The following is a 533,651-nucleotide window of genomic DNA, read 5'->3' on the forward strand; positions in this document are numbered from 1 at the left end:
TCACGCCCAGTCTCAAATTCCGGCCCGAATCCCTCTTATTTATTTTACTTTACAGGATTATAGAGACAATCTCAGTGATCAGAGAAGGGCTCATTCAGCCCATCAGGCAATTGTTTAAGCATGTATGGGTTAGAAAACTGGTATTTTTAACATGAAAAGTTGCTTAATGCACCTTTAAAGGCACACTGTGGAGAAATTGTGTTTTTGTCAAACAGCGACCCCTAGAGTCGCTGTGGAATACTTGCACTGTCGTAACCCTCCACCCCCCCCCAACCTCTACGTTAGACTTATTTATGTCTTGATATTTATGTGTGATATTGAAAACTGTTCTCATGATAATTGCAAGAATCAACGTCAACAGTGTTGTCTGATATCCCTCAGGACTACGTGATAAATACACCTCACAACACCTGAGTTCAGCTTGCAAACTAGTTCGTGAGGCAAGCTAGGCAATAAAACAACGCAAAAAACACGTAAGAGAAACGAGTGTTTGTTAGCAAGTCTGATAACAGCTCTGATAATCGAAAGCTAGCTACACATTAGGGCTGGGCGATATATCGCACGATATTGTTAGGCGCATCTCATCAGTAAAGCCGGTTCCTTGATTAGTAGTAAATCGCCATCACCTGCTTTCAGATGGAGCGGTGTTAAATTAACACTTCTGGAAGTGTATATGAGTCCACACTCAAGAGTGTAAAGTGTTAAAAAATTATTGTTAAATTAACACTCAAAGTTAATGAGATAATTAAGTGATTAATTTAGTGATGATTGAGCATTATTGAAGACACCTGATATTAACAAGCAGAATCACTGAAGGAGAAAATCACAAATTGTAAGCCACCGTTATGGCGATCATTGTTTGCTTTAGTTGGACTCTTGACCCATATATGTATACTTTAAATTTTGTTTGTCTGCTGTTATTGATTTATAGCAATTAAATGAACAAAGAAAAGTGTGATCTGATAGTGTTGGTTATGTTTTGACATAATCATGCTTGAACTGAAAAATGAAACTTATTGAGATAGTTTGGTTTAACTTGTTAGCAGCAGCTTTGTGATTTTACAGCATATGATTGTCAGTATGTTTCTTCAAAATATTGAATTAACATTGTTCTGATAAAAAAAAAAATCTTTCAAATGAATTTATTTAGAAACACATACATCAATAATCAGCCTGTGAATCTCAACAATGGTGACAATAATAAAGCATGTTGCAGTGGCTGCCACCAATCACAACTCATTAATGGCTCCCATCATGCATGCATTGCGGTATGAATAAATTATCATCTGAATTGTCTTATTGAATATTCTGCTCGTCACCATTGTTGAGATGCATAGACTGAATATTGACATCTGTGAGTGCCTAAAAATTTTTTTTTGTTTTTTTTCAAAACAACTTTTAAGAAATAATTTGTATTAAAGTAAAAATTATGGATATTGATGCAGAATCACAGTCATGCTGAGCCTGTAACCAACAACATAAATCTAAGTCAGAAATAAGGATCTCAATAAGTTCAGTGATCAAGTTCAAATGATGAATGTCATAATATAACCAACACCATCAGATCACTTTTTCTCTTTGTTCAACTGGCAGTTATACAACAGCCAAACAAAATCTAAAGTAAATATATAAGGGTCAAGAGCCCAAATAAAGCAAACACTGATCGCCATTACGGTGGCTTACAATTTGAGATTTTCTCCTTCAGTGATTCTGCTTGTTAACATCAGGTGTCTTCAATAATAGTCAATCATCACTCAATTAATCACATATTTTAACACTTTACACTCTTGAGTGTGGACTCATATACACTCCCAGGAGAGTTCAATTAACACTGGAGTTTTTGCTGTGTACAAAGAGCCGTAGTTAACTGACAAGCTGAGCCATATCGCATTAATTATCGCAGGCGATACGTCCGCGATATTAATGCGATATGGCTCAGCTTGTCAGTTAACTACGGCTCTTTATAGTAAATGCTGCTCCATCTGAAAGCAGGTGATGGCGATTTACTACTAATCAAGGAACCGGCTTTACTGACGAGATGCGCCTAACTATATCGTGCGATATATCGCCCAGCCCTACTAGACATATGTGGAAATTATTGGACTGTGATAAGCGTCTGCGACTTACTTTCACTTTGATTTGCGATAGTTTGCACGTTGGCTTGATGAATCGATGCTCAGCTGCGGTAATGCGTGTTCCAGTAGCGTCGTCATATCTGGCAATAACATATAGACTATAACACGCTCTCACACGTTTTTTTATTTTTATTTTTTTAAACATTTTTGGGAGGAGTACAATTTACATATGTGGTTTCAACAACCAGATGCACACTTGTCCAGTTTCGTCTGGAATGCGTCTCAGACCTCCTCCTGAAGTGGTTTGAGCGGTCGGATTCAAATCCGTCTTGAATGCATTTCGGAGGACATTTACACCTGGTCTTTTCACAATCAGATAGCTATCCAATCTGAGAAAACGCATGAAGTGGCCAGGTGTAAACAGCCCCCATGACTAAAACATACGCACGAAAGCCGAAAACAAACGCTGGTTGGCCTCTCACGTCCATAGACAGTATATAAACGCTCACGTCCAAATTTGAGGAAGTGGTGGGGGAAGTGACGTATGCCGTAAAGCAGTCAAATTTTGTAGTTTTTTTTGTGCCGGGTTACTACCCGAACCCCGAAGTAACGTAGTGCCAGTAAAAGCGATACAGAGCCCGCCAGGCTATGGCAGACGTGTCATTCAACCTATTGTAAGTCGATGTACCATCACAAGAGTCTTGGAAATATATTATGAAGGTTGAAAAGCTACTTAGTGTTCCTTTAAGGCACACACAGACATCAAGATTCAGTGTATGAATCTCAACAATGGTGACAAAAAGAATATTCAATTAGGAAAAGGAAATTACTAAGACAATTCAGATCATAATTTATTCATACCGCAATGCATGATGGGAGCCATGAATGAGTTTTGAATGGTTGCACCCAGAATGCACTGCAACATGCTTTATTATTGTCACCATTGTTGAGAATCACAGGCTGATTCTTGATGTCTGTGTGTCCAAATAAAATACTTTTCCACAGTCTTTTGATCAGAGCAACTTTTAAGAAATCTTTTTGATTATATTGAAAATGCTGAAAATAGTACACTGTAGAATCACAGGCTGCTGTAATCAACAAGGTAAACCTAATTCTCTAAATGAGTTCAGGGATTCAGGTCAAATGATGATTATGTCAAAACATAACCAACACCACCTGATCAACTTTTCTCTTTGTTCATCTGAGAGTTTTAACTCAGATACAACAGCCAAACAAAATCTAAGGCCCTGTTTACACGAGAACGCTCGCGGGTGAAAACGTAAAAATATTTTATCAGATGTGCCTTTTGTTTAGACGGTGACAGCGTTTTTGGGGCTTAAAAACGCAAAAAAGTGAAACCACCCTCCAGAGTGGAAATCTTAAAAACGCTCCACCGTCGCGTTCCCGTCTAAAGGGTAAAAACGCAAAAGTCTGCTAGACAGTGAAGGCACCGATCTGCTCACGATCTGCTTCACATTGCCACCTAGCCGCCTGGAGTGCATACTACATCGAATTTCACACACTTTTGCGTCACCATATGCACACAGATTTTTTTTTTTTTTTCAGCTGTTACTAACATCATCAGCACCGATACAACAGTCACACCAGAGACGACCTCAGCTGGTAATGTAGTCTGATGTTTCCTCTGTTGGATTGTGTTTAATCCTTGTCTGGAGTCTACTATTCCGTAACACTGTTGTAATCATGAGGGGGTCATTGGGGATCCTTCTGACTTTATGACACACAACTGCGACTTTATATCATGCAATTCTGACTTTATAACTCCCAATTTTGAGTTTATATATTTAAATTCTAATTTTATAACACACAATTGCGACTTTAGATCATGCAATTCTGAGAAATAAAGTGTGAGAAGTAAACTTGCAAATTTTGAGAAACAATTCACAATTATCTTTTAAAATGTTTTATTCTGTGATGGAAACAAGCTTCCATAGGTAGCCAATGATCCTGCTGCTCAACATTCTAATTCTTGCCTATTGTTTGCTGAAGCAGTTTTTGAGCACGCTTTCATTTACATTGGTTGAAAGAGTATCGTCACTTGAGCATGCTACAAGGGGAACATAAGAAGCGCCATTTTTTAATATACAGTTGAAATATAATACTACTGTTATTGTGTCACGAAATGTAGTTTTAAGAGTTTTTCAGGTGAGAATGTAGTTGTTTAAAGCTAAAATCTGTGGTTTATTTATAAAGATTTATGAACATTTGATCCAGGTTGTGAGATCCAGGCAATCACCGGGCGCTCGGCGCTCATGTACCCCGCCTGAAACAGCCTTTCCTCGGCTAGTCGTTCTGACATTTGCCGCTGACTCTGATGTCTCAGTAGTGGTTAAACATGAGATATAATTTGTCTTGTGTATATCTAACGGGCGATATTTGGTCTCGTGAATCTGTAATTTGTTCTCTGGCCAATCGTTTTGGCTGAGGGCTAAGTGAAGTTTCATAACCTTATATATTTCAGCTACTTAACTTTACCATTGTAAGGTTAGACTAGAGTACTTTGTATGTTTGACTGAATTGTTTGCTTTATTTCTTATTGTATAGCTTCTTGTACCTTTTACTTATTCTTTTATAATGGCTAATATTGAAAAAACTGAAATTTAACAATAAGAGACTGGGTTGAGTTTTGTCATTTTTTTATTTTATTACAGTGAAGATGATCACTGTAATGTTGTTTACTGCAACATCTGTTGTTTAGTACAAATGCACATATTGCCTGGACCATATTAAAATGTTTGATATTTTTATATTATATTTAAACGAAAAGAGGCAGGGATGAGTTTTATATTTCGTTTTGTTATAAATAGGCTAATGTTATGCATGCAGTGAATATAATACGTGTTGCCTGAACCACATTTGTGTGGCTATAATGTTTAAGATTTCTTTAAATGAAAATGAAAAGAGGCAGAGTGGTGTTTTATAACATAGTTCGTTTTATTGTTGCCTAAAATGTACATACAGAGATAACCGGAGTAGCAGAGCAAGTTGAGTGACGCTTTCAAAAACGCGCTGTTCCATTTGCAGAATTACCAGACTCGCATCCTCGGGAGTCATTCGTCTGAGTCGGACTTGGCAAGTCCGAACTTTGCGTACTTGGTATTGAGAAATGCCTAATGTAGGTGCTGGTCTTCTTGTGACAAACAGCCACATGTCGAGAAGCAAGAACAAGATCTGTTGTATGTCATCCATTGTTGTTTACTATGTTGCTTTCTACTTCGTGCGAAAATGCCTATCAAGTAAGGGTACTGTTGGCAGTGGAAAAGCAAGCCGGATCAGGGTTTACTGTCCCGAACCGAACAGTACTTTACCGTACCATACCGCTCAGTGGAAACGAGCCATTAGCGTTGCAAGCCCCAACGCTCTACTGTTTGAGCTACAGGAAAGCTCTCAGAAACCCTTCACCTTCCCCAGCTCCACCTGTATAGATCTGCTATGGGGGTGATTGTGTTTGTACAGCAGCATGTCTCGCTTGCTCATAGCAATATGTTGTTCTGTTGTATTGCAGTGACAAGTCCAGTACTTGCTCTGCAGCAGCAGCAATAAAAAGGAGCAGCAGCTGTGTAGCAGATCTATCTAGACCAAACACATTAACATTGTCACACTCTCAGAGAGTGGTCATAGAATTACATTTACATGAGCCCTTTTTATTGTGTGTTTGTTGATTCATTGGTATTCATCCATCATTATTTTTTCAGCTGTTACTAACATCAGCAGCACCGATACAACAGTCACACCAGAGACGACCTCAGCTGGTAATGTACTCTGATGTTTCCTCTGTTGGATTGTGTTTTGGCTGAATGTTTGTGGATCTGAATTGAACAGGTGTGTGAGTGTGTGTCTAGATAAAGATAAAGAACATAAAAGTGTATGAAATGTGCATTTGCAGATAATTGCAGGCATTTTACATGATGAATGTTTGTGCATAAGCTGTGTTAAATAGAAATGTGCTCATTACTGTTCATCCAAACTTTCTGACATTGCCACATTAAGACCAGCTCTACAGCTGTCAAACCAGAGACCATCTCAATTGGTAATGTAACACACTGTATCCTCCAAATCAGGGGTTCTCAATGTGGGGTCTGCAAAATAAAATTAAGTCCCTATGATTTAACAGCCGAGCATAACAGGTTATCGAAAACAAAAGTTTAGGGCTGGGACTTGGTTTTATGCATCTGTTGTTGATTCCATGTTGAGGAATGGATGTGGCTCTCAAAAACAGAGGCAGATGAATGTGAGCTTGTAGGAACTGAGATGATCTGGCCCACATGCAGTGTGGAATGACGGCACTTGGGCGGGCCGCTCCTGTTTGCCAGATCTGGGCCACAAGCAGGCCATAGCAATGCCACATGTTAGCCAAGAGTAAATGAATAAACCAGAACTGGACCTTATCTGAGCCACAAAACCTGTGTATATTAAATATGGAGTCATCTCAGCCTTAATAAGCCTGTTAACAAGCAGAATCACTGAAGGAAAGAAGAGAACAGAAAAAGAGACGAGAAGAAACACAAGAACTGCAACTGACTTCAGCCACAGTCTTAGATTAAATCAACTGAAGAGAATAGAAGACATTAAATCTCTGAAGATTTCAGCAGAGGAGGATTAAACAACTCCACAAACAGCATTACCAGCTTCACTTATTACTAACCAGACTGACTTTATTTCTGTTAGACGTCTAAAGTTCTTATTGGCCTGCTTGTGGCCCAGATCTGGCAAACAGGAGTGAGCCTCCCAAGGGCCGTCATTCCACGCTGCATGTGGGCCGAAACAATGTTGCTATCTGGGTGTGAAGTATAATTAATTTTACATATCCCAGACGCGTGTGTTGCTCAGTTCAGCTGGGGCACTTATGCACCACTGTGGATACGTGATGGACACCCAACAGTAACAGATGGAGTCGTCACTCGAGTTGTCTGCGGTCACTGGAACAGTTACTGCTGCTACTACAAGTCTTTTTCCATTAAAGTCAAAGCCTGTCCATGCAATTATTATGTCTATGAACCGGTTAAACCAACTGCCAGCAATCTTGCATTCTGTGCAGGTAATTATGTGTTCATGAGCTCTTTTTATTGTGTGTTTGTTGATTCATTGGTATTAATCATTATTTTTTCAACTGTTACTAACATCACCAGCAACGATACAACAGTCACACCAGAGACGACCTCTGTTGGATTGTGTTTTGTCTGAATGTTTGTGGATCTGTAGAATTGAACAGATGTGTGAGTGTGTTTGTGTTTCAAGGTATAAACTAGGGGGAAAAGACTGTGAAATGTGCAGTTACATCATTACAGATATGTTCATGAACAACTTGTGCTCAAGCTGTTATTAATCATGTTTGACAGTTTCCATATGGCTTTAAGGATACAGCTGTGATCCGCACTCAAAATTCGAAATCCTTTTAGTCATTTTATTCTTTTAGTCACTTTACACAGACGTTTATGATTAGTTTATAGACGCATATGGTTGAAAGTGAAATGCATGATGATTGAATGATTATTTGTACATTTTGAACAGACTGAAAGAAGGTAGAGTGACAGTCACCTTTAGATTTTAGTTTCATGTTTTTCCACATTCCTTAAACAATTGACCTATCGGTAAGCTCCTCCCCTCGAACGCAGTTGAGCCAATGGCAGTTGAGTATCAGTTGCACGGGGAACTCAGACATTTTTAGGTTTCAGCGCCATAGAGAAACATTGGAAGATCCGAAGCTCTCATCGATTTGATGGTGTTTATGCCACAAAAATGGTAAAATGATGTGCCTGGGGCAACACTACTTGTAACACTGATTCCAGGTATCCTGAGAGGATGGGCATCCATCCATCCATCCATCCATCTTCTTCCGCTTATCCGGGGCCGGGTCGCGGGGGCAGCAGTCTAAGCAGGGATGCCCAGACTTCCCTCTCCCTAGACACTTCCTCCAGCTCTTCCGGGGGGACACCGAGGCGTTCCCAGGCCAGCCGGGAGACATAGTCCCTCCAGCGTGTCCTAGGTCATCCCCGGGGTCTCCTCCTGGTGGGACATGCCCGGAACACCTTCCCGGGAAGGCGTCCAGGAGGAACCCGGAAAAGATGCCCGAGCCACCTCAGCTGGCCCCTCTCGATGTGGAGGAGCAGCGGCTCTACTCTGAGCTCCTCCCGAGTGACCGAGCTTCTCACCCTATCTCTAAGGGATCGCCCAGCCACCCTGCGGAGAAAGCTCATTTTGGCCGCCTATATCCGGGATCTTGTCCTTTCGGTCATGACCCACAGCTCATGACCATAGGTGAGAGTAGGAACGTAGATTGACCGGTAAATCGAGAGCTTCACCTTGCGGCTCAGCTCCTTCTTCACCACAACAGACCGGTACAGCGACCGCATTACTGCAGAAGCTGCACCGATCCGTCTGTCAATCTCCCGTTCCATCCTTCCCTCACTCGTGAACAAGACCCCAAGATACTTGAACTCCTCCACTTGAGGCAGGAACTCTCCACCAACCTGATGCGGGCAAACCACCCTTTTCCGACTAAGAACCATGGCCTCGGATTTGGAGGTGGTGATTCTCATACCAGCCGCTTCACACTTGGCTGCAAACCGTCCCAGTGCATGCTGAAGGTCCTGGTCTGATAGGGCCAGTACGACAACATCATCCGCAAAGAGCAGAGATGAAATCGTGTGGTCCCCAAACCTGACACCCTCCAGCCCCTGGCTGCGCCTAGAAATTCTGTCCATAAAAATTATGAACAGAACCGGTGACAAAGGGCAGCCCTGCCGGAGTCCAACATGCACCGGGAACAAGTCTGACTTACTGCCGGCAATGCGAACCAAGCTCCTGCTCCAGTCGTACAGGGACCGGATAGCCCTTAGCAAAGGGCCCCGAACCCCATACTCCCAGAGCACCCTCCACAAGATGCCGCGAGGGACACAGTCGAATGCCTTCTCCAAATCCACAAAGCACATGTGGATTGGTTGGGCAAACTCCCATGAACCCTCCAGCACCCTGGAGAGGGTATAGAGCTGGTCCAGTGTTCCACGACCGGGACGAAAACCAGAACTAAAAACCGCACTGTTCCTGCTGAATCCGAGGTTCTACTATAGTACACTGGCATAGACTTTCCAGGGGAGACTGAGAAGTGTTATCCCCCTATAGTTGGAGCACACCCTCCGGTCCCCCTTCTTAAAAAGAGGGACCACCACCCCGGTCTGCCAGTCCAAAGGTACTGTCCCTGACCGCCACGTGATGCTGCAGAGGCGTGTCAGCCAAGACAGCCCCACAACACCCAGAGACTTGAGGTACTCTGGGCGGATCTCATCCACCCCCGGTGCCTTGCCACCGAGGAGTTTCTTGACTACCTCGGTGACTTCAGCCCGGGTGATGGACGAGTCCACCTCCGAGCCCTCAGCCTCTGCTTCCTCAATGGAAGACGTGACGGCGGGATTGAGGAGATCCTTGAAGGATTCCTTCCACCTTCCGATGACATCCCCAGTCGAGGTCAACAGCCGCCCACCTCCACTGTAAACAGCGTTGGTAGGGCACTGCTTCCCCCTCCTGAGGTGCCGGACGGTTTGCCAGAATCTCTTCGAGGCCGACCGGTAGTCCTTCTCCATAGCCTCACCAAACTCCTCCCAAGCCCGATTTTTTTTGCCTCCACAACCACCCGGGCTGCAGTCCGCTTGGCCTGTCGGTACCCGTCAGCTGCCTCAGGAGTCCCACAAGCCAGCCAGGCCTGAAAGGACTCCTTCTTCAGCTTTACGGCATCCCTTACTTCCGGTGTCCACCACCGGGTTTGGGGATTGCCGCCTCGACAGGCACCGGAGACCTTACGGCCACAGCTCCGAATGGCCGCGTTGACAATGGAGGTGGAGAACATGGTCCACTCGGACTCAATATCTCCAGATTCCCTCGGGATCTGGTCGAAGCTCTGCCGGAGGTGGAAGTTGAAGATCTCTCTGACAGGGGATTCGGCCAAACGTTCCCAACAGACCCTCACAGTACGTTTGGGTCTGCCGAGTCTGTCCAGCTTCCTCCCCCGCCATCGGATTCAACTCACCACCAGGTGGTGATCAGTTGACAGCTCCGCCCCCTCTTCACCCGAGTGTCCAAGACATACGGCCGGAGGTCAGATGAAACAACCACAAAGTCGATCATCGACCTCCGGCCTAGGCTGTCCTGGTGCCATGTGCACTGATGGACAGCCTTATGCTTGAACATGGTGTTCGTTATGGACAAGCTTTAACTAGCACAGAAGTCCAATAACAGAACACCACTCGGGTTCAGATCAGGGGGGCTGTTCCTCCCAATCACGCCCCTCCAGGTGTCACTGTCGCTGCCCACGTGGGAGTCCCCAGTCGGAGCACTTCCAGCACCCCTCCCAGAGTCTCCAAGAAGGCCGGGTACTCTACACTGCCGTTTGGCCCATAGGTGCACACGACAGTGAGAGACCTTTCCCCGACCCGAATCGCGCAGGGAAGCGACCCTCTCGTTCACCGGGGTGAACTCCAACACATGGCGGCTGAGCTGGGGGGCTATAAGCAAACCCACACCAGCCCGCCGCCTCTCACCATGGGCAACTCCAGAGTGGTGAAGAGTCCATCCTCTCTCAAGGAGTGTGGTTCCAGAGCCCAAGCCGTGGAGGTGATCCCAACTATCTCTAGTCGGAATCTCTGAACCTCACGCACAATCTCAGGCTCCTTCCCCACCAGAGAGGTGATGTTCCATGTCCCTAGAGCTAGATTCCGCGTCCAGGGATTGGGTTGTCGAGGCCCCCGCCTTTAACTGCCGCCCGATACACTAAGCACCGGCCCCTTACGGTCCCTCCTGCAGGTGGTGGGTCCACGGGAGGGCGGCCCCACATCGCTCCTTCGGGCTGAGCCCAGCCGGACCCCATGGGACCCCAACCCCGGGCCTGGCTCCAGGATGGGGCCCCGGCTGCGCCATGCCAGGCGACGTCACGGTCCTCAAATTTATAGGCATCATAAAGGGTTTTTGAACCGCTCTTAGTCTGACCCGTCACCTAGGACCTGTTTTCCTTAGGAGACCCTACCAGGGGCATATAGCCCCAGACAACATAGCTCCTAGGGTCGTTCAGGTACTCAAATCCCTCCACCATGGTAAGGTGGCAGTTCAAGGAGGGGAGAGGAACTCGGGGAATGGAATTTATTTTATTCCATTTCCTAAACCCAAACAAGACCGAGCAAAATGCCTGCATGGTTTATTAATCCAATGATGTGGGTGCAGTTACCAGGTTCCCTGAGGATTCAACCCCAATCCCAATGAAGACGAAAACGTTCATTTTCTGGTTGTCATACTCTCATTAAGTTACAATTAAAGTTAGTGAGTCCATGCAAAGGTACAAACCTAAATAGCTAACTGTTCTCACGTCATGTTCAGAAACACATAAATTAAGGTCTACATTTCAGCCAGAGGTGGAAAGTCCAGGGGTCAGAAAGTAAAAGTCCAGCCATATGTTTATTCCACCCATGAACTCACACAGCAAAAACTCCAGTGTTAAATGAACTCTCCTGGGAGTTTATTTGGCTCCAGACTCAAGAGAGTTAAAGTTAATGAGATAATTTAGTGATTGATTGAGTGATGATTGAGCATTATTGAAGACACCTGATGTTAACAAGCAGAATCACTGAATGGAGAAAATCTCTTTTTTTAAGTTGCCATTATGGTGATCAGTGTTGGCTTTAGTTGGGCTCTTGACCCTTAAACTAATAATGTTAGATTTTGTTTGGCTGTTGTATCTGAGTTAAAACTCTCAGATGAACAAAGACAAAAGTTGATCAGGTGGTGTTGGTTATGTTTTGACATAATCATCATTTGACCTGAATCCCTGAACTCATTTAGAGAGTTAGGTTTACCTTATTGATTACAGCAGCCTGTGATTCTACAGTATACTATTTTCAGCATTTTCAGTATAATCAAAACGATTTCTCAAAAGCTGCTCTGATCAAAAGACTTTGAAAAAGTATTTTATTTGGACACACAGACATCAAGAATCCGCCTGTGATTCTCAACAATGGTGACAATAATAAAGCATGTTGCAGTGCATTCTGGGTGCCACCAATCAAAACTCATTCATGGCTCCCATCATGCATTGCGGTATGCATAAATTATGATCTAAATTGTCTTAGTAATTTCCTTTTCCTTATTGAATATTCTTTTTGTCACCGTTGTTGAGATTCATACACTGAATCTTTATGTCTGTGTGTGCCTTAAAGAAAGGTTTTTTTTTAATATATATATATATATATATATATATATATATATCAGAACAACTTTTAAGAAATAATTTAAATTATATTGAAAAATCTGGATCTTATTCTGTAGAATCACTGTGATGCTGTAATGACCAATATACAGTACATTTAAGTCAGAGATTCAGCTCTAAATGAGTTCAGTGATTCAGGTCAAATGATGATTATGTTAAAATATAACCAAAACCACCTGTTCACCTTTTCTCTTTGTTCATCTGGCTGTCATAACTCAGATACACCAGCCAAACAAAATCTAAAGTTAAACATTTAAAGGTCAACTGCCCAACTAAATCGAACACTAATCTCCATAACGGTGTCTAAAATTGTGATTTTTCTCCTTCAGTGATTCTGCTTGTTAACATCAGGTGTCTTCAATAATGGTCAATCATCACTCAATCAATCACTTAATTAGCTCGTTAACTTTAACACTCTTGAGTCTGGAGCCAAATAAACTCCCAGGAGAGTTCATTTAACACTAGAGTTTTTGCTGTGTGAGTTCATGGGTGGAATAAATATATGGCAGGACTTTTACTTTCTGACCCCTGGAATCTCCACCTCTGCTCAAGGGCAACTCAGTCTGACTCTCTAACCCAGTGGTTCACGTACAAAATGCTGAGTCTTGGCATTCATGTAATTCTACCCTACCCTTAAAATAATATCAAAACCGAGCATGTATTTCTAATTGGCAAAATACCGTAAATACATAACATCCCATCAAATTACCTCATATTTGCAGTGAAAACTGACTGCATCCACACAGCAGCGAGCCTATGACAGATTGCGTGTATTGCGAGTATTGCTGCACTACATTACTGCCGTTCTCGACAACGCACCAAAAGTGGGGATTTAGTACGTACTCACATGAAGAACAAATATAAACACAGAGTGAGAGATTTAAAACTCAAACATTCTTTGATACAAAAACACCTTGTGCGAGTTCTTGTATTTAATGTTGATAACGAGCAAGAATGCAATTGTTCCCAAATATCCACACGATGGCAACGAAATAATAGTTCACAGCAGAACTACAGCACACATCAGTGTTTTGTAAACAATTCTGCAGCTTTGAAAAGAATTGTGAGTCAGTCATTCAATGATTCATGTATAAATACAGCTAGTTGCTTTGTTACTGAATGTAAGCTCATTGAGAAGACAGTGACTAACCGGTTTTAGTTTAATATTTCAAAGCATCACTTCGTTTTTACCGTCAACTGCATATTACTCTATTGAACATTTTTCATTAACATTTTATTTTATTTTATAAAGTTATTCATAAAGGTAAAATAAAATATAAAAAAAATACTGGGAAATAAATTTAGGGGGCAAATATTGTCTCTTAATGGAAAAGGTATGACTGAAGTCTAAGTGGAAGAGAGGGGGTACGCAGAAGGAGGTACACCACTCTAAAAAGTTGGAACCACTGCTCTCACCATTAGTCCACAACTGCTGAAATCTTGCTGAATCCACAATCTTGCTGAAATAGCTGCTTAATAAAATTGTTATTTTTCAAAGTTTTGCAGTTTATTATATTATTGTCTTCATGCTGATTTCTGTCATTGCAGGTATAAATATAACGCCGCTGGAAGGATGCAATGTAAGTTGAGTTTCTGAAATTGAAGTTGTAGAGACTCACAGCTCCTATCAATAATGGTCCAAACTGAAGCAGTGCAATAACATGTGCATTTTAGATATGTGTGTAATCTGAAATATGAATGTGCTTTTCTAATAATTGCTGATGTTTTATAGGGGTATGCAGTCCATATAAGCTGTGAATACTCTGCATACAAAAGCCAATTGAAAGAATGAGTTTGTGGACTCACTTATTAATTACAACTATAAATTACTACAAATTCCCTTGTTATTTGAGGAGTAACATAAAGATTTCATAATAAAATGTTGAAAATACGTAACTGTCCGTCATTCATTTATTTGCCAAACCACTGTAATTTACGGAGGGTTTTGGATAAGCGGGTCCACAATAGCTTTGAAGCCTATACGCTCTGTCATCATCATTGTTCTGCATTCTCATTGGTGTGCAATATGGGGAGAATATTTAATGCGCAGAGAAAGCTGTCCACGAAACTGTCCATTTCAACCACATATTCTCATTACTTATTTTACAAACATAAACTTTTATTACAGTACTTCTGTGACAAAAGTTTGTTAGTTTGGATACAAACACTGTCCACGGTAGCGAGCAAAATACAGAAAAGCACCTTTGGAAAAGTATTTTCATTTACACCAGTAGGTGGCAACAAATGTTTAAAAAATGTATGTCATTGAATCATTTGTTAAAGAAATTCGTTCAAAAACACTGTCTGTCTCAGTTCAGAGGCACTCAGCATACCTGGTTAAAGACATAGCTCACACATCCTCAAATTATGTCTTCTCAATTTTGATTTCAGAGTCAGATTGAAAAGCTTCAAAATCTTCTAGAGCAGATCGAGAACATTACAGATCAAGAGCTTCCTTTGACTGTAAGTCTTCAAGAGATTTTTTTTTTTTTTTTATGAAATAATCAAATCAAATATAATTGTCAGTTACATGATTGACATCACAGGTCTGATTAATTGGCTTTCTTAATATTTACATTTACAGTATATATATATATATATATATATATATATATATATATATATATATATATATATATATTTTTTTTTTTTTTTTTTTTTTTCTGATCAATAAATTAGACTGTGACCGATATTTTGAATATGGTCCTCAACACTTCAGGAAAGATTTTAGAATCTTCATCATCAGTCAGCCCAGCTGTACTAGCCTCCTATGGAAACCGTGTGTTAAAAGCCAACGAGAAACTCATCTCTACATTGGTGAAGCCGACAGACACAAATGACAGTGTCAGTTTTACTCTTGCTGCTGTTGGTGAGTGGAGAAACTATTATTATTGATGATGAAACTGAGATTATGTATGATATCAGGGAGTTTATATAGTCTAGAGCAGGGGTTCTCAACTCTGGACCACGAGATCCACTTTCCTGGAGTTTAGCTCCAACCCTAATCAAACAAGCTAATCAATGTCTTCATGATTACTACAATGTTACAGGCACACAGCAAAATCCCCAGTGTTAAATCAACACTGCTCAGAGTACATATTGTCCCAATCTAAAGAGTGTTAAAAGTGTTGAAGTAAATGAGATAATTGAGTGATTAATTAAGAGATGATTGAGCATTAGTGATGAACACCCGCTTCAGCCACAGCCTTAGGGTCTGTTTACACGACACCGTTTTCAACTAAAAACTTTTTATGAGTTTTGGCCATTACACGACAACAGCGTTTTGGGTGCCTGAAAGCTGAAAGGAAACACTTCTCAGTTTTAAGCATATCGTTGTCGTGTAAACGTACCCTAAGATGAATCAACTGAAGATAAAAGAAGACATTACATCTGTCAAGATCTCATCAGAGGAGGATTAAACAACTCAAACAGCATTACCAGCTTGACTTAATTTAACTCTGGGGATTTTGCTGTGTACAAAGTAAACTGATTAGTTCAAACTAGTAATTAGATAAAATAGTTACTTTATTTTAGTCTTTTTATTGTTTAGTTTTTTTGCACATTTGTGCAGATTGAATCAACTTGAATAAAAACAAAAAACAAAACATAACTGCTTATTTTTCTAAATCAGAGGTTGAAGTCTTCATGGTTGGACCCAATGTCACCTTAGATAAAATCCCTCGACTTGACACGACAAATTCATCTGTGGACATTGATCTCATTGGGATCGCCAAGAACAACAATGAAACAAGTGAGATGTGTTTTAATACAACATTTTTAATAAAACATTTTTAGAAGATATATCACTAAACCACATTTACCAAAGGTTTTTATTGTGTTGAATACAAGTTTCTTCTGTTTCTGTCACACAGGATCAGCTGCTGTGGCTTTCATGAGTTATAACACAATGGAGAATCTACTGAAGCCAGACTTCTTCAACACATCAAATGACACGATTAAAACCATGATGTCCACTGTGATCTCAGCTACTCTTCCCAAAACCACCAACACTAAACTCACCAAACCAGTCAACTTCACCCTCAAACACATCAGAGTGAGAGACTGAAATGTGTTTTTGTCCAACCTGAGAACTGATGAACATCTGAAAACATCTAAAATTCAGTGTTGTTATATTTTCTGTATGTTCTTTCTTCTTTTTGCAGGAGTTTGACCCCAACGGTTCTCTGTCCTGTGTGTACTGGAATATCAGCGAGTGGATTGTAGATGGTTGTTCTGTTTTAAAGACCAACAGCAGCTACACTGTGTGTTCCTGTGTTCATCTGTCCACATTCGCTCTCATCATGCAAACCAGCCGCCCATCAGAGGTACGAGAACATTTATAGTGAGAATTGAAGAACAGCACAGATTTGGCACTCATGTACTCTGACATGTTTTCTCAGAGCGACTCACTGCTGGAGCTGTTGAATTTGGTGTGTGTGATCGTGGGGCTGGTGTTCTTCAGTTTGGCCCTGTTGACATTTGCCCTTTGTCAGTGGAGTCCTGGAGTGAATAATGTGGCTCGAATCAACCTCTGCCTGAGTCTGCTGTTGGCTCACCTTCTGTTCCTGCTCACACAACAGTTCCTGAGCCTCATACGCCCTCATCAGGTGAGAATGATGAAGGAGCCCTACAGCTCAGCACAGTCTCACTGAGAATCACCATAACCGTCTCTCATGATCTCCAGGTGTTGTGTGCCGTGATATCAGGTGTGCTGCACTTCCTCTTTCTCTCCGGCTTTGTGTGGATGTTCATTGAAGCTGTGCTGCTCTTCATCTGTGTGAAGAACCTATCACAGATCAGCTCCAAAAAGAGGGAGGTGCTTAGCAGTGGATACCTGTGTGTGATTGGATATACGGTTGCTCTGGTTGTGGTGGCCGTGTCTGCTGTGGTGAATCCTAAAGGCTACGGAAGTGAACAGTGAGTTTAGTTTGAGCGACTTAGAGATCAACACCTTCAAGTTTGTTCATTTATTTTATTTTTTTCCTCCAAACAGGTGCTGGATTAAAATGGATAAAGGCTTTATCTGGAGTTTTCTCGGACCTGTTTGCGTCATACTAGCAGTAAGCACATTTCTCATCATGACTTTGTATTAAAAGGAAAACAGTGATTAAAGATGAATTACTGTTGTTTCTCTTACTGTGCAGTTAAACATGATTCTCTTCATCTGCATCATCATCAATCTGATCTTGACCTTGAAAAATCGGAACGCTGAAGTTTCACAGATGAAACGAACCAAGTAACAAACAATATGATTTGAACACTCCATGAAATGTTATATGCTGCATATTTCTAGACACCTTTAACCTTATTTTGATTATTCTCAGGTTAGGTAAAGTAAGTCAAATGTGTCCTGAATCATAAGCATCAGAATTTTCATACTCACAATCCATAGGTCAGAAGACTTCTCCGTGGTCTCTTCAGCTCACTTTATTAGAAATCAAAGACTTTTGGCAGGCGAGAGTAGCAAAAGAGTTTCTTATTTAAATTAAATATAGTGTTATTATCTACAGGTTAATTAGTTTACATATAAAGTACTAATATAAAAAACAAGACAAAACAACATCAAGAGGTTCTCAACCAGACTGGCACAGGATTTGGTCAAATATAAATAACACATCTCGAAATTTAAGTCATCAATTGATCAACTTTAAAGTAATTCATAGATCGTATGCCACTCCTTACAAACGTTATAGAATGGGTTTATTATCAACTCCCAATTGTACTTTATGTCCGAGTTCTTCTGTTGGGACAGTTTTGCATATGTTTTGGGAATGTGCGAAAGTGAACACGTTATGGACTCATGTATGTGACATTATGGGTAAAATACTCTGGACTACCATAGTTCCAGATCCTTGTTTATGTTTGTTAAATGATGACACCATTTTGAATTTTAAAGTAACATATAGGAGAATGCTTTTTTGTGGCTTTACAGCAGCGAAAAAAACAATTCTAGAATATTGGTTTAATTCAGAGATAAATTTACTGAAACACTGGTTGTTGAATGTGCAATCAATGGCTAATTTAGAATACTCAACAGCCAGATTTAACCGGGCAAAGCCCCAAACTGTGTCGGACTGGGGATATTTGGTTGTTGAACTGAATATGCTCCTTAAAGGACTATAACATGTGTTTATTTGTTGTCTTTTTAATTTTATGGGCCCATCTTCTCTTTTGTCTTTTATGTTACTGGTATTAAGTGTGTACATATGTTTCCCTTGGTTTTGACTTGTTTCTTTTTTTTTTTCTTTTTTTTTTTTCTTTTTTTTTTACTGTGGTGACGGTCAGTGTTTGAGTGCTGTTTTGTCTATGTTTATGTTAACTTTCAATAAAAAGTTAATCACAAAAAAACAACAACATCAAGAGTAAATCGTTTACAAGCGTTGTAACACCGGAGAGGCCATTAAGAATCAGTGTCTGCCTTCATCTTCTCCTTTCAGCCTTTTATAGACCATCTGATTTCTTGAGGTCATCTTTGGAAATCCCCTCATAAATTATCAGTCTCTTACAGACAATTTATCCAATCCTAAGTCTTGAGGTGTCTTGAGTTCTGGGAATTCCTTTCGGACCTGTCTTTATAAAGCCTTTCGCCTCTTAGTCTTCCTTCTTCAGACTTTTCTTCTTTGTTGCATTCTGTGTTTCGTCCGCAACACATCCGACAGTAATGCTTGTATTTATCTTCTTTCTTTAGCAAATCTCTTTCTAATACATGTTTTGTTCCTCTCTTTGCTTTTTAATTAATGCTTGAAACAAGTGTGGTATGTTTTTCTTTATAAACCACTTTCTCAAAAAAAAAAAAAATTTACAATAACAATTGCAGAGTTTTTCTTCATAAACCACTTTCTTAATAAACAAGTTTCAAGTGTGGTTGATTACAATACAGAAGTGTATAGTTACAATACAGACAAAAAGGCATACTTACAACAGGACAATTGCAGATTTTCCACAACAATATTATCAATAAATATGTATATATATTAACTCTTCATCTTTCTGGGCAGGATTATGACATTTAAAACACTGGCTCAGTTTGTGGTTCTTGGTTGCTCCTGGATTCTGGGTTTCTTCAGTAATGACAGTAAGGAGCTGGAGATCCTCTTCCTGATCTTGAACTCCCAGCAGGGAACCTTCATCTTCCTGGTCTATTGTGTCCTCAATAATGAGGTCAGACATCAGTACAGACAGTCTACCAGAAAATCATCTCTCACCTACTTTATATTAAAGGGTTAGTTCACCCAAAAATGAAAATTAGCCCATTATTTACTCGCCCTCAAGTCATCCTAGGTGTATATTACATTCTTCTTTCAGACGAATACAATCAGAGTTATATTAAAAAAATGTCTTCCAAGCTTTATAATGGCAGTGAATGGCCGTTTCTGTTTTGAAGTCCATCAAAGTGCATCTATTCATGATTAAAGTGCTCCACATGGCTCTGGGGGGTTAATAAAGGCCTTCTGAAGTGAAGCGATGTGTTTGTGTGAGAAAAATATATCGACTAAAACAACTAGCTTCCGGCAGACGGCCGTACGCAAGTCGACTTGCGCCAAAAGAGTAACCAGTGACGCATGTATGACATAGATCAGAGGTCTTCAATCCTGCTCCTGGAGGGCCACTGTCCTGCAAAGTTTAGTTCCAACCCTAATCAAACACACCTCAAACACAGCTCATCAAGCACTTCAGAATCGCTTGAGTATTCAAAGGCAGGTGTGCTGAAGCAGGTTGGAACTAAACTCTGCAGTGGCCCTCCAGGAGCAGGATTGAAGACCTCTGACATAGATGTAGGAGTGGCGTAAGCTTTGATGCCTCTCACGGTTCAAACAAACAGGGCTGGGCAACAAACTCAAGCTCCTCCCACATTTCCCTCAAAATATTTTCTTTTTAGACCTAATTTGTCTAAAATATTTAATTTAATTTAATTTGTGACTACTGTTTTGTTTTGCTCTATCCTCTGCGCTTCCACGTTTGTCATTACGTTGTACGTCGGGTCAGGGGTCACTCGTAAATCGATACGTTCGGCCGTCTGCCGGAAGCTAGTTATTTTAGTCAATAAAGTTTTAAATATGGATATTTTTCTTACACAAATGCATTGCTTCACTTCAGAAGGCCTTTATTAACCCCCCAGAGCAGTGTGGAGCACTTTAATCATGGATGGATGCACTTTGATGGACTAAAACAGAAACAGCCATTCACTGCCATTATTAAGCTTGGAAGAGCCAGGACATTTTTTTTTATTTAACTCTGATTGTATTCGTCTGAAAGAAGAATGTCATATACACCTAGGATGACTTGAGGGCGAGTAAATCATGGGCTAATTTTCATTTCTGGGTGAACTAACCCTTTAAGTTAATTTTTCATTTCTCATCTTCTAAAATTAAATTCTTGAAAAATAAGGGTTTAACCAGATAAAACAATCTCTCTTCTCATTCTTGTCCAGGTCAGGCAGCAGTACAGGAAGTTCTTCAGATGTCTTTGCTGTGGACTCAAATCAAACACCATCAAGAAACACTGAAGACTAAAGCATCCATATTCAGCAAAGGAAGTGCCATTATTATGAAAGTGATTCTGTCATGATTTAGATATTATATGACCGTCTCAGCTACACATTTCACTAGTTAACATGCTATATATTTACAGCGGTCAATACACTTATGTGAATCTGTATATTTCTTTAAGTGCAACATTTCTTTGGTAGAGGAACTAACATGATTTTTAGAGGCTTGTATACTGGGTTACACTTTTAATACGCTAAAAAAATAAGAAGATAAAGCAATTGTTTTTTCAGTTTAAAGTGTTTTAATAAAGCAGTGTGATATCTGTAAAATTTCAAATCTTATTTTCTTTTAAACAATCTATTCAAAACTCAAAACATATTCATAACTCATAATCTCACAATCCAAAAAGATCCCACAGAAGTATCCCACAGAATTTGTGAATAAACAAATTTAGTTTCACAATTAAAAACAATAACATAAATTACCTGTAATAAAACAGAAAAAGGTTCCATATGACCCTCCCCGGTGACACGCCGTTTCATCCCGGGACGGACAATGTCTTGAGTTGTTAAGTTAACCGTGCGATTATCCAGTGTTGGAACGTTAACTGTGCAACCACAAAGTGCCTGAGAAAGTAGAGAAGAACGGGGTTGGAAAAATACAGACAGGGAAGAAAAGAGTTTATAAGCAAAAGTGTAATTTTTGCAGAATAAATAATGTCTGATCCGTCTCTTCTGTACACTGGATGTGGCTTATCCTTCACCACAAACACCATATCTGCGGGAATATTTGATGGCGTCTCATCCCCTTCCAAGTAATCTTGGTTCCTTCCTTCCAGCCTTTCTTCACTTCCACTGTAAGGATCTTGTCCTCAGAGCGCGTCGTTCTTCCGTCGGGATTCAGGCGTTTGCGGGAGATCTTCATCTTCTTGGTGCAGCCAGTGAACACTTCTTCTAGACTGACCCTCAGGTCGTGGGTCACTGGAGGATCCTGTTTTTTGGCCAGTGCCCCGCCGGGACCTCGCGTATTAAAGGAGCGTGGGAAGCCACCCATGCCAAAACTAGCAAATGGGTCATCAGTATCCATTCCCTCGTCCATGCCACCGTTACGGCCAAACATGTGTTCGAAAGGGCTTCGCCCTCCGAAAAACTCTGCAAACATTGCATGAGGATCACCTTGAAATGTGTAGGAGAAATTACCTCCACCTCCTCCGCCGCCAGGGACGCCGCCCTTCAGTCCTGCACATGGTAAACAAAGAGGGCACATATTACAGAACTGTGTGGTGTTGTATAAAACTTATAGACATCTCATAAAAAAATGTGTTAAAACATTATGATCAAATTTAATTAAGATGTATTGAGAACTTTTACTGGCCAGGAATATTTATTATTTTATATGAAACTGTTCATTACCTTGATCCACTGTTTTATTAAAACAGACATGTTGATCTGTTTTATCAATGCAGAAATGTTCTCCATAAACAGCTGCAACTAATGATAAAGCACCAACTTAATGAAAGTCAAGGGTCAAGAGCCCAACTAAAGCAAACACTGATCTCCATGATGGTGACCTCAAACTAAACATTTTCAATAAGAGATCAACATCTAAACCTCTGTTAATTCTCAATAAGATCTTCTGTAGACGTGTGACAGAAATAAAGTCAGTCTGGTTAGTAATAAGTGAAGCTGGTAATGCTGTTTGTGGAGTTGTTTAATCAGATCTTAAGAGAGTTAATGTCTTTTATCTTCAGTTCATCTAAGGCTGTTTCTGAATAAAGTTGTAGTTTGTGTTCTTACTCTTTCGAAAGATGATTGAAATAATGTTTCAGGAACATCACACTAACCTTTAAATAACATTCTAGTAACATTAAGGAAACTGGACATTTTTATGTTCTTGGAATGTTAGAAATCAACATTCCTATAAAGTTTAATTTTAAATCAAAATTAAGTTGAAAGAACGTCTGAGGAACATACCTTTTAAAACACGTTCCTCTAACGTCAAGAAAACTGGAAATTTTTCACGTTCCCAGAACCAACACTGAATATTTGGAGAACATTCTTATAACAAAAGTCTGTTAGCTGCAATTTTGTGAGGAGAGTGACGTGTGCTCTCTTCGGATCGTTAAAATCCACTCTAGCTCAGCGTTCTGGATCAGTTGCAGAGGTTTGACAGAGCAAGCTGGAAGACCAGCCAGGAGAGCATTACAGTCCAGTCTGGATAGAACAAGCGCTTGGACAAGGACTTGTGTAGCATGCTCTGATAGGAAGGGCCTGATCCTCCTAAGGCAAATCTGCAGGACCGGGCAGTTCTAGCAATGTGGTCTGTGATGAACTAAGGATTTGTGCATACTATTCGTTTGCCCACTGATTTTTGCCTACTATATAGGGAAGTATGCAGTATGAACTATGAAGAATGCAGTTTCGAAGTTAGCCAATCTTGTGTTTGTCTTTCCTTCAGTTATATTTGCTTGTTATGGTGTTCATCACTAATGATCAATCATCACTTAATTAATCACTTAATTGTCTCATTAACTTTAACACTGCTTCAGTGTTACTTATAACACTCTGTAGAGTGGGACATATTCTGAGAAGTGTTGATTTTGCTGTGTAGCATTGTGTGGATACAATTTGTATTTGTTTTTGAATTTGAATTTGAGGAAGGAAAACAGTGGACTTGGTTTCATATTTCCTCATTAGAATGATGGACAGATAACTTCACTATATCATCTCAACACACACACATTTTTTCTTCAGTCAGTCGTGTCAGGTGATCATCATATCAGATTCTATCAGGTAAGATCTTCTTTCTGCTCATAATGATCCTCATCACTCTCTTTATGTCAGAGATATATATTATTGTGTGTGTGTGTTACAGTTGTGTAGTAATAATTGATTTGTGTGTAGTTATAGTTGAGTAATTTGGGCTTTGACCAAGTCAGGACTCTTACTAACATTATTAATGATGAAACTATATTAATAACTCCAAATCACTTTTAGATATACACCAATTTTCAGGTCTGATGTTTCTGGGAAACAGCTTGTGATTCTAAGATGATTCGTATAATTTCTAGAAAAACATAAGAGCAACAATTCATCCTTTATTGTGCTTTGACAATAACTGTTTAGAAATCTACATTTTAATTGTAACTGTAATGCAAACTCATAAATGCCTTGGAATGTTTTTCATGTGTGTTTGATACAAAGAGAAACAAAACATTTTTTTTACAGCCATGCACCAATGCTATGGCTAATTTGTTTATTCTCTAACTGTACACAGCAAAAACTCCAGTGTTAAATGAACTGGGAGTTTATTTGGCTCCAGACTCAAGAGTGTTAAAGTGTTAAAATATGAGTGTTAAATTAACACTCAAGAGTGTTAAAGTTAATGAGCTAATTAAGTGATTCATTGAGTGATGATTGACCATTATTGATGACACTTGATGTTAACAAGCAGAATCACCAAATGAGAAAATCTATTTTTTTAAAGGGTTAGTTCACCCAAAAATGAAAATTCTGTCAGTAATTACTCACCCTCATGTTGTTCCAATCATGTAAGACTTTCGTTCATCTTCGGATCACAAATTAAGATATTTTTGATTAAATCTGAGAGCTATCTCACTCCTCCATAGGCTTCCAGAGGGACCGAAACTCGCCGGCCCAGAAAGTCAGTGAAGAAAATGTTGAAATAGTCCAAGTGACTACAGTGGCTCTACATTAAGTTTATCATGCGACGACAATACTTTTTGTGCGAAAAAACAACAAAAATAACGACTTTATTCAACTATTAGTGTTCTTCAATGTGGGCCTCTGACGAGAGTTCATGGGAGCGCCACGACGTATGCGCGAGAACTGAGATTACGGCGTTCTTCTTCTACTACTACTTGTTACTGGCTGCTCACTCCTTAGGAGTATTATCGCCATCTACTGTACAAGATGACGTCCCGACATTGCCGGGAGCGCAAAACGGTCTGTTTACAAGTAGCTGAAGACGCGCGCTGTATGTAAAACTGTATTCGTAAATATGTCCGCAGATTTCGATGTAGATGAAGATTAGATTTTTTTTTTTTTACCAACCATACTTATTCGAACCAGAATACACAGACATTGAACTACAAGAGATGGAAGATGCTGCAACACAACCGCAGTCTGCTTCTGAAAGACAGAGAGCATTGGACAGCTGATGGTGTAAATGTAATCAGTGCCAAGCGATGCCTACTGAGGCCATCCTTAAAAATATTTTGGTTTGCCGTAACAGCCAAAAAAAAAAAAAAAGGGGTCGGTTGGTCGGTCTTGTAGAAAGCCTTTCTTTAAAGTGAATTTCGTTTTGTATTAATTGTAGCATGCAGGCAATATAATCCGGACATGGAGGCGCTCGCGCGCTCGTCTCTTAAATGAACCAAAACTCTATATTGAATCTTTAAAAAAAAAGAAGAAAGAATAGACCGACCAACCGACCCCTTTTTTTTTTCTTTTTTTCTTTTTTTTTTGGCTGTTACGGCAAACCAAAATATTTTTAAGGATGGCCTCAGTAGGCATCGCTTGGCACTGATTACATTTACACCATCAGCTGTCCAATGCTCTCTGTCTTTCAGAAGCAGACTGCGGTTGTGTTGCAGCATCTTCCATCTCTTGTAGTTCAATGTCTGTGTATTCTGGTTCAAATAAGTATGGTTGGTTAAAAAAAAAATCAAATCTTCATCTACATCGAAATCTGCGGACATATTTACGAATACAGTTTTACATACAGCGCGCGTCTTCAGCTGCTTGTAAACAGACCGTTTTGCGCTCCCGGCAATGTCGGGACGTCATCTTGTACAGTAGATGGCGATAATACTCCTAAGGAGTGAGCAGCCAGTAACAAGTAGTAGTAGAAGAAGAACGCCGTAATCTCAGTTCTCGCGCATGCGTCGTGGCGCTCCCGTGAACTCTCGTCAGAGGCCCACATTGAAGAACACTAATAGTTGAATAAAGTCGTTATTTTTGTTGTTTTTTCGCACAAAAAGTATTGTCGTCGCATGATAAACTTAATGTAGAGCCACTGTAGTCACTTGGACTATTTCAACATTTTCTTCACTGACTTTCTGGGCCGGCGAGTTTCGGTCCCTCTGGAAGCCTATGGAGGAGTGAGATAGCTCTCAGATTTAATCAAAAATATCTTAATTTGTGATCCGAAGATGAACGAAAGTCTTACATGATTGGAACAACATGAGGGTGAGTAATTACTGACAGAATTTTCATTTTTGGGTGAACTAACCCTTTAAGACACTGTTATGGTGATCAGTGTTTGCTTTAGTTGCTCTAGGACAGGAGAGTTTATCAGGGTTGGAGCTAAACTCTGCAGGACAGTGGCCCTCCAGGACTAAGTTTGCCCATTCCTGATCTAGATGCTGAAAAATAAGGAAAATTTTTTTGCTTTGTTGTGTATTTGTTGCTTTTTTGACCCTGTTGAATCAACTTAGCTGAACAAATAAATGGTTAAATAATAATAGTAATAAAAATACTTTTGTATTAGTTTAAAGGGTAACTAAACCTTAAACCAACTTTTTTTAGTTAATGATCTGTAAGAATGGGGCTTTATTAGTGCTGTTCATTGATTCGAGTAACTTTTTTGACATTTGGGTATAAAGTGTTTTAATTCTATGGTGTAAAAACGTCTGAGTGCTGCCCTATTCAGGTTGAACGGTGGCTACTGCAGTTGAATATTCCTATTGGATATTTGCGGTGGTAAGTGACGTAAGCGGTGGAACATGACGTAAGCAGGTTCCAGCTCACCACGCCCTTGGTATGAGCTACCACGCCCTTGGCAGTATAAAAACCATCTTGTTTCGTCAAAACCACTGTAGTGAGTCAGGAGTTGGAATTGCGAGTATTGAAAACGATCAGGATAGAGTAGTTTAGCATCTATATATAGTTATTTAGATTATTTTGTATAGCCTAGGTAGTTAATTAGCATAGTTGTTAGTGTAGTATTGTTAGAAGCATTGTTAGTTAGTTAGTAGCATAGTATTGCATCAGTTAGGATAGCTTCAAGTTAGCATAGATGTATCTGTATTTAGTACAGTGGTCAGGATGGTAACACAATAGAGGTGGAAATGGGCTTCTCCACACAGCTCGCACTGAAAAGCGGCGCAGTGCCAAACGCTGCTCCTCCTGCATGGACTCCACCACCGCAGCGGCGTCTTGATGTGAGTGATCATATATATTTTAATCACAATTTATGGTTAGGCTAAAGTTAATATTCTGGGGTCGACAAACGCGCCGGCGCATTTTTGCTGAATTTTTTCACATAGCGGCAAAATATGAATATGCCTACAGAGTGCGCACGCTGTTGACATCAACTCGATATAACTCATCAGATGCATATACTTTACGTCGGATGCTGATCGCGATGCGGGAGTTAAGACCGCAGTTTGAGCCAGCGGCTCGAATTGATATGGCTCTGGCCCTGTGTCCACAAACAATTCACCCTCCTCCACTTCAGGTGAAGGTGGGCGAGAAAAGTCCTTGACTTCAAATGACCGCTCTGTTGCGTCACTCCAGTCACTCTCCATTTTAGAGTCTGACAGCAGCTGTCAATTAATCAGTCACTGCGGGTCTCAGGTGCACGCCCCCCTGCTCAGCCCTGCCCTCGGTTCGTCCCCTCTATCTCCGCTGGGGTCTGCCCACTTTTCCAGCATTTTTCTAATATTTCCAGTGGGTGGAGTCAGGCTCTGACTGAACTCTGACATTAACTTTGACTTAAATAACTAAACTCATGGGGTTTAGTTACCCTTTAACATTAGGGTTAACTTGGGTTGACTTTTACTCCGCGGTGCATATGTGATACAGATACAGATACAACATGTAAAGTAGTGAGATGAAACACTGATTATTTCTCTAATCCAAGTTTCCTGCTTTCAAAAAATAAAATTGGCATAATTTACTCAGCCTTTTGTCATTCCAAACCTGTATGATTTTCTAAATTTGCCTTCAAGTGGTTCATGTAAAAAATCTGATCATTGACAAAAAGAACTTTACGTTGTACTAGTTTGTTTGGGAAACCTGGTTTAAAATGTGTTCAGAATTTGAGAGATTGATTTGTTTATAAAGAAATGCGTTATAGAACTACTCATGCATTCCATATTTGCATAAACCGACTCTGTGGACTTATTCAAACTATGACAGAATTTTGCAATGTAGAAACAATGGATTCATCTATTCACACCAGTCATGAAAATTAGACATGCTGAAGTGTGTAATGAAGAGCAGTTTGATGATGGTTTTCGTCACTTTGGTCAAACTTGGGCTTTAAACATTGAAGATGAATGTGAAGCTGTGGTCGTCTTTGCAAACCCACTTTTTGAGCACAACTTCAAAAATATGCATTATGGCAAATATGAAGGTCTAAGATGATATAAAGGTCTAAGGATAGAGAAAAAACACAATTTTATAGTAAATAGTATTTTTTTTTTTTATCTCCTTTAAAGTAAATGTTTTTAGAAATGTGATCGTTGTATTCATTGTATTCATTAATTTGTCTTAATTTGAATGTTAATTTGAATTTTAGCAGGACGGGTTGACAAAGTGTGTTTGTTTTTTTCGCATTGGATGAACAGAGAATGGTCATATAATCTTTTGACACACATATTTATGTGTAGTCAGTCTAGTTGGGTGAAGAAACTCATATCAGGTGAGTCTCTCTTTACTTAAATGAGAATTAAATGCTTTAGTGTTTCTATCAATCTTCAAGTTTTTGCAGTTTTGCCAGTAATAGCTGTTTGTGATACTGTAGACTACATGTTTCACAGTATTTATGGGAGAAATTTAGTGAAAGCGTGTTATATTATTAATGCATTTTACAGCAATCAATGATTTCAGTGATGAGGGAAGAAAAAAAAAGCATTATCAGCAGTTCAGATCAACAGTTTCCCAAAATCATCATATTTTCTCTTGGCTTTATATATTTAATATATGTATATAACATAGACTGACTCTAATTTGAGAAGAATATCCTAGTTTGTGAAATACATTTTTTAATTAAGCCATCTTCTGCAACATATCTATTTAATATGTAACATACAAAAGTCTTAACTGTAGATATCTGTGAAAAAATCAGAGAATCTGATCACAACGTCTATGTACAATTTATATTTATGATATTTATGAGTCAATAATCTGAGTTTGAGGGACGGACGAGACTGTTGGGAATGTTGGGATTATCCATGCCGGGTCGCGTCGATCTGAGAAAAATGGGGAGAAGGGGGAACTGAGGAAATTACACATATTGTGTGGAAAGTTTGTTTTGATTTGTGTTTAGTTATAGTTGAGTAATTTGGGCTTTGACCAGGTCAGGACTCTTTAAGGATGAAACTTCATGAATAACTCCAGAGCACTTGTGAATCTTAATTTCTTGGAAAACAACAGAGCATTATTTAATTCGACGACTGATTTGTCTAAACGCCAGTGAGGGGTAGGTTTAGGGGCGGAGTCAGGGGTAGGTTTAGGGGCGGGGTCAGGGGTAGGTTTAGGGGCAGGGGTGGGTTTAGGGGCGGAGTCAGGTGTAGGTTTAGGGGCGGGGTCAGGGGTAGGCCATTCGTACGAATTAGCCGATAGCCACCTCATAAAATATGAGGAATTGATCAAGTTGTTTCTTCCTTTATTGCATTGTACTTGACAATAACGGTTTTAAAAGTCTCAATTTGAACTCTGATCCAAAATCAAATGCTGTGAAGTGTTTTACATGTGTGTTTGAAACAAAGAGAAAACAGCTTTTTTTAAAGTCATGCGTCAATGCAATGGCTAATTTGTTTATTCTCTAACTGTAAAGGAAACTCGTCCTCTGAACTGGTTTGTGGATAAACAGAAATAAACTGACAATGGCTTCCTTTCATAAAGGTGAGTATTCTTCTTGTGTTTAAAGGTTGCCTCTCATCGCCCCAAAAACCTTATGAACTGTGAATGTGACAGATGGAAATAATGTGTTTTACCAGTAAGTCATAGCAAGCATTTGAGTAAGCAGTAGAGTAACAATTAATGGGTTCATATTAAAGGCACACTGTGGAGAAATTGTGTTTTTGTCAAACAGCGACCCCTAGAGTCGCTGTGGAATACTTGCACTGTCGTAAATACCCCTCCACCCCCCCAACCTCTACGTATTTATGTCTTGATATTTATGTGAGATATTGAAAACTGTTCTCATGATAATCGCAAGAATCAACGTCAACAGCGTCGTCTGATATCCCTCAGGACTACGTGATAAATACACCTCACAACACCTGAGTTCAGCTTGCAAACTAGGCAATAAAACATAACGCAAAAAACACGTAAGAGAAACGAGTGTTTGTTAGCAAGTCTGTTAACAGCTCTGATAATCGAAAGCTAGCTAGACATATGTGGAAATTATTGGACTGGTCTAATTATCACCAATGGATGAATGAACAGCATCGTAAAAAAATGACATACTACAAGCAAGCGCAACAACATAGAATGCAAACAAGTTTACAAATAAGAGATTTATTTACTGGCCACTTCATGCATTTTCTCAGATCGGATTTCTGATTTATCGAAACGATTCCATTTACACCTGGTCACATAAATGTGTTTTTGCGAAACGGATTTAAATCCGATCTTCAATTCTCGCGCTATACGCAGATTTAATGGAGTGCACGTCACCGAAAGCAACAGATATGAGCTGCATTTTATTGATCATCAGCTAAAATTTCAAAATCAAAGACCGCAATAAGAGAGAGCAGTAACAGCCCTGGTAAGATCATTTCGTTTCTTTACTTTTAATGATGATGATTGTGTGATAAGTGTCTGAGACTTACTTTCACTTTGATTTGCGATAGTTTGCACGTTGGCTTGATGAATCGATGCTCAGCTGCGGTAATGCGTGTTCCAGTAGCGTCGTCATATCTGGCAATAACATATAGACTATAACACGCTCTCACACGTTTATTTATTTATTTTAAAAATTTTTGAGAGGAGTACAATTTACATATGTGGTTTCAACAACCAGATGCACACTTGTCCAGTTTCGTCTGGAATGCGTCTCACACCTCCTCCTGAAGTGGTTTGAGCGATCGGATTCAAATCCGTCTTGAATGCGTTTCGGAGGACATTTACACCTGGTCTTTTCACGATCAGAGAGCTATCCGATCTGAGAAAACGCATGAAGTGGCCAGGTGTAAACAGCCCCCATGACAAAAACATACGCACGAAAGCCGAAAACAAACGCTGGTTGGCCTCTCGACAGTGTATAAACGCTCACGTCCAAATTTGAGGAAGTGGTGGGGGAAGTGACGTATGCCGTAAAGCAGTCGAATTTTGTAGTTCTTTTTGTGCTTGGGTTACTACACCCCGAAGTTACGTAGTGCCAGTAAAAGCAATAAAGACCCCGTCAGGCTATGGCAGACGTGTCATTCAACCTATTGTAAGTCGATGTACCGTCACAAGAGTCTTTGACATTTTGCATGTAGATTTTCAACCTTCATAATATATTCCTTCTAACAACAGCAGCAGTTGGGTCATTCCACGAAATTGGTGCCTTTTGTGTCCCTGAGAAATAATCAGACGTAGAATTACTATAACACCAAATAAATTTGTGATTTAAAAACATAATAGTACTATGTATTATTTCCTCAATATTACATTAAATTAAAGTCATTTATATATTATTTTAAATAATTAAAATTGCATTTATGCTGATAAGGGTAAGGTTTTTGGCCTGTCCCTCCCTGTGATTGTTCTTTTTCTGCAGGACTTTTAATTTGCAAATTGAAGGCAAAATTATACAAAAATCACATTTTCATATTGTTCTAAGTATAGTGTCACTGTTAAACAATGTTTTGGCATTTTTAATAAAATATAAACCATTTTATCGGTGTCCCCTGATTTCATGTCATGCCTGTTACCCTCACCAAAAAACCTTTGTAAAATAATGGTACATTCCTGTGACATCACTTCCAGGAAGTTACATCATCTCTCAATCATTATTCCAACAGTTAAAACACAAGCAAGTTTCTCTCTCTCTTCTATAATGCTCTATTTTGATGATTTATTAGGTATAACTGAGGTGGGGACATCATGCAATGTCAAAACTGTTACTGATTTTTAAAGTATAAATTTAAACAATTATTTATTTAACTTAATGTAATCAATATCTACAAGTAATATCCTTTCAAAGTGTACAACATGTGCTTTTGTGGCCTTGCCCTAATAGCTAGCAATTAGCAAATTAGCTTGAATTTGTCAAACCTGTTACTGTCAGGCCTGTTACTTTTGTATAGTAACAGGTTTTTACGTGGGGTAACAGGGATGACATAGATTAGGTGTCACCTTAGCCACACTGTTTTTAAAGTTTATCTGTGTAAATTGCTAAAAGTTTTAAAGGTCATCCTGGGTGTTTTATTGAGCTAATGCCTATATCTTTCAGAGTTGGTATTGCTGGTGCATCTGGCAATTAAAGTATTAACCCTCTGATGGTCTTCGGGGTCTTTTTGACCCGCAAATGACTTTTGCTGAATTAAAAAAAAAAATTATCTTTGTCTAAATGGCATGAAACTTTGTACGGCTCTCAACCCTTTCTAGATGTACAATAAAAAAAAAAAAATTGTAATGATATCTGTTTTTATGTTAGCGTGAAAAAAATAGTGACTTTCGTGGTCTTCTGGGTCTCCTGAGACCCCAGACAATAACAGAATCATATTTTTTTTTTAACAAATGTAATTTACTCTGTTTATTAATGTTTTTACTCCACATTTGTGCAGTTTTGGGAGGATTTATGATATATTTTAAATTTATATAAATAAATTAAAAATGTTTTTTTTTTTTATAGGTTTTTATACAAAACAGTTTACAGTTTTTTTTAAATGTAAAATTCACTTTATAAATGTCTAAATTTCATTCATGGGGATAACATGGATAATTTGACATGGTTTTGTGCAAAATGTTTGCCCATATTTTGGAAAATGTAGTTTTAAAAGTAAAAATTTTTCATTTTAGCCACTATAGAGCCCCATTATTTGCTATTTGACTAACAGAAATATATCTTTTCACAAGTTTTTTTCCAGTTGGATTCATATCTAAATACAGTATTATGAAATCACAATTCTAACAATAAAAATGACTTTTTTTGTGCGATTACAAACAATAGCAGTAAGGTGACTGCAGACCCTCGCCCCAATCTTGTAATGTTCAAGAAAGTGAAACCAAATGTTAGCATCTGTTTTCAGATCACCATAGAAAGACCAAGATCTGATTATCTTCCTTGCCTAATAATTGAACCAGATCAGTATATTTTAAGTTCTGTGAGGGGACATACTCACACAGACAAACAGATGGACGCATGGGTCTAATTACTCTAATTACAATACCCTTAAATCTTTAGATCTCTTAGAAATGTAATGTGCTTCACTAATACAACTAGGCTATGTCAAGTAATACAATTTAAAAAGGTAAAACTTTACAAAATTATGTAAACAAATATGTGCAGTGTACGCTGAAGAATGTGTGTCCTGTCATCCCTGTTACTCTGGTCAGTCCTGTTACTATGATGTCAATCCTGTTACTGTCATTAATTTCATAAAAAATATAAAAATTATATTTGAAATGGCCTTCCAAGTTTTTCCATTGTAACCCTATCTATATTGTATTTTTGACAAAGCCCTTCTTTTAATATCTCTCTTGTAAAAATATATATTTTTCTTAATTGACATGTGATCACCCTCCAAAATTTGTATGTTCTTGGTCATCTGAATGGCAAATATAAGATTGAAAAAAAAAATCTAAATTTTGAAACAATTCCAGTGAAAAGAGGGACTAAAATACTGCTCATATATGTGAAAACTATAACATATTTCTAATTAAAACTATAGTATATAGTAATGCATGTGTCTGTAACAGGCATGACAAAAATATCAAAACATGAGGTAGATAAATAGTCATAAAATAAAAAATTACATAGCCTGAGATGGCACAATACGATTTCTTGTTATTTTATGCTGTCTTCATTTAATGGATATTTAAAAAAAATTGTTTAAACTTATTTTATATTTTAATTTTTCAAAGTTGAAAAGGCACTGATTTCGTGGAATGACCCAGTTAAGTGTGAACAAGAGTGTTGTAGTTCTCTTACGAGAGGTCTCTCGTACTGCGTAAGATATCTTACGCTAGGGGGAAAATCCTTTTCCGCGAGATATTGAAGTTATAAAAACTTAATTTTGTAATAATGCAAAACGCGTTGCAGCAGCAATGCAGACATAGGCGAGACAGCTCGCGCGCCTATTGGCTGCTCTGCGGCAACTGCAGCAGCCTATCGAGCGAGGCCTGGCGTGACGTCAGACCCAATCAGGGAACTTCGCGCCCGCTGCGTCACGTCCCGCCGAAATGGGCGTGGTCTAGGCCTATAAATATCGCTCGCAGGCAGCTATTATCTGATTTTTCATCCTTCAAGCGAAGCACACGCATCGCTGGAGCTGGATTAGAAGCCGCGGCGTCGAGAGAGAGCACCTTCAGCGGGACGAGTCACTGAAGTCGCTGGCCGCGCCGCCTTCCTGCCTTCCTGCTGCGCTTTCCGGCGCTTATATCCTTCTCTTTTATTACTCTGTATTTGTGTGTGTGTGTGTGTCGCCGCTGCGACACACATTCTAAAAGAGCTAGCGTCTTTTTAAAGATGCCTTCCTGCGGCTCGTGCAGAGCCACACTCAGCGACGGGGACCGCCACGTGATCTGCGTTTCCTGCCTGGGTGAGGAACATGCAGCTCTCGCGCTCGCTGACGGCGGATGCCCTCACTGCGAGCTGATGGCAATGGCGACTCTGAGGACTCGCCTAGCCGTCTTCACCGAGACTGCTCCCCCGCCCGCCGCGGCGTCGCGCCGTAAAAAGCGCCGTGCCCAGCGGGCCCCGGAACCCTCCCTCAGCCGCCAAAGCTCGCCGGTTCGCCCGCTTGCTTCCCCGGCTTCTTCTGTTTCGCTTCCTGACGGACAGCGGCCGCCGTCTGCCGCCGCTTCCGTTGACATCGCGGATGAGGAAGCCCTGCTGGGAGAGGATGATTCCTGCTCTATCCTGGCGTCAGGCAGTGAGGATTGGGCGGGCTCTGAGGACCCCGCACCCCCTGCCCGCACGTCGTCAGGCAAGAGAGCTTCCATTGAGACGGAACTCATGCGAGTACTCGCACAGGCCGCGGCGAGCCTCTGCCTCGAGTGGTCTTCGCCTGAGCAGCCCGCTCACAACCGGCTGGATGGATTTTTCCTGCCTGGGGAGCGCGCTTCGCCTGCGTCCAGACCGGCGCCTTTTCTTCCTGAGTTACACGAAGAAGTCGCCAAGTCCTGGAGCGCCCCCTATTCTGCTAGAGTGCGTCCTGCTGTTTCTTTGGCATTCTCCGCCGTTGACGATGCCAAGAACAAAGGATACCTCTCGCTGCCGCCGGTTGAAGAGGCGATAGCGGCCCACTTATGCCCGCCCTCCGCTGGACGGCGCGCTAAGCCGGCCCTGCCCTCTAAAGCTTGCCGCACGACGTCAAGCCTGCTCCGCCGCGCTTTCTCCGCCGCCGGGCAAGCTGCGTCAGCGTTGCACACCATGGCAACGCTCCAGATCTTCCAGGCCGATCTCCTCCGTAAGCTGGATGAGGAAGGACCTGACGCGATCTGCGTGCCGGACTTAAGGAGTGCCACGGACCTCGCTCTTCGTGCTACTAAGTCCGCAGCACAAGCCATTGGACGGACTATGGCTTCTCTCACCGTGTCTGAGAGACATCTTTGGCTGACGCTCTCGGAAATGGCCGAGTCTGAACGCACCGCGTTCCTCGACGCCCCGCTTTCCGCCACAGGCCTCTTTGGATCCTCCGTCAAGGACTTCGCGGAGAGATTCGCAGAGGTACAGAAAGCGTCTCAGGCTATGAAGCACTTCCTCCCGAAGCGCTCCAGCTCTGCAGCAGGCCGTGCGAAACCGTCTGCTCAGAGCTCACAGCCACAGCCACCGTCCACGACCTCCACTTCACAGCGCCGCCAGGCCAGAAGCGCGAGACCGCGCTCCCGCTCATCCGGTCGCCGCCCCGCAGGACGTGGCTCGCGACCTAGGATCACGGTGAAGCCCGAGGCCCCGAAGTCGTCCTAGCACAGCTAGGAAAACGACGGTGTTCCAGTCCCGCTGCGGCCGGACTCACACCAAAGCTATTCGCTCGTCCAGTTCCAGAAAATGTGACTGTTCCAGTGTTTTCTGCAGCCAACAAGTCGGTTCTGTCACCCGCTTGCCTGCACACAAATGCCGTTTTCACGGCTACCCAGATAAATCCCCAAAAGAGTGTATTTTCTGGTGTCCCGGCCACGGCCGATGGTGTTTCATGTGTAGTAAGAATGCCCACTGCCCAGTGCCCGTCCCTACACACAAGCACAGCCTGTCACACAGGGCTCGCGCACATAAAACCGACTCAGATCGGTTGCGCTTCAAACATGGTGAACGTGCCCACTACCCAGTGCCCACTAACACCACGTTATGCATGTCTCACGGTTTCTGTAAAAACGAAACCAACGTGCACTCGCTTCACGCAAGCGAACGATGCTTTCGGTGTGATAAATGTGCCCGCTGTCCCGCGCCCACATCCACACATAGACATGACAGTTCCCACGGGAACCGCCCAGCCCTCCCCCTCGCGGTTAACCACCGCAGAGGAGTCGAGCGCGGGCAATCTGCCCGCTGTCATCAGCGCGCCCCATGCCTCAAATGTCACGAGCGCCACGCTTGTGTTACAGCACACCGAAGCTTCTCCATCGCTGAGCGAGCGGAGCGCGCTTCGTATTCAACCCCTAGCTATCCATGCAGACGCATGGGCAAAGCTACCCGGGGTTTCGAAGTGGGTGCTGAACATAATAGAAAGAGGCTATTCGCTGCAGTTTCGCCGACGCCCTCGCCTCTATGTGGCGCGCGTCGAGACCACGGTAAAAACAGAAGTAGCACATCTGCTTCGAGCCGAAGTGACGAAACTATTGAGCAAAGGGGCCATAGAGCCTCCCTCTCAAGATCAGAGCGAAGGAGGGCTATACAGCAGATACTTCCTGGTACCGAAAAAAGACGGGGGTCTCAGACCCATACTAGATCTAAGGCAACTGAACAAAGTGCTTGTGAAGCGACAGTTCAGGATGCTCACGACCAGGCAAATCCTTGTGCAGATTCGCCAAGGAGATTGGTTTGTGTCAATAGATCTGAAAGACGCGTATTTTCAAATACAGATAGCGTCACGTCACAGGCGATATTTGAGATTCGCCTTCGAGGGCCAGGCATATCAGTACACAGTCCTGCCGTTCGGTTTGTCCCTAGCACCCCGTACATTTACGAAGTGCATGGATGCGGCGCTCGCACCCCTCAGAATGAGAGGCATGCGAATGCTGAACTATTTGGACGATTGGCTGATTCTAGCGCAATCTCGCGCAGTGCTCATAGAACACACGACCATTTTACTCGATCACCTCGAGGATTTGGGTCTGAGTGTCAATTGGGCGAAGAGCTCCCTGTCACCCAGTCAGAAAATATCTTTCCTGGGCACAGAACTGGACTCACTATCCATGATAGCGCGACTATCACAACAGCGCGCGGTAGACATTCGACGCACAGCAAACTCTTTTCGCTGCGGCGCGTCTGTCCCGCTCAAGAGATTTCAGAAGATGCTAGGTCTCATGGCCTCAGCATCGTCAGTGCTCCAGCTGGGTCTGCTCCGCATGCGCCCGCTGCAGTTTTGGCTGAAAGCGCGAGTCCCACGCGAAGCGTGGGCACCCGGTTTGCTTCGCCTCAGGGTCAATCAGAAGTGCGTTACAGCTCTGAAACCCTGGAAAGTGAACGACTGGTACCAATCAGGTGTAAGCCTGGGGACTTCCTCGAGGGTGAAAGTGGTGTCCACGGACGCGTCCACCTCGGGATGGGGAGCGCTGCTCGAGGGCAGACCGTTCTTCGGCCAGTGGTCAGAACGGGAGAAGCTCCTGCACATAAACTGCCTCGAAATGCTGGCAGTAGACAACGCGCTGACGCGTTTTTGTCCCCAAATAAAAGGTCACCACGTCTTGGTCCGTTCGGACAACATGTCTGTGGTGTCCTACATAAATCGCCAGGGCGGCATCAGATCCGAGAAACTGTACAGGCTGGCAGAACGCCTCCTGGTATGGGCTCAGTGCAACCTGCGCTCGCTCAGAGCAGCGCACGTGCCAGGGATCTTGAATATAGGACCGGACAGACTGTCCAGGAACAATGTTCCGGCAGGCGAGTGGTCTCTACACCCACAGACAGTCCATCTGCTGTGGAAGAAATTTGGCAGAGCGGAAGTGGACCTGTTTGCGTCTCAAGAAAACGCTCACTGTCAAGAATTTTTCTCCAAGAGCAGGAGCGCGCTGGCCCATGTGTGGCCCCGCCGCCCGCTCTATGCTATTCCCCCCGTCTCTCTCCTGCCTCAGGTGATAGAACGGATCAGGGAAGAGGGATGCTCAGTACTGCTGGTAGCACCGTTCTGGAAAAACCAACCTTGGTTCCCAGTCGTGATGCAGTTAGCAAGTACTGCCCCGTGGCCAGTACCAATGAGGAGAGATCTCCTCTCACAGGCCCGCGGCTCGATCTGGCATCCTCACCCAGAACTATGGTCCCTTCATGTCTGGGCCATCAACGGGTACATGTTGGACTCCCTAAAGGAGTATTAAACACGATCACGCAGGCTAGAGCTCCGTCTACAAGACGACTCTATTCTTCGAAATGGTCGGTGTTTTCGGGCTGGTGCACAGCCCGTGGTGTGTCACCCACAAACTGTGGTGTGACGGAGGTGCTTTCCTTCCTACAAGAGCTGTTGGATGGGGGCAGGGCCCCCTCCACGCTCAAAGTTTATGTGGCGGCTATAGCAGCGTTCTCAGAAACAATGCTTGGTCAGTCAATAGGAAGGAACGATTTAGTCATCCGCTTCCTTAGAGGGGCTAAGAGACTGAATCCTCCCAGACCTCCCTCAGTCCCCGTATGGGACCTTTCTACAGTTCTGGAAGCCATGAAAGGTGCGCCATTTGAGCCTTTACAGTCAATCGATTTGAAACACCTGTCTTTCAAGACGGTGTTTTTGCTGGCTCTCGCTTCAGTGAAGCGCATAGGGGATCTGCACGCGCTCTCTGTGAGCGCGGCGTGCATGGAGTTTGGGCCCAATGACTCAAAAGTTATACTCAAACCTAAGCACGGTTATGTTCCAAAATCCCTCAACACACCGTTTAGGGCGCAGGTTATCTCCCTGTCAGCCCTACCGGTCCCTGATGAGGAAAGAGACGCGAGCCTCCTTTGCCCAGTCAGGGCATTACGAGCTTATGTGTCTCGCTCGTCTGTTTTCAGACAGACGGAGCAGCTTTTTGTTTCGTTTAGCGGACGTTCTAAGGGACTAGCCGCGTCGAAACAGAGCCTATCCAGATGGATAGTTGATGCTATAGCGCTGGCATACGCCTCCAAGGGCATGCAGTGCCCATTGGGTGTCAGAGCGCACTCCACGAGAGGCATGGCCTCTTCGTGGGCCTGGTCAAGTGGGATTGCCTTGCAAGATATTTGTATGGCGGCAGGCTGGGCCTCCCCGTCTACATTTATAAGGTTTTATAAACTAGAGGTTCCCGCCCTGCAGGCCAGGCTGCTGTCGGTCTAAATTACCAGTATTATCTGACCTGATGCGATCAGCTCAGAATGCTGCTTCTGCTGAGCACAGCTCAATGTTCGACAGTATAAAGCTGGGCAAACTGTGTAAGACCCACATTTTCCCCATCAGTTCAGGCCGTACCCCGCCCTGTCTGTATGATGAAATTCGCGTCCCATCGACGCTACTATATGTGGAAAAGTGAGGCTGCACCCCTCCCTCTTCCCGGACTCCCTGTGAGTTCCCTGAGTGATTGTGCACTATATGTACCCCGGGCTTTCGCCCTTGGGTCTTTGGTGTCAGATCTCAGCATGCACGGCGTTTTACATTGGGTCCCCTAGCGTAAGATATCTTACGCAGTACGAGAGACCTCTCGTAAGAGAACGTACTCGGTTACTAACGTAACCTCGGTTCTCTCTAGAAGAGGGAACGAGTACTGCGTATCTTGCCGTGCATGCACACGCTCTGGTTGCTTCGATGATGAAAAACCAGATAATAGCTGCCTGCGAGCGATATTTATAGGCCTAGACCACGCCCATTTTGGCGGGACGTGACGCAGCGGGCGCGAAGTGCCCTGATTGGGTCTGACGTCACGCCAGGCCTCGCTCGATAGGCTGCTGCAGTTGCCGCAGAGCAGCCAATAGGCGCGCGAGCTGTCTCGCCTATGTCTGCATTGCTGCTGCAACGCGTTTTGCATTATTACAAAATTAAGGATAATTTTTGGCTTCAATATCTCGCGGAAAAGGATTTTCCCCCTAGCGTAAGATATCTTACGCAGTACTCGTTCCCTCTTCTAGAGAGAACCGAGGTTACGTTAGTAACCGAGTACGTTACTGGAGGGCTCCAGCAGGGCGAACGTATGAGCTATGTTACGGTGCACCTCGCTTCCTCCCTTCAGTCATTACACACATGATCTGAGGAAAGTTAATAGGCTTGTTCGACTTCATGCAGCTCTGCGCAGACCGATCGACGGCTGACTTGAAGCAGTGCATGCCGGAAATTTTGTCTGACTTGATTTTTTTTTCTTTTTTTTTTGAACACACAAATAGAGTCATTAATACAGAGAAAAAAAATATATATAAACAAGAGCAGAGCCAGGAGAAGTTTCAAATAAATACATTAAAGATAGAGCATAACTGAATGGTTTTAGCAGCCTTCTTATTTTTTGAATCATGGATGGATTTAATGTACTGTTCCGTCTCCTTACCAAAAGCTATAAAAGAAGGTTTAGAATTACTAAATTTGGCTTTGTGATTACTAAATATTTCTTTCTGTTTTTTACTTTTATTATCATGGAAACCAAACAGTACATCTTTCCACAACAACAAAGAAAAATCAGCAACAAGTTTAACAGTAATGTATCGGGACAGATCTTTCCAGAAAGTGATGGTGTTGGGACATTGCCAGAACAGGTGTACCATTGTTTCTGGACATATTCCACATAAAGAACAGTTAAAGGGATAGTTCACTTTGAAATTAAATTTTGGTATGTTTTAGCTTACCTCAAGGGCATCCAAGATGTAGGTGTCTTTTTTTTCCACAGTAGTTTCAATTTTGATATTTTTAGGTCAAACCGTTCTTGTCTGTCAGTCATATAATGCAGGTCGATGGTCACTGTCTCAAAGAGCATGCACAGAGTCCAAATTAAAACAATTCCCCATCGTCCAAATTAAACAATTCCCCATCGTAAGTACACATTGATGGCCCAAGACACGAAACGAGCGGTTTGTGTGAGAAAACGAACAGTATTTATATCGTTGTTACCTCTTGTACACAGCCACGTCCAAGTGATCTGAGAGCGCCGGCGGGTATAGACTAGATGTCGCATTGGCTACGGTTTCGTTCCAATGAACTGCAGTAGCCAAGGCGACTTCTATTGTATATATCTATACCCGCCCGCGGTCTCAGATCACTTGGACGTGGCTGTGTACAAGAGGTAACAACGATATAAATACTGTTCGTTTTCTCACACAAACCGCTCGTTTCGTGTCTTGGGCCATCAATGTGTACTTACGATGGGGAATTGTTTAATTTAGACGATGGGGAATTGTTTTAATTTGGACTCTGTGCATGCTCTTTGAGACAGTGACCATCGACCTGCATTATATGACTGACAGACAAGAACGGTTTGACCTAAAAATATAAAAATTGAAACTACTGCGGAAAAAAAGATACCTACATCTTGGATGCCCTTGAGGTAAGCTAAAACATACCAAAAATTAATTTCAAAGTGAACTATCGCTTTAACACATATGTCAAGCTTAAACCTAAGGAGATAATGCTTAGCAGGATAATATGTATGATTTTGAAAGAGATTTCTCTTACTTTATTCATAAGGAGGTATTTGTAAGGAAGGTTCCATATATTCCCCCAGTTCAGGTTGTTAACAAAATTAGACCAATATTGAACAACATTAGGGGTGCTGGTGACATCTCTCTGGAATAAAGAGAGAATATTACGATTATTATTCCTCGTTGTGGTTGCGAAACAAATATTACCAACTGAGGTCAGCTTAGGGTCCAAATCTGGTAAGCAATCTGGTTTTCCAGCCCCTTTTAAGAGAGTTAACATACCAGATGGGATGGCATCCATAACAATTGCAAACTCTCTTGGGGGGATTGGAATGCCAAAAGTGTGAAGGAATTCAGAATAATTCAGCAATAATCCATTATCATTTAATAGTTGGGATACTAGAATTATGTTATTATTGAACCAAGTTTTATAAAATAAGGATTTATTCTTGAATTTAATAAGCCGATTATTCCAGATGAAGCACCTATGTGGGGAGAAATTATGTTTGTAGATTAATGACCATGCTAAGAGCATTTGTTTATGGAATTTAGATAAAATTAAGGGGATTTTTTTCTATTTTATAATCACTTAAAAGTAAAAATTCTAGACCACCAACCTTCGGGAAAGTATAATTAGGTATAAAATTCCATGTAGATGTGGGATTTTTTTTTTTTTTGAAAATGCGTTATCCAATTTATTTTAAAAGTATAATTAAGGGTTGTAAAATCAAGAAAGTTTAGACCACCACATTCAACAGTGTTCATAATAACAGATTTTTTCACATAATGCGTCTTGTTTTTCCAAATAAAATTGAAAAGTGACTTATCAATGGAATTACATAGCTTTTTGCTGACAAACAAGGGGATAGCTGCATATGTAAGACGGGATAAACCTTCTGCCTTTGTCAGCAATACTCGTCCTTTCAAGGATAAATCCCTCTGCAGCCATTGATTTAACTTTTTCTTTGTCTTATCACTAATCAAATTAAAGTTTACAGAGCATCTCTCCTCCTCATTTTTCATTATAGTAATCCCTAGATAAGTGACCTTATCTTTGATTGGTATGCTACAGATCTGGGAGGTGTCGCTTTCTTTAAGGGAAAAAAAGTTCACACTTCTTCAGATTTAAGCAGAGTCCAGAAGCTGCGGAAAATAATTATATTGTTTTGATAGCGATTGGCACCTGGCTGGCATTTTTTTTTTTTATAATGTAGTATCATCTGCTAGTTGGGTGAGGATAACGTCTCTTTCTGCAATTGAAATTCCTTTTAAAGCACTATTTTTAATATGTGTGGAAAGAAGTTGAGTACATAAAATGAATAGGTAGGGGGAGGCAGGGCAGCCCTGTCGGATGCCTCTTTGCAGCTCAAATCTTGGCGATGTCCCATTTTTTTTTTAATCTGATAGAGCTATTGGCTTTGCAGTACATTGTTCTAACAGCTTTACAAAAAAAAAAAAATCACCAAAACCAAATTTCTCAATAGTTTGAAATACAAAGTTATGCTCTACTGTGTCAAAGGCTTTATAGAAGTCCAAGAAAAAGATAAAACTATCATCAGGGCTGTGATGAGGTTCAGTTCAGTAATGGTGAGGAAGGAAGAAGACAGGGATCGGCTTGAGCTGGGACACTCGATTTATTCACTTTTCTCAAAGGGGTAAAACAAAAGGTGCACACAAAGTGCATTCACCGTGCACAAGCACAGCCACAAAACACGATAACTCAGAATATTCTTTCGATGACTCTTTGATCAGCTTCTCCGCAGCGCACGAGGTCCCAGCTCCTCTCTCTCTCTCTCTCTCTCTCTCCCGCACGCCGGCTTATATCCGGTCTCTCCACGCCAATTACTGCAATCAGACACAGGTGTTCATCATCTGCACTTGACCTACTTACGCTCCGCTCTGCTCCGTCCTCTCTCTCCCGCTACAGACTCCGCAAAACCACGCCCCCCTCGCCACATACCCCCAACCGCCTGACTCAGGCCGGGGAGCCATCCAGAGAAAAGTCAGGAGCATGTAGGAGCGGACCGCCACACAGAGCAGCCTTTATCTGGGTGAAAGCCTGCTGACACTGCTCCGTCCACTGAACCGTATCTGGTGCCTCCTTTTTAGTTAAATCAGTCAGCGGGCTAGCGGTGTCCGAAAAATTAGGTACAAACCTTCTGTAATAACCCGCTAGCCCCAGGAGCTGTCTAACCTCCTTTTTGGTCTTGGGTCTTGGACAAGTCACAACTGCTGCCGTCTTGTCAATTTGGGGACGCACTTGTCCATGACCCGAGTGAAAGCCCAGTTACTTCCACCCGCCCAATTGCACACTTCTTCGGATTGGCCGTGAGCCCAGCCCTTCTCAGCGTCTTCAGGACAGCTCGCAACTGTTGCATATGCCGCTGCCAATCACCACTATAGATGATAATATCATCCGGGTATGCAGTGGCATATGCAGCATGCGGCCGGAGAATTCTGTCCATCAGACGCTGAAAAGTCGCTGGAGCCCCGAACAACCCGAACGGAAGAGTAACGAATTGGTATAATCCGAACGGCGTTGTGAAAGCTGTCTTTTCTTTGGTCATGGGAGACAAGGGGATCTGCCAATAACCCTTGGTTAAGTCCAGTGTCGAATAAAAGCGAGCAGTACCTAGTCGATCAAGCAATTCGTCAACCCTAGGCATTGGATATGCGTCGAATTTCGACACAGCATTCACTTTTCTATAATCCACACAGAACCGTACTGAGCCGTCCGTTTTAGGAACTAAAACTATTGGGCTTGCCCAGTCACTGTTGGATTCTTCTATCACTCCCATTTCTAGCATTGCTTCTAATTCACTTTGAACCACTTTTTTCTTGTGTTCTGGCAATCTATACGGCCGGCTGCGAAAAACCACGCCCGGCTCAGTCTCAACATGGTGCTGAATGAGATTCGTTCGACCAGGCAGGGGTGAGAACACATCAGCAAAATCTGCTTGTATGGACTTTATATCAGTGAGCTGTGAGGGTGAGAGGTGGTCTCCTCCAGGGGCCAGAGCGAGAGATTGAGATTTTGAACTCACTTCTGGACCGAGATCCTCCTCCCCACTCACTACCGTCGCCAGCATCACTGATTCCGCCTCAGACCATTTTTTTAGCAGGTTGAGGTGATATATTTGATGTGCTCCGCCTCTATCCATTCGAGCTACCTCATAGTTGAGATCACCAACTCGCCGTGTGACCTCGAAGGGTCCTTGCCACTTCGCGAGTAATTTTGAACTAGAAGTAGGGAGTAATACAAGCACTTTATCTCCCGGTGTAAATTGACGCAGTCTAGAGCCCCTGTTGTACAACCGACTCTGTTTGTCCTGTGCCTGTAACAAATTCTCCATTGATAGCCGCCCCAAAGTGTGGAGTTTTGTTCTCAGGTCCATGACATACTGAATTTCGTTCTTGCTATTAGAAGGTCCGTCCTCCCAAGTCTCTCTAAGGACGTCCAATACCCCACGGGGCTGACGTCCATAGAGAAGCTCGAAGGGGGAAAACCCCGTGGAGGCTTGCGGGACCTCCCGTATAGCGAACAAGAGGGGTTCTAACCACTTATCCCAATTTTTGGCGTCTTCGTGTACGAACTTACGAATCATGGATTTTAACGTGCGGTTAAATCGTTCAACCAACCCGTCCGTTTGAGGGTGATAGACGCTGGTTCGAATCGATTTAATGCCCAATAACTCGTAAAGTTCGCGAATAGTACGTGACATAAACGCCGTGCCCTGATCGGTGAGAATTTCTTTCGGAATTCCCACCCGGGAGATTAGTTGAAACAGTGCGCTCGCCACGCTCTTAGCGGAAATAGTGCGGAGCGGCACTGCTTCAGGATACCGCGTTGCATAGTCCACCAGAACTAGTGCAAAGCGGTGTCCCCGCGCTGACCGTTCTAATGGCCCGATGAGGTCCATACCAATTCGCTCGAAGGGGACCTGCATTAATGGTAGGGGGCACAATGGTGCTTTTGGAGTGGCCGGTGGATTCACCAACTGACATTCACGACAAGACGCGCACCATCGGCGTACATTCTCGTGAATGCCCGGCCAAAAGAACCGGGCCATGAGACGGCTTAGTGTAGCTGTTTGACCTAAATGCCCGGCCATTGGATTACAATGAGCCGCCTGGAAAAGCATTTCCCGACGGCTTTTAGGAATCAATAACTGGGTTGTATCTTGTTTTGTTTGGGCGTCTTGGGTCACCCGATACAACTTATCTTTTAAAATTGAAAAATAAGGGTAGGAGAGCGGTTGGTCAGGATGAAGACGCTGACCGTCGATAGAACGAACCTGATCAAAGGCATTTTTCAGCGTTTCATCCTGGGACTGTTCCAGGGGAAAATCATCATGCTCAGTGAGGATGGTTCGCTCCAGAGCACTCCGTTCCCCAGAAACAGGCTCCAGAGGTTCCGATTCAGTTTCTCCTAACTGTGCAACCGCTATTCCACTCTCCTCTCTTTTCCCCCAAAAAGCATCAGAACATAAATACCCCAATAATTTATTAAATGAGGGCCAATTAGTACCCAAAATTATCGGATGCCGGAGGTGCGGGTTAACTGCCACCTCTACTCTATGCTTTTCTCCCCTAAATTGAATATCCACAGGCAAAATAGGATACTTCACCACTTCCCCGTGCACACACCGAACCTTAACCATGCGGCTATTATCCAATGCCCTAGGTTGAATCAGGCTTTGATGTATGGAGGATTGGTTACATCCTGAATCTACCAAAGCCTGATATGTACCCCCCTTGATACTCACTGGTATTTGGTATAGGCCAGCTTGATCTAGGGCAGCCTGTGGCGCGTCGGGGACCCGGATCAATGTCCCCACCTCCATCACTGGACATCTGTCAATGAAGTGTCCTGGGTCCCCGCAGCGCCAACAGGCTGGCCCAGACTTTACCGCCGCCCTGGCGGCAGGAAGCGGGTCAAGCGATTGGCGTGGAGAGAGCGGTGTTGGACTTTGTGGGGTGAAGAATCCAGTGGTCGAGCTCCCTCCCCTGGGAGGAGCCCTGGGAGCAGCTGTGGGATCTGCCGAATAGCCCGTCCTCCATCTCGGCGCTGGCTTCGGCGGGAGCCCTCCGCGTGACCTGGGGAGAGGGACAGGTTTGGGGAGAGAGTGAGACGGTGGAGAGAGAGAGAGAGAGAGAGAGAGAGAGAGAGAGAGAGATGCAGATGGTAGGGGTTCGCCGACCCCTGGGCACGCCACCATCTGGTCCTCCGCCAGCCGGATGGCCTGGTTCAGCGACGTCGGGCGGTGGCACTGGACCCACTGTGCAGTCTTCCTAGGCAGCCTGGCCACGAACTGCTCCAGTACCACACGATCGATCACATCCTCGACGTCGCTTTCGTCGGCCATCAGCCATTTGCGGCAGGAGTCCCGGAGCTGCTGTGCCATCACGAAGGGTCGGCCGGACTCTTCCAGTGTCAGGGTCCTGAACCGCTGTCGATGTTGTTCCGGGGTCCGACCGACCCGCTGGAGGATGGCACGCTTGAGGTCCCGGTAGACCAGGAGATTCTTGACTGGCAGTTGGTGTGCGGCTATCTGCGCTTCCCCGGACAGCAGAGGGATAAGCCGCATTGGCCAGTCCTCAGTGGGCCATCCCCGATCCTCTGCCGATTTCTCAAATAAATCCAGAAATGCTTCTGGATCATCCTGAGGACCCATCTTGTTGAGCGGCAGAGGAGATGGACTGTCTTTAGGCGAGGGGATGGCCCGAACCTCCCGGTCTACCCAGCTCCGGAACAGCTCGCGGTCTTCATGCTGGGATCGGAGGAGCGCCTCGAATCGCTTGTCTTGCTCCTCCTTGATTGCCAGCAGGTGTTGGTGTTGCTCTTGATGAAGACCAGCGAGCGACTGGATGATATCCGCAAATGGCGTACCTGGCGGGGACTGCATGGCGGCGGCGTACTTCTTCCTTCCCGGGTTTCGGCACCAGTGTGATGAGGTTCAGTTCAGTAATGGTGAGGAAGGAAGAAGACAGGGGTCGGCTTGAGCTGGGACACTCGATTTATTCACTTTTCTCAAAGGGGTAAAACAAAAGGTGCACACAAAGTGCATTCACCGTGCACAAGCACAGCCACAAAACACGATAACTCAGAATATTCTTTCGATGACTCTTTGATCAGCTTCTCCGCAGCATACGAGGTCCCAGCTCCTCTCTCTCTCTCTCTCTCTCTCTCTCTCTCTCTCTCCCGCACGCCGGCTTATATCCGGTCTCTCCATGCCAATTACTGAAATCAGACACCGGTGTTCATCATCTGCACTTGACCTAATTACGCTCCGCTCTGCTCCGTCCTCTCTCTCCCGCTACAGACTCCGCAAAACCACGCCCCCCTCGCCACAAGGGCATAAAAATTAATAATCAATTATATCTAAGACAAGCCGAATATTGTTTGAGATGTGTCTTTTTCTCATGAATCCTGATTGGATTTAATCAATAATGGGGTCTAAAACATTTTTTAATCGTTTTGCAATAATTGAGGCAAAAATTTTGTACTCAGTGTTCAGCAATGAAATAGGTCGCCAATTATCTATAAACAGTGGATCCTTTTTGGATTTGGGGATTAACGTAATTAAGCCTTGGGTCAGAGAAGGAGGTAGAGAACCTTTTCCAACACTTTCTAATATTACTTCAAGTAGAAAAGGATCTAAATCTTGTGTAAAAGCCTGATAAAACTCTGCAGAAAGGCCATCAACACCCAGAGATTTGTTAGTTTTACCATGTTCAATTGCAAATGTAATTCCCTGCAAGGTTATAGGGTCATCGCAGAGTTTCCTATCATCTTGAGAGATTGGAGTGACGATAAGATAGTTCAAGAATGTAGTGGTTGATTGATGGCAATATTTGGACTTGTATACATTTCTATAGAAGTCCGCACAGAAAACAGCTATGCTCTTCGAATCATCAGTTACAGTATCGTTAATATTAAGTTGCTGGATTAAAGTAAATTTCCCATGATATCTTTCTAAGCCAAAAAAATAGGCAGAGTTCTGCTCCCCTTCTTATAAAGGCACCTTTTGCTTTCTTGGAGTAAATCTCATTTAGTTTAAGTTGTTCCGAAATTAAAGTTAGTTGTTCCTCTTCTGATATATTTACAGGGTCCTTTTGGTACAAGGAAATTATTTTAGAGACCACTCTTTCTTCCTCCAATTTACGATTTTTGGATAAGATACTACCATAATTCCTCAAGTAATGGCCAGCTTTAAATTTCAGAAGTTCCCAATTGCTACCAAAAGCATCCTCGGACTTTGCTTTATTCCAAAATTTCAATATTAGATTTTTTTATTTATTTCTGATTTAACCTCATCGTGTTGAAGAAGCGAACTGTTTAGTTTCCAGTAAGCATTCCTACTGTACATCTTGTGGAGGGGGCAGAGTGCAAGGGGATAAAGATGGAGACTGCATTATGATCTGTTAATGGGGTTGTGATGATATTAACTGATATTTTATCAATATTCAAATGATCAGAAACTAACCAATAGTCCAGTCGTGAACGTCTGTTGGCACTTCTATTACTCCAAGTAAAAGCATTTATGTTAGGATTGTTAATGGGGAGAGAGGGGAAATCTGGGTCCCCGAGGGAGATCACAGGAGCATCCGCCATACAGTAGTCGTGTAGCTTGTTCACAAGCGGATTGTCCGTTGGTACCTGCATGCTGCCGTAGTTGTGGTATGCTAGCTAGCGATGCTGTTAGCCGAGGTTATCCCCCCACGTGTGTCGTTAAGATGCGAGAATTCTACACGAAACAACCTTAACAATAAGTTGACACGGTGCACTCAAATCTGCATTAATGTATCTCCAAAAATATACTTAAAGTAGCCTAACTATGATTCACTAATATGCAAGTCTGAAGGTGAACAGCTCCGAAGCATACATGCACTCACACCGCCATCTTGCCGGTTCCCAAACTTTGTCCGACTTAATCCAGCGCCGACGCCACGTGACTGTGACGTATGCCATCAAAGTACCGAGAGCGATTTGAGAGTAGCCAGAGAACTCTTTTTTTTTTTTTTCACATTCTATGGCCTGCACACGGCTACTCTCGCCGATCGGTTACATCCAGCCGATGTCGAACACACCTTGTGTCTGTGCATCTTTCACTCAACTACTCCCCTTTTCAGGGCTTTTACATGAACGTATAATTAATGTAGTTTTCTCAGACTCAATACAATTCAATTTCAGTTGTTTTTATTGACTTTTTCTTCATATTTCAGGTTTTATGAAAACTCATCCTCTCATCTCTGCTATTCTGTGTAAGTCTAAACAGTGTTTTTTGCTTTGTGTCTGTATGCTGATGTAATGACCAGTGAATCAGATCTGGTTTATCCTTCACGTCACTTCACACAGTAAATTCCCCGGTGTTGAATTTCCATCGCGCAGTGTTCATAAGGGAAACTCCAGCAGAGTGTTCAAAGAAACACAGAAGCAGTGTCAGGCCCTGTTTACACGAGAACGCTCGCGGGTGAAAACATAAAAATATTTTATCAGATGTGCCTGTCGTTTAGACGGCGACAGCGTTTTTGGGGCTTAAAAATACAAAAAAGTGAAACCACCCTCCAGAAATCTTAAAAACGCTCCACCGTGCGTGAAGACCCCGATCTGCTCACGGTGCCTCTCGTCGCGTACATGTCACAGGCATGCGCTACATCGAATTTCACACACTTTTGCGTCATGCACGCAGATAATTTTTTTTTCATTTTTGCGTGACCTATTATTTTAAGTACAAGCTTATATTTATATATGTTTATTTATATTTTATTGTGTCCTAAACATGTTGATTCATTTGTATATAATTATTTTTTAGATGTCTTAAGACTGTACTTGGCCTTTTCAACTGTCTCACCGGTGACGACTGCAATAGGTAATGTACACTGAAAATATGTTTTGTCATTTCACACACAGTGGAGAGCACACACACACACAGCGGAGAGCACACACACACACACACACACACACACACAGTGGAGAGTACACACACACACACACACAGCGGAGATCACACACACACACACACACACAGCGGAGATCACACACACACACACACACACACACACAGCGGAGAGCACACACACACACACACAGCGGAGAGCACACACACACAAGCACACACACACACAGCGGAGAGCACACACACACACAGCGGAGAGCACACACACACACACAGCGGAGAGCACACACACATACAGCGGAGAGCACAGCACACACACACACACACACACACACACACACACACAGTGGAGAGCACACACACACACACACACACAGCGGAAAAAACACACACACACACAGTGGAGAGCGCGCACACACACACACACACACACACACACACACACACACACACACACGAGCACACACACACAGTGGAGAGCACACACACACACACACACACACACACACACACACACACACACACACACACACACACACAGTGGAGAGCACACACACACACACACACACACAGCGGAGAGCACACACACACACACACACACACACAGCGGAAAAAACACACACACACACACACAGTGGAGAACGCACACACACACACACACACACACACACACACACACACACACACACACACACACACAGTGGAGAGCACACACACACACACACAGTGGAGAGCACACACACAGCGGAGAGCCCAATGCACACACACAGCGGAGAGCACACACACACACACACACACACACAGCGGAGAGCACACACACACAGCAGAGAGCACACACACACAGACAAACACACAGTGGAGAGCACACACACAGTGGAGAGCACACACACACAGCGGAGAGCACACACACACACACGCACACACACACACACAGCGGAGATCACACACACTCACAGCGGAGAGCTCACACACACAGCGGAGAGCACAGCGCACACACACTGCGGAGAACACACACACACAGCAGGGAGCACACACACAGCAGAGAGCACACACACACAGACAAACACACAGTGGAGAGCACACACACAGTGGAGAGCACACACACACAGCGGAGAGCACACACACACACACGCACACACACACACACAGCGGAGATCACACACACTCACAGCGGAGAGCTCACACACACAGCGGAGAGCACAGCGCACACACACTGCGGAGAACACACACACACAGCAGGGAGCACACACACAGCAGAGAGCACACACACAGCGGAGAGCACACACACACACACACAGTGGAGATCACACACACACAGCAGAGAGCACAGCGCACACACACACAGTGGAGATCACACACACACACACACACAGTGGAGAGCACACACACAGCAGAGAACACACACACACACAGCGGAGAGCACACACACACACACACACACACAGCGGAGAGCAAACACACACACACAGCGGAGAAAACACACACACACACACACACACACACACACACACACAGCGGAGAGCACAGCACACACACACACACACACAAACATACACACACAGCGGAGAGCGCAGTGCAGACACACACACCCAGTGGAGATCTCACACACACAGCAGAGAACACGCACACACGCACGCACACACACACACACACACACACACACACACACACACACACACACACACACACACAGCGGAGAGCACACACACACACACACACACACACACACACACACACACACACAGTGGAGAGCACACACACACACACACACAGCGGAGATCACACACACACACACAGCGGAGAGCACACACACACACACACACACACACACAGCGGAGATCACACACACACACAGCAGAGAGCACACACACAGCGGAGATCACACACACACACACACACACACAGTGGAGAGCACACACACAGCGGAGAGCACACACACACACACACACACAGTGGAGATCACACACACACACAGCGGAGAGCACAGCACACACACACACAGCGGAGAGCACACAGCAGAGAACACACACACACACACAGCGGAGAGCACACACACACACACACACACATACAGCGGAAAGCACAGCGCGCACACACACAGCGGAGAGCACACACACACACACAGTGGAAAAAACACACACACGCACACACACGCACACACAGCGGAGAACACGCGCGCACACACACACACACACACACACAGCGGAGAACACGCGCACACACTCACACACACACACACACACACACACACACACACACAGCGGAGAGCACACATACACACACACACACACACACACACACACACACACAGCGGAGAGCACACTACTGGAATAAAACACTTCACATGCTGCGGAGAAACTTCATTGTTTTGTGTAAAATATAATACTGCTGTTTTAGTGAAATCATTTAGTATATTTTTTTTATTATTATTATTTGCATATGAAATATTGAGGAAACTGAATGTCAGATTGTTACTTTAATATTAGTTTATGGATTCCCGCTGAAAATCTGACAATGGTCATTTTGAAATGGTCATTTTTAGACCAAGAAAATGGAAATAAAATCGTAAAAAACAGTAATAATAATAATATGTACATGATTATACTGGTGTGTAATGTGTTGATGTTTAAATAATGTTTAAATGCATTTGAAAAAAATATTGTGGATCGAAATGAATCGCTCCGAATTAGCAAAAGAAGAAGAAGAAAAAGTAATATCTAAAGCTGCACTTTTGGTTACATTTTGTAATAAAACATGTTTTTCAGAAACTTGTTAATTTCTTAATATATTTTCATAACAGTTTATCTCTCTGCAGACCCCTGCTACAACTACACTGAGCTGAATGATACATGGAGATCCATCAATAATACACATCCTTCAGTCATAAACTGTGACTACCATGTCTCCTGGAGCGGCTGGTATCGTCTCTTCATTAACAACACTAGCGCTCATATCCCAGACACATGTGTTGCTCAGTCCAGCTGTGGCACTGATATCGCACTATGGATACGTGGTGGACACCCAACAGTAACAGATGGAGTCGTCACTCGAGATGTCTGCGGTCACTGGGTCGGTAAAGCTGCGAGTTACTGCTGCTATTACGGGTCTTTTCCCATTAAAGTCAAAGCCTGTCCAGACAATTATTATGTCTATGAGCTGGTTAGACCGGCTGGTTACAACTACTACTGTTCAGCATACTGTGCAGGTAATTATATTCACATGAGCTCTGTCTACACACTCATGATATTTGTGTCTCTGTTCATTAATCACTATTCATCCAAACTTTCAGACACTGGCAGCATTAACACCAGCCCTACAACAGTCACACCAGTGACCATCTCACCTGGTAATGTTACACACTGTGGGCCCTATCTTGCACCCAGCGCAAGTGACTTTGTACACCGACGCATGTATCATTCCTATTTTGCACCCGCGCAAAGCGGACTTTTCCCTCCACAGAAGCACGTCGGTAAGTTAGGAAATACACTTGCGCTCCCGGGGGAGGTTCAGCGCAAAGAGGAGGCGTGTTCCGGCGCAAACGTTCATTCATGCTATTTTGCAGGTTTAGAAAACAATTGCGCCACTAACCAGGAAAAAATAGTTTAAAGTCAGTGGCGCGTTGCGCATGTTATTCATATGCTATTTTAAGGGCGCATGCTTGGCCATAATCAATGTAGCATGTGCACAACACGCATACACTTTGATTCTCTCATCTACACAGAAGCAGCAGTTTTCATTTTTGAATACATTATTACGATAGATAGATAGATAGATAGATAGATAGATAGATAGATAGATAGACTATTTATTATAAAAGCATACATCTAGCTTACACATTTACCCAAATTATCATACGCCTGTTTAACCGAAGTTAATTTGGGTGGGTTTCTCCATTTCAATGTAACTTCTCTCTTTTACGGCCGTGACGAGAGCGTTGCTCTCCTTGGCTGTGAACCGCTCCTGGCGCGCGCCTGGCAAATCCGCCGTTTCAATAGCAATCCGCTATGGAAAAAGCGCGTTTGCTCTTAAAGGGAATGTGAGATGACGCTCTGATTGGTTTATTTCACGTTACGCCCAAACCACACCTATGAATAATGAAGCTACTTCAGACCAACCCATTTTAGATTTGCGCCTGGCGCAATAGTCATTTATCCCACCGGGAAAATAGCAACAGCGCCGAGACCCGCCCACAAAGTTACTTGCGCTTTGCGCTTTGACACTTGCGTTTCAGATCGTTAAAATAGGGCCCTGTGTCTCTATTGTTTATTTTCTGAATGTTTTCTAATGTATGTAGGCTACAGATCAGGGCTGCATTTCCCAAAATCATCGTAAGCCTAAGTTGATCGTAGAACAACTGACACAATCTCTATGATCAACTTAGGCTTACGATGCTTTTAGGAAACGCTGCTCTGTATCATTGGATAGATGTGTGTGTGTGTGTCAGAAGAATGAAATATTTACTGCATCACTATAATTAAATAAAAACGTCAGCTGTTGTTGCCAGTACTTTACTGTAGGAAATACAGTAGCAACATATTGTTGCCTTCAGTTGATTTGTTAATCCATACAGTGATTTCTCAGGGTCATTATTGTATGTCTTGCTCGTGTGTCAGCGTTATTTAAATAAATGTTTATTTTATAATAAACCACAAAGCTTCCCAGCAAACAGAGTTTAGTTACAAGAACGTTCTCCAAATATTCAGTGTTGATTCTGGGAACGAAAAATTTCATAAAAATAAACATTTATCAAATGTCCAAAATGTTACTTGAAGGTTAGTGTGATGTTCCTGAAACATTATTTCACTTTACTTTACTTTAGTTTACTTTAGTTGCGCTCGTGACTCTTGATGTTTGTTAAGTCTCTTTTGTTTCAGTCTTTGCAGGAGTTTTCAGAAAACGTCACCATTGTTGTTTCATATGTCGAATGTTGATGTGTGTGAGTGTATAAGCGACACTAAACAAGTTTTAAACAAAGTTAGCAATGACAGTGTTATTTCTACACACTCTGACATCATCATTTAGCATCTGAAACAGCAATAGAGTTACAATCAATCTTTATAATTTCGGCCGAGTTTAATACTTCTCAATAATGCTTCAATTCTGTAAGTCAACAATGACAGAAAAAGCAGTTGTTGGACATTAAAGCTGCCATGTTGATCTGATTTACCAATGTAGAAATGTTTTCTGAAAACGTTTAAAATGGCTTAAAAAAAAAAGTAACTTAACAATTGTCAAGAGCCTGGGTTATCGTTCATTTTTAATAAAGATATGCTGTGGTAAATTTGAACATGGATTTTTATTCTTATTCTGCATGTATTCACAGACATTTCATGCAGGGTTTGGTTATGAATATTTGTCTCAAAAGTCCTGGAAATGTATTTATAGAAATGTATGAAACCTATAGATTGTTCTCAGGAGTGTCTGGCTGTCATTCACTGTACAGTAGTTCTGAATATTCCACAATTCATAGTCAGAAACAGTTGTGTTTTTACTGATAAAGAACTATAAAATATAGAAATTCTGCTTCATTTAGAGCGAGCCTGTTGATCAGCATCTTTCATTCATCCCTCATTCATCCCTCATTCATCTCTGGTGTTTTCATAATGTATTAATAAGATATATATTTAATTTATAATATATAATATATGTATAATACAGTATATATAATGTGTTTTCATGAACATATTTATATTTAGACTATGACTTCATATTAGTGTTTTCATAAGTTTATCTCTCTGCAGACCCCTGCTACAACTACACTGTGCTGAACGATACATGGAGATCCATCAATAATACATATGCTACAGTCACAAAGTGTGACGAGAGGTCTGTCTCCTGGAGCGGCTGGTATCGTCTCTTCATTAACAACATGAGCGCTCATATCCCAGACACGTGTGTTGCTCAGTCCAGATGTGGCACTGATATCCCACTGTGGATACGTGGTGGACACCCAACAGTAACAGATGGAGTCGTCACTCGAGATGTCTGCGGTCACTGGGACAATTACTGCTGCTATTTCGGGTCTTTTCCCATTAAAGTCAAAGCCTGTCCAGACAATTATTATGTCTATGAGCTGGTTAGTCCGACTGACTGCAATCTTGCATACTGTGCAGGTAATTATATTCACATGAGCTCTTTCTACACATTCCTGATATTTGTGTCTCTGTTCATTAATCACTATTCATCCAAACTTTCAGACACTGGCAGCATTAACACCAGCCCTACAGCTGTCACACCAGTGACCATCTCACCTGGTAATGTTACACACTGTGACTCTATTGGCTTATATTCTGAGTGTTTTCTAATGTATGTAGGCTACAGATCAGGGCTGCATTTCCCAAAAGTATCATAAGCCTAAGTTGATCGTAGAACAACTGACACAATGGTCTCTATGATCAACTTAGGCTTACGATGCTTTTAGGAAACGCAGCCCTGTACCATTGGATAGATGTGTGCTTGTGTCAGAAGAATTCAATACTTACTCTACCAGTAAAATACATTGTACCATCTTCTTCCGCTTATCCGGGGCCGGGTCGCGGGGGCAGCAGTCTAAGCAGAGATGCCCAGACTTCCCTCTCCCTAGACACTTCCTCTAGCTCTTCCGGGGGGACACCGAGGTGTTCCCAGGCCAGCCGGGAGACATAGTCCCTCCAGCGTGTTCTAGGTCTTCCCCGGGGTCTCCTCCCGGTGGGACATGCCCGTAACACCTTCCCGGGAAGGCGTCCAGGAGGAACCCGGAAAAGATGCCCGAGCCACCTCAGCTGGCCCCTCTCGATGTGGAGGAGCAGCGGCTCTACTCTGAGCTCCTCCCTAGTGACCGAGCTTCTCACCCTATCTCTAAGGGATCGCCCAGCCACCCTGCGGAGAAAGCTCATTTCGGCCGCCTGTATCCGGGATCTTGTCCTTTCGGTCATGACCCACAGCTCATGACCATAGGTGAGAGTAGGAACGTAGATTGACAGGTAAATCGAGAGCTTCGCCTTGCGGCTCAGCTCTTTCTTCACCATGACAGACCGGTACAGCGACCGCATTACTGCAGAAGCTGCACCGTTTGTCAATCTCCCGTTCCATCCTTCCCTCACTCGTGAACAAAACCCCAAGATACTTAAACTCCTCCACTTGAAGCAGGAACTCTCCACCAACCTGAAGTGAGCAAGCCACCCTTTTCCGACTGAGGACCATGGCCTCGGATTTGGAGGTGCTGATTCTCATCCCAGCCGCTTCACACTCGGCTGCAAACCATCCCAGTGCATGCTGAAGTTCCTGGTCTGAAGGGGCCAACACGACAAAATCATCCGCAAAGAGCAGAGACGAAATCGTGTTGTCCCCAAACCTGACACCCTCCGGCCCCTGGCCGTCTACTAGACGTCTACTAGACGCCTCTCCCACCTTAAATGGTCAGTATTCTCCAGCTAGTATTTAGCTCAGAACCTCGACGCACACACTTGCGAAGTACCAATGGTACTTTCCTTTCTCCAAGAGCTGCTGGACGTGGGACGTTCCCCCTCCACGCTCAAAGTATATGTGGCAGCTATCGCAGCCTTCCACGTGCTGGTGGCCGGCTCTTCTTTAGTAAAAAGCGACCTCATGTTTCGCTTCCTTAAAGGAGCCAGAAGGCTTAACCCGCCTCGGCCACCTTCAGTGCCGGCTTGGGACCTTTCCCTGGTTCTACGGGCTCTTAAGGGGCCCCCCTTTGAGCCACTTCAGTCGGCTGATCTAAGACTTACAAGCGCTCTCCACGAGCGCCTCCTGTCTTGAGTTTGCGCCTAACGACTCTAAAGTCTTCCTTAACCCCCTGAGGTCGGCTGTATCGCCGGCGATACCAGCTCGCTTTTTTTTTATTAGTGTAAAAGAAACTCATAAATACTCTGTTGACTTTGATTTTCCATAGGAGTTTCATACATCAATCGATTCTGTTAAATGTGTATTATTTTTGTGTATACTCACAATAAAAACAAAGTGTTGTGCTTTTTGCCAAATAAAGAAAAATAAACACGAAGCGAGTTCTGCCTTCTCTCTGCCAGTGAAGTCCATTCTGAAACGCGTCCGAAAATTAACAATAACTCAGCGAATACTCAGTCAAACAGACATACAGACAGACAGGCATGAAGCTTGAATTCTCTTCTTTTAAATGAAGTCATTTATATAAAAAAACAATTATTCTCATCTTGTGAAATCTGTATTAAAAGAGAGCGATTCCAGTCGAGCTCATCTCATCTCATTACGTTATAATCGGCCCCGCCCACGGAGAGCGCGCGCTATTCAAACGCAAATGGCTGAGGCAATCCTGTGAACGCCCCCATCAGCTCGAGAAAACACACACGTTTATTTAGATCATTGTTTACACCGTCTTGCAGCGCTGTGAGGAATAATACTAATCGAAAATGTCCCTCAGAAGTGCGGGTATATCGAGGAGCGAGCTGAGGAATACAAGTAAGTTTTTTCCTTCTCACGTGAATTTCTTCACGTGGGTTTCTGTTTATGAATGAATAAACGGCACAGATGCGCGCTGTTTACCACAGCTGGCAAAGACAGTTTCAATTTAAATCGCGTGTGTGAATGAATGATGATGTTTTAGCAAACTGCATTGCTATACTGAGATAAGTAAACATCGACTGAATGTTGAAATAAAATGTAGGCTATTTGTATAAGCAACGTATTAAACTGCAAATTAACAATATGCCCTAATATTTCATGAAAACAACGTTACAGTCAGACGAAATATGAAAGACAACATTTTGTTTAGTAGATTTGGGTACAGTTTTTACTGTAGAATATACTGCCACATCAAATAAGCTTTTGTTTAGCCATTTCTATATATAAAATACGATTTTTGTCAAAAATAAAGTCATCAACTAAGATGTTAGCTGTTCCAATGTTGGTTATATTCAAACTAATGAATACATAGATAAAATGTAGGGCCTATAATCATTTTTTTTTTACAAAGAAAGAGTACACTTGAAATATTGTTGAAATTGTAATTATTGTTGTAATTGTAACCATTTTAATAAAATAGCAAAACATATTTACAAGATAGATGTAAGCAAAATCTTAAATGGTCAATATAAGTCTTCTTCTAAATATATCTTTTGTCCTTTCATTGTGGCTCAGTCAGTGTCACACCTGAGTGAATGGCTCATCATTATGCAGAGTGGGTGTATTCTAAGGTGTAAACCACTCCTCGTTCACGCCCCCTCGCATATTGGCTTTCCAAGCAAAACCTGTTTTACATCAATTTAAATCAATGTATGGTTTTATGTGAACGATAAAGCAAGACTATTTTCACATAATTTTGAAGAAAAAACTATAGGCGACGACATCCATAAGTCAAAAGTCTTATTGCCACATATTTAGTATGTGTTTTGTGGTCTTATTTCAAAAATTTTAATTTTTAGTTTTTTCGATAACCACGCATAAACATTATTCTCTCAAAAATGAAAACATGTACATACATGTGGCTCACATATTATTGTAGTCCTGTTTGTGCTATATAGAGTGAATTTACACCTTTGCCATTAATATGTTTATAAGCAACTGAAAAAAGCACAAATGTCAGGGCATGTCAGAACACCCCCAGGGCCCAAAAAAACGCTCAGACTCCAGAGGGTTAAGCCAAGACATGGATATGTACCAAAGGTGCTCTCAACACCGTTCAGAGCCCAGGTTATTTCGCTATCTGGCCTCCCAGTTTCGGGAGAAGATAGTGATGCTCACACGCTCTGCCCCGTCAGAGCTCTGAGAATATATTTGGAGCGTTCGGCCTCTTTCAGACAGTCTGAACAGCTCTTTGTCTGTTTCGGGGGCCGCACCAAAAGGCTGCCGGTCACGAAACTCACGCTATCCAGATGGATAGTGGATGCTATTGCTCTGGCATACACCTCACTGGGCCTTCCGTGCCCCATAGGTGTAAGAGCTCACTCCACAAGAGGCATGGCTTCCTCTTGGACGTGGTCCAGTGGAGTCCCTATTGAAGACATTTGTGCGGCGGCCAGCTGGTCCGCTCCGTCCACATTTGCAAGGTTTTATAACCTAGAGGTCCCTGCTCTGCAGGCACGAGTTCTCTCCATCTAGGCCCTGGCTCTATGGACCCAGCCCGGTGTGGAACTCAGACACACTGTTGTGACTTCGTTTTCTATGTGAGAATAATATTCTAGGTCCCTGGCTCTTTCGACCCAGCCCTATACATATTTCTGAGTGGCTTTGTGCTTCACTTTGTACTTGCATATCATTTTAGACCCGACGCTCCGGTCTGTGATATTCAGATTACTCTGTCATAGTCCCGGGGCTCCCCGGATTCTCAGAGTAGTCGCGATTGGTCAGGCAAATTGGCCAATATTTCTCATACTGTGCTGGTAAATATATTTACATTTGTATTTATTTGCATTTGTAAATTTGTATGAATGTTTGGTGTGTCAGTGTGTTTGTGTCTCTAGATATATAAGAGTGTGTGAAATGTGCATTTGCAGAAATTTTTTTTTATAACATGAAATGAATGTCTGCACACAAGCTGTATATTAAGCTATTTACTTATGTTTTTTTTTTTTTTTTTTTTTTTGACTGAGAGGATATAGATTTAGATTTTATGTCCATATATATAATTAAAAAAAAATCTACACAGGCAACGTTTCGTCATTCACATATTTATGGTCCCATCCATCATTTTTTTATTTTTTTTTTTTTTTATTTTTTTTATTCTGACTGCAGCTAATCTATTAATCTTGTTTAGCACAGTGATTTATCACTGATAGTTTTATGTGCTGGTAACATGAGTTCTGCTCCTAATGGAGAAACATCATACCAGTTTAAAGTGAGACACTGACTTTCACTCAATCTGGACTAAGATCAAAATTAATAAAATACAATATAAATGGATAGGACTTTATGAGATTATTTTCTAAGGTTTTGTCTGATGCAGATGTATTTTATAATTGTCTTCATGCTGATTTCTGTCATTGCAGATATAAATATAACGCTGGAGGAAGGATGCACCGTAAGTTGAGTTTCTGAAATTGAAGTTTTATATTTTAACAATATAAGTGCATGGTCTAAAAGGGTTGTCTCTATTCTCATAATGAGTAATGGGTGTGTTTTGGGCGTAACGTGCAACAAACCAATCAGAGTCTCATCTCCCATTCCCTTTAAAAGTCAGTTGCGCTCGCTCCATGGCTGATTCGTTATTTACATGACGGAATTTGGAAGCGGAAAGACTTACTTCTCCAGAGAGGAAACGGATCTGCTTGCGTGCGAGGTTAAAGCGCAAAAACACCATCTACAGGACAAGCCGGATTCCGCATTATCTTTATGTACACAATATTAATCTTTTACATTGTAATCCTTTTTTTTTTTTATATATTTGTCATGTTATATTACTGCTTATTACTAACACCCCTGTGTTAGTAATAAGCAGTGTACGCGCGTTGTGGACTTGCCTATAGGCTCATTTTACTAACGCACTCTTTAAATAATAAAAAATAAATAAATACTGCGCTATTGTCTTTAGACCAGGTTTCAGTTGGTCAATGGCGCGTCTATTTCAGTTCCTCAAAATAGAAACACACCATCAATGCGCCTGAACATACCTCGTTTTCAGACCAGAAGCCCATGGCCGCACAAATGGGCACAAATGCATTTGCTATTTCAACAACAGGACGTGAAAATGAAAACGTACTCCGTTACTAACGTAACCTCGGTTCTCTCTAGAAGAGGGAACGAGTACTGCGTAAGTATCTTACGCTAGGGGGGGGAAATCCCTTTTCCGCGAGATATTGAAGCTGTTGTAAACTCAGAATCGAAGACCAGGAGACTTTTGGGATCACGTTCAAGAAGTTATTTCTTTATTGAGGACTTCGCGTTGACATGGCTGCAGTTCTTCAATAGCTATATACATTCCAAGGGGGAGGGATTACATAGAGGCGGGAACTCTGAATAAAGCATGCAAATGAAGTGGGAAACACACCCTGCTCTGAGAGCACTACCAGTCCCATTGAATCAGCATAACTATTCACATGCTGATACTGGCCAGGAACTCCAATTCCAAGAGCCATCCCAGAGCCATTAAAGACAAAAGGTGAAAGTCAATCAACCTAACGATTCAACGTCTGGGCTCCGAAAGGTGAGAATCAAGTGATCTGACTCATTTAAAACACAATAGAGAAAACAGGTCTGGCAGGAAAGGAGACTCTTGCTGGTGACTAAATAAATCAGTCTATAAACTTTATCAGTTTATATACTATTGCAGTGGAAAAACTAAATGAAACATTTAATAAATATGTAATACAACAAAGCCAAAAAATTATCCTTAATTTTGTATTATTGTAAAACGCGTTGCGGCAGCATACAGACATAGGCAAGACGGCTCGTGTGCCTATTGGCTGTTCTGCGGCAACTGCAGCAGCCTATCGAGCGAGGCCTAGCATGACGTCAGACCCAATGAGGGTGCTTCGCGCCCATTGCGTCACGTCCCGCCGAAACGGGCGTGGCTTAGGCCTATAAATACAGCTCGCAGGCAGCTGATATCTGGTTTTTCATCGCCGAAGCTAACCAGAGCGTGTGCATGCACGCCAAGATACGCAGTACTCGTTCCCTCTTCTAGAGAGAACCGAGGTTACGTTAGTAACCGAGTACGTTCTCTTACGAGAGGTCTCTCGTACTGCGTAAGTATCTTACACTAAGGGACCCAATGTAAAACGCTGTGCGTGCTGGGATCTGACACCAAAGACCCAAGGGCGAAAGCCCGGGGTTCATATAGTGCATAATCACCAGGGGAACTCACAGGGAGTCCGGGAAGAGGGAGGGGCGGAGCCGCGCTCTTCCACATATAGCAGCGTCCCTTATACGCAAATTACATCATACAGACAGGGCGGAGTACGGCCTGAGCTGATGGAAAATTGTGGGTCTTATTTATTTGCCCATAAGCATTTTGCGGTCGATCAGCGGGCAGTGCTCATTGAGCAGTGCTCAGCAGACACAGTATTCTTCACTGAAGCGAGAGCCAGAAGAAACACTGTCTTGAAAGACAGGTGTTTAAGATCAATCGTCTGTAAAGGCTCGAATGGGTCACCTTTCATGGCCTCCAGTACCACAGAAAGGTCCCATACAGGGACTGAGGGAGGTCTGGGAGGATTCAGTCTCTTAGCTCCTCTAAGGAAGCGGATGATTAAATCGTTCCTTCCTATTGACTGACCAAGCATTGTTTTTGAGAACGCTGCAATGGCCGCCACATAAACTTTGAGCGTGGAAGGGGACCTGCCCTTGTCCAACAGCTCTTTAGGAAGGAGAGATCCTCCGTCACCCCACAGTCTGGGGGCGACACGCCACGAGCTGTGCACCAGCTGGAGAACACTGACCATTTCGAGGAATAGAGACGTCGCGTAGACGGAGCTCTAGCCTGCGTGATCGTGTTTAACACTCCGCTTGGGAGGTCAGCGGGTACCCATTGATGGCCCAAACATGAAGGGACCACAGCTCTGGGCGCGGATGCCAAATCGAGCCCTTGGCCTGAGAGAGAAGGTCCCTCCTCACTGGCACTGGCCATGGGGCAGTGCTCGCTAGCTGCATCAGAACTGGGAACCAGGGTTGGTTTTTCCAGAACGGCGCTACGAGTAGCACTGAGCATCCTTCTTCCCTGATCCGCTCTATCACCTGAGGCAGGAGAGAGAAGGGAGGAAAGGCATAGAGCGGGCGGCGGGGCCATACATGAGCCAGCGCAGACTGATCTCATGAAATGGCGTATGTATGACACGCCAATTCGATTTCCATTTTTGGCGTGCTATCAACACGCATAATCGCTTTTCAGCGTGTTTATCAACGCCGTTGACTTAACGTTACATTACTGTATATATAAATATGACCTACCCCAACTCCGTCCCTAAACCTACCCGTCACTGGGGTTAATACCTTGAGTCTTCTCCTACCATCCTAGGAAAAAAAAAATCGATTCCCCGGTCTCACGACAAGATGTGAAATAATCACGTTGGTCCCCTTTGGAAAACGTGTAGATGTCACAGTTTAACGCCCTCAAACGTGAATCATACACGTTTGCCATATCTTGAAGATATCTGTACAATTTCCTATACCATTGTATAGATTATAAATGTAAGATCCCTTAATTCTACTCCCACACCTAAACATACCCATTTTATGGACAATATTAAAATGATAAAACGTAATGGACAGATATGTAGGAAAATGGCATTTTTATGAACAATATGGCATTAAAAGATAGTTTGAGCCATGAATCCTACCCCTAAACCTAACCATAACCATTTCTACCTAGGCAACAATTAAGAAAAACAACAGACAGACGAGTATAATCACAATAATTTATTTATGGTTCCTATAGAACCATAATATACTAACCTTACAACACAACATCGATTCACAAAATACACCAATTTTATTAGCTTGATGTAATCCAAACCTTCAGAATCCATATATTATTTGCAAGAAAAAGATCCAAGCTCAGCCCTTTATCCAGTAATCGTCATCTTGACCGTAAACGTCAAACCCCGCGCTTGTTATTGCGCCCTCAAGAAGCGTTACGACAGGTTACTATGGTTACGGCAGTAATATCAAACGCTCATTGGCTCTCGCCTCGCCTGCTTCGTCACAGATTGCGTCATGCACATTCACATTTGAAATGAAGCGCGCACTGCTGCGCAGCCCTCAGAGGGAGCGAACCGAACCGAAGACGGATTAACATTTTCATGGATTTTAATTAATAACTTAAATTCTGCTCTGTTACCTCATACAAAACCACTGCCAGAGAGGACTGCGACACATCATCACGTGAACAACTTTCGGTACCGATTTTGACATTTTCTCATTAAATAAAATATTGTGATTATACTTCTGTCTGTTGTTTTTCTTTATAATTGTGGCCTACGTAGTTTTAAGAAATGGTTATGATTAGATTTAGGGGTAGGATTAGCAAACGTCCGGGGATAATGGTACGTGTAAGATTCACGTCTGAGGCTGTTAAACTGTGACATCTACACGTTTTCCAAAGGGGACCAACGTGATTATTTCACGTACATTTTGCTCCGTTTCGCTCGGACATTTAACGGCGTAGACATACACGCGGAAGATGACGGTTCGTTTCGGCGTGAACATACACGCGGATAGCTCAAAATGCGTATAGATAACACGCCACTTTTGACTTGAAAGTGGCGTGTATGTTTACGCAAAGTCATGATGTCATGTTGGCCAGCGCGTCCCTGCTCTTGGAGAAAAATTCCAGACAGTGAGCGTTTTCTTGAGACGCGAACAGGTCTACTTCCGCTCTGCCGAATTTCTTCCACAGCAGCTGGACTCTCTGTGGGTGTAGAGACCACTCGCCTGTCGGAACATTGTTCCTGGACAGTCTGTCCGGTCCTACGTTTAGGAGCCCTGGCACATGCGCTGCTCTCAGCGAGAGCAGATTGCGCTGAGCCCACACCAGGAGGCGTTCTGTCAGCCTGTGCAGGTTTCGGGACCTGAGGCCGCCCTGGCGAGTTATGTAGGACACCACTGACATGTTGTCCGAACCGACCAGGACGTGGTGTCCTCATATTTGGGGACAAAAACGCGTCAGCCCGTTGTCTACTGCCAGCATTTCGAGGCAGTTTATGTGCAGAAACTTCTCCCGTTCTGACCATTGGCCGAAGAACGGTCTGCCCTCGAGCAGCGCTCCCCATCCCAAGGTGGATGCGTCCGTAGACACCACCTTCACACTCAAGGAAGTCCCCAGGCTTACACCTGATTGGTACCAGTCGTTTGCTTTCCAAGGTTTCAGAGCTGCGATGCATTTCTGATTGACCTTGAGACGAAGCAGACCGGAAGCCCACGCTCGGCGCGGCACTCGCGCATTCAGCCAGAACTGTAGTGGGCGCATGCGAAGCAAGCCCAGCTGAAGAACTGATGATGCTGAGGCCATGAGACCTAGCATCCTCTGAAATTTCTTGAGCGGAACAGATGCGCCGCAGCGGAAAGAGCTCGCTGCGCGCTGAATGTCTAGCACGCGCTGTGGTGACAGTCGCGCTATCATAGACAGCGAGTTCAGTTCTGTGCCCAGAAAAGATATTATCTGTCTGGGGGACAGAGAACTCTTCGCCCAATTGACTCTGAGACCCAGATTCTCGAGGTGATCGAGTAAAATGGTCCTGTGCTCTATGAGCATCGAGTGAGATTGAGCTAGAATCAGCCAATCGTCCAAGTAGTTCAATAATACTCGCATGCCCTGTAGCCTGAGGGGTGCGAGCGCTGCGTCCATGCACATCGTAAATGTACGGGGTGCTAGGGACAAGCCGAACGGCAGGACTGTGTACTGATATGCCTGGCCCTCGAAGGCAAATCTCAAATATCGCCTGTGACGTGACGCTATCTGTATTTGAAAATACGCGTCTTTCAGATCTATTGACACAAACCAATCTCCTCGGCGAATCTGCTCAAGGATTTTTCTGGTCGTGAGCATTCTGACCTGTCGCTTTGCAAGCACTCTGTTCAGTTGCCTTAGATCTAGTATGGGTCTGAGACCCCCGTCTTTTTTCGGTACCAGGAAGTATCTGCTCTATAGCCCTCCTTCGCTCTGAGCTAGAGATAACGGCTCTATGGCCCCTTTGCTCAATAGTTTCAAAATTTCGGCTCGAAGTAGGTGTGCTACTTCTGTTTTTACCATGGTCTCGACACGCGTCGCATAGCGACGAGGGTGCCGGCGAAACTGTAGCGAATAGCCTCTTTTTATAATGTCTAGCACCCACTTCGAAACCCCGGGTAGCCTCGCCCATGCATCTGCATGAATGGCTAGGGGTTGAATGCGAAGCGCGCTCTGGTCGCTCAGCGACAGAGGGGCTTCGGTGTGCTGTAACACAAGTGTCGCGCTTATGACATTCGAGGCAGAGGGCGCGCTGATAACAGCGGGCAGATTGCCCTCGCTCGGCTCCTCTGCGGTGGTTAACCGAGAGGGGGAGGGCTGGGCGAATCCCGTAGGACTTGTCATGTCTGTGTGTGGATGTGGGCGCGGGATAGCGGGCACATTTACCACACCGAGAGCATTGTCCACCTGAGCAGAGCGAATGCATGTTGGTTTCATTTTTACAGAAACCTCGAGACATGCAGGACGTAGTGATTGTGGGCACTGGGCAGTGGGCACATCTGCTACGTTTAATGCGCAATCGAACTGGGTCGATTTTATGTGCGCGAGCCCTGTGTGACGGGCTGTGCTTGTGTGTAGGAATGGGCACTGGGCAGTGGGCATTTTGTCTACACTCATAACACCATCGGCCGTGGCCGGGACACCAGAAAATACACTCTTTATGGGATTTATCTGGGTAGCCGTAAAAACGGCATTTGTGTGCAGGCAAGCGGGCAGTGGAACCGGCTTGTTGACTGCAAAATACACTGGAACAGTCACATTTCTTGGAACTGAACGAGCGATGAGTTTTGGTGGAAGTCCGGCCGCAGAGGGACTTGGACACCGTCGTTTCCCTAGGCGTGCTAGGACGACTTCGGGGCCTCGGGCTTTACCGCAATCCTGGGCCGCGGCCCACGTGGGGCGGGGCGGCGGCCAGATGAGCGAGAGAGCGGTCTCGCGCTTCGGGCCTGTCGGCGCTGCGAAGTGGTGGCGGTGGGCGGAGGCTGAGGCTGTGAGCTCTGAGCAGACGGTTTTGCACGGCCTGCTGCAGAACTGGAGCGCTTCGGCAAGAAGTGCTTCATAGCCTGTGATGCTTTCTGTACCTCGGCGAATCTTTCCGCGAAATCTTTGACGGAAGTTCCGAAGAGGCCAGCGGGAGAAAGCGGAGCGTCGAGGAACGCGGCGCGCTCAGACTCAGACATCTCAGAGATCGTTAGCCATAGGTGTCTCTCAGTCACAGTGAGAGAGGCCATGCTTCGTCCTATGGCCTGTGCAGCAGACTTAGTAGCGCGGAGAGCGAGGTCCGTAGCACTTCTCAAGTCTGGCACGCAAATTGCATCTGGTCCATTCTCGTCCAGCTTTCGGAGGAGATCGGCCTGGAAAATTTGCCGTGTGGCCATAGTATGTAGCGCTGACGCAGCCTGCCCAGCGGCGGAGAAAGCTCGACCGAGCAGGGTTGACGTCATGCGGCAAGCTTTTGAAGGCAGAGCCAGCTTAGCGCGCCGTCCAGCGGAGGGCGGGCAAAGGTGGGCTGCTATCGCTTCTTCGACCGGCGGCAGCGAATGGTAACCTCTGTTTTTAGCATCGTCAACAGCGGAGAAAGGGCGCTGGTCTGGACGCAGGCGAAGCGCACTCCCCGTGAAGAAAATATCCATCCAGCCGGTTGTGAGCAGGCTGTTCAGGCGTAGACCACTCGAGTATGCGCATCAGCTCTGACTCGATGCTAGCTCTTTTGCCTGACGATGCGCGGACAGAGGGCGCGAGATCCACAGAGCTCGCCCAATCCTCACTGCCCGATGCCAGGAGAGAGCAGGAATCATCCTCCCCCAATGCGGCTTTTTCATCAGCGTCTTCGACGGAAGCGGCGGCAGACGGCGACCGCTGTCCGTCAGGAAGAGACACTGACGAAGCCGGTGAAGCTGGCGGGCGAACCGGCGAGCTTTGACGGGTGGGGGAAGGTTCCGGGACCCGCTGAGCACGGCGCTTTTTACGGCGCGGCACTACAGCGGGCGGAGGTGCAGTCTCGGTGAAATATGCCAGGCGAGTCCTCAGAGTCGCCATAGGCAGTAGCTCGCAGTGATGGCAGCCGCCGTCAGCGAGCGCGAGAGCTGCATGATCCTCACCCAGGCAGGAAACGCAGATAACGTGGCGGTTCCCGTCGCTGAGTGTGGCTCTGCACGAGCCGCAGGAAGGCATCTTTAAAAAGACGCAAGCTCTTTTAGACAGTGTGTGTCGCGGCGGCGAACACACACACAACAGAGAGTGTAAAGGATATAGGCGCCGGATAGCGCATAACAAAGAGTGAAAAATGTAAGGGGGTCTGAATACTTTCCGTACCCACTGTATGTTGTCACTTGCTTGAACAACTTAATATAGGCCTATAATCTATATAGAAGTAATGCATTGACATGAAAATATAATAATCATTATCTCACTATAAATGCGTTTAATTAAATAAAATGTAGTAATCTCACCATAAATGTATTTTTGGACTTGCAGACTTGGAGGAGTTTTTCTCACACACACACACACACACACACACACACACACACACACACACACACACACACACACACACACACACACACACACACACACACACACACACACACACTCACACACTCACACACTCACACACTCTCTCTCTCTCTCTCTCTCTCTCTCTCTCTCTCACACACACAACTTGTTTAAATACATTTATGTTGTTAATAAATAACAATAAATTGTTGTTGTACCAGCAATATCTCCGATTTTGTTTTTCACTGTAGAAATCTCAAATGTCATGATTTGCCAATGCAAGAGAGTACGGCACCTTTTTTTTTCCCCACTTCAAGCACTGCTTTCAGTGCAGTAACAATACATGTTTGGCTCTCTGTTCATATTGAAAAACATGATCAAAATCAAGCCTATTGCTTTCACAATTGTGATTTCAGAGTCAGAACTGTTTCCAAAATCTTCTTGAGAAGATCGAGAACATCACATCACAAGTGCTCTCTGTGACTGTAAGTCTTCAAGAGAAAAATAATCAAATAATAGATAATATATGATTGACAAAACAGTGTTGTCTTGTTTGCTCTGTTGACATTTACTGTGACACTGTTTATCTGATCAATAAATTAGACTGTGACCAACATTTTGACTGTGGCCTTCAACGCTTCAGGGAAGATTTTAGAGTCATCATCATCATCAGTCAGCCCAGCTGAACTAGCCTCCTATGGAAACCGTATCTTAAAAACCAGTGAGAAACTCATATCTGCATTGGTGAAGCCGACAGACACGAGTGACAGTGTCAGTTTTACTCTTGCTGTTGTAGGTGAGTGGAGAAACTGTTATTATTGATGATGAAACTGAGAATATATATATGATATCAGGGAGTTTATATAGTCTAGAGAGCAGCAGTGGATCACGGGTGTCAGACGGTGAGGATGATAAATGCAGCTACAGTAACTATATAATTGTGAAGAATTACAAATGTTTTAGACAGTGTTTTCTGCTCTTTTTGTGTCTTTTGGTTCAAAGTCATTCATCATTTGGTAGAAGCTCGTCACATTAGACAGATTCTGAAAAACACTCACCCTGAAAAAACATGAAAAATGTTTGATTTTAAGGACATTTTGGACATTTGGATTTGGAAGCTAAACCAGTTGGGAACTGAAGCACTTGTACAGTACTTGACTATACAGTGTACTGTAAGATCTAATATTCGACCTCAAGATGACCTTACAGTTAATAGTGATTAATTTAATCTGTTAACTGAATAAATGTAAATATAAGTAAACCTGAAGGGTTCATCAGAGATGAAAACCCGACAATAGTGAATATTCATTTTATTTGTTTGTCTTTTGTGCAAAATCAATGGAATTGGACTTTCATAAAAAAGATAATAATTGTAAATAAATTAATATAGCCCATAACTGCTTGTTTGTTTTTCATCAGAGGTTGAAGTCTTCATGGTTGGACCCAATGTCACCTTAGATAAAATCCCTCGACTTGACACAACAAATTCTTCTGTGGACATCGATCTCATTGGGATCGCCAAGAACAACAAGAACAACAATGAAACAAGTATGTGAGATGTTTCTGTAGGTTTGAAACATTTTAGAAAGAGTTATCATCCCATTCCCACATAGCAACATTTTGACGTCCCAGATCCGCTGCATAATGTATTACTGACTTTATAATATTGCTGGATCTCATGCTGCTGTAACACAGTGTTTGTGATGTGAAAATATTAATGATACAACACAACTTTTAGATTAAAAAGATGAAACACATTAGAGTTAAACACCTGTTAATTCCCAATAAAAACTTTTGTAGACGTCTGACAGAAATAAAGTCAGTCTGGTTAGTAATAAGTGAAGCTGGTAATGCTGTTTGTGGAGTTGTTTAATCCTCCTCTGCTGAGATCTTCAGGGATTTAATGTCTTCTTTTCTCTTCAGTGGATTTCATCTCAGGCTGTGGCTGAAGTCAGTTGTATTTCTTGTGTTTCTTCTCGTCTCTTTTTCTGTTCTCTTCTTTCCTTCAGTGATTCTGCTTGTTAACAGGCTTATTAAGGCTGAGATGACGCCATATTTAATATACACAGATTTTGTGGCTCAGATAAGGTTCAGTTCTGGTTTATTTATTTGCTCTTGGCTGACATGTGGCATTGCTATGGCCTGCTTGTGGCCCAGATCTGGCAAACAGGAGTGAGCCGCCCAAGGGCCGTCATTCCACGCTATATGTGGGCCAGATCATCTTTCCACGTGTGCCAGATGTTGGCTGGATCTGGGACATCAAAATGTTGCTATGTGGGTTACCACTAAGCCACATTTGCTTATTATACTTTTTTTTTTTATTATTGTTGTTATTATTGTTGTAGTATTGTATGTAAGCTTCTGTTTCTGTCACACAGGATCAGCTGCTGTGGCTTTCATGAGTTATAACACAATGGAGAATCTACTGAAGCCAGACTTCTTCAACACATCAAATAACACGATTAAAACCATGATGTCCACTGTGATCTCAGCTACTCTTCCCAAAACCACCAACACTAAACTCACCAAACCAGTCAACTTCACCCTCAAACACATCAGAGTGAGAGACTGAAATGTGTTTTTGTCCAACCTGAGAACTTATGAACATCTGAAAACATCTGATATTCAGTGTTGTTATATTTTCTGCATGTTCTTTCTTCTTTCTGCAGGAGTTTGACCCCAACGGTTCTCTGTCCTGTGTGTACTGGAATATCAGCGAGTGGATTGTAGATGGTTGTTCTGTTTTAAAGACCAACAGCAGCTACACTGTGTGTTCCTGTGTTCATCTGTCCACATTCGCTCTCATCATGCAAACCAGCCGCCCATCAGAGGTACGAGAACATTTATAGTGAGCATTGAAGAACAGCACAGATTTGGCACTCATGTACTCTGACATGTTTTCTCAGAGCGACTCACCGCTGGACCTGTTGAATTTGGTGTGTGTGATCGTGGGGCTGGTGTTCTTCAGTTTGGCCCTGTTGACCTTTGCCCTTTGTCAGTGGAGTCCTGGAGTGAATAATGTGGCTCGAATCAACCTCTGCCTGAGTCTTCTGTTGGCTCACCTTCTGTTCCTGCTCACACAACAGTTTCTGAGCCTCATACGCCCTCATCAGGTGAGAATGATGAAGGAGCCCTACAGCTCAGCACAGTCTCACTGAGAATCATCATAACCGTCTCTCATGATCTCCAGGTGTTGTGTACCGTGATATCAGGTGTGCTGCACTTCCTCTTTCTCTCCGGCTTTGTGTGGATGTTCATTGAAGCTGTGCTGCTCTTCATCTGTGTGAAGAACCTATCACAGATCAGCTCCAAAAAGAGGGAGGCGCTTAGCAGTGGATTCCTGTGTGTGATTGGATATACGGTTGCTCTGGTTGTGGTGGCCGTGTCTGTCGGGCTGCTTCCTGAAGGATACGGCAGCGAACAGTGAGTTGTTGTTTTTGAAAGTCAATTTGATCACAAGCAAATAAGGCAGCTCTGGGCTTTCGTGACATTTTTGTCATCTGATAAAATACAAGTCTATATGCACTTATAAGACATGACCTAAACGAACCATCACTCATTAATTTAACAATCACTCATTAACATATCGGTACTACATCATGGCTTCTCCATGACTTCTTTGGTAAAAACCCTCCCCAAAACTTTTTTCGGGTCCTAAGGTTTTAAACTCAAATGTTTGTCCAGCCTCCTGGATGAGTTCTGACCAATTAGACACTGTCTTTATTTGAGAGGTGGCATTTTCTTCACCTCTCATCGTCAATCATGCGTTATCTGTGATCTCCTTACTCTCCAGCTCTAGCAGAGAGTACAGAGGCCACAGTTTAGTCATCATTTCTATTATAAGAATACAAAATATTTTACACAGATTTCAATCAAGCCATCTTTTGAATTAAGAACATACTATCATACTGATAGGAAATAAGACACGCTTTCATTCAAACATCTAATAGTTATAACAATTACATGGCTTCTAAATGTGATCTAAGCATAATAGACAAATATATAGGTTTTAGACACCATATAGAATTATGTAGTTGAACGATGTTTGATAATAAGTCCATCAAGAATTTGTTTTGGGATGATTTTATGTATTTTTATATGTCTCTGTGGTTTTAAGAGATGTCAACCCTGGGGTCGTTCAGAGTTCCTTAAGAAGAAGGAACATTTTACTCTACTGAGCAGTTGGAAGTACACTGTTTTGTTTTTTACAGTGCAAAATCCGTATATTTTCACAGTATTCCTGTGAGAGCTATTACAGTTTTTTTCCGGTGCTTTTTTTTTTTTTTTACAGTTTTTTACCATTATTTTTTATTTTATTTTTTACAGTGCATGCTTAGCCTGACTAACGTCAGACCACATCTCATTGAGACGTGGTCTGGGAACCATATGTTCATTTTCTCGTATTTGAGGCGTGGTTTACGAATGCCCAGAGCCGTTTATTGGGCGCTACGAATGTCTATCAAATGCGCCTGTACGTAGCTCATAGCCAATCGTTTCAATTATACCAGATGACGTATGTAGAGCGGCAGAAATTCGACGAGGAAGAAGACGAAATAAACTTGCGTTCTAAACTACTTAGAACACTATCTAAGGCTGCATCGAAAGGTAACTTCGCGTCTGCTGCCATGTTTGATCCATAGATATAAACAAACTGCTTCGGTGTGTCGCATAGACGTCGTCATCGTCTTGCTGCTCCCTCCCCGTTCTGTGATTGGTTCCCTTTTTGAGGGGAAAATCTGGTCCATGGTGTCCAGGCTGCCTAGCAGCGTGAATAAAATCGCGCTGCGCTCAAGGCAGCATGGGGAAACCCAGGCTAGTGCATGCTAGGAGCCACCATAGAATCAATCTCATAGCTTTTTATTTTTTTATTTAACCTTTATTTAACCAGGAAGGTCCCATTGAGGTTAAAAACCTATTTTTCAAGGGAGTCCTGGCCAAGAGGCAGCAAAAACACAGTCAATTACATTTATAAAAGTTATACAATACAAATAATTAAAAACATTTACAATTTAAACAGGTCATTTCAGGTTCTCTCAATCTGGACTTAAAAGCATTTAAGGAAATAAGTTCAGATAATTTCAAGTCTTTTTGCAAAAAGTTCCATGCAGAAGGAGCGGAGTAGACAAAAGCCCTTTTTCCCAGTTCTGTACGGGCAAATGGAACAAAGAGCAGCAAGTTATCATTTGATCGCAATGAATAAGAACCAACACTTCTCCATGTGATTAAACTACAGATGTAGGATGGCAACAGACCAAGCATGGCCTTATAGATAAAAATATGCCAATGCCCTGTTGGACAACGATGGCCATCCCACTCTGGAATATAATTCACAATGATGGGTCAAGTTTTTACAATTCGTAATAAATCTCAGAGACGCATGATAAACAGTGTCAATCTTATACAGACATTGTGCTGAAGCGGTCCTATACACCAGGTCTCCATAATCTAAGACAGATAAAAATGTTGCAGTGACTAGCTGCTTTTTAGCTTTAAAAGAAAAACAAAATTTATTTCGAAAGAAAAAAAGACAGTTTAAGTTTGAGTTTCTTCACAAGGTTGTCTATATGAGGCTTAAAAGTGAGAGCATCATCAAGCCAGATACCAAGGTACTTATAAGAATGAACCACCTCTATGACACTTCCAGTCAAAGTGAACACAGGAGGAGGAGCTTGAGAAACCTTCTTAGTATTACTAAACAGCATCAGTTTGGTCTTATCAGCATTGAGAACCAGTTTAAGCTGCATAAGCGTGCGTTGAACCACATTAAAAGCTTTCTGCAAAGACTCAACCGCTTTAGCTGGGGACGATCCAAAACAATAAATAATCGTGTCATCAGCATACAAATGCATATTAGCATCCGACACATTGTGGCCTAGTTCATTTATATACATAATAAACAAGAGAGGACCTAATATTGAGCCTTGTGGCACCCCCTTGTGGACCTTCACTAATGCAGAACATAGACCATCACATTTAATGCACTGAGTCCTGTCACTCAGATAATTCATGAACCAGGAAACTACACAATCAGACAATCCCTGACAAAGAAGCCTATGCTTTAGAACAGCATGGTCCACTGGGTCAAAAGCTTTCGACAGATCAAGAAAAAGTGATGCACAGAATTGCTTTCCATCAAGAGCGACAAGTTTGTCATTAATTATTTTTGTAACAGCAGTGATGGTACTGTGCTTTTTCCTGAAGCCTGATTGCAGTTTGGAAAGGAGTTCATTTGAGTATAAAAACTCTTTTATTTGGTCTGAAACAAGGGATTCTAAAATTTTTGACAAAACACACAAATTAGATATAGGCCGATAGTTAGTTAAAACTGCTGGATCACCTCCTTTAAACAAGGGAATAACAAAAGCTGACTTCCAAACTGATGGCATTTCATTGTTTTGAATTGACAGATTAAAAAGAATTGTGAGGGGCTCTGCAACAAAATCAGCCGCCTTTTTCAAAAAGTAAGGCTCTATTAAATCTGGTCCAGGAGGTTTTCTGTTATCTAACGCTTTAAGAGCTCCATGCACCTGCTGCACAGTAAAAGAAACAAAATTGAAAGGCTCTCCAGAAAACACTGGGGAGTATGTGCATGGAGTGACAGTGACTACTCCTGTCGACTCGGACAGAGAACCAACTGATACAAAATGCTCATTAAAGCAATTTAAGACATCAACTCTGTCGTAGACTGGGAGAGAGTTTTTTAAGACAAATTTTGGGAGGGCTTCATTACTTTTATTCACAGAAAGAGACTTGATGACTTTCCAAAATTTCTGTGGATTATTGAGGTTTTCACTTGTGACTGATAAATAATATTCTGATTTAGCCTTTTTGATAAGAGAGGTACATTTATTTCTTAGTTGTCTGAAAATGGACCAGTCAGTGGCAGAATCACAATTTCTAGCTTTAGCCCATGCCACATTTCGCTGTCTGACAACTCTGGAGAAAACCAAGGGTTTTCCCATCCCTTCACTCTATGCTTTGTCCAAGGAGCATGTTTATTTACAATTTTCTCAAAATTCTCCTTAAAAAGTGTCCAGGCAAGCTCAACGTCAGGCAACAGGCCTAGCTGTCCCCAGTTAATCAAAGATAGATCATGATGATAGGCTTGTTCATTAAAGTTTTTCAAATTCCTCTTTCTAATAATTTGTGATTTACATTTGGGTATTTTACTGCCTCTCGAAGTAGCAATAACACAATGATCACTCAGATCATTACAAAAGACACCCATGGATACAAATTTATGAGGGACATTTGTTAGAATCAAGTCAATTAAAGTAGATTTATCTGGATTTTTGAGATTAGGCCTTGTAGGTACAGGCCTAATGCATGATAGCTACCATCATGCATTGCGGCAATAAGTTTGTCACCAATGTTGAGATTCAAATGCTCATTCTTGATATCTGTGTGTATTCAGATGATGTTACTTCTCAAAAAAAAAATTGTGATCAGTTATTCATCATTTTTTCAAATTAGTACACCAGTGTTGAAACTCTAGCTGTGTAGTCATGGGGCTACATGTAATAAATGATGTGAAATTGTTAACACATAACCTATTAAATCGCAAACTTGACTTTGATTGAGATCAGTGAATGAGACAATTACATGATGGATACATCATCATTAAGTAGCCCTTATCACCTGATCATGTTTTCTATTACTGTTCTTCCACAATAAAAACAGTTACAGCAGCCAGAGAAAAGCTATTGTAAAAAAAAATAAAGTGTCAAATCATAAATATATAAACAGCAGTGTTCATTTAACACAGAGGATTTTGCTGTACACTTTTTTTTGGCACGCTATTTCAGACTTACCCACAAGATTAAAATCTGTAATAGTTCAGCACTCAACACCAGAAATAGCAGTTTTGACATTCTTCTAGTTCTTATATTATGTTTCCTCTAAACAGTTGCTGGATTAAAATGGATAAAGGTTTTATCTGGAGTTTTCTGGGTCCTGTTTGTGTCATACTAGCAGTAAGCACATTTCTTATTTTTCATGATTTTAATTTATATTAAAGGGAAAACAAGGTGATTAATTATTCTTTTGTACTTTTCAGTTAAACATGATTCTCTTCATCAACATCATCATCAATCTGAACTCAACTCTCAAAAATCTGAACGCTGAAGTTTCACAGATGAAACAAACCAAGTAACCAACACTCAGATTCAAACACTATAATACATATATTTAATAAATAAATATCTGTTAATTTTCTTTCTTTCTCTGCAGGATTATGACATTTAAAACACTGGCTCAGTTTGTGATTCTTGGTTGCCCCTGGATTCTGGGTTTCTTCACTAATGGCAGGAAGGAGCTGGAGATCCTCTTCCTGATCTTGAACTCCCAGCAGGGAACCTTCATCTTCCTGGTCTATTGTATCCTCAATAATGAGGTCAGACATCACTCAATTTACCACCATATTCCATTCAAAACTGAATATGAAAGATACTGTATGAACTGAATTACAACTGTTCTTATTTCGGTAATCCATGTCTTTTATTGAGAAATGTTGGAGCCGTTTTTTTAATCTGTTACTATTCTTCCATTTCATTCCTGTGACAGAATGTTCAATTGAGTCAAAACTATTCAAACTCCAACTGTCAAATTCTATATTAAACAGACTGATCTTTCTGTCTGATTGCATGGTATTCATATAGAGAGCCTAAGTCCCTCCCCTCCGCTTCCGGCTCATGGGACCTTATGTCGGAAAAAATATGTATGGTAGTCAATGGCGAGAGACAACTTATCTTTTTATTCCGTCTGAACTGTGCCCTGAATTACACATATGATGTTGGTCAATTTAAACGATAATTATGAAAGTCAAGAAAGTCGCAGTTTGTCATAAAACAGAAGAGTAACATTTAGTTTTATGTGAAAATCGCGCAATGAACTACATCTCTCGTCTCGCACTATGTACGTCACCAACAGTCTGTGTGCAGTCTGGTACAAAACACTCAGGCATGACGGCGTAACATTACGATTATAAGGTAAGACTATAGAAAAAAATGACAGACGTTAGCTTCAGTGAAGTTAGCTTCATTCATTGAGAGAAAGGGTATGACGTAACATGTGCGCCTTTTGGGTTTGTAGTCTTTGTAATTACGCATTTTCACAGTCTTATACCTCAACAGCTTTACATCAAACTGCGATTTTCTTGACTTTAAAATGTATCTTTTAAATTGACAAACATCATATGTGTAATTCAGGGCACAATTCAAACGAGATCAGTTTTAAGGTCCCATGGTGGTCAACCGGAAGGGGAGGGACTTAGGCTCTCTATTGGCATCCATATCAAGCTCCAAGCTTTTAAAATGACTTCAAACTTTTAGACCTGGCTTTCTCAAGCTTTTTTCTATTTTGTTCTCTGTAATTAGGTCCATTATTGTTGGATTCTCTGATAAAGAGGAACAAAAAGCAGAACTGGCATATAACAACCCAGCAAACATTTCAATGTGGGCGTAACTATTTAACATAAGTTCTTCTTCCTCCATGGTACATGGTTTCTGCTTGGGCAACCCAAATGGGGCCCATATAAATTTTTCCATCGGATCCACATGGGCCCCATGTACACAGCAAAATCCCCAGTGCTAAATTAACACTCCTCAGTGTACATATGTGTCCACACTACAGGGTGTTGAAACTAACACTGAAGCAGTGTTGAAGTTAATGAGATAATTAAGTGATACATCAGCTGATAACAAGCAGAATCACTGAAACAACAAGAACAGAAAAAAAGAGAAGAGATGCGCAGAAACACAAGAACTACGGCTGATTTCCAGCCATAGCCTTAGGCCTCGTTTACCCTGTCAGTGAAACGTGACCCAATTCTGATTTTGCTCATATGTGACACAGATCGGATGTGTTCCGTGTAAACAGGAAAAAAAACGCATGCATTCGGATATTTCAAGATCGGTTTCAGGCCTCGTTCATATCTGGAAATAAATCAGATATAAATGAGATATGTGCCAATGCGACCGTCATGTAAACAGGCAGAAGGGAAGCTGAGGCATTAGGCTACGGCTACGTGGTTTAATGACAAGAGGAACCCCAACGCCCATCTGCAAAGGGACGGATGGCCTGACGAAACCTTGTGTCGTCGTAGGAGAGGAATGTGAACAAACGTTGACACAACATATCAAAGGTTAGTTTGCTCATCCTAAAATTTCAGACCCACTACTATCTCATGAAAGTGCGTATCTACAGCACAAATTTTATTTCTTGTGCAATTTACACCAAAAATAGTTGTTGCGTGCATATGATACACAGTTTTCGCGTGCATATGATATGCACTTAATGGCATGTAATACACACACACTTCACACCCCTAATCCTACCCAATGGGTTTACAGTGCGTATCAACTATTTTTGCAGTATAAATGGCACGAGAAATAAAATTAGTGGTATAGATATATGCACTTTCCCCGTATCCCATCGTGAGATCTCTCTCGCACACAATAACTGAAGCATGCGCAGGCTGCAATGATGGCACTTTTCGTCCTCCTCCGCCTCAAAGTCATGGTTATGTTTGGCGAACTTCGCATAATCTGTGCAAGAACCCCCTTTAAGCATGTAGTCGGCCTATGTCAAGTGTAAACACATGAATCGGACATGGGTCACAATTGAAAGAACGTGTAAACGGACGGTCAAAAAGGATATAGGCAACAATCGGATATAGGCAACAAATCAGAATTGGGCATCAAGACCTGCTGTGTAAACGAGGCCCAAGATGAAATCAACTGAAGATAAAAGAAGACATTAAATCTGTGAAGATCTCAGCAGAGGAGGATTAAACAACTCCACAAACAGCATTACCAGCTTCACTTATTACTAACCAGACTGACATCTACAGAAGTTCGTATGTGTTCTTAAGTCAGTTGTATTTCTTGTGTTTCGTTTTTTTTCTGTTCTTGTTGTTTCTGCTTGTTATCATCAGCTGTCTTCAGTAATGGTCTTTTATCACCTAATTTATCACTTAATTATCTCATTAACTTCAACACTGCTTCAGTGTTACTTTCAACACCCTGTAGTGTGGACACATGTATACACTGAGGAGTGTTAATTTAACACTGGGAATTTTGCTGGGATTTTGGGACCCTAATCAAACACACCTGAACCAGCTAATCAATGTCTTCAGGATTACTTACTAAAAGCTGCAGACAGAAGAGTTTATCAGGATTGGAGCTAAACTCTGCAGAGCTGTGGCCCTTCAGGACTGAGTTTGCCACATGATGGGTCCATAGAGGGCTCTAAGAGGGGCCCATTTAGATGGTCTTCACACAAAAACCTTATAAGGCACATGGGGGATCACACTGGACCCACAAAGGACCTGCATAAGTTTTTTTTGTTTTTTTGGGACCACAGTGGGTGAAAATTTAATTTAATTTAATAATTTCTTTAAAGATTCCAGTGGGTCAAATAATAATAATAAAAAATAAAAAACTGTCCAGTAAATTAACAGTAAAATACTCAATTTCCATTTGCCATAACAAATGTGTCTTATAAACACACAATTAAAGCAGCCAGAGAGAAAAACTAATGTTAAAGAGTTAAGGGTCAAGAGCCCAACTAAAGTAAATGCCATAATTGCCCATTGCAGGGTCCAAGTGACAGCCCATCAAAAACCCACATGCTGTCTGGGGTCTGATCTGTCTGTCTGACTGCATGGCATTAATGATTTCAAACTCCAAGCTTTTAAAACTTCTTCAAACATTTAAGCCTGGCATTTTCAACCTCTTTTCTATTTTGTCGTCAGTAATTAGTTCAGCCATTGTATGATCCTGTTCTGTGGGAAAATCTTTCACTCTCTCCAAAGACAGTATTTGGAAGAATATTATCAGTGTTTACTTCTGAAAGTCTCTTAAAATACAATTTATTTCATGTTTATTATAAATAAATTCCACTGTGGTTCATGAGTTTCAGAGGTTAATTGATGTCAGTCACTCAGCTCCTCTCGTCTCATTCTTGTCCAGGTCAGACAGCAGTTCAGGAAGTTCTTCAGATGTCTTTGCTGTGTCAAACAAAACTGAGGATTACAGCAATCACGATCAGGAAATAAAAAGTGTCATTATTATACGTGTATTTTATTAAAGAATAGATTATGTTTTTTTATACTGACACGTAGGTCACCCATACTCTGAATTAGTCCTCTGCATTTAACCTGTTCAAGTTAGTGTACACACATTCCCTGATAGCAGACTAACATTGAATCAAGGTTGAAACTTAACATTGATAGATAAATAGATCAAGATGGACATAAAATCGATACTTGTTCAACTTAAATTAAATCACTTTTTACACATTTACACATTTTACATCGAATCAACATTGAAACAATAACAAATCAATCTTGCTTCATGTACAACAGGATCTTAAATAAATCTTAAATCTTAAAGCAGAATTGGCATAATGAGAATTGACAGAAAAAAAGTCAAACTGGTTTGTAATTAGTGAAGATGGAAAAGCTGTTTTTTGAGTTGTTTATTCAACAGTTTTGGAGGTTTTTTTTGCCATGTTGTTTTCAGCCCTTCATGGCCTCTGACTGAAAGAAGTCAAAAAGAACATGATTTTACTTCATTACCCAGTTTGTGGAAAATTGTCTCTTCACCATAAAATACATCACAGACAATATGCAAATACAACTCTATTTTTAAATATATATATATACTGGCATAAAATGCTGCTGTACACAAAGCCAGATTGATTTGATATTGTTTCAATGTTGATTCAATGTAAATAAAATGATTTCATTTAAGTTGAACAAAATCAACTTTCTGTAATGATAGAAAAACATGTTGTATGGGTGTCTTCTTATTTTATTGCTGTCAATGTTACTGGTGTAAAGCTGAAAAACGTCTCAATACTGTTGTAACCAACGCTCCCTAATGGAGGGAAGGGAGATGTTGTGTTGAACCGACACTAGGGGTCGCTCTTGAGAGCCCCAATAAATTCTGATGCATCCAGAAAAGGCCAATGAAATTGGTGAGAAATGCCCTGCACATACGGGTATAAAAGAGGCCAGCGTGGCACTGCTTATTTAGGTTTGTTCTCAGGAGACGAGACAGTGTATCAACACTCAGCAGCAGTTCAGAGTTGTACTACGACCCCTATACGACATCGAACATGCCTAGTGGCATCTGGTCAATAGAAAAAATTGCTCCCCTCTTCTTTCCAGGTGGGGGTTCTCAGTGGCCTGTTGACGGGCTGGCTGTACCACCTTTCTGCAAGAGGAACGTTGTTTGGGTCTGGCTGCCGGTCCAGACGCTTGATACTAGGCCAGAGTAGCCTTCGCAGGGGGCCACCCTTAGCGACGGGCAGCCGGGGCTTGATGCCTCAGGGGTGCAGAGATGGGACCCGAACCGAGCCAAGGCATGATTGTGTTTGATGGCCTCCATCTGCTTTTTTACTGTCAAGAACTGCTGGGCAAATTCTTTGACAGTGCCGGCTGAAAAGGCCACCATGGGAGATGATCTCGCATCCCCATCAGGTTCAGCCACAGGTGGCGCTCCTCGACCACCAAAGTGGGCATTGCCCAACCCAGAGACTGTGCCGTCACTTTCGTAGCCCCGAGGGCATAATCAGTGGCCATAGGCAGTTCCTGCATCTTATCTGGATCGGGACCACCCTCGTGCAGATCTCTTGTAGGCTTGAGACCCTGCCTCTTTAATTATGAAAGTAAAAGTGCCCTTTTCGCTCTATCTTTACCCTATGTAATTATGTGTAACTTGTGAAATACCCGTATGTCCTGGGCGTGGCCAGCTATGCAAATTTTGCTTGCCGATATCATTGTCCTATTCTGAATAGGTGAGGTTATTTGGGCAATCAAGAGTGACACCTAGTGTCAGTTTGACACTGTTTTATTTAAACATGTAGGATTTTCTTGGTGGAGGGTGAAAAGCATAATTGTATAAATTCCTTGATAATCAAACTATTTTTTTTCTGTTAAATGTTGCGAATTAAAAAAAAGTGAGTGAATGTGTGCATGGTAAAGGGAAATTAATTTACATTGTGTGGAATCCTAGTTAAGTTGTAAAGTTTGTTAATCGTACTATTTTTTTTTTGTGTGTGTGTGTAAGGAGTCTTCTCTTGTCTTCTGTAAAGAGAGAGGGCCAGAGTTGTTTTGGGTGTAGTAATATACATTTAAAACTAAACTATAAAAATTATTTACTGAACAGCTAAGGTCTAAAAATTAAATGAGTAGATTAGATTTAGCTTTGTTTAGGTCACAGTTAAGTGTTTCCTATATTATTGTAATGTTGTTGTTGTTTTTTTTTGTTTTGTTTTTTTACAAAATACCTTAATAAACTAAAATAATAAACTAAAATGTAATAATTGTGTTTTAAAACATGATTTTTTCACATTCCACAAAAGAAAAGCGCCATAGACTGACTCTGATTTGAGAAGAATACCCTAGAAATATGAATTATTAAATCCAGCCATCTTCCACAGAATTTTTGTATTTGAATGTAACATAAATAACCCATAGAACGGCATATGCAAATGTTCTATATCTATCTATATCTATCCATCCATCCATCCATATATCTATATCTATATCTATATATATGAGGAGCTCTTTTCCAAAACGCTATAAATCCATTTAAGTAGTTTTCAGGAAAATTAAATTGTTTACCTAGACCCACACATTTTGTGAATATTCAATTTATCCTGTTAAAATTATAATTTTTTTGGCTCAGTCTGAACATGTTGAACAATGATTATTAAATCAAACAACAATTATTTTTATTTTATTTTTATTTTTTTACGCTGTAAATCCATCCTTTTTTTTTTCAAAACGCTATAAATCCATAAATCTTTTCCAAAAATTGATGGTTTGTCTTTAAAAAATAAAAATCTGTAATAAATACATTGGCATTCAGTAAAGTGTCGAACCCATAAAAAGTAGAACCGTTGTCCACTTTACATAAAACAAATCACGACATGACCTTGAGTGAGTGAAAGAGTGGGTGAGTGGCGTTCACACCAAACGCGAACAGAGCGTCTGGCGCAAGTGATTTTCATGTTTAGTCAAAGACGTGTTTACGCGCGTCTGGAGGTCCTGCGGCGCGAATGAGGCGAATTGAGCATCTGGCGCAATACGCGCGAGTGATTTGAGGGTGAAGCCGCTTGTCCACCAGCGTCCGATCAATTTATGTTTCCGACGCGACGCCTGTGACGTTTTCGCTGCTTGGGGGCGGGGTTTGTGTCCTGGACATTGTACGGACATCATTTGTGAAGTTTTGGAGGGATAATTTCTGTATAAATACTTTTTTATCATTTATTTATCATTTCGCAATGGATTTCGCAATGGATCGACGACGACGACTCATCGCTATCAGGGACCGGGTGGTCAGCATTGCAGTGTTGTACCTGCGTTGGAAGAGGGGAAGACGGCAGTTCTGGGTCCATCCCATCCTGCTTGGCCGGCAGCAGAGTGGAGAATATCATCGTCTCGTCCAGGAGCTGCGACTGGATGATGACCGGTTTCAGCAGTACTTCAGGCTGTCGAGGGAGCTATTTGACGAGCTTTTGGCAAAAGTGGGGCCGCAGATCGCCAAGAGACCCAGCCGGCACATGACCGACCTTCAACGTTGAAATATGGTTGAAATAATGTCAGTTGTTGTTTCAACGTTGAAATAACGTTTAATGCTAAATGGTTGAAAAAGGTTAACAAAAACACTTCTAAATCAACATTGAAATAACGTTTAATGCTAAATGGTTGAAAAAGGTTAACAAAAACACTTCTAAATCAACGTTGACATTTTTACAAGATATGTACGTTGAAACAACGTAATGTTTTCGACAACATAATATCTGCGTTTTAACGTATTATGATAATTAATTAGCATTTAATGATTTTTTATCATAACAGCTCTTCAGTGTATATGTTAAAATACAATTATTATCATTATTAACAATAATATTTTCACCTTCAAGAGAGCAGTGCAGCAAAACCTTTTGCCTTATGTGATTTTGTGTGAATTTACAATTTTGTCTGCTTGCCTAACAGTTTACATTGCATTATTACATTAGTATTCACACTGTCATGTCATTGACCAATTAATTAAATATTAATACAGACTGCAAATAAAACTCAATAGCCTACACCACTATGTTAACTCGCGCAAACTATTGTTATTGGTTGTTTCGCCGTTTTACTTTGAGCATGATTGGTTAGTGTGTCTGTCTTTCAGGAAACTGTCCAATGAGAGTGTGCGCGGCTCTGCGCGCCTATTTTAAAAGTTTGAAAATACGTTACTCTCGGTTGGTGAGCAGCTGCTGCTTGCGTTGATTACTCGGTCAGACCTGGATTATTTTACATCTGCCTGTTGAATTCTTAAATTTTGAGCGAATTTGAGTTGATATGTCAATGAAGAACAAAAGCTGGAATGTGAACAGAGGAAGGGGTCGTACGTGGTCTGTAAAAATACTGGCGATATCAGGTAAGAAAACATTTTTCAGTCCTTAACAGTCTAACGTTAGGGACTGAACCTCATAAAATAAATAAGTTATCTCTGTGTGTGTTTGTGTACTGCTTCACCATTAGCGTAGCAATATTAGCATGTATTTCAATGTAAGTTAGTACCATCTGACATTGCTGTGTTTTGTTGTTGGTAACCTCATGTGTTTAATGTTGTCAGCTTAAAAACGCATGAGAGGTAAAAAAAAAAAAAAGCGTGGGAATGAGTAAAGTGATAAAACCATCATTTAGAAGTTTACATAACCTCTTCAAACTGATAACGATATTGAAAAGATATATTTACATTTTTTTTTGTTAGATCAAGCATTGGAATAAGATTTTTATCGGGGGAGAACATCCAACAGAAAGACCCATTCACCAACTAAGTACAGTAAGTAAATTTTACCCACTGTTCAAAAACCTACACGGGGATTAATATATAGTATTAAGTATGATTTTCATCTTTAAAGTAAAGACATTGCGTTACTGATAGAAAGTCTGAGTAACTTTTTGTCCTTTTGTCTTTCTTCTGCTGAAGTGGCGCACTGAAAGTGGATTCATGTCACCTTCATCAGTCCTTTCTTTAATCACTGGAAAACATTAAGGGAAAGACCCTCAGACGTGTCATAATAGGATAAATGCGGCTGCAGGTAAAATTATTTGATAGTTTGATTTTGGTGTACCATTTGCCTTTTTTGTGTGTGCTTCCCTTGCTATGATACACATTTCTGATGGGAAGGTAAAATGACATTTAGGTTACCATAATTCACAAGTGTGACAGTGTAGGCTAATGAAGGTAACTGAAAACAATGCGCTATGTAAACATTTTCCAGTGTAGCAGGTAATAATTAACATAGGGATCTAGGTCGATAAAAACATTATTTGTTACGCATCATTACTGATCAACCAGCGGTAGGCCTATACGTAGAAGCTTGGACACAACTATTTCTCTTAAATCCTAGACTGAATCAGTATGCTGGATAATCTTTGATCATTCAGTAAGAACATTTAATGTATGGAAATATTATGCAATTGTTGTGTTATTAAAAAACAACTTAAATGTTTGGTTGATTGCTTTTATTCTGTACAAGGATTGGTAAATGGTCAAATGAACTAGAAACACAAAGGGCAATGCACATTGCATTGGAGTCCTCATTGAAAAATTGCCTCATCATATTCAATCATGTTTAAAACATTAAAATATTTAATCTGCACTTACCATCGCTTCCGACAATCTGGACAACATCCCTCCAGGCATAATTTTTTACCTGGACATTTCTATATATGTCCAGGCTGGAATCATATATTACTGTAAAGTTTGAGACAGCAATAATCAATTTTTCCTTCATTTTCGCGCCGGGAAAAATGTACTTTAAATATGAAACCATAGCAACGCCCATACACAAATTCTCGCCGCCGAGTTTCCATTGGCTGCTGCCCCGCGTTTTGACGCTCTCATTTGAATAAAGTATCCACCGAGATACTTTTTTGCAGCGCCACTGTTGACCAAATCGACGTGACGCGACGTGACCCATCATGCTTTGCGGGGGCGTTTTTGCTGCCTGACGTAGTTCCATAGGAAATGAATGGGCTTTGGCGTTGCGTCAGAAATCGAGACGCTGGTGAACAAGCGGCTTGAGCGAAAGAACGAGAGAGAGAGAGAATTCTGATTAGTCCAGAGGATGTATCGCGTTTAGGCTAAAAATAGGTTCGGCGCTTATCGCGGTTTGGAAAAGAACTGCATCTTGCAGTACATTTTAATATATCGGAAATATAGGAAATATAGCGATTTGGCATGACACATTGATGGAGCAGTGAATAGGTTCAGTACACAGCAAAATGACATGATGAACAATTTTTTTTTTTTATGCCGTTTATCGCATTTTGGAAAAGAGCTCTTCATCCCAGCATTGATGTCAAAATTACGTCACGAAATAGGTCAAAAATTAAAGTGTCAAAGTGTCGATGTCAATTTGATGTCAAGATTTTGACCTCTGCTGATGTCGTTTTGATGTCATGCTTTGTTGGTATTTGATGTCAATTCAACATTTATTTGACGTCAAGATGTCATGATGTTGATCCCAGCAGGCACAGTATATTCATGGATTTCATCCGGTCCCTTTCCACAGGTGTATTAATCAAGCACAATGCAGTCTGCATTCATAATCTAGGTGCTTGATTTTATACACCTGTGGAAAGGGACCGGATGAAACCCATGAATAGACTACAACGTCGGTCAGACATTGGATTTTGGTTGAAAATAAAAGTCGGGTTGATGTCTAAATCCAATGTTTGTTTGACGTCAAGCTCCAACATTGGGCAGTCGTTGAATTTTGGTTGGAATAAACCAAACATAAGGTGAAATGCACGGCCGTACATCTTATTACCAGCTTCACTTAAAACTAACCAGATTTACTTTATTTAATTTCTGGTTTAATGAAATCATATTTTGTATTTTAAAGTCACCATGATGGTGGTTAGCATTTGCTTTAGTTGGACTCTTGACCCTTGACTTTTTAATATAACATTTTCTCTGACTGCTATAATTGTGTGTTTATAAAGCACAATTGTTGTAGATAGAAAAGCCATGAGAAAATGAGATCAGGTGATATTGGCTGTTTATTGATGTGTTTCACAGATGAAAGCAGGTTCACACTGAGCACATGTGACAGACGTGACAGAGTCTGGAGACGCCGTGGAGAATGTTCTGCTGCCTGCAACATCTGTGAAGAGCACAGGGCGCCAGTGGCGAATTTGCCAACTGTAAGCACAACCCTCACCTGTGGACGTCAGGCCCTCATACCACCCTCATGGAGTCTGTTTCTGACCATTGGAGCAGACACATGCACATTTGTGGCCTGCTGGAGGTCATTTTGCAGGGCTCTGGCAGTGCTCCTTGTGCTCCTCCTTGCACAAAGGCGGAGGTAGCGGTCCTGCTGCTAGTTTGTTGCCCTCCTACGGCCTCCTCCATGTCTCCTGATGTACTGGTCTGTCTCCTGGTAGCGCCTCCATGCTCTGGACACTACGCTGACAGACACAGCAAACCTTCTTGCCACAGCTCGCATCTGGATGAGCTGCACTACCTGAGCCACTTGTGTGGGTTGTAGACTCTGTCTCATGCTACCACTAGAGTGAAAGCACCGCCAGCATTCAAAAATGACCAAAATATCAGTCAGGAAGCATAGGAACTGAAAAGTTGTCTGTGGTCACCACCTGCAGAACCACTCCTTTATTGGAGAACAGTGATTGACTTGGAGTTACATTGTGTTGTTTAAGTGTTCCCTTTATTTTTTTGAGCGCTGTGTGTGTATATATATATGAAGAGTTCAGATGCAAAAGCCTCTAAGTGCCATCTGAAATTTTCTTCTAGAATGATCATTTTTATATATATCATTTTTATCATTTTTTATCATATATATATATATATGTGTGTGCATGCACTCATGGAAATCAACGTTCAGCAAGTGAAACAATGTTGATACAAATGATCTTTTACAGAGTTGTTGAGTTTTATATTTATCAATAATGCTTTAATTCCTTAAGTCATCAATTACATTTGTCTGATATTTAAACACTAAAACACACTTGTTGATCTGCTTTATCAATGCAGAAATGTTCTCCATAAACGCCTGCAATTACTGATAAAACACGAACTTAATGAAAGTCAAGGGTCAAGAGCACAACTAAAGCAAACACTGATCTCCATAATGGTGACATCAAACAAAACATTTTCAATAAGACATAAACATCTAAACCTCTGTTAATTCTCAACAAGAACTTCTGTAGATGTGTGACAGAAATAAAGTCAGTAATAAGTGAAGCTGGTAATGCTGTTTGTGGAGTTGTTTAATCAGATCTGCAGAGAGTTAATGTCTTTTATCTTCAGTTGATTTCATCTAAGGCTGTGTCTGAATAAAGTTGCAGTTCTTGTTTTTCTGCTCGTCTCTTTTTCTGTTCTCTTCTTTCCTTCAGTGATTCTGCTTGTTAACAGGCTTATTAAGGCTGAGATGACTCCATATTTAATATACACTGATTGTGTGGCTCAGATAAGGTCCAGTTCTGGTTTATTTCTTTTGATTTGTGCTGACATGTGGCCATACACTGTAAAAATGAATACGCTATATCTACTCAATAAAATTGTGGCAACAGATGACAAGCAATATTATTAATTAAATGTAACAAATTAGAATTGAGTAATAATTAATCAAATTAATTCCTTAAAAGTTAACCATTTAAAATGAGTAAAATTTACAAAAAAAAAAAAATGTAAACAAAAAGATCTGAATAGCAGACAGACATCAAAGATGAATTAATAACTCTTTATTTTTTATTGCCAACATTGAAGACACCTGATGTTTACAAGCAGAATCACTGAAGGAGAAAACCGTAATTTTACAGTTACCATTATGGAGATCAGTGTTTGCTTTAGTTGGGCTCTTGACTCTTAAATCATTAACTTTAGATTTTGTTTGGCTGCTGTATCTGAGTTATAACAGCCAGATGAACAAATAGAAAAGGTGATCTGATGGTTTTGGTTGTGTTTTAACAAAATCATTATTTCACAATCATTTGACCTGAATCACTGAAATGCAAGCTTTAGCGTAAGTTCTGCCAGGAAGACTCAATCAGCGCGTCATGCATTACCTCACTTCTAACCAATCATGTGCTAACACTCGCAGTATAAAAGATTGGTACTTACACTTGTCTGAGTTCGCAGATGCTGACGCTGCCAATTGCCTCCATCCTCCCCAACCACCACCTTCATCCTCCTCACCACCACCAGGATGGTCCCTTCCTTTACCCCCAGGGGGTCGGCTGCGCCCCTGCCTTCATCTTCAGGCAGGATATGCAGCTTCTGCTACCCTCGCATTGCGCGCTAAGGACGGGGCCTACGCCAAAGAATTTTATAAATTTATACTTTCTGGGCTGTTAATAAATATACGCTTGTTATATCAATTTATCTCCCGAGTCTTTCTGGTAGAACTAATATAGAGCCCAATTTCTGAGTTAGGTTTACTTTATTAATTATAGCAGCTCTGTCCTTGTACAGCATAATATTTGTAGCCTTTTCAATGAAAATGTTGAACCAACATCACACTGTAACATGAAATTCCAACATTTTCTCAACATTAATTGCTGGACATTTTTCAAAAAGATATGTTGATTCAATGCAGTTAACATTGACACATTAACATTGCTTTGATGGTTGCTATCTATCTGGGACCCTAATCAAACACACCTGAACCAGCTAATCAATGTCTTCAGGATTACTAGAAAGCTACAGACAGGAGAGTTTATCAGGGTTGGAGCTGAACTCTTCAGGACAGTGGCTCTCCAGGACAGAGTTTGCCTATCCCTGTGGTAAAGCAATGTAAAAATGTTATGTTGTCATAACTTATTGATCAATTCTCATAAGCTACATCAGCAACAAATAAAATGAAGTTATTAAATATTAGCTCAAACGACGTCACGCATTCCTCTAATCCTTGGTGGATTTGCATCTTTGATGCAAGATGTAAAGTAGTGGGCAGATCTGTGTTTATCTTGTCACAGCAGAATGGAAATAAAGAGATAAGGTGTTTCTCGGATCCAAGGTGAATATAAACTGGGTTCAAAGGTTTGATGCACCAAAATGGACATAAATGTAGTGTGAAAGTAATACATACAACATACAACTATTCACTTGGAATAAGTGAAATTCACACTCAAATCATAAACAGTTCAAATAATATCCCAACTAGGATCATAGGCGAAGAGTTAGACTCTGGGCCTTTACAAACCCCTCCTAGTATTTGCTGCAAATAAGATTTTTACAATAGAAACAATAGGTTCATATTAAACTATTCACACTGGGCACAGATATTTGACATTTGACTTCTTTTTATGAAAAGAATGTTCCAAGTTGTTAGACATGACCTTTGTATTGATGTTGGTTTAATAAGTATAAAAGCATCTTGGCATGTGTTCTGTCTTTGTGTATGAATTTGAATATAAATTTGAATGTGAGCAGGAGGAGATAACAGAATGTGTTTTCTCAGGAACATTAGCTGATCATTGTCATTTACACTTCTGACTCACAAATATTCATGTGTCTTCTTCACCCGAAGATCATTTAAAGATAAACTCATATCAGGTAAGGCACTCTTGAAATCATTTATATATCAGATGAGGATAAAATGCTTAAGTGTTACTATCAATCTCACAGTTGTTGGGTCTTTATTAGCGGTTTGTGATATGTGTTTCAAGTTATTTAGGGGAAATCCTCAGCTTCAGATCATAATCTCTGATATTCATGATGATGATGAACCGTCAGCCTTTTCAAAACAACTATTCTGCATCATATACACTGAACTGTGATCTGTGTGTTATTTTGAGTAATTTGGTTAATATTCATAACTTCAGTGGACTGTTTAATGTTGCAAGGGTTACAGAGAGACATGAAGTCAAAATCACATTGATGGACAGTGGATATAACAGACATCAGTGTTCAAGTGAAAACTAAATCACTGTTTAGCACTTTAGCACAGCTTTCAGCCTGTGTTCAATATCTCTAACCGTAACACAGCTATCATGGACAGCTCACCATCACAGTCTTTAGTTTTGCTTAGGCTAGTCCCTAAATTTATTTATAAAAAATAAAAAATAAAAATGATGTTTACGTAATGTACATTTTAAACAGCTTGATCAATGCTCGATCAATACAACAACTGCACTGTACAACATCAACTTCTCATTATGCTCAGAAAGCCAAATATCTTTAAAAGTTTATATTTAGGTAATCGATTTGAATTTTATACAGTTTTGAGCAAAGACTAAAATCCCTGAAGCTATAAACCAGGAGCTTTTTTAGTTTCATATGTACTGAGGAACAACCCCCTATCAAAAAGTGTCTCCATATTTTGATCATCTTTTTTTATCACTGTTTTTGGATATAATTTACCGTTGCTTGGCGAATTTTCCCAGACGAAATTCAGTCATTTCAATATAAACCCGCTTTTATAAAGTGCCATCTGTAGCCGCGTTTCCATTACAGATTTGCGCAAATGTTTTGCGCTATTATCTAAATATCGATAAAAAACTATTGCGAAATGACGGCGTTTCCATTAACCGATGTTATGCGACTAAAACGTATTTTTTTCTCTCGCGATAAGTCATTCCAAAAATCACGGCAACGGACGTTGGTTATAATAGCACAGCCACCGCATTAGACATTATTATTATTATTAATGGAAGGAGACGTGGCGTGTTATCCAAGCATTAATGGCAGGGAAAGACCCCCGAACGACACATATAAGGAGTTTCTGGGTGTTTCGCCCTCATTTCTGCTCCGATTGTGGCATTTCTTTGAGATTTAGAATCCAGTATTCCTATAGGCTAATTATTGTTTCTTTTATGAATTTAATAAATAATTCTGTCTGGTGTTCTGTCCAAATGATCCATGTAGGCAACTTTTGTGTCTATTTGTTTTTCCTTTTTTAACCCCTAATTGAAAAACGAAAAATGAACGGTTGTTGTCTTCTTAAAACAAGTTGAACACCAAAATTTTAATTTGAACTGGCTACACACAACTGCTGTTTTTGCCCCTTTATTAAACATTTAAAATATTCACAAATTAATATGGAAAACATGTCGATTTTACTGGTTTTCTAAGGCCAAATTAGAAACTGGAATTGATGTATTTCCCGCAGTGCTGAATGAGAAGAGCCATTAATATAATTAATAAACTATTGTTTTCTAAGTGTCGGCTAAAATCACATCTCCATCTCCGCTGTTATCAGATGCGCTTTTAGAGAGAAATGCAACTTTCATACGGATTAGCCTACATAATCAGAAGGTATTAGCTTTCGATTCGAATTTGTTCGTTTTAAAGTGGACATTTCAAGCTTTAGCCTACACAGGCTATATTTTGTTTCAGTTCTCGCGCCCCAGTTTACGGAGATCATGTGCGTCTGATTGTTTCTTTTATTTTACAAAAGCACAGCATTTTCTTGTTATTGTGAGTTTACACAAATAAAAGTGGTTGAGAATAATGTATTATTATTTTCTGTCTGACCAGAAATGATAGAGTAGCCTATAAGTTGTTTCCACTGTTGATAGGAAAATGCAAGTGTTTGCGGCCGCGCCTCCGTGTCATGCAGTGCGCGCTCCACGCTCAGCTTTGTTCCTTTTTTGCATAAAAGCCTCTTCTAAATATAGCCTATTAAATGTTATAATAAAATAATATAAAATTATTATTATTTGCGTAGCTATACATGGACTTCAAACACACTGCGTCTTCTAAGTCAGGTGACTGTAAATGCGCAAAAACTGTTTCCATTGCAGTTTTGCGAAATATTCATTTTTCGAATTGCCTGAAAAACCACCTCATGAGAGCGTAAAAACTTTTTTGCGATAAATGGGAGTTTTTGCGAAATTGACGTGTTTCCATTAAGCGTATTTTCAATTCGCAATTTCAATTTGCGCAATTTGAAGGGTAATGGAAACGCGGCTTGTGTGAGATTTTCATCACTACACGAGACAATGGACATTTTTTTTTTTGCCCGTGAGATTTTGTTTAAATATGTCTGAAGTGATCATGCCTTTTAGGATGTTTACACGTAAAGTATTCAAGAGAGTATGCCATTGCAGTCTAGACGTCTGCGCACATATGCTTTATTTTACTACACTAAACACGTAATACGCGTGTGCATGCCGTCAACGTTTTCACAGATTCACATTTTCAAGTTTACCGTCATGGCGACGATAACGTTATCATTTTCAAAAACTTGCTCTTTGAAACCTGTTTTCAAAAGTTGCTTTTCAGTCCCCCAAAACGCATACAATTTTTCAGTTTTTAGTTGAAAACAGTGTTGTGTAAACGGCCCCAATTAGATCAATAGTGATTTATTCACGAATGGCCAGTTCTGGCAGAAAACACATATTACATAATAGTTGAAATATCAGTGAATGATGAGCAGGACGGTATAATTTAATCTCCACCATCAACCAAGGATTTATATCAGTAATATTTTACTGTTTTTCACTGGGACTCGTTCCCCGTAAAAAGAATCTAGCGACGACCCTGCAATAACACACACACAAACCTCTTCATTCTCTCTTTCTTTTCACAAACAAAAGTAAGATAGAGTAGCGTAATGGCGCCATCGTGTGTCTCTAAATCATTACAGACTCTCCTCATTTATGACTGTTGCAACATGTACTGTAAACTCACAAATACAGCGGGATTTCCATGTGTGTTTGACTAAAGTTATGCAAAGTCATGCAACAAACTAAAGTCATGCATAAATATCTCAGGTAATTTGTATGTTTTCTCTCTCTCTCTAAACTGTAAAGGAAACTCATCATCTGAACTGTTTTTATATAAAGAGAAATACACCGGTGTGACCAAACTGAAAATGGCTTCCTCTCTTCATAAAGGTGAGTATATTATAAAAGTGCTTTTCACTGCTGCAAAAACATTTATGACAGATGATGAATGTACTTTTCTCAAACTCAAAATTGCAGTTTAATCAAATACATTTTCATTAGTTTTTATTGATTTTTTTCTTCGTATTTCATGACAGGTTTTATAAGAGCACAGACTATCATCTCTGTTATGCTGTGTAAGTCAATAAGCAGTGTTTTTTGCTCATTTATTTATTTTTTGTGATAATAACACATGTAGGTCCACGTGTTTGTTTAAGAAGTATTTGGGCTAATTTTATTATGCGTTTCCGATCTGATTAAAACATTTCATCATGTTTAAATCCTCCCCAAGCTCAACACAGAAGATGCTAAATAAGACTTTATAAGATTGGGCCTTCATTGATCTAATGATGTGTGTTTGATGATCTAATGAATCCCTCTTAATATGTGACACACACTTCTTTCATTGAGATGACTGAGCTGTGACATTATTAATGTGCTGGACAGCCAAGAGTTTAATAGAGTTCACCTAGAATGTTGGTTAAAATATTGCATCTTTTGTAACTTGTTGATTAATTTGTATTCATTATCATTTTTATCTCAGATCTCTTGGCCTCTGTAACTGTCACACAAGAGACGACCGCCGTTGGTAATGTATTGTGCTGAAATGTCCAGTTTTTCTCAGCTCATGTCTGCAGACAATGTAGAAATTAATTTGGACCAGTATTAACATATAAATCTCGGGAAATCAATGTGTTTCTGGTGATTAGTCATTTTTTTCCTACATTTTTGAAGGATGTATGTGATCGGCTGCTATAATGTTCACTTGTGCTGTGTAACTCAAGCAGTTCTGCTTCCCCTTTATGAATAATATTTTGTTAATTGGAAATTAAAATAGATAGGAATGACTAAAGCTGCACTTCTGAATAGATTTTATAACAATAACATTTTATTAACAATAACGTAATGATTTCTTAATATATGTTCATAACAGATAATCTATCAGACCCCTGCTACAACTACACTGTGCTGAACGATACATGGAGATCCATCAGTAATACACATATTTCAGTCAGATACTGTGACACGAATGTCTCCTGGAGCGGCTGGTATCGTCTCTTCATTAACAACATGAGCGCTCATATCCCAGACACATGTGTTGCTGTGTACAGATGTGGCACTGAAGTCCCACTGTGGATACGTGGTGGACACCCAACAGTAACAGATGGAGTCGTCACTCGAGATGTCTGCGGTAACTGGGTCTATTACTGCTGCTATTACGGGTCTTTTCCCATTAAAGTCAAAGCCTGTCCAGGCAATTATTATGTCTATGAGCTGGTTAGTCCAACTCTCTGTGATTCAACATATTGTGCAGGTAATTATATTCACATGAGCTCTTTCTACACACTCATAATATTTGTGTCTCTGTTCATTAATCACTATTCATCCAAACTTTCAGACACTGGCAGCATTAACACCAGCCCTACAACTGTCACACCAGTGACCATCTCACCTGGTAATGTTACACACTGTGTCTCTATTGGCTTATTTTCTGGCCTGATGAATGTGATGATCTGTGCCAGTGAATATGTGTGAGTGAGTGTGCTTGCTATACTATATTCATCCCATATGCTTGTGTCAGTAGGTGAAGATGTTATAAATGTAGTTAAAGCTATGTGTGCAGTTGTGTAGAGGCTATCAACATAAGATCCCACCCTGTTCGGTCTTTTGTGCTTTGTTAAATATTGAGCTATTCAGGATACATTGAAAGAAGCGAACACAGATGAGCATAACCGATGTCCATCGCATATAGGCAGATTGATTTCTAAAAGTTTTTATCTTTCTTCTTCTCACTTACATTTGAATATTACAATTGAATAAAACACCACAAATAAAAGGAACTAGCTGGTTACCTTAAAATGTAATAGATAATAAATAATGTTAACACTTCACAAGTGGATGCTAGACCTGTTTTCCTGTTTGTCCATGTGACATTCGGCATAAACCCCATTAATACATGGTGTGAACGCAGCATAAACTCATTGTTTTGGTTCAGGAAGAACTGTAAAAATCTGTATAACTCTGCACAGCTTCACTGAACACATTTACATTTACAGTTTGGTCTAATTCTGATGAATTTATTCATTTACATGTCTTTTCCAGGTTTAGAAATCACTTTGTTTTTTTGCTTTATATATCAAGGTTTTTACGGATAGATCTTTAGTTGTTTCATATTATTTTAAAGCTTGTTGAACGCTGAGGCCTCTGGTTAAGTAGCACTGTTTCATAGTCACTGTGAAAAGTATTATATCATTTTTTAAGCAATACTTTTTAAATGTTTTTCACATCAGCTAATCCCTCTGTTGACCCCTGCTACAAATACACTGTGCTGGACGATCCCTGGAGAGCCAACAGCAGTCAGACACCTAACTCCTACATGTCTGACACGTCTGTCTCCTGGAGCGGCTGGTATCGTCTCTTCATTAACAACACTAGCGCTCATATCCCAGACACGTGTGTTGCTCAGTTCAGCTGTGGCACTCAAGTCCCACTGTGGATACGTGGTGGACACCCAACAGTAACAGATGGAGTCGTCACTCGAGATGTCTGCGGTAACGCTGGGAGTTACTGCTGTTATTTCGGGTCTTTTCCCATTAAAGTCAAAGCTTGTCCAGACAATTATTATGTCTACACAGTAAAATCCCCAGTGTTAAATTAACACTGCTCAGAGCACATATGGTCCCACTCTACATGGTGTTAAAGTAACACTGAAGCAGTGTTAAAGTTAATGAGACAATTAAGTGATTAATTGAGTGATGATTGAACATTATTGAAGACACCTGATGTTAACAAGCAGAATCACTGAAGGAGAAAATCTCAAATTGTAAGCCACCGTTATGGTGATGGGTGTTTGCTTTAGTTGGGCTCTTGACCCTTCAATTATTAACTTTAATTTTTGTTTGATTGCTGTATCTGACTTACAACTGCCAGATGAACAAAGAAAAAAAGTGATCTGATGGTGTTGGTTATGTTATGACAATCATCATTTTAACTTTATGTTTTTGATTTATGTTGTTGGTTACAGCACAACTGTGATTCTGCATAAATATCCAGAATTTTAGATATAATATAAAGGATTTCTTAAAAGTAAAAAAAAAAAATAACTTTTCTTATAGGCACACACAGACATAAAGATTCAGTCTATGCATCTCAACAATGGTGACAATTGGGAAAAGTAAATTACATAGACAATTCAGATCATAATTTATTCATACCGCAATGCATGATGGGAGCCATTAATGAGTTGTGATTGGTGGCAGCCACTGCAACATGCTTTATTATTGTCACCATTGTTGGGATTCACAGGCTGATTATTGATGTCTGTGTTTCTAAATTAATACATTTGAAAGTGTTTTGATCAGAACAATGTTTATTAAATATATTGGATTATAAGAAAAATGCTGATAATCATATACTGTAGAATCAAAAAGCTGCTGCTAACAAGTTACACCAAACTATCTCAGTAAGTTTCATTGTCAAAAATATGTCTCACGTCAAAACATAACCAACACTATCAGATCACACTTTTTCTTTGTTCATTTGACTGTTATAAATCAATAATAGCAGACAAACAAAGTCTAAAGTTAATAATATACAGTATGGGTCAAGAGCCCAACTAAAGCAAACACCCATCACCATAATGGTTGCTTACAATTTGAGATTTTCTCCTTCAGTGATTCTGCTTGTTATCATCAGGTGTCTTCAATAATGCTCAATCATCACTAAATTAATCACTTAATTATCTCATTAATTTTAACACTGCTTCAGTGTTACTTTAACACCATGTAGAGTGGGACCATATGTGCTCTGAGCAGTGTTAATTTAACACTGGGGAATTTACTGTGTATGAGCTGGTTAGACCAACTATGAGCGCTTCAGCATACTGTGCAGGTAATTATATTCACATGAGCTCTTTTTATTGTGTGGTTGTTGATTCATTAGTATTAATCATTATTTTCCCAGCTGTTACTAACATCATCAGCACCGATACAACAGTCACACCAGAGACGACCTCAGCTGGTAATGTACTCTGATGTTTCCTCTGTTGGATTGTGTGTTGTCTGAATGTTTGTGGATCTGTAGAATTGAACAGATGTGTGAGTGTTTCTGTTTCAAGGTATAAACTGGGGGAAAAGACTGTGAAATGTGCAGTTACATCATTACAGATATTTTCATGAACATCTTGTGCTCAAGCTGTTATTAATCATGTTTGACAGTTTCCATATGGCTTTAAGGATACAGCTGTGATCAGAACGTTTTGGTGACATTGTGTTCAACCTTTATCAAAAGGTTAGTAAGACCTAAAAGAAGAAGTAAGATTTAGTTTGTTATATTGTTAGACCTAGAAGATGAAGTCAGGTAAAAGTTTGTCATAATGTTTGACGTCTACATAAGTTATTATTGAGAATTAATAGAGATTTAGATGTTTTATTATTTTATTTGACATTGATATTTTAAATTATAATAGACCTCAGATTACACAGTATGATATCCAACAGTGTCATAATAATTTATAAAGAATTTGAATTGTATAATAAGGCACAAACATTTGAATCACTGAGTCATTTAGACACAAGAATCAGCGTATGAATCTCAACAATGGTGAAGATCGAAACCTTCATGCTGCAATGCATGCTGGGTATCTTGTCTTTGTGTAGTCTGGCTATCACCAGACCAAGCTCAATCTTTTAAGATTGAACATTAGTCTGTGGAGTCTGCTCTGTGTTTTCTCCTGCACAAGAGATCAACGGGCATAGTTCACATAACTCTGTACACAATTGGATAGTCCTTCAACCAATCAGACCAACGATCCGGGTGACGTACTTTGCTTCTCTAGTGTCATTGTGTTAAACCCACCAATAGCGCGCCAGATGGACAAGGCAGTTTGTGATTGGTTCCCGCAAATTTGTAACGGAAGCCGGATAAAAGAATGTACAGGTTTCCAGCCAGAGCTGCAGGGCGAAATCTAATCAGTCTAGTCTTTGTGTGCACTTTGACCTCACATTGTGACTATAGCATGAGCACACAGTGAGGGTGCTGTGAGGATACACTTTCAGATCACTGTGAACTCAGATTGTGGCCACATCATGAGTATCCTGAGAGCTAATGGTGAGATCACTGAGAGATCAAATTGTTGACTGAGAGTGCCTCTCCGTATTAAACTGGTTAAATGTAAATGAATTTAAACTTACCCTGCGGTATAAATGAACAGTGTTGATCCTAAATATTATTTTTCTGCGATCGTGATGACCGCAACATGAGGCTTCTCCCGCTTGTTTGTGATCTGTAATCCCACGCTTCCAAATTAGTCTTGTTACCCACCATTAGTGATGGGAAGTTCGGATCATTTTACTGACTCTCTTGTTCGATCTCGTTCATCAAAATGAACAAATCTTTTTTCGAGTCATTTCGTTCATTTAAGGGGCTTTAAATATTATAATTTTAACAGGCAAATTCCCCGAACACATCCACCTACACAATCTTGATCATATTCTGAATTAAGAAATCATTATAATGCAGTCAAAAATAATTTACAGGGAACATAAATAATGACTTTAGCTTCCGAGTCTTTCGTTCATTTGTCATGTGACAAACGCAATGAACATGAGTCGTTCATGAACGACTCATCACTACCCACCATATTTATTTCATAATCTTTGATCCCTCCATGGCATATTTAAGTCCCACTTGAATGCTCCTCGACGAGAGGTGGTCCTTCTGTGTCCACAATTTATCAAAAACATCTTGGGACAAGGTTTTCACACTGACAGCTGTCATTGTAAGAAAGTCAGCTCATTGTAAGACAGTTAGCAACTCCGTTTGTTTGTCCGAGTTAACAACCGTAACTAAGGGGGGTTAGCTGGTCATTTCCTTACATGGTCACATGGTTGATTTTTCAATATTGTACACAGCAAAATCCCCAGTGTTAAATTAACACTCTCAGTGTTTATATGAGTCCACACTCAGAGTGTTATAAGTAACACTGAAGCAGTGTTAAAGTTAATGAGATCATTAAGTGATTAATTGTGTGATGATTGAGTATTATTGAAGACACCTGATGTTAATAAGCAGAATCACTGAAGGAGAAAAAACGTAATTGGTATGTTACCATTATGGTGATCGGTGTTTGCTTTAGTTAACTTTAGATTTTGTTTGGCTGTTGTACATGAGTTATAACAGCCAGATGAACAAAGAGAAAAGGTGATTTGATGGTGTTGGTTGTGTTTTAAAATAATCATTATTTCACAATCAATTAACCTGAATCACTGAACTCCTATAGAGCCCAATTTTTGAGTTAGATTTATTGTAGTAATTATAGCAGCACTCTCCTTGAAAGCATGCTACTTTTAACTTTTACAGTGTAATCCAAATAATCTCTTAAAACTTGTTCACATTCAAAAATAACTGTATTTTGTTTGTAGACACAGACATCATGAATCAGCCTGTGAATCTCAGCAATGGTGACAATTATAAAGCATGTTGCAGTGCATTCTGGGTGCCACCAATCAAAACACATTCATGGCTCCCATCATGCATTGCTGCATGAATAAATAATGAGCTTATGTTCAGAGTTGATCTGTTTGTCACTATTGTTGAGATTCATACGCAAATTCTTGATGTCTGTGTGTGCCAACACAAAATACTTTAATTTTTTTTATTTTTTTATTAATTTGATCATTTGGATTTCATTGAAAAGGCTAAAAATGGCATGCTCTACAAGGACAGTGCTGCTATAATCCATAAGGTAAACTTAACTCAGAAATTCTGCTCTTAATGAGTTCAGTGATTCAGGCCAACTAATGATTATTATGTTAAAATACAACCATCACCATCAGATCACCTTTTCTCTTTGTTCATATGGCTGTTATAACTGAATTACAGCAGCCAAACAAAAGCTAAAGTAATTTAATTAAGGGTCAAGAGTCCAACTAAACTAAACACCAATCACCATAATGGTGACCGTTTTAAAAATTAATTTTCTCCTTCGGTGATTCTGCTTGTTAACATCAGATGTCTTCAATAATGGTCAATCATCACACAATTAATCACTTAATTATCTCAATAACTTTAACACTGCTTCAGTGTTGCTTATAACACTCTGAGACTACGTTTACACGAGGGCGGCTATTTTCATAAACGGACATTTCAACCTCTCCGGTTTCAAAAATAACATCGTGCACACATGTCAGTTTTCAGAAAAGTGTTCATTTACACGTACCCGTGTATATATGCCGTCAAGAGCATGCCAAACCTGTAGGTGGCGGTGTAACGAGAAGCTCAAGCCCACGTAAGCCAATCAGAATCCCGAAAACCGCAACAACAGAAACGAATCACTTCCTCTTCCTCTTTTGAACAAGGATGGCGCCAGGATCATCATTTGTGTGGACTGACCAGGAGGTAGAGCTCCTGTTAAATGTAACTTTAGATTACAAAACCACAAAATAACATTTTATAATAGAATATGGATGGAAGGTATAATTCCCCAAAGTTGGAAGGAAGCATTAATTATACCTATTAAAAAGCCTGGGAAAGATCCAAGTAATCCTATAAATTATCGTCCAATAGCTTTAACTTCTCATTTATGTAAGGTAATGGAGAGAATGGTAACTGATAGATTGACTTATCATTTGGAAAAAATGAATTGGTTTTCTTCTTATCAAAGTGGGTTTAGGTGTGGAAGAGGGACTATGGATCCAATAGTATTTTTAGAAGATGAAATAAGAAAGGCATTTATAAATAAGGAAAGTGTTATTGCTGTTTTCTTTGATATAGAAAAGGCATATGATATGTTGTGGAAAGAGGGGTTACTAATAAAGTTACAGAAGATGAGTATAAAAGGAAGAATGTATAATTGGATTAAAGAGTTTTTAATTGGAAGAAGTATTAGAGTAAAGGTGGGTGGAGCTATATCTTCAAGTGGACTAGTTGATAATGGTACACCTCAGGGCAGTGTAATAAGTCCACTTTTATTTATTATTATGATTAATGATGTTTTTTTAAGGATTGATAGAAGTATGGGGAAATCATTGTTTGCTGATGATGGGGCTATCTGGTTTAGAGGAAAGAATATAGAGTATAACATAAAGAAAATGCAATGTGCGCTAAATGAAGTAGAAAAGTGGTCAGGGGAAAATGGTTTTAAGTTTTCAGTGGAAAAGACAAAAATAGTAGTTTTTACTAAAATGAGGAGGAATATGGATGTTAAGTTAAAATTATACAAAAAAGAATTAGAGCGTGTAAGTACAGTAAGATTTCTAGGAGTTTGGTTTGATACTAGATTAACTTGGAAAGAGCATATTGAGAAAATGGTGGGAAGATGTAAGCGAGTTGTGAATGTAATGAGATGTATTTCAGGTCAGGAATGGGGAGCAGATAGATTGGCTTTAAGAACTATATATATATATCTATGATAAGATCTATAATGGATTATGGTTGTATTGTATATGGTTCTGCAAATAAATCTCATTTAGTTAAAATAGAAAGAATTCAATCTCAAGCATTAAGAATTTGCTGCGGAGCATATCCAACTTCTCCAGTTTCGGCTCTTCAGGTAGAGATGGGTGAAATGCCATTGCAGATAAGAAGACAGCAATTAATGGCATCTTATTGGGCAAATTTGAGAGGACAGAGAGAGGATCATCCAACAAGGAAGGTAATGAGTCCTAGCTGGGAACATGAGAAGAAAGAGGGTAATAGTTTTGGATGGAGTGTGGGGAAATTAGTTAGAGATATGAGATTGGAGGAGGTTGGATATGCTCCAATAATTCCATTATCTCCAGTACCATTATGGGTTATGCCCCAACCAGAAGTAGATTTAAGTTTATTAGAAAAAAGACAAAAGGAAGGTTCATATGAAACAGAAGTATATAATGTAAGGGAGTATATTGGGTCAAGATATGGGGAATATATGCACATTTTTACAGATGCATCAAAAGATCCAAAAACTGATCATGTGGGTTCTGCATTCATTATTCCAAAGGTTAAAGTGTATAAGAATAAAAGGATATCAGATTGTTTATCGGTGTATACTGGAGAGATGTTTGCAATAATTATGGCAATAAGGTGGATTAGGGAAGTTAAAATATCCAAGGCAGTAGTATGTTCAGATTGTAGTTCAGCTCTAATAAGTTTGAAGGAGATGAAGTCAGAAACAAGACAGGATATGGTAATAGAGATAATTCAAGAATTATATTCAATCAAACAAGCTAGTTTAGAAGTACAGTTTTTGTGGGTTCCAGCACATATTGGGCTGAGAGGTAATGAGGAGGCTGATGCATTAGCAAAAAAGGCAATAGAACGAGATATAGTAGATATACCGATTTTATTTAGTAGATCAGAAATTAAGTCAATTATTAAAAAAAATATTCTGAAAATATGGCAGCAATATTGGGATAATGAAATAAAAGGTAGACATATGCATCAAATAGAGCCAATAGTGGGTAAAGGAAGAGTATCAGGTAGGTGTAGGTATGAGGAGAATATGATTACAAGATTAAAATTGGGACATACAAGATTGAATAGTACATTGCATTTAATAGGTAAGAGTCCAACAGGTTTATGTGAGGCATGTGAAGTTAGTGAAACAGTTGAGCATGTAGTAATGCACTGTAGGAGATATAATGTTGAAAGGAAAGAGTTGAAGGAGGAATTAAATAATATAGGAGTTAAGTTCACTATTCAAAATGTATTAAAGTCAGATAGGAGTATAATAAATCTAATGGTAGAATATTTGGGAAATACTGGGTTAAATAAGCGCATTTAAATTAGGGGTTTTATTTTTTTCTTTTTTTTTTTCTTCTTCTACCTGTCATGGGGGCTGAGAGTAGACGGAGGAGCTGAACACGCAGCGCCGGATGAAACTCTATGAAGCCTCTGTGCGGGTAAATAGAGGTTATAGTTGTGTCAATGGTCCATTTCCTAGATAGGTGGCGGTAATGCACATATCTGTCTGCGATCCGCCGTAAAAAAGCAAGAAGAAGAAGAAGAAGAAGAAAACCACAAAATTACAGGAGAACATCGACTGGGAGACGTGCCAAAGTAAATATGCCGACATACTGACCCTCTTTTTAGAGCACTACCCCAACGCATCTACCGATGATTTTCCTCATCATAAGGAGGACATTACCCGCGCCGTCCTCACAACCAAACTTAAGGCAGTTCGGGTGAAATACAGAGGTGCTGTGGACACAGGCCGTAGGTCTGGGCATGGAAGAGTAGTCCTCCTGTATTTTGAAATGTGCGAGCAGGTATGGGGTGGTTCGCCGGCCACCACCACTTTGCCCACCGGTGTCGAAACTAATGACCTGGAGCCCTCGTCCCAAGCCTCGCCTCAAGGCTCGTCAACATTGGATGTCATTGATTCCAGCGTAGAAGTTGAAGGACATCCTGATGATGGCAGCGTGGCACCACCAGTACCACCAGTGAAGGAGAGGAGAGATCTTCTAAACGTATGTATACAATTGTCGTTAGTAGCCTAGTTACCTGTAACGTTATGTCTGACCTCATCAGACGGATGTGTGTGTGATGTGGTGTGATAAGTTTGTGTCATTGTGGCCTACACTTATTTCTACATTAATTTGTTGTAAAGGTTTGTTTATGTTTTGTTGCTAGAACATGGTTGATTATGCAAACCTAGTAAGCATTATTGAAATGTGTGTGTGTGTGTGTGTGTGTGTGTGTGTGTGTATGTAAGAGAGAGACTGAGTGAGATAGAGAGACACTGTCTTGTAGCCTATCTTGGCTTGCCCTTAGGCAGAGGTAAATGTCAATGAAAGCTAGAATTTAGAACTCAACCATTGCCATGGCACCACACGATACATTCTATAGAAATTCTACAGCTCCTAATCCTATTACTAAGCTCCTACTACTAAGAGCTGCTACTCTTATGGCAATTGCTGACACTTTTTTTTTTTTTTTTTTTTTTTAAGTGTATAGGCTACTAGAATAGAATGGAAAAGTAATGTTTGTAACACGTTTTTTTTTTTTTTTTTTTTACTGCAATTTATGCTGTGTTGCAATTAATTTTGTTCCGATCTTCTTTGTACAGGCCAAACTAAGAGGACACCGCCAGGAGCGTCTGAATAAACGGCTTTCAGCAGAGGCTCTGCAACAACATGCTGTTGAAGAAGACCAGCGTATTAAAAGACAACTCCTTAACATCATTGAGACCTCAGAAAAAAGAGCTGCTGACAACTTTTCTAAAGTTTCCAATACACTGGATAGGCTTACAACCTCAATTGTTGATGGGTTTTCTTTTCTGCGGGAAACACTCCATACAACACCACTAGCACAGGCACCACCACCACACTACCCCACAACACTAGCCCAGCAAGGTCATATGCCATCACAACAGTCATATCTGCCAAATCAAATACATCAGGTATTCCCACAAAACTCCTCAGGAAATAGAACACACACACACAATGTAATGCCTATTACTATTAACACTGCAGATTTGTCCTTCATACCTGTTGAGGGTCCAGGGCCGTTCTCGTACACCCAAGCACTTTTCAAGAAAGAATGAAAATCTTACGGTTGTTTCTGCTGGCTACGGCTACTTTTTGATTGTAAAAATGCAAGTATTATAGTTTGTCTAATGTTTCAGCAGTTGCAATAACAGTTTACACAAATTGCACTTTTAACGGAAAGTATAAAGGCTTGTCTGATGTCTTGGCAGCTGCAATAAGAGTTTACAGAAATTGCACTTTTTGGTTGTTTAGTGTTAAATGTACCTTGTCTGATGTCTTGGCAGCTGCAATAAGAGTTTACAGAAATTGCACTTTTTTGGTTGTTTAGTGTTAAATGTACCTTTGGAATGTTTTTTATACCATTGAGGTCAGTTGAATTCCAAATTGAGTTCATTTGAACACTTCGTATGCCCTATTCTTGAACAGTTATACAATTTGTTTATTGTAATGTGCTAGGTAATTAGAACTACAGTTGAACACTGGCACATTTACAGAAATGTAATGTGCATTGTCCTAATCAAATAAAAATAAGCTCAAACACACCTCTTGAAGCCTCTTGGAAATGTCACTTGAATGCTGTTTCATTTATTGTTTTGTAATATGTTAGTTACAAGCAGTAAGCAATACAGAGGCATTTTATTTGTACAGTGTTTGTTCTCTTTAATGCCGTAATGACAAACAATTGTTGTGTCTGATCAGAATTAAACTGGTTGAAAAGCATTCAGACTTGTGTCTGTATTATTGTGTAAGATTCACACAGTGAAGTATGCTGGGGCAAATATAAAACCACTGACCATTTGTTACTGTAAACCTGGCCCACAAAACTGTTGAGTATGAAATACAAAGAACAAAATTGTAAAGAAAAAGGCTTAAAAACAAACATTAGCCTGTACTAAAATGTATAAATTTAAACAGAGTAGGCTACTTCAACATGTGTGTTAAACCAGTTTAACACACACACACACACTTGAGGTCCCTTTATGGGTCAAGAAACTGTGTCAGGACTCTCCTGACCCTCTTGCCTTCAGCAGACATTCCCTCTCTGACAGTTGGTGGATTATCAGGTTGGTTGTCCCGGTCATATTGAATAGCCTCTGTAACACTGGTGTCATCCACAGTGTCCATAGCAGCCTCGCAGTAATTATGCAGGACGAAGCATGCATATATGACGAAGGGAAGGTCATTAAGGTTAATGTCCATTGCTCTTCTCAGGGCTCCAAACCGGCCTTTCAGCCTCCCAAACGCGCACTCGATAACCATCCGTGCACGGCACAAAGACAGTCCAAAGTACTGCTCCTGAGCAGTGGTCCCCCCATTCGCATACTCTTTCATTAGGTATGGGAGCAGAGGATATGCAGGATCTCCAAGTAAGTACACTAGTATGGCCTCTTCATCCTCAAGTATTTGCTTGGGACATGGTGGGATTTTTCCATCTTTCAGATGGCCGTTGAGGGTGGAATTTGCAAAAATGCGGGCGTCGTGAACGCTCCCTGGCCATTTAACTACCACATCAATGAAACAATATTTATAGTCGCAGGTAGCCTGCACGTTCAAACTGAACCTCCCTTTTCTATTGAGATAGTCTGTGGAATTTGCAGATGGCTGCTTTATTTCCACATGTGTTCCATCCACAGCACCTATACATTGAGGGAGGCCATGCACTTCTTCAAATTTCTGCACTAGTTTCTGCACAGAATTTTCGGATGTGGGCAGTTGTATGTACATAGGACCTAAGTGGACAGCTATTGACTCACACACTTGTCTTACTATGATTGACACGGTTGATCGAGAAAGACCGAAAGCGTTGGCTGTCTTGCGCAGTCTACCCTCGTCGGACAGGTAATATAAGGTGCAGGCAACTTTTTTTATGACACCGACAGGGGACCGCATGACGGTCGTTTCAGCCTCGATGTAGGGACGCAGCAATTCGGAGAGTGACAGCAGCGATGACCTTGACATCCGAAAATTTTCACGCCACTCATCCGGGACAACCACTTCATTTTCAAAGTTATCCCACCAGACAGCAGTTCGCCCAGGTCGGACCCAAAACCGGCGGCGCTGGCGGTGACGCGGACTGGTTCTTCGTGTTGGAGGGAGGAGAAGTTGTTGCAAAATTGCTGACCTCCGAGCACTCAGTCGTCTCTGCTCCTCGACATAATGGAGCAGCTGTATTTGCAAATGCAAACACACGAAAAGAGTTTGCACCAACATAAATCTGACTGCTACTCTGAATGCTTCCATGATCACTTGTAAACATAGGTCGCACTTTTGACGTAGGTGCGAGCTCTGGCGCATACTGTGACGTTGGCTGCCTAAACACCCGTTTGTCTCAGTTTACATGCAAACGTGCAAACGAAGATTTTCTAAATCTCCACTCTGGCCGGAGTTTTTAGAAAGAATCGGTTTCAGAGGCGAATTCTCCATTTGCGTGTAAACGAAGGGCGCAAACGAAGGGAAATGTCTCCGTTTTTCAAAATAACCATGTACGTGTAAACGGGGCCTGAGTGTGGACTCATATAAACACTGAGCAGTGTTAATTTAACACTGGGGATTTTGCTGTGTACTTTTTTGTGTGTTGGATCAATATTTCACAAATTGAATCTTTCTTTCATTTTGACTCCAACTTATCTGTTAATAAGTGATAAGTGACAGGCAGCGAGCATATGACAGATTGCGTGTATTCGGAATTTGTGCTTTGCATTTCATTGGGGGTTCGACGTGGTTCCCAAACTGGGGTACGCATACTCCTGGGGGTATGTGAGGTGACAGAAGGGGGTACATACAAAATGCTGAGTCTTGGCATTCATTTAATTCTACCCTACCTTAAAATAATATAAAAACCGAGCATGTATTTCTAATTGGCAAAATACCGTAAATACATAACATCCCATCAAATTACCTCATATTTGCAGTGAAAACTGACTGCATCCACACAGCAGCGAGCCTATGACAGATTGTGTGCAGAGAATTGCTGCGCTACATTACTGCCGTTCTCGACAACGCACCAAAAGTGGGGATTTAGTACGTACTCACATGAAGAACAAATATAGACAGAGTGAGAGATTTAAGACTCAAACTTTCTTTGATACAAAAACATTGTATTTAATGTTGATAACAAGCAAGAATGCAATTGTTCCCAAATATCCATTCCACACGATGGCAAACGTGACATTGATTATCATTGTGGCGTTTATACGCCCACGTATAAATCTAATTAATTATTATTCATAACGAATTATGATCAATAATTAATTATTTAATTATTTTCAGAATTTACTGTAGCAGAATCAATAGTATGATTAGTCTATCAGTTCATCCAATGAACAGAAAGCATAAACAGTTATTAACTCTAGGAAATATAATATCTTTCTGGCCAAGAAAGAAGAATCCCCCCCCCAACAGTAAATTAAGAACTAAATCCAGGGTAAGCATAGGTACTTAGATCGAAGTTCAAGACAATCAAATTTGTAAGCAGATAACACAAGTAATCTCTTTGTTCAAATACAAACAATACTTTATTGATTATATACAAACACATAAAACTAATATCTAACACAAACACACACACACACATTCATACGAGTTGCAGAAGGAAAAAGAGGAAGGAAAGATTAAGTTTTAAGAGTGAGTTTAAGAGTGAGATGATGAAATCCCAAGTTTCTGCACTTATAAGACATGACCTGGAACGAACCATCAATCATTAATTTAACCCTTCTATCGTTTCTTAGACAGGTTATTAAATTTATATCAATACACCAGTTCAGCTCTTAGTCTGGAGGTACTTGCTTGTCTTTGCTTTTGGGGATTCCCTTTTGTTGCGTGAAAGGGGTTTTCCCGGTCCGTGGCTGGTCTCCTTGTGCCTGATGTCTGGGGCGGCCAGTCACGTGGTGTGCTGGCGGATGAAAGTCTTTGTTTGAAGCTGGCTTTGCAGAAGAAACGTGGCTCGAAATCTTGTCGCAAAACTTAACTTAGAACCGAGACTCACAACGGAAAATAAAGGAAAACTTAGAAAAGAAAAGACAACTTAGACGAGAGTAGTAAGATGGCTTGAATAAAGCTGTTGAACCCGTTCTTCTGATCTTAATTTGGGTTTACCCAAGTGCCGTAAGTCCACGCTGCATCTGGGCCAGATCATCTTTCCATGTGTGCCAGATGTGTGCCGGATCTGGGCCGACAAAATGTTGCTATGTGGGTTGTCTCTGCGTTTACATGGTTACTTGTCTGATTGAGATCTTCATCTTTTTTCTGCCCATCTCTCTTGAGAGTGGTAGCAGAGCGTTTCTTGAGGGTGAACCCAGAGAGCGAGAGCACAGAGATAGAGAGAGTACCGTGAGCAGAGAGTTAGGGCGTTTTTCCACTGGGTTCGTTTGCTGCGGTCCGAACCCGAGTGCGCTAGTTCCCGGCGCCCCCCGCAGCGTTGGTCTGGTTTCACACTCAATTAGTTGTATCGAACCCAGGTGCGTTTGCAGTGATCTTACGTCATCGCAAACGCACACGGAAAACGCATGGAGAATACAACTCGACTGAGCATAGCTGTAATTTGTCTGTTTTTTTGGTGCTATTATGCACAACATAGTGAGAGACAACTACGTTTATGTTCATTACATGGTGTAATTCAGCACATATCCAGGGGACGCCGTGTTTCTGCTGCTCGCAGAAGATTTTTCACTGATGCGACAGTGATACGCATGCGCGGGATACTATACTTCCTTAACAAGCGCGCACCCGAGTCCGTGTTGCTTGCACATTAACGCGAACCGCGCCACGGTTCGGGAGCAACCGAGCTCAGACCACCTCCTCCAGGTAGTCTCGGGTTCGGTACTCTAGTGCGCACCCGGGTCCGATGACAGCGTTCACATTAGCGATTTTTCATGCGAACCGTGCCCCGGTCCGCACTAAACTGCCAGTGTGAAAGCGCCCATAGAGAGTGCTTTGTTTCGGGTCTACGATTTTAAACTCAAAGTTTGTCCAACCTCCAGGATGAGTTCTGGCCAATTAGACACTGGCTAAATTTAGGAGGTGGCATTCTTTTCAGTTCTGATCGTAAATGATCTTATCTGGGGGGTTGTCTGTTCTCTCGCTCTTAAGCAGAGAGAACAGAGGCCACAGTTTAGACATGATTTCTAATTAAAAGAAGATCAAAACATATTACACAGATTTCATTCCAGCCAACTTACTAGTGGTGTTCGTAAGATAGCATTGATATGAAACAGTACACACTTTCAGTCACACACCTATAATAATTATAACAATTACATGAATTATATGGGATCAAGGCATATTAAATGGACACATATATCGTAGAAACACAGAGAATTGTGTATGATGTTTATAAGTCCATTGAAAATTGTTACTGAATGAGTTTTATGTATACTGTAGGAAAAATCTCAGTTTTCTGGTTTAGAGAGAAAAGGACTCTGTTTGTTCGTTCAGAGGTCCCAACGGGGAAGGGGTCAGGAATGTTGTGGGGGAAAACAACATCTGCTGGTATCGATCCGTCTTGCAAACTATCGAAGTTGACCAGTTCTTCCTTCAGTTAACCAATAAAAGTCTTTGGTTACAGACTCTCTGGTTTGTGATTTGAGTCTGGGATGTGAAGACTCTTGTGTCAGACCTTGGTCTCTGTCTTTCTCTTAACCAATCAGTAATTTGGCAACAAAGCTAGCATTGACCAGTTATGTGTTAGTGCTGGGGGCTCTTGTAATTAGTCAGACCGGTCGGCGCCTGGATCCCGTGGCAAGATGGATGAGGATACGAAGTCCTGACCAAATCTTCCTCTTTGTTCATCGAGAAGCAGAGAGTTTGAATTAATATTCTGGACGAAGATTAGTCTGTGTTTGGTTCATACTCATTGTCGCTACATCATACAACAGGTCAACAAACAAATGTGTATTTTACTGTCTGTACTTACTCTATTTTGCAACAAAATAATAGTTCAAACGAAGGACACAGCAGAACTACAGCACACACCGGTGTTGCGTTAAACAATTCTACAGCTTTGAAAAGAATTGTGAGTCAATCATTCAATGATTCATTTATAAATACAGCTAGTTGCTGAAGACAGTGACTTACCAGTTTTAGTTTAATATTTCAAAGTATCACTTCGGTTTTACCGTTATTGCATATTGTTCTATTGAACATTTTTCATTTAAAACATTTTTTATTTCATAAAGTTATTCATAAAGGTAAATAAAACACTGGGAAATAAATTTAGGGGGCAAATATTGTCCCTTAATGGAAAAGGTATGACTGAAGTCTAAGTGGAAGAGAGGGGGGTACGCAGAAGGAGGTACACCACTCTAAAAAGTTGTAACCACTGCTCTCACCATTAGTCCACAACTGCTGAAATCTTGATGAATCCACAATCTTGCTGAAATTGCTGCTTAATAAAATAGTTATTTTTCAAAGTTTTGCAGTTTATTATATTATTGTCTTCATGCTGATTTCTGTCATTGCAGGTATAAATATAACGCCACTGGAAGGATGCAACGTAAGTTGAGTTTCTGAAATTGAAGTTGTAGAGACTCACAGCTCCTATCAATAATAGTCCAAACTGAAGCAGTGCAATAACATGTGCATTTTAGATATGTGTGTTATCTGAAATATGAATGTGCTTTTCTAATAATTGCTGATGGTTTATAGGGGCTTTCAGTCCATATAAGCTGTAAATACTCTGCATACAAAAGCCAATTGAAAGAATGAGTTTGTGGCCTCGCTAATTAATTAACACTATTTGAGGAGTAACATAAAGCTTACATAATAAAATGTTGGAAATACGTAACTGTCCGTCATTCATTTATTTGCCAAACCACTGGGGTTTTGGATAAGCGGGTCCACAATAGCTTTGAAGCCTATACTCTCTGTCATCATCATTGTTCTGCATTCTCATTGGTTTGTTGGCAATATGGGGAGAATATTTAATGTGCAGAGAAAGCTGTCCACGAAGCTGTCCATTTCAACCACACATTCTCATTACTTCTTTCACAAACTTAAACTTTTATTACAGTACTTCTGTGACAAAAGTTTGTTAGTTTGGATACAAACACTGTCCATGGTAGCGAGCAAAATACAGAAAAGCACCTTTGGAAAAGTATTTTCAATTACACCAGTAGGTGGCGACAAATGTTTAAAAAATGTATGTCATTGAATCATTTGGTAAAGAAATTCGTTCAAAAACACTGTCTGTGTCTCATTTCAGAGGCACTCAGCATACCTGGTTAAAGTCATCGCTCACACATCCTCAAATTATGTCTTCTCAATTTTGATTTCAGAGTCAGACTGAAAAGCTTCAAAATCTTCTAGAGCAGATCGAGAACATTACAGCTCAAGAGCTTCCTTTGACTGTAAGTCTTCAAGATAATAAAAAAAAAAAAATAATAATCAAATCAAATGTAATTGTCAGTTACATGATTGACATTGCAGGTCTGATTAATTGGCTTTCTTAATATTTACATTTACAGTATTTTTTCTTCTTTTTTTTCTGATCAATAAATTAGACTGTGACCAATATTTTGAATATGGTCCTCAACGCTTCAGGAGAGATTTTAGAGTCATCTTCATCTTCAGTCAGCCCAGCTGTACTAGCCTCCTATGGAAACCGTGTGTTAAAAGCCAACGAGAAACTCATCTCTACATTGGTGAAGTCGACAAACACAAATGACAGTGTCAGTTTTACTCTTGCTGCTGTTGGTGAGTGGAGAAACTGTTATTATTGGTGATGAAACTGAGATTATATATGATATCAGGGAGTTTATATAGTCTAGAGCAGGGGTTCTCAACTCTGGACCACGAGATCCACTTTCCTGGAGTTTAGCTCCAACCCTAATCAAACAAGCTAATCAATGTCTTCATGATTACTACAACATTACGGGCACACATCAAAATCCCCAGTGTTAAATCAACACTGCTCAGAGTACATATTGTCCCAATCTAAAGAGTGTTAAAAGTGTTAAAGTAAATTAGATAATTGAGTGATTAATTAAGAGATGATTGAGCATTAGTGATGAACACCCGCTTCAGCCACAGCCTTAGGGTCTGTTTACATGACACCGTTTTCTTAAAACTTAAAAACTTTTTATAAGTTTTGGCCGTTCGTTTCCACGACAACAAAGAGTCAGTTTGGGTGCCTGAAAATGCAAAGTTTTGAAAACTCAAAGGAAACACTTCTCAGTTTTAAGCATATCGTTGCCGTGTAAACGTACCCTAAGATGAATCACCTGAAGATAAAAGAAGACATTACATCTGTCAAGATCTCATCAGAGGAGGATTAAACCACTCAAACAGCATTACCAGATTGACTTAATTTAACTCTGGGGATTTTGCTGTGTACAAAGTAAACTGATTAGTTCAAACTAGTAATTTGATGAAATAGTTATTTTATTAGTCTTTTTATTGTTTTGGTTTTTGCACATTTGTGCAGATTGAATCAACTTGAATAAAAACAAAAAACAAAACATAACTGCTTATTTTCTAAATCAGAGGTTGAAGTCTTCATGGTTGGACCCAATGTCACCTTAGATAAAATCCCTCGACTTGACACGACAAATTCTTCTGTGGACATCGATCTCATTGGGATCGCCAAGAACAACAATGAAACAAGTATGTGAGATGTGTTATAATACAACATTTTTAATAAAACATTTTTAGAAGATATATCACTAAACCACATTTACCAAAGATTTTTATTGTGTTGAATACAAGTTTCTTCTGTTTCTGTCACACAGGATCAGCTGCTGTGGGTTTCATGAGTTATAACACAATGGAGAATCTACTGAAGCCAGACTTCTTCAACACATCAAATGACACGATTAAAACCATGATGTCCACTGTGATCTCAGCTACTCTTCCCAAAACCACCAACACTAAACTCACCAAACCAGTCAACTTCACCCTCAAACACATCAGAGTGAGAGACTGAAATGTGTTTTTGTCCAACCTGAGAACTGATGAACATCTGAAAACATCTAATATTCAGTGTTGTTATATTTTCTGCATGTTTTTTCTTCTTTTTGCAGGAGTTTGACCCCAACGGTTCTCTGTCCTGTGTGTACTGGAATATCAGCGAGTGGATTGTAGATGGTTGTTCTGTTTTAAAGACCAACAGCAGCTACACTGTGTGTTCCTGTGTTCATCTGTCCACATTCGCTCTCATCATGCAAACCAGCCGCCCATCAGAGGTACGAGAACATTTATAGTGAGGATTGAAGAACAGCACAGATTTGGCACTCATGTACTCTGACATGTTTTCTCAGAGCGACTCACTGCTGGACCTGTTGAATTTGGTGTGTGTGATCGTGGGGCTGGTGTTCTTCAGTTTGGCCCTGTTGACCTTTGCCCTTTGTCAGTGGAGTCCTGGAATGAATAATGTGGCTCGAATCAACCTCTGCATCAGTCTTCTGTTGGCTCACCTTCTGTTCCTGCTCACACAACAGTTCCTGAGCCTCATACGCCCTCATCAGGTGAGAATGATGAAGGAGCCCTACAGCTCAGCACAGTCTCACTGAGAATCATCATAACCGTCTCTCATGATCTCCAGGTGTTGTGTGCCGTGATATCAGGTGTGCTGCACTTCCTCTTTCTCTCCGGCTTTGTGTGGATGTTCATTGAAGCTGTGCTGCTCTTCATCCGTGTGAAGAACCTATCACAGATCAGCTCCAAAAAGAGGGAGGTGCTTAGCAGTGGATACCTGTGTGTGATTGGATATACGGTTGCTCTGGTTGTGGTGGCCGTGTCTGCTGTGGTGGATCCCAAAGGCTACGGAAGTGAACAGTGAGTTTAGTTTGAGCGACTTAGAGATCAACACCTTCATGTTTGTTCATTTATTTATTTTTCTTCCTCCAAACAGTTGCTGGATTAAAATGGATAAAGGCTTTATCTGGAGTTTTCTGGGACCTGTTTGCGTCATACTAGCAGTAAGCACATTTCTCATCATGACTTTGTATTAAAAGGAAAACAGTGATTAAAGATTAATTACTGTTGTTTCTCTTACTGTGCAGTTAAACATGATTCTCTTCATCTGCATCATCATCAATCTGATCTTGACCTTGAAAAATCGGAACGCTGAAGTTTCACAGATGAAACGAACCAAGTAACAAACAATATGATTTGAACACTCCATGAAATGTGTTTATATATTGTTATATGCTGCATATTTCTAGACACCTTTAACCTTATTTTGATTATTCTCAGGTTAGGTAAAGTAAGTCAAATGTGTCCTGAATCATAAGCATCAGAATTTTCATACTCACAATCCATAGGTCAGAAGACTTCTCCGTGGTCTCTTCAGCTCACTTTATTAGAAATCAAAGACTTTTGGCAGGCGAGAGTAGCAAAAGAGTTTCTTATTTAAATTAAATATAGTGTTATTATCTACAGGTTAATTAGTTTACATATAAAGTACTAATATAAAAAAACAAGACAAAACAACATCAAGAGTAAATCGCTTACAAGCGTTGTAACACCGGAGAGGCCATTAAGAATCAGCGTCTGCCTTCATCTTCTCCTTTCAGCCTTTTATAGACCGTCTGATTTCTTGAGGTCATCTTTGGAAATCCCCTCATAAATTATCAGTCTCTTACAGACAATTTATCCAATCCTAAGTCTTGAGGTGTCTTGAGTTCTGGGAATTCCTTTCGGACCTGTCTTTATAAAGCCTTTTGCCTCTTAGTCTTCCTTCTTCAGACTTTTCTTCTTTGTTGCAATTCTGCGCTTCGTCCGCAACACATCCGACGGTAATGCTTGTATTTATCTTCTTTCTTAGCAAATCTCTTTCTAATACATGTTTTGGTATGTTTTTCTTTATAAACCACTTTCTCAAAAAAACATTTTACAATTACAATTGCTGAGTTTTTCTTCATAAACCACTTTCTTAATAAACAAGTTTCAAGTGTGGTTGATTACAATACAGAAGTGTTCTACAGACAAAAAGGCATACTTATAACAGGACAGTTGCAGATGTTCCACAACAATATAATCAATAAATATATATTAACTCTCCATCTTTCTCTGCAGGATTATGACATTTAAAACACTGGCTCAGTTTGTGGTTCTTGGTTGCTCCTGGATTCTTCAGTAATTACAGTAAGGAGCTGGAGATCCTCTTCCTGATCTTGAACTCCCAGCAGGGAACCTTCATCTTCCTGGTCTATTGTGTCCTCAATAATGAGGTCAGACATCAGTACAGACAGTCTACCAGAAAATCATCTCTCACCTACTTTATATTAAAGGATTAGTTCACCCAAAAATGAAAATTAGCCCATGATTTACTCACCCTCAAGTCATCCTAGGTGTATATGACATTCTTCTTTCAGACGAATACAATCAGAGTTATATTTAAAAATGTCCTGGCTCTTCCAAGCTTTATAATGGCAGTGAATGGCCGTTTCTGTTTTGAAGTCCATAAAAGTGCATCCATCCATGATTAAAGCTGCAGTCGGCAAGTCTGGCAATTTGGGTCGACTTAGCCAAAATTTTGAATGTTTACAACTCTCATGCCCCTCCCCCACTACCAGTGAGTACCCTCCCATCGAGCTCGTCAGTGCGTGTGTACCATAGGTGTGTACCTGATTTTCTGTGAACGCGTTCGCGCCATCTCTTCAGCATCTATCAACACCATGGACTCGGAGATAGGCTGCCCTGGCTAATCTATCCATAGATAGCAATAACCGAGGAATTGGAAGCTTGTTAGTAGATTTTCTCTCCGCCATCACGCTTCAAAACGAACTTCAGGCGTGGCGTGTGCATGTGATATTGTAACGTGCGCGAGTGAGGGGGGATCTGTGGCGTGTGCACGACCTGTGATTGACAGTCAGATCTCAGCGCTCAGCGCTGATTGGACCCAATGATCTGGGAGCGGTGGATTTTTGCAAAACAAATAACAGGCTCCAGGTGGAGAAGCTCGGGTTTTTTCTAAAACCACCTTATTTATGTTGTTCTGTCGGATTATAGTGTCGATTTCACTGAATATGATCAAAACGCACAGTATGGGATTTTTTCTCCACTAGGGGTCGCTAACTTATTTACAATAACAAAGGGGTAGATTGATGACGCAACATTTGCTATGAATTATGGATTTTGTCGTCAACGTCAAGCCGACCGATCTAATAATGTATATGGATTACTGAATACATCGATGCTTTTATCATGACTGTGATATGAAGCAGTTCGGGATTGCTAAGAGACAGCTATCAGCTCCAAACGCGATGCGAGTCCCGCGGATATAAAAGGAATATGGACATTTCATTCTACCGAACTACACGCAGAATTACTACTCACAGGTCAGTTTATTAGACAAATTAAACTTGAGAGGTAACGCAGCGCTGTTTCACTTGGTCTAACATTACACTATCACTCTAAACTGCATTTGAATGTGTTGAAATGTATGTGTTAACGTTAGTTTGTCTGTATGAGACTAGCAGTAAAGCTAGCTAGATCAACATTAGAATAACATACAGATCATATTCTAACATTTTATCATTGTTGAACTATATAACCTTGATTAGTTTTATGTAAATGTGCTCACCTGTTTAATAAAGTACATGTAACGTTAGGAGTTGTCGAAGTCTCGGACGTGGAGCTCTCGTTTATATACGTTAGTGTCTATGGGAGCTCTCGACATCTCGAAAACACCGCGCTGATATTGATTCTCGGTTTAGTTCTCCTTTTTTATCCAAAGTCTGCTTGCCATGGTCCATAATGTTTGAACGAAACAACAACAGCGTGCAAATAGACATTGCGAACTACACAGTTGTCCGCGTAAGTTTGGTTACTATCAGAGGGCTCTGGTTCATAGCTCTGGTTGCCATGGCAGCACGAGCGGAAACCAGAGACAACACGGATATGACGGCATTGACGGCGACAAAACGGAAATAAAGACACGGTCCGTGTCTTCGAATTAAAATATTAATTTCTCTGGATTTAGAAGTTAATTGGAACTGTCGGGATAATGTAAATACACAACTTTAAAAAATATATAACATAGATATAGTGATTTTTTATATTTTTAAATAAAAAAAAATACATAATGTGCCTTTAAAGTGCTCCACAGGGCTCTGGGGGGTTAATAAAGGCCTTCTGAAGTGAATCGATGTGCAGACGCCCGTACACAAGTCGACTTGTGCCAAAAGAGTAACCAGTGACGCATGTGTGACCTAGATGTAGGAGTGGCGTAAGCTTTGACGCCTCTCACGGTTCAAAACAAACAGGGCTGGGCAACAAACTCAAGCTCCTCCCACATTTCTCTAAAAAAAAAAAATCTTTTTAGACTAATTTGTGACTGGTGTTTTGTTTTGCTCTATCTCCACGTTCATCATTACGTTGTGCATCGGGTCAAGGGTCACTCTTTCACCGTAAAAATATGCGTTAGGCCGTCTATGCGTTATTTTTCTCACACAAACACATCGCTTCACTTCAGAAGGCCTTTATTAACCCCCCAGAGCCCTGTGGAGCACTTTCATCATGCATGGATGCACTTTGATGGACTTCAAAACAGAAACGGTCATTCACTGCCATTATAAAGCTTGGAAGAGCCAGGACATTTTTTAATATAACTCTGATTGTATTCGTCTGAAAGAAGAATGTCATATACACCTAGGATGACTTGAGGGTGAGTAAATCATGGGCTAATTTTCATTTTGGGGTGAACTAACCCTTTAAGTTCATTTTTCATTTCTCAACTTTAATTCTTCTAAAATGTAATTCTTGAAAAATAACCTGGACATGTTCTGTTTTTTAATTTTTTTTTTTTTTTTTTTTTACCAGAGTTTAAAACAATCTCTCGTCTCATTCTTGTCCAGGTCAGGCAGCAGTACAGGAAGTTCTTCAGATGTCTTTGCTGTGGACTCAAATCAAACACCATCAAGAAACACTGAAGACTAAAGCATCCATATTCAGCAAAGAAAGTGCCATTATTATAAAAGTGATTCTGTCATGATTTAGATATTATATGACCGTCTCAGCTACACATTTCACTAGTTAACATGCTATATATTTACAGCGGTCAATACACTTATGTGAATCTGTACATTTCTTTAAGTGCAACATTTCTTTGGTAGAGGAACTACCATGTTTTTTAAAGGCTTGTATACTGGGTTACACTTTTAATACGCTAAAAAAATAAGAAGATAAAGCAATTGTTTTTCAGTTTAAAGTGTTTTAATAAAGCAGTGTGATATCTGTAACATTTCAAATCTTATTTTCTTTTAAACAATCTATTCAAAACTCAAAACATATTCATAACTCATAATCTCACAATCCAAAAAGATCCCACAGAAGTATCCCACAGAATTTGTGAATAAACAAATTTAGTTTCACAATTAAAAGCAATTAATAACATAGATTTACCTGTAATAAAACAAGAAAAGGTTCCATATGATTTTGCATAAGAAATGAACCACAATATCAGTAGTTTGAGTAATTTATTTGAAATAAATCTAGTATTTGTTACAAATTTGTCATCTAGCTGACTTTGAGCTTTTGAGTTTCTCACCATATAACTTCTGCATCAAGTGTTGTTTCACATACTTAGAAGAGGGAGGATCCAAGCATCACTTTGAGCCACCACTATATTGGAAATGACTTTTAGTGGCATCACTAAATGGTCACATTAGACCGTATTAGCAGAAAAAGTACAGGCTGCTTTCACAGAAAGACTTCCCTGAGGTGTCCAAAGGATCAGGCTGCTGATAAGAAACTATATTATTGTAGCCCCGCAACATCACAACATGCTCTACTGTCCATCTTTGGAATAAGTAAACTTAGATGTGTTAGATGTGTGTAGTTGACAACAAAACGCTGGCCAAGAGTTCGTAGCTGGAGACTTTCTGCTGGACTTGACCCAAAGGAAACATAGGTTAAAAATGTACATGACAAACACATAAACCAGTCTAGTCCAGCAATATTTTGGTTCAGATAGTCTCTCATTGGCAGTACATTACAGAATAACAGTTCAACAATTCCAGCAGCCCCTCATATTCATCCTTTAAATACTATGAAACCAAAAATTCCCAATGGCAATGTCTCCAGCATTGCAGTATACACGGCTCAAGAAGCCGGCAAAACATTTGCGATAGTGTCCTTGGCACTCTGGCTTAATCTTTCGGGAAACTTGACCTCATACTCAACAATCAAGTCCCCACGACGATCTGGGGATTTCGGAAGAGGAAGACCCTCCCCGGTGACACGCCGTTTCATCCCGGGACGGACAATGTCTTGAGTTGTTAAGTTAACTGTGCGATTATCCAGTGTTGGAACGTTAACTGTGCAACCACAAAGTGCCTGAGAAAGTAGAGAAGAACGGGATTAGAAAAATACAGACAGAGAAGAAAAGAGTTTATAAGCAAACTCTTAAAATAGGAGCCCATCTTACTTCTTTGAGTGTAATTTTTGTAGGATAAATGATGTCCGATCCGTCTCTTCTGTACACTGGATGTGGCTTATCCTTCACCACAAACACCACATCTGGGATATTTGATGGCATCTCATCCCCTTCCTTAAGGAAAGTAATCTTGGTTACTTCTTTCCAGCCTTTCTTCACTTCCACTGTAAGGATCTTGTCCTCAGTGCGCGTCGTTCTTCCGTCGGGATTCAGGCGTTTGCGGGAGATCTTCATCTTCTTGGTGCAGCCAGTGAACACTTCTTCTAGACTGACCCTCAGGTCGTGGGTCACTGGAGGATCCTGTTTTTTGGTCAGTGCCCCGCCGGGACCTCGCGTGTTAAAGGAGCGTGGGAAACCACCCATGCCACCCATGCCAAAACTAGCAAATGGGTCATCAGTTTCCATTCCCTCGTCCATGCCACCGTTACGGCCAAACGTGTTCGAAAGGGAAAACAAAGAGGGCACATATTACAGAACTGTGTGGTGTTGTATAAAAATGATAGACAACTCATAAAAACTGCACCAAGGGACAAAATTGAATGAATTAAGATGAATTAATGAAATGTTTATTATTTTACATGGAACTGTTCATTACCTTGATTTCCCAACTACTACACATTCTTCCTAACTCAAATTCACAGAAACTGAACTTTTATGCAAAATCTCATCATTAATACAATCAGTTATTTTAGTTTAAATTAGGCCCGTAACCACCATAATAATTACCAACAATTCCCCGCAATAAATAGAAATGGCCATAATGTAATTAGAAAAGTTTTAAATGCTGTCTAACAGCGCTCGTGAATGTCAAAATGTTTGAGATGACCAATCAAATCAAAGAAGGTTCATTCAAAGACATGTTCACATAAGACAAGTGCAAATTCCAACCAAAGTCCCTTCATGCTCTGTATAAAAAAAAAGGTTTCTGCCTTAATTTTTTAAGTACAATCAACTTGGATCCTTAAGTATGTCATCTTAAATCACATTAGGCTGACTGAGTTGAATCTTGTATAACTAATAAAAAAGTTGAAAATTGCTTAACTTATTTTAATGAGTTAAAGCAATGTAAAAACGTATGTTGTCATAACTTATTGATCAATTATCATAAGCTACATCAGCAACAAATAAAATGAAGTTATTAAATATTAGCTCAAATGACATCATGCATTCATCTAATCCTTGGTGGATTTGCATCTTTGATGCAAGATGTAAAGTAGTGGGCAGATCTGTGTTTATCTTGTCACAGCAGAATGGAAATAAAGAGATAAGGTGTTTCTCGGATCCAAGGTGAATATAAACTGGGTTCAAAGGTTTCATGCACCAAAATGGACATAAATGTAGTGTGAAAGTAATACATACAACATACAACTATTCACTTGGAATAAGTGAAATTCACACTCAAATCATAAACAGTTCAAATAGTATCCCAACTAGGATCATAGGCGAAGAGTCTCCGGGCCTTTACAAACCCCTCCTATTATTTGCTGTAAATAAGATTTTACAAAGAAACAATAGCCCAGCTAACAGACTTTTGTTATAAGAATGTTCTCTAAATATTCAGTGTTGGTTCTGGGAACAAGAAAAATGTCCAGTTTTCTGAGGAAGATGTTTTAAAGGGTATAATGTTCCTCAAAAGTTCTTTCAACTTAATTTTGATTTAAGATTCAACATTATTGGAACAATGATTTGTTCCAACGTTGATTTGTAACATTCCAAGAACATACAAATGTCATACTTTATTCAGACACAGCCTTAGATGAACTGACGATAAAAGACATTAACTCTCTGAAGATCTGATTAAACAACTCTACAAACAGCATTACCAGCTTCACTTATTACTAACCAGACTGACTTTATTTCTGTCACGTCTACAGAAGTTCTTATTGAGAATTAACAGAGGTTTAGATGTTGATGTCTTTATTGAAAATGTTTTCTTTGAGGTCACCATGGAGATCAGTGTTTGCTTTAGTTGGGCTCTTGACCCTTGACTTTCATTAAGTTGGTGTTTTATCAGCAATTACAGGTGTTTATGAAGAACATTTCTGCATTGATAAAGCAGATCAACATGGCTGTTTTAATAACAGACAAATGACTGCTTTTTCAGTTGATGACTGAAAGGTGCTCTAAGCAAGTGGTTCCCAAACCTGCTCCTGAAGGACCCCCAACACTGCACGTTTTCTTTGTCTCCCTAATCAAACACATATGATTCAACTCATCAGCTCATTATCACATGGGTTAATGAGCTGATGAGTTGAATCATATGTGTTTGATGTGTTGTAGAAATTTGCACAATGCATAGTTATAACATCATAAATGGGACAAAGGCCAAACAAAGAGAGAGCCAATGACCTTCAAAATTCATTCCTCCATTTCATCCCAAAGGTGAAAGAGAATCTGAGAGTTTATCAGACATTTCCATTTCTTAAGTATTTTCGTAAAGGAAAGGGTTTTCCTGTCTCTTTAACACATAGTCCCGAATAGAAACAAGGCTTGAAGAGACCACTATTTCCGCTGGTATGTCATATCCTTTAAAGCAAGAAATATTTCTTGCCTTCCATATCCCTTCTTTGATGACATTAATAACTGTCCACCATCTAATCCATTCATCAGAGTTCACACTATTCAGCTCACCATACAAAAGGTCCAGTTCAGTTGGAGCTCTATACAACTCAGCCATCCATTCTTGTACCAGGGACCAGACCTCCCTAGCATATTTACAAGACCAAAATAAGTGACTGATAGACTCGTCTTCTCCACATTTAAACTTAGGGCATTGTGGACTCTTTGTACATTTCCTTTTTTCTAGAAACACCCGAGTAGGTAAGCATTGATGTACCACTTGCCAAGCAATATCTTTGTGAGAATTAAACAAAAACCCATTGTTTACATTCTTCCAAACTGTAATACAATCAGATTCAATTAGTTTTCCCACTGGGGTGAACCTTGAATAATTACGCGGTTTATTTCCTCATAAGGGATATGAGAGACTTTCACTTTCCTTAAAAGGGGTAGCACTCTATCATACATTGTGGGCCTATATTCAGCATGAGGAGTATTTTGGGGAAGCCTTATTCCCCAGGCATTAGCTACCTGTTGACCTACCCAAAGCTTGGCGAAACAATGCCATAAAATTCCCTGATTCTCAGACAAACAGGCTTTTAGAATGGGCATCAAAAACATAGACTCCAGTTTAGTTCCCAATTCTGGCACTGCTAGCCCTCCTTTATCTAATGGCTTATACAATATCTCTCGTCTCATTTTTTCGTGTTGTGAGCTCCAAAAAAAACTAAGCAGGGCCTTCCTCAATAAACAAGCTACAGTTAGTCCAAAATGCCGCCGCTAGAGTTCTTACGAGATCAAGAAAATATTATCATATAACACCGATTTTATCATCACTGCATTGGTTACCTATAAAGTTCCGTATTAATTACAAGGTATTGCTACTGACTTATAAAGCCCTAAACGGCTTAGCTCCAGTCTATTTAACGGATCTTCTATCACCCTATAATCCATCGCGCTCTTTAAGATCACTAAATTCAAGGCTTTTGGTCATACCTAGGATATCCAGAACCACCAAAGGAGGGAGAGCATTTTCACATTTGGCTCCAAAACTCTGGAATAGTCTTCCTGATACTGTTCGTTGCTCAGACTCGCTCTCCCAGTTTAAAACTAGATTAAAGTCGCATCTCTTCAGCCAGGCATTCATATAATCCCACAGTTCAAACTACAATCCGGCCTCTAGCTCATAAATGCCAGAGGAGAACTGGCCCCCGACTGAGCCTGGGTTCTCCCAAGGTTTGTTTTTCTCCATTAGGTCACCTGATGGAGTTTTAGGACACCATTAGGTCACTTGATGGAGTTTTTCGGTTCCTTGCCACTGTTGCCTTTGGCTTGCTCAGTTGGGGATATTTTGGGGATATTTAATTTAATTTTATCAATCAATAAATTCCTCTTGAAACAAACGTTGTTGTATTATTTTAATTTAATACTGTGAAGCTGCTTTGATACAATCTGTATTGTGAAAAGCGCTATACAAATAAACTTGACTTGACTTGACTTGACTTCCTGATAGATCTTATAAAATGTATCGGTGTTGGAAAGGTTGAGGCCAAAAAGGTAAGAGAGGCCAAAATCTCAGCATTTATTACCAACATCTCCCTCTCAAAGTAAGATCTCGCTCCTCCCTTTTTTAGTTTCCATCTTATCTTGTCGAGTCTCAATTCCCAATTTCTCTTGTCCATGTCTTTCCCAAAGAACAGTCCCAACATCTTAATAGATTATTCCTGATTTTTAAACCCCAGTTTTAATTTGGGTTCTTTCCAGAAAGAATACAAAACTTCTGTCTTTGTCTCATTGATTCTAGCCCCTAGTAAGGAAGAGAGTAAGGTCAGCCATATAAAGTGAAACCTTAGCTTCTCTGCCTGAGCTACCTGGAATTGGAAAACCTTTAATTCCAGGATTCTGCCTGAGTGCCCTATAGCTAATGGCTCAATTGCTAAAACAAATAATAATGGAGACAAGCTACAACCCTGTCGTACACCTGAACAGATATCATAGGGGTCTGACAGATAGTTATTTACCAATACTCTACTTTGGCAGTTGGTATATAGGAGGTTAATCCATGCACAAATGGATGGACTAAAGCCCAAACGTCCCAGCAGTATGTGTAAATAACGATGGTCTATCCTGTCGAAGGCTTTTTCGAGATCAAGTCCCAAAATAGCCAGAGATAGTTTATGATTTTGTGCAAACAGATAGATATCTCTTACTAATGCCAAATTATCTTGTAGAGATCGCCCCTTAATGCCACATGTTTGGTCATTACCAATAAACTTAGGCATATCAGGTTGGAGTTTAAAAAAAAGAGTCAAGTCAAGTCAGGTCAAGTTTATTTGTATAGCGCTTTTCACAATACAGATTGTATCAAAGCAGCTTCACAGTATTAAATTAAAATAATACAACAACGTTTGTTTCAAGAGGAATTTATTGATTGATAAAATTAAATTAAATATCCCCAAAATATCCCCAACTGAGCAAGCCAAAGGCAACAGTGGCAAGGAACCGAAAAACTCCATCAAGTGACCTAATGGTGTCCTAAAACTCCATCAGGTGACCTAATGGAGAAAAAAAACCTTGGGAGAACCCAGGCTCAGTCGGGGGCCAGTTCTCCTCTGGCATTTATGAGCTAGAGGCCGGATTGTAGTTTGAACTGTAGGATTATATGAATGCCTGGCTGAAGAGATGCGACTTTAATCTAGTTTTAGACTGGGAGAGAAGGTCTGAGCAACGAACAGTATCAGGAAGACTATTCCAGAGTTTTGGAGCCAAATGTGAAAATGCTCTCCCTCCTTTGGTGGTTCTGGATATCCTAGGTATGACCAAAAGCCTTGAATTTAGTGATCTTAAAGAGCGCGATGGATTATAGGGCGATAGAAGATCCGTTAAATAGACTGGAGCTAAGCCGTTTAGGGCTTTATAAGTCAGTAGCAATACCTTGTAATTAATATGGAACTTTATAGGTAACCAATGCGTTGGAAAGAGTGCCTTGGAAAGAATTTTAACATCTACTCCTAACAAAGTCAAGGGACGCCAATTTTTTATCTCATCTATCACCTTTTTTAAACATCAAGGAGATAACTCCTAAGGAGGATGGAAGTTTTCTTATGGTTAAACTCTCCATAAACATCATCAACAAGGAGTCCTTTAAATCTTCCCAAAAGGTTATGTAAAATTCCTTAGGTAGCCCATCAGCTCCTGGACACTTATTACTCATACTCTGTACTGCTCTAGTTAAGTCATCAACACATAGGTGTATATCATTAATTCTAAAGTCCCCTTGAGTGTTGTTAACAGTCTCAGAAAGAAAGTCAACAATGTCATCATTTTCTCTATTTTTGGAACTATATAAGTTCTTATAATAGGAAAGAACATGGTATACTATATTGTGTGTTCCCGTTATTACTTGGTCTTCTTGGACTTTTAAGGAATCCAAACTTTGGGAGCTAAGTTTCCTAAAAAAATATCTTGTACATTTCTCAAAACAGACATTGTTCTCCATGAACACCTGCAATTGCTGATAAAGCAACAACTTAAAGTCAAGGGTCAAGAGCCCAACTAAAGCAAACACTGATCTCCATGATGGTGACCTCAAACCAAACATTTTCAATAAGACATCAACATCTAAACCTCTGTTAATTCTCAATAAGAACTTCTGTAGATGTGTGACAGAAATAAAGTGTCACAGGTCGGGGTGGGCTCTTAATGACCGGCCGTCACCCCTGACTTCCACACCACCGTGAGGAGCTAAACCGCAGGACACAGCAGACAGGACCACCAAAGGTAAATACAAAAGTCTCTTTATTTAATTAAAACATCTCTTTAAAGCAATTACTGTGGTAGCTTCGACGTTCGCCTCAACAGGATTCGAATGGAGGAAGAGGCAGATATACTTCGCAACTTTAGCAGGTTCTTCACTGGACTCAGACAGAGAATGGAGGCAAGTATACTTCACAGCTGTAGCAGACTCTTCACTGCACTCAGACAGAGAATGGAGGGTACGTATGACTCACAGCTTTAGCAGGCTCTTCACTGGACTCAGAGAATGGAGGGCACGTATACTTCACAGCTTTAGCAGGCTCTTCACTGGACTCAGACAGAGAATGGAGAGTACATATGACTCACAGCTTTAGCAGGCTCTTCACTGGACTCAGACAGAGAATGGATGGTACGTATGACTCACAGCTGTAGCAGGCTCACTGGACTCAGACAGAGAATGGAGAGTACATGACTCACAGCTTTAGCAGGCTCTTCACTGGACTCAGACAGAGAATGGAGAGTACATGACTCACAGCTTTAGCAGGCTCTTCACTGGACTCAGACGGAGAGAGAGGAGGTAAGGATTCCACAGCTTAACTGGTTCTCTTCACTGGGCTCAGACGGAGAGAGAGGAGGTAAGGATTCCACAGCTTAACTGGTTCTCTTCACGGGACTCAGGCGGAGAGAGAGAAGGTAAGGGTTCCACAGCTTAACTGGTTCTCTTCACAGGGCTCAGACGGAGAGAGAGAAAAGATAAGTATTCCACAGTTTAACTGTTTCTGATTACAACAGAGAGGATGGCATGTCGGCGAACTGGAACCACCAATGCTTTAGCAATACACTCCCACACTCGTGTTTCACTGCAACCCACACAAATAATCACACGTGAATATATCAATGTACAGCACTGCAAAGTCTCTTCACTCACAGAATAGGGCGTTGGCATGGGGTCCTGTCCACCACTCGCCGATGAAGTCTCGTTGGTAACAGCAGCAAAGCGTGGGGTATTCAATAAACTATAAACTCCTCCCAAAGGACAATTTAAAAAAACATGAAGTTCCATCCAGTTCCAAGAGACATTAATTATGTCACAATCCAGTTAAAGACATCACTTAGCTCTCATCAATGTCGATTCTCCTCTCCAACCCTTCAGTTATGCCTCAGCCCGTTAAACTCACCCTTTGCCCGGCTTCCGGTCTCCTACCGCGTCTGGAACAAAAGACTGGCTGCCCCAACACCGGTCGACTCAGCTCCACTCTGCTGGACTGCTGAACTCCCTTTGGTTTGAATGTAATACCTTTTTATGTTACCCCCAATCAACCACTTTTTGACAATACAGTTTCGGGAAACAGTTGTGACAAGCTAGTTGATTTCTTCAACGAAGCATCATACTATGGTACCTTATTCTTAATTATTCTTATTTCTTTTCATTATTTTAATTTCTTCTATGTAAAGCACTTTGAATTGCCATTGTGTATGAAATGTGCTATATAAATAAACTTGCCTTGCCTTGCCTTGCCTTGCCTTGCCTATGGTAGTGAAGCATCAAGTTACGTCGTTGTACAGGAAACGCAACCCTGGTATAAGTGAAGCTGGTAATGTTGTTTGTGGAGTTGTTTAATCAGATCTTCAGAGAGTTAATGTCTTTTATCTTCAGTTCATCTAAGGCTGTGTCTGAAGAAAGTTGTAGTTTGTGTTCTTATTACTCTTTCAAAAGATGAAAGATTTTTTCAGGAACATCACAATTACCTTTAAATAACATTCTAGTAACATTAAGGAAACTGGACATTTTTATGTTCTTGGAATGTTAGTAATCAACGTTCCTATAATGTCAAAATTAAGTTGAAAGAACATTTGAGGAACATTATACCTTTTAAAACACGTTCCTCTAACGTCAAGAAAACGTTCCCAGAACCAACACTGAATATTTAGAGAACGTTCTTATAACAAAAGCCTGTGGCAACCAGTGCAATTTTGTGAGGAGAGGAGTGACGTGCGCTCTCTTCGGATCGTTAAAGTCCACTCTAGCTGCAGCGTTCTGGATCAGTTGCAGAGGTTTGACAGAGCAAGCTGGAAGACCAGCCAGGAGAGCATTACAGTCCAGTCTGGATCGAACAAGCGCTTGGACAAGGAGTTGTGTAGCATGCTCTGATAGGAAGGGCCTGATCCTCCTAATAGCTAGTTCACACTACAGGATTTTAAGCCCGATTTAAGCCCGATTTGCAAGTTAACGAGCTCGCCGACAGGTCGGGCTGTAATCGCGTGCAAATCTGCGGGTGATCCGCGCTCGCCAATCTTTAAGTGTGAAATACTTAACGACGCATCAAAAACGCTCGCTGACACGTCGCCGACGCCAGACAAATATCTAGCATGTCAAATATCTGGAGCTGTCGGCCGACTCGATAGCCTGTGGTGTCACGTGTCACGTGTCGCGACAAGCAATGATCAGCTTGTTATGACATTACAAAAGCCTTTTGTATTTGTAACCATCGTTGCCAAACCACAACAGGCAGCTGCTTTTTCATTATAATGTTTTACTCACCTCCAACTCTCTCTGACAGACAATCCCTGCTGCCCGCGTGTGCTTATCCATCCTTTCACCCATATTCTTTTTTTTTTTTTTTTCGGGGTTCTAAACAGATCATTGCGCAAACTATATATATATATATATATTTTTTTTTTTTTTATTTTTTTTTTTTTTTTACCGCCAATTTTGTCCCGCCGTCCATTTTCACATAGACAATGAGCCATTTCCCATTCCACTTCTTGCGCATGTTTTCGTGACAAAATGTGGTTTTGGGACCGGATAGAGTGGTTGGGTGACAGAGTTGTTGTCAGCTCGTGTAGTGTGTAACCCCCTGTTGCAGATAATTTACGTAGTGTCACATAGTGTGAACACCACAACGACTTCAAGACTCCAGATGTTTCAAGTCATGTAGTCTAAACAGCACAGCGATCTGCCGACGTTTAAAGTTGTGTAGTGTGAACTAGGCATAAGGCAAATCTGCAGGACCGGGCAGTTCTAGCAATGTGGTCTGTGAAGTACTCTGTTATGATAACTAAGGATTTGCGCATACTATTTGTTTGCCCACTGATTTTTGCCTATAGGGAAGTATGCAGTATGAATCATGAAGAATGCAGTTTTGAAGTTAGCCAATCATGTGTTTGTCTTTCCTTCAATTATTTTACTTGTTATGGTGTTTATCATCACTTATGCTCAATCATCACTTAATTCATTATTTAATTGTCTCATTAACTTTAACACTGCTTCAGTGTTACTTATAACACTCTGTAGAGTGGGACATATTCTGAGAAGTGTTGATTTTGCTGTGTAGCATTGTGTGGATACAATTTGTATTTGTTTTTGTTTTTAAATTTGAATTTGAGGAAGGAAAACAGTGGACTTGGGTTAGTACATTTCCTAATTAAAATGATGGACAGATAACTTCTCTTTATCATCTCAACACACACAGACTTTATCTTCAGTCAGTCGTCTCGGGTGATCACTGTATATCAGATTATATCAGGTACGATTGTCTTTCTGCTCATAATGATCCACATCACTCTCTTTATGTCAAAAACATGTAGTAATGTGTGTGTGTGTGTGTGTGTGTGTGTGTGTGTGTGTGTGTGTGTGTGTGTGTGTGTGTGTGTGTGTGTGTGTGTGTGTGTGTGTGTGTGTGTGGACTCTTACTAACATTGTTAATGATGAAACTATATTAATAACTCCAAATCACTTTTAGATATACACCAATTTTCAGGTCTGATGTTTTTGGGAAACAGCTTGTGATTCTAAGATGATTTTGATCATTTCTAGAAAAACATAAGAGCAACAATTCATCCTTTATTGTGCTTTGACAATAACTGTTTAAAAATCTAAATTTTTATTGTAACTGTAATGCAAACTCATAAATGCCTTGGAATGTTTTTCATGTGTGTTTGATACAAAGAGAAACAAAAGCTTTTTTTTTAAGTCATACGTCAATGCAATGGCTAATTTGTTTATTATCTAACAGTAGGGATGGCTGACGGGAAACAGCCGTTCCGAAGCTTTGCGAGATCCCGAAGCGCAGGTGTTTCGAAACACTAGCCCCGTTTACATGTAGCATTGTATTCCGATTATAACCAGTTTAAAAGTCCAATCAGAATGAAAATGCTCCATGTCAACACCTCAATCGGAATAAAAATGCTCAAACCGATTGATATTTCAGTCGGATTGAAGGGGGTGGAATAAACCAATCTCTGAGTGAAAATATAACTGTATCCTTCTGGGAGAGAGTGCTAAAGCTCCTCAGGTAATATTTTTGGTGGCATATTTGTAGAAATCATCGTTCTTTCTAAATGTGATGTAAATATGTGCTGTAACTAGGCTACCAAATAAACAGAAACACGCGACTGAATAAGTTAAGTGTCCTCTTTCTTTTGTGAAATAGACGTTCACAAACGTCATAAACGGTAAACCACTTTATTTCTGTGTGACTAATGTGCAATTTTGACACAAATGAATTCATTATGATCAATGTGTCGCTTTTTATTGTAAACCTGTGGAAAAACATCGATGCTTGGGTTTTAAATATTCAATTAAACAACAAAAATGCCAGCAAACGGCCGCTCTGGTTTTGCGATCACGCTGTTTCCAGTGATTTCTTTCTGATTAGTTTTCTGATAAAACTTCCATTTTGTTGGTGAAATTATGGGTTTGTGTGACGGCGAGAGGCGTGTTTCGGCCGTGTTTTAAGTGAAGCGCTGTGGAGCTTCTGGCCCAACAGTGGAAACGCAGCAGATTTTGGGCACGGTGCTACTGGCCCGAGGATATTAGCCTGGCACGGCCCTGGCTCGCCCTGGCCCGACAGTGGAAACGCGGATAATGCCTACAACAAACGCAACGATTAAGTGATGCACCATCTTGACAGGATTGAAAACATGGAAAATAATGAGCTTCCAGATCCGGCAGACAAGTGTGCGCATATCACAAAATGATTTCGATTGAAAGCGTCAGCACATGTAAACACCAGATCGGTTTAGACAACATCCCATGTAAACAGTCAACCTGAATCCGTCAATCAGAACGATCTTAATCAGAATAGCAAAAAAGTGTGCATGTAAACGGGGCTAGTGATCCGAAGCGTGATTCAAAACACCCATGTCACGTGACTATGGCCAAACGAAGCCTCAAAGTGTTGCACTAAGTGTTTCATCAGGTGTGGTCCGCCGAATCAGCGTTTGATTGACACGGTCGGGAACAGACCACACAATCGCACATCTGTATAAAAGTGAAATCAACGCATATTGACCTCATGGGTTTTTGTGAGAGGAGTTTGATTTTGAGATAGTGGATTTTTGATGATATATTGACATAGTGCGATTTGATTAATTATAGGCTATTTAGGCTTACATTTAAATTTACACAACACATTGACTGATAGGCTAGAGACAGACAGAGTATACATATAGTGACAAATTAATAGATACATAGATATAAATATATATAGACAGCTAGATTAATAGATAGATACATATATAGATAGATTATTGATAAATAGATAGATTAAAGATAGATACATATATAGATTATATCTAGATATCTAGGTACATATCTAGATAGATAGATTCATATAGATAGATACATAGATAGATAGATTTGGATAGATAGATAAAATGGAGGCTCCCCAGAAGAGATGCCGTACATCTGTGGTGTGGGAGCATTTCCGTTTAGAAACCCCAAATAATGTGAGATGTGTGTATTGTGATTGGCAGCTAGCCTACTGCAACAATACATCATCCATGATGCGCCATTTGAGGAGCACTCATCCTGCCATTTTGCAGGGTGCAGAGGATGGTAGCATTCCCCCTGTACCTCGGCCTGCTACTGACACTGCTGGGCCATCTAAGCAAGGTATGCATTGTTTGAAATATAATTATAATTTAAATATAATTACAAACTTTTGGGACACTGTTTAGAAAGTCCATAGCCCTATGCCCTACAACCTAATGTCCCAATCACAACTGCCAATCATGTTAAAAATAGCTTTAATGTGAATATAATATAATATAATATTGTGTGAATATACATTTTATAGGGCTACATATGAGACACACAATGCTACAGCTGATGCCACAGTGGAAGTGAAAAAATACATCAACGATGCGTATTTGCCCAGAACTCATGATCCACTAACTTACTGGAAAGAGAGAGCAGTAATCTTTCCTCATTTGTATGTCCTAGCTAAAAATATATATTTGCATGCCAGCAACAAGTGTCCCTTGTGAGAGGATTTTTTCAAAGCCTGGAGAAATTATCTGTCAAAAAAAGAAGTAGGTCTAGGCTAAGTCCTTCCACAGCAGAGAAATTAATATTTTTGAATAAAAATCTCTAAAAAAGTGAGACATTGTGGCTTGATTTATTTGATTAATATTCATTTTGTAGGACCAAAATAACATTATGCACAGTGAGGAGCCTATAGGTTACAATCTTCACATATAAAAAAAATACAATAATAAAAAAACAACAAATTTTCTTAATGGCTCGTCAAGGTTGTTTCAGATCAACACCTGCAAGTGACCACTAGGTGTCACCATTGAGACGGGTGTCGGATTGATTCGAAGCCTCGAAACAATATGGCACATTTGGTTCAACTGTTTCATTGCTTCACGAAGCCTCGATCTGCCCACCACTCTCTAACAGTACACAGCAAAAACTCCAGTGTTAAATGAACTCTCCTGGGAGTTTATATGGCTCCAGACTCAAGAGTGTTAAAGTTAATGAGCTAATGAAGTGATTGATTGAGTGATTGAGCATTATTGAAGACACCTGATGTTAACAAGCAGAATCACTGAAGGACAAAATCTAATTTTTTAAGACACTGTTATGGTGATCGGTGTTTGCATTAATTGCTGGAGCAAAAGATATGTTGATTCAATGCAGTTAGCATTGACACATTAACATTATTTTGATGGTTGTTATCTATCTGACCCTAATCAAACACACCTGAACCAGCTAGTCAATGGCTGCGTCCGAAACCGCATACTCAATGAGTAGGTACTTAATTTCAATAAGTACTTACTTAACGAGCGCTAAAAGAGTAAGTACTTTATAGCCAGATCTCGTTGAGTATGAATGCGAACCGGACATCTGCCATGTTGACTTATCATCATGTGACCTACGACGCATTATCACACGCGCAACAACTTAAAAGATTTGAACGACACGTTTAATTCATCTATCTAATATCTTGATATTGATTAAACGTGATCATTTTGTGGTCTTTTTGAAGAAACTGCTGCCCATTTATTTTGTGAATACATTTAGGGTTGATTTAAGTTCTTATATTTAACCCTACTAATGTGACCCACCGTTTTATCCTTAACGATATTATTTATTTTTATTACGAAATCCCAAAATTGTCATCTCTTGAATATGTTGTTAATTTCTTTATTTTATATCCAAACATTTTCATCCACAAGCAAAAGCGGCTAACTGCTTTGTTTTCCTATTTTTCTTGTTGAATTTAACTCTCATTTCATCCCTCAGGCCTAGGCCTATAAATAACAAAAAATGCATTTTTTAAATGTATTATAATCAATTATTTAAGAAAATATATATTAAGATATTCAACCTTGTAGGTTCTTTTTTTTTCTGAGTAAAAAACCTCATATGTATGCAAACTATTATATACAGTGTATATATATATATATATATATATATATATATAAATATATATATATATATATATATACATATACACTGTTAACCCTTGCTGTAAAAAAAGGCCAAATTCTGACAATATCATACCATTTTCCATTAAAACAGTAATATACCGTAGAAAACAAAAATAGCCTACATGAATATACTGTGAATTAACAGTGCTCAAAGTCGACACTCAGAGGCTGTTTTCCCAATCACACCCTATACCCTCATTCACTATTCCCTACATTAGTTCACTAATATAGTGAATGAAAAGAAGTGAGTGAATTGAGACACTGATGAACTCCTGATAAGCAGAATCACTGAAGGACAGAGAAACAAGAACAGAAAAAAGAGAAACACAAGAACTACAACTGACTTCCAGCAACACTGAGTGTGAAAACAGGTTATAAGCCAGTTTAACATTATTTCTTTCGTACAAAAGTTATTGTTGAGAATTAGCAAATACATTTAGTTGTTGGTGGTTTATTGAAAATAATAAAGTTATGATCACCATGATGGAGATCAGTGTTTTTTTTTTATTTGGGCTCTTGAACCATTGACTTTACTATATCAGTTTTTCTCATACGGTTTTAACTGTGTGGTTATAATACACATTTGTTATGGCAAGAAGAAGTAAAGAGAAAGATGATAAGGTGTTTATGACTGTTGTGATGAGTAAGTAATCATTCTGGACATTGTCTGATTATCTGATCTTAACCAGTGTAAAAGCTTTGGATTTATTTGTATTTACTATTAATCATATCTGTTAATCTATAACGTAAAATACAATGTTTCTGTAATTAGTTATTCTGAAGAATATTGAAATAATATAGTGCTTTGAAACATTTTGAGTTCCTGCTTAACTCAGACACACACAGACATCAACAATCAGCACATGAATCTCAACAATGGTGACAATAAAAACTTTCATGTTGCAATGCATGCTGGGTTCCAGGATAGTATAAAACTCCCAGCATGCACTGCTGCATGAATGAATAAATACAAATAAATTATTGCCACCATTGATGAGAGACATATGCAGATTTTTGATATCTCTGTGTTTCTACAAGACATTGTAGCTCTGTTTCTTTTTTAGGCTGTGCATTATGTGTTAAAAAAATTATCATCATCATAACTTATTACTGTGGTTTCACAGTGGTGGTAATATATAACACATACATGATTAAAAACTGAAAGACATTTCGTGAATGAACAGCCTATATGATGATTTTTTTCATTATAATCAATATAACCACAATCATTCACAAACCGTGTGTGTGCACAAGTGTGACTTACCAAAACACAGTTCAATCAGCCAGTGAAAAACTAATGTTAAAAAGTCAAGGGTCAGCATCCCAACTAAAGCAAACACTGATCTCCATCATGGTAACTTCAAACCAAACATTTTCAATTAAACATCTCAATAACAACTTCTGTAGATGTATGACAGAAATAAAGTCATACTGTTAAAAATAAGTGTATTAATGTGTAATGACTGGAAGTCAGTTGTAGTTCTTGTGTTCCTCTTTCCTTCAGTGATTCTGCTTGTTAACAGCAGGTGTTCATCACTAATGCTCAACAATCACTTATTTCACTTATTCACTTATTATTCAACATATTCACTTAATTATCTCACTGCAACACTGCGTCAATGTTACTTTTTACTCTTTGTAGTGTGGATTTTCCTGTGGGGTTGAAAGGGTTAACAGTGTAATACATTGATTTTATTGATATCTAATCAATAAAAATGAGGCAACAGATTACAAGCAATATTATGAATTAAATTTAACAAATTAGAATTGAGTAATAATTAATCAAATTAATTCCTTAATAGTTAACCATTTAAAATGAGTAAAATTTACAAAACATCTTTTATTGCCAACATTGAAGACACCTGGTGTTAACATGCAGAATCACTGAAGGAGAAAACCATAATTAAAGTCACCATTGTGGAGATCAGTGTGTGTTTTAGTTGGGCTCTTGACCCTTAAATTATTAACTTTAAGTTTTGTTTGGCTGCTGTACGTGAGTTATAACAGCCAGATGAACAAATAGAAAAGGTGATCTGATGGTGTTGGTTGTGTTTTAACCTAATCATTAATTCACAATCATTTGACCTGAATCATTGAACTCATAAAGAGTCCAATTTATGAGTTAGGTTAACTTTAATAATTATAGAAGCATAATATTTTTAGCCTTTTCAATGAAATCCAAATAATCAAATCAATAAAAAAAAAAATACATACATACATATATATATATATTTTTTTTTTTAGGCACACACAGACATCAAGATTTTGCATATGAATCTCAGCAATGGTGACAAACAGATCAGCTCTGATCATAAGATCATTATTTATTCATGCAGCAATGCATGATGGGAGCCTTGAATGAGTTTTGATTGGTGGCAGCCACTGCAACATGCTTTATTATTGTCACCATTGTTGAGATTCACAGGCTGATTATTGATGTCTGTGTGTCTCTTTTTTATGTAAGAGAAACTTTTTAGAAATTATTTGGATTACATTGTAAAAATTACAAATATTATGCCGTACAAGGCCAGTGCTGCCATAATTAATAGAGTTAATCTAACTAAATTGGACTCTATATGAGTTCAGTGATTCAGGTCAAATTATTGTTAAATAATGATTATGTTAAAACACAACCAACACCATCAGATCACCTTTTCTATTTGTTCATCTGGCTGTTCTAACTCACGTACAGCAGCCAAACAAAACTTAAAGTTAATAATTTGAGGGTCAAGAGCCCAACTAAAACACACACTGATCTCCACAATGGTGACTTTAATTATGGTTTTCTCCTTCAGTGATTCTGCATGTTAACACCAGGTGTCTTCAATGTTGGCAATAAACGATATTTTGTAAATTTTACTCATTTTAAATGGTTAACTTTTAAGGAATTAATTTGATTAATTATTACTCAATTCTAATTTGTTAAATTTAATTAATAATATTGCTTGTAATCTGTTGCCTCATTTTTATTGATTAGATATCAATAAAATCAATGTATTCTTTTTTACAGTGTATACTGGCAACACTGTTGCCAGTAGTTTACTGTAAAATTTCTTTTTTGGGTCACCGTTGTGCAGAAGAGTAGAGCCTGTGCTGCGCCAGTCCAGGAGAAAATCTATAAACATTGATGATTTGCTGCATGTTGCTTTATTTAATAGGTGGTGACTGTGTAGTTGCTGGTCCAGTGGAAATCGTTTTGTGTTAAATTTTTTTTTTTTTTTTTTTTCTTGTGTGGTTTCAAATGAAGTAAGTTCACAGTAATACTTTACTCACATTATATTTTTTTGTTAATACATTTAAATGACAGTTGGTCAATTTAAGGCAGTTGTTTTCTGCAAGTGAAATTAGTTAACTTGAGTTTTAATTTAGTGCATTTTTATAGTAACATACTGTAGATTACAGTAAAGAACTGTACAATTAACAGTATATTACTGGCAACAGTGTTGCCAGTATTTTACTGTAAAAAAAACCTGGTAAGGTCTAACAGTATATATATATATATATATATACCTCATAACATCAGTAACTCGACAGCCCTACCTAGAACGGTTTTCCTCAGCGTTTGTAATGTCTGTACAAAGGGCAGCTGTGCGAAGATTCACCTTTGGAAAAAACTGTTGATTTCATACTCGAAAAATTTAAGTATCATTAATATTAAAAATATTTGTATTACCCCAAAATGAATTGCATTGCCATCCCACCCCAAAACATACAATAATAACAACGATAAATGCGGACTAATACTTAATTATATTACTTTTTACTGAAAATTATATAATTCAATAAAACAAAAAAAAATGTAATGTATGTCATATGACATAGCTATGCATGAATACACTCTAGATGTGTATATAGTGAACATATCTACATTTTCATTCAAACAATTAAATAAAGCATTAATTAAATAATTATATTTTATTTACTGAGAACAATGAGAAATATTAATACATTAGTAAAAGAATGAATGAAAGTCACCATCACACAATAAACAAATGCATATACAATTCAACACATGAAACAAAGCTTTATTCAAACTACAATCATGTATGTAGGCTACAGGCGCTGAACCCCACATCCTTCTGCCATCTCAACACAGCGGTTCCCATTCTGCGGCTTTATTCTGATGAATCAGCTGACCACCAGAGGTGAGCCGTTCCCTCGTGCCGGAGGTTGTTGCGTGATGCGTTGTGCTTCACAATGTGAGGCAATAAGAGCAGGTGGAGTGATGGAGGGTCTCGTAAGGGCAGGTGGAGTGATGGTGGGTCTCATAAGAGCAGGGTCTCGTAAGGGCAGGTGGAGTGATGGAGGGTCTCGTAAGGGCAGGTGGAGTGATGGAGGGTCTCGTAAGGGCAGGTGGAGAGATGGAGGGTCTCGTAAGGGCAGGTGGAGAGATGGAGGGTCTCGTAAGGGCAGGTGGAGTGATGGTGGGTCTCGTAAGGGCAGGTGGAGTGATGGAGGGTCTCGTAAGGGCAGGTGGAGTGATGGAGGGTCTCGTAAGGGCAGGTGGAGTGATGGTGGGTCTCATAAGAGCAGGGTCTCGTAAGGGCAGGTGGAGTGATGGAGGGTCTCGTAAGGGCTGGTGGAGTGATGGAGGGTCTCGTAAGGGCAGGTGGAGTGATGGAGGGTCTCGTAAGGGCAGGTGGAGAGATGGAGGGTCTCGTAAGGGCAGGTGGAGTGATGGTGGTTCTCGTAAGGGCAGGTGGAGTGATGGAGGGTCTCGTAAGGGCAGGTGGAGTGATGGAGGGTCTCGTAAGGGCAGGTGGAGTGATGGAGGGTTTCATCCATGGCCAGGGCCGGAGTGGGGCCACTTTTCAGCCCGGGAGTTTCAGGCCCAAGACCGGCCCACTTTTTCCATGGTGGAATTCCAAATATTAGCACTTTTTCCAAATTGGATAAATGAAGCAACAGTTCAGCTCTTATATTGTGTAGTTTGTATTAATGCCATGGTTCAACAAATAATGTATAGGTTAAATAATAACTCACTTAGACTTTATAAGAAGCAATTGCGACTTTATTTAACACAATTCTGACTTTATATCTTGCAATTCTGACTTTATAAGAAGCAATTGCGACTTTATTTCACACAATTCTGACTTTATATCTTGCAATTCTGACTTTATAACATGCAATTGCGACTTTATTTCACGCAATTCTGACTTTATATCTCGCAATTCTGACTTTATAACACGCAATTTCGACTTTATTTCACGCAATTCTGACTTTATATCTCGCAATTCTGAGAATATAATGACAGAATTGCGAGATGTAAACTCGCAATTGTGAGATAAAAAGTAGCAATTATCTTTTAAAATGTTTTATTCTGTGGCGGAAACAAGCATCCATTCCTCCTGGCCTCTTCCTCCCATCCATCCTCCCTGACGCGTACCGTTACGGTAGGGCCGGCCCAGCTATCGGTAGGCGCCGGCGGTGCCGCGATAGCCTACCTGAGAAAACGTTTTGGAAAAGACGGGCTATGGACCCAACCAACTCTATAGGAGGGGAGGGGAGAACTCCCTCACATGGTACAACCCATGCAGAGGCTGCGCGCTGCGGTGTCAGAATGCGGAACGTGTGTAGCCTAATGTAACTAACGTGACAAATGTGAAAAAAAAAAAAAAATCCTCGACCGGCCCAAAAGTTAAGCGGCCCACCGGGAATTCTCCCGATTCTCCCGATTACCCACCCCGGGCCTGTCCATGGCACCATCTCCAGGATTCAGCTCTGGGCTCCTCATCCTCAGTGCTCACACCAGCCTGCTGACATTTCAGATCCTACAAAAAATGCACAAACATAACACAAAAGCAGTCATTTTAACAGCACAATGTCATTTGATTTCAGTGTTATTTAGAAGACAAAAACGCTTTTTTTCACAAATGCCGCCATCATCTTTCCTTGTAGGTCCTGCTCCACCACAAAAGATCTGCAGCAAATGCACAGAAATCAAGAATCAGAAAAGTACGGTAATAGCTCTGCTTGAAATTACAATAATTAAAATAAACTACAACTTAATATTTGATAAGTTGTTGTTGTTATTCATTTCTGTAATATTTCTCAAAGCCTTTGATGGCAGCATTCAGCTTCATGAGCCACTCTCCACCGGATAAACACACATCTGTTCATCTGTCCCTGTAACATCCAGACAAGATTCACATTACCTCTGTGATTTATGAGCTCAACACTACATTTACATGTTGAGGTTGTTTTAACTTTTTATCCAACATAAATGTTCCTCAATTTATCAACAGTAATGGACAAATAAAATAGAAAACTTATGTTTAGTTACTATATAGATTTGTTCTACATAATAGCACACATTCATCACCCGCGTCGCTGATCTCGGCGATGTTTGATAATGACGTGTCCTCTCCCGTGGCCTCCTGGGATAGAAGAGTATCCATTGGTTGAGCACTCGAAAATCTGTCCGGAAGCAGTAAGCCATCCGGGAACTTCTCGCCTACTCTTTTATGAATACTGATGTTTCGAACGTACTGCTTCCTTCACGTACTGTTTTCGCCTACTATATAGAAGGAAAGTAGGCATATTCGAACGCACTTCAGTCCGAATCTCGCGATAATTAGCACGTCACCCAGGTAATTCTCGCCTACTCTTTTGGATTCGTAAATACTTTTTCGCTCGCCTACTCTTTGTAGGGAAGTATGCGGTTTCGGACGCAGCCAATGTCTTCAGGATTACTAGAAAGCTACAGACAGGAGAGTTTATCAGGGTTGGAGCTAAACTCTGCAGAGCTGTGGCCCTCCAGGACTGAGTTTGCCCTTCCCTGATCTAGATGATGAAAAATAAGGAAAATTTGTTGCTTTGTTGTGTATTTGTTGCTTTTTTGACCCTGTTGAATCAACTTAGCTGAACAAATAAATGGTTAAATAATAATAGTAATACAAATACTTTTGTATTAGTTTAACATTAGGGTTAACTTGGGTTGACTTTTACTCCGCGGTGGATTTGCATATGTGATACAGATACAACATGTAAAGTAGTGAGATGAAACACTTGAGTATTTCTCTAATCCAAGGTTTCTGCTTTCAAAACATTGTCAAAAGGAAATTGTCATAATTTACTCAGCCTTTTGTTATTCCAAACCTGTATGATTTTCAAAATTGGCCTTCAAGTGGTTCATGTTAAAAATCAGATCATTGACAAAAAGAACTTCATTGTTGTACTAGTTTGTTTGGGAAACCTGTTTTAAAATGTGTTCAGAATTTGAGAGATTGATTTGTTTATAAAGAAATTTATGTTTCTATAGAACTATTTATGCATTTCATATTTGCATAAACAGACTCTGGGCCCTATCTTGCACCCAGCGCAAGTGACTTTGTACACCGACGCATGTATCATTCCTATTTTGCACCCGCGCAAAGCGGACTTTTCGCTCCACAGAAGCACGTCGGTAAGTTAGGAAATACACTTGCGCTCCCGGGGGCGGTTCAGCGCAAAGAGGAGGCGTGTTCAGGCGCAAACGTTCCTTCTTGCTATTTTGCAGGTTTAGAAAACAATTGCGCCACTAACCAGGAAAAAATAGTTTAAAGTCAGTGGCGCGTTGCGCATGTTATTCATATGCTATTTTAAGGGCGCATGCTTGGCCATAATCAATGTAGCGTGTGCACAACACGCATACACTTTGATTCTCTCATCTACACAGAAGCAGCAGTTTTCATTTTTGCAAATCATACATTATTACGATAGATAGATAGATAGATAGATAGATAGATAGATAGATAGATAGATAGATAGATAGATAGATAGATAGATAGATAGACAATTTATTATAAAAGCATACATCTAGCTTACACATTTACCCAAATTATCATACGCCTGTTTAACCGAAGTTAATTTGGGTGGGTTTCTCCATTTCAATGTAACTTCTCTCTTTTACGGCCCTGACGAGAGCGTTGCTCTCCTCGGCTGTGAACCGCTCCTGGCGCGCGCCTGGCAAATCCGCCGTTACAATAGCAATCCGCTATGGAAAAAGCGCATCTGCTCTTAAAGGGAATGTGAGATGACGCTCTGATTGGTTTATTTCACGTTACGCCCAAACCACACCTATGAATAATGAAGCTACTTCAGACCAACCCATTTTAGATTTGCGCCTGGCGCAAGAGTCATTTATCCCGCCGGGAAAATAGCAACAGCGCCGAGACCCGCCCACAAAGTTACTTGCGCTTTGCGCTTTGACACTTGCGTTTCAGATCGTTAAAATAGGGCCCTCTGTGGACTTATTCAAACTATGACAGAATTTTACAATGTAGAAACAATTGATTCATCTATTCACACCGGTCATGAATATTAGACATGCTGAAGTTTGTAATGAAGAGCAGTTTGATGATGGTTTTGGTCACTTTGGTCAAACTTGGGCTTTAAACATTGAAGATGAATGTGAAGCTGTGGTCGTCTTTGCAAACCCACTTTTTGAGCACAACTTAAAAAATATGCATTATGGCAAATATGAAGGTCTAAGATGATATAAAGGTCTAAGGATACACTGCAAAAGGAGAAAAACAACACATGTGACTATGTAGATAGCGTTTTGACACATGTTGTGTAGATTTTAGCACACAATGTGTGTGGATAGAATAGCACTGGGTGGAGGGCAGTTTGTGTTTATGAAAAAAAATTATAGGTATATTGTATATGGTATCCCATAAAATACTCTAAAATAAATAAAGCAATACATTCAAATAAATAAATAAAATCTTAATTCATGAAAATTTAAAGATTAATGGGTGGGGGTTTTTTTTCACATCATGCCTCTTTTTCAATGTCTTTTTCAAATGCTGCTTTCACTTGTTATTAATAACCAGATTAACTTTATTTCTGTCAGACTCTACAGAAGCTCTTATTGAGAATTAACAGGTTTTGGTGTTGATGATTCATTGAATGTTTCGTTTAAAGTCACCAGAATCATGATTAATGTCAGCTTTATTTGGGCTCTTGACTCTTTAACATTAGTTTTCTCTGATTGCTGTAAATGTGTATTTATTTTAACACATTTGAAACAGTAGTAAATAATCATGAGGAAAATTTACTAAAATGATAATATTATCATCATGGACATGTAAGATTGTTAAGCTCAGCAAGAGTTTCATATTTGAAAAATGAGTGTAATATATAAATAATGATTTTTAAAAAGATGAACATATTGCAATTAACTTAAAATACATTTTTAAATTCACAGTTCGTACAGACCTCTATAGACTATGGTATCAAGCAGACCTCAAGAATCAGCACATGAATCTCAACAATGGTGACAAACAAAAAGCTTCATGCTGCAACGCATGCTGGGTGCCACCATAGTACAAATCTCATCCATGACTCCCAGCATGCATTGCGGCATGAAGCTTTTCGTTTGTCACCATTGTTGAGATGCATACGCTGATTCTTGAGGTCTGTGTTTGACTAGTTTCTGCTGCAGATTACCAATTTCAGAAAACATTTTTTTTTTATTCTACACTGCATGATGTAGTGTCACAAGATTGTTAAAACTAACAGCACATAAATAAATTAAAAGCGCATCATCCATATACTCATAAACTTGATCAGATCAGCACTTGCTGATTATGACATCATCAAGAAACACCTGATCATATTTTCTCTCACCATAACAAATGTATTTGATTAAAATACAGTTAAAGCAGCCAGAGAAAATTTAAAAGAAGAGTAAAGGGTCAAGCGCTTAAATAAAGGAGCCATTAATCACGATTCTGGTGACTTCAAATAAAACATTCAGTGAAACATCAACATCAAACCTCAGTTAATTCTCAATAAGAGCTTGTCTATGTAGATTCATGATGTCTAAAACATACAAATGTTCAAACAAACTCTTTATTAAACGTCACTGGACTCCATAAAAACAAGTTAACAATACGTTTCAGTTTTCATCCAAACAATCAGTTGTAAAAACACAGGAAGTAACTCTGGCGACACATTAAAAAGTGTTGAGTGACTAACACAGCACTAACACATTAGTTGTGTTAAAGGTAATACAAAATGTGTAGTCCTTATAAACACAGAGATGTGTTAAGAATCGACACAGGTTGTGTGTTAAATTTGACACGACATGTGTTGTCCCTGAGCACACACACTACCTGTGTTAAAATCTACACAACATGTGTTGTCCCTGAGCACACACACTACCTGTGTTAAAATCTACACGACATGTGTTGTCCCTGAGCACACACACTACATGTGTTAAAATCTACACAACATGTGTCATTTTTAACACATCTCTTTTTACAGGTTGTGTTCTTTTCAACTCATAATTTTATAAGAGCGTGCCGACACTCACCATCACTGTGAATGGTATGCAGTGTTTGCTGTGTTCTCAAACAAACAGGCCAGTGTTAATACAAGTCATTTATATACAATATTTTGTCAGTTGCTACATTGTAATTAAATTCAAAGTGCAAACTCTGTTAACTGTTATTTCTTCATTAACTTTTGTCAAAAGCAGCATTATCAATTAGGGGTTGAAGCGTGAATAACTGAATAATGTCCAGTACAGTGAGTCTCTCCAGTCATTGAGCTTGAAACATTGTGTTGTACTTTGTGTGCACATGCATTCTGTACTCGATTATTGATTAAATGGTTAATATTTTTGCATCTGGCCCTTTTGCTTTATTTTTTAAAATGACACAATTTGTGTGTTAAAATGACTTACACATTTAATGTGTTAAATTTGACACAACATGTGTTGTCCCTGAGCACACTCACTACATGTGTTAAAACTGACACAACATGTGTCATTTTTAACACATCTCTTTTTATAGTGTAGAGAAAAAAACATAATAATTTTATAGTAAATAGTATTTTTTTTTTATCTCCTTTAAAGCAAATGTACCATGTTTTTAGAAATGTGATCTTTGTTTTCATTAATTCGTCTTAGTTTGAATGTTAATTTGAATTTTAGCAGGAAGGGTTGACAAAATGTTGTTGTTTTTTTTCTCATTGGATGAACAGATAACTGTAATATAAGCTTCTGACACACATATTTCTGTCAGTCTAGTTGGGTGAAGAAACTAATATCAGGTGAGTCTCTCTTTACTTAAATGAGAATTAAATGCTTTAGTGTTTCTATCAATCTACATGTTTTTGCAGATGTGTCATTAATATCTGTTTGTGATACTGTAGACTACACGTTTCACAGTATTTATGGGAGAAATTTAGTGAAAGTGTGTTATTAATGCATTTTACAGCAATCAGTTATGAATCATTTCAGTGATAAAAAAAAAGCATTATTCAGATCAACAGTTTCCCAAAATCACCTGATCATATTTTCTCTTGGCTTTATATATTTGATTTATGTATATAAAATAGACTGACTCTAATTTGAGAAGAATATCCTAGTTTGTGAAATAAAAAATGAATCTATTTAAAATGTAACATACAAAAGTCTTAATAGATATCTGTCAAATAATCAGAGAATCTGATCACAACGTCTACAATTTATATGTATGACACGAGTCAATAATCTGAGTTTGAAGGATGGACGAGACTGTTGGGAATGTTGGGATTATCCATGCCGGGTCGCGTCGATCTGAGAAAAATAGGGAGAAGGGGGAACTGAGGAAATTACACATATTGTGTGGAAAGTTGTATTTGTATTTGAGGAGGGAAAACAGTGGACTTGGTTTCATATTTCCTAATTAGAATGATTGACAGATAACTTCTCTATATCATCTCAACACACACAAACTTTTTCTTCAGTCAGTCGTGTCGGGTGATGATCACTGTATATCAGATTATATCAGGTAAGATCTTCTTTCTGCTCATAATGATCCACATCACTCTCTTTATGTCAAAAACATGTATTAATGTGTGTGTGTTACAGTTGTGTAGTTATAATTGATTTGTGTAGTTATAGTTGAGTAATTTGGGCTTTGATCAGGTCAGGACTCTTACTAACATTTTTAAGGATGAAACTTCATGCATTACTCCAGAGCACTTGTGATTCTTAATTTCTAGGAAAACAACAGAGCATTATTTAATTCGACGACTGATTTGTCTAAACGCCAGTGAGGGGTAGGTTTAGGGGCGGGGTCAAGGGTAGGTTTAGGGGCGGGGTCAGGGGTAGGTTTAGGGGCGGGGTGAGGGGTAGGTTTAGGGGCGGGGTCAGGGGTAGGTTTAGGGGCGGGGTCAAGGGTAGGTTTAGGGGCGGGGTGAGGGGTAGGTTTAGGGGCGGGGTCAGGGTAGGTCATTCGTACAAATTAGCCAATATCTATCTCATAAAATATGAGGAATTGATCAAGTTGTTTCATCCTTTATTGCATTGTGCTTGACAATAACAGTTTTAAAAGTTTGCAACATTGACTCAACGCCATTACCATTGATTTATGGATGAAATTAAAAAGAAAATGTCAACATTAATTGCTGGAGCAAAAGATATGTTGATTCAATACAGTTAACATTGACACATTAACATTATTTTGATGGTTGTTATCTATCTGACCCTAATCAAACACACCTGAACCAGCTAATCAATGTCTTCAGGATTACTAGAAAGCTACAGACAGGAGAGTTTATCAGGGTTGGAGCTAAACTCTGCAGGACAGTGGCCCTCCAGGACAGCATTTGCCCATCCCTGTCCTAGAGTTTCTTCTAATGAGCTGATGAGTTGAATTAGGTGTGTTTGATTAGGGAGACAAAGAAAACGTGCAGTGTTGGGGGTCCTTCAGGAGCAGGTTTGGGAAACACTGATCTAGACATTAGAAGTGCCCATTCCTGATCTAGATGCTGAAAAATAAGGAAAATTAGTTGCTTTGTTGTGTATTTGTTGCTTTTTTACCCCCTTTTGAATCAATTTAGCTGAACAAATAAATGGTTAACTAATAATAATAATAAAAATACTTTTGTATTAGTATAACATTAGGGTTAACTTGGGTTGACTCTTTTACTCCACGGTGGATTTGCATATGTGATACAGATACAACATGTAAAGTAGTGAGATGAAACACTGAGTATTTCTCTAATCCAAGGTTCCTGTTTTCAAAACATTGTCAAAAGGAAATTGTCATAATTTACTCAGCCTTTTGTTATTCCAAACCTGTATGATTTTCAAAATTGGCCTTCAAGTGCTTCATGTTAAAAATCAGATCATTGACAAAAAGAACTTCATTGTTGTACTAGTTTGTTTGGGAAACCTGTTTTAAAATGTGTTCAGAATTTGAGAGATTGATTTGTTTATAAAGAAATTTATGTTTCTATAGAACTATTCATGTATTCCATATTTGCATAAACAGACTCTGTGGACTTATTCAAACTATGACAGAATTTTACAATGTAGAAACAATTGATTCATCTATTCACACCGGTCATGAATATTAGACATGCTGAAGTTTGTAATGAAGAGCAGTTTGATGATGATTTTGGTCACTTTGGTCAAACTTGGGCTTTAAACATTGAAGATGAATGTGAAGCTGTGGTCGTCTTTGCAAACCCACTTTTTGAGCACAACTTCGAAAATATGCATTATGGCAAATATGAAGGTCTAAGATGATATAAAGGTCTAAGGATAGAGAAAAAAAACATAGTAATTTTGAATCTCCTTTAAAGCAAACGTACCATGTTTTTAGAAATGTGATCTTTGTATTCATTGTATTCATTAATTCATTAATTCGTCTAAATTTGAATGTTAATTTGAATTTTAGCAGGAAGGTTGACAAAATATGTTTTGGTTTTTTTTCTCATTGGATGAGCAGATAACGGTCATATAATCTTCTGACACACATATTTCTGTGTAGTCAGTCTAGTTGGGTGAAGAAACTCATATCAGGTGAGTCTCTCTTTACTTAAATGAGAATTAAATGCTTTAGTGTTTCTATCAATTTACACGTTTTTGCAGTTTTGTCATTAATATCTGTTTGTGATACTGTACACTACATGTTTCACAGTATTTATGGGAGAAATTTAGTGAAAGCAAATGTAAAAGTCAGTGAAAGTTTTGCTGCCATTAGATTAATGCTCTGCTTTTAACATGATCGACACAGTAGTCTCCATTGTGAAGAGTTGTGTTGGACTATGAGGCACTTTTTAAAAACGCTGATAACAGACCAACATTGAGTCAAGATCGATATTTAACATTGATTTTTTTCATCAGGTTTGCACTTTAAAATAATGTTATTTCAATTATAAAGAATATTTCTAGATGGACATTAAAATAAAATCACTTATTTTACATTGATTCAACATTGAAACAATAACAAATCAATCTTGCTTAATGTACAACACGATCTTAATTAAATCTTAAATAAATAGAACAAATCTTACTTTAGAAATAAATGCTGGTGAATCACGTCCGTTTTTACAGCTCGATGGTGTTTTTAGCCCCCAATGGCTCCTTCCAGGCAGCTAACCCTAACCTCAACCTTAAACCGCTGCCTGGAAGGCACCGTTGGGGGCTAAAAACACCAAACACCGTTTTTACATCTTTCAAGCAGAGACTATGTGTAATTTCATTTAGAAAGTGTGTTATATTATTAATGCATTTTACAGCAATCAGTTATGAATGATTTCAGTGATGAGGGAAGAAAAAAAAAAAGCATTATCAGCAGTTCAGATCAACAGTTTCCCAAAATCACCTGATCATATTTTCTCTTGGCTTTATATATATATTTGATATATGTATATAAAATAGACTGACTATAATTGGAGAAGAATATCCTAGTTTGTGAAATAAAAAATGAAATTAAGCCATCTTCTGCAACATATCTATTTAAAATATAACATACGAAAGTCTTAACTGTAGATATCTGTGAAATAATCAGAGAATCTGATCACAACATCTATGTACAATATATGTATGACACGGGTCAATAATCTGAGATTGAGGGATCGGGGTCAGGGGTAGGTCATTCGTACGAATTAGCCAATAGCCACCTCATAAAATATGAGGAATTGATCAAGTTGTTTCTTCCTTTATTGCATTGTGCTTGGCAATAATGGTTTTAAAAGTCTCAATTTGAACTCTGATCCAAAATAAATCCATAAATGCTGTGGAATGTTTTACATGTGTGTTCGAAACAAAGAGAAAACAGCTTTTTATAAGTCATGCGTCAATGCAATGGCTAATTTGTTTGTTCTCTAACTGTAAAGGAAACTCATCCTCTGAACTGGTTTGTGGATAAACAGAAATAAACTGATAATGGCTTCCTTTCATAAAGGTGAGTATTCTTCTTGTGTTTAAAGGTTGGCTCTCATCGCCCCAAAAAACCTTATGAACTGTGAACGTATGATGAATGTAGTTTTCTCAGATTCAATCCAATACAATTTCAGTGTTTTTATTGACTTTTTCTTCATATTTCAGGTTTTATAAAAACTCATCCTCTCATCTCTGCTATTCTGTGTAAGTCTAAACAGTGTTTTTTGCTTTTTGTCTGTATGCTGATGTAATGACCAGTGAATCAGATCTGGTTTATCCTTCACGTCACTTCACACAGCAAATTCCCCGGTGTTGAATTACCATCTGTTACGTCCCTTGTTAATTAGATGTTATTTGTCTAGGAATATTATTAGACGTAACAAAAGTTTTGCATGTGTGTGTCAATACAGTAACGGGAATTGCAATTGAAAAGGAACAAACAACAATCCATAACTTAGTTGAAAGCTTTTAATTCTTCAACTGCAATAAAGTGAAGTAGTAATAAAGGAATAAAGTAATGAAAAGTAATAAAGTAATGAATATTTACAATTCATACAACATAACAAGAATAATCAGATCAACAGACAATCTGGGGGAGAGGAAAGAGCAAGAGAGTGGTGATTAAATCAAAAACTGAATATAACAAAAAGCCCCTTTAAGCAAAGTTAAAGAACTAAACTAACTATCAACAAAAGAGGTAGAAAGAAACATCTTCAGCGCCCGAGACGCTATAACTAAACTATACTAACTAAAACAAAAACATACATAAATATATATATATATATATATATATATATATATATATATATATATATATATATATATATATATATATATATATATATATGTGTGTGTATATATATATATATATATACACACACATATATATATATATATATATATATATATATATATAATAAAGACGGGAAATTTTACTTGTCTTACCTTATTCTGATTTTATGATACACTCAAAATATTCCACAACAAATCCTTTAAATTTAATGTAAAAATAAAAACGAAAGTAAGCCGTGTTGGTCTCACGTAACCCTCTCATTAGAATCAAAATGTTTCAATATTTGCTATGTATTTGGATGCTAAACTATTCTTTATTATAGGCTTTGTACTTCACTCGTGTTCCAATATCGATGGAAAAAATCATCCTCTTTACACGCGCAAAAATGTGCTTGGAAACATCACAGCGGAGCTCTGCTTACTGTGAATGGTACAAATTGTACTACTGACTATTTAAACAGAGCAGTGTAATTCGTATATGTTATGTTGACTATTTTTATTATTATATTGTATTAGGGCTATAATGAACAGGCTGCGATGTCAAGATTGCAATTCTGGAATGTGTGTGTGTGTGTGTGTGTGTGTGTGTGTGTGTGTGTGTGTGTGTGTGTGTGTGTGTGTGTGTGTGTGTGTGTGTGTGACGCGGTTGCGGTTGAACAGTGGACACATAAAAACATAAATAAAATGTATTAGTTTATTCCTACTTCCATAGGAATACATTGAAAATGCTCGCTCTACTCCGCACCATTATCAATGTCTGTGCGGACATCTGTATTTTATTTTCGCTTTTAAGTTAGCGATTTAAAAGCCCTCAGCGGTGTCACACGTCGATTAACCGGTGGGAAAATGTTATCACAGTCACATCCCTAATATATAAATACAATAGGCCTACCTGAAAGAGAATTTTACTTGCCCGACCAGAGTATAGCCTGATTAGAACGTCAATAACAAAACAAATTACTTGGGAATCACTAAAATGAGAGATTATTCTAATTTCATTACATTCATTTTAAGTTGCAATCAGCAGTTAATAATAAATGTCTTACTGATCAATGGTAACAATGTTGCCCTGCTGAGGCTCATGCAGCTTCTCCAGGAGAATTGTGAACAAATGAGCGCAGCACACAAAAAAAGCAACCCAGTTAACAACATACTGACTATAAAAATGACAAATATGGAGTTTTTATATATTTTATAAAATATAAGCAACCTCACTTGACGAGTAGGCTACTATTTCCTGAATACAATCACGATTGAAACTGTGACATTGATTTCATACAACAGGTTAATAAACAGTTACAATTAAGTCACTTACATTTTAGATGCAATATTGACTGTTTTTGTTCTGTTTCAGCAGCAAAAATAGTTAAACAAAGATCACAGCAGAACCACAGCAACTTGTTTTCTCATTACTGAATGATTCAGCATTTTGAAACGAATCGGTTGACTCAAAGATTCAATGGTCAATCCATAAACATCTGTCTCAATCATGAATGACTCAGTCATTCGAACGAATCGTTTGAACGAATGAATCAATGACTCGCTCATTAAGATGGTCGCCTGGCGACACCTAATGGCGGTTTAGTGTTTAAAAGTATCATTCTTTCCAACGTGCACCATTATCAATGTCAGTGCGGACGTCCGTTTTTTACTTTCACTTTTATATTAGCGATTTAAAAGCACCCGCTCGTGTCACACGTCGATTAACCGATGGGAAAATATCCTCACAGTCATACCTAATACATTTATATTTAAATACAATAGGCCTACCTAGTAAAACGTTTTATATACTATTATGATTTCCTTTTGGACACAAGAGGGCAGTATAGCCCTATGTTTGCTTTTTTGTTGAACCAAATAGCACTTAATAGCCTGTTTTTAACTTTTTCATACTCCTTGAATAGCAAAAACAGAATAAAATGGGTTTAGTTCTAATATTTGTATAATTTTATATAAAAATAAATGGTGTATAATTACATTTTTAGAAGTTATGAGATGTTTCCTGCTTCCTTTTTGACATTAATTTAATCCCTCGCCATAGCAAAACCGTTTGAGATATTCAATATCCGTTTACAATTTAGCATCATTAATATATTTGTATCATGTTGAAAAAGTTTGGTGGGAATAAAATAAATAGTTTAAGAGGTGTGGCTAAAAATTCAGAGGCTGATTTTGCAAAAAAAAATCCACATTCAGACCAAAATATCTGACTTCCTGATGGCCGGAGCTAATGAATGTAAATTAGAAAGTTGTCCGGCTTGATGAGTACAATATACAAACTATTTTTTTTTTACTGTAGTTAAAACTAACCCGCCCACTTTTGTCAAAAGCATGTTGAAAGTGACACACTTCCTGCTGCCAGTTGGTGGCGCTATAACTTTGACTCACAATAGTTACATCCATCTGATCGGCCTCTTACCACGAACACACTGCTGAAGTTTCATCAAGATCAGTTAATGTATGCAGAAGTTATTCCACTTCGTGTTTCTCTTTTCTCGCCATAAATTCGTTTCCTCGCCACGGCCAAACCGTTCGAGATATCAAAAATCCGTCCGCAATTTAGAATCCTCAATGTCTTGACTTCATGCACACCGAGTTTGGTGGGGATTGGATGAATTCTCTAGGAGGAGTACTTCGCATTCGACAGCAAGCGTTTTCCAAACAACCCATAATAGCCGACTTCCTGTTGGGCTGGCGTAAAACTTAGAGCACGAAAGTTGTTCGGCCCGATGATATCTATATGTGTACTGAGTTTCAAATTAATTCATGCAAGCGTGTTTGATCTATGGACCAAGTTTTGGGACCCCGTTCAAGGGGGCGCTGTTGAGCCCCCCTGCCACGCCCGGGTACCAGCTTCAACCCGTCCCTGATGGCAGGGGGTTCCGACTTGTATGTAAAGTTTCAAGAGTTTTTGAGCACGTTAAGGACCCCAAAAGCCCCTGAAACCTTGATTAACAATATAAAAGCAATAGTCAAATCCCCTCTCCCCTCACACACACAGAGACACAGAGAGAGGGAGAGAAAATTCTTCAGAAAATCCACATTCAAACCAAAATATCTCTCTTCCTGTTGGTCGGAGATCGTTAATGTAAATTAGAAAGTTGTCCGTCTTGATGAGAACAATACACATACCAAGTTTTGTTGCTGTTGATAAAACTAACCCCCCCACTTATGACTAAAGGTGGCGCTACTGAGCCCCTCACCACGCCCGTTTCTGAAACTTTGCACATGTCTACGGGCTAATAAATGTGATGTGTCTGTCGAGTTTCATCCAATTTCAAGTATGTTAAGAGTCTCAAAAGCATCAAAAAAGAATATTAAAGTTTGAAGCGTTGCCATGGCAACAGTATTAAAGATATCAAAAATCCTTTCACAGGTCTACATCTGCCGTGTGTTTACATTATACACATAAACTCTGAAGCAAATCGGGTAAAAATAAGAGGGTGATTTCAAAGCATTTTGAAAGGGACACACTTCCTGCTGCCAGTTGGTGGCGCTATAACTTTTACTCACAATAGTCACATCCATGTGATCGGCCTCTTACAACGAACACACTGCTGAAGTTTAATCAAGATCAGTTAATGTATGCAGAAGTTATAACACACTTCCTGTTTCCATTATTCGCCATCAATTCGTGTCCTCGCCACGGCCAAACCGTTCGAGATATCAAAAATCTGTCCGCAATTTAGCATCCTCAATGTCTTGACTTCATGCTGACTGAGTTTGGAGGCGAATGGATGAATTTCCTAGGAGGAGTACATTAAATTCCACAGTATGCGTTATCAAACAACCCATAATAGCCAACTTCCTGTTGGGCTGGCGTAAAAAGTAAAAGTACGAAAGTTGTTCGGCCCGATGAGATCTATACATGTACCGAGTTTCATATTACTACATGCAAGCGTGTCTGATTTATGGACCATGTTTTCGGACCCCGTTCAAGGGGGCGCTGTTGAGCCCCCCTGCCACGCCCGGGTACCAGCTTCAGCCCGGCCCTGATGGCCGCGGGTTCTGACCTGTCTGCAAAGTTTCAAGAGTTTTCAAGCACGTTAAGGGTCTCAAAAGTGCCCGAAAGGTTGACAGAAAAATAATAATAATAATAATAATAATAATAATAATAATAAATAATCCTACCGGAAACAATAGGGCCTTCGCCCTTTCAGGGCTTGGGCCCTAAATATAGCTGCGAGCAGCGATTGCGGGCCCAAGCCGGTGGCACCGCCACCCTGGTGCCTTTAGTTACACTAAAGGCACCGCGGTGGCGGTGTCACCGGCTTGGGCCCTCCATCGCTGCTCGCAGCTATATTTATATATATATATATATATATATATATATATATATATATATAAATGTAACAAAATATATATATATATATATATATATATATATCAGACAAGTAATATTCTCTGCCCGAGTTTGGAGGCGACTGAATTAATTCTCTAGGAGGAGTGTTTCAAATTCCACAGCAAGCGTTTTCCAAACAACCCATAATAGCCGACTTCCTGTTGGGCGGAGCTAATAACTTAGAGTGCGGAAGTTGTTCGGCCCGAAGAGATCTATATGTGTACCGAGTTTCATATTAATTCATGCAAGCGTGTTTGATTTATGGACCAAACTTTCGGACCCCGTTCCAGGGGGCGCTGTTGAGCCCCCCTGCCACGCCCGGGTACCAGCTTCAGCCCGGCCCTGATGGCCGCAGGTTCTGACCTGTGTGCAAAATTTCAAGAGTTTTCGAGCATGTTAAAGGCCCCAAAAATGCCCGAAAGGTTGACAGAAAAATAAGAATAAGAATAAATATAGCTGCGAGCAGCGATTGCGGGCCCAAGCCGGTGGCACCGCCACCCTGGTGCCTTTAGTTACACTAAAGCCACCGGGGTGGCGGTGTCACCGGCTTGGGCCCTCCATCGCTGCTCGCAGCTATATTTATATAATATATATATATATATATATATATATATATATATATATATATATATATATATAAAAATGTAACAACAAATATATACATTATATATATGTAACAATAAATAAATAAATATATATATATATATATATATATATATATATATATATATATATATATACTGTATATATGGTGTGCGTCCACGGCGAGGAACGGGCAGAGAAGAGCGAAAGTTTTTTAGTTCATTCCTACTTCCATAGGAATTCATTGAAAACGCTCGCTCTGCACCATTATCCATGTCAGTGCGGACAAACATATTTTACTTTCATTTTTAAGTTAGCAATTCAAAAGCCCCCAGCAGTGTCACACGTTGATTAACCGGTGGTAAAATATTCCTCACCGTCACATACCGGTACCTAGTATATTTTATATATATACAATAGGCCTACCTGACTTTGAACACAAGAGGGCAGTATAGCACTATGAATGACATATTTTAAAAAGAAAATTTGGACTAAAAAAACATTCTGGATGTTTTTAAACTTAAACAATTATTAAATAGAAAAAAAAAAGAATAAAATGGGTTTAGTTCTGATATTTGTATAATTTTATATAGAAATACATGGTGTATAATTACATTTTTAGAAGATAGGAGGTTTTTAGTGTTTCCTTTTTTGACATTACTTTAATCCCTCGCCATAGCAAAACCGTTTGAGATATTTATTATGCGTTTACAATTTAGCATCTTTAATGTATTTTCATCATGTTGAAAAAGTGTTGTGGGAATAAAATAAACCACTTAAGAGGACTGGGTAAAAATTCAGAGGCTGATTTTGCAAAGAAATCCACATTCAAACCAAAATATCTGACTTCCTGTTGGTCTGAGCTAATGACTGTAAATTAGAAAGTTGTCCGGCTTGATGAGACCAATATACGTACTGATTTTTATAACTGTGGGTAAAACTAACCCCCCCACTTTTGTCAAAAGCATTTTGAAAGTGACACACTTCCTGCTACCAATTGGTGGCGCTATAACTTTGACTCACAATAGTTACATCCATCTGATCGGCCTCTTACCACGAACACACTGCTGAAGTTTCATCAAGATCAGTTAATGTGTGCAGAAGTTATAACACTTCGTGTTTCTCTTTTCTCGCCATAAATTCGTTTCCTCGCCACGGCCAAACCGTTCGAGATATCAAAAATCCGTCCGCAATTTAGCATCCTCAATGTCTTGACTTCATGCTGACCGAGTTTTGTGGGGATTGGACGAATTCTCTAGGAGGAGTATTTCACATTCCACAGCAAGCGTTTTCCAAACAACCCATAATAGCCGACTTCCTGTTGGGCTGGCGCAAAACTTAGAGCACGAAAGTTGTTCGGCCCGATGAGATCTATATGTGTGCTGAGTTTCATATTAATTCATGCAAGCTAGTTTGATCTATGGACCAAGTTTTCGGACCCCATTCCAGGGGGCGCTGTTGAGCCCCCCTGCCACGCCCGGGTACCAGCTTCAACCCGTCCCTGATGGCAGGGGGTTCCGACTTGTATGTAAAGTTTCAAGAGTTTTTGAGCACGTTAAGGACCCCAAAAGCCCCTGAAACCTTGATTAACAATATAAAAGCAATAGTCAAATCCCCCCTCCCCTCACACACACAGAGACACAGAGAGAGGGAGAGAAAATTCTTCAGAAAATCCACATTCAAACCAAAATATCTCTCTTCCTGTTGGTCGGAGATCGTTAATGTAAATTAGAAAGTTGTCCGTCTTGATGAGAACAATACACATACCAAGTTTTGTTGCTGTTGATAAAACTAACCCCCCCACTTTTGACTAAAGGTGGCGCTACTGAGCCCCTCACCACGCCCGTTTCTGAAACTTTGCACATGTCTACGGGCTAATAAATGTGATGTGTCTGTCGAGTTTCATCCAATTTCAAATATGTTAAGAGTCTCAAAAGCATCAAAAAAGAATATTAAAGTTTGAAGCGTTGCCATGGCAACAGTATTAAAGATATCAAAAATCCTTTCACAGGTCTACATCTGCCGTGTGTTTACATTATACACATAAACTTTGAAGCAAATCGGGTAAAAATAAGAGGGTGATTTCGAAGCATTTTGAAAGGGACACACTTCCTGCTGCCAGTTGGTGGCGCTATAACTTTGACTCACAATAGTCACATCCATGTGATCGGCCTCTTACAACGAACACACTGCTGAAGTTTAATCAAGATCAGTTAATGTATGCAGAAGTTATAACACACTTCCTGTTTCCATTATTCGCCATCAATTCGTGTCCTCGCCACGGCCAAACCGTTCGAGATATCAAAAATCTGTTCGCAATTTAGCATCCTCAATGTCTTGACTTCATGCTGACTGAGTTTGGAGGCGAATGGATGAATTCCCTAGGAGGAGTACATTCAATTCCACAGCATGCGTTTCCAAACAACCCATAATAGCCGACTTCCTGTTGGGCTGGCGTAAAAAGTAAAAGTACGAAAGTTGTTTGGCCCGATGAGATCTATATGTGTATTGAGTTTCATATTATTACATGCAAGCGTGTCTGATTTATGGACCAAACTTTCGGACCCCGTTCAAGGGGGCGCTGTTGAGCCCCCCTGCCACGCCCGGGTACCAGCTTCAGCCCGGCCCTGATGGCCGCAGGTTCTGACCTGTGTGCAAAATTTCAAGAGTTTTCGAGCATGTTAAAGGTCCCAAAAATTCCCGAAAGGTTGACAGAAAAATAATAATAATAATAATAATAATAATAATTAAAGCTGCAAGCAGCGATGAAAGGGCCCTCGCACCCGTGCCATCAACACTCGGTGGTTTTAGGAAGACAGAGCATGGTTGGGAAATGTACATTTAAGGAGGTATATATAGTAAGAGTATGTCAAAGTCAGTTACAAAATGTTTTGTATAATGGTGATAATAGCATGCTTCATGACTCAGCTAAGTGTTGCTAGCATGTTTAGTCTGTTTCTAGCATGCTCAGTACACAATAATTATGTGGTTAGTACTGCATTACTGTGTTAACCATGTCAGTTTCTGTTGCCAGTAGGTGGCGTTATGACTATAACTGAATATGAGCAAGGATGTGTGTTCAGGACAGAACTCTTATCAAACGTGTGAAGTTTGGTGCAAATTGGACATTGCCTTCTTGAGTAACAACAAAGTCATGTTTCATTGAATTAGCATTCTTTAGCACTTAGCTAAGCATTGTTAGCATGTTTTAACATGTTTCTAGCATGTTTAGAACTCAATGGCATTTTTAACATGTTGCTAGAACGGCATCAACGTGTTAAACATGTCACTTCCTGTTGCCAGTATGTGGCGCTATTACTATAACTGAACATTCTCATGCAGATGTGTTCAGGCCATGACTCTTATCAAAAGTGTGAAGTTTGGGGCAGATTGGACATTCCATGCCTGAGTTACAGCAAATTCCTATTTAATTGCAATAATAGCATGCTTTAGCACTTAGCTAAGAGTTTGCTAGCATGTTTTAGCATGTTTCTAGTATGTTGTTAACATGTTTAACACTTGCTGGCACTTTTTTATATGTTATTAGGAGTCCATAACAGTGTTAACATGTCACTTCCTGTTGCCAGCAGGTGGCGCTATGACTGTAACTGAATATAAGCATGGTCATGTGTTCAGGACAGAACGCTTATCAAAAGTGTGAAGTTTGACGCAGATTGGACATTCCATGCCTGAGTTACAGCAAATTCATATTTAATTGCAGTAATATCATTCTTTAGCACTTAGCTAAGTGTTTGCTAGTATGTTTTAACATGTCTCTAGTATGTTGGTAGGATGTTTAGCACCTACTGGCATTTTTTTATATGTTATTAGGAGTCAAGAACAGTGTTAAACGTCACTTACTGTTGCCAGCAGGTGGCGCTATGACTATAACTAAATATGAGCATGGACATGTGTTCAAGAGATAACTCTTATCAAACGTGTGAAGTTTGGGGTAGATTGTACATTGCCTTCTTGAGTAACAACAAAGTCCTGTTTCATTGAATTAGCATGCTTTAACACTTAGCTAAGTATTGCTAGCATGTTTTAATATGTTTCTAGCATGTTTAGAACTCAATGGCATTTTTAACATGTTGCTAGAACGGCATCAACGTGTTAAACATGTCACTTCCTGTTGCCAGTAGGTGGCGCTATTACTATAACTGAATTTGAGCATAGACGTGTGTTCAGGCCATGATTCTTATCAAACGTGTGAAGTTTGGGGCAGATTGGACATTCCATGCCTGAGTTACAGCAAATTCCTATTTAATTGCAGTAATAGCATGCTTTAGCACTTAGCTGAGTGTTTGCTAGCATGTTTCTAGTATGTTGCTAACCTGTTTAGCACTTGCTGGCTCTTTTTTATATATTATTAGGAGACCACAACAGTGTTAAACATGTCACTTCCTGTTGACAGCAGGTGGCGCTATTACTATAACTGAATATTCTCATGTAGATGTGTTCAGGCAATGACTCTTATCAAACGTGTGAAGTTTGGGGAAGATTGGACATTCCATGCCTGTGTTACAGCAAATTCCTATTTAATTGCAGCAATAGCATGCTTTAGCACTTAGCTAAGTGTTTGCTAGCATGTTTTAGCATGTTTCTAGTATGTTGTTAGCATGTTTAGCACTTGATGGCACTTTTTTTATATGTTTTTATATGTCCACAACAGTGTTTAACATGTCACTTCCTGTTGCCAGCAGGTGGCACTATGACTGTAACTGAATATGAGCATGGTCATGTGTTCAGGACAGAACGCTTATCAAAAGTGTGAAGTTTGGTGCAGAATGGACATTGCCTTCTTGCGTAACAACAACATCCTGTTTCATTGAATTAGCATGCTTTAGCACTTAGCTAAGTATTGCTAGCATGTTTTAACATGTTTCTAGCATGTTTAGAAGTCAATGGCATTTTTAACATGTTGCTAGAATGGCATCAACGTGTTAAACACAACACTTCCTGTTACCAGTAGGTGGCGCTATTTCTATAACTGAATATTCTCATGTAGATGTGTTCAGGACAGAACGCTTATCAAAAGTGTGAAGTTTGGGGCAGATTGGACATTCCATGCCTGAGTTACAGCAAATTCCTATTTAATTGCAATAATAGCATGCTTTAGCACTTAGCTAAGAGTTTGCTAGCATGTTTTAGCATGCTTCTAGTATGTTGTTAGCATGTTTAGCACTTGCTGGCACTTTTTTATATGTTATTAGGAGTCCATAACAGTGTTAAACATGTCACTTCCTGTTGCCAGCAGGTGGCGCTATGACTATAACTGAATATGAGCATGGTCATGTGTTCAGGACAGAACTCTTATCAAACGTGTGAAGTTTGGGGCAGATTGGACATTCCATGCCTGAGTTACAGCAACTTCCTGTTTCATGGCGAAACATCGAAATTTGTCAGGCCGCCGAGGACCCGCCCTTCGACGAAAACTCAAGATCTTCGCAATTTAACGTCGCAAAGGCCTTAAGATTACACTCACCAAATTTGAAGATGATCAGATTAAAACTGTAGGAGGAGTTCGTTAAAGTACGAGGCCTGATTTTTGTGCAGTTTTTGCCATTTTCATGCCTCGTACTTTAACGAACTCCTCCTACAGTTTTAATCTGATCATCTTCAAATTTGGTGAGTGTAATCTTAAGGCCTTTGCGACGTTAAATTGCGAAGATCTTGAGTTTTCGTCGAAGGGCGGGTCCTCGGCGGCCTGACAAATTTCGATGTTTCGCCATGAAACAGGAAGTTGCTGAAACTCAGGCATGGAATGTCCAATCTGCCCCAAACTTCACACGTTTGATAAGTGTTCTGTCCTGAACACACGACCATGCTCATATTCAGTTACAGTCATAGCGCCACCTGCTGGCAACAGGAAGTGACATGTTTAACACTGTTGTGAACTCCTGATAACATATAAAAAAGTGCCAGCAAGTGCTAAGCATGCTAACAACATACTAGACACATGCTAAAACATGCTAGCAAACACTTAGCTAATTGCTAAAGCATGCTATTACTGCAATTAAATAGGAATTTGCTGTAACTCAGGCACGGAATGTCCAATCTGCCCCAAACGTCACACGTTTGATAAGAGTCATGGCCTGAACACATCTACATGAGAATATTCAGTTATAGTAATAGCGCCACCTACTGGTAACAGGAAGTGTCATGTTTAACACGTTGATGCCGTTCTAGCAACATGTTAAAAATGCCATTGACTTCTAAACATGCTAGAAACATGTTAAAACATGCTAGCAAAACTTAGCTAACTGCTAAAGCATGTTAATTCAATGAAACAGGATGTTGTTGTTACTCAAGAAGGCAATGTCCAATCTGCGCCAAACTTCACACTTTTGATAAGCGTTCTGTCCTGAACACATGACCATGCTCATATTCAGTTGCCTTTGGTGTGAGAGACCCGGGTTCGAATCCACTGTGAGACACCAATGTGTCCCTGAGCAAGACACTTAACCCCTAGTTGCTCCAGAGGCGTGCGACCTCTGACATATATAGCAATTGTAAGTCGCTTTGTATAAAAGCGTCAGCTAAATGAATAAATGTAAATGTAAAAATGTAAATTCAGTTACAGTCATAGCGCCACCTGCTGGCAACAGGAAGTGACATGTTAAACACTGTTGTGGACTCCTAATAACATATAAAAAAGTTCCAGCATGTGCTAAACATGCTAACAACATACTAGAAACATGTCAAAACATGCTAGCAAACACTTAGCTTAGTGCTAAAGCATGCTAATACTGCAATTAAATAGGAATTTGCTGTAACACAGGCACGGAATGTCCAGTCTGCCCCAAACTTCACACGTTTGATAAGAGTCATGGCCTGAACACATCTACATGAGAATATTCAGTTATAGTAATAGCGCCACCTACTGGTAACAGGAAGTGTCATGTTTAACACGTTAATGCCGTTCTAGCAACATGTTAAAAATACCATTGACTTCTAAACATGCTAGAAACATGTTAAAACATGCTAGCAATACTAAGCTAAGTGCTAAAGCATGCTAATATAATGAAACAGGATGTTGTTGTTACTCAAGAAGGCAATGTCCAATCTGCGCCAAACGTCACACTTTTGATAAGCGTTCTGTCTTGAACACATGACAATGCTCATATTCAGTTACAGTCAAAGCGCCACCTGCTGGCAACAGGAAGTGACATGTTAAACACTGTTGTGGATTCCTAATAACATATAAAAAAGTGCCAGCAAGTGCTAAACATGCTAACAACATTCTAGAAACATGTTAAAACATGCTAGCAACACATAGCTAAGTTCTAAAGCATGTTAGAAATGCTAAAGGAAGTTGTTGTAACTCAAACATACAATATCCAATATGCCCCAAACTTCACATACTTCATAAAAGTCCTGCACTGAACACATCTACAAAGCAATATTCAGATATATAACCCCACCTACTGCCAACAGAAACTGAACTGGTTAACACAGTAATGCAGTACTAACTACATACCTATTGTGTACTAAGCATGCTAAAAACATACTAAACATGCTAGCAACTACTATATACTGTATACCTCCTTAAATGCACATTGCCCAACCATGCTCTGTCTTCCTAAAGCCAACGAGTGACGATGGCACGGGTGCGAGGGCCCTTTCATCGCTGCTTGCTGCTTTAATTAGGGCCCGAGCACCGATGGTGTGAGGACCCTCTTGGAATTGCTCTGTTTATTATTATTATTATTATTATTATTATTCTCCGCATTTAATTGCATTTTTGAGGGCCTAAACATGCTCGAAAACTCACAAAACTTTGCACACGCGTCAGAACAGGCGAAAATTTACATCTGATATAGGTTTCAGAATTGGACGGGGAAAATGGCTCGATAGCGCCACCTATAAAAGTTCAACGGAGTGCGCCTCCCGCAACGTTCCACGTACGTGCACGAAATTCGGTACATACATGTAATGACCTAATACCTACAAAAAAGTCTCTTGGAGCATAGCCCTAAACACAACAGGAAGTCAGCCATTTTCAACTTCCTCTCAGATTTTTGTGCAGTTTTATCGAGCCATTTTGCCCCGCCCAATTCTGAAACCTATATCAGATGTAAATTTTCGCCAGTTCTGACGCGTGTGCAAAGTTTCGTGAGTTTTCGAGCATGTTTAGGCCCTCAAAAATGCGATTAAATGCGGAGAAGAATAATAATAATAATAATAATTAAAGCTGCAAGCAGCGATGAAAGGGCCCTCGCACTCGTGCCATCGTCACTCGGTGGCTTTAGAAAGACAGAGCATGGTTGGGCAATGTGCATTTAAGGAGGTATATATAGTAGTTGCTAGCATGTTTAGTATGTTTCTAGCATGCTTAGTACACAATAGTTATGTGGTTAGTACTGCATTACTGTTTTAATCATGTCAGTTTCTGTTGCCAGTAGGTGGGGCTATGTCTACATCTGAATATCGCTATGTAGATGTGTTCAGTGCAGGACTTTTATCAAACATGTGAAGTTTGGGGCAGATTGGACATTGTATGCTTGAGTTACAACAACTTCCTTTAGCATTTCTTGCATATTTTATGATGTTTATAGCATATTACATATTAATTTTGGGGTAGATTGGACATTGCATGCCTGAGTTACAGCAAATTCATATTTAATTGCAGTAATAGCATGCTTTAACACTTAGCTAAGTATTTGATAGCATGTTTCTAGTATGTTGCTAACATGTTTAGCAGTTGGTGGCACTTTTTTATATGTTATTAGGAGTCCAGAACAATGTTAAACATCACTTCCTGTTGCCAGCAGGCGGCGCTATGACTATATCTGAATATGAGCATGGACTTGTGTTCAGGAGATAATTCTTATCAAACGTGTGAAGTTTGGGGTAGATTGGACATTGTATGCTTAAGTTACAACAACTTTCTTTAGCATTTCTAGCATGATTTAGAACTTAGCTATGTGTTGCTAGCATGTTTCTTGCATGTTACATATTAAGTTTGGGGCAGATTCGACATTGCATGCCTGTGTTACAGCAAATTCCTATTTAATTGCAGCAATAGCATGCTTTAGCACTTAGCTAAGTGTTTGCTAGCATGTTTTAGCATGTTTCTAGTATGTTGTTAGCATGTTTAACACTTGCTGGCACTTTTTAATGTTTTTATATGTCCACAACAGTGTTTAACATGTCACTTCCTGTTGACAGCAGGTGGCGCTATGACTGTAACTGAATATGAGCATGGTCATGTGTTCAGGACAGAACGTTTATCAAAAGTGTGAAGTTTGGCGCAGATTGGACATTGCCTTCTTGAGTAACAACAACATCCTGTTTCATTGAATTAGCATGCTTTAGCACTTAGCTAAGTATTGCTAGCATGTTTTAACATGTTTCTAGCATGTTTAGAAGTCAATGGCATTTTTAACATGTTGCTAGAACGGCATCAACGTGTTAAACATGACACTTCCTGTTACCAGTAGGTGGCGCTATTACTATAACTGAATATTCTCATGTAGATGTGTTCAGGCCATGCCTCTTATCAAACGTGTGAAGTTTGGGGCAGACTGGACATTCCGTGCCTGTGTTACAGCAAATTCCTATTTAATTGCAGTATTAGCATGCTTTAGCACTAAGCTAAGTATTTGCTAGCATGTTTTAACATGTTTCTAGTATGTTGTTAGCATGTTTAGCACATGCTGGAACTTTTTTATATGTTATCAGGAGTTCACAACAGTGTTAAACATGTCACTTCCTGTTGCCAGCAGGTGGCGCTATGACTGTAACTGAATATGAGCATGGTCATGTGTCCAGGACAGAACGCTTATCAAAAGTGTGAAGTTTGGCGCAGATTGGACATTGCCTTCTTGAGTAACAACAACATCCTGTTTCATTGAATTAGCATGCTTTAGCACTTAGCTAAGTATTGCTAGCATGTTTTAACATGTTTCTAGCATGTTTAGAAGTCAATGGCATTTTTAACATGTTGCTAGAATGGCATCAACGTGTTAAACATGACACTTCCTGTTACCAGTAGGTGGCGCTATTACTATAACTGAATATTCTCATGTAGATGTGTTCAGGACAGAACGATTATCAAAAGTGTGAAGTTTGGGGCAGATTGGACATTCCATGCCTGAGTTACAGCAAATTCCTATTTAATTGCAAAAATAGCATGCTTTAGCACTTAGCTAAGAGTTTGCTAGCATGTTTTAGCATGCTTCTAGTATGTTGTTAGCATGTTTAGCACTTGCTGGCACTTTTTTATATGTTATTAGGAGTCCATAACAGTGTTAAACATGTCACTTCCTGTTGCCAGCAGGTGGCGCTATGACTATAACTGAATATGAGCATGGTCATGTGTTCAGGACAGAACGCTTATCAAACGTGTGAAGTTCGGGGCAGATTGGACATTCCATGCCTGAGTTACAGCAACTTCCTGTTTCATGGCGAAACATCGAAATTTGTCAGGCCGCCGAGGACCCGCCCTTCGACGAAAACTCAAGATCTTCGCAATTTAACGTCGCAAAGGCCTTAAGATTACACTCACCAAATTTGAAGATGATCAGATTAAAACTGTAGGAGGAGTTCGTTAAAGTACGAGGCCTGAAAATGGCAAAAACTGCACAAAAATCTGAGAGGAAGTTCAAAATGGCTGACTTCCTGTTGTGTTTAGGGCTATGCTCCAAGAGACTTTTTTGTAGGTATTAGGTCATTACATGTATGTACCGAATTTCGTGCACGTACGTGGAACGTTGCGGGAGGCGCACTCCGTTGAACTTTTATAGGTGGCGCTATCGAGCCATTTTGCCCCGTCCAATTCTGAAACCTATATCAGATGTAAATTTTCGCCAGTCTGACGCGTGTGCAAAGTTTTGTGAGTTTTCGAGCATGTTTAGGCCCTCAAAAATGCAATTAAATGCGGAGAAGAATAATAATAATAAACAGAGCAATTCCAAGAGGGTCCTCACACCATCGGTGCTCGGGCCCTAATAAACAGAGCAATTCCAAGAGGGTCCTCACACCATCGGTGCTCGGGCCCTAATAATAATAAATAATCCTACCGGAAACAATAGGGCCTTCGCCCTTTCAGGGCTTGGGCCCTAATAATAATAATAATAATAATAATAATAAATAATCCTACCGGAAACAATAGGGCCTTCGCCCTTTCAGGGCTTGGGCCCTAATAATAATAATAATAATAATCCTAACGAAAACAATAGGGCCTTCGCCCCTTCAGGGCTTGGGCCCTAATAAATAATCCTACCGAAAACAATAGGGCCTTCGCCCTTTCAGGGCTTGGGCCCTAATTAGCACCACTTCTAACACTAGTGCGTCTAATACATCTCATAGAAAACATTTCCGGTTACTATCGTAACCTCGGTTCCCTGAGAGGCGGGAACGAGACATTACGTCGTCTATGACGTATATGGGAACTCCTCCCTTCTCCACTTTCACTGAAATATTATGGGTTAACGCCAGCTGGGGACAGCTGGCCAATTGACGCGAAGCATGCAAATACTGACAGGTCAGCGGGCAGTATAAAATGCATGGGCGTGAAAATTACGTCAGAATCACTACTGAACGCTAGCACAGCTGATCAAACAGCGAGCACGGCGGCTAACGTAATGTCTCGTTCCCGCCTCTCAGGGAACCGAGGTTACGATAGTAACCGGACACGTTCCCTTTCAAGGCGGTAACTCAACATTACGTCATCTATGACGTATATGGGAACTGTATTAAATCCCGCCGTGAGAGCAGTGAAGATAAGCCCTGAACGGGGTAAAATCACACCCACACATAAGCAAGACAGTTCTAGCCAATAGCCGCGTCGCTTAGAGTACTCGCATCTGATAGGCGGAACTAGACCAATGAGACATCCGCTCCGACCCTAACAAAATTTGCATATCTTAATGCAATGAAAGCGAAGGCTGCACTGAATAGGGCAGACACATCACAATAAGCACTCAAGCACGAGAGTTAAACACAGAGTCGACGGCATTTGCGGTGACAACTGCATAAACCTTATAAACCATAACACAGAGTTAGCAGCCATGGTAACTACTGTATAGCTGGTTATAACAGTTCCAACACATGAATAAAACTTAACTCACCGAAAGTACAAGTGACGCTACAGAGGGTACATCCAGCTTGTAAAACCTGGCAAATGTGTTCTGAGAAGACCAGCCAGCAGCAAGACATAAATCCTGGATAGACTTACCTCTATACCGGGCCCATGAGGAAGCAATTGACCCTCGTAGAATGAGCTCTGATGCTTTCCCCTGGCATTCGTAAGCCAACGCAATAGCGTCCACAATCCAGTGAGAAAGTCTCTGTTTTGAAACAGCACGTCCCTTATTACATCCACCAAAGCACACGAACAGCTGGTCCGACTGACGAAAGGCGGCCGAGTTATCCACATACATCCGCAAAGCCCCAACAGGGCAAACAGCGCTCTGAGCATCAGCGTCACGCGAGGCTGACAGCTCAGCAGTGAATGCGGGCAGGGAAACAACCTGTGCTCTAAATGGTGTATAGAGTGACTTCGGAACGTAACCTAGTCTCGGCTGGAGAGTGACATTACAGTCGCCAGGTCCGAAACAGATGCATTCATCGTTCACCGAAAACGCGTGTAAGTCTCCAATACGCTTCACCGAGGCGAGAGCAAGAAGCAAGGCCGTCTTCAGGGAAAGCTCCTTAACCGCAATCGAAGCGAAGGGCTCGAATGGTGGTAGAGATAGAGCCCTCAAAACTAGAGCTAGATCCCACGGCGGCACGGAGGGCGGCTGTGAAGGACACAATCTCCTCGCTCCCCTGAGAAAACTGATTACCAGAGCGTGCTTACCGATCGATTGCCCGTCAACCGGGGAACGAAAAGCAGCAATAGCGGCCACATACACCTTCAGCGTGGATGGCAAACTCCTGCAATCCATTCTGTGCTGTAGAAAGCGCAAAACATCCGACACGGAACAGGTCCACGGGTCAATACCAATGTCCTGGCACTATTTTGTGAAAACTCCCCACTTCAGAGCGTAGAGGCGCCTGGTAGATGGCGCGCGCGCGCCTCCATAAGTGTGCTCAGCACTCGTGAGTACAGAGCGTCCCGCTCATTTAGGGTCCCCGCATCGGCCACACATGAAGGTTCCACAGCTCGGGGCTGGGGTGCCATATCGTGCCGTTCGCCTGAGACAGCAGGTCCTTCCTGAGGGGGATTTGCCATGGGGGAGCCACCACTAACTCTCTCAGGTCCGCGAACCAGGGCTGATTCGGCCAATTCGGGGCCACGAGTGTTACTGACGCTCTCTCCTCCCTGATTTTGCACAACACCATAGGCAGAATCTTCACCGGAGGGAACGCGTAAGCCTGGTTTCCGGTCACCGCGATGTCAGAGCATCTCCCAACAGCGGGGAGTGAGATAACGAGAAGAACGCCTGACAGTGCATGTTCTCGCTTGTGGCAAACAGATCCACTTCCGCCCTCCCGAATCGAATCCAAATCATTTGAACTGATCCTAGGTGAAGCCTCAACTCTCCTTGAGGAATCCCGTTCCTCGAAAGCATGTCCGCTCCACGGTTCAGGATACCGGGGATGTGCGCTGCTCTTATGGAGAGAAGTGTTGGTCCGCCCACAACAGGAGACACGCTGCCTGTTTGAATAGAGCTCTGGAGCGCACGCCGCCCTGGCGATTTATGTACGAGACCACAGACGTGTTGTCAGTTCGACTCAGTACATGTTGCCGCTCCAATTTCGACGCAAGGCTTGCAGGGCTAAAGACACTGCTTCCATTATTCCAAACGGTTTATGTGCCACCTTCTCTGTGAGTCCGACCACAGGCCTGAGGCAGGCATGCCCAGGCAAACTGCTCCCCAGCCTGAAGTTGACGCGTCCGTCGAGACCACGGTGCGCTGCGTCACTATACCCAAAGGAACTCCTGGGCTGAACATATCCGGGCTGTTCCACGGTCTCAGAGTGCTGACGCAACTATGAGTGACCGTAATGCGCTTGTGGCCCGAAGACCACGCCCTCGGCGGAACTCGAGTTTTCAGCCAAAACTGCAGCGACTGCATATGCAGCAGACCCAGATGGCACTCTGAAGAAGCCGCCGCCATCAGTCCCAGAAGCCTCTGAAATTCCCTCATTAAAACAGACCTGCCCGGTCTGAAACGGTGCAGAGTCGATGAAATTGCCTCTATGCGCTCTTGAGAGAGATGGGCTCGCATCACCATCGAGTCCAAACATACCCCCAGATATATTATAGTCCGACTCGGTAAAAACACGCTCTTCTGCATTTCACACGCAGTCCCAGCGTATCCACGTGACTGGTTAGCACATCTTTTGAGTGGGCTAAAATCAGCCAGTCGTCCAGATAAATTAAGATGCACATTCCGCTCGATCTGAGGGGAGAAAGCGCTGCATCCACACACAATTAGAAGGTACGGCTGAACGCGCGTTTGTGAAGTGCTCGGTTGATGGGTCTCAGGTCCAGAATCGGACAGAGTCCTCCATCCTTCTTTGGCACCATGAAGTAGCGGATCAAAAGCACGATGGGAAACAACTTGCTGACGACACAGCTTAATGCTCATTGGTTTAAACAACCGTGATGTATTGTTCTCTCCTAAAATGTTTGATTTTAAAACTCTGATAGCATGTTTTATGTGTTATGTGTGAATATTCCCAAACTATCTGACAGTGCGAATGCGATCTTTATGGGTTATGCAATGTAATTTTTATTAAACACATATGTCTGTATTAAAGAAAAAAATATTGATAAACATGTATTTGGAATGGAATTAAATAAGTACTTTGGGTGTCTTGTTCATTATATTTATTTTCATATAAAAGCATCAGAACTTAAATTACATCCAGTTTCATAGCAACACTGTGCACGAGCGTGAATCCCACGATATCAGTCTTTGATCTCGCAGGTGTCAGATCCACTGCGAGAAGAGAGAACTGTCCGGATTGCCTGCACTTTTTTTCACTCCTCCCCTCACTGCAGCCGCCTACTCTCGCATACATTTCAGGCGAGGCAAGGCGCATCTCAAACAAGCCAATTGTCTCTCAGACTGGCCTCTCGAACGAGAAAACCGTCCTCACAGAGTGCGCATACTCTTTCCCAACCCAGAGTCTATCTCGACTGTCGCCATTGAAGTTAGAGCCATTCATAAACTGCACAGCGACAGGCGATTGGTGGCGCGATTCCAGATGTCAGCATCCTACGTCAGCAGATTGACAGGCGGACTCTCCAATCGATCTTCACACCTGAAACAAATAAAGTACACAGACATACACGACACGCATATGCAGCAACATACGCAAGAACAAAAACACCACAAAACATAACACCATCGCTCAGTGTTCATAAGGGAAACTCCAGCAGAGTGTTCAAAGAAACACAGAAGCAGTGTTAGAGTTAATGAGATAATTAAGTGATTAATTGAGTGATGATTGTTTGATCATTGAAGAAACCTGGGGCACGTTCAAGTTCAAAACGGTGCGCAATGTTTTGCTACGGTTTCCGGGTTGAACGTCATGTTTCCTGGAAACGGCGTACAACGGTGTGCAACGGGGTTTGAGATACGTTTTCTCTTGTTTGGTGGGTGTCTCAGAACTGCAGTCCAATCAGCAGCAACATGTATATAAAGCATGCGGTATTAAAGTGAACTCACACAATGGGTTCAAGGAAAGTAATTTACAAATGTGTTCGATGCAGCTCGGTATACGCAACAACTGAGGATATTAAGACATGTTTGTCGTAAGTTTTATTGTAAAAATATAGGATATCAACATAATGATGTAGTTGTTTATATTTTTAGCTTCATTGCAAGTGTATGACATTTGGTATAGAAATGTTTCCTAAAAATGAGAAAGAAAATACAGGGTATTTAAACAGTATGAACTACAAATAAAGTCAGCATGTGAGGCTAAATAGATGTGTTTTAGTCTGAATTAGGTAAGATGTGTGCTTCCATTTCAGTTTCAGCAATCCCTTCACTCGATTGGGATGTTCTCTTTTGTTCTGGGCGGCAGTAACTGTAACATCGGGCATATTTTGTAGTATTTAACACATATTTATACCGACTTCATCAGGCTCCGAAAATTCTTTACAAAGAACACAAAGAATGGCCTTCTTAGCTGCCATAGTTGCAACTCTTGCGTCATCAGAACAGTGTGTTCAACGCATCACCGTTTCTGTTTAAAAAATGTTGTGCAAAGTTTTGTCGGGGCTGAACGCAGTCCAGATGATAAGATCAGAAGATTTGGAATATGACACACACATCATACTTCATATAGATACTGTAGAGCTGCAATGGTGCTTTTTTGTTTGTTTGAACAGAAAAGGCTTGAGAGTTTCATTATGTGGAAAAGATGGATGAGAATAATAATAATTTCAAGGATAGACAATACAATATTCTGTTAAAGAAAAAGTCATGATGACAGAACTTTCATTTTTGGATGAACTATTATTTTAAGTACAAGCTTATATTTATATATGTTTATTTGACTATTTTATTGTGTCCTAAACATGTTGATTCATTTGTATTTATAATTATTTTTTAGATGTCTTAAGACTGTACTTGGCCTTTTCAACTGTCTCACCGGTGACGACTGCAATAGGTAATGTACACTGAAAAAATGTTTTGTCAATTGAACTTAGAAAATGTACTTCATGTGGAAACATCTACAATAACTGGTTGAAATGTTGAAATGAAATAAATTATTTAAGATTACTGATTATAACTGATTTCAACCAACCTAAAAAAACATTGAAGCATAACTGTCAGTAGATATAACCTGTGAACCTGTAGAAGAGAGAGAATAGAGGGCACCTTCCATCAAAATACTGACAGGTTTATTGCTTTATTGCCCTCAAAGCCACGCCCCTTTTGACCGTGGGAATTTACCACGCTAGCTCCTCCCACTTATGGGCTGTACAGTACACCGTGGGAAAATCGGACTTGTGCCACGCCTCTTTGTGGGTTGAACACTTGAACCGTGGGAAAATTTCCCACGCTCAGTAGTTCTAAACGATATAAACTTTTTTAAGAAATGTACAATAAAGACATAGCCAGAGTGTGAGATCAGTGTTTTAATTTATTAAAGAAGACACTTTTCATCACTTCATCACTTCATCACACCATCACGAAGGTTCATCACTTTTAAAACATCAATGAAATAAGTTAAAATTTTATTTTTCTCTAAAAAGAGTTATTAAAAAATTAGTTAGTGTTATTTTAAGATGTTAAGACATTTTTTAAATGTTGATTTGTAAAACTGTTACATAAAACACAAACTAGTTTAAAAAGTCTTAAGTTTTTACATACCATTCGTTAAAGGAGTTTAAAAGATATATAAGTGTTTCCTTGTGCTGGAGCAGTGTAAAGAATGTCCATTCAGCCCAGAGGTCTGACAGGATTGACATTTTCTGAAGGTTACAGAGAGACACACGCAAGCTCCACCCCTACCCCCGCCCACAACAGATGTCACCGTGGGAAAAAACAACAGTGTCTTTCAGCTCCCAAATAGAAAATGCGACCGGTCACTTCACTGTCCGAACTTAAAAGACAACAGAAAAGAAGAGACCACACCCCCTAACACGCCCCTCACAAAGCTCATAGGCTGTGTAAAATTAAGAAACACCTCTCAGATGTCATTGGATGACACAAATGACATCACTCATGGGAGTCCCCCTCCAAAACTCTGACAGTCAGAGTTTAAAACTTTAACACGTTGACACACAGACACACACACGAAAAAGCAGATAGTTCTATTTTCTAACATACATTTAAAGAAAAAGCTGTACTTTCACAATTACATTGTTTAAAGGTGTTTAAAGTTTGAAATGATATTTTCTTAAAGATATCAAAATGTGTTAGTATTAAAACATCTAAAACAACATTTTAAAGATGTTAAAACATTAATGAAAAAAGTTTAAATGATATTTTCTTAAAGATATCAAAATGTGTTAGTTTTAACCCTTAAAGACCGATACGGCCGCCCGCGGCATAAAATAACTATCGTTCTAAAATGTTTAATAACTTTTGAGTCGCTAATCCAATCTGTATGCTTTAAAATGCACCGTAAAGATGAGATTCTCAGCTTTCCTGTGTTATCACGGGTGTCTCTGTTGGTCATTCAGTGGCTCCGTAGTGCCGGTGATTGCGTCATCAAAATCTGCAGCAGTGATTCGTCAAGGAAACACATGTGGTTTCTTTCTCTGAGCCAAACAGGAACGATTGTTGATGCTTAGTCCCACCCCCATGCCCAGATTCGTCCAAACGGTCATCGACTCAACCAACAAACATAGTGATTGGTGATTTTAACAACCAATCACGTTTCTTTATACATTTTTAACAAACGCAATGCATTGAAAACTACGCATGAAAACTAACGGATGCAAAGTTTTTGACCATAGCGCAAAACACGAAAGAGCGCAAAACATGAAAGAGCATAAAACACGAAAGAGCATGAGTATGTAAAAAAAACAGCAGTACAAATCGGAGGATGTGTTAGAATTGATTTTTTTAAACGAGTCGTTAGACCTGGTGGAACCTTCCGATTCAGAAGATTGTTTGAATCATTTGCACTGTTTATTTATATTTAGTTTGTGAAGATTATTTGCACTATTTGTTCATTAGCACTCAGTATATTACCCTCAATGAACCATTTCTTCATTTGCACTGTTTATTTCTTTTTGTATTCAGTTTGTGAAGATTATTTGAACCATTTGTTCATTTACACTCTGTATATTGTATTGTTAGTATTTATATTGCACAGTTGTCACTACTTGTTATATTGTTTGCATTTGTTGTTCATGTTCAAATTATAATATAATTTTCTGAAGAAAAATGTTTGCTTCAGTGTTCTGTTGTAATATAACAACTTTTCTATTTACTTTACTTCCTGAACTTATTTGGACACATCTACATTGTCAGTAAATGTAATACACCTGTTTTTACTCAAAAACGCCTAGAATAATATTATAATAAATGGCTATAACTTGCTGAGGGATTGTTACATGTAGACAAAATTTCATCTGGAAGTCTAAAACAACCAAGTCTAACTTTCTAAAAGAAAAAAACAAAACTTCAGGAAGTTCTGTTTGAGTTCACACTGAAAACACCAAATTTTTTGCTGCCGTTTTTCTTAAAATCCTGTTAATTTCATAAATTCTCTGACAAAAGAAATGTAAAACTGGGACTTTAAATGAGCTAGCTGGAAACTTTAGGTTCTCCTGTTTAAAATGATATATGGCACTTGATGCTTGCTGCTAGAATGGGTTAGAAAAACAAAGAAAAGTGCAGGTGAGTCAGGCGCCCCAAAAATGTTCTAGGTCTTTAAGGGTTAAACCATCTAAAACAACATTTTATGTTAAAACATAAATGTTACAAACATTAAAAATTAAATGTTCGGTCATTTACAGAAAAGTAAAACAATTTAAGAGAGTTTTTCATTTACAAAAAGATCATTTTTAAAAATGTTGATCCATAAGCATTTAACTTTCACACATTATTTATAAAATGTTACATTTTACATAAAATATCTTTAAAAAGTGTCTCAAACACATAATATTAAAACCATATCATGTTAAAAATCCCTACAAACATCCACACCCCTCCCCAGTTTCTGGACAGGTCCCTTTCCCTACTAACATCCCCACCCCTCCCCACTTCTGGACAGGTCATGTGACCGTGGGAAAATTCTCCTACGATCCACATTTGAATTTGTACTTTTCACAATCACATATAAAAAGACAATAAAACAATGTATATCATTAAAATACAACGGGTGGTATACACACACATTTGTAAAATGTAAAAAAATTTAAAAAGTTTAAATTGCAAACATACACATCATACTATTAAAATCACAGCATGTTAAAAATCACAGTATCTAAAAAAATAGCCTTACGTTTTTTCAAATCCGTTTGTTGAAAGAGAACCAAAACTCTTATTATCTCCAAAGGTATATCCGAAGGTATATTCCACATCAAAGGTATATCCAAATGTATATCCAAAAGGCATATTCAAAGCTCGAAATATTTATCCAACAACAAGGATATATCCAAGACCAGAGGTATATCCAAATGTATATCTAGATCCAAAGGTTTAGAGATTTTAATTCCAAAAGTTACAAAGTCCTCGTGAGGAGTTCAGCGAAAAGCGACCACACTCTTACATCCCAAAAGTTAGATTGACATCTGTCAGTTCTGCCCAGTAGCCACACGTAGACTCCACCCCCCAGACCCCTCCCACCCCTAGACCCCTCCCACACCAAGACCCCTCCCACACCAGCTATGTATTGGGTAACAGATCAGCGAGTTGTATTTAATTAAAGAAAAGCTTTGTTTTCCACATACATTCAAAACTTTTTAAAAACAATGTATGTATAAAGTGAAAATGCAATGGTTTAGTATTCGTACGTTTTACAACGTTATCTGAAAAAAAGTTAGAATGTGGTTCTTCACATACAGATTCAAAACAACATCAACTTAAATACAATATGCTACTAAAGTTTAGTTTTAAGTTCCGTATGATACATCAGTCATCGACGGTAGAAACATGAATGAGTAGGCTATAGATCATGTGTGAAGCCGAGTCTCCGCCCACCTAACACTAGATTTATTTATAATTACACTAAATAACATTTATAAAAAATAATAGTTGTTTAAAAAAATAAAAAGTCATGTTTTAGTTAATTTTGGACTTTTAGTGAAGTTAACAAATATTCACTAACTTACTGATTTATTCACTCTTCGATAGGATAATCCACATCTCCCAATGGAGAAATCTGATCATTGTTTGAGAATGCGTTTTGGAGTAAAAAATAATGTATCTGTTCAAAACTATGTGCTTTAAACTTTAAAACCGTGAAACGTAAGCGATAGGCAAACAGTTTTTTTCACAGACATGTAACACTTTCACATACAACTTTTTAAAATGATACAGACCTTTAAAATACAAAGGTGTAGTGTTTAAAACGTTAGGCCTATCAGAAAAAAAATTCAAACAAGTCAGAATGTTTTCCTTCACATACAGATTTAAAAACCGTTTAAAACAACATCAACTAAAATACAATATGCTACTAAAGTTAAGTTTTAAGTTCCGTATGTGTGAAGCCGAGTCTCCGCTCACCTAACACTAGCTTTATTTATAATTACACTAAATAACATTTATAAAAATAAGTTGTTTAAAAAAATAAAAACTCATGTTTTAGTTAATTTGGGACTTTTAGTGAAGTTAACAAATATTCACTAAGTAGGCTAGTGCTTTTTGTCCCTTTCTGCTATCATAGCTTTTCAAGATGGCGGAACGACATGGAAGCCTCCATGGACTTACCCGCCATGTAAATTAAGATAAGAAATGTTTCGCTTACGAGGGTAAGTCAGATTATTGGCAGAGGTCATTTTACACCAGTGAGGACATATTTTATGAATACAGGAACATTTCTGATGTTTAATTTCAGATGTTTAAATGACAAAATAAAAAAATTTCAACCGAGCGAATCTGCACATGAGAGGCCTTCAGAAGTCATAACTTCAGTGGTCAACGGTTTAGGCCAGTTGGCGAATGTGTAAAAATCTAATACTGTATTACACTTTTCAAAGGATAATCTAGCTTTAAAGTTAGAATAAAAAGTAAAAAAAAAAAACATATCTTCATACCTGTTGTGTTCTGACACAAGGCCATTAACTTGTTCTTTTTGTTTTATAAATGTATTTTGCTTATTTCTACAAATATCAACCTGATAAATATATGGACTGAATACACGATTACAGAAGATAATCATGCTACCAAATACGTTTTTAAGAAAAACAGTGTTTTAAAATACAACTAAACCATGATAGCAGATGACAGTCCTACATAAATGCAAGTTGATGACTAAGTTTCAGGCATAGTGCAAACATGCAATGTTCGAGAAATATTGGTGTAATCTTTGAGAGGTCTCACCCACAAATGCAAAACTATGCGTTGGGATAATCCAGACATATCTTTACTAAAAGAAAATATTATGGAAGTAATTTTCAAACTGTGAGTAGACTATCTTCAACATGTAATTATACCATATTTTATATATTAATATCATGGTTCCATGTTGTTTTAATGGTTGTTTGTTTGTTATTAACTAATACCTTTTTTAACTAACACTTCAACATCCTGCACAAATTAAAGATACGTATGAGCTAAGGATGTTCTCTGACCCCAAATAAACGGGGTAATGGAGTGTTCACAATCTACAATATACAGTTAGATATTCTCCTACTTCGTATGTGTGTGTGCGTGTGTGTGTGTAAATAGTTGTGCTTAAATCTTTGGGTGTATTTTTACACGCCAACATATTTTGTCATACCGTAGTGATGCAAAGTACCACACTCTTGTAAAACCTATGGACTAACTTTAAAACATCATCTTTATTTGGGAATCACACGTGTTCCAAAAAACATCCATGTGATTCAAAAGACCAAATCGCTAAGAAAAGAGGGTTGAAAAGCACCATTTATAATAAAAACACAAAAGTTTGCAAATGATGGTTTCATTACTCCACTAGACTTAGTCAACTTGTTCAGATAGTAGATGACACTGTTCACATCACATCAACTATTACAACAGAATCACATCTGACTATTGCACTGAGATATGTATAGGGCCTATTCATGGATTTCATCCGGTCCCTTTCCACAGGTGTATTAATCAAGCACAATGCATTCTGCATTCATAATCTAGGTGCTTGATTTTATACACCTGTGGAAAGGGACCGGATGAAACCCATGAATACATTAAAGGTTGAGACTGTTAAAGTTCCACACTCTGGTAAAACCTGTTGATACAATTGCACAAAAGTAAATTCTAGAGTTCAACTTACTAGAAAGTAAATACAGCATGAGTCATTTAAAACCAATACAGAAAAGCCACTTGTGATCAGTTTTGAATGTTTGTAATTGACATTTTATATATAGTTGATTACGCTGTTTACATCTAGTTTTCTTTTTTGTTTTTGCACAGTTTGCAAAAACTATAGTCTCTGAGAATGGTCAAACATGTTCATAGGAATTTATGAAAAACACTAACAAATATTGCATAAAGAGAATTAAATGACAGTCATTCTACATGAGAGTGTTTAAGACTAAACATCATATTTCTTTTAGAACATCTTTCTGGCATGTCTACGAAACATTGACGTGAAAGATGAGTATTACACTTCAAACTCGTCTAACTATTACACTTATTACGCTATTACTATTACGCTCGATTGCTCCTGTCTGCCTCGCTGCCTGCTGTGAGTGTGTTTGCTTCGGTGCTGTAAGCTCCGTTTTAGCCTCGTATTTCCTTGTTTTGAACCATCATTTACTACAATTTCTAGTTGTTTATACTACTACTAAATACAGCTTACCCAACATCGCTAGCTTCCGTTACTACTAGCACAACACGCTAGTAATTCGCTAGCCTGTTAACGCGCCACCCGTGCGCTCAGCTATTTTTATTTATTTATTTTCTCTCGCGCGCTCGCGCCTTTGAGTTCATAAAAGCTCAGGTGAGTAAGAATCACTCAACAAACACGGTGAGTAATGTCTTGTCCTGTTATTATCATGCGTCGCGTCTGAATGCGTTGTTGTTTTTGAAGCTCTATCGATTTGATTTATAATTCTTGATTTTTCTCTCTGCCTCGCTGCCTGCTGTGAGTGTGTTTGCTTCGGTGCTGTAAGCTCCGTCTTAGTCTCGTATTTCCTTGTTTTGAACCATCATTTACTACAATTTCTAGTTGTTTATATTACTACTAAATACAGCTTACCCAACCCTGACATAGCTAGCTTCCGTTACTACTAGCACAACACGCAGGGATGGGCATGATTAATCGACGATCGATAATTGATCGTTAAGAATTTCGTCGATCACGTTTATTTGTTATCGATTAAACTAATGCAGGTTGCGTTGCGTAGTGTGAGTCTTGAAGCAATGGAATTCATTTTAGCGCGGAGGTACCTGCGCATCCCGGCAACGTCAGTCCCCTCAGAGCGGGTGTTTTCGGCGGCTGGACTGGCTGTCACCAGGTTGCGGTCGCGTCTGATCCAAGATCATGTCAACATGCTTATCTTTCTCAACAGAAATCAGTAGACTGGTGCAGAATTTCTATGGGAACTTCATGCGTTTTCTCAGATCGGATAGCTATCTGATTTATCAAAACGATTCCATTTACACCTGCTCACATAAATGTGTTTTTGCAAAACGGATATAAATCCGATCTTGAATTCCCGCGCTATATGCATATTTAAATTGTTGCACGTCATTGAAAGCAACTGATATGAGCTGCATTTTATTGATCATCAGCGAAAATGTCTAAATCAAAGACCGCAACAAGATATTGCGGCAACAGCCCTGGTAAGATCATTTCGGTTCTTTACTTTTAATGAAGATGATTGTGTGTTGATGAATGACTTTCACTTTGATTTGCGATAGTTTGCACGTTGGCTTGATGAATAGATGCTCATCTGTGGTGATGCGTGTTGAAGTAGCGTCGTCATATCTGGATATAACATGACATATAGCCTATAACACGCTCTCACGCGTTTATTTCTTATCATTTTTGGGATAAGTCAAATTTACATATGTGGTTTCAACAACCAGATGCATTTACTCTTGTCCAGTTTCGTCTGGAATGCGTCTCAGATCTCCTCCTGAAGTGGTTTTAATCGGCCAATTTAAATCCGTCTCGAATGCGTTTCGGAGGACATTTAGATTTGGTCTTTTCACGACCGGATAGCTATACGATCACAGAAAACGGATGAAGTGGCCATGGGTCTCTGTTTAAGAACGCCGGCTCGCAGCTGCAGGTTCCGCTGGTTTAGAGCACCGCAGGAATCTTCAAGTCTACCGAATGTCCAGTTTCACTGCCACAAGTTGATCTTCTTGTAATAAAGATCTCATCGATGACAAACAAACTGTATTTTTGTATTTTCATTGCATTTTTAATTTATAAAAAGTTAAAGAAATAATGAATTTCAATATAAAAATATTAATGATTAATCGATAGTCGATCGTTAATTCTCCCGACGATCGACTAAGAAAATTTAATCGAATGCCCATCCCTAGCGCTCAGCTATTTTTATTTATTTATTTTCTCTCGCGCCTTTGAGTTCATAAAAGCTCAGGTGAGTAAGAAACACTCAACAAACACGGTGAGTAATGTCTTGTCCTGTTATTATCATGCGTTGCGTCTGAATGCGTTGTTGTTTTTGGAGCTCTATCGATTTGATTTATAATTCTTGATTTTTCTCTTTAAACTCGCTTACAACGAACATTTTCTACTTTTCCTCACTGAGAAGCACTACTGCTCAAACATCATTGTTATAACGCGGACTGTTGAGCAGACGCGTCTCAAGCCTATTAGTGATCCAACGCTGCATACTCTTAAAGGTTACGTCCGTGGATCACGGCTGAACGCGTCTTCTCCACACTCACTTATAAACAAACATTTTTTTTCGCCTATCGTGCGTCTACTCTACACCCCTACCACTAAAAAAACTAAAAAACCTCATAGTTATGACGCGGACTGTTGAGCAGAGCGTCTCAAGCCTATTAGTTATCCTACGCTGCATACTCTTAAAGGTTACGTCCGTGGATCACGGCTGAACGCGTCTTCTCCACACTCACTTACAAACAAACTTATAATATAAATTAGTATTAATATTGATAGCATCACTGGTAGCTTCGTTGCTAACTCACTGTCCATCTGTTAAAATGGCGAATATATCAGATGTAAGTAGTCTACCGCTTGGTGCAGGTGAGGACACATTTGAGCTGCACGCACTGCAGTCTGAGCTGGAAGCTGTTGAGAAACAGATCCACAACCTTTTATTGAGACAGGCCGAGCTGAGAGACCGGTGTTTGGCTCTTGAAACATCACGCGCCGATGCACACAAATCAGTGTTTAACGTTACTAACCCGCTGACTCCGACCGCGTCTACTCCGTGCGTTCCTCAGCATCGGTCGCAATCAGCCATGGTCTCGTTCACTCCGGCTCCAACACGCCACCACGAAGCCTGGGTGGTTCCGCAGCGGAAGACGCGAGTCAGGTTTAGACCAAGACTTTCTCCGACCCTCCTGGTTTTCGAGTTATCCACACAAAACCGCTTCTCCCCTCTACGTGAAACAGAACGCGATGCTGTGATCATCGGCGATTCCATCGTTCGGCATGTACACGCTACGTTAGGTAAAAGTAAGGTGCAAAGTCACTGCTTTCCTGGTGCTCGTGTTTCTGAAATCGTTCCCGAGATCCTGAACGGTGACGAGCGCGTCGGAACTGTGGTCCTGCACGCGGGAGTGAACGACATCAGGCTGCGCCAGACGGAGATTCTGATGAAAGACTTCAGGAATCTAATCGATACGGTACGCAGCACATCGCCTGAAACAACGATCATTGTGTCAGGACCGCTTCCCACGTACCGACTAGGGCATGAAAAGTTCAGCAGATTATTTGCACTAAATTAATGGTTAATGTCATGGTGCAATGAGCAGAAACTGCTCTTTGTAAATAATTGGAATCTGTTTTGGGAGCGTCCTAGGCTTTTCCGTGCTGATGGCTTACACCCAAGCAGATTCGGAGCGGATCTTCTGTCAGATAACATCTCCAAAATGTTAAATACCCTTTGACTAGTAACCAAAAGTCCAAATCATAGTCTCTGCTGCACCAATTCAACTGATATAAATACTAGTGTAGAACATTGCATAGAAACCGTGTCTATTCCTCGTTTAGTGAGATCAAATAATAAATCTAATGCAGGATCTAGGAAAAATCTAATTGTTATTAAAACAGAAAATGTTGCTATTAGTAAACAAAAACTATTTCTAAAGCTAGGTCTTCTAAACATTAGATCACTCACACCTAAGGCAGTTATTGTAAATGAAATAGTCACAGATAATAGCTTCGATGTACTTTGCCTTACTGAAACCTGGCTTAAACCAAATGATTATTTCGGTATTAATGAGTCTACTCCTCCTGGATACTGTTATAAGCATGAGCCCCGTCTGATTGGTCGTGGCGGAGGTGTTGCAACCATTTATAGAGATATTCTAAATGTTACTCAGAAAACGGGTTATAAGTTTATTTCATTTGAAGTACTTGTACTAAATGTTACGCTCTTAGATGTTAGAAAAACATCACTATTATCTCTAGCCTTGGCTACCGTATATAGACCGCCAGGGCCTTACGCTGATTTCCTAAAAGAGTTTGCAGATTTTCTCTCAGACCTATTAGTCAATGTCGATAAAGCATAAATTGTTGGAGATTTTAACATACACGTAGATAATCCAAATGATGCGTTAGGAGCTGCGTTTACAGATTTATTAAATTCATTTGGGGTCAAGCAAAACGTCACCGGACCAACACATCGTCCTAATCATACACTCGATTTAATTATATCACATGGAACCGATCCAACCGATATAGATATCATTCCACAAAGTGATGAAGTCACTGATCACTACATGGTAACTTGCATATTACGTACTGCTGTAATATGTCATGCGGCGTCGCGTTATCAACCAGGCAGAACAATCCTCCCATCCACCATAGATAATTTCTCAAATTGCTTATCTAATCTGTCTCAGCTGCTGCCTGAACCCAAACAAACAGATGAACTAGAAGAACTAACTAGCACTATGAGCACCATTCTCTCTAGAACATTGGATGTGGTTGCACCTATTAAATTAAAAAAGGTCAGAGAGAAAAATAAAGCACCATGGTATAACAATACTACGCATGTTTTAAAGAGAGAAACCCGTATTTTAGAGCGTAAATGGAAACAAACAAATTTAGAGGTCTTTAGAATCGCGTGGAAAGACAGTATGTCACGTTATAAAAAGGCCCTAAAAGCGGCCAGGGCTGAGCACCTCCGCAAACTAATAGAAAACAACCAAAACAATCCAAGGTTTTTATTTAACACCGTGGCTAGACTAACAAATAAACAGACGTCACCCGAACAAAATATCCCGTTACAGTTCAGTAGTAATGATTTCATGAACTTCTTCACTGAGAAAATAGAAAGCATCAGAACCACAATTGTAAACATTCAATCTTCAATCGCGCCTTATAATTCAGCTTCAATTATCACCCCGCAAGAACAATTACAGTGCTTTACAACTATAGAACAAAAAGAGTTAAATAAACTTATCACTTCATCTAAAACAACAACATGTTTATTAGATCCTATACCAACTAAACTACTGAAAGAAGTGTTACCTGTAGTGGAAGAGCCTCTCCTCAATATTATTAACTTGTCTTTATCTTTAGGTCATGTTCCAAGAACATTTAAACTGGCAGTTATAAAACCTCTCATTAAGAAACCACAATTAGATCATAATAATCTAGCAAATTATAGACCCATTTCAAATCTTCCATTTATGTCTAAAATATTAGAAAAAGTGGTGTCCGCTCAACTGGGCTCTTTCTTGCAACAAAATGATATCTATGAAAAGTTTCAGTCTGGATTCAGACCGCATCATAGCACTGAAACTGCGCTCGTTAAAATCACAAATGATTTACTTTTACAGTAGCTTCTGACCAAGGCTGTATCTCAATACTAGTTTTACTTGATCTTAGTGCTGCGTTCGATACTATAGATCACACAATACTCTTAGATCGACTACAAAATTATACTGGTGTTCAAGGACAAGCACTAAGCTGGTTCAAATCATACCTATCTGACCGCTACCATTTTGTCTATTTAAATGGAGAAAAATCGATCATAACTCCAGTAAACTATGGAGTGCCGCAGGGATCTGTATTAGGCCCTCTGTTATATTCAATATATATGATGCCACTTGGAAATATTATAAGGAAACATGGAATTAGTTTCTATTGTTATGCTGATGACACTCAAATATATATTTCATCACGGCCGGATGAAAACGCTAAATTTTCGAAATTGACAGAGTGTGTTAAAGATATAAAAGATTGGATGACGCGTAATTTTCTTTTATTAAATCCAGACAAGACAGAGGTAATACTTATCGGTTCAAAAAACCGCCCACAAAACCTCGCACAATACAACTTTAACATCATAGGATGTCCTGTTACTTTATCCTCTACAGTAAAAGACCTGGGTGTTATACTCGATTGCAACCTGTCTTTTGAAAATCATATTTCATATGTTACAAAAACAGCCTTTTTCCACCTTAGAAACATTGCTAAGCTACGTAATATGCTATCAGTTTCTGATGCAGAAAAGTTAGTTCATGCATTCATGACCTCGAGACTGGATTACTGTAATGCTTTATTAGCTGGTTGTCCTGCATCCTCAATAAACAAGCTACAGTTAGTCCAAAATGCCGCCGCTAGAGTTCTTACGAGATCAAGAAAATATGATAATTTAACACCGATTTTATCATCACTACATTGTTTACCTATAAAGTTCCGTATTAATTACAAGGTATTGCTACTGACTTATAAAGCCCTAAACGGCTTAGCTCCAGTCTATTTAACGGATCTTCTATCGCCCTATAATCCATCGCGCTCTTTAAGATCACTAAATTCAAGGCTTTTGGTCATACCTAGGATATCCAGAACCACCAAAGGAGGGAGAGCATTTTCACATTTGGCTCCAAAACTCTGGAATAGTCTTCCTGATACTGTTCGTTGCTCAGACTCGCTCTCCCAGTTTAAAACTAGATTAAAGTCGCATCTCTTCAGCTAGGCATTCATATAATCCTACAGTTCAAACTACAATCCGGCCTCTAGCTCATAAATGCCAGAGGAGAACTGGCCCCCGACTGAGCCTGGGTTCTCCCAAGGTTTTTTTTTTCTCCATTAGGTCACCTGATGGAGTTTTAGGACACCATTAGGTCACTTGATGGAGTTTTTCGGTTCCTTGCCACTGTTGCCTTTGGCTTGCTCAGTTGGGGATATTTTGGGGATATTTAATTTAATTTTATCAATCAATAAATTCCTCTTGAAACAAACTTTGTTGTATTATTTTAATTTAATACTGTGAAGCTGCTTTGATACAATCTGTATTGTGAAAAGCGCTATACAAATAAACTTGACTTGACTTATTTTGTTATTATTAGACAGTTATTTTGTGTGTGTCACTAAACAACATGGTAAAGCTAATGAATTACAGTTGAAACGTGGTATTTTAAGGTGAAAGGAGGGAAAGGAATATTTAACATATAAAAATAAAAATATTTTAACCTATCGTCAATTTCAATTGTTAGATAATTCATCTAACAATCAACAGTTATATGTGAAACAATTAGAGTTGGTGTAAATTTGCACATCCAAAAACTGTTGTTACTTGGATGATAAATATCTTCACTTTATGATAGAAAAGTACGGACAGCGCCTTTGACCAATCCTCTACATATGGGGCACTTGCGCAGAGAAGGCGCACATTCTTTGCACACAACTAGGTGACCACAGGGGATGAAGACAATGTTCACTTCCTTATCCATGCAAACTTTGCATGTGCACTCCTCTTGAAGTCTTCTTAACCCTCTGGGGTCTGAGCTGTTTTCTGGGCCCTGGAGGTGTTCTGACATGCTCTGACATTTGTGTTTTTTTCTGTTACTTGTGACATTTTCATGGCTAAAGTCTAATTACACTGTATTCAGCACAAACTCTGCTACAATAATATATCAGCAGCATGTATGTAAAAGTTTGTAGTTTTGAGATAATGACATTTATGCGTGGTTTGTGAAAATACAAAAAAAAATTCTCACTGAAATAAGGCCATGAAACCCATACTGATTATTTATTCACAAGACTTTTGAAAATTGTATGACGTAGCCTAGAATATTTGCTCCAAAACTATGTGAAAATCACCCTGACTGCTCATTCAGATAAGACAATATATTGATTTTAAATTTCTAAGACGTGTTTTGTGTGAAAAAGCCATATGCGAAAAGGTGTGATCATCTCATGAATATATAAGCCTTCAACACCTGAGAAAGACAAAGACACTCCCCTAACTGCCCTGTTAGGAGCGATCAGGCCCTGTCATTCAGAGCAATCTTGCACAAAGAATGAGGAGATTTAAAAAAGAATGGCTTTTAGATTGTTTGGATTTATTTACAACACAACATAATCCAAAAATACACAACAAATGACAAAAGAGCACATTGAAAACAATGATCCAAAGACAGAGACATTTGTGCCATTCCTAAAAACATTGTACATACCTTTCATTTCCAAGGTGTTTGATTTTCACTTTACCATGTTCATATACAGAGACTCATGTGAATGTTGAAGTCAGCAGGACTCAGTTGCATCTGGTCCCTGAAAGAAAAAGAAAAAAAAGAAAAAACTGTGAACATACTGATATCAAGAGAAACTATAGGGCTGCACGATTTTGGGAATAGATTTTAGATTTTTCTGGTAAAAATTTATTTTTAAAATTCACAGAATACACACACACACACACACACACACACACACACACACACACACGTTTCCAACAATATATAATGAACACCAGGTTTGTTGTGCCTTGTAGGCATAGGCTACGCAGTGCTGCATAAAATAATAATAACAATAAATTAAATCTTCCAAAAGATTTCAAGAACAACTACACTAGAGAAAAATATATTGATTATCATATGTTACTTCAAATGTTTCCATTCGTTGTGATGATATGAAATGAGTGCAGCGTTTATACGCCCACGTATAAATATAATTAATTATTATTCATAACGGATTATGATCAATAATTAATATTTTAATTATTTTTAATTATTTTCAGAATTTACTGTAGCAGAATCAATTGTATGATTAGTCTATCAGTTCATCCCATGAACAGAAAACATAAACAGTTATTTACTCTAGGAAATATAATTTCTTCCTGGCCAAGAAAGAATAATCCCCAGCTAACAATAAATTAAGAAGTAAATTAAGGGTAAAAGCATAGGTAATTTAAATCGAAGTTCAAGACAATAAAATGTATAAGCAGATGACACAAGTAATCTCTTTGTTCAAATACAAACAATACTTTATTGATTATATACTAACACGTAAAACTAATATCTAACACAAACACACACACACATTCATACGAGTTGCAGAAGGAAAAAGAGTAAGGAAAGATTAAGTTTTAAGAGTGAGTTTAAGAGTGAGATGAAGAAATCCCAAGTTTATGCACTTATAAGACATGACCTGGAACGAACCATCAATCATTAATTTAACCCTTCTATCGTTTCTGAGACAGGTTATTAAATGTATATCAATACACCAGTTCAGCTCTTAGTCTGGAGGTATACTTGCTGGTCTTTGCTTTTGGGGATTCCCTTTTGTTGAGCGTCAAAGGGGGTTTCCCTCGTTCGTTCATCGGCTGGCCTCCTCGTGCTTGGATAAATGTCTGTGGCGTTGATGTCGGATGGTTGAAAAGTCTTTGAAGTTGAAAGCGTGCGTTGCAGCCATGAATCGTGGACCGAAACTTTGCAGCAAAACTTAACTTAAAACCGAGACTTTCAATCGGAAAAGAAGAATAACACAAAAGAAAGAAAGAAAATGAGATACGGAAAGGAGCTAGATGACTGGAAATGAATCTAACCCATCTGATCTTAATTTGGGTTGATCTGCTCGTCTGTTAACGTTACATGGTTACTATAACCATCGTCTGCCGTCTCCGTCTTTGTTCTGCATTTGTTGAGAGGTCTTCTGTATCAGAACATTTTGAACGAACTCTGAGCGTTAGAGAGCGTACAGTGAGCAGAGCCTAGAGAAAGAACTTTGTTTTGGGTCTAAGATTTTAAACTCAAAGTTTGTCCCCCCTCCTGAAGAGAGCGGACCAATTAGACACTGGCTTTGTTTGCAAAGTCATAAATCATGTCTTCCCTGGGGGTTCTCTATTTAAAAACCAGATGCAACAGTTTAGGCATGATTTCTAATTATCAGAATATGAAACATTTTACACAAATTTAATTCCAGTCATCTTGCTAGTTGTGTTCGTAAGATAGCATTGATATGAAACAGTACACACTTTCATTCATACTTCTAATAGTTATAACACATACATGAATTATATGGGATCAAAACATATTATCTTATTAAAATATGCATATAAGTGGTGGAAACCACACATGATTAGGTAGTTGCATGATTGTTTGATCCTGAGTCCATTGAAAATTGTTCTTGAATGATTTTATGTATAGTTATTGGTAAGAATCAGTTCTCTGGATTGACGAGAAAAAGAACTCTGTTTGTTCGTTCAGAGGTCCCAACGGGGAAGGGGTCAGGAATGTTGTGGGGGTTCGGTAACATCTGCTGGTATCGATCCGTCTTGCAAACTATCAAAGTTGACCAATAAAAGTCGTTGGTCCGCAGACTTCCTGGAGACTGTGAATGATTCATGACTCGGTTGGGTAATTTGAATCTGGAATGTGAAGACACTCGTGTGATGCCTTGGTCTCTGTCTTTCTCTTAACCAATCAGTAATTAGCCAGACCGGTCGGCGCCTGGATCCCGTGACAAGATGGATGAGGATACGAAGTCCTGACCAAATCTTCCTCTTTGTTCATCGAGAAGTGGAAAGTTTGAATTAATCTTCTGGAAGAAGATTAGTCTGTGTTTGGTTCATACTCGCAGTCGTTACATGAGATAATAGTAAAAACATAAAGCCTAATGTTTGGTGCATTTTTCCTTTCAAACGCAATCGCGCTCCAAAATATGATACATTCAAACGCACAGCGCGCTCCAAAATATGATACATTTAAACGCACAGCGCGCTCCAAAATATAATATATTCAAACGCGATCGCGCTCCAAAATATGATACATTCAAACCCACAGCGCGCTCCAAAATAGGATACATTCAAACGCACAGCGCGCTCCAAAATATGATACATTCAAACCCACAGCACGCTCCAAAAATGATACATTCAAACGCCATCGCGCTCCAAAATATTAAACATTATGGTTATACATATCTATGTTTGAGCAGATATCCACAAACAGTATTTAACAGTAAACACGGGTCTAAATAGTATAATATTCACCATATATCTAGCAACAGTTCAACTGCAATGTGAAGTTTATGCAACAATACCATAAACTAATAAGTAAGAATTTCTTACCTTACATCTTTCTTGTCTTCAAATCGCATTCTTCTTCTTCTGGGGGTAAATCCAATGTAAGCTCAGACATGTCTTCCAAACTCGACGAAAAGCAGAGACTTGTGAAGTGTTTTGGTGTTTTGTGTTTGAGGTAACGAGGGCGTTCGCGTTGCATGTGGAGATTTGCATGTGAATCACTTTTGCGCGAGTGGGAGTGTCGAATTAAAAAGTAATTAGCAAGCGTTTGAGATACTGGACATCCTGTTGGTTTTATACAAATTACTTAAACAGAGAATATTTTTTTTCAGTTTGAATCCGATCATTTAAAAGTACACACTTAAATGTGTATAAAGGTATATGGCTCATAAATGTGTGAGGAGTATTCGCTGAGTTTTGTTTCAGTTTATAGACGTGCTCAAGAAAAAAAAGTTCACCGCGACGGAGAGGCAGAACGCACACCCTGTTTATTTTCTTTATTTTACAAAAGAACAATGTTTTGATTTGATTGTAAGTGGACACATACAAAAGTAGAAATATCACAGATTATTTTATTATATTTCTTTTTTCTGTATAACCATAAATGACGGAGTAATTTAAGTTTATGTTGCTGCTATGTGAAAAAAAATCCAGCAAAACGCGTCGGCGCGTTTCTCGACCTCAGAGGGTTAACTGTTCCTCCTTAGGCAAGTCTGAAAGATCTTGACTCGGTGATGCAGCTTCATTTGTCTGGGCCATCAGTTCTCTCAGCAGGCAGACATCATTCTTCTTGATCCAGTTGCGGAAGACCTCTGCTGCTGCATTTTCTTTGGACAGGACTAACTCAATGAGCTGCCCTGTCTGCTGCTTGACTGTAGTGCAGTTACGAATAATGTCATACTCTTTCTGTGAGATGACGTTCTCCTCTAGAAGATGGTCCATTAAGCTCTGCACACTTTTTAGGCGCTGTGACACGGCAAGATGATGTTTCTTAAGAAAAGTAAAACCATCTGATGCCATTTCCTCAGCAAGAAGCTCTCGCTCCTCCTCTCTCTTCTCATCTTCTGCACTTAGTAAATCAGACATCAACTCTTGAACGGTTTTGTAATTTTCTCCACTTGCGAGAATTTTGCTTTGAACGGTTTGCTTCACCAGGCCACGCTCAAATCCCATCTCTAAAGCAGACTTCACCACAGGATTGTTCATCATCACTGCATCTTCTGAACAACAGGTGGATCAACAAATTCTCTTGAGTCGCTGTCTCCATTAGTCAATAGCTGTTCAAATAGTCTTGGAAATCTTGCTTGAATCTGATGAAAGGCAGTTGGTTGTCTTTCATCAAGATTGGCACAACAATCTGTGCAGAATCGAAATGAGCCATCAGGTTTATTTACTAAAACACAAGGGGAACTCCACGAACTGAAACTAGATTCAGCCAGATTATGAGCAAGCAGATAGTTCACCTCTTGTTTCAGCAAATCTCTTTTAAAAGGATTGACTCGATAGGCGTTCTGTTTAACTGGACTCGAGGTTCCTACGTCGATATCATGTTCGATGACAGAAGTGCGACCGGGAACGTCAAGGAAAAGAGAGGGAAATGACATCACCAACTCAGTGACATCACTCCTCTCTTTCTCAGTCAAATAAGAAAGATGAGAGGACAGGTTAAGAAGAATCTCAGAGTTTTTAAATCGCCCGTCGACCTTTTCTCGAGAAAGGAAACTCTCATCCTCATCAGCATTCTCTATGAGGACAGAGGATCAGAACACTTCTTAGACCCGGCTGCAGAAAATAAAGGTTTAAGAGTGTCATCGCTCTGTTGAGCTCTAATTAAATCCTCTCGAGAGATCTGTAACAAAGAAGTTAGAGAACAGTCATCAACATCAGAGAGATCAACATTGGTTTTCTCAGGGGTGGACAGAACCTCAGACGTATCAGCAGATTCATTTTGCAGCACTGTTGAATCTTTCTGGTCAGAAGACAACGAAGGACAGGACTTCAGGTCTCTTTGCTCAAGACATGTAGACACATCAGATCCTGGCTTACCTGTATTAACAGTGTAAAAGAAAGTGTCATGCAGTGGAACTTGGTTTTCAGACAGGGGTTTAGCCATTGATCGAGTAACTGCACAAGCTGGAAACAAATCAGGAAATTCTCTACAATTATCAACATCAGATTTCCTCGGTATAGATGCTATTATGGGCGGAGCTGCCACATCACTCCGTCCCCAAACATTCCCACCAGCTAAATCATTTTCCAGAATAAATGTAATCCCAGGGACTGGAAGTGCAGAACGAACACCAACTACTACATCCCCAGATACAATGGCAGAGGAAAGATGGATTTGATGCAAAGGCACTTCAACAAACCCCATCTCAAAACCTCGCACCAATACATGAGTTCCAGTAGCAGTTTCAGAAGTTAAAGGCAAAATTCCTTCTAGAAGAAACGACTGCGCGGCTCCTGTATCTCGAAGAAGACGTACTGGCACCGTTTCGTTTGAACCAGGCAATGACACATTTCCCTCAGTGATAAAAGGTGTATAATCAACAGAAGAAGTTATACACTGATCAACAGATTTATCACTAGCACCAGATAAATGACAATCTTTCTTATCACGAGTATCAACAATGAATGGTGAAGTAGAAACTAAAGCAACAGGTTTCGACAATCCCTCTTTCTTCTTGAGAATAAGACAGTCAGATATTTTATGACCAGGCTTTTTACAATAAAAGCAAACCATGTCTCGTGAGAGTACAGGTTTAATAACATGTTCAGCAACTGTCGCCTTAATATTCCTACTCATCACAGGAGACTTCGTCTTAGGTTGAAAGCAAAACTTAGACTTACTCATATCGTTGGTTTTAAGATCGACTGAACTGAATGACCCAAGATGGGTTAACACAAATTCATCAGCCATGATAGCTGCTTCAGAAAGTGTATTCACCTTGTGTTCAGTGAGATGCGTAGCTACAGCATGAGGAACACAATGTTTAAACTCTTCTAAGAGCACTAATTCTCTTAACTGCTCTTTAGTTGTAACTTTCATTGAAGTGCACCAACGATCAAATAAGTTATCTTTTTCTCTTGCAAATTCAACATGAGTACATTCATCAACTTTACTCAAACTCCTACATTTTTGACGATATGCCTCAGGCACGAGTTCATATGCATGTAACACAGCAGATTTCACAACATCATACTCATCACTCTGTTCCAGTGAGAGTGCAGAATAAACTTCCTGAGCTTTACCTGTGAACACACACTGTAACAATAAAGTCCAAAAGCTTTTCGGCCATTTCATGGATAAAGCAACCCGTTCAAAGTGATAGAAATATTTGTCTACTTCTTTTTCAGAAAATGGCGGCACTAATCTCATATTTCTGTGAATATCAAACACAGGTTCTCCTGCATTCGCACGCGGTTGTAGAACAGGAGACACATTCGCTTGCGCTGTCTTTGCTGCTAATTCCAACTCCAACTTTTTTATCTGAAACGCTCTCTCTTCCCGTTCCCTCTCTAACTCAAGCTCCATTCTTCGCATAGCTAACTGATAATCTCTTTCTACCGCTCGCTCTTTCATAGCGCGATCGTCACGTTCAGCACGAATTTTCGCGGCATCTAAACACAATTGCTTCTCTTGCAAAGACAATTCTGGAAATTTTGTCTCACTTTCACTATAAACATCAGCAGGAGTAGACACAAACGATTCACTAGGAGTAATTAACTCAGTGCTTACCTCTATAGCTCCTCTATCAACAAGTGATCGCTTCAAAGTAGTCACAATAGTTTCCTTCAATCTCTTTTCTTGAGAAGTAAGATCGACACTGAAGCGTTCGGCAATTTGCACTAACTGCTCCTTTGTACAACTCTCAAGCAATACTTCTGACGGACACGCAAAGAAATCTTCGACCACCGAAGACATTTTTTTCGTATATATATACGCACAATAACAAACGAAACTACTACACGTGAGACGCTGTTTACCCGAAATACAACTCCCATAAGCCACTACTTCAAAAAGGAACTACGTCACAGTTTTACGCAACCTATGCTCATTTACAAAAACTTCCGAAGACTTCCCACAAATCAAAACACAGTGTAAGCGCGAGAATAAACCGCACTATACACCCGAACACAATGATTTACCTTTACTTATTTTTGTTGAATGGATTTACCGTTTACAATATGAGAAAACTCCAGCTCCTAACTCAGAAAACACAAACTAAATCCTACCTGGTCTTCAGAGATGTACCGGGCGACAATAAACGCTAAGCTCCGCGACAATCAGTCAGACTGAAGGCCCGGAAGCGTACCCCCTACAGAGAGTGAATCTCCACCCAGGATAACCTCCAAAAACAAGAAAGGCAAAATAACAAAACAAAACAACAAACAGTGCTCCGTCGGAAGGATTGTATTCACAATCCAGCTGGAAACACTCTAACTAACCAGAGTTCTCATTTATAAAAGGCAATCATTCACAAAAACATACACACATACAACCCATACTTACCAACGTTTCCTACCCCCATAGGATCGCGGACGAGACACCCAATTTAGGGGGGGGGGGGGGTAAACTCTGGATGAAGACATAAAATGTGACCACAGGGCGTGTCCACTCAAGCCTTTCTCTCTGCAGGACATCCCATGACTAGTGTCTAGTCATCCATGACAGAAAACATAATCTTATTAAAAAAATTAATGAACTCCTGAACAGATAGAAGGTCGACGTAAGGGGTATGTGCTTCCTCCCTCTATGATGCAGGAACCAATGCTAAGAACAAAATCGAATTTTATTCAACACTACAAAATGTCCTTTCTTCTGTTCTGTTCTGTACACAGCGGGCAAATTAGTTGTATCATTTGAAAAATCACCACACATTTTTCAGAGACGCGATGTGCCTCTGTGGTCCGTGGCACAGCGCATCCAGGCATGGTATGGAAATGGTTGCCACCTCTGGAATACAGTAATTAAAATGCAGAAAACATTCCGCAACTCTTTACAAGGATCTCTGAAATGTTTTAATTATTAATTATTCTAAATATTATTATTATGTATACTATTATAATACTATTTTTATGAGCTCAGACATTAACACAACAGAAATGTTTGTAATTTTTAATTTTTTTATTTAATTTTATTTCAACATTATACTTTCGAGTATACATTGAAGTAGTGAAGAAAATGATAGACCGGCAAACCGGGGTTGTGTGTGAAGTCCTGAAATATTTATCAGGACAACAGCTCACCCCGCCCCCGCAAGAGGGGTTGTTGTCATCATGACACCGTAAACAGCTGTATAGGATTACATATAATGCCACATTGAATCAGAAGTAGCGTCATGGAGAAGTTATGCATATGCCACCGGAGAGATGTCTATAATTACACCAAAATATTTATATATAGCCTATAAATATACATATACATATATTTTTAAACATATGTATGGGTGAATTGTACGCCATAAGTTCTGTAACAAGCATGTAGAAAGTAGGATGTATTTCATTTTGCCTAGGCTTTAAGTTCATTTTACCAACTATTAAGATGTTAAAGTTCATACACTGTAAAAAAAATTCGTAATTTTAACAGTAAAAAACTGTAAAAAAGCAATGAAAAAAAAATGTAATTCCTTAACGGTATGTACCCTTACTATATACAGTGAAAAACTGTAATAGCTCTCACGGGACATTTCATGTAATTTTACATTAATATACTGTTAAATGTACGGATTTTGGAAGTACACTGTAAAAAAAAAACTTACCGTTGCATTTACCGTACCTTACCGTAAAAAATACGGTGGCAAATGTTTACTAATTTTACAAAGTTTTACATCATCGAACTAAAAATTACGGTGAAAAACTGGCAGCTGGTTGCCAGTACTTTACCGTAAAAAATTCTGTATAAATCTTTATGTTTTACTGCATTGAACTAAAGTTTACGGTAAAAAACTGGCAGCTGGTTGCAAGCGATTTGCCGTAAAAAATATGGTAGTAATATTTTAGGTTTTACGGCAGTGATCTAAATATTACGGAAAAAAACTGGCAGCTGTGGTTGCCAGTACTTTACCGTAAAAAATGCGGTAGAATTTTTTTTTTTGCTTTTACGGCACTGAACTAAAGTTTACGGTAAAAAACTAGCAGCTTGCAAGTGCTTTACCTTAAAAAAATACGGAAGTAATATTTTAGATTTTATGGCATTGAACATTGAACTGAACTTTTATATAAAAAAATAAAAATAAAAAAAACCTGCCAGCTGTGGTTTCCTGTAATCTAATTATTGAGAATTACCAGAGGTTCAGACGTTGATGTTTTATTGAAAATAATAAAGTTTGAAGTTACCATTATGGAGATGAGTGTTTGCTTTAGTTGGGCTCTTGACCCTTTACTTTTTAACTTTAGATTTACTCTGACTGCCTTAACTGTGTGGTAACAGTTACACAAACAATAACACAAACGTTATGGCATGAAAATCAGAGAGAAAATGTGACCAGGTGATGATGGCAGGTTAACCCTCTGGGGACCAAGCTGTTTTTGGGGCCCTTGAGATGTTCTGACATGCTCTGACATTTGTGCTTTTTTCAGTTATTTATAAACATGTTAATGGCAAAGGTGTAAATTCACTCTATATAGCACAAACAGGCCTACCATAATATGCGAGCAACATGTATGTAGATGTTTGTATTTTTAAGAGAATAATGTTTATGCGTGGTTATTTAAAAAAATAAAAATGAAAGTTGCTGAAATAAGACCACAAAACTCATACAAAATATGTGCCCACAAGACTTTTGACTAATGGATGTTGTCCCTTTCAGTTCTAGCTTCAAAATTATGTGAAAATAGTCTTGCTTTATCGTTCACAAAAAAAAATACATTTATTTAAATGGTGTAAAACAGGTTTTGCTTGGAAAGCCAATATGCGAGGGGGAGGAGTAGTTTACACCTTAGTCCCACCCACTCTGCATAATGACTCTGCATAATTAGCCATTCATTCAGGTGTGACACTGACTGAGCCACAATGCAAAGACAAAATATATATTTTGAAGAAGACTTATATTGACCATTTAAGATTTTGCTTACATCTATCTTGTAAATATGTTTTGCTATTTTATTAAAAAGGTTACAATTACAACAATAATTACAATTTCAGCAATATTTCTGCAAAAAAGTACTCTTTCTTTGTAAAAAAAAAAAAAAAAAGATTATAGGCCTACATTTTATCATATGTATTCATTAGTTTGAATATAGCCAACATTGGAACATCTTAGTCTATGACTTTATTTTTGACAAAATAGTATTTTATATATATGAGCAGAAAAGCTTATTTGATGTGACAGTATATTCTACAGTAAAAACTGTACCCAAATCTAGTCAACAAAATGTTGTCTTTCATACTTCGCCTGACTGTAACGCAGTAACTGTAACTGTAAAAGCAGTTTATTCTTTCACACACAGACGCGCGATTCATATTTAGGCTAAACACTCTTTACAAATAGACGCGCGATTCATATTATAGAAACGCGATTCATCTTTTTGTTTACATAAGCCTACAACGTTATTCCATAACGTTATTCCACATTAACACTTGAGAAAGGATAACTTAGCCTACCTCACTCCTCAGCGGGATCTGCTCCTCATATCAGCACGGAAAATTTTCTCCATAAGGTAGGCTATATTATGCCTCTTTGTTTACAGCTGATGTGGGGGCGTTTCACAGACTGAAATGGTTCTCAGAATTTGCGTTTGAATAGCACGCGCTCTCCGGGGAGTGGTCACATTACTTTTGAATGGCTCCTAATGAGCTCGACTGGAGTCGCTCTCTTTTTATACAGATTACAGAAGCTGATAATATTTGTTTTTTATATAAATTACTTCATTTAAAAGCTGCGATCTCAAGCTTTATGCCCGTGGGTCTGTTTGCCTGTTTGACTGAATTTTCGCGGAGTTATAGATAATTTTCGAACGCGTTTCAAATGGGAGTTTACTGACAGAGAGAAGGCAGAAATAGCATCATGTTAGTTTTTCTTTATTTGTCAAAAAGCAAAACACTTTATTTGTATTGTGAGTATACAGAAAAAAAATAGAAACTGAACAGGATCGATTGATGTATTACACGAAAATGAAAGATCAAAATTAACAGAGCATTTTGTGTTTATTTTTCATTGCTAAAAAAAAAAACGAGCAAAACGCGTGGGCGCGTTTTTGGTCCCCAGAGGGTTAATGATGACATAATCGTCATATTGTGGCCTGATTCACTGATCTCATAAAGAGTCTTATCTCTCACTTTATGAGCGAAGTGATAAAATTAATTATAATATTAAAAAAATATATTTCATATTATTGAGTACAATGTTGTTTTCATCAACGATGACGATAACGAAATTATTTCGTTGACGCACCTTTTTTTTATGACGATAACGCGACGATGACTAGCTAAAAATGGCTCTAAGGTGACTAAAACATGACGAGATGTTTTCGAGTTTTCGTTGACGAGACGAAACGGAACGAAAATGATTATAAGTCTGACGTTCACAATGCATGTCATTTCTGCCTAATTTGCGTGAAATCTGTCTGTTTTGAGCTAAAAAAAAGTATCAGCAATGCTGCCGCTTCCTATCCTTGTTTTGGGTACGCCCACCACCCGGCTGCCGCCATGCCGCGCATCAGATTCCACACAACAACAACACACCTGCGGCTGCGGCTAGTCACTCGCCACACATCTTCGATATGAGGCGCCGGACTGGACAAAAGCGAAACGAACTGCGCGAGCGAGCGACAGTGCGCGAGAGAGACCGAAAGTGCGCGAGAGAGACCGAGTGTGTCTGCGCGCGAGAGAGACCGAGTGTGTCTGCGCGTGAGAGAGACCGAGTATGTCCGAGCATTAGTTTAGTGGGCTAATTGGTACAAAGTAATATATAATTATTATATAACTTAGATTATAACATAAATTATTATTTAACTAATTATATAATAAAGCCACAATTGCCAAAGTAAGAATGTTTTTATTCCTGGCTTTTTTTGAGTAAAACAGTGATTCCACTGTTAACCACTTTATCTATGTGTAATGTTGTTGTAGCTCAAAGTTTTTTGCTGTTTAAACTGTAAACCATTCCTTTATTACTGTGATTACTGGTGAAAATAGCCAATGTGCTGAAATTTTAGAAGAGCATCAATTCATGGAAAAAATATAACTTGAAATATGGGGATAAAAGGTTTCTGCCCAATGCGACAATGAAGTAGCCTACAGCTTGGCAGCACTGCATCTCCATCAATGAGAAAGTCTAGTTTATTATGCAAAGGTTTTAAGGTTAACTGTTGTTTTATGAATTGCAACACTTGCTACAACCTGTCAAACCTAAGCCCATTTCCAATACTTTTTAACCTAAATTAATTTGTTAAAGACTACTTTTTTGTTTGTTTTTTACTAAAATTGACTAAAACTTGACTAAAACCTTTTTGCGTTTTCGTCGACTAAAACTTGACTAAAACTATGAAGTTTATAAGTGACTAAAATGTGACTAAAACTAAAAAGCATTTTCGTCCAAAAGACTAAGACTAAGACTAAAACTAAAAGGGCTGCCAAAAACAACACTGATTGAGTATAATATCTCTTTAAGTCAGCAGCGAGCAACAGATAATCTGAAGAACTTTAAAAATACATAGTGTAAAAAAAGGTTTTGAACTACTGCTCGATTTAAACCAACACAGACATCAAGATTCAGCGTATGAATCTCAACAACGGTGACAATCAACACAATAATCAGATAAAACTCTGAACATCACAAAACAAGCTACTAAAAAGCTGCAACAAAAACAACATCAAAAATAAAAGCAGATATAATAATAAAAGAAAATACTAAGGCAATTCAGCATAATGTATTCCTGCTGCAATGCATGCTGGGAGATACTGATGAGTTTTGATTGGAGGCTCCATCAAGTGCACTGCACTTTTATCATCACCATTGTTGAGATTCATACGCTGACGCTGACGTTTTTTACCGTAAATTTCACAGGGTTTTTTTATACATTGTGTTTTTTTGCCCGTAAATTTAAATCCCGTAAAACATAAAAGGTTGCTACCTTATTTTTTACGGTAAAATACTGGCAACCACAGCTGCCGGTTTTTTACCGTAAATTTCACAGGTTTTTTTTAACAGTGTAGACCCTAGCGCTATTTAAAAACTAGGACGGTATAATAATATAATGTAAATGTCTCACGTGAAGATGATGGTTTAAACCATAATTTTATCAAATCAAGTCAATTCATGTGAATACTGTCGTATATGAACAAAGAGAAGACCTACACAGTAAATTCCCCAGTGTTAAATTAACACTGCTCAGAGCACATATGGTCCCACTCTACATGGTGTTAAAGTAACACTGAAGCAGTGTTAAAGTTAATGAGACAATTAAGTGATTAATTGAGTGATGATTGAGCATTATTGAAGACACCTGATGTTAACAAGCAGAATCACTGAAGGAGAAAATCTCAAATTGTAAGCCACCGTTATGGTGATGGGTGTTTGCTTTAGTTGGGCTCTTGACCCATACTGTATATTATTAACTTTAGACTTTGTTTGTCTGCTGTTATTGATTTATAACAGTCAAATGAACAAAGAAAAAGTGTGATCTGATAGTGTTGGTTATGTTTTGACATAATCATGCTGTGATCCGAAAATGAAACTTGTTAGCAGCAGCTTTTTGATTCTACAGTATATGATTATCAGCATTTTTTCTTATAATCCAATATATTTAATAAACATTGTTCTGATCAAAACACTTTCAAATGTATTAATTTAGAAACACAGACATCAATAATCAGCCTGTGAATCTCAACAATGGTGACAATAATAAAAAATGTTGCAGTGGCTGCCACCAATCACATCTCATTAATGGCTCCCATCATGCATTGTGGTATGAACAAATTATGATCTGAATTGTCTATGTAATTTACTTTTCCCAATTGTCACCATTGTTGAGATGCATAGACTGAATCTTTATGTCTGTGTGTGCCTATAAGAAAAGTTTTTTTTTTTTTTACTTTTAAGAAATCCTTTATATTATATCTAAAATTCTGGATATTTATGCAGAATCACAGTTGTGCTGTAACCAACAACATAAATCAAAAACATAAAGTTAAAATGATGATTGTCATAACATAACCAACACCATCAGATCACTTTTTTTCTTTTTTTCTTCATCTGGCAGTTGTAAGTCAGATACAGCAATCAAACAAAAATTAAAGTTAATAATTTAAGGGTCAAGAGCCCAACTAAAGCAAACACCCATCACCATAACGGTGGCTTACAATTTGAGATTTTCTCCTTCAGTGATTCTGCTTGTTAACATCAGGTGTCTTCAATAATGTTCAATCATCACTCAATTAATCACTTAATTATCTCATTAACTTTAACACTGCTTCAGTGTTACTTTAACACCATGTAGAGTGGGACCATATGTGCTCTGAGCAGTGTTAATTTAACACTGGGGATTTTACTGTGTAGAGTTCACTAACATTACAGCTAACTGTAGGAAACAGATATCCGGGGGAAAGTGTAAAGAAAACGGCATACAAAACATTACAATCACACCCGGAAATACGATAAGTGTTACGCTAGTGATGTTAAAAATTGTTAAAAATTTCAAAACAGGGTGTTTCAGAAGAAATGCAAAGATGCCTAAAAACAATGGTGTCCAAAATGTTACGTGCTAATACTTGCTCTTGTTTCAGAGTCGGTATGCTCCGGTGAAAACTGTGTGAACTTTGATGAGGCCGACAACAATAGCGCTGTTAAACATGCGGTACAATAACAATGTTCAATATAAACAAGAATCCTACACTGTTAGACCTTACCGGGTTTTTTTACAGTAAAATACTGGCAACACTGTTGCCAGTAAAATACTGTTAATTGTACAGTTCTTTACTGTAGTCTAGTTTGTTTCTGTAAAAATGCACTAAATTCTAATTCAAATGAACTAATTACACTTGCAGAAACCGACTGCCTTAAATTGACCAACTGTCATTTAAATGTATGAACTAAAATTTATAATGCATTAATAATGTGAGCAAAGTAAAACTGTGAACTTCTTTCATTTGAGACCACTAAAAAACTATTGTACATAAAAAGATTTCCACTGGACCAGCAACTACACAGTCACCGCCTGCTAAATAAAGCAACATGCAGCATATCATCAATGTTTGTAGATCTTCTCCTGGACTGAAGCACAGGCTCTACTCTTCTGCACAATGGTGACCCAAAAAATTAATTTTACAGTAAACTACTGGCAACAGTGTTGCCAGTATAAACCTGTTTTATAACTTACAGTTTATTACTGTTAAAATACATTTTGTGGGTGTGTCTTTTTATCTTACACTGTTAACCCTTTCAACCCCACAGGAAATCCACACTACAATGAGTAAAAAGTAACATTGAGACAGTGTTGCAGTGAGATAATTAAGGGAATATGTAAGTGATTGTTGAGCATTAGTGATGAACACCTGCTGTTAACAAGCAGAATCACTGAAGGAAAGAGAAACACAAGAACAGAAAATAGAGAAACACAATAACTACGACTGACTTCCAGCCATTACACATTATTACACTTATTATTAACCAGTATGACTTTATTTCTGTCATACAGAAGTTGTTATTGAAAATGTTTGTTTGAAGTTACCATTATAGAGATCAGTGTTTGCTTTAGTTGGGATGTTGATGCTAAAACATTCATTTTTCTTTTGCTGCTTGAGCTGTGTTTTTGCAAGTCACACTTGTGCGCACACAGTTTATGAATGATTGTGGTTGTAATGCTTATGATGACAAAATCATCATATTGCCTGTTCATTCACTAAGGAATTAGTTCTTATTCATTCAGAGTTTTATCCTCGATCAAAAGTGTTACATTAGCACCACTGTGAAACTACAGCAATAAATTGCTATGACTCTTTTTTTTAACACATCATGCATAAACCAAAAAAAACAGAGCTACACTATGATTTAGAAACACAGAGATATCACAATTTAGCACATTAATCTCAACAATGGTGGCAATATTTCTTTTTTTTATTATTATTCATGCAGCAGTGCATGCTGGGAGTTTTATATTATCCTGGAACCCAGCATGCATTGCGACATGAAACTTTTCACCATTGTTGAGATTCATGTGCTGATTGTTGATGTCTGTGTGTGTCTGAGTCAAGCAGGAGTAAAACAAAATTGAATGCACTATATGATTGTTATTTTTCAGAAGACCTGATAACAGAAATATTAATTTCATTTTGTAGATACACAGATTTATGCTGAATATGACATACCCATAATTTCAATGAATATATACAGGAATAATCTGAAAATCAGATAGTCCAAGATGATTGTGACATCATCACAAAAGAATAAAAACACCTGATCATCTTCCTCTTGACTTTTTCTTGCCATAACAAATGTGTTTTATAAACTCACTGTTACAGCAGTCAGAGAGAGATGAAAGGTAAGAAGTTAAGGGACAAGAGACCAACTAAAGCAAATACTGATCTTCATCATGGTGACAACAAATTTTATTATTAACTAAATCTTTGTTAATTCTCAACAAGAACTTTTGTACATGTATGAAAGAAATAATCGTAAACTGGTTTGTAAACTGGTTTCACACTCAGTGGCTGGAAGTCAGTTGTAGTTCTTGTGTTTCTGTTCTTGTTTCTCTGTCCAAATTTTATTATTAACTAAATCTTTGTTAATTCTCAACAAGAACTTTTGTACATGTATGAAAGAAATAATCGTAAACTGGTTTGTAAACTGGTTTCACACTCAGTGGCTGGAAGTCAGTTGTAGTTCTTGTGTTTCTGTTCTTGTTTCTCTGTCCTTCAGTGATTCTGCTTATCAGGTGTTCATCAGTTTCTCAATTCACTCACTTCTTTTCATTCACTCTGTCAAGTGGACTATATTAGTGAACTAATGTAGGGAATAGTGAATGAGGGTATAGGGTGTGATTGGGAAAACAGCCTCTGAGTGTCGATTTTGAGCACTGTTCATTTACAGTATATTCCTGTAGGCTATTTTTGTTTTCTACGGTATATTACTGTTTTAATGGAAAATGGTATGATACTGTCTGAATTACGCCTTTTTTTACAGCAAGGTTTACAGTGTGCTCTAATGCGACTAATTCTAACCAACTCTAATTGTTTCACATATAACTGTTGATTGTTAGATGAATTATCTAACAACTGAAATTGACGATAGGTTAAAATATTTTTATTTTTATATGTTAAATATTCCTTTCCCACCTTTCACGTAAAAATACCACGTATCAACTGTAATTCATTAGCTTAACCATGTTGTTTAGTGACACACACAAAATAACTGTCTAATAATAACAAAATAAGTGTAATAGTTAGACGAGTTTGAAGTGTAATACTCATCTTTCACGTCAATGTTTCGTAGACATGCCAGAAAGATGTTCTAAAAGAAATATGTTTAGTCTTAAACACTCTCATGTAGAATGACTGTCATTTAATTCTCTTTATGCAATATTTGTTCGTGTTTTTCATAAATTCCTATGAACATGTTTGACCATGCTCGAGACTGTATCAGCACCCCTTAATGTTCAAGGGTACCTTTTGGAACATGACTACATAATTTAATTTAAAGTACCTCATACCTCAACACACACATTGTTGTCATGAGTGTAGAAAGTTAACACCTTAAAGATTGTATCAGCGATTTTCAGGCCCAAACATAAATGATCACATTCATCTAATCTTTCCTAACGATCCGCTAGCTGCTTTTTTGACGGCATGCTTATGGGGCGGGCAGCTAGCGGATCGTTAGGAAAGATTAGATGAATGTGATCATTTATGTTTGGGCCTGTCATATGGTCAACCAGCTTTCCAAATAAATCTAACATCCTGTCCATTTGCTGCTGAGACTTTTGGAGCCAAGCATTACCCCTTTCATTTTCTTCCTTCTGTGTTTTCTCTAGCCGCTCACATAAGTCTTTAAGATAATCTACACTCTCCCTCTTCCTCTTTCTCTTTCCTGGTCTGACATCAGTTGATGTACCTGGTTGATCACTTGGGGGGTCTGCTGTCTCAGTATCCGAGCCTGTTGGAGAATTTACTTCAACCTTAACCTCACTGACAGGTGTTTGGGCTCTCTCTACGCTACTGTGTCCAGATGAGAATATATAGACTGGCCTGACTGAGGGTCTCTGGCCAATGGCTTCATGCATGGCTGCATAGAAAATCCATGAGGCAGCAGTGACCTCTCCTGCATCTGTCCCTGACCCAGTTTTTGGCAGTGTTAAGTCCTTTGTAAATTGTAATAGTTATTAACGGGGAAATTAACATTATTTACATGGGTTTACATTCTAAACAGTCATTACGTAAGGGATAATGTATAGCGAGGCGGTTGTTATCGAATAACAACCCCGACAGGCTGAACTGGACTCCGACGCGAAGTGGATGGGTCTTGAATCAGCCCGAAGGGGTTGAAATTCACTATAACAACCGCCTCCCTATACATTATCCCGCTTATTACATGGCTACCTACAAAATAAATCAGTAATTTGACACAAAATATTGATTTAAAAAGGAGTTTATTGATTTAAAAACGATTGTTGTATTATCAATGCAATATAAGAATTACAAAACATGTGAAAGTGCAATTACCTTGTACTTTTTCTTCAGATTTTCCCACTTCGTTTTACACTGCTGCTGAGTCACTTTCCCCTCCAGCCCCATAATTTTGATAATTTCACTGAAAGACACACATTCATCCATTAGATCACTTTGCAATGAAGCCCTTACTTTCAAATAAAAAACTTGTCTGCTCATGTTTATGGTCATGTTAACTTACTCATATCCCTGGCTAGAGGCATTTCTGTGCCCCGTGAATAGCCGCTCATTCTCTCCCCTAAACTTTATAAAATTGAAAGTCTCCTCGTCGGACCCTGACAAAAGAAAGTGAAATCATTGTATCATCATGTATTATGTTATTATCGCTCATATTCTGATAAAAAAAACTATTTTCACTTACACTTAAAAATAAATTTCTTCTCCATTTGTTTTTCCTCTTGCCGGCCGGCTTCTTTTTTCTTCTGAGTTTTCCCGGCGTCCGACCATAGCAACCGTTTTGCTCCCTCATTGGTTAGCTGTTCGAAACGTCACAACACTACAAGGATTCTGGGTAATAGCCTATAGCAAAGTGAGCTCTGATGCGCACTTGCGAAAGGGGTGCATTAAGTGCGCTGATGATCACCCCTGGAGAACACCATTAGAGGATCGGGACACCCTACGGTCTTGCACCCCTTAGCGAGAACACACATTGAGGGGCACAAGGGCGGAAGTGCGGATATTGGGACAGGGCCAGACTGTCACTGAGTGAACGACAGATCTCTGTCTCTCTCTCTCAATAGTGCTAGTTTAGAGTCAGACCCGATCAAACCACTGATACAGTGTTGCTGAGGACACTACTGGAATAAAACACTTCACATGCTGCAGAGAAACTCAATTATTTTCTGTAAAATAAAATACTGCTGTTTTAGTGAAATCTTTTTTTATTTTATTTTTTTTATTTTTATTTTTTTATTTGCATTTGAAATATTGAGGAAACTGAATGTCAGATGTTACTTTAATATTAGTTTATGGATTCCCGCTGAAAACCTGGCAATGGCAATTTTGCAATGGTCATTTTTAGACCAAGAAAATGGAAATAAAATCTTAAAAAATAGTAATAATAATAATATGTACATGATTATACTGGTATGTAACGTGTTGATGTTTAAATAATGTTTAAATGCATTTGAAAAAATATTGTGGATCGAAATGAATCGCTCCGAATTAGCAAAAGAAGAAGAAGAAAAAAAGTAATGTCTAAAGCTGCACTTTTGGTTACATTTTGTAATAAAACATGTTTTTCAGAAACTTGTTAATTGCTTAATATATTTTCATAACAGCTAATCTCTCTGCAGACCCCTGCTACAACTACACTGTGCTGAACAATACATGGAGATCCATCAATAATACAGATGCTTCAGTCAGATACTGTGACAGGTCTGTCTCCTGGAGCGGCTGGTATCGTCTCTTCATTAACAGCATGAGCGCTCATATCCCAGACACATGTGTTGCTCAGTCCAGATGTGGCACTAATATCCCACTGTGGATACGTGGTGGACACCCAACAGTAACAGATGGAGTCGTCACTCGAGATGTCTGCGGTAACGCTTACAGTTACTGCTGCTATTACGGGTCTTTTCCCATTAAAGTCAAAGCCTGTCCAGACAATTATTATGTCTATGAGCTGGTTAGACCAACTTTCTGCAATCTTGCATACTGTGCAGGTAATTATATTCACATGAGCTCTTTCTACACATTCATGATATTTGTGTTTCTGTTCATTAATCACTATTCATCCAAACTTTCAGACACTGGCAGCATTAACACCAGCCCTACAACTGTCACACCAGTGACCATCTCACCTGGTAATGTTACACACTGTGTCTCAGTATCCACACCTCAAAACATTGTGTTCATCCGCGCTGTGCTGTGTCGAAGCACAACTCACATAAAGTTGATAATTCCGCGAATAACTGCAATTGCAGATTTCAAACAGAGATGGCGACAAAGAGGAAAAACTGCGGACTGCAGCTTTAATAAATGTTTATTTTATAATAAACCACAAAGCTTCCCAGCAACGTGAAAAATGTCCATTTATACATTTATCAAATGTCCAAAATGTTTCTTTGAAGGGTTAGTGTGATGTCCCTGAAACATTCTTTCACTTTACTTAACTTTAGTTTACTTTAGTTGTGCTCGTGACACTTGATGTTTAAGTTTCAGGCTTTTTCAGGAGTTTTCAGAAAACGTCACCATTGTTGTGTTTCATATGCCGAATGTTGATGTGTGTGAGTGTATAAGCGACACTAAACAAGTTTTAAACAAAGTTAGCAATGACAGTGTTATTTCAACACTCTCTGACATCATCATTCAGCATCTGAAACACAGCAATAAAGTTACAATCAATCTTTATAATTTCAGCTGAGTTTAATACTTCTCAATAATGCTTCAATTCCGTCAGTCAACAATTACAGAAAAAGCAGTTGTTGGACAGTAAAGCTGCCATGTTGATCTGATTTACCAATGTAGAAATGTTTTCTGAAAACTTTAAAAAAAAAAAATATATATATATATATATATATATATATATATATATATATATATATATATTAGAGGTGGGCATAGATTAATTTTTTTAATCTAGATTAATCTAGATTAATTTTGAAATTAATCTAGATTAATCTAGATTAAAATGGCTCATTTGAATTCTGCCGAAGGCATTCAGAATATGTGTGCTACCCAAATAATGACTATAAAAGTAAGTCTTTGAGAACGGGTTTCTCAAGCCAGGTGGCACATTAGACCAGGGGCTCATCTCCTGTTTCCAAAATGCATCACAAACTGCTTGAGAAAGCTGTTCTACTCATAGACTGTAAAAGGTTACTACTGTACTGTTACCGTCCGTAGGCAACATTAGGTAGGCCTATGTTATTATCAACTACTATAGGCTATCAATTAGGGATGGGCGATATGGCCTAAAATCTATATTGTGATATACATTGCAGCCTCTTACGATAACGATATACAGTATATTATAATAAAACCATTTCAGAACAGATTACACAGACCCATGCTAAACAACTGCTAAATGTATTTTTTTTTAAAGGGTGTATGTAGTTTTGAGAACATATATTGTGCAAAACTGTAAGTATACAACATCATTTTGCAGATAAATAAAATTTAAGTACACTATCTGCAGAGACTTAAGTAGGTCTAATGTTTATTATGGCTTGGAGTTTATGAAACCCCAAATTTAAAATTAGAATATTGTCTAACTGATGTCTTTTCAGTTAAAAAGAAACACAACAACGATTCTTAAAATCGAGATTATGTGCTACACCACTAAGATATATTGGAATGGGAATAATACGCGCGCGCTGGTATTCAGTGATATCATGTTTCGTTTTGAATTTGAGGTGGTCGAACGGATTAGTCGTGTGTTAACTTACCGAACTGTTACCCCACACACTCTGTATATAGTTTGCTGCTGCTCGTCTGACGGCTTAAACCCGAACCAAGTCCAAATAATGGATGTTGCACCGATCTTTTTCACCAGCTTTCACTTTCAGCCGTGTTTACTTAAGATGACGACGAATATGCGTTGCAGCCGGGTTTACCTCGCGGCCGCGGGTAGATTGCGTCATCATAGCTTGTGTAGTATATAGAGCCATCTCCCAACCCAACTTGGAGAATAGATTAACGGCGATATTTTTTTTATCGCGCGATAAGAGTCTCGCGTTAACGCAGCACGTTAACGCCGATAACGGCCCACCACTAATATATATATATATAAAGTAACTTAACAATTGTCAAGAGCCTGGGTAATCATTCATTTTTAATAAAGATATGCTGTGGTAAATTTGAACATTGAATACATGCAGAATAAGAATAAAAATCACAGACATTTCATGCAGGGTTAGGTTATGAATATTTGCCTCAAAAGTCCTGGAAATGTATTTATAGAAATGTATGAAACCTGTAGATTGTTCTCAGGAGTGTCTGGCTGTCATTCACTGTACAGTTCCACAATTCATAGTCAGAAACAGTCCTTGTGTTTTTAATGATAAAGAACTATAAAATGTATGTAACAATATTAGCTCAAAGGGGAAATATTAATAAGAATCCATAATTACCAATTATGATTAATTATTAATATTTGGGTCAGTTAATTAGATTAACTTTGAGGTAAGCCAAATTAATATTACAATCAATTAATCAGTTCCAACGAACTCTTTGGTTATTCATTTATTCTAAGGAAAGTGTATCTTTCATGGTCACTGAAAAATAATTATCCCTTATCATGCACAGCAATTAGAGGATACTGTAACAGGATCAAGATCGTAAAAGGGACTTTGTATGCAAACAGAGGATCAGAAACCAAATTCATAATTGTGCACAAGTTTTATTAACTAAATCACAAACATAACTAAACTAAACAAACAAACAACATACATACATTCATCCATACATACATGCATAGCTAAAGTGGTGAGTGTTATGGAACCGGATGCAGGAAATAGAACTATGGAGCAAGATCTATTTCAGTATGAAAAGAACCATCATCTTATTTCAGAGCACCTCATTAAATTGATACTTGCAAGTCGGTTGCAGTGGATACAATTCTTGAAGTGGTTGAAATTGGAGTGCGTTGATAGGTCCCTGAGTGTCAAAAGTCACTGGTGCAAGTTGCCGTTGTGTGGTTCCGACGCTGTTGTGGGTCGGAGCTCGCATGGTGGCTTCGATCACATGGCTGTTGTGAGTCGCCTGGCCTGCTGAGGGCACGCTGGACGTCCCGTGGCATCCTGAAGTGCAGAGAAGGCCAAGAGTTGATGGTTGCCAGTTCAGTGATGGTAGGTTTGCAGTTTTGCAGTCTGAAGAAAAGTCTTACTAGGCAAGGCAGACGGCATCAGGCCTGTTGGGCCCTGGGCCCCAGTGGTGGGTGAGGGGGTCCCCCCCCCCCTAAACGTGAGGAGTACAGTGGAGGCCAGCAGCACTAGCACAAAAAAGGTGGGCTGATCTAGTGGAAAGGCCTTTTTAAAGCTTGACAAAGGACAACCCTATGCAGGCTGGCTCACCCAATGAGAAGGGTGGAATTTCTGGCGGGAGTTTCCTTTTTGTGGAAGATTTACAAGCCTTTGTCTAAAGCGTGCTCACTCTGACTGACATGCTGAATTGGTGTTTGATGACACAACTATCCTGGTTGGGGGGGATGGGCCACAGATCCCAGAGTGAAATTTGGAGATTTTTATGGTACATATACCAAATAATGGTGTCTGATTTGGTCTCAGTCGTTACACTGTTAGACCTTACCGGGTTTTTTACTCATTCATCCCTCATTCATCTCTCATTCATCCCTCATTCATCCCTCATTCATCTCTCATTCATCCCTCATTCATCCCTCATTCATCCCTAATTCATCTCTCATTCATCCCTCATTAATCTCTCATTCATCCCTCAATGATCTCTCATTCATCCCTCATTCATCCCTCATTCATCTCATTCATTTCTCATTCATCTCTCATTCATCCCTCATTCATCCCTCATTCATCCCTCATTCATCCCTCATTCATCTCTCATTCATCCCTCATTCATCCCTCATTCATCCCTCATTCATCTCTCATTCATCCCTCATTCATCCCTCATTCATCCCTCATTCATCTCTCATTCATCCCTCATTCATCTCTTATTCATCTCTCATCCCTCTCTCATTCATCTCTCATTCATCCCTCATTCATCTCTCATTCATCTCTCATTCATCCCTCATTCATCTCTCATTCATCTCTCATCCCTCTCTCATTCATCTCTCATTCATCTCTCATTCATCCCTCATTCATCTCTCATTCATCCCTCATTCATCTCTCATTCATCCCCCATTCATCTCTCATTAATCTCTCATTCATCCCTCATTCATCCCTCATTCATCCCACATTCATCTCATTCATCTCTCATTCATCTCTCATTCATCTCTCATTCATCCCTCATTCATCCCTCATTCATCTCTCATTCATCTCTCATTCATCCCTCATTCATCCCTCATTCATCTCTCATTCATCCCTCATTCATCCCTCATTCATCCCTCATTAATCTCTCATTCATCCCTCATTCATCCCTCAATGATCTCTCATTCATCCCTCATTCATCTCATTCATCTCTCATTCATCTCTCATTCATCTCTCATTCATCCCTCATTCATCCCTCATTCATCCCTCATTCATCTCTCATTCATCCCTCATTCATCTCTCATTCATCTCTCATTCATCCCTCATTAATCTCTCATTCATCCCCATTCATCTCTCATTCATCTCTCATTCATCCCTCATTCATCCCTCATTCTCTCATTCATCTCTCATTCATCCCTCATTCATCCCTCATTCATATCATTCATCTCTTATTCATCTCTCATTCATCCCTCATTCATCTCTCATTCATCTCTCATTCATCCCTCATTAATCTCTCATTCATCCCTCATTCATCCCTCATTCATCTCTCATTCATCCCTCATTCATCCCTCATTCATCTCTCATTCATCACTCATTCATCTCTCATTCATCACTCATTCATCTCTCATTCATCCCTCATTTATCCCTCATTCATCTCTCATTCATCTCATTCATCCCTCATTCATCTCATTCATCTCTTATTCATCTCTCATTCATCTCATTCATCTCTCATTCATCTCTCATTCATCTCTCATTCATCCCTCATTCATCTCTCATTCATCCCTCATTCATCTCTCATTCATCCCTCATTCATCCCTCATTCATCCCTCATTCATCTCTCATTCATCTCTTATTCGTCTCTCATCCCTCTCTCATTCATCTCTCATTCATTCCTCATTAATCTCTCATTCATCCCCCATTCATCTCTCATTCATCTCTCATTCATGCCTCATTCATCTCTCATTCATCCCTCATTAATCTCTCATTCATCCCCCATTCATCGCTCATTCATCTCTCATTCATCCTTCATTCATCTCTCATTCATCCCTCATTAATCTCTCATTCATCCCTCATTCATCCCTCATTCATCTCATTCATCTCTCATTCATCCCTCATTCATCCCTCAGTCATCCCTCATACATCTCATTCATCTCTCATTAATCTCTCATTCATCTCTCATTCATCTCTCATTCATCTCATTCATCTCATTCATCTCTCATTCATCTCTCATTAATCTCTCATTCATCTCTCATTCATCTCTCATTCATCCCTCATTCATCCCTCATTCATCTCATTCATCTCTCATTCATCCCTCATTCATCCCTCATTCATCCCTCATTCATCTCTCATTCATCTCTCATTCATCCCTCATTCATCCCTCATTCATCCCTCATTCATCTCTTATTCATCTCTCATCCCTCTCTCATTCATCTCTCATTCATCCCTCATTCATCTCTCATTCATCTCTCATTCATCCCTCATTAATCTCTCATTCATCCCCCATTCATCTCTCATTCATCTCTCATTCATCCCTCATTCATCCCTCATTCATCTCTCATTCATCTCTCATTCATCCCTCATTTATCCCTCATTCATCTCTCATTCATCTCTCATTCATCTCTCATTAATCTCTCATTCATCCCCCATTCATCCCTCATTCATCTCTCATTCATCCTTCATTCATCTCTCATTCATCCCCCATTCATCCCTCATTCATCTCTCATTCATCCCTCATTAATCTCTCATTCATCCCCCATTCATCTCTCATTCATCTCTCATTCATCCCTCATTAATCTCTCATTCATCTCTCATTCATCCCTCATTCATCCCTCATACATCTCATTCATCTCTCATTCATCTCTCATTCATCTCTCATTAATCTCTCATTCATCTCTCATTCATCTCTCATTCATCTCATTCATCTCTCATTCATCTCATTCATCTCTCATTCATCTCTCATTCATCTCTCATTCATCCCTCATTCATCCCTCATTCATCTCATTCATCTCTCATTCATCCCTCATTCATCTCTCATTCATCTATTATTCATCTCTCATTAATCTCTCATTCATCTCTCATTAATAATCTCTCATTCATCTCTCATTCATCTCATTCATCTCTCATTCATCCCTCATTCATCCCTCATTCATCTCATTCATCCCTCATTCATCCCTCATTCATCTCATTCATCTCTCATTTATCCCTCATTCATCCCTCATTCATCTCATTCATCTCTCATTCATCTCTCATTCATCTCTCATTAATCCCTCATTAATCCCTCATTCATCTCTCATTCATCTCATTCATCTCTCATTCATCTCTCATTCATCTCTCATTAATCTCTCATTCATCCCTCATTCATCTCTCATTCATCCCTTATTCACCCGCTCTGTACGGATGACGCATGAGTTCAGTTAGGCCTGTTATATGATTGGCCGGATTAAAAACACATCTGAAGGGATAATATATATATATTTTTTTTTTATCCTTTTATTTTGTGCTCAAAAACAACCCAAAATATTTACATACAAATTCAGGGTGATTTACAAATATGTGACAATTTGCAGGAAATATAAAATTATTTAAAAAAATTGTCACCACGTTTTGCATATGGGAATAACATTTTGTGAATATCAATTAGGTTATGGATTTAGAAATTCTATTTTGTAAATATATTTATATTGAGACTATACATTTGTACTGGTGTTTTTATAATGTTTTTATAAGATATATTTAATTTAAAATATATAATATATGTACAATACAGTATATATAATGTGTTTTCATGAACATATTTATATTTAGACTTAGCCTGGGAAAACCCAGACAACTTCCGGCAAATTTAGATTTGCTCTGCAAGTAGTCTGGCAAAGAGCTCATTCAAGGCCATTTCCATGCCGTGGAAATCATGGCACCAATCAGAAACGTTGAGGCGGGCTTTACACGATGACGATCGCTCTGATTGGTTTTAGGTCTAGCCTATCCAATTGTGCCCAGAGGCATTTGAGCGACGTCCACTCCGTTGGTGAAGCGCACCAACTTTTAAATGCATTATTATATTCAAATTGCAAACACATCAGGACAGTCTCCATGAAAGACCCACTGGCAGATGAACATGCTACTACATTTCTCTCCGAAACGGTAGGGAATTAAATTAGATTTAATAGAGGATTTTAACTGTGACAAGATGATTGATAGGGCAGTTTACGTGACAGGATGCACGCGACAGATCCGTCCGATAAAGATGATGAAGTAGTATGTCCAAAAGTTGCCTACTTTTTTGCTACACATTCAAAAGTAAATACATTTTCTTCACAAAAAGAGTACTTTTATGGCGTAGTGTAACATAGGCGAATTGCGCCGAGAGGCATTTGATTGACGTCCGTTGGTGACGCCCCTTTGGAAATGATTTGTCTATGGAGCTTTGCCAGACCATAACTCAGTTACTACTGAGAATGGTCTGGTTTTAACCAGGCTAATTTAGACTATGACTTCATTGGTGTTTTCATAAGTTTATCTCTCTGCAGACCCCTGCTACAACTACACTGTGCTGAACAATCCATGGAGATCCATCAGTAATGCACATGCTTCAGTCATAAACTGTGACGCGTCTGTCTCCTGGAGCGGCTGGTATCGTCTCTTCATTAACAACACTAGCGCTCATATCCCAGACACATGTGTTTTATATGGTAGATGTGGCACTGATATCGCACTGTGGATATGTGGTGGACACCCAACAGTATCAGATGGAGTCGTCACTCGAGATGTCTGCGGTGATGGTGATGGTTACTGCTACTATTACGGGTCTTTTCCCATTAAAGTCAAAGCCTGTCCGGGCAATTATTATGTCTATGAGCTGGTTAGACCGACTCACTGCAATCTTGCATACTGTGCAGGTAATTATATTCACATGAGCTCTTTCTACACATTCATGATATTTGTGTCTCTGTTCATTAATCACTATTCATCCAAACTTTCAGACACTGACAGCATTAACACCAGCCCTACAACTGTCACACCAGTGACCATCTCACCTGGTAATGTTACACACATTAACCATTTAATCAATAGTCGAGTACAGAATGCATGTGCACACAAAGTACAAGACAATGTTTCAAGCTCAAAGACTGGACAGACTCACTGTACTGGACATTATTCAGTTATTCACGCTTCAACCCCTAATTGATAATGCTGCTTTTGAGAAAAGTTCATGAAGAGATAACAGTTAACAGAGTTTGCACTTTGAATTAAATTAAAATGTAACAACTGACAAAATATTATATATATAAATATATAAATAACTTTTACTTACACTGGCCTGTTTGTTTGAGAACACAGCAAACACTGCATACCATTCACAGTGATGGTGAGTGTCGGCACGCTCTTATAAAATGATGTGTTGAAAACAACACAACCTGTAGAAAGAGATGTAAAAAAAGTACACGTTGTGTAGATTTTCACACATGTTGTGTAGATTTTCACACATGTTGTCTAGATTTTAACACAGTAGTGTGTGTGCTCAGGGACAATACATGTTGTGTCAAATTTAACCTGTGTCGTTTCTTAACACATCTCTGCTGTTTATAAGGACTACACACATTTTGTGTTACCTTTAACACAACTAATATGTTATTCCTCTTACACAGAAGTGTGTTGAACCTTTTACACACTAATGTGTTATAGTTACACAACTTGTGTCAGATATGTGTTGATGTGACTGTAGTCGGTGTGTATTTGCCAGAGTTACTTCCTGTGTTTTTACAACTGAGTGTTTGGATGAACACTGAAACGTATTGTTCAAGGGGTGGTTCAGGATTTTGGACATCGGACCTCATTTCCAAGTTAGCCTGGGTGTTATTTATCAGTTGAGACAGTTTTCAAAATGTTTCATCCAGTCCTTCCAGCGCGAGTCAACGGTATCTGCTAGCCTGCCATTAAAAACAGTTTTACCCACTCCACAGTACACCAAAATCAAATAAATTATAACGCCAGACTATCGATGTAAATGTCTGTTGAGAGAATAATGTTAGAAATCAATGGTGTGATGTCACTGTGATCATCACATAATCTCACTGGTTGACTGGGTCAAGTATTAACTATACTGGAACTGACTAGTCAAATTGATCAGAATTATTTGGTTCTTCAGCAGTGGATTTACTAGAGCCTCATTGGAGCCGTATTTGTAATACATTTACGTATTTTTGTAGTTTTCTTCATCATCTTCAGAAAAGTTTAAAATAAATTCAACTAGATAAAAGCCTGACTTGACATTTTTTATGCTTAAGGATTGGTCAGGCAAATTGGCCAATATTTCTCATACTGTGCTGGTAAATATATTTACATTTGTATTTATTTGCATTTGTAAATTTGTCTGAATGTTTGGTGTGTGAGTGTGTTTGTGTCTCTAGATATATAAGAGTGTGTGAAACTCTCTTATACGTTTTTTTTATTTTTTTAATTTTTTTTTATTCTGATTGCAGCTATTAATCTTGTTTAGCACAGTGATTTATCACTGATAGTTTATGTGCTGGTAACATGAGTTCTGCTCCTAATGGAGAAACATCTTAACAGTTTAAAGTTAGACACTGACTTCCACTCGATCTAGACAAGATCAAAATGAATAAAATACAATATAAATGGATAGGACTTTATGAGACTATTTTCTAAACTTTTGTCTGACGCAGATGTATTGTATTATTGTCTTCATGCTGATTTCTGTCATTGCAGATATAAATATAACGCTGGAGGAAGGATGCACCGTAAGTTGAGTTTCTGAAATTGAAGTTTTATATTTTAACAATATAAGTGCATGGTCTAAAAGGGTCGTCTCTATTCTCTTAATGAATAATGGGTGTGTTTTGGGCGTAACCAGGGATGTAGTGGAGGCTAAACGCACGTAAACGCCGTTTACGCACCTCCCAAAATTCGGAAATAGCGTTTGCCCACCTCCAAAGTGAGTTTATCCACCTCTACATTGCGTTTATCCACCTCTAAATTTCACGTTATTTGAGCGGACTTTGCTTTTCCAGTGCGTGATTGCCGATCGGTACATGATTCGAGCATTTTGGCCGTTAACGACAGAGCAGAACGCGCAGCGCGCAAACACGGAGCAGAACATTGAGCAGAGAGCGCAGCGCGCCGACACACACACACACACACACTCACACACACACACACACACACACACACACACACACACGGAACAAAGAGAACGGCGCACACACGTAGCAGAAAACACACGCTCGTTAAGTTACTAAACAAGCTGCGCGAGAATGAAACTTGATCGCAGCCGCAACAGGAAATCATTAAAACGATGCAAAAGAAATTGATTTTTTTTATTCATTACAGGCAGCTGGTTTAATGTAGGGAGCATGTCAAAACCCAACTGTACAAGAGATTCAAAGGGAATCAAGCCTGCACCAGGTTAAAGCCTTTTCCCTGAACACTGATCCACATTTTTCTGATAGACCAAACAACTAATCAATTAATCGAGGAAATATTCAACAGATTAATCGACTATGAAAATAATCCCAAATCCCTAATCATTATGCACAAGTGCATTGCATTGGAAGCCCTGGATATAAGCCTCCCTCTCGATCTCTCTTAAATATTTTAGTTCTCTCTGTTTTGTCATTTAGTAAAGTTTATAGATTTCAGCCACATTTTTCCTTTTTGAGTCTCTTTAACAAGAACTTAAATTAATGTATGAATTGAATAGTGATTGTGTGACCTGTGATGAGGGAACACCAGTAATACCCTTGGTAGTACCATCAAATGATAGCCTATAGCGATGTTATCAGGATACACACCGGTAGGCAGTGGCCCACCTTACCCCGTGACCACGTCGTGGTCCACCGGAATTTATAGTTTACCCACCTCTTTTTTTACCACTACACCACTGGGCGTAACGTGCAACAAACCAATCAGAGTCTCATCTCCCATTCCCTTTAAAAGTCAGTTGCGCTCGCGTCATGGCGGATTCGCTATTTACATGACGGAATTTGGAAGTGGAAAGACTAAACGCTTCTCAAGAGAGGAAACGGATCTGCTCGTGCGCAAGGTTAAAGCGCAAGAACACCATCTACGGGACAAGTCGGATTCCACGTTATCTTTATGTACACAATATTAATCTTTTACGTTGTGATCCTTTTGTTTTTAATATTTGGCATGTTTGTGTGCTGCTGCGCGCCCCTGTGTGTGTAATAAGCAGAGTGTACTGCGTTGTGGACTTGCCTATAGGCTCATATTACTAACGCATTCTTTAAATAACAAAAAATAAATAAATACTGCGCTATTGACTTTAGACCAGGTTTCAGTTGGTCAATGGTCAATTTCAGTTCCTCAAAATAGAAACGCACCATCAATGCGCCAGAACACACCTCGTTTTCAGACCAGAAGCCCATGGCCACACAAATGGGCGCAAATGCATTTGCTATTTAAACAACGTGGCGCAGGACGTGAAAATGAAAACTGCGTCGGGCTGAAACTAGCAAAACACACTTGCGTAGCGCCTGGCGCTGCATTGCATAATGTGGTTTGATTGTCTCCCAGAACTGTCACACACATTAGGCATCTGAACAAAAGATAACATGACAGTGTTACCCAGTCAACTATTTGATCTCACAGTGATCTCACCACAAGCTCCCAGGATACTCATACTATGGCCACAATGTGAGGTAAAAGTGCACAAAGCCTAGATATCCAGCATGCATTGCAGCATGAAGCTTTTGATTGTCACCATTGTTGAGATTCATACACTGATACTCGATGTCTCTTTGTGTCTAAATGACACAGTAGTTCACATGTTTGTGTCTTACAAACACAGTTACAGCAGCCAAATAAATTGTAATGTTTAAAAGTCACAAGTCCAACTATAGTAAACACTGATCACCATCAGTTATGTCAAACTAAATGATAAAAAATATCTGTTAATTCTCAATAAGAACATCTGTAGACGTCTGACAGAAATAAAGTCAGTCTGGTTAGTAATAAGTGAAGCTGGTAATGCTGTTTGTGGAGTTGTTTAATAACCTGCTCAACATTTTGAATTCACAATGAGCTCATATATTATTGACACTGTGAGCATCACCGTATGAGAATGGTGTGATGTCACTGTGATCTACTAAAATGTGTTGACTGGATTTTGTTCCAATCACCTGGATTTGCTAATTCAGCAGGAGAGAGAACTAATTAGTGAAATCAGCTCACAGCAAAAACTCCAGTGTTAAATGAACTCTCCTGGGAGTTTATTTGGCTCGAGACTCAAGAGTGTTAAAGTGTCAAAATATGAGTGTTAAATTAACACTCAAGAGTGTTTAAGTTAATGAGCTAATTAAGTGATTGATTGAGTGATGATTGACCATTATTGAAGACACCTGATGTTAACAAGCAGAATCACTGAAGGAGAAAAATCACAATAGTAGTCACCATTATGGAGATCGGTGTTTGCTTTAGTTGGGCTAACAAACACTTATCACCATAATGGCAACTTACAAAATGAGATTTTCTCCTTTGGTGATTCTGCTTGTTAACATCAGGTGTCTTCAACACTGTTAGACTTTGCCGTAATTTTATATTTACTTATAAAAAAAGCAGTAAAATACCATTTATATTATTTACGGTAAATGACTGTAATATGCACTGCATTATGGGTATTTTTATGCAATTTACAGTAACTTACTGTATATGGAATTTACAGTACTTTACTGTTTACGCAAAAGCAGTAGTGCTACTGTAAATGAAGAAGACAGAATTTTTGAAGTTTGTATATGCATATTGTATTTATGTTTTAGGCCTATTAAAATATCATATGATAATGTTTTATATTTTTTCCCCCCATCTTGTTCTGCTGAAGTTAAATAAAATAAATACATTTAAAAAACACGTTGATGGAAGGATTTAAAATTAGTTCTTAGTGAGAGACCAGAGTAATTTTTATATTAGCATTTTCTCCAATAACAAAAAACAACAACAACAACAACAACAAATATGTATATACACAGCAAAATCCCCAGAGTTAAATTAACTCTGCTCAGAGAACATTTGGTCCCTCTCTACAGAGAGTTAAAATAACTCTGAAACAGAGTTAAAGTTAATGAGATACTTAAGTGATTAATTAAGGGATGATTTGGCATTAATGATGAACACCTGCTGTCAACAAGCAGAATCACTGAAGGAAAGAGAAACCAGGACAGAAAAAAAGAGAAACACAAGAACTACAACTGACTTCAGACACAGTCTTCACTGTAAAAATGAATATGAATGAATACGCTAAATCTAATCAATAAAATTGAGGCAACAGATTACAAGCAATATTATGAATTAAATTTAACAAATTAGAATTGAGTAATAATTAACCAAATTAATTCCTTAAAAGTTAACCATTTAAAATGAGTAAAATTTAAAAAAATAAATAAAATAAAAATATCGGAATAACAGACTGACGTCAAAGATGAATTAAGAACTCTTTTTAAATTTTTTATTGCCAACATTGAAGACACCTGATGTTAACAAGCAGAATCACTGAAGGAGAAAACCGTAATTGGTATGTTACCATTATGGTGATCAGTGTGTGTTTTAGTTGGGCTCTCAGAAGGGGGCATTCCAAGACTTCGCGACTTCTTCATGAAGCTCAGGAAGAAAGGGCGCAGGTCTTGAAGACAGCGAAGCGCATTCCCCCTTAAGGAAACATCCGTCCAGCCGGTTGTGTGCAGGCTCCTCGGGCATCGACCACTCGAGGCCGAGGCTCGCGACGGCCTGCGCGAGCAGACGCATCAGCTCTGACTCAATGCTGGCCCTTTTCCCGGAAGGTTCGCGAGCAGAGAGAGCGGGATCCACAGAGCTCGTCCAATCATCACTGCCAGGATAGAGCAGCTGTCATCCTCCACAGATGCGGCTTCCTCGTCGTCATCTATGAGGGAAGCGGCGGCAGACGGCGGCCGCTGTCCGTCAGTGAGAGACCCGAGCGAAGCGGGCGGCGAAGCTGGCGGGCGAACCGGCGAGCTTTCGAGGGTTGGAGGAGGTTCCGGAACCCGCTGAGCACGGCGCTTCGCACAGACACAGTGTAATCACCATGGGAAAATCTCAGAGTAAAACTGGGAGTTGTGAAAAATATGATACACCGGTGTATTGCCAGATGAGAAGTTTATCTATGTATTATCTTTTTACTCTTTTAATTCATTTTATAACTGTACTGTACATCTTTTTTAATTGTTTTTATAACTGTTTTAAAGTGCCCCTATTATGCTATTTACTACAACACTTACCTACAACAGGTTTATGTGCATTAAAGGTAAAAAAAAAAAAACTGTTTAATTTCCTCATAATATACATTTGCACATCACCACATTTTTCAAAGATTCTTAAATGGCTCGTCAGATGAATCAATCTCTCTAAATCCCTCCTTTCCACATGCTACTGGCCACACAGCTCAGTTTGATCTTTCCTCAAAGTAGTGAGAATGACAGACAATCTGCATTAATAGACACAGTTATAGATAACCGTGGCCCACAAACTGATTAGCATAGGTATTTAAGGCGAGACACTACAGGTGAATAGGGTAAAAATTTTAACTAGCAGATATCACCATGATACTTTCCCAGTTGATTACCTACATTAAGATGAGAAAAAAATGTATTACAGGTTTTCTGTAATTTAATGTTTAATTATGCAAATTAGGCAATATCTAATTAAATATGTGCTACTTTGCATATATTTTAAAAAATGAAATCTGGGTATTGGATAAAGCCAGGTTAAAAATAATTTTTTCATTGTGTTCACATATTAGATGGGAAAAAAATTACAGAGGGATTTATGGATATCTACTTTTGTTATCCTGTAAATCAGAATATACTGTCAATATACTGAAATTATTTTCGCCATGTTTTTTTGAATAAAATGTTATGTAAATCAGGCTAGGAATAATATATTTACAAATCCCTCTGTAAATGTCTTCATAATATAACTAGGTACAAGACTGGAAAGTATGGTGTATATAGGTGCTACTGAAGTGGAGATTTCAGACTTGGAGAATGAGAGAAAGGTCATTTTGAGAAAACGGGCTTTAAAGATTTATCATCAGCCAATGAGATTGCGCATTCAGCCATTTTACTTTCACGATTGGTTGCTGATAAAAAGGAAATGACCATATTTCGATCCGACAGCATTGTACAGTGAAGAGAGAGCTTTCCAGCGGTGCATGTGATGACAGGGAGCAGACAGCGATCGCGGAGTGGCAGGATGATTTACAACGACAACTTTTGTTGAATTTATGAGAAATCTACAGACGTAAACAGACAAAGTGTAGTAAAATAAAGACCTAACGGTACGTTCACACGGGGCGTCAGCGTCAACGCTTCCCATTGACTTTGAATGGGTGACGTCAAGCGTTGCCGAAAAGAATTGTGGATCCGTCTGCGGCGCTTCACTGGCGTTGCTCGCGGCAGAAGTTGAGAATTTTTCAACTTCTGCCGCGAGCAACGCCAGTGAAGCGCCGCAGACGGAAGCGTCAGCCAATCAGGATCGCTCTATGCAAATACAGTAGCCAGGCGGCAGCCAATCACGTTCATCACGTTCATCCTGTTCAAGAGCAGCAAACTGAGGATAAATTTTAAAATGGAGGAGAAACTAATTATTGCGGTGGGCAATCACCCGGTCCTTTATGACCAATCACTTTTTATGTACCACTTTTTATATACTTTTTATGTCCATGTTGAATGACAATGAAGCTTGTTGTTGAGTTCCTGTCTAATTTCATTGGCTGACGCTGCTATGACCATGGCGTCAGTGCCAAACTTCAGCCACGCCTTCCGTCAAGCGTTGACGCTGACGCCCCGTGTGAACGTACCGTAAATGTGTATTTCGGACTTTTTTTCACCAGAAGTCTGAAAGAAGACATGTTATTGAAGACAAATATCCAAAAATCTCAAAATTGACCAGTAGAAAAAAAAATATGTTTTTGCCTGCCGTGTCTCGCCTTAAGTAAGACAGTGACTACGTTTACATGCTGTCAAATATCGGGTTATGGTCGGGTTAAGGTCACTATTTGGGTTTCTGAAACATTCGGAATAACCCGTTTATATGCGTGAGTAGAGAGAGTTACTCCTGTATACATGGAATTTGTAATCAATTGGCAATATCCCGATGTAAACGGCGACGCACGGTTAGCGTCTGGACGTACGGACAATGTTAAGACGCAATGTGCGTCATTTCCGATTCTTCTTCCTGTATCTAAAGGCAACAACAACAGCAGCAGCACGCGGATAATGAATAGTTCGGGGCAGATAGCGATCGCCTTTGTTTGCGATTTCTTCCTCGCTCCAAAAGTGTGGTGCTGTACTGCGTCTCGCCATGTTTACCTCTACTTCTTGTTTACTTCCGGTATACTGCACACAGGTTTTTGTATGCGCCGTCTATACTCAAAAGACCAAGATTCCTTGCGAATAGAACATGCGCAGAACACAAATCAATGTTCCTTTTGATGGGGATTTGCCGATACGCGTTTACATGACCAAATATTCGGGTTAGAAAAGGGGTACCCCAGGGATAATATTCGGGTTTTTAAAAACCGGGATATGAGCATATCCGGGTTTTTGCCGGTGTTTACATGGCCGTGCGCGACCGGGTTATTGCTAATATCCCGGTTTTGAACGGGTTATTGGCTGCATGTAAACGTAGTCAGTGATAATGTGAGTTAGCCAGTTAGCAGGAGACCTATACAATATAAAACTCAAAACTAAGTATTTTGAACTCCATCTTCCAAGAGCAAGCGGTTTGCGAATCCTGCATTGAACTCGATTTGAGAAGCTGTTGTCAGTGAAATAAAGGGAACACAGCAAAAGTTTAGGATTATACTGCTACGATATCATGGTAAAGATGAACTTTAACCACTGATTCTTCACATGCTCGTCCTTGGGCAGTAAAAATATAACTGGCTTTACCGTCACATTGTAGAGCACAGCGTCTTCTCAACATGATTCTATCTAGCATCCACAGGGATCAGCTGTAGTGTTCGAGGGGTTTCAAGTTTTCCCTGGTGTCGGCAATATGCTAATGTTTCGTCTTGACGTCACAACTAAATGGCTTATGGCTTATGGCTTATGACTCGTTTGAAAAACGATTAGGCCTCAGAGGCCTCGTTTACACTGCAGGTCTTGATGCCCAATTCTGGTTTGTTGGCTATATTCGATTTTTTTTTGACCGTCCGTTTACATGTTTTTTCAATTGTGACCCATATCCGATTCATGTGTTTACACTTGCCATACTATCTGAAACATTGTGCATGCTTAAAGGGTTAAATTATCAGATGGACAAATGCGAAATATGCTTGACGCTAGCTCTGCGATATAGGCAAAGTTCGCCAAACATCACCATGATTATGAGGCGGAGGAGGACGAAAAGTGCCGTCATTGCAGCCTGTGCATTTGCTTCAGTTATTGTGTGCAAGAGAGATCTCAGGACTGGTAGGAGCATATCGTGGCGAGCTTTAACGAGAAGCTGTGGGTCCGAAATTTTAGGATGAGCAAGCCAACCTTTGATATGTTGTGTCAATGTTTGTCCACATTCCTCTCCTACGACAACAGAACATTTCGACAGGCCATCCGTCCCTTTGCAGACGCGCATCGGGGTTGCTCTTGTCATTAAACTGCGGAGAAGTAGCTTAATGCCTCAGAAAATCCGATCAGCCTGTTTACATGACAGTCGCATAGGCTTATATCTGATTTATTTCCACATATGAATGAGGCCTGAAACCGATCTCGAAATATCTGAATGCATGTGTTTTTTTTCCTGTTTGCACTGTCATAGAACACATCCGATCTGTGTCACATATGAGCAAAAAATCGGAATTGGGTCACATTTCACTTGTAAACGAGGCCTTAGAGCTGTTACACACTACATGAAAGGTCATTTTCAAAAATTCATAATAGGGGCACTTTAATTTTCCTTGCTTTTATTTTGTGATTATTTTAATTCCTTACTGTGTAAACTTTTAATTGCCAAAGTGTATGACGTGCTATATAAATAAAACTGCCTTGCCTAATGTTGCATCACAATAAATAAATAAAATGGATGTAATTGATTGTGAGAGTGAATAAAGAATGCTGATGTACATGGACTCAAGTCGCTTTTTTGGAATTTATTAAATTTAATAGCATTCATGTAAAATATAAATAATACAATTGTGTAAAATGGGCATAATACTGTAAAATGAAATTGCGGTATGGCCATCATACTGTAAAATTAAATTGCGGTAAGGGCATCTTACTGTAAAATTAAATTGCGGTAAGGGCATCATACCGTAAATAGTGCTGCCAGTAAGTTACCGCAAAAATACGATAAAATGTCTAACAGTGAATAATGGTCAATCATCACTCAATCAATCACTAAATTATCTCATTAACTTTAACACTCTTGAGTCTGGAGCCAAATAAATTCCCAGGAGAGTTAATTTAACACTGGAGTTTTTGATGTGTGAGTTCATGGGTGGAATAAACATATGGCAGGACTTTTAGGACCCGTCCACACGGAGACGCGTTTCGCTGTATACGTATACATTTTTTATCGTATTGGCGTTTCGTCCACACGGATTCGGCGTTTTCGGACACTGAAACCGCTATTTTTTTAAACCGGGTCCCAAGGTGGATAAATCTGAAAACGCCGCCCTTGCGTTTTCGTGTGTACGGCCAATCCGTATATTTTGTGAAACGATGATGTCATCACACCAAGTGTCAACTAGTCAGACACCGTTAAGTCACAGCAACTACATTTATGGTTTTTCATATTGTTCAACAAAGTTCTTGATTAAAAAAGAAAAAAGAAAAAAAGAAGCTACTGTGCCTAATATTATTGTTGTATACAGCGCGCAAGGTTTATGTGCGAGCTCCAAGTCTTCTTCTCCGTTTTTAGTGTATGTCTGTGGCAGAATTACAGTGCCACATACTGGTCTGGCATGTATACTACATCGTTTTGAGTCGGTTTCAGTGGTTTCGTGTGTACGCAGATATTTCTTGAGATGACGCCGTGTTTACGGAATTTTTTTTTTGAACGGGGAAAAAAAATATTGGATAGGGAAAGCTCTGGCTTCGTGTGGATGTGGCCTTACTTTCTGACCCCTGGACTTTCCACCTCTGAAAAACATGATCAAAATCAACAGCCTACTGTTTTCACAATTGTGATTTCAGAGTCAGAACTGTTTCCAAAATCTTCTTGAGAAGATCGAGAACATCACATCACAAGTGCTCTCTGTGACTGTAAGTCTTCAAGAGAAAAATAATCAAATAATCAAACATTTGTCAGTTATATACTGTAGATAATAGATGATTGACAAAACAGTGCTGTCTTATTTGCTCTGTTGACATTTACTGTGACACTGTTTATCTGATCAATAAATTAGACTGTGACCAACATTTTGACTGTGGCCTTCAACGCTTCAGGGAAGATTTTAGAGTCATCTTCATCATCATCATCATCCTCATCAGTCAGCCCAGCTGAACTAGCCTCCTATGGGAACCGTATCTTAAAAACCAGTGAGAAACTCATCTCTACATTGGTGAAGCCGACAGACATGAGTGACAATGTCAGTTTTACTCTTGCTGTTGTAGGTGAGTGGAGAAACTGTTATTATTGATGATGAAACTGAGATTATATATGATATCAGGGAGTTTATATAGTCTAGAGAGCAGCGGTGGATCACAGGTGTCAGACGGTGAGGATGATAAGTGCAGCTACAGTAACTATATAATTGTGAAGAATTACAAATGTTTTAGACAGTGTTTTCTGCTCTTTTTGTGTCTTTTGGTTCAAAGTCATTCATCATTTGGTAGAAGCTCGTCACATTAGACAGATGATTTTAAGGACATTTTGGACATTTGGATTTGGAAGCTAAACCAGTTGGGAACTGAATCACTTGTACAGTACTTGACTATACAGTGTACTGTAAGATCTTACATTTGACCTCAAGATGACCTTACAGTTAATAGTGATTAATTTATTCTGTTAACTGAATAAATGTAAATATATGTAAACCTGAAGGGTTCATCAGAGATGAAAACCCAACAATAGTGAATATTCATTTTATTTGTTTGTCTTTTGTGCAAATTCAATGGAATTGGACTTTCATGAAAAAAAGATAATAATTGTAAATAAATTAATATAGCCCATAACTGCTTGTTTGTTTTTAATCAGAGGTTCAAGTCTTCATGGTTGGACCCAATGTCAACTTAGATAAAATCCCTCGACTTGACACAACAAATTCTTCTGTGGACATTGATCTCATTGGGATCGCCAATAACAACAAGAACAACAATGAAACAAGTATGTGAGATGTTTCTGTAGGTTTGAAACATTTTAGAAAGTTATCATCCCATTACCACATAGCAACATTTTGACGCCCCAGATCCGCTGCATAATGTATTACTGACTGTTATATTATTGCTGGATCTCATGCTGCAGTAACACAGTGTTTGTGATGTGAAAATATTAATGATACAACACAACTGTTAGATTCAAAAGACATCAGTGAGTCAGTCTATTTCATGATGATTATAAAACCATCAACAGGAAACCATCATCACCTGATCTCATTTCACTTTAGCTTTCTTTGCTGCTGTAAATGTGTTTGACAAACACACTGTCACAGCGGCCAAATAAGTCAAAGATATATTAAGAGTTAAGAGGCCAACTAATGGAAACACTAATCACTGGTATGGTGACTTCAAATTAAACACTTTAGAGTTAAACACCTGTTAATTCCAAATAAAAACTTTTGTAGCACATCTGACAGAAATAAAGTTTAATCCTCCTCTGCTGTATGGGGCGCCGTTTGTGAAGTGTCTCATGCTGAAAATAACAGCAACATTTTGTCACATTTAGCTTCAAACAATGTTGTATTTAACTGGTATGAATTTTTGACGGTCACTTTTTACCACATTTACAACAATATTTGTCAACTTAGAGATATTTTAAATAGTTAAATCGAAATATTAAATGTTACACCTAAATGTTAAATGTTAAATCTAAATGTTAAATGTTAAATGTTAAATCTAAATCTAAATCTAAATCTAAATCTAAATGTTAAATCTAAATGTTAAATCTAAATCTAAATGTTAAATCTAAATATTAAATCTAAATGTTAAATCTAAATGTTAAATCTAAATCTAAATGTTAAATCTAAATGTTAAATCTAAATCTAAATGTTGAATCTAAATCTAAATGTTAAATCTAAATCTAAATGTTGAATCTAAATGTTTCGGGTGAAACTAAATATTTAACTAATATGCAAAATCAAAATGCCGGTAACCGGAAGTGCCAAAATAAAAGCTCGAGGAGGTCAGTGTGTGTTTATAGCATGGTTTAGTGTCAAATAACGAATAAAAACCATCTCATCCGAGGAAATGGACTCTTGGACATGGATTATCGTGATAATAACTACCTAAAATAATAAACACATTTGGAGAAACTGTATTTGAAGAGTAGGCTAGCGTCACTTTTATGAAAAGTGTGGAACTTATGACCTGCAGCCATAATACGCTGATTTCACGCAGCCGTTATTTTGAAATCGAAAGCGAGGCTCCGGTGGGAAGAAAACCGGAAGTGTCGCCTTTAATCACAGGAGAGTCGTGAATGCGATGGCGTATTGTTGTGTTTAATGATGTTGTGTCAATTCTAAAAATGTACAAACATTTCTTTCATACTTTAGACTATATACAGTGAAATTCATTTATAAATAAAATAAAAATTTTATATATAATTCAGAATGTAAAAAACGAAGCAGGAATGAACTATATACATATCCTATATTGGATATTAACATCCAATAGTGTAAATCGCGGCAGCAGCTTCAGGTTGGTAATCCAAGGCATTGTTGTTTATCTTTACTTCCGGGGTTTTTCCCACCGGAGCCTCACTTTCGATTTCAAAATGGCGGCTGCGTGAAATCAGCGTATAGCCAGCCACGAGGGGGCTCACTTTGACTGAATGTCATGTCATCACTCTCATCACGAAACTCTACAGTTTCTCCAAACGTGTTTATTATTTTAGGTAGTTATTATCGTTATATTATCGTTATTATTATGAGATGGTTTTTATTCGTTATTTGACACTATAAACCATGCTATAAACACACACTCGAGCTTTTATTTTGGCACTTCCGGTTACCGGCATTTTGAATTTGCATATTAGTTAAATATTTAGTTTCACCCGAAACATTTAGATTCAACATTTAGATTTAGATTTAGATTTAACATTTAGATTTAGATTTAACATTTAGATTTAACATTTAGATTTAGATTTAGATTTAACATTTAGATTTAGATTTAACATTTAGATTTAACATTTAGATTTAGATTCAACATTTAGATTTAGATTTAACATTTAGATTTAACATTTAGATTTAATATTTAGATTTAACATTTAGATTTAGATTTAACATTTAGATTTAGATTTAACATTTAGATTTAGATTTAACATTTAACATTTAGATTTAACATTTAACATTTAACATTTAGGTGTAACATTTAATATTTCGATTTAACTATTTAAAATATCTCTAAGTTGACAAATATTGTTGTAAATGTGTTAAAAAGTGACCGTCAAAAATTCATACCAGTTAAATACAACATTGTTTGAAGCTAAATGTGACAAAATGTTGCTGTTATTTTCAGCATGAGACACTTCACAAACGGCGCCCCATACAGCAGAGATCTTCAGGGATTTAATGTCTTCTTTTCTCTTCAGTTGATTTCATCTTAGACTGTGTCTTTTTCTCATCTCTTTTTCTGTTTTCTTCTTTCCTTCAATTGATTCTGCTTGTTAACAGGCTTATTAAAGCTGAGATGACTCCATATTTAATATATACAGATTTTGTGGCTCAGATAAGGTCCAGTTCTGGTTTATTTATTTGCTCTTGGCTGACATGTGGCATTGCTATGGCCTGCTTGTGGCCCAGATCTGGCAAACAGGAGCGGTCCGCCCAAGGGCCTTCATTCCACGCTATATGTGGACCAGATCAGTTTTCCACATGTGTGCCAGATGTGGGCCGGATCTGGGACGTCAAAATGTTGCCATGTGGGTTACCACTAAGCCACATTTGCTTATTATAATTATTTATTTTTTATTGTTGTTATTATTGTTGTAGTATTGTATGTAAGCTTCTGTTTCTGTCACACAGGATCAGCTGCTGTGGCTTTCATGAGTTATAACACAATGGAGAATCTACTGAAGCCAGACTTCTTCAACACATCAAATGACACGATTAAAACCATGATGTCCACTGTGATCTCAGCTACTCTTCCCAAAACCACCAACACTAAACTCACCAAACCAGTCAACTTCACCCTCAAACACATCAGAGTAAGAGACTGAAATATGTTTTTGTCCAACCTGAGAACTGATGACATTTACATTTACATTTATTCATTTAGCTGATGCTTTTATCCAAAGCGACTTACAATTGCTATATATGTCAGAGGTCGCACGCCTCTGGAGCAACTAGGGGTTAAGTGTCTTGCTCAGGGACACATTGGTGTCTCACAGTGGATTCGAACCCAGGTCTCTCACACCAAAGGCATGTGTCTTATCCATTGCGCCACCACCACCACCCCCACCACCACCCCCACCACCACCCCCACCACCACCCCCACCACCCCCTGATGAACATCTGAAAACATCTGAAAACATCTAATATTCAGTGTTGTTATATTTTCATGTTTTTTTCTTTTTGCAGGAGTTTGACCCCAACGGTTCTCTGTCCTGTGTGTACTGGAATATCAGCGAGTGGATTGTAGATGGTTGTTCTGTTTTAAAGACCAACAGCAGCTACACTGTGTGTTCCTGTGTTCATCTGTCCACATTCGCTCTCATCATGCAAACCAGCCGCCCATCAGAGGTATGAGTACATTTATAGTGAGCATTGAAGAACAGCACAGATTTGGCACTCATGTACTCTGACATGTTTTCTCAGAGCGACTCACTGCTGGACCTGTTGAATTTGGTGTGTGTGATCGTGGGGCTGGTGTTCTTCAGTTTGGCCCTGTTGACTTTTGCCCTTTGTCAGTGGAGTCCTGGAGTGAATAATGTGGCTCGAATCAACCTCTGTGTGAGTCTTCTGTTGGCTCATCTTCTGTTCCTGCTCACACAACAGTTCCTGAGCCTCATACGCCCTCATCAGGTGAGAATGATGAAGGAGCCCTACAGCTCAGCACAGTCTCACTGAGAATCATCATAACCGTCTCTCATGATCTCCAGGTGTTGTGTGCCGTGATATCAGGTGTGCTGCACTTCCTCTTTCTGTCCGGCTTTGTGTGGATGTTCATTGAAGCTGTGCTGCTCTTCATCTGTGTGAAGAACCTATCACAGATCAGCTCCAAAAAGAGGGAGGTGCTTAGCAGTGGATTCCTGTGTGTGATTGGATATACGGTTGCTCTGGTTGTGGTGGCCGTGTCTGTCGGGCTGCTTCCTGAAGGATACGGCAGCGAACAGTGAGTTGTTGTTGAAAGTCAATTTGATTACAAGCAAATAAGGCAGCTCTGGGCTTTTGTGACATTTTTGTCATCTCAAGTGTATATGCACTTATAAGACATGACCTGAACGAACTATCACTCATTAATTTAAAAATCACTCATTAACATCTCGTTACTACATCATGGCTTCTCCATGACTTCTTTAGTAAACTCTCCACAAAACTTTTTTCGGGTCCTAAGGTTTTAAACTCAAATGTTTGTCCAGCCTCTTGGATGAGTTCTGACCAATTAGACACTGTCTTTATTTGAGAGGTGGCATTTTCTTCACCTCTCATCGTCAATCATGCGTTATCTGTGATCTCCTTACTCTCCAGCTCTAGCATAGGGTACAGAGGCCACAGTTTAGACATGATTCCTATTATAAGAATACGAAATATTTTACACAGATTTCAATCAAGCCATCATTTGGACATACGATGAGAACATACGATCGTACTGATGGGAAAATAAGACACACTTTCATTCAAACATCTAATAGTTCTAACAATTACATGGCTTCTATGTGATCTAAGCATAATAGACAAATATATAGGTTTTAGACACAATATAGAATTATGTAGTTGAACGATGTCCATCAAGAATTTGTTTTGGTTGATTTTATGATTTTATGTATTTTTATATGTAAAGTCTCAGTCTCTGTGTATTTAAGAGATGTCAACCCTGGGGTCGTTCAGAGTTCCTTAAGAAGAAGGAACATTTTATTCTCCTGAGCAGTTGGAAGTACACTGTTTTTTTGTTTGTTTTTTTTTTAAGAGAAAAAATCCTGTGAGAGCTAATACAGTTTTTTTTTTCGTTGCTTTTTTTTTTTTTTTACCATTATTTATTTTTATATTTTTTACAGTACATGCTAAGAGCCACCATAGAGTCTCATAGCTACCATCATGCATTGCGGCAATAAGTTTGTCACCAATGTTGAGATTCAAATGCTCATTCTTGATATCTTGGGGGGGGATATGTAAAAACAAATATTGCATCACAATTGATTGTCAAAACATTTGGTAACTAAATAGAATTTTATGAAGTTTAGTGACAACATGTTACAATGTTTACATTGTACAATGACTGGTAGGATACAGTTTTTATTATTGTTTGACAACAATTTCAAGATTTCAATTCCATTCTTGTGATTTGATTCCGATTTTGATTCAATATTGACTACTTTGGATACATTTTTATTTTACATTTTATTTAAAAAAATAATCTCACCTAATGCGGTAAACATAGAGGGCCCAATCTGCTGGTATTATTAAAGGTTAAAAATAACAAATGAAATTAAATATAATGCAGTTTTTGTTATAATAACAATTATTTAATGACATAAGTAAAAATATAATAAATATGTAATATAGTGCTCAGCAAAATCTCCTCTCTAGCTATTTTTTCTATTCAATTAACATGCTATGGTCATTAAATGGCTTTCCTGAGGTAAATGTAACGTTATGTGACATAATTGTTCTCCTGCTATTATATATTGACCTCTTTCCGTGGTTGAAAAACACAAATTGGTCGATATTATGTATACTTTCGGTAAGTTGTACTGCATCTTTAAATAAAAAAGTAACAGATGATCGGTTCACGTGCACTTGAACTGAGGCGCTCAGCGATCTGTCACGTCACATTTACAAGCGCCAAACGTATTTTTTGTCTGAATTTCGTAATAAAATTGACGGAATCTAAGAGCTGATAATTAGTTTAATATTAAAAGTACCTCTTTGCTCCGCAATTTTTCTGTGCGTGAGAAAATGGATGTGTGGCGTGAGAGCGTGTGAAAAGTGTCAATTGCGCTCAATGCGTGAGAGTTGGCAGCCCTGCTGTAGTCATGGGGCTACATGTAATAAATGATGTGAAATTGTTAACACATAACCTATTAAATCGCAAACTTGACTTTGATTGAGATCAGTGAATGAGACAATTACATGATGGATACATCATCATTAAGTAGCCCTTATCACCTGATCATGTTTTCTATTACTGTTCTTCCACAATAAAAACAGTTACAGCAGCCAGAGAAAAGCAGTGTTCATTTAACACAGAGGATTTTGCTGTACACTTTTTTTTGGCACGCTATTTCAGAGTTACCCACAAGATTAAAATCTGTAATATTTCAGCACTCAACACCAGAAATAGCAGTTTTGACATTCTTCTAGTTCTTATATTGTGTTTTCCTCTAAACAGTTGCTGGATTAAAATGGATAAAGGTTTTATCTGGAGTTTTCTGGGTCCTGTTTGTGTCATACTAGCAGTAAGCACATTTCTTATTTTTCATGATTTTTATTTATATTAAAGGGAAAACAAGGTGATTATTATTATTTTGATATTTTCAGTTAAACATGATTCTCTTCATCAACATCATCATCAGTCTGAACTCAACTCTCAAAAATCTGAACGCTGAAGTTTCACAGATGAAACAAACCAAGTAACAAACATTCAGATTCAAACACTATAATACATATATACAATAAATAAATATCTGTTAATTTTATTTCTTTCTCTGCAGTGTTATGACATTTAAAACACTGGCTCAGTTTGTGGTTCTTGGTTGCTCCTGGATTCTGGGTTTCTTCAGTAATGACAGTAAGGAGCTGGAGATCCTCTTCCTGATCTTGAACTCCCAGCAGGGAACCTTCATCTTCCTGGTCTATTGTGTCCTCAATAATGAGGTCAGACATCACTCAATTTACCACCATATTCCATTCAAAACTGAATATGAAAGATACTGTATGAACTGAATTACAACTGTTCTTATTTCGGTAATCCATGTCTTTTATTGAGAAATGTTGGAGCCGTTTTTTAAATCTGTTACTATTCTTCCACTTCATTCCTGTGACAGAATGTTCAATTGAGTCAAAACTATTCAAACTCCAACTGTCAAATTCTATATTAAACAGACTGATCTGTCTGTCTGATTGCATGGTATTCATATTGGCATTCATATCAAGCTCCAAGCTTTTAAAATGACTTCAAACTTTTAGACCTGGCTTTCTCAAGCTTTTTTCTATTTTGTTCTCTGTAATTAGGTCCATTATTGTTGGATTCTCTGATAAAGAGGAACAAAAAGCAGAACTGGCATATAACAACCCAGCAAACATTTCAATGTGGGCGTAACTATTTAACATAAGTTCTTCTTCCTCCATGGTACATGGTTTCTGCTTGGGCAACCCAAATGGGGCCCATATAAATTCTTCCATCGGATCCACATGGGCCCCATGTACACAGCAAAATCCCCAGTGTTAAATTAACACTCCTCAGTGTACATATGTGTCCACACTACAGGGTGTTGAAACTAACACTGAAGCAGTGTTGAAGTTAATGAGATAATTAAGTGATTAGGTGATAATTGAATACTATTGAAGACAGCTGATGATAACAAGCAGAATCACTGAAACAACAAGAACAGAAAAAAAGAGAAGAGATGCGCAGAAACACAAGAACTATGGCTGACTTCCAGCCACAGCCTTAGGCCTCGTTTACCGTCAGTGAAATGTGACCCAATTCTGATTTTGCTCATATGTGACACAGATCGGATGTGTTCTGTGTAAACAGGAAAAAAAAAACGCATGCATTCGGATATTTCAAGATCGGTTTCAGGCCTCGTTCATATCTGGAAATAAATCAGATATAAATGAGATATGTGCCAATGCGACCGTCATGTAAACAGGCAGAGGGGAAGCTGAGGAACCCCAACGCCCATCTGCAAAGGGACGGATGGCCTGACGAAACCTTGTGTCGTCGTAGGAGAGGAATGTGGACAAACGTTGACACAACATATCAAAGGTTAGTTTGCTCATCCTAAAATTTCAGACCCACTACTATCTCATGAAAGTGCGTATCTACAGTACAAATTTTATTTCTTGTGCAATTTACACCAAAAATAGTTGTTGCGTGCATATGATACACAGTTTTCGCGTGCATATGGTATGCACTTAATGGCATGTAATACACACACACTTCACACCCCTAATCCTACCCAATGGGTTTACAGTGCGTATCATGCATGCAGAAACTATTTTTGCAGTATAAATGGCACGAGAAATAAAATTAGTGGTATAGATATACGCACTTTCCCCGTATCCCATCCTGAGATCACTCTCGCACACAATAACTGAAGCATGCGCAGGCTGCAATGATGGCACTTTTCGTCCTCCTCCGCCTCAAAGTCATGGTTATGTTTGGTGAACTTCGCATAATCTGTGCAAGAACCCCCTTTAAGCATGTAGTAGGCCTATGTCAAGTGTAAACACGTGAATCGGACATGGGTCACAACTGAAAGAACGTGTAGACGGACGGTCAAAAAGGATATAGGCAACAATCGGATATAGGCAACAAATCAGAATTGGGCATCAAGACCTGCTGTGTAAACGAGGCCCAAGATGAAATCAACTGAAGATAAAAGAAGACATTAAATCTGTGAAGATCTCAGCAGAGGAGGATTAAACAACTCCACAAACAGCATTACCAGCTTCACTTATTACTAACCAGACTGACATCTACAGAAGTTCGTATGTGTTCTTAAGTCAGTTGTATTTCTTGTGTTTCGTTTTTTTTCTGTTCTTGTTGTTTCAGTGATTCTGCTTGTTATCATCAGCTGTCTTCAATAATGATCTATTATCACCTAATTTATCACTTAATTATCTCATTAACTTCAACACTGCTTCAGTGTTTCTTTCAACACCCTGTAGTGTGGACACTGGAGTGTTAATTTAACACTGGGAATTTTGCTGGGATTTTGGGACCCTAATCAAACACACCTGAACCAGCTAATCAATGTCTTCAGGATTACTTTAAAAAGCTGCAGACAGATCAGGATTGGAGCTAAACTCTGCAGAGCTGTGGCCCTTCAGGACTGAGTTTGCCACATGATGGGTCCATAGAGGGCTCTAAGAGGGGCCCATTTAGATGGTCTTCACACAAAAACCTTATAAGGCACATGGGGGATCACACTGGACCCACAAAGGACCACAGTGGGTGAAAATTAGGCCCCATTTAATAATTTCTTTAAAGATTCCAGTGGGTCAAATAATAATAATAATAAAAATAAAAACTGTCCAGTAAATTAACAGTAAAATACTAAATTTCCATTTGCCATAACAAATGTGTCTTATAAACACACAATTAAAGCAGCCAGAGAGAAAAACTAATGTTAAAGAGTTAAGGGTCAAGAGCCCAACTAAAGTAAATGCCATAATTGCCCATTGCAGGGTCCAAGTGACAGCCCATCAAAAACCCACATGCTGTCTGGGGTCTGATCTGTCTGTCTGACTGCATGGCATTAATGATTTCAAACTCCAAGCTTTTAAAACTTCTTCAAACATTTAGGCCCGGCTTTTTCAACCTCTTTTCTATTTTGTCGTCAGTAATTAGTTCAGCCATTATATGATCCTGCTCTGTGGGAAAATGTTTCACTCTCTCCAAAGACAGTATTTGGAAGAATATTATCAGTGTTTACTTCTGAAAGTCTCTTAAAATACAATTTATTTCATGTTTATTATAAAGAAATTCCATTGTGGTTCATGAGTTTCAGAGGTTAAATGGATGTCATGAAGTCACTCAGCTCCTCTCGTCTCATTCTTGTCCAGGTCAGACAGCAGTTCAGGAAGTTCTTCAGATGTCTTTGCTGTGTCAAACAAAACTGAGGACTACAGCAATCACGATCAGGAAATAAAAAGTGCCATTATTATACGTGTATTTTATAAAAGAATAGATGTTTTATTTTTATTTTTATTGACACGTAGGTCACCCATACTCTGAATTAGTCCCCTGCATTTACCCTGTTCAGGTTAGTGTACACACATTCCCTGATAGCAGACTAACATTGAATCAAGGTTGAAACTTAACATTGATAGATAAATAGATCAAGATGGACATAAAATCGATACTTGTTCAACTTAAATTAAATCACTTTTTACACATTTACACATTTTACATCGAATCAACATTGAAACAATAACAAATCAATCTTGCTTCATGTACAACAGGATCTTAAATAAATCTTAAAGCAGAATTGGCATAATGAGAATTGACAGACAAAAAGTCAAACTGGTTTGTAATTAGTGAAGATGGCAAAGCTGTTTTTTGAGTTGTTTATTCAACAGTTTTGGACGTTTTTGTTGTTGTTTTCAGCCCTTCGTGGCCTCTGATTGGAAGAAATCAAAAAGAACATGATTTTACTTTATTACCCAGTTTGTGGAAAATTGTCTCTTCACCATAAAATACATCACAGACAATATGCAAATACAAATAAGACATACAACTCTATTTTAAAATATATATATATATACTGGCATAAAATCCTGCTGTACACAAAGCAAGATTGATTTGATATTGTTTCAATGTTGATTCAATGTAAATAAAATGATTTAATTTAAGTTGAACAAAATCAACTTTCTGCAAATGATAGAAAAACATGTTGTATGGGTGTCTTCTTATTTTATTGCTGTCAATGTTACTGGTGTAAAGCTGAAAAACGTATCAATTACTGTTGTAACCAACGCTCCCTAATGGAGGGAACAGAGATGTTGTTTTGAACCGACACTAGGGGTCGCTCTTGAGAGCCCCAATAAATTCTGATGCATCCAGAAAAGGCCAATGAAATTGGTGAGAAATGCCCTGCACATACGGGTATAAAAGAGGCCAGCGTGGCACTGCTTATTTAGGTTTGTTCTCAGGAGACGAGACAGTGTGTCAACACTCAGCAGCAGTTCAGTGTTGTACTACGACCCCTATACGACATCGAACATGCCTAGTGGCATCTGGTCAATAGAAAAAATTGCTCCCCTCTTCTTTCCAGGTGGGGGTTCTCAGTGGCCTGTTGACGGGCTGGCTGTACCACCTTTCTGCAAGAGGAACGTTGTTTGGGTCTGGCTGCCGGTCCAGACACTTGATACTAGGCCAGAGTAGCCTTCGCAGGGGGCCACCCTTAGCGAAGGGCAGCCGGGGCTTGATGCCTCAGGGGTGCAGAGATGGGACCCGAACCGAGCCAAGGCATGATTGTGTTTGATGGCCTCCATCTGCTTTTTTACTGTCAAGAACTGCTGGGCAAATTCTTTGACAGTGCCGGCTGAAAAGGCCACCATGGGAGATGATCTCGCATCCCCATCAGGTTCAGCCACAGGTGGCGCTCCTCGACCACCAAAGTGGACATTGCCCAACCCAGAGACTGTGCCGTCACTTTCGTAGCCCAGAGGGCATAATCAGTGGCCATAGGCAGTTCCTGCATCTTATCTGGATCGGGACCACCCTCGTGCAGATCTCTTGTAGGCTTGAGACCCTGCCTCTTTAATTATAAAAGTAAAAGTGCCCTTTTCGCTCTATCTTTACCCTATGTAATTATGTGTAACTTGTGAAATACCCGTATGTCCTGGGCGTGGCCAGCTATGCAAATTTTGCTTGCCGATATCATTGTCCTATTCTGAATAGGTGAGGTTATTTGGGCAATCAAGAGTGACACCTAGTGTCAGTTTGACACTGTTTTATTTAAACATGTAGGATTTTCTTGGTGGAGGCTGAAAAGCATAATTTTATAGATTCCTCGATAATCAAACTATTTTTTTCTGTTAAATGTTGCGAATTAAAAAAAAGTGAGTGAATGTGTGCATGGTAAAGGGAAATTAATTTACATTGTATGGAATCCTAGTTAAGTTGTAAAGTTTGTTAATCTTACTTTTTTTGTGTGTGTGTAAGGAGTCTTCTCTTGTCTTCTGTAAAGAGAGAGGGCCAGAGTTGTTTTGGGTGTAGTAATATACATTTAAAACTAAACTATAAAAATAATTTACTGAACAGCTAAGGTCTAAAAATTAAATGAGTAGATTAGATTTTGCTTTGTTTAGGTCACAGTTAAGTCTTTCCTATATTATTGTAGTGTTGTTGTTTTTTTGTTTTTTGTTTTTTTACAAAATAACTTAATAAACTAAAATAATAAACAAAAATTTTATAATTGTGTTTTAAAACATGATTTTTTCACATTCCACAAAAGAAAAGCGCCATAGACTGACTCTGATTTGAGAAGAATACCCTAGAAATATGAATTATTAAATCCAGCCATCTTCCACAGAATTTTTGTATTTGAATGTAACATAAATAACCCATAGAACGGCATATGCAAATGTTCTATATCTATCTATATCTATCCATCCATCCATCCATCCATATATATCTATATATATATATATATATATATATATATATATATATATATATATATATATATATATATATATATATATATGAGGAGCTCTTTTCCAAAACGCTATAAATCCATTTAAGTAGTTTTCAGGAAAATTTTATTGTTTACCTAGACCCACACATTTTGTGAATATTCAATTTATCCTGTTAAAATTATAATTTTTTTGGCTCAGTCTGAACATGTTGAACAATGATTATTAAATCAAACAACAATTATATTGTTGATGATAAATAAAAAAAAATTTTTTTTTTTTTTTTTTTTTTTTTTTTTACGCTGTAAATCCATCCTTTTTTTTTTTCAAAACGCTATAAATCCATAAATCTTTTCCAAAAATTGATGGTTTGTCTTTAAAAAATAAAAATCAGTAATAAATACATTGGCATTCAGTAAAGTGTCGAACCCATACACTTTACATAAAACAAATCACGACATGACCTTGTGTGAGTGAGAGAGTGGGTGAGTGGCGTTCACACCAAACGCGAACAGAGCGTCTGGCGCAAGTGATTTTCATGTTTAGTCAATGTAAAGACGTGTTTACGCGCGTCTGGAGGTCCTGCGGCGCGAATGAGGCGAATTGAGCATCTGGCGCAATACGCGCGAGTGATTTGAGGGTGAAGCCGCTTGTCCACCAGCGTCCGATCAATTTTTGTTCCGACGCGACGCCTGTGACGTTTTCGCTGCTTGGGGGCGGGGTTAGTGTCCTGGACATTGTACGGACATCATTTGTGAAGTTTTGGAGGGATAATTTCTGTATAAATACTTTTTTATCATTTATTTATCATTTCGCAATGGATTTCGCAATGGATCGACGACGACGACTCATCGCTATCAGGAACCGGGTGGTCAGCATTGCAGTGTTGTACCTGCGTTGGAAGAGGGGAAGGCGGCAGTTCTGGGTCCATCCCATCCTGCTTGGCCGGCAGCAGAGTGGAGAATATCATCGTCTCGTCCAGGAGCTGCGACTGGATGATGACCGGTTTCAGCAGTACTTCAGGCTGTCGAGGGAGCTATTTGACGAGCTTTTGGCGAAAGTGGGGCCGCAGATCGCCAAGAGACCCAGCCGGCACATGACCGACCTTCAACGTTGAAATATGGTTGAAATAATGTCAGTTGTTGTTTCAACGTTGAAATAACGTTTAATGCTAAATGGTTGAAAAAGGTTAACAAAAACACTTCTAAATCAACGTTGACATTTTTACAAGATATGTAGGCTACGTTGAAACAACGTAATGTTTTCGACAACATAATATCTGCCTTTTAACGTATTATTATGATAATTAATTAGCATTTAATGTTTTTTTATCATAACAGCTCTTCAGTGTATATGTTAAAATACAATTATTATCATTATTAACAATAATATTTTCACCTTCAAGAGAGCAGTGCAGCAAAACCTTTTGCCTTATGTGATTTTGTGTGAATTTACAATTTTGTCTGCTTGCAGTTTACATTGCATTATTACATTAGTATTCACACTGTCATGTCATTGACCAATTAATTAAATATTAATACAGACTGCAAATAAAACTCAATAGCACACCACTATGTTAACTCGCGCAAACTATTGTTATTGGTTGTTTCGCCGTTTTACTTTGAGCATGATTGGTTAGTGTGTCTGTCTTTCAGGAAACTGTCCAATGAGAGTGTGCGCGGCTCTGCGCGCCTATTTTAAGTTTGAAAATACGTCCTCGGTCGGTGAGCAGCTAGCTGGATTATTTTATATCTGCCTGTTGAATTCTTAAATTTTGAGCGAATTTGAGTTGATATGTCAATGAAGAACAAAAGCTGGAATGTGAACAGAGGAAGGGGTCGTACGTGGTCTGTAAAAATACTGGCGATATCAGGTAAGAAAACATTTTTCAGTCCTTAACAGTCTAACGTTAGGGACTGAACCTCATAAAACCTCATAAAATAAATAAGTTATCTCTGTGTGTGTTTGTGTACTGCTTCACCATTAGCGTAGCGATATTAGCATGTATTTCAATGTAAGTTAGTACCATCTGACATTGCTGTGTTTTGTTGTTGGTAACGTCATGTGTTTAATGTTGTCAGCTTAAAAACGCATGAGAGGTAAAAAAAAAAAAGCGTGGGAATGAGTAAAGTGATAAAACCATCATTTAGAAGTTTACATAACCTCTTCAAACACTGATAACGATATTGAAAAGATATATTTACTTTTTTTTTTTGTTAGATCAAGCATTGGAATAAGATTTTTATCGGGGGAGAACATCCAACAGAAAGACCCATTCACCAACTAAGTACAGTAAGTACATTTTAATATATAGTATTAAGTATGATTTTCATCTTTAAAGTAAAGACATTGCGTTTTCTGATAGAAAGTCTGAGTAACTTTTTGTCCTTTTGTCTTTCTTCTGCTGAAGTGGCGCACTGAAAGTGGATTCAAGTCACCTTCATCAGTCCTTTCTTTAATCACTGGAAAACATTAAGGGAAAGACCCTCAGACGTGTCATAATAGGATAAATGCGGCTGCAGGTAAAATTATTTGATAGTTTGATTTTGGTGTACCATTTGGCTTTTTTGTGTGTGCTTCCCTTGCTATGATACACATTTCTGATGGGAAGGTAAAATGACATTTAGGTTACCATAATTCACAAGTGTGACAGTGTAGGCTAATGAAGGTAACTGAAAACAATGCGCTATGTAAACATTTTCCAGTGTAGCAGGTAATAATTAACATAGGGATCTAGGTCGATAAAAACATTATTTGTTACGCATCATTACTGATCAACCAGCGGTAGGCCTATACGTAGAAGCTTGGACACAAATATTTCTCTTAAATCCTAGACTGAATCAGTATGCTGGATAATCTTTGATCATTCAGTAAGAACATTTAATGTATGGAAATATTATGCAATTGTTGTGTTATTAAAAAACAACTTAAATGTTTGGTTGATTGCTTTTATTCTGTACAAGGATTGGTAAATGGTCAAATGAACTAGAAACACAAAGGGCAATGCACATTGCATTGGAGTCCTCATTGAAAACTTGCCTCATCATATTCAATCATGTTTAAAACATTAAAATATTTAATCTGCACTTACCATCGCTTCCGACAATCTGGACAACATCCCTCCAGGCATAATTTTTTACCTGGACATTTCTATATGTCCAGGCTGGAATCATATATTACTGTAAAGTTTGAGACAGCAATAATCAATTTTTCCTCCATTTTCGCGCCGGGAAAAATGTACTTTAAATATGAAACCATAGCAACGCCCATACACAAATTCTCGCCGCCGAGTTTCCATTGGCTGCTGCCCCGCGTTTTGACGCTCTCATTTGAATAAAGTATCCACCGAGATACTTTTTTGCAGCGCCACTGTTGACCAAATCGACGTGACGCGACCCATCATGCTTTGCGGGGGCGTTTTTGCTGCCTGACGTAGTTCCATAGGAAATGAATGGGCTTTGGCGTTGCGTCAGAAATCGAGACGCTGGTGAACAAGCGGCTTGAGCGAAAGAACGAGAGAGAGAGAGAATTCTGATTAGTCCAGAGGATGTATCGCGTTTAGGCTAAAAATAGGTTCGGCGCTTATCGCGGTTTGGAAAATAACTGCATCTTGCAGTACATTTTAATATATCGGAAATATAGGAAATATAGCGATTTGGCATGACACATTGATGGAGCAGTGAATAGGTTCAGTACACAGCAAAATGACATGATGAACAATTTTTTTTTTTTATGGCGTTTATCGCATTTTGGAAAAGAGCTCTTCATCCCAGCATTGATGTCAAAATTACGTCACGAAATAGGTCAAAAATTAAAGTGTCAAAGTGTCGATGTCAATTTGATGTCAAGATTTTGACCTCTGCTGATGTCGTTTTGATGTCATGCTTTGTTGGTATTTGATGTCAATTCAACATTTATTTGACGTCAAGATGTCATGATGTTGATCCCAGCAGGCACAGTATATTCATGGATTTCATCCGGTCCCTTTCCACAGGTGTATTAATCAAGCACAATGCAGTCTGCATTCATAATCTAGGTGCTTGATTTTATACACCTGTGGAAAGGGACCGGATGAAACCCATGAATAGACTACAACGTCGGTCAGACGTTGGATTTTGGTTGAAAATAAAAGTCGGGTTGATGTCTAAATCCAATGTTTGTTTGACGTCAAGCTCCAACATTGGGCAGTCGTTGAATTTTGGTTGGAATAAACCAAACATAAGGTGAAATGCACGGCCGTACACTTATTACCAGCTTCACTTAAAACTAACCAGATTTACTTTATTTAATTTCTGGTTTAATGAAATCATATTTTGTATTTTAAAGTCACCATGATGGTGGTTAGCATTTGCTTTAGTTGGACTCTTGACCCTTGACTTTTTAATATAACATTTTCTCTGACTGCTATAATTGTGTGTTTATAAAGCACAATTGTTGTAGATAGAAAAGCCATGAGAAAATGAGATCAGGTGATATTGGCTGTTTATTGATGTGTTTCACAGATGAAAGCAGGTTCACACTGAGCACATGTGACAGACGTGACAGAGTCTGGAGACGTCGTGGAGAACGTTCTGCTGCCTGCAACATCTGTGAAGAGCACAGGGCGCCAGTGGCGAATTTGCCAACTGTAAGCACAACCCTCACCTGTGGACGTCAGGCCCTCATACCCTCATGGAGTCTGTTTCTGACCATTGGAACAGACACATGCACATTTGTGGCCTGCTGGAGGTCATTTTGCAGGGCTCTGGCAGTGCTCCTCCTGCTCCTCCTTGCACAAAGGCGGAGGTAGCGGTCCTGCTGCTAGTTTGTTGCCCTCCTACGGCCTCCTCCATGTCTCCTGATGTACTGGCCTGTCTCCTGGTAGCGCCTCCATGCTCTGGACACTACGCTGACAGACACAGCAAACCTTCTTGCCACAGCTCGCATCTGGATGAGCTGCACTACCTGAGCCACTTGTGTGGGTTGTAGACTCCGTCTCATGCTACCACTAGAGTGAAAGCACCGCCAGCATTCAAAAATGACCAAAATATCAGTCAGGAAGCATAGGAACTGAAAAGTGGTCTGTGGTCACCACCTGCAGAACCACTCCTTTATTGGAGAACAGTGATTGACTTGGAGTTACATTGTGTTGTTTAAGTGTTCCCTTTATTTTTTTTAGCGCTGTGTGTGTATATATATATATGAAGAGTTCAGATGCAAAAGCCTCTAAGTGCCATCTGAAATTTTCTTCTAGAATGATAATTTTTATATATATCATTTTTATCATTTTTTATCATATATATATATATATATATGTGTGTGCATGCACTCATGGAAATCAACGTTCAGCAAGTGAAACAATGTTGATACAAATTATCTTTTACAGAGTTGTTGAGTTTTATATTTATCAATAATGCTTTAATTCCTTAAGTCATCAATTACATTTGTCTGATATTTAAACATTAAAACACACTTGTTGATCTGCTTTATCAATGCAGAAATGTTCTCCATAAACACCTGCAATTACTGATAAAACACGAACTTAATGAAAGTCAAGGGTCAAGAGCACAACTAAAGCAAACACTGATCTCCATAATGGTGACATCAAACAAAACATTTTCAAAAGGAACATCATATCAACATCTAAACTTCTGTTAATTCTCAACAAGAACTTCTGTAGACGTGTGAAAGAAATAAAGTCAGTCTGGTTAGTAATAAGTGAAGCTGGTAATGCTGTTTGTGGAGTTGTTTAATCAGATCTACAGAGAGTTAATGTCTTTTATCTTCAGTTGATTTCATCTAAGGCTGTGTCTGAATAAAGTTGTAGTTCTTGTGTTTCTGCTCGTCTCTTTTTCTGTTCTCTTCTTTCCTTTAGTGATTCTGCTTGTTAACAGGCTTATTAAGGCTGAAATGACTCCATATTTAATATACACTGATTGTGTGGCTCAGATAAGGTCTAGTTCTGGTTTATTTCTTTTGATTTGTGCTGACATGTGGCCATACACTGTAAAAATGAATACGCTATATCTACTCAATAAAATTGTGGCAACAGATGACAAGCAATATGATTAATTAAATGTAACAAATTAGAATTGAGTAATAATTTATCAAATTAATTCCTTAAAAGTTAACCATTTAAAATGAGTAAAATTTACCAAAAAAAAAAAAATGTAAACAAAAAGATCTGAATAGCAGACAGACATCAAAGATGAATTAATAACTCTTTATTTTTTATTGCCAACATTGAAGACACCTGATGTTTACAAGCAGAATCACTGAAGGAGAAAACCGTAATTTTACAGTTACCATTATGGTGATCAGTGTTTGCTTTAGTTGGGCTCTTGACTCTTAAATCATTAACTTTAGATTGTGTTTGGCTGCTGTATCTGAGTTATAACAGCCAGATGAACAAATAGAAAAGGTGATCTGATGGTTTTGGTTGTGTTTTAACAAAATCATTATTTCACAATCATTTGACCTGAATCACTGAAATGCAAGCTTTAGCGTAAGTTCTGCCAGGAAGACTCAATCAGCGCGTCATGCATTACCTCACTTCTAACCAATCATGTGCTAACACTCGCAGTATAAAAGATTGGTACTTACACTTGTCTGAGTTCGCAGATGCTGACGCTGCCAATTACCTCCATCCTCCCCAACCACCACCTTCATCCTCCTCACCACCACCAGGATGGTCCCTTCCTTTACCCCCAGGGGGTCGGCTGCGCCCCTGCCTTCATCTTCAGGCAGGATATGCAGCTTCCGCTACCCTCGCATTGCGCGCTAAGGACGGGGCCTACGCCAAAGAATTTTATAAATTTATACTTTCTGGGCTGTTAATAAATATACGCTTGTTATATCAATTTATCTCCCGAGTCTTTCTGGTAGAACTAATATAGAGCCCAATTTCTGAGTTAGGTTTACTTTATTAATTATAGCAGCTCTGTCCTTGCATAATATTTTTAGCCTTTTCAATGAAAATGTTGAACCAACATCACACTGTAACATGAAATTCCAACATTTTCTCAACATTAATTGCTGGACATTTTTCAAAAGATATGTTGATTCAATGCAGTTAACATTGACACATTAACATTGTTTTGATGGTTGCTGTCTATCTGGGACCCTAATCAAACACACCTGAACCAGCTAATCAATGTCTTCAGGATTACTAGAAAGCTACAGACAGGAGAGTTTATCAGGGTTGGAGCTAAACTCTGCAGGACAGTGGCCCTCCAGGACAGAGTTTGGACACCCCTGAGTTAAAGCAATGTAAAAATTGTATGTTGTCATAACTTATTGATCAATTCTCATAAGCTACATCAGCAACAAATAAAATGAAGTTATTAAATATTAGCTCAAACGACGTCACGCATTCCTCTAATCCTTGGTGGATTTGCATCTTTGATGCAAGATGTAAAGTAGTGGACAGATCTGTGTTTATCTTGTCACAGCACAATGGAAATAAAGAGATAAGGTGTTTCTCGGATCCAAGGTGAATATAAACTGGGTTCAAAGGTTTCATGCACCAAAATGGACATAAATGTAGTGTGAAAGTAATACATACAACATACAACTATTCACTTGGAATAAGTGAAATTCACACTCAAATCATAAACAGCTCAAATAATATCCCAACTAGGATCATAGGCGAGATAGACTCTGGGCCTTTACAAACCCCTCCTAGTATTTGCTGCAAATAAGATTTTTACAATTGATGTATAAGGGGTGCCATTTCTAAGATTTACAGTATAATAAATGACAATCAAACCCCATCTAGCAGGTCATTCAAATCTCTCTGGGAGCAGGACTTAAGTATTTTGTTAGAAGATGAAACCTAGCACACTATCTTAAAAAGGATACATTCTTCTTCAGTTAGCTCTAGGCATAGGCTTATTCAATTTAAGGTAGTGCATCGTATTCATTGGTCTAGGGTGCAACTTGCCAAGATATTTCCTGATTTAGACCCCACCTGCCCACGCTGTGTTGCGGAGCCAGCCTCTCTGTTTCATTTTTTCTGGTCCTGTCCTAAATTATTAAGGTTTTGGGGGGGAATTTTTAGTTGTGTCTCAGATATTCTTACCACAGTAATAGATCCCAACCCATTGACAGCTTTATTTGGGGTCCTTCTGGAAAATATTAAACTTACAGCTTTAGAGAGGGATAATATTGCACTTTGCACACTGCTGGCTAGACGACTTATACTAATTAATTGGAAGCTGCCATCTCCTCCAACCTACCGTCAGTGGGTTTTTGACCTACTTTTTGCCCTTAAACTTGAAAAGATTAAATTTGGAGTTAGAATGCAACCCGAACTTTTCTTGAAATCTTGGAGCCCTTTTTTAGATTATTTTAAGGAGCCAAGTTCTGGATAAGACTTTTTTATTTACTTTTATTTTATTTTATTTTATTTTTATCTGGTTTATTTAGTTGTTTATATGTATATGCATTATGTTACTGTGACTATATGTTCATTTTTATGTATTTATTATGCTTGTTTAATTTTTGCTTTTTTCCTCCATTTAATTATGTACTAATCCGATACTTGTACTGTGCTTGAGATGCTTTTATTAAAAAAAAAATAAAAAATAAAAAAAAATAATTACAATAGAAACAATAGGTTCATATTAAACTATTCACACTGGACACAGATATTTGACATTTGACTTATTTTTATGAAAAGAATGTTCCAAGTTGTTAGACGTGACCTTTGTATTGATGTTGGTTTAATAAGTATAAAAGCATCTTGGCATGTGTTCTGTCTTTGTGTATGAATTTGAATATGAATTTGAATGTGAGCAGGAGGAGATAACAGAATGTGTTTTCTCAGGAACATTAGCTGATCATTGTCATTTACACTTCTGACTCACAAATATTCACGTGTCTTCACCCGAAGATCATTTAAAGATAAACTCATATCAGGTAAGACACTCTTGAAATAATTGATCAGATGAGGATAAAATGCTTAAGTGTTACTATCAATCTCACAGTTGTTGGGTCTTTATTAGCGGTTTGTGATATGTGTTTCAAGCTATTTAGGGGAAATCCTCAGCTTCAGATCATAATCTCTGATATTCATGATGATGATGAACCGTCAGCCTTTTCAAAACAACTATTCTGCATCATATACACTGAACTGTGATCTGTGTGTTATTTTGAGTAATTTGGTTAATATTCATAACTTCAGTGGACTGTTTAATGTTGCAAGGGTTACAGAGAGACATGAAGTCAAAATCACATTGATGGACAGTAGATATAACAGACATCAATGTTCAAGTGAAAACTAAATCACTGTTTAGCACTTTAGCACAGCTTTCAGCCTGTGTTCAATATCTCTAACTGTAACACAGCTATCATGGACAGCTCACCATCACAGTCTTTAGTTTTGCTTAGGCTGGTCCCTAAATTTATTTATAAAAAATAAAAAATAAAAATGATGTTTACGTAATGTACATTTTAAACAGCTTGATCAATGTTCGATCAATACAACAACTGCACTGTACAACATCAACTTCTCATTATGCTCAGAAAGCCAAATATCTTTAAAAGTTTATATTTAGGTAATCGATTTGAATTTTATACAGTTTTGAGCAAAGACTAAAATCCCTGAAGCTATAAACCAGGAGCTTTTTTAGTTTCATATGTACTGAGGAACAACCCCCTATCAAAAAGTGTCTCCATATTTTGATCATCTTTTTTTATCACTGTTTTTGGATATAATTTACAGTTGCTTGGCGAATTTTCCCAGACGAAATTCAGTCATTTCAATATAAACCCGCTTTTATAAAGTGCCATCTGTGTGAGATTTTCATCACTACACCATTGACGAGACAATGGACTTTTTTTTTTTTGCCCGTGAGATTTTGTTTAAATATGTCTGAAGTGATCATGCCTTTTAGGGTGTTTACACGTAAAGTACTCGAGAGAGTATGCCATTTCAGACGCAGCCTAAACGTCTGCGCACATATGCTTTACTTTACTACACTAAACACGTAATACGCGTGTGCATGCCGTCAATGTTTTCACAGATTCACATTTTCAAGTTTACCGTCATGGAGACGATAACGTTATCATTTTCAAAAACTTGCTCTTTGAAACCTGTTTTCAAAAGTTGCTTTTCAGTCCCCCAAAACGCATAAAATTTTTCAGTTTTTAGTTGAAAACAGTGTTGTGTTAACGGCCCCAATTAGATCAATAGTCATTTATTCACGAATGGCCAGTTCTGGCAGAAAACACATATTACATAATTGAAATATCAGTGAATGATGAGCAGGACGGTATAATTTAATCTCCACCATCAACCAAGGATTTATATCAGTAATATTTTACTGTTTTTCACTGGGACTCGTTCCCCGTAAAAAGAGTCTAGCGACGGCCCTGCAATAACACACACACAAACCTCTTCATTCTCTCTTTCTTTTCACTAACTAAAGTAAGATAGAGTAGCGTAATGGCGCCATCGTGTGTATCTATATCATTACACACTCTCCTCATTTATGACTGTTGCAACATGTACTGTAAACTCACAAATACAGCGGGATTTCCATGTGTGTTTGACTAAAGTCATGCAAAGTCATGCAACAAACTAAAGTCATGCATGAATATCTCGGATAATTTGTTTGTTTTCTCTCTCTCTCTAAACTGTAAAGGAAACTCATCATCTGAACTGTTTTTATATAAAGAGAAATACACCGGTGTGACCAAACTGAAAATGGCTTCCTCTCTTCATAAAGGTGAGTATATTATAAAAGTGCTTTTCACTGCTGCAAAAACATTTATGACAGATGATGAATGTACTTTTCTCAAACTCAAAATTGCAGTTTAATCAAATACATTTTCATTAGTTTTTATTGATTTTTTTCTTCGTATTTCATGACAGGTTTTATAAGAGCACAGACTATCATCTCTGTTATGCTGTGTAAGTCAATAAGCAGTGTTTTTTGCTCATTTATTAATTTTTTGTGATAATAACACATGTAGGTCCACGTGTTTAAGAAGTATTTGGGCTAATTTTATTATGCGTTTCCGATCTGATTAAAACATTTCATCATGTTTAAATCCTCCCCAAGCTCAACACAGAAGATGCTAAATAAGACTTTATAAGATTGGGCCTTCATTGATCTAATGATGTGTGTTTGATGATCTAATGAATCCCTCTTAATATGTGACACACACTTCTTTCATTGAGATGACTGAGCTGTGACATTATTAATGTGCTGGACAGCCAAGAGTTTAATAGAGTTCACCTAGAATGTTGGTTAAAATATTGCATCTTTTGTAACTTGTTGATTAATTTGTATTCATTATCATTTTTATCTCAGATCTCTTGGCCTCTGTAACTGTCACACAAGAGACGACCGCCGTTGGTAATGTATTGTGCTGAAATGTCCAGTTTTTCTCAGCTCATGTCTGCAGACAATGTAGAAATTAATTTGGACCAGTATTAACATATAAATCTCGGGAAATCAATGTGTTTCTGGTGATATCTAAATTTTTGAAGGATGTACTGTATGTGATCGGCTGCTATAATGTTCACTTGTGCTGTGTAACTCGAGCAGTTCTGCTTCCCCTTTATGAAGTAATATTTTGTTAATTGGAAATTAAAATAGATAGTAATGACTAAAGCTGCACTTCTGAATAGATTTTATTGCAAGAACATTTTATTAACAATAACATGTCATGATTTCTAAATATATTTTCATTACAGCTTATCCCTCTGTTGACCCCTGCTACAACTACACTGTGCTGGACGAACCATGGAGATCCAATAGCAGTCAGACACCAAACTCCTACAAGTGTGACACGTCTGTCTCCTGGAGCGGCTGGTATCGTCTCTTGATTAACAACACTAGCGCTCATATCCCAGACACGTGTGTTGAGAGGTTTAGCTGTGGCACTGCTGTCCCACTGTGGATACGTGGTGGACACCCAACAGTAACAGATGGAGTCGTCACTCGAGATGTCTGCGGTTACGCTGCGAGTTACTGCTGCTATTTCGGGTCTTTTCCCATTAAAGTCAAAGCCTGTCCAGGCAATTATTATGTCTATGAGCTGGTTAGACCAACTACCTGTGATTCAGCATACTGTGCAGGTAATTATATTCACATGAGCTCTTTCTACACATTCATGGTATTTGTGTCTCTGTTCATTAATCACTATTCATCCAAACTTTCAGACACTGGCAGCATTAACACCAGCCCTACAGCTGTCACACCAGTGACCATCTCACCTGGTAATGTTACACACTGTCCCACATAGCAACATTGTGTCGGCCCAGAACCGGCCCACATCTGGCACACGTGGAAAGATGATCTGGCCCACATGCACACAGTAAATTCTCCAGTGTTAAATTTAACACTGCTCTGTGTTTATATGGGAACCACCAGCAGAGTGTTAAAAGTAACACTGAAGCAGTGTTAGAGTTAATGAGATAATTAAGTGATTAATTGAGCGATGATTGAGCATTGAAGACACCTGATGATAACAAGCAGAATCACTGAAGAAAAGAGAAACGCAAGAACTACAACTGACTTCCGGAGATGAAATCAACTGAAGAGAAAAGAAGACATTAAATCTGTGAAGATAAAAGACATTAAATCTGTGAAGATCTCAGCAGAGGAGGATTAAACAACTCCACAAACAACATTACCAGCTTCACTTATTACCAACTAGTTATTGAGAATGAATAGAGGTGTAGATGTTGATGTTTTATTGTAAATAATATGTTTTAGTACATTCACCATTATAGTGATCAGTGTTTGCTTTAGTTGGGCAATTTGACTCTTGGCTTTGCTATGTAAGTTTGTGGTCTTTGTAACAGTGTTTACCAAAACACATAATTTTGTTACAAAGTATGCCAGAAACAAAGATGATGAAGTGATGTAGTTTTAACCATCATGAAGTAGAATGATTCACTAATCTCATAAATGACCAAAATGGTTATTTGTTTTTAAAGATTATTTTTTCACCAATGATAAGTTCTTGCCACAGATCAGACAATCTGAATTATGATTTATTTTTTATATTTATTTATTTTTAACATTGTGGAGCAAATTATTTAAGACACATGCAGACACCAATAATTAGCATATGAATCTCAACAATGGTGACATACTTCCTGCAGCAATGCATGCTGGGAGCCACCATATTATAAAACTAATGGCTCCCAGCATGCATTGCAGCATGAAGCATGTCACCAATGTTGTGATTCATAAAATGATTCTTGATGTTAGTGTGTGTGGCTGTTGTTTGTTTTCTTGCAATGTTTGATTTAAAAAATAAAAGTGACCACTTTTGGTCAGTTATGACATTTGTCAAACAGTTTTGTTTATGATGATGAAATGTATATCATATCTTTGCTTATGGTTTCCTTTGCAACACATTATGTGTTTCAGTAAACACTGTTACAAAGACAACAAATAAAAACAATATATAAATTGTCAAACCACCCAACTAGAGGAAACACTGATCGCCATAATGGTGACCAAACATTTTCAATAAAACTTGAACATCTAAAAATGTGTTCATTCTAAAAAAAGAACTTCTGTAGATGAATGACAGAAATAAGGTCAATCTGGTTTGTAATAAGAGCGATTTCATGTCTTTTCAGTTGATTTCATCTAAAGCTGTGTCCAGAAGTCAGTTGTAGTTCTTTTTTTTCTCTTTTCTTCAGTGATTCTGCTTGTTATCATCAGGTGTCTTCAATAATCAAACAATCATAACTCAATTACTTATTTAATTATCTCATTAACTCTAACACTGCTTCAGTGTTACTTTTAACACCCTGCTGGTGGTTCCCATATGAACACCGAGCGGTGTTAATTTAACACCGGGGAATTTACTGTGCAGCGTGGAATGACGGCCCTTGGGCGGCTCACTCCTGTTTGCCAGATCTGGGCCACAAGCAGGCCAAAGCAATGCCACATGTCAGCCAAGAGCAAAGAAATAAACCAGAACTGAACCTTATCTGAGCCACACAAAGCCGCACAAGGGCCGTCATTCCACGCTGCATGTGGGCCAGATCATCTTTCCACGTGTGCCAGATGTGGGCCGGATCTGGGTCGTCAAAATGTTGCTATGTGGGTTGGCTTATTTTCTGGCCTGATGAATGTGATGATCTGTACCAGTGAATATGTGTGTGGGTGCTTGTGTTAGTTGGTGAAGATGTTGGAAATGCAGTTAAAGGTGTGCAGTTTTGTAGTAATATAACATAATAATCCCTTCAGGAGCGCTTCCAGATCGGTCTTTTGTGCTTCGTTAAATATTGAGCATAAATATTAAATATTTAAATATTGATTATTCAAGATACGTTCAAAGGAGCAAAAACAGAGGAGCATAACAGATGTCCATCGCATGTAGGCAGATTGATATCTAAAAGTTTTTATTTTTTATTTTTGAATAAAAACACCACAAATAAAAGGAACTAGCTTGTTACCTTAAAATTGAATAGATAATAAATAATGTTAACACTTCACAAGTGGATGCTAGACCTGTTTTCCTGTTTGTCCATGTGACATTCGGCATAAACCCCATTAACACTAGAAGTGCCAGAATTCCATAACTACACAGTAAATTCCACAGTGTTAAATCAACACTGCTCAGAGCAAATATGGTCCCACTCTACAGAGTGTTAAAGTAACACTAAAGCAGTGTTAAAGTTAATGAGATAATTAAGTGATTCATTTAGTGATGATTGAACATTATTGAAGACACCTGATGTTAACAAGCAGAATCACTGAAGGAGAAAAGCACAAATTGTAAGCCACCGTTATGGTGATGGGTGTTTGCTTTAGTTGGGCTCTTGACCCTTATATGTTTACTTTAGAGTTAGTTTGGCTGTTGTATCTGAGTTATAACTGCCAGATGAACAAAGAAAAAAAAAAAGTGATCTGATGGTGTTGGTTATATTATGAAATTCATCATTTGAACTTGATCACTGAACTCATTATGATCCTTATTTCTGACTTCGATTTATGTTGTTGGTTACAAAATAACTGTGAATCTGCATAAATATCCAGAATTTTTTATATAATATAAAGGATTTCTTAAAAGTTGTTTAAAACAAAAAAAATCTTTCCTTTAGGCACACACAGACGTCAAGATTCAGTCTATGCATCTCAACAATGGTGACGAGCAGAATATTCAATTAGGGAAAGTAAATTAAATAGACAATTCAGATCATAATTTATTCATACCGCAATGCATGATGGGAGCCATTAATGAGTTGTGATTGGTGGCAGCCACTGCAACATGCTTTATTATTGTCACCATTGTTGAGATTCACAGGCTGATTATTGATGTCTGTGTTTCTAAATAAATTAATTTGAAAGTGTTTTGATCAGAACAATGTTTATGAAATATTTTGGATTATAAGTAAAGTATTGATAATCATATGCTATTAAAATCACAAAGCTGCTGGTAACAAGATAAACCAAACTATCTCAATAAGTTTCATTTTTCAGATCACAGCATGATTATGTCAAAACATAACCTACACTATCAGATCACACTTTTACTTTGTTCATTTGACTGTTATACATCAATAACAGCAGACAAACAACAGTCAAATTTAAAGTAAACATATAAGGGTCAAGAGCCCAACTAAAGCAAACACCCATCACCATAATGGTAACTTACAATGTATGATTTTCTCCTTCAGTGATTCTGCTTGTTAACATCAGGTGTCTTCAATAATGCTCAATCATCACTAAATTAATCACTTAAATATCTCATTAACTTTAACACCGCTTTAGTGTTACTTTAACACTCTGTAGAGTGGGACCATATTTGCTCTGAGCAGTGTTGATTTAACACTGTGGAATTTACTGTGTACTAGAACTGCCGCAAGCGGTCATTTTGACCGCTAGATTCCGAACTCTATATCTTTAATGATACATACCCAATTGAGAGATTAATGCATTTATTGTATTAGGATATATTTTAAAAACAAAACAACACCAAACTGTACATTTAAACAAGTTTAATTATACATTTATAAATAATATCTGTAGATGTCCTGAACAAAATAACGGAGTAGCCTATGTTTTCATGTTTCCACTGTTCGATCGCGCCGCGCCCGCCGACACACACACACACACACACACACACACACACACACACCATATTACAGCATTGCAGTCTTGACATTGCAGCCTGTTCATTATAGCCATAATAAAATAGTCAACCTAACATATACAAATTCCACTGCTCTGTTTATATAGTCAGTATAGCCTCATACAATTCGTACCATTTTGCACGTGTGAAGAGGATGATTTTTTCCGTCGATATTGGAACGTGAGTGAAGTACAAAGCCTATAATAAAGTAGTTTAGTTTAAAATAGTTTACCATCCAAATACATCGCAAATGTTGAAACATTTTGATTCTAATTAGAGAATTACGTACGTGAGCCTAACGCCGCTTACTTTCACTTTCGCTTATAAAGTATTTCATTTTGGCTTGTTTATAGTTATTTTTTCATTCTTGTTCTGTTCTGAATATCATTACATTTAAATTATTTGTTGTTGAATATGTTTTGTGTATTTTTACCACATTTTATTGTTGTGTATATTGGTATAGCCTATAATAATACCGCGAAATTCAGTGCGGTCAATATGACCGTCTATGGCCGAAATAGGTAAATATGTTCATTTGTTTTTTTGCCTTATGTGCAATTTATATGAAAAACATTTTAAATGAAAATACAGACACTTTTAGGAAAAGTCAGGTACACAGCAAAATCCCCAGTGTTAAATGAACACTCCTCAGTGTACATATGTGTCCACACTACAGGGTGTTAAAAATTAACACTGAAGCAGTGTTGAAGCTAATGAGATAATTAAGTTAACACTGAAGCAGTGTTGAAGTTAATGCAATAATTAAGTGATTAATTAAGTGATGATTGGCCATTAGTGGTGACACCTGATGTTAATAAGCAGAATCATTGACGGAAAGAGAAAAAACAATAACAGAAAAAAGAGAAACACAAGAACTACAACTGACTTCGAGTCATTACACATTGTTGCATTTATTATTACCAGTTTGACTTTATTTCTGTCATACATCGACAAAAGTTCTCGAGATTCAACAGAAGTTTAGACGGTAATGTTTTATGGAATTTTTCTTTTCAAGTGACCATTATGGTGGTCAGTGGTTGCTTTAGTTGGGCTCTTGGCCCTTCTCACTTTTTAATGTTAGTTTTTCTCTGGTTGCTACAACTCTGTGTTTATAAAGCACATTTGTTACTGCAAGAGAAAACATGACCTGCTCACAATATGTTTTGATGATAAAAACATTATCATGTAGTGGCCTGATTCACTGATGTCATTCAGAGTCTAAATTTTTGACTATATGCTTGATGTCTTGTTTTAGTATTGGTGATTGTAGCTCTGAGATTCTATAGTTTGAGATCCAACAGCAATATCAAAAATTTTGAAAATACTTTGAGCAAAGAAGTTATTGTGTTTAAACACACAGACATCAAGAATCAGCATATGAATCTCAACAATGGTGACAATAAACAAACTAGTGACAAACAGATCAACTCTGAACATCACAAAACAAGCTACTAAAGTCAGAACAAAACAATAGCAAAATAAAAGCAAACAGGAAAAACAATTAAAATTACAGGACAATTCAGCTGCATAATTTATTCATGCTGCAATGCATGATGTCAGCCATTGATGCGTTCTGATTGGTGGCTCCCATCATGCACTGCAACATTAAGCGTTTGTTTGATTGTCACCATTGTTGAGATTCATATGTAGATTCTTGATGTCTGTGTGTGATTTTAAATTCTTCAGATCTTTAAAACATTGCTGGAAGTAACTACTGTAGTGAAAAAATAATAGAACATTTGGATAATCAGTTTATATTGATGGATGCCATTAGTAAAGCAGGTCACTAGTATTATCATCATCAAGACATAACCAGGGCTGCAGTTCCAATAGCATCATAAGCCTAACTTGATCACAGACCAACTGCAACAAATGGTCTATACAATCAAATTAGGCTTGCAATGCTTTCAGGAAACACAGTCCAAATCATAGTTTCTCTTGCCACAACACATATGCTCTATAAACACAGAGTTGGAGCAGCCAGAGAAATACTAATGTTAAATAGTAAAGGGTCAAGAGCCCAACTAAAGCAACCACTGGTCACCATAATGGTGACATGAAACGAAACATTCCATAAAACATTACCATCTAAACTTCTGTTAAATCTAAATAAGACTGTGTGTAGATGTATGACAGAAATAAAGTCAAACTGGTAAAATAATAAGTGCAATAATGGTTCAAAGTCAGTAGTTCTTGTGTTTCTCTTTTTTTCTGTTCTTGTTTCTCTTTCCTTCAGTGAGTCTGCTTGTTATCATCAGGTGTCACCACTAATGGCCAATCATCACTTAATTAATCACTTAACTATCTCATTAACTTCAACACTGCTTCAGTGTTAACTTAATTACCTCATTAACTTCAACACTGCTTCAGTGTTAACTTAATTACCTCATTAACTTCAACACTGCTCCAGTGTTAATTTTTAACACCCTGTAGTGTGGACACATATGTACACTGAGGAGTGTTAATTTAACACTGGGGATTTTGCTGTGTACCGGCAGGATTTTATTTATTTTTTCAACAAAGTTATTGCAGATATAAAATTCAAAACGGTCAAAATGACCGCCATGGCACTTCTAGTGTTAATACATGGCGTGAACGCAGCATAAACTCATTGTTTTGGTTCAGGAAGAACTGTAAAAGTCTGTCTATAACTCTGCACAGCCTCACCGAACACACTGATGACATGATTTCTGTGTAAACCAAAAATTGCCTACTCTACACTGTAAAAATAAAAGGTGCCTGGAGGAACCTTTTGGGGTTCTTCACTTTGCCACACCGGCGGAACCGTCTGTAGATCCTCTAGGCACCCTTTAAAAAGGGGCGGTTCTCTGAGGAACCACACAGGTTTCCTGAGGAACTCTTATATTAGGCACTGTGTGGTGCCTCCAGGAACCAAATTTCAATTTTATTTTATTTGTATTAAATTAATTTCATGTTGTTACTATGGTTACCACCATTAACTTCTATTATAATAAACAAACTGAACCAAATACAAAATAAGAATTGTTTATTACATATTTTAGATCCATTTTAATACACTTCCATGCACTTGGAAAAAAAAGCTAGTAATACATTAATATCAATGAATACACACACACACACACAAAATAGTATAATACATAAGTAACATGAATAATCAACCATGTGTATACAATAGGCTACACAAGAAAAGACATCTCAACAAAATGCATGGAAAAAACATGTTCCAAGTAATAAATCAATGTAAAAAATAACAATTTTGACTAATTAAAAATGTCCATCTTCACTTAATTTTAAAACATGTTTCAGTCCGCTTGTTAAGTCTGACGTCACTGTTTCCAAGTCCAAAAGCTCTATCAGATGCCAAAAACAAACAACAAACAGTGCTAATATATACTCATTGTGCTGTAATATTCCTGAAAATTAGGATCCTAACCTTTATCTCTATTGCGAATTTCAGATGGTTTAGTTATTCAGCTATTTTGAATCATAAAATGTTTAATTCTGGGATGCCGTGAGACTGGAGACTGTTATGTACACTATGGCTTTTGAAAAGCTTAAATGTGTGACTTGAATCAACAGTTCCCATAAATGGTTGAGTATTCTCAATATCTAGAAACAAGTAGAAGTAAAGGTTTCGACCCGGAAACAGTATTCCTTATGTCACAACAAGCAGAAAACATTTTCCATTTTAACAGAGTTAAGGTGCAGTAAAATTATCTGTTGTTCTGTGAATGTTCACTGGTGAATTCACTCGATCCGCAATTTTGTGTGGTGCTTCATACATTACATCGCTACACTGCTGACAACGGTCAATGGACATTTTTGCCTGCGTAATTTCACGAAATTCACAAATGTGATGCACCTTTACTCGCTGCAACATAAAATGCAATCAATTATAAAATCTTCACAAGGGACATGTGAGGTACTTAACGAGTTAGAAAAGTGAAAAGGTGCATCAGCTTCGTTTTCCTGTTTGTTTTTCCTCTTTTCTGGTGAATGGTCCAGGCACTTCAGTGATTTTCAGGTCTACAGGAGGATTTTTATTCTTGATCAAACTTGTATTTCAGCTTTTCCGAGATCCCTGCAAAGTACAACATTTACTGTTAGTAAGGTTATTAAAGTGATAGTTGGGAAATTTAAATAATTTCCTCAGCCTTGTGATGTTCCAAACCTGTTTGACTTTCTGTCTGTGGAACCCGAAAGCAGATCTCAGGCATAATGCAACCCGTCACCATTCAATATCACTGCATGAAACACAAGCATAACAAAATTGTGTAATTCATTCATGAAACTATTCTTATGTACACTTATCTACACAGCAAAATCCCCAGTGTTAAATTAACACTCCTCAGTGTTTATATGTGTCCACACTACAGGGTGTTAAAAATTAACACTGAAGCAGTGTTGAAGTTAATGAGATAATTAAGTTAACACTGAAGCAGTGTTGAAGTTAATGAGATAATTAAGTGATTAATTAAGTGATGATTGGCCATTAGTGGTGACACCTGATGATAACAAGCAGAATCACTGAAGGAAAGAGAAACAAGAACAGAAAAAAGAGAAACACAAGAACTACTGACTTTGAACCATTATTGCACTTATTATTTTACCAGTTTGACTTTATTTCTATCATACATCTACACACAGTCTTATTTAGATTTAACAGAAGTTTAGATGGTAATGTTTTATGGAATGTTTCGTTTCATGTCACCATTATAGTGACCAGTGGTTGCTTTAGTTGGGCTCTTGACCCTTTACTTTTTAACATTAGTATTTCTCTGGCTGCTCCAACTCTGTGCTTATAAAGCATATGTGTTGTAGCAAGAGAAACTATGATCTGGGCTGTGTTTCCTGAAAACATCGCAAGCCTAATTTGATCGTACAGACCAATTGTTGCATTTAGTATGTGATCAAGTTAAGTTTAAGATGCTTTTGGAAATGCAGCCCTGGTTATGTTTCAATGATGAAATTACTAGTGACCTGATTCAATGATGTCACCCAGCATTATAACCTGATTATCTAATTGTTTTATTAATTTTTCACTACAGTAGTTACTTCCAGCAATGTTTTAAAGATCTGAAGGATTAAAAATCACACACAGACATCAAGAATCTACATATGAATCTCAACAATGGTGACAATCAAACAAATGCTTAATGTTGCAGTGCATGATGGGAGCCACCAATCAGAACGCATCAATGGCTCACATCATGCATTGCAGCATGAATAAATTATGCAGCTGAATTGTCCTGTAATTTTCATTGTTTTTTCTGTTGGCTTTTATTTTGCTATTGTTTTGTTCTGACTTTAGTAGCTTGTTTTGTGATGTTCAGAGTTGATCTGTTCGTCACTAGTTTGTTTATTGTCACCATTGTTGAGATTCATATGCTGATTCTTGATGTCTGTGTGTTTAAACACAATAACTTCTTTGCTCAAAGTATTTTCAAAATTTTTGATATTGCTGTTGGATCTCAAACTATAGAATCTCAGAGCTACAATCACCAATACTAAAACAAGACATCAAGCATATAGTCAAAAATTTAGACTCTCACATCAGTGAATCAGGACATTACATGATAATGTTTTTATCATCAAAACATATTGTGAGCAGGTCATGTTTTCTCTTGCAGTAACAAATGTGCTTTATAAACACAGAGTTGGAGCAGCCAGAGAAAAACTAATATTATAAAATGAAAAGAGTCAAGAGCCTAACTAAAGCAAACACTGACCACCAAAATGGTAACTTGAAAAGAAAAATTCCATAAAATATTACCATCTAAACTTCTGTTGACTCTCAAGAACTTTTGTCGATGTATGACAGAAATAAAGTCAAACTGGTAATAATAAGTGCAACAATGTGTAATGACTCGAAGTCAGTAGTTCTTGTGTTTCTCTTTTTTCTGTTATTGTTTTTTCTCTTTCCGTCAATGATTCTGCTTATTAACATCAGGTGTCACCACTAATGGCCAATCACTTAATTAATCACTTAATTATCTCATTAACTTCAACACTGCTTCAGTGTTAACTTAATTATCTCATTAACTTCAACACTGCTTCAGTGTTAATTTTTAACACCCTGTAGTGTGGACACATATAAACACTGAGGAGTGTTAATTTAACACTGGGGATTTTGCTGTGTAGTTCAGTTCAATGCAACAATTTATGTAAAAATGGTTAAGCTCCAAAAATGTCCCAGAAAAGATCCTAAATACCTCTCAGATCTATTACAGCCATATGTTCCATCCAGAGCACTTAGGTCTGCTGGGCAACTGCTTTTAGTCTCCCCCAATGCAAGATTAAAGAGCAGAGGTGACCGTGCCTTTGCAGTGGCGGCCCCGAAACTCTGGAATAATTTACCTCTGTACATTAGGCAGGCACCTTCACTTGCTGTTTTTAAATTACATTTAAAAACATATTTGTATAGTACTGCATATAACACAGTATGAGAGTTACTTGTTAGGAGTTCTTTGTAAGTGTGTGTTATAATCCATTATTGTATTTATTGCTTTTTTATTGTGTTTTTATTTATTTTATGTTATTCTTTTTAGTTTAACTGCTTATTTTATATTGTATGTACAGCACTTTGGTGAACACCCGCTGTTTTAAAAAGGTGCTCTATAAATAAACTTTGATTTGATTTGATTTGATAAAAATAATCAATGAGTTCACAACTCATGTGTTATGGGTTGTGTTGTCTTATGAAACCATATAATAGCTTTTTCCTTTTTTTTCTTTTCGAAAAAGACTAAACTTGAAGTTATAATTCAGGGTTCAAATGTCTTATATTCAAATGCATATGATTAAGGTATAGCCTATAAAAAATGCATAGCATTATTGGCTCCAAACCTGTGATATTATTTTTCTGAGTAACATGAATGAGATTTGAGAGCATGAGGGAAGATTTTCAGAGAATAACTGATTAAAAAAGTACACAGTCAAACAATACAATTTCACACAGAGAAAGTTCATAGTAATAAACAGAGGTGGGAGTAAGTCACTAAATTCAAGTCTCAAGTCAAGTCCAAGTCTTAACATTGCAAGTCAAAGTCAAGCCAAGTCATTCTGTTGTAAGGGTCAAGTCAAATCAAGTCAAGTCAAGTCAAGTCATACTCTTTGTCAAGTCAAGTCAAGTCGCAACTTAGTCATCAAGTCATACCAAGTCACACACAGGCTCGTTTTACAAATTTTTTAACTCTGGGACTTTTATCTCTTATTTAGACACAGAGGGCTAAAAAAAAAAAAAAAAAACTTGTGTGTAATAAATAAAATATTGTTAAGAAGCACATTAAATGCTCTAAAATAAAAATAAATTAAATGAACACAAGTAAACAAGAATTAATAAAACTTTTCCCATCTTGTGCTAGCCCTACATAGTTATTTTGCTGTGATGTCCTCTATGAAAGTGTAAACGAAACAAAAACATTAAAAATGTCAATTTAATCCAATTAGGCCAATGTGAACACACTCAAAAAAAAAAAATACATTAGATTTATGTATTTAAATTGCATATAGAATTTCCATCCATTTGGATTACATAGTTTTAACATAAACCAATTAATAATCTGAATGTAATTCATATTTTTAAGTCATATATAAATGAAACAGATAAGATTTATGTAATAGTACACAGAAAAACGCCCATGTTAAATTAACACTGCTCAGTGTTCATATGTGTGCACACTACAGAGTTAAAGCGGTGTTGAAGTTAATGAGATAATTAAGTGATGATTGAGCATTAATTATGAACACCTGCTGTTAACAAGCAGAATCACTGAAGGAAAGAGAAACACAAGAACTACAACTGACTTCAGACACAGTCTTAGATGAAATCAACTGAAGAGAAAAGAAGACATTAAATCTGTGAAGATCTCAGCAGAGGAGAATTAAACAACTCAAACAGCTTTACCAGCTTCACCTATTAGTAACCAGATTGACTTAATTTAATATCCGTTTTAATGAAATCAACAATTGTATTTTAAAGTCACCATGATGGTGGTTAGCATTTGCTTTAGTTGGACTCTTGACCCTTAACTTTTTAGTATTATATTTTCTTCGGCTGCTACATTTGTGTGTATATAAAGCACATTTGTTGAGGCAAAAAAAGCCATGAGAAAATTAGATCAGGTGATATTGGATGTTTAATCATCATGTAATTGTTTGAATCTCTGATCTTATTCTGTGTCTAACGCTTTGATTATATACGAGTTGTGTTTGTAATGTTGTTATATAATAGAAGCCATGTTAATTTACAGCATGAGAGCAATGTTGTTAGTCAAATAACATTTAGTGCATTAAACTTTTTTTCTCTACATTATTACTTCAAGAATCAGTGTATGACTCTCAACAATGGTGACAATCAATGAAATGCTTCATGCTGCAGTGCATGCTGGGTACCACCAATCAAAACTCACCCATATCTCCCAGCATTCATTGCAACATTAATACATTATGCAGCTGGATTTTCTGGATACTTTGTTTGATTGTCACCATTGTTGAGATTCATATGCTGTTTCTTGATGTCTGTGTTTGTCTAAGTAATGCCATAGATTCAAGTTTTTGTGCACCAAGTTTTTTTTTTTTTAAACCTATTTTAAATAATAGGTATTTGATAAACAACACTGCTAGATATACTATAAAATCAAATGACTTCTATTATGAATAAAACAATATTAAAAACACAAGTCCTATATAATCAAAGCATTAGATACTGCATAATATCAGGGATTAAGGAAATTACATAATGATGACGTTTTCATCATCAATAAACAACCAACATCATCTGATCTCATGGCTTTCTTAACTACAACAATTGTGCTTTACAATCACACAAATATAGCAACCAAAGAAAAGTTTACATTAAAGAGTCAAGGTTCAAGAGTCCAACTAAAGCAAATGCTAACCACCATCACCATCAAATTACAACTATTGTTTTCATTAAAACGGATATTAAATAAAGTCAGTCTGGTTACTAATAGGTGAAGCTGGTAAAGCTGTTTGAGTTGTTTAATCCTCCTCTGCTGAGATCTTCACAGATTTAATGTCTTCTTTTCTCTTCAGTTGATTTCATCTAAGACTGTGTCTGAAGTCAGTTGTAGTTCTTGTGTTTCTCTGTTCTTCAGTGATTCTGCTTGTTAACAGCAGGTGTTCATAATTAATGCTCAATCACCACTTAATTATCTCATTAACTTCAACACTGCTTCAATGGTACTTTAACTCTGTAGTGTGCACACATATGAACACTGAGAAGTGTTAATTTAACATGGGCATTTTTCTGTGTACTATTACATAAATCTTACCCGTTTCATTTACATATGACTGACATATATGAATCACATTCAGTTTATTAATACAATTACATAAATCTTATCTGTTTCATTTATATATGACTTAAAGATATGAATTACATTCAGATTATTAATTGGTTTATGTTAAAACTATGTAATCCAAATGGATGGAAATTCTATATGCAATTTAAATACATAAATCTTATGTTTAGACTTTTTTTTTTTTTTTTTTTTTTTTTGAGTGTGTTCACGTTGGCCTAATTGGATTTTTGTTTCGTTTACACTTTCATAGAGGACATCACAGCAAAATAACTATGTAGGGCTAGCACAAGATGGGAAAAGTTTTATTAATTCTTGTTTACTTGTGTTCATTTGATTTATTTTTATTTTAGAGCATTTAATGTGCTTCTTAACAATATTTTATTTATTACACACGAGGTAATTTTTTTTTTATTTTTTTTTTTTTACCCATCAGCCCTCTGTGTCTAAATAAGAAATAAAAGTCCCAGAGTTAAAAAATGTGTAAAACAAGCCTGTGTGTGACTTGGTATGACTTGATGACTAAGTTGCGACTTGACTTGACTTGACAAAGAGTATGACTTGACTTGACTTGACTTGATTTGACTTGACCCTTACAACAGAATGACTTGGCTTGACTTTGACTTGCAATGTTAAGACTTGGACTTGACTTGAGACTTGAATTTAGTGACTTACTCCCACCTCTGGTAATAAAGTACTTGCATGTGGTGTATAGGTAACTTACTGTAATTCAATGTTGCCTCTGAAATGTTCAGATTATTTTAGAAATGTACTGGTTGTTCTGGGGAAACAAAAGAACAAAGCTGATTATTCACAACATAATATTTATTGACCAGTAAATGGCTTTAAAATGGTATTTGAGAGAATGAGGGCACCTGTAGTAAGTAAAGTTAGGCTAAACAAAAACAGACCAAACTATATTAACCTGCTTTTGTTATTCATAACAAACGTCAATGACGACAGCAGGAATCAGCTAAATTAGTTAGGCTATATCAGCAATTTGAAGACACAGTTGTACAGAATATGTTGAATTGAATGACTAAATCAATCTAAGACAATAAGTCAATAATTTCCATTTGTTCATTAACGTTAACTTACGTTAGATCAACGTAGCATCGCGGCTATAAAACCTTCATACCAGATACTGTGCAATAAACGAGTGGTAAACACTGTAAAAAAGTAGTAATGTATAATAAATTTAGTTTATATGTGTGTGTTTGAATATATAGTGAGTAGACTCTGTATTTATATTTATTTGGCGAGTTTACAAACCTTGTAATGGAGAGCCGAACAAACGGCGGAAGCTTTGATGAGAGTAGCCGTTACTTCAAATCCGATGACGTCGATCAGCTGAGCTTTTATTGCGCGCGAGCAGCGCGAGCGGCGCGAGCAGCGCGAATAAAACTGATGCGACGACAGCAGAGGAATAGCAGCAGTTTCGTGACAGAATAAAACTTTTCTCCTCCTGGTTCTTCTTCTTCAAATAATAATTTATGAAGAAGTAGGTACAATTATTAATTTATTACTATTATTTATTCAATAATAATTCATGAATTCTTATTATTAATATTATTATAATTTAGTGTTATTGTTTAAGGTTTAAATTAATCAATAAAATAGGCCTATAGATACTAAATAAATGTAAGCTACCTTGGTGAAAAAGACGTAGGCTACTGTTAAATGTATTAAAAATGTATTAAAGTATATTTGTATTGTAGGCCTACTAAAAACACACTCAAGTACATTTTTAATAGTACGTCTTTTTCACCTGGGCATGTATACTGAATCAAACTTAAGTAGCCTATAATAATAATAATAGGATAATAATAATCTTATTCTGGCCTCACTGAGCATTCACTGTTAACCCTTGCTGTAAAAAAAGCCGTAATTCAGACAGTATCATACCATTTTCCATTAAAACAGTAATATACCCTAGAAAACAAAACTAGCCTACAGGTTTATACTGTAAATGAACAGTGCTCCAAATCGACACTCAGAGGCTGTTTTCCCAATCACACCCTATACCCTCATTCACTATTCCCTACATTAGTTCACTAATATAGTCCCGTTGACAGAGTGAATGAAAAGAAGAGAGTGAATTGAGACACTGATGAACACCTGATAAGCAGAATCACTGAAGGACAGAGAAAAAAGAACAGAAAAAAGAGAAACACAAGAACTACAACTGACTTCCAGTAACACTGAGTGTGAAACCAGTTTACAAACCAGTTTACGATTATTTCTTTCATACATGTACAAAAGTTATTGTTGAGAATTAACAGAGATTTAGTTAATAATAAAATTTGTTGTCACCATGATGAAGATCAGTATTTGCTTTAGTTGGTCTTGTCTCTTGACTTCTTACCTTTCATCTCTCTCTGACTGCTGTAACAGTGAGTTTATAAAACACATTTGATATGGCAAGAAAAAGTCAAGAGGTAGTTGATCAGGTGTTTTTATTATTTTGTGATGATGTCACAATCATCTTAGACTATCTGATTCTGATTTTCAGATTTTTTCTCTATATATTAATTGAAATTATGGATATGTCATATTTAGCATAAATCTGTGTATCTACAAAACAAAATCAATATTTCTATAATCAGGTCTTCTGAAAAATAACAATCATATAGTGCATTCAATTTTATTTTACTCCTGCTTGACTTAGACACACACAGATATCAACAATCAGCACATGCATCTCAACAATGGTGAAAAGTTTCATATCGCAATGCATGCTGGGTTCCAGGATAATATAAAACTCCCAGCATGCACTGCTGCATGAATAATAATAAATAAAGAAATATTGCCACCATTGTTGAGATTAATGTGCTAAATTGTGATATCTCTGTGTTTCTAAAATATAGTGTAGCTCTGTTTTTTTTTGGTTTATGCATGATGTGTTAAAAAAAATGAGTCATAGTAATTTATTGCTGTAGGTTCATAGTAGTGCTAATGTAACACTTTTGATCGAGGATAAAACTCTGAATGAATAAGAATTAATTACTTAGTGAATGAACAGGCAATATGATGATTTTGTCATCATAAGCATTACAACCACAATCATTCATAAACTGTGTGCGCACAAGCGTGACTTGCAAAAACACAGCTCAAGCAACAACAGAAAAAGTAATGTTTTAGCATCAGCATCCCAACTAAAGCAAGCACTGATCTCTATAATGGTAAATTCAAACAAACATTTTCAATAACAATTTCTGTATGACAGAAACAAAGTCATACTGGTTAATAATAAGTGTAATAATGTGTAATGGCTGGAAGTCAGTTGTAGTTCTTGTGTTTCTCTATTTTCTGTTCTTGCGTTTCTCTTTTCTTCAGTGATTCTGCTTATTAACAGCAGGTGTTCATCACTAATGCTCAACAATCACTTACATATTCTCTTAATTATCTCACTGCAACACTGTCTCAGTGTTACTTTTTACTCTTTGTAGTGTGGATTTTCCTGTGGGGTGTAAAGGGTTAACAGTGTAAGATAAAAAGACACACCCACAAAATGTATTTTAACAGTAATAAACTGTAAGTTATAAAACAGGTTTATACTGGCAACACTGTTGCCAGTAGTTTACTGTAAAATTTCGTTTTTTGGGTCACCATTGTGCAGAAGAGTAGAGCCTGTGCTTCAGTCCAGGAGAAGATCTACAAATATTGATGACATGCTGCATGTTGCTTTATTTAACAGGCGGTGACTGTGTAGTTGCTGGTCCAGTGGAAATCTCTTTATTTGCAAAAGTTTTGTTGTGGTTTCAAATGAAATAATTTCACAGTAATACTTTGCTCACGTTATTAATGCATTATACATTTTAGTTTAATACATGTAAATGACAGTTGGTCAATTTAAGGTTTCTGCAAGTGAAATTAGTTAACTCGAGTTTTAGTGCATTTTACAGTAACATACTGTAGATTACAGTAAAGAACTGCACAATTAACAGTAAATTACTGGCAACAGTGTTGCCAGTATTTTACTGTAAAAAAAAACGGTAAGGTCTAACAGTGTTGGGTTCCTCCAGATGCTGGCTTTAACATAAGAGATCTTCCAGGAACCACTTAAATGTTAAAAGATCTGCAATAACCCTTTTATCGCATTCAAGTTCCTCTATTTTCCCTCAAAGCACTTCGAGGTCTCATGCCATGGTAATGAAAAGGTGACTCCAGAACCTCTGAACTAAATACAAAGTGCTTAAAGGATCCCATAAGTTCCAGCAAGAACCTCAAAGATTGTCAATGCTCCTCCAGTAACCCTACTATAGGAGAAAGAGCTTTGAGGCACTTAAGTTACATTTTGAAGTTCCTTGAGTATCCGACAGGATATTTGAGGCTCCTTTAGTTTTTACAGTGTAGCTTTAAGGAACTACTTACTTTGGCTTTGGAAGAGGTCATTAAAAAAAAATACTGACATCTAGTGAGTGGGCTGTGTTTGGTTACATAAACTGCACTGACCAATCATTTCAGAGAGACATGTAATAAATTAATTTATTCATTTACATGTCTTTTCCAGGTTTAGAAATCACACTTTTTTGCTTTATATATCAAGGTTTTTATGGATTGATTTTTAGTTGTTTTATATTATTTTAAAGCTTGTTAGGCGTTTTCCTTAGACCTCTGGTTAAGAAGCACTGTTTTATAGCAATTCTAGCGACTGTGAAATAGAATGAATTCAATTTTATGAAAAAGTATAATAACATTTTTTAAGCAATACATTTTATTTTATGTTTTTCACAACAGCTTATCCCTCTGTTGACCCCTGCAACAACTACACTGAGCTGAACGATCCATGGAGAGCCAACAGCAGTCAGGCATCAAACTCCATCAAAAGTGACTGGTTTGTCTCCTGGAGCGGCTGGTATCGTCTCTTCATTAATGGTGTGAGCGCTCATATCCCAGACACATGTGTTGCTCAGTACAGCTGTGGCACTGCTGTCCCACTGTGGATACGTGGTGGACACCCAACAGTAACAGATGGAGTCGTCACTCGAGATGTCTGCGGTTACGGTGGGAGTTACTGCTGCTATTTCGGGTCTTTTCCCATTAAAGTCAAAGCCTGTCCAGACAATTATTATGTCTATGAGCTGGTTAGTCCAACTATGAGTGCTTCAGCATACTGTGCAGGTAATTATGTGTTCATGAGCTCTTTTTATTGCGAGTTTGTTGATTCATTGGTATTAATCATTTGTCATTATTTTTCCAGCTGTTACTAACATCAGCAGCACCGATACAACAGTCACACCAGAGACGACCTCAGCTGGTAATGTACTCTGATGTTTCCTCTGTTGGATTGTGTTTTGTCTGAATGTTTGTGGATCTGTAGAATTGAACAGATGTGTGAGTGTGTTTGTGTTTCAAGGTATAAACTAGGTGGAAAAGACTGTGAAATGTGCAGTTACATCATTACAGATATTTTCATCTTGTGCTCAAGCTGTTATTAATCATGTTTGACAGTTTCCACATGGCGTTAAAGGTTGTATCAGCGATTTCAGGCCCAAAAAAGGCCCAAACATAAATGATCACATTCATCTAATCTTTCCTAACGATCCGCTAGCTGCCCGCCCCATAAGCAGGCCGTCAAAAAAACGCGTCTCTGTAGGCAGCCTAGGCTCTGACATCTGCACACAAAAACAATTGGTTTCACCAACCAAAACCAAAATAAATAGTTTCTTTCCAATGAACTGCAGTAGCCAAGGCGACATCTAGTGTATATATCTATGCACTAGTCTGCGCACACGTCACACAGCAGGATGCGCGCACGCCCTCAGATCACTTGGACGTGGTTGTGTAGAGGTAAACACGATATAAATACTGTTCGTTTTCCCACACAAACCGCTCGTTTCGTGTCTTAGGCCATCAATGTGTACTTACGATGGGGAATTGTTTAATTTGGACGATGGGGAATTGTTTTAATTTGGACTCTGTGCATGCTCTTTGAGACAGTGACCATAGACCTGCATTATATGACTGACAGACAAGAACGGTTTGACCTAAAAATATCAAAATTGAAACTACTGCGGAAAAAAAGACACCTACATCTTGGATGCCCTTGAGGTAAGCTAAAACATACCAAAATTTTATTTCAAAGTGAACTATCCCTTTAAGTTACAATTAAAGTTAGTGAGTCCATGCTAACGAACCTAAATAGCTAACTGTTCTCACGTCATGTTCAGTGTAGGTCAGAAACACATAAACGAAGGTCTACATTTCAGCCCAGTCAACACGTGAGATCATGTGATGATCACAGTGACAACACACCATTCTCATACGGTGATACTCACAGTGTCAGTAATATATGAGCTTATTGTGAATTCAAAATGTTGAGCAGGTTGAGAGGAGGCGGTTCAAATATCAGTCACTGGGGTGAGATTCTACTTCCTGTTTCTCAACACTAACACAGTGACATCACAGTAGGGTCACATGGGTCCGTGTACGTTTTGATAGTTTGTTTTCCAATTTGAAATGAAATAAGCAGAAACGGTCCGTGTAACGCTTCACAATTCAGTTTTCAGACCATACAATGCAAATGCAAAAATGAAAAATTGAAACCAGACATTCATTTTTCTTGTTTTTCCAGTTACATTATCAATGGATATTTGCCTTTTTCTCCCCTTTTTCAATTTTACTTTTGCTAAATTGTGACTTCAGAAACAAACATTCGAATAAATGAAATCTAACCGATTTTCTATTTTTCCATTTTTCGTCTTGTAATTTGCGCCGTGGGCGGTACCATTAGCACGGGGGTGTGGCTGTGGACTAACTTTACTATCATTTCATTGATGTAACTGCTTTATTTACACTGCATGCACGTTTGAGGAGAAGTTTAAAAGACGGAACACAGGACGACATTTTTCCCCTGAAGTGCCATCATTTTTATTATTAATAGTCTGTGCTAAATTATAAGGCAGTCTCGGACCGGCCATCGGGAGCAGCCGGAAAAAAATGAAATCCCGGTGGCCTGGGTATGATTTGGCACATTGCCCTTGTTTGTATTTACCTATTCATTCTTACTTTATTTTATTAATATATAGCTATATCCTTGTTGTTGTTCATTTTACATGGTACAGTATCCTAGGCAGCCACAACCACGAGATCCCAGACAGTTCATTTTCAGTGCAGCAGAACGGGGGTGGCTCGCGAGCAGCAGCGCTTTTCAAGATCCTTCACGGGAATCTAGAATAACGATAAAAATTATAGCCTACTAAGCAAAAGTAGTCCTATAGAAAAAAATAAGCATTTTCCCCCCCCCAATTTTTTTAAGGTTTTTAGCTCTCGTTTGTAGGCTAATACAATATTTAATGTTGTAGTGTTTATACGCCCGTATAAATATAATTAATTATTATTCATAACGGATTATGATCAATAATTAATTATTTAATTATTTTCAGAATTTACTGTAGCAGAATCAGTAGTATGATCATTATATCAGTTCATCCAATGAACAGAAAACATAAACAATTATTAACTCTAGGAAATATAATATCTTCCTGGCCAAGAAAGAATAATCCCCAGCTAACAGTAAATTAAGAAATAAATCAAGGGTATAACAGCATAGGTAACTTAGATCGAAGTTCAAGACAATAAATTTGTAAGCACATAACACAAGTAATACTTCTCTTTTCAAATACAAACAATACTTTATTGATTATATGACTAACACATACAACTAATATCTAACACAAACACACGCACACGCATTCATACAAGTTGCCGAAAGAAAGAAAGAAAGAGTTTGGAAAGAATGAGTTTAAGAGTGAGATGATGAAATCTCAAGATTCTATGCACTTATAAGACATAACCTGAACGAACCATCAATAATTAATTTCACCCTTCGTTTCTTAGGTGGGTTACTAAATCTGTATCAAATACACCAGGGGCCTGTACCATGAAGCCGGTTTAGGTGGCTAGCCAGCTATGTTTCAGTTTAGTTTCCGTCAACCCTGGGTTTTAGGTACTATGAAAGTAGCTTGGCTTTAATCGGTGTTCGTCGCCATGGTATCTTACGCTGCACGGCTAACCTGCTCCGGGGCAGGTTATGTTCTGGATTCAAGATCTCAGACTGAAGTTTGACCAATCAGCTGAGAGGAAAGAAACATATAGGTGACGTAACTTATTCCCAGTGTCTGTTGCAATGGCTTCACCTTTTCTTCCAAATCCGGTGGACATCTCAGCGCAAATTGTTTGACGAGCACTTCGTAGAGAAAGAGTTTTTAGCCAGACAAAATCCCCTTGCCTTTCCTGATAGTTACTTGTATGAAAGATACAGATTTTCCGCGGAAGTAATGTCTTATCTTTGCGAACTTTTTGAGCTGCACATAAATAATTTAACACGTCGAATTCATGCACTTACACAGCAAAATCCCCAGTGTTAAATTAACACTCCTCAGTGTACATATGTGTCCACACTACAGGGTGTTAAAAATTAACACTGAAGCAGTGTTGAAGTAAATGAGATAATTAAGTGATTAATTAAGTGATGATTGACCATTAGTGGTGACACCTGATGTTAATAAGCAGAATCATTGACGGAAAGAGAAAAAACAATAACAGAAAAAAGAGAAACACAAGAACTACAACTGACTTCGAGTCATTACACGTTGTTGCACTTATTATTACCAGTTTGACTTTATTTCTGTCATACATCGACAAAAGTTCTCGAGATTCAACAGAAGTTTAGACGGTAATGTTTTATGGAATTTTTCTTTTCAAGTTACCATTATGGTGGTCAGTGGTTGCTTTAGTTGGGCTCTTGACCCTTTTCATTTTTTAATATTAGTTTTTCTTTGGTTGCTACAACTCTGTGTTTGAAAAGCACATTTGTTACTGCAAGAGAAAACATGACCTGCTCACAATATGTTTTGATGATAAAAACATTATCATGTAGTGACCTGATTCACTGATGTCATTCAGAGTCTACATTTTTGACTATATGCTTAATGTCTTGTTTTAGTATTGGTGATTGTAGCTCTGAGATTCTACAGTTTGAGATCCAACAGCAATATGAAAATTTTTGAAAATACTTTGAGCAAAGAAGTTATTGTGTTTAACCCTCTGGAGTCTGAGCGGTTTTCTGGGCCCTTGAGATGTTCTGACATGCCCTGACATTTGTGCTTTTTTCAGTTGCTTATAAACATATTAATGGCAAAGTTGTAAATTCACTCTATAAAGCACAAACAGGGCTACCATAATATGTGAGCCACGTGTATGTACATGTTTTCATTTTTGAGAGAATAATGTTTATGCGTGGATATTGAAAAAACTAAAAACTAAAATTTCTGAAATAAGGCCACAAAACACATAGTAAATATGTGTCAATAAGACTTTTGACTAATGGATGTCGTCGCCTATAGTTTTTTCTTCAAAACTATGTGAAAATAGTCTTGCTTTATCGTTCAAATAAAACCATACATTGATTTAAATTGACGTAAAACAGGTTTTGCTTGGAAAGCCAATATGCGAGGGGGTGTGAACGAGGAGTGGTTTACACCTGAATTACCACCCACTCTGCATAATGATGAGCCATTCACACAGGTGTGAAACTGACTGAGCCACAATGCAAGGACAAAAGATATTTAGAAGAAGACTTATATTGACCATTTAAGATTTTGCTTACATCTATCTTGTATTCGTTTTAAAGAAAGGATTTGTACTTTCTGTTTTGAGGTCTCTGTGAAAGTTTGAAAGTCTTTTAGTGTTTTTTTTTTAGAGCGCTCGCGTCCATAATGGAGAGCTGTCACGTAATATTGTTTTTTGCCAGCTGTGGTAAACAGCGCGCATCTATGCCGTTCATTCATTCATAAACAGAAACCCGAGAAGGAAAAACTTACTAGTATTCCTCAGCTCGTATTCCTCGTATTCCTCATTATTGCTCACAGCGCTGCGAGACGGTGTAAGCAAGTAATGTTCTGAATAAACTTGTGTTTTGGTTTTCTCGAGCTGATACGGGGGGGGGGGGGCGTTCACAGGATTGCGCGGATTACCTCAGCCATTTGCGTTTGAATAGCACGCGCTCTCCGTGGGCGGAGTCACATTACATTTGAATTAGCTCTAATGAGGTCGACTGGAATCGCTCTCTTTTAATACAGATTTCACAAGATGAGAATATTTGTTTTTTATATAAATTACTTCATTTAAAAGAAGAGAATTCAAGCTTCATGCCTGTGTGTCTGAATGCCTGTTTGACTGAGTATTCGCTGAGCTGCAGTTCATTTTCGGACGCGTTTCAGAATGGACTACACGGACAGAGAGAAGGCAGAACTCGCTTCGTGTTTATTTTTCTTTATTTGGCAAAAAGCACAACACTTTGTTTTTATTGTGAGTATACACAAAAATAATACACATTTAACAGAATCGATTGATGTATGAAACTTGTTTTGTAAAATCAAAGTCAAAAGAGTATTTGGGGTCTCAATTCAACTCATAAGGAAAAAAGCGAGCAGATCACGCCAACGTGATCTCCGACCTCTAAGGGTTAAACACACAGACATCAAGAATCAGCATATGAATCTCAACAATGGTGACAATAAACAAACTAGTGACAAACAGATCAACTCTGAACATCACAAAACAAGCTACTAAAGTCAGAACAAAACAATAGCAAAATAAAAGCAAACAGGAAAAACAATTAAAATTACAGGACAATTCAGCTGCATAATTTATTCATGCTGCAATGCATGATGTGAGCCATTGATGCGTTCTGATTGGTGGCTCCCATCATGCACTGCAACATGAAGCATTTGTTTGATTGTCACCATTGTTGAGATTCATATGTAGATTCTTGATTTCTGTGTGTGATTTTAAATTCTTCAGATTTTTAAACATTGCTGTAAGTTACTACTGTAGTGAAAAAATAATAGAACATTTAGATAATCAGTTTATAATGATGGGTGCCATTAGTAAAGCAGGTCACTAGTAATTTCATCATCAAATCATAACCAGGGCTGCAGTTCCAATAGCATCTTAAGCCTAACTTGATCACAGACCAACTGCAACAAATGGACTATGCAATCATATTAGGCTTGCAATGCTTTCAAGAAACACAGCCCAAATCATAGTTTCTCTTGCCACAACACATGTGCTCTATTAGGGCTGGGCGATTTAAATCGCGATATTGTTATGCGCATCTCGTCAGTAAAGCCGGTTCCTTGATTAGTAGTAAATCACCATCACCTGCTTTCAGATGGAGCGGCATTTACTACAAAGAGCCGTAGTTAACTGACAAGCTGAGCCATATCACATTAATATCGCGGCCGTATCGCCAGCGATATTTAATGCGATATGGCTCAGCTTGTCAGTTAACTACGGCTCTTTGTACACAGCAAAAACTCCAGTGTTAAATTAACACTCCTGGGAGTGTATGAGTCCACACTCAAGAGTGTTTAAGTTAATGAGATAATTAAGTGATTAATTTAGTGATGATTGAACATTATTGAAGACACCTGATGTTAACAAGCAGAATCACTGAAGGAGAAAATCTCAAATTGTAAGCCACCGTTATGACGATCAATGGTTGCTTTAGTTGGACTCTTGACCCATATATTAATAACTTTAGATTTTGTTTGGCTGTTGTATCTGAGTTATAACTGCCAGTTGAACAAAGAAAAAAAAGTGATCTGATGGTGTTGGTTACATTATGACAATCATCATTTGAGCTTGATCACTGAACTCATTAAAATCCTTCTTTCTGACTTTGATTTATGTTGTTGTTTACAGCATAACTGTGAATATGCATAAATGCCCAGAATTGTTGATATAATATAAAGGATTTCTTAAAAGTTGTTTTTAAAAAAAATCAATCTTTTAGGCACACAAAGATGTCAAGATTCAGTCTATGCATCTCAACAATAGTGAGGAGCAGAATATTCAATTAGGAAAAGTAAATTACATAGTCATAGACAATTCAGATCATAATTTATTCATACCGCAATGCATGATGGGAACCATTAATGAGTTGTGATTGGTGGCAACCACTGCAACTTGCTTTATTATTGTCACCATTGTTGAGATTCACAGGCTGATTATTGATGTCTGTGTTTTAAATTAATTTGTCTGAATGTCTTTTGATCAGAACAATGTTTATTAAATATTTTGAATTATAAATTAATTACTGATAATCAGGCTGAAGAATCACAAAACTGCTGCTAACAAGTTAAACCAAACTACCTCAAAAAGTTTCATTTTTGAGTATGGCAAAACATAACCAAAACTATAAGATAACATTTTACTTTGTTCAGTTAACTGTTATAAATCAATAACAGCAGACAAACAACAGTAAATATTAAAGTAAACACATAATGGCCTAGAGCCCAACTAAAGCAAACACCCATCACCTTAATGGTAACTTACAATTTGTGATTTTCTCCTTCAGTGATTCTGCTTGTTAACATCAGGTGTCTTCAATAATGCTCAATCATCAAAACTTAATTATCTCCTCAGCCCTAAATGCCGCTCCATCTGAAAGCAGGTGATGGTGATTTACTACTAATCAAGGAACCGGCTTTACTGACGAGATGCGCATAACAATATCGCGATTTAAATCGCCCAGCCCTATGCTCTATAAACCCAGAGTTGAAGCAGCCAGAGAAATACTAATGTTAAATAGTAAAGGGTCAAGAGCCCAACTAAAGCAACCACTGACCACCATAATGGTGACATGAAACGAAACATTCCATAAAACATTACCATCTAAACTTCTGTTAAATCTAAATAAGACTGTGTGTAGATGTATGACAGAAATAAAGTCAAACTGGTAAAATAATAAGTGCAATAATGGTTCAAAGTCAGTAGTTCTTGTGTTTCTCTTTTTTCTGTTCTTGTTTCTCTTTCCTTCAGTGATTCTGCTTGTTATCATCAGGTGTCACCACTAATGGCCAATCATCACTTAATTAATCACTTAATTATCTCATTAACTTCAACACTGCTCCAGTGTTAATTTTTAACACCCTGTAGTGTGGACACATATGTACACTGAGGAGTGTTAATTTAACACTGGGGATTTTGCTGTGTACTGTACCGCAAATGGTATTGCGTTGCGTTTTTTTGCAAGTGGTACATACTTGCACGGTGACCAGAGGTGGAGATTCCAGGGGTCAGAAAGTAAAAGTCCTGCCATATATTTATTCCACCCATGAACTCACACAGCAAAAACTCTAGTGTTAAATGAACTCTCCTGGGAGTTTATTTGGCTCCAGACTCAAGAGTGTTAAAGTTAACGAGCTAATTAAGTGATTGATTGAGTGATGATTGACCATTATTGAAAACACCTGATGTTAACAAGCAGAATCACTGAAGGAGAAAAATCACAATTTTAGACACCGTTATGGAGATTAGTGTTCGATTTAGTTGGGCAGTTGACCTTCAAATAATTATCTTTAGATTTTGTTTGGCTATTGATCTGAGTTATTACAGCCAGATGATCAAAAAGAAAAGTTGATCAGGTGGTGTTGGTTATATTAGAACATAATCATAATTTGATCTGAATCACTGAACTCAATCAGAGCCTAATCTCTGACTTCTGTATATTGGTCCTATCTCCTAATCTCTCTGTATATTGGTCATTACAACATCACAGTAATTCTACAGATTAAGTTCCAGATTTTTCTATATAATTCAAATTATTTCTTAAAAGTTGTTCTGATAAAGAAAAAAAATCTTTCTTTAAGGCACACACAGACATCAAGATTCAGTGTATGAATCTCAACAATGGTGACAAAAATAATATTCAATTAGGAAAACAAGACAATTCAGATCATAATTTATTCATACCGCAATGCATGATGGGAGCCATGGATGAGTTTTGATTGGTGGCACCCAGAATGCACTGCAACATGCTTTATTATTGTCACCATTGTTGAGATTCATACACTGAATCTTGATGTCTGTGTGTGCCTTAAAGAAAGATTTTCTTTTTCTTTATCAGAACAACTTTTAAGAAATAATTTGAATTATATTGAAAAATCTGGAACTTAATATGTAGAATTACTGTGATGTTGTAATGACCGATATACATTTAAGTCAGAGATTAGGCTCTAATTGAGTTCAGTGATTCAGATCAAATTATGATTATGTTCTAATATAACCAACACCACCTGATCACCTTTTCTTTTTGATCATCTGGCTGTCATAACTCAGATCAACAGCCAAACAAAATCTAAAGATAATCATTTAAAGGTCAACTGGCCAACTAAATCGAACACTGATCTCCATAACGGTGTCTAAAATTGTGATTTTTCTCCTTCAGTGATTCTGCTTGTTAACATCAGGTGTCTTCAATAATGATCAATCATCACTCAATGAATCACTTAATTAGCTCATTAACTTTAACACTCTTGAGTCTGGAGCCAAATAAACTCCCAGGAGAGTTCATTTAACACTAGAGTTTTTGCTGTGTAGGGATCTCAGAAGGGGTGTAACATGTGTCTATATTGTATATAACATGTATATATAAACTTTTTACATCCCTTCAGGAATCTCGCTGCTGCGTTTTGAACAACTTGTAGGCGTGAAATTTGAGTCTTAGCAACACCATAATATAGAGAGTTGCAGTAGTCCAGCCTCGATGTAATGAAGGCATGGACAGCAACCTCTAAAGAGGCGTTAGAGAGAAAAGATTTAATTTTAGAGAGAGAGCGTAGATAGAAAAAGCTAGAGCCCACTACAGAGGCAATTTACCTGTCAAATTTCAGACTGTTATCGATCACCACATCCAGATTTCGCACTTGGGATGAGGTACTCAGATTTAAGAACTCCAAATTTTGTGAGTTTTGTCTACTAATTTCGGAGGGGCTAAAGACAATAACTTCCGTTTTATCTGAATTTAAAAAAAGGAAATTTTTTGAGAGCCATGATTTTACGTCGTCCAGACACGCGGATAAACAACTAAGAGCATGCTTTTTTTCGGAGGTCAGAGGCAGATAGATTTGCATATCATCCGCGTAGCAATGGAAAGAAACGTTGTGTTTCCTAAAGATAGATCCCAAGGGAAGTAGATAAAGAGAGAAGAGAGTAGGTGCAAGAACAGACCCCTGCGGTACACCACAGGTTAGCTTGCGTGATGATGAAAATGTCCTATTTTAACCGAAAAAGTTCTATTTGTTAAAAAAGATTTGAACCAGTTTAAGACCGTTCCTCCAAGACCCACATAGGACTCCAAGCGAGAGATGAGGATTTCATAATCAACGGTATCAAAGGCTGAGGACAGGTCTAGCATAACTAAAATGACAGAATCTCCCGAGTCAGTAGCCATTAAAATATCATTTAGGACTTTTACAAGGGCCGTTTCCGTACTATGCAGTGTTTTAAAACCTGATTGGAAGGTCTCATAGATGTAATTGTTAGTTAAAAACTATTGGAGTTGCAGAGAGACAATTTTTTCCATCACCTTAGAGATAAAAGGTAGAACAGAAACAGGCCGAAAATTAGCTAAAATAGAAGGATCCAGTGTAGGTTTCTTTAGTATAGGGGTGACTGTGGCCATTTTTAAGCTCTCAGGGATAACCCCTGATTTCAGACATCTATTAAGTAGAGATACAAGCCCTGATCCTACAGTATCAATTAATTGCTTTAAGTAGCGGGGGTGTATAATGTCATGGGGACTAGGAGAAGTTTTTAACTTTGTAATTACTTCTTTTAGAGATTGCAGGGAGATAGAATTAAAAGTAGTCCAAGATGCCGAAGGACTCTTTAGCAGTGTCATTTCACCCTTGGTCACTTGTATTTGTGCTCTAAGATTAGTAATTTTGGTCCCAAAATAATTTGAAAAATCTTCACATAATGCATTGGTCGGATTGTTGACAATCTGTCCAGAGGGATTTAGTACTGAATCTATAACCGAAAAGAGAACTCTAGGAGTTTGATGATGTTTTTCAATCAAGTTAGAAAAATAGAGAGACTTGGCTTTCTTAACAGCGTTCTGGTATATCAACAAACAGTTTTTAAGTATATTAAAAGATATTTGCAGTTTGTCTTTTTTCCATTTCCTTTCTGCTTTCCTACATGATTGTCTCAAGGAGCGAATGTCATGATCTATCCAAGGCTCTGATTTACGCTTCGGCTTTAGAGACCTATAAGGTGCAACATCGTTCAGTATTTCCAACCATACAGTGTTTATAGATTCAAGATGCTGCTCAACATCTAAATCAGATAATAAAAACTCATGGGACAAAGAGAAAGTATTTCCATTGTAGCGTTCAGTAAAAGCCTCACAGAATCGAGGTGAGTACACACGGACCTGTTTAATGTCATACACAGTAAATTCCCCAGTGTTAAATCAACACTGCTCAGAGCACATATGGTCCCACTCTACAGAGTGTTAAAATTAACACTGAAGCAGTGTTGAAGTTAATGAGATAATTAAGTGATTAAGTGATGATTGGCCATTAGTGGTGACACCTGATGATAACAAGCAGACTCACTGAAGGAAAGACAAACAAGAACAGAAAAAAGAGAAACACAAGAACTACAACTGACTTTCGAGAAATTATTGCACTTATTATTTTACCACTTTGACGTTATTTCTGTCATACATCTACACATAGTCTTATTTAGATTTAACAGAAGTTTAGATGGTGATGTTTGATGGAATGTTTCGTTTCATGTCACCATTATAGTGACCAGTGGTTGCTTTAGTTGGGCGCTTGACCCTTTACTTTTAAACATTAGTATTTCTCTGGCTGCTCCAACTCTGTGCTTATAGAGCATATGTGTTGTGGGAAGAGAAACTATGATTTGGGCTGTGTTTCCTGAAAACATCGCAAGTCTAATTTGATTGTACAGACCATTTGTTGCAGTTGGTCTTCAATCAAGTTAAGTTTTAGATGCTTCTGCAAATGCAGCCCTGGTTTTGTTTTGATGGTGAAATTACTATTGACCAGATTTAATGATGGCACCCATTATTAAAAATTGATTTTCCAAAAGTTTTATTAGTCTTTCACTACAGTAGTTACTTCCAGCAATATTTTAATGATCTGAAAGAATTGAAATCCCACACAGACATCAAGAATCTACATATGAATCTCAACAATGGTGACAATCAAACAAACGCTTAATGTTGCAGTGCATGATGGGAGCCACCAATCAGAACGCATCAATGGCTGACATCATGCATTGCAGCATGAATAAATTATGCAGCTGAATTGTCCTGTAATTTTCATTGTTTTTTCTGTTGGCTTTTATTTTGCTATTGTTTTGTTCTGACTTTAGTAGTTTATTTTGTGATGTTCAGAATTGATCTGTTCATCACTAGTTTGTTTATTGTCACCATTGTTGAGATTCATATGCTGATACTCTATGTCTGTGTGTTTTAACACAAAAACCTTCTTTGCACAAAATATGTTCAATATTTTTCATATTACTGTTGAATCTCAAACTGTAGAATCTCAGAGCTACAATCACCAATACTAAAATGAGTCATCAAGAATATAGTCAAAGATTTAGACTCCGAATGACATCAGTGAATCAGGTCACTACATGATGATATTTATCATCAAAACATATTGTCAGCAGGTCATGTTTTCTCTTGCAGTAACAAATGTGCTTTATAAACACAATGATGGAACAGTCAGAGAAAAACTACTACCGGTATTAACAAAATCAAAAGAGTCAAGAGCCCAACTAAAGCAAACACTTACCACCAAAATGGTAACAGTCCATTAAACATTACCGTCTAAACTTCTGTTGAATCTCGAGAACTTTTGTCGATGTATGTCAGAAATAAAGTCAAACTGGTAATAATAAATGCAACAATGTGTAATGACTCGAAGTCAGTTGTAGTTCTTGTGTTTCTCTTTTTTCTGTTATTGTTTTTTCTCTTTCCGTCAATGATTCTGCTTATTAACATCAGGTGTCACCACTAATGGCCAATCATCACTTAATTATTCACTTAATTATCTCATTAACTTCAACACTGCTTCAGTGTTAACTTAATTATCTCATTAACTTCAACACTGCTTCAGTGTTACTTTAACACCATGTAGAGTGGGACCATATGTGCTCTGAGCAGTGTTGATTTAACACTGGGGAATTTACTGTGTAGACAGTTCTGCATTTCTGCAGTTCTGCATATTTAATGCTTCGCTAACTAGCAGAAGACACTAGCAGGGTTTAAACCCCAGTTGTGCAGGCGGGGGCATGTTGTCACACTGCGTTACAATGTGCCCCTGTTAGAAATATGCTATTATATTCTATACTTTTATTAATTTTATTGAGAAAACGTGAGAAAAAGGTGAATAAAGACTGAGAGTCAATGTTCAGAAATTACTAATTATTTATTTGTTTTGAACTATGTTGTATAGCTGTGTTTTCATGTGTTCGTAGTCAAAACTCAAAAATGAGTTTATATTTAATTATAAAAAATTGGCAATATTTTATATGAAAATATTTTTTAATTGTATTTTATTTAGAAAATATTTTAGTTTGTTTTGTATATTTTTTTTATTAGATCAGATAACATTTTAAGCTGTCATATGTTATGTTACAATGTGCCCCACACATGTTACAATGTACCCCACCTATGGGGCATGTTGTCACATTTCACTTCCATTCTTTCGGGGTATATCAAGAAAAAAGTATATACTGTATTAATAAAACAAAAACACATAATTTTACTAGACATGTGGGAAATTAATGTTGGAAAAAATAAATACTCTGAACCATAAGTAGATTTACACAAACTGAGAAAGTCAAAAAGCGTTACTTTGTGCCCCGCTCTCCCCTACACAGCAAAATCCCCAGTGTTAAATTAACACTCCTCAATGTACATATGTGTCCACACACAGGGTGTTAAAATTAACACTGAAGCAGTGCTGAAGCTAATGAGATAATTAAGTGATTAATTAAGTGATGATTGGCCATTAGGGGTGACACCTGATGTTAATAAGCAGAATCATTGACGGAAAGATAAAAAACAATAACAGAAAAAAGAGAAACACAAGAACTACGATTGACTTCGAGTCATTACACATTGTTGCACTTATTATTACCAGTTTGACTTTATTTCTGTCATACATCGACAAAAGTTCTTGAGATTCAACAGAAGTTTAGACGGTAATGTTTTATGGAATTTTTTCTTTTCAAGTTACCATTATGGTGGGCAGTGGTTGCTTTAGTTGGGCTCTTGACTCGTTTCATTTTGTTAATATTAGTTTTTCTCTGACTGTTCCAACTTTGTGTTTATAAAGCACATCTGTTATTGCAAGAGAAAACATTACATGCTCACAATATGTTTTGATGATAATGACATTATCATCATGTAGTGACCTGATTCCCTGATGTCATTCAGAGTCTAATTCTTTGACTATATGCTTGATGTCTCGTTTTAGTATTGGTGATTGTATTCCTGAGATTCTACAGTTTGAGATCCAACAGCAATATGAACAATTTTGAAAATACTTTTTGCACAGAAGTTATTGTGTTTAAACACACAGATATCAAGAATCAGCATATGAATCTCAACAATGGTGACAATAAACAAACTAGTGACAAACAGATCAACTCTGAACATCACAAAACAAGCTACTAAAGTCAGAACAAAACAATAGCAAAATAAAAGCAAACAATGAAAATTACAGGACAATTCAGCTGCATAATTTATTCATGCTGCAATGCATGATGTGAGCCATTGATGCGTTCTGATTGGTGGCTCCCATCATGCACTGCAACATTAAGCATTTGTTTGATTGTCACCATTGTTGAGATTCATATGTAGATTCTTGATGTCTGTGTGTGATTTTAAAACTTTCAGATCATTAAAACATTGCTGGAAATAACTACTGTAGTGAAAAATTTATAAAATATTTGGATAATCAGTTAATAATGATGGGTGCCATCATTGAATCAGATCACTAGTAATTTCATCATCAAATCATAACCAGGGCTGCATTTCCAGAAGCATCTTAAGCCTAACTTGATCACAGACCAACTGCAACAAATGGTCTATACAATCAAATTAGACTTGCGATGTTTTCAGGAAACACAGCCAAAGTCATAGTTTCTCTTGCCACAACACATTTGCTTTATAAACACAGAGTTGGAGCAGCCAGAGAAATACTAATGTTGAAAAGTAATGGGTCAAGAGCCCAACTAAAGCAAACACTGACCACCATAATGGTGACATGAAACGAAACATTCCATAAAACATTACCATCTAAACGTCTGTTAAATCTAAATAAGAAATCTTACCGATTTCTGGTCATCTCCTCACATGGTCACATGGTTGATTTTCCAATAGTGTACTTCTTTTGTGTGTTGGATCAATATTTCACAAATTGAATCTTTCTTTCATTTTGACTCCTACTTATTTGTTAATAAGTGATAAGTGACAGGCAGCGAGCATATGACAGATTGCGTGCAGAGTATTGCTGCGCTTCATTACTGCCGTTCTCGACAACGCACCAAAAGTGAGGATTTAGTACTGACATGAAGAACAAATATAGACACAGAGTGAGAGATTTAAGACTCAAACTTTCTTTGATACAAAAACACCTTGTGCGAGTTGTTGTATTTAATGTTGATAACGAGCAAGAATGCAATTGTTCCCAAATATCCACACGATGGCAAACGTGACATTGATTATCAAACAACAGGTCAACAAACAAATGTGTATTTTAAACACAATACTGTCTGTACTTACTCTATTTTGCAACAAAATAATAGTTCAAATGAAGGACACAGCAGAACTACAGCACACACCGGTGTTTCGTAAACAATTCTGCAGCTTTGAAAAGAATTGTGAGTCAGTCATTCAATGATTCATGTATAAATACTGCTATTTTCTTTGTTACTGAATGTAAGAATGACTCAATGACTCGCTCATTGAGAAGACAGTGACTAACCAGTTTTAGTTTAATATTTCAAATTATCACTTCGTTTTTACCGTCATTGCATATTGTTCTATTGAACCTTTTTCATTTAATTTTTTTTAAATTTTATAAAGTTATTCATAAAGGTAAATAAAACACTGGGAAATAAATTAGGGGTGCAAATATTGTCCCTTAATGGGAAAGGTAATACTAAAGTCTAAGTGGAAGAGAGGGGGTACGCAGAAGGAGGTACACCACTCTAAAAAGTTGGAACCACTGCTCTCACCATTAGTCCACAACTGCTGAAATCTTGCTGAATCCACAATCTTGCTGAAATTGCTGCTTAATAAAATAGTTCTTTTTCAAAGTTTTGCAGTTTATTATATTATTGCTGATTTCTGTCATTACAGGTATAAATATAACGCCGCTGGAACAATGCAACGTAAGTTGAGTTTCTGATACTGAAGTTGTAGAGACTCACAGCTCCTATCAATAATGGTCCAAACTGAAGCAGTGCAATAATGTGCATTTTAGATATGTGTGTAATCTGAAATATGAATGTGCTTTTCTAATAATTGCTGATGGTTTATAGGGGTATGCAGTCCATATAAGCTGTGAATACTCTGCATACAAAAGCCAATTGAAAGAATGAGTTTGTGGAATCGCTAATTAATTAACACTATAAATTACTACAAATTCCCTTGTTATTTGAGGAGTAACATAAAGCTTACATAATAAAATGTTGGAAATACGTAACTGTCCGTCATTCATTTATTTGCCAAACCACTGGGGTTTTGGGTAAGCGGGTCCACAATAGCTTATACTCTCTGTCGTCATCATTGTTCTGCATTCTCATTGGTTGCTGGCAATATGGGGAGAATATTTAATGCGCAGAGAAAGCTGTCCATGAAGCTGTCCATTTCAACCACACATTCTCATTACTTCTTTTACAAACTTAAACTTTTATTCCAGTACTTCTGTGACAAAAGTTTGTTAGTTTGGATACAAACACTGTCCACGGTAGCGAGCAAAATACAGAAAAGCACCTTTGGAAAAGTATTTTCAATTACACCAGTAGGTGGCGACAAATGTTTAAAAAATTTATGTCATTGAATCATTTGTTAAAGGGGTCATATAATGCGATTTTTGTACAAGCTAATATGATTCTTTAGGGTCTAAATTAAAAGTTTGTAATATACTTTAATTAAAAATTCTCATTAGTATTGTAAGAAAACACTAATTTTACCTGGGCAAAATCAGCACGCCGTTTAAGTGCATATGTCTTTAAATGATAATGAGCTTTGCTCACCCCGCCTCTCTGTTCTGTGCGGACACCATTTGTAATAATAACACAATAACCATAACGCGTGGGATTATGAATTATATTGAGTACGTCGTACATAGAAAACATGCCGTAATGTACCCTGAGTGTAAACCTTAGCCGCATTCATTGTGAAGCTTGCAAGCGATTTGCAAAGATTAATATAAATATTAATATAAAGGTTAATAAAATGTTACACTCACTTCAGTTCTTCTGGAGGTGCAGCAGGAACACGAATAGTTGGTACCGATCCTTTTTTCAGGAGCAGCTTCTTAGCAAAACCAGCTTTATAACGTTACTGACCTTGTTTGTAAAGCAGTCTTGTGTGTGAAATGATTCACGAAAACATGAAAGCATTGCTGTTGATCGTGGGGAATATTCCCTTCGAAAACAAACTGCGTCTTCAGCGGTTCGGATTTAGGAACATCAATCGTGGGAGGGGCGTCCGACCGTGTGACGTCACACCGTCGAACGGCTTGATTTGAGACAGGGGAAAACATATAAGAAGATAAAAAAAAAACACTGGATGGATTTTTATCATTTTATGATGGTTGTGTACAGGCACTGCCAACACACATTTCAGTACAATCAACTTGTAAAAGTGCATGTACCATTATATGACCCCTTTAAAGAAATTTGTTCAAAAACACTGTCTGTGTCTCATTTCAGAGGCACTCAGCATACCCGGTTAAAGTCATCGCTCACACATCGTCAAATTATGTCTTCTCAATTTTGATTTCAGAGTCAGACTGAAAAGCTTCAAAATCTTCTAGAGCAGATCGAGAACATTACAGATCAAGAGCTTCCTTTGACTGTAAGTCTTCAAGATACATTTTTTTTAAATAAAATAATCAAATCAAATGTAATTGTCAGTTACATGATTGACATCGCAGGTCTGATTAATTGGCTTTCTTAATATTTACATGTACAGTAATTGTATTTTTCTGATCAATAAATTAGACTGTGACCGATATTTTGAATATGGTCCTCAACGCTTCAGGAGAGATTTTAGAGTCATCTTCATCAGTCAGCCCAGCTGAACTAGCCTCCTATGGGAACCGTGTGTTAAAAGCCAACGAGAAACTCATCTCTACATTGGTGAAGCCGACAGACACAAATGACAGTGTCAGTTTTACTCTTGCTGCTGTTGGTGAGTGGAGAAACTATTATTATTGATGATGAAACTGAGATTATGTATGATATATAGTCTAGAGCAGGGGTTCTCAACTCTGGACCACGAGATCCACTTTCCTGGAGTTTAGCTCCAACCCTAATCAAACAAGCTAATCAATGTCTTCATGATTACTACAACATTACGGGCACACAGCAAAATCCCCAGTGTTAAATCAACACTGCTCAGAGTACATATTGTCCCAATCTAAAGAGTGTTAAAAGTGTTGAAGTAAATGAGATAATTGAGTGATTAATTAAGAGATGATTGAGCATTAGTGATGAACACCCGCTTCAGCCACAGCCTTAGGGTCTGTTTACACGACACCGTTTTCAACTAAAAACTTTTTATGAGTTTTGGCCATTACACGACAACAGCGTTTTGGGTGCCTGAAAGCTGAAAGGAAACACTTCTCAGTTTTAAGCATATCGTTGCCGTGTAAACATACCCTAAGATGAATCAACTGAAGATAAAAGAAGACATTACATCTGTCAAGATCTCATCAGAGGAGGATTAAACAACTCAAACAGCATTACCAGCTTGACTTAATTTAACTCTGGGGATTTTGCTGTGTACAAAGTAAACTGATTAGTTCAAACTAGTAATTAAATGAAATAGTTATTTTATTTTAGTCTTTTTATTGTTTTGTTGTTTGCACATTTGTGCAGATTGAATCAACTTGAATAAAAACAAAAAACAAAACATAACTGCTTATTTTTCTAAATCAGAGGTTGAAGTCTTCATGGTTGGACCCAATGTCACCTTAGATAAAATCCCTCGACTTGACACGACAAATTCTTCTGTGGACATCGATCTCATTGGGATCGCCAAGAACAACAATGAAACAAGTATGTGAGATGTGTTATAATACAACATTTTTAATAAAACATTTTTAGAAGATATATCACTAAACCACATTTACCAAAGATTTTTATTGTGCTGAATACAAGTTTCTTCTGTTTCTGTCACACAGGATCGGCTGCCGTGGGTTTCATGAGTTATAACACAATGGAGAATCTACTGAAGCCAGACACATCAAATGACACGATTAAAACCATGATGTCCACTGTGATCTCAGCTACTCTTCCCAAAACCACCAACACTAAACTCACCAAACCAGTCAACTTCACCCTCAAACACATCAGAGTGAGAGACTGAAATGTGTTTTTGTCCAACCTGAGGACTGATGAACATCTGAAAACATCTGATATTCAGTGTTGTTATATTTTCTGCATGTTCTTTCTTCTTTTTGCAGGAGTTTGACCCCAACGGTTCTCTGTCCTGTGTGTACTGGAATATCAGCGAGTGGATTGTAGATGGTTGTTCTGTTTTAGAGACCAACAGCAGCTACACTGTGTGTTCCTGTGTTCATCTGTCCACATTCGCTCTCATCATGCAAACCAGCCGCCCATCAGAGGTACGAGAACATTTATAGTGAGCATTGAAGAACAGCACAGATTTGGCACTCATGTACTCTGACATGTTTTCTCAGAGCGACTCACTGCTGGACCTGTTGAATTTGGTGTGTGTGATCGTGGGGCTGGTGTTCTTCAGTTTGGCCCTGTTGACCTTTGCCCTTTGTCAGTGGAGTCCTGGAATGAATAATGTGGCTCGAATCAACCTCTGCCTGAGTCTGCTGTTGGCTCACCTTCTGTTCCTGCTCACACAACAGTTCCTGAGCCTCATACGCCCTCATCAGGTGAGAATGATGAAGGAGCCTGTAAGGAATATGACTTAGCTCAAATGATTATAGGGAATCAAAATTATGAATCGGGTTGATTCATCTATATTCTTACAATATTAATAAATTATTGAAGCTGAAATTTAGACTTATTCGTATACATCAATGTTCAATTACAATGAACTATAATTCAATCATTAATATACCAAAATGTCCCTCTTTCAGATCAATTAATCAGAATAATTTTAAGGGAAATTAATGTATTAATTAAACAGTTGTTTGTCCCGCAAACTGGTCGTAAAATTAATTCCATCAACTTCTCAACCAAATTATCTCTTTCTTATAATTCGAAGAAAGCTATATTTTCTGGCCAAGAAAATTACTTTCTTGTTCTTATAAAATGTAGGTTACTTAACAGTAGCGCATTTGTAAAGCGTAGCTTGATCGTCATTTCATTGACTTGTAAAATGAACACTTATACAGAGACAATCTAGGATATAATGGGTCTTTAATAATTTGACTAATACTACATCGAACTAAGGAATACAAGTTCTACAATTTACATGAGTATGCATATAACAATACAAACAGTAAAGACAAATACAAGACTAAACGAATAACGAAAATGAGAGAGAGAGAGAGAGAGAGAGAGAGAGAGAGAGAGAGAGAGAGAGAGAGAGAGAGAGAGAGAGAGATCGGACAATGAGAGAGATGAGAGAAAGTGAAACTAACATGTGCGATCAAAGATCGATCACAGTTAGGCAAAGTCACAGGCAGGGTAACCTCGAGAGACAACAAGGAATCAAATCACCTTAAAAGTTCAATAAACTTATCTTGCAAAATGGTTCTCTTTGTTGCTGAAGAACGCCGAGTTCGTGCGTGTGTCCTAAGAGCAGCTGCGTGTGTTTCTTTAAGAAAGCAGGGCTTGCTTCGGTGTGCGCGGCCGCGGGATTTTCAAAAGAGTCTTTTTCTTTGAGTTGAAGTTGCTTGCTGCGTTTGCTTCGCTGCGTCCGAATACGAAAATAAAGAAAAGACTTAAAGAAAAGAAAAGAGAAATTCATTCACGAAAACGGTGAATGAATGCTCCCAACGGGAGCCATATGGGTCTTCTCGCTGATGAAGCGGGTTCGTAAAAGTGCTCCCGGAGATTTCCTGAGTTGGTCTTTTATGGAAAATATGGGTTGACGCCTCTGTTCGCACGAACAACCAATGAACGTCCAAAGATCTGAAGCGGGAAAAAGTTCTTTGTCTCTGGGGGGCGACACCCACTCGAGGGAGTTATGGTGTTGTCTTAATACTCTAGTAAGATGATTCATATAGTAATAATCATATCATTGCAATCTATTATCGAGATTCAACTCCGTTAAGTCTCAAGATTTAAAATGATATAAAACATGTCATATGAAAGATTATGGGAATACACAAAGTTACATACTTGTATGCATCTTACAAACATTTTAAAGTTTTGATTAATACACGATAACATTGCAGATACACAAATTTGATATGGGAAAATCAAATCCTTGTTTATACATTTCTTAAGTGGTTATACATAAATGTAGGATTAACACTTTATTCCTACTCATCTCCTGGAATCTCAGTTTGCTTGACATTCCGTTAGGGCAATAAAAACCAAGTGGGGGGAAGGCAATTGCCAGACAATCTTGAATGCTGATTCTAGATTACACATTAGAAAACTACACCTCTATTATAAAGCAAAGCTAATCACACATGCATAATGGCATTGTACTTATATGAAAATGATATTTCTAAGTTCTAATACAAAGGTGTGTGTGTGGGGGGGTGTGATGTCACGTAGCAGGAGGAAGTTTCGTTATCTTTCTGTGGTCCAGAGAGGGGAAGGGGGTTTGGAATGTCTCTGAGGTGCAATTAGTGTCGTAAAAGTCCATTTGTCGCCGACTAGCTGGAGCCGACGTATGATATACATTTGGGAGTCAGGAGGTTACAAGCTTTAGTAAGCTTAGCAAAGAACGTTTTGGGAAGGAATGTGCTTAGAAAACACAGAGAGTCTGAATTTGTTAATTCAGGACAAACGGACGAATGATTCAAATAGCCAATGTGCTTACAAGCCCTAGAGCTCAGCACAGTCTCACTGACAATCATCATAACCGTCTCTCATGATCTCCAGGTGTTGTGTGCCGTGATATCAGGTGTGCTGCACTTCCTCTTTCTCTCCGGCTTTGTGTGGATGTTCATTGAAGCTGTGCTGCTCTTCATCTGTGTGAAGAACCTATCACAGATCAGCTCCAAAAAGAGGGAGGTGCTAAGCAGTGGATACCTGTGTGTGCTTGGATATACGGTTGCTCTGGTTGTGGTGGCCGTGTCTGCTGTGGTGAATCCTAAAGGCTACGGAAGTGAACAGTGAGTTTAGTTTGAGCGACTTAGAGATCAACACCTTCATGTTTGTTCATTTATTTATTTTTCTTCCTCCAAACAGGTGCTGGATTAAAATGGATAAAGGCTTTATCTGGAGTTTTAGGGGACCTGTTTGCGTCATACTAGCAGTAAGCACATTTCTCATCATGACTTTGTATTAAAAGGAAAACAGTGATTAAAGATGAATTACTGTTGTTTCTCTTACTGTGCAGTTAAACATGATTCTCTTCATCTGCATCATCATCAATCTGATCTTGACCTTGAAAAATCGGAACGCTGAAGTTTCACAGATGAAACGAACCAAGTAACAAACAATATGATTTGAACACTCCATGAAATGTGTATATATATTGTTATATGCTGCATATTTCTAGACACCTTTAACCTTATTTTGATTATTCTCAGGTTAGGTAAAGTAAGTCAAATGTGTCCTGAATCATAAGCATCAGAATTTTCATACTCACAATCCATAGGTCAGAAGACTTCTTCATGGTCTCTTCAGCTCACTTTATTAGAAATCAAAGACTTTTGGCAGGCGAGAGTAGCAAAAGAGTTTCTTATTTAAATTAAATATAGTGTTATTATCTACAGGTTAATTAGTTTACATATAAAGTACTAATATAAAAAAACAAGACAAAACAACATCAAGAGTAAATCGTTTACAAGCGTTGTAACACCGGAGAGGCCATTAAGAATCAGCGTCTGCCTTCATCTTCTCCTTTCAGCCTTTTATAGACCGTCTGATTTCTTGAGGTCATCTTTGGAAATCCCCTCATAAATTATCAGTCTCTTACAGACAATTTATCCAATCCTAAGTCTTGAGGTGTCTTGAGTTCTGGGAATTCCTTTCGGACCTGTCTTTATAAAGCCTTTTGCCTCTTAGTCTTCCTTCTTCAGACTTTTCTTCTTTGTTGCAATTCTGCGCTTCGTCCGCAACACATCCGACGGTAATGCTTGTATTTATCTTCTTTCTTTAGCAAAGCTCTTTCTAATACATGTTTTGGTATGTTTTTCTTTATAAACCACTTTCTCAAAAAAACATTTTACAATTACAATTGCTGAGTTTTTCTTCATAAACCACTTTCTTAATAAACAAGTTTCAAGTGTGGTTGATTACAATACAGAAGTGTTCTACAGACAAAAAGGCATACTTATAACAGGACAGTTGCAGATTTTCCACAACAATATAATCAATAAATATATATTAACTCTCCATCTTTCTCTGCAGGATTATGACATTTAAAACACTGGCTCAGTTTGTGGTTCTTGGTTGCTCCTGGATTCTGGGTTTCTTCAGTAATGACAGTAAGGAGCTGGAGATCCTCTTCCTGATCTTGAACTCCCAGCAGGGAACCTTCATCTTCCTGGTCTATTGTGTCCTCAATAATGAGGTCAGACATCAGTACAGACAGTCTACCAGAAAATCATCTCTCACCTACTTTATATTAAAGGATTAGTTCACCCAAAAATGAAAATTAGCCCATGATTTACTCACCCTCAAGTCATCCTAGGTGTATATGACATTCTTCTTTCAGACGAATACAATCAGAGTTATATTTAAAAATGTCCTGGCTCTTCCAAGCTTTATAATGGCAGTGAATGGCCGTTTCTGTTTTGAAGTCCATAAATGCATCCATCCATGATTAAAGCTGCAGTCGGCAAGTCTGGCAATTTGGGTCGACTTAGCCAAAATTTTGAATGTTTACAACTCTCATGCCCCTCCCCCACTACCAGCGAGCACCCTCCCATCGAGCTCGTCAGTGCGTGTGTACCATAGGTGTGTACCTGATTTTCTGTGAACGCGTCCGCGCCATCTCTTCAGCATCGATCAACACCATGGACTCGGAGATAGGCTGCCCTGGCTAATCTATCCATAGATAGCAATAACCGAGGAATTGGAAGCCTGTTAGTAGATTTTCTCTCCGCCATCACGATTCAAAACGAACTTCAGGCGTGGCGTGTGCATGTGATATTGTAACGTGCGCGAGTGAGGGGGGATCTGTGGCGTGTGCACGACCTGTGATTGACAGTCAGATCTCACACCCCCCTGCGCTGATTGGACCCGATGATCTGGGAGCGGTGGATTTTTGCAAAACAAATAACAGGCTCCAGGTGGAGAAGCTCGGGTTTTTTCTAAAACCACCTTATTTATGTTGTTCTGTCGGATTATAGTGTCGATTTCACTGAATATGATCAAAAAAAATTTGCCGACGGCAGCTTTAAACGCACAGTATGGGATTTTTTCTCCACTAGGGGTCGCTAACCTATTTACAATAACAAAGGGGTAGATTGATGACGCAACATTTGCTATGAATTATGGATTTTGTCGTCAACGTCAAGCCGACCGATCTAATAATGTATATGGATTACTGAATACATCGATGCTTTTATCATGACCGTGATATGAAGCAGTTCGGGATTGCTAAGAGACAGCTATCAGCTCCAAAAGCGATGCGAGTCCCGCGGATATAAAAGGAATACATCTCGAAAACACCGCGCTGATATTGATTCTCGGTTTAGTTCTCCTTTTTTATCCAAAGTCTGCTTGCCATGGTCCATAATGTTTGAACGAAACAACAACAGCGTGCAAATAGACATTGCGAACTACACAGTTGTCCGCGTAAGTTTGGTTACTATCAGAGGGCTCTGGTTCATAGCTCTGGTTGCCATGGCAGCACGAGCGGAAACCAGAGACAACACGGATATGACGCCATTGACGGCGACAAAACGGAAATAAAGACACGGTCCGTGTCTTCGAATTAAAATATTAATTTCTCTGGATTTAGAAGTTAATTGGAACTGTCGGGATAATGTAAATACACAACTTTAAAAAATATATAACATAGATATAGTGATTTTTTATATTTTTAAATAAAAAAAAATACATAATGTGCCTTTAAAGTGCTCCACAGGGCTCTGGGGGGTTAATAAAGGCCTTCTGAAGTGAATCGATGTGCAGACGCCCGTACACAAGTCGACTTGTGCCAAAAGAGTAACCAGTGACGCATGTGTGACCTAGATGTAGGAGTGGCGTAAGCTTTGACGCCTCTCACGGTTCAAAACAAACAGGGCTGGGCAACAAACTCAAGCTCCTCCCACATTTCTCTAAAAAAAAAAAATCTTTTTAGACTAATTTGTGACTGGTGTTTTGTTTTGCTCTATCTCCACGTTCATCATTACGTTGTGCATCGGGTCAAGGGTCACTCTTTCACCGTAAAAATATGCGTTAGGCCGTCTATGCGTTATTTTTCTCACACAAACACATCGCTTCACTTCAGAAGGCCTTTATTAACCCCCCAGAGCCCTGTGGAGCACTTTCATCATGCATAGATGCACTTTGATGGACTTCAAAACAGAAACGGTCATTCACTGCCATTATAAAGCTTGGAAGAGCCAGGACATTTTTTAATATAACTCTGATTGTATTCGTCTGAAAGAAGAATGTCATATACACCTAGGATGACTTGAGGGTGAGTAAATCATGGGCTAATTTTCATTTTGGGGTGAACTAACCCTTTAAGTTCATTTTTCATTTCTCAACTTTAATTCTTCTAAAATGTAATTCTTGAAAAATAACCTGGACATGTTCTGTTTTTTAATTTTTTTTTTTTTTTTTTTTTACCAGAGTTTAAAACAATCTCTCGTCTCATTCTTGTCCAGGTCAGGCAGCAGTACAGGAAGTTCTTCAGATGTCTTTGCTGTGGACTCAAATCAAACACCATCAAGAAACACTGAAGACTAAAGCATCCATATTCAGCAAAGAAAGTGCCATTATTATAAAAGTGATTCTGTCATGATTTAGATATTATATGACCGTCTCAGCTACACATTTCACTAGTTAACATGCTATATATTTACAGCGGTCAATACACTTATGTGAATCTGTACATTTCTTTAAGTGCAACATTTCTTTGGTAGAGGAACTACCATGTTTTTTAAAGGCTTGTATACTGGGTTACACTTTTAATACGCTAAAAAAATAAGAAGATAAAGCAATTGTTTTTCAGTTTAAAGTGTTTTAATAAAGCAGTGTGATATCTGTAACATTTCAAATCTTATTTTCTTTTAAACAATCTATTCAAAACTCAAAACATATTCATAACTCATAATCTCACAATCCAAAAAGATCCCACAGAAGTATCCCACAGAATTTGTGAATAAACAAATTTAGTTTCACAATTAAAAGCAATTAATAACATAGATTTACCTGTAATAAAACAAGAAAAGGTTCCATATGATTTTGCATAAGAAATGAACCACAATATCAGTAGTTTGAGTAATTTATTTGAAATAAATCTAGTATTTGTTACAAATTTGTCATCTAGCTGACTTTGAGCTTTTGAGTTTCTCACCATATAACTTCTGCATCAAGTGTTGTTTCACATACTTAGAAGAGGGAGGATCCAAGCATCACTTTGAGCCACCACTATATTGGAAATGACTTTTAGTGGCATCACTAAATGGTCACATTAGACCGTATTAGCAGAAAAAGTACAGGCTGCTTTCACAGAAAGACTTCCCTGAGGTGTCCAAAGGATCAGGCTGCTGATAAGAAACTATATTATTGTAGCCCCGCAACATCACAACATGCTCTACTGTCCATCTTTGGAATAAGTAAACTTAGATGTGTTAGATGTGTGTAGTTGACAACAAAACGCTGGCCAAGAGTTCGTAGCTGGAGACTTTCTGCTGGACTTGACCCAAAGGAAACATAGGTTAAAAATGTACATGACAAACACATAAACCAGTCTAGTCCAGCAATATTTTGGTTCAGATAGTCTCTCATTGGCAGTACATTACAGAATAACAGTTCAACAATTCCAGCAGCCCCTCATATTCATCCTTTAAATACTATGAAACCAAAAATTCCCAATGGCAATGTCTCCAGCATTGCAGTATACACGGCTCAAGAAGCCGGCAAAACATTTGCGATAGTGTCCTTGGCACTCTGGCTTAATCTTTCGGGAAACTTGACCTCATACTCAACAATCAAGTCCCCACGACGATCTGGGGATTTCGGAAGAGGAAGACCCTCCCCGGTGACACGCCGTTTCATCCCGGGACGGACAATGTCTTGAGTTGTTAAGTTAACTGTGCGATTATCCAGTGTTGGAACGTTAACTGTGCAACCACAAAGTGCCTGAGAAAGTAGAGAAGAACGGGATTAGAAAAATACAGACAGAGAAGAAAAGAGTTTATAAGCAAACTCTTAAAATAGGAGCCCATCTTACTTCTTTGAGTGTAATTTTTGTAGGATAAATGATGTCCGATCCGTCTCTTCTGTACACTGGATGTGGCTTATCCTTCACCACAAACACCACATCTGGGATATTTGATGGCATCTCATCCCCTTCCTTAAGGAAAGTAATCTTGGTTACTTCTTTCCAGCCTTTCTTCACTTCCACTGTAAGGATCTTGTCCTCAGTGCGCGTCGTTCTTCCGTCGGGATTCAGGCGTTTGCGGGAGATCTTCATCTTCTTGGTGCAGCCAGTGAACACTTCTTCTAGACTGACCCTCAGGTCGTGGGTCACTGGAGGATCCTGTTTTTTGGTCAGTGCCCCGCCGGGACCTCGCGTGTTAAAGGAGCGTGGGAAACCACCCATGCCACCCATGCCAAAACTAGCAAATGGGTCATCAGTTTCCATTCCCTCGTCCATGCCACCGTTACGGCCAAACATGTGTTCGAAAGGGAAAACAAAGAGGGCACATATTACAGAACTGTGTGGTGTTGTATAAAAATGATAGACAACTCATAAAAACTGCACCAAGGGACAAAATTGAATGAATTAAGATGAATTAATGAAATGTTTATTATTTTACATGGAACTGTTCATTACCTTGATTTCCCAACTACTACACATTCTTCCTAACTCAAATTCACAGAAACTGAACTTTTATGCAAAATCTCATCATTAATACAATCAGTTATTTTAGTTTAAATTAGGCCCGTAACCACCATAATAATTACCAACAATTCCCCGCAATAAATAGAAATGGCCATAATGTAATTAGAAAAGTTTTAAATGCTGTCTAACAGCGCTCGTGAATGTCAAAATGTTTGAGATGACCAATCAAATCAAAGAAGGTTCATTCAAAGACATGTTCACATAAGACAAGTGCAAATTCCAACCAAAGTCCCTTCATGCTCTGTATAAAAAAAAAGGTTTCTGCCTTAATTTTTTAAGTACAATCAACTTGGATCCTTAAGTATGTCATCTTAAATCACATTAGGCTGACTGAGTTGAATCTTGTATAACTAATAAAAAAGTTGAAAATTGCTTAACTTATTTTAATGAGTTAAAGCAATGTAAAAACGTATGTTGTCATAACTTATTGATCAATTATCATAAGCTACATCAGCAACAAATAAAATGAAGTTATTAAATATTAGCTCAAATGACATCATGCATTCATCTAATCCTTGGTGGATTTGCATCTTTGATGCAAGATGTAAAGTAGTGGGCAGATCTGTGTTTATCTTGTCACAGCAGAATGGAAATAAAGAGATAAGGTGTTTCTCGGATCCAAGGTGAATATAAACTGGGTTCAAAGGTTTCATGCACCAAAATGGACATAAATGTAGTGTGAAAGTAATACATACAACATACAACTATTCACTTGGAATAAGTGAAATTCACACTCAAATCATAAACAGTTCAAATAGTATCCCAACTAGGATCATAGGCGAAGAGTCTCCGGGCCTTTACAAACCCCTCCTATTATTTGCTGTAAATAAGATTTTACAAAGAAACAATAGCCCAGCTAACAGACTTTTGTTATAAGAATGTTCTCTAAATATTCAGTGTTGGTTCTGGGAACAAGAAAAATGTCCAGTTTTCTGAGGAAGATGTTTTAAAGGGTATAATGTTCCTCAAAAGTTCTTTCAACTTAATTTTGATTTAAGATTCAACATTATTGGAACAATGATTTGTTCCAACGTTGATTTGTAACATTCCAAGAACATACAAATGTCATACTTTATTCAGACACAGCCTTAGATGAACTGACGATAAAAGACATTAACTCTCTGAAGATCTGATTAAACAACTCTACAAACAGCATTACCAGCTTCACTTATTACTAACCAGACTGACTTTATTTCTGTCACGTCTACAGAAGTTCTTATTGAGAATTAACAGAGGTTTAGATGTTGATGTCTTTATTGAAAATGTTTTCTTTGAGGTCACCATGGAGATCAGTGTTTGCTTTAGTTGGGCTCTTGACCCTTGACTTTCATTAAGTTGGTGTTTTATCAGCAATTACAGGTGTTTATGAAGAACATTTCTGCATTGATAAAGCAGATCAACATGGCTGTTTTAATAACAGACAAATGACTGCTTTTTCAGTTGATGACTGAAAGGTGCTCTAAGCAAGTGGTTCCCAAACCTGCTCCTGAAGGACCCCCAACACTGCACGTTTTCTTTGTCTCCCTAATCAAACACATATGATTCAACTCATCAGCTCATTATCACATGGGTTAATGAGCTGATGAGTTGAATCATATGTGTTTGATGTGTTGTAGAAATTTGCACAATGCATAGTTATAACATCATAAATGGGACAAAGGCCAAACAAAGAGAGAGCCAATGACCTTCAAAATTCATTCCTCCATTTCATCCCAAAGGTGAAAGAGAATCTGAGAGTTTATCAGACATTTCCATTTCTTAAGTATTTTCGTAAAGGAAAGGGTTTTCCTGTCTCTTTAACACATAGTCCCGAATAGAAACAAGGCTTGAAGAGACCACTATTTCCGCTGGTATGTCATATCCTTTAAAGCAAGAAATATTTCTTGCCTTCCATATCCCTTCTTTGATGACATTAATAACTGTCCACCATCTAATCCATTCATCAGAGTTCACACTATTCAGCTCACCATACAAAAGGTCCAGTTCAGTTGGAGCTCTATACAACTCAGCCATCCATTCTTGTACCAGGGACCAGACCTCCCTAGCATATTTACAAGACCAAAATAAGTGACTGATAGACTCGTCTTCTCCACATTTAAACTTAGGGCATTGTGGACTCTTTGTACATTTCCTTTTTTCTAGAAACACCCGAGTAGGTAAGCATTGATGTACCACTTGCCAAGCAATATCTTTGTGAGAATTAAACAAAAACCCATTGTTTACATTCTTCCAAACTGTAATACAATCAGATTCAATTAGTTTTCCCACTGGGGTGAACCTTGAATAATTACGCGGTTTATTTCCTCATAAGGGATATGAGAGACTTTCACTTTCCTTAAAAGGGGTAGCACTCTATCATACATTGTGGGCCTATATTCAGCATGAGGAGTATTTTGGGGAAGCCTTATTCCCCAGGCATTAGCTACCTGTTGACCTACCCAAAGCTTGGCGAAACAATGCCATAAAATTCCCTGATTCTCAGACAAACAGGCTTTTAGAATGGGCATCAAAAACATAGACTCCAGTTTAGTTCCCAATTCTGGCACTGCTAGCCCTCCTTTATCTAATGGCTTATACAATATCTCTCGTCTCATTTTTTCGTGTTGTGAGCTCCAAAAAAAACTAAGCAGGGCCTTCCTCAATAAACAAGCTACAGTTAGTCCAAAATGCCGCCGCTAGAGTTCTTACGAGATCAAGAAAATATTATCATATAACACCGATTTTATCATCACTGCATTGGTTACCTATAAAGTTCCGTATTAATTACAAGGTATTGCTACTGACTTATAAAGCCCTAAACGGCTTAGCTCCAGTCTATTTAACGGATCTTCTATCACCCTATAATCCATCGCGCTCTTTAAGATCACTAAATTCAAGGCTTTTGGTCATACCTAGGATATCCAGAACCACCAAAGGAGGGAGAGCATTTTCACATTTGGCTCCAAAACTCTGGAATAGTCTTCCTGATACTGTTCGTTGCTCAGACTCGCTCTCCCAGTTTAAAACTAGATTAAAGTCGCATCTCTTCAGCCAGGCATTCATATAATCCCACAGTTCAAACTACAATCCGGCCTCTAGCTCATAAATGCCAGAGGAGAACTGGCCCCCGACTGAGCCTGGGTTCTCCCAAGGTTTGTTTTTCTCCATTAGGTCACCTGATGGAGTTTTAGGACACCATTAGGTCACTTGATGGAGTTTTTCGGTTCCTTGCCACTGTTGCCTTTGGCTTGCTCAGTTGGGGATATTTTGGGGATATTTAATTTAATTTTATCAATCAATAAATTCCTCTTGAAACAAACGTTGTTGTATTATTTTAATTTAATACTGTGAAGCTGCTTTGATACAATCTGTATTGTGAAAAGCGCTATACAAATAAACTTGACTTGACTTGACTTGACTTCCTGATAGATCTTATAAAATGTATCGGTGTTGGAAAGGTTGAGGCCAAAAAGGTAAGAGAGGCCAAAATCTCAGCATTTATTACCAACATCTCCCTCTCAAAGTAAGATCTCGCTCCTCCCTTTTTTAGTTTCCATCTTATCTTGTCGAGTCTCAATTCCCAATTTCTCTTGTCCATGTCTTTCCCAAAGAACAGTCCCAACATCTTAATAGATTATTCCTGATTTTTAAACCCCAGTTTTAATTTGGGTTCTTTCCAGAAAGAATACAAAACTTCTGTCTTTGTCTCATTGATTCTAGCCCCTAGTAAGGAAGAGAGTAAGGTCAGCCATATAAAGTGAAACCTTAGCTTCTCTGCCTGAGCTACCTGGAATTGGAAAACCTTTAATTCCAGGATTCTGCCTGAGTGCCCTATAGCTAATGGCTCAATTGCTAAAACAAATAATAATGGAGACAAGCTACAACCCTGTCGTACACCTGAACAGATATCATAGGGGTCTGACAGATAGTTATTTACCAATACTCTACTTTGGCAGTTGGTATATAGGAGGTTAATCCATGCACAAATGGATGGACTAAAGCCCAAACGTCCCAGCAGTATGTGTAAATAACGATGGTCTATCCTGTCGAAGGCTTTTTCGAGATCAAGTCCCAAAATAGCCAGAGATAGTTTATGATTTTGTGCAAACAGATAGATATCTCTTACTAATGCCAAATTATCTTGTAGAGATCGCCCCTTAATGCCACATGTTTGGTCATTACCAATAAACTTAGGCATATCAGGTTGGAGTTTAAAAAAAAGAGTCAAGTCAAGTCAGGTCAAGTTTATTTGTATAGCGCTTTTCACAATACAGATTGTATCAAAGCAGCTTCACAGTATTAAATTAAAATAATACAACAACGTTTGTTTCAAGAGGAATTTATTGATTGATAAAATTAAATTAAATATCCCCAAAATATCCCCAACTGAGCAAGCCAAAGGCAACAGTGGCAAGGAACCGAAAAACTCCATCAAGTGACCTAATGGTGTCCTAAAACTCCATCAGGTGACCTAATGGAGAAAAAAAACCTTGGGAGAACCCAGGCTCAGTCGGGGGCCAGTTCTCCTCTGGCATTTATGAGCTAGAGGCCGGATTGTAGTTTGAACTGTAGGATTATATGAATGCCTGGCTGAAGAGATGCGACTTTAATCTAGTTTTAGACTGGGAGAGAAGGTCTGAGCAACGAACAGTATCAGGAAGACTATTCCAGAGTTTTGGAGCCAAATGTGAAAATGCTCTCCCTCCTTTGGTGGTTCTGGATATCCTAGGTATGACCAAAAGCCTTGAATTTAGTGATCTTAAAGAGCGCGATGGATTATAGGGCGATAGAAGATCCGTTAAATAGACTGGAGCTAAGCCGTTTAGGGCTTTATAAGTCAGTAGCAATACCTTGTAATTAATATGGAACTTTATAGGTAACCAATGCGTTGGAAAGAGTGCCTTGGAAAGAATTTTAACATCTACTCCTAACAAAGTCAAGGGACGCCAATTTTTTATCTCATCTATCACCTTTTTTAAACATCAAGGAGATAACTCCTAAGGAGGATGGAAGTTTTCTTATGGTTAAACTCTCCATAAACATCATCAACAAGGAGTCCTTTAAATCTTCCCAAAAGGTTATGTAAAATTCCTTAGGTAGCCCATCAGCTCCTGGACACTTATTACTCATACTCTGTACTGCTCTAGTTAAGTCATCAACACATAGGTGTATATCATTAATTCTAAAGTCCCCTTGAGTGTTGTTAACAGTCTCAGAAAGAAAGTCAACAATGTCATCATTTTCTCTATTTTTGGAACTATATAAGTTCTTATAATAGGAAAGAACATGGTATACTATATTGTGTGTTCCCGTTATTACTTGGTCTTCTTGGACTTTTAAGGAATCCAAACTTTGGGAGCTAAGTTTCCTAAAAAAATATCTTGTACATTTCTCAAAACAGACATTGTTCTCCATGAACACCTGCAATTGCTGATAAAGCAACAACTTAAAGTCAAGGGTCAAGAGCCCAACTAAAGCAAACACTGATCTCCATGATGGTGACCTCAAACCAAACATTTTCAATAAGACATCAACATCTAAACCTCTGTTAATTCTCAATAAGAACTTCTGTAGATGTGTGACAGAAATAAAGTGTCACAGGTCGGGGTGGGCTCTTAATGACCGGCCGTCACCCCTGACTTCCACACCACCGTGAGGAGCTAAACCGCAGGACACAGCAGACAGGACCACCAAAGGTAAATACAAAAGTCTCTTTATTTAATTAAAACATCTCTTTAAAGCAATTACTGTGGTAGCTTCGACGTTCGCCTCAACAGGATTCGAATGGAGGAAGAGGCAGATATACTTCGCAACTTTAGCAGGTTCTTCACTGGACTCAGACAGAGAATGGAGGCAAGTATACTTCACAGCTGTAGCAGACTCTTCACTGCACTCAGACAGAGAATGGAGGGTACGTATGACTCACAGCTTTAGCAGGCTCTTCACTGGACTCAGAGAATGGAGGGCACGTATACTTCACAGCTTTAGCAGGCTCTTCACTGGACTCAGACAGAGAATGGAGAGTACATATGACTCACAGCTTTAGCAGGCTCTTCACTGGACTCAGACAGAGAATGGATGGTACGTATGACTCACAGCTGTAGCAGGCTCACTGGACTCAGACAGAGAATGGAGAGTACATGACTCACAGCTTTAGCAGGCTCTTCACTGGACTCAGACAGAGAATGGAGAGTACATGACTCACAGCTTTAGCAGGCTCTTCACTGGACTCAGGCGGAGAGAGAGGAGGTAAGGATTCCACAGCTTAACTGGTTCTCTTCACTGGGCTCAGACGGAGAGAGAGGAGGTAAGGATTCCACAGCTTAACTGGTTCTCTTCACGGGACTCAGGCGGAGAGAGAGAAGGTAAGGGTTCCACAGCTTAACTGGTTCTCTTCACAGGGCTCAGACGGAGAGAGAGAAAAGATAAGTATTCCACAGTTTAACTGTTTCTGATTACAACAGAGAGGATGGCATGTCGGCGAACTGGAACCACCAATGCTTTAGCAATACACTCCCACACTCGTGTTTCACTGCAACCCACACAAATAATCACACGTGAATATATCAATGTACAGCACTGCAAAGTCTCTTCACTCACAGAATAGGGCGTTGGCATGGGGTCCTGTCCACCACTCGCCGATGAAGTCTCGTTGGTAACAGCAGCAAAGCGTGGGGTATTCAATAAACTATAAACTCCTCCCAAAGGACAATTTAAAAAAACATGAAGTTCCATCCAGTTCCAAGAGACATTAATTATGTCACAATCCAGTTAAAGACATCACTTAGCTCTCATCAATGTCGATTCTCCTCTCCAACCCTTCAGTTATGCCTCAGCCCGTTAAACTCACCCTTTGCCCGGCTTCCGGTCTCCTACCTCGTCTGGAACAAAAGACTGGCTGCCCCAACACCGGTCGACTCAGCTCCACTCTGCTGGACTGCTGAACTCCCTTTGGTTTGAATGTAATACCTTTTTATGTTACCCCCAATCAACCACTTTTTGACAATACAGTTTCGGGAAACAGTTGTGACAAGCTAGTTGATTTCTTCAACGAAGCATCATACTATGGTAGTGAAGCATCAAGTTACGTCGTTGTACAGGAAACGCAACCCTGGTATAAGTGAAGCTGGTAATGTTGTTTGTGGAGTTGTTTAATCAGATCTTCAGAGAGTTAATGTCTTTTATCTTCAGTTCATCTAAGGCTGTGTCTGAAGAAAGTTGTAGTTTGTGTTCTTATTACCCTTTCAAAAGATGAAAGATTTTTTCAGGAACATCACAATTACCTTTAAATAACATTCTAGTAACATTAAGGAAACTGGACATTTTTATGTTCTTGGAATGTTAGTAATCAACGTTCCTATAATGTCAAAATTAAGTTGAAAGAACATTTGAGGAACATTATACCTTTTAAAACACGTTCCTCTAACGTCAAGAAAACGTTCCCAGAACCAACACTGAATATTTAGAGAACGTTCTTATAACAAAAGCCTGTGGCAACCAGTGCAATTTTGTGAGGAGAGGAGTGACGTGCGCTCTCTTCGGATCGTTAAAGTCCACTCTAGCTGCAGCGTTCTGGATCAGTTGCAGAGGTTTGACAGAGCAAGCTGGAAGACCAGCCAGGAGAGCATTACAGTCCAGTCTGGATCGAACAAGCGCTTGGACAAGGAGTTGTGTAGCATGCTCTGATAGGAAGGGCCTGATCCTCCTAATAGCTAGTTCACACTACAGGATTTTAAGCCCGATTTAAGCCCGATTTGCAAGTTAACGAGCTCGCCGACAGGTCGGGCTGTAATCGCGTGCAAATCTGCGGGTGATCCGCGCTCGCCAATCTTTAAGTGTGAAATACTTAACGACGCATCAAAAACGCTCGCTGACACGTCGCCGACGCCAGACAAATATCTAGCATGCCAAATATCTGGAGCTGTCGGCCGACTCGATAGCCTGTGGTGTCACGTGTCACGTGTCGCGACAAGCAATGATCAGCTTGTTATGACATTACAAAAGCCTTTTGTATTTGTAACCATCGTTGCCAAACCACAACAGGCAGCTGCTTTTTCATTATAATGTTTTACTCACCTCCAACTCTCTCTGACAGACAATCCCTGCTGCCCGCGTGTGCTTATCCATCCTTTCACCCATATTCTTTTTTTTTTTTTTTCGGGGTTCTAAACAGATCATTGCGCAAACTATATATATATATATATATTTTTTTTTTTTTTATTTTTTTTTTTTACCGCCAATTTTGTCCCGCCGTCCATTTTCACATAGACAATGAGCCATTTCCCATTCCACTTCTTGCGCATGTTTTCGTGACAAAATGTGGTTTTGGGACCGGATAGAGTGGTTGGGTGACAGAGTTGTTGTCAGCTCGTGTAGTGTGTAACCCCCTGTTGCAGATCATTTACGTAGTGTCACATAGTGTGAACACCACAACGACTTCAAGACTCCAGATGTTTCAAGTCATGTAGTCTAAACAGCACAGCGATCTGCCGACGTTTAAAGTTGTGTAGTGTGAACTAGGCATAAGGCAAATCTGCAGGACCGGGCAGTTCTAGCAATGTGGTCTGTGAAGTACTCTGTTATGATAACTAAGGATTTGCGCATACTATTTGTTTGCCCACTGATTTTTGCCTATAGGGAAGTATGCAGTATGAATCATGAAGAATGCAGTTTTGAAGTTAGCCAATCATGTGTTTGTCTTTCCTTCAATTATTTTACTTGTTATGGTGTTTATCATCACTTATGCTCAATCATCACTTAATTCATTATTTAATTGTCTCATTAACTTTAACACTGCTTCAGTGTTACTTCTAACACTCTGTAGAGTGGGACATATTCTGAGAAGTGTTGATTTTGCTGTGTAGCATTGTGTGGATACAATTTGTATTTGTTTTTGTTTTTAAATTTGAATTTGAGGAAGGAAAACAGTGGACTTGGGTTAGTACATTTCCTAATTAAAATGATGGACAGATAACTTCTCTTTATCATCTCAACACACACAGACTTTATCTTCAGTCAGTCGTCTCGGGTGATCACTGTATATCAGATTATATCAGGTACGATTGTCTTTCTGCTCATAATGATCCACATCACTCTCTTTATGTCAAAAACATGTAGTAATGTGTGTGTGTGTGTGTGTGTGTGTGTGTGTGTGTGTTGGGATATGTGGTTTACACGGACAACACGCCGGACATTTCACCTGGGCTCCCCGGACCTAAGGGTAATACGGGGACTATGCCAAGGTCCTCATAAATCAAAGAGTGTAACTGCATTTGTTAGTGTCTGAACAACATAAATTCTCTTTTTCTTTGAAAGTCCTTATTTACCACTTGACCTGATTTTGAGTGTATGCCAGTGTATAGAACAGCGACCCCACAGCTGGGTTTTATATTGCAGTTTCATACACATTTCTGATACACACGGTGCATTTTGGCGGGCCGTCTTGTGATTGGCTGGTTTGCGCACGTGGGCGGTAACAAACAGAAGTCGACGTGAAGCTCCGCCCACAGCACATGGCCCAGCTGTCGCTAATTAAATACCTAATGGACCACACCTCGGAAGTGTCAGCTCGACGTCGTTGGGTTTACTGGATTAAATACATACAGGTAATAATTATATTTATACATATAGTTGCATTTTTGCATGAAGTGTTTCCTATTTGCAAGAAATTGTAACTTGTAACTTACAATTACTGTAAAATGCTATATATTTACCACAATATTAGCTGAGCTAGCTTGAGTGGCTATCAACATGTCCTGCTCATTAAGCCTCGGGCTAAAGAGGTGGAGGACATCAGGTAGAGATGAGGACAGAAGTAACATTGCGAGCAGGTCAAATTTGGTAGTTTTGTTTTTAAAATGAAAGCTAGCTAGCAGCTAGGTTAAGTTGAGCTGTGGCTACCGCATGGCTTAATGAGCAGGGCGAAGCTAGTTAAAGCCTTAACTTTTACTACAGACATTGTGTTTGTTTTATAGAATTAAATATTTTCTTAGTAGCCCAACATTATTTTGTTTAAATATGAAGTTGCAGTGACACAGGAAGGCTGTGATATCATTAATATGAGTACTTTCAGGCCATTAAATAAATGTAATGTGTTTATGATGTTCTGTTAGTGTACTAAACCTGTAAGATAAATTAATTGGTACCATAGTAACCAACCACAATGATCAATATACAAAACATGCTGTGTGTAGAGTGTTATTTAAAAAAAAAAAAAGTTAAAAACAGTGTTTTTATATTCTTGACTTTATTTAACTAACTTTGTGAAATTGTTAGTTCTCATATAAGAAATGCTTTAACCATAGAACATTTCACATACCAAAACACTGTACATTTTCCATCAAGCTTCAGGTGGAACATGATTTTTATAGCTTTTGTTAGCACCACCTAACCAGCACACCATAGATGATACTGACCATTACAGAATGTAAGAACAAAAACAATGAAGTCATCAAATGCTGTGTTCATCAGAGTGTAGTTTTCATAATCCACGGTCTACAATATATATATATATATTTTTTTTTTATACAGGGCCTTGATGATGAAATGTCTCCAAAGATGTGTTGTACCACAAATCCCCCATCCACAACTGATGATACTGAAGAGGTATGTCCTCACAAAAGATAGATTTTTATTAATGTCTTGCACTTGATTGTTAATATCAGAAAAGTTGTCAGTGAGTTTTAAAGCAAGGTTTTCCTCTGTCTTTCTGTCAACACTAGAATGGTTTCTTTTTTTATTCAGATGTCAAATGTCCTCTCTAGTGTCACGCTCCCAGGACTTTCTCTTTATTGTCCTTTGTCTCTGTTTGATCTTCTACAGCTGACCACTGAGAGCAAGTGCACCCATACAGCCGTCAGCCACCCGAATCAGACTAGTCCAGAGCTCGGCCCACTCACCAAGGTTGGAGAGGTAAATTAAATTTGATGTACAACTTATTTGTGGCAAAATGTTAAATATGCCAACCTATTTCAATATATGTGTGTGTGTGTGTGTGTGTAGTCACCTGAGTAGAACATGCTTTATGTGGACAGTCGCCTGAGTAGAACATGCTTTATGTGGACAATGGAATGGAAGGACAGTCAGTATAATATCTGAGTGTATGTGTGTGTGTGTGTGTGTGTGTAGTCACCTGAGTAGAACATGCTTTATGTGGACAGGCGCCTGAGTAGAACATGCTTTATGTGGACAATGGAATGGAAGGACAGTCAGTATAATATCTGAGTGTGTGTGTGTAGTCGCCTGAGTAGAACATGCTTTATGTGGACAATGGAATGGAAGGACAGTCAGTATAATATCTGAGTGTATGTGTGTGTGTGTGTAGTCGCCTGAGTAGAACATGCTTTATGTGGACAATGGAATGGAAGGACATTGTCTAAACATGCTTTTTCAAGCTTCAGTCAGTATAATATCTGAGTGTATGTGTATCAAACACTGAACCCCACCCAAACATGACTTGGGAGGTCCATACAGTTTAGAGGGTCCCATCCCCAGAGGCATCACTTTGGTTTTTAAGAACACTTGGACTGCCTGCATTGGATCTGTATGTTGGTTTAATGTGAATGCTAAGTTGTTTGGTTACATGTAATGGAAAGGCACCCATTCAACAGCACTGACGAAAATTCATGACAAGATGTCATTTAAAAGAATCATAGCAAATCTAAGAACTATAAAAGGACTAACACCTCACTCCATGTAAAAGCTTAGTCAATTATTCTAGAAGTGCAATCATTCTACGAAGTTGGCTGACAATAGATAAACAACAAAGTAATCAAATGCTGTATTCATCAGTGTAGTTTTCATAGTCTACAGACTGTAGTCATGTGGCCTGTTCAGTGACTAAAGAACCGTTTCAGAGACTACATGTTTTCCACAAAACACTCACTGAAATACAGCCATGATATCTTTTCACTGAATGCTACACAGGGAACATCTTGTCTTCAAGATATTTATTATAATTGATCTTTTTTTGTTGTTTATTCTTTTTTACAGGGCCTTGATGATGAAATGTCTCCAAAGATGTGTTGTACCACAAATCCCCCATCCACAACTGATGATACTGAAGAGGTATGTCCTCACAAAAGATAGATTTTTATTAATGTCTTGCACTTGATTGTTAATATCAAAGAAGTTGTCAGTGAGTTTTAAAGCAAGGTTTTCCTGTGTCTTTCTGTCAACACTAGAATGGTTTATTTTTTTTTATTCAGATGTCAAATGTCCTCTCTAGTATCACGCTCCCAGGACTTTCTCTTTATTGTCCTTTGTCTCTGTTTGATCTTCTACAGCTGACCACTGAGAGCAAGTGCATCCATACAGCCGTCAGCCACCCGAATCAGACTAGTCCAGAGCTCGGCCCACTCACCAAGGTTGGAGAGGTAAATTAAATCTCATGTACAACTTATTTGTGGCAAAATGTTAAATCTGCCAACCTATTTCAATATATATGTGTATGTGTGTGTGTGTGTGTGTGTGTGTAGTCACCTGAGTAGAACATGCTTTATGTGGACAATGGAATGGAAGGACATTGTCTAAACATGCTTTTTCAAGCTTCAGTCAGTATAATATCTGAGTGTGTGTATCTAACACTGAACCCCACCCAAACATGACTTGGGAGGTCCATACAGTTTAGAGGGTCCCGTCCCCAGAGGCGTCACTTTGGTTTTTAAGAACACTTGGACTGCCTGCATTGGATCTGTATGTTGGTTTAATGTGAATGCTAAGTTGTTTGGTTACATGTAATGGATAGGCACCCTATTAGTTATACTGGGCTACATGAAGTCAGCTCCAGGCACTGAGGCTAACCACAAATTCTCCATCTACAATTTAAAAATATGAAGAAGGTATATCTTCATATAGGATATGCTTTAAATAAGCTGCATTCAAACATTCAAAGGAAAAAACTAAAACTCAGATAATATCTACAAGGGCTAATTTCTGTACAAACCTTCAATTTCAATCTCATCCAGTGACTTCCCCTGCATGCTGGAAAGGTTTCCTTTCTCCATTGACAAAAGGAGTTTAGAAATCTTAGCCAGTTGTGTTGTGGGAACTGGTAATCTGTAGAAGTCGCGGTGAACACAAATGTGTTCATCAGTGTAGTTTTCATAGTCCACGGTCTACAATATTTTTTGTTTGTTTTTTCCTTTTTACAGGGCCTTGATGATGAAATGTCTCCAAAGATGTGTTGTACCACAAATCCCCCTTCCACAACTGATGATACTGAAGAGGTATGTCCTCACAAAAGATAGATTTTTATTAATATCTTGCACTTGATTGTTAATATCAGAAAAGTTGTCAGTGAGTTTTAAAGCAAGGTTTTCCTCTGTCTTTCTGTCAACACTAGAATGGTTTCTTTTTTTATTCAGATGTCAAATGTCCTCTCTAGTATCACGCTCCCAGGACTTTCTCTTTATTGTCCTTTGTCTCTGTTTGATCTTCTACAGCTGACCACTGAGAGCAAGTGCATCCATACAGCCGTCAGCCACCCGAATCAGACTAGTCCAGAGCTCGGCCCACTCACCAAGGTTGGAGAGGTAAATTAAATTTGATGTACAACTTATTTGTGGCAAAATGTTAAATCTGTCAACCTATTTCAATATGTGTGTGTGTGTGTGTGTAGTCACCTGAGTAGAACATGCTTTATGTGGACAGTCGCCTGAGTAGAACATGCTTTATGTGGACAATGGAATGGAAGGACAGTCAGTATAATATCTGAGTGTATGTGTATGTGTGTGTGTGTGTGTGTAGTCACCTGAGTAGAACATGCTTTATGTGGACAGTCGCCTGAGTAGAACATGCTTTATGTGGACAATGGAATGGAAGGACAGTCAGTATAATATCTGAGTGTGTGTATGTGTGTGTGTGTGTGTGTAGTCACCTGAGTAGAACATGCTTTATGTGGACAGTCGCCTGAGTAGAACATGCTTTATGTGGACAATGGAATGGAAGGACAGTCAGTATAATATCTGAGTGTATGTGTGTGTGTGTGTGTAGTCACCTGAGTAGAACATGCTTTATGTGGACAATGGAATGGAAGGACAGTCAGTATAATATCTGAGTGTATGTGTGTGTGTGTGTGTAGTCACCTGAGTAGAACATGCTTTATGTGGACAATGGAATGGAAGGACAGTCAGTATAATATCTGAGTGTATGTGTATCTAACACTGAACCCCACCCAAATATGACTTGGGAGGTCCATACAGTTTAGAGGGTCCCGTCCCCAGAGGCGTCACTTTGGTTTTTAAGAACACTTGGACTGCCTGCATTGGATCTGTATGTTGGTTAAATGTGAATTCTAAGATGTTTGGTTACATGTAATGGATAGGCACCCTATTAGTTATACTGGGCTACAAGAAGTCAGCTCCTGGCACTGAGGCTAACTACATATTCCCCATCTACAATTTAAAAATATGAAGAAGGTATATCTTCATATAGGATATGCTTTAAATAAGCTGCATATAAATAAGATACGCTATAAATAACAAAATGCAATAAAAGGGTAATCATATGTATGAGGTAAATTAAATGTCACATTGGTATTGGATTTAAAATGATTGGATATCGACATGTAAATATGAAATATCTTTCTGTCCAAACTATGTGGCGTAAATATAAAATATCTTTGTCCAAACTATGTGGCATAAATAAATACTACAATTAAATTTTTCGCCAACAGTGTCAAAAACACCGCCTTGTGTGCGCAACAGTATCCTCCTTGGACAAGTGTGTTCGTTGTGTGGGACCCGTATCTTCCTTCAAGTGGCTTGGCTATCGATGCACAGGTTAGATATTTAGTGAATTAGTATAGAGTGTAATGTGTTGTGCTCTAACCACTTAAATAGACCTGCAGTGTTAACATTATTTTACTCAAATGTGTTCCAGTTTGTTCAGGGGTCTGGCATAAATCCTGCCTCAAGCAAATTAAAAGAGATGACTTTAACAGCACAGCACAGGTGAGTATCTACTAAGTGAGTGTTGAACTTGAACTGGCTATAAGATTCAATCACCATGTCAAATAATTTGCTTTCTCACCAATTCAGGCGCAGCAGTCTCCTAAGGCTTCTGAGGATGAACTGCTGTCAGATCAGGACAAAATTCCACATCCAGAATTGGACCAAATATCATCTGATGATGCTGAGGACATGTCTGACAAGGAATACATACCTGATTCAGAGTCAGAATATGCTTTGTCACTACTTGCCAGTAGAAGAACTGAATGTGGCATTTGTGCCATAAATGTCTTCCTGTTTGCAAGACCAACGTCAATGAGCCACTACAGAGGACATGATTGTTTGCATGTTCATGCAAGCCAGTGTGGAGCAAAGCACCCTGAGTACCTTAGGTCAACGCAACTCAGGAAACATGTTGCCACACTCTCACAAGTCCTTAATTTAAAACACAATGAACTTGATCAGGTTGCAGATTTCCTGGGTCACGACATCCGTGTTCACCGCGACTTCTACAGATTACCAGTTCCCACAACACAACTGGCTAAGATTTCCAAACTCCTTTTGTCAATGGAGAAAGGAAACCTTTCCAGCATGCAGGGGAAGTCACTGGATGAGATTGAAATTGAAGGTTTGTACAGAAATTAGCCCTTGTAGATATTATCTGAGTTTTTGTTTTTTCCTTTGAATGTTAATTTATAATCATCTAGACTTGGCGTAGTCAGCATCCCTTTCCAAGAAAAAAAAAATCACCTTTCATGTCCAAGTATGAGTCGAGGACTACTATTCAGAAATATAAACTTAAGTCTACAGTATGGCTGGACAGTAATTCAAAATTATGTTTGTGTAGGTGCAGTCGAATTACTTTAAATATGAACCTAATATCAGATTGTGTAATCATTTATCTTATGTGCTCATGGACCACATTAAACATAAACGCAGGTATAATAGCTCAAAACTACTCAAGTAAAAATAGTTACTTTGCAAAAAGTGGCAAGTACAAAACCAAGTACTATCTTTTCCTTATTTGATGTGGCTATTTCAACCACAGATTTTTATGTCCAGCTATTTATGAGAGTTTTACCAGAGCTGTAAACTATTTGAGTAAATGTAATTAGTAACAGTACAACTACAAAGTAGCCAAAAAGTTATGCAATTACAAATTACATTTTGCATGGCACCTAACTTTTTCTGCAGCAGTTTGTTTTTGCTATAAAGAAGTGATATTTCCATCTAAGTGGCATTGACTGAACTATATCTTGTGCGTTTTGCCCTTACTCACCCAAACTTGTCAACAAGTCTACTTTACATGAATGCGGGTGCATTAGTAGGTGCTAAATCGCAGACGTTTGATTTAGATGAAGTCAGGACTGCAGCCAGTGATGAGTCCAAAACCAGCACATCCAGTGCAAGTAGACTTTGACTATTTAATTTGACTTAACATAATTTTTTTTTATCCACCATATTGACAAGGCCTTTTTGAAGGATATTGGTTTACGTGTGGCCTTTTTGTGCACTTGAGCTTAACTGAGACTTGAGAGTTTGTAGACGTTTAAATAGATAGTTCACCCAAAAATGAAAATTGTCATAATTTACTCACCCTCAGGTTGTTCCAAACTTGTCTTTGTTCTGCTGTACTAGTCAATGGCTGGCAAGATCTGCTTGGTTAAAAATATATAAAATATCTATCTATGTGTACAGCAGAACAAAGAAATACAGGTTTGGAACAACTTGAGGTTGACTACATGAAGACAGAATTTTCATTTTTGGGTGAACAATCCCTTTAAGAGGCTGTTGTGTCGACCCTGATTTATTAGACTATTGAGGTGTTCAGTTTTATTTAGATTTTAGAAAATAAACATGACTTCTCATTTTACAAATCAATTGTTTCTTATTTTCACCTGCCTGTCTCAGGTGTCAAGGACTAGTGCATCTTTGAGCCTAGATTTAGTAGAAGTAAAATACTAAAGTATTGTTAATCACTTTTACTCGTATTGGTAACTTGTAATAGAGTAATTTATGCTGCAAGGTATCTGTCTTTTTACTCAAGTATGGTTTTCAAGTACTCTTTACACCTCTGAGTTTTACTAATGCCATTTTCCAGATGAGATTGCGTTAAGTGATGCTGAAGACAGTGGGAGCGAATCTGATGACAGCAACACAGATCTCACCGCATCAGAGCTTGGAACTGTGGAGCCTATGGTTTCTGACTCTACAACCACAGAGCAAGACCATGACATGGGAGACTTTGGTATGTTAACTCAATTCATAGTCACTGCTGATAAAATGTATATTTTCCTGTGACAAAAGTAACTTGTTAAATTGTTTTCAACAGGATCAGTGTCATTTGTGTCGTCCACAGTAAGTGAGAGTGTACCTCCCTCTGAAGGTAAGATTCAGATTCAAGACGTTTATTGTCTATGCACAGAAGAAACACAGTGGTTTATACCCTACAATGAGATTCTTATTTTGCCCAACTCCCTTAAAGGGATACTTCACCATTTTTTCATATTAAACTGTTATTCCCTTAACTAAGATGAGTTGATGCATACCTCTCTCATCTCAGTGCGTGCACTCAATCGCTCTGGCGCGCGGCGACAGTTTGATAGCACTTAGCTTAGCCCAGATCATTCATTAGGGACCAAACAGAAATGAAGCTAGAAGCGACCAAACACCTCCACGTTTTCCCTATTTAAATACAGTTACACGACCAAGTATGGTGACACAAAATAAAACGTGGTGCTTTTCTAAGCGGGTAAAAAGGATAACTGTAGTGTATAGCACTGGGAGCACTTCGACTAGGTGTAAAAAGCAGAGCCGGACAGTAACGGAGTACATTTACTTGAGTACAGTACTTAAGTACAATTTTGAGGGATCTGTACTTTACTCGAGTATCATTTTTGGGGAGTACTCATGACTTTACTCAAGTACATTTGAGAGGCAAATATTGTACTCTTTACTCCACTACATTTCTATCCATAACCGTGAGTACCCGTTACTTCTAAAAAAGAAAAAGAAAAATCTCGGAAACCCTCAATTTGTTGTTTCCCTCTCAAACGTGATTGGATTGTGCAGGCGCCACTGATTGGGACAGCCTATCAGCAATCACCTTCAGCTTTCCGCCAAAGGTCAACTCCATGGTCAGATTTAGATAAGAGACGAAACCATGGATGAAACAATGGATGAAGACGCAGCAGGTCCGTCCCGGGAATGTGCCAACCCGTGGCCCCACCTCGCCAGACTATTTCAATTTTCTGAACAAGTTAATGATAGTTTTCGCTTCAAGTGTTTGCTGTGTTTACCAATGTAAGCACTGTGGCAGTAGTAATGCAATATTTAGAAAATGTACTCTTGTACTCTTGATACTCAAGTACTTTTAAAAACAAGTACTTCAGTACTTTTACTTAAGTAGACATCTGACTGTAGTACTTTTACTTGTACTTGAGTAAAATTTAGCAAGGTGTATCTGTACTTTTACTCAAGTAATGAAGCTGTGTACTCTGTCTGCCTCTGGTAAAAAGTCACGTTGGTTCTAATGACAGAAGTGAGAGGGAGAGGATTTTTCAAGCGTGACTTTTTACTGCGCCAAGTCGAAGTGCTCTTGAGTCCCAAGTGCTATTCCGCCATACATTATAGTTATCCTTTTTACCCGCTTAGAAAAGTGCCATGTTTTATTTTGTCACCATACTTGGTCATGTAACTACTTGTGTAACTGTATTTAAATAGGGAAAACGTGGAGGTGTTTGGTCGCTTCTAGCTTCATTTCTGTTTGGTCCCTAATGAATGAACTGGGCTAAGCTAAGTGCTATAAGTGTCGCCGCGCGCCAGAGCGATTAAGTGCACGTACTGAGACGAGAGAGGTATGCATCAACTCGTCTTAGTTAAGGGAATAACATAGTTTAATATGAAAAAACGGTGAAGTATCCCTTTAACATTATTATGCACGTCTTTGTGATGTATTCAACTATCAAAATGCAAGAGTAATCTTAAAGAAAGAGATATAAATGAATAGCCCTAAATTTAACTCTACTGCATTTGTACAAAACATCTTGTCTGCAAGGGAGCATATACACTTACTTTATTATCAGGAAATGTATACTGAATTTGAGGTAAAAGTAAAGTTACCTCCTCCTCTTCACATGTTCTCTTGATTGCCCATGAGTATGTTCTATTAATTCTCTTTTTAGCAAGTTGGTTAAAAGACTAAAAATGAATTGGTCTTGATGACTGAGTCACAACATGCCACAAAATCTGGAAGATTAAGAGGTTAAAAGTAGTATTAAGCTGATTGTTACGTACAGTTTCAATATCAAGACTAAACTTTCAGACCAAGTTCCAACACTATTTAGTTAACCTTATGAAATCAGATTTAAACTGAGAATCAGACCTTAAACCCCATAGTCTTGGTTTCAATTAAAATACGGTGTGTTAAAGTACAATGCCAAAATTACTTAAGACACGTTACTAATTATAGTATTACTTACTGCAATTAATTCAAATAGCAAAAGGTTTGGCCACATAAATAGATGAACAGCAGACATTCTAATAATACTCCATATTGTCCGCACTCTAATGTGGGCTAGTAAAGTTGGTGAAATCACATCGAGTGAGACACCAACTGATACCCAAAGTGAATTAAGAAAAGTAAACTGCAATTTCTTGTCAACTGTGGCATTAACTGACCTCATGTTTTGATGGCTTAAACTGGACAACACATTTAGTGATCTATTCATTTTTGTTTGCCTATCTTCCAGGGAAGTATGCTGATGAGGAACATGGATCCAGAAGAGTGGCAAAGAAAGTGTGGTCTAAGGCTGAGGTCGCTGCAGTAATGCGACACTTCAAAGGTCATATAAGCAGGGGAAAACTGGCCACCAAAACTGAATGCAGTCACTGCAAACTGGTGGAAGACCCCGTGTTGGCACAAAGAACAGTGCAAAATATAAGGGACTTTGTTCGAAATAGAGGAATAGCTGCAAAGAGGCAGTCAGAAAAAGAAAAGATTTAAATACACTGACAATTGTGGTGGTGTTTCTATGTTTGTGTTAAAGGAACACGCCGACCTTTTGGGACTTTAGCTTATTCGCCGTATCCCCCAGAGTTAGACAAGTCCACACACACCCTTCTCATCTCTGTGCATGCCGTAACTCTGTCTGACGCACCCACCGCTAGCCTAGCTTAGCACAAACACTGGAGGTAAACGGCTCCAGCTAGCATACTGCTCCCAATAAGTGACAGAATAACGCCAACATTCTCCTATTTACATTTTGTGATGTGTATAGTCACAGTGTGTATGAATAACAAGGTCACATGATACACAGCCATCTTCTAACCGTATACATACTGGGAACTATATTCTCATAGAATTAACTATATAGAAGACGAAGCACTGCTGGCTGGAGTGATTAGCACAACCCTCTGAGCGAACTCTCTGCTCCTCACCACGGGCTTCTCAGGTCCTGCGAGCAAATCCTTCCGCAGTAGCAGTGCTTCGCCTTCTGAGAATATAGTTCCCAGTATGTATACGGTTAGAAGATGGCTGTGTCTCATGTGACCTTGTTATTTGTACACGCTGTGACTATACACATCACAACATGTAAATAGGAGAATGTTGGCGTTATTGTGTCACTTATTGGGAGCAGTATGCTAGCTGTAGCCGTTTACCTCCAGTCTTTGTGCTAAGCTAGGCTAGCGGTGGGAGCGTCAGACAGAGTTACGGCACGCACGGAGATGAGAAGGGGGTGTGTGGACTCATCTAACTCTGGGGGATACGACGAATAAGCTAAAGTCCCAAAAGTCCAAAGTTCCTTTAATGTTTTAAATAGAGGCCGTCACAAAAGCAAACTGTAAAACAGCTTTTATTTTATTTTATATATTTTTTTATTTTTTGTTATGAGCAACCATGGGTCTTTTGAAGTTGGGTAAGAATGACTTATTTTACCTTTTTTGCTCCATTCTCATTGTCATGGCACTGGTGTTGTGTGACAATCTATTGTTTAGCTCTTACAGGCTGTTATCTGGCTGTTAGTCAGTGTCACCAACTAACAATGGTGATGTTAGAGTTGTGCAATAAAATAATAATTCAAGTCCCATTAATGCTTGGTGGTGTCAGGTTAATGTGTATTTATGTTAATGTGTATTTATGTTAATGAGCAAGTGACGTCATTGTCCCTTTAAAGTCCCAATAATGTTTGTTTTGGTCCTTATAAGTCACATATTCTTCAAAAAGAGAACTGTCTCTATAAACCACAATAGTTTTAGGGTGGTGTGTATCACGCTCTGAAGGGTGTATCTGAAGTCTAAAGTGTCCTGAATTTTTTCCAAATTTTTTTGAGTGTTTTAATCTAACTCTCATAGCTCTAGGACCTCAGGAAAGGGTAGTCCATCTAAACCACCACCGGGCCTGTTTGGAGAAAAAGTCTGGCTAATCCACATAAACCAGTGTGTGTGTGTGTGTGTGTGTGTGTGTGTGTGTGTGTGTGTGTGTGTGTGTGTGTGTGTGTGTGTGTGTGTGTGTGTGTGTGTGTGTGTGTGTGTGTGTGTGTGTGGACTCTTACTAACATTGTTAATGATGAAACTATATTAATAACTCCAAATCACTTTTAGATATACACCAATTTTCAGGTCTGATGTTTTTGGGAAACAGCTTGTGATTCTAAGATGATTTTTATCATTTCTAGAAAAACATAAGAGCAACAATTCATCCTTTATTGTGCTTTGACAATAACTGTTTAAAAATCTAAATTTTTATTGTAACTGTAATGCAAACTCATAAATGCCTTGGAATGTTTTTCATGTGTGTTTGATACAAAGAGAAACAAAAGCTTTTTTTTTAAGTCATACGTCAATGCAATGGCTAATTTGTTTATTATCTAACAGTAGGGATGGCTGACGGGAAACAGCCGTTCCGAAGCTTTGCGAGATCCCGAAGCGCAGGTGTTTCGAAACACTAGCCCCGTTTACATGTAGCATTGTATTCCGATTATAACCAGTTTAAAAGTCCAATCAGAATGAAAATGCTCCATGTCAACACCTCAATCGGAATAAAAATGCTCAAACCGATTGATATTTCAGTCGGATTGAAGGGGGTGGAATAAACCAATCTCTGAGTGAAAATATAACTGTATCCTTCTGGGAGAGAGTGCTAAAGCTCCTCAGGTAATATTTTTGGTGGCATATTTGTAGAAATCATCGTTCTTTCTAAATGTGATGTAAATATGTGCTGTAACTAGGCTACCAAATAAACAGAAACACGCGACTGAATAAGTTAAGTGTCCTCTTTCTTTTGTGAAATAGACGTTCACAAACGTCATAAACGGTAAACCACTTTATTTCTGTGTGACTAATGTGCAATTTTGACACAAATGAATTCATTATGATCAATGTGTCGCTTTTTATTGTAAACCTGTGGAAAAACATTGATGCTTGGGTTTTAAATATTCAATTAAACAACAAAAATGCCAGCAAACGGCCGCTCTGGTTTTGCGATCACGCTGTTTCCAGTGATTTCTTTCTGATTAGTTTTCTGATAAAACTTCCATTTTGTTGGTGAAATTATGGGTTTGTGTGACGGCGAGAGGCGTGTTTCGGCCGTGTTTTAAGTGAAGCGCTGTGGAGCTTCTGGCCCAACAGTGGAAACGCAGCAGATTTTGGGCACGGTGCTACTGGCCCGAGGATATTAGCCTGGCACGGCCCTGGCTCGCCCTGGCCCGACAGTGGAAACGCGGATAATGCCTACAACAAACGCAACGATTAAGTGATGCACCATCTTGACAGGATTGAAAACATGGAAAATAATGAGCTTCCAGATCCGGCAGACAAGTGTGCGCATATCACAAAATGATTTCGATTGAAAGCGTCAGCACATGTAAACACCAGATCGGTTTAGACAACATCCCATGTAAACAGTCAACCTGAATCCGTCAATCAGAACGATCTTAATCAGAATAGCAAAAAAGTGTGCATGTAAACGGGGCTAGTGATCCGAAGCGTGATTCAAAACACCCATGTCACGTGACTATGGCCAAACGAAGCCTCAAAGTGTTGCACTAAGTGTTTCATCAGGTGTGGTCCGCCGAATCAGCGTTTGATTGACACGGTCGGGAACAGACCACACAATCGCACATCTGTATAAAAGTGAAATCAACACATATTGACCTCATGGGTTTTTGTGAGAGGAGTTTGATTTTGAGATAGTGGATTTTTGATGATATATTGACATAGTGCGATTTGATTAATTATAGGCTATTTAGGCTTACATTTAAATTTACACAACACATTGACTGATAGGCTAGAGACAGACAGAGTATACATATAGTGACAAATTAATAGATACATAGATATAAATATATATAGACAGCTAGATTAATAGATAGATACATATATAGATAGATTATTGATAAATAGATAGATTAAAGATAGATACATATATAGATTATATCTAGATATCTAGGTACATATCTAGATAGATAGATTCATATAGATAGATACATAGATAGATAGATTTGGATAGATAGATAAAATGGAGGCTCCCCAGAAGAGATGCCGTACATCTGTGGTGTGGGAGCATTTCCGTTTAGAAACCCCAAATAATGTGAGATGTGTGTATTGTGATTGGCAGCTAGCCTACTGCAACAATACATCATCCATGATGCGCCATTTGAGGAGCACTCATCCTGCCATTTTGCAGGGTGCAGAGGATGGTAGCATTCCCCCTGTACCTCGGCCTGCTACTGACACTGCTGGGCCATCTAAGCAAGGTATGCATTGTTTGAAATATAATTATAATTTAAATATAATTACAAACTTTTGGGACACTGTTTAGAAAGTCCATAGCCCTATGCCCTACAACCTAATGTCCCAATCACAACTGCCAATCATGTTAAAAATAGCTTTAATGTGAATATAATATAATATAATATTGTGTGAATATACATTTTATAGGGCTACATATGAGACACACAATGCTACAGCTGATGCCACAGTGGAAGTGAAAAAATACATCAACGATGCGTATTTGCCCAGAACTCATGATCCACTAACTTACTGGAAAGAGAGAGCAGTAATCTTTCCTCATTTGTATGTCCTAGCTAAAAATATATATTTGCATGCCAGCAACAAGTGTCCCTTGTGAGAGGATTTTTTCAAAGCCTGGAGAAATTATCTGTCAAAAAAAGAAGTAGGTCTAGGCTAAGTCCTTCCACAGCAGAGAAATTAATATTTTTGAATAAAAATCTCTAAAAAAGTGAGACATTGTGGCTTGATTTATTTGATTAATATTCATTTTGTAGGACCAAAATAACATTATGCACAGTGAGGAGCCTATAGGTTACAATCTTCACATATAAAAAAAATACAATAATAAAAAAACAACAAATTTTCTTAATGGCTCGTCAAGGTTGTTTCAGATCAACACCTGCAAGTGACCACTAGGTGTCACCGTTGAGACGGGTGTCGGATTGATTCGAAGCCTCGAAACAATATGGCACATTTGGTTCAACTGTTTCATTGCTTCACGAAGCCTCGATCTGCCCACCACTCTCTAACAGTACACAGCAAAAACTCCAGTGTTAAATGAACTCTCCTGGGAGTTTATATGGCTCCAGACTCAAGAGTGTTAAAGTTAATGAGCTAATGAAGTGATTGATTGAGTGATTGAGCATTATTGAAGACACCTGATGTTAACAAGCAGAATCACTGAAGGAGAAAATCTAATTTTTAAAATTAATAAACATAAAGACACTGTTATGGTGATCGGTGTTTGCATTAATTGCTGGAGCAAAAGATATGTTGATTCAATGCAGTTAGCATTGACACATTAACATTATTTTGATGCTTGTTATCTATCTGACCCTAATCAAACACACCTGAACCAGCTAGTCAATGGCTGCGTCCGAAACCGCATACTCAATGAGTAGGTACTTAATTTCAATAAGTACTTACTTAACGAGCGCTAAAAGAGTAAGTACTTTATAGCCAGATCTCGTTGAGTATGAATGCGAACCGGACATCTGCCATGTTGACTTATCATCATGTGACCTACGACGCATTATCACACGCGCAACAACTTAAAAGATTTGAACGACACGTTTAATTCATCTATCTAATATCTTGATATTGATTAAACGTGATCATTTTGTGGTCTTTTTGAAGAAACTGCTGCCCATTTATTTTGTGAATACATTTAGGGTTGATTTAAGTTCTTATATTTAACCCTACTAATGTGACCCACCGTTTTATCCTTAACGATATTATTTATTTTTATTACGAAATGCCAAAATTGTCATCTCTTGAATATGTTGTTAATTTCTTTATTTTATATCCAAACATTTTCATCCACAAGCAAAAGCGGCTAACTGCTTTGTTTTCCTATTTTTCTTGTTGAATTTAACTCTCATTTCATCCCTCAGGCCTAGGCCTATAAATAACAAAAAATGATTTTTTTAAATGTATTATAATCAATTATTTAAGAAAATATATATTAAGATATTCAACCTTGTAGGTTCTTTTTTCCTGTGTAAAAAACCTCATATGTATGCAAACTATTATATACTGTGTATATATATATACACTGTTAACCCTTGCTGTAAAAAAAGGCCAAATTCTGACAATATCATACCATTTTCCATTAAAACAGTAATATACCGTAGAAAACAAAACTAGCCTACAGGAATATACTGTGAATTAACAGCGCTCAAAATCGACACTCAGAGGCTGTTTTCCCAATCACACCCTATACCTTTACTTTACTTTACTTTATACTTTATTGTCAGACTGAAGTCTGAAATGTTTCTTACATAACAGTATCCATGTTTACTACAACATTTAACATACATTTAACATTGACATTCACTCAAACCACACAATTATACATTCAATACAGCACTTATCCATCTACAACCCCACCATCCCAATACTCTTGATCTCTGATTAGGTTTTTTTGTTCAGCGCTACCCACTAAGCAAAATGATGTCCGAAAGACGTCTTTTCAACGTCTTTGTCACAAAATCGGACGTTGAAAAGACGTCCACTGAGGGTCTAGAATGAAAGTTTTTATGACGTCTTTTTTTGACAGGTTCTGCACGTCCGATATAGACGTTCATCGAACCTTCGTACAAGGTTAAAACTAGTTCAGATGTGGGCATTGTGGACATATTTCAACATCATTTATTGTCTTATTTAGATATAATTACTTTGACTATTGCTGTCAGATGATCTCAGTGAGAATTAACAGAGGTTTAGACGTTGATATTTGTTTAATTTGAAGTGTCACCATTGTGGTGATCAATGTTTGCTTTAGTTGGGCTCTTGGTCCCCGTTCCTTTTACTTTAACTTTTATTTGACTGCTTTAACTGTGTATTTGTGTAACACAATTGTTGTGGCAGAGAAAGCCAATAATAAGTAAGATCAGCTGTTTTCAGCTTATGGTTGATGATGAAATCATCACAAAAAAGCATCAAATGTTTTCAGATGTTTTGGCATTCATAACCACCAACCTTGTGGAACTGCAATATTGGTGCGAAAAGCATTAAAATATCACTTATTTGAAGGTGTATATAAAGCATGTGTACATGATGTTTTGAGCAAATGTATCATATAGTCACACACAGACATCAAGATTTTGCACATGATTCACAACAATGGTGACAATAAAAAAAAAAAAAAACACTTCATGCTGCAATGCATGATGGGTAGCTTTCATAGTACAAAACTCATCCTTGATTCTCAAGCTTTTTTGTTTTAATTGTCACCATTGTTGTGAATCATATCCAAAATCTTGATGTCTGTGTGTGACTATATGATACATTTGCTCAAAACATCATGTGCATATGCTTTATACTGTATACCTTCAAATAAGTGATCATTTTAATGCTTTTCGCACCAATATTGCAGTTCCACAAGGTTGGTGGTTATGAATGCCAAAACATCTGAAAACATTTGATGCTTTTTTGTGATGATTTCATCATCAACCATAAGCTGAAAACAGCTGATCTTACTTATTATTGGCTTTCTCTGCCACAACATTTGTGTTACACAAACACACAGTTAAAGCAGTCAAATAAAAGTTGAAGTAAAAGAAACGGGGACCAAGAGCCCAACTAAAGCAAACATTGATCACCACAATGGTGACACTTCAAATTAAACAAATATCAACATCTAAACCTCTGTTAATTCTCACTGAGATCATCTGACAGCAATAGTCAATTTATGTCTAAATGAGACAATAAATGATGTTGAAATATGTCCACAATGCCCACATCTGAACTAGTTTTAACCTTGTACGAAGGTTCGATGAACGTCTATATCGGACGTGCAGAACACGTCAAAAAAAGACGTCATGAAAACTTTCATTCTAGACCCTCAGTGGACGTCTTTTCAACGTCCGATTTTTGTGACAAAGACGTTGAAAAGACGTCTTTTGGACATCATTTTGCTTAGTGGGTAGGATTGCCTGATGCACAAAAGAGTGTTTCAGCTTCACCTTATTAAATTTGGGAACTCTATACCTCCGCTTTGACGGTAGTAGTTCAAACTCTTTGTGCAAAATATGCATGGGATTAGAAGCTATATTGTCAGCCAACCTGAGAATATTATTGTGATAAGCTGAGTCATAAAGCTTCTCAAGCGGCTGACCTACTATCCTTGAGCAGATTTTTAATTGATTAAAAACCTTTGTTTTTAACACGACAGAAAGACTTTTATACCAACTAGAATTGCAATATTGCAGTAAACTCATTCTCACAGACCTAAAAAACAGCAGAAGAATCTGCCTTCTTACTCCAAAAGACCTAAGACGGCGAAGAAAATAGATTCTCTGCTTAGTCTTTTTACATAGGGTCTCAATGTGATCTTTCCAAGATAACATATCATCTATGGTCACTCCCAAATACTTATATGTCTTAACCAGTCTAATTTCCTCCTTATGAATAAAGACGGGCGCTATATCTGCCGTTGACCCAAATACAATCTCCTCAGTTTTACTCGTATTAATGATAAGAGCATTATTCTCACACCACTCAATCAATTTACTTACACCGTGATGATGAACCTCAGATCTATCTAAGTCATTCAACACAGATATTAGGACAGTATCATCAGAGTACTTCAAAATATACTGATTTAACATGTCCGTTCGACAGTCGTCAGTATATAATGTAAAAAGTATGGCGGAACTAACACAACCTTGCGGTACTCCGACATTTGTAATAATTTCAGACGACACGGTTTTATTCACCCTGACTCTCTGAACTCTATCTGTGAGAAATGATGTATACCACTGAATCAGATAAGGGTTCACCCTCAGCTGTACGCGTTTTAACACCAGTCTGTCAACCTGTATGGTGTTGAATGCAGAAGAGAAGTCCAAGAACAGAGTTCTCACAATTGTTCTTGGTTTATCTAGATTTTTAGAGATAATATGCACTAAAGCAGCAACTGCATCTTCAGTACTACAGCCTTTCTTATAGGCAAACTGCCATGGATCTAATCTATCTTTAACTGCCGCAACCAAATACTGAAGTAACAGTCTCTCTAGACATTTCACAATCACGGAAGTGAGAGCTATTGGTCTAAAGTCTTTGTATTTTTTTGGACATGATATCTTCGGTAGTGGTTTTATGTCTGCGGTTTTCCATATCACAGGAACAGCATGTGTGTCAACTGAAGCTTGAAATACTGGTTGCCACACAGGTGCTAGTTCCTGAGCGAAATTTTTTAAGAGGCCTGCACTACATCCATCAGGACCCACAGCCTTTTTTGTATTAATAGATTGAAACATTTTCCTGACATCTTCAACCTCAATAACAATTCTATCTGATGGTATTAAAACTCTATGTGTTGTTTCTTTGTTCTTATCTTGTTTGCCTGTTAGTTCAAACCGTGTAAAAAAGGTGTTTAGTTTGTTCCCAAACCTAAGTTCATCATCAGTTACAATGGATTTATTTGAGGACGACAGTCCAGACATAGTTTTCATAATATCCCAAACCTTTTTAGAGTTGTTAATTTTAAATGCTTTCTCCAAACACTTCCAATGAACTTCTTTTTTTTCTTTTAATTTAATTTTTAACTCTCTTTCCGTTTAAGTAGACTATTTTTATCTTTAAAAGCTACTTTCCTCACATTTATCATTTCTTTAATATCTTTAGTCACATATGGTTTGTTCTTTGGATAAACTTTAATCTCTTTAGTAGGTATGTTCAGCTCCACACAGAAGTTTATATAATCATTTAACACTGTAGTTATTTCGTCTAATGAGCCTTCATCAAAGAGCCTTACCCTCATTCACTATTCCCTACATTAGTTCACTAATATAGTGAATGAAAAGAAGTGAGTGAATTGAGACACTGATGAACACCTGATAAGCAGAATCACTGAAGGACAGAGAAACAACAACAGAAAAAAGAGAAACACAAGAACTACAACTGACTTCCAGCAACACTGAGTGTGAAACCAGTTTACAAACCAGTTTAACATTATTTCTTTCGTACAAAAGTTATTGTTGAGAATTAACAAATATATTTAGTTGTTGATGGTTTATTGAAAATAATAAAGTTATTATCACCATGATGGAGATCAGTGTTTGTTTTAGTTGGGCTCTTGAACCACTGACTTTACTATATCAGTTTTTCTCATACGGTTTTAACTGTGTGGTTATAATACACATTTGTTATGGCAAGAAGAAGTAAAGAGAAAGATGATAGGGTGTTTATGACTGTTGTAATGAGTAAGTAATTGTCCTGGACATGTCTGATTCTCTGACCTTAACCAGTGTAAAAGCTTTGGATTTATTTGTATATACTATTAATCATATATGTTAATCTATAACGTAAAATACAATGTTTCTGTAATTAGTTATTCTGAAGAATATTGAAATAATATAGTACTTTAAAACATTTTGAGCTCCTGCTTAACTCAGACACACACAGACATCAACAATCAGCACATGAATCTCAACAATGGCGACAATAAAAACTTTCATGTTGCAATGCATGCTGGGTTCCAGGATAGTATAAAACTCCCAGCATGCACTGCTGCATGAATGAATAAATAAAAATAAATTATTGCCACCATTGATGAGAGACATATGCAGATTTTTGATATATCTGTGTTTCTACAAGATATAGTAGCTCTGTTTCTTTTTTAGGCTGTGCCTTATGTGTTAAAAAAAATTATCATCATCATAACTTATTACTGTGGTTTCACAGTGGTGGTAATATAACACAGTTGATACAGGATTAAAAACTGAAAGACATTTAGTGAATGAACAGCCTATATGATGATTTTATTCATCATAATCAATATAACCGCAATCATTCACAAACCGTGTGTGTATGCACAAGTGTGACTTACCAAAACACAGTTCAATCAGCCAGTGAAAAAGTAATGTTAAAAAGTCATGGGTCAGCATCCCAACTAAAGCAAACACTGATCTCCATCATGGTAACTTCAAACCAAACATTTTCAATTAAACATCTCAATAACAACTTCTGTTGATGTATGACAGAAATAAAGTCATACTGTTAAAAATAAGTGTATTAATGTGTAATGGCTGGAAGTTAGTTGTAGTTCTTGTGTTCCTCTTTCCTTCAGTGATTCTGCTTGTTAACAGCAGGTGTTCATCACTAATGCTCAACAATCACTTATTTCACTTATTCACTTATTATTCAACATATTCACTTAATTATCTCACTGCAACACTGCGTCAATGTCACTTTTTACTCTTTGTAGTGTGGATTTTCCTGTGGGGTTGAAAGGGTTAACAGTGTAAGATAAAAAGACACACCCACAGAATGCATTTTAACAGTAATAAACTGTAAGTTATAAAACAGATATATACTGGCAACACTGTTGCCAGTAGTTTACTGTAAAATTTCTTTTTTGGGTCACCGTTGTGCTGAAGAGTAGAGCCTGTGCTTCAGTCCAGGAGAAGATCTACAAACATTGATGATTTGCTGCATGTTGCTTTATTTAATAGGCGGTGACTGTGTAGTTGCTGGTCCAGTGGAAATATTTTTGTTCTCAATATATATATATTTTTTTGTGGTTTCAAATGAAATAAGTTCACAGTAATACTTTACTCACATTATACATTTTTGTTAATACATTTAAATGACAGTTGGTCAATTTAAGACATTCGTTTTCTGCAAGTGTAATTAGTTAACTTGAGTTTTAATTTAGTGTATTTTTATAGTAACATACTGTAGATTACAGTAAAGAACTGTACAATTAACAGTATATTACTGGCAACAGTGTTGCCAGTATTTTACTGTAAAAAAAACCTGGTAAGGTCTAACAGTGTATATATATATATACCTCATAACATCAGTAACTCGACAGCCCTACCTAGAACGGTTTTCCTCAGCGTTTGTAATGTCTGCACAAAGGGCAGCTGTGCGAAGATTCACCTTTGAAAAAAACTGTTGATTTTATACTCGAAAAATGTAAGTATCATTAATATTAAAAATATTTGTATTACCCCAAAATGAATTGCATTGCTATCCCACCCCAAAACATACAATAATAACAACGATAAATGCGGACCAATACTTAATTATATTACTTTTTACTGAAAATTATATAATTCAATAAAACAAACAAAATGTAATGTATGTCATATGACATAGCTATGCATGAATACACTCTAGATGTGTATATAGTGAACATATCTACATTTTCATTCAAACAATTAAATAAAGCATTAATTAAATAATTATATTTAATTTACTGACAACAATGAGAAATATTAATAAATTAGTAAAAGAATGAATGAAAGTCACCATCACACAATAAACAAATGCATATACAAGTCAACACATGAAACAAAGCTTTATTCAAACTACAATCATGTATGTAGGCTACAGGCGCTGAACCCCACATCCTTCTGCCATCTCAACACAGCGGTTCCCATTCTGCGGCTTTATTCTGATGAATCAGATGACCACCAGAGGTGAGCCGTGCCTTCGTGCCGGAGGTTGTTGCCTGCTGTGTTGTGCTTCACAATCTGAGGCAATAAGGGCAGGTGGAGTGATGGAGGGTCTCGTAAGGGCAGGTGGAGTGATGGAGGGTCTCGTAAGGGCAGGTGGAGTGATGGAGGGTCTCGTAAGGGCAGGTGGAGTGATGGTGGGTCTCATAAGAGCAGGGTCTCGTAAGGGCAGGTGGAGTGATGGTGGGTCTCATAAGAGCAGGGTCTCGTAAGGGCAGGTGGAGTGATGGTGGGTCTCATAAGAGCAGGGTCTCGTAAGGGCAGGTGGAGTGATGGAGGGTCTCGTAAGAGCAGGGTCTCGTAAGGGCAGGTGGAGTGATGGAGGGTCTCGTAAGAGCAGGTGGAGTGATGGAGGGTCTTGTAAGGGCAGGAGGAGTGATGGAGGGTCTCGTAAGGGCAGGTGGAGAGATGGAGGGTCTCGTAAGGGCAGGTGGAGTGATGGAGGGTCTCGTAAGAGCAGGGTCTCGTAAGGGGAGGTGGAGTGATGGAGGGTCTCGTAAGAGCAGGTGGAGTGATGGAGGGTCTCGTAAGGGCAGGTGGAGTGATGGAGGGTCTCGTAAGGGCAGGTGGAGAGATGGAGGGTCTCGTAAGGGCAGGTGGAGTGATGCAGGGTCTCGTAAGGGCAGGTGGAGTGATGCAGGGTCTCGTAAGGGCAGGTGGAGTGATGGAGGGTCTCGTAAGGGCAGGTGGAGTGATGGAGGGTCTCGTAAGGGCAGGTGGAGAGATGGAGGGTCTCGTAAGGGCAGGTGGAGTGATGGTGGGTCTCATAAGGGCAGGTGGAGTGATGGAGGGTCCTTTAAGGGCAGGTGGAGTGATGGAGGGCTGGTGGAGTGATGGAGGGTCTCGTAAGGGCAGGTGGAGTGAGTGATGGAGGGACTCATAAGGGCAGGCGGAGTGATGGAGGGTCTCGTAAGGGCAGGTGGAGTGATGGAGGGTCTCGTAAGGGCAGGTGGAGTGATGGAGGGTCTCGTAAGGACAGGTGGAGTGATGGAGGGTCTCGTAAGAGCAGGTGGAGTGATGGAGGGTCTCATAAGAGCAGGTGGAGTGATGGAGGGTCTCGTAAGGACAGGTGGAGTGATGGAGGGTTTCATCCATGGCACCATCTCCAGGATTCAGCTCTGGGCTCCTCATCCTCAGTGCTCACACCAGCCTGCTGACATTTCGGATCCTACAAAAAATGCACAAACATAACACAAAAGCAGTCATTTTAACAGCACAATGTCATTTGATTTCAGTATTATTTAGAAGACAAAAACGCTTTTTTTCACAAATGCCGCCATCATCTTTCCTTGTAGGTCCTGCTCCACCACAAAAGATCTGCAGCAAATGCACAGAAATCAAGAATCAGAAAAGTACGGTAATAGCTCTGCTTGAAATTACAATAATTAAAATAAACTACAACTTAATATTTGATAAGTTGTTGTTGTTATTCATTTCTGTAATATTTCTCAAAGCCTTTGATGGCAGCATTCAGCTTCATGATCCACTCTCCACCGGATAAACACACATCTGTTCATCTGTCCCTGTAACATCCAGACAAGATTCACATTACCTCTGTGATTTATGAGCTCAACACTATTTACATGTTGAGGTTGTTTTAACTTTTTATCCAACATAAATGTTCCTCAATTTATCAACAGTAATGGACAAATAAAATAGAAAACTTATGTTTAGTTACTATATAGATTTGTTCTACATAATAGCACACATTCATCACCCGCGTCGCTGATCTCTGCGATGTTTGATAATGACGTGTCCTCTCCCGTGGCCTCCTGGGATAAAAGAGTATCCATTGGTTGAGCACTCGAAAATCTGTCCGGAAGCAGTAAGCCATCCGGGAACTTCTCGCCTACTCTTTTATGAATACTGATGTTTCGAACGTACTGCTTCCTTCACGTACTGTTTTCGCCTACTATATAGAAGGAAAGTAGGCATATTCGAACGCACTTCAGTCCGAATCTCGCGATAATTAGCACGTCACCCAGGTAATTCTCGCCTACTCTTTTGGATTCGTAAATACTTTTTCGCTCGCCTACTCTTTGTAGGGAAGTATGCGGTTTCGGACGCAGCCAATGTCTTCAGGATTACTAGAAAGCTACAGACAGGAGAGTTTATCAGGGTTGGAGCTAAACTCTGCAGGACAGTGGCCCTCCAGGACTGAGTTTGCCCTTCCCTGATCTAGATGATGAAAAATAAGGAAAATTTGTTGCTTTGTTGTGTATTTGTTGCTTTTTTGACCCTGTTGAATCAACTTAGCTGAACAAATAAATGGTTAAATAATAATAGTAATACAAATACTTTTGTATTAGTTTAACATTAGGGTTAACTTGGGTTGACTCTTTTACTCCGCGGTGGATTTGCATATGTGATACAGATACAACATGTAAAGTAGTGAGATGAAACACTTGAGTATTTCTCTAATCCAAGGTTTCTGCTTTCAAAACATTGTCAAAAGGAAATTGTCATAATTTACTCAGCCTTTTGTTATTCCAAACCTGTATGATTTTCAAAATTGGCCTTCAAGTGGTTCATGTTAAAAATCAGATCATTGACAAAAAGAACTTCATTGTTGTACTAGTTTGTTTGGGAAACCTGTTTTAAAATGTGTTCAGAATTTGAGAGATTGATTTGTTTATAAAGAAATGTATGTTTCTATAGAACTATTTATGCATTTCATATTTGCATAAACAGACTCTGTGGACTTATTCAAACTATGACAGAATTTTACAATGTAGAAACAATTGATTCATCTATTCACACCGGTCATGAATATTAGACATGCTGAAGTTTGTAATGAAGAGCAGTTTGATGATGATTTTGGTCACTTTGGTCAAACTTGGGCTTTAAACATTGAAGATGAATGTGAAGCTGTGGTCGTCTTTGCGAACCCACTTTTTGAGCACAACTTAAAAAATATGCATTATGGCAAATATGAAGGTCTAAGATGATATAAAGGTCTAAGGATACACTGCAAAAGGAGAAAAACAACACATGTGACTATGTAGATAGCGTTTTGACACATGTTGTGTAGATTTTAGCACACAATGTGTGTGGATAGAATAGCACTGGGTGGAGGGCAGTTTGTGTTTATGAAAAAAAATTATAGGTATATTGTATATGGTATCCCATAAAATACTCTAAAATAAATAAAGCAATACATTCAAATAAATAAATTAAATCTTAATTCATGAAAATTTAAAGATTAACGGGTGGGGGTTTTTTTTTCACATCATGCCTCTTTTTCAATGTCTTTTTCAAATGCTGCTTTCACTTGTTATTAATAACCAGATTAACTTTATTTCTGTCAGACTCTACAGAAGCTCTTATTGAGAATTAACAGGTTTTGGTGTTGACGATTCATTGAATGTTTCGTTTAAAGTCACCAGAATCATGATTAGTGTCAGCTTTATTTGGGCTCTTGACTCTTTAACATTAGTTTTCTCTGATTGCTGTAAATGTGTATTTATTTTAACACATTTGAAACAGTAGTAAATAATCATGAGAAAAATTTACTAAGATGATAATATTATCATCATGGACATGTAAGATTGTTAAGCTCAGCAAGAGTTTCATATTTGAAAGATGAGTGTAATATATAAATAATGATTTTTAAAAAGATGAACATATTGCAATTAACTTAAAATACATTTTTAAATTCACAGTTTGTACAGAACTCTATAGACTATGGTATCAAGCAGACCTCAAGAATCAGCACATGAATCTCAACAATGGTGACAAACAAAAAGCTTCATGCTGCAATGCATGCTGGGTGCCACCATAGTACAAATCTCATCCATGACTCCCAGCATGCATTGCGGCATGAACCTTTTCGTTTGTCACCATTGTTGAGATTCATACGCTGATTCTTGAGGTCTGTGTTTGACTAATTTCTGTTGCAGATTAACATTTTCAGAAAACATTTTTTTTTTATTCTGCACTTCATGATGTAATGTCACAAGATTGTTATAACTAACAGTACATAAATAAATTAAATGCGCACCATCCATATACTCATAAACTTGATCAGATCAGCACTTGCTGATTATGACATCATCAAGAAACACCTGATCATATTTTCTCTCACTATAACAAATGTATTTGATTAAAACACAGTTAAAGCAGCCAGAAAAAAACTAAAAGAAGAGTAAAGGGTCAAGCGCTCAAATAAAGGAGCCATTAATCACGATTCTGGTGACTTCAAATAAAACATTCAGTGAAACATCAACATCAAACCTCTGTTAATTCTCAATAAGAGCTTGTCTATGTAGATTCATGATGTCTAAAACATACAAATGTTCAAACAAACTCTTTATTAAACGTCACTGGACTCCATAAAAACAAGTTAACAATACGTTTCAGTTTTCATCCAAACAATCAGTTGTAAAAACACAGGAAGTAACTCTGGCAACACATTAAAAAGTGTGGAGTGACTAACACAGCACTAACACATTAGTTGTGTTAAAGGTAATACAAAATGTGTAGTCCTTATAAACACAGAGATGTGTTAAGAATCGACACAGGTTGTGTGTTAAATTTGACACGACATGTGTTGTCCCTGAGCACACACACTACCTGTGTTAAAATCTACACAACATGTGTTGTCCCTGAGCACACACACTACATGTGTTAAAATCTACACAACATGTGTCATTTTTAACACATCTCTTTTTACAGGTTGTGTTCTTTTCAACTCATAATTTTATAAGAGCGTGCCGACACTCACCATCACTGTGAATGGTATGCAGTGTTTGCTGTGTTCTCAAACAAACAGGCCAGTGTAAATACAAGTTATTTATATATAATATTTTGTCAGTTGTTACATTTGAATTCAATTCAAAGTGCAAACTCTGTGAACTGTTATCTCTTCATTAACTTTTGTCAAAAGCAGCATTATCAGTTAGGGGTTGAAGCGTGAATAACTGAATAATGTCCAGTACAGTGAGTCTGTCCAGTCATTGAGCTTGAGACATTGTGTTTTACTTTGTGTGCACATGCATTCTGTACTCGACTATTGATTAAATGGTTAATATTTTTGCATCTGGTCCTTTCGCTTTATTTTTTAAAATGACACAATTTGTGTGTTAAAATGACTTACACATTTAATGTGTTAAATTTGACACAACATGTGTTGTCCCTGAGCACACTCACTACATGTGTTAAAACTGACACAACATGTGTCATTTTTAACACATCTCTTTTTATAGTGTAGAGAAAAAAACATAATAATTTTATAGTAAATAGTATTTTTTTTTTATCTCCTTTAAAGCAAATGTACCATGTTTTTAGAAATGTGATCTTTGTTTTCATTAATTCGTCTTAGTTTGAATGTTAATTTGAATTTTAGCAGGAAGGGTTGACAAAATGTTGTTGTTTTTTTTCTCATTGGATGAACAGATAACTGTAATATAATCTTCTGACACACATATTTCTGTCAGTCTAGTTGGGTGAAGAAACTAATATCAGGTGAGTCTCTCTTTACTTAAATGAGAATTAAATGCTTTAGTGTTTCTATCAATCTACATGTTTTTGCAGATGTGTCATTAATATCTGTTTGTGATACTGTAGACTACATGTTTCACAGTATTTATGGGAGAAATTTAGTGAAAGTGTGTTATTAATGCATTTTACAGCAATCAGTTATGAATAATTTCAGTGATAAAAAAAAAGCATTATTCAGATCAACAGTTTCCCAAAATCACCTGATCATATTTTCTCTTGGCTTTATATATTTGATTTATGTATATAAAATAGACTGACTCTAATTTGAGAAGAATATCCTAGTTTGTGAAATAAAAAATGAATCTATTTAAAATGTAACATACAAAAGTCTTAATAGATATCTGTCAAATAATCAGAGAATCTGATCACAACGTCTACAATTTATATGTATGACACGAGTCAATAATCTGAGTTTGAGGGATGGACGAGACTGTTGGGAATGTTGGGATTATCCATGCCGGATCGCGTCGATCTGAGAAAAATAGGGAGAAGGGGGAACTGAGGAAATTACACATATTGTGTGGAAAGTTGTATTTGTATTTGAGGAGGGAAAACAGTGGACTTGGTTTCATATTTCCTCATTAGAATGATGGACAGATAACTTCTCTATATCATCTCAACACAAACAAACTTTTTCTTCAGTCAGTCGTGTCGGGTGATGATCACTGTATATCAGATTATATCAGGTAAGATCTTCTTTCTGCTCATAATGATCCACATCACTCTCTTTATGTCAAAAACATGTATTAATGTGTGTGTGTTACAGTTGTGTAGTAATAATTGATTTGTGTAGTTATAGTTGAGTAATTTGGGCTTTGATCAGGTCAGGACTCTTACTAACATTTTTAAGGATGAAACTTCATGCATAACTCCAGAGCACTTGTGATTCTTAATTTCTAGGAAAACAACAGAGCATTATTTAATTCGACGACTGATTTGTCTAAACGCCAGTGAGGGGTAGGTTTAGGGGCGGGGTCAAGGGTAGGTTTAGGGGCGGGGTCAGGGGTAGGTTTAGGGGCGGGGTCAAGGGTAGGTTTAGGGGCGGGGTGAGGGGTAGGTTTAGGGGCGGGGTCAGGGGTAGGTTTAGGGGCGGGGTGAGGGGTAGGTTTAGGGGCGGGGTCAGGGTAGGTCATTCGTACAAATTAGCCAATATCTATCTCATAAAATATGAGGAATTGATCAAGTTGTTTCATCCTTTATTGCATTGTGCTTGACAATAACAGTTTTAAAAGTTTGCAACATTGACTCAACGCCATTACCATTGATTTATGGATGAAATTAAAAAGAAAATGTCAACATTAATTGCTGGAGCAAAAGATATGTTGATTCAATACAGTTAACATTGACACATTAACATTATTTTGATGGTTGTTATCTATCTGACCCTAATCAAACACACCTGAACCAGCTAATCAATGTCTTCAGGATTACTAGAAAGCTACAGACAGGAGAGTTTATCAGGGTTGGAGCTAAACTCTGCAGGACAGTGGCCCTCCAGGACAGCATTTGCCCATCCCTGTCCTAGAGTTTCTTCTAATGAGCTGATGAGTTGAATTAGGTGTGTTTGATTAGGGAGACAAAGAAAACGTGCAGTGTTGGGGGTCCTTCAGGAGCAGGGTTGGGAAACACTGATCTAGACATTAGAAGTGCCCATTCCTGATCTAGATGCTGAAAAATAAGGAAAATTAGTTGCTTTGTTGTGTATTTGTTGCTTTTTTACCCCCTTTTGAATCAATTTAGCTGAACAAATAAATGGTTAACTAATAATAATAGTAATAAAAATACTTTTGTATTAGTATAACATTAGGGTTAACTTGGGTTGACTCTTTTACTCCACGGTGGATTTGCATATGTGATACAGATACAACATGTAAAGTAGTGAGATGAAACACTGAGTATTTCTCTAATCCAAGGTTCCTGTTTTCAAAACATTGTCAAAAGGAAATTGTCATAATTTATTCAGCCTTTTGTTATTCCAAACCTGTATGATTTTCAAAATTGGCCTTCAAGTGGTTCATGTTAAAAATCAGATCATTGACAAAAAGAACTTCATTGTTGTACTAGTTTGTTTGGGAAACCTGTTTTAAAATGTGTTCAGAATTTGAGAGATTGATTTGTTTATAAAGAAATTTATGTTTCTATAGAACTATTCATGTATTCCATATTTGCATAAACAGACTCTGTGGACTTATTCAAACTATGACATAATTTTACAATGTAGAAACAATTGATTCATCTATTCACACCGGTCATGAATATTAGACATGCTGAAGTTTGTAATGAAGAGCAGTTTGATGATGATTTTGGTCACTTTGGTCAAACTTGGGCTTTAAACATTGAAGATGATTGTGAAGCTGTGGTCGTCTTTGCAAACCCACTTTTTGAGCACAACTTCGAAAATATGCATTATGGCAAATATGAAGGTCTAAGATGATATAAAGGTCTAAGGATAGAGAAAAAAAACATAGTAATTTTGAATCTCCTTTAAAGCAAACGTACCATGTTTTTAGAAATGTGATCTTTGTATTCATTGTATTCATTAATTCATTAATTCGTCTAAATTTGAATGTTAATTTGAATTTTAGCAGGAAGGTTGACAAAATATGTTTTGGTTTTTTTTCTCATTGGATGAGCAGATAACGGTCATATAATCTTCTGACACACATATTTCTGTGTAGTCAGTCTAGTTGGGTGAAGAAACTCATATCAGGTCTCTCTTTACTTAAATGAGAATTAAATGCTTTAGTGTTTCTATCAATTTACACGTTTTTGCAGTTTTGTCATTAATATCTGTTTGTGATACTGTACACTACATGTTTCACAGTATTTATGGGAGAAATTTAGTGAAAGCAAATGTAAAAGTCAGTGAAAGTTTTGCTGCTATTAGATTAATGCTCTGCTTTTAACATGATCGACACAGTATTCTGGTCTCCATTATGAAGAGTTGTGTTGGACTATGAGGCACTTTTTAAAAACGCTGATAACAGACCAACATTGAGTCAAGATCGATATTTAACATTGATTTTTTTCATCAGGTTTGCACTTTAAAATAATGTTATTTCAATTATAAAGAATATTTCTAGATGGACATTAAAATAAAATCACTTATTTTACATTGATTCAACATTGAAACAATAACAAATCAATCTTGCTTAATGTACAACACGATCTTAATTAAATCTTAAATAAATAGAACAAATCTTACTTTAGAAATAAATGCTGGTGAATCACGTCCGTTTTTACAGCTCGATGGTGTTTTTAGCCCCCAATGGCTCCTTCCAGGCAGCTAACCCTAACCTCAACCTTAAACCGCTGCCTGGAAGGCACCGTTGGGGGCTAAAAACACCAAACACCGTTTTTACATCTTTCAAGCAGAGACTATGTGTAATTTCATTTAGAAAGTGTGTTATATTATTAATGCATTTTACAGCAATCAGTTATGAATGATTTCAGTGATGAGGGAAGAAAAAAAAAAAGCATTATCAGCAGTTCAGATCAACAGTTTCCCAAAATCACCTGATCATATTTTCTCTTGGCTTTATATATATATTTGATATATGTATATAAAATAGACTGACTATAATTGGAGAAGAATATCCTAGTTTGTGAAATAAAAAATGAAATTAAGCCATCTTCTGCAACATATCTATTTAAAATATAACATACGAAAGTCTTAACTGTAGATATCTGTGAAATAATCAGAGAATCTGATCACAACATCTATGTACAATATATGTATGACACGGGTCAATAATCTGAGATTGAGGGATCGGGGTCAGGGGTAGGTCATTCGTACGAATTAGCCAATAGCCACCTCATAAAATATGAGGAATTGATCAAGTTGTTTCTTCCTTTATTGCATTGTGCTTGGCAATAATGGTTTTAAAAGTCTCAATTTGAACTCTGATCCAAAATAAATCCATAAAATTCTGTGGAATGTTTTACATGTGTGTTCGAAACAAAGAGAAAACAGCTTTTTATAAGTCATGCGTCAATGCAATGGCTAATTTGTTTGTTCTCTAACTGTAAAGGAAACTCATCCTCTGAACTGGTTTGTGGATAAACAGAAATAAACTGATAATGGCTTCCTTTCATAAAGGTGAGTATTCTTCTTGTGTTTAAAGGTTGGCTCTCATCGCCCCAAAAAACCTTATGAACTGTGAACGTATGATGAATGTAGTTTTCTCAGATTCAATCCAATACAATTTCAGTGTTTTTATTGACTTTTTCTTCATATTTCAGGTTTTATAAAAACTCATCCTCTCATCTCTGCTATTCTGTGTAAGTCTAAACAGTGTTTTTTGCTTTTTGTCTGTATGCTGATGTAATGACCAGTGAATCAGATCTGGTTTATCCTTCACGTCACTTCACACAGCAAATTCCCCGGTGTTGAATTACCATCTGTTACGTCCCTTGTTAATTAGATGTTATTTGTCTAGGAATATTATTAGACGTAACAAAAGTTTTGCATGTGTGTGTCAATACAGTAACGGGAATTGCAATTGAAAAGGAACAAACAACAATCCATAACTTAGTTGAAAGCTTTTAATTCTTCAACTGCAATAAAGTGAAGTAGTAATAAAGGAATAAAGTAATGAAAAGTAATAAAGTAATGAATATTTACAATTCATACAACATAACAAGAATAATCAGATCAACAGACAATCTGGGGGAGAGGAAAGAGCAAGAGAGTGGTGATTAAATCAAAAACTGAATATAACAAAAAGCCCCTTTAAGCAAAGTTAAAGAACTAAACTAACTATCAACAAAAGAGGTAGAAAGAAACATCTTCAGCGCCCGAGACGCTATAACTAAACTATACTAACTAAAACAAAAACATACATAAATATATATATATATATATATATATATATATATGTGTGTGTATATATATATATATATATATATACACACACACATATATATATATATATATATATATATATATAATAAAGACGGGAAATTTTACTTGTCTTACCTTATTCTGATTTTATGATACACTCAAAATATTCCACAACAAATCCTTTAAATTTAATGTAAAAATAAAAACGAAAGTAAGCCGTGTTGGTCTCACGTAACCCTCTCATTAGAATCAAAATGTTTCAATATTTGCTATGTATTTGGATGCTAAACTATTCTTTATTATAGGCTTTGTACTTCACTCGTGTTCCAATATCGATGGAAAAAATCATCCTCTTTACACGCGCAAAAATGTGCTTGGAAACATCACAGTGGAGCTCTGCTTACTGTGAATGGTACAAATTGTACTACTGACTATTTAAACAGAGCAGTGTAATTCGTATATGTTATGTTGACTATTTTTATTATTATATTGTATTAGGGCTATAATGAACAGGCTGCGATGTCAAGATTGCAATTCTGGAATGTGTGTGTGTGTGTGTGTGTGTGTGTGTGTGTGTGTGTGTGTGTGTGTGTGTGTGTGTGTGTGTGTGACGCGGTTGCGGTTGAACAGTGGACACATAAAAACATAAATAAAATGTATTAGTTTATTCCTACTTCCATAGGAATACATTGAAAATGCTCGCTCTACTCCGCACCATTATCAATGTCTGTGCGGACATCTGTATTTTATTTTCGCTTTTAAGTTAGCGATTTAAAAGCCCTCAGCGGTGTCACACGTCGATTAACCGGTGGGAAAATGTTATCACAGTCACATCCCTAATATATAAATACAATAGGCCTACCTGAAAGAGAATTTTACTTGCCCGACCAGAGTATAGCCTGATTAGAACGTCAATAACAAAACAAATTACTTGGGAATCACTAAAATGAGAGATTATTCTAATTTCATTACATTCATTTTAAGTTGCAATCAGCAGTTAATAATAAATGTCTTACTGATCAATGGTAACAATGTTGCCCTGCTGAGGCTCATGCAGCTTCTCCAGGAGAATTGTGAACAAATGAGCGCAGCACACAAAAAAAGCAACCCAGTTAACAACATACTGACTATAAAAATGACAAATATGGAGTTTTTATATATTTTATAAAATATAAGCAACCTCACTTGACGAGTAGGCTACTATTTCCTGAATACAATCACGATTGAAACTGTGACATTGATTTCATACAACAGGTTAATAAACAGTTACAATTAAGTCACTTACATTTTAGATGCAATATTGACTGTTTTTGTTCTGTTTCAGCAGCAAAAATAGTTAAACAAAGATCACAGCAGAACCACAGCAACTTGTTTTCTCATTACTGAATGATTCAGCATTTTGAAACGAATCGGTTGACTCAAAGATTCAATGGTCAATCCATAAACATCTGTCTCAATCATGAATGACTCAGTCATTCGAACGAATCGTTTGAACGAATGAATCAATGACTCGCTCATTAAGATGGTCGCCTGGCGACACCTAATGGCGGTTTAGTGTTTAAAAGTATCATTCTTTCCAACGTGCACCATTATCAATGTCAGTGCGGACGTCCGTTTTTTACTTTCACTTTTATATTAGCGATTTAAAAGCACCCGCTCGTGTCACACGTCGATTAACCGATGGGAAAATATCCTCACAGTCATACCTAATACATTTATATTTAAATACAATAGGCCTACCTAGTAAAACGTTTTATATACTATTATGATTTCCTTTTGGACACAAGAGGGCAGTATAGCCCTATGTTTGCTTTTTTGTTGAACCAAATAGCACTTAATAGCCTGTTTTTAACTTTTTCATACTCCTTGAATAGCAAAAACAGAATAAAATGGGTTTAGTTCTAATATTTGTATAATTTTATATAAAAATAAATGGTGTATAATTACATTTTTAGAAGTTATGAGATGTTTCCTGCTTCCTTTTTGACATTAATTTAATCCCTCGCCATAGCAAAACCGTTTGAGATATTCAATATCCGTTTACAATTTAGCATCATTAATATATTTGTATCATGTTGAAAAAGTTTGGTGGGAATAAAATAAATAGTTTAAGAGGTGTGGCTAAAAATTCAGAGGCTGATTTTGCAAAAAAAAATCCACATTCAGACCAAAATATCTGACTTCCTGATGGCCGGAGCTAATGAATGTAAATTAGAAAGTTGTCCGGCTTGATGAGTACAATATACAAACTATTTTTTTTTTACTGTAGTTAAAACTAACCCGCCCACTTTTGTCAAAAGCATGTTGAAAGTGACACACTTCCTGCTGCCAGTTGGTGGCGCTATAACTTTGACTCACAATAGTTACATCCATCTGATCGGCCTCTTACCACGAACACACTGCTGAAGTTTCATCAAGATCAGTTAATGTATGCAGAAGTTATTCCACTTCGTGTTTCTCTTTTCTCGCCATAAATTCGTTTCCTCGCCACGGCCAAACCGTTCGAGATATCAAAAATCCGTCCGCAATTTAGAATCCTCAATGTCTTGACTTCATGCACACCGAGTTTGGTGGGGATTGGATGAATTCTCTAGGAGGAGTACTTCGCATTCGACAGCAAGCGTTTTCCAAACAACCCATAATAGCCGACTTCCTGTTGGGCTGGCGTAAAACTTAGAGCACGAAAGTTGTTCGGCCCGATGATATCTATATGTGTACTGAGTTTCAAATTAATTCATGCAAGCGTGTTTGATCTATGGACCAAGTTTTGGGACCCCGTTCAAGGGGGCGCTGTTGAGCCCCCCTGCCACGCCCGGGTACCAGCTTCAACCCGTCCCTGATGGCAGGGGGTTCCGACTTGTATGTAAAGTTTCAAGAGTTTTTGAGCACGTTAAGGACCCCAAAAGCCCCTGAAACCTTGATTAACAATATAAAAGCAATAGTCAAATCCCCTCTCCCCTCACACACACAGAGACACAGAGAGAGGGAGAGAAAATTCTTCAGAAAATCCACATTCAAACCAAAATATCTCTCTTCCTGTTGGTCGGAGATCGTTAATGTAAATTAGAAAGTTGTCCGTCTTGATGAGAACAATACACATACCAAGTTTTGTTGCTGTTGATAAAACTAACCCCCCCACTTATGACTAAAGGTGGCGCTACTGAGCCCCTCACCACGCCCGTTTCTGAAACTTTGCACATGTCTACGGGCTAATAAATGTGATGTGTCTGTCGAGTTTCATCCAATTTCAAGTATGTTAAGAGTCTCAAAAGCATCAAAAAAGAATATTAAAGTTTGAAGCGTTGCCATGGCAACAGTATTAAAGATATCAAAAATCCTTTCACAGGTCTACATCTGCCGTGTGTTTACATTATACACATAAACTCTGAAGCAAATCGGGTAAAAATAAGAGGGTGATTTCAAAGCATTTTGAAAGGGACACACTTCCTGCTGCCAGTTGGTGGCGCTATAACTTTGACTCACAATAGTCACATCCATGTGATCGGCCTCTTACAACGAACACACTGCTGAAGTTTAATCAAGATCAGTTAATGTATGCAGAAGTTATAACACACTTCCTGTTTCCATTATTCGCCATCAATTCGTGTCCTCGCCACGGCCAAACCGTTCGAGATATCAAAAATCTGTCCGCAATTTAGCATCCTCAATGTCTTGACTTCATGCTGACTGAGTTTGGAGGCGAATGGATGAATTTCCTAGGAGGAGTACATTAAATTCCACAGTATGCGTTATCAAACAACCCATAATAGCCAACTTCCTGTTGGGCTGGCGTAAAAAGTAAAAGTACGAAAGTTGTTCGGCCCGATGAGATCTATACATGTACCGAGTTTCATATTACTACATGCAAGCGTGTCTGATTTATGGACCATGTTTTCGGACCCCGTTCAAGGGGGCGCTGTTGAGCCCCCCTGCCACGCCCGGGTACCAGCTTCAGCCCGGCCCTGATGGCCGCGGGTTCTGACCTGTCTGCAAAGTTTCAAGAGTTTTCAAGCACGTTAAGGGTCTCAAAAGTGCCCGAAAGGTTGACAGAAAAATAATAATAATAATAATAATAATAATAATAATAATAAATAATCCTACCGGAAACAATAGGGCCTTCGCCCTTTCAGGGCTTGGGCCCTAAATATAGCTGCGAGCAGCGATTGCGGGCCCAAGCCGGTGGCACCGCCACCCTGGTGCCTTTAGTTACACTAAAGGCACCGCGGTGGCGGTGTCACCGGCTTGGGCCCTCCATCGCTGCTCGCAGCTATATTTATATATATATATATATATATATATATATATATATATAAATGTAACAAAATATATATATATATATATATATATATATATATATCAGACAAGTAATATTCTCTGTCTTGTCACAAAAAAAAAAAAAAAAAAATATATATGTAATGAAGATGAAGTTGAAATATGGTGAAATATGTTCACAATCCCCTATGATGTCTTTATGTCCTATGTATGTATTCTGAGTGGCAGTTTCTAGATGATGAGGTTATGATCCGTGATAGCATTGGAAATAATTAGCCAAAATGTAGGCCTACAGTATGAGCCCTTTAACGTGTTAAAGTGATATAAAGCCATAGAATAGCTTTAATATTTTTTTTGTGACTGGGTATGTTTAGGCATAAAATAATATAAAAATATATATATAAAAAATCTAACTTATTTAAAAAACACTGTGTGAGAGAGAGAGAAAATTCTCCAAAAAACCCACTTCAAACCAAAATATCTGACTTCCTGTTGGTCGGAGATAATGACTGTAAATTAGAAAGTTGTCCGGCTCGATGAGACCAATATACGTACTGATTTTTGTAACTGTGGGTAAAACTAACCCCCCCACTTTTGTCAAAAGCATTTAGAAAGTGACACACTTCCTGCTGCCAGTTGGTGGCGCTACAACTTTGACTCACAATAGTTACATCCATCTGATCGGCCTCTTACCACAAACACACTGCTGAAGTTTCATCAAGATCAGTTAATGTATGCAGAAGTTATAACACTTCGTTTTTCTCTTTTCTCGCCATAAATTCGTTTCCTCGCCACGGCCAAACCGTTTGAGATATCAAAAATCCGTCCGCAATTTAGCATCCTCAATGTCTTGACTTCATGCTGCCCGAGTTTGGAGGCGACTGAATTAATTCTCTAGGAGGAGTGTTTCAAATTCCACAGCAAGCGTTTTCCAAACAACCCATAATAGCCGACTTCCTGTTGGGCGGAGCTAATAACTTAGAGTGCGGAAGTTGTTCGGCCCGAAGAGATCTATATGTGTACCGAGTTTCATATTAATTCATGCAAGCGTGTTTGATTTATGGACCAAACTTTCGGACCCCGTTCCAGGGGGCGCTGTTGAGCCCCCCTGCCACGCCCGGGTACCAGCTTCAGCCCGGCCCTGATGGCCGCAGGTTCTGACCTGTGTGCAAAATTTCAAGAGTTTTCGAGCATGTTAAAGGCCCCAAAAATGCCCGAAAGGTTGACAGAAAAATAAGAATAAGAATAAATATAGCTGCGAGCAGCGATTGCGGGCCCAAGCCGGTGGCACCGCCACCCTGGTGCCTTTAGTTACACTAAAGCCACCGGGGTGGCGGTGTCACCGGCTTGGGCCCTCCATCGCTGCTCGCAGCTATATTTATATATATATATATATATATATATATATATATATATAAAAATGTAACAACAAATATATACATTATATATATGTAACAATAAATAAATAAATATATATATATATATATATATATATATATATATATATATATATATATATATATATATATATATATATATACTGTATATATGGTGTGCGTCCACGGCGAGGAACGGGCAGAGAAGAGCGAAAGTTTTTTAGTTCATTCCTACTTCCATAGGAATTCATTGAAAACGCTCGCTCTGCACCATTATCCATGTCAGTGCGGACAAACATATTTTACTTTCATTTTTAAGTTAGCAATTCAAAAGCCCCCAGCAGTGTCACACGTTGATTAACCGGTGGTAAAATATTCCTCACCGTCACATACCGGTACCTAGTATATTTTATATATATACAATAGGCCTACCTGACTTTGAACACAAGAGGGCAGTATAGCACTATGAATGACATATTTTAAAAAGAAAATTTGGACTAAAAAAACATTCTGGATGTTTTTAAACTTAAACAATTATTAAATAGAAAAAAAAAAGAATAAAATGGGTTTAGTTCTGATATTTGTATAATTTTATATAGAAATACATGGTGTATAATTACATTTTTAGAAGATAGGAGGTTTTTAGTGTTTCCTTTTTTGACATTACTTTAATCCCTCGCCATAGCAAAACCGTTTGAGATATTTATTATGCGTTTACAATTTAGCATCTTTAATGTATTTTCATCATGTTGAAAAAGTGTTGTGGGAATAAAATAAACCACTTAAGAGGACTGGGTAAAAATTCAGAGGCTGATTTTGCAAAGAAATCCACATTCAAACCAAAATATCTGACTTCCTGTTGGTCTGAGCTAATGACTGTAAATTAGAAAGTTGTCCGGCTTGATGAGACCAATATACGTACTGATTTTTATAACTGTGGGTAAAACTAACCCCCCCACTTTTGTCAAAAGCATTTTGAAAGTGACACACTTCCTGCTACCAATTGGTGGCGCTATAACTTTGACTCACAATAGTTACATCCATCTGATCGGCCTCTTACCACGAACACACTGCTGAAGTTTCATCAAGATCAGTTAATGTGTGCAGAAGTTATAACACTTCGTGTTTCTCTTTTCTCGCCATAAATTCGTTTCCTCGCCACGGCCAAACCGTTCGAGATATCAAAAATCCGTCCGCAATTTAGCATCCTCAATGTCTTGACTTCATGCTGACCGAGTTTTGTGGGGATTGGACGAATTCTCTAGGAGGAGTATTTCACATTCCACAGCAAGCGTTTTCCAAACAACCCATAATAGCCGACTTCCTGTTGGGCTGGCGCAAAACTTAGAGCACGAAAGTTGTTCGGCCCGATGAGATCTATATGTGTGCTGAGTTTCATATTAATTCATGCAAGCTAGTTTGATCTATGGACCAAGTTTTCGGACCCCATTCCAGGGGGCGCTGTTGAGCCCCCCTGCCACGCCCGGGTACCAGCTTCAACCCGTCCCTGATGGCAGGGGGTTCCGACTTGTATGTAAAGTTTCAAGAGTTTTTGAGCACGTTAAGGACCCCAAAAGCCCCTGAAACCTTGATTAACAATATAAAAGCAATAGTCAAATCCCCCCTCCCCTCACACACACAGAGACACAGAGAGAGGGAGAGAAAATTCTTCAGAAAATCCACATTCAAACCAAAATATCTCTCTTCCTGTTGGTCGGAGATCGTTAATGTAAATTAGAAAGTTGTCCGTCTTGATGAGAACAATACACATACCAAGTTTTGTTGCTGTTGATAAAACTAACCCCCCCACTTTTGACTAAAGGTGGCGCTACTGAGCCCCTCACCACGCCCGTTTCTGAAACTTTGCACATGTCTACGGGCTAATAAATGTGATGTGTCTGTCGAGTTTCATCCAATTTCAAATATGTTAAGAGTCTCAAAAGCATCAAAAAAGAATATTAAAGTTTGAAGCGTTGCCATGGCAACAGTATTAAAGATATCAAAAATCCTTTCACAGGTCTACATCTGCCGTGTGTTTACATTATACACATAAACTTTGAAGCAAATCGGGTAAAAATAAGAGGGTGATTTCGAAGCATTTTGAAAGGGACACACTTCCTGCTGCCAGTTGGTGGCGCTATAACTTTGACTCACAATAGTCACATCCATGTGATCGGCCTCTTACAACGAACACACTGCTGAAGTTTAATCAAGATCAGTTAATGTATGCAGAAGTTATAACACACTTCCTGTTTCCATTATTCGCCATCAATTCGTGTCCTCGCCACGGCCAAACCGTTCGAGATATCAAAAATCTGTTCGCAATTTAGCATCCTCAATGTCTTGACTTCATGCTGACTGAGTTTGGAGGCGAATGGATGAATTCCCTAGGAGGAGTACATTCAATTCCACAGCATGCGTTTCCAAACAACCCATAATAGCCGACTTCCTGTTGGGCTGGCGTAAAAAGTAAAAGTACGAAAGTTGTTTGGCCCGATGAGATCTATATGTGTATTGAGTTTCATATTATTACATGCAAGCGTGTCTGATTTATGGACCAAACTTTCGGACCCCGTTCAAGGGGGCGCTGTTGAGCCCCCCTGCCACGCCCGGGTACCAGCTTCAGCCCGGCCCTGATGGCCGCAGGTTCTGACCTGTGTGCAAAATTTCAAGAGTTTTCGAGCATGTTAAAGGTCCCAAAAATGCCCGAAAGGTTGACAGAAAAATAATAATAATAATAATAATAATAATAATAAATAATCCTACCGGAAACAATAGGGCCTTCGCCCTTTCAGGGCTTGGGCCCTAATAATAATAATAATAATAATAATAATAAATAATCCTACCGGAAACAATAGGGCCTTCGCCCTTTCAGGGCTTGGGCCCTAATAATAATAATAATAATAATCCTAACGAAAACAATAGGGCCTTCGCCCCTTCAGGGCTTGGGCCCTAATAAATAATCCTACCGAAAACAATAGGGCCTTCGCCCTTTCAGGGCTTGGGCCCTAATTAGCACCACTTCTAACACTAGTGCGTCTAATACATCTCATAGAAAACATTTCCGGTTACTATCGTAACCTCGGTTCCCTGAGAGGCGGGAACGAGACATTACGTCGTCTATGACGTATATGGGAACTCCTCCCTTCTCCACTTTCACTGAAATCTTATGGGTTAACGCCAGCTGGGGACAGCTGGCCAATTGACGCGAAGCATGCAAATACTGACAGGTCAGCGGGCAGTATAAAATGCATGGGCGTGAAAATTACGTCAGAATCACTACTGAACGCTAGCACAGCTGATCAAACAGCGAGCACGGCGGCTAACGTAATGTCTCGTTCCCGCCTCTCAGGGAACCGAGGTTACGATAGTAACCGGACACGTTCCCTTTCAAGGCGGTAACTCAACATTACGTCATCTATGACGTATATGGGAACTGTATTAAATCCCGCCGTGAGAGCAGTGAAGATAAGCCCTGAACGGGGTAAAATCACACCCACACATAAGCAAGACAGTTCTAGCCAATAGCCGCGTCGCTTAGAGTACTCGCATCTGATAGGCGGAACTAGACCAATGAGACATCCGCTCCGACCCTAACAAAATTTGCATATCTTAATGCAATGAAAGCGAAGGCTGCACTGAATAGGGCAGACACATCACAATAAGCACTCAAGCACGAGAGTTAAACACAGAGTCGACGGCATTTGCGGTGACAACTGCATAAACCTTATAAACCATAACACAGAGTTAGCAGCCATGGTAACTACTGTATAGCTGGTTATAACAGTTCCAACACATGAATAAAACTTAACTCACCGAAAGTACAAGTGACGCTACAGAGGGTACATCCAGCTTGTAAAACCTGGCAAATGTGTTCTGAGAAGACCAGCCAGCAGCAAGACATAAATCCTGGATAGACTTACCTCTATACCGGGCCCATGAGGAAGCAATTGACCCTCGTAGAATGAGCTCTGATGCTTTCCCCTGGCATTCGTAAGCCAACGCAATAGCGTCCACAATCCAGTGAGAAAGTCTCTGTTTTGAAACAGCACGTCCCTTATTACATCCACCAAAGCACACGAACAGCTGGTCCGACTGACGAAAGGCGGCCGAGTTATCCACATACATCCGCAAAGCCCCAACAGGGCAAACAGCGCTCTGAGCATCAGCGTCACGCGAGGCTGACAGCTCAGCAGTGAATGCGGGCAGGGAAACAACCTGTGCTCTAAATGGTGTATAGAGTGACTTCGGAACGTAACCTAGTCTCGGCTGGAGAGTGACATTACAGTCGCCAGGTCCGAAACAGATGCATTCATCGTTCACCGAAAACGCGTGTAAGTCTCCAATACGCTTCACCGAGGCGAGAGCAAGAAGCAAGGCCGTCTTCAGGGAAAGCTCCTTAACCGCAATCGAAGCGAAGGGCTCGAATGGTGGTAGAGATAGAGCCCTCAAAACTAGAGCTAGATCCCACGGCGGCACGGAGGGCGGCTGTGAAGGACACAATCTCCTCGCTCCCCTGAGAAAACTGATTACCAGAGCGTGCTTACCGATCGATTGCCCGTCAACCGGGGAACGAAAAGCAGCAATAGCGGCCACATACACCTTCAGCGTGGATGGCAAACTCCTGCAATCCATTCTGTGCTGTAGAAAGCGCAAAACATCCGACACGGAACAGGTCCACGGGTCAATACCAATGTCCTGGCACTATTTTGTGAAAACTCCCCACTTCAGAGCGTAGAGGCGCCTGGTAGATGGCGCGCGCGCGCCTCCATAAGTGTGCTCAGCACTCGTGAGTACAGAGCGTCCCGCTCATTTAGGGTCCCCGCATCGGCCACACATGAAGGTTCCACAGCTCGGGGCTGGGGTGCCATTTCGTGCCGTTCGCCTGAGACAGCAGGTCCTTCCTGAGGGGGATTTGCCATGGGGGAGCCACCACTAACTCTCTCAGGTCCGCGAACCAGGGCTGATTCGGCCAATTCGGGGCCACGAGTGTTACTGACGCTCTCTCCTCCCTGATTTTGCACAACACCATAGGCAGAATCTTCACCGGAGGGAACGCGTAAGCCTGGTTTCCGGTCACCGCGATGTCAGAGCATCTCCCAACAGCGGGGAGTGAGATAACGAGAAGAACGCCTGACAGTGCATGTTCTCGCTTGTGGCAAACAGATCCACTTCCGCCCTCCCGAATCGAATCCAAATCATTTGAACTGATCCTAGGTGAAGCCTCAACTCTCCTTGAGGAATCCCGTTCCTCGAAAGCATGTCCGCTCCACGGTTCAGGATACCGGGGATGTGCGCTGCTCTTATGGAGAGAAGTGTTGGTCCGCCCACAACAGGAGACACGCTGCCTGTTTGAATAGAGCTCTGGAGCGCACGCCGCCCTGGCGATTTATGTACGAGACCACAGACGTGTTGTCAGTTCGACTCAGTACATGTTGCCGCTCCAATTTCGACGCAAGGCTTGCAGGGCTAAAGACACTGCTTCCATTATTCCAAACGGTTTATGTGCCACCTTCTCTGTGAGTCCGACCACAGGCCTGAGGCAGGCATGCCCAGGCAAACTGCTCCCCAGCCTGAAGTTGACGCGTCCGTCGAGACCACGGTGCGCTGCGTCACTATACCCAAAGGAACTCCTGGGCTGAACATATCCGGGCTGTTCCACGGTCTCAGAGTGCTGACGCAACTATGAGTGACCGTAATGCGCTTGTGGCCCGAAGACCACGCCCTCGGCGGAACTCGAGTTTTCAGCCAAAACTGCAGCGACTGCATATGCAGCAGACCCAGATGGCACTCTGAAGAAGCCGCCGCCATCAGTCCCAGAAGCCTCTGAAATTCCCTCATTAAAACAGACCTGCCCGGTCTGAAACGGTGCAGAGTCGATGAAATTGCCTCTATGCGCTCTTGAGAGAGATGGGCTCGCATCACCATCGAGTCCAAACATACCCCCAGATATATTATAGTCCGACTCGGTAAAAACACGCTCTTCTGCATTTCACACGCAGTCCCAGCGTATCCACGTGACTGGTTAGCACATCTTTTGAGTGGGCTAAAATCAGCCAGTCGTCCAGATAAATTAAGATGCACATTCCGCTCGATCTGAGGGGAGAAAGCGCTGCATCCACACACAATTAGAAGGTACGGCTGAACGCGCGTTTGTGAAGTGCTCGGTTGATGGGTCTCAGGTCCAGAATCGGACAGAGTCCTCCATCCTTCTTTGGCACCATGAAGTAGCGGATCAAAAGCACGATGGGAAACAACTTGCTGACGACACAGCTTAATGCTCATTGGTTTAAACAACCGTGATGTATTGTTCTCTCCTAAAATGTTTGATTTTAAAACTCTGATAGCATGTTTTATGTGTTATGTGTGAATATTCCCAAACTATCTGACAGTGCGAATGCGATCTTTATGGGTTATGCAATGTAATTTTTATTAAACACATATGTCTGTATTAAAGAAAAAAATATTGATAAACATGTATTTGGAATGGAATTAAATAAGTACTTTGGGTGTCTTGTTCATTATATTTATTTTCATATAAAAGCATCAGAACTTAAATTACATCCAGTTTCATAGCAACACTGTGCACGAGCGTGAATCCCACGATATCAGTCTTTGATCTCGCAGGTGTCAGATCCACTGCGAGAAGAGAGAACTGTCCGGATTGCCTGCACTTTTTTTCACTCCTCCCCTCACTGCAGCCGCCTACTCTCGCATACATTTCAGGCGAGGCAAGGCGCATCTCAAACAAGCCAATTGTCTCTCAGACTGGCCTCTCGAACGAGAAAACCGTCCTCACAGAGTGCGCATACTCTTTCCCAACCCAGAGTCTATCTCGACTGTCGCCATTGAAGTTAGAGCCATTCATAAACTGCACAGCGACAGGCGATTGGTGGCGCGATTCCAGATGTCAGCATCCTACGTCAGCAGATTGACAGGCGGACTCTCCAATCGATCTTCACACCTGAAACAAATAAAGTACACAGACATACACGACACGCATATGCAGCAACATACGCAAGAACAAAAACACCACAAAACATAACACCATCGCTCAGTGTTCATAAGGGAAACTCCAGCAGAGTGTTCAAAGAAACACAGAAGCAGTGTTAGAGTTAATGAGATAATTAAGTGATTAATTGAGTGATGATTGTTTGATCATTGAAGAAACCTGGGGCACGTTCAAGTTCAAAACGGTGCGCAATGTTTTGCTACGGTTTCCGGGTTGAACGTCATGTTTCCTGGAAACGGCGTACAACGGTGTGCAACGGGGTTTGAGATACGTTTTCTCTTGTTTGGTGGGTGTCTCAGAACTGCAGTCCAATCAGCAGCAACATGTATATAAAGCATGCGGTATTAAAGTGAACTCACACAATGGGTTCAAGGAAAGTAATTTACAAATGTGTTCGATGCAGCTCGGTATACGCAACAACTGAGGATATTAAGACATGTTTGTCGTAAGTTTTATTGTAAAAATATAGGATATCAACATAATGATGTAGTTGTTTATATTTTTAGCTTCATTGCAAGTGTATGACATTTGGTATAGAAATGTTTCCTAAAAATGAGAAAGAAAATACAGGGTATTTAAACAGTATGAACTACAAATAAAGTCAGCATGTGAGGCTAAATAGATGTGTTTTAGTCTGAATTAGGTAAGATGTGTGCTTCCATTTCAGTTTCAGCAATCCCTTCACTCGATTGGGATGTTCTCTTTTGTTCTGGGCGGCAGTAACTGTAACATCGGGCATATTTTGTAGTATTTAACACATATTTATACCGACTTCATCAGGCTCCGAAAATTCTTTACAAAGAACACAAAGAATGGCCTTCTTAGCTGCCATAGTTGCAACTCTTGCGTCATCAGAACAGTGTGTTCAACGCATCACCGTTTCTGTTTAAAAAATGTTGTGCAAAGTTTTGTCGGGGCTGAACGCAGCCCAGATGATAAGATCAGAAGATTTGGAATATGACACACACATCATACTTCATATAGATACTGTAGAGCTGCAATGGTGCTTTTTTGTTTGTTTGAACAGAAAAGGCTTGAGAGTTTCATTATGTGGAAAAGATGGATGAGAATAATAATAATTTCTAGGATAGACAATACAATATTCTGTTAAAGAAAAAGTCATGATGACAGAACTTTCATTTTTGGATGAACTATTATTTTAAGTACAAGCTTATATTTATATATGTTTATTTGACTATTTTATTGTGTCCTAAACATGTTGATTCATTTGTATTTATAATTATTTTTTAGATGTCTTAAGACTGTACTTGGCCTTTTCAACTGTCTCACCGGTGACGACTGCAATAGGTAATGTACACTGAAAAAATGTTTTGTCAATTGAACTTAGAAAATGTACTTCATGTGGAAACATCTACAATAACTGGTTGAAATGTTGAAATGAAATAAATTATTTAAGATTACTGATTATAACTGATTTCAACCAACCTAAAAAAACATTGAAGCATAACTGTCAGTAGATATAACCTGTGAACCTGTAGAAGAGAGAGAATAGAGGGCACCTTCCATCAAAATACTGACAGGTTTATTGCTTTATTGCCCTCAAAGCCACGCCCCTTTTGACCGTGGGAATTTACCACGCTAGCTCCTCCCACTTATGGGCTGTACAGTACACCGTGGGAAAATCGGACTTGTGCCACGCCTCTTTGTGGGTTGAACACTTGAACCGTGGGAAAATTTCCCACGCTCAGTAGTTCTAAACGATATAAACTTTTTTAAGAAATGTACAATAAAGACATAGCCAGAGTGTGAGATCAGTGTTTTAATTTATTAAAGAAGACACTTTTCATCACTTCATCACTTCATCACACCATCACGAAGGTTCATCACTTTTAAAACATCAATGAAATAAGTTAAAATTTTATTTTTCTCTAAAAAGAGTTATTAAAAAATTAGTTAGTGTTATTTTAAGATGTTAAGACATTTTTTAAATGTTGATTTGTAAAACTGTTACATAAAACACAAACTAGTTTAAAAAGTCTTAAGTTTTTACATACCATTCGTTAAAGGAGTTTAAAAGATATATAAGTGTTTCCTTGTGCTGGAGCAGTGTAAAGAATGTCCATTCAGCCCAGAGGTCTGACAGGATTGACATTTTCTGAAGGTTACAGAGAGACACACGCAAGCTCCACCCCTACCCCCGCCCACAACAGATGTCACCGTGGGAAAAAACAACAGTGTCTTTCAGCTCCCAAATAGAAAATGCGACCGGTCACTTCACTGTCCGAACTTAAAAGACAACAGAAAAGAAGAGACCACACCCCCTAACACGCCCCTCACAAAGCTCATAGGCTGTGTAAAATTAAGAAACACCTCTCAGATGTCATTGGATGACACAAATGACATCACTCATGGGAGTCCCCCTCCAAAACTCTGACAGTCAGAGTTTAAAACTTTAACACGTTGACACACAGACACACACACGAAAAAGCAGATAGTTCTATTTTCTAACATACATTTAAAGAAAAAGCTGTACTTTCACAATTACATTGTTTAAAGGTGTTTAAAGTTTGAAATGATATTTTCTTAAAGATATCAAAATGTGTTAGTATTAAAACATCTAAAACAACATTTTAAAGATGTTAAAACATTAATGAAAAAAGTTTAAATGATATTTTCTTAAAGATATCAAAATGTGTTAGTTTTAACCCTTAAAGACCGATACGGCCGCCCGCGGCATAAAATAACTATCGTTCTAAAATGTTTAATAACTTTTGAGTCGCTAATCCAATCTGTATGCTTTAAAATGCACCGTAAAGATGAGATTCTCAGCTTTCCTGTGTTATCCATAGACAGTATAAGAAATGGACAGAGTCATCTCATTGGAACTCAATTGAGGCAAGTGAAGCCCATTTTCAGCGATTTTTTAGGACTTCCGTTCCTGACGCGCAGACTCAAACTGAGCTTGACGACGTAGATGTGACGTGAGCAACCCGTCTGTCTTCTAGTGGCTGTGGCATGAGAAATCTGAATAATTTCCTTCCGAATCTTGCAGAGACGGAGATCGTGAGTAGGAGGTGTCCATGAGCTAGGAGCAGGAGAAACTTTTGCTAGGTATTCTGATTAATTATTTAGTCATTTTGCCTTCACGTCTCCCCGATTGTCCGCGAGCTTCTCCTCCCGTCAATACGGTAATCTCTCTACTGTGCGACAGAGAGTCGTGTGGTTATGACGCAATCGTTAGCCTACTTTTACAAAAACTGTTTTTACGGGGCCATAACGTAAGCTACAAGGTAATGGAGCATTTTATACATTGTCGTGTTTCTTTAGAAATAAATAATGGACAAATGGAGTCTTCAAACGTCTCAGATGTAAAGTTATTCGCTGTCAAAGTGACGCCAAAATGAATGGAAGTCAATGGGATGCTAACAGCAGGTGAAGTTCTGCTACAAGATGGTGGCACGCGGCCGGCTTCAACTTCCGGTCGACTTCCTTCCCGCTTGGTGTTATCACGGGTGTCTCTGTTGGTCATTCAGTGGCTCCGTAGTGCCGGTGATTGCGTCATCAAAATCTGCAGCAGTGATTCGTCAAGGAAACACATGTGGTTTCTTTCTCTGAGCCAAACAGGAACGATTGTTGATGCTTAGTCCCACCCCCATGCCCAGATTCGTCCAAACGGTCATCAACTCAACCAACAAACATAGTGATTGGTGATTTTAACAACCAATCACGTTTCTTTATACATTTTTAACAAACGCAATGCATTGAAAACTACGCATGAAAACTAACGGATGCAAAGTTTTTGACCATAGCGCAAAACACGAAAGAGCGCAAAACATGAAAGAGCATAAAACACGAAAGAGCATGAGTATGTAAAAAAAACAGCAGTACAAATCGGAGGATGTGTTAGAATTGATTTTTTTAAACGAGTCGTTAGACCTGGTGGAACCTTCCGATTCAGAAGATTGTTTGAATCATTTGCACTGTTTATTTATATTTAGTTTGTGAAGATTATTTGCACTATTTGTTCATTAGCACTCAGTATATTACCCTCAATGAACCATTTCTTCATTTGCACTGTTTATTTCTTTTTGTATTCAGTTTGTGAAGATTATTTGAACCATTTGTTCATTTACACTCTGTATATTGTATTGTTAGTATTTATATTGCACAGTTGTCACTACTTGTTATATTGTTTGCATTTGTTGTTCATGTTCAAATTATAATATAATTTTCTGAAGAAAAATTTTTGCTTCAGTGTTCTGTTGTAATATAACAACTTTTCTATTTACTTTACTTCCTGAACTTATTTGGACACATCTACATTGTCAGTAAATGTAATACACCTGTTTTTACTCAAAAACGCCTAGAATAATATTATAATAAATGGCTATAACTTGCTGAGGGATTGTTACATGTAGACAAAATTTCATCTGGAAGTCTAAAACAACCAAGTCTAACTTTCTAAAAGAAAAAAACAAAACTTCAGGAAGTTCTGTTTGAGTTCACACTGAAAACACCAAATTTTTTGCTGCCGTTTTTCTTAAAATCCTGTTAATTTCATAAATTCTCTGACAAAAGAAATGTAAAACTGGGACTTTAAATGAGCTAGCTGGAAACTTTAGGTTCTCCTGTTTAAAATGATATATGGCACTTGATGCTTGCTGCTAGAATGGGTTAGAAAAACAAAGAAAAGTGCAGGTGAGTCAGGCGCCCCAAAAATGTTCTAGGTCTTTAAGGGTTAAACCATCTAAAACAACATTTTATGTTAAAACATAAATGTTACAAACATTAAAAATTAAATGTTCGGTCATTTACAGAAAAGTAAAACAATTTAAGAGAGTTTTTCATTTACAAAAAGATCATTTTTAAAAATGTTGATCCATAAGCATTTAACTTTCACACATTATTTATAAAATGTTACATTTTACATAAAATATCTTTAAAAAGTGTCTCAAACACATAATATTAAAACCATATCATGTTAAAAATCCCTACAAACATCCACACCCCTCCCCAGTTTCTGGACAGGTCCCTTTCCCTACTAACATCCCCACCCCTCCCCACTTCTGGACAGGTCATGTGACCGTGGGAAAATTCTCCTACGATCCACATTTGAATTTGTACTTTTCACAATCACATATAAAAAGACAATAAAACAATGTATATCATTAAAATACAACGGGTGGTATACACACACATTTGTAAAATGTAAAAAAATTAAAAAAGTTTAAATTGCAAACATACACATCATACTATTAAAATCACAGCATGTTAAAAATCACAGTATCTAAAAAAATAGCCTTACGTTTTTTCAAATCCGTTTGTTGAAAGAGAACCAAAACTCTTATTATCTCCAAAGGTATATCCGAAGGTATATTCCACATCAAAGGTATATCCAAATGTATATCCAAAAGGTATATTCAAAGCTCGAAATATTTATCCAACAACAAGGATATATCCAAGACCAGAGGTATATCCAAATGTATATCCAGATCCAAAGGTTTAGAGATTTTAATTCCAAAAGTTACAAAGTCCTCGTGAGGAGTTCAGCGAAAAGCGACCACACTCTTACATCCCAAAAGTTAGATTGACATCTGTCAGTTCTGCCCAGTAGCCACACGTAGACTCCACCCCCTAGACCCCTCCCACCCCTAGACCACTCCCACACCAAGACCCCTCCCACACCAGCTATGTATTGGGTAACAGATCAGCGAGTTGTTTTTAATTAAAGAAAAGCTTTGTTTTCCACATACATTCAAAACTTTTTAAAAATAGTGTATGTATAAAGTGAAAATGCAATGGTTAAGTATTCGTACGTTTTACAACGTTATCTGAAAAAAAGTTAGAATGTGGTTCTCCACATACAGATTTAAAAAACCGTTCAAAGCAACATCAACTAAAATACAATATGCTACTAAAGTTTAGTTTTAAGTTCCGTATGATACATCAGTCATCGACGGTAGAAACATGAATGAGTAGGCTATAGATCATGTGTGAAGCCGAGTCTCCGCCCACCTAACACTAGATTTATTTATAATTACACTAAATAACATTTATAAAAAATAATAGTTGTTTAAAAAAATAAAAAGTCATGTTTTAGTTAATTTTGGACTTTTAGTGAAGTTAACAAATATTCACTAACTTACTGATTTATTCACTCTTCGATAGGATAATCCACATCTCCCAATGGAGAAATCTGATCATTGTTTGAGAATGCGTTTTGGAGTAAAAAATAATGAATCTGTTCAAAACTATGTGCTTTAAACTTTAAAACCGTGAAACGTAAGCGATAGGCAAACTGTTTTTTTCACAGACATGTAACACTTTCACATACAACTTTTTAAAATGATACAGACCTTTAAAATACAAAGGTGTAGTGTTTAAAACGTTAGGCCTATCAGAAAAAAAATTCAAACAAGTCAGAATGTTTTCCTTCACATACAGATTTAAAAACCGTTTAAAACAACATCAACTAAAATACAATATGCTACTAAAGTTAAGTTTTAAGTTCCGTATGTGTGAAGCCGAGTCTCCGCTCACCTAACACTAGCTTTATTTATAATTACACTAAATAACATTTATAAAAATAAGTTGTTTAAAAAAATAAAAACTCATGTTTTAGTTAATTTGGGACTTTTAGTGAAGTTAACAAATATTCACTAAGTAGGCTAGTGCTTTTTGTCCCTTTCTGCTATCATAGCTTTTCAAGATGGCGGAACGACTTGGAAGCCTCCATGGACTTACCCGCCATGTAAATTAAGATAAGAAATGTTTCGCTTACGAGGGTAAGTCAGATTATTGGCAGAGGTCATTTTACACCAGTGAGGACATATTTTATGAATACAGGAACATTTCTGATGTTTAATTTCAGATGTTTAAATGACAAAATAAAAAAATTTCAACCGAGCGAATCTGCACATGAGAGGCCTTCAGAAGTCATAACTTCAGTGGTCAACGGTTTAGGCCAGTTGGCGAATGTGTAAAAATCTAATACTGTATTACACTTTTCAAAGGATAATCTAGCTTTAAAGTTAGAATAAAAAGTAAAAAAAAAAAACATATCTTCATACCTGTTGTGTTCTGACACAAGGCCATTAACTTGTTCTTTTTGTTTTATAAATGTATTTTGCTTATTTCTACAAATATCAACCTGATAAATATATGGACTGAATACACGATTACAGAAGATAATCATGCTACCAAATACGTTTTTAAGAAAAACAGTGTTTTAAAATACAACTAAACCATGATAGCAGATGACAGTCCTACATAAATGCAAGTTGATGACTAAGTTTCAGGCATAGTGCAAACATGCAATGTTCGAGAAATATTGGTGTAATCTTTGAGAGGTCTCACCCACAAATGCAAAACTATGCGTTGGGATAATCCAGACATAGCTTTACTAAAAGAAAATATTATGGAAGTAATTTTCAAACTGTGAGTAGACTATCTTCAACATGTAATTATACCATATTTTATATATTAATATCATGGTTCCATGTTGTTTTAATGTTTGTTTGTTTGTTATTAACTAATACCTTTTTTAACTAACACTTCAACATCCTGCACAAATTAAAGATACGTATGAGCTAAGGATGTTCTCTGACCCCAAATAAACGGGGTAATGGAGTGTTCACAATCTACAATATACAGTTAGATATTCTCCTACTTCGTATGTGTGTGTGCGTGTAAATAATTGTGCTTAAATCTTTGGGTGTATTTTTACACGCCAACATATTTTGTCATACCGTAGTGATGCAAAGTACCACACTCTTGTAAAACCTATGGACTAACTTTAAAACATCATCTTTATTTGGGAATCACACGTGTTCCAAAAAACATCCATGTGATTCAAAAGACCAAATCGCTAAGAAAAGAGGGTTGAAAAGCACCATTTATAATAAAAACACAAAAGTTTGCAAATGATGGTTTCATTACTCCACTAGACTTAGTCAACTTGTTCAGATAGTAGATGACACTGTTCACATCACATCAACTATTACAACAGAATCACATCTGACTATTGCACTGAGATATGTATAGGGCCTATTCATGGATTTCATCCGGTCCCTTTCCACAGGTGTATTAATCAAGCACAATGCATTCTGCATTCATAATCTAGGTGCTTGATTTTATACACCTGTGGAAAGGGACCGGATGAAACCCATGAATACATTAAAGGTTGAGACTGTTAAAGTTCCACACTCTGGTAAAACCTGTTGATACAATTGCACAAAAGTAAATTCTAGAGTTCAACTTACTAGAAAGTCATTTAAAACAAATACAGAAAAGCCACTTGTGATCAGTTTTGAATGTTTGTAATTGACATTTTATATATAGTTGATTACGCTGTTTACATCTAGTTTTCTTTTTTGTTTTTGCACAGTTTGCAAAAACTATAGTCTCTGAGAATGGTCAAACATGTTCATAGGAATTTATGAAAAACACGAACAAATATTGCATAAAGAGAATTAAATGACAGTCATTCTACATGAGAGTGTTTAAGACTAAACATCATATTTCTTTTAGAACATCTTTCTGGCATGTCTACGAAACATTGACGTGAAAGATGAGTATTACACTTCAAACTCGTCTAACTATTACACTTATTACGCTATTACTATTACGCTCGATTGCTCCTGTCTGCCTCGCTGCCTGCTGTGAGTGTGTCTGCTTCGGTGCTGTAAGCTCCGTTTTAGCCTCGTATTTCCTTGTTTTGAACCATCATTTACTACAATTTCTAGTTGTTTATACTACTACTAAATACAGCTTACCCAACATCGCTAGCTTCCGTTACTACTAGCACAACACGCTAGTAATTCGCTAGCCTGTTAACGCGCCACCCGTGCGCTCAGCTATTTTTATTTATTTATTTTCTCTCGCGCGCTCGCGCCTTTGAGTTCATAAAAGCTCAGGTGAGTAAGAAACACTCAACAAACACGGTGAGTAATGTCTTGTCCTGTTATTATCATGCGTCGCGTCTGAATGCGTTGTTGTTTTTGAAGCTCTATCGATTTGATTTATAATTCTTGATTTTTCTCTCTGCCTCGCTGCCTGCTGTGAGTGTGTTTGCTTCGGTGCTGTAAGCTCCGTCTTAGTCTCGTATTTCCTTGTTTTGAACCATCATTTACTACAATTTCTAGTTGTTTATATTACTACTAAATACAGCTTACCCAACCCTGACATAGCTAGCTTCCGTTACTACTAGCACAACACGCAGGGATGGGCATGATTAATCGACGATCGATAATTGATCGTTAAGAATTTCGTCTATCACGTTTATTTATTATCGATTAAACTAATGCAGGTTGCGTTGCGTAGTGTGAGTCTTGAAGCAATGGAATTCATTTTAGCGCGGAGGTACCTGCGCATCCCGGCAACGTCAGTCCCCTCAGAGCGGGTGTTTTCGGCGGCTGGACTGGCTGTCACCAGGTTGCGGTCGCGTCTGATCCAAGATCATGTCAACATGCTTATCTTTCTCAACAGAAATCAGTAGACTGGTGCAGAATTTCTATGGGAACTTCATGCGTTTTCTCAGATCGGATAGCTATCTGATTTATCAAAACGATTCCATTTACACCTGCTCACATAAATGTGTTTTTGCAAAACGGATATAAATCCGATCTTGAATTACCGCGCTATATGCATATTTAAATTGTTGCACGTCATCGAACGCAACTGATATGAGCTGCATTTTATTGATCATCAGCGAAAATGTCTAAATCAAAGACCGCAACAAGATATTGCGGCAACAGCCCTGGTAAGATCATTTCGGTTCTTTACTTTTAATGAAGATGATTGTGTGTTGATGAATGACTTTCACTTTGATTTGCGATAGTTTGCACGTTGGCTTGATGAATAGATGCTCATCTGTGGTGATGCGTGTTGAAGTAGCGTCGTCATATCTGGATATAACATGACATATAGCCTATAACACGCTCTCACGCGTTTATTTCTTATCATTTTTGGGATAAGTCAAATTTACATATGTGGTTTCAACAACCAGATGCATTTACTCTTGTCCAGTTTCGTCTGGAATGCGTCTCAGATCTCCTCCTGAAGTGGTTTGAGCGATCGGATTTAAATCCGTCTCGAATGCGTTTCGGAGGACATTTAGATTTGGTCTTTTCACGACCGGATAGCTATACGATCACAGAAAACGGATGAAGTGGCCATGGGTCTCTGTTTAAGAACGCCGGCTCGCAGCTGCAGGTTCCGCTGGTTTAGAGCACCGCAGGAATCTTCAAGTCTACCGAACGTCCAGTTTCACTGCCACAAGTTGATCTTCTTGTAATAAAGATCTCATCGATGACAAACAAACTGTATTTTTGTATTTTCATTGCATTTTTCATTTATAAAAAGTTAAAGAAATAATGAATTTCAATATAAAAATATTAATGATTAATCGATAGTCGATCGTTAATTCTCCCGACGATCGACTAAGAAAATTTAATCGAATGCCCATCCCTAGCGCTCAGCTATTTTTATTTATTTATTTTCTCTCGCGCCTTTGAGTTCATAAAAGCTCAGGTGAGTAAGAAACACTCAACAAACACGGTGAGTAATGTCTTGTCCTGTTATTATCATGCGTTGCGTTTGAATGCGTTGTTGTTTTTGGAGCTCTATCGATTTGATTTATAATTCTTGATTTTTCTCTTTAAACTCGCTTACAACGAACATTTTCTACTTTTCCTCACTGAGAAGCACTACTGCTCAAACCTCATTGTTATAACGCGGACTGTTGAGCAGACGCGTCTCAAGCCTATTAGTGATCCAACGCTGCATACTCTTAAAGGTTACGTCCGTGGATCACGGCTGAACGCGTCTTCTCCACACTCACTTATAAACAAACATTTTTTTTCGCCTATTGTGCGTCTACTCTACACCCCTACCACTAAAAAACCTAAAAAACCTCATAGTTATGACGCGGACTGTTGAGCAGAGCGTCTCAAGCCTATTAGTTATCCAACGCTGCATACTCTTAAAGGTTACGTCCGTGGATCACGGCTGAACGCGTCTTCTCCACACTCACTTACAAACAAACTTATAATATAAATCAGTATTAATATTGATAGCATCACTGGTAGCTTCGTTGCTAACTCACTGTCCATCTGTTAAAATGGCGAATATATCAGATGTAAGTAGTCTACCGCTTGGTGCAGGTGAGGACACATTTGAGCTGCACACACTGCAGTCTGAGCTGGAAGCTGTTGAGAAACAGATCCACAACCTTTTATTGAGACAGGCCGAGCTGAGAGACCGGTGTTTGGCTCTTGAAACATCACGCGCCGATGCACACAAATCAGTGTTTAACGTTACTAACCCGCTGACTCCGACCGCGTCTACTCCGTGCGTTCCTCAGCATCGGTCGCAATCAGCCATGGTCTCGTTCACTCCGGCTCCAACACGCCACCACGAAGCCTGGGTGGTTCCACAGCGGAAGACGCGAGTCAGGTTTAGACCAAGACTTTCTCCGACCCTCCTGGTTTTCGAGTTATCCACACAAAACCGCTTCTCCCCTCTACGCGAAACAGAACGCGATGCTGTGATCATCGGCGATTCCATCGTTCGGCACGTACACGCTACGTTAGGTAAAAGTAAGGTGCAAAGTCACTGCTTTCCTGGTGCTCGTGTTTCTGAAATCGCTGCTCGCGTTCCCGAGATCCTGAACGGTGACGAGCGCGTCGGAACTGTGGTCCTGCACGCGGGAGTGAACGACATCAGGCTGCGCCAGACGGAGATTCTGATGAAAGACTTCAGGAATCTAATCGATACGGTGCGCAGCACATCGCCTGAAACAACGATCATTGTGTCAGGACCGCTTCCCACGTATCGACTAGGGCATGAAAAGTTCAGCAGATTATTTGCGCTAAATTAATGGTTAATGTCATGGAGCAATGAGCAGAAACTGCTCTTTGTAAATAATTTGAATCTGTTTTGGGAGCGTCCTAGGCTTTTCCGTGCTGATGACTTACACCCAAGCAGATTCGGAGCGGATCTTCTGTCAGATAACATCTCCAAAATGTTAAATACCCTTTGACTAGTAACCAAAAGTCCAAATCATAGTCTCTGCTGCACCAATTCAACTGATATAAATACTAGTGTAGAACATTGCATAGAAACCGTGTCTATTCCTCGTTTAGTGAGATCAAATAATAAATCTAATGCAGGATCTAGGAAAAATCTAATTGTTATTAAAACAGAAAATGTTGCTATTAGTAAACAAAAACTATTTCTAAAGCTAGGTCTTCTAAACATTAGATCACTCACACCTAAGGCAGTTATTGTAAATGAAATAGTCACAGATAATAGCTTCGATGTACTTTGCCTTACTCAAACCTGGCTTAAACCAAATGATTATTTCGGTATTAATGAGTCTACTCCTCCTGGATACTGTTATAAGCATGAGCCCCGTCTGATTGGTCGTGGCGGAGGTGTTGCAACCATTTATAGAGATATTCTAAATGTTACTCAGAAAACGGGTTATAAGTTTATTTCATTTGAAGTACTTGTACTAAATGTTACGCTCTTAGATGTTAGAAAAACATCACTATTATCTCTAGCCTTGGCTACCGTATATAGACCGCCAGGGCCTTACGCTGATTTCCTAAAAGAGTTTGCAGATTTTCTCTCAGACCTATTAGTCAATGTCGATAAAGCATAAATTGTTGGAGATTTTAACATACACGTAGATAATCCAAATGATGCGTTAGGAGCTGCGTTTACAGATTTAATAAATTCATTTGGGGTCAAGCAAAACGTCACCGGACCAACACATCGTCCTAATCATACACTCGATTTAATTATATCACATGGAACCGATCCAACCGATATAGATATCATTCCACAAAGTGATGAAGTCACTGATCACTACATGGTAACTTGCATATTACGTACTGCTGTAATATGTCATGCGGCGTCGCGTTATCAACCAGGCAGAACAATCCTCCCATCCACCATAGATAATTTCTCAAATTGCTTATCTAATCTGTCTCAGCTGCTGCCTGAACCCAAACAAACAGATGAACTAGAAGAACTAACTAGCACTATGAGCACCATTCTCTCTAGAACATTGGATGTGGTTGCACCTATTAAATTAAAAAAGGTCAGAGAGAAAAATAAAGCACCATGGTATAACAATACTACGCATGTTTTAAAGAGAGAAACCCGTATTTTAGAGCGTAAATGGAAACAAACAAATTTAGAGGTCTTTAGAATCGCGTGGAAAGACAGTATGTCACGTTATAAAAAGGCCCTAAAAGCGGCTAGGGCTGAGCACCTCCGCAAACTAATAGAAAACAACCAAAACAATCCAAGGTTTTTATTTAACACCGTGGCTAGACTAACAAATAAACAGACGTCACCCGAACAAAATATCCCGTTACAGTTCAGTAGTAATGATTTCATGAACTTCTTCACTGAGAAAATAGAAAGCATCAGAACCACAATTGTAAACATTCAATCTTCAATCGCGCCTTATAATTCAGCTTCAATTATCACCCCGCAAGAACAATTACAGTGCTTTACAACTATAGAACAAAAAGAGTTAAATAAACTTATCACTTCATCTAAAACAACAACATGTTTATTAGATCCTATACCAACTAAACTACTGAAAGAAGTGTTACCTGTAGTGGAAGAGCCTCTCCTCAATATTATTAACTTGTCTTTATCTTTAGGTCATGTTCCAAGAACATTTAAACTGGCAGTTATAAAACCTCTCATTAAGAAACCACAATTAGATCATAATAATCTAGCAAATTATAGACCCATTTCAAATCTTCCATTTATGTCTAAAATATTAGAAAAAGTGGTGTCCGCTCAACTGGGCTCTTTCTTGCAACAAAATGATATCTATGAAAAGTTTCAGTCTGGATTCAGACCGCATCATAGCACTGAAACTGCGGTCGTTAAAATCACAAATGATTTACTTTTAGCTTCTGACCAAGGCTGTATCTCAATACTAGTTTTACTTGATCTTAGTGCTGCGTTCGATACTATAGATCACACAATACTCTTAGATCGACTACAAAATTATACTGGTGTTCAAGGACAAGCACTAAGCTGGTTCAAATCATACCTATCTGATCGCTACCATTTTGTCTATTTAAATGGAGAAAAATCGATCATAACTCCAGTAAACTAAGGAGTGCCGCAGGGATCTGTATTAGGCCCTCTGTTATTTTCAATATATATGATGCCACTTGGAAATATTATAAGGAAACATGGAATTAGTTTCTATTGTTATGCTGATGACACTCAAATATATATTTCATCACGGCCGGATGAAAACGCTAAATTTTCCAAATTGACAGAGTGTGTTAAAGATATAAAAGATTGGATGATGCGTAATTTTCTTTTATTAAATCCAGACAAGACAGAGGTAATACTTATCGGTTCAAAAAACCGCCCACAAAACCTCGCACAATACAACTTTAACATCATAGGATGTGCTGTTACTTTATCCTCTACAGTAAAAGACCTGGGTGTTATACTCGATTGCAACCTGTCTTTTGAAAATCATATTTCATATGTTACAAAAACAGCCTTTTTCCACCTTAGAAACATTGCTAAGCTACGTAATATGCTATCAGTTTCTGATGCAGAAAAGTTAGTTCATGCATTCATGACCTCGAGACTGGATTACTGTAATGCTTTATTAGCTGGTTGTCCTGCATCCTCAATAAACAAGCTACAGTTAGTCCAAAATGCCGCCGCTAGAGTTCTTACGAGATCAAGAAAATATGATCATATAACACCGATTTTATCATCACTGCATTGGTTACCAATAAAGTTCCGTATTAATTACAAGGTATTGCTACTGACTTATAAAGCCCTAAACGGCTTAGCTCCAGTCTATTTAACGGATCTTCTATCGCCCTATAATCCATCGCGCTCTTTAAGATCACTAAATTCAAGGCTTTTGGTCATACCTAGGATATCCAGAACCACCAAAGGAGGGAGAGCATTTTCACATTTGGCTCCAATACTCTGGAATAGTCTTCCTGATACTGTTCGTTGCTCAGACTCGCTCTCCCAGTTTAAAACTAGATTAAAGTCGCATCTCTTCAGCTAGGCATTCATATAATCCTACAGTTCAAACTACAATCCGGCCTCTAGCTCATAAATGCCAGAGGAGAACTGGCCCCCGACTGAGCCTGGGTTCTCCCAAGGTTTTTTTTTTTTCTCCATTAGGTCACCTGATGGAGTTTTAGGACACCATTAGGTCACTTGATGGAGTTTTTCGGTTCCTTGCCACTGTTGCCTTTGGCTTGCTCAGTTGGGGATATTTAATTTAATTTTATCAATCAATAAATTCCTCTTGAAACAAACTTTGTTGTATTATTTTAATTTAATACTGTGAAGCTGCTTTGATACAATCTGTATTGTGAAAAGCGCTATACAAATAAACTTGACTTGACTTGACTTATTTTGTTATTATTACACAGTTATTTTGTGTGTGTCACTAAACAACATGGTAAAGCTAATGAATTACAGTTGATACGTGGTATTTTAAGGTGAAAGGAGGGAAAGGAATATTTAACATATAAAAATAAAAATATTTTAACCTATCGACAATTTCAATTGTTAGATAATTCATCTAACAATCAACAGTTATATGTGAAACAATTAGAGTTGGTGTAAATTTGCACATCCAAAAACTGTTGTTACTTGGATGATAAATATCTTCACTTTATGATAGAAAATTACGGACAGCGCCTTTGACCAATCCTCTACATATGGGGCACTTGCGCAGAGAAGGCGCACATTCTTTGCACACAACTAGGTGACCACAGGGGATGAAGACAATGTTCACTTCCTTATCCATGCAAACTTTGCATGTGCGCTCCTCTTGAAGTCTTGTTAACCCTCTGGGGTCTGAGCTGTTTTCTGGGCCCTGGAGGTGTTCTGACATGCTCTGACATTTGTGTTTTTTTCTGTTACTTGTGACATTTTCATGGCTAAAGTCTAATTACACTGTATTCAGCACAAACTCTGCTACAATAATATATCAGCAGCATGTATGTAAAAGTTTGTAGTTTTGAGATAATGACATTTATGCGTGGTTTGTGAAAATACAAAAAAAAATTCTCACTGAAATAAGGCCATGAAACCCATACTGATTATTTATTCACAAGACTTTTGAAAATTGTATGACGTAGCCTAGAATATTTGCTCCAAAACTATGTGAAAATCACCCTGACTGCTCATTCAGATAAGACAATATATTGATATATATATATATATATATATATATATATATATATATATATATATATATATATATATATATATATATTAAATTTCTAAGACGTGTTTTGTGTGAAAAAGCCATATGCGAAAAGGTGTGATCATCTCATGAATATATAAGCCTTCAACACCTGAGAAAGACAAAGACACTCCCCTAACTGCCCTGTTAGGAGCGATCAGGCCCTGTCATTCAGAGCAATCTTGCACAAAGAATGAGGAGATTTAAAAAAGAATGGCTTTTAGATTGTTTGGATTTATTTACAACACAACATAATCCAAAAATACACAACAAATGACAAAAGAGCACATTGAAAACAATGATCCAAAGACAGAGACATTTGTGCCATTCCTAAAAACATTGTACATACCTTTCATTTCCAAGGTGTTTGATTTTCACTTTACCATGTTCATATACAGAGACTCATGTGAATGTTGAAGTCAGCAGGACTCAGTTGCATCTGGTCCCTGAAAGAAAAAGAAAAAAAAGAAAAAACTGTGAACATACTGATATCAAGAGAAACTATAGGGCTGCACGATTTTGGGAATAGATTTTAGATTTTTCTGGTAAAAATTTATTTTTAAAATTCACAGAATACACACACACACACACACACACACACACGTTTCCAACAATATATAATGAACACCAGGTTTGTTGTGCCTTGTAGGCATAGGCTACGCAGTGCTGCATAAAATAATAATAACAATAAATTAAATCTTCCAAAAGATTTCAAGAACAACTACACTAGAGAAAAATATATTGATTATCATATGTTACTTCAAATGTTTCCATTCGTTGTGATGATATGAAATGAGTGCAGCGTTTATACGCCCACGTATAAATATAATTAATTATTATTCATAACGGATTATGATCAATAATTAATATTTTAATTATTTTTAATTATTTTCAGAATTTACTGTAGCAGAATCAATTGTATGATTAGTCTATCAGTTCATCCCATGAACAGAAAACATAAACAGTTATTTACTCTAGGAAATATAATTTCTTCCTGGTCAAGAAAGAATAATCCCCAGCTAACAATAAATTACGAAGTAAATTAAGGGTAAAAGCATAGGTAAATTAAATCGAAGTTCAAGACAATAAAATGTATAAGCAGATGACACAAGTAATCTCTTTGTTCAAATACAAACAATACTTTATTGATTATATACTAACACGTAAAACTAATATCTAACACAAACACACACACACATTCATACGAGTTGCAGAAGGAAAAAGAGTAAGGAAAGATTAAGTTTTAAGAGTGAGTTTAAGAGTGAGATGAAGAAATCCCAAGTTTATGCACTTATAAGACATGACCTGGAACGAACCATCAATCATTAATTTAACCCTTCTATCGTTTCTGAGACAGGTTATTAAATGTATATCAATACACCAGTTCAGCTCTTAGTCTGGAGGTATACTTGCTGGTCTTTGCTTTTGGGGATTCCCTTTTGTTGAGCGTCAAAGGGGGTTTCCCTCGTTCGTTCATCGGCTGGCCTCCTCGTGCTTGGATAAATGTCTGTGGCGTTGATGTCGGATGGTTGAAAAGTCTTTGAAGTTGAAAGCGTGCGTTGCAGCCATGAATCGTGGACCGAAACTTTGCAGCAAAACTTAACTTAAAACCGAGACTTTCAATCGGAAAAGAAGAATAACACAAAAGAAAGAAAGAAAATGAGATACGGAAAGGAGCTAGATGACTGGAAATGAATCTAACCCATCTGATCTTAATTTGGGTTGATCTGCTCGTCTGTTAACGTTACATGGTTACTATAACCATCGTCTGCCGTCTCCGTCTTTGTTCTGCATTTGTTGAGAGGTCTTCTGTATCAGAACATTTTGAACGAACTCTGAGCGTTAGAGAGCGTACAGTGAGCAGAGCCTAGAGAGAGAACTTTGTTTTGGGTCTAAGATTTTAAACTCAAAGTTTGTCCCCCCTCCTGAAGAGAGCGGACCAATTAGACACTGGCTTTGTTTGCAAAGTCATAAATCATGTCTTCCCTGGGGGTTCTCTATTTAAAAACCAGATGCAACAGTTTAGGCATGATTTCTAATTATCAGAATATGAAACATTTTACACAAATTTAATTCCAGTCATCTTGCTAGTTGTGTTCGTAAGATAGCATTGATATGAAACAGTACACACTTTCATTCATACTTCTAATAGTTATAACACATACATGAATTATATGGGATCAAAACATATTATCTTATTAAAATATGCATATAAGTGGTGGAAACCACACATGATTAGGTAGTTGCATGATTGTTTGATCCTGAGTCCATTGAAAATTGTTCTTGAATGATTTTATGTATAGTTATTGGTAAGAATCAGTTCTCTGGATTGACGAGAAAAAGAACTCTGTTTGTTCGTTCAGAGGTCCCAACGGGGAAGGGGTCAGGAATGTTGTGGGGGTTCGGTAACATCTGCTGGTATCGATCCGTCTTGCAAACTATCAAAGTTGACCAATAAAAGTCGTTGGTCCGCAGACTTCCTGGAGACTGTGAATGATTCATGACTCGGTTGGGTAATTTGAATCTGGAATGTGAAGACACTCGTGTGATGCCTTGGTCTCTGTCTTTCTCTTAACCAATCAGTAATTTGGCAACAAAGCTAGCCTTGACCAGTTATGTGTTAGTGCTGGGGGCTCTTGTAATTAGCCAGACCGGTCGGCGCCTGGATCCCGTGACAAGATGGATGAGGATACGAAGTCCTGACCAAATCTTTAACAGTAAACACAGGTCTAAATAGTATAATATTCACCATATATCTAGCAACAGTTCAACTGCAATGTGAAGTTTATGCAACAATACCATAAACTAATAAGTAAGAATTTCTTACCTTACATCTTTCTTGTCTTCAAATCGCATTCTTCTTCTTCTGGGGGTAAATCCAATGTAAGCTCAGACATGTCTTCCAAACTCGACGAAAAGCAGAGACTTGTGAAGTGTTTTGGTGTTTTGTGTTTGAGGTAACGAGGGCGTTCGCGTTGCATGTGGAGATTTGCATGTGAATCACTTTTGCGCGAGTGGGAGTGTCGAATTAAAAAGTAATTAGCAAGCGTTTGAGATACTGGACATCCTGTTGGTTTTATACAAATTACTTAAACAGAGAATATTTGTTTTCAGTTTGAATCCGATCATTTAAAAGTACACACTTAAATGTGTATAAAGGTATATGGCTCATAAATGTGTGAGGAGTATTCGCTGAGTTTTGTTTCAGTTTATAGACGTGCTCAAGAAAAAAACCGCGACGGAGAGGCAGAACGCACACCCTGTTTATTTTCTTTATTTTACAAAAGCACAATGTTTTGATTTGATTGTAAGTGGACACATACAAAAGTAGAAATATCACAGATTATTTTATTATATTTCTTTTTTCTGTATAACCATAAATGACGGAGTAATTTAAGTTTATGTTGCTGCTATGTGAAAAAAAATACAGCAAAACGCGTCGGCGCGTTTCTCGACCTCAGAGGGTTAACTGTTCCTCCTTAGGCAAGTCTGAAAGATCTTGACTCGGTGATGCAGCTTCATTTGTCTGGGCCATCAGTTCTCTCAGCAGGCAGACATCATTCTTCTTGATCCAGTTGCGGAAGACCTCTGCTGCTGCATTTTCTTTGGACAGGACTAACTCAATGAGCTGCCCTGTCTGCTGCTTGACTGTAGTGCAGTTACGAATAATGTCATACTCTTTCTGTGAGATGACGTTCTCCTCTAGAAGATGGTCCATTAAGCTCTGCACACTTTTTAGGCGCTGTGACACGGCAAGATGATGTTTCTTAAGAAAAGTAAAACCATCTGATGCCATTTCCTCAGCAAGAAGCTCTCGCTCCTCCTCTCTCTTCTCATCTTCTGCACTTAGTAAATCAGACATCAACTCTTGAACGGTTTTGTAATTTTCTCCACTTGCGAGAATTTTGCTTTGAACGGTTTGCTTCACCAGGCCACGCTCAAATCCCATCTCTAAAGCAGACTTCACCACAGGATTGTTCATCATCACTGCATCTTCTGAACAACAGGTGGATCAACAAATTCTCTTGAGTCGCTGTCTCCATTAGTCAATAGCTGTTCAAATAGTCTTGGAAATCTTGCTTGAATCTGATGAACAAAATCTTGGCCCTTTTCTTGCAACAGGTATTCACATCTTGGAAACCACTTGGCATGTTCTACCCATGGATCATCACCAGACTCCCAACATCTGAGTCCACCATCACAACAAAAGCACTTCACGTCATCATTACGACCAACATAGTAAAAACCAGCCTTAGCCAATTGGTCTGGTCGAACAGTTATTCTTGAGGGCCAGTTGACAAATGTGTGCAACCTTTCCTCACACTGTTTCATTGCCGAGTTAGATACATTGGAAAGGGAGCCGCCAGATAAAGGTACATTATCTGCACGGTCACCTTGAATGAAGCGGCAGTTGGGGTAATGCCTCTGGTGCTCTGATACTGCACGATCTCCCGGTTCCCAGTTGCTAAGCTGGCCTCCACAACTGAAGCAAGCCACTCTGTCGCCCTGGCCAAGGTAGTAGAAACCACTTTGGGTAAGCTCGGCTGGAGTTACTGTAGCAAGAGTCCAATTCTGAAAGGTGTCAAGGCGTTCCTGTTCCCGACGCATGCCAGGATTGTGTGACAAGCCGGAGGTCGCTAGAGATGCAAAGAAAGAGAAGAACAGGCAACGCAGAGATCACGATTTTACGCTCTAGAAAGGGTGTCAGCTATAACATTATCTTTTCCTCTAATGTGTTTGATTTCTAAATGGAAAGGTTGTAAAATGAGACTCCATCGCATAAGTCGTTGATTTCGATTTCTCATCCGATTAAAAAAAACCAAAGGGTTATGGTCCGTATAGATGATAATCGGTGCAGCAATTGACCCTAGATATACCTCAAAATGCTGTACAGCCAACACTAGGGCAAGAGCTTCCTTCTCAATAGTGGAATAAACCTGTTGATGCCGATTTAATTTCTTTGAAAAGTAACTTACAGGATGTTGAACCTGGTTCGAATCCTCCTGCAAGAGAACAGCGCCCGCACCGCAAGCACTCGCATCAATTGCAAGACTAAAAGACTTTTCAAAATTTGGAGCTGTCAAAACAGGGGCACATGCCAGCAAAGCTTTACAATTTTCAAAAGCCTGCTGACATGTCTCAGACCACCAAAAAGGCATTTTCGGACTCAATAAATCGGTGAGAGGTGAGACTACACTGGCAAAATTCTCGCAAAAGCTCCGATAATATCCCACCATGCCGAGAAATCGGCGCAATTCACGACGAGTGGTGGGAGCTGGAAAGTTACAAATGGCTTCAACCTTAGTCTCAATGGGCTTTACACAACCATTTCCCACTACCTTACCCAAATAGGTAACGGTTGCATTCGCGAACTCAGACTTGGCGAGATTAACGGTAAGATTAGCCTTTGCTAAACGAGAAAAGAGTTCTTTAATCTGGTTAAGATGCTCAAACCAGGAGGAACTATACAGCACGACGTCATCAAGATATGCCTCACATCCTGACATTCCATACAGTATACGGTTTACGAGTCGCTGGAACGTCGCGGGTGCATTTCGAACTCCGAAAGGCATCACCGTATACTGCAGGAAGGCATCAGGCGTAACGAAGGCAGATAATTCCTTCGCGCGACTAGTCAAGGGCACCTGCCAATACCCCTTTAAGAGGTCGAATTTACTGACGTAACGGGCAGAGCCAACATGATCGACGCAGTCATCAACTCGAGGTAAAGGAAAACAGTCCGGCTTTGTCACAGAGTTAAGTTTTCGATAATCTGTGCAGAATCGAAATGAGCCATCAGGTTTATTTACTAAAACACAAGGGGAACTCCACGAACTGAAACTAGATTCAGCCAGATTATGAGCAAGCAGATAGTTCACCTCTTGTTTCAGCAAATCTCTTTTAAAAGGATTGACTCGATAGGCGTTCTGTTTAACTGGACTCGAGGTTCCTACGTCGATATCATGTTCGATGACAGAAGTGCGACCGGGAACGTCAAGGAAAAGAGAGGGAAATGACATCACCAACTCAGTGACATCACTCCTCTCTTTCTCAGTCAAATAAGAAAGATGAGAGGACAGGTTAAGAAGAATCTCAGAGTTTTTAAATCGCCCGTCGACCTTTTCTCGAGAAAGGAAACTCTCATCCTCATCAGCATTCTCTATGAGGACAGAGGATCAGAACACTTCTTAGACCCGGCTGCAGAAAATAAAGGTTTAAGAGTGTCATCGCTCTGTTGAGCTCTAATTAAATCCTCTCGAGAGATCTGTAACAAAGAAGTTAGAGAACAGTCATCAACATCAGAGAGATCAACATTGGTTTTCTCAGGGGTGGACAGAACCTCAGACGTATCAGCAGATTCATTTTGCAGCACTGTTGAATCTTTCTGGTCAGAAGACAACGAAGGACAGGACTTCAGGTCTCTTTGCTCAAGACATTTAGACACATCAGATCCTGGCTTACCTGTATTAACAGTGTAAAAGAAAGTGTCATGCAGTGGAACTTGGTTTTCAGACAGGGGTTTAGCCATTGATCGAGTAACTGCACAAGCTGGAAACAAATCAGGAAATTCTCTACAATTATCAACATCAGATTTCCTCGGTATAGATGCTATTATGGGCGGAGCTGCCACATCACTCCGTCCCCAAACATTCCCACCAGCTAAATCATTTTCCAGAATAAATGTAATCCCAGGGACTGGAAGTGCAGAACGAACACCAACTACTACATCCCCAGATACAATGGCAGAGGAAAGATGGATTTGATGCAAAGGCACTTCAACAAACCCCATCTCAAAACCTCGCACCAATACATGAGTTCCAGTAGCAGTTTCAGAAGTTAAAGGCAAAATTCCTTCTAGAAGAAACGACTGCGCGGCTCCTGTATCTCGAAGAAGACGTACTGGCACCGTTTCGTTTGAACCAGGCAATGACACATTTCCCTCAGTGATAAAAGGTGTATAATCAACAGAAGAAGTTATACACTGATCAACAGATTTATCACTAGCACCAGATAAATGACAATCTTTCTTATCACGAGTATCAACAATGAATGGTGAAGTAGAAACTAAAGCAACAGGTTTCGACAATCCCTCTTTCTTCTTGAGAATAAGACAGTCAGATATTTTATGACCAGGCTTTTTACAATAAAAGCAAACCATGTCTCGTGAGAGTACAGGTTTAATAACATGTTCAGCAACTGTCGCCTTAATATTCCTACTCATCACAGGAGACTTCGTCTTAGGTTGAAAGCAAAACTTAGACTTACTCATATCGTTGGTTTTAAGATCGACTGAACTGAATGACCCAAGATGGGTTAACACAAATTCATCAGCCATGATAGCTGCTTCAGAAAGTGTATTCACCTTGTGTTCAGTGAGATGCGTAGCTACAGCATGAGGAACACAATGTTTAAACTCTTCTAAGAGCACTAATTCTCTTAACTGCTCTTTAGTTGTAACTTTCATTGAAGTGCACCAACGATCAAATAAGTTATCTTTTTCTCTTGCAAATTCAACATGAGTACATTCATCAACTTTACTCAAACTCCTACATTTTTGACGATATGCCTCAGGCACGAGTTCATATGCATGTAACACAGCAGATTTCACAACATCATACTCATCACTCTGTTCCAGTGAGAGTGCAGAATAAACTTCCTGAGCTTTACCTGTGAACACACACTGTAACAATAAAGTCCAAAAGCTTTTCGGCCATTTCATGGATAAAGCAACCCGTTCAAAGTGATAGAAATATTTGTCTACTTCTTTTTCAGAAAATGGCGGCACTAATCTCATATTTCTGTGAATATCAAACACAGGTTCTCCTGCATTCGCACGCGGTTGTAGAACAGGAGACACATTCGCTTGCGCTGTCTTTGCTGCTAATTCCAACTCCAACTTTTTTATCTGAAACGCTCTCTCTTCCCGTTCCCTCTCTAACTCAAGCTCCATTCTTCGCATAGCTAACTGATAATCTCTTTCTACCGCTCGCTCTTTCATAGCGCGATCGTCACGTTCAGCACGAATTTTCGCGGCATCTAAACACAATTGCTTCTCTTGCAAAGACAATTCTGGAAATTTTGTCTCACTTTCACTATAAACATCAGCAGGAGTAGACACAAACGATTCACTAGGAGTAATTAACTCAGTGCTTACCTCTATAACTCCTCTATCAACAAGTGATCGCTTCAAAGTAGTCACAATAGTTTCCTTCAATCTCTTTTCTTGAGAAGTAAGATCGACACTGAAGCGTTCGGCAATTTGCACTAACTGCTCCTTTGTACAACTCTCAAGCAATACTTCTGACGGACACGCAAAGAAATCTTCGACCACCGAAGACATTTTTTTCGTATATATATACGCACAATAACAAACGAAACTACTACACGTGAGACGCTGTTTACCCGAAATACAACTCCCATAAGCCACTACTTCAAAAAGGAACTACGTCACAGTTTTACGCAACCTATGCTCATTTACAAAAACTTCCGAAGACTTCCCACAAATCAAAACACAGTGTAAGCGCGAGAATAAACCGCACTATACACCCGAACACAATGATTTACCTTTACTTATTTTTGTTGAATGGATTTACCGTTTACAATATGAGAAAACTCCAGCTCCTAACTCAGAAAACACAAACTAAATCCTACCTGATCTTCAGAGATGTACCGGGCGACAATAAACGCTAAGCTCCGCGACAATCAGTCAGACTGAAGGCCCGGAAGCGTACCCCCTACAGAGAGTGAATCTCCACCCAGGATAACCTCCAAAAACAAGAAAGGCAAAATAACAAAACAAAACAACAAACAGTGCTCCGTCGGAAGGATTGTATTCACAATCCAGCTGGAAACACTCTAACTAACCAGAGTTCTCATTTATAAAAGGCAATCATTCACAAAAACATACACACATACAACCCATACTTACCAACGTTTCCTACCCCCATAGGATCGCGGACGAGACACCCAATTTAGGGGGGGGGGGGGGGGGGTAAACTCTGGATGAAGACATAAAATGTGACCACAGGGCGTGTCCACTCAAGCCTTTCTCTCTGCAGGACATCCCATGACTAGTGTCTAGTCATCCATGACAGAAAACATAATCTTATTAAAAAAATTAATGAACTCCTGAACAGATAGAAGGTCGACGTAAGGGGTATGTGCTTCCTCCCTCTATGATGCAGGAACCAATGCTAAGAACAAAATCGAATTTTATTCAACACTACAAAATGTCCTTTCTTCTGTTCTGTTCTGTACACAACGGGCAAATTAGTTGTATCATTTGAAAAATCACCACACATTTTTCAGAGACGCGATGTGCCTCTGTGGTCCGTGGCACAGCGCATCCAGGCATGGTATGGAAATGGTTGCCACCTCTGGAATACAGTAATTAAAATGCAGAAAACATTCCGCAACTCTTTACAAGGATCTCTGAAATGTTTTAATTATTAATTATTCTAAATATTATTATTATGTATACTATTATAATACTATTTTTATGAGCTCAGACATTAACACAACAGAAATGTTTGTAATTTTTTATTTTTTTATTTAATTTTATTTCAACATTATACTTTCGAGTATACATTGAAGTAGTGAAGAAAATGATAGACCGGCAAACCGGGGTTGTGTGTGAAGTCCTGAAATATTTATCAGGACAACAGCTCACCCCGCCCCCGCAAGAGGGGTTGTTGTCATCATGACACCGTAAACAGCTGTATAGGATTACATATAATGCCACATTGAATCAGAAGTAGCGTCATGGAGAAGTTATGCATATGCCACCGGAGAGATGTCTATAATTACACCAAAATATTTATATATAGCCTATAAATATACATATACATATATTTTTAAACATATGCATGGGTGAATTGTACGCCATAAGTTCTGTAACAAGCATGTAGAAAGTAGGATGTATTTCATTTTGCCTAGGCTTTAAGTTCATTTTACCAACTATTAAGATGTTAAAGTTCATACACTGTAAAAAAAATTCGTAATTTTAACAGTAAAAAACTGTAAAAAAGCAATGAAAAAAAAATGTAATTCCTTAACGGTATGTACCCTTACTATATACAGTGAAAAACTGTAATAGCTCTCACGGGACATTTCATGTAATTTTACATTAATATACTGTTAAATGTACGGATTTTGGAAGTACACTGTAAAAAAAAAACTTACCGTTGCATTTACCGTACCTTACCGTAAAAAATACGGTGGCAAATGTTTACTAATTTTACAAAGTTTTACATCATCGAACTAAAAATTACGGTGAAAAACTGGCAGCTGGTTGCCAGTACTTTACCGTAAAAAATTCTGTATAAATATTTATGTTTTACTGCATTGAACTAAAGTTTACGGTAAAAAACTGGCAGCTGGTTGCAAGCGATTTGCCGTAAAAAATATGGTAGTAATATTTTAGGTTTTACGGCAGTGATCTAAATATTACGGAAAAAAACTGGCAGCTGTGGTTGCCAGTACTTTACCGTAAAAAATGCGGTAGAATTTTTTTTGCTTTTACGGCACTGAACTAAAGTTTACGGTAAAAAACTAGCAGCTTGCAAGTGCTTTACCTTAAAAAAATACGGAAGTAATATTTTAGATTTTATGGCATTAAACATTGAACTGAACTTTTATAAAAAAAAAAAATAAAAAAAAAACCTGCCAGCTGTGGTTTCCTGTAATCTAATTATTGAGAATTACCAGAGGTTCAGACGTTGATGTTTTATTGAAAATAATAAAGTTTGAAGTTACCATTATGGAGATGAGTGTTTGCTTTAGTTGGGCTCTTGACCCTTTACTTTTTAACTTTAGATTTACTCTGACTGCCTTAACTGTGTGGTAACAGTTACACAAACAATAACACAAACGTTATGGCATGAAAATCAGAGAGAAAATGTGACCAGGTGATGATGGCAGGTTAATGATGACATAATCGTCATATTGTGGCCTGATTCACTGATCTCATAAAGAGTCTTATCTCTCACTTTATGAGCGAAGTGATAAAATTAATTATAATATTAAAAAAATATATTTCATATTATTGAGTACAATGTTGTTTTCATCAACGATGACGATAACGAAATTATTTCGTTGACGCACCTTTTTTTTATGACGATAACGCGACGATGACTAGCTAAAAATGGCTCTAAGGTGACTAAAACATGACGAGATGTTTTCGTTGACGAGACGAAACGGAACGAAAATGATTATAAGTCTGACGTTCACAATGCATGTCATTTCTGCCTAATTTACGTGAAATCTGTCTGTTTTGAGCTAAAAAAAAGTATCAGCAATGCTGCCGCTTCCTATCCTTGTTTTGGGTACGCCCACCACCCGGCTGCCGCCATGCCGCGCATCAGATTCCACACAACAACAACACACCTGCGGCTGCGGCTAGTCACTCGCCACACATCTTCGATATGAGGCGCCGGACTGGACAAAAGCGAAACGAACTGCGCGAGCGAGCGACAGTGCGCGAGAGAGACCGAAAGTGCGCGAGAGAGACCGAGTGTGTCTGCGCGCGAGAGAGACCGAGTGTGTCTGCGCGTGAGAGAGACCGAGTATGTCCGAGCATTAGTTTAGTGGGCTAATTGGTACAAAGTAATATATAATTATTATATAACTTAGATTATAACATAAATTATTATTTAACTAATTATATAATAAAGCCACAATTGCCAAAGTAAGAATGTTTTTATTCCTGGCTTTTTTTGAGTAAAACAGTGATTCCACTGTTAACCACTTTATCTGTGTGTAATGTTGTTGTAGCTCAAAGTTTTTTGCTGTTTAAACTGTAAACCATTCCTTTATTACTGTGATTACTGGTGAAAATAGCCAATGTGCTGAAATTTTAGAAGAGCATCAATTCATGGAAAAAATATAACTTGAAATATGGGGATAAAAGGTTTCTGCCCAATGCGACAATGAAGTAGCCTACAGCTTGGCAGCACTGCATCTCCATCAATGAGAAAGTCTAGTTTATTATGCAAAGGTTTTAAGGTTAACTGTTGTTTTATGAATTGCAACACTTGCTACAACCTGTCAAACCTAAGCCCATTTCCAATACTTTTTAACCTAAATTAATTTGTTAAAGACTACTTTTTTGTTTGTTTTTTACTAAAATTGACTAAAACTTGACTAAAACCTTTTTGCGTTTTCGTCGACTAAAACTTGACTAAAACTATGAAGTTTATAAGTGACTAAAATGTGACTAAAACTAAAAAGCATTTTCGTCCAAAAGACTAAGACTAAGACTAAAACTAAAAGGGCTGCCAAAAACAACACTGATTGAGTATAATATCTCTTTAAGTCAGCAGCGAGCAACAGATAATCTGAAGAACTTTAAAAATACATAGTGTAAAAAAAGGTTTTGAACTACTGCTCGATTTAAACCAACACAGACATCAAGATTCAGCGTATGAATCTCAACAACGGTGACAATCAACACAATAATCAGATAAAACTCTGAACATCACAAAACAAGCTACTAAAAAGCTGCAACAAAAACAACATCAAAAATAAAAGCAGATATAATAATAAAAGAAAATACTAAGGCAATTCAGCATAATGTATTCCTGCTGCAATGCATGCTGGGAGATACTGATGAGTTTTGATTGGAGGCTCCATCAAGTGCACTGCACTTTTATCATCACCATTGTTGAGATTCATACGCTGACGCTGACGTTTTTTACCGTAAATTTCACAGGGTTTTTTTATACATTGTGTTTTTTTGCCCGTAAATTTAAATCCCGTAAAACATAAAAGGTTGCTACCTTATTTTTTACGGTAAAATACTGGCAACCACAGCTGCCGGTTTTTTACCGTAAATTTCACAGGTTTTTTTTAACAGTGTAGACCCTAGCGCTATTTAAAAACTAGGACGGTATAATAATATAATGTAAATGTCTCACGTGAAGATGATGGTTTAAACCATAATTTTATCAAATCAAGTCAATTCATGTGAATACTGTCGTATATGAACAAAGAGAAGACCTAGAGTTCACTAACATTACAGCTAACTGTAGGAAACAGATATCCGGGGGAAAGTGTAAAGAAAACGGCATACAAAACATTACAATCACACCCGGCAATACGATAAGTGTTACGCTAGTGATGTTAAAAATTGTAAAAAATTTCAAAACAGGGTGTTTCAGAAGAAATGCAAAGATGCCTAAAAACAATGGTGTCCAAAATGTTACGTGCTAATACTTGCTCTTGTTTCAGAGTCGGTATGCTCCGGTGAAAACTGTGTGAACTTTGATGAGGCCGACAACAATAGCGCTGTTAAACATGCGGTACAATAACAATGTTCAATATAAACAAGAATCCTGCACTGTTAGACCTTACCGGGTTTTTTTACAGTAAAATACTGGCAACACTGTTGCCAGTAAAATACTGTTAATTGTACAGTTCTTTACTGTAGTCTAGTTTGTTTCTGTAAAAATGCACTAAATTCTAATTCAAATGAACTAATTACACTTGCAGAAACCGACTGCCTTAAATTGACCAACTGTCATTTAAATGTATGAACTAAAATTTATAATGCATTAATAATGTGAGCAAAGTAAAACTGTGAACTTCTTTCATTTGAGACCACTAAAAAACTATTGTACATAAAAAGATTTCCACTGGACCAGCAACTACACAGTCACTGTCTGTTAAATAAAGCAACATGCAGCATATCATCAATGTTTGTAGATCTTCTCCTGGACTGAAGCACAGGCTCTACTCTTCTGCACAATGGTGACCCAAAAAATTAATTTTACAGTAAACTACTGGCAACAGTGTTGCCAGTATAAATAAATAACTTACAGTTTATTACTGTTAAAATACATTTTGTGGGTGTGTCTTTTTATCTTACACTGTTAACCCTTTCAACCCCACAGGAAATCCACACTACAATGAGTAAAAAGTAACATTGAGACAGTGTTGCAGTGAGATAATTAAGGGAATATGTAAGTGATTGTTGAGCATTAGTGATGAACACCTGCTGTTAACAAGCAGAATCACTGAAGGAAAGAGAAACACAAGAACAGAAAATAGAGAAACACAATAACTACGACTGACTTCCAGCCATTACACATTATTACACTTATTATTAACCAGTATGACTTTATTTCTGTCATACAGAAGTTGTTATTGAAAATGTTTGTTTGAAGTTACCATTATAGAGATCAGTGTTTGCTTTAGTTGGGATGTTGATGCTAAAACATTCATTTTTCTTTTGCTGCTTGAGCTGTGTTTTTGCAAGTCACACTTGTGCGCACACAGTTTATGAATGATTGTGGTTGTAATGCTTATGATGACAAAATCATCATATTGCCTGTTCATTCACTAAGGAATTAGTTCTTATTCATTCAGAGTTTTATCCTCGATCAAAAGTGTTACATTAGCACCACTGTGAAACTATAGCAATAAATTGCTATGACTCTTTTTTTTAACACATCATGCATAAACCAAAAAAAACAGAGCTACACTATGTTTTAGAAACACAGAGATATCACAATTTAGCACATTAATCTCAACAATGGTGGCAATATTTCTTTTTTTTATTATTATTCATGCAGCAGTGCATGCTGGGAGTTTTATATTATCCTGGAACCCAGCATGCATTGCGACATGAAACTTTTCACCATTGTTGAGATTCATGTGCTGATTGATGATATCTGTGTGTGTCTAAGTCTAGCAGGAGTAAAACAAAATTGAATGCACTATATGATTGTTATTTTTCAGAAGACCTGATAACAGAAATATTAATTTCATTTTGTAGATACACAGATTTATGCTAAATATGACATACCCATAATTTCAATGAATATATACAGGAATAATCTGAAAATCAGATAGTCCAAGATGATTGTGACATCATCACAAAAGAATAAAAACACCTGATCATCTTCCTCTTGACTTTTTCTTGCCATAACAAATGTGTTTTATAAACTCACTGTTACAGCAGCCAGAGAGAGATGAAAGGTAAGAAGTTAAGGGACAAGAGACCAACTAAAGCAAATACTGATCTTCATCATGGTGACAACAAATTTTATTATTAACTAAATCTTTGTTAATTCTCAACAAGAACTTTTGTACATGTATGAAAGAAATAATCGTAAACTGGTTTGTAAACTGGTTTCACACTCAGTGGCTGGAAGTCAGTTGTAGTTCTTGTGTTTCTGTTCTTGTTTCTCTGTCCAAATTTTATTATTAACTAAATCTTTGTTAATTCTCAACAAGAACTTTTGTACATGTATGAAAGAAATAATCGTAAACTGGTTTGTAAACTGGTTTCACACTCAGTGGCTGGAAGTCAGTTGTAGTTCTTGTGTTTCTGTTCTTGTTTCTCTGTCCTTCAGTGATTCTGCTTATCAGGTGTTCATCAGTTTCTCAATTCACTCACTTCTTTTCATTCACTCTGTCAAGGGGACTATATTAGTGAACTAATGTAGGGAATAGTGAATGAGGGTATAGGGTGTGATTGGGAAAACAGCCTCTGAGTGTCGATTTTGAGCACTGTTCATTTACAGTATATTCCTGTAGGCTATTTTTGTTTTCTACGGTATATTACTGTTTTAATGGAAAATGGTATGATACTGTCTGAATTACGCCTTTTTTTACAGCAAGGTTTACAGTGTGCTCTAATGCGACTAATTCTAACCAACTCTAATTGTTTCACATATAACTGTTGATTGTTAGATGAATTATCTAACAACTGAAATTGACGATAGGTTAAAATATTTTTATTTTTATATGTTAAATATTCCTTTCCCACCTTTCACGTAAAAATACCACGTATCAACTGTAATTCATTAGCTTAACCATGTTGTTTAGTGACACACACAAAATAACTGTCTAATAATAACAAAATAAGTGTAATAGTTAGACGAGTTTGAAGTGTAATACTCATCTTTCACGTCAATGTTTCGTAGACATGCCAGAAAGATGTTCTAAAAGAAATATGTTTAGTCTTAAACACTCTCATGTAGAATGACTGTCATTTAATTCTCTTTATGCAATATTTGTTCGTGTTTTTCATAAATTCCTATGAACATGTTTGACCATGCTCAGAGACTGTATCAGCACCCCTTAATGTTCAAGGGTACCTTTTGGAACATGACTACATAATTTAATTTAAAGTACCTCATACCTCAACACACACATTGTTGTCATGAGTGTAGAAAGTTAACACCTTAAAGATTGTATCAGCGATTTTCAGGCCCAAACATAAATGATCACATTCATCTAATCTTTCCTAACGATCCGCTAGCTGCTTTTTTGACGGCATGCTTATGGGGTGGGCAGCTAGCGGATCGTTAGGAAAGATTAGATGAATGTGATCATTTATGTTTGGGCCTGTCATATGGTCAACCAGCTTTCCAAATAAATCTAACATCCTGTCCATTTGCTGCTGAGACTTTTGGAGCCAAGCATTACCCCTTTCATTTTCTTCCTTCTGTGTTTTCTCTAGCCGCTCACATAAGTCTTTAAGATAATCTACACTCTCCCTCTTCCTCTTTCTCTTTCCTGGTCTGACATCAGTTGATGTACCTGGTTGATCACTTGGGGGGTCTGCTGTCTCAGTATCCGAGCCTGTTGGAGAATTTACTTCAACCTTAACCTCACTGACAGGTGTTTGGGCTCTCTCTACGCTACTGTGTCCAGATGAGAATATATAGACTGGCCTGACTGAGGGTCTCTGGCCAATGGCTTCATGCATGGCTGCATAGAAAATCCATGAGGCAGCAGTGACCTCTCCTGCATCTGTCCCTGACCCAGTTTTTGGCAGTGTTAAGTCCTTTGTAAATTGTAATAGTTATTAACGGGGAAATTAACATTATTTACATGGGTTTACATACTAAACAGTCATTACGTAAGGGATAATAGCGAGGCGGTTGTTATCGAATAACAACCCCGACAGGCTGAACTGGACTCCGACGCGAAGTGGATGGGTCTTGAATCAGCCCGAAGGGGTTGAAATTCACTATAACAACCGCCTCCCTATACATTATCCCGCTTATTACATGGCTACCTACAAAATAAATCAGTAATTTGACACAAAATATTGATTTAAAAAGGAGTTTATTGATTTAAAAACGATTGTTGTATTATCAATGCAATATAAGAATTACAAAACATGTGAAAGTGCAATTACCTTGTACTTTTTCTTCAGATTTTCCCACTTCGTTTTACACTGCTGCTGAGTCACTTTCCCCTCCAGCCCCATAATTTTGATAATTTCACTGAAAGACACACATTCATCCATTAGATCACTTTGCAATGAAGCCCTTACTTTCAAATAAAAAACTTGTCTGCTCATGTTTATGGTCATGTTAACTTACTCATATCCCTGGCTAGAGGCATTTCTGTGCCCCGTGAATAGCCGCTCATTCTCTCCCCTAAACTTTATAAAATTGAAAGTCTCCTCGTCGGACCCTGACAAAAGAAAGTGAAATCATTGTATCATCATGAATTATGTTATTATCGCTCATATTCTGATAAAAAAAACTATTTTCACTTACACTTAAAAATAAATTTCTTCTCCATTTGTTTTTCCTCTTGCCGGCCGGCTTCTTTTTTCTTCTGAGTTTTCCCGGCGTCCGACCATAGCAACCGTTTTGCTCCCTCATTGGTTAGCTGTTCGAAACGTCACAACACTACAAGGATTCTGGGTAATAGCCTATAGCAAAGTGAGCTCTGATGCGCACTTGCGAAAGGGGTGCATTAAGTGCGCTGATGATCACCCCTGGAGAACACCATTAGAGGATCGGGACACCCTACGGTCTTGCACCCCTTAGCGAGAACACACATTGAGGGGCACAAGGGCGGAAGTGCGGATATTGGGACAGGGCCAGACTGTCACTGAGTGAACGACAGATCTCTGTCTCTCTCTCTCAATAGTGCTAGTTTAGAGTCAGACCCGATCAAACCACTGATACAGTGTTGCTGAGGACACTACTGGAATAAAACACTTCACATGCTGCAGAGAAACTCAATTATTTTCTGTAAAATAAAATACTGCTGTTTTAGTGAAATCTTTTTTTATTTTATTTTATTTTTATTTATTTATTTTTTTGCATTTGAAATATTGAGGAAACTGAATGTCAGATGTTACTTTAATATTAGTTTATGGATTCCCGCTGAAAACCTGGCAATGGCAATTTTGCAATGGTCATTTTTAGACCAAGAAAATGGAAATAAAATCTTAAAAAATAGTAATAATAATAATATGTACATGATTATACTGGTATGTAACGTGTTGATGTTTAAATAATGTTTAAATGCATTTGAAAAAATATTGTGGATCGAAATGAATCGCTCCGAATTAGCAAAAGAAGAAGAAGAAAAAAAGTAATGTCTAAAGCTGCACTTTTGGTTACATTTTGTAATAAAACATGTTTTTCAGAAACTTGTTAATTGCTTAATATATTTTCATAACAGCTAATCTCTCTGCAGACCCCTGCTACAACTACACTGTGCTGAACAATACATGGAGATCCATCAATAATACAGATGCTTCAGTCAGATACTGTGACAGGTCTGTCTCCTGGAGCGGCTGGTATCGTCTCTTCATTAACAGCATGAGCGCTCATATCCCAGACACATGTGTTGCTCAGTCCAGATGTGGCACTAATATCCCACTGTGGATACGTGGTGGACACCCAACAGTAACAGATGGAGTCGTCACTCGAGATGTCTGCGGTAACGCTTACAGTTACTGCTGCTATTACGGGTCTTTTCCCATTAAAGTCAAAGCCTGTCCAGACAATTATTATGTCTATGAGCTGGTTAGACCAACTTTCTGCAATCTTGCATACTGTGCAGGTAATTATATTCACATGAGCTCTTTCTACACATTCATGATATTTGTGTTTCTGTTCATTAATCACTATTCATCCAAACTTTCAGACACTGGCAGCATTAACACCAGCCCTACAACTGTCACACCAGTGACCATCTCACCTGGTAATGTTACACACTGTGTCTCAGTATCCACACCTCAAAACATTGTGTTCATCCGCGCTGTGCTGTGTCGAAGCACAACTCACATAAAGTTGATAATTCCGCGAATAACTGCAATTGCAGATTTCAAACAGAGATGGCGACAAAGAGGAAAAACTGCGGACTGCAGCTTTAATAAATGTTTATTTTATAATAAACCACAAAGCTTCCCAGCAACGTGAAAAATGTCCATTTATACATTTATCAAATGTCCAAAATGTTTCTTTGAAGGGTTAGTGTGATGTCCCTGAAACATTCTTTCACTTTACTTAACTTTAGTTTACTTTAGTTGTGCTCGTGACACTTGATGTTTAAGTTTCAGGCTTTTTCAGGAGTTTTCAGAAAACGTCACCATTGTTGTGTTTCATATGCCGAATGTTGATGTGTGTGAGTGTATAAGCGACACTAAACAAGTTTTAAACAAAGTTAGCAATGACAGTGTTATTTCAACACTCTCTGACATCATCATTCAGCATCTGAAACACAGCAATAAAGTTACAATCAATCTTTATAATTTCAGCTGAGTTTAATACTTCTCAATAATGCTTCAATTCCGTCAGTCAACAATTACAGAAAAAGCAGTTGTTGGACAGTAAAGCTGCCATGTTGATCTGATTTACCAATGTAGAAATGTTTTCTGAAAACTTAAAAAAAAAATATATATATATATATATATATATATATATATATATATATATATATATATATATATATATATATATATATATATATATATTAGAGGTGGGCATAGATTAATTTTTTTAATCTAGATTAATCTAGATTAATTTTGAAATTAATCTAGATTAATCTAGATTAAAATGGCTCATTTGAATTCTGCCGAAGGCATTCAGAATATGTGTGCTACCCAAATAATGACTATAAAAGTAAGTCTTTGAGAACGGGTTTCTCAAGCCAGGTGGCACATTAGACCAGGGGCTCATCTCCTGTTTCCAAAATGCATCACAAACTGCTTGAGAAAGCTGTTCTACTCATAGACTGTAAAAGGTTACTACTGTACTGTTACCGTCCGTAGGCAACATTAGGTAGGCCTATGTTATTATCAACTACTATAGGCTATCAATTAGGGATGGGCGATATGGCCTAAAATCTATATTGTGATATACATTGCAGCCTCTTACGATAACGATATACAGTATATTATAATAAAACCATTTCAGAACAGATTACACAGACCCATGCTAAACAACTGCTAAATGTATTTTTTTTTAAAGGGTGTATGTAGTTTTGAGAACATATATTGTGCAAAACTGTAAGTATACAACATAATTTTGCAGATAAATAAAATTTAAGTACACTAGCTGCAGAGACTTAAGTAGGTCTAATGTTTATTATGGCTTGGAGTTTATGAAACCCCAAATTTAAAATTAGAATATTGTCTAACTGATGTCTTTTCAGTTAAAAAGAAACACAACAACGATTCTTAAAATCGAGATTATGTGCTACACCACTAAGATATATTGGAATGGGAATAATACGCGCGCGCTGGTATTCAGTGATATCATGTTTCGTTTTGAATTTGAGGTGGTCGAACGGATTAGTCGTGTGTTAACTTACCGAACTGTTACCCCACACACTCTGTATATAGTTTGCTGCTGCTCGTCTGACGGCTTAAACCCGAACCAAGTCCAAATAATGGATGTTGCACCGATCTTTTTCACCAGCTTTCACTTTCAGCCGTGTTTACTTAAGATGACGACGAATATGCGTTGCAGCCGGGTTTACCTCGCGGCCGCGGGTAGATTGCGTCATCATAGCTTGTGTAGTATATAGAGCCATCTCCCAACCCAACTTGGAGAATAGATTAACGGCGATATTTTTTTTATCGCGCGATAAGAGTCTCGCGTTAACGCAGCACGTTAACGCCGATAACGGCCCACCACTAATATATATATATATAAAGTAACTTAACAATTGTCAAGAGCCTGGGTAATCATTCATTTTTAATAAAGATATGCTGTGGTAAATTTGAACATTGAATACATGCAGAATAAGAATAAAAATCACAGACATTTCATGCAGGGTTAGGTTATGAATATTTGCCTCAAAAGTCCTGGAAATGTATTTATAGAAATGTATGAAACCTGTAGATTGTTCTCAGGAGTGTCTGGCTGTCATTCACTGTACAGTTCCACAATTCATAGTCAGAAACAGTCCTTGTGTTTTTAATGATAAAGAACTATAAAATGTATGTAACAATATTAGCTCAAAGGGGAAATATTAATAAGAATCCATAATTACCAATTATGATTAATTATTAATATTTGGGTCAGTTAATTAGATTAACTTTGAGGTAAGCCAAATTAATATTACAATCAATTAATCAGTTCCAACGAACTCTTTGGTTATTCATTTATTCTAAGGAAAGTGTATCTTTCATGGTCACTGAAAAATAATTATCCCTTATCATGCACAGCAATTAGAGGATACTGTAACAGGATCAAGATCGTAAAAGGGACTTTGTATGCAAACAGAGGATCAGAAACCAAATTCATAATTGTGCACAAGTTTTATTAACTAAATCACAAACATAACTAAACTAAACAAACAAACAACATACATACATTCATCCATACATACATGCATAGCTAAAGTGGTGAGTGTTATGGAACCGGATGCAGGAAATAGAACTATGGAGCAAGATCTATTTCAGTATGAAAAGAACCATCATCTTATTTCAGAGCACCTCATTAAATTGATACTTGCAAGTCGGTTGCAGTGGATACAATTCTTGAAGTGGTTGAAATTGGAGTGCGTTGATAGGTCCCTGAGTGTCAAAAGTCACTGGTGCAAGTTGCCGTTGTGTGGTTCCGACGCTGTTGTGGGTCGGAGCTCGCATGGTGGCTTCGATCACATGGCTGTTGTGAGTCGCCTGGCCTGCTGAGGGCACGCTGGACGTCCCGTGGCATCCTGAAGTGCAGAGAAGGCCAAGAGTTGATGGTTGCCAGTTCAGTGATGGTAGGTTTGCAGTTTTGCAGTCTGAAGAAAAGTCTTACTAGGCAAGGCAGACGGCATCAGGCCTGTTGGGCCCTGGGCCCCAGTGGTGGGTGAGGGGGTCCCCCCCCCCCTAAACGTGAGGAGTACAGTGGAGGCCAGCAGCACTAGCACAAAAAAGGTGGGCTGATCTAGTGGAAAGGCCTTTTTAAAGCTTGACAAAGGACAACCCTATGCAGGCTGGCTCACCCAATGAGAAGGGTGGAATTTCTGGCGGGAGTTTCCTTTTTGTGGAAGATTTACAAGCCTTTGTCTAAAGCGTGCTCACTCTGACTGACATGCTGAATTGGTGTTTGATGACACAACTATCCTGGTTGGGGGGGATGGGCCACAGATCCCAGAGTGAAATTTGGAGATTTTTATGGTACATATACCAAATAATGGTGTCTGATTTGGTCTCATTCGTTACACTGTTAGACCTTACCGGGTTTTTTACTCATTCATCCCTCATTCATCTCTCATTCATCCCTCATTCATCCCTCATTCATCTCTCATTCATCCCTCATTCATCCCTCATTCATCCCTAATTCATCTCTCATTCATCCCTCATTAATCTCTCATTCATCCCTCAATGATCTCTCATTCATCCCTCATTCATCCCTCATTCATCTCATTCATTTCTCATTCATCTCTCATTCATCCCTCATTCATCCCTCATTCATCCCTCATTCATCCCTCATTCATCTCTCATTCATCCCTCATTCATCCCTCATTCATCCCTCATTCATCTCTCATTCATCCCTCATTCATCCCTCATTCATCCCTCATTCATCTCTCATTCATCCCTCATTAATCTCTCATTCATCCCTCAATGATCTCTCATTCATCCCTCATTCATCCCTCATTCATCTCATTCATTTCTCATTCATCTCTCATTCATCCCTCATTCATCCCTCATTCATCTCTCATTCATCCCTCATTCATCTCTCATCCCTCTCTCATTCATCTCTCATTCATCCCTCATTCATCTCTCATTCATCTCTCATTCATCCCTCATTCATCTCTCATTCATCTCTCATCCCTCTCTCATTCATCTCTCATTCATCTCTCATTCATCCCTCATTCATCTCTCATTCATCCCTCATTCATCTCTCATTCATCCCCCATTCATCTCTCATTAATCTCTCATTCATCCCTCTTTCATCCCTCATTCATCCCACATTCATCTCATTCATCTCTCATTCATCTCTCATTCATCTCTTATTCATCCCTCATTCATCCCTCATTCATCTCTCATTCATCTCTCATTCATCCCTCATTCATCCCTCATTCATCTCTCATTCATCCCTCATTCATCCCTCATTCATCCCTCATTCATCCCTCATTAATATCTCATTCATCCCTCATTCATCCCTCAATGATCTCTCATTCATCCCTCATTCATCTCATTCATCTCTCATTCATCTCTCATTCATCTCTCATTCATCCCTCATTCATCCCTCATTCATCCCTCATTCATCTCTCATTCATCCCTCATTCATCTCTCATTCATCTCTCATTCATCCCTCATTAATCTCTCATTCATCCCCATTCATCTCTCATTCATCTCTCATTCATCCCTCATTCATCCCTCATTCTCTCATTCATCTCTCATTCATCCCTCATTCATCCCTCATTCATATCATTCATCTCTTATTCATCTCTCATTCATCCCTCATTCATCTCTCATTCATCTCTCATTCATCCCTCATTAATCTCTCATTCATCCCTCATTCATCCCTCATTCATCTCTCATTCATCCCTCATTCATCCCTCATTCATCTCTCATTCATCACTCATTCATCTCTCATTCATCCCTCATTTATCCCTCATTCATCTCTCATTCATCTCATTCATCCCTCATTCATCTCATTCATCTCTTATTCATCTCTCATTCATCTCATTCATCTCTCATTCATCTCTCATTCATCTCTCATTCATCCCTCATTCATCTCTCATTCATCCCTCATTCATCTCTCATTCATCCCTCATTCATCCCTCATTCATCCCTCATTCATCTCTCATTCATCTCTTATTCGTCTCTCATCCCTCTCTCATTCATCTCTCATTCATTCCTCATTAATCTCTCATTCATCCCCCATTCATCTCTCATTCATCTCTCATTCATCCCTCATTCATCTCTCATTCATCTCTCATTCATCCCTCATTCATCTCTCATTCATCTCTCATTCATCCCTCATTAATCTCTCATTCATCCCCCATTCATCGCTCATTCATCTCTCATTCATCCTTCATTCATCTCTCATTCATCCCTCATTAATCTCTCATTCATCCCTCATTCATCCCTCATTCATCTCATTCATCTCTCATTCATCCCTCATTCATCCCTCAGTCATCCCTCATACATCTCATTCATCTCTCATTAATCTCTCATTCATCTCTCATTCATCTCTCATTCATCTCATTCATCTCATTCATCTCTCATTCATCTCTCATTAATCTCTCATTCATCTCTCATTCATCTCTCATTCATCCCTCATTCATCCCTCATTCATCTCATTCATCTCTCATTCATCCCTCATTCATCCCTCATTCATCCCTCATTCATCTCTCATTCATCTCTCATTCATCCCTCATTCATCCCTCATTCATCCCTCATTCATCTCTTATTCATCTCTCATCCCTCTCTCATTCATCTCTCATTCATCCCTCATTCATCTCTCATTCATCTCTCATTCATCCCTCATTAATCTCTCATTCATCCCCCATTCATCTCTCATTCATCTCTCATTCATCCCTCATTCATCCCTCATTCATCTCTCATTCATCTCTCATTCATCCCTCATTCATCCCTCATTCATCTCTCATTCATCTCTCATTCATCTCTCATTAATCTCTCATTCATCCCCATTCATCCCTCATTCATCTCTCATTCATCCTTCATTCATCTCTCATTCATCCCCCATTCATCCCTCATTCATCTCTCATTCATCCCTCATTAATCTCTCATTCATCCCCCATTCATCTCTCATTCATCTCTCATTCATCCCTCATTAATCTCTCATTCATCTCTCATTCATCCCTCATTCATCCCTCATACATCTCATTCATCTCTCATTCATCTCTCATTCATCTCTCATTAATCTCTCATTCATCTCTCATTCATCTCTCATTCATCTCATTCATCTCTCATTCATCTCATTCATCTCTCATTCATCTCTCATTCATCTCTCATTCATCCCTCATTCATCCCTCATTCATCTCATTCATCTCTCATTCATCCCTCATTCATCTCTCATTCATCTATTATTCATCTCTCATTAATCTCTCATTCATCTCTCATTAATAATCTCTCATTCATCTCTCATTCATCTCATTCATCTCTCATTCATCCCTCATTCATCCCTCATTCATCTCATTCATCCCTCATTCATCCCTCATTCATCTCATTCATCTCTCATTTATCCCTCATTCATCCCTCATTCATCTCATTCATCTCTCATTCATCTCTCATTCATCTCTCATTAATCCCTCATTAATCCCTCATTCATCTCTCATTCATCTCATTCATCTCTCATTCATCTCTCATTCATCTCTCATTAATCTCTCATTCATCCCTCATTCATCTCTCATTCATCCCTTATTCACCCGCTCTGTACGGATGACGCATGAGTTCAGTTAGGCCTGTTATATGATTGGCCGGATTAAAAACACATCTGAAGGGATAATATATATATATTTTTTTTTTATCCTTTTATTTTGTGCTCAAAAACAACCCAAAATATTTACATACAAATTCAGGGTGATTTACAAATATGTGACAATTTGCAGGAAATATAAAATTATTTAAAAAAATTGTCACCTCGTTTTGCATATGGGAATAACATTTTGTGAATATCAATTAGGTTATGGATTTAGAAATTCTATTTTGTAAATATATTTATATTGAGACTATACATTTGTACTGGTGTTTTTATAATGTTTTTATAAGATATATTTAATTTAAAATATATAATATATGTACAATACAGTATATATAATGTGTTTTCATGAACATATTTATATTTAGACTTAGCCTGGGAAAACCCAGACAACTTCCGGCAAATTTAGATTTGCTCTGCAAGTAGTCTGGCAAAGAGCTCATTCAAGGCCATTTCCATGCCGTGGAAATCACGGCACCAATCAGAAACGTTGAGGCGGGCTTTACACGATGACGATCGCTCTGATTGGTTTTAGGTCTAGCCTATCCAATTGTGCCCAGAGGCATTTGAGCGACGTCCACTCCGTTGGTGAAGCGCACCAACTTTTAAATGCATTATTATATTCAAATTGCAAACACATCAGGACAGTCTCCATGAAAGACCCACTGGCAGATGAACATGCTACTACATTTCTCTCCGAAACGGTAGGGAATTAAATTAGATTTAATAGAGGATTTTAACTGTGACAAGATGATTGATAGGGCAGTTTACGTGACAGGATGCACGCGACAGATCCGTCCGATAAAGATGATGAAGTAGTATGTCCAAAAGTTGCCTACTTTTTTGCTACACATTCAAAAGTAAATACATTTTCTTCACAAAAAGAGTACTTTTATGGCGTAGTGTAACATAGGCGAATTGCGCCGAGAGGCATTTGATTGACGTCCGTTGGTGACGCCCCTTTGGAAATGATTTGTCTATGGAGCTTTGCCAGACCATAACTCAGTTACTACTGAGAATGGTCTGGTTTTAACCAGGCTAATTTAGACTATGACTTCATTGGTGTTTTCATAAGTTTATCTCTCTGCAGACCCCTGCTACAACTACACTGTGCTGAACAATCCATGGAGATCCATCAGTAATGCACATGCTTCAGTCATAAACTGTGACGCGTCTGTCTCCTGGAGCGGCTGGTATCGTCTCTTCATTAACAACACTAGCGCTCATATCCCAGACACATGTGTTTTATATGGTAGATGTGGCACTGATATCGCACTGTGGATATGTGGTGGACACCCAACAGTATCAGATGGAGTCGTCACTCGAGATGTCTGCGGTGATGGTGATGGTTACTGCTACTATTACGGGTCTTTTCCCATTAAAGTCAAAGCCTGTCCGGGCAATTATTATGTCTATGAGCTGGTTAGACCGACTCACTGCAATCTTGCATACTGTGCAGGTAATTATATTCACATGAGCTCTTTCTACACATTCATGATATTTGTGTCTCTGTTCATTAATCACTATTCATCCAAACTTTCAGACACTGACAGCATTAACACCAGCCCTACAACTGTCACACCAGTGACCATCTCACCTGGTAATGTTACACACATTAACCATTTAATCAATAGTCGAGTACAGAATGCATGTGCACACAAAGTACAAGACAATGTTTCAAGCTCAAAGACTGGACAGACTCACTGTACTGGACATTATTCAGTTATTCACGCTTCAACCCCTAATTGATAATGCTGCTTTTGAGAAAAGTTCATGAAGAGATAACAGTTAACAGAGTTTGCACTTTGAATTAAATTAAAATGTAACAACTGACAAAATATTATATATATAAATATATAAATAACTTTTACTTACACTGGCCTGTTTGTTTGAGAACACAGCAAACACTGCATACCATTCACAGTGATGGTGAGTGTCGGCACGCTCTTATAAAATGATGTGTTGAAAACAACACAACCTGTAGAAAGAGATGTAAAAAAAGTACACGTTGTGTAGATTTTCACACATGTTGTGTAGATTTTCACACATGTTGTCTAGATTTTAACACAGTAGTGTGTGTGCTCAGGGACAATACATGTTGTGTCAAATTTAACCTGTGTCGTTTCTTAACACATCTCTGCTGTTTATAAGGACTACACACATTTTGTGTTACCTTTAACACAACTAATATGTTATTCCTCTTACACAGAAGTGTGTTGAACCTTTTACACACTAATGTGTTATAGTTACACAACTTGTGTCAGATATGTGTTGATGTGACTGTAGTCGGTGTGTATTTGCCAGAGTTACTTCCTGTGTTTTTACAACTGAGTGTTTGGATGAACACTGAAACGTATTGTTCAAGGGGTGGTTCAGGATTTTGGACATCGGACCTCATTTCCAAGTTAGCCTGGGTGTTATTTATCAGTTGAGACAGTTTTCAAAATGTTTCATCCAGTCCTTCCAGCGCGAGTCAACGGTATCTGCTAGCCTGCCATTAAAAACAGTTTTACCCACTCCACAGTACACCAAAATCAAATAAATTATAACGCCAGACTATCGATGTAAATGTCTGTTGAGAGAATAATGTTAGAAATCAATGGTGTGATGTCACTGTGATCATCACATAATCTCACTGGTTGACTGGGTCAAGTATTAACTATACTGGAACTGACTAGTCAAATTGATCAGAATTATTTGGTTCTTCAGCAGTGGATTTACTAGAGCCTCATTGGAGCCGTATTTGTAATACATTTACGTATTTTTGTAGTTTTCTTCATCATCTTCAGAAAAGTTTAAAATAAATTCAACTAGATAAAAGCCTGACTTGACATTTTTTATGCTTAAGGATTGGTCAGGCAAATTGGCCAATATTTCTCATACTGTGCTGGTAAATATATTTACATTTGTATTTATTTGCATTTGTAAATTTGTCTGAATGTTTGGTGTGTGAGTGTGTTTGTGTCTCTAGATATATAAGAGTGTGTGAAACTCTCTTATACGTTTTTTTTATTTTTTTTATTTTTTTTTATTCTGATTGCAGCTATTAATCTTGTTTAGCACAGTGATTTATCACTGATAGTTTATGTGCTGGTAACATGAGTTCTGCTCCTAATGGAGAAACATCTTAACAGTTTAAAGTTAGACACTGACTTCCACTCGATCTAGACAAGATCAAAATGAATAAAATACAATATAAATGGATAGGACTTTATGAGACTATTTTCTAAACTTTTGTCTGACGCAGATGTATTGTATTATTGTCTTCATGCTGATTTCTGTCATTGCAGATATAAATATAACGCTGGAGGAAGGATGCACCGTAAGTTGAGTTTCTGAAATTGAAGTTTTATATTTTAACAATATAAGTGCATGGTCTAAAAGGGTCGTCTCTATTCTCTTAATGAATAATGGGTGTGTTTTGGGCGTAACCAGGGATGTAGTGGAGGCTAAACGCACGTAAACGCCGTTTACGCACCTCCCAAAATTCGGAAATAGCGTTTGCCCACCTCCAAAGTGAGTTTATCCACCTCTACATTGCGTTTATCCACCTCTAAATTTCACGTTATTTGAGCGGACTTTGCTTTTCCAGTGCGTGATTGCCGATCGGTACATGATTCGAGCATTTTGGCCGTTAACGACAGAGCAGAACGCGCAGCGCGCAAACACGGAGCAGAACATTGAGCAGAGAGCGCAGCGCGCCGACACACACACACACACACACTCACACACACACACACACACACACACACACACACACACGGAACAAAGAGAACGGCGCACACACGTAGCAGAAAACACACGCTCGTTAAGTTACTAAACAAGCTGCGCGAGAATGAAACTTGATCGCAGCCGCAACAGGAAATCATTAAAACGATGCAAAAGAAATTGATTTTTTTTATTCATTACAGGCAGCTGGTTTAATGTAGGGAGCATGTCAAAACCCAACTGTACAAGAGATTCAAAGGGAATCAAGCCTGCACCAGGTTAAAGCCTTTTCCCTGAACACTGATCCACATTTTTCTGATAGACCAAACAACTAATCAATTAATCGAGGAAATATTCAACAGATTAATCGACTATGAAAATAATCCCAAATCCCTAATCATTATGCACAAGTGCATTGCATTGGAAGCCCTGGATATAAGCCTCCCTCTCGATCTCTCTTAAATATTTTAGTTCTCTCTGTTTTGTCATTTAGTAAAGTTTATAGATTTCAGCCACATTTTTCCTTTTTGAGTCTCTTTAACAAGAACTTAAATTAATGTATGAATTGAATAGTGATTGTGTGACCTGTGATGAGGGAACACCAGTAATACCCTTGGTAGTACCATCAAATGATAGCCTATAGCGATGTTATCAGGATACACACCGGTAGGCAGTGGCCCACCTTACCCCGTGACCACGTCGTGGTCCACCGGAATTTATAGTTTACCCACCTCTTTTTTTACCACTACACCACTGGGCGTAACGTGCAACAAACCAATCAGAGTCTCATCTCCCATTCCCTTTAAAAGTCAGTTGCGCTCGCGTCATGGCGGATTCGCTATTTACATGACGGAATTTGGAAGTGGAAAGACTAAACGCTTCTCAAGAGAGGAAACGGATCTGCTCGTGCGCAAGGTTAAAGCGCAAGAACACCATCTACGGGACAAGTCGGATTCCACGTTATCTTTATGTACACAATATTAATCTTTTACGTTGTGATCCTTTTGTTTTTAATATTTGGCATGTTTGTGTGCTGCTGCGCGCCCCTGTGTGTGTAATAAGCAGAGTGTACTGCGTTGTGGACTTGCCTATAGGCTCATATTACTAACGCATTCTTTAAATAACAAAAAATAAATAAATACTGCGCTATTGACTTTAGACCAGGTTTCAGTTGGTCAATGGTCAATTTCAGTTCCTCAAAATAGAAACGCACCATCAATGCGCCAGAACACACCTCGTTTTCAGACCAGAAGCCCATGGCCACACAAATGGGCGCAAATGCATTTGCTATTTAAACAACGTGGCGCAGGACGTGAAAATGAAAACTGCGTCGGGCTGAAACTAGCAAAACACACTTGCGTAGCGCCTGGCGCTGCATTGCATAATGTGGTTTGATTGTCTCCCAGAACTGTCACACACATTAGGCATCTGAACAAAAGATAACATGACAGTGTTACCCAGTCAACTATTTGATCTCACAGTGATCTCACCACAAGCTCCCAGGATACTCATACTATGGCCACAATGTGAGGTAAAAGTGCACAAAGCCTAGATATCCAGCATGCATTGCAGCATGAAGCTTTTGATTGTCACCATTGTTGAGATTCATACACTGATACTCGATGTCTCTTTGTGTCTAAATGACACAGTAGTTCACATGTTTGTGTCTTACAAACACAGTTACAGCAGCCAAATAAATTGTAATGTTTAAAAGTCACAAGTCCAACTATAGTAAACACTGATCACCATCAGTTATGTCAAACTAAATGATAAAAAATATCTGTTAATTCTCAATAAGAACATCTGTAGACGTCTGACAGAAATAAAGTCAGTCTGGTTAGTAATAAGTGAAGCTGGTAATGCTGTTTGTGGAGTTGTTTAATAACCTGCTCAACATTTTGAATTCACAATGAGCTCATATATTATTGACACTGTGAGCATCACCGTATGAGAATGGTGTGATGTCACTGTGATCTACTAAAATGTGTTGACTGGATTTTGTTCCAATCACCTGGATTTGCTAATTCAGCAGGAGAGAGAACTAATTAGTGAAATCAGCTCACAGCAAAAACTCCAGTGTTAAATTAACTCTCCTGGGAGTTTATTTGGCTCGAGACTCAAGAGTGTTAAAGTGTCAAAATATGAGTGTTAAATTAACACTCAAGAGTGTTTAAGTTAATGAGCTAATTAAGTGATTGATTGAGTAATGATTGACCATTATTGAAGACACCTGATGTTAACAAGCAGAATCACTGAAGGAGAAAAATCACAATTGTAGTCACCATTATGGAGATCGGTGTTTGCTTTAGTTGGGCTAACAAACACTTATCACCATAATGGCAACTTACAAAATGAGATTTTCTCCTTTGGTGATTCTGCTTGTTAACATCAGGTGTCTTCAACACTGTTAGACTTTGCCGTAATTTTATATTTACTTACCGCAAAAAAGCAGTAAAATACCATTTATATTATTTACGGTAAACGACTGTAATATGCACTGCATTATGGGTATTTTTATGCAATTTACAGTAACTTACTGTATATGGAATTTACAGTACTTTACTGTTTACGCAAAAGCAGTAGTGCTACTGTAAATGAAGAAGACAGAATTTTTGAAGTTTGTATATGCATATTGTATTTATGTTTTAGGCATATTAAAATATCATATGATAATGTTTTATATTTTTTCCCCCCATCTTGTTCTGCTGAAGTTAAATAAAATAAATACATTTAAAAAACACGTTGATGGAAGGATTTAAAATTAGTTCTTAGTGAGAGACCAGAGTAATTTTTATATTAGCATTTTCTCCAATAACAAAAAACAACAACAACAACAACAACAAATATGTATATACACAGCAAAATCCCCAGAGTTAAATTAACTCTGCTCAGAGAACATTTGGTCCCTCTCTACAGAGAGTAAGGGCGCTTTCACACTGGCAGTTTAGTGCGGACCGGGGCACGGTTCGCATGAAAAATCGCTAATGTGAACGCTGTCATCGGACCCGGGTGCGCACTAGAGTACCGAACCCGAGACTACCTGGAGGAGGTGGTCTGAGCTCGGTTGCTCCCGAACCGTGGCGCGGTTCGCGTTAATGTGCAAGCAACACGGACTCGGGTGCGCGCTTGTTCAGGAAGTATAGTATCCCGCGCATGCGTATCACTGTCGATATCATTGTTTCCTCACACACGACAACCATGAGTGGCAGGGGAACGTTGTGGGACACTGAAGAGGTGATGTCTCTCACTATGTTGTGCATAATAGCACCAAAAAAAAAACAGACAAATTCAGCTATGCTCAGTCGAGTTGTATTATCCATGCATTTTCCGTGTGCGTTTGCGATGACGTAAGATCACTGCAAACGCACCTGGGTTCGATACAACTAATTGAGTGTGAAACCAGACCAACGCTGCGGGGTGCGCCGGGAACTAGCGCACTCGGGTTCGGACCGCAGCAAACGAACCCAGTGGAAAAACGCCCTTAAAATAACTCTGAAACAGAGTTAAAGTTAATGAGATACTTAAGTGATTAATTAAGTGATGATTTGGCATTAATGATGAACACCTGCTGTCAACAAGCAGAATCACTGAAGGAAAGAGAAACCAGGACAGAAAAAAAGAGAAACACAAGAACTACTGACTTCAGACACAGTCTTCACTGTAAAAATGAATATGAATGAATACGCTAAATCTAATCAATAAAATTGAGGCAACAGATTACAAGCAATATTATGAATTAAATTTAACAAATTAGAATTGAGTAATAATTAACCAAATTAATTCCTTAAAAGTTAACCATTTAAAATGAGTAAAATTTAAAAAAATAAATAAAATAAAAATATCGGAATAACAGACTGACGTCAAAGATGAATTAAGAACTCTTTTTTTTTTTTATTGCCAACATTGAAGACACCTGATGTTAACAAGCAGAATCACTGAAGGAGAAAACCGTAATTGGTATGTTACCATTATGGTGATCAGTGTGTGTTTTAGTTGGGCTCTCAGAAGGGAGCATTCCAAGACTTCGCGACTTCTTCATGAAGCTCAGGAAGAAAGGGCGCAGGTCTTGAAGACAGCGAAGCGCATTCCCCCTTAAGGAAACATCCGTCCAGCCGGTTGTGTGCAGGCTCCTCGGGCATCGACCACTCGAGGCCGAGGCTCGCGACGGCCTGCGCGAGCAGACGCATCAGCTCTGACTCAATGCTGGCCCTTTTCCCGGAAGGTTCGCGAGCAGAGAGAGCGGGATCCACAGAGCTCGTCCAATCATCACTGCCCGACGCCAGGATAGAGCAGCTGTCATCCTCCACAGATGCGGCTTCCTCGTCGTCATCTATGAGGGAAGCGGCGGCAGACGGCGGCCGCTGTCCGTCAGTGAGAGACCCGAGCGAAGCGGGCGGCGAAGCTGGCGGGCGAACCGGCGAGCTTTCGAGGGTTGGAGGAGGTTCCGGAACCCGCTGAGCACGGCGCTTCGCACAGACACAGTGTAATCACCATGGGAAAATCTCAGAGTAAAACTGGGAGTTGTGAAAAATATGATACACCGGTGTATTGCCAGATGAGAAGTTTATCTATGTATTATCTTTTTACTCTTTTAATTCATTTTATAACTGTACTGTACATCTTTTTTAATTGTTTTTATAACTGTTTTAAAGTGCCCCTATTATGCTATTTACTACAACACTTACCTACAACAGGTTTATGTGCATCAAAGGTAAAAAAAAAAACTGTTTAATTTCCTCATAATATACATTTGCACATCACCACATTTTTCAAAGATTCTTAAATGGCTCGTCAGATGAATCAATCTCTCTAAATCCCTCCTTTCCACATGCTACTGGCCACACAGCTCAGTTTGATCTTTCCTCAAAGTAGTGAGAATGACAGACAATCTGCATTAATAGACACAGTTATTGATAACCGTGGCCCACAAACTGATTAGCATAGGTATTTAAGGCGAGACACTACAGGTGAATAGGGTAAAAATTTTAACTAGCAGATATCACCATGATACTTTCCCAGTTGATTACCTACATTAAGATGAGAAAAAAATGTATTACAGGTTTTCTGTAATTTAATGTTTAATTATGCAAATTAGGCAATATCTAATTAAATATGTGCTACTTTGCATATATTTTAAAAAATGAAATCTGGGTATTGGATAAAGCCAGGTTAAAAATAATTTTTTCATTGTGTTCACATATTAGATGGGAAAAAAATTACAGAGGGATTTATGGATATCTACTTTTGTTATCCTGTAAATCAGAATATACTGTCAATATACTGAAATTTTTTTTGAATAAAATGTTATGTAAATCAGGCTAGGAATAATATATTTACAAATCCCTCTGTAAATGTCTTCATAATATAACTAGGTACAAGACTGGAAAGTATGGTGTATATAGGTGCTACTGAAGTGGAGATTTCAGACTTGGAGAATGAGAGAAAGGTCATTTTGAGAAAACGGGCTTTAAAGATTTATCATCAGCCAATGAGATTGCGCATTCAGCCATTTTACTTTCACGATTGGTTGCTGATAAAAAGGAAATGACCATATTTCGATCCGACAGCATTGTACAGTGAAGAGAGAGCTTTCCAGCGGTGCATGTGATGACAGGGAGCAGACAGCGATCGCGGAGTGGCAGGATGATTTACAACGACAACTTTTGTTGAATTTATGAGAAATCTACAGACGTAAACAGACAAAGTGTAGTAAAATAAAGACCTAACGGTACGTTCACACGGGGCGTCAGCGTCAACGCTTCCCATTGACTTTGAATGGGTGACGTCAAGCGTTGCCGAAAAGAATTGTGGATCCGTCTGCGGCGCTTCACTGGCGTTGCTCGCGGCAGAAGTTGAGAATTTTTCAACTTCTGCCGCGAGCAACGCCAGTGAAGCGCCGCAGACGGAAGCGTCAGCCAATCAGGATCGCTCTATGCAAATACAGTAGCCAGGCGGCAGCCAATCACGTTCATCACGTTCATCCTGTTCAAGAGCAGCAAACTGAGGATAAATTTTAAAATGGAGGAGAAACTAATTATTGCGGTGGGCAATCACCCGGTCCTTTATGACCAATCACTTTTTATGTACCACTTTTTATATACTTTTTATGTCCATGTTGAATGACAATGAAGCTTGTTGTTGAGTTCCTGTCTAATTTCATTGGCTGACGCTGCTATGACCATGGCGTCAGTGCCAAACTTCAGCCACGCCTTCCGTCAAGCGTTGACGCTGACGCCCCGTGTGAACGTACCGTAAATGTGTATTTCGGACTTTTTTTCACCAGAAGTCTGAAAGAAGACATGTTATTGAAGACAAATATCCAAAAATCTCAAAATTGACCAGTAGAAAAAAAATAATGTTTTTGCCTGCCGTGTCTCGCCTTAAGTAAGACAGTGACTACGTTTACATGCTGTCAAATATCGGGTTATGGTCGGGTTAAGGTCACTATTTGGGTTTCTGAAACATTCGGAATAACCCGTTTATATGCGTGAGTAGAGAGAGTTACTCCTGTATACATGGAATTTGTAATCAATTGGCAATATCCCGATGTAAACGGCGACGCACGGTTAGCGTCTGGACGTACGGACAATGTTAAGACGCAATGTGCGTCATTTCCGATTCTTCTTCCTGTATCTAAAGGCAACAACAACAGCAGCAGCACGCGGATAATGAATAGTTCGGGGCAGATAGCGATCGCCTTTGTTTGCGATTTCTTCCTCGCTCCAAAAGTGTGGTGCTGTACTGCGTCTCGCCATGTTTACCTCTACTTCTTGTTTACTTCCGGTATACTGCACGCGGGTTTTTGTATGCGCCGTCTATACTCAAAAGACCAAGATTCCTTGCGAATAGAACATGCGCAGAACACAAATCAATGTTCCTTTTGATGGGGATATGCCGATACGCGTTTACATGACCAAATATTCGGGTTAGAAAAGGGGTACCCCAGGGATAATATTCGGGTTTTTAAAAACCGGGATATGAGCATATCCGGGTTTTTGCCGGTGTTTACATGGCCGTGCGCGACCGGGTTATTGCTAATATCCCGGTTTTGAACGGGTTATTGGCTGCATGTAAACGTAGTCAGTGATAATGTGAGTTAGCCAGTTAGCAGGAGACCTATACAATATAAAACTCAAAACTAAGTATTTTGAACTCCATCTTCCAAGAGCAAGCGGTTTGCGAATCCTGCATTGAACTCGATTTGAGAAGCTGTTGTCAGTGAAATAAAGGGAACACAGCAAAAGTTTAGGATTATACTGCTACGATATCATGGTAAAGATGAACTTTAACCACTGATTCTTCACATGCTCGTCCTTGGGCAGTAAAAATATAACTGGCTTTACCGTCACATTGTAGAGCACAGCGTCTTCTCAACATGATTCTATCCAGCATCCACAGGGATCAGCTGTAGTGTTCGAGGGGTTTCAAGTTTTCCCTGGTGTCGGCAATATGCTAATGTTTCGTCTTGACGTCACAACTAAATGGCTTATGGCTTATGGCTTATGACTCGTTTGAAAAACGATTAGGCCTCAGAGGCCTCGTTTACACTGCAGGTCTTGATGCCCAATTCTGGTTTGTTGGCTATATTCAATTTTTTTTTGACCGTCCGTTTACATGTTTTTTCAATTGTGACCCATATCCGATTCATGTGTTTACACTTGCCATACTATCTGAAACATTGTGCATGCTTAAAGGGTTAAATTATCAGATGGACAAATGCGAAATATGCTTGACGCTAGCTCTGCGATATATGCAAAGTTCGCCAAACATCACCATGATTATGAGGCGGAGGAGGACGAAAAGTGCCGTCATTGCAGCCTGTGCATTTGCTTCAGTTATTGTGTGCAAGAGAGATCTCAGGACTGGTAGGAGCATATCGTGGCGAGCTTTAACGAGAAGCTGTGGGTCCGAAATTTTAGGATGAGCAAGCCAACCTTTGATATGTTGTGTCAATGTTTGTCCACATTCCTCTCCTACGACAACAGAACATTTCGACAGGCCATCCGTCCCTTTGCAGACGCGCATCGGGGTTGCTCTTGTCATTAAACCGCGGAGAAGTAGCTTAATGCCTCAGAAAATCCGATCAGCCTGTTTACATGACAGTCGCATAGGCTTATATCTGATTTATTTCCACATATGAATGAGGCCTGAAACCGATCTCGAAATATCTGAATGCATGTGTTTTTTTTCCTGTTTGCACTGTCATAGAACACATCCGATCTGTGTCACATATGAGCAAAAAATCGGAATTGGGTCACATTTCACTTGTAAACGAGGCCTTAGAGCTGTTACACACTACATGAAAGGTCATTTTCAAAAATTCATAATAGGGGCACTTTAATTTTCCTTGCTTTTATTTTGTGATTATTTTAATTCCTTACTGTGTAAACTTTTAATTGCCAAAGTGTATGACGTGCTATATAAATAAAACTGCCTTGCCTAATGTTGCATCACAATAAATAAATAAAATGGATGTAATTGATTGTGAGAGTGAATAAAGAATGCTGATGTACATGGACTCAAGTCGCTTTTTTGGAATTTATTAAATTTAATAGCATTCATGTAAAATATAAATAATACAATTGTGTAAAATGGGCATAATACTGTAAAATGAAATTGCGGTATGGCCATCATACTGTAAAATTAAATTGCGGTAAGGGCATCTTACTGTAAAATTAAATTGCGGTAAGGGCATCATACCGTAAATAGTGCTGCCAGTAAGTTACCGCAAAAATACGATAAAATGTCTAACAGTGAATAATGGTCAATCATCACTCAATCAATCACTAAATTATCTCATTAACTTTAACACTCTTGAGTCTGGAGCCAAATAAATTCCCAGGAGAGTTAATTTAACACTGGAGTTTTTGATGTGTGAGTTCATGGGTGGAATAAACATATAGCAGGACTTTTAGGGCCCGTCCACACGGAGACGCGTTTCGCTGTATACGTATACATTTTTTATCGTATTGGCGTTTCGTCCACACGGATCCGGCGTTTTCGGAGACTGAAACCGCTATTTTTTGAAACCGGGTCCCAAGGTGGATAAATCTGAAAACGCCGCCCTTGCGTTTTCGTGTGTACGGCCAATCCGTATATTTTGTGAAACGATGATGTCATCACACCAAGTGTCAACTAGTCAGACACCGTTAAGTCACAGCAACTACATTTATGGTTTTTCATATTGTTCAACAAAGTTCTTGATTAAAAAAGAAAAAAGAAAAAAAGAAGCTACTGTGCCTAATATTATTGTTGTATACAGCGCGCAAGGTTTATGTGCGAGCTCCAAGTCTTCTTCTCCGTTTTTAGTGTATGTCTGTGGCAGAATTACAGTGCCACATACTGGTCTGGCATGTATACTACATCGTTTTGAGTCGGTTTCAGTGGTTTCGTGTGTACGCAGATATTTCTTGAGACGACGCCGTGTTTACGGAATTTTTTTTTTGAACGGGGAAAAAAAATATTGGATAGGGAAAGCTCTGGCTTCGTGTGGATGTGGCCTTACTTTCTGACCCCTGGACTTTCCACCTCTGAAAAACATGATCAAAATCAACAGCCTACTGTTTTCACAATTGTGATTTCAGAGTCAGAACTGTTTCCAAAATCTTCTTGAGAAGATCGAGAACATCACATCACAAGTGCTCTCTGTGACTGTAAGTCTTCAAGAGAAAAATAATCAAATAATCAAACATTTGTCAGTTATATACTGTAGATAATAGATGATTGACAATACAGTGTTGTCTTATTTGCTCTGTTGACATTTACTGTGACACTGTTTATCTGATCAATAAATTAGACTGTGACCAACATTTTGACTGTGGCCTTCAACGCTTCAGGGAAGATTTTAGAGTCATCTTCATCATCATCATCATCCTCATCAGTCAGCCCAGCTGAACTAGCCTCCTATGGGAACCGTATCTTAAAAACCAGTGAGAAACTCATCTCTACATTGGTGAAGCCGACAGACATGAGTGACAATGTCAGTTTTACTCTTGCTGTTGTAGGTGAGTGGAGAAACTGTTATTATTGATGATGAAACTGAGATTATATATGATATCAGGGAGTTTATATAGTCTAGAGAGCAGCGGTGGATCACAGGTGTCAGACGGTGAGGATGATAAGTGCAGCTACAGTAACTATATAATTGTGAAGAATTACAAATGTTTTAGACAGTGTTTTCTGCTCTTTTTGTGTCTTTTGGTTCAAAGTCATTCATCATTTGGTAGAAGCTCGTCACATTAGACAGATGATTTTAAGGACATTTTGGACATTTGGATTTGGAAGCTAAACCAGTTGGGAACTGAAGCACTTGTACAGTACTTGACTATACAGTGTACTGTAAGATCTTACATTTGACCTCAAGATGACCTTACAGTTAATAGTGATTAATTTATTCTGTTAACTGAATAAATGTAAATATATGTAAACCTGAAGGGTTCATCAGAGATGAAAACCCAACAATAGTGAATATTCATTTTATTTGTTTGTCTTTTGTGCAAATTCAATGGAATTGGACTTTCATGAAAAAAGATAATAATTGTAAATAAATTAATATAGCCCATAACTGCTTGTTTGTTTTTAATCAGAGGTTCAAGTCTTCATGGTTGGACCCAATGTCAACTTAGATAAAATCCCTCGACTTGACACAACAAATTCTTCTGTGGACATTGATCTCATTGGGATCGCCAATAACAACAAGAACAACAATGAAACAAGTATGTGAGATGTTTCTGTAGGTTTGAAACATTTTAGAAAGTTATCATCCCATTACCACATAGCAACATTTTGACGCCCCAGATCCGCTGCATAATGTATTACTGACTGTTATATTATTGCTGGATCTCATGCTGCAGTAACACAGTGTTTGTGATGTGAAAATATTAATGATACAACACAACTGTTAGATTCAAAAGACATCAGTGAGTCAGTCTATTTCATGATGATTATAAAACCATCAACAGGAAACCATCATCACCTGATCTCATTTCACTTTAGCTTTCTTTGCTGCTGTAAATGTGTTTGACAAACACACTGTCACAGCGGCCAAATAAGTCAAAGATATATTAAGAGTTAAGAGCCCAACTAATGGAAACACTAATCACTGGTATGGTGACTTCAAATTAAACACTTTAGAGTTAAACACCTGTTAATTCCAAATAAAAACTTTTGTAGCACATCTGACAGAAATAAAGTTTAATCCTCCTCTGCTGTATGGGGCGCCGTTTGTGAAGTGTCTCATGCTGAAAATAACAGCAACATTTTGTCACATTTAGCTTCAAACAATGTTGTATTTAACTGGTATGAATTTTTGACGGTCACTTTTTACCACATTTACAACAATATTTGTCAACTTAGAGATATTTTAAATAGTTAAATCTAAATATTAAATGTTACACCTAAATGTTAAATGTTAAATCTAAATGTTAAATGTTAAATGTTAAATCTAAATCTAAATCTAAATCTAAATGTTAAATCTAAATGTTAAATCTAAATCTAAATGTTAAATCTAAATATTAAATCTAAATGTTAAATCTAAATGTTAAATCTAAATGTTAAATCTAAATGTTAAATCTAAATCTAAATGTTAAATCTAAATGTTAAATCTAAATCTAAATGTTGAATCTAAATCTAAATGTTAAATCTAAATCTAAATGTTGAATCTAAATGTTTCGGGTGAAACTAAATATTTAACTAATATGCAAAATCAAAATGCCGGTAACCGGAAGTGCCAAAATAAAAGCTCGAGGAGGTCAGTGTGTGTTTATAGCATGGTTTAGTGTCAAATAACGAATAAAAACCATCTCATCCGAGGAAATGGACTCTTGGACATGGATTATCGTGATAATAACTACCTAAAATAATAAACACATTTGGAGAAACTGTATTTGAAGAGTAGGCTAGCGTCACTTTTATGAAAAGTGTGGGACTTATGACCTGCAGCCATAATACGCTGATTTCACGCAGCCGTTATTTTGAAATCGAAAGCGAGGCTCCGGTGGGAAGAAAACCGGAAGTGTCGCCTTTAATCACAGGAGAGTCGTGAATGCGATGGCGTATTGTTGTGTTTAATGATGTTGTGTCAATTCTAAAAATGTACAAACATTTCTTTCATACTTTAGACTATATAGCCTACAGTGAAATTCATTTATAAATGAAATAAAATTTTTATATATAATTCAGAATGTAAAAAACGAAGCAGGAATGAACTATATACATATCCTATATTGGATATTAACATCCAATAGTGTAAATCGCGGCAGCAGCTTCAGGTTGGTAATCCAAGGCATTGTTGTTTATCTTTACTTCCGGGGTTTTTCCCACCGGAGCCTCACTTTCGATTTCAAAATGGCGGCTGCGTGAAATCAGCGTATAGCCAGCCACGAGGGGGCTCACTTTGACTGAATGTCATGTCATCACTCTCATCACGAAACTCTACAGTTTCTCCAAACGTGTTTATTATTTTAGGTAGTTATTATCGTTATATTATCGTTATTATTATGAGATGGTTTTTATTCGTTATTTGACACTATAAACCATGCTATAAACACACACTCGAGCTTTTATTTTGGCACTTCCGGTTACCGGCATTTTGAATTTGCATATTAGTTAAATATTTAGTTTCACCCGAAACATTTAGATTCAACATTTAGATTTAGATTTAGATTTAACATTTAGATTTAGATTTAACATTTAGATTTAACATTTAGATTTAGATTCAACATTTAGATTTAGATTTAACATTTAGATTTAACATTTAGATTTAACATTTAGATTTAATATTTAGATTTAACATTTAGATTTAGATTTAGATTTAGATTTAACATTTAACATTTAGATTTAACATTTAACATTTAGGTGTAACATTTAATATTTCGATTTAACTATTTAAAATATCTCTAAGTTGACAAATATTGTTGTAAATGTGTTAAAAAGTGACCGTCAAAAATTCATACCAGTTAAATACAACATTGTTTGAAGCTAAATTTGACAAAATGTTGCTGTTATTTTCAGCATGAGACACTTCACAAACGGCGCCCCATACAGCAGAGATCTTCAGGGATTTAATGTCTTCTTTTCTCTTCAGTTGATTTCATCTTAGACTGTGTCTTTTTCTCATCTCTTTTTCTGTTTTCTTCTTTCCTTCAATTGATTCTGCTTGTTAACAGGCTTATTAAAGCTGAGATGACTCCATATTTAATATATACAGATTTTGTGGCTCAGATAAGGTCCAGTTCTGGTTTATTTCTTTGCTCTTGGCTGACATGTGGCATTGCTATGGCCTGCTTGTGGCCCAGATCTGGCAAACAGGAGCAGTCCGCCCAAGGGCCTTCATTCCACGCTATATGTGGACCAGATCAGTTTTCCACATGTGTGCCAGATGTGGGCCGGATCTGGGACGTCAAAATGTTGCCATGTGGGTTACCACTAAGCCACATTTGCTTATTATAATTTTTTTTTTTTTTTTATTGTTGTTATTATTGTTGTAGTATTGTATGTAAGCTTCTGTTTCTGTCACACAGGATCAGCTGCTGTGGCTTTCATGAGTTATAACACAATGGAGAATCTACTGAAGCCAGACTTCTTCAACACATCAAATGACACGATTAAAACCATGATGTCCACTGTGATCTCAGCTACTCTTCCCAAAACCACCAACACTAAACTCACCAAACCAGTCAACTTCACCCTCAAACACATCAGAGTAAGAGACTGAAATATGTTTTTGTCCAACCTGAGAACTGATGACATTTACATTTACATTTATTCATTTAGCTGACGCTTTTATCCAAAGCGACTTACAATTGCTATATATGTCAGAGGTCGCACGCCTCTGGAGCAACTAGGGGTTAAGTGTCTTGCTCAGGGACACATTGGTGTCTCACAGTGGATTCGAACCCAGGTCTCTCACACCAAAGGCATGTGTCTTATCCATTGCGCCACCACCACCCCCTGATGAACATCTTAAAACATCTGAAAACATCTAATATTCAGTGTTGTTATATTTTCATGTTTTTTTCTTTTTGCAGGAGTTTGACCCCAACGGTTCCCTGTCCTGTGTGTACTGGAATATCAGCGAGTGGATTGTAGATGGTTGTTCTGTTTTAAAGACCAACAGCAGCTACACTGTGTGTTCCTGTGTTCATCTGTCCACATTCGCTCTCATCATGCAAACCAGCCGCCCATCAGAGGTACGAGAACATTTATAGTGAGAATTGAAGAACAGCACAGATTTGGCACTCATGTACTCTGACATGTTTTCTCAGAGCGACTCACTGCTGGACCTGTTGAATTTGGTGTGTGTGATCGTGGGGCTGGTGTTCTTCAGTTTGGCCCTGTTGACTTTTGCCCTTTGTCAGTGGAGTCCTGGAGTGAATAATGTGGCTCGAATCAACCTCTGTGTGAGTCTTCTGTTGGCTCACCTTCTGCTCCTGCTCACACAACAGTTTCTGAGCCTCATACGCCCTCATCAGGTGAGAATGATGAAGGAGCCCTACAGCTCAGCACAGTCTCACTGAGAATCATCATAACCGTCTCTCATGATCTCCAGGTGTTGTGTGCCGTGATATCAGGTGTGCTGCACTTCCTCTTTCTCTCCGGCTTTGTGTGGATGTTCATTGAAGCTGTGCTGCTCTTCATCTGTGTGAAGAACCTATCACAGATCAGCTCCAAAAAGAGGGAGGTGCTTAGCAGTGGATTCCTGTGTGTGATTGGATATACGGTTGCTCTGGTTGTGGTGGCCGTGTCTGTCGGGCTGCTTCCTGAAGGATACGGCAGCGAACAGTGAGTTGTTGTTGAAAGTCAATTTGATTACAAGCAAATAAGGCAGCTCTGGGCTTTTGTGACATTTTTGTCATCTCAAGTGTATATGCCCTTTTAAGACATGACCTGAACGAACTATCACTCATTAATTTAAAAATCACTCATTAACATCTCGTTACTACATCATGGCTTCTCCATGACTTCTTTAGTAAACTCTCCACAAAACTTTTTTCGGGTCCTAAGGTTTTAAACTCAAATGTTTGTCCAGCCTCCTGGATGAGTTCTGACCAATTAGACACTGTCTTTATTTGAGAGGTGGCATTTTCTTCACCTCTCATCGTCAATCATGCGTTATCTGTGATCTCTTTACTCTAGCATAGGGTACAGAGGCCACAGTTTAGACATGATTCCTATTATAAGAATACGAAATATTTTACACAGATTTCAATCAAGCCATCATTTGGACATACGATGAGAACATACTATCGTACTGATAGGAAAATAAGACACACTTTCATTCAAACATCTAATAGTTCTAACAATTACATGGCTTCTATGTGATCTAAGCATAATAGACAAATATATAGGTTTTAGACACAATATAGAATTATGTAGTTGAACGATGTCCATCAAGAATTTGTTTTGGTTGATTTTATGATTTTATGTATTTTTATATGTAAAGTCTCAGTCTCTGTGTATTTAAGAGATGTCAACCCTGGGGTCGTTCAGAGTTCCTTAAGAAGAAGGAACATTTTATTCTCCTGAGCAGTTGGAAGTACACTGTTTTTTTGTTTGTTTGTTTTTTAAGAGAAAAAATCCTGTGAGAGCTAATACAGTTTTTTTTTTCGTTGCTTTTTTTTTTTTTACCATTATTTATTTTTATATTTTTTACAGTACATGCTAAGAGCCACCATAGAATCAATCTCATAGCTACCATCATGCATTGCGGCAATAAGTTTGTCACCAATGTTGAGATTCAAATGCTCATTCTTGATATCTTGGGGGGGGATATGTAAAAACAAATATTGCATCACAATTGATTGTCAAAACATTTGGTAACTAAATAGAATTTTATGAAGTTTAGTGACAACATGTTACAATGTTTACATTGTACAATGACTGGTAGGATACAGTTTTTATTATTGTTTGACAACAATTTCAAGATTTCAATTCCATTCTTGTGATTTGATTCCGATTTTGATTCAATATTGACTACTTTGGATACATTTTTATTTTAAATTTTATTTAAAAAAATAATCTCACCTAATGCGGTAAACATAGAGGGCCCAATCTGCTGGTATTATTAAAGGTTAAAAATAACAAATGAAATTAAATATAATGCAGTTTTTGTTATAATAACAATTATTTAATGACATAAGTAAAAATATAATAAATATGTAATATAGTGCTCAGCAAAATCTCCTCTCTAGCTATTTTTTCTATTCAATTAACATGCTATGGTCATTAAATGGCTTTCCTGAGGTAAATGTAACGTTATGTGACATAATTGTTCTCCTGCTATTAGATATTGACCTCTTTCCGTGGTTGAAAAACAAAAATTGGTCGATATTATGTACTTTCGGTAAGTTGTACTGCATCTTTAAATAAAAAAGTAACAGCTGATCGGTTCACGTGCACTTGAACTGAGGCGCTCAGCGATCTGTCACGTCACATTTACAAGCGCCAAACGTATTTTTTGTCTGAATTTCGTAATAAAATTGACGGAATCTAAGAGCTGATAATTAGTTTAATATTAAAAGTACCTCTTTGCTCCGCAATTTTTCTGTGCGTGAGAAAATGGATGTGTGGCGTGAGAGCGTGTGAAAAGTGTCAATTGCGCTCAATGCGTGAGAGTTGGCAGCCCTGCTGTAGTCATGGGGCTACATGTAATAAATGATGTGAAATTGTTAACACATAACCTATTAAAGGAGAACTTGGTAACTTTTTTAACTTAATAAAACTGTCTAGAATTCATTTGGATGGTTAAACAACCTGTTCTGGTGATATTGGTGACTTTCCCCGCTCCCCCCAGCGTTCCCAGGCGGAAAACCAACCTTGCAACTTGGGGACTACCGTCCCGGCAGTGAGAAGCGAGAACGAGAACGAGCGCGAAACACGAATTGCTTTACGGCAATTCGACATAAACACACACGCATGTATGATGTATTACCAGATGACCCACCTCGGTAGACATAGCTCCACACGATACAGTTGGCTTGCTCCGATCAAAACAAACGCACATGAGCAGCGGTAGAGAGGGGGAGGAGGCCGCCGCAAGTGAGTTTTTACGACCGTGTTGTGAAATATACGCCCCCCCACAGCTGTAGGGGGAGCTCGTGGGGAAAACATGCGACAACAATAGGAAAAATCAGCGAAGAAGTGACTAGAGTTCGCTAGAGTTGCCAAGTTCTCCTTTAAATAGCAAACTTGACTTTGATTGAGATCAGTGAATGAGACAATTACATGATGGATACATCATCATTAAGTAGCCCTTATCACCTGATCATGTTTTCTATTACTGTTCTTCCACAATAAAAACAGTTACAGCAGCCAGAGAAAAGCAGTGTTCATTTAACACAGAGGATTTTGCTGTACACTTTTTTTTGGCACGCTATTTCAGAGTTACCCACAAGATTAAAATCTGTAATATTTCAGCACTCAACACCAGAAATAGCAGTTTTGCTATTCTTCTAGTTCTTATATTGTGTTTTCCTCTAAACAGTTGCTGGATTAAAATGGATAAAGGTTTTATCTGGAGTTTTCTGGGTCCTGTTTGTGTCATACTAGCAGTAAGCACATTTCTTATTTTTCATGATTTTTATTTATATTAAAGGGAAAACAAGGTGATTATTATTATTTTGATATTTTCAGTTAAACATGATTCTCTTCATCAACATCATCATCAATCTGAACTCAACTCTCAAAAATCTGAACGCTGAAGTTTCACAGATGAAACAAACCAAGTAACAAACATTCAGATTCAAACACTATAATACATATATACAATAAATAAATATCTGTTAATTTTATTTCTTTCTCTGCAGTGTTATGACATTTAAAACACTGGCTCAGTTTGTGGTTCTTGGTTGCTCCTGGATTCTGGGTTTCTTCACTAATGACAGGAAGGAGCTGGAGATCCTCTTCCTGATCTTGAACTCCCAGCAGGGAACCTTCATCTTCCTGGTCTATTGTGTCCTCAATAATGAGGTCAGACATCACTCAATTTACCACCATATTCCATTCAAAACTGAATATGAAAGATACTGTATGAACTGAATTACAACTGTTCTTATTTCGGTAATCCATGTCTTTTATTGAGAAATGTTGGAGCCGTTTTTTAAATCTGTTACTATTCTTCCACTTCATTCCTGTGACAGAATGTTCAATTGAGTCAAAACTATTCAAACTCCAACTGTCAAATTCTATATTTAAACAGACTGATCTGTCTGTCTGATTGCATGGTATTCATATTGGCATTCATATCAAGCTCCAAGCTTTTAAAATGACTTCAAACTTTTAGACCTGGCTTTCTCAAGCTTTTTTCTATTTTGTTCTCTGTAATTAGGTCCATTATTGTTGGATTCTCTGATAAAGAGGAACAAAAAGCAGAACTGGCATATAACAACCCAGCAAACATTTCAATGTGGGCGTAACTATTTAACATAAGTTCTTCTTCCTCCATGGTACATGGTTTCTGCTTGGGCAACCCAAATGGGGCCCATATAAATTCTTCCATCGGATCCACATGGGCCCCATGTACACAGCAAAATCCCCAGTGTTAAATTAACACTCCTCAGTGTACATATGTGTCCACACTACAGGGTGTTGAAACTAACACTGAAGCAGCCCTAATCCTACCCAATGGGTTTACAGTGTGTATCATGCATGCAGAAACTATTTTTGCAGTATAAATGGCACGAGAAATAAAATTAGTGGTATAGATATACGCACTTTCCCCGTATCCCATCGTGAGATCTCTCTCGCACACAATAACTGAAGCATACGCAGGCTGCAATGATGGCACTTTTCGTCCTCCTCCGCCTCAAAGTCATGGTTATGTTTGGCGAACTTCGCATAATCTGTGCAAGAACCCCCTTTAAGCATGTAGTAGGCCTATGTCAAGTGTAAACACATGAATCGGACATGGGTCACAACTGAAAGAACGTGTAAACGGACGGTCAAAAAGGATATAGGCAACAATCGGATATAGGCAACAAATCAGAATTGGGCATCAAGACCTGCTGTGTAAACGAGGCCCAAGATGAAATCAACTGAAGATAAAAGAAGACATTAAATCTGTGAAGATCTCAGCAGAGGAGGATTAAACAACTCCACAAACAGCATTACCAGCTTCACTTATTACTAACCAGACTGACATCTACAGAAGTTCGTATGTGTTCTTAAGTCAGTTGTATTTCTTGTGTTACGTTTTTTTTCTGTTCTTGTTGTTTCAGTGATTCTGCTTGTTATCATCAGCTGTCTTCAATAATGGTCTTTTATCACCTAATTTATCACTTAATTATCTCATTAACTTCAACACTGCTTCAGTGTTTCTTTCAACACCCTGTAGTGTGGACACATGTATACACTGAGGAGTGTTAATTTAACACTGGGAATTTTGCTGGGATTTTGGGACCCTAATCAAACACACCTGAACCAGCTAATCAATGTCTTCAGGATTACTTACTAAAAGCTGCAGACAGGAGAGTTTATCAGGATTGGAGCTAAACTCTGCAGAGCTGTGGCCCTTCAGGACTGAGTTTGCCACATGATGGGTCCATAGAGGGCTCTAAGAGGGGCCCATTTAGATGGTCTTCACACAAAAACTTTTTTTGGGGGGGGACCACAGTGGGTGAAAATTAGGCCCCATTTAATAATTTCTTTAAAGATTCCAGTGGGTCAAATAATAATAATAATAATAAAAAAACTGTCCAGTAAATAAACAGTAAAATACTCAATTTCCATTTTCCATAACAAATGTGTCTTATAAACACACAATTAAAGCAGCCAGAGAGAAAAACTAATGTTAAAGAGTTAAGGGTCAAGAGCCCAAATAAAGTAAATGCCATAATTGCCCATTGCAGGGTCCAAGTGACAGCCCATCAAAAACCCACATGTTGTCTGGGGTCTGATCTGTCTGTCTGACTGCATGGCATTAAAGATTTCAAACTCCAAGCTTTTAAAACTTCTTCAAACATTTAGGCCTGGCATTTTCAACCTCTTTTCTATTTTGTCGTCAGTAATTAGTTCAGCCATTGTATGATCCTGTTCTGTGGGAAAATGTTTCACTCTCTCCAAAGACAGTATTTGGAAGAATATTATCAGTGTTTACTTCTGAAAGTCTCTTAAAATACAATTTATTTCATGTTTATTATAAAGAAATTCCACTGTGGTTCATGAGTTTCAGAGGTTAAATGATGTCATGAAGTCACTCAGCTCCTCTCGTCTCATTCTTGTCCAGGTCAGACAGCAGTTCAGGAAGTTCTTCAGATGTCTTTGCTGTGGATGCAAACAAAACTGAGGATTACAGCAATCACGATCAGGAAATAAAAAGTGTCATTATTATACGTGTATTTTATAAAAGAATAGATGTTTTATTTTTATTTTTACTGACACGTAGGTCACCCATACTCTGAATTAGTCCTCTGCATTTACCCTGTTCAGGTTAGTGTACACACATTCCCTGATAGCAGACCAACATTGAATCAAGGTTGAAACTTAACATTGATAGATAAATAGATCAAGATGGACATAAAATCGATATTTGTTCAACTTAAATTAAATCACTTTGTACACATTTACACATTTTACATCGAATCAACATTGAAACAATAACAAATCAATCTTGCTTCATGTACAAAAGGATCTTAAATAAATCTTAAATCTTAAAGCAGAATTGGCATAATGAGAATTGACAGAAAAAAAGTCAAACTGGTTTGTAATTAGTGAAGATGGCAAAGCTGTTTTTGGAGTTGTTTATTCAACAGTTTTGGAGTTTTCAGCCCTTCATGGCCTCTGACTGAAAGAAATAAAAAAGGACATGGATTTACTTTATTACCCAGTTTGTGGAAAATTGTCTCTTCACCATAAAATACATCACAGACAATATGCAAATATAAATAAGACATACAACTCTATTTTAAATATATATATATACTGGCATAAAATCCTGCTGTACACAAAGCAAGATTGATTTGATATTGTTTCAATGTTGATTCAATGTAAATAAAATGATTTAATTTAAGTTGAACAAAATCAACTTTCTGCAAATGATAGAAAAACATGTTGTATGGGTGTCTTCTTATTTTATTGCTGTCAATGTTACTGGTGTAAAGCTGAAAAACGTAGCAATTACTGTTGTAACCAACGCTCCCTAAGGGAGGGAAGGGAGATGTTGTTTTGAACCGACACTAGGGGTCGCTCTTGAGAGCCCCAATAAATTCTGATGCATCCTGAAAAGGCCAATGAAATTGGTGAGAAATGCCCTGCACATACGGGTATAAAAGAGGCCAGCGTGGCACTGCTTATTTAGGTTTGTTCTCAGGAGACGAGACAGTGTATCAACACTCAGCAGCAGTTCAGAGTTGTACTACGACCCCTATACGACATCGAACATGCCTAGTGGCATCTGGTCAATAGAAAAAATTGCTCCCCTCTTCTTTCCAGGTGGGGGTTCCAGTGGCCTGTTGACGGGCTGGCTGTACCACCTTTCTGCAAGAGGAACATTGTTTGGGTCTGGCTGCCGGTCCAGACACTTGATACTAGGCCAGAGTAGCCTTCGCAGGGGGCCACCCTTAGCGACGGGCAGCCGGGGCTTGCTGCCTCGGGGGTGCAGAGATGGGACCCGAACCGAGCCAAGGCATGATTGTGTTTGATGGCCTCCATCTGCTTTTTTACTGTCAAGAACTGCTGGGCAAATTCTTTGATAGTGTCGGCTGAAAAGGCCACCATGGGAGATGATCTCGCATCCCCATCAGGTTCAGCCACAGGTGGCGCTCCTCGACCACCAAGGTGGACATCGCCCAACCCAGAGACTGTGCCGTCACTTTCGTAGCCCCGAGGGCATAATCAGTGGCCATAGGCAGTTCCTGCATCTTATCTGGATCGGGACCACCCTCGTGCAGATCTCTAGGCTTGAGACCCTGCCTCTTTAATTATGAAAGTAAAAGTGCCCTTTTCGCTCCATCTTTACCCTATCTAATTATAATGTAAGTGTGAACTTGTGAAATACCCGTATGTCCTTGGCGTGGCCAGCTATGCAAATTTTGCTTGCCGATATCATTGTCCTATTCTGAATAGGTGAGGTTATTTGGGCAATCAAGAGTGACACCTAGTGTCAGTTTGACACTGTTTTATTTAAACATGTAGGATTTTCTTGGTGGAGGCTGAAAAGCATAATTTTATAGATTCATCGATAATCAAACAATTTTTTTCTGTTAAATGTTGCGAATTAAAAAAAAGTGAGTGAATGTGTGCATGGTAAAGGGAAAATAATTTACATTGTATGGAATCCTAGTTAAGTTGTAAAGTTTGTTAAATTTTGTTGTGTGTGTGTAAGGAGTCTTCTCTTGTCTTCTGTAAAGAGAGAGGGCCAGAGTTGTTTTGGGTGTAGTAATATACATTTAAAACTAAACTATAAAAATAATTTACTGAAAAGCTAGGGTCTAAAAATGAAATGAGTAGATTAGATTCAGCTTTGTTTAGGTCACAGTTAAGTCTTTCCTATATTATTGTAATGTTGGTTTTTTTTTTGTTTTGTTTTTTACAAAATACCTTAATAAACTAAAATAATAAACAAAAATTTAATAATTGTGTTTTAAAACATGATTTTTTCACATTCCAAAAAAGAAAAGCGCCATAGACTGATTCTGATTTGAGAAGAATACCCTAGAACAGTGTTTCCCAACCCTGCTCCTGAAGGACCCCCAACACTGCACGTGTGCTTTGTCTCCCTAATCAAACACACCTGATTCAACTCATCAGCTCATTAGAAGAAACTCTAGGACAGGGATGGGCAAACTCGGTCCTGGAGGGCCACTGTCCTGTAGAGTTCAGCTCCAACCCTGATAAACTCTCCTGTCTGTAGCTTTCTAGTAATCCTGAAGACATTGATTAGCTGGTTCAGGTGTGTTTGATTAGGGTCCCAGATAGACAGCAACCATCAAAATAATGTTAATGTGTCAATGTTAACTACATTGAATCAACATCTCTTTTGCTCCAGCAATTAATGTTGACAATTTCATCCATAAATCAATGGTGATGGCGTTGAGTCAATGTTACAATGTGATGTTGGTTCAACATCATTTACACTCTCAGAAAATGAAACACAACTATTACAACTGACTTAAAGCCACACAGCCTGAAATCAACTGCAAATAAAAGAAGACAATAAATCTCTCAAGATCTCAGCAGAAGGTCAATTTGACAATGTTTTACTGAAAATGTTTGGTCACCATTATGGTGATCAGTGTTTTCTTTAGTTGGACAGTTTGACTCTTAGCTTTAATGTGAGTGTGTGATCTTTGCAACAGTGTGTCCTGAAACACATAATTTATTCCAAAGAAAGCCAGTAGAGTTGTGACGTTCGCGAACGAACCGATTCTTTTGAACGGCTCATAAACATGAACGATGGGAGCCGAGTCGCGGCTGGAGGGGAGCCGTTCTTTCTGTCGTTCTTTTTTTCCTATGCGTGTTTCACACAGATGCACACAAATTAGCTCCTCCGCGAGACAGAACAGTTATAGGGGACGCACATGGCACCCTTTAGCGTCAATATGAGACGCAGATAGTCTATCTGCGTCTCATATTGACGCTAAAGGGTGCCATGGGCGTTCGATGTAGACGAAACGTCAAAAGCGTCAGTATGTGACGACTTGGGATGAGAATGCGTTGGCCGAACAGCATGATGATAGTTGTGCACGCATCCTTCACGTGAGTACTCCAGTGGAAAAAACCCTGCGTGCCTCTGTCATTGGGTAGGAGCGGAGCCATGACTTACTCCAGTTTAAAAAATAAAAATAAAAACACGTGCGAGTGCCTCTCTGTCTCAGTGCCAACGTCAGTAATAGCGGGACGTTAGGTATTGTGTGAATAACATAAGTCAACGTAGCTTTACACATACACACACTTTGTACTAAAGGTAAATCCAAAATAGTGATGTCACTGTCTAAGCAGAGGGATGTTGTGCAACCCTATGGAATATAGTCCACACATGACAAATGAGGTAATAATCAATATTTCAGAATAATTCAAACTCAGATATTGGTGTGTGATATCTGAGTTTGAATTATTTGACTACAAATCTAACCTCATAATTCCTCCCAGTGATTATTTCCAGGATAAACTGAGATGCCCCCAAGCTGGCTTCTTAAAACGGACTAAATATTTAAAAAGAGCCAAAAGAGCCGTTCTTTTGAACGGCTCTTTGAAAGGAACGGATCGCCAAGATCCGGATCCCCTCAAAGAGCCATAAATCCCATCACTAAAAGCCAGAAACAAAGATCATAATTCAGCATCATAGTTCACTAATTTTACTCTAACCATAAGTTTTAATTTGTTATTAAAAAGTTATATTCACAAACAATACTTTCTTGCCACAGATCAGACATTCTGAATTTAGATTTTTAAAATATATTAAAGAAAACATATTTTTAGATACACACACAGACATCAAGAATCAGCATATGAATCTCCACAATGGTGACATGCTTCATGCTGCAATGCATGCTGGGAGCCACCATAGTGTAAAACCAGCATGCATTGGCATGAAGCATGTCACCATTGTTGAGATTTGTATGCTGATTCTTGATGTCTGGATGTCTAAAAAAGAAAATTCCTACTATGTATTTAAAAATCTAAATTCTGAATGTTTGATCTGTTGCAAGAAAGCAATAACCACTTTTTTCGAGGCGGAATACAAGTACACTATTCTACTTCTTATTATGCTAAAAACTGTTTCACCTGATTATCTTTGTTTCAGGCTTTCTTTGCAACAAATTATGCTTTGGTAAACACGGCTGCAAAAATCAGAAACACACATGTAATGCCAAGAGTCAAACTTTCCAACTAAAGCAAACACTGATCGCAACAATGGTGACCAAACATTTAAAAACATTTTATTTGCAGTTGATTTCAGGCTGTGTGGCTTTAAGTCAGTTGTAATTGTTGTGTTTCATTTTCTGAGAGTGCAAACATGATGAACCAACATTACATTGTAACATTGACTCAACGCCATCACCATTGATTTATGGATGGCATTTACAAAAAAATGTAACATTAATTGCTGGAGCAAAAGATATGTTGATTCAATACAGTTAACATTGACACATTAATATTATTTTGATGGTTGCTATCTATCTGGGACCCTAATCAAACACACCTGAACCAGCTAATCAATGTCTTCAGGATTACTAGAAAGCTACAGACAGGAGAGTTTATCAGGGTTGGAGCTAAACTCTGCAGGACAGTGACTCTCCAGGACTGAGTTTGCCCATCCCTGAGTTAAAGCACTGTAAAAATTGTATGTTGTCATAACTTATTGATCAATTCTCATAAGCTACATCAGCAACAAATAAAATGAAGTTATTAAATATTAGCTCAAACGACGTCACGCATTCCTCTAATCCTTGGTGGATTTGCATCTTTGATGCAAGATGTAAAGTAGTGGGCAGATCTGTGTTTATCTTGTCACAGCACAATGGAAATAAAGAGATAAGGTGTTTCTCGGATCCAAGGTGAATATAAACTGGGTTCAAAGGTTTCATGCACCAAAATGGACATAAATGTAGTGTGAAAGTAATACATACAACATACAACTATTCACTTGGAATAAGTGAAATTCACACTCAAATCATAAACAGCTCAAATAATATCCCAACTAGGATCATAGGCGAAGAGTTAGACTCTGGGCCTTTACAAACCCCTCCTAGTATTTGCTGCAAATAAGATTTTTACAGTAGAAACAATAGGTTCATATTAAACTATTCACACTGGACACAGATATTTGACATTTGACTTCTTTTTATGAAAAGAATGTTCCAAGTTGTTAGACATGACCTTTGTATTGATGTTGGTTTAATAAGTATAAAAGCATCTTGGCATGTGTTCTGTCTTTGTGTATGAATTTGAATATGGATTTGAATGTGAGCAGGAGGAGATAACAGAATGTGTTTTCTCTGGAAGATTAGCAGATCATTGTCATTTACACTTCTGACTCACAAATATTCACGTGTCTTCTTCACCCGAAGATCATTTAAAGATAAACTCATATCAGGTAAGACACTCTTGAAATAATTTATCAGATGAGGATAAAATGCTTAAGTGTTACTATCAATCTCACAGTTGTTGGGTCTTTATTAGCGGTTTGTGATATGTGTTTCAAGCTATTTAGGGGAAATCCTCAGCTTCAGATCATAATCTCTGATATTCATGATGATTATGAACCGTCAGCCTTTTCAAAACAACTATTCTGCATCATATACACTGAACTGTGATCTGTGTGTTATTTTAAGTAATTTGGTTAATATTCATAACTTCAAAGGACTGTTTAATGTTGCAAGGGTTGCAGAGAGACATGAAGTCAAAATCAAATTGATGGACAGTAGATATAACAGACATCAATGTTCAAGTGAAAACTAAATCACTTTTTAGCACTTTAGCACAGTTTTCAGCCTGTGTTCAATATCTCTAACCGTAACACAGCTATCATGAACAGCTCACCATCACAGTCTTTAGTTTTGCTTAGGCTAGTCTCTAAATTTATTTATAAAAAATAATGTACATTTACATAATGAACATTTTAAACAGCTTGATCAAAGCTCGATCAATTACAACAACTGCACTGTACAACATCAACTTCTCATTATGCTCAGCAAGCCAAATATCTTTAAAAGTTTATATTTAGGTCATCGATTTGAATTTTTTACAGTTTTGAGCAAAGACTAAAATCCCTGAAGCTATAAACCAGGAGCTTTTTTTAGTTTCATTTGTACTGAGGAACAACCCCCTATCAAAAAGTGTCTCCATATTTTTATCATCTTTTTTTATCACTGTTTTTGGATATATAATTTACCGTTGCTTGGCGAATTTTCCCAGATGAAATTCAGTCATTTCAATATAAACCCGCTTTTATAAAGTGCCATCTGTGTGAGATTTTCATCACTACACCATTGACGAGACAATGGACTTTTTTTTGCCAGTGAGATTTAAATAGGCTAAAGTGATCATGCCTTTTAGTGTGTTTACACGTTAAGTACTCGAGAGTATGCCATTTCAGTCTAGACGTCTGCGCACATATGCTTTACTTTACTACACTAAACACGTAATACGCGTGTGCATGCCGTCAACGTTTTCACAGATTCACATTTTTAAGTTTACCGTCATGGAGACGATAACGTTATCATTTTCAAAAACTTGCTCTTTGAAACCTGTTTTCAAAAGTTTGTTTTTTAGTCCCCCAAAAGGCATAACATTTTTCAGTTTTTAGTTGAAAACAGTGTTGTGTTAACGGCCCCAATTAGATCAATAGTCATTTATTCACGAATGGCCAGTTCTGGCAGAAAACACATATTACATGATAGTTGAAATATCAGTGAATGACGAGCAGGACGGTATAATTTAATCTCCACCATCAACCAAGGATTTATATCAGTAATATTTTACTGTTTTTCACTGGGACTCGTTTCACTGGGACTAGCGGCGGCCCTGCAATAACACACACACAAACCTCTTCATTCTCTCTTTCTTTTCACTAACTAAAGTAAGATAGAGTAGCGTAATGGCGCCATCGTGTGTATCTATATCATTACAGACTCTCCTCATTTACGACTGTTGCAACATGTACTGTAAACTCACAAATACAGTGGGATTTCCATGTGTGTTTGACTAATTTCATGCATAAATATCTCAGGTAATTTGTTTGTTTTCTCTCTCTCTCTAAACTGTAAAGGAAACTCATCATCTGAACTGTTTTTATATAAAGAGAAATACACCGGTGTGACCAAACTGAAAATGGCTTCCTCTCTTCATAAAGGTGAGTATATTATAAAAGTGCTTTTCACTGCTGCAAAAACATTTATGACAGATGATGAATGTACTTTTCTCAAACTCAAAATTGCAGTTTAATCAAATACATTTTCATTAGTTTTTATTGATTTTTTTCTTCGTATTTCATGACAGGTTTTATGAGAGCACAGACTATCATCTCTGTTATGCTGTGTAAGTCAGAAAGCAGTGTTTTTTGCTCATGTATTTATTTTTTGTGATAATAACACATGTAGGTCCACGTGTTTGTTTAAGAAGTATTTGGGCTAATTTTATTATGCGTTTCCGATCTGATTAAAACATTTCATCATGTTTAAATCCTCCCCAAGCTCAACACAGAAGATGCTAAATAAGACTTTATAAGATTGGGCCTTCATTGATCTAATGATGTGTGTTTGATGATCTAATGAATCCCTCTTAATATGTGACACACACTTCTTTCATTGAGATGACTGAGCTGTGACATTATTAATGTGCTGGACAGCCAAGAGTTTAATAGAGTTCACCTAGAATGTTGGTTAAAATATTGCATCTTTTGTAACTTGTTGATTAATTTGTATTCATTATCATTTTTATCTCAGATCTCTTGGCCTCTGTAACTGTCACACAAGAGACGACCGCCGTTGGTAATGTATTGTGCTGAAATGTCCAGTTTTTCTCAGCTCATGTCTGCTGACAATGTAGAAATTAGTTTGGACCAGTATTAACATATAAATCTCGGGAAATCAATGTGTTTCTGGTGATTAGTCATTTTTTTCTACATTTTTGAAGGATGTACTGTATGTGATCGGCTGCTATAATGTTCACTTGTGCTGTGTAACTCGAGCAGTTCTGCTTCCCCTTTATGAAGTAATATTTTGTTAATGGGAAATTAAAATATATAGGAATGAGTAAAGCTGCACTTCTGAATGGATTTTATAACAGTAACATTTTATTAACAATAACATGTAATGTTTTCTTAATATATTTTCATAACAGATAATCTATCAGACCCCTGCTACAACTACACTGTGCTGAACGATACATGGAGATCCATCAATAATACAGATGCTTCAGTCAAAAACTGTGACAAGTCTGTATCTGGCTGGTATCGTCTCTTCATTAACAGCATGAGCGCTCATATCCCAGACACGTGTGTTGCTCAGTCCAGATGTGGCACTGCTGTCCCACTGTGGATACGTGGAGGACACCCAACAGTAACAGATGGAGTCGTCACTCGAGATGTCTGCGGTAACTGGAGCGGTTACGCTGCGAGTTACTGCTGCTTTTACGGGTCTTTTCCCATTAAAGTCAAAGCCTGTCCAGACAATTATTATGTTTATGAGCTGGTTAGTCCACCTTACTGCAATCTTGCATACTGTGCAGGTAATTATATTCACATGAGCTCTTTCTACACACTCATGATATTTGTGTCTCTGTTCATTAATCACTATTCATCCAAACTTTCAGACACTGGCAGCATTAACACCAGCCCTACAACTGTCACACCAGTGACCATCTCACCTGGTAATGTTACACACTGTGTCTCTATTGGCTTATTTTCTGAGTGTTTTCTAATGTATGTAGGCTACAGATCAGGGCTGCATTTCCCAAAAGTATCGTAAGCCTAAGTTTATCGTAGAACAACTGACACAATGGTCTCTATGATCAACTTAGGCTTACGATGCTTTTAGGAAATGCCGCTCTGTATCATTGGATAGATGTGTGCGTGTGTCAGAAGAATGAAATATTTACTGCATCACTATAATTAATTAAAAACGTCAGCTGTTGATGCCAGTACTTTACTGTAGAAAATACACTTAGCAACATATTGTTCTCTCCAAATGATTTGTTAATCCATACAGTGATTTCTCAGGGTCATTATTGTATGTATTGCTCGTGTGTCAGCGTTATTTAAATAAGTTTATTTTATAATAAACCACAAAGCTTCCCAGCAAACAGAGTTTAGTTACAAGAACGTTCTCCAATATTCAGTGTTGGGTCTGGGAACGTGAAAAATGTCCATTTATCAAATGTCCAAAATGTTATTTGAAGGTTAGTGTGATGTTCCTGAAACAATCGTTCAAACTCCTGCTGTGAACAAGCACTGAAAGAGAGAGTAATAAGAACACAGTGGAGAGCACACACACACACACACACACAGCATATACACACACAGTGGAGAGAGCGCGCACACACACACACACACACACACACACAGTGGAGAGCACACACACAGTGGAGAGCACACACACACACACACACACAGCATATACACACACAGTGGAGAGAGCGCGCACACACACACACACACACACACAGTGGAGAGCACACACACACACACACACACACACACACAGTGGAGAGCACACACACACACACACACAGCATATACACACACAGTGGAGAGAGCGCGCACACACACACACACACACACACACAGTGGAGAGCACACACACACAGTGGAGAGCGCACACACACACACACACACACAGTGGAGAGCACACACACACAGTGGAGAGCACACACACACACACACACACACACACACACAGTGGAGAGCACACACACACAGTGGAGAGCACACACACACACACACACACACAGTGGAGAGCACACACACACACACACACACACACAGGAGAGCACACATACACACACACACACAGTGGAGAACACACACACACACAGCAGAGAGAGCAAACACACACACACACACACACAGACACACACAGCGGAGAACACACACACACAGTGGAGAGCACACACACACACACACACACACACACACACAGCGGAGAGCACACAGTGGAGAGCACACACACACACACACACAGCGGAGAGCACACACACACACACACACACACACACACACACAGCGGAGAGCACACACATACACACAGCGGAGAGCACACACACACACAATGGAGAGCACACACACACACAGAGTGGAGAGCACACACACACACACACACACACACACAGTGGAGAGCACACACACACACAGAGTGGAGAGCACACACACACACACACACACAGTGGAGAGCACACACACACACACACACACAGCGGAGAGCACACACACACACAGCGGAGAGCGCACACACACAGCGGAGAGCACACACACACAGTGGAGAGCACACACACACACACACACACACACACAGCGGAGAGCACACAAACAAAGTGGAGAGCGCACACACACACTAAGTGGAGAGCACACACACACACACACACACACAGTGGAGAGCACACACACACACACACAGTGGAGAGCACACACACATACACACACACAGTGGAGAGCACACACACACACACACACACACACACACAGTGGAGAGCACACACACAGCAGAGAACACACACACACACACACACACACACACACACAGTGGAACATGAGCAGTCTCTTTGAGGTTGTGTATCTTCGGAAGTGGAACACAAAGCTTTTCTTCTTCTTTGTCCTTCAGAGCAGAGGTCCTGTAGCTGACACGAGTCACGACTATACTGCCCTCTATAGGACTGGTGCAGTCGGAGTGCGCATGTGTCGAATCTGTCCATCCTGAGCTTTAGTGGACACTTTTCTGAGCACCTCGTGTCTGATCTCTTCTCAGTTCAAACACTGACTGTCACTGAGTGAACGACAGATCTCTGTCTCTCTCTCAATAGTGCTAGTTTAGAGTCAGACCCGATCAAACCACTGATACAGTGTTGCTGAGGACACTACTGGAATAAAACACTTCACACGCTGCAGATAAACTCACTTATTTTCTGTAAAATAAAATACTGCTGTTTTAGTGAAAGCATTTAGTTTATTTTTTTTATTTTTTTCACTATTTGCAAATGAAATATTGAGGAAACAATATTACTATTAGTTTATGGATTCCCGCTGAAAACCTGACAATGATAATTTTGAAATGGTCATTTTTAGACCAAGAAAATGGAAATAAAATCTTAAAAAATAGTAATAATAATAATATGTACATGATTATACTGGTGTGTAACGTGTTTACTTCCAATTAATAATTAACAAATAATCCTATAAATGCATTTGAAAAAATATTGTGGATCGAAATGAATTCGTTACATTTTGTAATAAAACATGTTTTTCAGAAACTTGTTAATTTCTTAATATATTTTCATAACAGTTTATCTCTCTGCAGACCCCTGCTACAACTACACTGAGCTGAACGATACATGGAGATCCATCAATAATGGATATAACTCACACTGTGACGTGTTTGTCTCCTGGAGCGGCTGGTATCGTCTCTTCATTAACAACACTAGCGCTCATATCCCAGACACGTGTGTTGCTCAGTCCAGATGTGGCACTGCTGTCACACTGTGGATACGTGGTGGACACCCAACAGTAACAGATGGAGTCGTCACTCGAGATGTCTGCGGTAACTGGAGCGGTTACGCTGCGAGTTACTGCTGCTTTTACGGGTCTTTTCCCATTAAAGTCAAAGCCTGTCCAGACAATTATTATGTCTATGAGCTGGTTAGACCAACTATCTGCAATCTTGCATACTGTGCAGGTAATTATATTCACATGAGCTCTTTCTACACACTCATGATATTTGTGTCTCTGTTCATTAATCACTATTCATCCAAACTTTCAGACACTGGCAGCATTAACACCAGCCCTACAACTGTCACACCAGTGACCATCTCACCTGGTAATGTTACACACTGTGTCTCTATTGTTTATTTTCTGAATGTTTTCTAATGTATGTAGGCTACAGATCAGAGCTGCATTTCCCAAAAGTATCGTAAGCCTAAGTTGATCGTAGAACAACTGACACAATCTCTATGATCAACTTAGGCTTACGACGCTTTTAGGAAACGCCGCTCTGTATCATTGGATAGATGTGTGCGTGTGTCAGAAGAATGAAATATTTACTGCATCACTATAATTAAATAAAAACGTCAGCTGTTGTTGCCAGTACTTTACTGTAGAAAATACAGTAGCAACATATTGTTGCCTCCAATTGATTTGTTAATCCATACAGTGATTTCTCAGGGTCATTATTGTATGTCTTGTTCGTGTGTCAGCGTTATTTAAATAAATGTTTATTTTATAATAAACCATAAAGCTTCCCAGCAAACAGAGTTTAGTTACAAGAACGTTCTCCAATATTCAGTGTTGGGTCTGGGAACGTGAAAAATGTCCATTTATCAAATGTCCAAAATGTTATTTGAAGGTTAGTGTGATGTTCCTGAAACATTCTTTCAATCATTCAAACACAAGCACTGAAAGAGAGAGAAATAAGAATACATTACAACTTTATTCAGACACAGCTTTAGATGAACTGAAGATAAAATACATTAACTCTCTGAAGATCTGATTAAACAATTCCACAAACAGCATTACCAGCTTCACTTATTACTAACCAGACTGACTTTATTTCTGTCACACGTCTACAGAAGATCTTATTGAGAATTAACAGAGGTTTAGATGTTGATGAATGATTGTTTCGTTTGACGTCACCATTGATCTCCATCAGCGTTTACTTTAGTTGTGCTCGTGACTCTTAATGTTTAAGTCTCTTTTGTTTCAGTCTTTGCAGGAGTTTTCAGAAAACGTCACCATTGTTGTGTTTCATATGCCGAATGTTGATGTGTGTGAGTGTATAAGCGACACTAAACAAGTTTTAAACAAAGTTAGCAATGACAGTGTTATTTCTACACTCTCTGACATCATCATTTAGCATCTGAAACACAGCAATAGAGTTACAATCAATCTTTATAATTTCAGCTGAGTTTAATACTTCTCTTAAAACTTTTAAAATGGCTGAAAAAAAGTAACTTAACAATTGTCAAGAGCCTGGGTTATCGTTCATTTTTAATAAAGATATGCTGTGGTGAATTTGAACATGGATTTTTATTCTTATTCTGCATGTATTCACAGACATTTCATGCAGGGTTTGGTTATGAATATTTGCCTCAAAAGTCCTGGAAATGTATTTATAGAAATGTATGAAACCTGTAGATTGTTCTCAGGAGTGTCTGGCTGTCATTCACTGTACGGTTCTATTCCACAATTCATAGTCAGAAACAGTCCTTGTGTTTTCACTGATAAAGAACTATAAAATATAGAAATTCTGTTTCATTTAGAGCGAGCCTGTTGATCAGCATCTCTCATTCATCTCTCGTTCTGCCCTCGTTCATCTCTCGTTCATCTGTCATTCATCTCTCATTCATCCCTCATTCATCTCTCGTTCATCTCTCGTTCATCTCTCATTCATCTCTCATTCATCTCTCATTCATCTCTCGTTCATCTCTCGTTCATCTCTCATTCATCTCTCATTCATCTCTCATTCATCTCATTCATCTCTCATTCATCCCTCATTCATCCCTCATTCATCTCTCATTCATCTCTCATTCATCCCTCATTCATCTCTCATTCATCCCTCATTCATCTCTCTTTCATCCCTCATTCATCTCTCATTCATCCCTCATTCATCTCTCATTCATCCCTCATTCATCTCTCTTTCATCCCTCATTCATCTCTCATTCATCTCTCTTTCATCCCTCATTCATCTCTCATTCATCTCTCATTCATCTCTCATTCATCTGTCATTCATCTGTCATTCATCTCTCATTCATCTCTCATTCATCTCTCATTCATCTCTCATTCATCTCTCATTCATCTCTCATTCATCTCTCTTTCATCCCTCATTCATCTCTCATTCATCTCTCTTTCATCTCTCATTCATCTCTCATTCATCTCTCATTCATCTCTCATTCATCTCTCATTCATCTCTCATTCATCTCTCATTCATCTCTCATTCATCTCTCATTCATCTCTCATTCATCTCTCTTTCATCCCTCATTCATCTCTCATTCATCTCTCTTTCATCCCTCATTCATCTCTCATTCATCTCTCATTCATCTCTCATTCATCTCTCTTTCATCCCTCATTCATCTCTCATTCATCTCTCATTCATCTCTCATTCATCTCTCATTCATCCCTCATTCATCTCTCATTCATCTCATTCATCTCTCATTCATCTCTCATTCATCTCTCATTCATCTCTCTTTCATCCCTCATTCATCTCTCATTCATCTCTCATTCATCTCTCATTCATCTCTCATTCATCTCTCATTCATCTCTCTTTCATCTCTCTTTCATCCCTCATTCATCTCTCATTCATCTCATTCATCTCTCATTCATCTCTCTTTCATCCCTCATTCATCTCTCATTCATCTCTCATTCATCTCTCATTCATCCCTCATTCATCTCTCATTCATCCCTCATTCATCTCTCTTTCATCCCTCATTCATCTCTCATTCATCCCTCATTCATCTCTCATTCATCTCTCATTCATCTCTCTTTCATCCCTCATTCATCTCTCATTCATCTCTCTTTCATCTCTTTCATCCCTCGTTCATCCCTCGTTCATCTCTCATTCATCTCTCATTCATCTCTCATTCATCCCTCATTCATCTCTCGTTCATCTCTCGTTCATCTCTCGTTCATCTCTCGTTCATCCCTCATTCATCTCTCGTTCATCCCTCATTCATCTCTCGTTCATCTCTCGTTCATCTCTCGTTCATCTCTCTTTCATCCCTCGTTCATCTCTCATTCATCCCTCATTCATCTCTTTTTCATCCCTCATTCATCTCTCTTATTCATCTCTCGTTCATCCCTCATTCATCTCTCATTCATCTCTCATTCATCTCTCGTTCATCCCTCATTCATCTCTCATTCATCTCTCATTCATCTCTCTTTCATCCCTCATTCATCCCTCATTCATCTCTTATTCATCTCTCATTCATCTCTCTTTCATCTCTCTTTCATCCCTCATTCATCCCTCATTCATCTCTTATTCATCTCTCATTCATCCCTCATTCATCTCTCTTTCATCCCTCATTCATCTCTTATTCATCTCTCATTCATCTCTTATTCATCTCTCATTCATCTCTCATTCATCTCTCATTCATCTCTCTTTCATCCCTCATTCATCTCTCGTTCATCTCTCGTTCATCTCTCTTTCATCCCTCATTCATCTCTTATTCATCTCTCGTTCATCTCTCGTTCATCTCTCGTTCATCTCTCTTTCATCCCTCATTCATCTCTTATTCATCCCTCATTCATCTCTTATTCATCCCTCATTCATCTCTCTTATTCATCTCTCATTCATCTCTCATTCATCTCTCATTCATCTCTCGTTCATCCCTCATTCATCTCTCATTCATCTCTCATTCATCTCTCGTTCATCCCTCATTCAACTCTCATTCATCTCTCGTTCATCCCTCATTCATCTCTCATTCATCTCTCGTTCATCCCTCATTCATCTCTCGTTCATCTCTCGTTCATCTCTCGTTCATCCCTCGTTCATCTCTCGTTCATCTCTCATTCATCTCTCATTCATCCCTCATTCATCTCTCTTTCATCCCTCATTCATCTCTCATTCATCCCTCGTTCATCTCTCGTTCATCCCTCATTCATCTCTCATTCATCTCTCTTTCATCCCTCATTCATATCTTATTCATCCCTCATTCATCTCTCTTTCATCCCTCATTCATCTCTCATTCATCTCTCTTTCATCCCTCATTCATCTCTCATTCATCCCTCATTCATCTCTCATTCATCCCTCATTCATCCCTCGTTCATCTCTCATTCATCCCTCATTCATCTCTCATTCATCTCTCATTCATCCCTCATTCATCTCTCTCATTCATCTCTCATTAATCTCTCATTCATCTCTCTCATTCATCTCTCATTCATCTCTCTCATTCATCTCTCTCATTCATCTCTCATTCATCCCTCATTCATCTCTCATTCATACCTCATTCATCTCTCATTCATCTCTCATTCATCTCTCATTCATCTCTCATTCATCTCTCATTCATCTCTCTCACTCATCTCTCTCATTCATCTCTCTCATTCATCCCTCGTTCATCCCTCATTCATCTCTCTCATTCATCTCTCATTCATCTCTCTCATTCATCTCTCTCATTCATCTCTCTCATTCATCCCTCATTCATCTCTCTCATTCATCTCTCATTCATCTCTCTCATTCATCTCTCTCATTCATCTCTCTCATTCATCCCTCGTTCATCCCTCATTCATCTCTCATTCATCCCTCATTCATCCCTCTCATTCATCTCTCATTCATCTCTCTCATTCATCTCTCATTCATCCCTCATTCATCTCTCTCATTCATCTCTCATTCATCTCTCTCATTCATCTCTCTTTCATCTCTCTCATTCATCTCTCATTCATCCCTCATTCATCTCTCTCATTCATCTCTCTCATTCATCTCTCTCATTCATCCCTCGTTCATCTCTCGTTCATCTCTCATTCATCTCTCATTGTAGAGGCTAATCTTGTTAAAACTTTCTTTAGCCCTTTTGAGGTTAGCGGAGGAGTCTCTCCCGATTCACATGTCCACAAAGCACGCACGGAGATGCAGTCATAACAAATGCCGCGGTTTATTGAACATAATCTCCGGTTTACTTTCAATCCCCAAAAAATAAATAAATTAAACTTTCCAAGAAAACAAAAAACAAAATATTGCTGTGAGCATCAATACCATAGCATGCGATTGAAGAAAACTGTTGCTCTCCATACTGTAACCTGTCTACCAACGATTCTAATACACATTTAAGACCTGCACATTCGCGCCGTAATGACGTGTCAAGTAGGAGGAGCAAGTCTATTCACGTGAACAGGTTAGTCCAAATATGAAACAAAAGAAAATTATAAAATAAGTAAATTAAACAAATATCAATTTTGGTAGTGCACAAAATTCGAAATATGGCTCCTACATCCTGGCCCCTAATTGTTAATGCCAGAAGCAGAACAATTACTAAGCATAATATTTTAAATGGAGCCAAAACACACATAACTAATACAAGTCTTGCCATATTTTCAATATACCAAACCAAATGTTGCACTCATATTGCATTTATCAAAACAATTATATTGTATTCCATTTATCAATGTCAATACATTGTCATATTTAACTTCCTTCTCTCTTTTTTATATCATATTGAACAGACTATAGAATGCTGACATTGCATTGTCAGACTCTTAAGCTGATTCTTCAGCTTCCAGGAGCAAGCAGAGTTTAGTGATGGGTCTTAGTAGAACAGCAGTTCTAGTCTTCAGTATGACACTGCGGACAAGACCTTTGGGCCCTGGCAGGGTCTTCATCACACGACCTAAGGGCCACGAGTTCCTTGGTGCTGTATGGTCTACTATGACTACTATGTCATTTACCTTGAAGTTTCTCTTGGTATTGTCCCATTTTTGCCGTTGCTGCATCAATGAAAGATATTCAGTGGTCCATCGTTGCCAGAAAAGGTCTGCAAGGTATTGAACCTGTTTCCATCGCTTTCTAGCATACAAGTCATCCTTATTGAAGAGTCCAGGTGGCAAGAGAGGTTTGGATTTCAACTGCAGAAGGTGATTTGGAGTTAGGGGTTCAAGATCATTTGTATCACCTGATACAGTTGTGATGGGCCGATCATTGAGAATGCATTCGACTTCGCAGAAAGCTGTTTGTAACATATCATCATCCAATGTCTGTTGTTTTAAGACAGAAAGCAGTATTTTTTTAACTAGCTTGATTAATCTCTCCCTCACTCCTCCAAAGTGGGGTGCAAATGGTGGATTGAATATCCACCTGCACAGTAAATTCCCCGGTGTTAAATTTAAAGGTCCCATTCCATGGATTATTTTTATTATTTTATCATGTTTCCAGGGGTGCCCTTATAATGTTAGTATGTTTTTTAGATCAAAATTTTTTATAATTTAGAAATAAAAGGCATATTTCCTAGCCTGATTTCATTCCCTGGTTTGAACACTCTGTTTGAAGGGGCGTGTCTGCTGAGAGACTTCAGCGTAAACCAGGGTTTCCGTTGTCCGGTAATTACCGGACATTGGCCGGAAAAAAAATGAAATGTCCGACAAAATTAAATCTCTCCGGTCAAATTGTCCGATTAAAATTACCTAATAATCCCGCCCCCCTAACACAATCTGAATTTGAGAATAAGCCTAAAATGTATAAAACAAAAATACACCAACCTTTGGCTATGTTATAAAGGAACAGGCTCTACCGTTTGAAAGTTATTAAACAACATCGCATGCTGCATTTCAAATAAAGCGCACGCCTAAAACGGCTGTAATATAGACCTAAACAACGAACGAATGAGTGAGACGTTTCAAATATGGCCAGGCCCAGGCAGACTAGCCGTAAAAGCTTTTTTCAGAGGCCAGACTTCTTTCAGATGGTGAATCAGGAACGCCTGAAGCCTCAGATGTCCAGACAGCTCCACCACCACCGGAGAAAAAGCAGAATCGGATCAAGACGAAGCAGCGAAGTCGCCTTGCGGAGAACAAGGTTACGCGGCTTATGCGCATTGCAAGTTGTGGAGAGACACTAGCCGCGTTTCCATTAGGCTACCCTTCAAATTGCGCAAATTGAAATTGTGAATTAAAAATACGCACAATGGAAACACGTTAATTTCGCAAAAACTCCCGTTTATCGCAAGAACGTTTTTATGCTCGCATGAGGTGGTTTTTCAGGCAATTCGAAAAACTGCAATGGAAACAGTTTTTACGCATTTACAGTCACCTGACTTAGAAGACGCGGTGTGTTTGAGGTCCATGTATAGCTACGCAAATAATAATCATTTTATATTATTTTATTATATTATAACATTTAATAAGCTATATTTAGAAGACGCTTTTATGCAAAAAAGGAACAAAGCTGAGTGTGGAGCGCGCACTGCATGGCACGGAGGCGCGGGCGCGAACACTTGCATTTTCCTATTAACAGTGGAAACAACTTAAAATACTCTATCATTTCTGGTCATACAGAAAATAATAATACATTATTCTCAACTACTTTTATTTGTGTAAACTCACAATAACAAGAAAACGTTGTGCTTTTGTAAAATAAAATAAAACAATCAGACGCACTTTCATGATCTCCATAAACTGGAGCGTGAGAACTGAAACAAAATATAGCCTGTGTAGGCTAAAGCTTGAAATGTCCACTTTAAACCGAACAAATTCGAATCGAAAGCTAATACCTTCTGATTATGTACCTAATCCGTATGAAAGGTGCATTTCTCTCTAAAAGCGCATCTGCTTAACAGCGGAGATGGAGATGTGATTTTAGCCGACACTTAGAAAACAATAGTTTATTCATAATATTAATGGCTCTTCTCATTCAGCACTGCGGGAAAAACATCAATTCCAGGTTCTAATTTGGCCTTTGAAAACCAGTAAAATCGACATGTTTTCCATATTAATTTGTGAATATTTTAAATGTTTAATAAAGGGGCAAAAAGTCATAAACAAAAATCTGAAAATTCGTCGGTATTTACTTTTTTGCGCAGCAGTTTGTGTAGCCAGTTCAAATAAAAATGTTGGTGTTCAACTTTGCGTTTTAAAAAGACAACAACAGTTCATTTTTCGTTTTTCAATTACGGGTTTAAAAAGGAAAAACGAATGGACAAAAGTAGCCTACACACAGGAAAAACTCCAGTGTTAAATGAACTCTCCTGGGAGTTTATATGGATCCAGACTCAAGAGTGTTAAAGTGTTAAAATATGAGTGTTAAATTAACACTCAAGAGTGTTAAAGTTAATGAGATAATTAAGTGATTGATTGAGTGATGATTGACAATTATTGAAGACACCTGATGTTAACAAGCAGAATCACTGAAGGAGAAAATCTCATTTTTTAAGACACCATTATGGTGATCAGTGTTTGCTTTAGTTGGGCTCTTGACCCTTAAATCATTAACTTCAGATTTTGTTTGGCTGTTGTATCTGAGTTATAATTGCCAGATGAACAAAGAGATAAGTTGATCAGGTGGTGTTGGTTATGTTTTGACATAATCATAATTTGACCTGAAGCACAAATCTCATTTAGAGAGTTAGGTTTACCTTGTTGATTACAGCAGCCCGTGATTCTACAGCAAATGATTATCAGCATTTTCAATATAATCCAAAATATTTCTTGAAAGTTGTTCTGATCAAAAGACAATTACCAAAAGAAATTTACTTTATTTAGACACACTGACATCAATAATCAGCCTGTGAATCTCAACAATGGTGACAATAATAAAGCATGTTGCAGTGCATTCTGGGTGCCACCAATCAAAACTCATTCATGGCTCCCATCATGCATTGCGGTATGAATAAATTATGAACTGAATTGTCTTAGTAATTTCCTTTCCCTAATTGAATATTCTGTTTGTCACCATTGTTGAGATTCATACACTGATTCTTGATGTCTGTGTGTGCCTAAAAGAAAGATTTTGTTTTATCAGAACAACTTTAAAAAAAAACCTTTAGATTATTTAGAAAATTCTGGATCTTATGCTGTGGAATCACAGTGATGCTGTAATCAACAATATACATTTAAGTCAGAGATTAGACTCTAATTGAGTTTAGTGACTCAGGTCAAATTATGATTGTGTCAAAACATAACCAACACAACCTGATCAACTTTTGTCTTTGTTCATCTGGCAGTTATAACTTAGATACAACAGCCAAATCAAATCTAATGTAAATAGTTTAAGGGTCAAGAGCCCAACTAAAGCAAACACTGGTCACCATAACGGTATCTTAAAAAAATTGATTTTCTCCTTCAGTGATTCTGCTTGTTAACATCAGGTGTCTTCAATAATGCTCAATCATCACTCAATTAATCACTTAATTAGCTCATTAACTTTAACACTCTTGAGTGTTAATTTAACACTCATATTTTAACACTTTAACACTCTTGAGTCTGGAGCCATATAAACTCCCAGGAGAGTTCATTTAACACTGGAGTTTTTGCTGTGCATGGATCGTTTGGACAGAATACGAGACAGAGTTCTTTATTAAATTAATAAAAGAAACAATAATTAGTCTATAGGAATACTGGATTCTAAATCTCAAATAAATGCCATAATCAAAACCTCGGAGCAGAAATGAGGGCGAAACACCCAGAAACTCCTTACAGGTATGTGTCGTTCGCAGTACAAGGGTCTTTACCTGCCACTAATGCATGGATAACACGCCACGTCTCCTTCCATTAATCATAATAATAATGTCTAATGCGGTGGCTGTGATATTCTATAAACCAACGTCTGTTGCCGTGATTTTTGAAATGACTTATCGTGAGAGAAAAAAGGACGTTTAGTCGCATATAACATCGGTTAATGGAAACGCCGTCATTTCGCAATAGTTTTTTATCGATATTTAGATAATAGCGCAAAACATTTGCGCAAATCTGTAATGGAAATGCGGCTATTTACACCGCGAGATATTCAGATATTGTATGAGGGGAAGGGGGATTGGTTTGTTAAACTATGAATGTGAAACCATAGTAAAAACAATTGGCGTTGATTGACGCCAATCGGACGTTCATGTTTTTTTTCCGTCTATTTGAAAGTTAGGCTAATAAACATGTTGCATTCTATACGGCCTGATTATGTCATTTTTTAAGTTACATAGCCTGCCTCCAGTTTTCCTCAACTTGACTAATTAAGAGGCAATATTTGACCGGCATATCATCAAAATGTCCGGAAAACGAAATCTCTGCCGGTCACTTTGACCGGCACCATTTTTTTCTAGCGGAAACTCTGCCGTAAACGCCCTCTGCTGTGATTGGCTGAAATGCTTGCATATGAAATATCTGGCATTACATGTGAAACTATCTGGAAAACTTTTACTATTACAGCTATTATACGTTTTTACTATTACAGCTATCGGGATTAACGAATCGTGAGAAGTTTTTTAAGTATTTAGATCTATTTCAATCACATAAAAAATTGCAGTGACGAGCATTGAGCAGATGACAGCCTGTTGATCGCGTGAAAAAAGATCTTATCATTGCAACGCAGTTTCAGCACTCACTAATGATTTCACCAATGCAAACATGAGGTATATAAATACAGTAAGAGCTTCGTTGTGCAGTGTAACAGCGTCATTGATTTCATAACGAGTTTTGGCAAGTGTCCATATTAAACTCGCGCTGTGTGATTGACAGCTTGGACGATTGGAAAGGGGTTGTTCTTTGATCGCTTTCTGTATATTAATCACAGTTTAAGTAAGATTATTTTCATCCTACTAAGAGAAACGATGTGAAGTTGATCGCTACTTCCATATTAAATCACTAACGTTACTTGTACTTACCGCTTGCTGGAATATAGTTGAAATTTCCCCCTTCGTCAATATGAAACGCTGAGAGAAGCCTGCTTGATATTATCCCAGGTTAGAAAAACAGTCCGTGGTGAAAAGGACAGAGCAAACTAACAACTTCGAATTAAACTTTTGCGGTATCCGATTATAGGTAAACATCAACCGTCTGTTGACATTTCGCCATCAATACGCCTGTGTTCCTGTGGGTGGAGGTTAGTCTAAACACGGTTCTGGTGATGTCATTAATGCAGGAAGTAGAGGGGTGTAGTCCAATCGAGCCGTTTTATGTAGTCAACTTCTGTTAAATAAAATATCTCGCTTGGCATTGAACTTTGAGCTTTATAATTTTACAGATATTATTTATACTCTAACAACAACATTACACACTAACTAAAGTTTGAAACATGGGATCACATAGAACGGGACCTTTAAACACTGCTCAGTGTTTATATGGGAACCACCAGCAGGGTGTTAAAAGTAACACTGAAGCAGTGTTAGAGTTAATGAGATAATTAAGTGATTAATTGAGCGATGATTGAGCATTGAAGACACTTGATGATAACAAGCAGAATCACTGAAGAAAAGAGAAAGGCAAGAACTACAACTGACTTCCGGAGATGAAATCAACTGGAGATAAAAGAAGACATTAAATCTGTGAAGATCTCAGCAGAGGAGGATTAAACAACTCCACAAACAGCATTACCAGCTTCACTTATTACCAACTAGTTATTGAGAATTAATAGAGGTGTAGATGTTGATGTTTTATTGTAAATGATATGTTTTAGTACACTCACCATTATGGTGATCAGTATTTGCTTTAGTTGGGCAGTTTGACTCTTGGCTCTGCTTTGCAAGTTTGTGGTCTTTATAACAGTGTTTACCAAAACACATAATTTTGTTACAAAGTATGCCAGAAACAAAGATGATGAAGTGATGTAGTTTTAACCATCATGAAGTAGAATGATTCACTAATCTCATAAATGACCAAAATGGTTATTTGTTATTAAAAGATAATTTTTTCACCAATGATAAGTTCTTGCCACAGAACAGACAATCTGAATTATGATTTTTTTTTTTTTTTTTTTTTTTTTTTTTTAACATTGTGGAGCAAATTATTTAAGACACGTGCAGACACCAAGAATTAGCATATGAATCTCAACAATGGTGACATGCTTCCTGCAGCAATGCATGCTGGGAGCCACCATATTATAAAACTAATGGCTCCCAGCATGCATTGCAGCATGAAGCATGTCACCATTGTTGTGATTCATAAGCTGATTCTTGATGTTAGTGTGTGTGGCTGTGGTTTGTTCTCTTGCAATGTATTTATAAGTTAAAATTCAGAATGTTTGATTTAAAAAAATTTAAAATTCAATGGAAAAAATCTTTTAAAAACAAGTGACCACTTTTGGTCAGTTATGACATTTGTCAAACAGTTTTGTTTATGATGATGAAATATATATCATATCTTTGCTTATGGTTTCCTTTGCAACACATTATGTGTTTCAGTAAACACTGTTACAAAGACAACAAATAAAAACAATATATAAATAGTCAAACCTCCCAACTAGAGGAAACACTGATCACCATAATGGTGACCAAACATTTTCAATAAAACTTGAACATCTAAAAATGTGTTCATTCTAAAAAAGAACTTCTGTAGATGAATGACAGAAATAAGGTCAATCTGGTTTGTAATAAGAGCGATTTCATGTCTTTTCAGTTGATTTCATCTAAAGCTGTGTCTGGAAGTCAGTTGTAGTTCTTTTTTTCTCTTTTCTTCAGTGATTCTGCTTGTTATCATCAGGTGTCTTCAATAATCGAACAATCATCACTCAATTAATTATTTAATTATCTAATTAACTCTAACACTGCTTCAGTGTTACTTTTAACACCCTGCTGGTGGTTCCCATATGAACACAGAGCGGTGTTAATTTAACACCGGGGAATTTACTGTGTGTAGACGAAATGTCAAAAGCGTCAGTATATGACGCCTTGGGATGAGAACGGGCTGGAATGTCTCAACAGAAATCGAGACTCATCAGACCAGGCAACATTTTTCCAGTCTTCAACTGTCCAATTTTGGTGAGCTCGTGCAAATTGTAGCCTCTTTTTCCTATTTGTAGTGGAGATGAGTGGTACCCGGTGGGGTCTTCTGCTGTTGTAGCCCATCCGCCTCAAGGTTGTGCGTGTTGTGGCTTCACAAATGCTTTGCTGCATACCTCGGTTGTAACGAGTGGTTATTTCAGTCAAAGTTGCTCTTCTATCAGCTTGAATCAGTCGGCCCATTCTCCTCTGACCTCTAGCATCAACAAGGCATTTTCGCCCACAGGACTGCCGCATACTGGATGTTTTTCCCTTTTCACACCATTCTTTGTAAACCCTAGAAATGGTCGTGCGTGAAAATCCCAGTAACTGAGCAGATTGTGAAATACTCAGACCGGCCCGTCTGGGACCAACAACCATGCCACACTCAAAATTGCTTAAATCACCTTTCTTTCCCATTCTGACATTCAGTTTGGAGTTCAGGAGATTGTCTTGACCAGGACCACACCCCTAAATGCATTGAAGCAACTGCCATGTGATTGGTTGATTAGATAATTGCATTAATGAGAAATTGAACAGGTGTTCCTAATAATCCTTTAGGTGAGTGTGTGTGTATATATATATATATATATATATATATATATATTCATGGTATAATTATGTAATCTGCTTATTGTGAGCCTAAATTAGTAAATTGGTATTCAATCATTATCAGGCTGACTTGCCACCAACTACTGGTGTTTTTTTATATATTGAAAGTAGTGTTTCATGTTGTCACTTCACATTTAATAGCCTCTTAGAATGAAATTGCTATGCAAATTCACAGTGCCTCCTTTGAGCTGCATTAGACAGTGTGTAATGTACATCTAAATGCAGGGTCAGATGCTGCTTCTGTGCCACCTATACTGCAAAGCTGGCTGTTTGTTCATACAGAGTTAATCAGACAGTCTAAAGCCTCTTACGTTGTTGATTTATATTTCAAACAACAATTCGACATTTGCTCACAATGTTTTTCTTACAAAAAAACTAATCATTTTGCAGGACAAGTGTCTATTACAGCAGTGGTTCCCAAACATAGACTGTAACAAAATATGGACGTAGTGTCCGTGACATCACCCGTAGGTTTCTGAAGAGCATTTTTGAAGCCTAAAGTGGGCGGAGCCGGCCGTCGCCATCTTGGCCTCGCGTCACTCCCGGATAACAGAAAATGGGCAAAGAGGCGGGGCGGGTGGGGAGGTAATGCTATGCTATATGCTCAGTGGCGGTTCTAGGATTTTTCTGTAACAGGGGCCATTAAGGGGCCACATGTTACATTCAGGGGCCAAATACAGGGTACATTCAAGCACACAAAATAATTTATTCAGTACAGTGCAAATACATTTCGGCAGTCATTTCTTTTTCAAACGCTCTAATAAAAAATTATGAGCCAGTAAAGTTCTTAATGATTTTTTTCATTTATTTATACTGTGCATAAAGGACACAATGCACTTCTTTCTGAATTCCACCTTTTAAGTTTCATAATCATGTCGTCGCTTATAAACAGTAAATTATTGTTAATTGTTTGGGGGTGGAATTGCATCTGTGATCGTTGTGAAGAATTCTCCGGTTGCTCTTCTCGTCGACGATTGATGGGTGGGAATCTCTAGTCTAGGTACCTCACGATTCGATTACGATTCAGAGGGTAACGATTAGGGCTGCACGATTAATAACGATAACGATATCTGCCTCTCTCGATTAATTTTAAAAAATCGTTGCGATATTTGCCCGCTCGTTTTTTATCCTGAAAACGCTTTTTTATTAGACATTTGCGTTATCTTGCATTGTAAACAAGTCTCCACTAGCTTTGATGTTTGTGGTTGCAATATCTGAATATCTTAAATCTCCCAAATTACCCAAACAGAGCTTTTCTCTTACATTTTATTCCCCGTGTTTTACTTAGTCGGTGCAATCTGGCAACCCTGCGCGCGCTCTACACTGCGGAAAAAGCACTGATCTCCACAGCGATATTCTTTTTTCATGAAATTGTTATACAGCCAGTCTGTTTCTTCACAAGCCACTTGTGCTGTTTGTGTGACTAAATCTGTTTCTAAATGAGTTTCACTGTTCTATTTTTTGAAGTTTTAAGTTTTTACCAGTTTTCATGATGTGTCGTGAATCAGTTGAAAACGACAGCCACTGCCCGTTTTCAGTGTGTATCAACAAGTAGACTTATTTTTCTTTGCAGTACGAATTTGCTGAGCGATCTGGATCTTTACTTTGTCTCATTTTCAACCGAAATGTGTCGCTTAGAAGATCTAATGTGAAGACGCATCACAAAGCGCTCATCTAACGTTAAATCATGCCATTTGTATTGGCTTGCTGTCTGAGGAAGTTGTAGTTGGTTAAATTAAGTCTGAAGATTTGAAATTAACACCCGCCAACCCGCCAAATGCGGCTAAAGGTATCGCTGTCAAATCACTGGCCAATTTGGCATGTTATTTACTCACTTTGCTCGGGAAATTCGTGTAAACCAAATCTGCTTGGATTTTGCGCAAATTCTCATGCAAAACTGTTAACTGTCTCTTCTCTTTCTCTGTAGTTTCTCAAATGAGAATAATCGTGATTAATTATCGCGATTATAATTTTGAGCAAAATAATCGTGATTATCATTTTAGCCATTATCGTGCAGCCCTAGTAACGATTATCGATTATTAACGATTTTTTTATTATTATTTTTTTACTACTTTTAAAGCAAAGTATTTATGATGACCCATAACGAACTTACTTCCAATACTTCCTATATTAATTTTATTAATAAAACAAATGGAAGTGATTTGGCAAGTCAACTGTAAGGTTACATTTGCCAGCATTTGTCCCAACATTGCAAAGAACCAACAGGAAAATAAATGTGTGCCTGTACTAGCAGCGTACTTGTAGTAAATTAATACAAACTTCAGCATATTCTGAATCTCTAGCATTTAATAATAGTCTTCTTCTAACCAACATCTCTTGTTATTTCCAATGAGCAATATAATCCTTCAGACAAAAAAAAAACATTTTGCTGTAGCAAATTCACAAACAGTTTTCATTCAAAAATATAGAATGATGTACCAGCAGCTCTCATACAAACATAATGCTTGTGGACTTAGCATATTCTGAATAATTAGTAACATACAAAGCCGCTCTTATTCACAACTAAATAATAAAGAGTTATGACTTGAAATGTTTGCTGTAGCCTATACCACAATCAAAAACAGCTTATACAAAAAAGTGAATGAACATCTGCAGAGAGCACAGTCAAAATGTAACTCTTTGTGACTGGCATTGCACATATTGCAGGGCAGTATAACGTAGCCTACGTATAACAGATCGGTTTACAGCATATTGATGTGAAAACTAAACAATACAGAAAGCAGCTCTCATACAAAAAATACTAAATAGGTAACAATGAAATTGCCAATTTTCCATACGTTAGCTTTTAACGAAGAGGGTGCCGTTCGAATCATGCGTCTCTGTTATGTATGTGCGCGACCAGAGCTGGCGCGACTCTGTTATGTGCACGCCACAGACTGTCCGCGCACTGCACGTCCGCTTTAGAGTTCCGCCTTTTGCGTTCCGTCAATATTACGTTATTAGGAAAAAAAAAAAAATATATATATATATATTTTTTTTTAGAAAATCGATTTTTGACATTTGTGAATCGATTCAGAATCGCCCACATCCGCATCGCGATGCATCTAAGAATCGATTTTTTTCCCCCACCCCTAGGAATGGGGGCCAATCAGGGGCCAATCAGATTTCAGCAGGGGCCAGGGCCCCTGTGGCCCCGCCTCTAGAACCGCCCCTGTATATGCTACTGACAGTACCAAGTCTGCGACTGCACAGGACCTCGCGCTAAAGTGAGAGTTGATGATGTAAAGCCAATTAAAAGTTCCTGTTTTTGCCCTTCGAAATATTATAATAGTTAAAAGACATGGCAACAAGTGAGACTGTGTATCGTGATTCTGTACTAATCTGCTAGTTGAAAATGTATATGCGGTAACTTAATATTACTCTGAGAGAGTGTGTGTGACAGTGATTTATATGCATACATGTCAGTCACTCTTTTTTTATAGTCTATGGTCCGTCAGCGCGGCATCGCTCGTCAAGTTCGTAGAGAGCTTATTCAGTCCATTTTAAATTCAGATTTTGGACGCCTCTCAAATGGGTTAAACCATAGATATATTAACGTTACCTATGAAGTTCAAGTAAATGCGCTGGAAATCTGCGCTCATTCAAGGATGTGCATTTATTCCGACACCAGCAGGATTTCATCTGACGGTACATAAGCATATTATAGGGGGGCGCTAGCGAGCAATGGAAGGCTAAGACGCACCTCCAGATAGCTCGTAAAAAATCCGTTCAAAAATTGAGCAAAAACGCAAAATCATCGATTGTTACCCACTTTGTGAAGAACATAAACGTCGCGGTAATCACCGGAACAAAATATTCTGCTCGGTTTCGACAATGGTTAAACCGAAAGTCAAGAAAACCGAGGCACCTGAGACAGGCCCAGAGACCTCGAGCGCGCCTTGCTCGGATGCCCCGGAGGCTGATGACTGCACTGTGGATGAACCCTCTAATAAGACGGTGCTCGCGGCCATCGCTGCTTTAAGCGCAGATGTGAACCGGATCAGATCAGAGGTTTGTGCCACCATAGAAAACCGCATCACAGAAGTGTCTGCTACCATCAGGGGCGAGATTTCATCACTTAATGAAAACGTCCAATAATCTATCTCTGAGCTGAGAGGCATATCAGCAGTACACGAGACCGCTTTAAAAGAGCTGGAAGAAAGCGCTTCATCCCACTCTGACATCCTCTCCACACTGCAATCTACAGTGGATCATCTGACAACTAAAGTTAAACATTTGGATGAAAAATGTGAGGACCTCGAGGCGCGCTCCAGACGGAACAATATTAGGATTATAGGAATACCGGAGGGAAAAGAGGGGCCACGGCCCAGAGAGTTCATCTCACAACTCCTATCCGAAGCGCTGTCTCTGCCGGAGCAACCACTGATAGATCGCGTACACAGGATAAACCGCCAGAAACCGAAACCAGAGGACCCCCCACGACCCTTCATCTTAAGACTTCACTACTACCATACTGCATAAGGCCATAGAAAAGAACAAGCTGCACTCAAAAAAATTTTTTTGTCTAAAAATAAGATTTATGTATTTGAATTGCATAACAAATTTCCATGTATTTGGATTACATAGTTTTAACATAAACCAATCAATAATCTGAATGTGATTCATATTTTTAAGTCATATCTAAATGAAACAGATAAGATTTATGTAATTGTATTAATAAACTGAATGTGATTTATATTTGTCAGTCGTATGTAAATGAAACAGGTAAGATTTATGTAATAGTACACAGAAAAACGCCCATGTTAAATTAACACTGCTCAGTGTTCATATGTGTGCACACTACAGAGGTAAAGCGGTCTTGAAGTTAATGAGATAATTAACTGATGATTGAGCATTAATTATGAACACCTGCTGTTAACAAGCAGAATCACTGAAGGAAAGAGAAACACAAGAACTGACTTCAGCCACAGCCTTAGATTGACATCAACTGAAGAGAAAAGAAGACATTAAATCTGTGAAGATCTCAGCAGAGGAGGATTAAACAACTCCACAAACAGCATTACCAGCTTCACTTATTACTAACCAGACTGACTTTATTTCATTTCCGTTTGAATGAAAACAATAGGTGTATTTTTAAGTCACCATGATGGTGGTTAGCGTTTGCTTTAGTTGGACTCTTGACCCTTGACTCTTTAATATAAAAATTATCTGCTGCTATAATTATGTGTTTATAAAACACGTTTGTTGCAGCAAAAAAGCCAAGAGAAAAAGAGATCAGGTGATGTTGGCTGTTTATTGATGATGATGACAAAGTCATCATCATGTAATTGCCTGATTCGCTGATCTTGTTCAGTGTCTAATGCTTTGATTATATAGGACTTCTGTTTTTTTTTTTTTTTTTCATCCATAACAGAAGCCATTTGATTTTACAGCATGAAATCTATCAAACAGTATACTTTTTTTTTTATAGTTAGTGCACAAAAACCTTTGTTTAATCCTCCTCTGCTGAGATCTCCACAGATTTAATGTCTTCCTTTATGCCTAGTTCACACTACACAACTTTAAACGTCGGCAGATCGCTGTGCTGTTCAGACTACATGACTTGCTCTGGAGTCTTGAAGTCGTTGTGGTGTTCAGACTATGTGACACTACGTAAATCTTCTGCAACAGGGGCTTACACACTACAGGAGCTGACAACAAGTCTTGGCGCATTCCAATGGCAAATGGACGGCGGGACAAAATTGTTGGTATATATATATATATATATATATATATATATATATATATATATAGTTGAGCACCGTCATTAGAACTCTATAACCGCAAAAAAAACGTGTTATTAAAATATTTTTAAATTTCTATCTTTTCTATTATAGAGAATGTTTAAATACTAATTAAAAACAATTGATGACAGTCTGTGTTATTATTGGTCTATACGTTTCCAACTGTAATTGATTCTTTCAATCATTTGAGATAGAAATAAAAGCTATGACTATGATATAGTGATGTGCCATCATTATGAGATTTATTAAACAAATGAAAAACATTTCCAATAATAAACATTAGCAATAAACATTTGCAATAATAAACAATATCATTACCGATAACTGATCGTGCAGTTTAATTACCCCTTGACTGGCCCCAAACATGTTTGATAAAAGAAACATATACAGTGTGTATATATGATGTGTATTACATTTTAGCTCAAAAACAATTGTAATAAAAGATAGGATCATAAGATGCTATATTGGGTTTTTACCACTTAATGAAGTTTTGTTTTGTAAATCGTGAGACATGATTTTTACCACTTTGCTTTGTAGAAATAATTTATTTAAAACGAATTTCGTTTTGTACAAATTGTATCTTAATTTTAATAAATGTTTCATCAACCAATTGCATGTAGGCCTATTTATAAAATAAAAAGGAAATAGGCAATATAATAACCGATGAGTTATGTCATTTGACTCACGTCATAACCGTCACACCAATTCTGAAACCGGCACGCGCACACCCCATATATATATATATATATATATATATATATATATATATATATATATAGGCCTATATTGTTTGTGCAATGATCTGTTTAGAACCCCGAAAGAAAAAAAAGAAAAAAAAAAAGAATATGGGTGAACGGATGGATAAGCACACGCGGGCAGCAGGGATTGTCTGTCAGATAGAGATTTGGAAGTGAGTAAAACATTATAATGAAAAAGCAGCTGCCTGTTGTGGTTTGGCAACGATGGTTACAAATACAAAGGGCTTTTGTAATATCATAACAAGATGATCATTGGCTGTTGCTCGTCGCGACACGTGACACCACAGGCTATCGAGTCGGCCGACAATTCCAGATATTTGGCATGCTAGATATTTTTCTGGCGTCGGCGATGTGTCAGCGAGGGGTTTTGATGCGTCGTTAAGTATTTCACACTCAAAGATTGGCGAGCGCGGATCACCCGCAGATTTGCACGCGATTACAGCCTGACCTGTCGGCGAGCTCGTTAACTTGCAAATCGGGCTTAAATCGGGCTTAAAATCCTGTAGTGTGAACTAGGCATTAGCTGTGGCTGAAGTCAGTTGTAGTTCTTGTGTTTCTCTTTCCTTCAGTGATTCTGCTTGTTAACAGCAGGTGTTCATAATTAATGCTCAATCATCAGTTAATTATCTCATTAACTTCAAGACTGCTTTAACTCTGTAGTGTGCACACATATGAACACTGAGCAGTGTTGATTTAACATGGGCGTTTTTCTGTGTACTATTACATAAATCTTATCTGTTTCATTTAGATATGACTTAAAAATATGAATCACATTCAGATTATTGATTGGTTTATGTTAAAACTATGTAATCCAAATGCATGGAAATTTGTTATGCAATTCAAATACATAAATCTTATTTTTAGACAAAACATTTTTTTTGAGTGTGGAATACCAAGGGCGGAAAATACACATATTTCCAGATTTCCCTCCTTCTGTGGTCAAACAGAGAGCGGCGTTCACTAAAGTTAGAGAAATGTTACGAGGAAGATCAGACGTCAGATACGGCCTGATTTATCCTGCCAGGCTGATGGTGACACACGGAGGAGTGAAATTGTCGTTTACCGACCCAAAGGAAGCTCAAGATTACGCTGAGAAACACTTTGGACAGCCACAATAGATATTGACAGAGGAAGTGACACACCAGGTGGCCCTGATAAGTGGACTGAGCAGTTATACTAACATACGGGTTCATTCCATCAAATATGGTGAGACTGTGCGTTAGGCCACACATCGTCTTATACCTTACAGCATAAATGTTTTTGTTTTATTCAAATTAATCTGACGAGCTCTGAAATCAAGAATTCCAAGGCACTCGAATATTAGTGAAAAAAGTTTAAAAAGCCTTTATTTCATTCCTGGCTTAAAAATTGGTGAGAAGTGCACCTACGCGTTGCGGCTACATGCCTTCATCAGGGTGTGTATAACAAACAGCGTCTCAGTTCATTTAACAGCAGCTAATTAATTAAATTAGAAACACCTGGTCACTGTGTAAAGCAGCTCGGAGAAAAAAAAAAAAAAACTCACACAGACGTCATAAAGCATGGAAATATCATCATAAATATAATGCATAAAAAAAAAAAATTATAATAATAAAAAAAATAAATAAAAAAAAAAATTATAAAAAAAACACAGACGTCATAAAACATGGAAATATCATCATAAATATAATGCAAAAAAAAAAAAAAAAACACACAGACGTCATAAAGCATGGAAATATCATCATAAATATAATGCATAAAAAAAAAAAAAAAAAAAAAACACAGACGTCATAAAACATGGAAATATCATCATAAATATAATGCAAAAAAAAAAAAAAAAACACAGACATCATAAAGCATGGAAATATCATCATAAATATAATGCATGAAAAAAAAAAAATCTATTTTTCAACATCAAAATCATTGACAGCACACAATTCAAAAAACACAAATCAATATTATACATATTCAATGAGTCACCTCCTTATATGACTCAAGTAACACAGGTCAAAATACATCCACATGATAATGTATACATCAGATAATTTGCAGTAACTAATTTTCCAAAGGAGAGAAAAAAAAATTAAATAAAAAATGTCATTACAAAAATGGTACAAAGTCAAGTTCTCCGTTTAAGCCTGGAAATGTAGTTGCTTTCAATGTATAAATCCAGAAAGACTCTCTCTGTAACAACCTATTAGCCCTATCTCCTCCCCTTATTGATTTCGGGATATGTTCAATGCCAATAATTTTTAATGTACTTGGACTACCATGATTCGCATCTCTATAATGTAGGGCCATGGGGTATAATGAGTTGCAGACTCTAATTGCATTTTTATGCTCTGCTAATCTGGTCTTTAGTTTTCTTGTAGTCATCCCTATATAGAAACAGCCACATGGACACTCCAGCCTATACACCACGAATGAGGTATTACAATTAATAAATGATCTTATTTTAAATTCAGAACCAGAGGTTACATCTCTAAACACACAAGTCTTCACCATATTATCACAATGATTACAATTACCACACCTGTAATTTCCTACACTTAAGCTTAACCAGGTATTTGATTTCTTAGCTGGAAGATGGCTTCTCACAAGTTTATCTTTGATTGTAGGTGCTTTTCGGAATGCAATGGAAGGAAATTCAGGCATGACTTCTCTTAGATAAGGATCACTCATAACTATTTCCCAATTACTTTTTATAATTTTCTTAATTCTCTTAGCCTCAGTACTATATTGTGTCACAAAATAAACTGAATTGTCTGAATCTTGTGGTTCTTGTTTTTGTCGTAATAGCTCATCTCTACTAATGTTTTTTACTTTATTATATGCTTTATTAATCACCCTATCTTTATACCCTCGTTCCTTAAATCTTTGAGTCATATCTTGTGCCCTGATGTTGAAATCATCTTCCTTATCACATAATCTTTTCAACCTCTGGAACTGTCCTACTGGAATATTCTCAGTCATCCATAAAGGATGAAAACTGTCTGCTCTTAATATAGTATTTCTATCAGTTTCTTTTCTGAAAATAGTAGTATGTAACTTCCCATCACTTTCTTTAAAAATGTTGATATCTAAAAAATGAATCTCAGTGTTTGAATACTCTAGACTCAACTTCAAATTAGCGTTGGTATTATTTAAATATGTGTGAAAAGACAGCAAGTCAGCCTCCGAACCATTCCATATCAATATAATATCATCTATATATCTTCCCCACCACTCGACATACTTCAAATAAGGATTTAAGTCAGAGAATACAAATCTCTTTTCCCAAAATCCCAAAAACAAATTCGCATAATTTGGGGCAAAACAGGCACCCATAGCTGTACCTTTAACTTGTTTATAGAATTCATTTTGAAACAAAAAGATATTGTTATTCAATGTCCATTCTGCTAACTGTACAATAAAACAAGCAGGTGTCCTATCAGCAGATGATCTCGCATCCAGATAGTATGTCAATGCTTCCAATCCATCCAAATGGTCTATGTTTGTATATAGTGACTCTACATCCATAGTCACCAATATAGATGATTCTGTCATTTCCAATTTTTTTATGTTATTCAATGCATGGGTAGTATCCTGAATAAATGAAGGAAGTTTGCAAACAATTGGTTTAATAAAACTATCTACAAATTTTGAAGCTGGCTCTGTAATGGATTCATTTCCGCTAATAATAGGCCTCCCTGTCGGATTTTCTAGATTTTTATGTATTTTTGGAAGCATATAAAAAGTAGGAATCCTAGGATTTTTACAAAAGAGAAATTCACACTCATTTTTTGAAATCCATCCCTCTTCTTCTGCATGTAATAGAATATCGGTCAGTTCTTTTTTAATTCCTTCTATTGGGTTGGATTTTAAGCGCTGGTAATACTCACAGTTCTGTAGTTGTCGCAAGGCTTCTTCAATGTATTGATGTCTACCCCATACTACAACAGCACCTCCCTTGTCCGCTCTTTTTATGACAAGATCCTCGTTGTTAGAAATCCAGTTCAAAGCTTCTCCTTCTTCTTTTGAAAGGTTGTATTGTTTTCGTTTATTTGAAGAAAAGATCTTGTCAATGTCATACGTTACTTTTTTATAAAAGGAATTCAGCGTTGGATTGGATGCACATGGCATAATCTGACGAGCTATTTGAGAAGCTCTAGTTACTAAGGTTAACAAGGGTTAACAGTAACAGCTCAGGGGAGTAATTTTTTTTTTGGTTAGACTAACTTCTTTTCTTATTTATTTTCTCTCATTAGCCTTTTTTTTTTCTTTTTTTTTTTTATACTTCCCGAAGTACTTTCGTGCCATACGTTTGTTTAGTACTGGCTAGAAATGTTCTTATTCTTTGTTTACTCAGTTTGTTCTAGAGGGTTTAAAAGAGTCTATAGGATGGGGGAGGGGGGGGGGACTTAGCCGTCTTACTACTATAAAATCACAATTTGAAAGTGTACTAATTGGAACAGTTATTCACTCTACTTTTTTTCTGATATGCCAATACAAAATGATCTGAATACAAGAGAAGGTAGGAGGGGTGTAACCTTAGCTAGCTGGAATGTGCGTGGACTTAACAACCCAATTAAAAGAGGTCAAATCTTTGCCCATCTTAAATCATTGGCACCAGATCTAATATTCTTACAGGAAACCCACTTGAAAAAAGACTCTCATGTCAGGTTAAGGTGTAAATGGATTAATAATGTATACCACTCATCATTTAATTTTAAAGCAAGAGGTACAGCAATTATAAGGAAAGGTGTTCCCTTCATTCACAAAGATACAATATCTGATAAGGAAGGTCGTTTTCTGATTGTAACTGGGGAAATATATTCTACACCTCTCACCCTGATGAACATATACGCTCCAAATACAGACAATCCATCATTTTTTCAGAAGGCAATGTCTCTTATACCAGATTTATCCCAGACGAACTTGATTATTGCAGGGGACTTCAATTGCGTATTAGATCCGTATTTAGATAGATCTTCCAGTCGCAGAGCAGAGAAGAGTAATTCAAGTGTCTTTCTTAATACATTTATCAACAATACTAATCTGTCTGACATTTGGAGAATAGCCAACCCGACTAGTAGGGATTACTCCTTTTATTCTGCAACACATGACTCTTACAGCAGGATAGATTATTTTCTTATAGATGCAAAACTAACACCTTATGCTGTAAATCCGAGATACCACAACATTTTGATCTCAGATCACAGTCCCCTTACGTGTACTCTGAATATTCAAAACATTGTGAAGCCACAGACGAACTGGAGGCTAAACCCTCTTTTATTAACCGAAAAAGAGTTCTGTGATTATTTAAAATCTCAGATATCCCTTTATTTTGATACTAATGATAATTCGGAAACCACCCCTACTGTTCTTTGGGAGGCATTCAAAGCATTTATTAGAGGCTCTATAATTTCATTTGAAGCATCCAGAAGGAAAATGAACAAAGCTAGATTACTCGAACTAGACAACCAAATTAACCTCCTGGATAAAGAGAATGCCAAAACTCCCTCCAGTGACTTGCATAAAAGGATATCTGCCTTAAAATATGAATATAACAAGATACTCTCGGCAAAGATTAGTAAGGCATTTTTATATACAAAACAAAAACATTTTGAGTTTAATGACAAGCCACATAGACTCTTAGCCCGGCAACTCAGGAAACAGGAAAATGATCGCACGATAAATAAAATTAAATCTGATAAAGGTGAGATTCTGATTAAACCCAAGGACATTAATGATCGATTTCTCCAATTCTACAAAAATGTGTACACTTCCAAAAGTAATACAGACTATACAGCTATGCAAGATTTCTTAAATAAGTGCAATCTCCCCCAACTAGATGAAAATGAGGCAGCTCAGCTGAACTTTTAAGAAGTTAAAAAGGCTATTACTTCACTCAAAAGTAATAAAGCTCCAGGCCCTGATGGCCTTCCAGGTGAGCTGTATAAAAAAATGTAATGTAACCCTGTGCCCATATCTACATAGGGTGTTCACTCAAGCCCACACGGATGGTGTCCTACCTCCTACTTTAACAGAAGCGGTTATTACAGTGATACATAAAAAGGGTAAGGACCCAGAAGAGGTTGGCTCTTTTCGACCTATTTCTTTATTAAACCAAGATGGGAAATTATTTTCTAAAATTTTGGCCAATAGATTGAGCCCCTTTTTAGATAAATTAGTACATCCAGACCAAACTGGTTTTATACCAGGTAGAAATTCTTTTTTTCAATCTTAGACGTTTATTTAATATCATGTATGCTACTAATAGACCACAAGAAGAGCTAGCCATCCTTTCACTCGATGCGGAGAAGGCATTCGACCAAGTCGAGTGGCCGTATCTATTTGAAATTTTAAAGAGATTTAATTTTGGAGAAAAATTCATATCAATGGTAAAGCTTCTTTACAACAACCCCTGTGCACAGATACTGACTAATCAAATATTGTCCCCGCGCTTCAGACTACATAGAGGAACGAGACAAGGGTGCCCTCTTTCCCCCTTGATTTTTGCTTTAGCAATCGAACCCCTTGCCGAGAGTATCCGCTCAGACCCTTTAATTCATGGTTATAATACGCAAAAATCTATAAACAAAATCTCATTATATGCCGATGATGTTTTATTATTTATCTCTCAACCCCAAGTCACAATCTCACAGATACTCGATAAAATAAATTCATTTGGGACCTTTTCTGGTTACAGGATAAATTGGAATAAAAGCGAGCTAATGCCCTTGCAGGTGCGGAATATTGCCTGGTTACAGAACCTCCCTTTTAGTGTATCTTCAGAAAAATTCACGTATTTAGGAATTCAGATTACAAAATGCCACTCTAATTTATTTAAGGAGAATTTCCCACCACTGCTGTCTAAATTACAAACAAATATACAGTTCTGGAAGACCTTGCCAATATCATTACTTGGCAGAGTGAATGCTATCAAAATGATTTTCTTGCCCCAATTACTATATTTATTTCAGAACATTCCAGTGTTTCTCCCCAAATCTTTCTTTAAAAAAATTGACTCGATTGTGCTCCCTTTCTTATGGGACTACAAAACCCACAGAATAGGCAAGAAATCCCTCTGCAAATCTAAAATAGAGGGAGGCTTGGCACTCCCGAATTTTTTATCATATTACTGGGCCTCACACATCAAGATTATGGCGTACTGGCTGGATAACACTGCTACCCCACCAAACTGGCTCGAATTGGAACAAGAGGCATGCCAACCTAACTCTATAGGTGCCAACCGTGCCATCCTTCTGGCACCTTACACTATTGAGAAGTCTTTGTACAATAGCAATGTGATGATCCATAGTACAGTGCGTATTTGGAAACAAATCAAGTCACATTTTAAGTTGAAACCAATATTTTATGCATTACCTATCACTGGAAACCCTACATTTCCTCCATCCATTCTTGATAATACTTTTAATCTCTGGATGAACAGAGGCATCCGTACAATAGGAGAGTTATACATTAATGGCATTTTTGCATCCTTTGCACAATTACAGAGTAAATATAATATACCGGGTAGTAGTTTCTTTAGATACTTGCAAATTAGAAACTATGTAAGAAAATATTTGCAAAATTTTTAGACCTTCTCAGGCTCTTGTCTTGATCGATGCCTCCGACCCATGTCTTGCTCAGAAAAATCGATATCTTATATTTATGACACTTTGCAGTCTATCAGTCCAGTGATCTCCACTTCAATAAAAACAAAATGGGAGGAAGAAATGGGCACTGTGATCCCAGACCCTCTATGGGAAAAGAGTTTGGAACATACTCATCGATGTTCTAATAATGCTAGGCACTGCCTAATTCACTTTAAGACTCTACATCGTCTTCACTATTCTAAGGAGAGGTTACACAAAATATACGCTGAGATATCCCCTCTATGTGACAGATGCTTTGTTGCAGAAGACACGTTGCTTCACAGCTTCGTCCTGTGTCCCAAGGTTAAGATCTTTTGGTTTAATATCTTCAGTTTAATTTCTAGGATACTTAAAATACAATTGGAGCCTAATCCACACATTATTATTTTAGGAATTTCAGACGATATTAAAAGGTTAAACAAATATCAACAATGCCTCCTGTCCTATAGTCTCATCACCGCAAAGAAGCTACTTCTCATGCATTGGAAAAATAAAGAAACACCCACCACAAAGATATGGCTTAGTGATCTTACTAACACTCTCTACTTAGAGAGAATAAAATATATTCTTATGGATAAACTCCCACACTTTGAAAAAGTGTGGTCACCTCTCATTCACTATCTCACACCTGGCAGTGGAAATTAATGTTTCCCTCTAACTATAATAAGGTAGTATTTAGACGGAAGGATAAGGCTGGGTAGGGTGGGGAAGAGGGATTATTTAGGATTTTTTTTATTTATTTTTTTGTACTCTGTATGTCTATCTGTTGATTCTGTTCTTCTTTTACTATTGTTATATGTTCTAAAAACAAAAAGAGGACAGTATGTCCTAACTGCACACATTTCTATGTGGATATACATTATACTCTTGTGTATGATGTAGATAATATAACGATGTGAATATGTGCTCTAATAAAAATATTTGAAACACATAAGCATATTATAATCTATCTGTTCCGTGAGAGCAGAACGAACGAGCCTTTATTGACGTTTTTAAATCTGAAAACTCCAAAAAGCAACGAAATTGTCAGACATCCATTAGTGCATGTTCACAGAGGAAAACAACTGAAATACAGCGCTGGTTGTTCTCTCGAACGATACTCGACGACAACGACGGAATCCTAAGCCGTGGGCGAAGTAATGGGTGTATTAAATTGTATGAAATAATCCCGAAAAAAAGCACAAACACTGCAGAGATGGCAAGTTCAGCAGCTAAAATTTGCTGAGGTGAAGTGACTGCTAGTAACAGCAGACAAACGGCTAGCATTGACATCAGCGGCAATCCACCTGTCACTCTAGTGGACACACCCTTAATTATGCAGAACTTTAAAGGTGCCGTAGAATGGATTATTTTATTATTTTATAATGTTTCCTGGGGTGCCCTTATAATGTTAGTATGTTTTTTTAGATCAAAATTGGTTATAATTTAGAAATAAAAGGCATATTTCCTAGCCTGATTTCATCTATTGATTTGAACACTCTGTTTGAAGGGGCATGTCTGCTGTGAGACTTCAGTGTTGTTGCCCACTGCTGTGATTGGCTGACATGCTTGCATATGAAATATCTGGCATTACATGTAGAGCTATCTGGAAAACTTTTACTATTACAGCTTTTATACGTTTTTACTATTACAGCTATCGGGATTAACGAATCATGAGAAGTTTTTTTAAGTATTTAGATCTATTCCCATCACATAAAAGGTTGCAGTGATAAGCATTGAGCAGACGACAGCCTGTTGATCGCGTGAATGAAGATCTTATCACTGCAACGCGATTTACTGATGCATAAACAGTGTTGAACGACTTTGAGAGAAAGATTATCTGTCTTTGAACTTGAACAATTACACATCAGAAATTCACATAACCCACTGGTTCTTCAGAGGCTCGGATGAAGGAGCTAAAAAATACTTTTGTGTTCATTTGTACATCCAAACACTGAGGAACTGCCATGCTTCGTTCGCTCGTTTGCAAGCCATGATGTCTCTCGAGTAAAAAACAATATCGCGCTGGATCTAGATAACACAGTGTAAATTATCGTTAATAAAATCACTACTTACCGCTTGCGGGAATATAACGTTAGTTGAAATTGCCCCCTTCGTCCGTTTGAGACGCCGAGAGAAGCCTGGCTGCTTGATATTGTTCCAGGTTAGAAAAACAGTCCGTGGTGAAATGGGCAGAGCAACTAACAACTTCGAATTAAACTGTAGCGGTATCCGATTATAGATAGATTATAGATAGATCTGCCATTTTCCCTATGATCCTCCTCCTGCTTGTTTCTTCACCTGCAGAACTTCTGATGATTCGGCTGCGCAGTTCCACCTGGCACTGAGCATGGGCTGGCATATGCAAATTTTTAGAGGCGTACATATTAATGATCCCGACTGTTGCGTCACAGTTGGTGTTATGTGGAGATTCGCCTGTTTTTCAGGGGTGTTTTTCAAAAACGAGATTTAAATAAGAAAGAGAAAACTATGGTGTTTGAGACTCACTGTATGTCATGTCCATGTACTGAACTCTTGTTATTTAACTATGCCAAGATAAATTCAATTTCACATTCTAGGGCACCTTTAAATATTAATCAACTAAACGGATGAGTTATAAAAAAATTCACCCCCCTCACAGTTGTCATGAAGGGCAAAATTAGCTGTATAGACCAAAGCCACATACAGACACCAGGCTGTAAACATGTTTTTTTTCTGCTGTAAAATTTGGCATTTTAACATGGGGGAGATACAGATTTGACTCACTTTTGACACCAGCCTCAAGCGGCCAGTCAACGAATTGCAGTTTAACTCACTTCCGTGTTGGTTTCAAGAGAGAGACAGGGAGGTTGCCGCTTGTTCCCAAACCTGTCCTGAAGGCACCCCAATACTGCACATTTTCTTTGTCTCCCTAATCAAAACATATCACATGGGTTAATGAGCTGATGAGTTGAATCAGGTGTGTTTGATTAGGGAGACAAAGAAAATGTGCAGTGTTGGGGTGCCTTCAGGACAGGTTTGGGAACCACTGTATTACAGTATACAACACAGATAGAAGGGTGCCAATAAATCTGTGGTGATATACAACACGTTTTAAGAAAAGTTTATTTCCATCACACTGTAAAGTGTTTTTAGATATTACATATAGATTACATATACCAAAGATTTTACATATAAACTGGGTCAGCATACTGTTAATTACAGTTAGTACCATGGGAAGTAGGGGTGCTGAGCGTGACCCCTGGCGTGGAGCCCATGAAGAAATATGGTTGGGGATAAAAGTTCACACAAACAAAACCAAAAAACTGTGGTGATTTGCCTATAGGCATACATATTACGTGTGTTTGTTTTTGTTTATGCTGTATTATAAAATACCCATATTTTAACAAATAAATAAAATATATTTGGAAATTGCCCTTTAAAATGATCGAAGGCTCAGTTTGTGGTTCACAATTATTTAATTAAAACAACAAAAACAATAAAACAAAGACAAAGTCAATTATATTAAACACTTTTTTATTTATGTTTTTGTTAACAGAAGTTATCTTGCGCCTTTAATTGCCTCCGCTATCGTCCTGTCAATCATCTGTCTCATTCTCGCGGGTCGCGGCTATGATTACAGTTTCAGTAAAAATGTATTTCACCATCATCGGTACCCACCCTCAGCCGATTGGCATTACAGTATTTGCAATCACCATCCCGTGGCAAAACGGAGCGTCTAAAAGAAAAGTTCTGACTGAACATTGGTCAGTGAGCGTCTCCCGCTCGGCGCTGTCAAGCACAGCTTCACCACACAGATTTAACTCCGCACAGCTAAATAAAACAGGCTGGTGGCAGACTAATAATGAATATTTCTGATGTAAAGATTTCTGTGAAACGCGTAAAGTTGCATAGAAGAAAAGCCCAATAGGACCTGCCCTGTACAGTTTAAGAATCTGTAGCCATAGTAGAGGACTATTATTTTGTTGAACAGACCCGAGCGACAACTGATGACGTCACATGCTCAGATTTGCTTGACCAATCGGCGGAAGGGGGCGTGTCAGGCCGCCCACATGTGGAAAACGAATTTTGAAGTAATTTATTCATTTTTTGCCTGTGAACTAAAAAACGAAAACTCAAGCCGAAATCTCGTTTTTTCGTTTTTTTGAAAAAACGAATAAATGGGCCGTTTCTCGTTTCTGCTTATTTCATTTCAAATTGGAAAACAAACTATCAAAACGTACACGGACCCACATGGTGAGCTCACAGTATTGAGTGCACACCCAGACAGAGGTGGAAAGTCCAGGGGTCAGAAAGTAAAAGTCCTGCCATATGTTTATTCCACCCATGAACTCACACAGCAAAAACTCCAGTGTTAAATTAACTCTCCTGGGAGTTTATTTAGCTCCAGTGATTGATTGGGTGATGATTGAGCATTATTGAAAACACCTGATGTTAACCTGAAGCAGAATCACCAAAGGAGAAACTCTCATTTTAAAGTCACCACTATGGTGATCCGTGTTGGCTTTAGTTGGCCTCTTGACCCTTAATCTATTAACTTTAGATTTAGTTTGGCTCCTGTAACTGAGTTATACCAGTCAGATAAACAACAAGAAAAGCTGATCAGGTGGTATTGGTTATGTTTTGACATAATCATCATTTGACCTGAATCACAAATCTCATTTAGAGAGTTAGGTTTACCTTGTTGATTACAACAGCCTGTGATTCTACAGTATACTATTTGCAGAATTTTCAATATAATCAATAAGATTTCTTAAAAGCTGTTCTGATCAAAAGACTTTGAAAAAGTATTTTATTTGGACACACAGTCATCAAGAATCAGCCTGTGAATCTCAACAATGGTAATAATAAAGGATGTTGCAGTGCATTCTGGGTGCCACCAATCAATACTCATTTATGGCTCCCATCATGCATTGCGGTATGAATAAATTATGATCTGAATTGTCTTAGTAATTTCCTTTTCCTAATTGATTATTCTTTTTGTCACCATTGTTGAGATTCATACACTGAATCTTGATGTCTGTGTGTGCCTGAAAGAAAGAGTTTTTATTTTATATCAGAACAACTTTTAAGAAATCATTTGGATTATATTCATCTGGATCTTATTCTGTAGAATCACAGTGATGCTGTAATGACCAATATACATTTAAATCAGAGATTAGGCTCTAAATGAGATCAGTGATTCAGGTCAAATGATTATGTTAAAATATAACCAACACCACCTGTTCACCTTTTCTCTTTGTTCATCTGGTTGTTATAACTCAGTTACAGCAGCCAAACAAAATCTAAAGTTAAACACTTAAAGGTAAACTGCCCAACTAAATCAAACACTGATCTCCATAATGGAGACAACATTTTTGCTTTTTCTCCTTCAGTGATTCTGCTTGTTAACATCAGGTGTCTTCAATAATGGTCAATCATCACTCAATCAATCACTTAATTAGCTCATTAACTTTAACACTCTTGAGTCTGGAGCCATATAAACTCCTTACGAGAGGTTCTCTCGTACTTGCGTAAGTATCTTACGCTAGGGGAAAACCTCTTTTCCTCGAGATATTGAAGCCAAAAATTATCCTTCATTTTGCAATAATGTAAAACGCATTGCAGCAGCATGCAGACATGGGCGAGACAGCTCGCGCGCCCATTGGCTGCTCTGCGGCAACTGCACCAGCCTATCGATAGAGGCCCCTCATGACGTCATAACCAATGAGGGTGCTTCGCGCCCATTACGTCATGTCCCGCCGAAAGCGGGTGGGGCTAGGGCTATAAATACTGCCCAGAGAGGCTGGTTTGGTCAGTTTTTCATCTCTTCAGCGAGCCTACGCATCGCTGGATCCTGAGAGGAAGCCGCGCCGTCTGAATCAAGCACCCAGCGGGATTTATCTGCACCTGAAGCTGCCAGTCGACAACTCGCCGCCTTCAGTCGCCGTTCCTGCTGACGCTTTCCGGCGTATCTATATCCTTTTCATTGCTGTGTGTGTGTTCGCCGCTGCGACACGCACACTTATTTCCTCTAAAAGAGCACGCAGCGTCTTTTTCAAGATGCCTCGTTCATCCTGCGGCTCATGCCGAGCTCCACTCAGCGACGGGGACCACCATGTCATCTGTGTTTCCTGCCTGGGTGAGGATCACGCAGCTATCGCGCTCGCCGAGGGCGGCTGCCCTCACTGCGAGTTAATGTCTATGGTGACTCTGCGGACTCGCCGAGCATTCTTTCTCGAAGCTGCGTCTTCGCCCGCCGGGCTGCCGCGCCGTAAAAAGTGCCGCGCTCAGCGGGTCCCCGAACCTCCTCCATCCCGCGAAAGCTCGCCGGTGCGCCCGCTAGCTTCGCCGCCTGCTTCACCCGAGTCTCTCACCGCCGGTCAGCGGCCGCCGTCTGCCGCCGCTTCCGCCATTGAGGATTACGGGGAAGCCGTACGGGTGGAGGACGACAGTTGCTCTATCCTAGCGTCGGGCAGTGAGGACTGGTCGAGCTCCGCGGACCTCGAACCATCTTCTCACCCACCCTCTGGGAAGAGAGCCAGCATTGAGGTGGAGCTTATGCGTCTGCTCGAGCAGGCCGTCGAGAGCCTCGGCCTTGAGTGGTCGATGCCCCAGCAGCCTGCACTCAACCGCCTGGACGGCTGTTTTCTGCAAAGGGACCGTACTTCGCAGCCTTCAAGACCAGCCCCCTTCCTTCCTGAGCTTCATGAAGAGGTCGCTAAGTCTTGGAGCGCTCCCTTTTCAGCCAGAGTGCGTGCTCCCGTGTCCGCAGCATTCTCCGTAGTCGACGGTGCTAAGGACAAAGGGTACCACTCTCTTCCTCCCGTCGAGGAAGCGGTAGCCGCCCATCTTTGCCCGTCCTCTGCTGGACGGCGTGCTAAGACGGCGCTGCCATCAAAATCCTGCCGCACTACCTCAGCTTTGCACGGTCGCGCTTACACCGCCGCCGGGCAGGCTGTTTCGGCGCTTCACTCAATGGCCATACTCCAGGTCTTCCAGGCCAACCTTCTCCGCAAAATGGACGAGGAAGGACCGGAAGCTGTGAGCCTACCGGATTTAAGGAGAGCGACGGATCTCGCCCTTCGCGCCACTAAATCCGCCGCGCAGGCCATGGGGCGGAACATGGCTTCTCTCACCGTTGCTGAGAAACACCTCTGGTTAACGCTCTCGGAGATGTCGGACTCGGAGCGCTCTGCGTTTCTCGACGCCCCCGTCTCCCCCGCTGGCCTCTTCGGATCGTCTGTCAAGGACTTCGCAGACAGATTCGCCGAGGTTCAGAAGACATCGCAGGCTATGAAACATTTCCTGCCCAAGCGCTCAAGCTCCGCAGCAGGTCGCTCTAAACAGCCGTCTGCTCGCAGCTCCCAGCCGCAACCCTCAGCTGCCGCCGCCCCACAGCGCCGACAGACCAGGGATCAGAGACCGCGCTCTCGCTCCGCCGGCCGCCGCACCCCGCCGCGTGGGCCACGGCCGAAGATTGAGGTAAAGCCCGAGGCCTCTAAGTCTTCCTAGCCAGTCTACGGAAGCGACGGTGTTCAAGTCCCGCTGCGGCCGGACTTCCACCGAAAATTTTCGCTCGCTCAGTTCCAGTAATTGCGACTGTTCCAGCGTATTCTGCAGTAAACAAGTCGGCAGCACAGCCCGCTTGCCTGCACACAAACGCCGTTTTTACGGCGACCCAGATAAATCCCAAAAAGAGTGTATTTTCTGGTATTCCGGCCACGGCCGATGGTGTTATGAGTGTAGTAAAAATGCCCACTGCCCAGTGCCCATTCCTACACACAGACACGGCCCGCCACACACGGCCCGCACAAATAAAATCGACTCATGTCGGTTGTGCACCAAATGTAGTGATTGTGCCCATGTCCCAGTGCCCGCAAACACTACATGCTACATGTCTCACGGTTTCTGTAAAAACTAAACCAACACACATACAGTCTGCACAAACAGACGGTGTTCTCAGCGTTATGGATGGGCCCGTTGTCCCGCGCCCTCATTCGCTCACAGACATATTAAACCCCACGGGGCTCACCACGCTCGCTCTCTCTCAGCACACCGCTGCAGGAGAACTGAGCGCGGGCAGGCTGCCCGCTGTGATCAGCGCGCCCCCAGTCTCACACGCTGCAAACGCGGCGCTCATGTTACAGCACACCGTTGCTCTCCGCTCGCCACTAGGTCGCGACCAGAGCCCAGATATCATTCTACCCCTAGCCACTCACGCGAAAGCGTGGGCAGAGCTCCCGGGGTATCAGAGTGGGTGCTGAACATTATAGAAAGAGGCTATTCGCTACAGTTCGGTTGACGCCCGCAACGCAAAGCGGCGCGAATCGATACTACGGTAAAAAAGGAAGTAGCACACCTACTTCGAGCCGAAATAGCGAAGTTACTGAGCAAAGGGGCTATAGAACCCTTATCACAAGCTCAGAGCGAAGGGGGCATGTACAGCAGATATTTTCTGGTACCCAAAAAAGACGGGGGTCTCAGACCCATTCTAGATCTAAGACGACTAAACAAAGCACTTCTGAAACGACGGTTCAGAATGCTCACGACCAAGAAAATCCTCTCGCAAATTTGCCAAGGGGACTGGTTCATGTCGATAGATCTGAAAGACGCTTATTTTCAAATACAAATAGCGTCACGTCACAGGCGATTTTTGAGATTCGCCTTCGAGGGCCAGGCATATCAGTACGCAGTCCTGCCATTTGGCCTATCCCTGGCACCTCGCGTATTCACGATGTGCATGGATGCAGCGCTCGCACCCCTCAGGCTCCGAGGCATACGAGTGCTGAATTATTTGGACGATTGGCTGGTTCTAGCTCGATCACAGTCGGAGCTCATAGAACACAGGACCATATTACTCGATCACCTCGAGAATTTAGGTCTCACAGTCAATTGGGCGAAGAGTTCGCTGTCTCCCAGTCAGAAAATATCTTTTCTGGGCACAGATCTGGACTCGCTGTCTATGACAGCACAGCTGTCGCCGCAGCGCAGACTAAGTATTCAGCGCATGACAGAGATTTTTCGCCACGGCGCTTTAGTCCCGCTCAAAAAGTTTCAAAGGATGCTGGGTCTCATGGCTTCAGCATCCTCGGTGCTTCAGCTGGGTCTGCTTCGCATGCGCCCGCTGCAGTATTGGTTGAAAGCGCGCGCGCCACGCAGAGCTTGGACCTCCGGTCTCGCGCGCCTCAAGGTCGATCAGAAATGCGTCGCAGCTCTGAAACCTTGGACAGTGACCGACTGGTACCGGTCAGGTGTAAGCCTGGGGACTTCCTCGAGTGTGAAGGTGGTGTCTACGGACGCCTCAACCTCGGGATGGGGAGCGCTGCTCGAGGGCAGACCGTTATTCGGCCAGTGGTCGGAACGGGAGAAGCTTCTGCATATAAACTGCCTGGAAATGATGGCAGTCGACAACGCGCTGAGGCGCTTTTGTCCCCAGATAAAAAGACGCCACGTCTTGGTCCGTTCGGGACAACATGTCAGTGGTGGCTTATATAAATCACCAAGGAGGTATCAGATCCAGAATCCTTCACAGGCTGACGGAACGCCTCCTGGTCTGGGCTCAGCACAATCTGCGCTCGCTCAGGGCAGCGCATGTGCCCGGCCATCTGAATGTGGGACCAGACAGACTGTCCAGAAACAATCTGCCGACAGGAGAATGGTCTTTACATCCACAGACAGTCAAAATGCTATGGAGGACATTTGGCAGAGCGGAAATAGACCTATTTGCGTCTCAAGAGAACGCTCATTGTCAGGAATTCTTCTCCAAGAGCAGGGATGCGCTGGCTCACGTCTGGCCCCGCTGCCCGCTCTATGCGTTTCCCCCTGTCACGCTCCTACCCCAGGTGTTAGAGCGAATCAGGGAGAGCGGATGCCCAGTGCTACTCGTCGCCCCATTTTGGACAAACCAAGTCTGGTTTCCAGTCCTGATGCAGCTGACGAGTACCGCTCCGTGGCCGATACCGGTGAGGAGGGATCTCCTCTCGCAGGCAAACGGCTCGATCTGGCATCCTCGCCCGGAGCTTTGGTCCCTACATGTGTGGGCCATCAACGGGTACCCGTTAACCTCCCAGCGGGAGTGTTAAACACGATCACACAGGCTAGAGCTCCATCTACGAGGCGGCTCTATTCCTCAAAATGGTCTGTGTTCACTAGCTGGTGTACAGCGAGTGGCACTTCACCCTCACGCTGTGGGGTGCCGGAGGTTCTCTCCTTTTTACAAGAGCTTCTGGATAAGGGCAGAACCCCATCCACGCTCAAAGTTTATGTGGCGGCCATAGCAGCGTTCGCTGAACCACCGCTTGGCCAGTCATTAGGAAGGAGCGATCTGGTCATTCGCTTCCTTAGAGGAGCTAAGAGGCTGAAACCTCCCAGACCACCCTCAGCACCCTAGAGCGTCGATCACTGATCGTCTGTATACTTCTGTGGGCAGTGCGTAAGTCCCCCATATTTATCAGTCCAGGCCGAGTTCGCCCTGGCTGTGTGGAACACTTGATATAATATGCTCTTATCAGAGCTCTATATTACAGGAATGATGCTATTCTAGCCCCTCTTCCCAGATTCTCTGTGAGTCCCTTGTGATTAGGCACTGTATGAGCCCCGGGCACCTGCCCTTGGGACTTTAGTGTTATGTCTCAAGCACGCACGGCGTTTTACACTGTGTTCCCCTAGCGTAAGATTCTTACGCAAGTATGAGAGAACCTCTCGTAAGAGAACGTACTCGGTTACTAACGTAACCTCGGTTCTCTCTAGAAGAGGGAACGAGTACTTGCGTATCTTGCCGTGCATGCGTCACGTTCTGATTCGCTCCAGCGATGAAAAAACTGACCAAACCAGCCTCTCTGGGCCGTATTTATAGCCCTAGCCCCACCCGCTTTTGGCGGGACATGACGTAATGGGCGCGAAGCACCCTCATTGGTTATGTTTTATGGTGCTTAATTTAACCCCTTGTTTGGGTCTTAAATATAGACACCTTCTACCTTATTTTGTTTATTCTCAGGTTAGGTGAAGTCAGTCGAATTCGTTCTAAACAATAAGTATATAAATTTCCATACTTACAATTCAGTCGAAAGACTGCTCCGTGGTTTAGTTCAGCTCAATATTTAGTAAAACAGAAACTTAAGGCAGGCGAGCTTCTTCATTTCAATTATATGTATTTTTTTATTATATACAGGTTAACTAGTTTACATAAACGGTATTAATATATAAAATAAAAATAAAAGTAAATCAAAACCAAATAATTTGCAAGCTTTCATCTTCATGAGGCGCAATGGCAAGGCATCTAACACCGGAGAGGCCGTCCTTGGTGAACCAGCGTCTGACTTTGACATTCCTTACAATACTTTTTATAGTCCACACGCCCTCCGCACAGATTCAGTCCTTTACAGACAATCTGTCCAATCTGAAGTCTTGAACTGTCCTCCATTCTGGAAACCCCCTTGCAAACTCCATATATAAAGCTCTTTCCTTTGTTCTCCTTTGCTTGCTGTTCTGGACCCTCTGCCTTTCTCCTGCGCCTCATGCTCCTCATCAAACGGGTAATGCTTGCCATTTCTACTTTGCTAAGATACATGCTTTCTACTGCTTAGTGTTTTTTCTATCTACCATATGCTATTCTTTCCATTGATTAAATGCTTAAACATGAGTACATTATTATCGTTTCTTGCATGCATTATTACAATAAAAGGTTATTACAAAAACAAGTTGCAGTGTCCTTCTTAATAAACCAGATTCACAATAAAGACTTTTACAAAACAAGTTGCAGTGTCTTTCTTATACAACACTCTTTCTTACTAAATCATAAACTTGGTTAGTATCATACATAAGCTTATACATAAAAGGCATTGGTTAATACAGAATAAATTGCATATACAGTATATTCCACTTACAAAGTTACAAGTGTGGATAATATCATGTCAGCCTATATATATGAGGCATTATAAGAGAATAAATTGCATGTTCACTTAACAGTTATGACGTCATGAGGGGCCTCTATCGATAGGCTGGTGCAGTTGCCGCAGAGCAGCCAATGGGCGCGCGAGCTGTCTCGCCCATGTCTGCATGCTGCTGCAATGCGTTTTACATTATTGCAAAATTAAGGATAATTTTTGGCTTCAATATCTCGAGGAAAAGAGGTTTTCCCCTAGCGTAAGATACTTACGCAAGTACGAGAGAACCTCTTCTAGAGAGAACCGAGGTTACGTTGGTAACCGAGTACGTTTTTGCTGTGCATCTGATTTCACTAATTAGTTCTCTCTCCTGCTGAATTAACAAATCCAGGTGATTGGAACAAAATATTGAGAAGGACTTTTACTTTCTGAACCTGGATTTTCCACCTCTACAGTTAGCTCATTGTAAGACAGTTAGCAACTCTGTTTGTTTGTCCGAGTTAGCAACAGTCACTAAGGGGGGCGGAGCTTACCGATCAATTTCTGGTCATCTCCTCACATGGTCACATGGTTGATTTTCCAATATTGTACTTTTTTTGTGTGTTGTATCAATATTTGTGACCCGATCTGGCGAAATGAGTCGGAAGTCGCAACGTTCCATTTTAAGATATGGGCCGTTTATGTGGAAAAACAATGAAATAATTTTTTATTATTTTTTATTATTATTATTGCTAAATTTCAAAGAACAGACATTCAAAAATAATCTCCTAAAGTTTCGTAGTCCAGATAATTGAGAAAAGGTATTTAAATGACTATTTTTACTAAATTTACTAAATTCGCTGGAAATGAATATTGCTTTTCTCAACTCCTCTCGTCACCTCTGAGCATTTCCCGGGAATCCCCTCAAACGTCTCTGCTTTCCAAATATGGTGTTACACGTTGTATAGAACCAAATCATAAAGCTTAGAAATGTACACAAATGCTGATCATTTGTCAATGGGAAGCCCCGTTTCGACTGACCGGCACGCGATTGGTCCAGCCATCCTCCTGTCAGACTCGTAGCGCTATGTGTAAACAAGCTAGCAGATCTCCTCAGAAAGATTAAATATTATTAATTTGAGAAATGTCGCTGTCAAAAGAGAGCAAAGTCGCCAAAAAGTCGCCAAAAGCGTTGAACTCACTGGAGGCTTCTAACCTAAGCTCTGCTGCTGGTCAGCAAGAGTGGCTAAGGCTATAGAGCTGGTAAGTCCCGCCCCTTCCGTAAAACCCCGCTGGACCTCAAAGTTGAAAAACCGTCAATGCAAGTGAATGGGAGAAAATAATTATTTTCTGGTCCCGTTTGAATTGTGCCATGAATGTGAACATATGTTGTCTGTGAATTTTTTATATAATCTTTCATGTTACTAGTTTGACAGTATATGGTATGATTCGTCGGCTAGCAGTTGTGGAAAAGACATAACGAGAAAGACTACATGTCGCCTATGTGACGTCACCCCATAAAGTTGACTTACCCGTGGTTTTCGCCAACCTCAACGATTTTGTCTTCTCCCTGAAAGAAGGCGGTGAAGTGCACCAAAGACACAGCCATGTTTAGCGGGATCCGTGAGCTAGAGCCGTGTGCTAGTGGTGTTGACGTTTCAAACGCGTCGAGAGTTGTAGTCCACAAAGTGCTCTCACACAAAGTCTACCCGTATCAAACTTCTACCCGCTAAATTGTAGCATTCTTCACACGAAAGATTATATAAAAAATTCACAGACAACATATGTTCACATTCATGGCACAATTCAAACGGGACCAGAAAATAATTATTTTCTCCCATTCACTTGCATTGACGGGTTTTCAACTTTGAGGTCCAGCGGGGTTTTACGGAGGGGGCGGGACTTACCAGCTCTATAGTCAGTGATTTTTTTGGATCTGGAGACGTGTCATCCTCTGATGACAGCGACAGCGAAAGTGACAGCCCTGTGGTATTTATCGTGTATGGATGTGAGTGAGTGCAATTATTCTGTGAGTGTATTTATCTGCAAGGAGAATCCATTACAATGTGTTTGATTTATTTTAACCCAATATTTAACTGTTGGTATCTCCGTTATGAATATGTTACACTGTTGTTGTCAACTAGCCTACACAAAGATATGATTGCATAGGCTAGCATTATTTGTTCTCTGTTTCATTGTCTCTCTGCCTCTCTCACTTTCTCTCTCTCTCTCACACACACACACACAGACACAGACACAGACACACACACACACACACGCACGCACGCACGCACGCACGCACGCACGCACGCACGCACGCACACGCACGCACACACACACACACACACACACACACACACACACACACACAGAGAGACACACACACACCCCCTCTCTCAAGCAAAACTGTAGCACCTCTGTTCAATCTTTCTGATTTTAGTAAATGTTTGTAAAAGTGCCTTTTAAATTATTTATTCAAATAAAAAATGTAAAATAATTTGAGCTTCAGCCTGGCATAATAGCATATATTAATGTATTTGGTAAAATAAGCTGTACAATAAATAGTTCATCCCTTTAAATGCAATGGATTTTGAAAGATCAAACGGGCAAAGTGATTTAAAAGCGATTTTCTCAGGTTTTCAAATGGAAAAAGAGGGCAGACGACCATAATTCAAATGTGTATATCTTTACAACCATTCAAGGTATGACTTTGACTAGGATATCAGTTGAAAGCTTATGGTCTCCTCTTTCCATTAATACCAAAATCTCAATTTTGAAGTTTGGGTCACTGTGACTCATTTTGCTGGATCAGGTCACATTTAAACAATGTAATCTTTCTTTCATTTTGACACCTACTTATCTGTTAATAAGTGATAAGTGACGTGACGTGTAGCCAAGTATGGTGTACTTGAAATTTGTGCTTTGCATTTCACCCATCCAAGTACACACACACAGCAGTGAATATTGAACACACACACACATTGTGAACACACACCCAGAACAGTGGGAGGCCATTTTTGCTGCGGCGCCCGGGGAGCAATTGGGGGTTCAATGTCTTGCAAGGGCAACTCAGTCCGACTCTCTAACCCAGTGGTTCCCAAAATGGGGTATGCGTACCCCTGGGGGTACGTGAGGTGACAGAAGGGGGTACACGTACAAAATGCTGAGTCTTGGCATTTATTTAATTCTACCCTACCTTAAAATAATATCAAAACCGAGCATGTATTTCTAATTGGCAAAATTCAGTAAATACATTACATCCCATCAAATTACCTCATATTTGCAGTGAAAACTGACTGCATACACACAGCAGCGAGCCTATGACAGATTGTGTGCAGAGTATTGCTGCACTACATTACTGCCGTTCTCGACAACGCACCAAAAGTGAGGATTTAGTACTCACATGAAGAACAAATATAGACACAGAGTGAGAGATTTAAGACTCAAACTTTCTTTGATACAAAAACACCTTGTGCGAGTTGTTGTATTTAATGTTGATAACGAGCAAGAATGCAATTGTTCCCAAATATCCACACGATGGCAAACGTGACATTGATTATCATGCAACAGGTCAACAAACAAATGTGTATTTTAAACACAATACTGTCAGTACTTTATTTTGCAACGAAATAATAGTTCAAATGAAGGACACAGCAGAACTACAGCACACACCGGTGTTTCGTAAACAATTCTGCAGCTTTGAAAATAATTGTGAGTCAATCATTCAATGATTCATGTATAAATACAGCTAGTTGCTTTGTTACTGAATGTAAGAATGACTCAATGACTCACTCATTGAGAAGACAGTGACTAACCGGTTTTAGTTTAATATTTCAAAGTATCACTTCGGGTTTACCGTTATTGCATATTGTTCTTTTGAACATTTTTCATTTAAAACATTTTTTATTTCATAAAGTTATTCATAAAGGTAAATAAAGCACTGGGAAATAAATTTTGGGGGCAAATATTGTCCCTTAATGGAAAAGGTAATACTGAAGTCTAAGTGGAAGAGAGGGGGTACGCAGAAGGAGGTACACCACTCTAAAAAGTTGGAACCACTGCTCTCACCATTAGTCCACAACTGCTGAAATCTTGCTGAATCCACAATCTTGCTGAAATTGCTGCTTAATAAAATAGTTATTTTTCAAAGTTTTGCAGTTTATTATATTATTGCTGATTTCTGTCATTGCAGGTATAAATATAACGCCGCTGGAAGGATGCAACGTAAGTTGAGTTTCTGAAATTGAAGTTGTAGAGACTCACAGCTCCTATCAATAATGGTCCAAACTGAAGCAGTGCAATAATGTGCATTTTAGATATGTGTGTGTAATCTGAAATATGAATGTGCTTTTCTAATAATTGCTGATGATTTATAGGGGTATGCAGTCCATATAAGCTGTGAATACTCTGCATACAAAAGCCAATTGAAAGAATGAGTTTGTGGAATCGCTAATTAATTAACACTATAAATTACTACAAATTCCCTTGTTATTTGAGGTGTAACATAAAGCTTACATAATAAAATGTTGGAAATACGTAACTGTCCGTCATTCATTTATTTGCCAAACCACTGTAATTTACGGAGGGTTTTGGATAAGCGGGTCCACAATAGCTTTGAAGCCTATACTCTCTGTCATCATCTTTGTTCTGCATTCTCATTGGTTTGCTGGCAATATGGGGAGAATATTTAATGTGCAGAGAAAGCTGTCCACGAAGCTGTCCATTTCAACCACACATTCTCATTACTTCTTTTACAAACATAAACTTTTATTCCAGTACTTCTGTGACAAAAGTTTGTTAGTTTGGATACAAACACTGTCCACGGTAGCGAGCAAAATACAGAAAAGCACCTTTGGAAAAGTATTTTCATTTACACCAGTAGGTGGCGACAAATGTTTAAAAAAATGTATGTCATTGAATCATTTGTTAACGAAATTAATTCAAAAACACTGTCTGTGTCTCATTTCAGAGGCACTCAGCATACCCGGTTAAAGTCATCGCTCACACATCGTCTTCTCAATTTTGATTTCAGAGTCAGACTGAAAAGCTTCAAAATCTTCTTGAGCAGATCGAGAACATTACAGCTCAAGAGCTTCCTTTGACTGTAAGTCTTCAAGAGAATTTTTTTAAATAAAATAATCAAATCAAATGTAATTGTCAGTTGACATCGCAGGTCTGATTAATTGGCTGTCTTAATATTTACATTTACAGTAATTTTTTTTCTGATCAATAAATTAGACTGTGACCGATATTTTGAATATGGTCCTCAACGCTTCAGGAGAGATTTTAGAGTCATCTTCATCATCATCATCAGTCAGCCCAGCTGTACTAGCCTCCTATGGAAACCGTGTGTTAAAAGCCAACGAGAAACTCATCTCTACATTGGTGAAGCCGACAGACACAAATGACAGTGTCAGTTTTACTCTTGCTGCTGTTGGTGAGTGGAGAAACTATTATTGATGATGAAACTGAGATTATATATGATATCAGGGAGTTTATATAGTCTAGAGCAGGGGTTCTCAACTCTGGACCACGAGATCCACTTTCCTGGAGTTTAGCTCCAACCCTAATCAAACACACCTGAACAAGCCAATCAATGTCCTCATGATTACTACAACATTACGGGCACACAGCAAAATCCCCAGTGTTAAATCAACACTGCTCAGAGTACATATTGTCCCAATCTAAAGAGTGTTAAAAGTGTTAAAGTAAATTAGATAATTGAGTGATTAATTAAGAGATGATTGAGCATTAGTGATGAACACCCACTTCTACCACAGCCTTAGGGTCTTACACGACACCGTTTTCTTAAAACTTAAAACTTTTTATAAGTTTTGGCCGTTCGTTTCCACGACAACAAAGAGTCAGTTTGGGTGCCTGAAAATGCAAAGTTTTGAAAACTCAAAGGAAACACTTCTCAGTTTTAGGCATATCAATGTCGTGTAAACGTACCCTAAGATGAATCAACTGAAGAGAAAAGAAGTCAAGTCAAGTCAAGTTTATTTGTATAGCGCTTTTCACAATACAGATTGTATCAAAGCAGCTTCACAGTATTAAATTAAAATAATACAACAAAGTTTGTTTCAAGAGGAATTTATTGATTGATAAAATTAAATTAAATATCCCCAAAATATATATTAGAAGACATTACATCTCTCAAGATCTCATCAGAGGATGATTAAACAACTCAAACAGCATTACCAGCTTGACTTAATTTAATTCTGGGGATTTTGCTGTGTACAAAGTAAACTGATTAGTTCAAACTGATTAGATGAAATATTTATTTTATTTGAGTCTTTTTATTGTTTTGTTTTTTGCACATTTGTGCAGATTGAATCAACTTGAATTAAAACAAAAAAACAAAACATAACTGCTTATTTTTCTAAATCAGAGGTTGAAGTCTTCATGGTTGGACCCAATGTCACCTTAGATAAAATCCCTCGACTTGACACGACAAATTCTTCTGTGGACATCGATCTCATTGGGATCGCCAAGAACAACAATGAAACAAGTATGTGAGATGTGTTTTAATACAACATTTTTAATAAAACATTTTTAGAAGATATATCACTAAACCACATTTACCAAATGTTTTTATTGTGTTGAATACAAGTTTCTGGTGTTTGTGTCACACAGGATCAGCTGCTGTGGCTTTCATGAGTTATAACACAATGGAGAATCTACTGAAGCCAGACACATCAAATGACACGATTAAAACCATGATGTCCACTGTGATCTCAGCTACTCTTCCCAAAACCACCAACACTAAACTCACCAAACCAGTCAACTTCACCCTCAAACACATCAGAGTGAGAGACTGAAATGTGTTTTTGTCCAACCTGAGAACTGATGAACATCTGAAAACATCTAATATTCAGTGTTGTTATATTTTCTGCATGTTCTTTCTTCTTTTTGCAGGAGTTTGACCCCAACGGTTCTCTGTCCTGTGTGTACTGGAATATCAGCGAGTGGATTGTAGATGGTTGTTCTGTTTTAAAGACCAACAGCAGCTACACTGTGTGTTCCTGTGTTCATCTGTCCACATTCGCTCTCATCATGCAAACCAGCCGCCCATCAGAGGTACGAGAACATTTATAGTGAGCATTGAAGAACAGCACAGATTTGGCACTCATGTACTCTGACATGTTTTCTCAGAGCGACTCACTGCTGGACCTGTTGAATTTGGTGTGTGTGATCGTGGGGCTGGTGTTCTTCAGTTTGGCTCTGTTGACCTTTGCCCTTTGTCAGTGGAGTCCTGGAATGAATAATGTGGCTCGAATCAACCTCTGCATCAGTCTTCTGTTGGCTCACCTTCTGTTCCTGCTCACACAACAGTTCCTGAGCCTCATACGCCCTCATCAGGTGAGAATGATGAAGGAGCCCTACAGCTCAGCACAGTCTCACTGAGAATCATCATAACCTTCTCTCATGATCTCCAGGTGTTGTGTGCCGTGATATCAGGTGTGCTGCACTTCCTCTTTCTCTCCGGCTTTGTGTGGATGTTCATTGAAGCTGTGCTGCTCTTCATCCGTGTGAAGAACCTATCACAGATCAGCTCCAAAAAGAGGGAGGTGCTTAGCAGTGGATACCTGTGTGTGATTGGATATACGGTTGCTCTGGTTGTGGTGGCCGTGTCTGCTGTGGTGAATCCTAAAGGCTACGGAAGTGAACAGTGAGTTTAGTTTGAGCGACTTACAGATCAACACCTTCATGTCTGTTCATTTATTTATTTTTCTTCCTCCAAACAGGTGCTGGATTAAAATGGATAAAGGCTTTATCTGGAGTTTTAGGGGACCTGTTTGCGTCATACTAGCAGTAAGCACATTTCTCATCATGACTTTGTATTAAAAGGAAAACAGTGATTAAAGATGAATTACTGTTGTTTCTCTTACTGTGCAGTTAAACATGATTCTCTTCATCTGCATCATCATCAATCTGATCTTGACCTTGAAAAATCGGAACGCTGAAGTTTCACAGATGAAACGAACCAAGTAACAAACAATATGATTTTGAACCCTTCATGAAATGTGTTTATATATTGTTATATGCTGCATATTTCTAGACATCTTTTTAACCTTATTTTGATTATTCTCAGGTTAGGTAAAGTAAGTCAAATGTGTCCTAAATCATAAGCATCTGAATTTTCATACTCACAATCCATATGGTCAGAAGACTTCTTCGTGGTCTGTTCAGCTCACTTTATTAGAAATCAAAGACTTTTGGCAGGCGAGAGTAGCAAAAGAGTTTCTTATTTAAATTAAATATAGTGTTATTATCTACAGGTTAATTAGTTTACATATAAAGTACTAATATAAAAAAACAAGACAAAACAACATCAAGAGTAAATCGTTTACAAGCGTTGTAACACCGGAGAGGCCATTAAGAATCAGCGTCTGCCTTCATCTTCTCCTTTCAGCCTTTTATAGACCATCTGATTTCTTGAGGTCATCTTTGGAAATCCCCTCATAAATTATCAGTCTCTTACAGACAATTTATCCAATCCTAAGTCTTGAGGTGTCTTGAGTTCTGGGAATTCCTTTCGGACCTGTCTTTATAAAGCCTTTCGCCTCTTAGTCTTCCTTCTTCAGACTTTTCTTCTTTGTTGCAATTCTGCGCTTCGTCCGCAACACATCCGACGGTAATGCTTGTATTTATCTTCTTTCTTAGCAAATCTCTTTCTAATACATGTTTTGGTATGTTTTTCTTTATAAACCACTTTCTCAAAAAAACATTTTACAATTACAATTGCTGAGTTTTTCTTCATAAACCACTTTCTTAATAAACAAGTTTCAAGTGTGGTTGATTACAATACAGAAGTGTTCTACAGACAAAAAGGCATACTTATAACAGGACAGTTGCAGATGTTCCACAACAATATAATCAATAAATATATATTAACTCTCCATCTTTCTCTGCAGTGTTATGACATTTAAAACACTGGCTCAGTTTGTGGTTCTTGGTTGCTCCTGGATTCTGGGTTTATTCACTAATGACAGGAAGGAGCTGGAGATCCTCTTCCTGATCTTGAACTCCCAGCAGGGAACCTTCATCTTCCTGGTCTATTGTGTCCTCAATAATGAGGTCAGACATCAGTACAGACAGTCTACCAGAAAATCATCTCTCACCTACTTTATATTAAAGGATTAGTTCACCCAAAAATGAAAATTAGCCCATGATTTACTCACCCTCAAGTCATCCTAGGTGTATATGACATTCTTCTTTCCGACGAATACAATCAGAGTTATATTTAAAAATGTCCTGGCTCTTCCAAGCTTTATAATGGCAGTGAATGGCCGTTTCTGTTTTGAAGTCCATAAAAGTGCATCCATCCATGATTAAAGCTGCAGTCGGCAAGTCTGGCAATTTGGGTCGACTTAGCCAAAATTTTGAATGTTTACAACTCTCATGCCCCTCCCCCACTACCAGCGAGCACCCTCCCATCGAGCTCGTCAGTGCGTGTGTACCATAGGTGTGTACCTGATTTTCTGTGAACGCGTCCGCGCCATCTCTTCAGCATCGATCAACACCATGGACTCGGAGATAGGCTGCCCTGGCTAATCTATCCATAGATAGCAATAACCGAGGAATTGGAAGCTTGATTTTCTCTCCGCCATCACGCTTCAAAACGAACTTCAGGCGTGGCGTATGCATGTGATATTGTAACGTGCGCGAGTGAGGGGGGATCTGTGGCGTGTGCACGACCTGTGATTGACAGTCAGATCTCACACCCCCCAGCGCTGATTGGACCCGATGATCTGGGAGCGGTGGATTTTTGCAAAACAAATAACAGGCTCCAGGTGGAGAAGCTCGGGTTTTTTCTAAAACCACCTTATTTATGTTGTTCTGTCAGATTATAGTGTCGATTTCACTGAATATGATCAAAAAAATGTTGCCGACGGCAGCTTTAAAGTGCTCCACAGGGCTCTGGGGGGTTAATAAAGGCCTTCTGAAGTGAATCGATGTGCAGACGCCCGTACACAAGTCGACTTGTGCCAAAAGAGTAACCAGTGACGCGTGTATGACGTAGATGTAGGAGTAGCGTAAGCTTTGACGCCTCTCACGGTTCAAAACAAACAGGGCTGGGCAACAAACTCAAGCTCCTCCCACATTTCTCAAAAAAAAAAAACTTTTTAGACTAATTTGTGACTGGGGTTTTGTTTTGCTCTATCTCCGCGTTCATCATTACGTTGTGCATCGGGTCAAGGGTCACTCTTTCACCGTAAATATATGCGTTAGGCCGTCTATGCGTTATTTTTCTCACACAAACACATCGCTTCACTTCAGAAGGCCTTTATTAACCCCCCAGAGCCCTGTGGAGCACTTTCATCATGCATAGATGCACTTTGATGGACTTCAAAACAGAAACGGTCATTCACTGCCATTATAAAGCTTGGAAGAGCCAGGACATTTTTTAATATAACTCTGATTGTATTCGTCTGAAAGAAGAATGTCATATACACCTAGGATGACTTGAGGGGGAGTAAATCATGGGCTAATTTTCATTTTGGGGTGAACTAACCCTTTAAGTTCATTTTTCATTTCTCATCTTCTAAAATTAAATTCTTGAAAAATAACCTTTTTTTTTTAAACCAGAGTTTAAAACAACCTCTCTTCTCATTCTTGTCCAGGTCAGGCAGCAGTACAGGAAGTTCTTCAGATGTCTTTGCTGTGGACTCAAATCAAACACCATCAAGAAAAACTGAAGACTAAAGCATCCATATTCAGCAAAGAAAGTGCCATTATTATAAAAGTGATTCTGTCATGATTTAGATATTATATGACCGTCTCAGCTACACATTTCACTAGTTAACATGCTATACATTTACAGCGGTCAATACACTTATGTGAATCTATACATTTCTTTAAGTGCAACATTTCTTTGGTAGAGGAACTACCATGTTTTTTAAAGGCTTGTATACTGGGTTACACTTTTAATACGCAAAAGCAATTGTTTTTTTCAGTTTAAAGTGTTTTAATAAAGCAGTGTGATATCTGTAACATTTCAAATCTTATTTTCTTTTAAACAATCTATTCAAAACTCAAAACATATTCATAACTCATAATCTCACAATCCAAAAAGATCCCACAGAAGTATCCCACAGAATTTGTGAATAAACAAATTTAGTTTCACAATTAAAAGCAATTAATAACATAGATTTACCTGTAATAAAACAGGAAAAGGTTCCATATGATTTTGCATAAGAAATGAACCACAATATCAGTAGTTTGAGTAATTTATTTGAAATAAATCTAGTATTTGTTACAAATTTGTCATCTAGCTGACTTTGAGCTTTTGAGTTTCTCACCATATAACTTCTGCATCAAGTGTTGTTTCACATACTTGGAAGAGGGAGGATCCAAGCATCACTTTGAGCCACCACTATATTGGAAATGACTTTTAGTGGCATCACTAAATGGTCACATTAGACCGTATTAGCAGAAAAAGTACAGGCTGCTTTCACAGAAAGACTTCCCTGAGGTGTCCAAAGGATCAGGCTGCTGATAAGAAACTATATTATTGTAGCCCCGCAACATCACAACATGCTCTACTGTCCATCTTTGGAATAAGTAAACTTAGATGTGTTAGATGTGTGTAGTTGACAACAAAACGCTGGCCAAGAGTTCGCAGCTGGAGACTTTCTGCTGGACTTGACCCAAAGGAAACATAGGTTAAAAATGTACATGACAAAAACATAAACCAGTCTAGTCCAGCAATGTTTTGGTTCAGATAGTCTCTCATTGGCAGTACATTACAGAATAACAGTTCGGCAATTCCAGCAGCCCCTCATATTCATCCTTTAAATACTATGAAACCCAAAATTCCCAATGGCAATGTCTCCAGCATTGCAGTATACACGGCTCAAGAAGCCGGCAAAACATTTGCGATAGTGTCCTTGGCACTCTGGCTTAATCTTTCAGGAAACTTGACCTCATATTCGACAATCAAGTCCCCACGACGATCTGGGGATTTCGGAAGAGGAAGACCCTCCCCGGTGACACGCCGTTTCATCCCGGGACGGACAATGTCTTGAGTTGTTAAGTTAACCGTGCGATTATCCAGTGTTGGAACGTTAACTGTGCAACCACAAAGTGCCTGAGAAAGTAGAGAAGAACGGGATTAGAAAAATACAGACAGGGAAGAAAAGAGTTTATAAGCAAACTCTTAAAATAGGAGCCCATCTTACTTCTTTGAGTGTAATTTTTGCAGAATAAATGATGTCTGATCCGTCTCTTCTGTACACTGGATGTGGCTTATCCTTCACCACAAACACCACATCTGCGGGGATATTTGATGGCGTCTCATCCCCTTCCTTAGGGAAAGTAATCTTGGTTCCTTCCTTCCAGCCTTTCTTCACTTCCAGTGTAAGGATCTTGTCCTCAGTGCGCGTCGTTCTTCCGTCGGGATTCAGGCGTTTGCGGGAGATCTTCATCTTCTTGGTGCAGCCAGTGAACACTTCTTCTAGACTGACCCTCAGGTCGTGGGTCACTGGAGGATCCTGTTTTTTGGTCAGTGCCCCACCGGGACCTCGCGTGTTAAAGGATCGTGGGAAACCGCCCATGCCACCCATGCCAAAACTAGCAAATGGGTCATCAGTATCCATTCCCTCGTCCATGCCACCGTTACGGCCAAACATGTGTTCGAAAGGGCTTCGCCCTCCGAAAAACTCTGCAAACATTGCATGAGGATCACCTTGAAATGTGTAGGAGAAATTACCTCCACCTCCTCCGCCGCCAGGGACGCCGCCCTTCAGTCCTGCACATGGTAAACAAAGAGGGCACATATTACAGAACTGTGTGGTGTTGTATAAAACTTATAGACAACTCTTAAAAACTCCACCAAATGACAACATTGAATTAAGATGTATTAAGAACTTTTACAGCCCAGGAATATTTATTATTTTATATGAAACTGTTCATTACCTTGATTACCCAACTACTACACATTCTTCCTAACTCAAATTCACAGAATCTGAACTTTTATGCAAAATCTCATCATTAATACAATCAGTTATTTTAGTTTAAATTAGGCCCGTAACCACCGTAGACATTGAAGGAGACAAGTCCCCCGCAATAATTAGAAATGGCCAAATTGTCCCCCAAATTGTAATTAGAAATGGCCAAATCTGCTGCACTCCATTACTGTTAGTTAAAATGCGGTCTAATGGCACTCGTCAATGTCAGCCATTAAAAGTCCCTTTTAAGTCCCTTTCTAGTTTTTGAAGTAAAAGAGTGCGTGGTGAGGTCTAAATAGATGTAAATATTTGACAACTTTTTTACGATAGAAATGTTTATATTAGCAGACTAATATCAGTGATGCAAACTACTCCTTTTTCATGATATTTCCCCGTTTTGGAGTGAAAATATGCTATCATTACATGATTCATGTAATTCATAACAGAATGAGACAAGAAACGGATTGAAACAAGAAATGGAAACATTCCCAACACCTACTATGGTAAAACACGTATTTTGACTGATTAGGCTAGATACTGAAATGCAATACAGTGAATGAGTGTCAAGCTTCGTTTACCTGTGCCACACCCTTTACCATACCACACCCCACCCCACCCCACCCCACCCCACCCACTTATCATAGCCATCCACGCCCATTTAAGTTGCATTTTTCAAAAGGAGTGTGAGCTAGACTTGAGCTGAAAGAGGGGGGTTTCATGACCCTTTACATAATATCAATAACACTCTCCTCCCACAAAAAAATTAATGTTCTAGACATTGTAATGGCCTTGGTTTAAATGATAGCATACTTAATATTTTACCTTTAAATTCCTCAAAAATAGACTAGACTTGTATAGAAATGTCTAGAAGGGGTCAACCCTAGCCCTAGGACAGACTGGCGAGAGAAGGTTTGCTGAACACGCACAGACACACACAGAACTGCTGACGTTCTATCACGTGACCGTCAGAATATTCCAGCAAGCGTTCTAGAACGCACACACCGTTCAAATAGCCAATCAGCATGCAGCATCACAAATCGGATCAATTCAATGTAATTGTACAAAGCCGAACTTTTCAGTAGTTTTACCAGATTTATTTCTCTCGACCTAAAACACTACAGTTATGTAGGCTACGTACTGTGTTGACAATATCCTGACTGTTGTCATTAACAACTAATCCAGTCAGTGATCTAATCAGATAATATCTAAACATTTGAACGATAGGCATAGTAGGCTATAGTGCTTCTTATTTCCCTCTCATCTCTACCTGTGTCATTAAGCAGTGCAACAAGAGCCGCACGAAAGGTCTGGTTTACTCACCTTCTTCGCCAAATCTGTCGTAAACGTCTTTCTTCTTCGGGTCGCTCAACACGTCGTATGCCTCCGCGATCTCCTTGAACTTTTCCTCGGCGCTGGGCGACTTGTTTTTGTCCGGATGGTATTTGAGCGCTTGTTTGCGATACGCTTTCTTGATCTCGTCATCAGACGCACCTTTCTGTATCCCCAAAACACTGTAATAATCTTTCCCCATCTTCACCATTGAGCGTTTATTTTAGGCAGCCTCGATATTCTCCAAAAAAATCAAACAGCGGTTTTAGACCAGTCCTGCTCGCGATGCGGTGTTTTCAGTCGAGCTCGGTTCGCATCAACTTAATAGAAATATCCTTGCAAATAGGTCTTAGAATAACTTTTTTGGACAGATGTTGTCCCGTCGACCAGCGGTTTGTATGCCCCTGTCTCGCTGCGGATCGTCCCTATTTAAAACCGTGAGGAAAGTTCGAGAAATGTCTCAAACTCTCTGGTTGTTTCTAGTTTCCACACCCAAACCACGTGAACATGCCGCTCCACCCATAGACCTGCAGGACACAGATGAAACCGAAACTAAAAATATATACATAATATTAATAAAAAATAAAACCCAAATGCCTTTCGCAACAAGGAAACAATGGCGATGAAATACACATGTAAACACACGTCTTAGTGGATCACACATTTGCATAATCCATTCACAGACATACTAAAAATGTAATACCTGCCTTTGACTATCACATTGTTAGATTTTGTGTCTTTTTGGACAACAAAAATATCGCATTTTTGTGTAGGCTAATAATATGTTGATTGTATCCCAGTTTTAACACAAATTTAACACAGGCCCATTTTACCTGAATGTTGTGCTGTGGCTCAATAAGGAACCTGATAATACTCTTACCTATCATCATTTTAAAACAATTATACTTTTTCACATTTAAAAAATATATATTTAAGAGGCCGGCCATGCTAATTTATAAAAATATCATTAGATCTCATGCATAGCGTATTTATTACCAAAGCGTGGCCCATTTTAGCTGACTTCACCCTACACAATTTTTTTTGTTAAAGTTTATTTCGATTCTAAAACAAATAAAAAGGAGGAGTGCCTTAAAAATATCTAAATTAAAGGCAATATATATGGATTTACCACCCCCACAATCTAATTTATTGTTATAATTTGCTTTTCGTATTTTATTTTATTTTATTATTATGTTGTTTACGATATGCAGCTTGGTCTTATTGTTAATGTGTTTAACAATGATGTTAATGCCTGTTTGTTATTTGAAATGATTTAATAAAGTAAGACATTTGATTGAAAGATATTTGGTTGATTCTTCAGTTAGTGCGTATACGCATATATAACAAAAATATATAACAAAAAAATATATATTATATAACAAAAATATATTTGGTTTTACATTTTGTTTTTTTGCATCGTCCTAATCATATAAGGATATGAAAACATATTTTCTTTTATTTAAATTATAATTGAATTTATTTATTATAAAAGTTTTGTCTCTATTCTTCTTACATGTTCCTGAAATAAGATTTCAGTTATTTAAAAAATAATAATAAGTTGAGTTTTATATATATATATATATATATATATATATGTGTGTGTGTGTATATTGTATATATATATATATATATATATATATATATATATATATATATGTTTTTCTTTTTAATTCCTCTATATAATAGGCTATATTTATTAAAAAATAAATAACAAAGTAGGCCTTCCTGTAATATGCATGCACTCTAACATATTTTCAATCAGCTTGGTATTTATAAATAAAATATGTAATTGTTGTATAACAAAAAGTTGAGTTATAAAAAAAATACATATAGCCTATCACAATATGTCTATTTTATAAAAATAAGGCTTTCTTGTAATATACACTGAAACATATTTTCAATCAGCTTGGTATTTATGCATTAAAACTGTAATTGTTTTATAACAAAGAATAGTTTTTAAATGACTTCTGTCATCACATGTAATAGCCTCACATCACCACTAGGCGGCGCTTAATGCTTGTTCAACGCTTCTTGTGTCTAATCGGATTCTCATTGGTTAGGTCAAAAGGCGGCTCTGATGCGTTTCGCCAATGACAGTATCAAGCGCAGCTCTTCGTATTTGTTGGAAATCGCTCACCACTCTGTTCCCATTGGATGTGCGGCATCTTCCGTTCCTCCTGATTGGACTTCGTGCTTGTCTCTCACCTTGCTGGGATAAGCAATTCAAACTGCAACAATGAAGCATTACGAGGTAAGATATCGTTCCTGATTTCCAGTTCTCATTGTACAGGCGTTCAGGTCTCAGATGATGATGATGTTGAGATGAGGAAATGATCGTGTCGTGTGAAAATGAATGAACTAAACACATCACTGAGGTTGCAGATTAGAGAGCACGCTAGTGTGTGACAAGCACCTCGGCCTAATAGGACAACACTGATCGGTATGTGGAATTATGAATCGGACAATAACACACACAGAGAGAGATTATGCATACTGGCCGGTCCTGAAGCAGGGATGGGAAGGTAGTTTGCAGTGAATGGTCCCCTCGACCCAGAGAGTTAGGGTTAGGGTTACACCGCATCTCAGCAGAATCTGAAACAACCCCTGTCCCATATATTACGACACAATACGTGCAATAGGAATATCGATTGCAACATATGAGGTGGTTATTGCAATTCAATTTGTCCTCGAGATAAGCATAAAAATGGCCTTTCACAAACGTAATTTTGAGTAGAAACCTCGCTTGCACTTGTGTATTCACTATCATTCAGCGTTTCAATAAACACGAATAAGTTGTAATATCTGACAAGAATCAAATGTGCTGTAACAGGACGGACTTGTTCATCATGTGGGACTGAAGTCACAGCTCTTCTCTCCATAAACCCGGAAGTAGTTGTATGTTTCGGTGTGGATTTACTATTTGTGCACATCAATCCTGACCGATGAAGATAAAGGGCTTACGTAAAAATCGTTAAGGATATTTTAAATGCTGATGTAACACTTTGGTGTGCATTGAACATGTTGTTCGGTCAAAGTCTTGTTGATTAAACTGACATTAGCGATGTTGCAGGATGTCCACAGGAGGGCGCCAGAAGGGTTGAAGATCTCTCAGGGACATAAACATATAATATATCATAAAATAACTAATAAATCAAAGAGGGGACGAACAAAACTAACACAACACAGCGCATAATATTAATTAGAAATAAAAAAAAAAAGGTTAATGTCGATGTTGAAACGCGCGAAAGCCACTCACACTTTTCTTTAACGGTCGCTCCTGCGTTCTCCTCCTGTGTGTGACGTTAGTGCTGCTGTATTTCTCCTCAAACTAGTACATTTTAATATAATGTTGGTTTATTCCTCGCAGTTCGCTTTCAGTTGGGGTTTCTCTCAGTGGCAGTGGGGTTTTCCTTCAGTGTCATCTGCTCATGCCCTTCCAAGTTATTAATAATCTCTCTCTCCCCTCCCTAAAATAGTGCGGCTCAGAACAGATAAACAACGGAAATCAACGTGTTTTTTTTATTTTTTTACCGCGAAATAATTTATTTTTTTTATTTTTTATTTTTTAAATAGTGACATTTATGTATTCTAATATATATAAAATAATTTAAAATAGTCAGAATTGGAGACTTGCTTAATTGTCAAAAAAACAAAAAAAAAAAACAAATGCAACGTAGCAAGCTAATTTCTTATATCTAAATATTTTTTCCTGTTGATTTTTGGTTTGAAATATAGCCAAGGACCGATTGCACAAGTCAAGTCAGTCATTAATTATGATTTTTTTTTTCTTTAAGTCTGTTCATAACTTTTTAAAGTCAGTTACATAAAAACGTACATTGGCCTAATATGATGGCAAAAAGTAAGACTGACGGCCACTTGAACCTATTATTATATATTTGTTACATTATCATTGTACTGGCAGACATACCCCAATGCAATGGTGCAAAACTAAAATCATAATTCTGTAAATAATCTGTTTGTGTAAACCTTCTGGTCACTAGATGAGGGCATGGCTGGGCTCTGTTACATTCGTGTGTGTGTTCATGTGTGCATCCATAAGGCGAGTTATAATTAGCACATATTGGGATGACTGGGGAAGGGGTCACGTTTCCTCTGGAGGTTCAGAAGAAAAAGAGGGAGAAATAAGAATAAGGTGCATGTGAGTGAGAGAAAGAGAGAGAAGTTTTGTTTACTTGTTTGTGCGTGTGTTTTTAGGAGGGTTGGGGGTCAAACGTGTAGATGAACAAGAGGGTGACGACAACATTTTGGTTGAGGAGATTCCCCCCGTTCTATATAAAGTGCTTTGAGTACCCAGAAAAGCGCTCTTCAAAAACATAGAGAAAGGGGAGGGTCGAGAGAGGGAGAGGGTGTGAGAGAGGGCGAGAGAGGGAGAGGGGGAGAGGGAGAGGGAGAGAGGGAGGGGTGGGGGCTCAGACAGACAGATTTATTTCCACAGCTGACATTAAACCTCACGCTTTCCAGAAAGTCCTGCACTCGTTTTGGAGGTTAGAGAGGGACTAAGAGAGGAAAGAAGTTAACTCAGAGAGAGTGGATAAAGAAAGCAGACAGTATGGATACCCTGGCTTTAGAGGCCACGCTGCCCAAAAAGGCTCAGAACGGGGCCATGGGAGCGCTACCCGGCCTCCCCGTCCCGGCCAAACGCAAACCCGCTAAAAAGACTAAGAAAGCTGTGGTCTTTTTTGAGGTGGAGATTCTGGACGCCAAGACGAAGGACAAGCTCTGCTTCCTGGACAAGGTAGGAAAGACTTTTACCTCCTTTTTGATATTTGACATGCATTACCCCGTCTAAAACCATTGCATAATTCTGCACATGCACGTTTACAACCTCATATTAATTAAAAGACAACATGGGATGATTGTGCTTTGAAAGGTTTATTTGTCATGCAGCAGCAGAAGTGTTATTTTACATTATCATTAAAACGCCATTATGATTTTTGTTAATATTTTTTAATTCATTTTTATTTTTATATTTGTGTTTATTTTAAAGTTTTAGTAATTTAGTTTTTTTTTGGACAGTTTTATTCTCTCTTTTTTTATTCTTTTTTTTATGTGTATATATATATATATTTTTTTATATAAACTTCTATTACAGTAGTACCTCGACTTAGACTACACCAAAAATGAGAAATGTTGCATTGGCACCTAACAATTTTTTTATTTATTTTTATGTTTAAAAAATGTTTAATGTTTATTTTAAGAAACAAAAATGTTCTGTTTTTTTATTATGGGGTTAGGTTTAGTTAACGATAATATGCCGCAGCAGGGTTATATTACTTTATAATTAATACACTATTATGATTTTTATTCATATTTTTATATATGTGTTCATTTGAAAGTTTTGGTCATTTAGTTGTTGTTGTTTTTGGACAGTCTCATTACTTTTTAAAAAAAAATGTATTTACTTTTTGTACTTTTTTTTTATGTGTGTATAAAGTTTTTATGAACTTCTATTACAGTAGTACCTCGACTACACAAAATTAGCACCTAACTTAAAAAAAAAGTTTATTTTTTTAATATTATATTTTAGTTAACGTTTATTTTAAGAAACCAAAATGTTAGTTTTTTTGATGGTGTTAGTTTTATTTAACAATATAACCCTGCACGGCAGAGCAATTAATGATCTGCTAAAATTGAATTAAAAATGTTTGATTAACTCAATAGAAAATGGAAATCAATCTATTATGTACTTTGCCTCACAATTTTAACCTAAAAATCTTCCAAATCAGTGTCATATTTCAACTACCCATGTCTAGATGCTACCCTGTAACCGTTAGCCTCAGTCAATTCACTTTCCACTCTCTCCTGGTTATTCTCAAATGAATGAAGCCCTTTTTCCCACTGTGAAACGTGACGTCCTCATCCCTAGAGTGGTGCCGTCTACAGGAACGGGCTTAGGGTGTGTGTTTCGGGGTCTTGTAGTCGTCCCTGTAATGAGGCCTCCAGAATGTCAGGAGGATTATCGAGGATTGCACCCGTATGTCCTCGGATTAACTGCCGCTTCCACTGTGATGTCTCTGGCTACTGGTGTTGTGATGTCACTGTGGAATGCCAGCCTGCGATGATGATGATGATGATGATGATGATGATGATGATGTCATCAGGAGAAGGCAGATCTAAATAACTGAAGAATTTAAGGTTTTTGGCGGGAAAGAAATGATTAGCTCAATAAGATGCTTTAATACATTACTATATAGGTACCACTTTACAATAAGGTTTCATTTGTTAAAATTTGTTAATGTATTAACTAACATGAGCTATGCATTTATTCATCTTTGTTAATGTTATTTAATAACAATCAAGCTGTTCATTGTTTGTTGATGTTAGTTCACAGTGCATTAACTAATGTTAACGAATGCAACCTTTGATTTTAATAATGTATTAGTAAATGTTGAAATTAACATTAACAAAGATGAATAAATGCTGTAGAATTGCAGTTCATTATTAGTTCATGTTAACTAATGTTAACCAATGAAAGTTTATTGTAAAGTGTTACCAATTAATACTATAAATGCTAACATTCACAGTAAAGAGTTTACTCGAGGTGCTTCACAGGAGAGGGCGACCGGTAGTGGATTTTAACCATAACTAGGTTGGCACCGATTAATCAACAGAGAGTTTTTCAAATGGAAACTGGATGAAAACAAAGCATTACACACAAAATAGTGCTGAACTTTATTACAAAAATTTAAAAACTATTTCTTTTTAAATAAAAAAATATTAATGATACCTTGATCATTCGTGTTAGCATTTAGTGCACTATCTAATGTTAAGAGACACACTTTCAAAAGTAAAAAAAAAATAATTGTAAATGTTGAAATTAACAATATTTGTATTAACCTTAATCATTTCATATAAGGGTAGATGACAAATAAGGGTGAAACAGCATTTTTTTAAACAAAGTTCTAAATTGCTTGAGAATTGTATGAATTTCTGAAGTTCAAATACTGTTGTTTTTGAAACTGTTAGAGGTTAGCAGATTTTTTTTCTCATTATGTAATTTATTAAGCTTTTCTCACAGCTCCAGGCAAAATATGTCCTGCGGTGTGACATGACATTACTATAAAATTCAAATATTGAAATATTATTAATTTCAAATACAAATCAGGTATGTTTTATGTTTAACAAGTATTCTTAAAGAATGATCATTAAAATTCTGCATATTATTTTTTTCACAGCTGTTTTTCTATTATATTCTTTGCTTGTGCCATCTTTTACCAGTCACTCCAGTGGAAATATTGTTTAAAATGAGAATTTTGTTTTGAAAATGTTTATTATTTTTTATATAGTTATATTATGCAATGTTTTCAAATGCATATAATCATTTAAGCTAGTTAACATAGTAAAAGTAAAAATTTATTGAATATTTTTGTAACAAACAAATTCATTTGCATCTCTATTTGAACATTAATGAAAATGCAACATATCAGTACAATCTTATTACTTAGTGTATGAATTTGAACTAAAAACATAGTAAACAAGACATACTGAATAATTAACATTTTGGAGGCGTCAAATCAGACCCCGTCATAAAGACCATTCATTCCTATTTTTAACTTAAAAGACTAAACAAAAATATCTTGTTTCTCAGGAGAAAGTCATTAAAATCATGCTAAAATAATTAAAAGCATGTTAAAATCATCAATTCAGCTCTTTGAACAAAGATTCCAGTGAACAAGAGAAATTTGACTTAATCCTGTGCTAACCTTTCCCTGTACCTCCTTGTCCTTTCTTTGCTCATGCCTAAAAACTGTCAAATCACTTTAAAAACAATGATCAGTGACTGTTAACATACACATACAACAAACAAATGAAGACACACATATATATATTTATGTTTAATATATGTATAATATAGGTATATTGTATATAATATTTGCAATATTTGTTTAATATATAGAGAGAGACAGAGATATATTTATATTTATGTTTAATATTGCAAACATAACAGACGAAAATCTAGCTAGACACCTGACTTAATTATGTCACACTACAGGACGGGCTGTCACACCACAGGACTTTTTCACTTTTGCAGCCATTTTGAGTAATTGCTATACAAGACTGACCTTGGGCATTACAGTAACTGAATAAGTTCATTGTTTTAAACCTGAATATGATTCTTTTTAAAAAATATTTTTATTTTTTCTCGAACTAGATCAGTCTAGATCAGTCACACCACAGGACTATCAAAAATGGACACGTTCATGGTCTGACAGAAATGATGAAATATATCAAATTAATAAGAGATTAACACTCACATTTTAACCTCCTTAGCACATCCAAACATCTGGGGGACTTCCTGGTAGGGGGCTTGACTAAAGGACCCCTATGGCTGTCCATGTAACTGCCAGTACAAAAATCTAATATCCTATGTCACACTGCAGGACAGCATTTTTGTTTCAAAACTAAATGTACTGTAAATATTATTTTAGTACTTTTTAGCATTTTGAAAACTTAAGTTAATTAAGTAAATACATACAAAATAATGCCAAGGCATTTATTAGCTGCTCCAAACATATCTGCTTTATTTTACTAATATTTACATTTAATGAGTAATCAATGTTACAGTCACACCGCAGGACATTTTGCTATTCACCTTGAAATTTGAACAACACCAAATATATTTTACGTCCCAAAATCATAATATTGAAATAAAATGATGGTCTATGCTCCACTGGCATGTGTTGTTTTAGTTGAAAAATGCAGTTCAGTAAACATTTACACTTGATTACAGAAAAAACATGCGTCACGTCATCTGCCCATAAATCCAAACAGTCATGCTTAAAGATGGCCATCTTTATATCTAAACAAAGGCCATATCATTGAAATTAGACTCGCATGTATATTATATGTAGACTCTCGCACTTTGGGTTTTGCTTTCTCATGTCACTGGCTTTAAAAATGCCACTTCGCTGCATAAAGAGTGCATAAAACATCCGAACAAATGGATATAATGCAAATAGATGGTAATAATCGTGACATTAAACATTTGGGTCGGGCTTGCGAGAGTTTTTGTTACATTGTTTTTACTGCTTTATGTAGACTACTACTAATGTTAGCGACCTCTCAGCCTCGAAGGCAAACAGTTCTCCACTAATGCAGGATCTAGTCAACATGAATCACTTTATAATGATATGAAAACACGTGTGGTACTGTACTGTATTACATACCATTTCATTGTCTGAAGTGTCCCGCTCAAAACGTGTCAAAACAAATTCCACGAGGCGTCAGTGGTGGCCAGCAAATTTCATTATTGGTGCCAATTAATCGGCAACACCGATCAATCAGTCGACTTCTACTTCAAAAGCTACTTTCCATGCTAAAAAAAAAAATCATGCCACTTTTTGTAAGTAAAAAGTCTTTCATTAAAGCACTGTTGTTTTATTTAGAATCACAGACATTTCTTAAGCAGGAGTTTTCATGATAAATGCATCTGAGCACATTTTGAGGTCTTGCGTGTTCATTCATTACGTTTTTGGAGTGTTTAAATTCCCACTGAAGTGTCTTGGACGCGCAGTTGATACGTTGATGAAATTTCCACAGGAAAACAGGAAGCTAAGGCGGGACATATTGATTGGCTCCTCCCCCTTTTCAAATAGCCAATAGCGTTTAGTTTCCCTCACAGACTGTAAGTCGTACTTGACGGCACCATGGAAGCGAATCCGAGCGATGATGATACTTTGGATTCAATAGTAGAGGTGTGAATAAATTCCAGCCATTTCATTCGTAACCGATGTACAGTTGGAAAACTCAAGCAACTGAACACACATCTCCAACACATTTTGCTTCGTGTGGTGTCAAAGTTCTCCTTGGCCAGGGCGTGTTTCTAGCATAGGTGGCGGAGCTTTAGATTCTAGAGAGCATTTGAATGGACAGAAGATGTGACGAGAAGCTGAAGTCCGCGGTGACGTCATTAAAATCCATGATCCGTTTAAGCGGAAGAGAGAGAATGCTTATATCTCCTAAATGCACATTGGAACACACCAGCTTATTCATAAGCTTAAGCCTCACATATTCATGCTAAAAGCTAAAAAAAAAAATTTACATTTTGATTTCAGGGGGACTTAAAGAAAGGGAATCTCTCGTGTCTCCTGTATTTGTTTTACGAACTGGGTTTAATTCAACTATTTATGCTTTTAATTGATTTGACATTTAGTAGTTATTTTGCTGTACTGACAGAAAACGCACAAATGTTAGATAAAGCGGTTTCTCGGAGGACTTGTAGAGACAGCCGGCGTCTCGAATCTCCCAGCTCGGCACGAGGCCTGTGGGTGTTCTGGGAGATCTGGTCAGTCGGTCAGTGTTTGTGTCTCTCAGAACAGCTGCTGCACCAAAGCCACATCGCTGGGGGATCGTAGCTAAATATAGCCCTCGATGCAGACACACACTCTAAGACTAGTGTTTGTGTGTTTGTTTGATTGGCAGGTTGAGCCCAATGCCACTATCGGGGAAATCAAGTCCATGTTCCACAAGAGTCGTGAGTACACATCGATCTCTGATCTTCAGTCAGCTTTAACTTCTGCTTACAAGTTTGGGATGGGTCAAAAAAGACATTTATAATGTTACAAAAGATTGTAATTTCAAATAAATTCTGTTGAATTTTCTATTCATCAAAGAATACTGAAGAAAAAAACACTTCCAAGCTTTCTATACTTGATTATTGGTAATTATCAGGATGTTTCTTGATCATCAAATTATCATATTAGAATGATTTCTTAAGGATCATGTGACACTGAAGACTGGAGTAATGATGCTGAAAATACAGCTTTGATCACAGGAATAAATTACACTTTACTATATATTCACATGGAAAAACTATATTTTAAATTGCAATAATATTTCACAATATTACTGTTTTTACTGTATTTTTAATGAAATAAATGCAGCCTTGGTGAGAATAAGAGACTCCAAACACTCTATACATTTTCCGACTTTCCCAAACTTTTGAAAGGTAGTGTGAGTTTGAAGTGTGTGCATGTGTGTGTGACTGTGCTGTTAATGTTGTCCTGTATTGTCCGTGTGTGTTTCAGACCCTCAGTGGTATCCGGCCCGACAGTCCATTCGTCTGGATCCCAGTACGTATTAACCTTGAGTTCATTATCTCGACTGAGTGATGGACTTTAGATCTGAGTCTGCTGACATTTACTGTTAGCATGAGAAGAGAAGCTCTTGCTCACTGTTTCATTATGTAATTCTACACCACAGGCCACTTGTATAAGATTAACACCTAAATCATTATTAGTTTACTAGACAGCACTAGAGACAGTTTTTAGAGCACACTGCTGAAGTTTGATGACTGATGGTTTATCACTGAACTTTAGGATTCTTGTGTGAACGGGTAAGGAGAAACCTAAAGGAAGGGGTTAAATGGGAAGGATAGATTCTGTTCTGTTGTACACCTGTATAGGTGAAGGGTTAGGGGTCGTGTGCTGATGCATTATGGGCTTGTGTTGCAGAGGGGAAATCCCTGAAGGATGAGGATGTTCTCCAGCATCTGCCGGTGGGAACCACTGCGACCTTCTACTTCAGAGACCTGGGAGCCCAGATCAGCTGGGTCACGGTGAGATACACACACACACACACACACACACACACACACACACACACACACACACACACACACACTCACTCACTCACTCAGAGATACACACACACTCGTTCTCTCTCTCTCACACACACACACGCACACACAGACACTCAGACACCCAGAAACTTTTATATTTCACATGGATTTTTAAGAATTTATGCAGTTAATCGTTACTTTTCATACTATTTTGACCAATTTCTGTTGTGTGTATTTGATTTACTCCGGCTTGTTTGTGCACTTAAAGTGTCCCTATTATGCTATTTGGTATATTCCCTTAGCCTGGTTAAAGGGATACTCCACTTTAAAATGATAATTCTGTCATCATATACTCACCCTCATGTTTCAATCCTGTATGAATTTCTTTCTTCTGCTGAACAGAAAGGAAGATATTTAGAAGAATGTCAGTAACCAGACAGTTTCTGGTCTCATTGACTTCCATTGTAGGAAAAAATATATACTATGGAAGTCAATGGGACCAGAAACTGTCTGGTTACTGACATTCTTCTAAATATCTTCCTGTCTGTTCAGCAGAAGAAAGAAATTCATAAAGGATGGAAACAACATGAGGGTGAGTATATGATGACAGAATTATCATTTTAAAGTGGAGTATCCCTTTAACCAGACTAAGGGAATATACCAAATAGCATAATAGGGACACTTTAATAAAATGTCAATCTTCTTGTTGAGCCTGTCACAGTAATGTTTTTAGATATTATCAGATCTTTGCAGTAATATCAAAACATTACATTGTGTGTTTTTGCAGAACTGCACATACTACTGGGGATTTGCAGCTTGGATGGCGTATTACATCAACCACCCGCTGTACACGCCACCCAGTGAGCCTTCATATACTGTTCCCTGCTTAAACACAAATACACAAAATGCATTCATTGTTTTATCTATAAATGACTCTGGCAGTTTCTGGTGGCATGATGTCAGCAGATATTGAAACGTTCTTCACGGCTCATGCTCTTGTTTGCGTTACAGTCTATGGAGAGCAGCAGATCAGACTGGCCCTCATCGTGTTCCTGGTAAGATCAGCTCTTTCACAGGATCATGTGATGATACAGACCTCAGGTCAGAGGTCAAGACTAATGATCTCTTTATGACCACAGTTCTGTCAGATCGGAAACTTCTCCATCCACATCGCCCTGAGAAATCTCAGACCACCAGGTAAGAGCCCACTCTGAAATTTTGGTCACACACTCTTACACATTTTCTGTAACACATATGTTTCCTTGTCATTTGCAGTGTTTGTATCTGTTGCTCGGCTCATTATTAGATCGAGTCTGCCATAAGTAAGAGTGTTTTCCTCTTCTGCAGGATCTAAGACCAGGAAGATCCCGTATCCGACTAAAAACCCCTTTACCTGGATCTTCCTGCTGGTCTCCTGCCCCAACTACACTTATGAGGTCAGGAAGATCTGCGCTCTCACACACACGTCCAGCACAGACCTCTCACTGATCACTGTGCTGAGTTAGCATACGCTTTTCTCTTGTGTTCTGATGAAGATCTGAAACATGTGGAAGCTCGTTTACACCACAGAATAAAACCTTTTAAAAGTTAAATGAGATGTGATATAAAGTCAGAATTGCGTGTTATAAAGTCGCAATTCTGGCTTTTTTTCTCGCAATTGCAAGTTGATATCACACAATTCTGACTTAATATCACGCAATTGTGAGAAAAAAAAAGTCAGAATTGTGAGATAAAAAGTCGCAATTACCTTTTTTATTCTGTGGCAGAAACAAGCTTCCATATAAATCAGATGCTTTATGCTGAGACGTAATAATAGTTAGACTTTGGCATAGATTTATTCTTTGGATCAGGTTGAATGTATTACAGCCTAACTTGACCCAAACTAACTGTAACGGAGGTTTCCCATGTTGTTTTATCAGGTTAGTGATCAGCATCAGCAACGAGACCAAAGCTGTATATGAAATAAAAATAAAACCCTATTGGCCGGTTCACAGACAAGGCTTAAGCTAGTCCCAGATTAAAATGCATGTTTGATCGGTTTTAACTGAAAGCAACTTGAACTGATATATCTTAAAATATGTCAAGTGTCATTGTTTTGTCTCAAGATTCACACCAGTAATGTTTTTAAGGCATGTTTATAAAATCTACTTAATTGATCTAAGGCCTAATCCTGGCTTAATCTAAACCCAGTCTGTGAAACCAGGGCTAAAGGGGTGAAGCTCAAGAAATACCTCAAAATGCAAATTACCATTAAGAAATTTTTGCATTGTGAAAAATCATGAGAATTATTTTATGTAGATAATTATTATCATTCACCCAAACGATTAGTGTGTGTCTGTAATGATATGTGGCGTGAGCATGTCTTGATCACATGATATTCAACATTATATAAATATATAGCAGTTTAATATAGTACTGACACTAAAACTCTGAAAACGTGATATTTTTTCACAGTAATCTTCATTTTGGGTGAATTATCCACGATACATGTGCATTTTTGTATTGCGATACATTGTGACAGTCCTATTGTGGTGTGTGTGTGTGTGTGTGTGTGCAGCTGGGCTCGTGGCTGGGCTTCACCCTGATGACCCAGTGTCTGCCCGTGGCCTTCTTCACGCTGGTGGGCTTCATCCAGATGACGGTGTGGGCGAAGGGGAAACACCGCAGTTACCTGAAGGAGTTTCGGGACTATCCCACGCTCCGCTCGCCCATCCTGCCCTTCGTCCTGTAGGACACCGTCGTCTTTTAACCTCTCTTCTCTCTCTTTTATACCGCACACGCTCATCTCTTAGAACGGACTGATTCTGAATAATAAAGTCTGCTCAGATCCAGAACCTAGAGCTTCATTTTAATGGCGCAGTATCGCCCCCTACAGGTCTGATCTCTGACATCAGGAGGAAACTCATGAGAACTGTCATAAGCCTGTCCACATCAGAACTCAATCAGAAGTTACTCATATTTTGCACAAAAGAAAATAGAGCACATTTTAAGACAAAAATCGGCATCGTTTTCATAACTAAGCAGATAACCCTCAATTCTCAATAGCTGTGACTTTTGAAATACAATTGTAAGTATACATATACAAGTGTATATATATAAAAATTTGCATATATATATATATGCATTACAATAATGAAGTATTTGGAGGGAAAAGTGCTTGTGATGAAAGCGAGGTCATTTTGTGCGCAGTATTTTCCCCAGACCTGCACGTTTCTTCATTAGATTCCCCTCATCTAGTCATTAAACACACTAGTGTTCCCCACCTGTGGCCTGTGTGCGCTCCGCTACTGTGTTCTGTGTGTGTGTGTTTGTGAGATCTCGGATATGCACTGATAATGCGATGGCTGTGACTTCAGTAAAGATCTTTAGTTCTGCTTTTATTCATTGTGATGATCGAGAGGTCCTGAAGTGAACGAGTCTGAAGTGTCGGCTCTGAAGTTTCCCTCCGACACGTCATGTTGTGTGTGTGATTCATACATCATCATGCTAAAGGAAACTTGGCGCAAACTGCACATCTCAGAACAGTTTTGTTGACCTAACAATTTATATAAAAGAGAAAAAAAAAGGGTAATTGTCTTGTGATTTTGTCCAAGTATTAACAGATGGTAATGTGTAATGTTATTCATGCGTAACATTTTATGATATTCTGCTAGATTGGTTGTGTTTCTGAATAAAACACACAGGGACGCATAAGAACAAAGACTCGTTCTGTAGAGCTCAAAGATCATCTTTATTATTGAGAGAGCCATTTATATACACAGAAACAGGAGGAAAATGGAGAAATGAAGAGATATTTAAGCAGCGTTTGCCTCGATCCTCTTCTTCCTCAAGTTCAGTCTTCTCTCTCTCTCAAACTCTTTCATCCTCATCACATAACTGCAAAAAGAAGAGGAGACACTCAATAAGACGACCGTATCCTCAGAAATACACCAGTGTGAAATATGGTTCACGTTCACTTTCAAATACATGTTCTTTGTTGGCACTGATTGTTCCATTGAGAACATTAAGTGCACAAAAGGTTCTTTAATTTTGAAAATAACCTTCAGATTATTAAAATGTTCTTTACACCAAGAAAACAAAGGTTCTTCTATGTCATCATCACTGCAAAAAAAAAAAAAAAAAAACGATTTATATTTGTAATAGTCTATAATGATTTACTTACCTACAGGTAGGCCTACATAAAATTTCACATTAAAAACTGAGAACTTCAGTAATACCAGTATAAAACAAAAAATGCAGTATTGACCAATTATAAATATATATAAAATAAGGCTTTTTTTTTTATTCAGGGTAATAATAATATTGCTCTTCTAAAGCCAGGGACACATTGACTAGCTGAACTCCACTCACTCAGACTTTTTTTGCAGTAATGACCAATTAAAGTTAAGATTGTTTTGTATTATTATTCAGGGTAATGTTAAAAATGTCTAAAATGTTGGGTTACACTTTATTTTAAGGTGTCATTGTTACAGTGTAATTATATATCTAAGTACTGAGTAATAATAATCAACTACATGTACTTACTATAGAGTTAGGATTTGGTTGAGGGTTAGTTGCATGTAATTATGCATAATTTACTGTTATTACTATGGTAAGTACATGTAACAAGGAAACTAAAATAAAGTGTTACCAAATGTTGCTCTTTAAATTAATCTATGACAAGTTAGTGTGATCAGAAGTTAATAGTATTAGTTTTGGAACCAAATGAACTTTCAAAGGCAGATTTTTCAGGCCTGATTTTTCTGATTTGAAATCAGTTTAAAACCAGTGGCACTCCTTGCATCTCACAGTCCAATAACCAGACTGTGTGTGTGTGAGCGCAGGGTCTCTTACTCCTGATGTTCACAGTAGTCCCAGTCGTGTCGCTCGTGTTTGCAGGCCAGGAAGTTGGGGAAGTTGTCTCTCTTGCACTTCATGAGTTTGATGAGGTGGTGTGCGCAGTAGTCTCTCTGCTGGACCGGTAACATGGCCTGGTTCATCTGCTCCTGCGACGCCAGCATCACTGAGAAACAACACAAGCTGCAATCATACAGTCCGTTTATTACATGACAGTAACGGTGAACAAGATATTACCTGGAGGCAAAGGGGGGAAATGTTTGAAACCCTTTATACAAAAAAAATTAAATGAATAATAATAATAAATAAATGATATATTTGAGCCTAAATTTAAGATCTACAGTCAAACCAAAAATTATTCAGACACAAGATATCATTTTGGTATTTTCTTACTGGTGTGTGCAGGACACTATAGTTCATTTATGAAAGTGAGGAGAGCAAAATAAAGTAAACTGTGATATACAGTACAGGCCAAAAGTTTGGAAACATTACTTTTTTTAACGTTTTTGAAAGAAGTTTCTTCTGCTCATCAAGCCTGCATTTATTTGATCAAAAATACAGAAAAAAAAAGTAATATTGTGATATATTATTACAATTTAAAATAATTGGTTTTCAATTTATTCTACTTTAAATGATCATTTATTTCTGTGATGCAAAGCTGAATTTTCAGGATCATTACTCCAGTCTATCAAATGATCCTTTAGAAATCATTCTAATATGATGATTCATTATCAAAGTTGAAAACAGTTCTGCTGCTTAATATCTTTTCATAACCTGTGATACTTTTTTAGGATACTTGATGAATAAAAAATAAAAAATAGCAAATGTTTTAAAAATAGAAATCTTTTGTAACAACAATATACACTACTCGTCAGTCATTTTTTTTTCTTTCTTTTTTTGAAATAAATCAATACTTTTATTCAGCAAGGATGTGTTAAATTGATAAAAAGTGATAGTAAAGAAGATTTATATTATTAGAATTGTTTTTATTTTATTTTGAATAAATGCAGTTATTTTTAACCTTTTATTCATCAAATATATTAGGCAGCAGAACTGTTTCCAACACTCATAATAAATCAGAATATTAGAATGATTTCTAAAGGATCATGTGATAGACTGGATGTCACATGTGACACTGAAGACTGGAGTAATGATCCTGAAAATTCAGCTTTGCATCACAGAAATAAATGATCATTTAAAGTATAATAAATAGAGCACAAATGGTTAATAATAAACTAGATTTTGAATGCAGAAATCTAACCTTTTTCATGCATGTATGACTGAAAAACATGCATCACATTAAGTTTATTAGCATAAAACTGTAAATGCATTGTGTTTTTTGGAAACAATGTTCTTTAGTCAACTCTACATGAAGTTGAGTTGTAATGACACCAACCCTACAAACACTCATAACTAGACAGACACATTCAGTGGCATATCGGACTCTGACCTAAAGACTCGCGGTTCATATTTAGAGAGTTAATAAACCCTTCCGTTGAGGGATAGTGTATGAAATGCGCGGATGAAGTGTGTTTGAGCGGTCGTGTCACCTCTCTCCTTCCGCTCGCCGAAGCCCAGAGTCGGGTCATATTCTGACGGCTTCCGCGGGTCCGGTGTCACGTCGCTTTCCGTGATGTAGCTCCGCACGAGATGAGACCCCATCCTCAACGCAGTATATCACCTCTGACTGCAAAACTGCTTAACGTCCGGCTACAGAGAACTACAATACCGCTTATAGTGTGCAGAAAGCAAATCAATTCTTCACACTGCCATTCGGTCACCTCCAGAAACCAGCTGAAGCTTCCGGTCTGCGCCGGAAGTAAACACGCGCAACGAGTAAAACTCTCCTGAACGCCCTCGACACCAATGATCCCGTTCCGCCTCGAGATCTCCCTAAAAGGCTGTCAAAGATTAATTCGAAAATAAATCGCTGATGTTCATATCACACGTTAACGTTACATGTATTGCGTGGACGTTAGATTTCAGTTTATATATTAACATAACACACAATTTTCGGCCCTTTTCAATAATAAAATGGAGCAAAAGCGCAATCAGTAAACTAAAGTCCCCCTGTGGTGAAAATCCAGTTTTTAATGTTGTTTATATGTCTATGTGGTGTTTTTAATTGGCATCCAGCAGCCATGTCACCCTGTAGCCCAAGACTGGTTGCCCACTGAAGCTAAGCAGGGCTGAGCCTGGTTAGTACCTGGATGGGAGACCTCCTGAGAAAACCAGGTTGCTGCTGGAAGAGGTGTTAGTGAGGCCAGCAGGGGGTGCTCACCCTGTGGTCTGTGTGGGTCCTAATGCCCCAGTATAGTGACGGGGACACTATACTGTTAAAGAGCACCGTCCTTCGGATGAGACTTTAAACCGAGGCCCTGACTCTCTGTGGTCATTAAAAATCCCAGGATGTCTTTCGAAAGAGTAGGGGTGTAACCCCGGCATCCTGGCCAAATTTGCCCAGTGGCCTGGCCTCTGTCCATCATGGCCTCCTAATCATCCCCATACTGATTGGCTTCATCACTGTCTCCTCTCCACCAGTAAGCTGGTGTGTGGTGGGCGATCTGGCGCAATATGGCTGCCGTCGCATCATCCAGGTGGATGCTGCACATTGGTGGTGGTTGAGGAGATTCCCCCATCTATGTAAAGCGCTTTGAGTGCTGAGAAAAGCGCTATATAAATGTAATGAATTATTATTATTATTATTATTATTAGACAAACCATGTAACTTGAACTTGACTTAAATTCATAAGTCAACACCATTTCTGAGTATTTTCTCCTAAAAACTGCAGTGAACCAAAGACAGTCTCAAAAACACGGTTTGAAATCACTGGTGTTTCTGACGTCACAAACTACCTTGTAACCAATCAGATCATCGTGTGATCGTCAACGAGTGGATCTCTGAGCTGAGCTGAGTGAGTGGAGGCGGGGCTCATTTGCATATTCATAGAACTGCATACTAAATTAGGCAAGGGTGTCAAGTTACATTCAAGCTATTTTAAGACATGAAGACATTTTTTTCCAAGGACAAAAACATTTAAATAAGTCATTTGGGTGATCAAAGACGAGTTTTAAGGTATAAAATGATTGACTACAGAGGGACTTTAATAAAACTGACTTAATTTTGTTTACCTGATGAGCTGTCCATGCTTCTGCCACAGAAATTCAAAAAACTAACGGTCAGTGTCAACTCGCTCTGGATCTCTTCATTTAATGTGTTCATGGATGCATTTATGATTCTTAAAAGATGGCAGACGAGTGGATCTGCACATTTGTTTTGTGGTAAGGATTTAGGCGGCAAATATTTACTTGAGCTTAAGTTAATTGAACCTTTTAAACAAAGTTGAGATTACTGTCTTGTTTTGAAAATCTATATACATTATGGTGACATTTAAGGCCCTGATCAAACACAACTGGACCAGCTAACTGAGATCTTTAGAAGTCATTTTACAGACAGGTGTTGGATCAGGCTTGGATCTGAACAGGCAGATCTCCAGGAACAGGATCAGGCACCCTTGAATTAGGCTAAATATGAGAAAGAGGTTTCTACAGCTAGGGGGACATAATTTATTATTACCGTCAGACACACAATCACAACCTGGAGTAAAGTAAACGGCAACAATGACTCCATTACAAGTCACCAATTCCAATACGACTCGAGTAAAAATCTTAGGCCTGAATTCACAGACAGAGCTTAGATTAAGTCAGGATTAGGCCTTAGTTCAATTAGGACATTTAAGTAGCTTTTATAAATGTACGTGCCTTAGAAAAAAAACATGATGTGCATCTTGATACAAAATAATGGCACTGACGTATTTTAAGATGCTTTCAGTTAAAACGGCACAAACATGCATTTTAGTCTGGGACTATTTTAAGCCTGGTCTGTGAAACCGGAGATTATGGTATCTGATTTTAACAGTAATTAAGACGTGTTTTTTTTTTTTTTTTTACTGGTACTGAATGTGGGCTCAAAGACGCACTAATCCTCAACACCTAAGAGACATGCCAGTGACATGAAACATGAAACAGTTGATTTCTGAGGAGAGCAATCACATGTTTATTCACTTAAAATAAAACTGAACACTTCAAAATTGCAATGAATCAAAGTCAACACAACAGCCTCTTAAACATCTACTCAAGTCTCAGTTAAGCTCAAGTGTTCAAAAAGAGCACAAGTAAACCAATATCCTTCAAAAAGTTCTCTTCAATATAATGGATAAATAAACTAATGTTAAGTAAAATGAAGTAGTCAAAGCCTGCTTGCACTGGACACGCCTGCATTCATGTCCTCATCTAATATATGAAACACTGCTAATGCACTCGCACTCATGTAAAGTGTTTGTGAACAAGGCTAAAACGCACAAAATACACTACCTTCAATTCCCTGTAGATGTGGATATCACTTCTTTTGTAGCAGAAATAAACTGCTGCAGAAAAAGTTAGGTGCCATGCATAATTTAACAAGTAATTGCATTACTCATCACAAATGTATTGGAGTAAAGAGTACATTTACTTATTTAAAAAATGTAGAGAGTAAAAGTCTTTGACTCAGTCAAACTACTAAGTAGCCAAAAATATACTTAAGTACAGTAACTAATTACATTTACACCACTGATTCAATTTAATATTTCTGACATTCGTTTCTCGCAGAACTAAAAGAGATTATAATCCCTGTCAGAAAAACAAACAAAAACACAACATACAGATATTGGTTGTTTCTACTATTAAAGGAATAGTTCACCCAAAAATAAAGATTCTGTCATCATTTACTCAAGTTGTTCCAAACCTGTAAGAGATTCTTTCTGCTATTGAACACAAAAGAAGATGTTTTTGAAGAGTATGGGCAACCAAACTGTTGTTGGACCCCATTGACTTCCAGTATGAAAAAATATAAAAATATTCTATGGAAGTCAACGGGGCCCATAAACTGTTTGGTTGCCCATACTCTTCATTTTTGCGAGAGAACTGTCTCTTTAATAATCATAATGTGCCAATTTTCTGTCGCAAGTGGGTTTCATCTCTTCTCTCAGGTGTTGGGCTGGTCGAGGAGAGTTGACCTTGATTACTGATAGAGGTCATCATCTCCATCATTTCTGAACTGACCCCCGGAGCCTTGGCCTGACCCTTGACCTCCACCTGACTGAGCCGCTGTAGGAAACCTGACGACGAGGCAAAGAATGAAAGAAAGAGATTATTTACATCACAAAACGAGGTATGATATACCTTTGATTTCCGTTCAATTCACATATATTTGTATAGCGCTTTTCACAATACACATTGAAGTAATGAATACTTGTTTGTTAACAAATGATTATGACATTTAGAAACTGTAGCATTGCTGCGTGTTGATTTGTGTGTTTATGTGTTTGAGTACCTGAAGTTCCCAAATCCACGGCTCTGCTGAAGAGTCTGAGCAAACATCTCATACTTGCGTATGTCGTTATCACTAACAGACCGACGAGCAAATCTCATGGCTTCCTCAAAATGATCCTTCCTGATCTCAGGCACCGGGTCATAATCATCGTCCTGGAAACAGTCATGAAGATATAATGCACAGGTATGAATCACGTGTTTGTATATCACACTCTAAACACACAATATAAAATGTGTGGTGAAAATCCAGCTTTTAATGTTGTTTATATGTCTATGTGGTGTTTTTAATATGCTTTAAGACAAGCCATGTGTAAATTCATAAGTCGACAGCATTGCTGAGTATTTTCTCCTTAAAACTGCAGTGAACCAAAGACAGTCTCAAAAACACGCTTTGAAATCGCTGGTGTTTCTGACCTTGTAACCAATCAGATCATTGTGTGATCGTCAACGAGTGGATCTCTGAGCTGAGTGAGTGAGTGGAGGCGGGGCTCATTTGCATATTCATAGAACCGCGTATAATAAATGAGGCAAGGGTGTCGAGTTACATTCAAGATATTTTAAGGCATGAATAATTTTTATTCACGGAAAAAACATTTAAATATGTAATTTTGGTGATGAAAGATGAGTTTTAAGGGATAGCATTATTGACTACAGGGGATATTAATTATCAGACACAAGGGAATGAGTCAGAATGGTCATTAGTTTGACATTTGATTAGTGAGGTTGATCTATGTTTTTGTTTTTAGCAATAGTTACTAACTATTTTCCTTTAAGTAAGGAAAAAAAAAATCCTAAAATTTTTGTCACGATTATTTTAATAATTGTTTTTTAAATTAGTAATAAAATCTGACATCAATGTTGCTTCTTCATCTTAAATTACTCACTAACAACAAATATTTCCATTTCAACAGTCGCCACATTCATTGTGTGTGTTCTTCTTTATGCATGTGTGTTTTTCATTGAGTTTTGCTTTGTTGTTGGCCGAGACTAGCTGTCCTTTAGGAAACCAGGACTTTACCGCTCTCTCTAAATTCATGTTCAGCACACACACACACACACACACACACACGGCTGGATACAGTGTTTTTCTCACTCACACACACACACACACTCACCATAGCAGTGTCTTTCCGGTCCTGGCGCTCTCTCTCCGCACGGATCTCTGCCTCGATGGCTTCTCTGATGGCCAGCTTACAGGCTCTCTGACAGATCTCAGTCAGGTCCGCTCCCGAGAAGCCCTCCGTTATCCGGGACAGATACGCCAGGTCCACGTCCTGAGGAACACACCGTTAGAGTGTGTGTGTGTGTGATGGGCAGGTTTAGGGATAGGGTTAGTGTGTGTGTGAGAATGACCTTAGCCACCGGGGACTTGCGGAGGTTTGCGCGTAGGATGGCGGAGCGAGAGCCCATGTCAGGGAGAGGGATGTAAATCAACTGATCCAAGCGACCGGGTCTCAGGATTGCAGGATCTATGATGTCAGGCCTGTAAGAGCAACAGACGGGATTTGACTCCCTTTCCTCACTTGATCCACTTCTCAAGTTTTTTTTTTTACCTGTTGGTGGCGCCGATGATAAAGACGTTCTTCTTGTCGCTCATCCCGTCCATTTCGGTCAGGATCTGGTTGATGACCCGGTCAGCCGCCCCCCCTGCGTCTCCACCTCCCCCCCCTCGGGATTTAGCGATGGAGTCCAGCTCGTCGAAGAACAGAATACACGGGGCCGCCTGCCGGGCCTGTTACCACGGCAACACAAGCAGCATGTGACACAGTTTGTGTGAGAATGCAGTCTCTAAATTCTTCAGAACGCTTTGAGTGGAACATTAAGGTAACCGGTTAAAGCACGCTTGGTCACATTGCAGTTATAGTGTAAAGAATAATGTGTCTGGATAAAACTTTTTTTTACTGAATTAACATGCTGTAAAAGAGTGAGTAAGTACATTATATACATTACTTTTCAAAAGTTTGGGGTCAATTTAAGATTTCTTGTTTTTTGAGGCATTAAATTGATCAAAAGTGACAGTAAAGACATTTATAATGTTACAAAATTATAAAATTATTACTATATTTTATACTATATGACTATTATTACTATAAATTAAAATTATTATATTTCAAATAAATACTTTCTCTTCAAAGAATCTTGAAAAAAAAAAAACACTTCCACGCTTTCCAGCAACAACAACAACCCATTCAACACTGATAATAATCAGAAATGTTTCTTGAGCATCAAATCATCATGTTAGAATGATTTCTGAAGGATCATGTGACACTGGAGTAATGATGCTGAAAATTCAGCTTTGATCACAGGAATACATAAAAAATGTCAATACATTCACATAGAAAACATTTTAAATTGTAATCATATTTCACAATATTACCACTTTGCGACAGCCTGGTTGGTAATGAGACTCTTCTTTTAAAAACAAACATTCTTACTGACCCCAAACTTTTCAACGATAGTGTATGTAGTCAGTTCTCCTCTTGAAGAATCACAAGTGGTCACGGGAAAGAGGAAACACATTTGAGAAGCATGATGATGTTAAAACCACATGTAAAACAGCAGGAGTTTGTTCACCTTATCAAACACATCTCTGACGTTTGCCTCTGATTCACCAAACCACATGGTGAGCAGTTCTGGGCCTGCAATCAATGCAAAGTATGGAACAGATTACACACACACACACACTCATCCTATGCTTTTTTAACTTCACTCTTCTCTCTCACACACACATACCTTTAATGGACACAAAGTTGGCCTGGCACTCGTTGGCAATGGCTTTAGCTAGTAGGGTTTTGCCACAACCAGGTGGACCGTAGAATAAAACCCCTCGGGATGGAGTCATTCCAAACTTCAGGAATTTATCTGGATACTCCACAGGATACTTTACAGAGAGAGAGAGAGAGAGAGAGAGAGAGAGAGAGAGAGAGAGAGAGAGAAGTGAGAGAGAGAGAGAGAAAGTGAGCAAGAGAATGTGAATGGCCACTTCACATAAAATGAACACTTGCCAAACGCCAAATTAGTAAAAATCGGTGTCGGTGAGTATGTGAAACGGTGTCAATGCCCAGTAACATTTTTATGAATTCTAATACTGAAAAATTGTGAGAACATGAACGTGAACCAACGTAAACAACGCTCGGGTGCTGCATCATGATGGAAGTTCAAGCCTTGCCAATTTAAATATTTAAGCTTAAGATGACGGGAACTCAATTCATTTCTTGTTTTTTGGGAGTTTTCTGTGTGCAAACATCAGAAGCGCCGGCCCAGAAATCCACATCTCAGCTCAGCTAGCCAATACTTAATTGAGCGCTTTTTCATATCTTGCTTTTGAACAGACATATTCAAACAAAATGATGTGTGTGTTTGTGGTTTACCTGCACGAGCTCCTGTAACTCTCGCTTCACCTCATCGAGTCCTCCGATGTCCTCCCAGTTCACCTGAGGAACCTCCACTAAAGTCTCTCTCAGCGCAGACGGGTTACTCTGACTGAGAGCCCACTGGAAGAGACGACAGATGCTACTCACTAATGACATCTCTCTAATGAGTCAACTGTTGCCGGTACACAATAAATGGAAAGCAAATGAAAACTTTTGCATAAGACACATGATGTATTATGAGGGAAGAAGACCCCAGTAATCTCAAACGATGAGTTCCAAAAGAGATAAATAAGTATATTCACATCTTTATCTTTTCGAAGTTTGGAGGATGACAATAAACGCAGAAAAAAAATGGTTGTACTATATATTTTTTTACAACATTAAACCCACGGTACATCTACGAAGTGGCATGAAAATTGAAATAAATATGAGATGGGAGGAAAAATAGTTGAAATGCTTTTGCGTTGGCTTGCAGAACTATTGCTTTCCCCTCGAGAAGCTTTTCATTTGCTCGCAAAAGCACTGAAATATAGTTTTTCCTTCCATCTCATATTATTTTCATCACGAAAGTTTTGTGAGAGAACGGAAAGGCATTGAAATACAAATCATCCTCCCATCCGTTTTTTTAATTTTTTATCACCATGTCCCTTTAGTGGCTACATCTCTCCCTCAAGTAAATTCATTAATTTTTCTCATTTTGTCTGTTTTTATTTCTCCCAACGAATTTAAGCAGAAACATCTGATAAAAATGTCTAATTAAATGCATCATCAAGATCTCTGTTATGTCTGAGGATCAATGAAAGAGCAACATCTGAGTAAGAGATTGGTGGTCTGGTTCTGAAGCTGACCTTGAAGTCATCCATGGTGACGGCCAGTGAGTTGAGGAGTTCTGCATCGATACTGTCGTCCTCCAGGTCGATTAAGGTCATCTTTTTGCGGATGGCCTGCAGCGCTGCCTCTGAACACAGAGCGGCCATATCTGCTCCCACATGCCCGTGTGTTTCAGCCGCAATCTGTCATACACAGAGACAGTTAGGAAATATCGAGACTCGAATTACATCGCGCCTCCCCGCTCTGCACAGTTTGTATGTCTCTCTTATTAACACCTGATTCAGATCGTGGTCTCGCGCCATGAACTCGGGTGCGTCCCGATAGACAGGGTCCCTATGCAGTGTTCACTAATCCCTAAACACGGGATATCCACTGAAGTCTTAAACTTAAAGTCCCCCTGTGGTCAATCATTTATCCCTTAAAACTCATCTTTGATCACCAAAATAACATATTTAAAAGTCAAGCCTTAAAGTAGCTTGAATGTAACTCGACACCCTTGCCTCATTTAGTATACGCGGTTCTATGAATATGCAAATGAGCCCCGCCTCCACTCACTCACTCAGCTCAGAGATCCACTCGTTGACGATCACACGATGACCTGATTGGTTACAAGGTAGTTTGTGATGTCAGAAACACCAGCGAGTTCAAACTGTGTTTTTGAGACTGTCTTTGGTTCACTGCAGTTTTAAGGAGAAAATACTCAGCAATGCTGTCGACTTATGCATTATCACATGGTTTGTCTTAAAGTATATTAAAAACACCACATAGACATATAAACAACATTAAAAGCTTGGTTTTCACCACAGGGGGACTTTAACAAACTCCCTTAACTCAAGTCGCGCACATTAGAGGAGTTTAAGGTGCCATTATATGCTTCTGTAAATAAATCTAATAAATTACCATGCTTTCATTTAATATACATGTGTATATTTGGTTATATTAAAATTTTATTTTTGTCTTATTCAACCCATAGTCATCACTGACTTGTATCTGTCGTGTCTCACACACTTTACTCGCACGAACGGCCACATATAATAAACACACCTGTTTCGGATTAGATACTTAAGATGGTGGAATACCCTTGGAAGTCCACTAGGCAGTGCACTAAAGTAACACACCCCTCAACTGAGCATGACCGATAAGAGAGACAGAGCGGGGAGGTGAAGGACTGGGAAAACCCCTGATTTAGACCTCCATCACTCTCTCGTTCTCACCCGCTCCAGGTCCACATCTTCCCATAGTTTCATGTTCTTGGTGTGAATCTGTAAAATCTCCAGCCTGCCGGTGGAATCAGGGATGCCAATGTCAATCTCTCGATCAAAACGACCTGCACAGAGGAGACAAATCAACACTTACAGCTGACCTTTCTTTAGAGAGAGCGTTTTGGGCCATTCATTTGTTGATGCAATACAGTTAAACCAACATTTATTAATTTATTCACCTTCAACATTTCTCACATTATCACAGTGTATTCGCTATAGTTTAGAAAATAGTAATAAAATATGAGAAGAACTTATTAAATCAGTTGATATTTCACTGGTTTTGTCCATCCTTCTGTTAGACCGTCTCATAAATGAATTATGTTGAATATCTGTCAGCTGTTAAATTTAACTACACAATTATATAATACCAATTTAGCTCAAACAATCACCAAGCAATGCTTCATTTAGTTCAGTCTGTGTGTAAAAATGTCGCATTAGCAATTAAAGAAAAAACACTCCAGCAAAACATGATCAGCTCAAAGTGTCTGAAGAATTTTTGCTCCCTAAGTTTTATAATTTTTACTGGTAGTCTAAGAATTTTTTGGTATAATATGTCACAGTTTACTTTATTTTGCTATCCTCACTTTACAACGTGCAACAAATCTTTATAGCCTTTACAATACGGACATCTGTGTAAATGTCACACTGATTCTACCCCGTGTTTTTTACCCGACACGGACTGGGAGCGCGGACAGCTGTGGCTCTAGATTTAGTTCTGTTTAAAAGCCTACTTGCAAGTCTTGCTTCTTTGGGATATACATTTTTTTTTTTTAACCCCTTAAACCCTGAGGCCATTTTTGGAGTTGTTTTGTCTGAGTGACACACAAAAAAGTAAAGACTCATAACTTCAAAACTATAACAAGGAGAGTCAAAAGGTAGGTATCGTTTGATAGAACTCTTTTCAAATTTTTTGAAAATATAAATTACATTACATTTGGATATTCTCCTGCCGAGAAACTGCTGATAAATACAAAAAAAAAAACATAATTTTTATTATGATTTTGCATATCTCTCTTGTTTGACATGCAATAACTTGGGAAGGAAATATGGTAGCAGATTAATTCTTTTTGGGGGAAGTACCCCTAAATGTGAGCTGCATCTGAATCAAATTTTGTGGTGATCGCATAAAGTACTCAAACGTTACAGCATTTGGAACAAAGGTAGCCTTTTTGTTTAGTCCTCGCACATTTGGAAAACAATAAAAAAAATGAGTTTTCTGAGTGACATACACAAAACTACAGACTCATAACTTCAAAACTATAGCAAGGAGAGTCAAAAGGTAGGTATCGTTTGAAAGAACACTTTTCAAATTTTTTGAAAATATAAATTACATTACATTTGGACATTCTGCTGCCGAGAAACTGCTGATAAAAGACAAAAAAAAAATATATTTTTTATAATGATAATGCATATCTTTCTTGTTTGACATGGTATAACTCAGGAAGGAAATAAGGTAGGAGGAAAATTCTTTTTTGGGGAAGTCCCTCTACATATGAGCTGCATCTGGATAAAATTTTGTGGTGATTGGATAAAGTAATCAAAAGTTACAGCAAGAAAAAAAAATATAGCCTTTTTGTTGAGACCTTGACGCCCCCTCATGGGCATTTTTGATAGTGTTTCACCATGAAGAATATCTTATCATAAAAGCAATAGATAAAGTTAATTTTGGGCTCATTTTAATTGTATTAATATGCTGTAAAAAATGAAGTGCCATTTTCAATGATTTTTTTAATGTTTCATGAGATGTATGATGTTTTTGACACATTGCAGTACATAGTACAAAAAAAGTATTTTATAGATTATGATTTTTTTTTTTAATTTATCAGCAAATAACTCAGCAATACTTAGGAGTTTTTCAAATTGGCTACATTCACTGTAAAGTTCAGACTCTAAGGTTTCAAATGACACCAATTTTGTTTGAATCAAGGCAATATTTTTGAAAAATATGATAATGAATATTTTCGCAGCTAGGTGGCGCAATGGGTGGCGCACGCGGTCGGTACACTCCGGTTTAGAGAGACTAGTCAGCACTTGTTCAGAGTTGATTGAAGTGGTTGGATTCTTTAAAAAGCTGAGATTCTAAGCTTTAAGATGATACATATTTTTTGTTATTCCACATTTGAAAACGAGCGCGGACGGTTCCGGGAAAATTGGAAAACACTTTGCTCCCCAGAAGGATGAGAGACTTGTTTTTTAGCCAAGTATGCATCACTTCGTGAGGAATATCTCGTGATCAAAGCAATGGATTATGTTGTGTTTGGGCTCTTTGTAATCGTGAGAATCTGCTGTCAATAAAGATGTTCGATTTTTCACAATCCATGCATGTTTTATTGAGTTATGAGCTGAAACGTCACATCAAAACAACATAGCATCACTGCTATTGCTACTTCATAGGTGCGCCTCTGGTATTTTTTTGTGTCAGAACGCCATAAGGAATATCTTTAGATCTGAGTGATGGATTATGGTGTGTTTGGGCTCTTTTTAATCTTAACAATCTGCTGTAAATAATGATGTGCCATTTTCCACAATTGATGCATGCTTCATTGAGTTATGAGGTAGAACGCGACATAAGTGCTACATCTATAATAAAGATCTATGTGCGCATTTGTGGCTTCGTGTGTTACAACTCCACGAGGAATAACTTTAGATATGAGTGATGGATTATGCTGAGTTTGGGCTCTTTTTAATCGTGAGAGTCTGCTGAAAATAATGATGTGCATTTTTCTACGATATGTGCATGCTTCATGAAGTTATAAGTGAAAACCAAACGCGAGTGCTTCATGAGTATATATTTGGCTAGGTGCGTCTTTGGTATTTTCTGTGTTAGAACGCCATGAAGAATATCTTTAGATATGATTGATGAGTTTGGGCTCTTCTTAATCGTGAGCTCCTGCTGTAAATAACGATGTGTCATTTTTCATGATCGATGTATGTTTCATGAAGATACGAGTAAAAAGGCCAAGTCTAAGCTACCTCGCTTGGCTACGTGCGTTTGTGTATTTTTTGTGTATTAGAACTCCATGAGGAGTATCTTTAGTTCTGAGTGATGGATTACGTTGAGTTTGGACTCATTTTAATTGTAAGCATCTGCTGTAAATAATGGTGTGTCATTTTCCACAATCGGAGCATGTTTCATGAAGTTACAAGCGGAAATGTGTCTAAAATTCAGCATCCATATATGGTTTACCCATGGGTCTCTTGAGGGGCTTATTTTACAAAAACCTTGCTCAAGTTTAGTAAAAGCCTGAAACAATTATGCTTGTTGTATTCTACTCATTGAGACCTTTCAAATGACATATGACACATGACTATCTGAGCAGTATGATGTTTTTGACACATATCAGTACATAATAATTTCCTCTTCCTCATAAATTATGTATTAAAAAAAAATCATTTTATCAGCAAATAACTCAGCACTACTTTGGAGATAATCATAATGGCTACATTCATTGTAAAGTTTAGACTCTAAGCTTTCAAATGATGCCTATTTTGTGTTGATCAATGCAGTAGTTTTGAAAAATATGACAATTAATTTTTTCCATAGCTAGGTGGCGCCCTCCGGCGGTATAATCCGTTCTAAAGGAATAACTCAGCACCTTTTAGGAGTTGAATAAAATGTATAGGTGCATTGAAAAGCTGAGATTCTAAGCTTTAAAATGATACCTATTTTGTATTATATCATTCAGTGGTTGCTTAGTAATTTGATTATGAATTTTTTTCATGGGGTGGCGTCCCGCCGGCGGGACGCTTAGGGTTTAAGGGGTTAAAGAAAAAGTATTTTGTGACGTAATAAGAAAATTTTTCCTCAAATGTTAGCATTTTTAGTGCATTTTAGCCTAATTCGTTGTATGAAATCTGTATGAAGTCAAAGAAAACGAAAAAAAAACTACAAGCTGTAGATGATGGTGCTGAAGATTTTCAAGCTGCTCACTTGATAAATGAACTATAGTGTCCTGCAACCACTAGTAAAAAAATATCAAACATGATACCTGGTGTCTGAATAAGTTTTGGTTTGACTGTATGTGTGCGTGTTCGCACCAAAGCGGCGTAGAGCGGGATCCACACTGTTGGGTCTGTTGGTGGCCGCCATCACCACCACATGAACACGCTGCTTCAGGCCGTCCATCAGCGTGAGCAGCTGAGACACGATCCTGCGCTCGACCTCGCCGTGAGTCTGCACACATCAGCCATTACACCTCTGACACACAGCAGACTGTCCAGAGTCACATCACACACACCCGCCTCTCCTCACCTTCTCTCGCTTCGGAGCGATCGCATCCAGCTCGTCGATGAAGATGATCGCAGGGGCGTTCTTCTCCGCCTCCTCGAAAGCTTTTCTCAGGTTGCTCTCGGACTCCCCTGCGAGTTTGCTCATGATTTCAGGACCTGGGGAACATTATTCATAACATTATGTATTTCTCTATATATGTACTGTATGTTTATGTTGCAGGAGTAAATATATCTGCAATACATTACACATGCAGAACCATATCTGATCACATATACATCTATATATTATAGAAGTGTATTACTGAATATAAAATTACATACATTATGATATATCAGTAAATATATTCTCACATGTTTTTCAATATATGAAAAACGGCAATTCCTTATTTATTATTCAATATATTGTAATACATTAATACAATATATTTTCAAATATACTGTTAAACCATTTAATATATTGATCTTTCATATATGGGAAATATATTTTCTTTTCATAAGGGTAAAGCCCTGGAAAATGGAAATGCATCATCAAAATGTTATTGATACAATATTTGGCTCTACTTGTTTTGTCCACAAAATCATTTGTCACAAGGATCAAGATAAATACATTTCTGTCATGACAACTCTGAGTGTTTGATATGACAATGTTAACTCTTTCCCCGCCAGTGTTTTCTTTAAATATTGAATATTTTGTTTTTCTCAACATGCAATATATCAAAAGAAAGAACACTGGCCTCTTCTTTTAAACAAAGAAAAAGTGTAATTCTAGCTTCATGCATTCTTTTTTTTTTTTCAACACTTGAATGTGGGCGTTTCGGAAAAAAAAGCAACATTTCGAACAAAAAGCTGATAAAATATATATGTAAGGGATAATGTAGTGCGAGGCGGTTGTTATAGCGAATAACAACCCCGACAGGCTGATTGGGACCCCGACGCGAACCCTGAAGGGGTTGTATTCGCTAAAACAACCGCCTCGCTCTACATTATCCCGCTTATTACATGGCTACCTACAAAATAAATAAATAATTTGACACAAAATATTGATTTAAAGAGGAGTTTATTGATTTAAAAACTATTGTATTGCTTCCGCTAAAGAAAATAGTCCGTTCGGCGTCCATAGCAACGCTCTGTTTTTCATGGCAACGGTGTGTTATACTCAGCAGCGTCTGTTATCAAGAAATAACACACCGCATTCTACATTGGAATTCAACCAAGCCATGTAATAAATATATATAAGTTTTTTTAAGACAACAACATGCATAAGCAATGCTTTTATCGCTGGTTTCTGCTCCTTTTTTGCCTGTGTTTTGATCCAGAGATTCGATGGTCTTGCTCGATAGATATAAGTTGTTTACTGACACTGTTGTCTTCAACATGAACTCATTTCATCATTTCCTAAGAACATTACAAAAAAAGGAGCAGAAATAGGAGATAAAAGCATTGTTTATGCATGTTGTCGTCTTTGAAAAAAATTTTCAAAATGAACTTTTTGTTCAAAATGTTGTTGTTTTTTTACGAAACGCCCAAAATCAAGTGTAAAAAAAAAAAGAATGTATGAAGCTAATATACAATAGCGTACCGCACGATATACGTCACCTTTTCTCATTAATATTCATTAAGCTAGCGACGGTTGCTAGGGGGGTCAAACTCGCGCGTGTCACTCATGCTACACGCATGTAAACAGTTTACGGACGAGTTATTCATTCATTCAAAATAATGTCTAGGGCGTAGTACAGGACTAGTGTCTGTAGGCCTACATAAGTCTCTTAATTGAACTTGTGTCATTTTATGTATTTTTCAGATGTAAAGATTGCATTGCATCAGGGAAAGCAGGAGACATTGACGTATCAGTTGACAAAGGGAAATGGTATCAGAAATTAGCAGATACCCATACTGAGAGTCCACAAACTGGACTGCATGTTCTCATTTGAGGGATAACCGGCAGAAAACAAGCAGTACTAGCATGAATCATAAGCGAGCGCACTTCTATGTTGACCCCCTTCCGGTTTACGTTGCTGACGTCACGCGGCCTTGCGGTCTAAAAATAGCACTCGTGCGGCACGCTATTCTTTGTTGTTGTTTAAAAGATTAGGCTAGTGTTCTTTATTTTGATATACTGCATGTTCAGATATTCATACAACAAAATATTCAGGGTCCACAAAAGTTTTGTGAACATTATCAAAAATGCTGGCGGTGGCTGGCAACTTAAAAAAAAAAAAAAATGTTTTCAAAGTGTTGCTTTTTTTTATGAAACGCCCACATTCAAGTGTTGGAAAAAAAGAATCCATGAAGCTAGAATATTTTTGTTGTTTAAAAGTAGAGGCTCTGTTCTTTCTGCTGATATATTGCACGTTCAGATATTCATACAACAAAATATTGTCCAAGTTTTGTTCTCATCCAATGATGTCAGTGCAGTCAGTTTGATGCGTTCTCAGTGCCAGACTGTGTGTTTGTACCATTGATGAGAAAGAAGAAAGCTCCCGTCTCATTGGCTACAGCTCGAGCCACCAGTGTTTTCCCCGTCCCGGGAGGACCGTACAGCAGGATCCCCCTCGGAGGCTGAGGAACCACAGCGAGGGATTTTCTTTATTTAGAAACGGACATGATGTCTAGATGAGTGTTATATATAGTGCTTCTTGCCTTCACTCCGATGGCTTTGAACAGGCCCGGGTGTCTGAGAGGAAGCTCCACCATCTCTTTAATCTGAGCCAGCTGTTTCCGACAGCCCCCGATGTCATCGTACCCGATGTCATTCAGACTCTCCTCCTCATCCTGACACCGGCGACATATCACATCATCACGTGGTGTAGCGCTACAATGGAGAAACCGTACAGGTGTGATGACCTCACACTCACCTCTCGTTTGATTGGCTCTCCCTCGCAGTGGACGATGGTATCCGGGGCAACGATGCAGTGAGGGGCGGGGTCTGTTTCCACCACTTTAAACTCCACTGCTCTCATGCCTCCTCTCACCAGGAAGATATCGCCTGCAGAAAGAGTCAAAATACACTAAATCATGTTCAATTCTGGTGCATAATGGAAAATGTTGTGTAGACCAGCGGCTGTGTAGTAATCTAGTCCATATCTGTTGCATTGTTGTTATTGTTAACAAAAAATAAAAACTATTACAAAAAATAAAATATTAATTGAAATAAAGCTGTAGTAAAATAAAAATAAAAAAAACAGAAAAAAAAAAACTTAAAGGAAAAAAACTAAAATGAAAAGGTTTACCTGGAGGCTAATCAAAATAAAATTAGTTGAAGTACTAAAATAAATAGAAATATTTTAAATTATATTATTAAATTATTATAATAATCTGTTGCACTGTTATTGTTAACAGAACTGAAAGTATTGAAAATCATTCTTTATTAATTGAATAAAGCTGTAGTAGAAAACCTTAAAGGAAAAAAAAGAGAAATGTTTTCTTGCCAGCTAATCAAAATAAAATAAGCTGAAGTAATAAAACTGAAATAAAAATCCCTTAAAAATAAATAGAAATTAATAGAAATATATATTTTTTAAATGGCATAAAATTACAAAATAAAATTGAAAATAAAAAATGATAATATAAAATAAAAGCCAATCAAAGTATTAACATATACTAGAATAGTATAAAAATATTAGTAACATAATAATTGGCAGGTTAATTGGCCAATAATTTGAGATTACTGTCACATTGTGGGTTTTGTTTCTTGTTCCTTGTTCTTGTCTGTCATGTGTTCCCTCGTCTGTTGTGTCATGCTGTCATTGGTTGATTGTTTAATTGTTCACAGGTGTCCCTTGTCATTAGTCTTTTGTGTAGTATTGAATGTTTCCTGTTATGTTGTAAGTGTGTTCTTGGTTTGAGTTCATACCTCGGCATTTCTTTGGGTTTTTTTGGTTTGATCACGTTTTGGAATAAATAGCATTTGGGTTCTCACTACTACTTGCCTTCAGTGGACTTCATTCGTTACTATTAGCAGTGATTAAAAGTTTGATTGAAGTTCCTCAATAAGTCGACAGTGATGGATGCGATGAATTATGCGTCTTTCCAAACCTTTCTGGTAATTAGCGTGCAAAATAATGATGTTGCAAACATATTACAAAACCCTGGCTTATCGTCAAATCCTTTCCTAAACCTGCTTCTTATCTAAACCCCAGCTGTTCAAATGTCAATCTAAAGCTCAAAGCAGATTCAGAACAAACACTCATTATCAAACCTAAACCCGTGTGCAGAACTGACTGAGTGTGTGTGTGTGTGTGTGTGTGTGTGTGTGTGTGTGTGTGTGTGCACCTTTGTGGACCGGTCGGTAGGCCTCCAGAAAATACGGCTTCAGGAAAACATCGAACAGGTTTCCCGTCAGCCCCTCGATAGTGTCGTCAATGGGAAGAACATGGATGCGCTTCCCATATTTCACATCTGGACAGGCGTGGATGCTACACACACACACACACACACACACACACACACACACACGTGTGAGTACCACTGTAGATTCGGCTGAGAAACAGTTTGAAATGAATGTATGTAATGGTGTTGCTGGGAAAGGCAGGGGCAGCAGTAAAGCCTGATGTCGTCAGCGCGCACCTGATGACATCACCGAGACGCACGCGCAGGTTGTTGCGTGTGACCCTGTTCATGCGCACGCGCTCGTTGCCGCACGTCTCGTCAGTGAGGACGATGCAGACCGTCTGTCTCCGTTTCCGACCGCGCAGCACCACGGTGTCTCCACGAAACATCTGCAGCTCCTCCATCTTAACCTGACACACACACACACACACACACACTATTACAAATAAACAGGGCTTGACATTAACACCCGCCAGTTGGATTTTACGCAGTCACTCCAGTAGCCACTTTGGTGGGTTGAATTTTAGAAATAATATACTTTTTCAATTGTTCTCTTTTAAAAAGGCAATGTAGTGTTGTCAAAAATATAGATTTTTTTCGATACATCTCTGAAGCGCTACTTTACTCATATTTGCCAAAACTCATTTTCCGCAGATCAGATACATGATACCAGCTGCTCTTTCTCTCTCATCTCTCCGACAGCGAGTCAGCATTTATTTACTGTTGTGCGACACACAAACCCACCTCTCCTCACTCACTCGCTTCACTTGCTCTGGATGAATATTGTTGTTGTTACAAGCCTTGCATTTTGGCATGGGATTGCGCGTATTGCACATAATTTTGCTCTCACACCCAAAGTGCGGCACATAAAGCCTCCTCTCAGCACTAAACTGAGTTATTTTTCACTGCTTATTGCGATTAAACACACAAAATAATGTCAAAATGGCAGTCTTGGCCAGTCTTGCTTTAGGTGAATGTAAACAGTTGAGAAAGAAACACGTGTGGATCAGTATAATGGATCCGTGCGTCACGTCTTAAAGTTACAGCAGCCTAATTATGCCTAATATATAATAAAAATAAATATATTTGGATACAAAAATCACAGAGTTAAGAAGGCGCATCTCTGTAAACCTAAACGAGAGGGAGGTCTGGCACTCCCAGACTTTGGTCTTTATTACTGGGCTTCTCACATCAGACACATTTCAATGTGTTTGGATGATCATTGTGTTCCTCCAGACTGGCTCCAAATAATTTGTGATCAGAGTTATCCCTACAATCCGGGAGCGGTGATTCTCTCTCCTGTAACTCTGAATCATTCCATCTTTAATAGTAATATCATAATTGGGAATATACGTCGGATCGGGAAACATTTCAAGATAAAGTCCCTTTCATTTCTAACTCCTATGACTAAGAATCCATAATTTACGGCATCGAGATTAGATGGGACCTTTACGCAATGGGAAGGATTGGGAATACGTACTATAGGAGATCTTTTCTTTGATGGGGTTTGAAAAGAAATTGAAAGAGACAATTCATCTTTTTTTCTTTTTTTTTTTTCTTCCGATAAAACAAAAAATATCTACTTGGCAGTTTTTCCCCATGGTATCAATGTCAAAATTGTGGCTTGTAACTTTGGAAAACCACTTGCAACTGCTGAGGAAAACAGTTCATGTCAAGCCCTGAAAATAAAGGTTCTTTAGTGGCATCTATGGAAACTTTCCATTGCACAAAAGTTCACAAGAAGAAAACAATGGTTCTTATATAAGAACTGTTCACTGAAAGGTACTCTGGCTAACCGAAAACGGTTCTTCTATAGCATCGCTGTAAGAAAAAAAAAGAAATATATATTTTTTTAGCCTTATTTAAGAGTGCTGGAATATACATGGAGATGTTTGGGAATCCTGTTTGAAACAATTCATCTTTGTGCTATTAAGCACTCATCCAGAAGCACACACACACAACCATAGACACACACACAACCATAGACACATTACCTGTGACAAGCACACAATACTGTTGTCCTCATTGGTGGCTTCATCCACGACCAGTCGATTCGGCCGAATCTTCTGCTTCAGAATAGCAGTGGAGTAATCCTCCGACTTTGGACTGTTCAACACACACACACACACACACACACACACACACACACACACACACACACACACACACACAAACACACAATCCAATTTTCCACAACATTAATAATATACAGGGAAGTACATGCATGATTCTTTCCGAAAGCCAAGTCAGCACATGTGTAAAAGCTCACCGCTGCTGTTTCTCTGAATCTTTCTGAGAGAATCAGCCATATTGAAAATCATGGCATATTAATATTACACTAAACAGCACAAGAACAGTGACAATAGACCGCATAAAATGTCACTTTATACTCATCAACTTCCAGAAACTGGCAGAATTAAAGCATTTTAAATGCAAAAGTCAATTTGTGGGAAAGGTTTCAGTCAGAAAACTATATATATATATATAGACACTGTATAACAAATATATGTATTCTGTATATATAACAATTATATAGTGTATATATAACAATTATATAGTGTGTGTATATATATATATATATATATTATTTATAACAGATCAATAATATAAAACTGAGAAAAATGCAGTATATTGGTCCATAATGTTCAAGCCATTTTATAACCGAGTTTTAATGAGAATGAAACATGAAAACAGTTCTTGATCGCACTAATGTGAACACAAACACACACACACACACACACACACACACACACACACACTGCTGTCTGGTCTCCTGTTTCTTCATGTGACACTGGTCTGTTTTTAGAGCAAAGTTATGTCTACAGCCAAGATCAAACTACCAAAACAAACACACACACACACACACACACACACACACACACACACTTTACTTTTCACGATCAAACCTCATGAATCAGCTGAAAAAGATCCTTATAAACACTGTAACACTCTACAATGATCTGAAATATTTAACTAAAGATCGTGTTTTAGACGACTAAAGTCTAAACACACACACACAAACACACTCCCGCACCCAAAGCTCAGCGTGTACACACTCACTCTGAGGCTCCAGCGACGGGCATGGCGGAGGAAGAGAGCCTGTTCTGGGGTCGAGACGAACACAAACCAGCCTATCCTTATCCCAGAGGTCAGGAGTCCCGGTCGAGTGTGCAGTCCTCAGTTCAGTGCAATGCTCTCGCTGACCGCAGGCTCCATGCCGACGAGATGTGTGTGTGTGTGTGTGTGTGTGTGTGTGTGGCACGTCTGAAACCCATCCCCTCACGTAGAAATCAGATTCTGTGCACGTTACATGAACATGGACACAAAACACTGAGGAATTGTCAAACTATTTCAAAGTTTTCCTTTGTTTTTCAATGTGTTTGCCCACTTTCCCTCCCAGCTCATTCCAGACATTCCTCTCTCCTTCATCCAACAAACACACACACACAGATTCATAAACACAAGTCATATGGAATGTTCTTTTTAATGCCTGTAATCGAAAAGCTTTCAGTTTTCTCATTACAAAGCGAGAAGACACACAGAAACCGCTGCTGTTCAGCCTGAGACTGAAGCTCCTCTGAAACTGAACATTGAAGTGTTAACGTTGGAAAAGAGCGCAATGAAGAAACACTTGGATATTCAATGACTTGCACAACGATTGGACACTCCCAGCATCCTACATTCATCAAGGCGGGCGCCGGTCTAATGTTCACTTGTTTGGCTGACGGTACACATATATAATAATAACCCGGATGACATTTACAATCGGGTCCCAGCCTGAACCGTTTTATTTCTATGCTGGCAAACCCTTGAATATTAGATCTCAGCGGCTGTAGCTTCTCGTCTAAATGTGTTTATTACACTCGCTGAAACCGGGGGACATTTCTAATATCGTTAAGGGTTTGTTGACATTCTACTTCATTATTAAGAGCTTGATCAACATTGCAATGAATTCCAGCTTTGCATGTGGTCTTAAAGGGACAGTACACCCAAAAATGAAGATTCTGTCATCATTTACTCAAGTTGTTCCAAACCTGTGAGTTTCTTTCTTCTGTCGAACACAAAAGAAGATATTTTGAAGAGTAACTAAGCAGTTTTTTCTTCATACTATGGAAGTCAATGGCTAGCATCAACTGTTTGGTTGCCCATATTCTTCAAAATATCTTCTTTTGTGTCCAACAGAAGAAAGAAACTCATACAGGTTTGAAACAACTTTTGGGTGTACTGTCCCTTTAAGAGCAACATTAGACCATAAACCGCATTTCAGGCATAAACGTCATAAAGGTACTATTTTGTAAACAAACATACAAAGAAATAAATAAATGGACAGTTTGAGGAACTTGAGGTGCTACAACTGTCAGGCAAAACCAAGGTTCCTGTAATCTGAACTCAGATTGAGCTATTGCACAGAGCAAACTCATTCAGCCTTGAGTGACAGAACCAGTAACAGTCCCGTTTACACGTGTGATGGTCCATCCGGATGTGTGCAATTAAGTGTAACGATGCAAAAGTCACTGGAGCTAATGTTAGCACATCCAAGTCAGTTTGTTAAATGGACCCTTCCATTATTACTTGATTGTTTTACACAAGTTGTGTTCTCAGTTCCCACAAAACAGTGATATCTGATGGGCTGAGATATACTTTACAGACTGTGAAGTTCAAGAGCTGCATGGCTTCGGACACATTCGGACACATTCTGCAACTGCTGGTGAAGGAATATCTTCATTGCTTCGCAACTTGGACTTCACCTCGAAAATGCTTGATATTTACAAAAGTTATGCGCAGTCAGTCTTCATCACTGGTGATATTCCACAATGATACGGCTGGCGAATCCCAGGTTCAAGGAGTCAAAGTCACTTGCAGGCTTTAAAGGGAAATCCTCTGTGAGATGCGTCCACTTGATTGTGTGATAAACGCACATGATGATGCAAGAGCGCCGGATGGAACATTGGATGTTCTAAGTTCCGTTTTAGAACGTCAGGGAAAAAGAATGCAGTCCATCGCTGAAGGAAGACGAGGGAATCCGTGTCATTGCAAAAGAGTTATTAAGTCAAGAACAAACATCCAATCAGAATTGATGTCTCTCAAACTGTAACCAGACAGTGTTTTTTTTTTATTACATTGGAGGACATTTTTAACAAAAAGTGAATGTGTGCTGTGGAAAACATCCAGCCTCTATAGAATATAGAAACCAATGAGGTCACTGAGAAAAGATGTTCTGCCCTCTAGTGGACTGAAGAAGATCTGCAGAAAAAAATCCACTTGATGGAATGAATTCAGGGTCAAAGGTCACGAACAGTGGTCTCCATCAGAGCTGAATTAACTCCACAGAGCCAAAAAATGGCTTTTCAAAAAAATGGGTGATGCTTCTGAAAAAATAAACTCTTTTTAATCGTCTATGTCCCAAAATCTCTACATGCTCCCTTTTCTGTTTAGTTTCAACGGCAGTTTAAAAAAAATATATATACATTTGTATGTGTGACAACGCGTGTGAGGGAAGCGAGAAATGTTTCCTGTTCGGGACGTCCTGAACATGTTTTTTTATGAACACGTGGGTTCTGGGATTAGTATTGTTTGGTAAAAGTACATGCGAGTTGCTTTGTCCTGTACAATCGCTTCATATATGACGCGCGCGTGTGTGTGTGTGTGTGTGTGTGTATCAGCAGAAACCTTGGTCTTCTTGGAAGTGTGTCCTCTGCAGGACCTTGACGTGTCTCTCGTAGATCTTGAGGGCGGGGCCGAGTCTGATTGACAGGCCCGTCAGCACATCATTCCTCTGCATCAGAAGAAGGGACTTCCCATCAATCTCCTGTCAGAAACACACATTCAGTCTTTAACAGGTGTAACGACACGTGTCTCCATTCCATACAAATACTAGCGCAATATTTTACGCCAAAATAAAGAAGGGAGTTTTTTTTAAATATTATTATTAAAAATTACATTCCCCAATTGCATTATTCAACTCTGAATCAACATGCAGCAATGCTACATTTGTCTAAATGTCATAATCATTTGCTAACAAACAAGTATTGATTGCTTCAATGAGCTCATTGTTTCTGCCTTAAATTATTACATTGTTTAAATTTATAAATTTTTAGCTATCTGTGATTTTGTTTATGTGCATTTCTGAAATACATAACTTAGACAGTTACATGATAACAGACTCTAAATAATTGTAATGTGGACTCGTGTATTTTCTGTAAAGCTGCGTTGAAATTATGTGTTTTGTGAAAAGCGCTTTACAAATAAATGTGAATTGAATTGAATTATTATACATTATATTCAACATTATATATAGTAGTTTAATGTAGTAATGTCAGTGAAGCATTCGCTGGATCTCTTACACAGAGAATATGAGAATAAAGCATCTAAAACGCTTTGAATAATCATACTATGTGCTTTAGATGATCAATGCACTCAATCACAGTTCTAATGGCCTATTCAGGACGCTAACTGTTCCTCATGTGGACGTCTGTAAACATTAATGTGCTTGATGAAACTGATGAAACTGTGATTTATGATTTATGATGATCCTATGAACCCGGGAACTCGTGGTCAGTCGCATGATTGTCTGCTGTCAATAAAATGTCATATGCTTGGAATAATAAGAATAAATTCACTTTTAACTTGATAATAGTAAAATAATGTCCTATTTATTATTTAATTGTTTAAATCTCCTGTTTATAAATAGTGAGCTGGACACGCTATATTTGAAATGTTTTTCTGTCTTGCATTTTCATCTCAAAATGATGGATGTCTTTTTAAAAATATGGAAATACGTTTTTTTTTTATTTACATGAGGTAAACATAAAGCTGGTTGGTTTATATTTTTTATGTATATAATTGTATATATTTAATACATATTTTAAAATTGTATTGCATATATTTCTGCCAAAATAACGGCCCATTTCAAATGTTTACGTGCTTTTTTTCCCTTTCTCCTTTTTGTTCCTAAAGTGAAAAAATCCAGCTTTTAATGTTGTTTATATGTGTGTGTGGTGTTTTTAATATGCTTTAAGACAAATCATGTGCAAATTCATAAGTCGACAGCATTTCTGAGTATTTTCTCCTTAAAACTGCAGTGAAAAACACGGTTTGAAATCGCTGGTGTTTCTGACGTCACAAACTACCTTGTAACCAATCAGATCAACGTGTGATCGTCAACGAGTGGATGAGTGAGTGAGTGGAGGCGGGGCTCATTTGCATATTCATAGAACCGCGTATAATACGTTTGCGGTGCACAATACGGTGCTCGGCAGTGGACAAAAAGGATTTAAACAGTGAATTTTAAATTGATCTCGGAGATGTGGATTCGGACGGCAATTACATCACCACACGACCTTGGTGTTCGTCAAAAAGCAGTCGGTAATTTGGCCGGGGATTTTTACCCGTGTGGAGGGAGAAAAACACTGACATTCTGGATGCAGACAGCAATAAAATCACAGACTAACTTCAACCCCATGAGAAACCATTACGGATAGGGCTCAAATGACTATCCCCAAACTGTAACTGGTTAGTTACATAAATGTAAATTCTGCATTTACTCATGTTGTTTTCACACGTCACGAAAACATTTTAACATCCATGTTTACTACAGTATGAGCGTCGTTGTGGATCATATAAAGCCACCGTGTTTCCTCAGAAGACTTGGATTTGGATTGCTTATTTTTATGACCTTTATGACATTTCTTGGATCTTTTAAGTTTTAGAGGAATAGACTTTAATGGCGGGACAGAAATATCTCAGGTTTCATTAAAATACAGTTGGAAAAAAAATCGTATATGTTTGAAAATACATGAGGGTGAGAATTGCAAATTTTGGGTGAATTATACCTTATAAATACAGTAAACTGAGTCTTGGATAAAACTAGCCCTACACTGCAAATCATATCGTTTACATCAATTAAACATATCGTCGCATTTGTGTATCTCGATATAACGATGTATCGCTACAAGAGACGTATGAGTGAACGCTTCGAGGTTAATGTAGTTGAGCGCACCTGCGTCCTGAAGGCGAGCGCCTGCTCCGGAAACCCGGCGGCCGTGAAGTAACTCGCCACGTCTGCAACGCTCCAGTCCACCGGGCTCAAGCCACCGGCCTCCAGCTTCACAAAACCAGCTCTGAGACACACACACACACACACACAACACCACATTCATATTAACACATCAATATCATGCACAGGAATCATATAAACACATGAGTAACACTTTACAATAAGGTTCATCATTAGTTTAACATTAGTTAACTACCTTAGTTAACATGAACTAAGAATGAACTGCACGTGTACAGCATTTATTAATCTTAGTTAATATTAGTTTCAACGTTTACTAATACATTATTAAACCCAAAGGTTGTATTTGTTAACATTAGTTGATGCACTGTGAACTAACATCAAACAATGAACAGCTGTAGTTTTATTAACTGACATTAACAAAGATTAATAAATACTGTAACAAATGTATTGCTCATGGATAGTTCATGTTAGTTAATACATTAATTAATGTTAACTAATGAACTTTATTGTACAGTGTTCCCACCACATGTCTGCTGAAGAGAACTGAATATCATAACTCAATGATAACATTATGATTCACTTCTGGCGATTCTGTTGGAAGGTCAGTTGGTGTTTTACAGAGACTCTTCTTCTTCTTCTTCCCCCAAACAAAGGCTTTCCTCTACACTCTTCCCTCACTGTCTCTCAGTGTCTCTCACTGTCTCTCAGTGTCTCTCACTGTCTCTCAGTGTCTCTCACTGTCTCTCAGTGTTTTCTGTGTGACACTCACATTCCTTCATTCATCCCTCGTTCTTCAGCGGCTCCTGGCGAGGCGGAGGGAGTCAGCAGACACGACGACACTCCCACGTCCAGCTTAAAGCCTGAACAACACACACACACACACAGATGTAGGAAACCACAATACACACACAATAACAACAACACAATAACAACACACACACAGATGTAAGAAACCACAATACACACACAATAACAACACACACACACACACACACACACACAGATGTAGGAAACCACAATAACAACACAATAACAACACACACACACACACACACACACACACACGCACAGATGTAGGAAACCACAATACACACACAATAATAACAACACAATAACAACACACACACACACACACACACACACACAGATGTAGGAAACCACAATAACAACACAATAACAACACACACACACACACACACACACACACACACACGCACAGATGTAGGAAACCACAATACACACACAATAACAACAACACAATAACAACACACACACAGATGTAAGAAACCACAATACACACACAATAACAACACACACACACACACACACAGATGTAGGAAACCACAATAACAACACACACACACACACACGCACAGATGTAGGAAACCACAATACACACACACACAATAACAACACATAAACACACATACACACACACAGCTGTATGAAACGAAAATACACACAGAATAACACACACACACAAATGCACGAAGAATAGCACAACACACAACTATTTAGAAGAAAAAAATGCACACAGAAGAAAAACACACAACTGTATGTAAACAGAACAGTACCACATAAAACAACACTAACAAACAATTATATGAAAGAAAAACAGAATAATTACAATTTTAACAGTTCGGGGTTGATACTTTTTTAAAGTCTCTTAAAAAATACAGTAAAAACAGTAATATTGTGAAATATTACAATTTAAAATAAGTGTTTTCAATGTAATTTATTCCTGTGATCAAAGCTGTATTTTCAGCATCATTACTCCAGTCTTCAGTGTCACATGATCCTTCAGAAATCACTCTAACATCCCGAAACATTTCTGATTATTATCAATATTGTAAACCGTTGTGCTGCTGCTTCATATTTTTGTGGAAACCATGATACATTTTAATGATGCTTTTCTTTCTTTCTAAGCATTTATTTTAAATATGAATCTTTCATAACATTACCACTTTCAGCAATTAATGCATCCTTGCTCAATAAAAGTTTTAATTTATTTTATAAAATGTACATGTAAAAACCAAAGCACACAAAATAACTACATAAAAGATAGAATAACGACACACAACACAGAATGACATCACGCAACTATATTAAAAAACAAACACAACAGAATAACAAAATACACAGCTATATATCAATAAACACTCAAACATGCAGTGACATTAACTGGCACAAACATATTAACACACACACACACACACACACACACACAAACAGACCCTGTTTACTCCTGGTATTAAAGGTGCTCTAAGCGATGTCACACGTTTTTTAGGCCAAAACATTTTTTGTCACATCCAGCAAACATCTCCTCACTATCCGCTAGCTGCCTGTCCCAAAGCGTGTAGGCCTGTAACAAAGCACGGTCTCTGTAGACAGCCCAGGCTCCATAAACAGCAACAAAAACAAACTGGCCCAGCCTGGACCACGAAACATAACAAACAGTGTTCCAGCCAATAACCGACAAGAATGATTTGAGGGTGGGGGGTGGGGGTTGTGGGGTTAATGCACATGAAGGGGGGTGTGGGGAGTGGAGGAGAGAGAAGCATGAAGAGGGAAGTTAGCTAGAGGAGAGATGTCCTAGACAACGACAACGACTAGCATTACAATTATATTCTCTTGAATTTTTATATGGCCGACACACGACCAAAGAGGCGACGTTTCGATGAACAAATAGCAAAGAAGAGGGAAAAGGAGAAGGAACGCGCAAAGTCCCGAATTTACATCGGAAAAGCCTTCGACTGGTTCATGACTGTTTCAAGAAGCACGGAAGGGAGGGGGAGGGGACGGGATGAGGAGGAGGGAGGGTCGAGCTAGCCTCCATTATCTTTGACAATACTTCGAACGTCAACAAGAAGTGACATCACCCAACATCACTTAGAGCACCTTTAAGATGTGTTGTGGACGATCATCGGATCACAAGTGGACAATGCTAAAGGTGTAAACGGGTCTAAAACATTTTGAGCTCGTCCACTTTTGACCACTTCCAGAGGAAGTTGAAAACACACTCGACCGGATTGCTTTCGTAGCGTAAACGCTCATGTGGTCGAGTGTGTTCAAACAGACACAAAGCAACGTCTACTCTCCGTCTACTGAACTAATGCGTGAACATTATGGGAAACGCGCTAGCTCGACGGGATTTGCTGTAAACTATCGGCTGGAGACTCAAGTT

At 38.7% G+C, this 533,651-nt stretch overlaps 14 protein-coding genes, 2 long non-coding RNA genes and 2 pseudogenes across 20 annotated transcripts in view; 8 read left to right on the top strand and 10 right to left on the bottom strand.

The window, feature by feature from the left end:
• The first annotated feature begins 13,895 nt into the window (after positions 1 to 13,895).
• Positions 13,896 to 21,456, top strand: LOC309493730 (adhesion G protein-coupled receptor E3-like). The gene is made up of 12 exons (XM_082162944.1): positions 13,896 to 13,925; positions 14,737 to 14,808; positions 15,025 to 15,214; positions 15,977 to 16,096; positions 16,218 to 16,399; positions 16,509 to 16,670; positions 16,746 to 16,952; positions 17,030 to 17,262; positions 17,339 to 17,405; positions 17,490 to 17,581; positions 19,344 to 19,506; positions 20,777 to 21,456. Exons 3-12 carry the CDS (start codon positions 15,046 to 15,048, stop codon positions 20,849 to 20,851), a joined length of 1,470 nt encoding a protein of 489 aa, XP_082019070.1. The 5' UTR covers positions 13,896 to 13,925; positions 14,737 to 14,808; positions 15,025 to 15,045; the 3' UTR covers positions 20,852 to 21,456.
• Positions 21,403 to 22,118, bottom strand: LOC309494707 (dnaJ homolog subfamily B member 1-like; annotated as a pseudogene). The gene has a single exon. The product of its transcript is annotated as a dnaJ homolog subfamily B member 1-like (transcript).
• A 6,321-nt stretch (positions 22,119 to 28,439) lies between these two features.
• On the top strand, positions 28,440 to 483,433 carry LOC309493633 (uncharacterized protein). The gene is made up of 32 exons (XM_082162779.1): positions 28,440 to 28,502; positions 29,640 to 29,707; positions 49,965 to 50,003; positions 50,555 to 50,611; positions 53,454 to 53,843; positions 53,928 to 53,984; positions 56,380 to 56,751; positions 56,836 to 56,892; positions 96,632 to 97,000; positions 97,085 to 97,141; positions 208,345 to 208,728; positions 208,813 to 208,869; positions 216,471 to 216,839; positions 216,924 to 216,980; positions 253,296 to 253,679; positions 253,764 to 253,820; positions 389,852 to 390,235; positions 390,320 to 390,376; positions 398,156 to 398,524; positions 398,609 to 398,665; positions 476,545 to 476,576; positions 477,385 to 477,456; positions 477,591 to 477,789; positions 478,744 to 478,863; positions 478,989 to 479,161; positions 479,271 to 479,432; positions 479,508 to 479,714; positions 479,792 to 480,024; positions 480,101 to 480,167; positions 480,252 to 480,343; positions 481,349 to 481,433; positions 482,981 to 483,433. Exons 2-32 carry the CDS (start codon positions 29,689 to 29,691, stop codon positions 483,053 to 483,055), a joined length of 5,109 nt encoding a protein of 1,702 aa, XP_082018905.1. The 5' UTR covers positions 28,440 to 28,502; positions 29,640 to 29,688; the 3' UTR covers positions 483,056 to 483,433.
• On the bottom strand, positions 121,554 to 122,959 carry LOC309493843 (dnaJ homolog subfamily B member 1-like). Its single transcript, XM_082163111.1, has 2 exons — positions 122,518 to 122,959; positions 121,554 to 122,426 (listed from the first exon to the last, which is right to left on the bottom strand). The coding sequence occupies exons 1-2, from the start codon at positions 122,941 to 122,943 to the stop codon at positions 122,193 to 122,195; spliced, it is 660 nt and encodes a 219-aa protein (XP_082019237.1). The 5' UTR covers positions 122,944 to 122,959; the 3' UTR covers positions 121,554 to 122,192.
• Positions 250,479 to 253,049, top strand: LOC309494279. Its single transcript, XR_014204281.1, has 4 exons — positions 250,479 to 250,510; positions 252,238 to 252,321; positions 252,468 to 252,506; positions 252,910 to 253,049. It is a non-coding gene; the product is annotated as an uncharacterized lncRNA (long non-coding RNA).
• LOC309493987 lies at positions 261,854 to 268,352 on the bottom strand. The gene is made up of 3 exons (XR_014204165.1): positions 268,279 to 268,352; positions 267,731 to 267,787; positions 261,854 to 261,927 (listed from the first exon to the last, which is right to left on the bottom strand). It is a non-coding gene; the product is annotated as an uncharacterized lncRNA (long non-coding RNA).
• LOC309494708 (adhesion G protein-coupled receptor E3-like) lies at positions 291,302 to 298,107 on the top strand (the record flags this gene model as incomplete). Its single annotated transcript, XM_082164119.1, has 8 exons — positions 291,302 to 291,439; positions 291,549 to 291,710; positions 291,786 to 291,992; positions 294,124 to 294,356; positions 294,433 to 294,499; positions 294,584 to 294,675; positions 295,600 to 295,762; positions 298,032 to 298,107. The coding sequence occupies 8 exons, from the start codon at positions 291,302 to 291,304 to the stop codon at positions 298,104 to 298,106; spliced, it is 1,137 nt and encodes a 378-aa protein (XP_082020245.1). The 3' UTR covers position 298,107.
• LOC309493839 (dnaJ homolog subfamily B member 1-like) lies at positions 298,639 to 300,080 on the bottom strand. Its single transcript, XM_082163107.1, has 2 exons — positions 299,603 to 300,080; positions 298,639 to 299,511 (listed from the first exon to the last, which is right to left on the bottom strand). The coding sequence occupies exons 1-2, from the start codon at positions 300,047 to 300,049 to the stop codon at positions 299,278 to 299,280; spliced, it is 681 nt and encodes a 226-aa protein (XP_082019233.1). The 5' UTR covers positions 300,050 to 300,080; the 3' UTR covers positions 298,639 to 299,277.
• On the top strand, positions 314,906 to 321,394 carry LOC309493624 (uncharacterized protein). The gene is made up of 6 exons (XM_082162761.1): positions 314,906 to 315,036; positions 315,137 to 315,207; positions 315,295 to 315,832; positions 317,306 to 317,452; positions 317,537 to 317,590; positions 319,956 to 321,394. The coding sequence occupies exons 3-6, from the start codon at positions 315,397 to 315,399 to the stop codon at positions 320,207 to 320,209; spliced, it is 891 nt and encodes a 296-aa protein (XP_082018887.1). The 5' UTR covers positions 314,906 to 315,036; positions 315,137 to 315,207; positions 315,295 to 315,396; the 3' UTR covers positions 320,210 to 321,394.
• LOC309493756 (baculoviral IAP repeat-containing protein 2-like) lies at positions 374,859 to 376,024 on the bottom strand (annotated as a pseudogene). The gene has a single exon. The product of its transcript is annotated as a baculoviral IAP repeat-containing protein 2-like (transcript).
• On the top strand, positions 414,212 to 422,223 carry LOC309494709 (adhesion G protein-coupled receptor E3-like; the record flags this gene model as incomplete). Its single annotated transcript, XM_082164120.1, has 8 exons — positions 414,212 to 414,475; positions 414,801 to 414,962; positions 415,038 to 415,244; positions 415,322 to 415,554; positions 418,256 to 418,322; positions 418,405 to 418,496; positions 418,578 to 418,740; positions 422,200 to 422,223. The coding sequence occupies exons 1-8, from the start codon at positions 414,314 to 414,316 to the stop codon at positions 422,221 to 422,223; spliced, it is 1,110 nt and encodes a 369-aa protein (XP_082020246.1). The 5' UTR covers positions 414,212 to 414,313.
• Positions 426,723 to 434,003, top strand: LOC309494710 (uncharacterized protein; the record flags this gene model as incomplete). The annotated part of the gene is made up of 8 exons (XM_082164121.1): positions 426,723 to 426,805; positions 428,480 to 428,563; positions 428,710 to 428,748; positions 429,156 to 429,200; positions 429,553 to 430,080; positions 432,720 to 433,094; positions 433,179 to 433,235; positions 433,984 to 434,003. Exons 2-8 carry the CDS (start codon positions 428,542 to 428,544, stop codon positions 434,001 to 434,003), a joined length of 1,086 nt encoding a protein of 361 aa, XP_082020247.1. The 5' UTR covers positions 426,723 to 426,805; positions 428,480 to 428,541.
• Positions 483,434 to 483,573: 140 nt separating the features above from the next.
• Positions 483,574 to 487,149, bottom strand: dnajb1b (DnaJ heat shock protein family (Hsp40) member B1b). The gene is made up of 3 exons (XM_082163021.1): positions 486,626 to 487,149; positions 484,538 to 485,106; positions 483,574 to 484,446 (listed from the first exon to the last, which is right to left on the bottom strand). The coding sequence occupies exons 1-3, from the start codon at positions 486,843 to 486,845 to the stop codon at positions 484,213 to 484,215; spliced, it is 1,023 nt and encodes a 340-aa protein (XP_082019147.1). The 5' UTR covers positions 486,846 to 487,149; the 3' UTR covers positions 483,574 to 484,212.
• Positions 487,150 to 491,047: 3,898 nt separating this feature from the next.
• LOC309494711 (very-long-chain enoyl-CoA reductase-like) lies at positions 491,048 to 501,171 on the top strand. The gene is made up of 9 exons (XM_082164122.1): positions 491,048 to 491,390; positions 497,078 to 497,129; positions 497,683 to 497,727; positions 498,109 to 498,401; positions 498,949 to 499,075; positions 499,227 to 499,270; positions 499,355 to 499,412; positions 499,563 to 499,651; positions 500,773 to 501,171. Exons 1-9 carry the CDS (start codon positions 491,205 to 491,207, stop codon positions 500,944 to 500,946), a joined length of 1,068 nt encoding a protein of 355 aa, XP_082020248.1. The 5' UTR covers positions 491,048 to 491,204; the 3' UTR covers positions 500,947 to 501,171.
• A 750-nt stretch (positions 501,172 to 501,921) lies between these two features.
• Positions 501,922 to 504,880, bottom strand: ndufb7 (NADH:ubiquinone oxidoreductase subunit B7). Its single transcript, XM_082163155.1, has 3 exons — positions 504,602 to 504,880; positions 503,049 to 503,217; positions 501,922 to 502,091 (listed from the first exon to the last, which is right to left on the bottom strand). Exons 1-3 carry the CDS (start codon positions 504,711 to 504,713, stop codon positions 502,010 to 502,012), a joined length of 363 nt encoding a protein of 120 aa, XP_082019281.1. The 5' UTR covers positions 504,714 to 504,880; the 3' UTR covers positions 501,922 to 502,009.
• A 2,200-nt stretch (positions 504,881 to 507,080) lies between these two features.
• On the bottom strand, positions 507,081 to 525,674 carry LOC309493669 (transitional endoplasmic reticulum ATPase). Its single transcript, XM_082162860.1, has 19 exons — positions 525,511 to 525,674; positions 524,445 to 524,556; positions 522,688 to 522,860; positions 522,394 to 522,536; positions 520,977 to 521,107; positions 520,762 to 520,893; positions 520,578 to 520,680; positions 518,144 to 518,277; positions 517,930 to 518,065; positions 513,844 to 513,956; positions 512,647 to 512,811; positions 511,796 to 511,918; positions 511,158 to 511,305; positions 510,999 to 511,063; positions 509,978 to 510,156; positions 509,778 to 509,907; positions 509,540 to 509,698; positions 508,426 to 508,577; positions 507,081 to 508,210 (listed from the first exon to the last, which is right to left on the bottom strand). Exons 1-19 carry the CDS (start codon positions 525,531 to 525,533, stop codon positions 508,114 to 508,116), a joined length of 2,418 nt encoding a protein of 805 aa, XP_082018986.1. The 5' UTR covers positions 525,534 to 525,674; the 3' UTR covers positions 507,081 to 508,113.
• Positions 512,826 to 533,651, bottom strand: part of LOC309493752 (uncharacterized protein) — a 60,135-nt gene continuing 39,309 nt past the window's right edge. Inside the window, exon 3 of the mRNA XM_082162980.1 lies at positions 512,826 to 513,454. The gene's annotated coding sequence lies outside the window, so the exon portion shown is untranslated. The remainder of the gene's footprint in view (positions 513,455 to 533,651) is intronic.
• samd1b (sterile alpha motif domain containing 1b) overlaps positions 525,916 to 533,651 on the bottom strand; it is a 17,323-nt gene continuing 9,587 nt past the window's right edge. Inside the window, exons 5-8 of one of the 3 annotated variants that reach the window (XM_082162886.1) lie at positions 531,237 to 531,327; positions 530,450 to 530,570; positions 528,121 to 528,259; positions 525,916 to 527,819 (exon numbers count right to left, since the gene is read on the bottom strand). In XM_082162886.1, the coding sequence (XP_082019012.1) occupies positions 527,770 to 527,819; positions 528,121 to 528,259; positions 530,450 to 530,570; positions 531,237 to 531,327 (401 nt within the window). In that variant the 3' untranslated portion in view covers positions 525,916 to 527,769. The other 2 variants (XM_082162887.1, XM_082162888.1) reach the window with 2 other exon arrangements.

This window comes from Leuciscus leuciscus, assembly GCF_965113295.1.
Source record: "Leuciscus leuciscus genome assembly, chromosome: 3".
NCBI lineage: Eukaryota > Metazoa > Chordata > Actinopteri > Cypriniformes > Leuciscidae > Leuciscus > Leuciscus leuciscus.

What these genes read in the sequence shown, in the direction of transcription:
- LOC309493730 (XM_082162944.1), top strand. Translation starts at nt 15,046, where the DNA reads ATGGTCCTCAACACTTCAGGAAAGATTTTAGAATCTTCATCATCAGTC. An exon ending in CAAGAACAACAATGAAACAA is followed by an intron (nt 16,097 to 16,217) that starts GTGAGATGTGTT and finishes TCTGTCACACAG; the next exon opens with GATCAGCTGCTGTGGCTTTC. An exon ending in ATTGTGTCCTCAATAATGAG is followed by an intron (nt 19,507 to 20,776) that starts GTCAGACATCAG and finishes ATTCTTGTCCAG; the next exon opens with GTCAGGCAGCAGTACAGGAA.
- LOC309493633 (XM_082162779.1), top strand. An exon ending in ACCAGTGACCATCTCACCTG is followed by an intron (nt 398,666 to 476,544) that starts GTAATGTTACAC and finishes CTGTCATTGCAG; the next exon opens with GTATAAATATAACGCCGCTG. An exon ending in CGCCGCTGGAAGGATGCAAC is followed by an intron (nt 476,577 to 477,384) that starts GTAAGTTGAGTT and finishes TTTTGATTTCAG; the next exon opens with AGTCAGACTGAAAAGCTTCA.
- LOC309493843 (XM_082163111.1), bottom strand. Translation starts at nt 122,943, where the DNA reads ATGGACGAGGGAATGGAAACTGATGACCCATTTGCTAGTTTTGGCATG. An exon ending in CAAAAATTACACTCAAAGAA is followed by an intron (nt 122,427 to 122,517) that starts GTAAGATGGGCT and finishes CTACTTTCTCAG; the next exon opens with GCACTTTGTGGTTGCACAGT.
- LOC309493839 (XM_082163107.1), bottom strand. Translation starts at nt 300,049, where the DNA reads ATGTTTGGCCGTAACGGTGGCATGGACGAGGGAATGGAAACTGATGAC. An exon ending in CAAAAATTACACTCAAAGAA is followed by an intron (nt 299,512 to 299,602) that starts GTAAGATGGGCT and finishes CTACTTTCTCAG; the next exon opens with GCACTTTGTGGTTGCACAGT.
- LOC309493624 (XM_082162761.1), top strand. Translation starts at nt 315,397, where the DNA reads ATGTCTGACAAGGAATACATACCTGATTCAGAGTCAGAATATGCTTTG. An exon ending in CCATGACATGGGAGACTTTG is followed by an intron (nt 317,453 to 317,536) that starts GTATGTTAACTC and finishes TGTTTTCAACAG; the next exon opens with GATCAGTGTCATTTGTGTCG. An exon ending in GAGTGTACCTCCCTCTGAAG is followed by an intron (nt 317,591 to 319,955) that starts GTAAGATTCAGA and finishes CCTATCTTCCAG; the next exon opens with GGAAGTATGCTGATGAGGAA.
- dnajb1b (XM_082163021.1), bottom strand. Translation starts at nt 486,845, where the DNA reads ATGGTGAAGATGGGGAAAGATTATTACAGTGTTTTGGGGATACAGAAA. An exon ending in CGACAGATTTGGCGAAGAAG is followed by an intron (nt 485,107 to 486,625) that starts GTGAGTAAACCA and finishes TACCATGTGCAG; the next exon opens with GACTGAAGGGCGGCGTCCCT. An exon ending in CAAAAATTACACTCAAAGAA is followed by an intron (nt 484,447 to 484,537) that starts GTAAGATGGGCT and finishes CTACTTTCTCAG; the next exon opens with GCACTTTGTGGTTGCACAGT.
- LOC309494711 (XM_082164122.1), top strand. Translation starts at nt 491,205, where the DNA reads ATGGATACCCTGGCTTTAGAGGCCACGCTGCCCAAAAAGGCTCAGAAC. An exon ending in CCCGCTGTACACGCCACCCA is followed by an intron (nt 499,076 to 499,226) that starts GTGAGCCTTCAT and finishes TTTGCGTTACAG; the next exon opens with TCTATGGAGAGCAGCAGATC. An exon ending in GAGAAATCTCAGACCACCAG is followed by an intron (nt 499,413 to 499,562) that starts GTAAGAGCCCAC and finishes CCTCTTCTGCAG; the next exon opens with GATCTAAGACCAGGAAGATC.
- ndufb7 (XM_082163155.1), bottom strand. Translation starts at nt 504,713, where the DNA reads ATGGGGTCTCATCTCGTGCGGAGCTACATCACGGAAAGCGACGTGACA. An exon ending in CGGCGAGCGGAAGGAGAGAG is followed by an intron (nt 503,218 to 504,601) that starts GTGACACGACCG and finishes GTTGTTTCTCAG; the next exon opens with TGATGCTGGCGTCGCAGGAG. An exon ending in GACTACTGTGAACATCAGGA is followed by an intron (nt 502,092 to 503,048) that starts GTAAGAGACCCT and finishes TTCTTTTTGCAG; the next exon opens with TTATGTGATGAGGATGAAAG.
- LOC309493669 (XM_082162860.1), bottom strand. Translation starts at nt 525,533, where the DNA reads ATGCCCGTCGCTGGAGCCTCAGA. An exon ending in CCCGTCGCTGGAGCCTCAGA is followed by an intron (nt 524,557 to 525,510) that starts GTGAGTGTGTAC and finishes TGTGTTGAACAG; the next exon opens with TCCAAAGTCGGAGGATTACT. An exon ending in ACCGGAAAGACACTGCTATG is followed by an intron (nt 508,578 to 509,539) that starts GTGAGTGTGTGT and finishes GACTGTTTCCAG; the next exon opens with GACGATGATTATGACCCGGT.